This window comes from Camelus ferus, chromosome 15 (assembly GCF_009834535.1).
Source record: "Camelus ferus isolate YT-003-E chromosome 15, BCGSAC_Cfer_1.0, whole genome shotgun sequence".
Taxonomy (NCBI): Eukaryota; Metazoa; Chordata; class Mammalia; order Artiodactyla; family Camelidae; genus Camelus; species Camelus ferus.
Genome location: NC_045710.1, coordinates 26,343,996 through 26,879,803, shown reverse-complemented (window position 1 = coordinate 26,879,803; position 535,808 = coordinate 26,343,996). Strand labels below are relative to the sequence as shown.

Sequence of the window (535,808 nt, the reverse complement as noted above, 5' to 3'; positions counted from 1 at the left end):
GGAGTTACAAAACATTTTTTCCTTGGGCCCCTAATGCTCTTGGTATGATGCCTATGCAGACAGTTTGTAAGCCCACTTCCTTCCCTGGATGTTGACTCACTAGGCACATATTGATTGCCTGCTCTATTCTGACTACGCTTTATGCTGGGGAGACAGTGGTGAACCACAGGCACAGTCTTTGCATAGCTTTTATATTCTAGCGAGAGATGCTGGTGCACGCCAAATTTGGCTTTATCTCCTGCTGCTAACGTAGGATGGCCTGTCATTCGCCTGGAGTACAGCAGAGGGCAGATGAAGTCCATCTTTCAGAATCATTCGTGGCAGCCTAGCATCTTAGCTGGTAGCAGGTTAGAACTGTTACCTCACTTTTTGAAGGAAACTAGCATCTGGTTTTGCATTTTGCTCATTGCTTGTCTGACTTTAGGTACCTCTGGTATCAAATGTGGGAAGAAGCCAAACTGCAGGTACATTTTCTCTTTCAGAGTAAATATTTTTGGGGAATCATTGTGAGGGGAGCTTGCTAAATAAAGGAGTTCTACTCTGAATGCTTTCAAAAGTAAGGACTATTCAATGGATTTGATATTAGTTTAATTGAATATTTTCTATAAATCAGAATTTTCATGTAGGGGTTTGCTTAAATTGAACTGTAGCTGCGTTTTGGTTGTTGCTGAGAGGATGGGTAAAGAGACCATCATTCTCATTAGCTAATCTTATTCCTGTTTCAGAAGTAGTAGCCTCTCCTACTCCCTCAGCCTTTTGGAGTGAATAAGAGAGCATTTTAGAAATGAAGAGAAAATTTTAGAATGCATGCATGTGTCTGTGTTTGACATACTGTTACGGTCACAAGAATGGCATCAGGGGAGCAGAAGAGAGCAAAGGACCATTTGGGCAAAGAACCTCAAGAGAATATTCTAATTTTGAATATTTAATGCTCTGTTAGATTTTCTGGGTGCTTTAAAGCAATCAGTATTTGTTTGATGTATGAAGCAAGACGTTGGGATTTCCTATGAAAAGGAAAATCTGAACAAGAGGAAAGGTACCTGAGTGACACCTTTTGTCAACCAGCACCTTACTGGATCTTTTATTCATCTATGGGTTCCCTGGCCCTTCTGTTCTATTACTTTCTATGGGACAAACACAGGAAAGCTGCACTAATTTTGCACTGTCTACAGCCCCCTAGAGAGCGAGTGGGTGAGCAGCTATGGAAGGGGAGGGAGCTAAATCAATTTCTAGTGAATCTGAGAGCCAATCACATCTTATTATTCTGTTGAATTATTTATCTTCTCCACTAGATAGTAAGTTCTGTGGGATGGGGCCATGTTTATCTTGTTCACCACTGACTTTCCTGGGCCCAGGACGTTTTTCATACACCAATACTTTAGGAGCATAAATGACAGCCCTCCCACTGAGCTCATTAAGGAAAGACTAAAGAGATTTAAGAAACGTGGATAATCCCATCCATGAGTTGTTTGGAAATTGTGTGTGTGTGTGTGTGTTTGTGTGTGTGTGTGTTTGATTTCCAATCATCTATGCCTGCATCACCTATGAATATAATGAAATGCCTAGGTAACAAGTAGGAATAGCTAAGGAACTCTGAAGTCCATCCAGAGCTGACCATTCAATTTTGTAGATTCTTTTAATTAGAAGGGCCTTACCCTGCCCCACCCATCCAATTCAGGAATGCACAGTGTCCCCAAAGGGAAGTCACCATATTCCGCTGGAAATCTCATCAAATCCTGAGATAGCTATTCCATTCCTTGTTCTTCCTTTTTTTTTTTTTTCTGTAAAGTTTAAACTTTATAGAAAAAGACAGGAAATAATGTAACGACATTCATATGCCACTGCTAAGAGTGAACGAGTACTAATATTTCATCACTTTGGCCTCAGCTATCCATTGTAGGAAGTCGTTCCCCATGGGTCTCTCACCTTTGTGTACACCCTCTGTGAGTGAACTACTGACGGCTCCTTGTTCCGGGCCATCTTCTCAAGGATGTCTGGATGGTAAATGACTATGGAAGGTGGAGATAGTGGTTCCCTACAGAATAAGGGGCAGATTTCTTACAACCTTGGAAGACAGAGTATGTCTCGCACTGCAGCAAACAGCAGGTATGTTTAGTGCCCATTATTAAATCATCAGGTTCCCTAAACCCAGGGCTCTCTCCTGTAATCCAACCACTGCAGGCGCAGGTGTCACCTGGTCCTCTCAACACGCCCTGAGGAAATCGGCACCAAAATGCTGATCTCTCACTCCTAACTACTGCTGTGAGTAATAAACTATCTTTTGTCCTGGATCCCAGAGTTTTGTACCAGCATCCATGAAACTGGCAGGTTATTATTTAAACTATCTTAAGGCCAGAGAAACAGGAGGAAATAGCTCCCAAGTATTACTGATATTAAAACTTGATAAAAATAGAAAAAGAAGAACAGAAAACAGTTTTACTTGTGAATGTAAAAGCTAAAATGCTAAACAAATATTAGTAAGCACAATCTAGTAGAAAGTTATAAAAAAGAATGAAAGGAAATTAAGTCCAAGTTTATTGCAGGTTTGTAAAGGTAGTTTAAAATTTGGAAATTTATCCAAAAAATTTACTACTAGACTAAAAGAGAAAAAAACTGCATTATTATAATAATTGAAAGTAAAGGCATTTGATAAAACCTAGCAGCAATTACTAATAAACATTCCACGTAAAATAGGGATAGAATAAAGCTTTTTAAACCTGATAATGACTGTAGCAAGCTATGAAACAGTGAAGCCATTTAAAAATCAGGAACAAGTAGCTTTGACCGCTATTACTATTGACCGTTATTTACTATCGTTTTGGAAGTTCCAAATGCTGCAACAGGATCATAGAATATGCAAAACGCTGGAGAAGAACCCATCACAGAGAGGCAGTACGTGCCAAGGAAAGATTAGGAGCTTGAGACAGACAGACGACATGGCTCAGAATCTCAGTTTGGCTCCATTTTTTCTGTGGAACTTTGGGCAAGCTATTTCATTTTTGTTTTGCAATTCCATTTTCTCTTCAGTGAAATAGGTATAATAATTTTTGGAGACCCTGCATGGACTGAATTCCCTTCTGTCTCATCAAAGGGCCCAGCTCAGTGCCTGACACATGTTCATTATTCCATAAACGCTCATTTCTTCCAACACTTGCAACTTCTGAGAACTTGAAAAGGAACATGGTTTTGGGTGTTTGTAAAGCCTGTAGCTATAGCATCCTCTGGGATTAAGAATAAAACCCATGCAGAGATGCCTAGTTCTTTTCAGTCAAGTTTCTTCCAGAAACTTGAGAACTTTCAAAACTGGCAACCCAAATTGATAATTCTGCCTCTTACAGAAGAAAGTCCATAAACATTAGCTCCTCTGAGACAGACAAATCACAGGGACCACAAGTTCCACAGTGTTTCATAGTCTTACGACAAACACCATCTGATGAGTCCCTGGATGAGGAATCTTTTCTTACCAGGATCCCACTGGCCAGGCCCAAAGTCGGCTTTGCCTCCTTCTCTTGGTTTCGGCACTTTGCTCATATGACTTGTTTGCACTTTTGCCTATCGTGAGCTTAGCTATCGCCTGGTATGATAGGTTTCCAGCCCTGCAGAGCCAGTCCACCTCTGCAGAGAGTCCTGGGAAGCCTCCTGGTCCAGCCACTAACAGGTGGCCCTCAGCTCCAGCAATATCGTGCCAGGCTGAAGGGTTATTTCTTAGGAATGTTTTTTAAGCTTATGGCTCAGCCTTCACTGCTCATCTGAAAGAAGTATCTTTGTGTCTCCTTAGGGAGATACCACTCCCGTCATCAACTCTGGGATTCAGGGTCTGTCCTGCGCCACAGGAGAGCCCTCAGACCTACCCCTGCCCCCAGCAAGCCCTCGCGTCCACCTCAGCCCTTCCGGTGTCCCTTTCCTCTCCCCGTAGGTGTGTCTGTACTTGTTAATGAGAGACTGTCTTGCTTGCCTAGGGTCTAAGTGAAAGATTATTTGGGTATAAGGAACAGATATTCTAACCCCCACGCCACCCCCAGCTTAAGCAAAGAGGGGTTTATATTCACTGTCAAGGGAAAATCTCTCAGGCATCCAAGCACAAGACACAAAGTGCAGCCAGACCGGAAATGCAACTGGAATATTGGAACTGAGGTTGCCCTCTCCGATTCTAAGGCTCAGAGGACCTCTCTCATCGCTATTTCTCCATCTCCTCTCTCTCTAGGGGCTTCTTGGGCTATGATGGCTGCCGCAGTCATGGTTCTACATAACATCTCAGTTCAATCACCTACACTTACCTCATGATTTTTCATCTCTGTGACAACTCAAACATTCAAAGAGTCTGACTGGCGGCTTGTCAGCCAATAGATTGACAAATTTAAGTCAGGTGTCAACCTCTGGTCCAATCAGCTGATCAGAAGGCAGGGCAAGGTAAAAAGCACTGGCTGTGTGCCAGAACAGGTTCTCTGAGAGGAGGGTGGTTAGGTCAGGTCAGCTACCCAGGAACTAGTCAGGTACCAACCCTAGCCCCTCCTATTTAGATAAAGCCTGACAAAGAGCTTTTACATATACTGTGTTATTTCCTTGCTTGCTTGATTACTTTGTTCATTCAACAAACAATCTTGACATACCCTGTACTAATCACTGGAATAGATATCAACCAGGCCATATTCCAACATGAGTATGTTGTCCTCAAGGCAGTCCTACTAGGAGTAGGGGTGCAGGGTTAACAAATATGCAGGGACGTGATGCTAGTGCACTGCTGGAGAAAGGCGGGCTGCTCTGGACACACAGTGAAGGATAGAACTCAGGCTTGAGAGTGAAAGGAACAAGTTATGAAGCTGATTCTGTGGTGTGATTTGTCTTCACACGTCATAGAAATCAGGAGGTTGCCAAGACAGGTAAAAATGTCACCCAATTTGATAGCTGAGACAGTTCAGGCTCAGAGAGGTTAGGTGATAGGCCCAACACTGCACAGCACTGGAATCAAGACTGGAGTCCAGATCCACTGACTCCTGGTCCAGTGCTCACTCCTCTCGCCTGAGTTTCCACTCCACGTGGGTTTGCTCTGGTGATGTGTTGGGTAGGACTCATCACATTAGCAGGGTGCTTAGAGACTTGGCTTGGTCACTATCCCAATACCTGGTGTGGTCACATTCTACAGATCCTAAAGCCTTTAAGGCTGGGGTGATGGGTGTGATAGGAGAGGGGCAGAGGAGGAGGGGGAGTTGGGGAACCTATCATCGCTTGGCCTGGGTGGGGGTGGAGCTGGGGCTCAGAATTCTAGCTCATATAACAGAGGATGTCTGACTCAAAGTCAGGGGGCCATGTAGAGGAGAATCAGACAGACCCCCACTGTGCCTCCAACAGGCCTGTATGTCAGGGAGGGTACAAAAGATATAGGAGGTCCTCTGTCTGCTCGCAGGATCTCTTTTGAGGTAGAGTTGGCGGTGCTGGACATTCCTGCCCAGAGGAGGCCCAGCTGCACAGACCCTACTAGGTGGCCATGCCCACTAGGCGACAGGGCCATCCCTGGGTAGTGACATGAATTTGTCCTGGGGAAGGGAACTCAGGACAGGTGGAGGCTACATCCTCCTTTCCCTTCACATGTCTACTTCCCTCTCGGCTTCCCTCCTGACCCACACCCCTCCTTTCTGCTGCCAAAGAATTGGTGAGGCCTGTGTCTGGTGGACAACTGTCACAGAGAATCATGTGCAGTTTTCAGAGTTTGCATTCACCCCCTTTCCTGTTGTTCAGAAACCTGCAGTTTCCTTGAGATGCCGCTCACCACACTTCTTGCTCTTGCATTCTCCCTCTTGAAGCATGGGGCCATCTGGGTTCATTTCTGTTGTGATAGAAACACAGAAGCCACCCCTTTATTATAGGAAAATCAACACCATGGACATGATGATCGATGGCAACTGACGCTGAACCTGAGAGCTGGGGAGGCCACCGGACCGGTGGGGCTGGAAGAGGATGCACTGCGTGCGGTGGGGGCATTGCTTCCCAGTGCCCATCGTGACTGCCAGGGGGGCCTGCAGTTACCGGCCGTTTCTATTTTTTAAAGAAACTGGAAATCTGAATTGAAAAACCAGCACAAAATTGGCACAGACATTTCTTAAAAATTGAGATTAGAATGAACAATATATGATTTGGTTTGAAGGCAGGTCAACTTGTAACGTCTGAGCTACCTGTTCTTTAAAAAGCCCCTCACAGGCCCTTCACCCCTGGGTCTTCTTCTTCAAAACCTGCAACTTTCGTCTATTCTGAGACAACCTCATACATGTCCCTTGAACTAAGGGACATTCTAGGACGTATCTGACCAGTACTTTTCACCGTAATCGAGGTCATGTCCAGGAAGGACAGAAAAACTGTCACAGATTGGAGGAGACAAAGGAGACACAATGACTAAACACGATGTGGGATCCTGAAACGTTAGTGAAGAAATGGGTGAGATACGAATAGTGTGTGGAGTTAGCTGATGGTACGGTACCAATGTGAATTACTTAATTTTGACAACTGCAGCACATGAGATCATGAAAGATGTTAACATTAGTGGACCCGGGGTGAAGGGTATAAGGGAACTTTTTGTATTATGTTTGCAACTTTTCGGTAAAACTAAAATTATTCCCAAATTAAAAGTTTATTAAAAAGAAAAAGTCCCTCCCAAGGCTGAGATAACCTCTGGTTGTTATGGTTCAGAAAAATGAAGCCAGGTTTCCAATGTCAAAACAAATGCAGGCCCACTGGTGTTCCTTCTTCCACCCTGTGAAGTGTGCTTAGCGTGTTGTCAGGTTCTACTGTCATTTTTCTTTTAGGTCAGATGGTACCAAGGTCTCCTAAAATGGGCCCGTGGGGCAGCCCAGAAGCATGCAGGTGGGCAGGCAACTTTACTATACAAGATGGTGTCTCTTTTCCTAGTAGAGAGAGATCTGTTTAATGGCCACACCCACTGCTGCGCTCACTCTAACTGCCCTGTGGTGACGGTGACGGGAGTCAGAGTCTGAAATGCATAGGCAAAGTTTTAGGAGCTTTCCCAGGACTGACATTTACCTACGGATACAGTGGTTAGACCTGCCAGCCAGGCTGTGCGGCTGGATCATTTTCTACATGGCTCCTGGCTTTGTGTAGTAGGATCCAAGCAGAAGGCCCTCCTTTCTAAGAAAACATTCCCAGGGTCGGGAACAATGGAGAGGCAGAGAGGGCTGAAGTGAGCCATCAGAGTGAGGAAGGGGCCAGCATGGGAGTGAGAAACCCAGACAAATATTTTCATCTCTCCGGAGGAGTCGAGTTTCTCCAAATCTGTGGTTCCTCCAACTCCATACAATTGTATCACTTTGCAGTGTTCCCAGGCAATTATTCCTCCTCGCAAGGCTGCACCTCCCCGTTCAGGACCCAATCAAGTGACCACAAATCAACGATAGCCTGGATTCGTTCCACTAATAGCATGGAAAGCCATTAGCTGAAGTTGTTTGAAAAGGGAAGTGGCTCAGATATCTCTGGTCTCACAAGAAAAGCTTCTGTAATGTCAGATTATGGTTACCAAATGGCTTAGGGACTGAGGCATCATGTTTCTCATAATGAGAGGTTATTTATTGCACCACTGAACCAACAACACTCTCCCTTGCTCACTTGCACAAGATAAGATGAAGAGTCCTTTCGAGTTGAATTAGGTTTAAAAGGAAAAGCAACACATATGCTCCCCACTAATGCCTGGGTTTAGCTCTGGGTGTGCAGGGAGGGAGGCAGATGGCTCCCTCTGTGGGTGGCCCTAGGGGCCCTGCAAGGCTCTCCTTGCCCTAGTCCCTAATAGTTGAAGTTGAACTCATGGGAGATTTCTTTCAGTTACAGCACTGCTTCCAAAAGAGTCTTTGTCAAAATGTTAAGAATCTGGGCTGTTGGTCATCATTAACCTAACAGGGCCCCCTCTTTCTCTGGGGGAACTACTTCTCCCAGTGCCCTTTCCTAGTGGTTGGGAGGAGCTGCCAATCCCAGAATCCCATGCTCCTGGCCAGGATTTAAGCAGGCATCCTTCCCTCAGGCCACAGTGACTGCTCCAGGGATGGGCACATGACAGAATCTGGGCCAATCAGATGTCTTTCTAGGACTGTTCAAAGAAGAGCTGGTGGTGAAGCCATCTTAGCTCAGGGCGGTTGGAGAGCTGGATGGGAATCTAGGTTCCAGGGTCTATGTTCTCAGTCACACGGAGAAAACCCACCTGCGCTGGTGAGAATAAAGCCAAGTAGGGGTCAGGAGAGAGGAGAGACAGAGAGAGCGGTCTTCATGACACGGAGGCCCAATTCTAGGCATTAAGAGCCCAAACATGTATTTGGATGTTCCAGTATCTTTCCAGTGAAGCCTCATTGTAATTAAGCTTGTTCGTATTGGGTTCCTACCACTCTCAAGAAGGAATATTCTAACTATTGCTCTGGTCAATGTCCCTGTCTTCTGTGGCTCTCCATGAACACCATCCCCGGACCTGCAAGAGAGGGCTGCCTGCGGCTTGGCTTTGCTGGCCTTGGCGTCCCCGAGGGCACACCGTGGCTGGGCTCCAAGACGTCAGGAAGGAGCGGACGTACGGGAGGTGAGTAAAGTGAAGACACCTTGGCCTGGCAGATGCGAAGGGAGGAGCGGCAGTGCGGACTGCTCCTCGGGGGCTTTATCATTCTGCTCACTGGGTTTTCTGGTCAGGTTCTTTTGAAGAAAGGGCTCTGCAGCAGTTCTATGTCCAGTCGCTTAGATGTGTACCTGCCTCTCCAGGGCTGACGTTCTTTACGATTTCTCTTTCTTAGTCACCTGGCCTGGGCACGGTTTACGTTAGAGGCTGAAGAGCTTTCTGTGTTGACAGGAGGGGTGGGCTCAGGCCAAGCATGCAAGGTTGAGGGGGGGTCACATGGGAGCGCGGAGGCGAGCTCGTCATGTGAGTGGGGACAGGTCTGCGCTCCCACCCAGGTCCTCCCAGTGGCCTCCACCCCTTCCCCGGACTTCAGCAGGCCCCCGCTGAGATAAGCCTGGACTAAGGCAGTCCTGTCGAGTTTCCGCCTCAGCTGGCCATTCTCATCCTTTGATGCTCCATCCCAGTCAGAAGGGCATGTGTGGGCGTGCAGGGTGGTCTGCAGCTCCTGACTCCTGGACTGACCCGGCGGGAAGGCGGCCACTTGCCCAGCCCAGGTGCTCTGAGGCCTGAGCCTGCTGTGAGTGTGGCAGGATGTCAGGCCAGAGCGGGGAGGTGAGAGGACAGAGGGGAAGCACGTGGGGTGGAGAATAATAAACTCCTTCATGGCTCTGAAGGCTCTTGGAGTCTGATTTTCAATTATAAATAATCCCAGGATTTGTTCAAAGCTCAACAACCGCCCCTAGTGCCCTACAGCTGGGCAGAGCAGCCCACGTGACTTTTCAGATCTCACGGGTACAACCTCCTTTATGGCCTTTGCAGTGATGGAGGAGGGGTTTGGAGAACACAGCTGAAAGACATTTATGGACCTGAAATCAAAGTTCCCACCACATATGTTTACTGAGTTTTTGTGCAGGTTATGTTAACAGAGAATGCTGTGCTTGCAATGGGGTGTTTTCTTGTTTCTTTTTTGTTTTTTAATGAAGTATAGTCGATTTACAATGTTGTGTTTGTTTCTGGTGTACAGCATAGTGATTCAGTTACACACATATATATTCCTTTTCATATTCTTTTTCATTATAGGCTATTACAAGGTATTGAATACAGTTCTCTGTGCTATACAGTAAGTTCTTGTTGTTTACCTATTTTATATATAGTAGTTAGTATCTGCAAATCCTGAACTCCCGATTTATCCCTTCCCATCCCCTTTCCCCCCAGTAACCTTAAGTTTGTTTTCTATGTTTGTGAGTCTCTCTCTCTTTTGTAAATAAGTTTACTTGTGTCTCTTTTTTTTTAGATTCCACATATGAGTGATATCATAAGATATTTTTCTTTCTCTTTATGGCTTACTTTAATTGGTATGATGATCTCCAATTCCATCCACGTTGCTGCAATGGCATTATTTTATTCTCTTTTTATGGCTGAATATTATTCCATTGTGTATATATATATATATATATATATATATATATATATATATACACACACACACACACACACACACACACATATACATATATATATACATATATATATATATATATACTGCAACTTTGTTATCCATTCATCTGTTGATGGACAGGTTGCTTCCATGTCTTGGCTATTGTAAATAGTGCTGCCATGAATGTTGGGGTGTGTGTATCTTTTTGAATTAGAGTTTCTTCTGGATATATGCCCAGGAGTGGGATTGCTGGATCATAGAGTAAGTCTATTTTTAGTTTTTTAAGGAACTTTCATACTGTTTTCCATAATGGCTGCACCAATTTACATTCCCACCAGCAGCGTAGGAGGGTCCTTTTTCTCCCCACCCTCTCCAGCATTTATGTTTTATGGACTTTTTAACGACGGCCATTCTGAATGGTGTGAGGTGATACCTCATCATAGTTTTGATTTGCAGTTCTCTGATAATTAGCAGTATTGAGTATTTTCATGTACCTATTGGCTATTTGTGTGTCTTCACTGGAGAAATGTTTGTTGAGGTTGTCTGCCCATTTTTGGATTGGGTTGTTTGTTTTTTTGTTATTGAATTTTATGAGCTGTTTGTATACTCTGGAAATTAAGCCTTTGTCAGTCTCATCGTTTTGCAAATATTTTCACAGTGGAGAGCTTTTAATTTATACAGTTAATCTTTATTGAACACCTATTGTGTGCCTATATACTGTCCTGCGTTAGGCATTGGGATGGAAGGAGAAGCATTGAAAAATAAATCATTATTACTGAGTGGGCAGGCAAACACAAGGGGGAAGAGAATGTGCTAGAATACTGGCCTTGCTCAGATGCTCTAGGACAGGCCTCAGAACGGTGAGGGAGGCCTGGAGGGGAGGTTGCATTTGGACTGGTTCTTGCAAGAGCATGAGGGGAACTGAGCAGGACTGGATTCTGAGTCCTGGCAAGAAAGCTCAGGAAGCAAATGAGAATCCCAAAGCCCAGCACACAGGAGCTGGCAGAAAGAAAGAGCCCGACCAAAGTGAAGGGTCTGGTGGGAGGGCTGGTGGGAGGGGTACGATCCAGGCAGAGGTGGAGCCAGAAGTTGCCCCCACAGCACAGAAGCCAGAGGCTGGGGTTTTTTTTTTTTGTTTTGTTTTGTTTTGTTTTTTTTGGTAAACCCTGTGGCTGGTGGTGTCTGGAAAGGACCTTCTCCAAGAAAGCTTGAGCAGCTGGAAGCTGGGACAGGGTGTGGTGGTCCCCAGGGTACGAGGCCTGTCTTCCTTCTACATAACCACAGTCCCAGTCCGCTCTGCCACTGCACGCTAGCGATGACCTAGCCCCAAACGTTTTGATTCAAAAGAAATAATTTTCAGGCAACACAAAGAAATCCCAGAAGACATATCATTCGAAGGAAATGTCCTTCTAGGGTTTTAATGAAGGTGGAGGGACGGCAGGGTGGAGTTCAAAATCATGTTTCCATCCAAGGGAATGAAATGGTACATGGTGTCCTTTCAAACTTTGCTTTGCTGTGTTTTGGGAATGGCTTGGGCTCTAGGGTTGCATGGGAGGATAAAATTATCTCACTGTAATTTAAGAAAAAGTGTCCCATTTTTTATTCCTTGTAGAAGTAAAAACAATGTGCGTGTGTGTGTGTGTGTGTGTGTGTGTGTGTGTGTGTGTGTTTGGTGCTGGCTGGAATATCAGATGACATGACATCTGATAAGACTCTTGTTATATGTGTTATTCAGTGAGTTGCCTTGGAAAGAGACTGTTAAATCTTTCAAAATCAGCATTTCCAAGCCTCACAGCAAGGATTTTGACAACAGGAAAAGACATCACATCTTTCCCAAGCCAGTCCTCCGAACACTCCCTTCTTTTCCCTATTATTTTTTCTGCATAGAAAAGAAGAAATTTGTCCAAGGGAGGAAGATTCAGGACACTGCATCAGGACTCCTTCTCCTGTAAACCCCACCTCGAACAATTCATTTTCTAAACTTTTAAAGGATTTGTGGACTTATTAGAAGCCAAACATTCCCAAGAATAGAACACTGTTGAAAGTCCCCAGGTGCTCAGGGCTGGCGAGACACAGTTGGTGGTGTACAATCTTGTCTGGCTGTTGCCTGTGTGGGAGTGATGCCTAGCGGGAGAATCCAGGATGGTGGGAATGCAGCCAAAATATGCAGCGGCCGCAAAGAATGCTGGGAGTTTGGCCCCACTGTGCTCGAACCCAGGGGACAAGGCTGGCTCTGGGAACCTGGGATCATCACGGGAGGGGATGGGCGCCAGAGAAACTGGACAGGGACAGATTAGAGGGGTGCAGTTCCCTCTGGATTTAGTATGTTTTGAGCTCACTTCTCGAGGTCTGAAGATGGAGGAAGTTCCTCCCATCCTACCCTTCCCTTTTAATTTCTTAAGAAAGACATTAGTTCACCTCTCTGGGCCTCATCTTCCTTGTCCCATGAAGGGATTGAGCTGCATAACAGGGTCTTCTCAGTGCTAACCTCCTGCGCAGGGCTGGCTACCTAATTTGTTGGGCTCAGTATGAGTGAAAATGAAAGACTCTTCCTCAAAAATCAGGGGAAAAGTGCCAATGAAGGTCCTAATATATGAACCTCTTTCCTTTCTCCCATGTTCTCTCTCTCTTATCATGATCTTTTAATTTACTGTTTAATGTTTTGCTAAGAAAATTTAATATTAGTGTGAATTTTACCATTCATCTTTATATTCCACAATGCCTGTGTTAGACTGTTAACTATAAGAGCATTTAACTTATATGCACAACCACTGAAATCACACAGTTTTTGTTTTGCAGCTTGCGCACGCACATGCATTTTGCCCTTACCAGAACAATAGGAACACTGCCCACAATGAACTCAGTTGTTTTCACTTTGCTTCTTGGCATGTGCACATTCTGCTACACTCTGAACCCTGGGCTTCCTGATGAGTAAGGAAGGATTGAAAGGAAAAGGAACTGTGGGATGTGCCTTATCTCTCCCCTTCCTTCCACACCACCTGATTTCAGCATAAGTGGCGGAATTAATACAGCGAAGTAACGTGAGTAAGAAAGCAAAAAGCTGATACAGGAAAATATCACCTGCTTCTATAAGAAGTAATAAAAAAGGAACCACCATAAGATCTTTTAACATTAAAAGATATTAGATGAAGAAAGAAGGAAAGGAATGGGAAAAACAAATATTAAACGAATTCCAAGCTCCAGAAAAACATTGCAGTCTAGCTGATAAAAATTATGACATTAAAACAACATTTTACACTTAGCAGAATGGCCCAAATTCAAAACACTGACAATACAAAATGCTGAGCAGGATGTCAAGCAACAGAAACTCTCATTCATTGCTGATGGGAATGCAAAATGGGACAGCCACTTTGGGAGACAGTTTGGCAGTTTCATATGATTCAGCAATTGTGCTCCTTGGTATTTGCCCAAACGAGCTGCATATTTTTGTCCTCACAAAAACCTGCACACTGATATTTATAGAAGATTTTTTCATAATTGCCAAAACTTGGAAGCAACCAAGATGTCTTTCGTAGGTGAATGGATAAAGTGTGGCGCTTCCCAACAATGGAATATTATTCAGTGCTAAAAAGAAATGGACTATTAAGCTATGAAAATATTTGGAGGAAACTTAAATGCATATTATTACTAATTGAAAGAAGCCAATCTGAAAAGGCTACATATACTGTGTGATTCCAACTACATGGTATTCTGGAAAAGGCAAAACTATGACCACAGTAAAAAGATCAGTGGTTGCCAGGGGCTAGTGAGGGGGAGGGGTGAATAGGTGGAGCACCAAGGATTTCCAGGTGGTGAAACTATTCTGTTTGATACCGTCATGGTGGATACATGCCATCATTCATTTGTCAAAACCCATAGACTATACAATACCAACAGTGAACCTTGATGTAAACTAGGGACTTTGAGTGATAGTGATGTGTCAGTGTAGGTTCATCAGATGTAATAAATGTGCCGCTCTGGTGGGGGGTGTTGTTAGTGGGGGAGGCTGTGTACGTTGGGGAGGGGGATAGGGGACCTCTGTACTTTCCACTCGATTTGCTATGGATCTAAAATTTCTATAAAGAATAAAGCCTATCTTAAAAAATTATGACAAAACATTTTGGAATTATTTTAGAAAGTAATCAAACCAAGAGCCCAAGGTAGAGATACAAAAAATCTGGGGAGGCATCTTTCAATGACAAAAGCTGCTGAAATGTAAATAGATATAATATAAATTCCCAAATAAGTTTCACAGGAAGACAGAGGCTTTAAGAGCCACAAATGAGGACCCTGGCTCAGTCTCTGGTGATAGAGGAGGTCTGGTAAAACCAGGGCAGGAAGAATAATGATACTTGAATTGGGCTGATTTGCTTTTGGATTCTTGCATCCAGAGTAATAGTAAGGCCAAGTCAGTCTATTGCACGGTGGGAGACCTCACGGGGGAGAGCTGAGGGACTTCAGTCACCAGCCAGTCAGCCACCAGGCTTTTTGCCTAATCAACCCAGAGCTGACCACTAATGTATGACCTCGTTTAGCCAAGACTGGGAAACCATCCTGAATTGCTGAGGCACAGAAATTTAAGCTTAATGTGTTGTTATTACTTTAATAATCTGTATTTCCACAGCAGTAGTAACTGATTCAACTCTGCGACTGTGGACCTCTTATCAAAACTCACATGGCTTCAGTCTTTTCATCTGTAATTTGTAGATAAAATCGACTTTAGGTTGTAATCATATTAGTAAATTAATATTTAAAACGTATAGTACATAGGAGGGTTCCAAAAAATATTTCAAGTGAATGAATAAATGGTTAGTACTCAATAAAACTTTTCCAAAAAATAGTAATAATGATTGATACCTGAGGGGACTTTCATGGCACAGAATTAGGGATGGGGGAAACCCGAGGTTCAGGGAAGCCATCAGTGAAGTAAGATGGAATCCACTTGCCTTGCCAGGAAGTTACTCACACGACATGGGATCAGCCAGGCTGTTATGCAGAGATAATGGAAGAGAAAGTGCTTCCACTGCTCATTCCGCAGCCAAACCACAGATGCTGGCAACTCCTCGCCTGGGAGACAACAAAGACATATTCACAGGGATTGGCTCCTTTCTTCTGAGTTCTACACCTCAAGCTAAAGAAGCCAGTCACGCAAGGCTGGCCTGCTGGGACCAGCTGGGAAACCCATCCGTGGCTACTGCTGAGATCTCTGGCCTCCCTTCCCCCAGATCCTTCCTCCCCTGTGCCCATACATTACGTTCTGGGAATGCCCGGTAATGACATGACTGATAGCTTCTTCTGTTTTGCTTCCAGGAATCTTGTTTTTTTGTTTTTGGGGGGGTGGGGGGTGGTTTGAAGCTCTTAAACTGGAAGAGAGAGTTACCTTTTACCATTCTGGAGACACCTTGTGGACAATCCATTGAGAATTCCATCATATCCAATTAACAGACATTTTGAGAGCCAATAAACAAATGCTCAGGCCTTGTGCCAGGTCTTAGAGAGGCAAAGATAAAGAAGATTAGAATTTTCTTTTCTTTTTATTATCCACCAGACCAAAGGGCACAGCCTGGGGACTTGATGCCAGGCAAGATGTGTCAGAAGATCTGGATTTGGCTCCTGGCTCTGGGTGGCGATCACAGAACTGTCGCCTATGCTTTCGGAGCCTGTTTCCTCCCCTGTAAAATTAGTGATGGGCCTAGATGACCTTGCTGCCCTGTCCACCTCTAACAGCAGATGTCAGCAAGCCTGTGGGTACCAGCAAAATCAGGAGTAACTGGAAGAATCCTGCTTCCGTGTTCTCAGAAAAGCCTTGGCCACCTGATTTTTTCCTTTTATTATTGTTATGTCAGTGTTGATATTTGCAAAAGAAGATGAGTATCACACAGGTGATAATGAAGCAGAATAACATCAGGAACACCTGTGAGCCTTAGAAATCACAGCCAATACCATCGTCCAGCCCATGGGCTCCTTTCCTGTACTGTGCCCTGCAGAGCCCTAGAAGTGACCAGCATTCTGAATTTTATTCCTGTAAACCCCTGGTTTTAAAAAGTAAGTTAGCACCTATGTCTACAACATCAAATAATATATTATTGAATTTTGCTTGCTTTATAAAAATGGTGTTATCCTCTACTATACCCAGTCTTCTTTTTGCTTGCTTTTCTCACTCCATATTGTATTTCTAAGATTGGTCCATGTGGCAGGTAGTTCATTATCTTTGCTATGGTATGTAACATCTTATAGCATGAGTATGAATAAATAATTGTTTATTCATTCTCCAGCTCCCTTGGACAAGGGTTGTCCAGGTTGTTATCACAGTGTTGCTATGATTGGTCCTGTACATAAACCGCTATGCAAGAGCTTCTGTACAGTTATACTTAGAAAGAAGTAGTATCACATGAATCTTAGGCATGTGTGCAAGAGTTTCTCTAGGGTAGAAATACTGGGCTATAACGTACGTGAAACTTCAGCTTATGTTTTCCAAAGGAATTGCACCAATGTAGACTCCTGCCAACAGTGTATTAAAAATTCCAGTTGACTCACACCCTCACTTTGACTGTGTCTGACTTCCTAATTTTTGCCAATCCAGGGGGTGAAAAGCGGTATCTCACTGGTGTCTTAATTAGTCTCTTGGATTACTAATGAGGTTGAGTCTTCTTTGATGTGTTGAGGGACGACTCATGTTTACTATTCTGTGAACTGCCTGTTCCTATCTTTTGTCCATTTTTCTATTGGGCTATTGGCTTTGTATTTATTCATTTATTTTATTGGACTTTGAAGATTTAAAAAGTCCTTTTTATGTATGTGTTATTGGCTATACATACTGCAAGTGTCTTCTCCTGGCTTGTGGCTTTTCTGATCGCTTTCATCACAGGATCTATTGTGAAACAGAAGTTCTTAATTTGAAAGTAGCCAAATTTATTATTTTTTCTTTTGTAGTTTGTACTTTCATGTTTTGTTTAAGAAATCTTTGCCACCCTGAGGTCTTAAAGATATTCTCCTACACTGTCTTAAAAAATTTTTGAGTTTTGCCTTTTACGTCTAAGTCTGAAATCCACTAGGCTTTGATTTTTCTGCATGGTGCGCAGCAGGATCTGATTACAGTTTCTGTTGTTGTTGTTTTCCCATATTGGTAACCAATTGACCCCACACCATTTATTAAAGAATTCATTGTTTCCTTAGTGATGTGCAGTGCCTTCTCCATCATGTCTCAAGGACCCACCCCTCCCCTTTTCTTTCTGTCTGTGTTTCTGGGGACTCTAGTCTGTTCCAACGGGCAAACTGTCTGCATCCGTGCGAGTACAACACTGTCTTCATTACTTCAGCTTTGTAAGAAGTCTTGATATTCCTCTTCAGGAGTGTCTTGTTTATCCTTAGGTCTTTGCTTCTCAATACAAATTTGAGAATTATTAGTCAAGTTCCTCAACAATTCTATTTGACTTTTTATTCGAATTGTATCCAATCTTTAGATCAGTTTGGGGAGAAATGACATGTGTGATGTTTACAAAAGATTATACTGTGGTCCTCTAGTGGGGAAGACAGACACATTGGTATAACAGCATGTGGTAAATATTACATAAACACGAAGCACAGAGGAGGAGTTAGGGGAAGTGCTACAGAGAAGATACCACGTGTGAAGGCTCGCAGTGAACAAAAATGCTGTATTCTGGCTTCAGATGTGAAAAGTATGTCTGTCCCATTTTGTCAGACCTCCCTCAGGAGATAACCACCAAGGTTACCCTCACTGAAACCTTAAAATTGTCATGATGGTTGCACAGCAGGATCAGATTGCCCTGGACCTAAATCCAAACAAGTGTGCCGCATCCACTCTTTTCTCTGTATCCCAAACCTGGACATCAGCACACGGTATCTCTTTCAGTGTTGTGTTCACCCTACACCCTACATGTTCTGGTTCCCTTCACAGATCTGACTTGTTTCCCAGAGAGACCTACTTAGGGTCTCTTCAGTCTTTTTATGAAGCCAATTTGTTTTTACAATTCAGTTTTACAACTTCAACCTTCTATAGCTTTGCCTCCAGGGTTTTATTCAATTCTGGACCAAGTTTCCCTGATCATTTCCCTGGTCATACTTTAACAATCAGTTAGTACAGACCACCGAGTGCCTATTATGGTGCTAGGTATGTTTAGGGGATGCGGAGTCAAGGGTCTGGGAGTCAGGTAGACCTGGGTTTGAGCCTTAGCTCCACCTTATTAGCTGAGTGACACTGGGCCAACCATCTAATTTTTCTCATTATATGATTCTTCATGGATATCACAAAGGATGATAATTCTGGATTCAGATAATATATATAAACGGTCTTGTACATACGGTATTTTAATCAAATGAGGAACAAAAAATGTTAGTTGCAAAAACTAGAACAGAAGACAGTAACTTGCTTCTGAGAGAGTTTTTTCCTCGGAGGAGCATATGAAGCAGTGGGAGGTACAACACTCAGAGAGGACACGTACTAAGGGAAAAGCACATATGAATGAGGTCTGAAAAATTACGTTGACTCTCTGCATTGATCCAGAAGGGATTTAAGATAACATGTAAAAATAGATAAATTAGAGCAAGGTAACAACTTAGATGTGATGGAAAAAAAAGCAAAATCAAAGTTGGGAAGGTACAGAAAGTGGAAAGGAGGAAGTGCAGAAAATGCACACCAAGGAGTCTGTTTCACACACTTGGTTTAAGGGGGACACATATTTGATGCTAAGCTTTCCAGTGGCCCCACCAACAGTCACAGTGACAACTTACAAATAACTACAGAGAACGCCAAATACAGGAGGGTAGTCGGCATGGAGAGAGGCTGGATAGGGAAGGCTCCTTGAAAATAATGAGGTTTGAGTCAGGTTCTGATGGAAGTTGGATTTGGATTCCAAAGGGAGTCACCCAAGCAAAATACATAGGAGGAGAATAAAGAGGTCGTCTTGGGAAGCAGGGATCCTTTTGGCTAGTCTCACAGTAGGGCAGGCAGACGACTGACGTCTTTCGATTTCACACACAAGAGAGCCCTGACTCTCCCTGACGAGAAAATGACCTGATGAGAGTGGTATTTGGAGGAAATTACCCTGGCACCACACAGCTGCAATTTTCCCCTTTGCAAATTATAATTCATCACGGGCATTTTAGGAAAACTCTGTCACGCATGTCTCTCCTGATGTGGTTCACATCTGGCTCTGCCATTGGCAATATAGATTATTTAGAAAATCTGTGCAGCATTAGTGTCTAATAACCTTTGCTTTAAACACGGTGAAGCAAGCCACAAACTTAGAAATGGCACACATCCCTCTGGAGTAATTTAGTCCAGGTTCTCTATGTGACTTAGGAAATCCCTCGCTGTGGCTGCATCTAGTAGTCTGGACAATGGCATGAATGTTGAAAACTAGGGAGATTGAAACTAGTCTTAGAAATAAGAGTAAACGTAGTGACTTTCACTTTCAGTGTGCTTTCCTTGCATGTATAAAGTTTTGAGAGTTTGAAATGGCCCTAGACTGAACAGCATTCTGCATAAAATAGTACAACAATCACCAGGTTTTTTTTTTTTAAGTTGCATTTTTGTAGCATGTGGACATCATGACCACTTCAAGTATTTGGATTTAAAGTTTATGCTTGAATTTTGGCCAAACAAATTTTTCCTTTCTTGTATTTTTGAGGGACTAGTGCTCCAGCCCTTAGAAGAAATGAAGCTAATAGCTCTTTAGTTGTTCAATGACAGAAGCCCATGGAAGGTAGAAACAAGTGTCACAGGGGCTAAGCCTGGAGGCAGGGAGATATTTGAGGGAACATGCACTCTCTCAGCCCAAGAAGTGCTCTTGTATTACAAAACTGTAGGCAGTCTTTTCTTGACTCCAATTAGTTGTAATCCATGTGCAATCTATCCTCTGGGACAGCTGTTATCAGGCTATGTGGGGAAAGCATGTCCTTGCTAAACTTCTGGTGGAGCAGGGGAAAGGGCAAGGCTTTATTGCTTTGACAGTCACGCATTTACTTCACATCATCCAATTGGTTGTTTTCTTTGGAAGCCATTCTCAACTGACTCGTGTGAAGCACGTTGCATTTGGGGGGGGGGGGGAAGGGTAAGATGAACCACAGGCCCATCTTCCTTGATTTGTCCCTAACTCTCAGCTGGGAAGAGAATTTCATTTGCAAGTGGCAGACCCTCTGGGATCAAGAGAGAAAGTCCTGGTGAGAGGATGTATATTTTGCCTTCTTTCACACCTATGTGGATTGTTCAAATTGGAATGTTCCCTGTAGGGAAGTGTAACTAAAATCTAGAAGAGATACAGAAGGTGTAGAGTTTTGTTAAGTCAATTATCTTAATAAAATTTATTTGTTCATTCACTTATTTAACAAATATTTGAGAGCCTTCTGTGTACTCACTGCTGTGCTTGGTTCTGGAGATACTAGGGGACATAGTGACAAACAAGATAAATCATGGCCCATGAATCACTGATGTGACGTATGACAGAGTAATACTTCTCAAAGTGTGTACCAAATGATGACACCAATTCCATAAAATTCTCTTGCCCCCACCAAAACAAACAACTGAAGTAGAGAGGGTGTTTTTTTTTTTTCCTCAAATAAATTTGGTAAGTACTGTATACTCTGTTCTGGAGCCACACATTATATCACAGAATAATAAAGGCTTTGGGATGTTCGCTATCAACCATTGAGCTATTCATTGTTCAGTCTAGCATTTATCAAAAGCATCTAAACATGGAAATCCACCTACTAAATATCTGGGGGACTAGTTTTCTGTGACACACCCTTTGGAACACACTGTGGAGGAAACGCAGAGGAAATTCACAAGTGTTAAAAACTCTCAGGATCACAAAGCCAGCTGTGGTTAGCGGTGGTCAAGGGTTGCTGCCACTGAGTGAAATCCATCATGAGAGCCACTGGGTCTGGCCTCTGGGGCCACCAAAGACACTTCTGCACAGCATGTTATTTATTTTCTTGTTGAAGGCTGGACATGATGTATTAGGTTAAGAAATTGAGGTAATTAGGTTCTTAGCATGAGCTGTGCTATGTTTAATGTCTTCTACAGCTGTAGGTGCCAGAGGCTTCATTTTCCTCTGGTTTCTGTATTTTCCCCCCTCCTCCTGTTGTTTTTGTGTCTCTCCAAACACTTCTTACATAGAATCTGTGTCTCAGAGCTCTCCGTTGTATACCATGGTTAGTGTACTGGAGCCCTGTCGAGGTGGTAGTTGGATATGGGGGGAGGGGAGGTGTTCTATAATATTGTGATTAAATCTCAGCTTTTTAATGGGCCTGAGTTCCTGTGCTGTGACCTTCAGAAACATTCCTTAACCTTTTCTCTCCCCTTATGTGAGACAAGAAGACTAGAGGGGCTTAGAGTTGGCTAATTGTCCTTCTCCTGGGTCAGATAAGGCTCTAGTAAAAATAATTTCCCTTAGAGTACAGGCTTTTCTTATGGAGAGTACTCTGGACATATGTCAAAATCATTACTTTTCCCCTAGTACATTTAAAAAGTGGCTACTTCCCTCCTCCCTCTGCTGGAAACAAGAGGGGATTGTCCTTCAGTCTTTACTGGGAGAACCTGGTAGAGATCCTTGAGGTAAAAACCATGAAAATGTAGCCTACCCTCCTTTTCCCCCAAAATGCCCCTCCCACCACCTCGGCCACTGGGGTTTTTAAATTGCAAGTGGTCCACACTCAGCTTCTATTAATTCTTCAAAATTGCCATTAAAGAGTTCCTGCTACTTACTGGCACTAGTGGCTTCTGCTTCAGGTAAGCTGATCTTAGCTTTGGTTTTCCACATGCACCTGTCTCTCCAGATTTCTAGATGGAGGTTTGCCCTGTGAATTTAATTCTCTAATGTTTCCAAGAAAAGTTTTGATGTTCAATTTGCTTAGCTTTTTTTTTCTTATTGTGAGTACAGGAATGGTAACTTCCAAGCTTCTTCAGTGTCAGAGTTTGAGCCAGAAGTCGTCTATTGATTTTTACTTGATTCATTTAATGGTCATTTATCGAGCACTATCTGATGGTAAGACATTACACTAAATGTAACATGGGATATAGGCACAGCCGACCCAAGCCTCTGTCCTCGGACCATCTGAGGTCAATTTTTATGGTGTATACTTTGCCTTTCAGACTGGGTCAAGGTTCCCATTCTTGATCTGTGTGTTTATACTCTGGCTTCCTGAGGCAACATTTTTTTTTTCCCCTCAGACAAGTCCATAGATCCACATTCTCAAGAGTTCAAGAGTTCTCTAAGAACACTTTAAAAATTTATGTTTGCATTTTAATTATAAAGTAAAATTTAGGATAATTTAAAGATATTCTAGAACAAAGCACGGACTAAGTCCAGCCCACCACCTGTTTATTTGTATAACAGATTTTATTGACACACAGCTGTGCTCACGTGTTTATGTAATGTGTATGGCTGCTTTCACGCTACAGTGGTGCAGTTGAAAATGGTGAAGAAAGTGTATGGCCCATGACACCTAAAATATTTATCATCTGGCACTTCACAGAAAGAGTTCACTACCTTTACTCTAGAAGATCTTCATATGATTCTGTTCAGTGTTGGTGTTTGTGTTTATGACCATGAGGTCAAATGAAGATTTCAAATATAGGTTTCTTGGGAATTTGAAAGGAGAAAAGTAGAGAGTGAACTGAGTAATCATATGAGAAATTTGAGAACAGATCCTGCAACATGCAAAAGAATCTCTCCTGAAGTAGACAGAACCGGATTCATGTTGGGGGTCCACACAGTGTGGATGTCCTGTCTGTGTGCTGACTTGCTACAGCTCAGTAACAACTGTAGTGGCCATGGTAATGACCACATTTGAAAAAAAACCAAACAAACAACTTTTAATTCCATTTCTAATTTCTGTCCCAGAAATAATGAAGTTAGATACCTATTTCATGCTGCTTCCACTAATCTGTCTTTAGCTGAAGATAATCACCTTTACATAATTAGCAAGTAACATCTTATTAAAATTGGCATTGGAGAATTGTCTGCTGGCAGAGTTTTCCCTACAGTATGAGATCTCAGTCTCCTAAACCAGCAAACAGAGCTGTGTCTTAGTCACACCATTCTGCATAGTATACTTATGTGTATTCTGGGCAGGAATCCCAGACTCTCCCTCTCAAGAGTCCCTCTACCTTATAGGCCCACGACCCTGGGTGTTCTTTACCATTCTGCCTGCTCCTGTCTTGGGGCTGCGAGGGACACCTGGATGGATTCACTAGCACCCAGCCCCACCCCAATCAAGAGCTTCCCCTGAGACAGTCTCTGTTCTACATGTTCCTTTCCTCCCTGTTGAGATTCTTTTTGGTGTCCTTTCTTGCCTGAAAACCTCTGTTAAAACTCATTGTATTACACAGACTCTAATAACATTGATCTTTTTGAAGGAGAAGATGTAAGTTTTGGTCAGTTTCCTCCTTGGAAGTATCTTGAGCCCCATTAGCATTTCCCATCTCCTTCCCTCGGAGTTCTGTACCAAGCAGTGGGTGTTGGAAACAGCAGTCTTTGATAAGCCTCAAAAATATCCTATTACATTATTCATCCAGGACAACACACACTCCCAGGAATCCACTGAATATGATGGATAGACCCTGGGTAGGACTCTGGGTATTGAAGTCAGGGACAGTGCAAACACTCTGTTCACCTCTTTTATAGGAACAGAAACCAGGAGAAGTCAGTCATGCACTTCTGTCCTTCTGTGGGATATAAGGGTGCCTAGTGTACAGTTTAGCTGGATGCAGTTTGAAGCCACTTTTAAAAAAAGAGCATTAAGTTCTCTAAAGGAATGTTTATATCTGGGTTTTTCCTTACAGCTTCATTGAGATATAATTCATAGACTCAATAAAGGGTATAATTCAATAGTTTTAGTATATTCACAGAGTTCTGCAACCATTACCATAATCAATTTCAGAACATTTCATCAACTCAAAAAGAAATTCCATACCCACTAGCTATCATCCTCCATCATCCCCATCCCCCTTGGCCCTAAGCTCAGCTACTTCAGTCTCTATATATTTGTTTATTCTGGACAGTTCATATAAGTGGAATCACTTTCGGTGACTGCTCTCTTTCACTTGGCGTATTGTTTTCAAGATTCATCTAGTATGTATTAGTACTTCTTTCTTTTTTATGGTCAAATAAAACTCCTCTGAATGGATGCACATTTTATTTATCCATTCATCAGTTGGTGGGCATTTGGGTTGTTTCCACCTTTTGGATATTGTGAATAATGCCACTGTACGCATTCATGTACCAGTTTTTATGTAGATATATGGGTTTAATTCTGAACTCACAATTCTATTTCATTGACTGATAGATCTGTCCTTTTGCCAGTAACACACTGTATTGATTTTTTTTATTATTACCCTTGATAGTGAATTTTAAAATCAGGATGTGTAAGCCTTCCAAATTTGTCCTTCTCTTTTAAGATTGTTTTGGCTATTCTGGTTTCCTTGAGTTTCCTTACGAATTTTAGTATTCAGCTGGGATTCTGATAGAGATTGCATTGAATGTGTAGATCATATAGGGGAGTACTGCCATCTTAACCATATTAAATCTTCCAGTCCCTAAACACGAATGTTTTCTCATTGATTTAGATCTTATAAATTCTTTCAACAATGTTTTGTAATTTTCAGACTATAAGTTCCCCTGCTGAGTGCTCAACACGCATGAGGCACATCAACGGTATATAGTTCCTCAACCTTGTGGCCTTTCCCTCCACGTTGTCTAGAGAAAACAGACCATAACTTAATTCTAGTTTTCTTTTCTGTTTTACACAGGGGAGGTGCTCAATATGGATTTGCTGAAAAAATAACTAAGGAGCGAATAAATTCCTCACTTTGCTTCCTGTGCCCTCAAATCAAGAGCAGCAGGATCCTTTTCAGTTCATTAACAATCATGTTGCACAAAGCAGATGCTGGCTCATAGCAGATGTGCGGTCAATACATGTGCTGCTTCTGGAGTCCTTCATTTTGAAAAGAGAAATGTGAGTCCTTATTTACATCTAGTCTTTCCCTGAAAGGAGACACCTCTACCAGTCTCCAGATAAGGAGGGAGATTGCCCCTGAACCCCAGGCTCTTACAGTTTCATGCAATTTTGCATGCACAGCCCTGCCTGCTGAGTTGGGCTGGGATGGCACGGAGAAGGTCCCAGGACGCTGTTGCACGCAGACCCACAGACACTCAGTTGTCTCAAACCACGCAGCCTCTCAGGAAATGGGTGTAGGGTTTGCAGGGTCGGCTAATGAGGGTTTCTTTTAGGAGTGATGAAAATGTTTTAATACTGACTGTAGTGATGGTTGTAAAACTTGGAATATACTAAAACCGTGGAGTTGTGTTCTTTCAATGAGTGAATTATATGATATGTGAGTTATATCTCAATAAAGTTATTTTTGAAAACTATTATGGGCAGTGGTGGGGTGCCATGGGCTTATGGGCAGATTTCCCTCTCTATCCTGAATTGATTGCAGCTCCACCGAGCAGGTGGAATAAGGGATTTCATATCTACCAGACGAGAAAGCCAGACAGTGAGACCATGGAGCGTCCCCAGTTTCACACAGCTTTGCAGAAGTTCTCGCCTCCATCGAGGTCTTCTGGCAACCATTCCAGACACACTCGACAGACCTGTGGTTTTCCAGCTATGCTTTGCTGAGCCTCGTCCAGGGACACCGTGGATGGGGACAGTGGGTTGGGTGGGCATGAGAAGGAGAGTTGCTGATCAAGTGAGCTCTAGTTTCCTACTTGGTTTGAATCAGAGCATTTCTGAATTTAAATTAACATACTGGGCTCACACATACGTCTTTTTTGAAAAAAAAAAAAAAAAAAAAAAGTTTCTCTGCCAAAATCCATTGCCCTTAAACCATGGTTCTCAGATTGCAAGGACAGTGAACCGAACACTTCCCTTAAGCTCGGCACCCAAAGTGCTGATGAATCTTTACAAAAATGTCCATAGTTCAAACAAAAGTGATAACCCAGGCTGCCAAGCTCTTGCTGCTTTGGTGTTGATTCTTTGCTGAGGAATGTACCCGCAAGGTATCTGTTTACAACACTAATTGCCAACGAACAAGTGAGAAATATTGCCCTTGGCCAGAATATATTCTGTTGCTAGAAAACAATACAGCTAAACTGTTTATGAAATTACCAGAAAGCACTGTCACTTAATACAAATATTGTACAAGATGTCCTTGTCCCCAGGAACGCTCCTATCCTCCTCCAGGACTATCATTAGAAGCAAAAGTTGTTTCCCATCAAAATCTAGGTTTGTTCTCAATTTGTCTTAACAAGGAATGACATAAGTTTACTGGACAAAGGAGTTCCATTTTTCGTTCCCTGTGTTTAATCTGCACGGACAGAAAGCTGTAAATATCATAAGTGGTTGTTGCTGGCTGGCCTCGGAGGGGCCCCGTTCGTTAAAGACCATGGTTCGCTGGTTTCTTGTGTCTTCCCTGGACTCAGAGGCTGCTTGCTCATCATCACTATGCGGTCTGGCAAACAAAAGCCGGAGGCCCAGGAGCCTGTGTTGAAGGCTGATGTGACCTTTGACCTCCATCAGCAAGGCTCGGAGGGAAAGAGGCAAAGTCAGGCTCCAGTAACGTTTAATGACAGATCTTGTTAAGGTTAAAAAAACAGCTCTGGCATCCAGCTGGGACTTCATCTGGGGAGGTGCTCAGAGGGCCTTCGGCATCAGCCCCGGGGCCCCAAGCACAGCTGCACCAGGTGCCCACTGAGCATTCTTTCTGGGCCTCCTCCTGCCCAGGACCCCCGCCCAAGTGAGTGTGAGTCCATAGGAAGAATCATTCATTTTTTCCCCTATTGCCACCAGCAAGTCTCACCCCTCCGACGCCGTGCTGAGTGTCTGTGAGCAGCAAGGTGCAGATCCTGGTTTTTCTTTTATAAAAATAATCATCAAGAAAGCCACTGAGATGAGTGCCCTTATCAAAGAGATCCCAGAGAGCTCTCTAGCCCCTTCTACCTCCTGGAAGTTACAGTGAGAATACAGCTGTTTATAGCCCAGGAAATGGGCTCTCACCGGAACCAAACCCCTCTGGCACCATAATCTTAGAATTCCAGTCTCTAGAACTGTGAGAAATAAATTCCTTTGGTGAATAAGCACCCAGCCTATGGTATATTTGTTCTAGCAGCCCGGGCTAAGACAACACCTTGGGTAAACGTAAGGAGCTTTCCACTGGGAGCGATTCGTGTTTAACTTACAGGTTGAATGGAGTGCGATGAAGATCTAGACTGTAGCTCTACACTGAAATACTCAAACAGGCCTCTAATCAAGAGAAGCGTGTCGTAAACAGAAGGCCTTCATTATCTTCACTTACGAATAATTCCTACCTGGCATTATATATGTTTTTGGCACATCTGAATAGATATCAATGACTCCTTTTTCTCATAAAAAAAAAAAGAGAGAGAGAACAAAGAAAGTGACTGGCATGCCCTGCCCAGCCCAGATTTGAGCAGCCCAGGACCTGGCATCTGCTGCCCCTTGAAGCAGCACCATGGCTCTTCATTTGGCCCTGGGTGCAGTGACTCTGGGGAAATAAGGCTGGCTCTGTGGAAGTGAACATAAAGGGAGGGGTAAAACTCTAGCAAAAGTTGAAAATGTGGTGAGGTGAACTGAGGACGTTCCAGGAGACCTGTGATTCTAGAGGAAGTGTGATGGGGGAGAAGGCCTGTAGGAGCACATCCATTTTCTATATTTGGGGATTCCTGAAGATTTGGACATATTGTTCTCAGTATCGAGGGTTTGTTACAAAAAAGAGTGTGACATAAAAAATGGGTTTTATTTTGAGACAATTACTGATTCACATGCACTTGTAAGAAATAATACTGAGAGATCTCATGTGCCCCTTACTCAATTTCTCCCAAAGGTAACATCTTGAAAACTATAATGTAATCCTATTACCAGGAAATTGACATTGATACCGTCAAGAGCATCTCCATCATCACAAGGATCCCTTGTGTTGTCCCTTTTTATAAGCCACACACACTTCCCTCTCACCCTCACCCCCTCCTTAACCCTAGGCAACCACTAATTTGTTCACCATTTCTGTAATTTTGTCATTTTGGAATGGTATATAAATGAAATCACATGGTATGTAACTTTTTATAATTCTCTGGAGCTCATCCAGGTTGTTGTGCGTATCAATAGTTTATTCTTTTTTATGGCTGAGTAGTATTCCATCATATGACTATACTACAGGTTTTTTTTTTTTTAATTTTTTTAAGCAGTCATCTATTGAAGGACATCTGAGTTATTTCCAGTTTGGGGCTATTGTGAATAAAGCTACTATAAACATTTGTATACAGGCCTTTGTATGAACATAAGTCTTCATTGCTTTGGGATAAATGCCCAAGAGTGCAATTGCTGAATTTTATGATAGATCAGTTTTATAGGAAAACTAAGTGTTTAGTTTCTTAAAAACTGTTGAATTATTTTCCAGAGAGGCTGTACCATTTTATGTTCCCACCGCAAGAGTCTGACTGATATAGTTTCTCCACAGGCTTGCCAGCCATTGGCATCATCATTATTTTTTATTTTAGCCATTCTGATAGTTGTGTAGTGACATCTCAAGTGTGGTTTACTTTCAGCCTGCTGATGTGATATCTGAAATGAGTTTCTTGTAGAGAGAGTATAGTTGCGTCATGTTTTTTTAATGTACTCCACCAATCTCTTTTAATTGGTGTATTTAAACCATTTATATTTCATGTAATTAATGATGTATAAAGGCTTAAATGTGCCTTTTTTTGTTTTCTGTTTTTCATTTTCCTGCATTATTATTAGTTACCTGAGTGTTTTAAAGAATTCCGTACTGATTCATCTATAGTGTTTTTAAGTATATCTCTTTGTAGGACTTTTTAAGTAGCCTGTTCTAGGCATTACATTATATATACACATAGCTCATCACAGGCCACTGGTGTCATCCTACCAGTTTGAGTGAAATATTGAAACTTTACTTCCATTTATGCCCCTTTACCTGCTTCTAATATAATTGTCCTAAATATCTTTTGCATGCACATTTAGAATCTCATCGGTGTCATAATTTTTCTTCAAATATCGAACAATTTAGAAAACTCAAAAGAAGGAAAACCTATTATAGTTACCTACACTTCTGCTTACAGAGTTCTGTCTGCCTTCCTAATGTTCCAAGTTTCCTTTTTTCTATTCCCCTTCTGTTTAGAAAACTTCCTTTATCCATCCATTAAGATAGATATTTCAGCAGTAAATTCTGTTTTCCTTCATCTGAGAATGTCTGTCTTTTCCCTTCATTCCTGAAAGACATTTTCACTGGGTCTAGAATTCTGAGCTGACAGTTCTGTTTGTTCTGCACCTGAGCAATATTGTAACGCTGTCTTCTGGCCCCCATGGTTTCTGAAGAGAGAAATGTGCTATCCTTCTAATGATTTTCTCCCCACAGATTCTTCTGTGTCGCTTATGTGCATGCATCTCTTGATCCTTTTCTCTCTCTTTGTTTTCTTCTCTATTTTTCTCCTTCTAACACCGATGGGTAAACATTGCATAAGATTCTTTCTTTAGTCTTCTCCCTCATTTCTCTTTATCATTATCTAGGACTATGGAAATGAATGACACAAATATAATTATCTCCAGTAACATCCTGTCAACTACTAACATAGATATTTCCTGCTTATTTTACGTCTGCATTTCCACCAAAACCATCATTTCTAGTTCTGACTGCATCATCTAACCTGTAAACTTGCTTTTTTTAGGAATGTATTTTTTATTAATGTACAGAGAAATCTGTTCAAGTTCAAGGAATTTTCACAACAGGAACACACCCTTGTAACCAGCACCAAGATCAAGAAACAGAATATTATCAGCACCCCGGATACACCCCTCCTCCCTTCTTCTAGTCATTACCACAAATAGCCATCCCAAAATAACCACTATGCTGATTTTTAATACAATAGATTAGTTTTTTCTGTTTTTGAACTTAAACGGAATTATATTTATGTGTTCTGTGACTGTCCTTTTTCACTCAACCTCATGTTTATAGTATCATTCCAAGTTGTTCCATGTAGAGATAGTTTATCCATTCTCATTAATAAATCATATTCCACTATGCAAATATACTGTAATTCTTAAAATCCATTCTGTTGTTAATAGACGTTTGGGTAGTTTCCAGTTTCAAGCTGTTATGAATAATGTTGCTCTGAACATTCTTGTAAGTTTTTGGTGGACATATGCTTTTCGCTTGTGTTCATGCTTGGGAATGGAATTGCTAGGTCACGGATACGTGTTCATTTTTAGTAGATATTGCTGAACAGTTTTCTAAAGTGGCTAGACCAATTAACCTTTCTACCAGCAACGCATGAAAAACCAATTGGTCCACATTTTTGCCACTATTTGGTATTGCTTCTTTTTTGTTTTTTTCATTTTAGTAATTTCTGGTGTTCAATGTTATCTCATTATTGTTTTAATTTACATTTCCCTAGTGACTAATGAAGTGAAGCAACTTTTCATGTTTATTGCCCATTTGCAAATCATCCTATGAAGTACCTGTTCATGTCTTTCTGTCCATTTTTCCATTGGTTTGTTTTTTTCATATTGATTTATTCTAGTCCCTTATATATACTGGAGATGATTCCTTTTTTAGATATTTTCAACTATTCTGTGGTTTGCTTTCCATTCTCTTAATGGTGTTTTTTGGATGAACAGAACTATGAATTTTAATGTAATCCAAATATTCATTTTTTTTCCTCTTTATTATTAGCACTCCTTTTATCCTGCTCAAATATCCTTTTATTTTTGACTTCTGTACTTCTAATAATGGTCTTCTCATCTTTCCAGTCAAGCAAGTTTGCCACTTTGATTTGTTTTTCTCCTCTGGTCCAATTTAATTAGTCACTATATCAATTTGCTGCTACGTTAGAATCAATTCTTACATACCTCTCATCCTTTCAGCCACCATCCCTGTTTAGGCTCCATTTAGCTCATCACAAAAGCTTCTGAGTCGCTCTTTCCACCTTTCATATCTCCTTTGGCCATATCCCTGCCATAGTGATTCTGCTAAAATACAACACAGTATTATTCCTTGGCTCAAAACATCCAAAAGTACCCCAGCATATTCAGAATGAAGCACAAACTCCTTGTCTACTATCCAAGACCTTCTAGAATCTGCCCTCATGGCTCACACGTGCTTTCACACAACCTTGCCCCTCTGGTGCTGCTCTGTTGTCTGGTGTTCCCAGTGTGCCTGCTTTCTTTCTCCGTGCTGTTATGTCTAGAGTTTCTGTATCCTCAGCAGCATTTCCTGGTGAGATGCTGCCATCCTTCCAGGCTCAGCTTAAGCACTGTTTTCTCTGTGAGGTCTTCCCATTACCTTCTCTCATATCATATTTGCTTCTTTTTAATACTATCTTGGACTACAGCTTTCTGTGTACATGTTTTGCTTTGGCAGTGTTTACATCATTTTATATTCCGAGTTTGAATTCTTCTGCATTTTCACAAGCACTTGGTATGTTCAGTCTTTTTAATCTTAGCCAAACTAATGTGTGTGTAGTGGTATCTCATTGTGGTTCTAATTTGCATCGTTATACATATGTCACAACTGATGACTAATGATGTTAAATATCTTTTCATGTATTGATGACTTATATCTATTCTTTGGTGAGAAGTCTCTGTTCATATCATTTTGAGTATCTAAGAGTTCTCTATATTTTGGATGCAAATCTTTTATCAGATAAATGTGTTGTGACTATTTTGTACCAGTATTTTATTTGCCTTTTTGTTTTCTTGCTGGTACCTTTCAAAGAGCAGAAGTGTTAAATTTTGATAAAGTTAAATCATTTATATCTTTTCTTTTATGGATAGTGCTTTTGGTGTCATATCTAAGAAATCTTTGCATGCCGTAAGTTCTCAAACATTTTTCCTTTTTTTCTAGAAGTTTCATAGTTTCAGGTTTCACATTAAGCTATGTGATACATTTTGAGTTAATTTTTGTAGATGATAGGCAGTAAGGATGATGATTATTTTTTAATATCGATAATTAGTGGATTGAACAACGTTTATTAACAAGACTTTCCTCTCCCCATTGAATTGCTTTGGTGTTTTTATCAAAAATCAATTGGCCTGTTTCTTGACTCTGTTCTGTTCCATTGACCTATATGCCTATCCCTAAGCAATACCAAACAGTCTGAATTATTGTAACTTTGTAGTAAATATTGAGATCGAGTAGAGTAAGTCCTTTATGTTCCTTGTTGGAAGTGCTTTGGCTATTTTAGGTTATTCGAATTTCCCTATAAATCTTAGAATCAGCTTGTCAATTTCTGCAAAATTTCTGTAGGAATTTTGAGCGGGATCATGTTGAATCTTGGGGAGAATTTGGGCAGCATTGCTATTTTAACACTTTAGCATTTTCTAATCTATGAACATGCTATATGTCTCCATTTATTTAAGTCAAGAGAAATTAGAGTAGGAGACAAAATATTTTGTCATCAACATTAAACCGTCATGAGTCTCACAATTATTATTTAACTGTTGGTGTCAAAAGTTGGAAGAAAGTCTCCTCTTCTTTCTCTTTCTCCTCCTTCTCCTTTTTCCTTTTCTTCTTCTACATCTTTTTGCTTTTTTGAAAGCAAATTTATCACATGCTCAGGTTTTAAATCATATCCTACCTTTGTCCTCTTCCATTGTTCAGATTTTTACACTGTTTTGGTTTCTAAATATCTATTATATTTAGAAATGTGTAGACAAATGCAGCATGATAACACATTGTCCAGTATAGGAACATAAAACTGTAACTAGCATAGTGGACAATAGCCATTTGGACTGCCTTTTCCATTGGACTGCCATGAGAACCAAATGAGCTAAGCATGTGAGAAGCCATTCTAAAACTGCAAAGCGCTGTTATTCATGTTTTTATTTAAAAGAGGTGCCCAAATAACCCTTTTGTTTTATTTAATTGATGCAAATCATTCTTTCAGGTCAAACGCAAATGAAAAATCAAACTGTGGCGGAGACAGCTAGCTGACAATCCATGCTTCCTTTTTGCAGGGCAGCATACTGTTGGGAAGTGGCTGCCCAGCCAGAAATGACATTTCCCAGTCCCCATGCGTACAGGTGGGGCTGTGTGGCCAGTTCTGGTCTGTAGAATGTGAGCTGGAATGACAGGCACTTCCAGGTCGAGGTGGTTGAGTTTCCCATGTGCTTATTACCCTTCATGGTGACCTTAAGAGTCTCCTGCTAAAGAGGTGACAACCCAAGAAGGGAAGGAGCCTGGATCTCCAAGTCACCACTCGGAGAAGAGGAGCGCTACTCCACCAGGGGCATCTATATTGAACTTTGTATGAGACAGAATTAAATTTTAATATGTTAAACCACTGAGATTTTGGAGCTGTTTGTTGTAGCACATAGTCTAGTCTCATAAGTAACCGGTTTTGTTTTTTATGATAGGGACTTAGAGCCAAAGAAGCAGTAATAGCTTGAGTTTGTTTACTTCATAATCAGAGAAATAGACTAAAGTTAAACACTTACCTATAACCTTGGAAGCGGCCTCATCCAGTGAGCCATACAAACTTTCCTGGATTTTGTTCCAAAGAGTGAAAAGATATATGCTTTGGTATTTAATAGATCTGGCTTGGATTCTGGCTCTTCAGATCCTTGCCTGGTCCTATTCTCTTTGTGCATTTACCAGAGATTTTTATCTTAGTCCTTCTACTATCCCCCCTCCAAGCATATGATTATTTCCATTCTCAGCCCCTCACCTGAGCTAGTGCTGGATCCACGCTGATACCTTCTTATTGAACTTCTCTACCTTTTCATATATAAGTAGCTCAGATCTAGATGATCAACACTAAACTTATCACCTTACCCAAATGTGCCTTTTTCTTGACTTCCCTATTTCTATTAATTGTGCTGAGAACATTCTATTACATCTACATTACTAATAAAAGATAATAATGACTTCAAATATTTCAGTGAAAGGAGAGACTAATATATATTGATGGTCATTTGGACCTAGGTTTTAGCCCTGTGTAATATATATGGATCTATTAAATGAACAATTTTAATAGTGGTTAAGTTGTTACTTGTAAGTAAGTAACTCTTACTTTTATTACTTGTGTTTGGAAGATATACAATAGACAGTAGACCCTTGGCATGTGTGGATTTCACATTTGTGGCTTGATTCTGCGTGTGTGATCTTGAAGACACACAACATAGAGTCATTTCCCAGGAATTTGAGTCTTGAGTCCTACGAAGTGGGTGAGCCCTGCTGACTACCTAGAATTCACCTCTGAAATCTGATTAGAGCTCTCTACTCATTAGGGTGCATTTAATAACTCTTATGAGGTAATGAAAATTCTATTTTTTGATGAAAAATAGCCTAGAAAAGAAAACCAACTTCTAGTGTTGATGGTGGAAGTGAAATGAAACAAAAGCAGTCTAAGAAAATTTTGGTTCTTATTCAGAATATAAGAATTCAATATAAATGAAAAAAATAGAACATCTAATTTTGTGAAAATATCAAACTCAGTAAACAAGTCTACCACATAATTTATAGAGAGATAGGAAAAATTGATTCATTAAACTGGTTCATCAAGTGTTTAAATAGGAATTTCTTTTATGAAATAAGATATTGATAAAATTTATAAATCAGTTTAGTTCTAATATATAGAGAACATATATAAACCTTGGCCACATTCATACTCACAGGGACTCACTTTTCCTAAATAGGTTTATCAAGTTCATTTCCCTAAAGAGGTGGATGTCTCCCAAACATGGATTCTAGAATCAGCCAATTTAGATTTTCTCCACCTTGTTACTCTTGAATTCTCTGTACCTGGCACATTGGTGAATGATTGAAGATTACTCCATAGATATGTACTGAAAAAGGGCAACTCTGAACTTTTTAAGTTGCTTTAGGTCAAAAATCCAAAAATCCTGCTCTTGAGGTAAAAAAAAAAAAAGTAAATTGTTTTACAAAAAAACCTTGCTTTTTTTTTTTTTTTATATCTACCAACACCAACTTTTCTTGAATAACATATTAATTCACCTCTTCACTTTGGCCTTACAGGCATAACATATAAGTGTATATTAGTTAGTATCATAAACAAGTTTTTAGTCAAATGAAGTATATTTTCTTCAGAAATTTTACTGCAGAGTTCTTTTTTTTTGTCTTCTTTGTAGAATTCTGGTTGACTAGAGCAACAACTATATTCTTCATATTTTTTAATCAGGCTGGTATTCTTTTAATATTTTAAAAATTGAGGCGGGATGGCACCCAAAGAGTCTTGCCTCCTGATATTCACTCTCCTCCCACGTGGACTGACCTGGGTAACCACTAGGATCCTGTGGGTATGATGGTGCGTGACCTCTGAGGCTGAGTTATAAAAGAAGTCGTGGCTTCCGTCTCTCCCTTGGATTGTTGCTCTGGGGGAAGCTGGCTGCCATGTGCTAAGGACACTCAATCAGCTCTTTGGAGAGGCTGAGTGGCAAGGAACTGAGGCCTCTGGAATACAGTAAGCCAGTGCGGAGGTGAATCCTCCAGTCCCAGACAAGCCTTCACATGATATCACAGCTCTGGTCATCATCCTGACTGCAACCTAATGAGGCTGGCCACAGAAACTATGTGAAATAATAAAAGTTAATTGTTGTTTAAGCCACTATGATGATTTGCTATGAAGCAGTTGATAACTAGTACAACTAGTTAGGAAATCTTGAAGAAGTTTTTTCAAAATCTTACTATAAAAACCTTTGTATAACCTTATTTAATATAGTGATAGGCTCTTTTTATGAGGTGATCTGACGATTGCTGTAAGACATGAGTGAGTGGCGTAATTTTAAATGAGGTGGCAAATGGGCAAGTGTTGACTTCTGGTTCTGCTGGAGAAGGAGTTGAGATGAACAATGAGATGCATTCTCATCCTCATCTCTAGTGTGAGATGCAGGCAAGGTATCCATAAAGGTGATCTTTTTTCAAAGTCCCAGGCATTAAATGAAGAACCAGAGAACTCCAGGGTTTCTTTGGTGGAATGTCTCTGTCTCAGAAAATGTTGGACAAAGCAAACAAAAATCTGGTTTCATTTCTCCATTGTTTCATGGATGCAATTTGATATGGCAAAAAGCCTTCTTTTGTGCCACAGATCAGCATTGAGAATGATTAAGGTGTAGACTCTTGTGAGATTTTCATTTAATTACACATGAAGCTCCATAGCGTTTCACCCACAGAACAGTGGGATTGTTTTGTCGAGTGTTCAAGACCTAAATTTGCCGTTGGCTCACCCCCAGCGCAGTCATGCGATTAGTCACGCAAGTAGTCACAAACCCCCTTTGCCATAAAGAAATCATAGCTGACGGCCCCACCAGTGCTCTTTTCCCAAAACAGGTCTCTGGAAACTAAACTCAAACATGTGTATCAGTTTGGACTTATTTTTCGTGTTTGTTTTGCCCAAAGCATGGACCATGTCAGAGAAGATGGAGACACCTTCACGGCCTGTTAGTCACATCTCACCAAAGCTTCTCAATGGGCTGTCAGACAAGAAAGGAGCCTCATGTAGCCACCTTAATCAGCATCCCCCATCTGTGAGGTCATTGGGATGTTTCAAACAATTTTCAGCTCTCATTAGTTGAGCGCGTTCCACAGGCAAGTCCTTATCTTTTGTAACTTTTGCTGCCACATCCTGAGAAAGCCCCTCTGCTGAATGACACTTTCCCCATGGGTCAACCCCCAGTAATGAGTCACCAATTGATGTGCCCTTTGCACTCACTAGCAGTATATGTTGATATTAACCTTTCGTGTTGTGAGATGTCGCTTTTACCCTTGGCTTCTGCCATGTAAGTCTCATTATTTCTAATAGGCTGTGGCAATTAGGGTCTTGGGGCTGTTGATCACAGCCATTCGGAGCGGGAAAGGGGCGCTCGGGGAGAACAGTTGCTTTTTCTTCACATGAACAATGTGATGCATAGCTCAGCCCAAATCTGCAAACAGCGAGGCAGTGGTGGACCTCCGGCCATGGATGGGAAAGTCCTCATCGAGTCTTTTCACATGTTCTTTCCTCGCACTAGCTCCTGGCTATTTTCAAACCCCTTTTGTGTGGACTGACATGCTTGGCAGATATTACAGAGCACTGAATATGGCCTAATAAGGAATTCATTAAACAGAATTATTTGGGAAAGAAATGGGTGCAAAGTGGTCTTTTTTTTTTTTCCTTTCAAAGATTGTTGGCTAGAAAAGGAAAAGGGTGACGCTGACAATCAACCATCTTGGGTGGCTTATGGGACCTTGGAGGAGGCAGCGTTGAGCCCAGTGGACCCAGGAAGACCTCTCAGACTTGTGACTGGCAAATCTGGACTCCCAGTGTAACTCTACGATTGTTAGAACGTGGTGGGCCTCTCGTGGCTGTAGGTAAGTTAGGAAGCCACTCCTTCAAGGTTAGAACGATACCTGGGGTAGGGGAAAGGGGATGAATGGGAGTACATAGTGCTAACGCAGTAGAGTAAGACCAGAAGGAAACCACAGATAACTAAAAGCGTAACATAGAGTCAGCATTCACATTCTCTCCAGTTCTTTGACCTGAAGTGGTTTCTGTATTTTAAGGAAAACAAAACAAAATTAAGCCTGTTTTTTGTGCTTCAGACAAGATGAGATTGAAGTCTCAGGGACAACAGCTCAGAAGAAAGATTTATCTTATTTGTAGGGAGCAGCTTGAATGTTCTACATCAGGACAAGATTTTTCCAAACAAATGCAAGAAAAAGCCCCTATATTAATCTGACTGTTTATGAAAATAACACTTGGGAAAGCCCCTCCGATAAATCAAGGATACGCAGTGTCAGAGACCCCAGTGTCTGCTGCTGGGGCAACCACTCTCGGTGGTGGAGCAGTATGACCTGTTTCTGAGAGCCCCTTGGTGATTTATTCTTTGCTTTATAAAATGACACATCTAAAATGGAAGTTGGTTTCAGTTGGATAGGTCCACATATGGCAGTTGTGAGGTGGAGAGTTCAAAATATATGATATATGACTATTAATTTAATTCTTCCTTGAATAAGTAAGAAGTCTCCCAAAGAAAGCCATAAGAAACTCTCTTCCTTTCTTATATTTCCTTCCACTAACGTTTAACCTCATAACGTTCTATGAGGAGGTGTTGGGCTGGGAGCCGTTGACAGCGCACTGGAGACTGAAGCGTAGTCTTATTCCTGGAGGGCTTCACATGGGCAAGGTGTTCAGAGAGCGCCACCCGAAGGCAACACAAAAAGAATGATACAAAGAATGGACCATAAGAGTCTAGAAGAGAGGTAAGAGAATGAATTATTGCCAGGCTGTGAGGTCCTACACTTCATTATCACGCTTCTCACCAGGGCTGGAATGTAAGGTCCAACAGAAGGAGTACCTACAACAGTGCCTGGCATGGAGAGGCACCACCCCAAATTTGTTCACGACAAAACATGGACATCTTGGTACTGAAGCCTATGACTTCTTATTTGTACTCCTAAGGTGCTTTTTCCAGCCTATTTTCTTGGTTCCCCATCCCCCGACCCCAACTTCATTGGGAAAATGGGGTGTGACCCACAACCAGGGAGAGGAGACTACTGGGGAGACGTTAGGGGAGTTTAAAGGTGCTCATATATTTACGGCATTGACCCTTTGGTTTTTCTGCTGGATCTGCCCATTTGGAATCCTACTCCCCAGGCCTCTGGAGCAGTACAAAGGGCACTGGGCTGCCTCACATGTGGGAGCGTCTGGTTCTGGGAAGGCCAAGCAAGAACAGGATGAGGCACAGGGAATGATGACTCAGAGCAGCTGCTCTCAGCCCCAGGAGAAGAGCTCGCGTTCCTCTCATTTCTTGGGTTCATCCTTCCTTCCTTTTTCAAGTTGCAAAGACCTTAGCTCCCCCAGATGAGAGTGTGGGCCACAGGGACGAGGCCAACTTGGCGACTCTGCTGCTTTTGGTCTGTGCTGGTCTGGCCTTCTGGGCAAGAGAAGTCCTCCCTGTTCACATGTCCAGCCCAGATCAGCAGGGCTAGGGCTCAGGCCTAAGGCCCCGCTGGTAATAAGGAATTTACATCATTTTGGGCCCTCCTGTTTTCATAATTCCCTCAGGAGCCTTTGGAAACAGCTGAAAAGTGGGGATTTGGAGTTCTCCGCTGACCCTCTAGCTCTTTACATTTAAAAAATGCAACCCATATCTTGGTAATATTTGTATCTCTGTAATAGCACATCCACACAGGAACTATTGACTCTGCCAGGACAGCATTACAAAAAAAGATGCTTCTTACTTGGGTTTGCTCACTTTGAACACCTGAATCTTAGTTACAATAGATCTCTCTGGCCCATATTGCCTATCTATCCACCTATCATCAGTCATTATTATTATTATTATTATTATTATTATTATTATTATTATTATTATTATTATTATTACTTATCTATCATCATCATCTATCAGCTATCCTAGTTTGCTAGGGCTGCCATAGTAATCACCATAGACTGAGTGGCTTAAACAACAGAAATTTATTTTCTCACAGTTCTGGCAGCCAGAAGTCTGAGATCAAGGTTGATTTCTTCTGAGGACCCTCTCTTTGGCTTGTAAATGGCTGTCTTCTCTCTCTGTGTTTCTGGGTCCCAACCTCCTAGTCTTACAAGGATACTAGTTAGATTAGATTAGGAAGCACCCAAATGATCCCACTGTAGCCGGAATATCTTTTTAAAGACCCTATCTCCAAATGAAGTCACTTTCTGAGGTACTGGGGGTTAAGGCTCCAACATATGAATTTGGGAGGGGACAACACAATTCAGCTCATAACAGTTTCTATCCCTCCATCTACCTACCCATCTCTTCTATCCATCATCTGTCTGTCTGTCTGTCTGTCTATCTAGCCAGCCAGCCAGCCATCTCTCTATCACAATACCTAAAGGGGATTTTAGAAGATAATAAAAACAATGGTGAATGACTGAACCCACTGAATAATTAATAGGTGAGAAAACTGAAGAGAACTTGTCAAAGAAGGCAGGTGACTTTCTCAGGGAAAAACACATCTTGTATCTGGTAGACGCTGCACTCAATCCTAAATTTTTAGTCTTTAAATCCAGCGTTTGTTCCCTACAATGTTGTAAGTCCTGGAAGAGCTGTTAAGCCTTTTCCCTCTTACATCTGCAATTAGGATCCCATAAGTGACACTTATTAAGAAGCATTTTCTAAGTTCAAGAAAAGAGGACACTTGGGAGAGGGTGAATTATGGAGCTGGAGCTGGAAAGAATTCAGTGGCGTGACTGCGCCGCTCATACTGTTGTCAGCTATAATTCAACAAGAGCTCTCTCAAAGAAATTTCTTAATTTATGAGATAGAGAGTTTAAAGTTTTCCCCCGGGTGCTGTGTCCATAAATGGCCAGATTAAATGGGAACTTTCTCTTTAGTATGTTCATAGTTAGCTGGTGTCAATATACAAAGTTGAAGTACTTTTTTCAGAAAGTAAGATTAAGTATGTTATGGTAAATTACTGTTTGGAAGTAAACTCCATGGTGAACGAGCACTTCTCAGCCATGAGGGGGCCATGGAAGGCAGCAGGGAGGTGACTGGCCCTCTGACCTCGGGAGAGCTCTAAGGAAGAACGCTGGCATCTTACTGGAGCGTGTCATTTTCTTCGTAGCTCTTCCCACAATTAATACCTGTTCCTTAGAGACCCTAAGACATTTTTCAGTTTAATTTCAAACTAGTTCTGGCAACCGAGATAATTTCACAGTTTTATAACCTGATCAGTGGTTTGGGCTTTCAATTATTTGATGAATGGAATATTTCATGAGGAAGTATTTCAAATACAGTGTTCGCATTCACTTGTATTTCAACTGGATTGTTGCACTGAGAAATTCAGTGGTGCGGCATCTCACAATGAACAGATTCAATTTGATGGTGGGTAAAAATTTGTTTCCTGGGTATCAAGCCTTAAAGTTTCAAAGTGAAAAATAAGCCTTGTATTGAAACGACTGATTGTGGAATCTAAAGGACCTGTGAGCATGCAAAGGTGAGAGAAAGGAGCGTGTTTGGGGCAAGAAGGGAGGGTATTTGGGGGTAAAGAAGATAACGCCTAAGGAATGGCTAGAGGAATGCAGCACACCAAGGGGTCTGGGCCAGATTTCGTCTGGAGTCAGCACTCACTGGCTTTGTTTGAGTCCTAGGGACAGAGGCTTGGCTCACAGAACTGAAACTGTGGTTCTGCAAAGTCTCTGAGACTTTGGGAGGACAGCACAGCCCTGCCTGGGACTACTGGTCCAGTGAATGACCTAGGTGTTTGTGTGTGTGTAGAAGGTGTGTGCTCTCTGTCTGCAGAGACATTTCAGTGACATGTGGTTTGGGCTCCCTGTGACTCCAGGCAGCCAACAGTAGGGAGCAACCACTGCGGTGAAGGCGGCAGTAATGGTGACCCCAAAGTAGGCAGCATATGCTTCCGACTCTCGTCACTTGATCGTATGGGACCTCTAAATGTTTCCCTGATTATTTCTGGGAATCCCAAAGAGGTGCTTCCTGAGTCCTCTCAAATTATCTCAGCAGCCATCTGGACTGGCCACTTTCCCTCTTCTCTGCCTCTGGATCCATCTGATAATGTTGACCAAGAAACCACGTGAAGACTGTGTTCCAGCAGGTTGTGGCTGAGAGACTTGTTTAAGAACACACAGAGCACACCTAAGGGCCCCTGGAGACTCCTGGGGGCATTTGGGGAGGCTTTAAAGGTCAGAGCTGGCAGAGGAATACACTGTATATCTGTCTACATAACGCAGGCAATCTGTCACTCATTCCACATATTGTCCCTCATTCTATATATCGTTCAAGGCTCTGGAAGGATAAATCAGAAAATGATACTAAAAACAAAACTAAAACAAACAGACAGACAAATGACAGCTTTGAAAATGGCTCCTGTTCTCCAGGAGCACATAAGACCCACTGGAGGGAGACACCCACCCACCCACCCACACACACACACACACACAGACACACACACACACACAGAGGCAACATAATGGTGTGTGTGAATAATGGTGTTAGAGTCTTTCAGACATTATGTCCTGTGGGGCCACATCAGGATGGACTCCATGGAAGAGGTGAGATTTCTGTGATTTGAATCATACTTTGAAGGATGAGTAACATTTGGACAAATTCAAGTGTGAAGAGGGAGAAGCTCCCCAGTAGAAAAATGGACTGACAGAGAGATGCATGAAGAAAAGTGAAGGCCAAGTTTGGGGACAGAAGAAAAATCAGTTTTCCAGGAGTGGATGGTCAGTGTAGCAACCCACAATGCTAAGGCTGGCAAAGTAGATGACAGTCGTGCTACGGAGGGTTTTAAGGAAGAGGGAAGGATTTGGGAGTTTGTTCTGTAGACACTGGGGAGCCACCAAATGTTTTTGAAAAGGCAAGAGATCTATCCATGGGAGGCTTTAATAAGGTTAATCTAAGAGAGGAGCATAACATGCACTTATGTGGGAAGAAACTGGGAGGGCGATGAGTGAGAAGCCCTTAGCAAGAGCCCAGGTGTGGGCTGATAAAGATGAACCAAGGTGACGGTGGTGGGAATGTAAGGGGACGTAGGAAGAATCATCAAAGTCAGATCACTTAGCAAATGTTTGTTGAACACTCACAATCTGCTAAGCATAGACCTAAAAACTTGAGAGTCCTAGGAACAAGGCAGATGAGCCTTGCTGTTGAGGAGGCTACCCCCCAGTGGGCGGAATATGATTGCACACAAAGATATGAAATAGATAATACATGATAATTATAGATATCAAGGAATCACTTAGGATGCTTTTGGGTACAAGCAACAAAATATCCAACTACAGATGGCCTAGAGGATAACCACACACACACGCACATACACACACACATCCCCAGGTAAGAAACAGCCCAGACTGGGCCACTCCAGAGGTCATCAATCCATAGACCCAACAGTGTAACTGAAGACCTAGCTCTTCCATCCACTGCACAGCCACCCTCAGGATGTTGGCCTTGCTCCCGGGGCCTGTCCCTCACGAACCAGCCTGTCTCCTGCAGCTCCAGGCACCATCTCCTCACACAGTCATATCCTAAAGCAGGAATGGTTGCTTCTTTTCCTTGCATCTCTTATGACTATTGCTATGGATTGCATTCTGTCCTCACCAAATTCATATCTTGAAGCCCTTAAACTTATTGTGGTGGGATTGGGAGATGGGATCTTTGGGAGATAATTAGGGTTAGCTGATGTCCTGAGGGTGGGGCCCTCCTGATGGGATGAGTGCCCTTGTAAGAAGGGATACTGTCTCCGTGTGCATGTGCACAGAGAGGAGGGCATGTGAGCACACAGTCAGATGGTGGCTGTCTACAAGTGAGAAAGAGAACCCTTGCTGGGGACCAAACCAGCCAGCACCTTGACCTTGGGCTTCTCAGCCTCAAGAATTTTGAGAAAATAAATTTCTGTTGTGTAAGCCACCCAGTCCATGGTATTTTGTTGTGGCAGCCCCAGCAGACTAAGACAATCAGAGGCCCTTCCTCTCACTGCTCATTGTCCAGCAGTTTATTTTGTGCCCGTGCTGAAGTCAGTCATGGGTCAGAGGAGTGGGATGACTATATGGGTCATCTGCCCCCAGGTTGGTGGGGGCTCACTTTCTCTAAACACACGGATGGGTAAACACCCCAAACCAACTGGAGGCTCGATGAACAAGGAAGAGATGGAAGGCAGGATGGCTGTGGGGAAGCCACAAGAGGCTAGGTGCTGTGTGGAGTATAATGCGGGGCGGTGGCGTGATGGTGTGTTAGCTTCCTATGGCTGCCCTCACAGATTATAACAAACTTGGTGGCTTACAACAATAGGAATTTATTCTCTCGCAGTTCAGGAGACCAGAAGTCTGAAATCAAGGTGTCAGTAGGGCCATGCTGCAGCGAAAGGCTCTAGGAGAGAATCTTTCCTTGCCTCTTCTAGCCTCTGTGGCTCCTTGCATTCCTTGGCCTGTGGCAGCATCACTCCAATCTCTGCCTCTGTCTCTCCACGGCCTTCTCTCTGTGTCTCTGTGTGTACTTTTCTGTCTTTTCAAGGATACGCTCACTGGATTTAGGTCCCATCCTAAGCAGTATGATCTGATCGCAACAGTTACCTTAATTACATCTGTTTCCAAACAAGGTCACATGCTGAGGTTCAGATTAGATGTGAATTTGGGGGGAGACAATTTTCAAGCTACTACAAATGATTAGTGACTGCGGCTGAGCATGGAGCTGCTTTAATTGAGGCAACAAGAGAAGGCTTATTGGAGAAATAGTGTTTGAGTTGAGACCTGCAGACGAGGGGGAAGCTGTCTGAAGCTCTAGGGTAAACAAATAAAAGGGACAGCAAGAGCGAAGACCCTAAGGTGAGAATCCGTTCAGTGTTCAGAAGCATTAGCAGCTTTTGTTTCTCTGTGATATGAATTTCCACTCTAGGAATGGTAGGAAAGCAAGTCCCTTCCATTTAAGCCCAAAGAGGCAAGAGAGGAGACAGTCTTGTGACTGAATCCACTCAATCTGCCGGATGTTTTTGCTAAGGTCAAGGCTGTGCTGTTGATTAACAAGAATTTGGTGGAAACTATTTGAATATTACTGGAGCCTCAGGAAATAGACCAAACGATTCACAAGTCTCTCCCTTTAGTAAAATGTGTCCGTCAGAGATTAAACATCCAGGAGGTGAGACTGCAAAAGGCTATGAGGTCATAATAATTCTCTAAAGCAATAAATGTATAAAAATATAGTTATGATACAAGAGAAAGGTGACTATAATAGAAGATTATATTAGAATATGTAGGTATTATTTTTAAAATATTAAAAATATGTCTGCTTTAAAGCATTGACTTGTATTCGTTCCTCTCTGCCAAAGCAGGAGATAATAAACACAGGAACCCGGGAGTTAGCAAGGTGTCTCTGAAAAAGTAGAACCTTTTCTGAGAACAGAAAGGACTCATCGGCTCTGTGGTCACGTTCAACGACAAGATAGGAAGGGGGTTAGTGAACAGAAGGAGGGCGCCAGGACGCGCTGTGCACTGATGAATTATCCAGTATTGTGGGGAGTGGAGGTAATCTTTCATCTTCTCAGAGATGGAATCTCAAGGGGGCCCCACTAATGAGAATAAATGCCTAATAAGACATTTATTTTTTAATAAAGCTAAGAGACCAGGCCGATATAGCAAAATCACCTGGTCATGCAAATTTAATGACCACCTTACTCCTGGGAAACAAGTCACACAAAAATAAAAATCTGTCTGAAAGTCTGGGACATAACAGCACCAGGTTGCGATAAGAGGAATATATTAGCCATCAACAGATGGCCAACCAAGCAGTAGGTAGAATGAACCATGGGAAACAACCATTTTGTAGGCAAAAACTTATCAAAAGCCATTGAAAACTGCTGCTCTTTTGACATTTGGGGACCTGTAAAATGGCCCTTCCATGTGGTTCTGATATTTTCTAGTATTGTGTTCTGAGGTCTGTGCTGGGCACTCTAAGGGCACCAGAAATATCAGAGACACCCTCATCTGCAGGGGGTTTCCATTACGCCAGGGGTCAGCATGCTGTGACCCAGGGACCAAACCCCGCCCACCACTTGCTTTTGTAAAGATCTCTTGGAATATAGCCGTGTCCATTTGTTTGCTTATTGTCTAGGAATGCTTTCATGCTACCAGAGTTGAGTAGTTGAGCAAAGACTGTACCATCCACAAAGCTTACATATTTACTCTCTGGCCTTTTACAGAACAGTTTGCTGACCCCTGCATCACACGGTGGAGAGAGACAAGGATCACTCATTAACACGGTCATTTTTCTTATTGCTGTTTAACACCTCTCCTTGTTCTGCCTTATTTTTCCTCACTATTCTTTTTCCTCCTCTACTTGTCTGAATTTCCAAGGTCTCTCCTTTCTTCAGTCTCCTTCACTATCCCCGCTTGCTCCTGGTCTGTTATTCCATGTCCTCTCTCCTTTCTATTCTCCTCTGTTTGTTTTTCTTTCTGCTCTGCTGGCCTTGTCCATCAGCCTCCCACTTCTCACTTGTTCTTCCTCTTCTTTCCTTTCTTCTTTCCATCTGTGCCTCCTCCTTGGGACTGGTTGTCCCCTTTGACTTAGGATGGGTGGGCTGACTCCCCTTCTCACCATTCAAAGCAGCCTTTCTCTTGCTCCAACGAGTCTTGTGTTAATTTCCCTTTTTAGACCTCAGTTCACATGGCAGGGCTGACATTTCACTGGTAAGGAAAGGCAGCATAAGAATCAGTGTGTACTTTGGTTGGTTAGCCATTTGCCCTGGTTGGTCAGTGTCAACAATTTTGTAAATCATTCCTGCCATGAGATAATCTTCCTCATCAGCCAGACAGCTCAAAATTTAGAAATGCTGTCCAGATAGCTTTCTCTGAGGAACTCCATTAGTCCCTGCTTGTGAGCTCAGCCTCTGGAGTTTTCACTGAGGCTCTTACTATTTTTAATAGCATTGTGAGGCAGCGTCTAGAACTCAGAAATTAAGTCCATTCAAAATTAGGATGGGTGTGTGTGTTGGGTGGTGTCTTTCTTCCCACAAAGAAATGTGTTTTGAATCTAAGACACTTGTGGTCAAATGTTTCTCAGAAGCATAGACCAGTGGTTGCTAAAGACTTCCTTAGGCAATGGTGTAGGGAAAAAAACAAAAACAAAAAAAACCCAACAACAGGGTAGTTTAGAGTCATTTTAAAGTAGTTATCAAAGATACACCAAACCTTGTCACACCACTCATCATTGATGCCAGAGTGACAACAGCCTTCATATTGTAGGGGTCACCAATCACCACGCCAGCCCACTGAAGCGAGGAGAAAAGGCCCCAGCACACAGCAGCCTCAGATTTTACTTGGCTTTAGAGAATGCTGCCTGAAATATATTTCAAGGGCAAAGCCTCAGTTGCATTTGCTTAGAATTTGAACCTACTTACTCTAATTACTTTTCTTTCCCTCTGAAACATTTTTGTTAAACTCCTGTTCCCCTTTCTCCATACTATGGTGAGTATGAAAATTCTGATTTCTGTCTAATGTATTTTTGAAACTTTTGGGCAAACCACTTAATCATTGTATCTAACATAGAAACTATATACTTGATATGGAAAAAAAGAGAAAGGAATTTGGCCAAACAATGTGTAATAGACATTTTTGGTTGATCCTGCAGCTTCTATTGTATTCTTCCTAATAGCCACCCTCATTTCAGTTTAGGGTACCATTTGGCTCTATGACATCTGATTCCAGGGGTGAAGCCTGTGACTCAGGTCAGCACATTTGATGCCTTGGTCATTGTGCTTGGTTCTGGGTGGACATGTGACTAAGCAGATCCAATTGGAGTAAATCTCAAGACTTCTGCTTGCAATTCCAGAACAGATACCTTCTCTCCTTCCAGCTGGATATGAATGAGCAAGCACACAGCCCAGAGACCTGTTCATACCCATCTCGGAACCACCAAGGATGTTGGGCAGAGGCTAGACAAAAAGAAACGGGTACTCAGTGACATGTTGGACTAACCCTGGGTTGGATTTTCTATCACTTGCAACCAAAAATTTCTGGCTTTTGGGCAGGACAATTGAACAATGATCACAGGACAGAAAGAACCAAGAGACCAAAGTTTGGGTGCTAGTGTGTGCTTCATGCCACCTAGCTGTGAGACCGTCAACGAGCCTGGATGCTCTCCTCTCTGGGCCTCAGTTTGGACTCTGAAATACATCGTGGAAGTAGAAAGTTGGGGTTGGTGTCTTCTTTAAGATTTGTTGTAGCTTTAAGATTTTTTGAGTTCAACCCTCTTCCTGATTCAGTACAAACTGGTTTCTATTCCTGTTTTGCTCTTCCTGTCAGTGACCCCATCACACTCCCAGCTCTCTGGAGAAACCTTGATGTCATCCCTGCATCCCACCCACCTCTCTTCTTTATCCCCTGTATCTGCTCAGCTACCGGAGCTTGTCGGTTCTTCTTTCTAAGCATCCCATCTTCTCTTCCCTCCCTTCCTATTCTTACCAACAGTACTCACATCCAGGCCCTACATCTCCCTAGAACACCTACTCCCTTGAATCCATCTTCCTACTCCTGCTGGATTAATATCCTCCAATGGAATTTTCAAACCTTACCGGATGCCCCATTAATGGAAAGATAAAGTCTGCATTGCTCAGCGTGGCATTCTGTGTGGTCCATTCATTGCAGCCATTTAACTTGGATTACTTACAGGTTCAACTGAAACACAGGAATTGAATGTCTTTCTGAGGGTAAAAACTTTATGCATGACTTGTGTCGATAGTCTTTTCCAAGGAATTTTTCAAGATGCATTGAAATCTGAGAGTAAATCTGTGGCTGGACCCAAGTTGTAGAGTATATATGCTGGTGAATAACAGACCTATCAGCCTTCCAGCTAACAACCGAGGGCCTTTATAAACTCCCTTAGAACAGTGTGTCCTAGGAAAATGTCAATCCCTTTCAGATGTTAAATATATTTATTAAAGCAATACGTATCTTGCATGTGGTCAAATCTGAGATAGTGGCCGTTTTAAACATTTGTGACTTTAACAAAACTCAAACAGATATTGGTTAATGTCTAACTGCTCTACCCTGTAAAACACATATTAATATACTACGTATATACTTTATTGGGACACTCTGTAGTAGGAAGCATGGAAAAAATGACTGTTGACTTATTGTAACCTTGGAATTCATGCCAGTTTGAGAGGAGAGAGTCTCTACTTGCCTTTTTAAATAACAGAAACCCTGGCCCGCGAAGGCCTGTGTGCTCCCAGGGAACGAGCTGCACCAGCCCTGTTTTCCGTGACAGGGCACTCCTCCCAACCAGTCCTTGCCAAGCCCTCATGCGTGTTGAGTCAAAACATTTTGAATAAGAGCTCATCACATGTGAAAAGGGTTTAAACAACAGCTCAATGTGTAAGTGCACTGTGGGCTTTCTCAGTCCATGTTTCAGTTCAAATTTCCCGAAGCTTAGAAAACTGCATGCAGTTTGCGCAATATCTCAGCGTTCGCCCTCTGGACTGAAGTGAGGCAGTTGGCTTTCTGCTTTAGACTAAACAACTGAATAAGGGTTCATTTGAAGGAGCCAAGAAGATAGCATATCTATAGCTCTAGGCATTGTCTATTTAACCGACTGCCTTGTGGGTGGACTGCTAGACACAAGGGCCCGTCCTGCTGATCTGGTGCTCAAAAGAAGAATTAACCTTCATGTTGAAGTCACCTCCTCTGGCCAATTTTAATCTCGGCTAGAAATCAAGTCAATATGAGCATCTGAAAGGGAAACTAGATATAGTTATTGTCTTCATTTTCACGGAGGAAGGGGGATCTAGAAGGGAATGAGGCTTCTTTCAGGACTTAGGGTCTGGGAAAACCAGATGAGAACGTATTCAGGAGACAAGAACGGCTTGGGAAGAGAGAGTGGGAAGATGAATCGTGAGGGGCTGAAAATTTAACTTCTTCTTAACTGCTTTGTCAACGACATAGACCAGCTATCTCCACCTACTGGGCATTCTCTTCTTGTTCCCTCCGAGGGGTGGTGAGCCCAGAACCTAATAACCAATCCCGTCAGAAGGTCATTTTATAGTCATATACTTGGTACTCGAACAACTGAATTTGATTTTTTTTTTGAATTGCCCTAACCACAATCCCTGAGATATCGATGTTGAGATTGTGGAGAAGGGTCCCTGGAGGTGACCCAGTTTCCAAAAGCAGTGAAAAGGAAAGGAGGAAGATGGTGAAAGATCAGAGCAGGTGATTCAATGACCACATTTTATTCAATTTATAAATCATACTAATTTTTTTCAACTAAATTCAACTTAATTTGGTGACTACTTATTCAACATATCTTCCTTGATAAAGTGTGTAAATCACTTAGCACATTTACTGGCATGTAGTACATATGCAGGAAATATCTGTTATCATTAGCTTCCTAGCACAGAAAATTAAAAGAGAGAAAGGAATGAGAGATAAGGAGGAGAGAGATAAATTTAGCGAGAGAGGGGAAGGAATTTTCAGGCCTTAGAAAAACTTAAATGCTGGGGGAAGCGGGGAGGGTATTGCTCAAATGGTAGAGCACATGCTTAGCGTGCATGAGGTCCTGGGTTCAATCCCCAGTGCCTCCCTTAAAACAAAACAAAACAAAAAACTGATATTAAAAAATACTGGGGGAAAAAGACAGCCATATATAATGAGACAAAGCTTGCTATGTGACCTAGTATTAAAGGGGGCATTGTACTAATTAGTGATAACTAAGAAAGAGAAAAAGGGGAGAGACTTGTGGGCAAGGTTTGTGGGAAGGATTCATGAAGAAATTGAATTTGTAGTGGGCCTTAAATGAGAACAAAGTGGAAATTCCAGGCAAAGAAATCCACATGAGCAAAGGCACAGGGATAGGAGTGAGCTTAAGATAAAATGGTAGGTTCCCTCTTCTATTCCCCCTACTCCCCAGGAGCCAAGGTCAGTCTGACACACTCAAGGCAGCCTAGGAAATGTTTCATTAAACCACTTTAATTTTAATAGTAGATGATACACAGAGGAAAATATCCTCCTCTGAACCATGCATGTCTCACTTTTATGTAGATATTGATCGCCTTTGCCATATCTAATATTTTATACTTTTATAGGGCTTTTCTTAAAAATATCTCTTGGTCAAAGTTGAACAAGTTGCTGAGTTAGATTTGGCCAACTATTTTTTTTAATCTTTTTTGCTGGGGAGGTAATTAGGTTATTCTTTTTTTTAAAATGGAGTTACTGGGGATTGAACCCAGGACCTCAGGCATGCTAGGCATGCACCCTACCCCTGACCTATACCCTCACCGCCACGAGATGGATTTGGGATAGAGTGATAAGCATTTCAGAAGGCCTCAGTGGAAGGTAGATTCACAGATGGAGAGATTCACAGATGAGAGACTCCTGGAACACGCTATATGTCTTTCTATCTTTATCTTCTCTTTCAGCTGTCCAGTTTTCAAAGGGAAAAGAAAAGTGTTATCTTCTTTTGATGACTCTGAAGTAACGCTTACCAGCAAGGGTTAGAGGCACGGGGTCTATTTCTCCAGATACCTTGGGATTCTCTCCCAAAACTCCCAAAGTGTAGGGCTCTTTGGAAGCCTGATATGGCTGGCACCTTTCCCAATGCATGCTGCTGGACTGAGTTTCCCCCAGGTCATGGGGAATGCTTGGCCTGGAAGGGATTTTAAATTCCTTGATGATTATGCTCAGCTTGGTGGGATAGAATTGGAATCCATGTTCTGACAGATGACACTTTCTACACTGAGCTGGGCTTTCTAACTTCTTGGATCTCTTTTCTTTTTCCAAATCACATTTGTAATCCTTACTGACCTCAGAGACACTTGTCTTTTTATCCAGCCCTAAGTCATCTTGCCGGACAGAATTTTGCCTCCCCACCACCCTTCCTTTCTAGATTAAACAAGGAGAAAAAAACAGCCAATATTAGATGAACATACTTCTTCCTGCCATGTTATATACTTCTGTAAATCATACTAAAACCTCACTTATTCAGACTTAAAATGATTAAAGCACAGGCCAGGTTAGTGAATGACCTGAAATACTGAAAATTGTGAAAAGGCTGCATCACTGTAATTAATACATATACATAATGACATGACTCAGTGGCTCAGAAAGTGTCTCTGAGTTTAAGGTCTTTGCCGATTTGCTTGAATGCCCTGAGAAATGCCACTTACATCTAGCATGTTTCTTGTTGGTATCAAATGTTTACGGCTAAACTATCTGAAAACAGGCTTATCCTCCTGAATCCTTTAGAATTCCTCTTATTTACGTTATTGCTGACACTAGAGAATATGTTATAAAATCTTTTGCTGGTATCAACTTTAGACCACTTTGTATCCAACTAATAGCACATTATTGAGGACTGGAGTAATCAGACTTTAGCATGGGTTTTGTATTGGGAAGTTGCTAAGACTCTCCTGAGGAGTATTTAAGGGCAGGAGCAAAGCAGAGTCAAGGCATTCAACAAATGTCTGTTGAGTCCTTTTTCCTGCCCAAACAGGACTTGATGTGGTAAACTGGGGTAATGTGAGTACAGTAGCTAAAAACAAAAATAAACAACACCCACATGGTCTATAAACCACAATTTAGCCACAAGTACCGCTTCACCCCTCATATCTCTCAGCCAAAAGGCTACCAAAGGCTACCACACAGTGATTTGAATTTCACTTCCTCTCCTTATTCAGCCCAAACTCTGGGGATCAAGAAAACACAGTAGGAGGTAGTAAGAAGAGAAACAAAATCTGAATAACCACAGAGACAAATGGCTTTGGGGAGAATTCTAAAGCAGACCACAGGAAAAGGAAATCATTAAAATAATTTGTTTTATCTCTGTGTGTGTGTGTATGTGTGTGTGTTAACCTTTATTTGAGTCCCATTTCTGTTCCTAATACCATGGAGTCTCTTTTTGCAGGCATTTCTCTGCTCATTATTCCTCCACATCTTGAATGGGCCCCAATGTTCATCTCTGAATATCACTTTCATTTGAAGTTCAGTGCTTTTTCCTTAAGTTAGCTAAAGTAACAACCACTTATGAATTTCTTTACATTCTCTACTCCAGCTTCAAATGTTTTGCCAGCTTTTGAGAAGTCAGTCCTAATAAAAATTCTGAACTCCAGTTTCCCCTACCACCCCAATTTCTCTTTCCTATAGTTCAAATTTTGGTCTACTGCTCTGATCCATTCTCCCTCTGTGTGCTCACAGAGGCTTTATTTTTTATTATTAAGTCCTCTCTCTAACAAGTCCTCTGACCCAAAGGCTATACTACACTTATCTAGAACCAATGAAGAGAGAGGGCAGAGGGCAAAGCATCATTCAACATGGTGACGTTTTGGGTGAGGACAAGAGATCCTGACTCATCCGCATAACATCAGCATTATACCTGTGGACGAAAAGTTGTTGCTCGCCACCTGCCTCTGCCAGGTTGAAGTCACTAGTTACTGTAGTATCTGCCCTTCAACACACCCTGAGAGGAGTTCAGGGTGGAGATCAGGAACGAGGCGCTCTGTGCTCTACGAAAAACTGTCAGGATGGGCCTCCTAATAGTTAGATACCCTCAGAAGATTTGTGAGCCCAATTTCTTGCACCTTCTCATATCTGGAAAAGCACTAAAATCATTAACGGAGACATCTGCTGCTCGTGACCAGCAGCAACCTTCTGCCCAAATGGGCTTGATTGTATGGATCCCCTTTCACCAAATCACATATATACTGACCTCCCCCCACCACCTCTTTGGAGCAGTTTCTCAGAGCTATCTGAGGGCCCATCTCCCGGGCTATACTCTTCATTTTACCCTAAATAAAACTGAACTCACAGGTCTCAAATTGTGTACTTTTTTCAGTCGACATACCAAACCCATATTCAGAGAATCCAGCTGGCACAAGCAAGCTTTCAGCATAAAGGACTTGTGGATAGGGAAAGTCAGGGAGCAAAGGTCTTCCCATGGTGTCTCCTTAGACATCCTGGTTGCTCCCCTCCCCCTCCTTTCAGGGTCTCTGAGGATTCTGAGGGGCACAACTGTCATTTCTGTTGTTGAGAATACAACACAAGCAGCATATTCCCTTGTTAACTTTAGTATCAGGATCAAAAATATTGCCTCAATGGGTTCCTGCTTTCCTAGGAACTGCCTCTCTGAAGCTGAGACGCTGTGGTGTGGCACCAATGGATGACTTGGTGGGGTGAGTGCTGGGGCTCCAATCTTTAACAGCTTTTTAAAAACCACTCACAAGCATGTAGCAAAGCATGTGGTCAAAACTGTCATATGAACAAATACATAAAATAATTGGCAAAGCATGTGACTAAAATGCATCCCACCATAGTTTGTAGAAGGAAGACACTAGGAAAATGCTGTACTCTGCTGCTGGAAAATGGATTGTTTAACAGGCTGAACTATCCTAGATTTTGATTCTATCAAGTTCATTTAAGAAACCTTCTAGGTGGACTTGTAGCTGGTGGTGTTGGCTGGCTAGTGGGTCAGCTAGTGACCTCATCTACCAGGTAAGCTTAGCTTGACCTTGATTCTCCTAGTAGTTGGCTACCTCCTGCACTCCAGTCTCATTGCCTTCCTAAGTGTCAACCAAAAAAACAATGCAGGAGGCTGCAAGTAAGAAAATAATTTATTGGGTCTTAAGAACTGCTATTTGGGAGACACAGCTTTGGGTAACCCTGAAAGGGAGTTCCAGGGAAAAGAAAGAGTCAGGGGCTTATAAAGACAAGAAGGCACAAGATTTTTAAAAGTTGACTGGTAAGAACTGTGACCGTCTCTGACACAAGTCAGAAAATATTTGTCCTTAAGGAATCACAAGTTTTTTTAGGGTAAGGGTCCGATAAGGAGATAGGCTGTCATGAGTTAATTTAGGGTAAGGGTCTGATGAGTAGATAGGCTGTTACGAGTTCCTGGCAGATGTTCTGGGTGACTTCATCAGGTCCAAAGGTCAGATTCCTTCCAGGCTGAGATGTGCATAACTCACATTTCCTTTATGGCCTCCTGGCTCCATTTTAGAGTGCTCTCTTAGCACTACTGACTCCATGTGCCTTTCCTTTCACACAGATTCCTCTTATTCAACAATTCTAGAGCTTCGATTGGCTGCAGGAGGAGCACAGGTGTGTGGACCAGGACTGTGGGACACTTGGGGCAGAGAAGGACTCTGGTGGGTGGAGTCTGAGAACCTGGGAGTCAGCTTTCATTCCTACCCTTGCTGCTGCTACTGACTGACATTTATTTGATATTTCCTATGTGTCAGGAACTTCAGATACTTCATCTATAGTCCCTCCAACAACCTTGCAAAACGGAGAGATTTTTTTCCCTCTCCATTTTCTTGAGCTAAATTAATGGGACAGACAATTTAAAACACATTTAAGGTTGCACAGCTAGTAAGAGGCAAAGATCCCATGAGGATGTCTGACTGCAAAATCTGACCCCTTTACCAACTGTCTCATGTCTCTCCAAGGATCATGGACTGACCTGCAATTTATAGAAACCCTTGCAGTTGTGAGATGGCTTATGACAAATTTTAGCCTGATTTTATATATAATTCCATCTGATTTTTCAGAGATAAACTCTCATTTCCCTTTGCAGGCTCAAAAGGCCGTCTGTGCAGCCCAAAACAACATTGTAAGCTCCTATCCAATTTCCTGTGCATATATATTTTAGAGTAATTGTGGCTCATTTCTCTAGGTTTTTCACTGATATCTATGTTTTGTTGATTTTTCTCCAGATGCACTGGGGGCACATGTCCAAATTAAATATCATTTATTTCCTGCCTCTTATTTTAAAATTCCCTTTATCCGTTACTCTCTGTGGGTTTAATGCTATATTCCAATTAGTGTCTTACAAATCTGGGCTGCAGGCTATTAACTACACATCCATGTCACTGGACAAAAAGCTGAAAGCATTCAGTTCTACCTGTTATTTAATCTTGGACTTCCAGAGATTAGACCCTGACCATAGGTGATGCTTGGAATCAGCTATCAAAGGCCACATCTCACCTTTAGCTTACACATCCAATTTATGCCTCTCATCCTCACCAGCCCCCAGGCCACTAGGCAGGGCAGAACTGTCTATAACTCATAAATAAAAGGCAAAGCCAGCAATATTGGAAGGCTTGCCCAGGCTCATGCAATGATATAACCATGAGCAGGACTAAAAGCTTTTGTGTCATGACTATAAAAGATCAAAACCATTCATGCTTCACATGCATTTTATATAAAAATGATTGACAATTATTTATTAAATTGCACTTTGTTGGCATAAAAAGCCACTTACAGGTTTTTATTTTAAGTGAGTTATGCTCACCTCGGAGTGACTCTAGGTGAAGTTCTGACATCAGCGAGGCATGATTTCAACCTCTGTGACTTCCACGTGTAGTTCCTTATCTCATGTTTGGTTCCCACCGCCTCACTCCTCTGGTGGGTTTATCCTCCCACTGCACCTTCTAGGTCCCAACTTTGAAGCTCTGGCCTCTTGAAGCTTCTCAAATCACAGCTTGATTATGAGAGTCTTTGGCCAGCTTTTGGTGGATTCTCAGTCTGGGACATCTAAGCTCTAAGTTCCTTTAACAGAGAACAAAGCTTTTCATTCCTAAATCCTAGCTAACACTCAAGCCTCTGCTTAGAGCAGTGATGCTTTGATTTAGAGCCACATGAAGAGGTGAGTGACTGATGTCGTATCTGCTTCTAGGCCGGTTTTAATGGGCCTGGGGAAGGGAAGGCCAGGGCATGAGTATCTGAGGGGCCTGGTGCAAAGGGATGCCCCTGAGAGAACGGATGAAGGGCTTGAGGGGGATGGGGGAGCTTGGGAATGCTCATTTTAGAATAAGTGGCAATGAGTGGATTTTTAAATGTTGCTAACTTCACCACAGCACTGATTTGGACCCCACTGTGGGCGACCACTCCTCACACTGAACACTCTTCTCAAGAATTCTTGGTGTGACAAAAAAAAGAGAAAAAATCCAGATAACTATTCATCACTGGAGAAGGTGTGGCAAAATAGACAGTAGAAATTAGTGTATCCCTTTTTAAAAAATGCACTTTTGGCCAAGAGTCATGAAAAATGTTCGTGCCCTTTAATCAGTAATTCCCTTTCTGGGAATATGGTCTAAGGAAGAGATCCCATGTTAACTGCAAGTCCGCTCCACAGTGTGGGGTACAACTCCACTCTTCCTAGTTGTTGCTTGAGCTTCTGATGCTTTATTAGCAGGAAGTCAAGTGCTGACTTTTTTTTAAATTTTTCTTTTGGGGTAGAGGTAATTAGGTTTATTTATTTAATTATTGTTGTTTTTTTAACGGAAGTACTGGAGATTGAACTCAGGACCTCGTGCATGCTAAGCATGAGCTCTACCATTGGAGCTACACCTGTCCCCAAGTGTTGACTTTTTGAGGCTCCTCCTACCCCCTCAACCTTTATTGATCAAGAATACTGAAAGCTTATTTGGTCCCAAGAGGGACAGAGAAGAAGAAAATTGGACTAGTCCACAGCAGATCGTCCAGTGCCAGTTACTGTTGCTTCCGTCACTACCATCTGCCTCGCTACTGGAAACAGACAAGGACATCTATGTCCAGTGTTGCACTGGAGTCCCTGTAGGCACAGCCCACAGAGGTTCTTTGAAGCATGACAATCCCATGACTCAGGGCTGAGCTTATTAACAGTCTCCATGGTTTGGCTCTCAAGGTTCCAGCTCGGAGGCCCCCATTGCCACATTCAGTAATCCTTCCCAGAACACGGCACTGTGCCAGGGTGGCTGGGTCTGGAGGAGCTTCTAGCCTCAGCTGCACGCTGAGTCCAAGCAGCACCATGTTCCATCTGAATTGCTAGCCAGATTCTGTCTTTCCTCACAGCCTGTTTGCCTCTGGGGTCTCATTACCTTTCTTGGCCATAGGACCTTGGGGGCTTACACCAGTTTGCCCCTCTAAGCTTCTCTAATTTGGATTGTGGGGAGTAGGTTTTAGATATTCGTTTCTTCCCTTGTTACAGGCCCTTGCTCTTCAGACAAATTAACTGCCCCCTCTTCAATGATCAGCTTTGTGCTACGATAGCTCTCAGAGAGTAACAGTTTTTAAACGAGTTCTGTGATACCTGGACACCAGAATAATGGGTACCTATTTCGCCATGATTGCACAACTAAGGCAAGCACTCAGGGATCTTTTATTGAACAAGAAATGTCAGCTTCTCTATTTTAAAAATAAAAACAGAACACATATGTGCGTGCGGATATTCATTGCATAATTGTTTATAGTAGTCAAATATGAGAAGAATCTGAAGATGCAACGTGAGGCAGTGTGTAAAGTAAATGAGGATGTGTCTACTCAGTAAGACAAGGTGCAGCTATGAAAACAGCAATTACGAAGATTATGAGACAATACGAGTGGTTTCACTCCTATTTTCCAAACTTTCTTTTAATTTGTCAAGTTAGAAGGAATGACAGACCCTTCTAATTAACTGTTGACACATAGTTGTTGCCAGCAGGATTTGCCAATGATTCATTTGGGAAAGTTAGGGACACAGGACATAAAGATGACTTCTAAATGTTTGCTTTCAACAACAGGGTGAATATGGGTGCTGTTTATTGAGATGGCGGAGTTGGAGATTGGGAAACCAAGAGCTTTGTTTGTTGATACTAAATTTGAGATGGTTCTTAGACGTCCCTGTGGTGATACAGAGCAGGCCGTGGCTTATAAGGACTTGAGCTCAGGGGAGAGGTCAGCAATATCAAGACTAGAAATTTTAAATTCGAGAGTCATCAGTAGGTAGGTGGTAATTAAAAACAAGAGATTAGGGATAGGGGATAGATAGATGATAGTGTAAGAATATCTAAGACAGACCCTCCAGTCATTGCAACATTTAGAGGCCAGGCAGAGAAGGGAAAACCAGCACAAAAGCCCTGAAGCAGTGCAACCAGTTAGGCAGGAAGAGAAGGAAGTGGCATCTTGGAGACCAGGGGAGAAGAGGATTTGAAGAAGGAGGGGGTCCACTAGTGTCAAAAGTTATTGGGAAGTTGAGTAAGATGAAGATGCAGAATACTCCTGGAATGGCAAAGGAGGTCGTTCGTGACCTGGAAATGAGCAGATTCAATGGCATGGAGAGGAAGAAGGCCTGACTGGAGTTGGTTGAGCTAAGCCTGGGAGAGGAGGAAGTGGAGAAGTGACAATAGACAATTTTTCAGGAAGTTGTGCATTTAAAAGAACCAAGAAGTGGATTGTGCCTGGAGGGCGATATGAGATCAAGGGATTTCTTTTTTTTTTTTTTAAGGAAACACTAGAACATGTCTGACTGTCCATGGAAATGATCCAGGAGGGAGGGAGAAATTGGTCATGGAGGGGAGGGAGAGGTTAACTGCAGGAGGGAAGTCCTAGGGAAGGATGAGAGGATGATATCCAGAGCAGAAGTATAGAGACTGGCCCTTAATGAAGTGGGCGTGCACACAGAGTCCTTGGCCTAGTACCTGGCACACATAGCAGGGGCTCAGTAGGTACTTGGCCCTTATTACAAGTGTCTGTCTCCTCAAATAACCAAGAGGAACAACAGTTGGCTGGTCCAACTCGTTACTCAAAAGTGAGGGTGCAAATAATTACATCATAAGTCGATACAGCCTGGCCAAAGAGGAAAAGGATGAAAAGACAGAGTGGTCCATTCTTCTCTTCTACAGCCTTGCTCAGACAGGCGGGCTCCCACGGGAGGACTGTTAATGTATGCTTGCAAAATGGAAAGATCCTAGTAACTGAAGTAACTGATGAATAACTGATATGACTGTCTTTTAATTGAGTCTATCTTTTTCTTTTTTACTGGATGGTGTTTGCCTAAGTAATAACGCTCTTCAGAGTTCCTGGGGGTGGCAGCCAGAGCAACAGGGAATGTGGAGAAGACCACAGTTTCAAAAACCTCTGCTCTTGTGCAATCGAGACATAAACCACCCTAACTGCTGAGACACATGCCCGGGAGCAGCCATTTTACTGGCTCCTGCAGAGAAAACCTCCTAGCCAACTTGTGTAGCTACTCCAAGGGACCCCAAGTTATAGCTGTTGTTCCAGAAAGTACCGTATTTAAGCCAGGAATTCAGAGCTTTATCTACACAGAATGTTGTTTTTAATCATTTGGCCTCACTATTGAAACAGAGTGAGTTGATATTTCTTACCAACTAGCTGGTGGAAAAACGGTCCATGTCCTCCAAAGCACTGTTAAAAAGGGAAGACTTTCTACAAAAGAGCAGAGCTCTCTGGTCACTTTCCCACTCAAGAAAAATTTAAAGCAAAAGGGTATTAGGCCGGATTCATTAGAAACTAGCTCCAACAGATTTAAGCAATAATTTAAGAAAAATAATTTATTAAAAGAATAGTGGAAATTACCCTGGTGTCCATTTAAATAGAATAGATAGATGAATTGTGATATAGTCGTACAATGAAATGTACAATGAAAAAAGAACAGATTATCAGAACATGCAACAGTATGACTGTATCTCACAGACACAGCATTGAGTAAAACAAGGCAGCCATTAGGTACTGAGTATATACTGTATATTTCATTTATATAAAGTCCATAAACAGGCAAAATAAATCTATGGTGTTAGTGTCACGGTAGAGATTAATTCTTGGTGGTAATATAACCAAACAGGACCCTGTGAGGCCTTCCTGCGACAGACACCCACCCCAACCTCCCAGTGTCCTCTGCCTGCCTCTTGTTTGTAGAAAAACTTCAGCCTCCTAGGCCTTCCCTGATTCCTAAGAGCAAATTTAATCAGAGAAATGAGAAAATGCAGAAACAAAGGAAAACAAACAGGACAAAATAACAATAGTTTAGGCATTAAACAAAGTCAGGGACCTTTAGTTCCTCCTCAAGAGCTATAGGTAATATTCTGAGCCATATCCTTGAGCTGTTTTGTTGATACTGAAGCCCCCACCAGGTGGGAGAAGTTAACTGAATGCTGACCACCAGCTCATATACCCAAAACCAGCTGGAACCAGAAGGTTGGGTGATGTTGACTCCGGCTCACCTCACCACAACCAACCAGAAGAATATCCATGAACTCATCATGCTCACCACAACCCTCTCCCTCACCCTGTCTTTAAAAACCTTTCTCTGAAAGCCATCAGGAAGTTTGGGTCTTTTGAGCATTAGCCACCTGGTCTCCTTGCTTGGTGCCCTGCAGTTAACGCTGCACTTTTCTTCACCACAACCCAATGTCTTAGGTTTTTTTTTTTTTTTTTTTTTCCTCTAACTGGGAAAATAACTATTTTGTTTGGGGCAGTGGGCAGGGGTCCAGTCTCAAAACTTCTGCAATTGCTTCTTGGTCCTGGCAGCCTTGGTGACCTTGAATATGTTGATGCACACAGTCTTGCTCAGGGGCTGGCACTCACCCACTGGAACAATCTGGACATCCCTGAAGCAGGGGGAAGAGGTACAGACAGGTTCGTTTGGTGCTTTTCGAAGCAATTGTACTTTCAGATGTAGTGAAGTTAGTCTCCATGGATGACAACTGTCCTCTGCATCTTTATCTTGGTCTGACCTCGGATGGAGATGTTACCAGTAAAAGGGCATTACTTGTCAATGTAGTAATGGCCTCGTTGGGTGTCTTGAAGCCCAGATCGATGTTCCTGCAGTATTGTGGGAAGTTCTCTTTGCTGGTTTCTCCAAGCAGGATCTGTTTCTTATTTTGAAAGATGGTCAGCCACTTTTGGTAGGCATGCTCAGTCTGAATGTCTGCCATCTTCCCGGGTGCCTGAGAAAAGGAAAGTCACGGTGGCATCCAAGTTTGCTTCTTCTAGATTGGCTTTACTGTGTGGGCAAGTGGACCCTAGTTTGGTTTGGTAACAGTAGAGGGGCTGAACAGGGACATGAGGAGGGATTCAGAGTGCTGGTTACACAGATGTGCTCAGTTTGAAAAATTCATCGAGCTGTACACTCTTGATATGTACTCTTTTATCTCTGTCTTCATGAAAGTCACACAAGAAGAAATCAAAAGAAGGGGTATAAGCAGGTTAAAATATCACTAGTAAATGCTGGAGATGCAGGTCTGGGTCTGTAGGTCCAAACATACTTCCTAAAGGCATGGAACTTAAAGGAATACATCTCTGCTGCTGCAACTGAACACTAGATGCTTTGCTTGCTCTGAGGACCCTGTCTGAGGGACACGCACTATCACTGCCTGACATTTGGTTACATACGCAGTTGTCTATTTTCTGTCTCCCCAACTAGAATGTGACTCACTGCTGGCACATAGTAGGTACTCAGCAAATATTCATTGAATGCAGTTGTCTTGTTGATAACTGAGCAGAACTCCCCTTCTCATGGATGCCTTTTTTCTTTAGATACGTTAATCTCATCAATCACGGTCCAGTCAAATCTTGCTGTCCCAGGGACACATTTGCTCTTTAAAGTGGTTTCTCATATTTCTTCTCTGATTCATCAGCATTGAGTTGGAAGCTTTAGTCTCATCAGGCAATCTTATTTCTCGTCATTCCAAGTTCATAGGAGGGAAGTCATCCCACCGTGACCCCTGCATGCTCCTAGCAGAAACATGCAATATCCTTCTGAACATGCAATTTCACCCCAAAATTGCTGAGGCAAGTTGTGTGGAGGATGGAGGAGAAGCTTACCATCAACAGGAGAGTGATGAGGCAGATTCCTTGGCCAACATGGGATTGCACAAACTCCTTCTGTGTTTATTGCTTCACTTTTACCCCACTGACACAAGGTCATTCATTTGTCAGGTCTGCTGGGGAATTCACCAGTGGAATCTTGCCCTTCCACTGCACTTCCTGTTGTTTAGGATGTTTTAGGGAAGAACTGACTCCTTAGATGAAGAATCTCGGGATACAGTGCATATCCTACCAGCTCTAAGCCTGTCTTGCCCTCCAAAACAAGGCATAAGTGCTCCCTGACCTGTGTTAACCCCTCCAAGCCTGCCCTGCACAGCAATGCACGCTGGCTCCCTGGAACACTGACCAGGACTTTAGGTCTGAAGACAGACGCCCTTGTCTTACCCTGATGGAAGGCAGAGAGTGGACTGCCCCTTACAATTTTACTAAGAATCCTCATACTTCTACTAAAGCTGCCTCCGTTCTTCCCAACAATAGAAGGCTGGAGAATTATTCTACATGACCATTTTGTCAAATTTTGTCCTACACTTCTCTATTTCATTCCTGAATGGGGGCAGATAGTTTGGGACGGGATGCCTGACAAAACTCAGAAGGCATCTCTGTTCTCAGTTGAGATAGCAGAGAAACGAAAAGCAAAACAAAACGCTGGGATGATTTCCTTCCCCATCCTCCTTTACCTGTTTACCTTGCCACTGCTTGCTCATGGTGTCTCAATTTCTTCCTAACTCCATCTCCCTTTAGCAACCAAACCATGTTTCTAAGTGCCCAATAAGCATTTTCAGTGGAATTTACTAATGGCATTCCAAACTCAACATGGCTAAAAGCAAATTAATAATCTTTTATCCCATAGCAGGTTCTTCTTCTGGTTTCTTTACTTAGGTTAGTGACAGTATCACCTTCCCATTTACCCAGGCTGCCAGTCAAGGACTTCCATGGGCAGTTGTTTACTAAGTCTTGCCAATCCTGCTTCTCAAGAGTTTGAGCCCTTTTTTCGGTTACTATCACCATCTTCTTCATTCGGATCCTCATCACCTCCTACCCGTTCCAGCCTCCTTAAAAAACAGTCACACAGAGCGATTAAAAGTAGGTAAGAATACTGCCTCTACTCCTTATTAACTGCATGGCTCAGGCAAGTTGCTTAGACACTCTAAGCCTCATTTTCTGCATCTACAAAGTGGGATAATAATACCTCTTGCTATGAGTACTCAATCAGAGTATACGTATATTAAGTGGCACCAGCAAAGTACTCAGTAACAGTAGTAATTATTACCATCTGTCCTCTCATTACTCCAATTCATTTTACTCACCACTGCTAGATTTACCCTCAACAAAGCAGCTCCAATCATATTTTAAAAACTCTCAATGGCCACTCTCAGTATCTACCTAACACCTAACATTCCCATCCTGGCATTCCAGATTTTCCATAAAGTACTTGTCCCATTATAACAGAGAAGAGCAAACCGGATTCCACATTGAATCTATTCCTTTAGCTCTCACCTTTGTGCACTGTTGCCTGTGCTGAGTCATGCTGGCGCTGCACCTTTTGTGAAAGAATGTTGCCTACAGCCTGAAATATACAGGATGGCCCATTCTCAAGGCTCTGACCTTTAAAGGTATAACGCATTTCCATTCATACAGAGATAGAAAGTTGCAGAACAGAAAATAACAATTGTCTTGTTGGAGGTTTATAGGAACATTGGGACCAGACCTATGTGGACAGCTGTAAGTACAAAGAAGTTTGTTCCTGAAAGAAGAAGTTTGAAACAGCCAGCCACACCCCTTCCCCTGAATTCTAACTCAGGTAAGATGGACCTTAGGGACACTAGCCCACCATCTTCTCAGTCGACTGGTTTTCTTAATAAAGTCACTGTTCCTTGCCCCAACAACTCATCTTTTGATTTATTGGCCTGTTGTACAGTGAGCAGTATGAGCTTGGACTTGGCAACACCATCTTCTGACCTCTACTCCCTTCTATTTGCCTTGTGTTCCAGTCAATGAACCTCCTCCCCCATCCTGCACCACCTCTATATTATAGCCTGTGTGCATTTGCTTGTGCTGAATCTGCTGTTTGATTCTTTCCCTATCCTTTAAGGTCTAACCCCAAATAGCTTCTTTCTTATGTTTCAGTGTCTTTTTCTCTCCTTTTAAAGTCTCGGCATATAATCACACCTTTCTACAGGATGGCCCACTTTCTTCCTGGTCCTGTAGTTGTCTGTGTGTTCATCTTAACCTCTCCAGCTGCAGGAACCTCCATTTCCCCATCCTCAAATCTCTATAGGTCAGGGTGAAAACTGGAACGTTCAAGCATTCGTTTTCCCCTTCTGCCAACAAGATGCAAAAGAACCAGTTTGAACAAATTCTCCACTACATCAGTTGGCTAGATCAATGTTTGATGGATAAAGTCTTGCTCAAATAAGAGTCAAAGCTGGAAAAATAATTGTGATTATGAGAAAGGGAAAACGTCTGATTGTTCTAGCTTATGCGATGTTCTGCTCACCCCCATCCCTTTCCCTGTTATTCCCTTGCTTTTCAGCTCTCTGCTTTAGTGATTAGGAATGCAAGATTCCATGCAGGATGGGGTAAGTCAATTCCAATTTCTTGAATGTTTTTCAAATGAAATTTGTGCTTTTAGCAACAACTGGCTGTAAATGTCAGTTTTCTTTAAACTCTATTAGAACTCTCAGAAAGTTTTTTGTTTTTCCCATGGCTGCTGCTTTTAGAATCCATATTAGTTTCTTAAAATCCCTTAAATTTAAAATAAAATCCTTAAAATTATAAGTAGCAATATTTTCTTCCAGACACTGGCCACAGACCGGAGGGTGTGGGAGGAAAACTATGAATCCTGCCAGAAAGCAATGCTTTAAAAACATGAGGTTAAATTCCATTTTGAAAAGCTTTAACACGACTTCTCTTCCCCCAGAGTCATACCTCACTTCATATTACTTTTTACTTCAGTGTTTTTTTTTTAAAAAAAATCTATTTGTTTAAAAAAATTTAAATAAAGATATCAAGAGGATATTGGTCAGTTTTAAGAGAGATATAAATTTAGGAAATATCTTATGAAAGAGGCTAGGCCATTCAGGCTTAAAAGAATTATAAAAGCTTAAAATGTTTGTGTGTACAATCCTGCTTTTGTAATTTTAATATTTTGTATTGAAATACACCACACACTTCACTGTTTGACCCATGATTCCATGAACGGCACTCAAATATGTCAAGCTTGCTTGAGGGACTTACCTGTCTATAAAATACTTCTTTTATTATTGTTTTTAAAAATACATTTCTCTGATTTGTTTTTGCCTTTGCTTATGATGTTCTCAGTATATTTGGACTTGCTTTCCTCTTTCTCTTTTCTAAAAATTTTTTCTTAGGAAAAATGTCAAGCACACATAAAAGTAGCAATAATGGAATAACAAACTTCAAATATCAATCACTCAAATTCTAGAATTATTAGTATTTTCCCACTTTTGCTTCATCCATATTTTTTATTTTCTTCTCTTTCTTTTGGCTGAAGTATGTTAAAGCAAATCCCAAGATCATGTCATCTTACCCTTATGTATTTAAGTGTACATTGCTAAAATATGGGTGTTTTTCTTATATAACCACCATACCATGATTACATTTATCAAAACCAATAATACTTTATTGGTAATGTCTCATACGCAGTCCAGAATAAAATTTCCCTTATTGTTTTAGAAGTGTTGCATTATAGCTGGTTTACTCAAACCAGGATCTAAGCAAAATTCATGTGTTTTATTGAGCTGTTCGGGGCTGGAGAAGAGTTTTAGGGTTTGGTATAGGAGAGCATCTGAAGCAGATGAAGGGCGGGAAAGAACTGTGAGCTGGAGGAAAGGCTTTTGAATAATGATATTAAAGAGGCACAAGAAAAGACTGAAACTGCTTAGCTGCTAGATAGAACTTCTTTAAATGTAACTCCCTGTGTGAACTAAAATTTGAGGGAATCCAGGATTCGTTCTGTTCTTGGACATGAGTTCCAGAAGAAATATTCTAACTCTTTCATCCCTTCTTACTTCAGTAAATATCATAGAATACCCTTCCTAGACGGGAAAAGAAAATTAAGAGACTTCCAGAGTAGGCATTGCTATCGCTTTTGCTGGAGTCCATTACAAAATTTGCTGTTCCTATTTTCAGAGATGTATTATATGTAACCTCAATCTCTTTATGTACAACTTCAATCTCAGTAAAATAGATACTGTATTTTATGGTTCTGAACTTGTTCTGTGCTAATGTGAATGGCTCCTGAATCTGCTAATCATATCAGGAGATATATAAGCACCTCTAGTGTTAATAATTTAGCCTATAAAAATCAATTCTAATGCAACCTGGAAGTATCGTGCAACATACCCGTTCATTAACATTTCACCATCTGTGGAAAAATGGGTCTAATTCAAAGGGTTCACTTCAAATATATTTTCTTTGGCTCTGGAGACAAAAGTAATTGGCAATAAACAGTGGTAGGGGCAACTTCTGTCAATGCACAGTGGAGCCAGGGAAGAACTCTCAACTCCCTCCTACAGCTCTTCCCAGCAGACTTCAAACACATTTTTTTTTTCATTCAGTAGGGAGCCCTCCAGGCTTCTAATCACCAACCCAGCAGGATCCCAAGTTGCTGGGAATTTCATAAAGCAAAAATTCCCCAGGGAGTTTCAACAGAGGTGCTCAGGAAGCCAAAACCCCATTAGCTCTTTGGCCCAACTCAAAAGCCCAGCTGCAGGATAGTCTCCCACACTCCAGGCTCCCAGTCACTCTAGTTCAGCAGCCGTATTGTTCCCCTCAGTGTCAACTGCTGTCCATTGCAGGGTGAGTCTTGAAAGTGAGAGTGGTCTAGATGGGGGCAGGGTTGGGGAGAAAAGCCCATCACACCCATTGTCATCATGCCATGCATGTCTATAGTACTCTATGGTTGCAGATTATGTTCATGAACATGGTACTCTTGATCCTCATAGTGACCCTGTAAGGTAGAGAATGTAAGAATCTTTAACTTGGTTTTATACATAACGAGACAGAGCTCACTGAGGTTAAGGGCCTTGTCCAATAGCCTACACTTGGCAGAGCTGGAACAAAAGTGTTGGTCTGTGGCCTCCACTGCAGTGCCTTGTCCTCCTTCCCATGAGGCCTCTGTATAGGCTTGGCCCAGTCTTTGACTGAGCTTCCTAACTGGTGGACCTAGCTTACTTGGGTGAAAGGGAGGTCTTCCTCAGTCTTTGGGAACGAGGTGGATCTGGGGTGACACAGGTCAGCAACCTCTGCCTCAGATGACCTAGTCCTTTTACCTTCATGCCATACAATTGTGGTCATTTCCTCTGTGTGCAATGACATGAAAAACGCTGGGAACTATTATCTTAAAGGAAAATTTAAATGTTCCTTCTTTCTGCTAAACTTAATATCTGAAAGCCAATTTGTCTCCCTGGCCTTGAAGAGTCGAGTCCATCAATTATAAGTAGAAAATAAAATTTAATGTATTATTTATCAGTGAGTTTTTAAAATCTACAATATTTTCCCCAGTGAGCCTCTTGGAACATGCATTGTGGGTTGAAGTGCTATTTGAATGCTTCTTTTTAAAAACTTTATGGTCAGTTGTCATGGAACAACTTCTTGTTCCTTTTCTCTCTCTCCTTCAATGGGATAATTAGTCTCCAGCTCCCTTACCCTTTGGTACGTTTAGGCCAGGTTCCCTGACCTACCCTTTACTTCATGGTATTTAGTTCTGAAACAAAACAAGTCAGTCCCATTGCATGGAGTAATTTCTTTGTTTATACTTCAAATTGGATTAGCTCATGTCATTACTTTCACTTGGGCTATTACGAAAACTTTTCTTTTCTCTGTGTGTTTTGTTTTTATTAGGTTTTTCAATTCTGCTAACTCTTGATTTGGGTCCAAAAGCCAATTAACGGAAACATGGCCTCAGGCAAAATTAAGATGTTTATTTTTGATACCTATCAATTCCTCCTAACTTCTCCTATTCCAGTCTCTTCCCTTAATCATTCTAGCGTATCTCAGGAGCCTCTGCCCAAAGCCTTATACATTCTCTATCTTCTTACAGTTAACTCTCATATTGAGAAGGTCAGTTCACACTGAGATATAAGAATATTACCTCATAACAGTGCTCAGTTTACTATTTACAAAGCCATTTCTCACAGGATTCTGGGTGTATGGGTGATTACTAGTGGAGAAGTATTTTTATGTTGATCTGTCCCAGAACAGCATCTGGGCTCTCCTTTTTCATGAGGAACCATCGAATGATCCACAGGAAGAATGTTGTATTGGTTGTGAACCCATTCATTCAAGTGATAAAAATTCAACTCAAACCAGGAACCCGTAAGAGATCTGGAAGCACAAAGACACCACATTTGAAACCTAGTAAAAGAACCATGAGATTGGTTGGCAAAGACCTCTCCCACCTCAGAGAGAACTGGACCAAGGCTATCAAAAGGGATAAGGTCAACAAATGTGACGAGGGAAAGTGTGATGAAAGCACAGAAAAATGGCAAGACCATGCTCCCGTGCCACAGCAAGGCCAGCCAGTGGAGCAACAGCAGCAGCCAATGCACGAGGCACAGCAGTTAACGGGAAGTAGTTCTGGATCCAGACACACCTTGCCTCATATCTTCACACTTCCTGACTGTGTACACGTGGGCACATTTTCTCCTCTGTTAAGTGGAGGTCATGATATTATGCTTCCCTCTTTGGATTGTCGAAGACTGATATCTCAGAGGTAAAGGATTTAGCACAATTCTCAATGAATAGTAGCTGGTGGGAACTAAATGTTAATATTTTTGAAGTCACCATTTTAAGTTCTAAGATGTCATTTCAGGTGAATAATGTTTGGAATTCTGGGAAGGATTACTGGAGTGGTCCCTTTGGGGTTTGCAGTTTTAAGGCAAGTATCTACCTCCTTTTGCTTTGGGTTTAGATGCTATTGTTATATGCCAGCAGGCTGTACTGTTTCCTCTCTGTCCCCATATCTATTTGCTGACATAAATTAAAGAAGGAGAAGAGACCCTTTGGAGGAAGAAAGACTTGCAGTTCAGATTTATTAAACTATCTGAAGATCAGAACTGGACTTCAGTGAGGCTACATGGCAGGGAAGGACTGGTGATCAAGAGAGAAGGAGGGTGTGGACTAACGACTCCTAATGAACACCAGGGTCCACCAGCCCAGTGCAAATGATGTGTTTTAGAGAAAATGTGTGAGTGTGTGTGAGTGTATTTGAGTGTGTGTGTGTACTGAAAGAACCTAACACTAAGAGCTACAGCACTCCTGTCTTCCAGTCTGACTCTGAGCACCTGGGACTTAGGCTGGCACAGGAAGAACAACCTTCCCTTCCATCTCATGGAAGCAGTAATAAGATCAGGCTGAAGCTGCTGGGAATGGGGACAGACAGCCTCTGCTTCGACATGACTGTAAAACCTGTCAGAGATGAAGCAGCTCTGACTGGAATTTCATCTTGTTCTTCTGCTATTAGCAGCTGAGGCCAGATTGAACATTTCCTTTAAAAGAGGGGGCAAATTTGGCCTTCTAACCCACCCAAAGGCAAATTTGGGAGTCATTACCCAGTGACATTGAATAGATATAGGACAGAAGTCTTTTATGAGTCTCTAACTGCAGTGCTGACATATGAACAATCCTTATCAGTTATGAAACAGGCTTGAGGACCAATGACAGTAATTAACATTCCTGGTGCTGTAATGGCACCATTACTGTAAGAAATTTCAAGCACTGATACGTCTTCTAATTAGAAGAGAATGGCTTCCAGCTTTCCATTGCTTCTCTAATCCCACATGCCACATAAATGAGATACTGGAAAAGAATAAAAGTTGAAATCCCTATCCTGGAATAATATTTAGAAACCTCAGGGAAGATCAAGATAAAAAAAAAATAAGGTTGATACTGGTCCAAGAATCTTCCTCTTGGAAATATATAACAATAGGTCTGGAGGTTTCTCCATTGCCCTTTAACTACTCCCAGAGCGCCAGATAAGCAATGGCCAGGAATTAAGTGGCAAAGAGAACCAGGTTGGATCTTGCCCGTTAGTTCTTATCCAGTCTCACCCTAACCCTCAACCTCACAAGCTCTTTTGAACTAGGAGGTTGAAGGAGAAATAAAGAAGTTGTGGTATATTTATATAATGAAATACTACTCAGCCATAGAAAATAATAAAATAATGCCATTTGCAGCAATATGGATAGACTTGGAGATCGTCATTCTAAGTGAAGTAAGCCAGAAAGAGTAAGAAAAATGCCATATAATACCACTCATATGTGGAATCTTAAAAAAGAAAAAAGAAGACACTAATGAACTCATCTACAAAACAGAAACAGACTTAAAGACATAGTAAACAATCTTATGGTTACTGGGGCAAATGGGGCAGGAAGGGATAAATTTGGGAGTTTGAGATTCACAATTAACTACTATATATAAAAATAGATTAAAAACAAATTTCTTCTGTATAACACAGGGAATTACATTCAATATCATAATAACCTTTAATGAAAAAGAATATGAAAACAAATATATGTATATGAATACAAATATATGTATATGAAAACAAATATATATGTGTGTGTGTGTGTGTGTGTGTGTGTGTGTATATGACTGGGACATTATGCTGTACACCAGAAATTGACACATAACTGAGCATACTTCAATTAAAAAGAGAAATAAATTATGGGAGAAGGCAGGTAAATATTCTGAATCACTAGTTCTTTTTTTTTTTTTTTTTTTTTTTTTACTTTTTTTGTGGGGGGCAGGTAATTAGAGTTTATTTTTTGAGGAGGTACTGGGGATTGAACCCAGGACCTCATGCATGTTAAACATGCACTCTACCACTTGAGCTATATCCTCCCCACTGAATGACTGGTTCTTTTTTTTTTTTTAATTTTTTATTGATTTATAATCATTTTACAATGTTGTGTCAAATTCCAGTGTAGAGCACAATTTTTCAGTTATACATGAACATATATATATTCATTGTCACATTTTTTTTCTCTGTCAGCTACCATAAGATCTTGTGTATATTTCCCTGTGCTATACAGTATAGTCTTGTTTACCTATTCTACAATTTTGAAATCCCATCTATCCCTTCCCACTCTCCACCCCCTTGGCAACCACAAGTTTGTATTCTTTGTCTATGAGTTTATTTCTGCTTTGTATTTATGCTTTGTTTCTGTTGTTTTTGTTTTTTGTTTTTAGATTCCACATATGAGCAATCTCATATGGTACTTTTCTTTCTCTTTCTGGCTTACTTCACTTAGAATGACATTCTCCAGATGCATCCATGTTGCTGCAAATGGTGTTATGTTGTCAGTTTTTATGGCTGAGTAGTATTCCATTGTATAAATATACCATATCTTCTTTATCCAGTCATCTGTTGATGGACATTTAGGCTGGTTCCATGTCTTGGCTATTGTAAATAGTGCTGCTATGAAAATTGGGGTTCAGGTGTCATCCTGAAGTAGGGTTCCTTCTGGATATATGCCCAGGAGCGGGATTCCTGGGTCATACGGTAAGTCAATTCCTAGTCTTTTGAGGAATCTCCATACTGTTTTCCACAGTGGCTGCACAAAACTGCATTCCAACCAGCAGTGTAGGAGGGTTCCCCTTTCTCCATAGCCTCTCCAGCATTTGTCATGTGTGGATTTTTGAATTATGGCCCTGAATGACTGGTTCTTAAAATCGGTTGCACATTGGAGACATCTGGAGAGCCTTAAAAATAGTGATGCCTGAGTCCTATCCCCAGATTCTGATTCCAGTGGTAGAAGTATGGCCTGGGCATCAGGACTTTATAAAGCTCCCTTGGGAGAATACAGCCAAGGTTGAAAGCCACTATCTTTAAATAACTCAGAAAAGAGAAAGGGGAAATTAATCTGTGGTCATCTTTCACCCAGCAAGACTCCTTAATGGTAGTGTTTCTAAACCTGGGCTGAAAATCAGAATCATTTAGGCAGCTTTTAAAACATCCAGTGCCAGAACTGCACTGCAATCCAAGTAACCCAGGGTCTCTGAGAGTGGGATGTGAGCAGTGGCATTTTAAAATATTGATCCTCCTCTGAGCCAGGATCAAGAGCTACTACTAAGGCATGGATCCCAAACTTTTAGCGTACTTGGGGAATCACCTGGTAAGACTATTAAAAATATATATTCTTCGGGCACAAGGTGTTTAACCTATTTTTGTAACTACTCCAGTAACCAGCCAAGCTTTTGACTAGTTTTTAACATGTCAGGAAGGACAAGCCTTCCTTTGTTTACAGCTCTATAGCCAGTGGGTGGTGTTTTGCTGACAGTCAACTGTTCTCTGTAAGAGAGCATGCCTTTACATTTCCACGTTCTCTTCTGCAGACCCAAACTTGGGTGGGCCACCCTGGTGAAAATCTGGAATCAGGAGGGTTTCAACCATGACCAGCAGCTAATGCTGCTGTGTAATTTCAGCCAAACAGATGTTGAGAGCTAGGTGAAGTTTGAAGGGGATCACAGGGAGACAGCCAGGGGCACAGGCCGGGATGACGGGCAGTGTGGCACACAGGTGTGAGTGCTAGCTAGGAAGCAGTGCGTTGTCCCAGAGCCCCTGAATTCAACTGTCCCAGGACGAGCCCCCAGAAGCCGTTTTGGCTATCTCATCAAATGTGTCTTCTGGTAGTTTGTTCTGGCACAAGCGGTCTACTTTAAGAATCCTGAGCCTTGATTTAAAACAACAGGGGAAATAGTCAATGAATGTTTCACACCCACTTTGTGTCCACAAGAAAGTACTTTGGGCTTAAAACCACAGACCAACAGGGGATCCAATTTACCTTACACCTCATCCCCAAAGCCAACTCAGCTTAGAGGTAACAGCCTATTCCAGGTCAGGTATAGGGAGTGGGGACATTCTGCCTGGAGATTATCCCCCCAGAAAGCAGTATATTGAATTCCATATTTCTCCTCTGGTTTGTGTCATTTCCTGCCTCACTCTGAATGCTGAGGACTCGGCCCCGTCAGCCCCTCATGAGTTGTGAGACCACCTGCCTTGGCTAAAGTCACAGCTAGAGTTTCTTTTTTTTACAGTGCTCTTCAGAGACAGACCACTTAGCAAAACACAGGATGTTTTTTCAACTCCTAAGAAAGGGCCAGTGTTTGACTTGTTTCACTGCCAATAAAATGGAGTTGGAGCAGTCTTTGGCAGCTGCTTCTTGGTCCTATTAGCTTATTTTAAGATATGGCCTTCTTCATTTTCAGCCTTACTGAACCTTCATTTGTTTGACTTCCCCTCCAGAATGATTTTTCTAGCCATCCTCTGAGTAGCGTGACCAAAAGCAAAGTTGGAGTGACCCCCTCTTACCTCCCACCGCCCTGCTTCAACCTCAATTCCTGTTCTCAGTCTCTGCTCCACACACTAGATCCCTCCAGGGCTTAGTCTGCCCTTCAAATAATGAACCTCCGATATCGTGATGGGCATGTTTGTGTTGGGCCTTCCAACCCCTCGCTGGAGTTAATACAATATAAAGCATCTCTGGATTTATAGCTTGCATTTGGCTTGGTCAGTGCAATCATTCTCTGCCAAGGGCAATATCAGCAGGGGGTAGAGACCAGTAAAAGAACCAAACAAGTAGAAGCTTACTCCTTACTAAACCAGAAAGCAAACCTGCCATCTGTGTCCATGTACCCTTTTCCAGGAGGCTTGGAAGCAAATTTTCCTGACTCTAAGTTGGCAATTTCATCGGCTTGGCAGAGATTCCTGGAGCTTCCTTTGAGTAAGTAGCTCTCTGAAACCCGGCAGAAGTAGCAGTTACCCTCTGAGTTATGCATTCTCTCCGACTCTCAGTGTTTTAGGAGGAATTCGTTGTAATTAATTCCCCACCCCCTCTTCCTGCAAAACTTCACTGTGTGGCTGGCTCAGCTCCACTCACTAACACCTTCTTCATCTCAAGCTCTTTTGCCCGAAGTTCCCTTTTATCAGGAGCTGGTTCCTGGGCCAGCTGTGGTCGCTGAAGCTTTTATGGTAACTTTTCTCCCGCTCCTGAACTTTGCTTCATTTGGCCTCATTTTCTTACTACATTTTTGTCTGAGATGGAATAAGAGGACAGGGAAGGGAAAAACTATTCTTCTGAAATTGTGCCCATTCCTGAAAAATTGACCAATTAGCTGAGTTCCTTAGGCCTAAAAGCAGCTTTTATACCCAAATCATGAAAAACTTGGCAAAATGTATGACTCCAAGGGGCCTGTCTCCATTTGCCTTTTTCCTCTCGCCTGTAATAACAAAGAAAGATTCCTCCAATGGATTCTCCATCTGAACTCTTTTACATACAGCTTTTGTTCAGAGTGTGAGCGGAGGCCAAGGGGAGGTCAGAGTCACCCCCACAGTGAAACCCAAGGGGCTTCATGAAGACACTGTGTGCTTTTCTTCCTGATCAGGATCCTAGAACATCTTGCCACATAAACCAAAAGGTTCCACCGATCCTCTGTCCATCAAGCTTCTGCCATTTATCTGAGGGATAGAGACTTCCTCCTCCCAGGAAACGGCAGAAGCTTATGCAGGTGAGTTCTGGACTGTGTAAAGGTGACAAATACCTGACCTATGTTTGGATCTCTGAGCCACCAGATTCCAGTGAATCTTCTTTAGTCAGTTATTAGTGTCCGTGGCTTCCTTCTGGTAGAACTTCATGTAGGTCTCATTGTTAAAAACTACTGCAGTCTTGGGAGCATCACCACTCAGAAGTTGAGAAATATGGTCTCATTTCCCTCCCCTCTACTGTCACTCACAGCAACATGTACTCCCTTCCCCACCAGGCGTCGGCCTTCTTCCCTGATGGACAGATGGATCCACTTATCCTTGTAGCTCTGGTACCCACTGCATAGGGAGCACTGCCTTTAGCAGGTCCTCAGTAAGTGGCTCTGAATGGAATTCAGCGAGGGGCCACTTTGGTCTCTGAGCAGCCAACACGAAAAGAAATAGACATAGCATGATTTATTCTCATTCCTCATCAACTCCATTTTAGTCTTCTCAATCCCTTGCTAAACATTCTCAAGGGTCCAGGATTCCCAGATAATTTCCTTTTGGGTCTTGCTTAGGCTCAAGAATTTTCTCTCCTTCCTCACTCCACAATTCATCACCAGAAAGGTGCTTCCCACAGAGCTGATGTGTTGATGATGGTTTAATTCCATTAAAGTGGTTGCATTTTATCTGATGCCTGCACATAAAGGCAGAACTAATGGGGAGTTTAGGCACAACCAGGAGCCACTGAGGACGTTACTTTTGACCAATAGTAGTCATCACCAAATATATCAGTGTTACTTCTTGCAAGCTTATCCTCAGCTTGTGTACAACTGAGTGACTTTGAGGACAAATATTCCTGGAGCTCTGTCTACATGGATCAAACTTGCCCACGAAGTTGCTCCCATCAACAAAACCAGTCAAATCAGTAAGTGGAGGAAACAGACCTGCTGTTAGGAGTTCTGAGGGAAACTGCACAGTGGATGATGAGCCGCTCAGGATCCAGCCAGGACCCAGGAGTCTAGGTCTTGTTACAGGCAGCAGAGAGGGGATCACACCCTCCTCCTGGGATTGCCATCTTCACTCCACTTCAGGGACCACACATCTCAATTTTCTTTTTCTCTCCTTCTTCCCTGATGTTTCTGTGAAAAATGCTCTCATCTGGACAGTCTATGTTAGTTTCCTAGGGTCACCATAATAAATTACCACAACCCAGTGGCTTAAATCAACTAAATTTTATTTTCTCCCAGTTCTGGAAGCCAGAAGTTCTAAATCCAGGTGTTAGCAGGGTTGGTTCCTTTTGGAGGCTCTGAGGAAGAATCTATTTCACACCTGCTAGCTTTTGGAGGCTGTTGGCAACCTTTTGTGCTCCTCAGGTTAGCTGGGCATTAACTCCAGTATGCACTTTTTATAGATATAGGGGCTGTGCCTTGCACCTGTTCATTCTTGATGCACTCTCTTTAAAGGTTGTCATGAGTCTGGGCTGCAGAGACCAAGACACCCTCCTCTGGCCCCAGGTGCCTTTAGCAAGGTGGTTGGGCTGACCCCAGTAAATGAATGTTGGTTAAGATAAATGTCAGTTGACTCTGTCTAGGTGATGTCAATTTAGTCATGTCAGGTTTACACTTGACCTGGCATTTTCCTTTTAGAAGCCAAAGCCTTTTGAGGTAATGGTTAGCAATCCCATTCAGGGATGTGCTGGGGCCAGTTTGTGTTGCCTCTTGAGAGCCAACTGTATATGTCTCTTCTAAACTCTGCATTCAGTGACATCACATTGAAAGCTTGAAATCAGCCATGTCAGAAGTATTTTCAACATGGAAATTGATAAACTCAACAAATCAGACCCTCCCCCCAACACCATCCTCACCCCCAGAGAGCCAGCTGTTAAACATTTACCAGCACACCACTGTTATGTTGCTAAATTCAACAGTCAATTCTCAGTCCTTATCCCACCTGACATCTGGACTTGATGACACAGTGATCACTCTCTCTTTTTGGGAGCACCATCTTCACTCAGCTTCCGGGAGACCATACTTCTCAATCTGCCTTGTTCATTCCTTCTCTTTTCCCTGATCTCTTAACATTGAGTGAACCTGGGATTTCAGTTTTGGACCTCTTCTCTTCCCTTCCCTACCTACACTCATTCTTTGGTGCTTTCACTCAGGTTTATAGCTCTAAATTCCACCTGTGTGCTGAGGACTTCAAATGTGTGTTATGTTACTAGTTTGGACTTCTCTGAACTACAGTCCTGTATACCAAGTGGCCAACTCTATAGCTCTCCTTGGATATCTGATAGACATCTCATTTTGAAATGGGTAGAATAGAAACCCTGAGATTCTGTCCAAAACCTGCTTCCTCGATAGTTTTTTTTTTGTTTTTTGTTTTTTCCCATCTCAGTTTAAAGCAGCTTCATCCTTGAAGCTGCTCAGGCCCCAAACCTTGAAGTCATGTTTGACCTCACTATGTATTTCACAGCCTCACATCTAATCCACCAGTAACCTCGCTGGCTCTGCTTTCAGAATACGTATGTCTGAAATCTGACCACTTTTCATAACTGACCATAAACACCCTCTAAGTCTAGATTTTTGCAGCATTCTTCTATTTGCTGTCCTGTTTCCACCTAGTCTGCTTCCAGTCTCTCAGGCAGAGTGACAGCTCCAGTCATTACGACGGGCTGCCTTACTGACTTTTCCAACCTCTCTGACCCCATCTCCTACTGACTCTGCCACAAGCACACGAGCGCCCTCCTGTTTCCACAATGTCAGGGATGCTTCCACCGGAGGCCTGTGCATGGCTGTTCCTTCCGCTCTCCCCCCGAAGTTGCTTAGCTTGCTCCCTCATCTCTTTCATGAATTCTCAAATGTCATCTGATTCGTAGTTATGTCTACACTGATTATTCTATTTTGGAAAAAAAATCCCAGAAAAACAACAGTAACAAGAACAAAAAGCAAATCTAGCCTCATACTCTCCATCCCACCCCCTGCTCCACTTTTTCCATTGTGCCCGTCATCTAACATTCTTTATCACTGACTGACTTATGTCTTCTTCTCATTTCTAGAGTGTAAATTCTATGAGGGCAGGAATTTTTGTCCATTTTGTTTTACTGTTGCCTCTCCAGGGCCTCCAACAGTCCTGGTACATCGTACAATTGATTCTCATCATTTGTGATAGTTATGTTCTATAAAGTTGCCACAAACATTGAATTAGTAAATCCTAAATGATTGCTTCTAAAAGAAATACAGGGTATCACCTTGCACCAATCAGAGTGGCCATCACCAAAAAGTCTAAAGATAATAAATGCTGGAGAGGGTGTGGAGAAAAGGGAACCCTCCTACACTGTTGGTGGAAATGTAAACTGGTGCAGCCACTATGGAGGACATAATGGAGGTTCCTTAAAAAAACTAAAAAGAGAGTTACCATATGATCCAGCAATCCCACTCCTGGGCAATATATCTGGAAAAGATGAAAACTCTAACTTGAAAAGATTCATGAACCCCAATGTTCACAGCAGCCTTATTTACAATAGCCAAGACATGGAAACAACCTAAATTAACAGATGAATGAATAAAGAATATGTGATTATATATATATACACACGCACACAATGGGACACTATTCAGCCATAAAAAGAATGAAATAATGACATTTGCAGCAACATGAATGGACCAAGAGATTGTTATACTAAGTGAGATAAGTTAGAGAGAGAAAAGCAAATATCATATGCTATCTCTTACATGTGGAATCTAAAAAGATGATGCAAATGAACTTATTTACAAAACAGAAATAGACTCACAGACATGGAAAACAAACTTAAGGTTACCAAAGGGGAAAGGGAGCAGAAGGGAGGGATAAATTAGGAGTTTGGGATTAACAGATACTAACTGCTATATATAAAATAAATAAACAACAAGGACCTACTGTATAGCACAGGGAACCATATTCAATATCTTGTAATAACCTATAATGGAAAAGAATCTGGTACAGCAAAGTGATTCATATATATATATATATGTATATATGCGTGTATATATATGTGTGTGTATGTGTGTGTGTGTATATATGTATATGTATATGTATATATATATATATATATATATATATATATATATATATATATATAACTTCGCTGTTCCCCTGAAACTAACACAATATTGTAAATCAACTATACTTCAGTTGAAAAAAAGAGAAAAACAGCATTAGGTTCCTGTGAGCCTCCGGTCACAACATTTTTGCCAACCAGTCAATATATAACCTTGTTTTGTGCGTATGTCTACTGAAAGACACTTTACTTAATGCATACGGTTGAATCTTTAGCATTGCACTCACAGCCAACAGCACTGTAACGCGTGCCTGTACAAGGCTTATCTAAGACACGTATTTTCTCTGTAGGGCACATCACAGCCTCATTGCGCTGAGGAACACTAGACAGCACTACACTACACTACACTTGGGGGCCATTTTAAAGAGTGAAGTCATCGACAAAAAGTACAAAAATGTGAAAAACATGACACTAAATGGCCCAGGGAAGGACACTTGTTTACGGGATGAGGGAATGCAAAAGAGAAGGAAGGCAAAGCATCGCCTTGTTCGACTTGAGCTGTTTATGTGCACATCAGATGACTCAAATTTTTTGCTGCTCTGTTCATGGCTATAGATGACTGTGAAAGCAACGTGAATGTTGATTTGGGGATTACAAATACATTTTAGTGAGTAGGCAAATTTGCAAATATTCATGAATTCACGAATAACGAAGTTCAGCTGCATCTGCTCAACATGCATTTTTCAAGTATAAACTTGACCTTCTGACACCATCAGACATGTGGCCTCTAGAAATTTTGGGGTCAAATATCTATAGAGCCTCTACCTGGTATACTCTGGGTGGTTCCTTAGAGCTGCATGTCCTAAAGTTTCCCCCCCTATTTTCATTGAAAAGCCCATCAGAGGATTCACTCCCTTGGGATTCAAAACATCCATGTTATATTGAACATGTGCAATAAATGATTAGGACTAGGGACACAGGAAGGCAGGGTGCACTGAGGAGGGGAGAGGAGCAAATACCATGTCCTTGTCTGCGCATTAGCATGTGATAGGTGGCAGATTTATTTCCCAAAGATGGCCAATGTCTCTCCTTCCACATACTCTTCCCCAATGTGACCTTGCCCCTCTTTCATCAAGAGAGTCCATTTTCCTTCCCTTGAATCTGAGCAAGCTTATGATTATTTAAACAGTACAGTAGGCAAAAAATGATGCTGTTTGACTGCTGAGGCTGATTCATAAAAAGTGATGCACATTCCACTTTGTTTGTTAGAATATTAGCTCTGGAGCCCTGAGTCTGACTACTCTGAGGCCACCATACTGTAAGCAAGCCACCCCATGTGGAAAGGCCATGGGAAAGTCCTAGTCTTTGAGTCATATTTGCTTAGGAACCAGACATGTGAGGGAGGGAGCCAACAGACGATTTTAACTCTGAGCCATTGAGTAACCCTCAGCCTTTGAAGCTTTCCAGCTGAAGTTCAAGACTCTGTGGAGCAGAGACAAGTCAATGCTACTGTGTCCTGGTTGAACTTACCCAACCCACAGGACCTCTGAGCATGAGGAATTGATTTTTTTAAGCCGCCATACATTTAGGGTGTAGTTTGTTTCACAATAATGACCAGAACAGATGGTTATTAAATTCACTGATACTGCTAAGCCAGATCTTGAGAGAAGGGAACACAGGACATATTTTGATTCAGGGCATAGTCTAGTATACTACAGTCAACTACTAAAAGCATTCAAGTAGCTGTAAGATTGTTGCTTCTCCCTAGCTTGCAGCACTCATCAGTATTTGTTCGACAAAATTTTATTGAGCACATACTGCAGGGCAATTTTAAGAACAAGATTTACAGTAACAAACAAGAAAGTGTAATGGGGAAGAAAGATGATAAATGAGATAAAAAACAAACAAAACTTTTCGTGTTTAAGGTCATAGAATCTGTCAGAAGGGAATGTGGGCGATTGACAAGGTTGAAAAGATGAGCAGAAATAAGATTATGAAGGGTCTCTAGGTCATGGGAAGAAGACTGGATTCTCCTGAATCCAGTGGGAATTCATTGAAAGGCTGACATGATCATCTGCCTTTTGAGAGAGTAACTCTGGATGAACTGGACGGAGCAAGAGTGGATATAAGGAGACTCATCCAGGCAAAAGATGATGGTGACTTGTAATAGAAAAGTGCCAGAGGGCACAGAAAGAAATCACCAATTCTGAGACCTACTTTGGAAGTAGAATTGACCAAACTTGGGTTGAATGTCTGAGTTGAGAAATGCGTGAGCGGACACTGCCATTTATTAAGGTGGGGAAGATAGGGAAGGGACAAAGACATTTTAGAAGGAAGCAGGAGAAAGATTTGTGCATTTCATGTTTGCAATGCCCATAAGATGTTCAAGAGGAGATGGACAGTGGTCATAGGGACAAGTGGTTCTGGAGTTCAGACCTGAAGCCTGAGATTTGAGATGCTATTAAAACCAGAGGAATGATCTAAGAGGAAAGACAGAAAGAGAGGAGAAAGAAGAGAAGCCAAACCCAAGAACTCCAGCATTTAGGAGGAGGAATCTGCCAAGAGCACTATAAATGACAGCTCTGTCAAGACTTGTCCACCCAGCAGAGTGTATGGGGAAGGGTAGAGGGAACCAGCCGCCATCCTTGGAGCAGGCTTTGCTGTACCACTAGTTCAGACCTGCCGATCTGTGCAAGGATGCCATTCATGCTTCTGGTCTGACAGCCACTGCCCACCTGTTCTTTCCTGGTTTATCTGGTTCTTCTGACATCAACCCTGGTCCGTTTGCTTAGAATTTCCTGATGGTCTGTTACCTCCAGTTTTGTCTGATTCTCTGGTACCCAACTATTAAGAAGACATCCTTCTTGCTAGGCCATACATTTGTACCCAGAGTAGTAGTTGATTGTAGCCCCATCCTTTTGTCTGTACCATCCCTTGTGAACTGCTGAACCTCCTGACCAGTTCAGCTCCTGGGCCTCTGCTAGGTGGGCTATAGAAAAGGAGCAAGAGAAATTGAGGAAACCGTTTGCTTACCTTAGGCCTTTCTTGGAAGTGGGACAAGTTATCTAATCTATAGCAAAGTAGACAATGTTCTAGCATATTTAATAATAACCCAGGAAACTACTACAATATGGCCACCCTTACTCAGTCTGCTTATCCAGCTTTTAATGGTTCAGGTAATTTGTTTCCACTTGATTTGCATACTGAAAGTTAGAAAAGCCCAGATCAGAAGCAAGAAAGGGGAGATGAGACTGAAATTCACTCAACAACTGTTTATTTCTCAGTTTGTCTACTTTGCACCTTAAAAGTCAATTTTTGTTGTTGCTGTTGTTCTTGAATAAGAAGACCTAATTCAGGGACTTTTGGATGGCTGGACCTTTCATTCGTGAATTCCATTGCTAACAAGGATGACAAACTGCAGTTTACCATTGTCTTTTCTGAATTTCAGTCTGCATGATTATAGGACTGTGTGATTAGCCATCAAAAAAAAAACAAAAAACAAAAAACAAAAAAACAGACTGGCTGCAGCTTGTGACATCACCCCTTCATCGATCAACTTTTTTTCACAAACAATCTCACTGGGCTGGGGGAGGGCTATGGAAGGACAAAGAGTTTCTCAGGCAAAGACTTTCTGGGAAATTCCCAGCGCAGTCAGTCTAGCTGAGAAAAACTCCAGGCCAAAGCCACCTGGCGCTGGTTCTAGGTCCATGTTGGGAGTCTGTCTGGGACAGGGGCCTGCATAGACCAGGGAGGCCTTGCTGCCATTCAGGGCCTCTCAGAGGCTGAAGCAGGCCAGGGCTTACCCAGAGGTATGAGCCCAGGGGAGCTCAGGTCCTCACTTGGCATCTCAGAGGGAGCCACCTCTTGTTGGTTCAGCTTAGACCTACATGTGAGCCACTGGGTCAGCTCTGAATCTGACAGGCTTAGCAGTGGGGTGTCTTTGGGGGCAGGAAGTGATCAGGAATCTGGCCAGGCCCATATCTGTGCAGGTGAGTCCACTTTAGGGAGGTAAGTGGAAAAAATTTACTTGTTTGGTCATTTCCTTACGTGACACATAATTAAGCCGAAGTCCTTCTGAAGTATATATGGGCATTTTAAAGTTTTTTTTTTTTTAATTCTGTTTTCTATAACTTTAAATCATGACTTGGGTGCAAGGCAAGATGGTCCACTCTGCGGTAGCAAAGGTGGGCAAGAGAAGACATTGGAGTCCAGCATGAGACTGAAAGTCACTGTGGTGACTGATTCCAGGTGGGCAGCTGGGGTTGGCTCTGAAGGGAAAGGCCATTCTGTCTGTGCAGCAGACAGGAGGCCATGAGGTTCAGCTGACATGGGAAGGGGTTTTGGAGGCAGTGTGGCCTTCTGCTGGGCTGAGACAGTGGACAAGGAAGGAGGACAGACCGCTGAAAGGCAGGGCAGAGAGGTCTCTAGACATCAGATTGAGGATTAGGGCAGGGCCACCATCCTCACCATCCTGAAGGGGTGGGGAGCAGGTAGGGTCAATGGGCCAGAACGAAAGAACAGGCATAAAGGCAGAGGCTTACACGGCTCCACAGGGAATGGGAGAGAATAAGGTCACCAATAGTTCATTTAACATGGACTTCACACAAAATCAAGATATTTCTTTACCATCCAGAGTAGATTATCCCAGGCACAGGGGAAAGAGGAAGGAGGAATGTTTCTTTCTGTGCCTCCCATGTCCACTTTCATAGACTACATTTTGCTCACCATCCACCCCTTACCTCATCCCCTCTTCCTTCTCCCTCTCTCCCAGCCACCTTCCTCTTTCTTCCTTCCTCCCTCCCTCCATTCCTTCCTTCCTTCCTCCCTCCCTCCCTCCCTTCCTTCCTTCCTTCCTTCCTTCCTTCCTTCCTTCCTCCCTTCCTCAGATGTCTATTGAACACTAACTATATGCTGAAGGTACAGCAGAAAGATCTCTCATGGAGCTTTCATTCTAGTCAGACAAGCCATACTACAAACAAATATAGAACCACTGAACATATCAAGCAGTAAAAAAAAGTGCTACGAAGAAAAATAAAAGTAGAATAAGGTTATGATTAGGGTGGCCAGGAAAGATCTGTCTGCGAAGATGATATTTGAGCAGAGCCCCAGATGAAGTAAGAGAGCCAGCCATACAGATGTGTGGGGCCAGACCTGGATGGGTAAAGCCACGGGGTAGGACCACGTCTGGCTGTTTGAGGATCAGTAAGGAGGCCTGTGTGGCTGCAGCCATGTCAGGCAGAGAGGGGAGTGGTAAGAGGTGAAGACAGAGGTAACTTGAAGCCCGTTCCTGTGGTAGTAGCTAGTTGTCTGCATCCAGCTTCAGGAATTTGTCCTTCCAGGGTATAGTCCCTTAGTGGCTTTTGAAATATCGAAGAAATGTCAAAACGAAAATGAATGAATCTAAAGTGTCTTTTCGAAGTCTGGGGGAAAGTGCTTCAAACCCCAGCACGGGTATCTGCCTTTCACAGCCTCGCTCCCCTTCTCTCTAAGAGTTGTTTCCAGCCTGCGGATGTGGGGGTGGCAGGAGAACGGGGACTTCCTGCAGCAGGAACAGAAAACATCAGACTGTGTTCTCTGGTTGTGGGCCTCCTCCCACCCGGCGGATGTCTCCTGGGAGGGCCGCAAGGCAGGCGGGGGCGGGGGCTGCCAAACGCGGCTTGGGCCCAGCTGCCCTTGCCCTCTTCATGGTGGGCCTCGCCTTCTAGGGGCTCAAAGCCTCTCAGGTGTCAACCGGTTATTTTTCCTAATACAAGGTTAAGTCTTGGGATTCTGAGAGCTTTGAAGAAAGTCACAGGCTTTTGGTAAACTCATGGCTCCCACTCACTCTCTGGAACTCCTTCACCTTTCATTTGTGGGGTTGAATTACCAAGAGCTTTTCAGCTAAATGTGAATGTTGAAATGAATTACTGACCATTTTGTTTTTCTAGTGAGAACAGGGGAACCAAGGAGCCAAATGGCATTTTGAAAGTATGCATTTAACATGTGGAAGGAGGGAAAGTATCTAGTTCCAAACAGAGAAGTCTGTTGGCAGTATTCAGTCAAAAAAGGGATAGAGTTCATGCTTTCTTTTCTGCTTTTTTAAAAGGACCAAATACTTGACTGAAAGTTCTATTTTAGTGAGGAATGAAGGTCTTTGTGAAAGGAAAGATCAGTTTCTTCCAGTTCTCCGCTTCTTTACTAATAAGCTATCCAAGAACTTACTTCTCTCTGTCTTTCTACTTGTATGTGTCTAAGATGACAAAAATCACGTAAGAATCAGGGAAAGAACATCATATGAGGAGCAAGCATAGACTAAAATGCCTCAAATCTATCTAGTTTAATTGTCAACAAAACCAGCTTACCAACATTTTGTGATCTAAACTAGCACATTTTGGTCTTCATTTGCCTGAGGAGACATACCAAAAAAAAAAAAAAAAAAAAAAAAATTTTGCTGGGACTGATGTCAAAGAACACATTGCCTATATTTTCTTCTAGAAGCTTTTTTTTTTAAATCCATTTTGAGTTTATTTTTGTATATGGTGTGAGAAAATAGTCCCGTTTGATTCTTTTCCATGCAGCTGTCCAGTTTTTGCAATACTGTTTATTGAAGAGGTATATTCTTGCCTCCTTTTTATAGATTAATTGATCATATAAATGTGGGTTCATTTCTTGGCTCTATTCTGTTCCATTGACCTATGTGTCTGTTTTTGTGCCAATACCATACAGTTTTAATTACTATTTTTGTAGTATAACTTGAAATCCAGAAGTGTGATACATCCAGCTTTGTTCTTTCTCAAGATTGTTTAGGCTATTAAGGTCTTTTGTAGTTCTATACAAATTTTAGAATTATTTGTTCTAGTTATATGAAAAATGCCATTGGTATTTTGATAGGGATTACATTTTATCTGTAGATTGCCTTGGGTAATATGGTCATTTTAACAATATTAATTCTTCCGTCCATGAACATGGTATATCTCTCCATTTGTTTGTCATCTTCACTTCCTTTCATCAGTGTCATAGTTTTCTGAGTACAGGTCTTTTACTTTCTTAGTTAAATTTATTCCTAGGTATTTTACTCTTTTTAATGTGATTATAAATAGGATTGTTTCCTTAACTTCTCTTTCTGATAATTTGTTGCTAGTATAAAAATGCAAAATTTCTGTATATTAATTTTGTATCCTGCAACTTTACTGAATTCATTGGTGAGTTCTAGTAGTTTTTTTTTTTTTTTTTGTGGCATCTTTAGGCTTTTCCATTTATAGTATCATGTCATTGCAAACAGTAACAGTTTTACTTCTTCCTTTCCAATTTGAATTCCTTTTATTTCTTTTTCTTGTCCAATTGCTGTGGCTAAGACTGTCAATACTATGTTGAATAAAAGTGACAAGAGTGGGTATCCTTGCCTTAATCAAGTATCTACAATGACCAGCATACAATAAGAAATTACTAGGTATGTGGAGCAGTAGGAAAATGTGATCTACACCCAGGAAAAAAAAAAATAACAGGAAATAGGAACAGACTCAAAGATGATGGGACTAATAGACAAAGACTTTAAACAGCCACTATGAATATGTTTACAAGTTTAAAGAAAAAGATAGGTATAATGAGTATACTAATGGGTACTCTTGATGGAGAAATGAAAATGATATAAAAAAAAAGAAATGGAAATTCTAGAACTAAAAATAAAATATCTGAAATTAAAAGTTTCACTAAATGGGCTTAATACCAGAGTGAATCCCATAAAAGAAAAGATCAGTCGACTTAAAGACAGCAATAGAAAGCATCCAAATGGAAGCTCAGAGAGAAGAAGATCAAAAAAAAAAAAAAAAAAAAAAGAAAGAAAAGAAAAAAGAACAGAGCCTCTGTTATCTGTGAAAGACCATTACGTGTCCAACCACAAATGTGATTGGAGCCCCAGAAAAAGAGGAGAGAGAGAGTGAGATTAAAAAACTTTTAGAAATAATGGTCAGATATTTTTCCCCCAAATCTAACGAGAACTATCAACACTGAGGATTCAAGAAATTCAATGAACACCAAGTAGGAAAAAACCAAACAGACAAACAAACAAAAACAAAGAAAACCACATCTAGGAACATCATAATCAAATTATTGAAAATTAAAGACAAAAAGAAAATCTTAAAACTAACCAGAGAGTAGAATACACATTAAATACAGGGAAACAAAGATAAGAATAATTCTAGACTTCTCAAGAGACAGTGCAAGTTGAAGACTGGTATAACATCTTTAAAATGCTAACAGAAAACTCTCAACTCAGAATTCTATATCCACAAAAAACATCTTTCAGAAATGAAGGCAAAATAATAAGTTTTTCAGACAAACCAAAACTAAGAGACTCTGTTGCTCATAGGTTTACACTAAAAGAAATGTTCAAACAAAAAGTTCTTAAAGCTGAAGAAATGATGCCAAATGGAAACTTATATTTACATAAAGGAATATAGAGCACTTGAGATGAAAATATGTGTATAATTATAAAAGGCATTCATTTCTTGTTTCTTTACTTATAATTTGCTGACTTCCAGATACGGAAAACAATGGCTGCTGCTTAGCTTTGAGTCTCCTCAGACAACTTAAAAAACAAAACAAAACCCAAACCCAAACCCCAAACCTGTACAATAAATAGGGAGAGAAAATGGAAAATAATACCATGCTTTCAGCATTACTAAGAATCAGAGAATATTACCAGCCTCAATTATCAGAAAGTAGAAAAATGAACCAAATTCCAACAGAGTTCCCTTTTGCACACTGCTTCAAGCCTGTAAGTGTGTAAAGTGGGAGAGGGGGGGTTAAGGGGCTGTATGAAAAAAGCAGAGGGGCAACAGGACTTACATGAAGCATAGACGATTCAACCCCAGGAAGAGAAAACCCAACTAAGTTTAAAAATACTGAACATGATTTGGAACTTGGTAGTGCACAACACTAGCAACGCGGAAGGGAAATGGAAATGGGTGAGACCAGAAGTGGCGGCCAGGGAGCAGCACTGCTTCTTGCAGAGACTAAAACAGAGACATGTGGTATCCTTTGGAGACATGGCCGTGAAAGGAAAGAAGGAAATGAGGATAAAATGAATGATCCTGAAAAAAAAAAAGACACACTAAACCCTTTCTTTCTTTACACTCTCACCATCAACAGCTTCCATAAAAGGATCTGCACAGAAAAGGGTAGAAGTAATAGAAAATGCTGCCCTCACACTTGAAACCTGCTCCACAGAATGAATAGACATAGGAAAAAAGAGACCACATCCAAACAAAACTGTTGTTTAAAAAATGTGAATAAAAGTAATTCAGCTGAAGAAAAAACCTTCCCCAACAACAACAAAAACCAAGAAACCGAGGAAAACTGTAGCAAACTATTCAAATAAAAATTAATTATGTTTAAATAAGAATTTGCAGATATATTTCTTAAAACAACTTTGAATCAGAAATAATAAAACCTCACAATACAAATGAATCAAAAAAGTGAAAAGAGAAAATCATAGGTGTTGAACTTAAGAAAGATGTAAAAGAAAATGACAAAATCATACCAGAAGTGAAAACTAAATTACAAAGCCCAGGGAAGAATAAATTTAAATAGAAATTTAATAAAACAGGTTGAAGGGGGGTAGGTATAGCTCAGTGGTAGGGTGCATGCTTAGCATGCACAAGGTCTTGGGCTCAGTCCCCGGTACTCCCTTTAAAAAAAAAGACATTGAAGAAAAGCAGGAAAACAACCAAGAGAGTAAAAATGAAATGAAGAAAGAAATAAAAAGGCTCAGAGAAAATAACTGAAATGGAAGCTAGGCAAATCAAACTGGAGTTACTGAACAAGGATATCAAAACAATGGAACAGAACTAATACTTAAAATTATAATCCAAGAACATCTTCCAGAAATAAATCATGAACTCAATCTACACAGTAAAAGAGTCCACTTGGTAAAACTGACCTGGAATGATCACCTCAGAAATACATCCTGGTAAAACTGCTTGCTTTAAAGGGAAAGGAAAAAAATTCCATAGGGCCCCCTGATGAAAACATGAGCCTGAAAGGAGGAGAGGATTAGGCTGGCATTGGGTTGCTCTAAAACAACACAGAGAGTAAGACGAGAATGGAGCAGCGTTTTCAAAAGAAACTTAAGAAAATACAAACCAAGAACCTTATATGTAGCCAAGCTGTTCTTCAAGTATCAAGAATATAGAAAAACTGTTGAATAGTGCAAGAACTCCGGGAATACCATGCCCATGTGCCCGTCCTGAGGGAGCCAAGAGAATGCGCTTCATTCAACCAAGAGATAACGGGACACTTAGCTGAAGAACTGAGGGTGAGCATTTCATATGTTTAATTGTACAGCTAGGACTTGCACAGGGTTGGAGACATGGGTATAAGAATGGTATGTAAACACTGTATATTCTGATAGTGAAAAAATGCAGTTTGTTTTTTTTAATGGGAGAAGAGGGTCAGAAAGAGAAAGTAGAATAAGATCACTGACTTTACACCTATAAGTAATAGGAAGAGGTCAAAAGGTATCATTTAAAATTGACAGAGTAAAAATTAAATTATTTTAAAACAGAAAAAGAAAAACAATTAGGAGCACTACAAAAGTAACCATTAGAAAAAACAATCTAAAAATTTCCTAAATACCAAAAGAGTTTCTCCAAAAACTAACTCAGATATACCCAATGAAAAAATGAACTCAGGAAATACGACATAATGCACTCAGCAATGTCATAAGATAATATGACAAAATTGGGTCCAAAAATATCAGTTACATCAATATATATGAAAAAGTTTAATTCCCCTATTAAATGGAAGGAAGGCAGGCAGGCAGAAAAAAGAAAGAAAGAAAGAAAGAAAGAAAGAAAGAAAGAAAGAAAGAAAGAAAGAAAGAAAGAAAGAAAGAAAGAAAGAAAGAAAGAAAGAAAGAAAGAAAGAAAGAAAGAAAGAAAGGAGGAAAGAAGGAAGGAAGGAAGAAGGAAGGAAAGAAGGAAGGAAGGAAGGAAGGAAGGAAAGAAAAGAAAGAAAGGGAGAAAGGGAGAAAGGAAGGAAGGAAGGAAGGAAGGAAGAAGAAGAAGAAGGAAGAAGAAAGAAAGAAAGAAAGAAAGAAAGAAAGAAAGAAAGAAAGAAAGAAGAAAGAAAGAAAGAAAGAAAGAAAGGGAGAAAGGTGAGAAAGAAAGGGAGAAAGGGAGAAAGAAAGAAAGATTTCACTTCCAATCATGATACAGTAAGAGGGACTGGGTTAACTCTTCTGCTTTTAGTTATTAGAATATTGGATGAAATATATAAAACAAAGGTTTTCAAACATTGGTGAGCAGGCACAATTTGCACAACAGCATCCCTGGAGTGCATTGATTAAGAGGAGGAAAACAAATGAAGTAAACCCTGCCTGACTCTGCTTGTGCCTGGAGGCAGTTTGCAGTTTGCAGCAGAGGGAGGGAGGGAGGGAGAGCCCAAACAACTCTGCTATCTTCCTGAGATGAGCAGACAGAGATTGAAGTTTGGTGAAGTCAAGCATTATTATCAGATATTTTTTAAAGGATATTTTATAATGATAAAACAGTCAATTAATCAAGAAGATACAACAACTCTAAAGTTGCATGCTCCTAATAAGAGAGCTTTGAAACACAGGAAGCAAATCTGACAGAACTTAAAGGAGAAACAGACACCAGGTCAGATGCCAGGGCCAGGACCCAGCAGCCTGGAAGAAGGGAGATCTGAGAGAATCGTGGGTGTGCAGGCACCAGGGAACAGGCCACAATCTGCCTTGTGGTGGCAGGGGTTCCAGCCCTTCATCTCTGATGGCCCTCCCAGATGTGTAGATGGTGAGTGTGGCCATTATCTAAACAAGTGACAATAAATGTGGTGACCTTAAAATGAGTATCATCACTATAATAGTGAACAGAGGGAGTCTAAAGGAATATCACCCAGAAAAGCATGCCCTGTGACATAGGGATCCTTACACCCAAGGACTCTTTGATGAAGACATCACTGATAGGACTTGTGGAGAAGGACCACACTTTCCCCAAAACTTCAAAACCCCACATAGGAGGAGAGGGATTAAAGATGGCAACTACAGACAACAGGAATGGTATAGACGGAAATGTTTGTATTCTCCTAAAATTTGTACGTTGAACTCTGCCCCCACCCATGTGATACATTAGGAAGTGAAGCCTTTGGAAGGTTAGGATAGATGAGGTTATGAGGGTGGAGCCCTCATGAACGGGATCCATACCCTTATGAGTCACGCAAGAGCTTGCTTCTTCTCTCTGCCCTCTGCCACGTGAGGACACAAGGAGAAGACGGCTGTCTGCAACCCGGAGAGGGCTCTCTCTACAAGCCGCCTGTGCTGGGACCCTGATTCCTGATCTTGGACTTCCAGCCTCCAGGCTGTGAGAAGTAATTTTTCTGTTTTTTTAATAAGCCACCCACTTCATGGTATTTGGTTACAGGAGCCCAAGTTGACTGAGACCAGGAGTTGTGCTGTAAAGAGTGGGAGAGATATGGGGCAAAGCCTGAACACGATCTCTCGAAACATGTGCTCACTGTGCGGGAGAAGGGCCAATGAGCTGACATCTGTGGTCATAGAATTGTTAAAAAAAAAAAAAAAAAAGAAGAAGAAGAAAAGAAGAAAAAAATCTAGATGAATAATTCAGGATGCTCTCTGAATCACAAAAGCTGAAGCAAAGAAAAAAGCTAGTGGGCCACTGACACGCTGGGGGCCATCCCCAGGGCCCCACTCTGGGACAAACCGATTTTCACTGTGCCCTTCCTGTCCCCTCCTTCCCACTCCAAACCCTCATTTCTGAAAAAATAACTTATATGCCCCAAATTTCCAATGTGATTGGCCTCCAACCGAAATGGTTGTGTTTTTTGTTTTTTTTTTTTGAAAACAAAGAAAACATATTTGGCCATTTCCCTGTTACAAAGAGCATTTTAAAAACGATTTGGAAAACAAAAAGAAAGATGAAATTCATCACAAACAAAAGAGCTGAATGTTCAGTTAGTTTTATACAAAACAAGAAACGTAAACACAAGTGGTAGGTTTCCACACACCAAGTGTTTAACTTAGAAAATTAAAATACTGCTGGGAAATAACTTAGCTTTTGCTCATAGAACAGCTGAATAGACCCAATAGCCCATCAGTTCTAGATGATGGTTTAAACTGGATTGAAAACTAAGAAAACTGATAGCAGCTACTTTGCACCAATTACCTACACCAGTCACCTACGGTCCTGCTGCGGGCTGGCTACTTTAGAGTAAGACTTCACGGCAGCTCAGAAGCTGGCACTGTTTTTATAGATGAGCAACTTGAGACTCAGTAAAGCTAACAATTAGTGCTAGGTCACCTCAACATCAGTGGTGGAACCAACTTTTAAGTATAAGTGCGTTTGACCCCAACGCAGCGTATCTTTGCTACTCTGTGCTGGTCCTCTGTTTTCCTTCACCATCTCTTTTCCTTCATCAGCCTAGGGCCCAGAATCATGGCCATTTTTGAGATACTCAACCCCATAGGTTTTTGCAGCATGGAGTGAGATTGTGAATTTGCCTGTAGCTAACTTCCTAGAAGAGTTTAGTCAATCAGCACTGGGGAAATCAAGATTCTCAGGAGAGATAAAGCTCTCTTGGCTCCCACTTCCTCAGATACCCATCCAATAAGAGACCTCCCAGGAGAATTAGGAAGGCCAGAGGTAGAGTCCCTCTGAAATCCCCATCAGTAACTCCAGGCCTCAATGAGAGACAGCAAGGACTATCCTAGCCTCCGACTGCCCCACTGCTGCATCGTCTGCCTGTGGTTAATCAGATCCAGTTACTCTAGGATGGGGGCAGTTTGGAAGGGGCTCTTCCACAAGTGGGGAAGTAGATGGGGAAGACTACTGCACTTCTCATAAGAAGACCACACAGCCTGAGTCACGGAATCCAGCTCCATTGCCTTCCAACGGTTTCCGGGGTGTCAGAGATATGGTAGCATTAAGGGCATATTCTGAAACCACTTCCCTTCCCAGTAATCTCTGATTTCTTCTAGCTTCTTGTTTTTATCATACTAAGAGGATATGAGCATCCCCTTTTAGCACCTGCTGTACTTCTGAAAAAGTTTACCCGTTTTCCCTTGAAAACCAAGAGAAGGGAATGGGAGAAGGCATTAAAAGGCAGGTCTTCAAAAGATGATTGATAATTGCACCATTTAAATGGGCCCAGGGAGGTCTCACGCCATATGGGTCCTGGAGCAACCTGAATTCATGCTCTGCCTGAAATCTTGAGATCCTCAGCCTAGGAAAACCTGTTGAATTCTGCAGGCAGAAGGGCATTCCTGGCCCCTCTCTGCTGACATCACCTCACATCTTTGGGGACTCAGGCCCTCAGCTGCAGAGGACACAGCACAGACGCCCACTGCTCTGCACGAAATGCTTTGCAGACCCAACTCGAGGCCCCTGTGGAGATTTGTCTTGTTCCCCCCAACCCCAGGCCACTGCGTCCTGCCTTGGCCTCCACCCAGTCCTGATGGAGGTCTCAACGCGTGTTGTCACAAACCAGACAGGCCCCAGGGTTTGCAGAGCGTCCCACACATGCTAACTTCTGCGTCAGTGGCACTCGCCCCCACACCCCCCACACCCAGCATCTGTCTCTGAGCTTACTAATGAACTAATGTGTCTTACATATTCATGATACTGGCGAATTCAGGGTCTCAAGGAAGCTGATTTTTTGTATTTTCCAATTCGTGCGTCTACCAGGCGGTTTACCAGTACCCTGGGCGTTTACATTTACCGTCATCAGAAGGGCAGCGGGCCAGAGGAAGGATGGGTCAGTACGTTCCTGTCCTTGGGTTCTGCACAAACAGTACTTTAAAAGTAAATAATGAACTTTAAAAAAATGAACTTCGAGGGTAATTTCCACCCTTTCTCATCTCAGCTCTGATACTACAGAGTTTCACTGCTTTTTTTGCATCTCTGAGTATCGTTCCTGTACTACTTGCCTGGACTCTGTTTCTTCAACCTGTTTGGAAAAGGAAACACATTGAAGGAGGCCTCTGTCTGTTTGAGTTCCTTTGTAACGCCAGCCTTAGTTTCAGGGCTTCCCCTGTAGCAACAGTTGAAAACAATGCGGTGAAAATTTGTTGAAGATGTTTTGAAACATGGATGCTTCAAGGACATTCTTTAAAAAGATATATGGCAAGCTGGCCAACATTACTGGCTTTGGTTGCTTTGCTGAACTGAGTGGGAATGTGAGCCTCTTGAAACGAGATCCCAAAGAGGGGGTGCACCCCCAGCCCACGTCAGAGGGAGGGAGGCAGCCTGGGTGCAGGTCCTCGGTGGAGCCAAGTGGACAGGTCATAGGTCTTTTGGAGATAAGTGGTCAGGAGAGCACAGGTCATGGCCAGAGTCGGGAAGGTTGAAGGATATCAAAAAAGGACAGCTGCTAGTACGCCACAGCACTAAGACTACACTTCTGGAAGCTTGGGTCTTCCTGTGTCAGGAAGAGGCTCATACTGCTTCTCTTTAAGAGAGGACAACGATACACATCTGATGACACAATTAAGAGACCCGATACTTGACAGTTGCTGACTGAGTACCACCTAGCACTCCTTCCCCTGTACGAGACCCAGGTTAGCATCCACAGTGCACACCCACCACTCACTGCTACTGCAGCCCCACGCCAGAGCCAGGGGCCCTAGCCCAGCAGGGTATCTGTGGCTCCCACTGAGGAGACTACGATCTGTTGTGCCAGGCTGGAGGGGGAGGGCCCTGGACAACTAGGCACCCGTCCTCTAGCTGTTACTCCAATACCCCTTTTATTCTTGGGCCAACAGGTAGCTGGTGTCCAAGACCTTCCTGGGGACCAACAAAAATGATACAAGTCATTTAGGAGGCTGTGTGGGCTTGCCTTCTCTTACTTCCTGGACCAGTTTTCAAGCATAGAACACTCCAGTTCACAAAGGGCTTGATTCTTTCAGGGGCCAGCAAACCACAGCCTGGGGGTTGCAGGCCAAATCCAACCATGCCCATTCATATAAATGTATTGTCTAATGACTGTTTGCCAATGGCACAGCCGGGTAACAAAGGCTGAAAAGCCCACAAAGGCAAAAACATGTAGTATCTGGCCCTTTCTGGAAACAGTTTGCTGGCTCCTGAGTCAGAGTAAGACCACCTTTTCTGGAGGCAAGGGGTTATCCTTGCTCTTGCTCAAAGTCCCTAGTACGGGGTGGGGGACGCAGTCCATTTTCTCCAGTTGATTCTGATGAGAAAACCAGGGTGGTCCAACGGGGAGGCTGTAAGCCCTTAATGTTTACGGCAAGAGTTTCCATCTTATACACCTAGTCGTTCCATGGAGCTGGAATGATGGTGCTCACAGTAGAGAATCTTAACTATTTGGGCATCACACTAAACCAAAAATAAAAAGAACGAGGGATTCACATTTGTGTCTCACGTAAAACAAATCTAGTTACCAATACTGCTAAGCTGATTACCAGTTGCTTTGAGGTGGATACAGCTGTGATCACATTTGGGCAAATGTGATTTAGATCTTGTCATGAAACAGGCCCGTGCCTTCACTCAGAGGTGGCCCAGACGACAGAACTGCAAACCCTTTCCATCTACAGCGGCCCAGGGGATAGCAAATCACCTTAAACCGCGTTTACCCTCCTAATATTTACCACGCCTGAACTCTGAGGCAAAAATCTAAACCCAAACCATTGCAGGGAATTGCCATTGTTGTGTCATATTTTTTTGTTTTCCAAGAGAATCATGTGTTAGAAGAGGATGACTGATTGCTCAAAAGTCCTCAGCCCTGATTCCCGTGTTAGCACCAGGAGTCTGGGTCAATGTTCAAAACTGGCAGGGGAAAGTGTTCTCAAACCCAGCTCCGCGCCTTTGCGGGGTGTTATAACAGCCTCCACGTGGAGAGTCACTACAAATGTCCACAGTCCTCTCATGCCAGGGTGGCGTTTCATACTCTGGGGACTATTCTGGAGGAGGGTGGTTTGGTTAAAGACAGGCAAAGGGGAGAAGAGAGGCATTTTAACAAAATTCTTGTATTTGTTTAGTTTCATCATGTGGCCTTCATTTTCGTTTTCACACAGAGCATTTTAGCAATGAATTTTGTGTGTGTGTGCTAAAAAAGTGGTGTGCTGATTACTTTATTTGTAAGTCATAAATCACACTAATATCACAACATTATTTTGGAGTTTAGTGGGATCGTATAAGGTTCTCCATCACCGGGCAGACAGTTCCCTCGTTTACAGATAAAGAAACAGAGCCTCACAGAGGCTGCTGTAACTAATCCAGGCCCCTCCATTGCTCCTTCTATAGACCACCAAGTCCTTAGTTTGGTTGCAGAAAATGGAAGAGGTTTCTCTTCTCAGGAGTCAGCCTCCCGCTGAAGACCAGACACTCCCTCCAGGCTGCTAGAGGGGTCCGGCCCTGGCTTCGTGGCTGCCACGACTACCAAGAGTGTCGCAACCGTTGGCAGAAAGACCGTGACCTCTCACTGTCCCAAAATGAGGAAACGAAAGGGAAAAAAGAGGAAATGGGCTGAAATGAAAAATGAGTGCCAACAACAGAGAGGGAGCAAGAAACATTGAGGAAGATACAAGAAATGAGCTGTTCATCTCTCCTCTGCTTCTGGGCCCTCTCCTCCGTGATACCCCAGTGATGCACGCGCTCACGGCGTGGGTGCTAACTCAGTCACGGGTGTGCTGGAGGAAGGGAGTTGTGGGAACCGACAAGAGCCGTGTGGTCACAGTGGTGGCTTAGGAACTCAACCCACTCCATCTGACCCCCAGTTGGTTAAATTAAATCCACAGATTATCCAAAAGACTTTCGAACAGAATTCTTAGGTTGAACATTTCCTCCCTGTTCTTATCATTTCCTCTTCCCCTAAACTAAATTCCCTTTATTATTACCACCCACCAGAAGGGAGAATTGAAATTAGGTTCTTTTACTTAATAGCTTGCCAAACTATAAACAACTCTCTCAAACTAAGCCACATCTCATCTAAGGAGAGGGCAATAAAAATAATGATCTATGTGGTCAAGAGTCCAGTGAGACATTTTTATAGCATCACAGATGGTTTTCCAAATTGCAGAGTGGCTTTGTTTCTTTCTGTGTATCTCAAATTCTCAGTCCATAAATTGGAAATCACAATAGCTGTCCACTGCCTACTTTTCGGGTGAATTGGTTAGATCGCGAAGTTCTCTATATAAAAGCACTTTCAATCTTACAGAGTAGGTGGGAAAAAACCATACGAGAACCTCACATGATGAGAAGGCTGCCTCATTGCAATGTTTGGGGGGAAAACAATTTGGCCCAGAGAACACCTGGCTCCATGCTGTATCCAGCTGCTTAAGAGGACCCAAGTCTAAGCAGCACCCCAGTCATTCCAGATCCGTCTTTCCGAGCTCCAAAGCTATCGAAGCTACCAAAAGTGCCTGTGGGGTGGGATGGTGACGGAAATGAGATTTGCATTTATCCCCTACTGCGCCTATCAATTTTAAAAACAAAACTGCTTAATTTCAGTTTTTGTCATGGTTCCGTTACCCCTGGCTCTGCACTCAGTCTCTGTTCCAACGTCAGCCCTAGGTGTGCATTAGACTTCTTCTCAGCACACCACCTTTCCCTTCTACCCAAACCAGGGGCTCTGGGTCCCTGAAATTTGACAACCCAGACCAGAGGCAGCACTGCAGGGATGAGAACACGGGCACTGGAGCAAGGCTGATTGGGTATGAATCCCATCGCCCCTCTCTGACATGGTCCATCTCCTCACCTGTAAAATCGGCACAACACTAATACACCAACTCATAGGGCTGAGATAATTAAATGAGACCGGGCTGGAAAAGCACTTAGCACTTTGCGTGGTATGCTAATTGGCAATTTTACTTTTTATGTGCATATTGTGAAAAAAATGGTGGGGATGGGCAGGATAACAATTGGATCTGCCACTTTAGAAAACAGCATAGTGTCAAAAAGTTAGAAATAGAATTGTAAAATGATCTAGCAACTCCCCTTCTGTGTACATATTCAAAAGAACTGAAAGCAGGATCTTGAATAGGTATTTGTATATCCACATCCATGGTAGCAGGATTCACGATCGTTTAGAAGCAACCAAGGCCCATTGATGGATGAATGAATAAGCAAAATGTGGTATATAAATGGGATATTATTCAGCCTTGAAAAGGAAGGAAATTCTGACACCTGCTGTAACATGGATGAACCTGGAGGACATTATGTTAAGTGAAATAAGCCAATCACAAAACCACAAATACTGTTTCATTCCACTTTTATGAGGTACTTAGAGTAGTCAAAATCATGGAGACAGAAAGCAGAATGGTGGTTCTCTGGGACACAGAGGGGAGAGGAAATAGGGAGTTATTGTGTAATGGGTACAGAACTTCAGTTCTGTGAGATGAAAAGGGTTCTGGAGTTGGATGGTGGTGATGGTTGTGCAACAATATAAATGCATTTAATACCACTGAACTGTACCCACAAAAAATGGTTAAGATGGTAAATTTTAGGTTATGTGTGTATTTTACCACAGTAAGAACATTTTGAAAAAGTCTCAAATTAGTGCTTCTTCCACAGATGGCAGTCAATGTTTTCCTTTGCTTTTATTTATCTTTTCTTGCAGGAAATTTGTTGTTTTAAATTAAGGCCAAGCAGAATTGTTATTTGTTTTTACAATTTGCATGGCTAAATGAAAATAATTTGATGTTTCTATCATGCTTCTTTTTAAAATTTTTCTAAATCTCTTTTTAAATTAAGTACCTTTTATCAGTCTCAATCTCACTTTAACTTTTTAATTTTTTTTGGTGGGGGTGAGGTAATTAGGTTTATTTATTTATTTATTTGCTTGTTTTTAATGGACATACTGGAGATTGAACCCATGACCTGGTACATGCTAGGCGTGCGCTCTTCTACTGAGCCTATACCCTCACCCCCATCATGTTTCTGTTTGTTACAAAATTTATTTTCTTATAGGGGAGGGTATAGCTCAGTGGTAGAATAAGTGTTCAGCATGCATGAGGTGCTGAGTTCAATCTCCAGGGCCTCCATAAAAAAAAATTAAAAATAAAAATTATTTTGTCTTCTGGGATTCATGGTGTTACACTGGAAAATAAGTATTAAATTGATATGGGATAGGGGCCATGGCCTGTATCCTCTAAAACCATCTCCTCCACATTCTTAAATGATATTTACATTAACTCACATCCTTGAACTTGGAACCAATTATAAGAGCCTACATCCCATGGTCCCCAGAGAAAGAACATATGCATTAAATATATATTTATCATTGCCTGCAGGTGTATATTGGGCTGAGTGCTTGCCATATACTATCTCATTCAATTCGCGACCCTCAGAAGCAAGTACAATCATTCCCCATTTTAGAGATGTAGAAACGGAGCCTCTGAGAAGGAAATAATTATCACAGGTCACACATCTAGGAAATGATGAGGTCAAAAGCTGAACCAAGGGCACCTGGATGCAGAGCTCAGGGTTTAGCAACTTACTACGGCTTTAACGCATCAGAATGTGGCAGCCACAGGCCTGCACAGACGAGCATTGGACTCTGAGTTGCTCTGCCATCCACAGTGGTAAAAGGTTCATGTGAGGCCACCGGCAGTTGGTGCCAAGGTACCAGGTGCAGTATGTGCTCTGAGCCTGAAGCTGGTGAGAAAATCAATGACATATGGAAGAGATGAAGAAAGACGGTATCAGACGGAATGTGTGTGTCCAAATACACCTATTATTTAAAAACACCCGAATGCCTAATTTTTAAACATACTCTACATGCAGAAAAACACACATGCATTTCTCTAAGTGGAAATGTAAGTTAGCTGATACACTCCTTCTTCTTGATACAATGGCCCAAATTTGCTAAGAAATGCCTTTTATCATCAATTAGAAATTATCAGCATTAATCTTCTCATTCACTACCTACTGTTTCTTCTCTTGTTCCTTCAATTCTGCCCCACCCCCTCTCTTTGTTTGCCTTCTCTTTTATTCTACTCCTTCATATGAGAATTTAAGCAACTCATTTAAATGTTGAGTCAGGTGTTCTTCCTCTTGGGTGGAGACCATTTCATCCTTTCCATGACTGGCTGGGCCTGTTACCTTTGGGAAACAGTTTTGTCAGAGGTGTTGGAGAAGAGAGGGATGGACAGACAGCATTTCCTCTTAGAAATCTAGCCCATGTGATATTTACCATTTCGTGATGGTCTTCTAGGGCCATGCTGTCCCTCCGGAATAGAAACTGACACAGCTAACGTGTATTAAGCACTCACTGGTCACCAGGGGTGGTGAATGTCCTTGCCCAGAGTCACTATTATGTGGCAGATTCAGGATTCCACCCAGGTCTGTCAGACGCCAGAGCCTATGCTCTTAGCCACTGCACTACACTGCCAAGGTCAGGCGTAATGTGTTCCCCCAAGGTAACTTTCCCTAGCAGTGCAGACAGTCATGGTAGAGCCACTCGGTGTCATCTGCTGTAGCTAGCTCTTGGAGGTGACACCAGACTGTGGGCTCTGGGCTGGGCTTCCCATTCTGGGGCAAAGAGGAATGAGGGTGACCTGGAAGGTTCCATTTGTACAGGCTGAAGGAGACAGAAATACCCTAGATTTCGGGTGAGTCTGGTGAAGTATATGACATCTGATCACAGTACTTTAGAGCTGAGCTAGGCTTTAAAGACCACCTCCTCTAACTCCCTCCTTGTAGTGAGGAAGTTGAAGATCTGAGAGGTTAACTGAATTGTCTAAGGACACACAGCTGTTGGTTAGATGCAGTGCAAAGACCTAATTTTTTTTGATTCAGAAGGGACTGCTTTTTCCACTCCACCTTCACCCTGCTCGGGGTCTACTTGTTACTAAGAAGTCTCAAAGATCAGAAAATTAAGTTGTTTTCAGCAATATAATTTCATGTTATACTTTCTGCTGAATGTAGTTACAACAATAACACAAGCAGACTTCCCAGATCCAGGGGTTTCGAGATGTTTCTTCTTTTTGCTAAGCTAATATATAGAATTTCAAGGCCATATTTACACCACATGAAATTGCCAAAGAACTGGGCAATCTCCTGTAAAAACTCAGTTGTGTACTGATGGCCAAGTTGTAAAACTCGGGTTTCCTGGCAACTTCTCACTTTCCTTGTGCTCTAGGGAATGTATGCTCCTCAGCAAACAACCTCTCCTGAATTGCCTCCTCCACCGTGGCCGTGACCCAGATCCGACCCACTCGTCCTTTCTGATGTTCCTGCCTCCAGTGCTTACCTTTCGCAACAACATACAATCTTGCCTCGAAACCTCCTCAGCTGAATAAACTTAGGTGGTGAATTCCTGGCACAGAGGGTCCACATTTCTCTCACATTAAAACACTGGACTAGAACTCAGGAGAACTGACTTCTGGTCCTCGTTCAAACACTATGAAGTCCTTTAAATTCCCTGGTCCTTAATTTCTTCGTGGGTAAAACATGGACATTAATCCCTCCCTACTGTTTTTTGTAAGGGTTGTTCGGAAGATTTTGAAAGTTAGATATCATGGAGACAAACTGGGCCTACTGAGTCCAGCCCCTCGTGTTAGAGTTGAGAAAACAGAGACCCAGAGGTTCTGTGACCTGCCCCCCATCTTGACCTTAAGGTCACTGGAAGTTTGGTTAATGGCAAAATCCAGGACCAAGTCTCAGGTCTTCCCCAGATGCTCCAGCCCTACTCAGTGCCACCTGTGATGATAAATATGAAAGTATGCTTAAAATGATAAATCATGAAACTGGCAGCATGTATATTATTTAGGTATTAATTAATAGACTGGGTATGGAATCAGCACTAATCACATTTTTTCATGCCTTAATGGGGCTGTAGAGTGTTAGGAATTTCTAAAGATGGCAAAGATATTCTGTCTATAGACAAATCCTTCTCCTTCCAGTAAATACAAGGAAAGCAGGAAGTTTAACCAGAGAATTTTCAGCTCAGCCTCCCCAAGCAGACTTCTCTTGTTGCTTTAAAAAAATTATGGGAGATACAAGTCAGTTACCATAAAATTTACCATTTGAAGGTGTACGCATCACTGGTTTAGCATGCTCACAGGCTGTGTAACCATCACCACTATCTAATTCCAGGACATTTTCATCATCCTGCTGCTTTGCGTGTGTCCTTCTGGTCAGGTTGAGTGTAGCTCCACCGAGGCTTGGTGTTGATTCAGGGATACTGCGTCTGGCCCTCATGTGGTGTTCCCTGTGGCTGAGATGACCAGGTGTCCTAAGTTCACCCTCTATTTGAGGAGCTTGGTGTCTCCAAAAGGCACATCTCCCTCAAGGATGGGCCAGGAGAGGAGGAATGAGATAGACACCCAGCCTCAAAATAAGCCCTGGCAATGAAAATCAGAAACTGGAAAGCAAAACTCAGCCACCAAGACCAAAATAGGAGGAAATGTCCCAGGCCAGGAGTGAGTGGAACTGCTAGTGGGAAGTGTGGCTGATTTAAAGATGCTCAGGTGATGGGGGACTCTCCACAGTGTCCATCTCCCATGCCTTGGACCTTCCTGTGTGCTGAATCACACCCCATCCCCTCACTTGATCTAAGCCTCCTGGGGTCCCTGGGCACCCACTGCTGTCGATGCCTGAACTTCTGCTGTGAGAACCCTTCTCACCCTGTGGGTCCTGTAATTACCTGCTTACTGGTATGCATTCCTGAATCGACTACATGCTTCAAAAGGGAAGAAGTCCTGCGTTTTTAACCTGCCCACCCTGCCCTCAGCATCGTCTGGTACCGTGCACCATTAAGATTTCATGATCAAACTTTTAAGTTGGCACAAGCCCAAATTTCTCTTTCTATACCCTTACAATACTCAAATGAAAATCAAGTCCCGGGAATGTACCCAAGCATCCCATAGTTCCTAAGGTTGACACACAGATCAGTCATGACGGTGGGTCAAAGCCACCTTCCTGCAGTTTTCACTAATTAGCCCTAGTTCTGGTCCAAAGAATAAAAGAGAATAAACCTCTGCCTTCTTCTCTATGATAACCCTTCAAGTGCTTGAAACAAACTGTCATATCGTCTAGATCTTTTATTTTCCAGGTTAAACAGATGTCCTTCCTTCAATAATTATACATAAAATATGGATTCATTTACTCATTCATTTGTCCAACAAATATTTTTGAGTATGTTCTGTGTGTAAGACACTGTGCTGAGGACAGTGGGTACAAGAGAGGCCCTGACACAGACTCTGCCTTAAAGAAGTCTACATTCTGTGCTGGTTGTGCTGCTCCCACTCTCTGGAGGCTCTCTGATTGATCAATATCCCTTTCCAAATGTGGAACACTACATTCCCAAGAGGTCTGACCAGTGCAGAGTTCAGAGGCACTATTACTTCATGATATGGACCCTGTGCTTCCAAGAACTTTTGATGACTCATATTCTTCTTAGGAAGCGCTCAGGGTATGATATTATATGTTGCGTGTGTGTGTGTGTGTGTGTGTGTGTCCACAGGTGTGCTTGTGTATGCAAAATAATTTGGTTAAAATTTTTGTAACACTGTCTGCTCTTTGTGATGAAACCAAGTATGTGGTAGTATTTTTGGCGATAAAAGTTCAAATCAAAAACATAGCTATCTTGCCAAAAAAAAAAAAACAAAAAAAACCCCAAAAACCCAGCCCTTAGGAATAAACAGATTGCAATCTTCATATCAGACTGAACTCTTAAGGTTGGACAGATTCTTTTTTAAAAAGAGCATTATACACTGTCACTAATGGAAGCATGGACATCTGGCAGGTGAGTAAAGCTGTTTCTAATTATAGGGGGCAGTTTGTCTTCAAAGGAGGGTGAACGCTGGGGCACCCTTGGACGTGCCCTTCCATAACATTACTTGCTCAGGACCTGGCAGCCTCCAACCTTCACCTATTTGAAAAATGCGGTGTGGACCACCTCATTTTAGCTTCTGACCCGAATAACTCTGGTCCTTAAACTCCATCAGGCTTTGGGCATTTTTTTCTTTGGGGTTTTGCTTTGAGACTGAAAATGTGAATTTTTTGGTCATGTTGTTTCCTGGGTACTTTCCATACATGCGGGAGGGAGACAGACTCACCAGAGGCTGGAAGGTCAACAGAAGAGAAAGCACTTCTCCTTGGTGACAACGGGGATAAATGTGGGAGAATTCCACAAGACTTGGGTGGTCAGGAGACCCAGGAATGCTTCCAGAAAAAGCAGAGTGTATGAGAGTCATTCTGTCCTCTACCATAAAATAATCTGTCGACGGCACTGTGCTGAGTATTCATTAATTGGTAATTTCACTGTTTAATATTTTCCAATAATTTTTCTTGGCCTAATGTCTCTTCCCTTACCCAATATTTATGAGGCTCTGAATATGTGTGAGGAACTTTAAACTTCAGAAATAACTATTATCATCAGTGTTGTCTTAAGAAGAATCTGTAGTTTTGTTCACCCCCACGATTCCCACAGCACACATCGTGCTTTGCTCATTGGCCGTGGATACAGTGACCACTCTTTGAAGGCAGCTGAGGGTAGAAGCTTTAGAATCCTTCCCGGCGATGCTTCTTATCCTGACATTTCACCCATCAGCATAGAGGACAGGTCCGTGAAGGCTCTCCTCCCTCCCTCTCCTTCCCTCTGGAACCCTCTGATACTGGCATCTGTGTCTGAAATCAGTGTTCTGGTGAGAAGAAAATTGATTAAATAAAAACATCTTTAAAAAGAACAGACATTTTTTCTCTGATTATAATGTTCTCACCAAAGAAATCCTTTGTTATATATTCTCACCAAAGAAATTTGGCAAATACAGATGAGCACAAAGTAGGAAAGGAAAATCGTCATCCTTTCTCCACAATGCAAAGATAAGCACTGATAAGGTGTTGGTGGATACATCGCTTCATTTATCTAGATCTGCTTTATTCTGAAAACAGTTTTAGAGCCTGCTTTTTTTTTTTATTGAAGTTTGTCTATATCAGTTTACAATGTTGTGTCAATTTCTGGTGTACAGCATAAGAGTTCAGTCACACATATAAATACATATATTCGCTTTCATATTCTTTTTTATTATAGGTTACTACAAGATATTAAATACAGTTTCCTGTGCTACACAGGACAAACTTGCCATTTATCTATTTTACGTATAGTAGTTAGTATCCGCAAACCTCAAACTCCCAATTTACCACTTCCCACCTCTTCTCCTTCCCGGTAACCATAAATTTGTTTTCTATGTCTGTGAGTCTGTTTCTGTTTTGTAAATAAGTTCATTTGTCATTTTTAAGATTCCACATATAAGTGCTATCATATGGTATTTTTCTTTCTTTTTCTGGCTTACTTCACTTATAATGACGATCTCCAGGTCCATCCATGTTATTGTAAATGGCAATATTTTATTCTTTTTTTATGGCTGAGTAGTATTCCATTGTATAAGTATATCACAACTTCTTTATCCAGTCCTCTGTTGATGGGCATTTAGGTTGTTTCCACGTCCAGGCTATTGTAAGTAGTGCTGCTGTGAATACTGGAGCTTGCTTTTTGATGTAACATCATATTGTGAACATTTTTGCAGGCCACTGCTTTTTCTCCTACAATGTAATGGTAATAGCTGCATGGTATTCCACTGTATCTATGCACCAAAATCGATCTAACTAATCACACGTTATTGGGCTGTCTGATCATTCCCACTTTTTCACATACACACACACACACACCCCCCTATGATAAACATTCCTGTCTCTCACTCTTTATTCCTATTTTTTCATTCATTATTGTCTGATAATAATCCCTAGGAAAAGACTATCTGGGTACAAGGATAAGCCAGGAATTGAAACCTTTTGGAGCGGACATAGAGAAGCCTTGGTTCCTGGTGAACAGTGTCTTTGTTTCCAGCGATAACCCAACTGTGTGGCCTTGAGCTCATCACTTCACCTATAAAATAGGGAACATGGTCACGCCCATCCCATTGTATTTCAAAAGATGATTCTGGAAAGTATGTGAAAAGACTTTTGAAATACAGCGCGTGGGAGACACTGAGAGTTGTCTCCTTAGCAGCCACTCTTCCTCATCCCCACAGACCTTGGTTTGTATCAGGTAGTTGCCCCTTCCCCACGGCAGGCCTTGTACCTTTCGGGGAAACCAACATTGTCTGGGCATAATCTCATCACCCGTGCTAGTGACAGGTTCAGGAACAGGCATGTGAACCAATTCAGTTTCGTGACATTCAAGGGGAAGTATGCTGGGGCTTCTGGAAAATTCCCTATCCTTAGGAGAGCCATAGGAAGGGAGAGTCTCTCTCCCTGAACATTGTCATGTGCAGGCGTCAGGCTTGGCCATATTGCTGCAGGAGCCTCATTACCGCCAGCCTGAGAAGTAAACACAGACGAAGCAAAGCTGTGTGTCCCAGGGAAGGGGGCCTGGAGTCCCTGCATTAGCCGACCTTGAAGGCTGCCCTGCTCTCCTCCCGTGAGATCCAGTTCCAGTGGTGTGAACTCTTGGAATCAGTCAACCCAAATCACAACCCCAATTCTGACTGTCATCTTGTTCATTCTCTTTCTTAATGATAGGACATGTTTTTTAGTCTCTTACAAGTTTCCTTCCAGCTTCTTGGATCCTCCCTTTCCCAATTTTCCAAAAAATTACGTCTCAAGGGAATATTTGACTGAAGAGGATAGTGCTTAGGCCAGCAACTCAGAAATGACTCACTTCAATCTGCTGAGCTGAGAGGGCCCAACCCTGGCCTTCCAATCTGGTCATAGAATCAGGAGATTTTTTTTCACGTTGGAAGGAAACTTAGTGCTCAGTGATTCCCAATCTCATTTTATAGACAAGGAAGCTGAGGTTCAGAAAGATTTATGGTGATTTGCCTCAAAGTCCATGGCAGATAGGTGCTCCCCAGGTGGCAGTTGCAACACACTTACCTGGAGTGTCAGTTTGGCTCCTGCCACATTTCAGTGGGGAATGCGAGCAAAAACGTACCATAACTGGTTCTTCACACCCTTTGTTTCCTGGCAAATCAAACCGTCCCATGTGTAGTACGAACCCAAACAGCAGTGCTCCTGTCCACATCGGAAGTCCAGCCTTCTGGTCCTCCCTAGTGACGTCTTCTACGAGTCCCTGGGGAGGGATCTCACAAAGAGTCCAGACTTCTTCCTGCAGCTCCGCGGTGCCTCTTCTCTTGGTCTATACCTCTTCTGCTCCTTTGACTATTACTTCTCTGTGCTCCTGAGTCACAGCCCATGCTGTTGCCAAACTCCTCACCACAGCGTCTCTACTGGGCCCCTGGGTCATGTCCACGCTCTTCTGACTGTCCCTGGATTGCCAGCTAATGGTGTTCTTCCTCTCCAGCCACTAAGACAACTCTTGTTTTTCATGGCTGCTGATTCCGACGAGGTTCCCCCACCAGAGCTGGAGCCTCTGCCAGGTGGTTCTCTGCCCTCTTACTCAGACTGACTGTCCATAGAGAATACGTGCACTCCGGGAACGGGTTTTACCAGGGCTGGTTCTGGCGCAGCATCATGCTGCGTGTGGGACCACATTTCCCACTGCTTCTTCACATGTGGTATTTCTCAGAAGCCTCATTTCCAAATTATAGGGTGGGACTAAAGCAGGAGTTCTCAATGTATTTCAAACTTTGGTGGGGAAAGGTTGAACGTCCATGAACCCTTTAAAATGGTAATCAAGGTTTGTATAAAATAACATTTTATGGGATTAAATTCTTCTAATTTTTAATCAGAGTACCAAGGAGGTCTGGGGCCCTATAATGGTTGAGAACCACTGGTCTCTAGATGGTCTCCAAACCAGCTGGTCTCCAAAGCTGTTTAAGTTTTAGTGTTCTCTGATCCTGTGATTCACCAAAAGCAAAATCATTCAATGACTCTCAAAAACTGCTCTATTACATTCCTAAGTGGGTACATGAGTCTATGCAAGAATATTTTAGCCTTAATTGCACTGGAGATGTTATATCGTTTTAAGAGAATAACAAAGGATTAGGAGTTGAAGCTTTTATTAGCAAGACATTAGTGCTCTATCCCATAAAAAGATTATTTATTCTAACCTCAAGTACTATAAATACTGGGAGAGCTTTCTTTTCATAGCTACAAGGTCTTGGAAACTAGACTGACAGGAAGAATAGTTTCCACCTAGGAAAAGGGTGACGCTTTGAACTGCCTCCCTTTCCAGATGGGCTTTCAGGAAGTGAAAGGCCTGGGGGAGATGTCCCCCTGCTTCCTTGGGTGTAGCCTGTAGTCCACAATTGACCCCTAGATGGTGTTCTCAGGTTAGTAAAGGGCGTGGTCACCACTAACACGGAAACCTGCGGTAGCTGGTGGCTGAAATTGTCAACTGGTTAAACAATAAGAAATTAAGTATAGATGATTTTTAAGCAGAACTGGAAGACAGAATTGGAAACGTGACACAAAAATCTACCTATACTACTTATGATAAAAGTTGGAAACATTTAGCATTAGCCCAGCCACTGAAAACATGATTTAAGTGTGGCATTTAGAAGAACCCGTCCATTTTTTTTCAATTGTGGTAGAAGACACATAACATAAAATTTACCGTCTTAACCATTTTCAAATGTACAGTTCAGGAGTTTTAAATACATTCACATTGTTGTGCAACCAACCTCCAGGATTCTTTTCATCTTGCAAAACCGAAACTGTACATTACATCCCTGTGACTTACTTATTTTACAACGGAAGTTTGTACCTTTTGATCCCCCTCACCCATATGACTGGGCTGTTGCCTCAGGCAGACAGCATCGCAGGCAAGAGCGCTTGTTCAAACCACTAAAAGTCGAAAACCTCACCTGCAATGCCCACCAGGAGGTCTTATTCTAAGGCTCTGCTAAGCACACGGATTCACAAGACTGCCGAGCCACAAGGGCACCATTTGATTCAGAGGGAAGCACGGGTCAGGATGCAGAGGGTGCTAGTAGGACACAGCTGGTGTCCCTCTTCTGCAGGACCTTGCAGGGGACCACCAAACCATCCACACCGAGGCCAGAAGCTATCCTCCTTGGCCCCAGGGGATGACTCAGGTGTGAGGAGGTGAGAGTCACATCAGGAGGGTACGGATGCCACCCCGGATTGGAAGCCCCACACTCCACAGCAGCTGATATCTTTTGGAGGAACTCCATGGGCATAGATAGCTTCTGTGGTCCCCACACAGTCATGCCAGTTGTAAGAGTCACCGCACTTAGGGAAACCCAAAGATATAGCTTTCAGCCTGGTGTTTATAGTTGTCCCAGTCCGGACAGAGCTTACCCAGTCAGGGCCATTGTTACTTGCTTTTATCAGGTCTCCAGGGAAACAGAGCTAAGGAGTTTCCCAAAAGCCAAATGCTCAGGCCAAAGGGGAAGGGGTTTTGTTATTCCTTTATTCACAGTCCTTCAAATGATTAAACTATAATTTCTTGCAAAACATCTGGTTAAATAGAAAGGAATCAGAATGACACACTGATATGAAGAAATGAATCACACAATGAAAGCTGTCGTCTCTTATTGGTTACAGTCCTGCTCCCCAGCTCACACAGACGGATAGTGATGGAGCTATAATTGGAACCTTAGATGCCTGACAACATGCCCATCAAGTGTCACATTCTCTCCTAAGAGAAGGAAGAGGAAGCATGTGGGAAGGGAACAAAAGGGGTGCTGATCCTGAAGAAGGCAACAGAGAAAGGGGAAGGCACGAAGGCATTTCTTCCAGCTTCCCTGCGGCAGAGCAGCCGCTCTTTGAGATGTGGGATGGGACTCCACAGGGGTGGGAAAGGGAAGGAGGGCAGAAATTTGTGAATGCTCTGATCTTGCTAAAGAAGAGTCTCTTTTTGTCTTCAAAGCAGGAATGTAATTTATTACCTCAGTCATTCTGCAGGGGCTTTGAATTGCAAGTAGAAAAAGTAAACCTAAGAGGTAGCGACTCCGGGCTAGGACCTGCCCCCACCTGTCACTATACCCCAGTCTTTTGTAAGGTCGACAGCTGTGGACAAAGTGGACTAGATACATGGTCCCTATACCTCTTTCTCTCCCTACATTGTGTATTTAATATACACAAAGACACTTCTAGATCTTTAGTTACGATAACAAGTTCATGACAAGGAGAAACTTCAAAGACGGTTGCAAAGCCACTGTCGCACTGCAAACAGTTAGAAGAAGAGGTTCTTAAGAAGTAGCCAGTCCATGAGTGAGGACAGAGCCAGTATGAGAAATGGAAAAAGGAGGTTTGGCCTGACTTGAGGAAGGTCCTGTGTGAATAGCGAAGCCAAGAGAGGTTTCCCATTGGACCAATCTTAAGAGTAGGGTCCGGAGAAAGCAAGCTAAAGGACCTTCTTTTCTGGCGGAAAGAATGCAGAGCAAGAACTCCAATCCCTATGGAGATAAGAGCTGGGAAAAAGAAATAAGAAGAGGTGTCTGTGCTGGGAAGGGCTTGAGGCGGGGGTGGGGGGCAGCGGGAAGCATCGGCTGTGACAACAGGTAAGTGAGGTCAAACGTCTACTTGGCACCCTCACAGACAAGCAAAGCTCCACGAGGGCAGAGAGTTGTCGTCTTTGTGACTCCAGTCTCTGGAAGTACTCAGCACTGAGTAAGTTATTCAATACAGCTGAACAAACACGGCCAGTAGAGACTGCTGCTTGTGCCTCACTACTGGGAAACCCACTCCCCCCAACTTTTCCAAAGCATCCTTAATTCCTGACTCATGGCCAACCAATGAACACTGGTTTTTAGTTCAGAAAATATGCTTGCTTTAGGCATGTGAAGAGTGATAATCCATGAGATGGACCCACAGGATCTCGGGAGGTAACAGTAGACGCGGCATTGAAAAGAGCAGGAATCTCTGGTCGTGTGTGTGTGTGTGTGTGTGTGTGTGTGTGTGTGTGTGTGTGTGTGTGTGTTTGTGTGCGCATCCTCCAAGTTCTCTTAGGACCCAGATACGTTTGGGTTTTTTAGCATGGTGACATCTGGCAGTATTCAGTCTATCCTCCAAGCTCAAAAAAAAAAAAAAAAAAAAAAACTAAGGTGACTCTGTGTCACTAAATCGTCACCAGCTGTGTCCTGCTTGAAAAAAACCTGTTATTAATATCAGAGCTGAATGTTATTTATTAACCACACACTGCTTATTAATCATTTACAGGTATGTGGTGATGCTCAGCATTAAGCTCCCAAAGACAACGCCCTGGCAGCTCAGAATTTATGGGCTTTTACAAAGACAGTAACAATAGACTGGGAAGAGTGCCACCAGGACACACAGGAAAAGGGCACAGGAGAACAAACATACATACAAGCCTTGGCCAAGTACACGGTTCTGTTTAAACAGCGTTTTAAAGCGCTTTGAGAAAAGGGATGGCACTAACCTTTGAGGAAAGGAAGCAGTGTCAGAATCCAGACCTCTGAAAGTGAGGATGAAACCTGAATCTGCAGGATCAAGCAGTCAGTCCCTGTTTCCGCCCTCAGCTGCATGCCAGCAGCCCTAGGGCGATCGGCTGGCGGAGTCTGTCCTCTCTCAGATTCCTGGAGCTCATCCATTTTAGGGTCAGGATCTCTGGAGGTGTCCTCTCTGAATGTTACAGAACGTGACACCACCTGTGAATCCTGCCAAAGGGCATTTGAGCAGAGCCACGGGTCAGCAAGTCATCATGCTCTCCCACCGTCTCTTCCTGTCCCCAGAGAGTGACAGTGGAGACCAAAGGCAGAGTCCCCAGTGGCCTTATTCGAGGGAGTGGAACCGGGCGTGGCCACCTGCCGGAAACCTTGGTGGAAGGTACTAAGGTGCCTTGGTAGCAGACGTAGGAGATTGTTTCTCCAGAATTGTGGGTCTGAGGTTACACAGGACTCGAGAACTCACCAGAGACAAAAAGGATCCTAGTTGAGTTGGAAGGAGCAGCCCAGAGCTTTGGAACACACGTGCACACACACGTATTCATTCCATGTATGCGTGTGAATGGCCGCATGAGAAGCGCTCACAATCACGGAACCAGCTCATCTCACCAAACTCTCCTTGGGTTTTATTTCTCAGATTACAGGAGAAACATATGATCATTGTAGGAGGGAAAAAAAAATCAGAAAACACAGAAAAGTGTAAAGAAGAGAACAATCCCATCACTGAGAGAAACAGTTAACATTTTGTCTCTGGGACTCCGGTCTTTTCGCCTGGCAGACTGAGAGCTCTTTATGCTGCTTTTCCAAATTGGGATCCTACTCAACGTAATGATGGACCGGTAACCTATTTCAGGTTAAGGATGTACAATGAACAGTGTTCAGTACTGGTCTCGTGTTCCAGGTCTGCAGGTACCCAGCCAGATCCTGCAGCCACAATCCGGATAAACACATTGGATCATAGCCTTGGCGCAAGTAAGCCTGGTTAGATTTCTCCGTGGGCCTGTAGCCCTCTAAGTTTCATGACGCCACTACTTCACTGAGCAAGGAGGGGCCCAGAGCAGGTCTGCTTCTGTTCTGTCTTTCTGCTGAGTGTTTCTGGGAGGAGACACCATTTTCTTCTCTCCTGCGACTGCCTTTGCTTTCTCTCTCTCTCTCTCTGCTCACTTGGCAGTCCCCGGGGCTGTGAAGCCGCCCTCACTCTTCCAGAACCAGCGCCAGAGGAGGCGCAGCGTGGCCGGGGACGCTTAGCGTGCTCTGCCTCCTGTCTGCTACCATTTAAAACCATCTGGGGGCAGGGAGGCAATTTGCTCAGCCCCTCCACTCAGTGACCACACACGTTCTCTAAGGAGAGGTTCACTAGCTTCGTGGCGGGAGGGTGGGTGGTGGAAATCTCCTTAGGAAAGGTAAAAAGATATTCTATTTTCTCTGCTTTCCCTTGTCTGACTCTCCATGAGAAGGTATTTGTGGCCTCTGTAAACCAGGCCTCAGATTCTCGCCTGGGCTTCAACTCCCTCCTCAAACCTCCTCTTGCTGCTGTGAAATACTGTTGCCTGAGGTGGCTTTCCTTTCCTTCCCTGCTCTAAGTCCCCAAGGATTCCGTGGGCCCATGTCTCAGTGGGGGAGGAAGGAAGGAAGGCTCAAGGCCTCTCTGGGGTCATTCTTCTGACCCAGACCCAGACCACGCAGCCTATCCGACAGGGAGGGGTCCACCTCTGGGTGGGGGAGGCCCAAACTCCTGACAGGACCCGCAGAGGCCTGTACATACACTGGGCAGAAAAACACGGGACTTTTCAGGATTTTAACCCATTTCTTTCCTTCTTATTTTTTTCTCTGTATCAGTAAACCTAAGGAGAAAGAGACAATGTGATGGTCTAAGCCCAGGGAAGGTGAGGAAAGCAGGATGGGAACAAATAACAGATAATAACAAGTAACCACACCTTACCGCTGAGAGTCCCTTACGGTTTACAGAGGGATGTCATTCCTTTCATCCCAGCTCCTCACAGCAGCCGGAGGAGGATATCCTGTTCTCTCTGTAGCTGCAGCCGAGGAACTGCAGGCCTGTAAGGATGCTGTGGCTGGCCACGCACACGCACCTTCAGGAGAGAGGAGCTCGGTCCCCCAGCTGTGGGGAGTGTTGGCTGCTGAGGGCCACAACGGAGTTCCTCACTGCAAATTGTCCTTTATGGAAGGGGTCTGCCCATCCAAGGTTTCATTCCCTTCCTGGGCCTTTGTTTTGATTCTGGACAACTTTAAAGGGCCATCCCAGCTCCAGAATACCCTGTAAGATCACCTGCTTCAGCGAACAGGGTTTTACTCTTTGCACTGCTTTGAAAACCATTTCTCTTCACTCAGTAACTTATCACAGTTATCTATCTACGAATCTATCAAAGACTACAGAATTACCATCTTTAACAGCTACAAAATATTCCACTGTATGGACACCTCATTATTTATCCAAACTCCTATTGTGGAAGAGTTAGATATTTTCCAATTATTTGCTAACAATTATAAATACTCTGTTGGACATCTTTGTGCATACATCTTCTCAAACATGTCCAACACTCCTTAGCGTGCATTCCTAGAATGGCTGGGTCAAAGGACACTGCCCTCCAGAAAAGTGGTAACAATTTACATTCCCACTGCAAGTGTTGGGAAAATCCCCAGATCCAGCTGGCTCAGCTCAAATTCACGATGATAAAACTCAAATGGACACTCAGCACTGCAATCTTACTATTCCTCCCCACGGTTTGCTTTCCTACTTTTTAAGATAATTCTTTCAAATATTTTCATTTCTCAGTAACCCTTCCACATCCCTTTCTTCTCTCACATGCCCAGCTGATGTTCTGGTTTTATAACTAAAACAATAGAAGCCATCGAGGGCAGCACTCTTATCGGTCCACCCCAAATCAATATACACACACACACACACACACACACAATGTGCTGGCATCTGTTTTCTCTGTTTTCCTCCTTCACCGTAGCAAAGCGTCCACATGGCCTGCAATGATCAACAACTTACTTGAACCACATTGGCCCAGCTACTCAAGGACTTCTCTCCTACAATATCCTTTCTCTCCTACCTCATCATCATCATCTGTTTCTTCCTCTCTCCTGGCTCATTCTCAAGAGCATTAAAAAAAAATCTGTCACCTCCCATCTTAAAAATACAAACAAATAAAAGATAACAAAATCAAACGAAAACCCTCTCTTAAGCCCATGTTTCCTCTAGCCTTCACTCTATTCTCTCTGGTTCCTTTCCGGCAAAACTTCTTGAACGTACTCTCTGCTTCCAATTCCTCACGGCCCACCCGTTTTCCACCCACCTGCAGTGAGTCCCCACCACTCACTCCCACTGTTCTTGTCTAGATCCCTGATTCCTTTCAAGGTCTAATGGACACATCCTGGTCCGCATCTTCATTGATTCTCAGTGGCAGCAGCATTGTCTACAGTCGGTCACTCTTTCCTGAAACACTTCCCCCTCTTTCCCTTCCAACTCACAGGCTTCTCCTGCTCAGACTTGTTTGCCAGCTCACCCACTCCATGGGAACTCTGAATACTGGAGTGCCCCAGGGCTCAGTCCTTGGCCCTCAAAGCCCATCCCCTCTTCTCCTGCTCAGTAACTGGCACATAAAATCAATACCAAAACTTGAAAAAGACAACCCCGGAAGAAAAACAGATACAGATCAAGGTTGTATCATTCATCTACTCGGTCAATACATATTTATTGAACACCTACTATGTGCCAAGCACTGAGAAAAGACAAGGTCTCTATTCTTGAGAGGCATAAAATCTAGTGGCAAAAACAGATATAACCAAGAAACAAGATAAGCAGATTGTGAAGGATGCCAGCTGGAGCAGAGAGAGAGTGATAGGACTGAGAGCAGTGGGGTGGGGATGGGGCACGGCCCTACAGAGGAGGGTCAATGAATGATGCTCTGAGAGGCATATCTGATGAAGTCAGCCAGGCAACAGACCAGGGAAGAACTTCCCAGGCAGAAAAAACAAAAACAACCCCCCCCCCAAAAAAACAGCAAGCCTAGAAACTCTGAGGCAAGAAAGAACTCTGACATTTGAGGCACTGAAAGGGGCGACAAGTCATGCCTGAAGAGAGGGAGTAAGGGTCCAGACGAGGTGGGCCACACTAAAGGGGTGGGCATGCATTGTAAATTCATTGGGAACACATTAAAGAGTTTCAAGCAATATGCTTAAAATTTAATTTTTAAAAATTCTCTTGAGTCAACCTGAGGAAATTGTGTGTCATGGGAATTCAAGCAACTAGTTGGAAAATGATTTTTTTTTTCTATTGAGTCATATGAAACTCCAATAATACAACGATGTGTTCATTAAAAAAAATCCATCTCAAAAGTACACCCTATAACGTACAAAAATCACGGGTTTCAAACTCAAAGCAGAGATGAGTTAATTGTCAAGATTGTTTAGTGGGTCACTGCATGCGAAGGCCTCTTTTTTTTTTTTTCTTAAACATTTAGCTTTATCAGAGTTTTTTTTAAGGAAAAAGGAAAACCAGGTCTGTGCCTCTGAAAAAAAATTGGCATAGATTCTAAACAAACACACGAAAGATTTTTTAATCTTCTTAGATTCATAAATGAGCAATTTCCTTAGGTACAATTAGGAATGGCTTATTTTCTCAATTTTAAGTGAGTTTCTGAAATACATCACGTGACACAGAGGATAAGAGGAAATTAGAAGCTATTGCTGCTCTTTCTAGGTCATGAATCACACCATCTTGCTTTTCCTCTGCAATTTGCTGTGACTAATGTCTGAAATCTAAGACCCCCTGCCAGGAATTAACTCATAATTCCAAGTGAAAAGGACGTCACTCAGCTCAGCCCTGTAGGTGACTGTTTACATCATGTGTGTGGTGATAAGCTGGGAAATCCTTGGTGTATGTCAGGCCCTCCTCTCAGAACTACTGGATCTCCATGTAACACTGCCTTCAGGATAAGAACAAGATGGCGGGAGTTGGTCAAAGAGTTGTTTTCAGATCTCTTAACACATATTTGGACCAAATGTTGAAACATGTTCTACGTAGACATATAAATTACTGCTTCCCCAAACAACCACAGGTGAGGAATGTTTTTGCATGTACTTATTTGCATGTACACACTTATTCTACTGGCTTTCTGGTTTCATCTTTCCCTCCCCTTCCGACCTTGCGGGGCCTGCTGTGGGGCCATTTTGACTCATCAATTTTCTAGGCTAATTATTCCAGGGGATTTAAGCTCATTGGGCATTGAGGCTGTGGTTGGTGCATGATAGTAATAATATATTCTACAAACGTTCTCTCCCGTTTCAGGATCCTCAGGGTCTCCAAGCAAAGGTTCTAAGAAGTGTCTCCAGGGCCCTGGGGACTCAGGGAAGGCCCTGCTTCTCCCTATGTCCCAGACACCCTTGAAGCCTCCTGATACTGCAAGTTGTGTGGAATTCTGCAACCAAAGCCAGTTTTGCCTAGTATTGATAAACGGACACTTACCTAATGGCCTTTTTAGAGCAGAGGTGAAGCGACACCTGTGCACTCAATGTCACAATTATCGCAGAGATCACTGGCGGAGGTCACAAGATCAGACATCGCAGAGCTTCCCGGCATTCCTGGCCCTTCTCCCCTCCTCCCCCATGCCCTCCTGGGCTCCAAATTTCCCTTCTCAGATTCAGAAAGGAAAACGACTCTTCCCCAAAGCTGTTCTTGTTGCACTTTCACTTTTCTGCTCTGATCTATTGACCTAAACCCTGGAGACACTGTCTTCCCCCACCTACCAGCTGCCACCCACCACCACCTTCCTCAGTCCCCGGCTTATCTTGGAAAGTCGGCTTTGTCATGTTCACGATCATTTCTGAGACGTCTAAACTAAAACTAAAAATCCCCCAACCCTTCCTCTTTCTCTAAGCCGGCATTCCAGCCAGGCTGGGAGGGGAAAGGTCGGCGTTTAGCTGCCTCTCCCCTCTGGGACCTGAGATTTCATTCCTTTCCCCTCCTTTGCAGGAATGCTGCTCCCCCATGGCACTTGTGGCAGCAAACAGGTTTTATCTGCTCGGTTCTCAAGTGTTTATTTAACTTGTCTCAGCCTTCTCTCTCTACTCACTCTCTGAGACTGTTTGCAAAGTTGCGTTTGCCATGCTTATTCCAATTGTTAAAGAAAAAGACACTAACTACTCTCCATTGACTTTCCAACCCAGTGCCCTCCTGGTCACCATGAATGACCTCTCCTCCTCCTCTGGCTCTTAGTGACCGGGGACTGGTGACTACATGCAACAACCACAAAAATTCTTCTTCAAATATCTTAGGTGAGAAAATTCTCATACTTCAAGGAAAACAGGCACCTTCAAGGACACAGTTATATTAGCTCTTGATTCTTTCAACAGTTAGAATATTTTACCAAGATGATCAGCTTTTCAATAAACTTAATACTTGCAGCTTTCATGACGCCATCATCCCCGGGAGGGCAATGATTAAAGGTAGATTTTACTGCTTGGTTTTTAGTGGTTTTTGGCTGCTCTTCATGACAAAGTTTTTCTGTTTGTTCATTTTTATCATAGAAGCTTTGCTGAATCTTTCCAATAACATAGCTCTCTGTATCTCTCCACCACTGTGTTTAAAAGCGTTGCACCCAAACTTCTTAATTAGGCTAACTTGTCGAACTCTCATTTATTTTAAAATAAGAATCAGGTTTTCTGCAAAATCTCTACCTAATAAAAACCAAGGAATTTACTTTAAATTAGAACTCACATTCAGGAAGAAAAGACAAACCCACGCAGAACTTGATGCCGCCAAACAGGACTTTTACACTAAAGGCAACAAAGGCATAGATGCATTCAAGGATTCACCTTGGAGAAAGAGGAGGGCAAAAGGAGATGTTCATAACGTAGTTACCATATGCAGGAAGAATGGGCAAATATAACTGAATAGCAATTTTTTTTTAAGGTTTCAGAAAAACTGCCAAGTAATCTGAGTTGGGTGCCATTTACAAAACATGCTGACAGGAGGGTCACCCAGCTGGCTCTCAGCCTGGCTAAGGAGAGGGAAGTATGTGGCACCTCTTACCAAGTGAGGCTCGACCAACTTTGCCTACCACCAAAAAGCCAGCATTCTCCTGGGACCCCCGAGCATCACCCCAAACCCTTAGCCTCTCTCTGATTCCCAGCCTAACTGGGCTTCCTTGGGGGATGGGGATCTGTGCTGCTCAGCCCTGGCTGTGAACTTCTAACCCAAGGAGCATTCTTATCCCATTATGATGAAATCCACAGGGTTCAACAATTTAATTCCTCTATGAACACTGAATGTATACCAGGTGCTGGGCGGGGGGAGGGAAGAAGCAGAGCGGGGAGACTGGGCTGTGCACGTGACCAAGTCCCTGCTTTCCAGGTCCTGAGGATCTAGCTGAGCAGAGATGTATTGGATATGAGACCAAACATAACACTGGAGAGAATAAAGTCAATGGAATAATAAACTGCTCAAGGGATCCAGAGGGGAAAACAATCCATTCCATAATTGGGAGGGGAGGGAAAGGGAACGAGAATTTTCACAGCAGAGAGAGGGAGGGGGCATTGTTGGCTGAGGGAACAGCCTTGAAATGGCGTCTGTATTTAAAGATCACTTTTAATAGTCTGGTGTTGCTCTGGGGGAAATTTGATAATCTGATGGGGAATGAGACTGACATAGACCCTCCACATCAAATCTTACAGGGTTGGGGGTAGGGGTGAGGGAAGGCAGTGAGAATCCTCCTTATTTCATGTGAGTTAGGCAAATCAAAGTATTTTTTAAAAAGAATTTTTAAATAAGATTTGCTTGGCTAGCAAAACCTTTGGAATTATAGAAGGGACTCACAGATGATAATAATAATAATAAATGATAGTGATATTTGGAATAATAATGACTATGATTACATCAAACTGGAAGTGATTTAGGACATTCATAGTCTTTTAGAGCTGAAGGAACTTTAAAGACCATCTTATCCAACTGCCTTATTTTAAAAACAGATGAGGAATCTGATGCCCAGAGAAAAGTCCCTTGTCTCAAATCCACAGCTAGTTAGGGGCAAAGCACAGATCTCTTTCTTCCTAAACCAGATCACTTTCCACTAACATATGCTGGTCTGCACCCACCCAGCTATTTTTCAGAGAAGGAAAAAAGACAGTGAAACAGTGATTGGTGTTTAAGGGGTTTGCCTGAAGTCCCACTGCTACCAGTGGCTCAGATGGAACCCAAACCGAGGACATTAGGGACATCAAGCCAACACTCTCCTGTAAACATTCTTACTGAAATTAAACCCATTCACGAGGGATGAAGCACGAGACAGAAGAGTGAGTGTGGTAATTAAAGCCCAGGCATGCACGTTTCTCCAATCATGACCTGGGCAAGAAAGACGGGGGCGGCGGAGTCTGCTTTGCCTCAGCTGCCATCCCGCCCCACCACACACAAGCCAAGCTGCAGGGAGCTCTCTTTCTCCACCAAAGGCTTAGCTGCAATATGGTTTAAATTAGACATTTCTTGCCTGAGTAGAACAAATCACTTAGGTTATATGCTGACAAAAAAGGAACAGTCTGAATGCTTGGAAAGCTTAGGGGGAATTAAATTATGTGCTGTCACTTCAGAGTTGTTGCTCTGTCCTCTCCACCACCACCTCTCAATTGCCTGCAGGAATCCCGGAGGAGGCTTGCGTGCAAACCGAGCCCTAACCCAGGGCTTAACATAAACTTCGGGCTCTCAGGTCATTGGGCAATAACAGGTATATCCGGTTGGGTCTTTTGTGCTTGTCTGCACGCAAATTAAAAGCTCGTGCAAAGCTCAACTCCTCGGAGCCTCTGGTTAGGGAGAAGGTATGATGCCTTGGAAGAGAATTCTCACACCATCGCCTGTTTACTTTTTCAGGGAATGGGGGTGGAGGGCTGAGCTTGCTTATGGGAAGTTTGCACCTCTGGGAAGCTGAGCTCAGAAGGGGCGGGATGTGGAGGTGGACTTGGGCCAGATTGTCTGCTGGGAGCAGGGCTCTGAAGGACTCCAAGTTGGAGCTTTGAAGGGGTGTAGTTCTTGAGGGCTGTGGGTAGAGGTGGGAGTGCCAATGCCTGCACTTCCTGGCGGGTGGCAACAATGGCCCATGGCTGGCAGGGGCGGAGCTGGGTGGGGAGGGTCACCAGAGGGAGCCGGAAACCAAGGGAAGGGGACATGTACCAAGAGCTGTCACCTCTGGGGGCTTCCCACCTCCCCACCTCTTTTAAAGACCTCACTACAATTCAGCCCTGAAGCCTCCAGAAGGCTGGTTGGAGTAGGAAAGTGTCTTCTCTTCTGTCCTCATGCTTCGTCCCATGGGAAGCGGTAGTGTTCATAACTCTTGCCCTCAAACTTGGAGATTTTCTCCGTCAGGAGTTTGCTTACCTGGTGTGGCTGGAAGGCAGCAGGGCGTCTGTGGTGTCTGGCAGACCTGAATTCAGACTGTGGCTCACCTACCGCAGGAACTCTGTAACCCTGGTTGATAACTCCAACTCCTCCCGTCTCGCTTTATTTGTCTGTAGAAAAGGGATTATGGTAATAGTTACCTTAAAGGGTTGGTTGTGAAGGATTAATGAAATGATTCCTGTCGAGTGCTTGGCACACTGCCTGGCTCAAAGTGCTCAATAAATGGTCGTTCTTCCATTGTTAGTAGTATATGTTACTGTTACCATTGTTATTATTGGCAGAGTTGCTAATGAATGAGCCGCTGCAATTTCAGAATGTGGCTGAGGTTCCCCCGAGCTGGATTTCCCCCTCCTCCTCTGAGCCGCTCTCCCAGCCACTGACTCCGGCATCACCTGGGCTTTGGGCAGCAGAGATTTGGGTACCACTCTGTTAGTCTCTTCTTCCTGGCCCTGCTTGGGGGCTACGGTGCACCATCCCAGCCAGATACGTGGGGTGGTACCTCTGTGACAGCCCAGCAGGGTTGCAGCGCTGTTTGAATGTGCCCACATGTCTCTCATGGGCTTTCTTCCTAAAATCAGTCGCTGGGGCATCACTCCCTTTGAAATCTACCCTCACTCTCACCAACTTCCTACATCAAGAACAGAAATCCTTAGATATTTCTTGGATGAACTTTTCTCACAAGAAAAAAAAAAAATCACATGTTTAAGCTGAGACAGTGATTCTTAAAGTGTGGTCCAGGGACTCCTCAGGAGGGTGGGTGGTCCTGGAGACCCTTTCAGGAAACCCACGAGGTTAAAACTATGGTCATAAGATCTTCTTTGCCTTTCTCCCTGTCCTCTCACAAGTTTACCAGGGGTCTTTCAGGGGCGACATGATGTTGAATATCACCGCAGATTGGAGGCAGCATCAGATGTGAGTTTTCATCTGTCTTCTGTTAAATCATAAATTCAAGAGATTTTTAAAAATGTAAAACAATGCCATTCCTACTAAATACCTTTTGTTTTGGAAAATATATTATTTTCCAGTATGCTATTTCTGTTAACGTGTGCTAGGTTTATAATTTTTATTGAATAAACATTCAAAACTTTGTTCCCTTTTCACTTCTAAAATTGTAAATATTGATAGATTTAACTTTAGATTAAACAATAGCTCTTTGGGTTCTGCAATAATTTTTAAGAGTATGAAGAGGTCCTGAACACAAAACATCTGAGAAGTACTGAGCTAAGATTTTGGCACTGGGGCCTATGAAGTCATCACTTTGCTCACTTACTTCTAAATAAAACTATCATTTCTGGAAGTTTGGAATAGTGCGAATTTTATAGTAAGTTCAATATCATGCATTTGAATGTAACAGATCTAGTTCTGAAGCCCAGGTGGAGGCTTCATTCCAGTTCTCTGCATGTTCCAGCCACTGTTTTAAAGGAAAATTTTCTAAACCCTCCCAAGGCTGGACTGTAAGTTACAGAGATCACACTTTGCAGGGCAGATACCAGGGTTGCTCTCCCCTGGGAGGGGAGAAGGCGGGTTTGAATTGAATCCTGCGCTGGAACCAAGATGGCTTTGCCTGTTAGGGTCCTGGGCCCTGGAGAACATCAGCTGTCCTGGGAGAGGGGGAGGAGGAGTGTGGTCCTTAACAGGCACAACAGTGCCAGAGAAGTCTATGCTCATGCAGAGTTAGACAGGAGGGGCTTGTGTACAATTCACGATGATGGGCAGTAAGTTTACGAGTGCTTACTGCTATGGTCTGGATGGGCTCACAGAACTGAGTTCAAACCTTGACTCCTTCACTTGCAGCCTATAAGACTTTTGGCAAATAGTTCATTGTCTCTGAATTTCAATCCCCTTACATGAAAGGTAAGCTAAAGACAGCAATACTTTCAGGATGACCGACAGAAGTAAATGAAAGAGTAGATGTGAAGCACAGAACTCCTCTCCTTTCTCCGTCGCATCGCCCTGTGCTGTCAGGCATTCTAAGAGGGCAGAGGAGCAGAAGCCGCGGGCCCCGGGATGACTGTAACATCAGAGAGGAGGCTCGTCCTCCGGTTTGGCCGTGCACAGTGATCTGCAGGTGGCACTCAGAACTGATGCTGTGTTTATCCCTTGTTATGTGAAATGATACCTGTAACTTGATTTTCACCTCTCTGATCTGCCTCAGGGAGCCTCAAGTACTCTGAGCCCCGCAGTAGAAGAATGCAGAAACGAGGACTCCTGCGAGTCTAGAGTCCCTCGTGTGCTCTTCTTGCTGGGGATAAAGATTTCCATTCTACTCCAGAGCCCCAGGTATTCCACTGGCAACCTGGCAACATGGGAGCTCAGGTGACTGCATCAGAAGGTCCCTGACACTATGAACATAGAGCAAGGGGCCCCAGGACACATCCGGTGGGAGGAGGCCCAACCACCCCTGCACAGGGCACAGCGGGCGCTTCCAAACCCAGAAACTGAGAAGCCCCTCCTTCCTTCTGTAATCAAACCCTTAAAATGAATAAGCCACCAGGGACTGACTCAGTCCAGTGGAAAAGGAAATAGGCAGGTTAGTCACCACCACAGTACAGACGACTGAATTTGACTTTCCACTGTGGACAGAGGAGCGTTCTGGACCATTTCCTCCCTGACAGTTGAGAAGGGAGAGCTGAGACCCTCCTAGCCAAGCCTTCTGGTTCAGGCTCCCGAGATGGCCTCAGCTTCTTCAGCGAAGCTGTTAGATGCTCCGGATGCCCCAGGTCTGAGTCCCAGTCCTGTGTTTCACCCAGGCCTGTCATGGGAAGAAAGAAGGTGGTATCTTCTGGGAAGCTGGGGAGTGTTGCTTCGTTTGCCCAAATCCCTGGGAGGTCCCACGATAGTGCTCCCTGGAGTCCTCTCCTGTTTGCACTGCATTGAGGGGTGTTTTCTCAACTGTCCGTGGCACGGAGTTGCATTACTGTGGTCCCAGAGCCTCATTACCGCAGGAGGGACTGGCCCAGGGCCTAGCTTGGAGGAGGGAACCCAGCAGAGCCTCGCCCAGCATCTTTCAGGAACCCAGCATCCTCCAGCCCGAGGGATGGCCTCTGTACTGAGGGCCCTGATGTGGAGCACAGCTGTCTGGGTGAGGTGAAATGAGGTGAAGAAGAGGTATGGCGGGGCTGCCATCTGGGAGCTGGAGGAAAATCCACACTGGCTATTGGTCCCGAGCTCTTCTGCCAAGAGCAGAGCCACTTAAAGGCAGCAGCAAATGACCTCCCCAGACTAATGAGAATAGCTGATGCTGTGCGAGCCCCTGCCAGTGTCAGGCACTGCATTAGCTCCTTCAGGCCTCACCACCACTCTGGGAAATCGGCACTGGTATGGTCCCCATTGTACCTCAGTGGAAACTGGACCCCGAGAAGTGATGTACAGCAGCTGAAGTGACCCAGTCGTCAGTGGCAGAGGTGGATTCAGACCCTGGCTGGCTCTGGAGTGGTGCTATTAACCCCGCAAACCGCTGCCTCAGAAAGACAAGGTGGACTTGACTGGTGCCACCTTAAGCTTCCAGGAGCCTGCAGGTGGGTAAGGGCGTGTTGCCCTGGGAGCCAGCACACTGACCCAAGCAGACCACATCTGTGAGGTCCAAGTTCCTGCATGACTCTGATTTTACGGGACAGGAATAAGGGCTTAGTTGTAGTTGCAACAATAATAATCATGGCTAACTTTCAAACGTTTACTGAGAGCTCACTCTTTGCCATCAGCGATGGTAACTGGTGTCCTCACGATGTCTCACTTACTCTGAGGCTGTGATATTATTATCCTTCTTGTATGAATGAGGAACCCTGGGCTCAGAAGAGTTAACTAACATGGCCAAGGTTGCTGCTTGTAAGTAGGAGAGCTGGGTCTCACAGCTCCAGAAGCCAAACTCCTAATGATGTGTTATGCTGGCTTTACTGCTTTTAATCCCCTCTGGAGGATTAGACAAGCCCAGAAGGCATTTGGGCCTGTGCCCAAGGGCCTGTAAAGAACTGTCATCATCTCCGAGGGGATACTGAGGCTTGCTGAGGTCACTCTCCCACTGGCCTCTGTGATGTCTTCCACAAGGATGTGGAAATCGGGAATGTTCCCCCGAAAGTCTTACTGGCTTTACCCTGGGGATTTCCTTCATCTGTCAAGAAGGGGAGACGGTCTGAACACAAGCATACACGATCTTTACAGTAAAGAACAGGTCTGAAAGACAACTCATATTTTTCGCGTTTTCGCTCCACATTTGCAAAGCTAAATTAAAGCAGCAGTTTTTTATAGAGGGAAAAGTATTTTGGCACATGCAGCTTGGTGCAGAATCCCTGGTTCATGAAGATGCAAACTGGCATCTTTCTGGAAGACAATGCAGGTGGTGTTAAGACCCTTAAAATACATATCCCCCTGGTTCAAGCATTTCCACTAGAGAAACACTTATAAATGTATATAGAATTGCACAGAAAAGTGAAGTCATTGCAGTGGAGTTTATAACAAGGTGAAAACAACACAAATGACCATCTAAGAGAAATGGTTAAATAAATTATGTTACAGCCATACTAAACAGTAGTTTAAAAGCATACAGAAGATCTATACCTTCTGTTGAGGTCACCAAGACATTTGTTAAGTTGAAAAAAAAAATCACTGAACAGTAATTTTAGTATGATCTCATTTGTATTAAAATATATACATATGTACAAACATATGCACATACATAAACAGAAGGCACATGGTTCCCACTGTTACATCTGAGAAGGGTTGGGAGTATGGGCTTTCCCATTTTTCTGCATTTTTTTTATATATATTGGTTGAATCTAATCTTTTGCAACAAGAGCCTGTTTATATACTCGTGTGTTTGTGTTTTAAGAATTTATATCTGGCCAAAACAGAAAAGTAGTATATACATTTTGTATAATTATATAACATTATATAACAAATATTTTAAATACACATACAAACACACACACACATATATAATATTGGGGATGTATAATAATGTGGATATATAATACAAACCGCAGTCCCAAGATTTTTTGGCCTAGAAGTAGTCTAGATTAGGTTAGTGGTCCCCTGGCCACCAGACATGCTTTCCCCACATTGTTTTGCTGCTCCTGCTCTGATCTGTGGCCCTCAAGGCCAACAGGAGTATTAACATGCCCTCCATGGGCTGGAACACTGTCCTGGAGCTCCAAGATGTATTTAATAGGAATTAAAGTAAAATCTCATATTTAGATTTTTTTTTGAACAGTTGCACAAGTGCAACTAAAGACTCAGAATGGTGTCAAGTCTTAAAATAAAAGATGAAGACTTTAGCTCATCACAAGCTTAGTATGGGTACAAAAATGGATGCAGTTACTTTAAAATGGTCCCCAAACTTTGTTTGCATTAAAAGAAACACTGTGTGGCTGATCGGAAGTAACTGCATCTCTCTGGGCTGGACAGGATGCTGCCTTTGCGATATTGTGTTCAGTTTTAGGTACACACTTAGGCCTATGGGAAAACTGCGTTGTCTAGAAGACACAGAAAGCTGGATAGAGTACTGGAAAACAAGTCATTCGAGGAACGAGTGAAGGCACATATCAGGTGGATAAAGTTTTAGAAACCAAGTTATTCAAAGTGATTGAGGAGCTGGGGCATTTGTTAGTTGATGGGACGATGGCTCAGTGGCAGCACAGTTCCCATCTTCAACCATGTGAAGGGCTGTTGTGTGAAAGCAAAATCAGTCTTGGTTTCTGTTGCTCAAAACGGAAGCTCTGAATTCAGCAGAAGACAAGAACATTCACTCCAGAGTCTTTCTTAGTGTTAGAAAGAACCTCTTAACATTCAAAGCTCTCTAACCAGAGCAGTCCAACAACAGGACAGGACAGTGTTGAGAAATCAACACTTCGAGCATAGGACGAAAAAATCCTGTTGGAGGTTGATGGTCAAAAAGCCAATGTATAATTATCCAACCGTCGTGTTCTCTTTTGGGAATGTGTAGGGGAGAAATAACTACTTTAGTTATTTAACTATCAATTATTTTCTCAAGCCCTGGATGTGACTATAGTTTCTGAATGGAATTTTTGTCCATTTGTGAAAAGAGAAGAAAACCTTGTAAGGGAACACAGACCTAACCTTAAAAACTAAGAGTTAATGGAGTAAAAGAAGACAGGAATATGGATTCTCAATCAAGAATTCATCCCAAATCTGGAAGCTCTACCCATCAACAGGCCCTGACTAGATACTGTGACATAGCTGAACCCAAATTGTACATTCCACCTTTTTTTCCCTGGTACTTATTGTCGCTTTATGCATTCTCTTGATAATCCACTAAATATTTATTTAGGAAATAAAAATGAAAAATAATATCCTTCACCTGAGCGAAGATTTCTGTGCTTGATCAAAGAATTAGGAAAGCAAAGGTTTCCTCTGCTAACCAAAGTAGTGGACAGCAGCCTCCGAGTTGCACTGTTAGAACAGTGAATTTCAGGAAATGGACTGAGTGGTAGTCAAAGCCCATGGAACATCTATAGTTGGTGCCCCTCCCTTCCTGTGGAATCATTGCTGTCCTGGGTTAGTGAAAGCTTCATCCACAAATACTGTACAGGAGGGACTCGCATTCTGGCTGAGAGACTAGACAAATGATCACTGAGGTTATCTTTTAGCCTCAGTGTTTCATAGTTTGCTCCTTTTTCTTTCCTTAGTTGTTCTATCTCCCTGGCACCTTTTCTCCCTTTCTTCACTCCTGCTTCTCTTTTCTCCTCTACCTCTACCCTTACTCTTCTGTGAGAGACAAAAGGTAGGCATGAGGATGGAGCGAGAAAGGGAGACAATGGAGAACAGAGAAAAACGTGGAGGTCTTCCAGGGCATGCTGGTGAGGATGATGTTAAAAAAAAAAAAAGACTCAGAGAAAGGGAGAACAGGAGAGAATGTAAGACAAGGAAGAAGGAAGGGTCAGGGGAAGACAGAAGGCACAGAAGGAAGGAAACTAAAGGAAGCAGGGAGAAGCCATTAGAGAACTGGACCATTTGCTACATTTACGAAGCACCTGAAACTTGAAGTGGATGAGTTCCTTAAGACAAGGACTCAATGAAGCTAAAGGGTGGTTGCATCTTATATTCCTTCTATTTTCAAAAGGAATTGAAGAAGGCTTACAATGAAAGACAGATACACTCAAACCATTCAAAGAGCAAGGGCAATGAAGGAGGTAAGGGTCCTATGAGGTAGCACTGAGGAAAACTACTGTTAACTGAGCACAAACTTTTTCTTAGCCCTGAACTCCAAAAAGCAGTGTATCGTGGGGGACAATGAACATGTCATTCCCAGGTTCTTTTCACGGTCCTTTCTTCTAAGAGACTCTCCATAAAGCTAAGAGGACAATGCAAAATCATCATGTTATGAAGCTATTTCTTTCTTATGCTCTTATTTTTTGTTTTTAGTAACTTTTAACTTTGATATAGTTTCAAACTTATAGACAAGTTGCAAGAACATCACAAAGAACTTTCATTTACCCAAGTTCTCCAATTATGAAGATTTTACCACATTCACTTTACCATTTTCTTCTCTCTTCCTCTCCATCCCCTCTCTGTCTTTTTTCCTTGAAGCATTGGAAAATAAGATGCAGACATTGATGCCCCTTTACTTCTAATAAATACACAGGAAACTATTCTGGTGGGAAACTAGAACAGGACAGTGTACCTTTGTGGTTTTCACTAATACCAGACTATACGGAAAGAGTTTCGTGGGGCAATCAGGTTGGAAGGGGAAGAGGGCTAAGAAACTTGTCTTAATCCACACTCATTTAGCAAGTGACTATCTCTTTCTTAGATTTATTTAGGTGGATAAAATTAGCCAAATCTTCCAAAGCTACTTCTACTCACACTTCACGTAGGATTGAGAAAACATCAATTGTTCACATCAACTAATATAAATGGCAGGGGAGATGGCTTTGGTAGGGAGCCCAAATGCCCCATCCAAGAAACCTCAGGACCACAAATGCTTAAGACAAAGGTAAAGAACCCAGAGGATCACTGCTCACATGTATAGGGCTTTGTTGACTTTAAAAACACTTAAAAATTTTTAAAAATGTCTGAAATTAGAATATGTCTTACAATCACTGACATAATTACAATTCGCAGCCCCCTAGCCTTTATATTAGTACGTAAAATACTGGTGTATCCTATAAATGACAGCTTCTTAGCTTAAATGAACTAAGATATGTTGTTTAGCTCTATGGGTCTCAGTCTGTGTATTACCAGGAAGAAGGAAGCAGAAGCAAGTCAGGGGGAGCATGCGGTTTGGGTATTAACTCCTCTGTCATCGCCATCCTCTCCATTTCCAGCACATGCCTGCAGGATCCTACAGCTCCTCCCGCTGCCAGACCCTCAGTCACCTTAGACACTTGGTGTATCTCCTTATTTCTGTTTCTCTGCCTACTAGCACGTTAACATGTGTCTCATTACTGATTCCTGCCCATCCCACATGTCAAAGACTTGCCAGAGATTGCTGCTTCTACTCCACTGTGTGCTTGTGTGTATGTGGTTGGAGGGGTTTGGAAGAGCATAGGGCTCAGCCATAAAGCCAACACAGGGATTATGCTAGAGAGAAATCCCATGACGAAAACCAGCTTCTACACTGATGACATTAGGGCTTAGCTTTCTTGGCTACTGGCTCCAGGCACAATGCATCTATTTCATTTGCTATTTTATTACTATTACTATTACTATTATTATTATTTTGGGTTATTCTTCAACCCAAAATGGAAGGATGGACAGAAGCGGGGTACATGAAAACTGACAGGGCTCTTATCTTTGGTTTCCTAGCATGTTCCCCCCACCCCCATCCCTCTTTTTCTGAAAATAGACCTAGCCCTTTGGCCACAAGGGTGGCCTGATGCCAGTCTGGCACAAATACAGTCCTTCCAGGGGCCTGGATAATGACCTTGGAAGAGAGATGGTCTTTTTCTTGGGGTGGTTAATTGGAAGCTGCCTATGGCCAGCTTTCCCACCACTTAAAGAGAGTATTCAGAACAAAGCCCAGGCAGAGACTAGCATACTAGACATGGAGGAGAGCAGCCCCACATCCATCCACTCTGTGTGGTACCACCATTATCCTTTCCTGCACGGGAGCCAGTGCATTCCTGTCCTGCTTAAACAAGCTTAAGCTGGATTTCTGTTCTATGGAATCAATACAATACAAGGCATTTTAAACCTCTGCTTTGAACTCTCTCTCTAGCTTAGCTGTTCTTTTGAAAGTTATTTGTACCAAACAATTCAAGTTTGAGATTTGGGAGGGCAAAATCCCCATATTCTGTGCTGTTGACTGAGAGAGGATCCCTGGGCCTTAGACACTGGCTTTGGTTGAAAAGTTGTGATAATTAAAGAGCCTGGTGTGGATTTTCACTTGGAGGGAGGGCTCTACCATGAGCTGGCTCAGGGGACCCCACAGGCCTCTTTGGATTCACTTGTGTCTTCACCAGGTATCAAATGGGCCCTCCAACAGAGGTCTACACCACAGATCCTGGGAGAATCCCAGGCATGCAGATTTTAAAGGTGTTACCATAGCCAATCATTTTGGTTTGTCATAAGAGATAAGGGTCTATCTTTCAGACATCATCTGCCCAACTGGTTACTCTGCTTTTTAGAGACATGTCCTACAAGAGCTGAGCCCAAGGCATCATAGCTTGGAGGGGATGACTGAACTAAAGTAAAGTATGCATCTAATTTATCTAAAAACTATATGACATTATTCAGGGATTAAACAGTAGGTCTTAGGAACAGTCTTGTTTTGTATTTTTAAGATAGGAATTTACTTGGTTCAAAGGCACCTCCATCCATCTGATTCTGATAGAGACATTGTGATGAAAGCTTTCAGGAACATTGATAGCTCAGAATTGGCACTAGCCCACAGATAATTCTTGTTTACTAAATTAAAGTCTATTGAGAGATTGATACACGTGGCAGTCTTGAATTATTAGGCAAAGGTCTTGCTAAAGCTGGACACTGTAAGGTTGTTATAAAATAAATTTCAAAGGATATGTACGCTAACACAGCCCAGGGAATCCAATGCTTATTTACTCAATTGCTCAAAAACTAACTTCATTAGGGATCTGAGAACCCCATCATGAAGTGTGAAATCATTTTCAGAGAACCTCCCAAAAGCTCCTGAACAGGGAATTTACCAAAGGGCATTTTCTTATCAGATTAGATATTTTATTGTTGGTTTCACTCTCTCAAAAAGTCACACTCTTTTCAGATGCCCCTTTATTTTTCTTTAAAATGTAGCTAGTTATTCCAAAGTCAGCTATGAGGCACAGTCCATAGGCTCCCTCATTCAAAACCAATTTATTTGCAAAAGGTGAGCAGACCATTTCTTCTGGGTCCTCAGAATCCTCAATTCTGTAAACAAAAACAACTATTCCAAAAAATCCTTCTAGCTTTTTTTTTTTTTAAGGCAAGCAGGAAAGAAGGCACTTGTGCCTTTCACCTGAAGATTTCCTTCTGCATAAACTTGTATGATGGGGTCTTCGTGGGTTCAAATCTTGGTTCCACCTCTCTTACTTGCTAGTAAGAGGGAAGGTGGGAGGGTAGAAAACCACCCCACTTTGACCATGCAAGCATTTAGATAATTTCCTTAGAAAGGAATAATTTAAGACTATATCCTATGATTGTAATTGTATTATAGTGCTTGTTATCTTGGGTAAATCACATAACCTCTCTGAACCCGTTTCCTCCTCTGCAAACTGGGAAACAATAGAGATTCCCAGCGCGTGTTATGCTCAAGGCACAGGTCTGTCACGTGGTAAACGCCCAACTTCTTTACTTAAACTTAATGACCCCGGAGGCTCTGAAGTACACTTCTACCTATGTAACTACCATACGTCCCACCCTCCCCCCGGGCTTGTTCTTTCCTCAGCCTAGCGGAAAAGACCCTTTCTCTCCAGGGTCTTTAAAATACTTTGTACTAGCCAGCAGGAAAGGGCGTAGTGGCCGGCCAGGGAGGCTACAGCGGCCCAAGTACCTCCTGCTACCTTTTTGAAAGAGTACTCATTCGGAGAGCACGCGCGCCCAGACCCGGCCTCTGGGTGGCAGCCCTGGCGGGCGCGGCTGTGCGTGCGCCGCGGAGGGTGGTGGTGGCCTGCACCCCGCCCTCGGCCGCCGCCCCCGCCGCCGCCTCGGCGTGTCAGGTGCCGTGAGAAGCGCCGAGGGATATGACTGGAGCCGACTTTCCAGAAGCGGCGCACGCAAGGCACAGCTCCGCACGCAAGGGGGAGGTGACAGCAGAAGAAACTTTTCAACCCGATAAAGTTCGCAGGCGCGCTTAGATTGGCCTCCTCCTCCTTTCTTCCCGCCTCCTCCCTCCAGGAATCTCCAGAGCACCCTCCCTCCTCTCCTCTCCCTAGTGTTCGTCCCGGCTTGGTTCCGGGCTGGGAGCCAAGGGCCTCGGACGCGGCCAGCGCGGCCCCGCGATCTCCAGTGGGCGGCGCCACCTGGAGGAGCTTCTACGCGGGAAACCTCGGGGCCAGCTGCGGCGCGCCAGTGCTGGCCTTTGTGTGCCAGGGACGGTCGGGGCCCCGGGGCGGGGGAGCAGCGTCTTTCAGGGATTCTTGATCTCGCCGCGCAAGGTGGAGGGAGAACTTTGTGCGGCAAAGGGCCTGATCTGACGGGCCGATTTATGTGCAAGAATGTCAAGATAAAATAAAAATACAACAACGTGGGATGCTGTAAGGCAAACCGCTACCACAAGCGAGCTTTCCTCGTTTCCAAACTGACGGGTTTCCTTTTCAGGTTCGGGCGCCCAGGGATCCCGAGCGGTTTTCTCTTGGGGAAGGAAGCTGAAGTCACCGAGAGGGAAGGGAGGTCGGGCTCTCGGGACGTGGAGCGCGTTCTCACCCAGAGCGCAGAGGGCTGCTCAGGTTCTGTCCCGAGCTCGCGTCCTGGGAAACCGTGCGGCCTCGATCGGGGCTAATTGTGAAGAGTGGGTTTCAGGGAAACGAAAATTTCATTCCACGGCTTCCAGGAAAGCTGCCAGCTACTGCGCCAAGGCCGTCGGGGCGAGCCGGGGGCGCCTCGCGTGACAGCCCGCGCGAGGCGACCCCAATTGGAGTCCTAGAGACTTGGACCTTCCCGACGCGCCCCGCCCCCCGCAAGCCCCGCCCCTGCCAGGTCCGACTACCTCCTCCCCCAACGCAGACCTTAAAAAAGAAGCGGGATGGCGCGTTTTGACTCTCCCGAGTGACGGTGTACAAACCCGCCACGCTTCTGCGACGCCAGCTGTCAGAGCCGTGCGGGAGGCGTGAGGGCTGGGAATAGACTCCATTCATCGACCCCCAGTCGCAATTCCCACGCAGTAAGAAAACCCTGATTTTGCCGAGGCCCCAGGTGCAGCTGGGCTCGGCAAAGGAGATATCTTTCTCCATTCCCATTCCAATCCAAGCGTCCCTAGCTCTGACGACGCCTAGAGACTGCAGAGTGGGCGCTAAAGCTCCCAGAGCTGGCAACAGGTGTCCAGCGCGGGCCCCCGACTTCCTGGAGACACTCGGGTTACCGTCTTGAACCCCACAAAGATCTCAGACGGTTCTCGGAGCCGGCGGTCTGGCGCTGCTGGAAACCGCGCCTCTTCGCAGGTCAGTCTATTGGTGGAGCTACATTCCCGCGGCCTCTTGCGATGGGTTCTCGCAATAAGGGGTGGCGGGGGGATGCGCAGGGGCCAGGATGGTAAGCATTTTGAAGGGACTGAGCGCCACCGCCTTGATGTCCGCCGTGTTGTCCCCAAATTGCAGGAACCGTTAGGCAGCTGGTGCAGTGTGGGGGGTCTGGGTCAGATAGAGGTGGAAACGGAACCCTTTACTTCGCCTTTGGGGATGGGTTTGGGGTGGCAAGAGGCATTTTCAGCTGCTTCTCCAGTGAGCCAACCCTGACCTAACCTACGCACGACCTTCTCCTTACCCAGCAGCGCATTGTAGCCCTAGGCTGGGGGTAGGGGCGTGGGTCGTCCGCCCCGTTCTCTGCCTACCTGAGTGTCACGCGTTCGCTCTTATCTCTGCAGCATGGCCACCAGCCTCAGCCCGGAGGATCATCTGCCGCCGATCCCTCTGTCTGCCCATCAGACCACGCTCCTGCTGCTCCTCTCGGTGCTAGCCGCGGTGCACATGGCCCAGAGGCTGTTGAGGCAGCGGCGGCGGCAGCTGGGGTCCGCGCCCCCGGGTCCTTTCGCATGGCCTCTGATCGGAAACGCGGCGTCGATGGGCCCGGCGCCGCACCTCTCATTCGCGCGCCTGGCGCGGCGCTACGGCGACATCTTCCAGATCCGCCTGGGCAACTGCCCGGTGGTGGTGCTGAACGGTGAGCGCGCCATCCGCCAGGCCCTGCTGCAGCAGGGCGCCGCCTTTGCCGACCGGCCGCCCTTCGCCTCTTTCCGCGTGGTGTCGGGCGGTCGCAGCCTGGCTTTTGGCCAGTACTCGGAGAGCTGGAAGGCGCAGCGGCGCGCGGCGCACAGCACGATACGAGCCTTCTCCACGCGCCAGCCGCGCGGCCGCCGGGTCCTCGAGGGCCACGTGCTAGCTGAGGCGCGGGAATTGGTGGCGCTGCTGGTGCGCGGCAGCTCGGGAGGGGCCTTCCTGGACCCGCGGCAGATGACCATAGTGGCCGTGGCCAACGTCATGAGCGCCGTGTGCTTCGGCTGCCGCTACAGTCACGACGACGCCGAGTTCCGCGAGCTAATCAGCCACAACGAGGAGTTCGGGCGCACAGTGGGAGCGGGCAGCCTGGTGGACGTACTGCCCTGGCTGCAGCGCTTTCCCAACCCTGTGCGCACCGCCTTCCGCGAATTCGAAAAGCTCAATCGCAACTTCAGCAATTTTGTCCTCGACAAGTTCCTGAGGCACCGCGAAAGCCTTCGGTCCGGGGCCGCTCCCCGCGACATGATGGATGCCTTCATCCTCTCGGCGGGAAAGGAGGCGGGCTCGGGCACGGACGTGGAGTACGTGCTGGCCAGCATCACTGACATCTTCGGCGCCAGCCAGGACACACTCTCCACCGCGCTGCAGTGGCTGCTTGTCCTCTTCATCAGGTAAAGCCTCCAGGAGGCTTGGGCTGGCCTTCCTCCCTTCCTCTGTAAAAGGTGGGGTGAAACTAGAATGTGCCGAGGTCGCCGAGGTCGCGACTAGGTCGCGAGATTTCGCTCGAGGTCTCTGTCAGAAAGTGCGGCTCAGGAAGGCTCAGTGCGGGCGGAGACCTGAGCGCACGCAGACCCAACCCAGCGGCGCCCTCTCGGCTCCGCATCTCTGAGTGGGTACAAATTTGTGTGAAACCTCCTGGAAAAACAAGATCTTTTTAATGCCCGCAGACCAGCCCTGATCTCCCACCCTGGCACAGGAGAAGTCAAATTGGAACGGTTCTGAAGGAAAGGGCCACGCAGTAAATATGTTAAATAAACAGCAGCCTAGACTGGTCTTAAGCGCGGATCCGAGGCTGCTCGGCCCTGAAGCTAAAAGCAAGCCGCTTGTCAGGTCTTTGTTCCCCGGTAAAGGCAGCTCTCGGAGGCAGGCCCGGACGCCGGCAGGCCTGGCCCCACGGACGGCTAATCTCAGGCGTTAAGAAAGCGGCCAGAAACCGGCAGACTGTGCTAGGTTTATAAAACCGCCGTGCTAGAAGTGTCGGTGTAAAGAATGGGAGACGCAGTAACTTTACCGAACGCAGAACAGCTTTTAAAACGGCAAATGGGGTACCCAGGAGGCACTTGCGGACCTCTCGGGCCTTGCGCTCGGCTCGGGTAGCTCACCGAATCTAAGAGTTCTGCTAAATTTGTACACGCACGAATTAAACAGATTCCCGGTAGCCTCAGACTGAGCAAATAAAACATAAATTTTACACAGGACATAGATTAGCCATTGTTTATCTGAAATTCACGTTTCACTGGGCAGCCTGTGGTGTTTTGTCCGGCAACCTTACCCCGGGGTTATAACATTCAAGGCAAATCGTGATAGCCTCTGAGCGACCAGAAATCCTGGTTGTGCACTTCCTTGGCGCACGGGTAGGCGGTAGGGGAAGCTGAATTTGTGGCGCCTTTAGAAACTGGAAAGTAAAGACAGCTTCTTTTGATGTTAGATCCCACTAAATTAGACTATTACATTTCCTTAGATACTGTACAGCTGCTTTCACAATTTTTTGGTATATTTAAAATCACTTCAGTATTAATACCATAGAAACACATATGGAGGAGCGGCAGAAATCGAATAAAGACAAGTCAGGAGTGATACATCAGGAAGACAATGATTCTAAAATGAATTCAACAGGTCTTTTACATCCCCTGATTTGCACGTTATTTTTTGAAACGTCTTTTCCACTTGAAACCAAATTGAAATCTTTCTGCGTGTACTCCAATTGGGCAGCAAAAGGAAATAAAACAATCTTGGGGTCGCTTTCAATTCAGTAAAGCTGATGAGTCCCTTTTTTTTTTCTTTTTAGTGAAAAGACAGTATGACAGAGGATGGCAAATTACACTCCCTATTTAAGTTTTATGAGAATATAGCTATGCCCATTCATTTATGCACTGTCTATGGGTACTTTCACATTACAGCACAAGGCAGAGTTGAATAGTTGTGAGGCAGAGAGTTTGATCTACAAAGCCTAAAATATTTACTATCTGGCCCTTAAGAAAAAGTTTGCAGACTCCTGAAGTATGATGCTAAAGAAGTAATTTTTAAAATCACCCATACTTTCATCAAATACATGCTTACATTTTTTTCAGAGTTGCAATAATTATTTACAAATGTTTTGGCGTCTGACATTTCCATTTACTGCAGTGGACGCTTCATCATCTCTTAAACTTTATTTTAGTAACTTTTGATGGCTATGTAATATTTTGCCATAGTAACATATCGTTGGCATCTCTTGTACTTTAACGTTCTAGATTGCATTTTTAAAATATCAGCTATTGTGGCTATATATTTTGGACCTGCTAAGTTGTTTCTTGAAAATACATTTCTAGGCATGGATTCCTGGGTTTAAAAATGTTGGGGAGGAGTTACCCTTATCTATCTTCCTTTGTAATAAGATTTTGTTTTCCAAAAAGATTGTTCTGGTTTTATCAGCAACAGTGAATAAGCATTCCAGTTTGTACCATAATTTCATGAACATTGGGGACTTGCTTTTAAATTTAGAAGTTATGTAGCTTTATCTATCAGGGTATCAATTACCTTTGTATAAAATGAGAACAGTGTGTCTGCTGGAATTGTCTAGGGAGATGAGGAAAAAAAGGAACCGCTTTCAGGGCAACACTTTAATTTTTGTGAGCCCAGCGTGCTTTTGCCTTTGCAGACTCCTTAGTCCATAAACAAATTTTTAAATAAATATTATGACTACATTGGTATAAAGAAAGATATATTAGAATTATGTATTAAAACATTTTCTTTGACTTAAAAGTTCATTTTCTTCTGATTTTAAGAGAAATGAAAACATTTTCGTGGGTCCTTAGGCACAGCCCCAGCCGTGACTAATGGAAAAGTCGGCCTCCATTGCTGCACATTTTTCAGACTGAGAAAACTTAAAGTCTTTTTTTTTTTTTCCTGACTTATGATAGGAAAGAGAGTTTGAGCCACTGGAGGCTTATTACAAGAAATACAACTTGCATTCTATCTTATAATTCAGTGGTAAATTAAGAAACTGTTTTAGGTTGTTTTGTTGTTGTTGGAAATGTTCATTCACTTACTGATTCAGATAGCCAGTTTAAAGAGAAGTGATATTAAAATAAATTGTAATGTGTTTTCTAGATAAAAGAAGAATTCGTTTTCCTCACTCCTTTCCTCTCTCTGCATTAAAAATCAAATAGGTATCCGGAAGTGCAGATGCGGGTACAGGCGGAGCTGGACCAAGTGGTGGGTCGGGACCGCCTGCCCTGCCTGGACGACCAGCCCCACCTGCCCTACGTCATGGCCTTTCTTTATGAAGCCATGCGCTTCTCCAGCTTTGTGCCAGTCACCATCCCTCACGCCACCAAGGCCAGCGCGTCTGTCTTGGGCTACCACATCCCCAAGGACACAGTGGTTTTTGTTAACCAGTGGTCCGTGAATCATGACCCGGTGAAGTGGTCTAACCCAGAAGACTTTGATCCAGTCCGATTCTTGGACAAGGATGGCTGCATCAACAAAGACCTGGCCAGCAGCGTGATGATTTTTTCAGTGGGCAAACGGCGGTGCATCGGGGAAGAGCTTTCCAAGATGCAGCTGTTTCTCTTCATCTCCATCCTGGCTCATCAGTGCAATTTCAGGGCCAATCCAGACGAGCCCCCAAAAATGGATTTTATTTACGGCCTGACCATTAAACCCAAGTCATTCAAAATCAATGTCACCCTCAGAGAGTCCATGGAGCTCCTTGATCGCACTGTGCAAAAGTTACAAGCCGAGGAAGACGGCCACTAAGAAGCCAGAGGCAAGCAGAAATGTGATAAGTACTTGGGGGATGGGGAGTAAAATTAGCATGTTTGTTTGTTTTTTTTTTCCTGGCTCCTCAGTTAGCCTCTAAAGTGAGCATATACCAACTGACCCGCAGATAATGTGCTTCACGCACGTGTCCTCAGAATGGCACCTCATGAGTGCTGGGCTGTGCAGAGGCTCTGGGAGAGTTTTGGAGTCAAAGAGTGAAAGGGCCCAAAGAATTTTTATACATATCTAATGCTGGTAATAATAATTTCTTGAGGGAGCATTCTTTGGAGTTAAAAAAAACATGCGCACACATACAGAACTACCTGGTTTCAGTAGCCACACTGTGCAGGGTGGGATCCAAATTTGATGTTCTGTGTGCACAAGTCAGCTCCAAGGAAATTTGTATTAAGCAGAGTTTCAGAAAATGTTGTTAAATGCGCAAAGGCAAATAATTTCAGTGTAAGATATGTGATTTGGGGTGATAAGGGAAAAGGTGAAGACCAGAAATTCCCTTCTCACCTTTCAAAGAAACAGCTTAGTTAGACGCTAATATCTATGGGTGGATTTCTCTTTTTGCCCACTGATATTCTTTCTCTTACTTTTTGGGTCATCATAGAGTTATTTGCTTGAGAAGAAATTAATAGTAATTGATTTAGTGGGTTTCAGTGATTTATTATGAATTTTTAAGTGTAAATTGTTTAATTGTAAACAATTCCAAGCTGAAGCCATACCTCTCTTGGGTGCCAGAGTACAGGATTTCAATTATGAGCAAAAACAAAAACAAAAACAAAAAATTTCTTACCAGCTCAACTAAGCTTTAAATTATATGATTGTAATGTACTGATTTCAGTAACTCTCATAGGTTAAAAAAAGTCACCAAATAGTATTCAAAGTATATACATATATTACATAATTATCCATAAGCAATTATATATTAGATATTTTAGTATTAAGTAGTATTAGTTATTTTGGTCAAGAAAAAGTTGAACAATGTCTTTTATAATGTCATAGCAAATAAAAAGTACAACCAATTTAGCCAGTTTTGGTTCAAATACATGATAGGAGATTGATTAAATCAGCCACTTATTTTTTTGACATCATGGAAACCGAGTTGAAGCAAAGTCTCTTCTCTCATTCAAAACTTGGATGAGAATTGAAAAAAATCTCAAAATTGGATCTGTAAAATGTGTTCCTTATCACTTGACAACATATATATTAAAATTATATTCACAATACAGAATCTCTTTCAAATTGATCTAGTTAATATGTTATCATTCCAAACTCTTGGCATGCTTAAAATTTAATTTAATTTTAAAGCTATTCTGATTATTGCATTCCAGTTTAAGTTACTGGAAATCTGACCATTAGCCTGTGGAAGGCAGAGATTTAACCTATGTCTGCCAGATGAATAGTGAAAAATGCAATGAATTATCTGGATGTTCTCTATTAAATAAACTAGGGGGGGAAATTCCCATTATAATGGACTTAGTTTCTCTTTTAAATGAGTTTTTAAAAGGTAGCATTGGTGTTTGTGTTTTGGGAAGTCAGAATCTGTCTTGGGAGGTTGTGTTGAGGATTGCATTGTGTTTCAGTGGAGCCAGTCAGATCAGATGTACTACTTGAGATGGCCAACGCAGTGAGCAGTCACTTTGGTAAGTGTGAAAACATAAAGCTTGAACAAAATGTTGATGTTCGGTTTATGTAAATAACCTGAAAACCTTTTTAAAAAAAAGTGACGGAAGATTGCAAAAGTACAAAGTGAAGTTTGAAGTTGGAACTTTTGGTGCTTGTAAACATCCAAAGGAAGTTGTGGAGTTGTGATGGGTCCTAAAAGCTTACTGCTTGTTACATTTTATTAAGCTTTTTGGAATCTTTTTATCAAAATGATAAAGGAAGAAGTATATGATGGTTCTGTGTGGGAGTGTTAAGAGAAAAGAATGGAAAAGAAAAATGATTAAACATTTCTCCACTCATTTAAAATTAATTTGAAGTATGACTACGAAAAAGATGTTTTGCATGCAGTGTTAAATCCCAAGTAGATGAAAAAGAAGTCTACAACACAGCAGCTCAATTTTATAAATTGAAATTTTTATTAATACAAATTTGATGTAATTTTAATTTATAAAATCTTACAGCCTTATCTCTTGAATATGAAAAACCTGTGCCAGTATTTTTAAAGGCACCAAAGTCATCTATTGAAATCAGGCTTACCCAATGCATTTCAATTTTTTGGACACTGACTATTCTAAAACATTGTTATCCACCCTTCCCTGCCCCTGGAGCAGGGTGAGATGGTAATTTGGGGCTGCCCTAGCCTACTTGCTCTGAGAGATGTGTGGCCGCAAAAGTAACATGTACCAATCTGAATGCCTCATTAAGTCAACCAGGTCCAGATGTGCTGTAATCTGTTTTTATGTGTGTAGGTTCAGTTCATCTGCTTGTGGACATAGAAGAAAGTAAGGTGGGCGCGGGGAGGTTTCCTGGTTTATTTAATATGTTTGTAAACCAGTTGAAGGAAGGAAAGCAAAACCAAAACAAACAAATAAAAAGAACCACATTTAGGGGCTACCGTAATCAGGTTACTGGCTTAATCAGAAAACCTCATTTAGTTTCTGCTAGAGAAAGTGTATTTGCCTGTCACCGCTTTAGACAGAACATCTACTCAAGGTTATTGCAATAGTTAAAGTATATCGTTCATTAAATGCTTCATTTACATATCAAAGTTTTGATTTTGTAAGAAAATTGCTTTTTTCCCAAAACAAGAGGAAGATGTCTCAGGTTTGTTTTGTGGTTTATCTAAAAGCTTTCATGTCTCAGAACTTAGCCTTTACCTGTGAAATGCTATTACAGCCTTAATATTTTCATATTAGGTCTATATTAGATCAGATAGTTGCACTGCATCATATATTAATTAGTATGTTTTTTAGCTATGACACAACAGTGTAATGCAAAGGTATGCTTTAGTACATGTATATCCAAGGATAAGTTCATACTTAACCTTTTCTTATTTTTGTATTTTATCATGTATGCTTTTCATATGTACACAGCAGCTATAATACATTGTTGTAACTGAAATGGATTTTGCGGACACAGCATTAATATGTGGCTTTTACTGCTTGATACACCAGATTAAAAAAAAAATTCTGTATCTGTAATTACCTATGATAGGACACCATTTCCAAAATAATAAAAATCACTTTCATAATCTTGTTAGGAAGTTTTTCTTTATGTTGTAGCAAATATAGTCTAAGGTATCCATTCATTTCAACTACTTTTTATAAGTGCTTGACTTAAAATGTTGCCTTGTAAATATTTCCTTTGGCCATTCTACATCTTAGGCTGCTTGCCTTTTTCTTTTTAATAAGGTTTCCACATCCAGTTTGCTACCAAATTCTTGATCTCTCTTTTTTTAATTGAAATACAGTTGATGCACAATATTATATTAGTTTCAGGTGTACAGCATAGTACATAGATTCAATATTTTCATAGATTATGCTCCATTTAAAGTTATTACAAAATAATGGCTATATTCCCTGTGTTGTACAATATAACCTTGTAGCTTATTTATTTTATACATAGTAGTTGTACCTCTTAATCCCAAAGTCCTAACCTGCCCATCGCCCCTTCTCTCTCCCCACTGGTACCCATTAGTTTGTTCTCTATATCTGTGAGTCTGTTTCTGTTTTGTTATATACATTCATTTGTTTTATTTTTTAGACTCCGCATATGTGGTAAGTTTTAAATTTATAAGAATCAACATGGAAGTTAAATTTCAATGGCAAATGCCTAGTAAAATAGGAATGAATTTTTAATTTTGAGAGATAGTATAGATTGGAACTTTAAGATTCTGACCTTGTATTTCTGCTTCATCTAAAAAATGCAGGACACGTTTCCCCCGCCTCAGCAGCACACCAGTCCTTTTCCTTGAGTATTCCATTCATTCATTTTTTTTGACATGAAAGCTTTTGTTTTTAATTTGGTTGATAAACATTCATTCATTCATTCATTCATTCAGTTTTTTTCACCAGACATGTGCCTTAATTAATAAGCACAATTAATGTCCAGTAAAATAGAATGGATGGTAGTACTCTGTAATATACTATGTGGAAATATTTTTCTGCTGATCTTTTTTACCTGGTAAAAGACTTGACTTCCCAGGGCCCTGCTGGGACTCTCTGGGCTTTCCCGCTCCCACCTCCCCTCAGATGGCAGGGCCACATTGTGCCAAGGACCTCATTTCTTCCAGACTTTCGCTCCCATTATTGTGAAATCAGGAAGAGTAATTGTGAAGTACAGTTGCACAGTGTCGTTGATACTTTGGCTTGAGAACATCACTTTAGCAGCCAGAAGGTATGGCTATGCATTGGTGTAAGAGAATACTCATTTGTTTTCCAGCTGTACTGACCTGGGATCTTGGAAATGGTCAGAAAGGGTTCAGGACAAATGAAATAAATATTTTCATAGGAAAAAGTGTCTTTAAAAAATGGTACTTGGGGTCAGGTGTTTGCAAGAATGTCAAGCAGAACTGGATTCTACCCGATCAATCTGGTAGAATATAAGGCTAGAACACAGGGTGGGAAACGCATGCAGCCTTGGACATAAAACAGGCGTGGTTGCTGCAAACTCGCAGATTGTTTCTATAACCTCAAAGCCAGTCAGTTTCTCTGCATCAGTGCTACAGACCTTTTGGCTGTTAATTCTCCCTTATTTTGATGCACATACTCTCTAATCTCAAGTTTTGATGTATTAGTTATAATTCTCAAAGGAAGAGAAAAAATTTAATATATTCAAATACATTTGGAAGCAATTATTTTTAATGGGAAAGACTGGAGGAGAATAAGCTAGTTTAAGTAGGTCTGGGGAAGCTAGGTAATCAGCGCCTTTACTCACTCACACACAGGCTGTGCGGTCGTCACTAACACTTTTCAGCATGAGTCAAGCATGAGGGAAAGAAATGAAACGAAAATTGGTTGAGCATTTATGGTCCATCACCGTGCTAAGCGTGTGAAGGCACCATCACACAGCAGTCCTGTGAAGGAGACGGTAGTGTCGTGCCAAAATTATACTTGGAAAAGTGGCAGTGTCTGGATGTTCCCTAGAGATGAACAGAGTCCACAGCTTGCTGTCTTTGGACTAGAGAACTGGTCACTTCCCAACCTGCCTGAATTTAGGTATAAAGCCTAGTCCATCGATTTTTCAGTCCCTGGAGTTTCACAAGCAATGCTTCTCCTTTGTCTAAGGGCACATTTCACACTGATGTGAAGTCCTAGGAAGACTCACAAGACTCCTCGCTTCTGAGAGAAGCATCCTCAAGCAAAAAAATTAAAAAAGAAGTGGTGAGGCAGGGTGAGGTGGGGCAACATGCTTTGGTTTATAATCCGAAAACCTCTCTCCCATAATCTGTGGGCCAGGGGCTTTTTGCCTGAGCCAAAGGCCATCCACAGGTTGGACCAGTTGCCCGTGAAGTGGCTTGACTCAAGAACTCTCTCTGATAGGAGGGGAGGAGTGCACCACACTGGATACTGGCTCAGGTGATCAATCAGAACCTTTCTTGCTCTCAGAGACCCTGACTGAATAGGATTAAATAGGATAGCTCGGCTCTTTGGCCAGGGAGACAGTGCCTACAAAGGCATGAATGAGAGGAGATCTGACGGGAAGCCTGCCTTAGCAAACGGCGTGACTGGAGCTACTGGAGCTGGTTTTGGACCACTTGCGATCCCTTCAGGTGACGGAAAGGCTAAATAAACCAACAAATGAAATATTGGATGCTACATAAACAACACAATATTACACAAATTACACAATATTCCAGCACAATCCCAACAGCCCCTGAGGGCCAGGGCTCAGAGTCAACCTACCAAACTGAAAAACCTTCCAGCCTCTTTTTAAAATTTTAAATTCTGCTTTTATTCCTCTTTGCCTACTTTGGTTTCTTTCCTGCTCCCTCTCAATAGTTCCTAATGTGTACTTTTTGCTTGTATGTGTTCTACCAAAATGTGCATTTTTTGTGTTTTGTATACATGTGTTTTTAATTTGTGTAAATGCTGTTCGTATCGCATCTCACTGCTTAATCTTCTCTTAGCACATTATATTAAAGTCCCTTTCCTGTCTACTCCCATGGTTTCTAACTGCTGCCTAGGATTCCATGCTGTTCATCCACCACTTTTTCTCTACTCACTCTCTTGGGAACGAGCCCCCAGATGGCCTCCAGCTTCGTGCACCCCCAGCCAGTGCTGCAAGGAACATCCTTGTGCGTGTTCCCTTGCCGACCTAGAAAAAATTTGTAATACACACCATACCCATGATTAGAACTGCTAGGTAAGCAAATCTATGTCTACATAATGTAAGTGCTGTCAGAACATTCTGCAGAATGCCAAACCAGCCCACACACCCATCAGCTGCGCATGAGGTTCCTTTATACCTGCTTCCCCGCAGACATGTAGCATGACCTCATTTAAAAATAAAATGAAATATACCCTTGAGGAAGGGGTAATGTATTAAATAGACTTTTTTTAAACCAGAAAGAAAGAGTAACATCCACTCATGTTTCAATACTCCCTGTAGCTCTATTTGTATTTCTATCACATCGCCTCTCTTAGATGGTACATTCATTGAAAGCAGGGTCTGGGTCCCCAAACTCTGTTACTGAAAGGTATCTTGTTGTGTGGAAGTACAAGTGAACAGAGGTGTGAGTTCTGTTAAACCTGCTTCTCTGCACTGATGAGATCTTCACCTCTCCCTGTTTTCAGTTGGTACCAGTGAAGTCCATCTCAGTTTCTTCTCCCAGCTGTCGTGTTGAGATAATTTAAGGTTTCTAGGTTTCCTCTAAGTCTCTCTGAAATGAGCAGATATGGGGTCTCCATCCTTTAGGGTGAACAGTAGTTTTTAAACATCTTTTTTTTTTTTACCATAACCCACAGTATGAAATATATTTTGCATTATAACTTAGTACATACCTAGTGTGTATGTACTAAGATTGTGTATGTTCTAAGAGATTGTGTGTACTTACATACATATATACTTACATAAAAACAGTACTTACCACTGCTTTCTGTGATGCAGTCTATTTTCAAATATATTTATTATTTTTCATGAAAAAAATGCACCATGGTGAGATACCACTACAAACCTATGAGAGTGACTAAATCAAAAACAAACCCAAAACCAAAACTGATAATAAATGCTGGAGAGAATGTGAAGCTACTGGAACTGTCAAACATTGCTGGGGTGGTGGGGGTGAGGAGGGCAAAATGGTACAGAAGGACTCAGCGATCTCACTCCCAGATATTTATCCCAGAGAAATGAAAACTCATTCACATAAAAGCTTTACATGATTATTTAAAAAGCTCTGATCATAATCACTGAAAACTGGAAATGACCCAAATGTCCTTCAGCAAGTGATTGGCTAAACAAGTCACGTTACATCCGTGCAGTGGAATGACACTCAGCAATAAAAAGAATGAACTGTTGGTCCGTGCAACAACTTACATGAACCTCAAGAGAATATTCTTGAGTAAAAGAAGTCAGCCTCAAACAGTTACATGCTATATGAATCCAGTTATACGACAGTGTCAAAAAGTCAAGATTAAAGGGATGGAGAACACATCACAGTTTGCCAAGGGTTTGGGGTGGAGGAAAGTATGATGGTATTTTGGGGGGGTTTTCTGATTGTGGTGGTGGTTATAGGGATTATACTGTGTTAAATTTCATAAAACTGTACAGTAAAATAGATTGAAAAATATTTTTAAGGGAGGATTGGTGCAAGTTAAGCTTAAATGAAGCTGAATTAAGGTTGACAGATAGAATTACAGCTGCTGGCAGACATAGAAGTATTGAACCAATGAAGTCCGGCCCAGATGTGTGAACCAGGGTGACAGCCAATATTGATTGAGTTCTTACAGGCTGGGGGAAAAGGGTGGTACCAGGTTCTCAGGGCAGAACAGGAAAATAGACCACCAGCCGGTGGGATGAACAATAGCAGCTAAAGCTGTGGGCTGAAATTGCCACTCAGGGCAATTTTAATTCAATACCATAAGTGTTAATTGAGCACCAACTAGGTGGCAGTTTCCGTTATGAGCTTTGGGGATATTACAGTGAGCAAGACACCCAGGTCCTGAGTTCTTAGAGCTGATATTTTAGTGGGGTGGGTGGGTGGGTGCAGAGAACATAAATAGGATTGGGTTAATTGTAAGTGCTGTGAAGACAGTAAAAGGGTGAGGTGTGCATGTGTCTGTGTCTGTGTGTTGCGGGTACTCTTCAGAATGAGTAGTCAAGGAAGTCTTTCTGAAGGAGGCAACATGATGGGCCATTTCCTCTCTCCTAATGTGAAGGAAATACCAGCACTGAGTCATTGACAATAAATTCATCGCCTAAAAAAAAAAAAAAAAAAAACAACACCCAAGCTGGCTGCAACTTATTAAATTGATTTTATGGTCACTAATGGATCACAACCCATAGTCTGAAATAAAATAATCTCAGCACACTCAGTGGCGGATGTTGTAGGCAGGCTCTTAATCAGTCTCGGCTTCTGGTTTTGTCAGAAGACATCCATATGGTCCAGACCTTTTCCTGCCTTCGACTCTCAAGCTCATTCTCGATCTTGTTCCCCTGGGAGCACTAAAACAATCTCTGAAGAATACCAGAGAGCAGGCTGTCTACGGATGTAAGTATGTTGGCACTAACAGACTTGACAATGATGCTTTGAAATACCCACATTAAAATGGCCTGCTGACTCTGACTTTTGGCGCACCGAAGGACTCCCGTTGATTCTTTGAAGCACTTAACGGATCTTCTTTGGAGCTATTCCATAGACTCGACCTCTGGCTCTTGAATGAAATTTTCATTATAGCTGATTGAAAAGGATTTCCACACTCATGTCAGTGGGCTTGCTGAGAAGAGCGGGCAGCCTCAGGGTCCCGTCTCCAGGATCTCACACCCCTGCCCCTGGGGTTGTACTGCATGTTCAGCAATGCTTCCCTTGCTGGGCCTTGCTTTACTGTCCACCCCACAGCTTTGGGTCTTGTCTTGGGCTGGGGACCCCAGGGCCCAGGTCACGTCCAACTTTGGGAGCTCCATACAGTTCCCTCCGGGCACCTGGAGAAAGCTGCCAGGATTCCCTTGGCTCTGGCGGGCTCCACACCGCCCTGTCCAACGCCTCCTCTGCTTCACTCCCCCGTGCACACTTCACTGCCGCTCCCTTCAGTTGTCACCTCAGTCTCCTGCTGCCCTTCCCAGCCATCACCATTTTAATGGAAGCCTTCGCCTCCGTTGTTCCTGCAGCCCCCAAGCAGATGCAGTTGGCATTCTGCTTGCCTTGTGCTTGGCATTGACAGTGAGGGAGAAACACAGGCTGGACAAAAAGGTGGGAGAACGAGGCTGAATGTTCACTGTTGTGCTTTCCAACATGGCTTCCAGAAACGGACTGCACTAAAAAGCAGTGAGCCTGCCTGCCTGCCACTTAGGTTTAATTTCTAACTTCAAGAGATGGTTCTGGAAACATCTGTGGAGGTTTGGTTAATGAAAACAACAACAACCCAAAACTTCTCCTTCCTCCTGGCCCCACCAGCCCCATTTTCTTTGTGACAACAAAGGAGTGTCAGGGAGTTCAGCTCATAGTATAGACCTGCCATTTGTTTGGCTCTGCAGAATTTAGTAACTTTTTCTGCCCAAACTCTCCTCACCATCCTGTAGTTTGAACTCAGGTTTCATCTTCTTAATGAAGCCTGTCTTGGCCTCTCTGTTTAATACTCAGCCTGCCCCCTTCCCCTGACACTCTCGACTCCCTTACCATGCTCTACTTTCTCTGTTTTCCTTTTCCATGGTTTATTGTCTCTCTTCACCAGACCCCATTCCCAGAGTGTAAATGCCGCAAAACTGGGCATCTTTATGTTGCTTAAAAAGTAGGCTATCCAAGCATCCTGCTGCATTTTGTACACAATATCCAACAACTGGTTTGCATTATATTTTTAAATTCAGATGGTCTGATAACTGCCCAAATAAACAATCCACTCACAAAAAGAGATTAGCAACTTATTGTCCTCTAGACCTGGGTTGTCCAATTAGGTAGCCAATAGTCACGTGTGGCAATTTAAATTTAAATTAATTAAGATTCAGTAAAATGAAAAGTTCAGTTTCTCACTTGCATCAGCCATATTTCTGGAGCTTGGTAGCCCCATGTGGCCAGCGGTACTTCTGTGGACAGCACAGATGAAAACCATTCCCATCATAGCAGGAAGTTCTATGGGACAGCACGGCTATAGATGAATCAAGTAGTCAACTTACTGGCTTTGTACTTTTACTCAATTCGTAACTATATATTTAGTATCTACATTGGGTAAGAAATGATAAGAAATATGAACTGTGCAGGGAAGATTCAGACACCTTGCTTCCTTCAGCAAGTGGGCCTGAAGATAAATATAATATAAAAATTCATATCAAGAGCCTTGAGGCAGACAGATAAGTGCTGCAGAAATTCAAAGGAAGGAGAGATTGGCATTTTCCAGTTCAGGATAGATAATCAAGGAAAATTTCATGGAAGAGGTAGGTCAGAAGCAGAAAAGTGCGTGTTCCCTCAGGTCTGAAGCACAGTACTGCTCCACAATGCAAGCTAACTAAAGGAGAGATGCTCTACCAAGTCATATTCTGGTGGCGAAGTTATCTCTGAACAAGATTCATGACTATGGTACCGTGACTTTGGAGCTCTGCTTTTACTTCCTCCTCACCCCTACCTTGGGACAAGTAGTCCCACACCTGCAGAAACTAAGACTTTTGGTCCTGATGCCCACTGCTTGCACACAGTAGAGAAAAGCCGGTGGGGACTAACAAAACTTGGATGTTGCTTCTCTAATCCTTCCCTTCTGTCTGGGGATTGCAGTCCCAGGAGGACCTTCTAATGCTGCTTCTCCTTGCAGGACAAAAGTTGATGTCATCATCCCAAGAGCTATATTCAGGGATGATGAATGATTGAATGGGATTCTTCAGATACCTAAGAGTCTCCACTTGGGCTCACTTATCTCTTCCTCTGAGCCCAATGGGGCTGACTCACATTAACCTGACCTTCACCCAGAGCTGGAGAACCCAAGAATCCCAGTGGAAATAGACTCAGGTTGAAGGAACAAGGCATATGAGGGGCACAATTATTTCCATAGGAAGACATTAAATTTTGAAGAGCTAGTGTGGTTCTCTAATGCCACTAATATGAGATAAATATCTCCTGAGTGTTTACTGTTCAAATATGTTTGGTGGGCTCCACTGGCCACTGGCCACCTTGGTAGATAAGTCTTCCAGGGTTTATACCAGAGGTCAGCAAACTATAGCCCCTGGGCCACATCCAGCCCACTGCCTGGTTTTGTGCAGCTACGTGAGCTATGAATGGTTTCTGTTTTTAAATGGTTGGCAAAATCAAAAGAAGAGGGATATTTTGTGACACATGAACATTTTACGAAAATATTCAGACATAACGTATGCCGAGCACAACATCTGTGGATTTGGCAATCATGGAGTTAGCGACGGAGGGTCCGTTCCACACAGTGGTTTTACGGAGACACAAATTTGAATCCCATGGACAACAAAGCCGGAGTATGGGAGTGAATCCAAAGTAATGTTAACATTTTCTACTTGACTTCAGAGACCTTGTAATTCTTGAAGACTTATTTAAAAAAAAAAAAAATCTGTAGAAAACAGCTCCAGAAAAAACAGCAACTGGGGGCTACAGCAGTAAAAAGAAAGAGAAGTAGTTTGATGAAGAAGGATCCTTAGGCAGGTTAGTAAATGCCTGTGGGGAATCATTAAGACTGTGGGGGGTGGAGCCAAGATGGCGGAGGAGAGAGACTCACAGCTCGCCCTCTCCCACAAGTACACCAAGAATTACATCTACAAACCCCCTGAATCGCACAGAACACCTACTGAACTCTGGCAGGGTGGCTCTCATTTCGAAATATAGGAGGATTCTCACAAAATCTGATAAACAGCAAGTTTATACTGTATAGCACAGGGAACTATATTCAATATTTTGTAGTAACCTACAGTGAAGAAGAATATGAGGAGGAATGTATATATGTTCCTGTATGACTGAAGTATTGTGCTGTACACCAGGAATTGACACAGCATTGTAAACTGACTGTACTTCAGTAAAAAATATATTTAAAACAAAGAATATGAAGGTTACTTAAAATTTCCAGTTCCACTTGACTGCATTTTAAAGAGGGAACTCAAAGTTCCGACACTGACGCCTCCAGACATAGCCCTGCTGTACATGAAGGGTCGGCTATGTCGTCAGCACACCCCTTGCAGTTTGGATTTCAGCTATGAATTTGCAGTGCCCTGAAGAAAGGATTGGCAAATGAAAGATAAGCATCAAACCAGACTCAGTCTAATTGCATAAATCCCGGGTTAATGAAGCCTGAGCTGATGAGGTTTCATGCCCTCCAGGAAGTCTTAATCCTCGTCACTGGTGTTGGTGATGTCTTTCCTGAAGAGGCTCGTTCCCCGGGCAGAGACAGCCTCTCGAGGCCACGTTACAACGTGTTCTCTCCTCTCCCCATCTCTGATTCTGGCACTTAGAAATGATGTGCCCCTTGTGATACTTTCCAGGTAATTTTTCCAGGTGGCAGGTTCACTAAAGCAAAGGATTAGCCGTGAGCCTTCTTTGTATGAAGACTCCGCTCTCTCGTTTCCTCCTGATTCTTAGGCATCGACCACTGGGGGTGGCCCAACTTGAGTTCCAAAGTTCAGTGACTCTCCCTCATGGCCGGGAAGTGAGACAGATTAAAAATTACTATTCAATTTTGAATTATAATGCTTCTGTTAGAGTGTTATCAGGAGGATACCCTAAGTAAAAGTCATTGGAATAATCACCCCAAATTAAATAAGAACTCATTTCAATTTCTTAACCTTATGTCTTTACGTAGTATCTTGCCTTCACAGAGTGCTCCCAACTTTTCAAGTTCTTTTTATATTTATTGCCTGATTTTCTAGTTATATAGATCCTACAGATAATGTAAGTCATCATAATCCAATAGAATAACACATGTTATTATACCGATTCAATAGATGAAGAGGTTAAAGGAATCACTCAGAGTCACATAGTGAAATGGTTCTTTCTTTCGACATTAAGAAATATACGTGGTGTTCATGCAGAGTCATGTTTTCTCTCAATTCCAAGGTTCTTAATGAGGTGACCAGAAGCTCTTTTACTAACTGAACCCTGGTGGGATAACCCAGGCCAACTTTTCTGCCCAACTGAAAACCAGATGGCGTCCCAGGCAGGTGGGGCACAGGTACTGTGGACTTTTTAAGGCTCCACAAAAACATCTGCAATCTGAAAACTGTAAAGGGCTGGTAACATGAGAGGAGAGTCAGAGAAATTGGGGCTACTTGTGGGGATACATGGTAAGAGGTATACGGAAAAGGGAGGGATTTTTTTCAAAGCAGGAAATCCTTAAGCCTGTGTGAGTGCTGGACACAGTGGTCCAGCCAGGAGAGAGGAAAAGATGAGGCAGGACAGAAAGGAGCTGGTTGGATGATGCTCTCCTGAGAAGGCACCAGGGGTGGGATGCAGGGCACATGAGGACACTGCACGGAGAACACAGAGATCATGTCACGTGAGTTTAAGAGATTTCTTCACATCTTGGCTTCATATCTTGTTTCTGCCAGTGTGTAGAGATGTGTGGAATTTATGCAAATTACCCTCTTTGGGTAGCCATTCCTCATGTGTAAGATGGCGGGACTAAGCTCTCAAATTCAATGACTGTTGTGAATGTTCAAGTAAAGAATGCACGCTATGAGCTTAGCATGAGTAAAGTAAGCATGCTGCCAACGTAAGCTACAATCAGAATAATAGTTATTATTACCGCTAGTATTAGGCACAGAGGCTGAGGTCGCAAAATGACAAAATGTATCAATCAGGGTGTCTGCCCTAGTAATACAAAGCAGAATCAAATCATTGTTTCTACAGCCTTCACATTTCACTCTCAGCAGGGGTGCAGAGGCCAGGGAGAACCTTGAGGGGTCATTCCCGAGGATGCGGGACGGAGTCCCTCCGTGCCTATTTGTTATTCTTCTTTCCCGCTTCCCAGCAGCACAGCCGGTCCACCATCAGGGCTGTGTGGCTCTTGCCAGGCCTCTGGCCTATGGCCCTAACTTTCAAGTTACTCACGATCATCAGCTGGATTTTGTTTACTTTATACCCCTATCACCTCACACCATGCCTGAGAGTAAGCAAGTACTCACTACCTGGTTGTTGAATAATCGGAGCGAGTTAATTAATCTATGAAGGCCGTATATTAAATTCTGTTGTTGAGCTGCAAATTGATCTCAGGTCTGCCAACTCAGCTTTGTACTTCTCCCTGAATCTCAAGTTGCAATGGGTTTGGTGCTAATAAAGCCCCCTTCCCCCACCGCCTATGTGGGTTGGCCCAGGTGTAATCTGGATGTTTCTATTGCTGCTTTTGTAGCAGCTTCTACTTAAAAGGATTTCTAGCTCCCCAGGGGTTTTTCATGTGTTAGAGCTGCTTTTCCATATGTGTTCACTCCAAGTTTGAGTCATCAGCTTTCTTTTTGGAGCTCCATTCTGGGCTTTTACAAATTAAAAGGGACTTCTCAGTCATTCATTCCTTTTTAGTGCTGAATAGTGTCCCACCGTATGGGTAGAACACATTTTGTTTCTTCATTTATCAGTTAAGGGACACCTGGATTGTTTCCACTGATTGCCTATTATAGATATTGCTGTAGTAAACATTCACATAGAAGTCTTCGTGGGACATAGATCTATACACCTGTTTTTACCTAGGTATTTATAGGTATTTGTCTTTTCCAGAGCATGTTGTTTTTTCTTGTTGATTTAAGTTACCATCTGCTGTCGTATCGTTTTAGTCTGAAGGACTTCTTTTAAGATTTCTTGCAAGAAAGCTCAGCTAGCCATGAATTCTCTTTGTTTACCTGAGAGTGTATTTCACCTTCATTTTTGAAGGATAGTTTTGTTGAATATAGAATTCTTGGTTGACAGTTTTTCCATCTAGGACTTTGGCTATGACATCCCACTTCCTTCTGGTCTACATTTTTGCCTATGAGGAGCCTGCTATTCATCGTGGTTTCTTGTTATGTAGTGAGTCTTTTTTGTCTTGCTGCTTTCAAGATTTTTCTCTTCATTTTTGGTTTTTAGCAGTTTGACTATCATGTGCTTAAGAGTAGATTTCTTTGCTTTTTTACCTTGAGTTTCTTAGATGTATGAATTAATGTTTTTCAACAAATTGCAGATCTTTCTCACCATTATCTCTTTAAATACTTTTTCTGCCCCTTTCTCTGTTGCTGATATTTCTGCTTAATTAAAAAAGATTATTCTTATTCTTATTTTTATTCTTAAGCTTGGTTTCCTTGGGGTTTTCCCTGTGACAGCATGGTGGTCCAGTAACTGTAGGTTAGATGCTGTGGTCAAATACTTTGAGTCAGAGAATCAAACCAATCAAATCAATCCTTTGTCAATGAATCTTTGTATGGGTTGGAAAATGCATTCAAAGTTTCTACAGTTTACAAGTCTATTCCAGATTTTTGCCTTCTTTCAAATTCTTTTGTGACTTGCATGTGCAAGGACTCATGTTCAGCCAGGGGTGTGTGACTAGCCGGAGGGGGGCCTTCTCTGGTCATTCCTGAGTGAGTATGTAGTCACGGCCAGGTGTCCAGCCTTTCAGACTCCCAGGGATATGTGGGAACTCACTGCATCTACCTCATTCCCTGGATTATCCTGTTAAATTTCTGGCTAGTCTTTCTCTCTGTTGCTTGCTTCAACCACGGTCACAACTTAAGGTGAGCTGTTATGTTGGCCTTCCCTGTTAATTTCTCAAATGACTACTGTTTATGGTCACATCCCTTGGCTTGAGTTCTTCCATGCATTGTTCCAAATCAAGTCAGCAGCCCTGGCGGAGAAGCTACAAGATTTCATTGTTTGCCCACCCTGGTAGAACTACCACACACATTGAGTTAGAGTGGGATGGGCAGGAATGAGGGCAACTCCAGGAAAAATGTTACAGATTCCCATTGCTCTTAGCTACATTTCAGTCATTTTTCTTCATTTCATGCTTCTTTAATTTGTTACATGCCTTCGATCAATTTCCAGAGTCCTGAAATAGTCATTTTTGCAATATTGTCTAGTTTTATCATAATTTTGGAGGGAGATAGTTTTCAAGCTCCTCACTCTACCATTACGGAAATCCTGCCTCTGAGGAATCTGCTGCTCTCTGCTTTTTAAAGATCAGGCTAGGTGAGGAGCAGACCATCAAGCTCAAGCATACATGCATGGACTTCGTGAGTCTAGTAAACCTGGAATGTGAAATGCATAACATCAGCTAACATTTATGCAGTGCTTCCTACTTGTCAGCCCCGTGCTAAGTGTTTCACAGGCATCATCTCCTCAAATTCTCATCAACGTGCAGAACCTGGTTCAATTCTTGGAGATCCCTTACTAATTTTCTTCCCAAGAGATACAACTAAAAAGAAAAGTGTCCACACATCAGATAACTTAGATGAAATGGACTAATTCCTTAAAAGTGAAAACTACCAAAACTCACACAAGGAGAAATAGAAAATCTAAATAAGCCTAAATCTGCAAAAGAAATGGAATAATTTGTTAATGAGCTTCCCCCAAAAGAAGGCTCAGAGGGTTTCTCTGGTGAATCCTACAAAACATTTAAGGAGGAAATTATACTAATAATCTATAATCTCTTTTAGAATATAGAAGGAACACTCCTTATGTCATTCTATAAGGCCAGCATTAATGACCCTAATATCAAAATCAGGTAAAAGAGAACAAGAAAGGAAGACTACAGACCAAGATGACTCATGAATACATGTGCAAAAGCCCTTAAAATATTAACAAATCAAATCTAACAACATATAGAAAGAATTACATACCACTACCCAGTGGGATTTATTCCAGTTATGCAAGGCTGGTCTCACATCTAAAAGGCAATGAATATAATCCACCACAAACAGGCTAAAGAAGAAAAATCATACAATCATATCAAATGATGCAGAAAAGACATTTGGCAAAATCCCAAACACATTCATGATGTAAAAAACACTCAGAAAAGTAGACACGTAGGGGAATTTTCTCAACATGTTAAAGATCTACATTTAACATCACAGATAATGGTAAGAAACTGGACACTTTCTTCCAAAAATCAGGAACAAGACATGAGGGTTTCTTTTCACTACTATTCAACATTGTACTGGAAGTCCTCTCAGTACAATAAGATTTTTATAAGGGGAAATGAAAAGTATATAGATTATGAAGAAAGAAAGAAAATTGCCTTTGTTTGCAGATGACATGATAGTCTATGTAGTAAAGCACAAAGTATTGCCTAGTAAACAGTTATAGCGTTTGCAGGACAAAAGGCTAATATACAAAAGTCAGTTGCTTCCCTATATATCTGCTATGAACAACTGTAATTTGAAATTAAAAACAGTGCTATTTATAACAGTACACAAAGCAAGTCAAAAGCCAACAAAGTATGTACAAAATTTCTATGTGGAAAACTACAAAACCCTAACAAAAGAAATCAAAGATTTAAATAAATAATGAAATACCCACGTTCATGGGTTGAAAGTCTCAGTAGATTAAAAAAGTCAATTCTTCCCAACTTAATTTATAGATTTAGTGTAGTTCCAATCAAAATCAAGCTATTTTTATACATCGACAAACTGATTCTAAAGTTTATAGGAAAAGGCAAAAGACCCAGAATGGCGAATACAATACTATGAAAAAAATGGAGGACTAACACTACTCGACTTCAGGACTAACTATAAAATCATTAAGCCAGCATGGCATTGACACAAGGATAGATGTATGGATGAATGGAACAGAAGAGAGCTCCCAGAAACAGAGCCACACAAAATGCAGTCAATTAATATTTGACAATAGAGCAAAGGCAATTCAATGGAGAAAGAATAGTCTTTTCAATAAATAATGCTGAAACAATTGGACATCCACATGCCCAAAAGAAGGGAGGAATCTAGACGTGGGTTTTATGCCTCTCATGAAAATTAACTCAACATGCATCATTAAACATTACATGCGAAACTATAAAACTCCTAGAAGAAAACAGGAGAAAACCAAGATGACTTTGGGTTTGTGATAAGTTTTTAGATACGACAACAAAAGCACAATCCATGAAAAAAAAAATGTGTAAGTTGGACTTCACTAAAATTAAAAGGCTCTGTTCTGCAAAAGCCCATGTAAGGAAACTGAAGAAATAAGCCACAGACTGAGAGGAAATATTTGCAAAATACACTTCTAATAAAGGACTTGTATCCAAATTACACAAAGCACTTTTAAAGGTCAGCAATAAGAAGACAGACAACCCAATTTTAAAAATGGGCAAAAGATGGGAACAGACACTTCACCAGAGGATATCTACAGACTTCAGCTGGTTTGTTCATAAGCAAATTGAGAATAATTATACCTCCCGCACAACAGTGAAGCATAAGCTCACACAGGCCTAGTGAGTTCAAATGACCGGTTCAAGGTCACATGGATGGTTATTAATGAATGGGCCAGGACTCAAGCCCAGGCCTAGATTATAGGTGTTCAAAAATGGTGACTATTAATTATAGCTGTGATTCTCTCTCTCCTTCCCGCCCACCCACCTGAATCACACACTCACACACATATGCAGAGTCATTCGTAGGTGGTGAAGAAACTGGATCCTCAGTCTCTCCACCAGCTTCTCATCTCATCCCTGGGCTTTCAGGACGGCCTGCTCTGTCTTCCCACCCCACACCGCCCTTCCCCCAACTTGAAACCGCTCCTTGCTCCTAGTCCACCGGGTGCAGGAGGGCAAGGGTCTTTCTCCCACCCGGAACATAATTCTGTAGTGAAGAGAGGGGAGCCGGGGCCTGCTGGGGAGGATGGCAGGACGGTCCAGCAGAGAGAGATGGCGGTGCTAAGAGACGGGAGGAGGGCAGCTAAGGATTGCAGTGTGTCTGGTCAGATGCCGTGCTGGGCACCTTCATGTCCCTTGTCTTATTTAACCCTCACAGTAAGACTTGATCTTTGGTGTCCTGGGGCAGGTGGTGACACTGGAGATGTTAGGGCCGTAGGAGAACAGGACCAGCCCAGAATCCTTTCTTGCTGTCCTTCCAGATCCCTCAGGGACCCACAGTTCAGCCTCAGAGACTGGGTGGTTTTCTGGCAAAGGAGGAAAAGGGGCCTTCTCTTATCTGTCCTCAAACCTGATTCCTCTCTGAGTGGACCCAGGGCCTTCTAGTTAATCGGAGTGAATGGGAGGGTGACTGTTTCCATCAAAACAGAAACGGTATATCAGAGGAGCAGGGCATGTAGATAGGAGAGACTGTACCTCTTAGTAAAGGAATCAGGGCTTCCAGTGAAGAAGTGAGAAAATACAGGGCCTGGAGTGCTCAAGAAAAACTTGGAAGACTACGTGTCAGCCTCCATCCATGGCCAGTCTATGGACTGTGGAACCAGAGAGGTCTGAGTTAGAATCACATTTCTGTGATTCTCTAGCTGTGTGACCTTAGGCCAGTCAATTAGCCTCTCTGGGCAATAGTTTTCTCATTTGTAAAATGAGGACAATCCTGAATGACTAAAATCCTAAAAGGCAACTCTAAAGTGAAGATTGTCCTTTGCAGGGTTAAAATTATATGTATGAAGTATTGAATGTTATCTGGTTTTTAACCCTTGTAACCATTGAGGCAGAACCTCACAGGGCAGGGCTGCTGTGGGAGATGCCAAGAAATGTCCTCAGAATCAGACTCCAGAATCAGATCAGCTGAGATCAAGGTGTCTCTGCCCCTACCTGTCCATGGTATAGCTGCTGGTCCCAACCCTGTGAGCTTATGAGAAGCACCCAGTGTGATCAACCCACCTTCCATTCTGACTCCAGAAGACTTTTGCTGGACACTGGCTGTTTGGCAGGTTTTCTAGATGCTGTGGATTCAAAGATGTGTGGCTTCTATTTGGCTGTACCACAGCTCAGGAAGATGAAAGGAGGACACAGACCCCACCCCCAGATGCTGAGGCTCTTACACTAAAGGAGCAGATGGCCCTGCGGGGCGGGGGGCTGCCGGCTCTAACCAGCCCTGAACCAGGCAGGAGACAGAATTTCCCAGAAGACAGTGTACACAACATGGGTATCAGTTTTCTCCTTGGCTTTTTCTGCCACGTACCGAGACGACTGAGCTGGTAACACAGAACTCAGCTTGATTATTGGGAGACACTGAAAACACCCCAAGGGAAGGAAGGGCAAAGAGCCTTACGCAAAAAAAGACTGAATTAGCGGCCGAAGATGCTCCTTGTGCTGCCGGAGGGTGCTGAGGCTCAGGCGAGGTCCTCCCCTGGCTCGTCCCCAAAATCCTGCCCTGGGTTTGGGAGGTCCCTGCTAGAACGGAGCCAGTATGTGCCTTTTTAGGTTCAACTTGGGGAAGACAGGGAAGAAAGGATGAGAGAGAGCAGAGATGGGAAGAGGGAAGGAGGGCAGGGAGAGTCCTAGACCATCAGGCTTGCAAGTAAAGTCAATAACTACCAAGTTTCAGAGGCTTCTGCAGGCTTAAAAACACCAGAAAATATTGCATTTTTACCTTTTCTTAAGACTCTCATTCTCTCATCATCTCCTCCTGAAAGCGCTGGATATGACTCAGCTCAGGTGGTCAGTGGCCCTGTCCCCCTGTGTGAGTCATTTAACCTCAGGGAATCTGTGTCTCATCACCTGTAATATGGGTGTGTTGACCTTATGGGAGGATTAAAAGAGCCAAGGTGTGTAAAGCATTTCACACACTATCTTCTAAGAGCAGTTTAATAAAAATCCCACTAGATAAAATAAGAAATAAAAATAAAACAATAAATAAAAAAAAAATTAAAAATCCCACGAGAGTAGGATTTCTTCCTTGAGCTTCTGCCAGCCTCCCCAGACCCAATGGGAAACCGAAAACACCATCAGATAAAACAAGTGAATTCAGGAAAGTCTCACCAGGGTTCGAAGCTATGCTTTGAGACCCAGTTAAGTGCAGAAAGCCGGCCCGGGCTCACCACCCAGTGTGTGTGCAGCACAGCGTTGGGGCAACACAACGTGGGAGGGAATGAAAGAAGCTCCTCTCCCAGGACTTGTGAGAAGTTCCTTGGATGTCGCCACGCACTTCTGGGATTCTGGGCAGTGAGCTCGTGGCTGGGTCTGTTTCTGCAGATAGTCATTAAACAGCCAGAATCTAGGGGCATCGTCGGCCAGTTCTCTTACCAAGTTCCTCTGTGAGCGTGGTATCTGTGGCACTGCAGGGATGTGGAGATAAAAAGCAATGCGGACACGTCTCCAGAAAATATAAAGAGCCAGGAGTGAAGCTAAGAAATAATCTCCATTTCTACGTGCTTGTTATTTTATGCACATTAATTTAAACTTCCTAACAAATCCTGCTTAGTAGGAATGTTTGCCACCATTTTACAGATGAGGAAACTGAGGCTCAGAGAGCTTAAGTCACCTGCTGAAGTTCAAAGAACCAGGTCTGGATTTGAATCCAAATCAGAATGCGGGACTGTCTCCTCTCTCATGACACCTTTCCCTAGAAGCCTAAATTTCTGGGAACTAAGTGAACTCCAGTGACAAAGCAGCACCTTTTCCGTGTTCTGTGTGCTGGATCCCTTCCTCCTCTTTCTCTGGGAATAGACAACAAAGCCACCAGGAGCCCCGAGGCAGCCCTGGTCGTCCTTGCGCTGTGGTCAGATTTCTGGCCTCGCTGCTTTCCCATCAGACTTGTGCAGAAAGAACACTGTATCCGCCAGCTCAGTATAGCACATCTCTGGCTCTGTTTCCTCCCCACGGGAACCCAAAAGTCTGTCTGTGTGTGTTATCAGACTAGCTAAAGACTTACAGATGTCAGCACAGAAGACGAGAGCTTTGATGTGAGCTCCGCATCCAGGAAAGCCCTCGCTGCTGCCCTGTTCTGGCTTGAGCTTCGCGTCTTTCATCAAGTTCCACAAGACGCCTTGCTGCCTGCCAAGATCAAAGCAAACGAAGCAGGAGGCTCACAGGGTAAGTGCTCCTTCCCAGGACCTGCACTTGGACAGCAGCAAGAAGATGCTGATTATTCTACGGCTCTTAACCTTAACTTACTTTGGGGGAGGGTGCCGGGATTCTTGCTGGGTCTACACAGTCCATGGCTCCTCTGGAAGTAAAAGGGGCCAATGGTGAGGTGAGTGCAGGTTACACATAAGGCTCACCTCAAAGTGAACAATTACCTTTGATCAAGTTTGAAAGTGTGCTCACATTTGTCATTTTACATCCTTCTGATGTGACCCTTATGAGTTGGCACAACAGGAGAAGTGTCCCCAACAACGGGTACTTGGTTTGCTCCAGATCACACTGGAGCCACCCTGGGCTCCTGGTGTGGACAGACCGCAGGTGATGGATGTTCCAGGTGACACATCAGGTCTCCCTGTGATGAGCTCTCTGGGGGTCTCTACACAGGCACCTCTTTCTTTATCCTCAGGGTGGGTCCATCAAGCAAGGGATCCCCTGGGTGGGTGCCCAGCTAGGCTATTCCCTCCCTGCCTCTTCCTCTCTTTTTCTGCTTGTCCTCTGTAATCCTCAGCCTGGGATTCCCTTCTGGTGGGCAAACCTCTCCCTGCTGTGGTTTTCAGAGCTAAAGAGCATACGGACGTTTCATGAGCAGTTACTGTGTGCGGCTCCAGACACAGCCATGCACACTTGGACTGTGACCCTCCTGTAACACGGTTGGTGCCCTGAGGTGTATCTGAACATCATGGTGCTGTGGGTGGACAGATCTCGAGATGCTGCTGCCTCCTGCTGGTTAAACTAAATCTAAACCAGTTGCTTAATTTTACAGTCTATCTTTCCACCCTCCTTTCTCTTCCAGGAGCTCATTTTTTAAATTGAGGTAACATTGATTTTTAACATTAGCTAGGTTTCATGTATATATGACATTTCTACTTCTGTATACCCTACCACGTGCTCATCACCAAAAATTTATTTCCCATCCATCAACATACAATGGATCCTTTCTACCCATTTCACCCTCCTTTCCCCCTGTCCCTTCTCCTCCGGTAACCACTACTCTGTTCTCTATCTTTGTGTTTGCTTCAGTTTGGTTTGTTCATTTATTTTGTTTTTGGTTGCCTGTTTGTTAGTTTTTTTTAATATTCCACATGAGTGAAATCTCATGGTATTTGTCTTTCTCTGTCTTTTTTTCACTTTACGTAATACCCTCAAGGTCCATCCATGTTGTTGTAAATAGCAAGATTTCATCTTTTTTATGGCTGCATAGTATTCCATTGTATGTATATTTTACATCTTCTTAAATAAATGGATATAAATGGATATTTATCTGTGGATGGTCAGAGGTTCATTTTTGAATGATCCATTTTTACACACCACTTTTATTGTATATTAAGTTTTCATGTGTATTTGGATGAATTTATAACCTTTCTATTCTGTTTTACTGATCTGTTCATCTATTCATTCACAATGCTGCTTTAATTATTATAGATTTATAGTACATTTTTTCATATCTAGGAGGTATGTTTCCTTCTCCTTACTCAACTCTCTCAGAATTTCCACAAGGATGCTTGCTGTTTGTTTTTCCATTTGAATCTTAGAATGCAAAAAAAATCTTACTGGTATTTTAATTGGAATGACACTACATTTGTAGATCAACTAGAAGTCTTTGCTAACTTACGATGCTGTCTTCTTAGTCAAAATACACTGTCTATTTGTTCAAATCCTTGGAATTCTTAGATTTCTGCTAACCTATCAGGCATGATTCTTAGGTTTATTCCTAGATATTTGGTTTTGTTTTGTGATGATGGTAAAGGAGGTTTTACATTCTATTACATCTTCTAAGTAGCTGTTAGTTGGTATTTGTGGTGACTATTGATTTCTACACATTAATCTTTAACTGTGCTACCTCCGTAAATTCTCTTATTGTTGAAAATAGTTTTGAAGTTAATTCTCTCAGGTTTTTCATGCATATAAGTTTACCTACACAAATAATAATATTTATTATACCCTGTGAATACATTAATTTCAAGTGTTATATTATAATTGACATGCCTTTTCTAATTAGAGCTAGTACTTCCAGACCAATATTAAATCATGACAGTGATAATGTCATCCTTATCCTGTCCCTGACTTCAGTACAAATGCTTCTAAATTCTGTGTTGATGAGCATAATGTGCTCCTAAGTATCTTTTATCATGGTAAGAAAGTACCCCTTTATTTATGCTTTGCTAAGAATTTCTTTTTTAATCAAGAAGGGAGGTAATCTTACCCTTTAAAATGTTTTATATATGTTACATGCTTTATCATGAACATTTTAGTAGAATAGATATACATATACACACACATACACATAATTTTTAAATAAATAATTGTAAATATATTGGGAGACTGCCAGTTTTTAAAAACTGATTCAAGCATGCAATCAAAAAAGTTTGGAGGCCAGCGGGTTGAGATTATACTAAAATCACTTATATTAAGATACTAACATTTACCAGATGATTTAATCTTTCATTTTTAATGCAGGAGGCACGTCCAGATCTTGAATGTTTTAAGGATCATCATTATGAATATTGGTAACCTTACTGGTTGATGAAAGACTGGTTAACTGAGGATCAATCATTGGAAGACTTTAGCTCTCCTCTTAAAAAGTCTGATTTTTGTGGCCCTCTGAATGTCCACCTCTATGTCAGACAGTGAAGTGAAGCAGCAACACGCTGGGCTCCCCCGGGTCCCCCCGGGACTCCCAACTCCCCATCATGTAGACATCACAGTATGACAGAGGCAGAGATAGAGGCTGAGCCAGTGCGACCTGGCCCAGCCTCTCTGGATCATACCTTGCACAAGTAAAGTGTCCCGGCTGAGAGATGCTTTTTCTGGCAGACGCAGGGTGGGGACTACACACCTGTGGACAGACCAGTCAAAAGCAGGGAAGGAACCAGGCCTCATAGAGACCTGTTGCTTCAGCCCAGTGGGACTTCCCATTAGGGCCCTGGCCAGAAAGAAGCCTTCCAGAGTAGATGTTTCTGAAAAGTAAAGAAACACCAGTATTCTTTGTAGTCATAAAAAGGGAAAAGAGAGCTGGAGGGATAAACATCTCAACCAACAAATTCTTTTTATGGGCTGTCTGGCTCTCTGCAAATTTTTACTGAACCAAGACATGTGTTCTTTTAAAATTAATACATGCAGGGCAAAAACTCAAAACAATATGCTGATTTATTCCATAAAGATACTTCCCAGGCCAACTGTGGTTTGTTTTACATTGTCAACAAGAGTAGGGGGTGGATGGGGAGGAATCTCATAAAGTCTTAAGAGATGAAAAGTTTGGGTTCACACTGAAATAACTGCTCTGAAACCTAGAGTAAGTTCAGTCTCTGTCTCTCCCTCTCTCTCTCTTCCTCTCCTGCAAATTTAATTGACCTTTAAAAGCATTTATTGAGCACTGTGAGAACACAGAAGCAAGATAAGATGAGGTGTATTTTAATTTATTTAGGGAATGAACACATGCACATATGGAGTAGTTAACAATTCAAAGAAATATAGATAGAATTGAGGAACAATATAATTACCATGGACTGTTGGGAGAGGTCAGAGAACTCAGAACTAGTTGTTGGGGCTGTATCAACAGGGGTTCCTATAAGCATAGACGAGCAAGGGAGGAAGAGAGACGGACACGTGACGTATCTCCCTTTCCCCAGCAATGTTCCAATGCCATAGGCTCAATCTACCTGCTCAGCTTCCGATGCAGGGATTCCTGAGGGTCTGTTTTGATGCTCTCACCCTGGGACAGGAGGGAAATCAGAGCTCCTGTCAGATTTTTTATGTACTGCCGGCATTACAGCAAGAAAGAAAAAGTAACAACCTTCCAGCAACTGAGAAGGATGCTTTTGGCAGTGGGATTATTGAATTTAGTGTCCCTGGGTGAGTCAGGACGACTGAATTAAGGAAGAAGACACCCAATGAGCACGTGAAATGACGTTCAAATCGTTAGTCAAGGAAGTGCAAATTAAAACCACAATGAGATGCCACCACACATCCTTCAGAATGTCTACAATTAAAGACTGAGACTGACCGTGCCAAGTGTTGGTTGAGGATGTGGAAGAACTGGAACTCAGACATTTCTGCTGGGAATGCAAAATGGTGCCACTGTCTGAGAAACGGCACAGCAGTTTCCTGTAAAGCTAACCTGTGCTACCAAGTGATGCAACAATCCCTCTTCCAGGTGAAATGAAAACAAAGGAAAAGGAAACAAAGGGTTGATTCCTGAAGGACATTAAATTCTAAACGGTTTAAGACTATACAGCTCCGAATATGACTTCTTTCCTTATTGCTCAGGCACTGGGGCTGGGCGTCAGGACACCTGGGTCTGGTCCTCACTCTCTCATTAACTAGGTGTGTGACCTCCAGCAAATCTCACCTTTGTTCCTTTCCTCAATGGTCAAAATGGCATCACTTTCTGAACCCATCTCAGCAAGTAAAAAGCTTTCATTAAAATACTAGGCATGATAACACTCAGAAAAATTAAAAGTTTAATATGAATATAAAGTAGGGGGTATTTTGCATTTAACAGAAAACTTTTAAAATGCTATATGTGGTATCACTATATGTATATGTTGTAGGACCAGATCTCTAAAGCAATAAAAATCATCAGTCTTTTTACTTCCCAATCTGTTAGCAAAGATCACAGGGGCTGAGTCTCCCCCAGGGGGACAGTCACCTCTACCGGGTTGTCAGGGATGGGCCTCTGTGACTCCTTTAAATCATTCTAAGCGTCACACTGGGCTCCTGCAGGAGTTACTTTATTGCTAAAACAATACACTGAAAACTGAAGCCTAGAAATGGAATAAAATTAAAATTTCAAAAAGAAAAAAAAAAAAAAAAGAAAGCAGTTGGGTGACAGAAATGCCACAATGACGAAACAAACCTAGTATGTGGTTTGTATTCCATTGAATGAAGGCAGTCGCAACAAAAAAAATTACATAGAACGTACGCAGGTCTGTGTTGTTTTTAGGGGAGTCAGAAAGCACCTTGAGTTTGTGCTCCAAGGGCCGGTCGTGGCATTACCTCAGGCTGCCTGTCTCCTGTCTGGGCTTCTCCATCTTCTGCCCTGCCTCCCTGGCCCTCTGCTCTCTCCTCCCCCCGCCCCTTTCTCTGCTCTCTCCCTGTCTCATCATATCTGAGGGTAGAAATGACTCTGTTTTCTCTTTTGGGAACTGTAGGAACATGAGAAGTGTTTTTCTCTTTCCTGAGGTGTTTGACTTAGCTTAACGCACGTTACTTGAGTACCTAGAGCTAGACAGGTCACACAAAGGTAAATGAACGGTGGCTGGTCCTTGCCTGGCCTTGCTGAAGATCTTACGGGTGGTTGGGCTAAAGGACCACAAGGTGCCCTGCTATTCTGAGGAGGGAGCGAGCACATCAAGTCATGCACATCAGGAAGGTTTCGTGGGAGAACTTCCCTCACTGGAGCCAGGCCTGGAGTGGGGAGGGAGATTTCCACAAGTGGACGTGGGGGAGGGAAGGTGGCCCTAGAAGACGAAAAAAACCCCAAGCCAGATGGCAGAAGCATCTGAGGCAGGTTTGGAACACAGACCGTGCATGGGGGACGTGGGGGCGGCGGGAGGCCCGCTGGAAGACAGACCGGGTGGGAGCACGGGTATCCTGAAAGCCTCGCTGAGGACTTCGGCTTTTACGCTGTCAGCAGTTGGAAGAAGACTGGCGAGATATTGGTATTAGTCTGCTCTTTTTTTAAAAAAAAATATTTCATATTGTCTGTTTTGAGGGGAGGTAATTAGGTTTATCTATTTTAATGGAGATACTGGGGATTGAACCCAGGACCTCATGTGTGCTAAGCACGAGCTCTACCACTGAGCTATACCCTCCTGCCAGAGTTAGCCTGCTCTTACTCAGGGGACCTCACCTGTATGGATTCGCTGCCCACCTCCTCCTGCTCCTGTCCCTGCCTATCCTCCTAAGAGAAGCCCCAGCCCCCAACTAGGAAGGCTTGAGGAGCTGTGCAGGCTGAGGTCCCCTACACACCCTGGTGGATAGCTCACTTCTGAGGCCTACACTCTAGACCCTGAATTGCACTCCAGGGAAGATATGAATAAGGTGCTGCTTGGTCCCCTGCTCAGGAGCCACCACAGTCCAGGCTTCAAGGCTTCCGGGGACCTACTCGCAGCTGGGGTGCAACGGGGCTGGGAACCACAGGTGCTAAGGCTGGGCAGAGCTGGACTAGCTGCTGCAGGAGTGGCCGTCCTCTGTTCTCTCTATAGACAATGATGTTAAAAAAAAATTAATGTCTTTTGACAAAGTGAACAAAGAGTATGTGGCAAAATATAGGAAAAAAGTACCCTGGAGGTATGCCTCAGAGTTAATGAAAATAATGATTTTTTAAAAAAATTTTGTAATATTTGTGACATTTGTCAGCTTTTAAAATTTTATAATTGGTTGTGATATCTCTTTCATTCTAAGGAAAGTTAATTTCATACCTAATTTTGTATTTTTGTGTTCTTTTTCTCAATGATTCTCCAAACTGTATAAGCTTGAGGCTCACAAACATGGATCAGACCTTGGATGATCCCATATTAGCTCAATATATATGTGATTAATTACCATTGCTAAGTACCCCGACCTCCTAGGACTGAAGAACACTAAGGAAATAAAATGCATTTCAAACAAAGAGACAAAATAAATAAATAACCGAATCAGTAGCTTGGCTGGAAAACTGCTATCTTCATGACTGGGACCTTTAAAAAATAGGACAGTCTTAGGCTCCTGACGAATTCCACAGTCCACCGCAGCCGCCTGACTGGAGGGGGCTGTCCAAATAGGTCTTTGCTAGAGGCACAGTTACTGCAGCATTAAAAATTTCCAATGCTATTTCTACCTGTAATTCTCAGCAGACTATTCCCCAATCAGGTTTCCCAATTTTAAATCAGTTGGGATACATAAATATCAAGTATTTAAGAAGGAGGAAAGAAATAATTTAATTCTTCATATGCAAACTTTATTGGCCAAAATTTAAGAATGTTCTATAAAACCGAACAAAAATTTACCTCAGAGTTCTAACCAGAGTCCAATTAAGTAACTAACTTCATAGTGCAATTGTTCGACTTGCTTTATCTTATAGATGAATATTATAGAAATGTTTAAAAAAGAAGTTCAATATGTTAGGGTTTGCTATGTACAAAATAACGGTTTATAGGGCTGGAAAGTGCTGCAGTTACAACTCCCCAAATCACGATTTCTGTCTTTCAGAATCCCAAACGTGGACAAGGTATATGAATCAATTGCTTTCAAGATATTGGTCAGCAGGAAAGAAAGGACACTGATCCCTGAGAGATGAGTAACAGACAAAGCCAAGCCCTACAACTGCCCAGATCACTGCCTGCAGAGTTTCCAGTCAGCGGTGCACAGCAGGGAAACCCTAAAGGAGTCCCACATCTCCTTTAGTTGAGGAGACAAATTGATCAACATAATGCCAATCAAAATTCCAGCTAGATCTTTTTTTTTTAGAAGTTGAAAAACTGGCTCTAAAATTCACATGGAAATGCGAAGAACTTAGAATAGCCAAAACAAGTTACAAACGAGGACCAAACTTGGAAGAATAACACTATCTGATTTTAGACAATATAAAACCACAGTAACCAATAGAGTGTGGTATTGGCGTTATTACTGTTAATAGATCAATGGAACAAAATAGAAAGTAGATAAATAGACCCATGCATAAATGGAAAACTGATTTTCGATAAAGGTGCAAAGGAAATTCAGTGGAGAAACAATCGTTTTTTCAGTAGATGGTGCTTGGAACAAGTGTATTTCCATACACAATAAATGAACTTCAATCCACAACTCACATCATATGCAAATATTAACCTAGAATGGGTCACAGATTTAAGCGTAAAACGAAAAATCATAAAACTTTTAGGAGAAAATCTTTATGACCTTGGGTTAGGCAAAATATTTAGATACAGCCCCAAAAACAAGATACATGAAAGATGCTGTGAGGATTAAATGAGCTAATACAGGCAAAGCACTTAGAACGGGTAGAAACATGCATGTTACCATTCTCAGACCTCCTTCCCTCCCTCCTACACCCGCTGTCTATGCCAAACACATTGGACTCTACTTAGTTAAATGGAAGAGGCTCTGGACTCAAGAAGAGTGCAAAAGCCTTAAGAGTCCCAGACCTGGGACCTGGTCCTGGCTCAGCCACTCACCAGGTTTCTGAGCCCATTTGTGTTACTTATGCAGCAGAGCTTGAACTGTTTATCGGTAAAAAAAAAAAAACGAGAAGGCTGGTCTAGCAGATTATCTCTATGATCCCATTCACCTGTTAACACTGCTTTTTGTAATTCAAAAGTATGCGAAAATGACCAAATGAGAAGCTTTTTGGCAGCTTTTAGGCACAACAGAGATTTTCATGTTACGATGAAGGTTATTCAGTATCTAGTAAGAAAGAAAACAGTCGCAAATTATAAGGACATGACAACTCTTAAAATTTTAGTGGAACATTAAGTTGCTTCTTTAATGTTTTATGAGAAATTTTAACATGCACCTTATTATCTTCTGAAATCGAACATATTCAAAAGTTCTGGATCGGAACTCCGCCTTTCCAAAGCTGTGCACCAAGTCTCTTGAAAGTTTAGTAGGAGTTTGTGTACTTTGTGGAGGGTATGCCATTAGCTTGGCCTCAGTGACCCACCAGGAGAAATCGTTTCAGAAACACTCTGCAGCTATTCTGTCTTCTCGCAGGTCAGCAGGATGAGTGGTGAGTGAAGCAACTATCGAGAGGAAAGAGTTCACATGGTTCACTTTGTGTGAAATTCATTGGAGTAAGTGTAATAATCTACACATAATGCTGCCATCCAAAAAAACCACTCAGCTTTTTAAAAGGGTTGAGGGGAGATTTAATGTGGAAACTGTCTTTAGTTGGCTTCATCACACATAGATCCTTTGATTATATAACTTGATGAAGACTAGCTATGACTAGGCGTGACCCTGGAACAGAGCACACAGCAGGGCTTCGATGTTAATTTGAAGTGGATATGGCATTACCATGATGAGGAGGGAAATTTCCCCCATTAACATCCTACTGAAAAATTTGTCAGATGTGTCAGAAATTCCCAGTATTCTAAAGATTCAAGTAACTTTTAGAAATGTTGCACTCCTACTGGGTCAAGTCCTCATCCAGAAGCTGATCACTCAAGCAAGACACCAACTTGCCCATTAAAGACATTTTGACTATAGGAGCCAAATAGGAATTTTGTCCAAACAGGTAAGATTGATTAGATGCTATGTTTCAATTACAATCCCAAGTCACGAAGAGCGTTCCTGACGTTTCTCATAATTCTTAGCAGAAGTCTTTGTAGTGCTCTCTGCTGGAATGAGCTGCTCCTACAAAGCCTACAATGTGGTTGATTCTACTCGTTTGCTGTTGCCAGAATCACCGGTCCCAACTTGCACATTTGCTAGCTGTCTAGAGACAGGCTGTTAGAGGTAACAGCCTGGTGGACACCGTGTATCCATGAGGGTACCTGCAAAACTCGCGTCCTTTCCACTGGTAGTTTCAGTGTTAGATCAGCTGTCAGACTCTGGGCAAGAGTCAGTTGGATTGATTTAGGTATCCTGATGGGCCGTTATAAAAGACGAGAGAGAAATTAGCTCAGTTTGCTTAACTGGTCAGGGCTTGAAATTTTGAGAGTATAAGTCTGTGTCCATGTTTTGGGGATAGCAAACAGGAAATTTAAGTTTTGACCTGATTTCCAGGATAAGGTTGGTTAGAGAGTAGCAGGGAATCTATAAATCACTGCTAGGTAAGTTCAATTAAAAAAAAATCCTTTTATTTTAATTACTAAAAATTGGGAAATACAATAAATCAAACACAACTCTACTGGAAATACGAACTACTACCAGTTTAGTGTATTTCCAATAGCTGCTTTTCTATGCACATTTTCATATAGTTGAGATCATGTGCCTATACTGTTATGTCTTGCACTTGAACTTAAGATGCTCTGTGCATCTCCCTATGTCATTCTTGTAATTATTTTTAATGTCAAAATAATATACTATTGCAGTTATAGTCTAATATGGTTAACTGCTTTCTTATTGTTGGACATAGTGTTTTGCTGTCAAAAAAATAATGCTGTTATGAACATTTATGCATAAATAATTATATACTTTTTCTCTTTAGGGTTATTTCTGTGAAATTAAATTACAAGATTAAAGACTTAATACATTTTAAAGACTAGATATTCCAAATGTTTGTGTCAAAACGCCTCCCAGCAGCAGCATATGGGAATGTTCTACCTCGTGGCATTATTGCCAACATTGAATGTTTCTTGAAAGAAAAAAAAAATCTTTGCTAATCGGATGGTAAAACAGAATCTTACTGTAATTTTATTCATATTTCTCTGATTACTAGTTACAATATATTTCCTCTTTTATTTTTCCTCTTCTACCAACAACTTGTTTATGTCCTTTGCCCAGTTTTTCCATTTTTCATCCATATCAAATTATTTTGTTTTGTGAAATCTCCATTGAAGCAATAAAGCATTCACTAGGGTTCATCTTATTGGACTGATTTAAATATTTTATTTAAAGAAATATTCTGAAGACTGTAGTTTATTGATAGGAAAAATGTAAAGCATACATGTTTAAAGATCATTTTGTAATGACATTACCAGAAATAAATTTCTCCAAATAACATGATTAGTTTTGTAGTGCTACTAATGTAATGCAGTCTGCAGAAATGTGGTTTTACCTTCAAATCTGAGCACATTGCCCTTACATCACACACACACAAAAAAAAGGCTAATTAAAAAACCCCACAACTTTGACTAGTTTACATTTTAGTAGGCCACATCTGATTTGTTGAAGAGCAAGTTCTTTTATTTACCTCTTCAAGGAAATGCTTATTTTGTTCACCTCTTTCTGTGCATCTTTATCCTATAAAGAAAATACAAATATACAATAAAATTTCACACATTCATCCTGATACTCCAGGTACTTTGAAACAGACTTATGCTGAATGAGGGGATACTTTCTGAAAGAATATTACAAGGAAACTATTCATTTCTTCAGGCCAGGCATGATTCAGACCTCTGAGCACGTAAACGACGTCGAGCGCAATTTGCAGGCTTTCCCTCCAGCTGGTCTGGAGGGGCGGACCCAGGAAGGAGAGCATCTTCCACGTGCCCACACGGGACTTACTGGTGTGCTAATGGTAACACTGTTTTCTGCTGCATCTGTAACATGTGGAAGTCCTAGTCCTAGTAGCAGGATTTGAAGAAATCTGAGATTCTGCTGAAAGATCCAAACTACCTACTTTATCAGGTCATTTATATTTAAGATTTAAAAATCATCTAATATGTTTTATAGGACTCCACACACATTGTTATTTCCTTGAAACTAGTGTGGAAGTTAGGAAGAGTGGAAATAAATTCAGATGGAGGGTTACTCCTATGCATTTTTGTGTTTAACAAATGTTTACTAAGCACCTATCCAAAAGGACTGAAGGAACTTCAACACATTTAAAATAAACAGATGAGGAAAACTGGACAAAGTAGTTGTTAGCTAGATTTTTTAAAAACTGGAAGCTCTTCAATAGTTTTAATCATAAACATTAATACACTGATTCTATTGCAGCGTTTGATCAAGTAGGGGTCTACCTTCTATCAAATCAATATTTTTGAAGGCTGTGAGAAAATATGGTTAATGAATCTAGGACAATAGTAATGCTTTATTTAAAAGAACATATAAAAAGCCGTAATTCATGTTTATCTTTGTAACTCTGGGGATAGCTCAGTCCCTGGTACCTAGAAGACCCTAAATAAATGCCTGTTAAATAAGTGGTTAGAAACTGGAGCTCAGTGAAAATGTCCCATATCTAGGAATCAATTTCTTACAGATGAATGATATAGATGAGAGAATTATTTCAACTAGATGTCTAAAGAAATGAATATGCTCAAACTACAATAAAAGATTTAAAATTGAGATCAGGGCTTAGCACTATTCGCACTCAGGCACCACAAAGAATTCCTCCAATCACCCCCCAATCCAACTGCCAACACACATGCCACCCCTCCCACTTTACCTCCTCCCCAGGATTTCCACCCAAGTCTTTAATTGTTTGTTTGTTTTTTTTATGAATAGAGGTCACTGGCAGGGCTTTTTAGTTAAAAAAATCCCAACTAAAACCACCACCTCCAATCATGCTTTCCTTTGGCACACTGTCCAAGACGTACGCCCCTCAGACCGTTAATCCTCTTTGGTGCTCACCCTAATTCCGCCCTTCTATGCTTTCTCTTCCTTGACTTAATCTCCCCCCTCCCCTTTTTCTCAGGCAGAGCTCAACTACTGTCAGGAGACTTTTAAATTATCTCCTCTCTCTAGTCTTGCTTGAATCCTTCCTTCTTTGCTGGCTCTTCCTCATTATTATTTAAATATGCTCCTGTATTTTTCATCTAAAATAAAACTGTTTCTTAACTCAAGCACTGCTTTAACTTCTACCTTACATCTCTCCTCTCTTCCCCATCAAATTACTGGAGGGGTGTCTGCAGGTACGGACTGCATTTTCTCACCTCTGGTGCTCTGCTCTCTGTCTCCACCTCTACTGTTCCACTGAAATAGCCCGGGTGGAGAGCACCAATGACATGGGCATCCTTAACTTCACGTGCTCATTCCAGCCCGGACTTCCCTAGAGTGTCTGACAGAGTTTGACCACTTCCACCATCCCCTGGATTCTGAGGCCCTGTCATCTCTGGCCACTTCTTTCAATCTCATTTTTTAGGTTCCTCTTCCTCCCAGTACATCTGACTGAACAAAGTCTTTGTAAATATATTTAGAGCTGTGTATCTCAGGGGTGATCCTTCACACCCTGCTTTTCAGGTACTACATCACATTTCTGGGTGATCTCTGCCATACTCATGGCTTCAAATATCATTTATATGCCAAATACTCAATCACTTAATGGATCTGAAAATCTCACACACACAAACTCAAAATGTCCAAAACTGAACTTGCCTTCTCTACCAAACCCGGTTCACCAATCCTCCCTGTGTCCATCAAGGGTAACTCCATCTACCCTGGTCAGTTTCCCAAGCCAGAAACCAAGATGTCATTGTTGAGCCCTCCATCTCCTGGATGTTCAATCTCCAACTTCTGTAGAGAACAATACCCACAAATCTGTTGAATCTGTCCTGTCCTCTGCATTCCTTACTGCTGTCACCTTAGTCCAGGTCCTCATCTCATATCTGTATCACTGCAGTAGTTACCTAAATGGTATTCTAACTTCCAGTTTTGTTCCCCTCCAGTCCAAGTCAGGCTCCACATGGTTGCTATTGTGTCCTTCTAAAACAATCTCTGTGTTACCTGTTGCTTAAGACACTCAAAAATGGTTTTCTCTTGCCTGTAAGGAAAGGGTATATAAGGCTCTCATCTCTCTCTCCTCAAGTACTCAGCATTTCAGCCATATTGTAAACTTGATTCAGTGCTTTTATATATCATATTTCTCAACTCCAAGCCTCTGTTTGTTTTCTAGTATTTCATAAATATGGCGTGTATGCCACCTGCATCAGTATCATCTGGGATATTTGAATCACTTAGAAGTGTGTGTTTATGTGTCCGTGTTTCCCTTCACCCTTGCCATGTGGGTACATATTTTGATACTAATAGAATAATTAGGACACATTATTTTGTATTCTACATTTTTTTCAGTTATATTAAAAATTGTTTTCTGACTGAACAAAGTCTTTTTAAAGCTGCGTAAAAAATGGAAACTGATCAACTAGTCAACGTGATATATAGTAAAGGAAAAATGCCCCAATTACTCAGCATAATGTTTCACAACTTTTTAAAGACAAATACCCATGTATTAGATTTTTCATCAACAACTTTTATTAATCTACTGAAGAGGTGGGTATCTCATTGTTTATTACATCTTATCAAATTCTGCATTCAATGTTTCCAAGAACACATCACAGTTCTACATCTTCACATATTATTTTCAGTAATATGTCATTTGCAAAAGTCTAATTATATGTTGAATTGTGTATTAAAGGGTATTTATTTTTAATAAGTTTTTTCCCCAGTGCAAGTTTTTTTTAATATAAATTCCAGATGAAGGAATTTCTACATTGACTTGAGGCCTGAGGAATTCCCAAGTGTGAGGACTTTAAGGCTGACCAGGACATGTGTGATCACTTCATTCAGACACTGAGACTGTCTGATACAGTGAAAATCCTCACGTGTCCGGGAATGTTGCTGTATGAGTAATGGGTTTCCCATGTTTACTTCATCAAATTGCTTCTCTGACATGAATTATCTGGTATTTCCCATATGGCTTCCTCCTCCTGGTAGACATCTGCTGCTTCCCTTCCTGCTTGACTCTGAGATTCCTGTGTAGACTAAGGCTTGAGTTTTGGCTGAAGGCTGCAGCATTTCTCCCCTGTGTAGACTGGTGTCTGGTGTCTATAAAGGTTACAGCTGAGGCTGAAGGTTCTTCCACATTCATTACATCCCTAGGGTTCCTTTCCAGTGTACACTGCATCATGATGGCTAAGGTTAGAGCATCAACTAAAGGCTTCACCACGTAGATGATGCTCATGTAGTTTCTCTGCAGTAGGAATTCACTCATGTCATTTGAAAGATGAATTATTACTGGAGGCATTTCCATAATGATCACAAAGGGTTTCTCTTGGGTGTGAGTTCTCTGGTACGAACAAAAGGTAACTCTGGTGAAAATGTTTCCCACATTTATTACATTTATAGGGGTTCTCTCCAGTGTGAGTTAACACATGTGTCAGTGTTGAGCTATGAGTGAACATTATAGTCAAAGAACTTCTCTCTGGTGTGAAACTTCTGCTACTGAGGAGACGAGAGGCTGATAAAGGTTTGTCTACATCCACCCATCTATTCATTCTTCTACACATGAATTCTGTGCTGATCCTTCAGTGTAATCTCCAGTTAAAGTCTTTGTTACATTGGTTGCAATTCCAAGCACTCAGCCACCAGCTGCCTTCCTCTGTTTTCCCACCAGGGCACAGTCTGAGCGCTAAGCCCGCAGAGCAGAACCGAATGGACGGAAACTTGAGTGAGATCACACTGATAGTGAGGTGCTGTCACCACACTCTGCAGCTCACAGCTTCTTTGTCTCTCCAGAAAAAGGCCAGGAATCCGTATTTTTAACAAGCCTCCCACCCCCAAGAAAATCTTAAAGATTTAAAGCATTGGGTTTAAATTCTAATTTCCTTAGAATCTCAGGTTACCTATAAAAACCTCAGGGAGGTCTGAGACCCTAGTTCAGGTTGCAGTATCAGTTTTATTTTCTCATAAATCTCTGTGCTTTCCTTTCCATAACACTCACCACACTTTAGGGCTATTATGTGTTCAGTGTGTGCCTTTCCCACTAGACTACACAATTCATGGTGGCAAAGACAGGATTTTTTTCTCATTGTATCCCAAGCCTCCGGAAAAGCATGCCCAGATTCGTAATACAAATGAATAAAGGTAATCTTTTTCACTCACTCAAGGACACACATTCAAAAATAGAGAATAATTTGATCTGAAAGTGTCAGAAAATATTACGTTTTGAGAAAATAAATCAATGTTGTTTGATAAATAAGAGAGAGGTTTATTGATATTAAATCATTATACTCCTGGCATTTGGGTAATGATTATCAAGTATCAACTTTACTAGATTGGGTACTGGTTAAAAATGACTGATCTCAAACTGATGCTATAGCATCAGTTATTTTAAGAAAATTAATCACAAGAAAGTCTAAGAAACTTCTTTAAGGTGTTTTTAAGATCAACTTAAAAACACAGCTAAGGCCATTATATATTGAGAAAGCTTAAGAAATAATATATTTTGGATGCAGATGAATAGAAGGTAAGAGACAAAAGAGCAGAAACAGGAGGGTGTAAACAGAGTAACACTTTCTGCCTATAATTCATGAAATGTCTGTTCAGACAGCAGTAAAGTCTGTCCACTCTGAAGTGGCCTTAATTAATTTTTTTTTATGTACAAGGAATTAATTTTTTTTTATGTACAAGGAATTAATTTTTTTTTTATGTACAAGGAAGAATAAATTCTCCAGGCATGGATAACACAGATGAACTAATCTACAAGAAATAAGTTTAAACCAGAAAGAAATAGGCAAATAAGAATTTCTAGCAAATGAGATCCTGGCTGGATTTCATAAGTGACCCACTCACCCCTCTGAGCTGTAGCATTTCTACAACAGGAAGTCAGGGTGAACGTTTGTGGACTAATTATATTTTCTGAACTTATATGAAAAATCGATGTCTTAATTAAGATAATCAAATATGAAGTTGTAATTAAGACAGAACATTTAAAGTAGGATGAGGATTTTATTACTATGAGTGGTTACTAAGGAGAGTAATAATTCTCAACATAGAACAGTTCGGAAATATAGCCCAGGACTTGAAACTACAGGCAACCTCCAAGACAATCATAAGCACCTGGTAAATATGAAGGGGTTCTTTACTTTCTGCACTCCCAGAGTCCTCTCCCTCCTGTGTTGTTTCTGGGATACTGTATTTATTATCCTATAGGAGTCTGTCTTAGAAGAGCAATTGATGTCACTTCAAAATATTACAACAATTTTAAAATAGTTTTTTCTCTACCAGATTAGCACATCCCTCATTGTAACACAAAGTATTACACAGTGTTATTTATGTTTGAGCTTTCTCAGTGTGCTCCAAGTCAGTCACTTGGATACCTCCTCCAGGCAAATAACTTCCAGGCTGCCGGGGTCATCGGTATTTCACTCAGTGATCGTTCTCACACTGCCTCAGACACAGGACTCTCTCTTCTTCTTCTTCTTCTTTTTTTTTTTTTTTTTTCTGAAGGAATGATATTCCTTTTTAAAAGGACCTGATATTACCTTTTTCAGGGTCAAGAAAAGTCCACATGAATAATAAAATACTGTAATTTCAGACTCTGGAATTGAAAAGCTGCTTACATGCACGAATCTGGGCTCTAGAGGCCCCAGGGCTGACATTCCCAATATTCAGTGCAGTGTGATGAGCTCCACGCTCCCTGATAGGGACAGAGTTGTGTTCACAAATGACTGTGATGCCAGGAATGGGGTGCAAGTGCCCCGGGAAGAAGCACGTATGTTATGCGAGTTCATAGGAAGGAGAGAACCAATGGCTGGGTCGCCTTCGTTGCAATGAGTGCCGATGCTAGACATTTTGGAAATGAACAAATGGGTCAGCAAATCACTGCTGGGGTACACTGCAATCTGGAAAGACTGATAACTCGCCTCATCCTATTGTCTAATTGGAAAAGAAACTGAGGTATTCTTAACAGTATTAGAACCACTTTAAAAAAAAAAACTGCTAGGAATACAAATAGAAACATCACTGGGAAAAAATAAGAAACACAGGAATACCTGCTAATGCCATTTTGCTTATTACATTCATATTTCCACACTGTCCAGCTTTCTTAGTTACACTTATTATCAGTCCTATTTATTATTCCTAGTAGCAGTATTATTTTTATTTGTATAGTTATCAGTCTTTTCAGTCTTCCTACCAATACTTACTGAGTCATTGCTATATGCCAGGCACTACGTTTAGCAGTAGGAGAGCGTAATGAAAAACACACCCAGTTGCTACTTTCATGGAACAATCACACAAATTAACTATGTAATCACAACTGTGCTAAATGACATGAAGGAAAAGTATGAGGCACTTTCTTGCCTGGGGGTGTCAAGGAAGTCTTTCCTGAACAAATGACATTTATGGTGAGGCTTGAAGGATGAATAGGAATAAAGCTGGTGAAGGGAGGGGCGAGGTTGTTCGGGAATGTTTAAGAGAGAGGGAACAATATGACCCGAGGGTACAAGGCAAGAAAAACACAGTGCAGAGGAGGGGCGAGAGGGGGAACATAACGGAGCTTGAGAGATTGGTAGGAGCTAGATCAGAGCCCTGAGGGGCATGTTAACATTTTGAACTTCATCCTAAAAGCAATGGGTTTTAAGGCAGGGAAATGACATATGAGGTTTATGTTTAATCCGTGGTTTTGGCTGATATCGAGAGCCAAGAATGACAGGGCAGGGGGCAAGAAGCTGTGAGGAGACCAGTTGGGATGCTCACAAGATTGTGGCTCAGGTGAAAGGGGGTGGAGCCCTGCGTGGAGTGGTGGCTGGGGAGAGAGAGACAGAGACAGAGAGAGAGACAGAGAGAGAGAGAGACAGGGCACGAGCAGTTGGATAGCTCAGGGCATGTTTTAGAAGAGGAACACTGAGAACTTGGTGGCTGGGTGAATGACTGGGAGAAGAGGGTGTCAAGGATAATTCCCAGCTTTCCTAATTGGGTGGATGGAGGTGCCATTTTACTAATAGGGAAGATGGAGGAAGAGCAGATGCAAAGTTGACGAGCTGAGTCTGAGACGTCTATGAGTCATCCAAGCAGAGGTGTCAAGCAGGACGGTGGATAATCAGGTCTAGAGCTCAGAGGAGAGCTCAAATATGAGGACCTCTGGCAGGCACATAGCATCTGAAGCCTGGAGGATAGGAGTAGGAGGCAGGGAGGAGGAAAGGAGAGAGGAGGCCTAGGGACAAGGATCAAACCCTGAAGCTTGTCAATATCAGCCCTCCTGTGAGAGAGCTAAATAGTATGCCTAAACATCTGCAAGTCAAACCTCATTATCATATTGTATTTGAATCTCATATTCTAATAAGAATGCACACTCAGTGTAAAATGACTGCATGTAACCCAAACTGACATCATTCAGGAGAGATGTAAGACAGAACTGTCCCAACCACCAACATGGAGCAAGCAACCAAAGGGACAAACTCTGTTCTCTGCTGAACAAGTCACACCAACTGTGTTCTGGAGAACAAGTGCTGTTTTGTACCCCTATTAACCAAGGGAGGGATGAGTCAGAAGGACAGTGAACCTCGTGGAAATCCCGAACAGGTAAGCAGCCCGAGCCCCTGTGCAGGTGTAAGAGGCCCAGGGGGGCCTGATTAGCCCTGTTTGGAGACAAGGGCATCCCCGAACCTGGGAGTTTCTGGCCAGGTCTTGTTTCACTTCCTGTTACTGCCCTGAACACTCTGGGTACTCCGGGGAAACCAGCCTTTGCTTTTCCACCTCTGTGCCTTTGTTCATGACCTGCGACATGCCTCGCCCACACCTCCACATTCTGTACATCTTTCAAAGTCCACCTCTGATGCTACCTTAATCTCTTCTAGGTGAAAATAATTTCTCCCTTTTCAATATTTTCAGGATCAATTATTAGCACCTCCTTTAGCACTTCGAGCTTTCTACCCTGAGCTCCAGCTACTTGGAACATAACTACCTATGTTCTCTTCAAGGCTGTAAGCTCCTAGAGGGCGGTGGGCATGTCACAGGTTTATGTTTCTGCTCACAAAAAACGCTGGAGCCTGTTCTCCCCAACAGAGTGATTCCCAGGATGATAATGTTGATGTGGCATGAGGAGGGAGCAAGAAAACATCTGTTCCCTTTTGTTCCCACAATAACAGCATATACGAACACAGACTGAGCGGTTAGTGCTGTGAAATTCCTGAAACTTGACGCACATCCAGAATCCCGAATTACTGAATAAAAAGGCGAGAAGCAATGCAATAGTTTCTTTTTCACAAATGTTGTTCAAAGACCAAGAAACTGCTAATACATATTTTTAATCTTCACGACCTTGGACAGCCACACCCTGCTGTGTGCTGGGGACCGACGACACGGAAACCACATGGACGCTCCTGCTCTTGGGTGGACAGCCTGTCTAGCTTGTCTGCCGCCTATCCCAGTTTGATCACCAGCTCCCCAGAATTACACTGTCCTCCATCCTTCCTCGTGGGGCTTCTCCCATTTCCTGCTGTCTGACAAGCATCAGCATGTTTTTAACTGCTAGCCCATGATTTGCATGTCCCTTAAAGATACAAGCAGTCTCCTGGTGAAGGATTATCTATAGCAATTTAAAAAACTTCACAGTACATGTTAAATCCAAGTCAAAATGAAAGCTCCAGATGTACCTAAGCCAGTTCATATTTGAGGCTGGGCTAGTACTGATACAATAACAGCACTCCTCATCACTGTGTGGACTTACCTCTTTGGTAACACAAGGAAGCAACACCGCCAGATTAAGGAACTTCACAGCATCATCTGTTTGTTCAAGATCGATATAACACTAGAAGTGAAGAATAATCGATATGAAGGGTAGTCACATTTTTATGTAATGGATTTGAAGTGCTCTTAAAACAGTGGTCTTCATTACCTTGGCCAAGTACATGTAATTGGACTTAGAAAAACCAGGGTGTAGTTCTTCAACCTGATTCAAGAGAAGACAGAAAAGAGAATGACAGAGAAATATTAAAACAACAACAAGTAAAGGGGATATATTTCAATAGATCAAATATTAACCAAATTTCCCTAAGAATTTACACTGGTGGTGTCACATCCGAATCATTTTATCAGCTCAAGTATCCTTTGGGTGGAAATACAGCTTTTGAGCTTATCCATTAAAATAGAATTTTTATGGTCATAAAGCTTATAAAGTACTGAGATACTTTAGGATTGGGGATTCCTTTGTATAACCATCTTTCTCACTTCCCCTTCCCCATCCTTTCTCCTTTTTCGTTTGAGGGACAAAACAACTGCTAATACACTCTCCCCAGGACAAGTCCCTACATTTCACAATCTCTTTAGGAAATGAGAGTAAAGCGTGACTGGTATCCCATGGCAAGCATCTTCCACTATATTAATATTTGATTTCTTGTGATTTCAGCACGTTCCATGTGCACTGAATAATATCTGCAGTCCCTCACATCAAGTACTTCTAAAGAAAAGACAGATGCTTAAAATAACTAGTCCAAGTAGCAGACCTCCTTGCAGATTTTAATATGTGTGTATCACAAAGGTACTTTACTCCTCATCATACATACCAGTTCCTTTTCTTTATCTCTGTAAATAAAAAGTCTATCAGGTATATGGTGTTGCTACTAGGGAGTTCTTCTTAGAATCTAAGTAAATCTTTTCATTAAAGCCTGATTTTGCTGTTGTAAAGGCCTATGCAAGGAAGCTCCCAACCTGACCCCGGCCCCAGATGCAGAACCCAAGAGAAGAAGGATACTTAAAAAATTTTACAAAAATTGCTTGTTTCACAACATACAAACAAACCAGACATTTCCAAAATTAAAAAGTGAAAGTTTCTCTGTTCTAATTTTATTCTCATTTATAATCTCATTCCCCAGAGGTAACCACTATCAACAGTTTTGACAAATGCATCCTACAGACCTTTTACCAAGCAGAGGCAAACCAGAAAAAAAAAAAAGAAAAGAAAAGAAAAGAAAAGAAAAAGATAATTAATTTTTTTAAGAAAATGTTTTAAATGGGACCATTTCTTATGTATTGGTCCAAAACTTTTTTCCCCCTACAACATACCACAGATACATTTTTGCGTTAGTACAAACAGATCTACCTCACTGTTCCTAAGAGCTGTATTTCATACCACACATATACCATAATTAAATTAAGCACTCCCCATTAGACATTTAGACTTATTTTTCACTATTACTAATAATGGTCAATGAGCACACTTGCTCCTATATACTTGTGTGTATGTGATTATGTGTGTAGGAGAGACTCCCAGGAGTTGAACTGCTGAGTTAAAGGATACACACACATTTTAAGGATGGATACTAATGGAGGGGAAAGCAAGACCCAGGGTGCTGAGGAGTGCTCCACCACCTCACGAGAGCAAATCCCTTGTAAAGGCCACTTACTCTCTGCAGAATCCACAACAGAAGGGTCCTGGGAGGAGGAGGAAGACAAAATTTCTTGGGCTGGGACGAAGCCAGACTGGGTATAACTCTTTAAGGCCAAGTGGATGAACAGTGTGTGGATCTGGCCCAGAACCTTCTGGCAAAAACAGCAAGACCTCTGACAGATGGAAGGAAGTTGTCAAGTTCAGTCCTGGCCAGAGCCCTGAAAGTCCTGTAGAGCCATCTGTGGTGCTGATAGGTTCTGGTCCTCCTGCTCCCTCTCTCTTGTTCAGTTATTTGCACTTTAACTCTTTGACTTTACTAAGTGCATTTCTTGAGCCATGCTAATAAAAATTGTGTATACTTACAAAACCAATGAGTTACAGGTATTAAATGCACAGTGTAGGGAATATAGTTAATAATTTTATGTAACATCTTTGTGTGGTGACAGATGGTAACTAGACTTATCGTGATGATCATTCTGAAATGTACAGAAATATCGAGTCATGTTGTGTACTAGGAGCTAACATAGTGTAGTAGGTCAATAATACTTCAAAAACAAACAAACTCACAGGAAAAAGAGATCAGATTTGTGGTTACCAGAGGCAGGAGGTGAGGGTGGGAAGAGGGGGAATTGGATGAAAGCAGTCAAAAGTTATACACTTTGAGTTATAAGATAAATAAGAACTAGGGATGTAATGTACAACATGATAATATAATTAACACTGCTTATGTTATGAAAGTTAAGAGAGTAAATCTTAAGAGTTCTCATCACAAGGAAAAATTTTTTTCTATTTCTTTAATTTTGTATCTATATTAGATGATGGATATTACCTAAACTTATTGTGATAATCATTTCACGATGTATGTAAAGTCAAATCATTACACTGTACATTTTAAACTTAAACAGTGCTGTATGTCAATTATATCTCAATAAAACTGGAAGAAAAAAAAGGGAGGACCTAGATTAAATTTTATTTGACTGCACCCTCTATGGCCAGTAGTTGCCCCAGTTCTGTTCTGTCAAAATCCCCTCTGGATAACTTGCCCCAGCTATTCACATAAGCAGTTTATTTCTTTAAGGTTGGCATTTTATTCTACATATACACTTTAACACTTACATCTAATTAACCAGAATGATCATAAATGAGAACATCTCTTTTTGTGCTCATGGTTTAAAAAAAAAAAAAAAAGGACACAGGCAGGCAATTAACCCCACCTAAATCCTAAAATGGAGTAGATTCTGACCTTTGCCAAAGGCTCTGGCTGAATAACAGGGGAGGTAGTGTTACCCAATAGAATCTTCTCATGAAGGGGCAGTTCCTACCCAGGCTCGAAGAACACTGTCACAACACCTGGCAGGAAATACTGTACTTGTTTACTTGGTCTCGGCTGTCCAAGTTCCCTGGAGGCAGCTGCTGTGTTGGTCATTTCTGTGTTCCCTACATTTGACACTGTTTGGCACTAGGTATGTACTTAATAAATGCTGTTGAATAAATTAGCTTTGTTTTAAAACATCTCATAACCATATGCAGCAGCCCTCTGTCACATCAAGACACAGAAGAAAGTTGTGCAGCCTGTGAAACCTCCAAGGAAGATTCAGGGATCATATGACTGCAAACAGGGAGTGACATTGGGTGGCCGACAATGCCACACCTGTCATCTACTACATCCATCCATCCAGTGGTTCTCAACCATGCTATGGGCTGCACATGGAGCCCCGAGAACTTTAAAAACACTGATCAAGCTTTAAGACACTTAACATATGACCTCATAATTCCACTCCTAGGTACTTACTCAAGAAAATTTAAAACATGCTTACACAAAAGCCTACATATGAATGTCCAAAGAAGCTTTAACCATAACAGTCCCAAACTAGGAACGACTCAAATGTCCACCAGAACCTAAGTGCATAAGCAAACTGTAGTATATCCATACACTGGAATATTACTAGGCCATCAAAAGGAACGACTGATACACTCAATAAAATGAATGCATCTCAAAACATCATGCTGAGCAAAGGAAGTCAGATATACAAAGTACAAACTCAATGATTCCATTTATATAAACTTTTTAAATAGGCAAAGGTAATCTATAGTGACAGAAAGCAGATCAGCCATTGCCTAGGGCGGGGGTAGGGTAAACTGACAGCAAAGGGACAAAGATAGTTCTCAAGGGTGATGGCAGTGTCCTTGAAATGGTGGTGGTTACATGAGTATATAAATTTGTCAAATTTCACTGAACAGCACACACAAAGTGGGTACACCATATTGTAATATAAACTATACTTAAATATATTCAGAGTTTCTGAAATAACTAGTCTGGGTTGTGGCCTGGATTAGCATTTTTTAAAGCTTTCTTGATGACTCTAATTTACAGACAAGGTTAAGAACCACTGCCCAAGGGAATCAGGCTAGAATTTTGGATGAGATGGGAAGCATGCTATAGTTTGAAAGAATTCCAACAGGGGATTCACAGACGACTCCTGGTCTAAAACCACCTCCCTAGATGTTTTGAGGCTGTGGAGAACCAGATCTCACCTGTTATACGAGCAAAATAATAGCAGTATTTATTTTCCGTTAGAGCACTTAATGTGCTAGACCTGGGTCAGGAAAATTACATGTACTATTTTATGCAATTTTCACCAAAGCCATATAAAGTAGGTATTGTTAGGCCCCCTTTCCAGACGAAGCACTTAAGATTGGGAGAAATAAACAATATTAAGGTTCCTCAGTACCCTCAGCTGCTGCAGGAAACACAGGGAGAAGCATTCCGATGCCCTCCCACCCTCTTGACAAATATCACGGAATTTATTTCACATAGATTCTAAGTCGTGGCTGAATGGCGAGGTCCCCAAGATGGCTTGCCAAGGTGTTTACATTTTAATGAAGTTAAAATTCTGTGAGCTTCTATTGAGAAGTTACTAGGTGCTGGACACTCTCTAAGCAATTTAATTGCATTAACTTATGTAATCTTCACAACAACACTATGAATCAGGTTCTATTATCTCTGTGTTATTGATTAAATTGGGAGACAGATCAAGTACCTCGCTCAGTGCTAATCAGCCAGTAAGAGGCAGAACTGGGATTTAATCAGGCGCTCTGGTTCCAGAGTTTGCAATCCTTATCTCTGTATTACTGTGCTTCTCACCACTTTTGATTTTATCTGTGTACTACTTGAGGTGCATTAGCACCTTAAGGACTTTCGTGCAGTGTCCTGAAAACCTGATCCCACAATAATAACTTTGATACTGCGAATAAATGAGTTTCAAGTTTCTGTTAATTAACACCTTTTATAAATTATTTACCTTAAATACACTATGATCTATATTCTTATAAAATTTAATCTGGAGGAATAATTCTCAGTGGTAGAAAAAAGGTGAAGTGATAATGCAGTCTTAGACTTTATTCATGTCTTTGATCTGTCATTATGTGACACCGGAAAAAATTAAGTTCCTGAGGTCCTGACTCCCTTTTTATAAAACAAAAAAGATCATATTAAATAAAAAAATAAGAAACACATGGCCCTTGTACTTGACACTGAAATAATGGACAGACAAAATATAATATACCTTAAGGAAATTCTGCAAAGCTTCATGTACAGTTGAGGATGGTATTTTTCCAAACAGAGTAGCAGCCATTTTTCTCTCAATCCAGCTCAGTTTCGAGACCTGCAAATATAGAGCAACCTCACTCTTAGAAACTTGTTCACCTTTTGAACAAGTAATCTCTCCCCAGTTAGATGTGTGTGTACATATATATATATGCATGTGTATGCATGTAAAGTAATATAATAAATAAAAATATAAATACATATGCATAAATTATATATGAGAGATACCATTTATGGTATGAATATTTTGCCATTCTTTTTCATAATTCCAACAAACTATGAGCTCTAAAAGCACTGGTTAACACACCAATTTGAAATACTCATACGAAGGTTTGTGCCCAGTGAGAGAAAGAGGGGTGGGGTGCGGAATAATGCTGATCCTGTTTGTTCACATTATTCATGATTCTGAGCTGACACACGATATTTCCCTGCACAGAGTGCAGTTAGTGAGAAGACCCTGCCTCTGCTCTCTTCCTGTCTCTCCATGCTGCCAACCTGACCCAGAAAGTAGCAGCTCAGAAGTGTGAATAGAATGAGGATCCTCAACCTAGGAGTAGTGCACGGTGAGGGCCCAGTATAAATATCTACAATTCTGGAGAAAGTTTTTAAATCAATGACCATCAAAATTAAATCTCATATTACCATTTATTTGTTGCTTTCTTTTAAAATTTTTTCATCTTTCCCAGTATATGTAATAAAAGATTAAAAGTATTCAGAAGTGAATACTTAAAAGGGCACTATGCTCTCCCCAATCCCATCAAGTGCCTTCCTCCCCAATCCCATCTTCTAGGGGTCTGGGTAGCCTTTAACCGCTATTTAAAAAGATATATTCTGTCAATATTATGTAATAACTATAAGTGGGGTATAACTTTTAAAAACTGTGAATTACTAAGTTGTATATCTGAAACTTACATAATATTGCACATCAACTATAGCTCAATAAAAAAAGGCACAAACTATTATGTATAACATAAATAAGTTACAAGGATACATTGTACAGCACAGGGAATATAGCCAATGTTTTATAATAACTTCAAATGGAGTATAAGCTATAAAAATACTGAATTACTATGTTGTACACCTGAAACTAATATAATACTGTAAGTCAACTATACTTCAAAAAAACAGAGCCCCCCAAATTATTCCCTTGCTTTTCTACATAATGTTACTTTATTGCTATGTTTATTTTTGCTTTTTTCGAACTATTTTTTTCCACAATGGACATCTGGGTCTTTTCCATTTTTTTGCTCTTAGGAACAAGGTTGCTATAGGCATTCTTGTACACGCTGTCAAAGCACGCTTGCCAGAGTTTCCCTATGGTAGGCACCAGTGTCATACAGCAGGCAAATAATCAAATTGAAGAGATAATACCTAACTGTTTCCAAGATGATTGTGCCAATTTGTGCTCCCATAACAATGTAAGAATTCCTGTTGCTACGTATTCTTGCAACAACTTATATTGCTATTTTAAAATTTTATCAAACAAGTAGGAATAAAGTAGCATCTCCTTGTTTAATTATCACTTTCTATTATTTCTAATTCAAGATTTGTGGTTTTTAAACTGTTTTTTATCCCTAATATAATTTTATTATGATCAGAAAACCTGTATGCTACCAATTCTTTGAAATGATTAAGACTTGCTTCATGACTGTATATATGGTCATTTTGCAGACATTCTACATATGCTTCAGAAACATGTATCCTCTGATGGTTAGATATATATTTTCATATATGTTTATTAGATCGAGGTTATTAAATGTGAGGCTCCAACAGATGTTTTACATACTTACTAATACTTTTTTTTGTCTTCTCTTCTATTAATTACCAAAAGGGGGTGTGTGTGTGAAAATTTCTTACTTCCTTACTTCCTTTCCATGTCTTTTTGTTTCTCCTTCATATTTTCTATATCTTTGTTCCTGCTTCCAGCAATGTTTTCAGATTTATCGTAAAGTTTGTTAATTCCGTTTCTAGTGGTGCCCATCCACTGCTAAATCTTTCCAGTGAGTTTTCTTTTAAAGTCAAATAATTCACTTTTATATCAAAAATTGTTCCATCTTTTTCAAATCTACCTGTTCATTTCTGTAGTCTCATACTCTTCATTCATTTCCCCCCCCAATTCCTCTTACTTTAAAAACACATTATATAGGTACCTGTTTAATATTCTGTATTCCATGTTTCCAAAATCTGAAGTCCTTTTAGATCTATTTCTACTCTTTTTTTGTTTTTGTTGACTGTCATTTCTAGTGGTTTGTTTCTTTGTATATTCTATTATTTTTGACTGTGAGCTCAATTCTGTAAGAATGTTCTAAGGCCTGTGTGAAGGTACGTACAACCCTCCAGGGAGGATAAATATCAGCTTCTGCCATTTGTTTGTGGCAAGAAGATCAGGCTCCAACTGGAATTAAAATTTTCTGCTTGGGTTTTTTAAAGCCTAACCAAATAGTGTACATTCAAGCCCCAGACTCAAGTGAGGTTGGGCCAATGGTTTTTAAATCTTAGGGGAGTTCCCAATCTTCATGAAGGCTCAGATTCTTAATATTTACAACTGACATAATAAAAACTGCTTCCAGGGCTGTTAAAAAGATGAAATGAGCTAAGAAAAATAAACTATAAAATGGATGTATAGCAGGTGCTCAACAAAAGTAATCTTCCTTCTTCATCCCTAATCCTCTACGAGCCTCAATTAAAAAGCTTCCTCTTTTGCCTACCCTAATTTTCTCATTCAGAAATAGCATTTCTATTTGGGGTAATTTTTTCATGCATCTGTTTAAATATTCCTTCACATTCTGTTAGTTTTCCATAAACAAATGTAATTTAATAACACATTGGGTCTTAGATTTACCAGACACTTTTATTTCTATATGTTTCACGTCCTCTTCTAATTAAGTTCTTTGATGACAAGGACAGTGTTTTATTTATCTTCTGGCCAGTGAGCACATAATTTATGCTCAATAAACTCTGATAAATGAAAAAACGTCCTCCCACAAAACAGAGAGCAGTGCACCAATACAGGATGCATGTGTGTAGGTAGCTGATCACCTGAGAAAGCACATTTGAAGAGAGGCAGTGTGACTGCTGCAGGGGAAATGGAAGGTAGTAAAGAAAGAAAATACATGCTTTATAAAGTGGTATATTGTATGTAATGCAACATATAATTATAAAATATACAAGTTTATAAACTCATAAAATATGTACTGATTTGATCATTTTCCTTACAGCAGGCTCTAGGTAAAATAATATAAGAGCTATCTTGATAGTGGTGGTGGTTTCACTGGTGTATGCATCTGTCAAAATTCATCAAATTGTACATTTGAAATATGTGTAGCTTACTGTACAGGAATCATACCACAATAATGTGTTAAAAAAAAAAAGACTAAGTCACAGAAAATACATCATATAACCATAGTATACTCAAGTAAGATTGACAGACAAAAGCATTCAACTTACAGTATAACAGTATCTTCCCTTGAGGTAATATAAAAATGGTTCTTCAGGTAAAAATTCAATTGCTTTATCTAGATGTTCCTGAAAGAAAATCCAAAAGAAACATCATCTCCCAAGTTTCAGGCAGTGCTGAATGGAACTCTGCCTGGTATATTCAAAGGGGCTCTACCACGTTTTTTTTGCCCCCCTCCTCAATCTTTATCATTAATGCAATTAAGCTTATCAATAATTCAGTCATCAAATGCTCACAACTAGAACCAGAACTGTGACTATAATTTAATAAAGCTACAGAAAATGTCACTATAAAAATAGAAAACATCCAAGTCACATTTTTGTCTGCCCATGACTTCCCCAGCTAATACTTACTGACTGAGAAGCAAACTTACAAATATCAAATGATATAGATCTAATGGAGTAAAAAATAGCAGAACTAGGTGACAGAGGAATCTACTCCCTTGATATTGTCAAAATGGTTATAGGGAGCAAGAAAACAAAGAATTCATTGCCCATCCCTGTAATTACTGACCTTGAGGGGTTATGTACTGAGCTATTATAGGCACATTATAAATAATGAATATGTGCATTACTTATTTTATTCATCTATCATGGCAAATTTAAGCCTTAGATTGAATTCTACTCCTCCCACCAAATCAATACATAGAAAATGTTATCTAGTCCCAGTCATGTTTATGATGTTGGTAAGCTCATGACCAAAAGGCTAAGTGTTTATCTTTGAAAAAAATAATACTCATCTACTATGTGATTTCTTTCAGGATCAAGAAAAATAATAATCTTTAATTACCCAAAGAGTTTGATTCTTTTTGGCACAGTACTATTTAAAAATTGTCATTTCATTTAAGTAAAAAAGGATAAATTCCTAGAGATTAATTTGTTGAATAATTTGATTTATACCATTAATGAAACATACAGCTACATTAAAACATTCTTGATACCTATGACTCAAGGTATCAAGAAATACCTTGAAGCGATATCCATAGTTGATTTTGTTCTGTAAGCCCTCAAACTCAGATACATAGCCACACAAAACCGCATACCTGAAAAGAAAAAAAAAAACAGTGGACATTGTGTAAACTTTTAATCAACTACCACCAAATATATAACATTTAAAAAAGATCTCTAAATTGTTCATTTAACGAGAGTATTCATATGGATGCAAGGGCCCTAAAAATAATAAATGCTTGACATTAATATGAGACCAGTTTCCTCATCTACAACTGGGATGAGGTGTGCTGTGAGGGTAAAATATCTAAAACGGAACTGCTTAGAATAGCGCCTAGCACGAGGTGAATTCCAAGAAAGATTAGCTGCTGCAGTCGCCATCATCAACGTCAAAGTCACAGAGACTCTCAGAAAAGGCTCATCATGTATTACATTGAAAAATATATTGTCAATAGATCCCTGTTTCTCTTTAATAAAAATAAAAATTTCATGGCCCCTTTTAATGTCATTAGAAAGTTAAAATAAATATGACTAAAAACAAATAAAATCAAAAGTAATTTTAGAATACGTTTTTTCAAAAATTCCTCATGTCCTTCAATTCTTCCTTGGAAACACTGCATTTATCACAAGAATAGTGCACCTCATGGATTCTTTACTTTTTTTTTTTCCATTGGGAATAAAAAATTTACATAAATAATTATTTGACTATAGATTGGATACAATATTTGTTCAGCATTTTGCTTCCTCTAAAAATTGAGCATATATAACTTCATTACATTCAGACTGTTTCTGCCTGTGCAAAAGCCTTCAGAGTATTTCAGAGCACTTTTGTCAGAGACAAAATATTCATTTGCCTAAATATTTCAAGAGTAGGTCTTAATTTTCACTTGCATTGTCATAACTGAAATGAAAAATGTAATTTTAGGTGTTATTTATCTTGATTGTTTCTCTGGATACACATAAATTTCAAATATAAACTTGAAGTGAACAATTTTCTTAATTTGGAACAGTCAGACCATTTCGGGACACAAAAGATCTCATAATTCACAGAACTCATGCACAATCAATAAAATGGCCACTTTTCAGTTATGACTTTTTTGACCTCTTAGTTTTCATCTTCTTTATAACGAACAGAAGAATCTCCTACAGTAGAAGCAAGAGTAATGACAAAAGCAACCTATTAAAAGTGATCTGAGATTAGGAGATACTTCCAGTCACAAAATCCAAAATCAGACTGCATTTCACATGCATCTCTGCACCACCAGAGATTGGGCATTTAAGGAAAAAGATTCTTGAACTCTCTTGTGAAAATTGCTATTGTTGTCTCCGGCCTCATCATGTTCTTTTGAAATGCTCTCTGTCATTCCGGTTTATCATTCCTCTCAAAGAGTTCCAGATTGTGGAGAAAAACTCCACACAACTACATCCCCAGACTCCCCATTTTTGTTATGGGCATCATCATTTTCCAACTTATTTGGATTTAAAACCTTAGGCCACTTAAAAAAACTTTTATTTTAAAATAGCTTACTAATGCACAACATGATGACCATAATTAACTCTGTTGTATAATATACAGGAAATTTAAGAAAGTAATCCTAACAGTTCTCATCACAAGGAGAAATTCTTTTCTTTTCTTCTTTCTTTTCTTTATATTGTATCTATATGAGATGATGGATACCAGCTGAACCTACTGTGATAATCATTTCACAATATACATAAATCAAACCATCTTGCTCTATGCCTTCAACTTATGCAGGGATGTATGTCAATTATTTCTCAATAAAAGTGAAAAAAAATTTAAATACAAATAAAAATAGCTTGATATTTACAGGAAAGTTGCAAAGATAGTACAGAGAATTCCTGTATACCCATATACAGTTTTCTCTATTCTTTACATCTTATATTACTAAAATACATTTATCACAACTATACCAATATTGATATACAATATCAATTATTTTCATGATGAACCAATATTAGTACATTGTTATTAACTAAACCCTATGCTTCATTCTAATTTCCATCTGTTTTTCCCTGATACCCTTAAGTTTTGACACTTTTCTCTCCATCTTTCCTTCCATATTTATTCCTATTAATTCACACCTTGTTTGGTATCTCTTTCAATATGTGAAAATCTTTTAATTACTACTATCAACCATTGTAATCAATTACAACAACAACCATGCACCATGTTCCTCCTAATTTTGTGTCATTTGCAACTTTTATAAGCACACCTTCCATATCTTTACCCACTGACTAAATTACTGAACACACTAGTGTCTAAAATATAGACCTGGAATCATGATATTGTCAACAGTTATTCTGCTGAATAGCCAGGGCTCAAACCCTTCTGCCAACACAGGTAACCCTGATCCTTGCCCATATCAACATCTTGTCCCCATGAATATCATAAGTGAACTTGTCTTAATTCATTGCTTAAATCCAGATACATTAGCTCAATTTCTCTACTCTACCTACTAGCAAATTAAAAATAGGTCATGTCACATTTTTAGAAAAATCTATGTTGGGTCTACTTGAACTTCCCCATTCACAGAAAACCCAACTAATTATTTGTGCTGCAATCAAAGGAAAAGGGTCTATCTCTCTGATCTATAGCAGTGGAATCAATCTTCTATTTTCTGAAAATCAGAACAACTGATGCACATCTCTAGCTTTTACAGAGCTCTGCTCAGCACGTTCTCTCCAAGTTCTCTGACTGAACAAAAAAACATGACTTTTGAAAACCATTGTATGAAACATGAACATTTTCCCTTACAGATAGTCTGTCACCAGAGTCTTATGTCTTTCATAATCTTTTTTGAAGTCTGCTTCTTTAAAATCTAAAGTATTTATCTTCCAATGTGCCATGAATTCAAAGTTCATCTGACCACATTTTCCCAAAGGATCATCACTTCTTTTCTGGCAATCAATCCCACCTATGTCTCTGGATGTTGTTTTTTATATTGTTTATCTTTAAAAATGTAATTTAAAATTTTACTTTGTAAACTCTCACATTGATGGGAGCTATGAAGAAAGCTAATGCACAACATGGTCCATTACTTCCATCTAGAGGTTGTTCTAACTATACACGCTTTGACAAAAATTCTGCATTTTTCTTAGCACTGATATTGAATATTTTAATAACTGACAAACATTCCTGTTTCAATAACTAGTAAACAACTACTAAAACAACTCCATTAGTTTTTCCAGTAGCATTTTCGATTTAGCACCAATGCTATTTATACTGTGACAGAGGGCAGAGGATGTCATGAAATAATGAGTATATACAAATATAAGACTTGTTTTTTTCCCCACTTATCATGTGACTCTAGGTTACTAATCACCACACCACACACACACACACACACACACACACACACACACACACAGCCTTGCTTACACTATGTATAAAATGGAAACAGGTTGTTCTATGAATCACATGCTAGAAGGCATGTGGATATAATTTGTGAACAGTAGAGCACAACAAATACGTAAGACGTTGTTTATAATTAAGGTCAGGACTATTTAGCTAACAAACTGCAAATCCATTGGTGATTTTGCTCTCTTGATTCTAGAAGTATTTTAGGCTGGTACAACAAAGACAACAGAATTTTATAGACAGCTTATGTAGCCTTAAACTTACAAAGTAATTTCATTTTGGAAAGGATGAAAAACAAGTCTTTAAAATAATGTTTGTTTTTCAATTATTCCCTTGATAGTAATCCCTTATGATAACCTATTTCTAATGATTGCATATTTTATTTCAAACTGAAGGCTTATAAAACATCACAGAACCCTGTAAACCATAGGTCAGCAAAGTTGCTGTGGGACCAGGTAGCAAACATTTTAGGCTGTGGGATCAGAAAGTCTGTTACAGCTACTTGTCTTCATCACTATGTACAAAAGCAGAGGCACGGCTGTGCTCCAATAAAACTTTATTTATAAAAGCAGGCTGTTGTATTTGGTCTGTAGGCCACAGTTTGTCACTGAAGCTGAACAAATGAGATAAACCCTTAACATAGTCAAAAAAATTCCAGCAGAGTAAGAGCTTTTCACAGTATTTTATTACAATTAATTATGGAATCCATTAACCTAAATTACACCCATTGCTTCTCAAGTCAAAGTTTTAATTTCTCTTTTTCATCACCCTAAACCTCTACTACTGTATTTAATGGAATGAGAATTCTTATATTCAGTAGACACATTATAATATATTCTAAGAATTAAGATAAAATTAACATTTGAATTTATTAAATTTTATCAATGGATCATATTTTGTTTTTTAATTAAAAACTGATACTGAATAAAAAATCATATGAAACAAACAGAATTGGATCCGTACTCTGCATGTATCTGGGTGTGTGTCGATAAGATTTACCCTTGGGGTTAAATCCCATGGTTATAAACAAGACAATTAGTTCACAAGAAAAAGGGAAAAAGATGAACAAAGGAGAAGTAGCCAGATCAGCAGAAGACAGGCTGAGAAACCCACAAAGGAAGATAAGCATAATCTATCCTTACAAGATGTTTATGAAGCCCTCAGAGAAGATTCAACATTGTTCCTCCATGAAAACTTGGAAGTTCACATTGATAAGTGTCCTCAAATTAAGGATTAACATCAAATGCATATTTTAAATGTGATTCTTCATGGATGCAGGTGCATGTATGGGAGAAGGAAGAGGACAACAGAGGAAGAGCAACCCAGAAGGAGGAAGAGGAGGAGGGGGAGGGAGCAGAGAGGAGGGAGAGGAAGAGGAGGAAAGGGAGGTGAAGGAAGGAGGGAGAGGCTCAGAGTTAAGATTAGGGCCTGGGTGTTCCTTCTGCATCCACATCTGGCTAACCAGCTCCCAAACACCTCCAAAATCCAAGGAGATGAGGGGAGTGTATAGCTCGATCAGTGTAAATTCATCACAGCTATACCAGAAATGGAAGAACAGAAGTACCTTAACACATACCTGTATTAATTTATTAGTATTATGCAAATTAGATGAGGAAGGTGAAGTTGGCTATAGAAATAATACCCAAGACCCTTATATACTGGAGAAATGATTTTAAAGATATGTACCAGGATGTTGTTAACTGCAAAATTACTTTTCTCCTAGAGTTTTGGCAGAGGCACCAAGGGCACAGAACAATACTTTATCTATAAGGTACTCCAGGTCCTAAAGCAGGACTCTACTGCCCATGCATGACACATTAGTGAAATTATTCGCAGGTTCTGCCAGGCTCAGCCCTTCACCCACCTCCAGGCTGCATAAGAGAAGGCAAAGAATTCACTGTGGCAGAGAGCAACCTGGAGGGAGGATTTCTGTGGATAGAACTGTTAGAGTTCCGCCTCTCATCTTTTCATGGGAGAGGGAAGGGGGTAAGCTTGCATCTCATTTTAAGCCAAGAGATGGCAGTTTCAAAATATCTATTCTTATTTTGGTGTGTGTCCCTTAGAGTTTGGGGGACATAAAAAATGTTATCTGACTCCTGCCCAGGGAAGTTTTGAGAGGAGAGTTTGTGAGTGGAGCTCCCCCTGCTGATGGCAGAGTAAAGAAACAGGTCTGTTTTGGGAAAATGGTTTTGCACTTCTGAACTGGTAAGGCAAAAATGAATTTCCTGGGGGATAAGTGTGGATCTGCAGCAAAGAAGCCATTTTGAGAGAGATTTTGCCTAAGAGTTCCCCAAAAGGATAAAATAATCCATAAGAGAGGTGGATTTCTGAAAACCTAGGTCTGACAGAAGGGTCATAAATAAATTTATTACTGTATCTTCCTAGCACCTAAAGAACCTGTATTGCTGAGGAGAAAAAATAACCAAGGAACTAAGAAATGTTATAAAAATGCAACTGTGAGTAAGAGGAAGTGTTAATTTAAAAAATATATTTCTGCTTATTTGTGTTTTATAATTCTAAATATATACCAAGGATCCAAAACAAAACATACTCAAGAATAAATTTTTTTTTTGCCCCAAGGATATTCACCTACCACCATCCAACTAATTAAATTTCCTTTGTTTGAGCTTTCTTATATTATAAATGGCTTTTCTCTGACCTGTGAATTTGTATACCTTCACTCATCAAGGTATAAGAAGTGGCCGATGTGCTTTTATTCTTTGAAGCATTCTTTCTACATTTCTTTTAGAAACATGGCATCATGCTAGTGTTTGCTTTCAAACAAACTGTTACATTCAATGAGATTTTATAGAATTATCAGGCTCAAAGCTATTGGACTTGGTAGATTCCCTTATGAAATCTTCAGTGAAAGTTACACATACTTTTAATACATGAGACTAAAAAGAAAAGAACAGTTACTGTGCTATAGACTAAATATACTTTTGGGTGAATGTGACAGACAGGTTAGGTGGGTCAGTAATATTTTAAAAATCCACTGCAATTTATAAAGGGATATATTAGAATTTCACAAGGCTGCATCAGTTCTATGTACTTACCAGAGATGACAATGTCCATTCATGGGTGCTCTAGTAATAGCTTTTTCACCTAAAGTCTTTCCTGAAACATAAATGGACTTACATTTAGTACCTTCACGTGAGTTGGTGAATTAAGCCAGTACTTCCAAAGTATGGTCCCAAGACCAGATCCCCTTGAATCTTATCAGTAAAGCAAATTTTGGGCCACACTGGAGACTCGTTCGATCAGAAACTCTGAGACTCAGCAATTTACTTTAAGGAGCATCTAGTGATTTTGAGGTATACTCAAGTTTGAGACTCACTAAGTGATTTAACCAAGTGCAAGAAAAGTCATTCAATCATTATTTAGAAGCGTTAATAGAAATCGTTTTATAATTAACTCAACCAGCATTTACTGAGTGCCTTCGAAGTATAATATTATGTGAGCCTCTGGGAATAAAACAGTCAAATAAGACACATTTCTTGACTTCCAAGGGTTCACAGTTCAGGAGGCAGCAGGTATATAAACAAATGATGTGCAAAAAATAAATACAAGGTAAAAAAAAGAGAGTACAGCAGAGAGCAGAGAGAGCAAGTCTATCCAAAGGGGTAAGTGAAGGCGTCCCAGAGAAGCTCTCGCCTAATCTTTCACAATAATGAACAGGCGCAGTACATGAATAGTTCTCCTAAATAATTTTATTTAGTTTTAGAATAACTTTTAATAATGTATTAAATACATTGCATAGAGGTCTGTCTAAATCATATTCTGAAACTCTTTCTCTAAAAGCAGCTTTTTTTTTTTTTTAAATACCATCTACTTTTCCCTGCTCCTTTTTTTTTTTTTTTTTTTTGACTTGGAAAGTTTTGAAAAGAGAAGACTTTGGAGTAAAAGAAAAATTAAAGACATTCTGATGTCAAATTACTATCCTGAAGCTCAGCAAGATGGCATTTAAGGGGCTTTTTGAAAGAAAGAGTCTGATATTCAGTGAGAGTCATGGTGATAAATATATAAATGATTTGACATTCTGGCTGTTTTTCTTTTACTGTTGTTATTTTGGAAAATTTCAAAACTATGCAAAAAAGTGTCAAGGACAGTATAATGAACAACCATGGACTCATCACTCAGCTTAAATAATTATCAGCTCAAGGCTAATCTTGTTTTACTAAGATAAGTTTTGAAAAAAGTATTAAAGTTTGAGTGGTTATTTCTTTGTGGTATCTGGAGTTCTACATTACAAGAAGTAAGGAGAGTTATTTTAATTGAGGTGAAAGACTTTGCTATGATTTCTTCTCAAATTATTACCACTTAATGTTTCATCTTCCTGTGATTTCATCAACTTTAAAACCTGAAATCTGAGTTTTTCAGTGGCCTATTCTAATATGCTCAAATATTTTTAAAGAACATTTACTTTCATCCTAAAAAATCTTTCTGTCCTTAGACTATGTATTTTTTAGTACCAGGATATAGTGAAATAGATTAACATACCGGTTTTAGCTAAGATAATTTAGCTTTAATTAAAATTCATTAGTGGTTTATTACAGATAATGATTACCACTTGAGGATAATCAATATTTACAAACTGCTTACCAATATTAGCATAATGTTTCTTTTCTTGTGCATTTGTAGATAGCTCAAACATGTCTCCATACGCACGAGCAAACCGCCAAATAAACTCTATTTCATCTCTAAACTGAAAGGACAGAACTGCACATTAGATTAACTCAGTAACTTGACTTTATATCAGATGGTAAATGTTTTCCACTGCAACTTATAAAAACTTAGGCAGGTAAATTGGTACCTAGAGATGACTGTGTCTACTCATGTGCATGTCAGACTTTAAATTCAAATATTCATGGCTATAAATGTGATTTGATACAGTGTTACATTTGGATCATAACACCAATGAATATTATCCAGACACTAGCCCCTCACCTACAAAGAAGAGAGAACTGATAGGTGTCAGAATCTATAAATTCTGCCCAAGTTGTAGCACCTTCTTATTCTCCTTTCTGAGTTATCTACTGTCAATGTGATGCCTCAATGGGCATTTCAGATAATATTTGTAAGTTATTACATACACTCAAAAGAGCAGTCACTTTTTTTTTTAACCTAAATTACCTAAAAACATAATCCTGGAGATTTAAAACCTTTTAGATAATGTGTTTAGAGTTGCTAAATCTTCAAACGGTTATATTGCAAACCCCACCCTTTTTTTGGTGGTGGTGGTGGTAAGGATGGGCTTTCCAAATTCAGCCCAATATTAAGCATTGAAAAAGGATTACTGGTAGAAATATATTTAAATATCAATTGCTGTTATATTAATGACTATAAGATAGAAATCTTAAAATGTAGCATTTCCTCCCCCCAGAGAGGCAGTATGTCTTGTTCTTTATCTCTTATAAAATATTAAATATATCAAATTGATAAAAATCAAACTCAATCTGTATAATTATATCTCTGCTTCTTGTTTTTATCATCTTAGAGCCTAGTAAACTCTTATATTTACTTTATAAATTTTAGTAATATTATTTTAAACACTTACATCAATCATGTAGTTTGTGCAAACTGTGACAGGATTGTTATGGTCATAACACAAATGGGACAGTAGATTAAATCAAGAATTTAAAACTATACAAACATGTTATTATCACATATCTCTTACCTTTTCTTTGTGGTCACAAAGTAGTTCAAAACTCTCCATTTTGCTAGACTCATTCATACGTAAATTATCGGCCGTCTGAATAAGAGCATCTAGATTTAATTCTTCTATGTGAGTATTAAATGCCTTAGGGACTGGAAAACTCTGTTCTTCAGTGTCAGTATTAGCTGTAACATACCTAAAATAGCAGAAATAATCATCAACTCTCGTGAAAATTGCACTACCATGGCCAGAATAATCCTTTTAAGGTGCAAGTCAAATCATTCCACTCTCAGGCTTGAAGCCCAGCAACGGTGCCCTCCTCCATTCTGAAAACGCTCAAGTCCTAGTAACAGTCTATGAGGCTCGATGAGATTTGTCTCCCAATTCAATCCACCTCTCTGACCTTGTTTCCTACCGCGTTTCTCATTCAACTGCATACTGGCTGCCTAGCTGTTCCTTAAGTATGCCAGGGACACTCCTACCTCAGGACCTTTGCTTGCTGTTCTGGCTGATGGAACGGCTCTTCCTTCAGAAGAGGATATAACTCACACCCTCACCTCCTTCAAGCCTCTGCTCAATGTCATCATCTCAGCGCAGTTCAACCAGACCACTCCATTTAACGCTGCATCCCCCACACTCCAACTCCCTCTTCCTTCACCTCCAATCTCCCTTATCACACTTGACTTTCTTTTTCTAATATACTGTATAATTTACTAACCTATCACATATGCTATTTTTTGTCAGTATCTCCCCCACTGGAATACATGCTCCCTAATAATAGGATTCTTTGTTTTATTAATTGACTTAGCAAGTGCCTGGAACAGCACCTGACACTGTGGATACTCACTAAATATTGCTGAATGAATGATACAGAGTTGGAGGAACTCAAATGTGTGTTATATTATATGATATCTATATAATCTATGTTCTATACACACATGCACATGTATTTATATATACACATATGCATGCAGATACATACATATGCACACATATGTGCATTAATCTGTAGCTCAAGATGATGTTCTAATTCTTTGCTTAGTTTCTAAAAATTCATGCTTCCTCCCATATTTCCTTTTTGGTAGCATACAATTAAATCCACTATCAGAATAGGAGATTTTTAATATAACATTCTAAGTAATTGATAGATAAAGCATATGAAAAGTAGTAAGGATACAATTTAAACACCAAAATTAACAAGCTCAAATCCAACCAACATACTATATAGAACTAGACAAAGAACATCTGGAGAACACTTTCTTTTCCGGCACATATGGAATATTTATGAAAACTGTCATGTACACAAGGCCATGATGCAAGTCACAAAGGATAACAATTACTCTATTATGTAGACCATATTCTCTGTTCACAAAGCAACTAAATTAGAAATCACCACTGAAAAGTAGAAGAGAAAAATCCAATATTTAAGAATAATTTAAAAATACACTTCTAATTATATGCTTGACCAGAATGACTAAAATGAAAAAAAAAAAAAAAAAAAAAGGTTGGTGAGAGAGTGGAGAAAATGGAGCTCTCATACATGGATGATGCAAGTGTAAACTGGTACAACCACTTCGAAAACTATGTTTGGCAATGTATCTTAAAGCTGGCATATGCATCCTCTACAGATTCATCAATTTGACCCCTAGGCATATATCCAAAATAAACGTGTACCTATGTTTATTCAATCATGACAGGCCATAACTGAAAACTACCAAATGCCTATAAGGAATAGAAAGCTCAAATAGTGTGGCATATTTATACAGTGAAAGAAAATTAGTAATGAAAATGAATGCTCTACAACTACACACAACAAAATGGGTGGATGTCACAAGATAATGTCTATGAGAGAAGCTAGACACAAAAGAGTACATAGTGTATTATTTCATTGATATAAAGTAAAAAGATAAGTTTAACAAATTCATGCATTTAGAAATCAAGATGGGTTATCTTATTGGGCCCAAGAGGCAGGGAGTGACTGGAGGAGGGCATGGCAGGAATAGCTGAGGTGCTAATAATATTCTGTCTGCAAATCTAGGTGCTGCCTTCAGAAGTGTATTCAGTTTGTGAAAATTCGTTTATCTATATACTTGGTATTTGTTATTTTTCTACATCATTTCAAAAAGTTTAAAAAGAAATTTAAAATACAAATCTCATGTATAAGAGAATGTAGGAAAGAAAGCAGAAGTCATTATGAAAAGCATTAGGAATGAAACGAATGAACCATTATTGCTGCAGATACAGTACAGGTTTTAAATAACACACTACTATAAACAATTTTATGATAATAAATTTAAAATTTGAAATGAACCAGATAACCATCTACAAAAATATAATTGGCCAAAACTGCTCAAGAAGAAATCAGTCATGAAAATGACATAAAAGGTGACTACAATGGAAATAAAGAAGTAAAGTTATCTGTATTCATTGATGACATCATTTTGCTTATAGAAAATCCCGAGGAATCCACAAAAAAGCTATTAGAACTAATAAACAAGGTCAACAAGGTTGCAAGATCCAAGATCAACATATAAAAATCAATATATTTCTACACACTAGCAATAAACAACCCAAAAATGAAACAAAAAATTTCACTTACTATATTATAAAGAATAAAATTCTTCAGAAAACATTTAATAAAAGGTGTGCAAAACTTGTACAGTGAATACTATAAAACATAGTTGACATTAAAGATCTAAACACATGAAATCCCATGCTCACAGATTAGAAGATTTAATATAGTTAACATAGCAATATTCCCCAAATTTATCTAAGATTCAAAGTAATTCCTATTAATATCTCAGCTGCCAATTTTTTTTTCAGTAATTTGACAAAGTGGTGTTAAATTTCATATGGAAACACAAGGGACACAGTATAGTCAAAATAATCTTGTAGAAAAACAATAAAGAGGATTCGTACCTCCAGATTTCAAAATTTACTATAAAGCTGCAGTAATCAATACAGTGTGGTACTGTCAATAAGGATGCAGATACGGGAAAAGATTAGGGTTTATTAAGAATTAAGGGTACGTACAAAAATCCTTACATTTATGGTCAATTTATTTTGACAGGAATACCAAGACAATTCAGTGGAGGAAACAATATTATTTTCAATAAATGGGACTGAGACAAATGGATATCCACAAGCAAAAGAATGAAGTTGAAATCTTACACTATATATAAACCACAACATATATAAACATTAACTCAAAATGGCTTAAAAATCTAAATGTAAGAGATAAAACTATAAAACTCTCATAAGAAAACACAGCAGTAAATTTTGTGACTGTGGATTAGGCAATGATTTCATAGATATAACATCACAAGTACAAGAGACAAAAGGAAAAAATAGATACAATAGATTTTATCAAAATTTAAAACTTTTGTGCTTCAAAGGCCATCATGAAGAAAATGAAAAGGTAGTTCACAAAATGGAAGACTTACAAATCATATATCTGAATATATATACTAAATATGCATATACTGAATATATGTGTTCTTATGTCTATAGAACAAGTTAGAAAATGTAGTTTTATAAAACATATCATTTATATACTATAGGAGTATATTCAGGAAAAATACAAAGCGCCTAAGAAAAAATTCCACTAAAATTTTTAAGACTTTTCTACAGAATATTACAAAATACCATCTGAGAACACTGAGTGCCTAAATAAATGGAAACAGATACCATATCCATGGACAGGAACAATTAACATTAAAACAATTTCACATGGTACCAAATTTTTAATCTACAGTTTTAATGCAATTCCAATCAAAATCACAATTGAGGTTTCCAATGGAACTTACCTGACTCTAAAATTAACACGGAAGGACAAATGTAAGAAAAGCAAAGACAATTTTACAGACAACAGGACTACAGTCTAAAGGATAAAGTAAAGTGGTTAAAGTACTCCAATGTGGTATTGGCGGAACAGTAGACAAAGTGGCCAAAAACCAAAAGAGAACAACTAGGCCTAGTATCTTCTCCACATTAAAAAAGCACCCAAGCGTGGGAAACTGTTCTCCTACTTTGGACAGGATACTTCTACCTATAACTGGGCATTTATCAAAAATTATGAGAAAGTTTCAAGAAAAAATTTAAAAGTAAGGCGTATCTAAATACACCTGGGAAAATTCACAATGTGTGTATTAACTTTGGGTTAAAGTTTAGATTTGCACTGGGGCCAAGAAAAAAAAAAACAGATATTTCACAGATTATCTGATGGCAAACAATCTTCCAACACTCTTTTAGCAGGCCTGGAAAAGTTTGCCCTCAAATATCAAATTTACTTACAAACATTCACCTCCTAATATACTTTTTCAGCTTATTTTCTGCTCCAAATCTGACTAAGAACTGTGCCATTTTCCATACTCATTCATTGCTGCACAATCAATTACTTGCTTTAATAGCAACAACAGCATATCTGCAGGCATAGTTGCATTATTTAAAGAGAAAATGACATTATTTACTGTGAAAATAAAGAAGTGCGTTTACACAAGTATAACAGTAGTGAGTTGCATCAGAACAGGGAAAAACATGCCTGACTACAGTACTGTGGCCTCTCTCCATATCAGGCATCCTGATTCAGTTCCCTTTGCCTACCCTTACCTAACACTTCACTTGCCCCACTTTTTTTTTCAAAAGATACATCCTAAGAGACTGATGTCAGCAAGATAATGAAGTAGGTAACTCTAGGCCTTCATTCCTCCATGGAAACACTAAACAAATAACAACAGATAGATTGAAACAGCTTTGTGGAAGAACTAAAAAGTAGTCAAGGATTTGCAGCAACAAAATAAATGCCCAGTCAAGAGAAATCCATACTCGGAATGGTAGAAAACGTCATGGTGATTTTGGTCACCCTGTCTCACCCTTCCCTGGCATGGCACAGCATGGCTGGGAAGAAGTCATCCAATTCTTGGCTCCTCCCTTGGGACAGAGGAAAAGAGTGGATCCTGTTTGCAGTGCTCTGGCACACTGAGAGGCTTCCTAGGACTAGCTTTCTGTTTAGCTTGCCTTAAGAGCTCAGACAGAAATGAAGGCATAGTGCAGATACCAGATATCACTCTGGCAGTCACTATGGTATGTGAGAACTACAGGAGGACTGTAGACTCATAGGTGCCTGGGTGCAAGAGATTATGGGGAGAGGAACACAATAGGACATCTAAGGCACCAAGAAGAACAGGAGTGAGACTCTTACTGAAATTAAGATATTTAAAAACAGTTGTGTATAGGGGGGAACTGGAAAAGAAGCACATGCACAGGCCCAGGGGAAACTAATGCCTAGAAAAGACTTAAGACGACCTTAAGCCTTCACACTAGTTAGTGGAGGCCTGTCTTCCCTGCATGGAGCCGATCTACAAAGGCTAGGACAGATGGCTCTTTTTTCAAATGTGTAATTTTTAATAAAAGGTCACAAAGCATAAAAAGAAACAGGGAAGATGACCCATTCAAATGAACAAAATAAATTTCCAGAACCTACCTCTAAAGAAATTGAGGCTTTGGACTTACAAGACAACAATTTTAAAACAACAGTCTTAAATATGCTCAAAGAGCCACGGGGTGAAATGGAGAGAGAACAAAAGGTAATCAGTAAAATAATATATGAACAAAATGAGAATATCAACAAAGAGCTAGAAATAATTTTTTTTAAAAAGGAACCAACAGATATTCTGGAGCTTAGAAAGCAAAAACTAACTTAAGAAATTCACTGTATAGGATCAACAATATACTCGAACAAGCAGAAAAAAGAATCAGCAAACTTGAAGACAGAGCACTTAAAATTGTTGAGTGTGAAGAGTCAAAAGACAAAGGAATAAAGGAAAGTGAATAGAGCGTAAGAGATTTTATGGAACATCATAAATCAGGCCAATATACATATAATGAGAGTCCCAGAAGGCAAAGAAAGGGGCAGAAACCTCATTTTGAAGAATAATGGCCAAAACCCCCCAAGTTTGAGGAAATACATAGATACACAAATACAAGAAGCTCAATTAATTCCAAATAGGATAAACACAAAGAGATTCACACCAAAACACATACTCAAAATGTAGAAAGTTAAAGACAAATCTTAAAAATCTTGAAAGCAGCAAGAGAAAAGCAACTCATTACAAAAAAAAGATCCTCAATAAAATTACCACTGGATTTCTCAGCAGAAACCTTGGAGGCCTAAAGGCAGTGGGATGCTATTATTTAAAACGTTGAAAGAAAAAACTGTCAACCAAGAATTCTATATCCAGGAAAACTGTCCTTGAAAAAAATGACAGAAATTAAGACAATCCCAAATAAACAAAACAAAACAAAAAAGAGGGTGTTCATTACCTCCAGATCTGCCTTATAAGAAATGGAGTCCTTCAAGTTGAAATGAAAGGACATTAGACAGTAGTAACTTGAAGCCATATAAAAATATAGCTTTCTGGTAAAGGTAAATACGTGAGTAAATATAAAAATCAATATTATTGTAATTTTGATTCATAATTCCATTTCTGATTCTTTTACAGTATTTAAAAGAGAAAAGCATAAAAATAATGATAAATCTCACAATGACGTTGCACCCCTAGAATCTTTTACTATATACAAAAGTTAACTAAAAATGGATCAAAGGCCTAAATGTAAAATCTAAAACTATCAAACTCTTAGAAGAAAACATAGGGGAAAAGCTTCATGACATTGTATTTGGCAATGATTTCCAAAAGCACAGGTGACAAACTAAAAAAACAGATAAACTGGAAATCAAAATTAAAAGCTCTGGGCATCAAAGGACACAATCAACAGTGAAAGGCAATCCCCACAATGAGAGAAAATGCAAACCAAAGCCACAATGAGATACCACCTCACACACACTCATTAGAATGGTTATTACCAAATATATATATATATATAATATATATATATATACACACATACATATATATATATATATATATATATACACACACATACATATATATATATATATATATATATATATATAAAATATAAAAAACAAGTTGACAAGGATGTGAAGAAAATGGAATATTGTGTATCTTGGAGGAACATAAAATGGTCCAGCTACTTATGGAAAAAATTATGGCAATTCCTCAAAAAATTAAAAATAATATTACCATATCATCTAGTAATTCCATTTCTGGGTATATTATCAAAAGAATTGAAAGCAGGGTCTTGAAGAGATTTGTACACCCACATTCATAGCAGCATTATTCACAACAGCCAAAAAGTAGAAGCAACCAAAGCATCCATCAACAGATGAATGAATACATAAGATGTGATACATGCATACAGTGGAATACTACTCAGCTTTAAAAAAGAGGGAAATTCTGACACATGCTACAGTATGGATGAACCGTGAGCACATTATGCTAAATAAAATAAGCCAGTCACAAAAGGACAAATACTATATAATTCCACTTATATAAGGTACTAGAGGAATCAAATTTACAGAGATAGGAAGTAGAATAGTGGTTGCCAGAGGCTGGGGGAAAGCGGATCAGGGAGTTATTGCTTAATAGGTATAGAAGTTCACTTTTGCAAGATGAAAAGAGTTTTGAAGACAGGTGATGATGATGGCTGCACAACAATATGAATTTACTTAATGCCACTGAATTTAGAAATGGTTAAGATGACAAATCTTATGTTATGTGCATTTCACCACAACTAAAAAGTTAAAATTGAAAAAAATTTTATGATACATGCTAAAAGGAGGAGAAAAAAAAACAAAAGTAAAAATATCTCAGTCAATGATATAAATTTAGGGGGCATTTTATTATGACAAATAATTGAATACAAATTTCTTTCCTCCAAGAAAAACAATTATATTCTAAGTATTTTAATTGTTTAATGCATTTTCCATTTGTTATTCTGATAAATACATTTATAAACTTTAACATAATGGAAAAAAATTTTTAAATATTCACTTCAAAAGTAAAATTTTTAGAGACATTTTTAAAAATAAAAATTTCATTTAAAATTAAAAAAATAAAAATTTGGGGGAAAAATCTTAGTTTTTTTACTTTTAAAAATAAAGATATATATATATATATGTTTTATCTCTGATTTCAGAGTTTTCTGAATTCCCAGACATGCATAAACAAATATGCATTAAAATTATTTAATTAAAATATTTGGTTTCAATATACTCTACATATTTCCACTACAATATTTTCTACTTATGACTTGATTTTTGTATTAGTAAAAACATTGTCTATCAGCAGGTGTTTGGCATGAATAATAAAGCTAGCAAGGCTGATATAAATGGGGGTTCGTAAACTGATGAATATAGCTCTATAGATTACACAGGAATACTATCTGGATAATTGGAGTAGAATTAAAAAAAAGTGTTAAACTCTCAAAGAATACATTTAGAAGACCTATATATCAAAGTTTGATGATGTTTTCAGATAACAGAAGTATTATAGTAGTCACTTAAAAATTTGGGACTAGTCAATCCATAAGCAGTAAATCTGTCAAAAGCCTGAAACAGATGAATAATCTTTGACTTCCATATTCCAATGTTAATAAGCTATCTTTCAAAAAATACAGAAATTAAAGTTAAATTTAGACTGCAATGTGGAGATCTTTTTCACAATATGCAGTGAAGCTTAGGAAGGGAGGAGACTTCTAGGAAAACTGAGCAGTGATTTCTACAGACTAAAGAGTGTGCCTGGTGGGAAAGCTTCTGATCTGAGCTGCCCTTCTAAGAGAGGGTAAAGTCTGAGGTGATCTTATTTTAGGAATTTCATTAGGTGCAGATTTGTCTTCATCTTTAGATAGTACTGTTTTCATCTTCAAAGGGATCTGAGGTGATTTCATTTTGAGATGGGGTAAAGCTACTAGCATTTTTACAAAATCCAACTTTATGGAAAACAGGGGAAGTTACACTCTGAGAGGGGTGCTGTTGAATCGAAGCTGGAGAGTTATTTCTACTGTGACTTTGAGAACCAGGATGAAGGGAACTGTTCCTTAACTGGTCTCCTCCTTGAGTATCGCTGGCAATTCCATGTTGTTGAGAGGAACAGGACGTGAGAGTTGGAAGAGAAAGGATGGTCACCATGTTGTGATAGATGCTGTCAACAGTGTCCCGACGGGCTGAGGAATTAGCTTTTGTTTCAGAATTCATAAAATGTTTAGTGTTATAGTCAGGAGAACAAGAGTTTATATATTTTTCAGCATTAGTAATACTTGAGTTTTTAGAAATGATTTCAACTTCATTTGGATTAAACATGCACTGACTACTTGACTGAGTATCAAAAAAAGTACTAGCACTCTCATAACAGGAAATTATATTCAGTTTTGGGGCAGAGAAAAAACTTTCAGATCTAAAGCGAAAATGGTCTGAAGGAGATTTTGAATCACTGAAGCTTCTTTTTTCTTGAGAATCAAAGTTAGCTCTACTTTGTCCACTTTTCTGAAATTTAACAAATAAAGAATGTCTTCTTCCAAAGAAAGATGAGTAAGAAGATGTATTTGATGGAGAAGAAAAAATTTTACTTCCTCTAGGTGAACTGCCTCTATGTATCGAAGGACGAATTGTTCTAAGATTAAGAAATGCTGTTGGTTGAGTAACAGAAGAGGCTCCATGGTGCAGGGGGTCTGAAGTAACTGGATCTGCAGGACATTTTGGCTGGAAGCTCTGGTCCTCTTTGTGGCAGCTAGAGTGAGAAAAGTGTCAAAGTGAGGAAAAAAATAGGGAGCACAAGTGGAAACCTGCCAAGCCCCCTGAAGAATAATGGCCACCTTATCCATACGGAAACAACAGGGAGTAAGAAATTATGGCAGCTGAAGTTGACAGCCACATAGACATACCCAAAAGAATGCCTAAGTCTAAAAGATTACTTCTAAATACCTACACAGTACTTGCCCCGTCTACTAAACCCTGGGAAGGTAAGTTGAAACACTCAGGGAAGCAGGCAGGAAGAAAGGGGGAAAACATATGAGAGGGCATCAAAAAAAAAAAAAAAAAAAAAAGGATTCCCTAACAGAAAATGCAGAACTTCCTGTTTTAAAAATAGTAAGTCATAATATTTGCTTGAGACTATTAAACTACTATAATTAAAGGAGTTACTAAGTAGAATAAATGTATACCCTATTAACTAATGCATTTTAAAATATTAACCATGGATGAAACAGAACCCCTCTAGAGAGAGTATTTCTGATAAATATCCAGCTATTCCAGCTATTTGATTATTGTGAGAAAGTAAAGAAAGCATTAAAGCTTGGTTTGTGAGTATTTCAACGTTCTTTAGCACATGAAACACATGGAGAAGTGTTTTTTCTTTTTAAAGGCTTACCTTAAGCATTTTCCCATATTGAATTTAACCCAAAGTATATCTCTCCCTTCCTTTCTAAGCCATCATCCCTAAGCCATAAAATGCTCTGTGTAGGTGGAACAGGTTAGAAGCTGAATGCTTAAGCTGTGTGTAGAATTAACATGACAATAACACAGAATATGATGATAGCAGATTCTAGAATCTAGTGACAACAATTTAGAATAAAATTGTTCTGTGGCTCATCTTTCTGAAAAAAACTGCAATTCATATGACTGTGGAATGTGTACTCTAACTTCATCATGTTTAAGGAGTCAGCCAACAAATCAAGGGATGAGAAAACAACAAGATGAAGGCAATAACATATATGTCATCTGTACAATCCTTAACTTGGGACTGTCTCTCTAACTAGCTGCCCTCCACACCCCTAGCCTACTAACTCATCCTTCCTTCACTTGACCGCTTTGTATGCCAGGTTTTTACACCCTCCAGTGATATGGAAAAGTTACTCTGACAGATTTTGGTCTGGAGGTATGTATTTTTTAAAAGCCTAAACAGAAAATGTCATTGCCCCCAAAATGAAACAGGCGTCATCTACCTTGGCAGTGAAGCATGCCACGTGATTGCATGGGCCACGTGCACAGATTATGGAGCTCTGCTGTGCCACTGTCTATAACACCTGAGACAACTTAAGCCCACTTAAAGGCAAGATTACCAGATCTATTAGAAAAGAAATACTGCCCTCTCCTTTTCCAAAACAAGTTGGAGCACTGTCCATATAATAGGTGTATGTGTGTGTGCAGCCACTCATGACATAAACACTCCCTCAAATATATATATTTTAACTTCTCAATATCCTGAATACCCTACTACCACCACCTATTTTTGTTCCCTTTCTAACAAACTTTTTCGGGAAACCCTTGAACAAATCCCTTTTCAGAGGCCTAAAACTCTATAATTCTTATCACATTGTCAGTTTGTAATTTGATTTTACACAACATACAAGCTAATGAATTAATCTGTTACTGTTTCATGGTTGCTGGCAGAAGACACACGACTCTTGGGTCAGAGACAGAAGACTTTATTACTCACAGCAAATCAAGAAATGTGATCACCAGCTTATTTATATTGGTTCTCCTCGACCCAGGACACACAAGAGCAATGCAGAGGACCCAGAGACTCTTGCATCCACAGTGAGTTATGTTATAAAGAAAGCAGCACTGAGCACAGGGCATCCTCCACTGTCATAGCAAGCAGTAACCAAATCTGCTAGATCTGCTGTTGGTCCTAAAGGGACCGTTCCTCAAAGTTTCTCACCACAAGCCAGAGAAACGGCCTGGATAAAGAGTGGCCATGCAGACCTCCATAAAAATTAACTCCAAATGGATCGCAGACCTAAATATAAAATGCAAAACTATAAAGCTCCTAGAAGATAACATCGGAGAAAACCTAAATACATTTGGGTGTCGGTGATTTTTTTAGATACAACACCAAAGGCACAACCCAAGAAAGAAATAACTGATAAGCTTCTGCTCGGCAAGTGATGTCAAGAGAATGAGAAGCTAGAGGCTGAGGAAAAATATTTGCAAAATACACATCTGAAAAACGATTGTTACCCAAAATATACATAAACTCTTAAAACTCAACAATAAGAAAATGAATGATCTCATTTAAAAATGGGCCAAAGACCTTAACGGACGCCTCACCAAAGAAGATATACAGATGGCAAATAAGCATATTAAAAGATCCTCACACCATATATCACTAGAGAAATGTAAATTAAAACAAGAATAAGATACCACCACACACTTATCAGAAGGGTCAAAATCCGGAATGCTGATGAACCCAAAGTCTGGTGAGGATGTGGAGCAATGGGAACTCATTCACTGCTTGTGGGAATGCAAAATGGTACAGCCACTTTGGAAGACCATTTGGAGGTTTTTTTACATAACTAAACATACTCTTACCATACAACCCAGCAATCATGCTCCTTGATGTTTACCCAAATGAGATGAAAACTTATGTTCACTAAAAATACAGTTCTGTAGTTTTAATTAGGGGCAATTATAGTTATGCCTCATGGACATCTTTATCCATAACCATAACTGCACCTAATTAAAACTACAATTTTGTCATAATATCTCAGCTGATGGTTAGAATATCTTCCAGAACAAAGCTTCTCAAACTTTAGGGTACATCAGAGTCACCAGAAGAGCATTTAAAATACAGATTCCTGGGCACAATGCAGAATCCCAGAGATTCTGATTTGCTGGGTCTGGGGCTGGTCTTGAGACACAGCACCTACACTCTATCTAGTCTGGGAGCTTGATGTACATATACAGTTAAAGACTGAGTAACACAAAAAAAACCTAGCTCTAAACTAGAACTGACCGAGTTACCTGGAATTGGCACATTCAAGTTTCCCTCATTAGCCAAAACAGCAACAGTGAGCTACTCTGAATTCAGTTATAAAGTCACATACAGTTATATGTTTAGTTGATCTGAGTGTGTAGTGAATGTAAACTATTCAATCTATTACATTAATGATAGTTATTTATACAAATGGCTTACCAAATATACCTAATTACACAAAATAACAATAATGTTCATCACTAAATTAGCACCAGGTTAACTTATATTTTCTTTCATTACAATATTAAACTCTACCTACATAGGTCCACTGTTTGTAGTTTGTTACTCAGATAGCATGGTTATCTGTATGTGATTTGAAAGGAAGAAAAAATATTGCTTGGGGATCATCAAATAATTTCATGGGTTATTTCTGGAGTTTCCTTATCTGCTATTTGTTTCTTTTGAAAGAAATGCTAATAAAATTGATTCACTAGGTAGTAGTTACTGAATGCAGTCTAGTAAAAATAAGGAAATAGTACACAGTCAAGAGTTTGAACTGGCCTGACAACAAACTGGAAGTAGTTTTTAAAACAACAGAAACAAAAAAGTATACACTTTAGGTCAACAAGTAAATATAGATGTGTTCCAGCAACAGTGGTGGACTGACTTCCTTACCTGTACTCTCGACATCTCAGCCTCTAGCCTCTCTATCAAACTTACCCTGCAGATCTCCTAAATTGGATCAATTTGGCCCTCTGACTTCTACATATGAAATGCCAACAACTAGGGGAAAAAATCATGCTACTGTGCAAACTGGTACAATCTTGAACCTTAAGCGGAGCAGCAGTCTGCAAAGTGATCTTCACTCATGTTCCTAATGTTCTCTTCCACTCCCCACAACGTCTCTTCCAAACTTTCTTGGTTCATATGTTCATTCATTTATTAATCTAAATATTTAACGATCATCTATAATGTGCCGGGCACTGTGCTAAGCACCGGGCACACCACAGTAAACACAATCAGTGCAGGCTCTTAAGGAGGCTGAAGCCCTACGTCTTGGAAACTGACAGAGAATGGGAGACGAAGGAGGTCTGGGGAAGACAGGAGTCAAGAATCGCACTCTCCTTCCTCAAAGGCCTCAGCGTTCATTTGCCTCCACTCTAAAAGATGACCTACGGTCCTCCTTCCTTAGAAAACTAGAGTGGCAAGGCAAGAACGCCTTTAACTTCTGGCCCTTACACCCACAAAGGCACTTCATAGACTCAAAACCACCACCAATTGCAAGAAAGGAGAAAATGTTGACAAACTCTGACACAGCAATATGATGCTACTTAACTGGTGGTAAGACACATCTTGATTTAGGAGATGTTAAAATGTGAAAAAAAAAAAAAGGTTCATCTTATAATCAGTGACATATGGTATGTCTGACCCCATGCGCTCCTCCTGAGTTAGGTCAGGCTTAAAGAGCACTCAACTGGAACTGAGGCGAGTGTTGTAGTACTTCAGTAGCCAGGCGCCCTGGGAGGCAAAGTCTGAATTCAGCAGGCATTTCACACGCACATTGGCCTTATTCCTCCTCCCTTTACGTCCTGTGATAGTGCTTTAGAGCACTCTGACACCTCGTACTTTCTTAACTGGGGACGAGGAAGGAAAGAGGCGGTGTAGAACAGTGTATAGACTCTGCCCTTGACTAAGGAATTACCTAACCTTTCCCAGACTCCATTTCCTTATCTCTAGACTGAGCATAATAGCATCATCTACCTCAGAGTTACTGTATGTTAAATAAGATAATGAATATGAAACACTTAGGGCAGGATCTGGAACAAATTCTTGATGGAGCCGACTTCCATTTTCTTCTGTGATATTTGCAGTCACAGAACAGGGATCTTCTCCTTTCCCTTATATGACACATAGAATTACTGCAATACTTAAATGCAGTGTATTTCTTGGTCCTGGGCACTGAAGAGGGCATGTAGGAATCGAAGTTTTATTGTTGGTGCCAAGATGTAAGGGGCACCCAGATTTACTCGTGGATTCACTAGCAGAATGAATGAATATAGTGCACTTCTAGCTGTGAACAAAGCACCAGAAGCAAGATCACTCGATGAGGCTCGATGGGTGTAGGGACTTGTTTGTTGCCACCGACAAGAGCGCAGCTCACAGTCAGTCAATAAACATCTATTTTAGAAATGAATGAATCTGCAAGCTTGTTCTGTCTTTCTTAACCCACTGCCTATTATATTTATAAATGTCACAGCAATGAAGGCCCTGACCAGGAAGATAACGCAATGTAGGATATGGCTTAACCTATGTAACCTTTTTTTCCCCCTATTTGGAGTGGGGGTTTTAGAGACTTTATATTGCCAGTTGCCATGTTATTACCCAGTATTGTCTTGCAGTTAATAAAATTTCCCTAGATTCTGCAGGTGATACTGTTCTCTTTTCTTCTGCATGTTAGCTCAATGCCTAAGGTGTACTGCTGCTAAAAGGGCCAGGCCACACCATGTTTCATAGCTTATTTCCTGTATTTCCCCTTTGTTTTATTTCTGACTTGAAAAAAAAAAAGTCTTCTCCTGTATTTTTACTTACTCTCTATGTTGGCTTCCTCTCTGCAGCTTAAAAATACGCTCATGTGCCCCCCAGCTTGAAATAAAGTCCAAATCCAAAACAAAACAAAAAATAAATTCTCTCTGAACTCGATATCCTCTTTGTGCATTATGTACTCGCCTTGCATTGGAAATTAAGCTCCTTGAAATAAGGGTCTCCCATTCTGGTGTCCACATCTTCACCTCTCCGTGCATTTGTCCAGGCCTAGTTCACATTTCTGTGCTCACCACCCCCCAGGAGCTGTTCCTGCAAAACTCATCAACAAATGACTTCCTAAGATCCAAAGCCAGGAAACACAGTTCAGTCCTCATTTCACTTAATCTAAAATATAACAACTGAAAGGTTACTTTTAAACGTACTTTTTCTAGCTCATGTGTGTGCAATCTATACTCTGGGGGGCTAATCTGCCTACTCCCTGCTTCTGTAAATAAAGTTTTTTTGGAAGACAGCCATACCCACATTGTCTATGGCTGCTTTCAAGCTACAAGACAGAGCTGAATAGTTGAGGCAGAATTCATATGGTCCTCAGAGCCTAAAATTCTTATAGAAAAAGTTTGCCAACCCCTCTTCTACTGCACTGAATACATTTGATCATTTCCATATTATTGACAAAATAACTTTTTTTTTTTTTTAGAATTTAGACAGTGCAAAGTGTCTTCCTATAGCATCTCATTTTAGACTTAAGTCAACATGAGACATGTATTATTGACCACATTTTAAGATGAATAAATTCAGGTTTGGAGAATTGAAATTACACAGCAAGTAAAAAGCTGAACCAGAACTCATACTTGGGTTAGAATGACTCTAAAACCTGTGGCCTTCACCACAGATCTAGAAACCTTGTCCTCTCTTGGTTTCTTTGACATCTTTCTCCTCTGGTTCCTTTCCCACCTCTCTGCTCAGCCTTCAGTCCATCTTTGGAGGCTCATCCCCTGCCATCCACTCCCACAATACTGGTTCCACCCTCTGCTTTCTTCCTACGTTCCACGTTCTGCCTGAGCACCGTCACCCATTCCTACAGCATTCAGCTTCACACACACACACACACTGATGGACGCCCAGCACAGGAACACCTTTCCCCAAAGAAATGCTGCTCCTGGCCTTCAGTACTTCCTTTCATAGGGCAACTGCTCCTGCTGGCAGTGGTCTCCACCTCTTAGCAAGTTCTTCCCTGGAGGGGTCAGCGTCTGGCTCTAGGATGCAGGGGTACTTGGCACTTACTGTTTGTTCTTGGCCTTTGGAGCTCTGGTTAAAACAGACTGAGAGCATTGCTCTTTAACATTCTATTACTTTTTTTTTTTTTAAATATATTTCACTTGTGAGACTTTGTTTTATGCCCTGCTGTATCTTGAGAAACTATAGAGTGCCTACCACAGAGAAGGCACTCTCATCGAATGAATAAAGGGGACTTCAACTGTTAGTGTTACTCTTCATTTATTTATTTTTTGTTCTTTAAAGAAACTCATAGAAGAGAAGAACTAAATGGCAAATAAACTATGAAAAGATGCCCAGTCTTATTAGTGCTCAGGAAAACACAAACTGAAACAGTGACTACTTACCATGTCATCTCCATCAGATTGGCTAAAATTAAAAAATCTAACAATAGAAGAATTTGTATGGAAAAATAAGAATTCTCATTCACTGCTTATAGGATTGTAAGTTGGTTCACTCTGAGGAATAATTTAGTAATAGATAATAACAACATATTTAGTCTACAGCTCAGCAATTCCACTTCTAAGCATATACTTTCAAATTATTCCACATGTGCCTAAGGAATTGTGAAGAAAAATGTTCAATAAAGCATTGTTTATAAGAGCAAAACAAAATGGTGATCTAAATATATATCAATAGGGAAATAAATTAAGGTGTATTCATACAATGGGATGCAACATAGCAAGTGAAAATAATGAAATAAGTTTACCTATATCAGTATGGAAAAATCTCCCAACAATTTGATGCAAAAGCAAGTTACAAAATGTTATGTACCATACAATGCCATTTATGTAAATTTTGAGAACCAAAGACCATTTATTCACTGCTTATATAAACAAAGCACATGAGGAGAAGCATTAAAACTTTCAAAGGAAGAATGCACACCAACTTCAAGATAATGGCTACCTCTGAGAGAAGGAGTACAAAGACAATTTCAATTATACGTGTAATGTTACTAAAAAAAAATGATCTGAAACAAAAATAAATTTTTTTTGCAAATTTTTACTTTTACAACATGAAAGAACATAGAATCATCACATAATGAGTATCTGAATTTGTCTTTCTCTCATGGCCTTGAAAAATTGAAGTTCAACACTGAAACTGACTTGGCAGCAGTAAATAGTGATAAAAACAAAAATGTAAATGAACAAAAAGCAAAGTCTACCTTTTGGCTCATGATAATGAAAGTTTAAGAAGTTTTAAATAAAACCTCAAAAACCTGTATCTGTCTGTGGTCTCACTTTCACGAGCATCTTCTATTATTTATAAATATCATCTAAGGTACTAGATATGATGGCATGGGTTATGCTGGTGCTCTTTGGGAGTAGATTTCTGGGGTTTATTTTTCTTTTCAAATAATCAGTACTGTGTCTGTTGCTGCTATCTGAAGGCATCATGTGAATTTAACACTAAAATGAAAATGCCTATGTCAAGAAAAAAAAGCAAGAAAGCCCATAAGGTCACTATGCAACCCTGATTCACCTAACAGAACTGTCATATATTCTTATTAAAGCCCACATAAAATGGAGAACAATGAATTTTATTATGGGGTATTACTTTAACCTAAACTAAAATAAGATTTAACTTTTGAAAGAGAGGTTTCTAAAGCTTTACATAACATTGTGATTTAAATAACACTTTTTAAACTCATAGTTTGATAGAGCAATACAGGTAAAAGGTTGACAGAGGGAAGAAAAGTGGGCAGCTTAATTAAAAAAGAAAATGAACTAAAAAGTTTTCAGAAATTAAGGAAAGACTTAAACATAAACTGAAAACATCAGTGTGAACTAGTGATTTTAAAAATATTTTAAACTATTTTTCTTTAGCCTGTCCCTAAAAGGGCCAAAACAGCCTCTGGTATCATCCTGAAACTATTTCTCACTGAAAGGAACCAATGCTGCCAAGACAGCAGCTGATTCCAAGCATTGGAACAGCAGTAAAAACAAAATCAGTCAAAACATACTACTAAGAAGCAAAGATGCTTTGCAAGATGTTCATGCTAGTGCTAAGAAGGGAAAGGAAGAAACTTGGTAGACCCTCTGATGGCCATGTCAGTGAGATTTTGAGCCTTAGTCATCATCACCTCCACAACAAATTAGATGAAATTAGCTGAGTCCAAAAAAGGCTTAAATCCATAAGTCTATGATGATACTGAGAGAGGCACACAGAAGATTCTAATAGTGTTCACAGAAAAAGCATTCTACTGATCTACTCACTCAAGTTTTTGTCAATAGCTAAGGATACAATTAGATTTTTTCCTTTTCTTGTGTAAAACTAATAGTTATCAGCAAATTGTGACTGACGTCTATTTTACTAAAAGAAACCAAAATCTCTAGGTGGCTCTTGCAAAGGATACATTTCATGGAACATGTAATTAATTGTCATTTGCTGTTTTAATTTTGCTATCAAGGACATCATTTGTCAAGGATGCAATCCGTCTTAAATGTGGTAATAAGATTATGGCTGTACCTCACCATGACCAGTTATTTCTGTCCCATGGGAGGTTATAAAAGAACAAGCAATCTAAAATTTGTACAAATATACTTTACAAAACCCTGTTTTCAAAAAAACATTTTACTTATTTAAAAAGTTTGTTTCTAGGTATTTATCTAGGAAGATGTGTTAGCTCTTTCTGTATCTTATTCTTTTCAAAAAAAATTCTTTGCTCGTTTTGTTTATTTTTCTAAAGTAGAGCTAAGTAGGAAGCAGTTTCCCTCCCTCTAGTTAAGTGCCATTCACTGTAATCTGGTCTGTCTTTAGGGCTCTATTACATTTACTGTAGTACTCTTGCTAACAAAGGCACTCAGAATCAAGCAAGAGGAGGGGATGTCTCACTTGACATCAATCTTAATTAACGTTTTGATATGTCTAGTTTTTCTTCTTAGAGGTATGTGACTATTATTTATAAATTTCACAAATCCTTCTTGAACCCACATAAACAACGTACACCTAAACCATTACTTGAAGTTAATTAAGTCCCACAATTATCTTCTTTTTATTTGCCCTAAACTTATCAAAGGTTGCCTGTCTTTCTAGAATATTAGAATTTCTTGAGCACGCCTATGCTCAGCTTAACCAGGGTCTTTTTAGATTAAGGGCCATTGATGCTTTTGGCCTAAACTCCTTTACCAGGGCTGCCATCTCTCCTCTCACTCTAGTGGATCTTCTCCGGCTAGTCTTTTCTTAAAAATTAAAAAAATTTTAAATTTATTTCCATTATGTGCTTTCTAAGATGTGGCTGCCACAAATGCCCACAGAACTACTGATAAGGAAACACCACAGATTCAGGTACCATAAATTAGGTAAGATAACCATTGGTTTGTCTTCAGTAACTCTCACTGACGCTCAATGTTATACTCAGATTTTTATCTTTATTAGAGTACTAAGCTGCTGTTCTCTACACCTGTAATAGAATAGAGAAGAACAAATCTGACTCCATATTAGATCTATTCCTTTAGGTCTAACCCTGTGCTCTGTTTTCTGTGCTTAGCCATGCTGCTTCTGTACCTTTCGTAAAAGAATGTTGCTTAGAGCCTGAAATATACTGGATAGCCCATTCTCAAGGCGCCAACCTTTATGAGTATAACATTTTTCCACTCCTATAGAGATAAAAATTTGCAGGACAGAGAATACCATTCGTCTTGTTGGAAGTTTACAGTAACATCATGACCTGACCTACGTGGACAGCTGCAAGAACAAAGGATTCCAAGCATTCCGACACCATGAGATTTGCAACAATCAACCACCCGCTCTCCTTTTTAGTATAAAAGGACCCTGAATTCTGACTCGGGAAGATGGTTCTCTAGGACATTAGTCTCCCATCTCCACAGTCTGCTGGTTTTCCTAATAAAGTTGTTATTCTTTGCCCCAACACCTCATCTCCTGATTTACTGGCCTGTTGTGCAGTGAGGAGAATGAGTTTCGACTCAGTAACAATAATAATTAACACACCCCTTTTCTGAGTTATGGTTCTGAATTATTTAGAACTATTTTAGGTTCCTTTTAAACATTTCACTGACTATTTTAAAACTAGTCCAAAACTTTTTTTGTTGTTCAGGAACACCAAAGTTTTAAGAGCTTCTTATCATCTAGATCCGGCATCTGTGACTCTTCTCTCTCTGAAAAGATCTTTCACATAGCATCTTTATATGACTAACTAATTCCAGTTCTAGCATTGATCTCAGAGACCTGATCAACCTATGGAATCACCCTTTAGTCTCTGCCCTTTGTTTCCTTTCTCCAGATCCCTTCTCCCAATTCTTTAGTTACTTAGCAGATCACTCGTTAATTCAAGAAATAGTTACTGGCATCTACTCTGTGGTAGACACAAGAATAGGTGTTAGGACCACAATGAAGAAAACATAGGGTCCCTGCCCTAAAGAATTTCACGTTACATTATATTCACTAATGCATCTTTATTTACTTGCCTATTTTACTCCTTAAAAACACTAGTCAGGCACAATTCATTTTTTTTTATAAATCATTTGTTTTTCCCTAAAAGAATATTATTTTTGTTCTTGATTTTAAAATTCAATGAATTACTCCATGCAAGGATGAAACAAAATCACTTGTACATCCTCAAAGCTTTTTAGGTCTTCACTGCCTAAGGCAGCAGCCACTAGTCCCATATGGCTACTTAATTTTAAATTAATTACAATGAAATGAAATTAAAAATTCAGTTCCTCAATTGCACAAGCTACATTTCAAGTGCTTAAGAGTCACATGTGGCTAGTGGCTACCATATTGGGCAGCACCAATTAGACCATTTTCATCATCACAGAAAGTTTTATTAGCACTTACTGGACAGTTATATACGGAGTCACAGAGTGGCCACATGTAAGTTACACATTTTGGCAAACAAATCACTGTCTTCTTCAATATTCACATGCTGCCACCTAGCACTGGTAAGTTACTAATAACTCTTTTTGCTATTGAGGTCTAAACTATCTTAAAAGCCGACCTCTATTAAATATGGTTTTAATTGTAACATAAGCCAAAATAATGACTCCTTCTTAGTAGTAGAATATGACTGGGAATGTATAATGAAAGTGCCTTAGTAACAGCACTAACGCAAGCAATAATCCATTCCACATGGTAAACATATTAAAGAAACTTACCCTCCTTCACTTTCCGCTTCCTCTGAACTATTACTTGTTGCTGAACTTTGAACTGTGGCAAGCCTTCTTTTTCTAGCTCTGTGCTGAGGACTTATCTTATGAACAGTTATCTTCCCTCCAAGTTCACCTTGTATATATTCCTCCAGCTTTGGAATGGCTTCTTTAAGAACCCTGATTTCCTCTTTGAGTTCTTCCATATTTGTCAGTAATTCATTTAACTTCTCCAATATCTGAAGCTGCCTTCCTTGAAAGGCTGCTGCTGTTCCTTGACCAATATGGATTTCATCTTGTGAAGTCATCGAATCAAATGGATTACTCAGAGAAAGGAATTTAGGTAAATCCATTGCTGTTCTCGGTTTGCGAACCTTGTGGAACCACAAGAGAAGCAAGCTGATTCCAGTAGTTCCCACCATGATGCCAAGTATCATTTCTTTGTTTTTGGAAAGAGGCATTTCTTGGTTTCTGTTTCTAAAATTAAAAGTATAAATGTAAATGAACATTGTTTCTGTCTTTGCCCAAGACAAAAATATTAGAGCTTTTTCAATCAAGAAAAACCAAGTCTATATCACCACACAAAAAAATTTAAAAACACTCAATAAATCACAAACTAAAATAAATTACAAGTAATTGCCTCTATAATGTATGTGGCCAAATAGAAATATTATCTTTAAGGATGTGACTGACAACCTTAAATTAAAGTATCAACTTTAATCAGAATTTGTATTCTACATTACTGATCTGAAATTTACTCTTTGCTACATATCTTTAAAGAGTATGATAGAGGTAAAAGCATCATTATAAATTTCTACAAAAAAAAAACTATTTAAGAATTCTAATTATGCTTAATTGTGTTTGAATCTTTTATTTGTATAAAATTAACTCGTGTGTTGATGTCTGGTTTTATCTAATCTTTAAGGAAACCCCCCAATAAAAGCTCTTCCTTAGCATCTAGTTCAAATTTTGTACTTCAATTTAGAGTGATAAATAACATTCTAAAACAGGCTCTGAGATATAAAATATACAGAGAGTTTTGGCAAGTTTGTAACCCACCCCATTTGTTTTATTCAACATGGAAGGCAGAAATGTTAATATGCTACTTTCTTTTTCAGACCCAGAATTCTTCTGCTCCTTACATTTCTACTTCTGTCTGAGGGCTTAAGGGTTTTATTTTCTTTCAAATTTTCACTTATTTTTAAAGTAACAAAAAGTCATTTCTTTGACCCTTTTCTCCTGAACTTTCACCTTTTTTGCATTCAAGACTAAGCTTTGGCCCACCTAATTCCATATGAACTCAGCTACTTTGACTAAACGCACCATAATCTTTCTTTAGTATGTTCTCTCTTCACTTGTTCTATTGCTTATCTCTGTTTCTAAAGTCAGAATACCACAAAACGAAAACAATAATATAAATCCCCCTTTCCTTCTGAGACTTTAAAATGGGAATAATCATACTTGTACAATGATAAACTTTAGTAATTAGAGTAAAATACAGTAAGGCTTTTATATAGACTTTGAAGTTTCCAAAATTGTTTTCCCATCAATTTCCCCTATTTTATAAATAGGTAAACATCTGTATTAAATTTTGTTTGCAACTTGAGAGAAAGTTACAAACAATATAAACTGTCCTTATAGAAAATTAAATTTGCAATTTTTTGTTTGTTTTTCCTCAGTTTCTCAAGGAGCAGATTACTAGAGCACTTGATATCTTTGATAGTGATTATCTAATCTTTCTTTTACAAACAAATAGAGTGTTTTGATCTCCCCACGTTTCCAATTGGAGGCAATTTCTGGACTATAGCACAGGGAAGGGAAGACCAAACAGAGCCTCGTAGTCTCACTGAGTTGAACAGAGATCAGAGTTCAGAGAAACTGAAGCATCTAGAATTTGTGCAGCTTAATACTGAAAATGAGAAGGTATGCAGACAAAGAGCTCCAGAAATAGGGGTCTTCTTGAATCTTTAAATTGAATACCAGTCTGCACATGCATAGAGTGGAACTCCATTAAGCCAGGCAAAAAACAAATGCTGAAAGAAAATGTCAATTTGCATTTCTATACAAAGTAAAATAATGTTCAAAAATGAAGATAAAGGCTTTTTTAAACAAAGAGAAGTTGAGAGACTCCATTATCAGTAGCCATTCACTACAAGAAATGCTAACAGAGGTTCTTCAGGCAGAAGGAAAATTTTAACAGAAACTTGGATCTATAGAAGGATGAAAAGCACCAGTAGTGGCAAATATGTGGCTAAATATAAGATTCATTTTTCTCATTTTAAGATTTATTCATAAAATATTTGCACATTACAACAAAAATTATAATAACATATCATGGGGTTTATATCATATGTAGAAGTAAAAAAGTAGGACAACAATAGCCCACAGGGTGGGAAGGGAAAAACAGAACATACTGTTGTGAGGGTCTCAGGTTATAAAGCAGTGTTACAATAAGTTAAAGATCCACAGTTGTAAACCCAAGGGCAACTGCTCAAAAAAAACAAAAACAGTAATTTAAAAAATATTCCACAAAAGTATGAAAGAGCCAATAGTGGAAATAAAAATGGAATACTGAAGATTTTCAATTAGTCCAAAAGAAGTCAGGAAAGGGGAAAAAGAACAAATAGGCAAACAGAAAACAAGGAGAAAAGAAATTGCCACGACTATATAGGAAAACATTGGTAAAAGATGGAGAAATCACATTATTTCTGTTTGCCCATGGCAAAGATTCAATTTTTTAAGGAAGATTAAATTAATGAAAGTAAAAGAAAGATTAGAGAATCACTGTAATAAACATGAGAAGGCAAAGAGGATGGATAATCTCCAGTGCACCAGTACAGAGGCTGACCTTTGATGGAAACAAACCATTCATTCATAGGCATGAAAGAAAAGGCAGATTATGTGAGCAGATTCAGGAAGGTGGGACGTGATGGTGGGAGTTTATGAAAGTTCTCTTTGATTGCTTCATTATTCTAAGTGAAATGGGAAACAAAATAAACAGCTGAGAGTGAGAATGGGGGATAGAGTATTGTGAAGATGCAAATTCTGAATTCAGTTGTGTATGTGAAATTAGCCTTCCTTTGGTTTATATTCTATGATCCCATAAACTCAAGCAAAGCATTTTTCTTATCCTCTAAATGGCCAAATAAACGTGATGTTTCAAATGAAGTCCTAAGAGAAAGAATAAGCAAGCATCTACTTCTAAGAAATCTGTCTAAAAGAATGTCTCTATTTAGATTCCTCAGGAATACACTAGACTATATGCATTGAACACAGGGAGTATCCTATTTGGATGTCCTATTTCATTACTGGTCTAAGTAAAAAAAGAAGAACTAATGGTTTTAAAAGAATCTTCCAGAAACTACCTCAGGTGTTGGTGAATATTAGATACAAGAGACTTAGGAATCCCTATTCCTAAAGCCAAGAGTTTCAGTAGAAAACCTGTGTGCTTAATCTGGCCTACCTGACATCAGGATAGTTTACCTGAAACTATTTTTTTAAGTAAAAAGTATTTTTACCTAATTGGTATGTGTTTGAACTCTTAAATGTAACCATCTGTCCACTCCCATCCCACCCAGAAGACCTGCCAGGAGGAGATTCAGATCAATTTGTAACTTCAGCTAAAGTTGGAGGTAATTATTATTAGCTGTTAAATTTTATTTCCACAAAAAATTATATCACAAAACTAAATTATTTTGAAAAATCATTACAAAAAGGCAACAGATATAAGAAAACATTTGTATCACATCTAATAATCATGCATCAAGCTTGATCATCTTGGCTCTTCTTTGTCAATACAAAATTAATACAAGAGAGAACTATATTCAGTACCTTGTAATAGCCTATAATGAAAAAGGGAATATACATATATATATGTACAACTGAATCACCATGCTGCACACGAGAAATTAACACACTGTAAATCAACTATACTTCAATTAAAAAAAATTAATGCAGGATGTTCACATGCTGATCTTGAGGTCTATTAAAATCTTATTCTGATTGCTTTCTTGGCTCATTCCTGCTGGGCCTGCTTGGAACTTTGCATTAAAAAACATGGCCTAGTTTGAAACTTTTTTCATTTAATAAATAAATAAATGGAAGTCAAAATTTACCTAGGGAGATCTTACCCCTGGGATGGTACCAGGTTTAAACAGGTGAGAAAGACAAGAGTATTAATTTTGTTTGACCCTGTCTTTAGGAATTATACCAATCCCAAATTATCTCTTTCAGGCAGGTCCTTTTATTATCTCTATTTGAGACACGTAGCTGTCAAGTCATTTACCCAGGAGTTACCCAACTAGGAATAAGAACTGTTACCCTTGACAAGTCCTGGATGCACTGCAGTATGATGAAGATTCAGAAAGCAGCAACAAAGACATGAAAGAGAATGCTGACTGGGCAAAGATGTTCAGAGCTGAAATATGACTTCAGAACTATGGAAATCAACTTGGAAAAAAACTAGAATCAATGGAGTAGGCACTGGTTTTCAATAACCACAATTAGAGAATAATAGCTCAAGCTGTTTGAGTTTTATATCAGTATAAAATGAATGTGCTCCTAAGCCAATAATTCGAAAAATGCTACTCATTAAAAAATAGTAATATAGAAAGGTAATGTCAGAACACTTGCTTGCCTACAGTATAATTTCAAAAGTTATACTGCATCATTTATATAACTTAATACGTTTAATTATCACATTAGTAGTATACACTTACACTTTGGTGTAAAAATACAGCAATTAAAAATATATTGACTAGATAATCAGATGCTAAGTATTATTCCTGTTACAAGTTTCAATTTGTAAGGTGCTAATCATACCAATGTAAAATAATAGATATTATTTTATTATATATTATTAGCATCTAAAACTAATATGTAATACAAATTAAAGGTTATTTGCAGAGATGAGAATCAAGAATTCTTCTGAAATGATAAATCACCAAAATGTTGCCTCTACAGAAATTCCTACGTTAAAATTCCGTTGTAGGAACTGTCATAAAAAATTAACTTCAGAAAACAATTAATTTTCATGTCCAAGTTTTAATTAAAATTTATCTTTAGACATGGAAATTATGCTTTACCAAGTTACAAAGCTTTCAGCAACATCTAGCATATATATTCACTTACTTAGCAGATTCGTAGGGGGAAATACATATACAACTCTGATAAACTCGGGAGACGGATGAAAGTTTTTGCGAGAACGGCACACAGTATGGGTTACGAAAAAGCCTGAGTTTTAAGTTTCCCAAGGGACTGCTCTGAAACCTTGAATTAGCGATTAGATTCCCCACGGCGACCTGGATAATTTGATACTTTCTAAGTGAATTCTAACACTCTTATTTCATTTGATTTCCATTATTTTTCTTATTTTGTAGTTTCTTTTCACTTAGGACTCCCTGATGTTTGGCTTATTTGCAAATGTTTGTCGCACTGAAAATCTGGCCTTCACTTTGTGTAAAATAGGTAGAGAATCTGAGTGTGAGCAAAACAAAGCAAAACAAAACGTTTGCTGGAGGATGAACGCTGAGAAAGACCCAGGGAGCAGCGGTGAGAGGCGAGCAAAAGTCTCCGGCAGAAAACTCATCTGGGGTTTGCAAGGACCTTCTGGGGCCGAGGCATCAAGCTGCCCGCTCCCCAAGCACCCACGCCGGGCGCCCGCGTGGAAACACTGACGACCTCCGGGGTTGAAGCTTCCGAGGCGCCGGCTCCGTGAGGCTTGCACGGGGGAAGCCGCTGCAAACACGCTCGGCTGCGGGAGAACAGCAGGGCTGGCCTACAGGAGGATGCCCCGCCAGGACGACACCCGCACGACCCGGAAGTGCGGTGGCCGTCGCCGGAAGTGCCGCCTCAGCATTCAGCCCTCGGCCCCCAGGTCGTGTACTACCCTGGCCCGCCGAGCCGCCCACTGCCCGCCTGCGCACGCACCTGTGCTCGCCGCGCCGGCCTCTCTGCCTTCGGAGACCCGGGACCCGCGGGCTAGGCGTTCGGGAGCGAAGCGGCGGACGGACAGTAGCCCTCAGCCCGCGGGTCCCGAGATCCCTCGCCGCGGCCGCCGCGGCCCAACCCAAACAGCAGAGACGCGGGGGGAGGAGCCCTCACCGCTCGCCCCGCGGCTCCCGCCTCTTCCCGTGGGGCGATCTGCTCACCCGGGGGCTCCCTGCGCACCTCTGACACACAGGGACAAGTGCGCTCCACCCCACGCCTCGGCCCGCGCCAGGCCTTTACTGCCCGGGTGCCGCCTCCCTCAAAGCTCGGCTCCCCGCCCCGACCACCGCGCCCTGGCTCAGGGCCACCGCGCCGGCCCGGCCGGAGACTCGGCGCGCGCTTCCTACCTCCTGCGCGCTTTCTCCCATCACTGGCGCTCCCCAAACCCACCTTCTCCCCTAGTATCACCCTTCTTCTGTGCCCTTTCTAGGCACAACCTTGAACCCTACGCAGAGTCAAACGCAGACGTCTTGCACGAATTACTAATCAAGTTTTCCTAGCTTCACTTGAACTCACTTTCTCTTTTAATGAGCTAAATCCCCAACCTTTTCGTCCCGTCAACCCGCACCACCATTCTGAGTTGCCTTTAGGCGGAAACCACTATCTTCTCAGATGCCTAGCGGTCGCAATTTTACCCAGCTTCACTTTCTGTGGTTTGTATAAGGAAAATAAAATTCTGCCAAATAAACTTAACAAAACTGCATATTCACTCCCTTCTGTGTTGTCCTCACTCTGAGCTTTAGATTTAGGCTTGCAGAAAACTTAAGTCTTGAGCACTAAATTCCCCACCAGTGTACTGAATGGATTAAAAACGGGTGCACTCCTATTTATCAAAAAACAAAACCAAAAAACTCCTTTATAGAGAATCAGAAGGCTAATTTAACAATCTGTACAAAACTATTTACTAATCAAGATTCTATAGGATCTTTAAGACTATAAAATGTTCTTAGAGCTTTAAGCAAGCTGCATACAAGAATAAGTAAGCCTAGCCAGGTCATTTAGTAAAATTAAGTTATATTTTGGAAGACAGCAGAGTAATACTTAGTCTCTAAGATTTGAAACTATAAAGCACTCCCTTCTAAGAACCACTTTTATTCACATTTTGTTGTGGTCTGCAAAGATAATACAATATCATGCTAATATTTGATTTATTTACCAGAATATAATATAATGTAAACCTGTCTAGCAGGGTGATAATAGGTTTCTTTTTTTATACTGTCTCCAATAACACTTAAAGGAAATTTGAAGCAGCCTTGAGGTTTAAGCTTTTCCAGAAGGAGTCCATTGAGGTGTTCACTGCTGCACCAACACACAGCACAGAAGAGATCTGCAATAAAAATGTGCTGTGTGGGCTGAGGACAGGGCCTTACCCACCCTCTGCTCCAAAGTGAAGATGTCAGCTGGTACTGACTTGCTCTTCAAGTTCAGGAAGTGGGATAAAATGGCTGGATTCTTTCTGCATGTAACTAACACCACTTCTCTTTGATTCTGTTTCTTGACCAGTAAAAACTATCTGAGAGGGTAGAAACTCACAGCCGTTTATCTTTGGTAGAGTTAAAACTAACAAGCAAAGAGAGGAGCTGTATTTGCCAGGCAATGTAGTCAGAATGACTCGAAAAAGAAAAAACTGACTCCCCACTACCTCTACTAGGAATATAGTCCAAAAGGAATGTCTGAAGGAAAAAAAAAAAAAAAAAGAAAAACCAAAAACAGATAAACCAAGAAACCACTAGGAATCTCAAAGTTGCTGTTCGTCATGGACTGAATGTTTCTGTTCCTCCAAAATTCCTATGTTGAATCCCTAATCCCCAATGTGATGGTATTTGGAGGTGGGGCCTTTGGGAAGTAATTAGGTGAGGAGGCTGGAGCCCTCCAGAATGGGATGAACACCATTATAAGAAAAGTAAGAGACCAGAGCTCTTTTTCTACCAGCTGACTGCAACCTGGAAAAGGACTCTTATCAGGACCCAGCCATACTGGCACTATGATCTTTGATTTCCCATCTCTAGAACCATGAGAAATAAATGTTTGCTATTTAAGCCATTCAGTCTATGATAATTTGTGGTAGCCGCCCAAACTAAGACATTTTCATTCCTCACAACTCCTACTTCAGTTACATGGGGTTCAGCCTTCTCTGCTCCCTCTGTAGAGCCTGAATCTCCATATCAGAGCACTTACCCTGCGGAGGGCTTCCCCGTAGGAGTTTGCCATTATCTCTTCAGCCACAGGGTATAAAATTATGGTGGGTCTATTGTGTTCAGGGTAGGCTAGGAATAGAGTTTAGGGAAAAGAGGAAAAATAATCCTGTGCTTAATATAAACAGGGTTTTTGTTTGTTTTATGTTTAAACTTTACAGGATCCTAGAGCACAAGAAAATTACCCTCAAAATTTCTGAAAAGATAACTATAAATAAATTGGACCTTCTAAGGGAAAAATGCTTTTTTGAAAAAGGCATGAGGATAAGTTTATCAGCTATTTCCACAAGACTAAGCAATTAGTGCAATAAATTATTGATCACATAAATACAATAAAATAGTTGAACCAATATTCCTGTACTGAACAAATCTTAAGCTATGTATAAAAGAAAAGTTAGCAACAGTATTTATGTAATATGATTTAGCAATTCAGTATTGAATCAATTTTCTAAAAATTGTCAGAAAAATTAAGTTTTTGTTCAGTGTCATTTTCAGAGAGACATATACTTTGCTTGATGAATACTAACCTTGGTCAATGATTATCAGCAGTTTTTCCGTAATGCTTCAAGATAGGAATGAAGATTCTTCAGAAATTGCAGGAGATTTTGTAAGTCACATTCTTAGGCTGAGTTTCTGTAGTCAGCCTGTTTAAGGAACAGCTTTGGATACACTCTAAAATGGAACTCAACAAATTCAGAGCAAAAAGTCAGTTTGCCCCACCCTTCAGCATTCTTCCTTCACTTGAGAGAAAATGTTCAGGGGCACCCTTGACAGTATATATCTCAACTTCACAAGCCAAGGTTATTTTCATTGTTTGTGGCAGATTGAAAAAAAAAAGTTCCTCAGTTAGAAAAAATGCTGTCACACTATATGTATGTACAAATTAGCTAAAGGAATTAATAGTTTTAATTATATATAAAAGTTAGAACGAAAGATTTCATTTAGGACTTGGTTGGTAAATCAACTTTGTCCAAGGTTCTGCTGGGAAAAATTGGGGTTGGCAGCTTGCCAGACCCACTGTCCTCAGACTAGCCAAAGAAAAATCATTTTCCCTTTAGGAGCAATATCTCTTTCAAGAAATTGTTCAGTAGATGGAGGCAGCCTCTTGGTTAGCAAATCAATCCACAGAGAATGACTTTTCTGATGCAACAGAGACACATTAATTAATCAACCATTGTTAAAACTTCTTCCATTTCGTAGAAGTTGTATTCCCATCTTTGTAATCAAGCCATGTGTTTGGACTCTCATTCACAGAAGTGAATCTAGAAAAAGATGAAATTGAAATTCACCACTGTAATAATTTTAGAAGAAAGCTTGTTTCATAAAGCAAGTGACTAAGCCATTTGTATTGTAATAAAAAAACAATTATAATTTGACTCTTGAGAACTGGGAACATACCTTACCATGAAAGTCATCCTATGTAAATTGTGGTTTGTTTCCTAAGCACCCCCCCAAAATCCTTGGTAATGCATATGGTAATACACTCTATGGTTTTCAGCTGAATTCTAACTCAGAACTGCTGATGTCAGGAAATCATCTATTTGTTGCTATGGCCTTAGCTGCTTCCACTTAGAGAAAAAAAAAAAAAAAAGTGGCTTTGACCTTGTCAGTTGCAGCAGCTAAAAACTGTCCAATGAGAAGAGATACCCACTCTCCAGCTATGACGTCTGCTTACCAGCTAATGCAAAAAACTCCTACCACCAGCCTCAAGCCTCTGCCAGGTTTCCAGCATGAAAAGAATTACCCACTCAGCCATGGGGCTTCTATGACTTTCTCACATGAAGCAAAACAACTCTTCCAATACTCCTTGAAAAAAAAAAAAAAAGAGAGAGAGAGACAATTCTGACAGTAATGACATTTACTCTCTTAGTAGAAAACTCCCATTTCTCAAACAAAAAGGGGATGAGAGGAACTTAACTTTCTGGGCATAATGACTGGCTAGTCACTCAGTACAGAAAACACAACTCAGGACCTGTCTGTATTTTGTAAATGAAAGATTGTTAACAAACTAGTTTGAATAATTTAGTCATTTACATACAGAAATTTTACACAGTGAGAATAGCTTCAAATTTTTTTCATAAAGCATTTAACTGTGAGAATCCAACTTTAGACATAAAGGCACTTCCATTATTTTCTGCTGCTAAAAGTTTGTGATTATGCAGACATGACCATAATTAGGTATTACTATTTTCTCCTCTTCTTAATAAGGAGAATCTGTAAAGATCTTTCATCAAAATAATTTATTGCTACTGTGTCTTAGGTTTTGGCTTCAAAGGCATCAACCATCAAATAAAAAATGAAAATTTCAGTTGATCTAAATACTTCAAAATATTTTGGTACTGCCCATCATCTTGTCTAAAACCCTGCCTCCCTTCTCATGTCTCACACCCTATCTCACACCCATCACTATCAAAAATTTCCTGACTTTCCTCCCACATATCAGCTTGTGAAGGAAAAGCCGGGGTGGTCTAACAAGATAACTCACAAGTCTAGGAATGTGAAGGAGAGGCTGGGCTGGTCTAACAAGATAACTCACATATCTAAGTATCGGAATACCGATCTGAGTTCTGCTGGACTAACTTGTAAATCTAAGTTAATTAGTGTTGGTTTGCTGTTCATGTTTTTTGCTAGCCAGCTGGGTTTTCAAAGATACATATCTGGCTTTGGAATGTTGGTTTGCTGCCTCCCTGCCTCCACTTTTGTGATGATAATGCTGCTAAAGCTGTTCCATGCCTATTGGCCGAATACTCCAAGCTTGTACTTTACCCTATAAAACCTCATGTGCACGTCTTGGAGGTGCTCAGAGCTTCGGAGCAGAAGCCCCTCTGAGCCCGCCGGCGTAATACATCTGAGTACTCCAACCCTCCGAGTGGTGCTTGTTTCTTGACTGGCTTGTCGTTTCCGTAACAAGCTCACTGCAGAAACCACTAAAACTGCACTGAAACTGCTCTCACCAAGGAGCACAGGGTCTCCTGATTTCCCAAATAGTGGCTTTTCATCTTTAGAAGAGTCTCTCCATTTCAGTACTGTTGCTATGTTGGACCAGACAATTAATTGTTGTAGGGAGAACTCTCTGTTGTAGGATGTTTAGCAGCATCTCTTGTCTCGACCCACAAGTAAGTCGATATGTAAGTACATTTTCCTAGAGAATTAAACAATACTTGGGTAGGCTTGCTAAGCAATGCCCGAACATTGAAAGAAAATGCTATAAATTCTTAATTTCTATGTTTTGGATAACTTTTCTTCAAAGCATGAGCCATGTCTTAATTCATTTTTCTACTCTTGGTACTTGATGTTCAGTAACACAGATCTTGAATGAATAAGTAGATTGATGGATAAATGAAAATATTGAGGTATCTGAATTTTTCAACCACGTTTGGCAAGTTTGCACATATGTAACCAGCCTATGGGATTGCTTTAAAAAAATTGTTTTAATTGGCTAATTCCAAGTAAGGTAGCTTAAAGGGGAGAAAGTCCCTTTGGTCATGGGACACAGAACTGTAGGGAAGCTGAGAGAGGAGAAATGAAGTTTCCAAAATTTAATAGAAGCTTATGACTTCACCTCAGATGAAGTCTCATTTTGCCTCTAGTCAGCTCTGTTTATCAAGCTACTTTTCTCATCAGAATCATACTATCTAGGGATTTGGAATTTTTTCAAAATGTATTCATACTTTAAAGTGTTTTAGCGTCACTGGTTTTTGCTTTGCAAGGTCCAAAGCATCTTTTGGGTAGCATTTGTAATTAAGAAGACAAACTGAAAGACTGGGATGTTTATGTGCATGTAAATCAACTGGGTTGCTCCCTGATCATGTAGATTCTCCAACCACCAAACCTTCAGATTCTTAGTTCTGAGATGGGGGTTCAGGAATTTGCATTTCAAAATACAATCCTGAGTTGATGTTGCATGGACCACCCTTTGAGAAATATCGCATGTGGCCAAATTTCTAAAGGAAAAATGAGATCAGGCAGCTTATTCTAGAGGAACAACTGTTGAATCTGTTTTTCGTTCACTTTTGGTCTGTGCAAAAAGGGATTCAAAGACCATGAAAGGGACCAAATGAAATTCTGGTTTTGGAAACTAAGCACTTCATTAGGGGCAATAAATTCTCCTGGTAATTTCTCCTGCAAGAGAGAGAGATTGAAAGAGAGAGAGAGAGAGAGAGAGAGAGAGAGAGAGAGCGAGCGCGAGAGAGAGAGAGAGAGAGAGAGAGAGAGAGAGAGAGAGAGAGAGAGCGCGCGCCCGCACAGTGAGAAAACAGTTCCCTCTCTTTCAGCAGGAGAGGAAAACATCCTTGTTTCTTCCAACTCTTCTGACAGGTGCATTCCCAGCCCAGGGCCTGACTGGCAGCTCTTGAGCCATGTGTTCTCGCAAACCTTCATTTCACAATGTGAGATGAGGCAACGATCATATGAGCAGCTCCTGCTCTTTCGTTCTTTGCCAACAGGTTCAGTGCTGTCATCCAGATTAATCATTTATGTCACAATCGTTCTCTGCTTGCCAAATTCCTTTGCTCCCACCAGTTAATCCTCAGCACGTGTATAACCAGGGAACACACTCAAAGATTTCATGCGAGAGGTATGAGAATGTTTTCTGCCCCTTCATCAGACACATAGCAGTGCATTGGCAGGGAATATGGGCTCCTTCAATGTGATTTCATGTGTTTGTGTGTGGTTGTCACCCCAGCCTCTGAGATGGGCAGAGCACGGATTTTCATTTTCACTTTGCAGATGAGGAAACAGCCTGTCAGAGATGAAGTGTGACTTGTCCAGGTCACACAGTGACCAGGAGCTCAGCGCTCCTCACTCACAACGGAAGGCTCTTTCTTGCCTCTCTGCAGAAACCTAGTTGCTGGTTGCATTTCTACTGCGTGTTGGCTGAGCTGTGAGAGCGAGCTTAGGCTCGAGCAACAAATGTGCAGAAAGGTAAGGCAGTGCTAGTTAATTTTTAGTGCACAAAACAAGAAGTTCATTGAGGTTTTCCTCTTGTGCATTCTTTTACTTAGTAGGGAAAGAAAATTTAAAAATATTAAAGAATAAAAGTGCTACCCTTTATTACTAAGTGACTAGCAAAATACTAATTCAAACTTATGCTCAGAGGAGACTCAGAATATTATCTAAAAGCAGAACTGATATGTTTGTGAGAACACATCAGACACCCCCTGGGGATTTCCAGAAATGCATGGGGCACCCTAATTTTTGAGAATCAAGATGCTGTATCAGCAACTGGGGACAGAGAATCATCAAATGAATGCTAATATTAATGTGATGTTACTTATACTCACCATCTGGGGCATCTTGGTGAAACCTGGGTTATATTTAGGCTATTATGTTGAGTCAGCAGATCTACTTCATTGTCCATATGGACTTACCAGGTCTGCCAGTGTCTTAAAATTCAGATAATGATGTGTTTTTCCCAGCCTGTGGGACTTACTGCTTCTAAGTTCAGTGGTTAGAGTGCTTTTTCTTCCATTTTTGAATTCTGGATATGCAAGAAATTTCACTGGTGAAAGTCACATGCTCATTATTAGCAGTTGTAAATCTCTAGATAAAGGATGTTGATATGAGAAGGAAGGGGGTGCATAGGAGGAATTAGACGTCTGAGACTATAGTTAATAGTTTTGTGGGTTTGTTTAGCCACATGCATTAAGTGGAATGAGCTCTGAGAATTTTTGCCTGAAGGAGAAAATGGAAAATACGTATCACTCAGGAATGCTTCCAACTACAGGTAACAACAACAAAATAATCCAACTAACTGTAGCTTTAAAAAAAAGAAAAAGCCCAGTGGTTACTGGCATTGATTCATCAGTCGATGATGCCATCAAAGGCCAAGCTCCATCTTTCTGCTTTATCATCCACAGCACTGGCTCTCGGTCCTAATGCTTGTCTTGCTCAAGGTGGGAAGAAGGGAGAGAGAGACATGGTGCCAGTTACCAGGAAAGAAAAGCTGCTCAGAAATGCTCGTGAAACTTAGTGGCCAAACATGGAACACATAGCCATTTCTAGCTGCAGGAGAAGCTGGGAAAGGGGGTATCCGGATTTCTGACCTCCAGGCTAGAAGAATGAAAGAGTGAAGGAGATTGGGAATGGTTTGGGGTTAATCAGCCAACAAGGTCTGCCACTCTGACCAAGTGGAAGGTGGAATGAGTAACCAAGATCTAGATGCGGAACTCTGCAACACGCAGCAGTGGATTTTACTTTCCTCCTGTGTATACCAGATGTCTTCTCAGTCTCTCTCTTGTCTTGGTTCAATACTGTCTCAAGGTTTCACATCCTATAATAACATGTTAATGCAATTATTGTGAGATCTCTTGCACGGAAGAGTTTTAAAGCAATATCATTGTCTCTTCAATCACAGTACCCTAATTTTTAGGTGCAATTTAATGCTTGATTTTCATACACTATGGATTCTAAGAATATCTTCACAGGAACTGCCAATTGCTGGCAGACTCAGGCAAGATTTCCTTCTGAAAAGAGGATTCTTATGTATTCTGTGACATATGTAAAAGCCTATGGTTTGATATGCCTTCAGCAGGATGGACGAGATGGACTAGAAGAAAAAAGAACAGGAGAAGATAGTAACTAGGTGGTGAGCACTTTGAAAGAAGAGAGCTCTCAGGAACATTGCCTTGAGGGTTATAGAAGGTAGATGCAATAAAGCTATAAGGAAAAAAATTGGGCCTGGAGAGTATGATTTTTTTTTAGAGGGGGGAAATATAATTTTTAAAACTAGAGTCAAAGCATTAAGAATTATTAAAGGTAAGCTAGCATTTATTTTTTATTTTTAAATATTTAAAATAATTGTAATGAGTGTCCAATCATAGTATCTGGATTCTAATATGCCTGATTTTCCCTATCCAATTTTTCTAGATTCTAGAAAGAATCATGGCAAGAAAATTGGAATACAAACTAAAACATTTTTATTCCATTTTCACAGCTTACAGGAATTAGTTCTGCCTTCTGTGACTTAATTTATTGCTTGGATGTCTCTGACTACAAGTAACAAAAAAACCTATGTGAAGTGTCTTAAACACTCAAAATTCTTATTATCTCACATCTTAAAAAGTCTGAACATCAGATCAATCCAGCTTCCCCTCAGTATCATTAGGAGCCCAGACACTTTCCATATTTCCATCCTGCTACCCATAGCATATTGACTTTCATCCTAGGTTTGTATCCTCATGGTTGCAAGATGGCTGCCACACCTCTAGGAATCATGCCCTCTCACAACTGCTTTCAAAGGCAGGAAAGAAGAAAGAGGCTCTCCTCATGCATCTCTTTCTTTTTATGAGTGAGAAAGATTTCCCCAAATGTTCCTTATGTCTCAATAGCTGTAACTGATTATCCTCATGCCTTAGCTAAAAGGGAGCTATTTTAGGGAAAAAAACAAGTAACTGCCATTTGCAGCTTTGTTGTGAGAGGCAGCCTCTGTCAAACAGCAAAAACAGGGAGGGGAATGGCCATTGTGCAGGGAACCTTGTGAGCAAGAAAACAAAATTACTTCATGAACAGAGTTGGTATCTTCCTCTAGATGTTTCAACAAAAGTGAGTCAGATTTCTAAACCTGACTTCATATCAGAATAGTTCAGGTCCAGATATTTCCTGTCTTCCGAGAGTAATTCTAGCTAATTAACCGACTTCAGGAAATAGGATGCTGGTCATGAGCCTGAGCTAGTTCTCCTGCTAATATGCTTTTGCACTTTAAGAAGTAATGACTGCGTTAAAAAGGAGAATGTGTTCCAGCAACATATTATGTTGCCAGAAATATCATTAACAAGGGCCTAAATATTACAGGCAGTCAAGTATTCTTAATCCCTTAATTCTGGCTAGCAACGTGAGGGCAGAAATCAAAACTGTCTACCCAGGGTAATTCAGTTACTTCTAGATGTTAAGTCTGAGTCTTCCTCTCCCTGTTTGCTTTCTGTCTCTTTCGGATCTTGCTCTGTCTTCAGCTGCTGCCACCTTTGGTCATTTCCATGACATTTAGTTTTAAGGCCTAGCACTATGTTTCTTTTGCGGCCCAACCATAAGCTTTTTCTGGCCTCTGGCCCTCTCAGCACTCGGCCTTCCCCCACCCACTCCATCCCTGGGGATTTTAGAAACACTTGCCGGCTTTCCTACCTGGGCAGGGGGAGCAGAACTTTCTGAGAAAAACTGGCTATTCATAAAAATAACAGTGGCACAATTAAGCATAAATATCCAAAAAATGACAGTCCTGACCACGAGATTCTACAAAATCTCTAATTTCCTTAACAAACTTGCATGAAAGTCGCAATTATGATAGAGGAAAATAAGAAATCAGCATTTCTCCATGCATACAAGTACTGCTCTGGGACCGCAGAAAGAATTCGATCCTCTCTTCTTAGATAAGAGAACAGAGTCAGAGATAAGATAATGTTGCCTTGGGGGAAAATGTTTGCTTTAAGTGGTTTTCCTCCTGGGAGCCTGACTGTTCTTTGGGGATTCAGCACTCAGGGCTGAACCAGTGTGGGTTTCTGTGTCAGTCAGCTCTACTTACAAAGCACTCACTTCTGAAATGAAGACCTATGAAATACTAAGTAACCCCACACGAATTAGTGCTGCGGGCCCTGAGTGGCCTAGGGGCTGTGTAATGAAACTGGCATTTCTTGGGTTTTTTTTTTGTTTTTTTTAAACATGGAAAGAAAAAGATGACTGATAAAGATTCACCACAATATTTAAATGTTTCATGCAGTTTAAAGGAAGAGTTTTGAATGATGACAATCTACGTATTTCAATATACTGTTTTGAAAGTTAAAATTTAAGTTAAAAAGTTTCATATGGATATCAATTTATCAAGAATTTTCCTGTGGGTGGTGGCAGTGGGGATGGTTTTAGCCTGGGGCTATCTTGATAGAGTAACTCTGGGAGGGACCCCTGGGCTGCTGTTTTGGCCTCTGAAATGGACCTACTTTGTGACCTCAAGCAAATCACCTTAAAGGATCTTTGTCATGGATGAGTCAAGGACCTAACCTTGCTGGAGGAATAACTCTCCCAGACTTCAGACAATACTATAGAGCTACAGTCATCAAAACAGGTACCAAAGCATGGTATTGGTACAAAAACAGACATATAGACCAATGGAACAGAATAGAGAGCCCAGAAATGAACCTACAAACTTTTGGTCAACTAATCTTTGACAAAGGAGGCAAGAATATACAATGGAATAAAGACAGTCTCTTCGGCAAATGGTGTTGGGAAAACTGGACAGCAACATGTAAAACAATGAAGCTAGAACACTCCCTTACACCATACACAAAAATAAACTCAAAATGGATCAAAGACTTAAACACAAGACAAGATACAATAAACCTCCTACAGGAAAATATAGGCAAAACATTATCTGACATACATCTCAAAAATTTTCTCCTAGAAGAAATAAAAGCAAGAATAAACAAATGGGACCTAATTAAACTTACAAGCTTCTGCACAGCAAAGGAAACCGTAAGTAAAACAAGACGACAACCTACGGAATGGGAGAAAATCTTTTCAAATGAAACCGACAAAGGCTTGATGTCCAGAATATATAAGCAGCTCATATGACTTAATAAGAAACAACCAAACAACCCAATCCAAAAATGGGCAAAAGACCTAAACAAGCAATTCTCCAAGGAAGACATACAAATGATCAATAAGCACATGAAAAAATGCTCAATATCACTAATTATCAGAGAAATGCAAATCAAAACTACAATGAGGTATCACCTCACACCAGTCAGAATGGCCGTCATTCAAAAATCCACAAATGACAAATGCTGGAGAGGCTGTGGAGAAAGGGGAACCCTCCTACACTGCTGGTGGGAATGCAGTTTGGTGCAGCCACTGTGGAAAACAGTATGGAGATTCCTCAAAAGACTAGGAATAGACTCACCGCATGACCCAGGAATCCCGCTCCTGGGCTTGTATCCAGAAGGAACCCTACTTCAGGATGACACCTGCACCCCAATGTTTATAGCAGCACTATTTACAATAGCCAAGACATGGAACCAGCCTAAATGTCCATCAACAGATGACTGGTTAAAGAAGATGTGGTATATTTATACAATGGAATACTACTCAGCCATAAAAACCGACAACATAACGCCATTTGCGGCAACATGGATGCTCCTGGAGAATGTCATTCTAAGTGGAGTAAGCCAGAAAGAGAAAGAAAAATACCATATGAGATCGCTCATATGTGGAATCTAAAAAACAAAAACAAAAAGACAAAGCATAAATACAAAACAGAAATGGACTCATAGACATAGAATACAAACTTGTGGTTGCCAAGGGGGTGGAGGGTGGGAAGGGATAGACGGGATTTCAAAATTGTAGAATAGATAAACAAGATTACACTGTATAGCACAGGGAAATATACACAAGATCTTATGGTAGCTCACAGAGAAAAAAATGTGACAATGAATATATATATGTTCATGTGTAATTGAAAAATTGTGCTCTACACTGGAATTTGACACAACATTGTAAAATGATTATAAACCAATAAAAAAAATGTTTAAAAAAAAAAAAAGGACCTAGCCTTGAAGTTCACTGAGCAATAAAGCAGACAGACATATTGGTCGCACAACTGCAGCATCTCAGAAGGGCGCTGCCGCAGAAACGACTCATATAACTGTCTTATGCACTGGTGAGCCTGGTGCTGACCCATCAGAACTGGGAGAGGCCTCTTGAACCGTGCAGCCCAGCTCTCCCACCTGGCAGATGAGGAGCCCAGAGAGAGGAAAATCACTCTTATTAGCAAGATCATATAGTCAATGAATGCAGGTTAGGCTCATACCTCAGCTCTTATGGTTACTGTGAGGTTTTAATTTTCCCCAATGTTTAATTATGAATAAAGAGTTTATTTTATGATTAAATGCCAAGCGAGCATGCACACAGCACTCTGAGTAATACTCCAGGCTCTGTGTCCTAGAGAACAGAGGGGTGACTTGAGGAAATGTCCCCAGTGAAGCAGGCAAAGGTTGCTTTGGGTATGAATTCTGGAGAGACTAAGCAGGGCTTTTGGCTGACTTGACTGACAAGTGTGACCCCTGCTTGAAGATTCCAGCTGCTGGGCCAGAGTCATGATGGTGTTCGGAGGGGTCGGAATGGAGTCAGGCTGGAGCGTGCTCTAGAGAGTTCCCAGGGAGGTGGCTGTTTAGAAAGGAGCCTTTGGGCAACATATGCTGCCCAGGGTCCCAAATGCCTCCACCCCAAAGATACAGCCCTTTGAGCCCTAAAAGGTCTAGACCTCAAAATAAATAATAAGAAATAATATTTATTTAGTAATTCTGTATGAAATGTGATAAGTATTTTTTTTTTCATGTTCTCATTTCATAATCATGGCAAACCTTGAGTTAAGTATCGTTAACTGCCATCTTACAGATGAGGAAATTGAGGTTTAGAGACACTAAAATAATGTCCCAAGACCACCCAGCATATAAGCAAGCAGAGATTCCAAATCCAATTCTTATTCTGAATTCACATTTTCAATCGTCATACTTCACTGTCTTCATACTTCACCGGTGGGTTATGTCCTCCCAGGGAGGGAGCAGGGATTTATTCCTCTAGAGAAGTCAGTGACCACGTACAATAACAGGGTCTAAATTCAGGATTCTTACAGGGACTGAGCTGTGGACAGACATGGGGCAAAGTGAGTGGGAACTCTATACAGTTAAAATCTGCCACTGGGGTCTGGTCCAGGATCCTTCTTTGAGTTACAGAAATTCCATGATTTTTCTTAGCAAATCTGCCCATTCCACGCTCAATGTCAGGAATCAGAAACTAATCATTTGAGGAGGGAAAAGAGACAAAGGAGGAGGAAGCAAGTTGGAGATGGGGGAGCAGCAGGCACTGGACACGTTCAATGCAACCTCAGAACATTCATCTGCCTCAGGGCTGCAGTTCTCTGTGGCTTTGGGTCTTACCTTGTCTTCAGCCCTGGTCTTGTGGAAGTCACAGGGCAGGACAGGATCATGCAGGAGAGCCCAGGACCAAGGGACTATGGATGTCCATTCAGGCAGAAATGGAGACCAGCTAACGCAGGGCAGGTGTGTGTGTGGATGGTGGGTCCAGGTGGGGAGGCAGGATCCAGAGTCAGAGCATCTCTGTGGGCAAGGAGGTCCAAGCGGCACGAGTGTCTGGAGCAGGTAGGAGGGGTCTGTGGGTCCCTGAGATCATCTCTATCAGGAGAAGCACATGTAAGTTTAAGAAAGTAAGCCAGGCAAGAGCACTTAGGACTTCAACAGAAATACTAGACAAGCTAGTGGGTTCTAGGTGCCATGTTTTGGCATCTAGCCCAACTGTGAAGTTCTCAGAGCTACCACCAACCCCGGACAGACCACTGATAGAATCTGTTCTCTTGCTCACCTTGGCTGGCTTACTCTGCTCAGGGTGGGAGGAAAAACTGGCCACGAGAGGGCAGCAGGGAGCCACAGACGCCCTTAGATTCTTACAAAGGACTAAGTGCTCTGGGGTAGCCCAACTTAACTAGGTAGCAAATTACCCAGGCAAAATGGCACGGATTCCTCAGCCCCACCCTGGACATTCTGATTCTGTAGCCTAGGTCGGGGCTGACAGTCTGTAGTTCTAATACACGGCCCACATGATTCTAATATAGCAGCTCCACAGCCGGATTTTGGGAATTGCTCCCCTAAAATATTCTGTATCTTCTATTGGGCTCCCTTAAACCAAGATGACAAATACTGTTGTTAGGAGAATAATATCTGTTAAAATATTTTATTGGAAAAATAGATCATGTAACAGTGAGTATGTAAAGCATATGCTCATTTCAAAGATGATAATAAAGCAAATAACTATGCAAACACCTTTTAGGATAAAAAGAACTTTAGAACCCCCAGCAGTTTAGAAGCCCCTTGTGTGCCCCTCTCATCTCACATTCCCTCCTCCCCAGGGGCAACTTTAATCTTCAGGTTTGTGAGAATGGCCCCCTTCCTTTTCTTTAAAGCTTAGAACTTCTGATTTTACCCCCAAATAGCATATTTTTAAACTAGGGCTGATTTTGAATTTTAGTAATTTTTTTTTCAACTAACAGTATGTTTGTGAAATAAATCCATGTGAATGCATGTGTTTATAGTTCATTGCCTTGCATGGATATGCCTACATGGATTTATCACCTTTCTTGACGGACATTTAGGGAGCATCTAGATTTGTTTGTTTGTTTGTCCCCCCCCCCCCCTTAGCTATTAGGAACAATGCTGCTATGAAAACTTCTACATCTGGAGAATTTTGCATGAGTTTTTCTAGGGCATATATCTAGGAGTAGAATTGCTGGGTTTTAGTGTATGCATAATAAGCACTTACCATTTAAAAAAAAAAAAGACTGATAAGTTTGATCACATTAAAGTTAGGAACTTTTTAAAGACAGTGAAGAGACAAGCCACCCACTGGGATAATATTTTTGCAATACGTATAATTGATAAATGATGAATATCCAGAGAATATAAAGAACCATGAATAAATAAGAAAAAGGCAGACAACCTAGTATAAAAATGGGCAAAAGTCACACGCACTTTACAAACCAGCAAATCCAGAAGGCCATTACAAGTGTCCCAAGATGTTCGACCTCATTAGTTATCAGGGAAATGCAAATTAAAGCCACCAGGTTATATCAGCACATAGCTTACAAATTGGTCAAAATTTAAGAACCTGTCAATAACAAGTGTTGTTGAGGTTATGGGACAATAGAAACTTCCATGCGTTGCAAAGTAAATGGTATCATCACTTTGACACACTCCAACATTATCTAACTAATCCTCTCGAGGCTCTGGTATTAGAGGACAGGTTGAAGAATGCAGTGGAATCTGAGAAGCCAAGTGTCCAGCGCTAAGCTGGGGCTATGGAAGGAACTCGGGAACGGGGTCTACAGGAAGCTCTCGCCGTGGTGTAGCTGTGGCCTCTGTGGGCTCACAGCCAAACATCTGATGGGAGGCCTAGGGCTGCAGTGGGGCCTGCAGTCTGACAGAGGAGCCAGTCAGGGAGCGGAGGAGAGCAAGGACCCTATAGGGCACCTTATCTCATCACAAAGACCCTCTGGGAGGAATGGCTCCTGCTTCACTCACTCCTGCATCCCAAATCTTGTCTGAGTTCATCTTTTGGCCAGCTCTAACCAGGACATATAGTAAAGGGGATTGTGGGAAATGTAGTTTCCATCTGTATTAGTTTCCTATTATTAACGTAACAAACCATAATACACTCAGTGGCTTAAAACAATGCAAATTTATTAGCTTGCCATTATGGAGTTCAGAAGTCCAAAACGGGTTTCACTTGGCTAAAATCAAGGTGTTGGCAGGACCTGACTCCCTCTGGACACTCTCAGGGAGAATCCATTTCCTGGCCTTTTCCAGCTGCTAGGAGCTGCCTGGTGCTTGGCTTGGAGCCCCTTCCTCCATCTTCAAAGCACACTACTCCAACTTCTGCTTCTGTTGGCACATCTCTTCTCTGACTCTGATCCTCCTGCCTCCCTCCTATAAGAAGGATGATTATATTAGGCCCACCTGGATAGTCCATGGTCATCTCCCCATCCATCCTTAGTTGCATCTGCCATGACTCCTGCCAAGTAAGGAAACATATTCACAGGTTCCAGGGATTAGGACCCGGACATGTTTCGGGGGTCGTGACTCAGTCTACCACAACAACACAGTCCAGCCGCCTTCTCCCATCAAACTGGAGCCTTTCTCACCGGAGGTTTTTCAATTTGCTCACCTAGGTTCTCACAGTGTTTGATCCTCCCCTTTCAGGGGTGAGTTTTGCTGGTAATTTATGGAATCTCTACTTGTAAGATCTTTCTGGCCTTTCCTTTCTCTCTCAGGCTCTGCTGCTGTCCCATATTTTGGCACACCCATCCATATTCTATTCTGGGGCTGTGGGAATTCCTTTTTACCTAGTTTTGTTAAAGATTCCTCAATATTTTTTATCATCTTAGTAGCTATGCTTTTATGATGTGGGGAGATTAAAGAAAACTATACTGCCACCAAATTCTTGCTGTCTGAATGATCTGCACTCTTGCCATGGCTTCAATGGATAGAAGTGCATTTTTTTAATATTGAAGTTAAAAAATCAGTACAATGATAAAAATTAATGAAGGTTTTCAAAAGACCCTTTCTAAGAATGGATTTCCTAATTGTTTCTCTTCCCAAAGCATCCCCTAAAAAATGACTCAGCACTAAACTTCAAAGCTGAGAAGTTATTTATACTACTAGAAATAAAACTGGGTATGAGGGTGATGTGGCCAAGATATCCTTCCATTATGGTCAGAAATGAAATTGCAAAGGTTTAGGGTCAGGATCATTTCTCAGTTGAAATATCAGTTTCAAATACCTATTTTAAAGATTCTCAAACAAAGTGGTTTGATTTCTTAGCATCTTGAAAGTGTTTGGCTTAACTTCACCCCAAATGAGATTTCTAGACTGTAAACCACACAAAGGAATCCCTTGGACCACCTATCTCAAAGCTTCTGCTCGCAACCACAGAACACACGTGCACGCACGCGCACACACACACACATACCCCATACCATTTGAAGTGTTTGCCTAGCATATGACCATCTTTGTGGTTATAATTTTCAAATATCTATTTCTGTACCCTTTTATGGGGAATTCAAATCTCTAGCAGAAAATACTCTTCAAACAAAACATACTCATTGCATTTGGGCAACCACAGACCACCTGGAGGGCTTTCAAAGACCAGATTTTCAGAAACTATAATTTAGAGCACAGAAAGAATCGTGGTGCTTTGAGTTGAGGAGGACCAATAAGATACCTGGTACAACCTCCCCCTGCCGCCCCAGATTTAAAAACTAGTAAAGCAAGCAATTTGTATTGGTTCAGATATAAAAAAATGTCTTAAAGGGGATAACTATGGAACCCAGATGTTGGCTGAGACTTCCTTGCCCTCTGGGGACTGAGGAAACTTTCTAATGAAACTTGGTTAAGCTCCTGAATTCACAAATGTATCTCTGTTTTGCCTTCCCTCAACCTGGACGCTCAGGTCCTTGGAGGGTTCTGTAACTGGTCATTCTCCTCAATCATCTCTTAAAGCTAATGACATCAGAGAGGAGTCACAGGGGGTCATGTGACAACACTCCATAGCCTGCCATCTTCTACATCTTCACTTCTCTCCTCCTCCCTCTTCTCCTTCTGAACTCCACCTCCATCCTTCCACAGGGAGCAGACAGCCTCATCTTGCACTGTATGCCCTGCCCGCATGACCTTGGCACCAGCCCTCCCAAACATCTCCCTGTCCCCAAGACTAATCTGCTCTGAATGGCCCTATCGAGTATTTTCCCAACAAAGATGGGACTCTGTTGAAGAGGAATTCACCTACCAGCTGCTGAAAGAATAAAAATGTCTTCATCTCCTTATAAATATGGCAGGTAAAATGATCATTAAATCACAAAACTATGTGAAAAGTTATTTAGTCCCATCTTCTACAGAGAAAAATCCACATAGAGAAACCCAGACAGACAAGTGAGGACAAATGTGAAAATGTCTAAAGGCTTCTCATCACAAACCCCATCCCTTAGTGGATCCTGTAAACACATATTACCTGAAATGTGTGCCTCTCCCAGTTCTACTATCAGAGTAGGTTGCTTTTCTTTCTTCTTCATTCTCCTCCAATCCTGGGAAGTCCTTCTTCTCCATTAAATAAATCTGTCATTCTGTTCTTTGCTTATAGGTACACATCCAAAAAGTAAACTTTATCTTGCTAGGTTTTGTGTTTATTTCACTCACTGTTGAAAAGGCAGTGTTGCAATGAACTGTATTCATCTGATATTCCCTTGTAGAGAAATCAGTTAGTTCTTATGACAAAAATAAGATGGATTCTTATATTTTTCTTTAAGCATTTCATGTGTATGTGTGCTGTTTTACTGACAAGGCAGCAACTCCCGGGACCCTGTCTTATATTTCCTTTCAACCTTCACCTAATCTAGCATGCTGCCACCTACTTGCTTTAGAAATGAATATAAATCACTAAGATTCACTGGGCTGCTTCCTAAATCAAACAAAAGAGGGCACTGTCTTTACTCAAAGGACTTTACAAAGCAACATGATGTAATAGGAAACATTGGGATTAAAGTCTGAGGGCCTGACTTCAAAAGGGATGTGGGCAGATTATTGAACCTCTCTGAGTTTGGTTTCCTTGTTTGTAAAAGGAGTAATAATAACTATTGCCAGGCATAAGATTGTCATGAGAATCAGATAAGATTGTGCATGTTAAAGTTCTGTGTAGACTGCAGAACATTTTACAATATTGAAGTTTTAGCCATCAACATACCACATAGGATGTGGAAGGAAGAAAACATGGGTCCAGTCAATTCTCTGAATCTTCTGTGGACTTGACCCTCAAATCCCTTCCTCCAGTTCAATTTTTCATACAAATCTTTCCTTTATCTTCAACAGCAGCCTTGGGTGTGTGCTGCACTGGCTGTGGCCTGGGTCAACAGGATAAATCTGAGCAAGCAGCTTAAACTCAGCCCTTATGAAGGGAGGTCCCACTGAGCCACCAATTGTCCAAGAGGATTGGTTTGCCTTTCCAGAGCTGCAGGCTTCAAGCCCACCCCTGTGGTTGTGACTTTTCCTTCCAGGCCTTGCCTGGGTAGAGCCCCTGTGCATAAAACGAGACACAATCTGGACAGCCAGACTGGGTCATTCAGACCTAAGCAAATCTTCATCTCTCTGATCCAACCAAACCCTCCAAGGAGGGTCTAATCCATGTTTCTTTTGTGGACTGCAGGGGCCTGACCAGGGTGGGAACAGCAGTATTTTCCCAAGGCTGCAGGGTTGGGTCTGGAAATCCCCTGCTGGGTCAGGCATTAGCCCTTTAGTTGCTAGATCTAGGGGGACTGGAGAGGGACAGAAAGTCAGGACAGTGAAAGGGAGAGGAGGAGGTTGGAGGGAAGCCCTTAGGGGAGCTGGGCCAACAGCTATTTACAAACCTGTAGGAAAGTATTTAAACCTATTAATACTTGGAATGCACTTACGGGGGAATATGGGCTAAATACCAGCACAGGGATTGAGACATCATCTGTCCCCCTGGCTTCATAGATAAGGACATTGAGTAATCGAGCCAAGGTCATTCTTTACCAGGAATGGCCTCTTTGCTGCTGATTGTCCTCAATCATCTGGGCCTCAAAGCATGAGGCCTGAAGAGCAGCCTGGTTTCTATGGCAACCATAAAACAGATGTTATGCTGGGACAACCCTTTATTTCATCAAAGTCTTTTCACTGGCACCTTGAATTTGATTTCCTAACACTTTCTCCTGTTCCTTCATCAGTAACTCACATCAACAAAAGTTTGTTAAGCAGCTACTGTGTAGATGGGGCTGGATTCTACAGGAGCGATGGAGGGCCAGAGAGAGCTTTGGGTTTTAAGGAGGCCACAGGCACAAGTGGACACAGGTGTCACCTGAGGGGGTCCAGTAATTCCTGAATTGCTGAGCGGAGGGAGGGGAGGAGCCCGCACAGCCAGAAGCACCCAGACGGATGTGGAGACCAACAGATGGAGCCTGGGGAAGAAGTGCTCATCCCAAAAGATGTGCCTGTGGGTTTACAGGTTAAATTAGATGAAACCAGAGAACTCAGCATTGAGAGCTGATACTAATAGTGACAGTCGAGTAAGGCAGTGGTTTTCCAACTTCTCTTAGAAACAAGTCTTATGAGAAGCTGAAAATAAAAAATGGATTAAAGCAGAGCTGTGAAGTGGGGGTGGGGTAGGATGGAGAACACTGTGGAAGGGCTGGAAAACTGCTGGAAAAAAAGAAGGCTCTCAAAGACTAAAGAATCTTGCCAAATAGCTCCTGCACCTCATTCCAGGATCCTGACGAGGAAGGCCTCAGGCTCCTCAGATCCTGGGAGATTAACTCAGGTGAGAGACCTCAGGAGACTGAAGGAAACACCGAATGTCAACTACTCGGTTCTCCATGAGAAAAATGGTCTGGGCTACTTATGTATTTTCCCTGTAGTTAAGCTACACGACAAACTCAATCATAATCAGAAACCACTTTATGACTTTAGCAAAAGAAATCATGGCCACAGGTCTGGAAACATTCAAAGCCTGTGTCACCAACATTCTCTTTCCACACAGACATGCATATATGGCAGGACATAATCAGAGGGAATCTGTACATGGGAGGATAAAGAAGTCAAATATTTAATTCCATCAAGCTAAAATATCCTGATATTTCTATCTTCTAATCCAGTGGACTCCAAACTTTATTGATTATGGAACCCAATGAGCAAAAACTGTTGAAGCCTACATCCCTAGTATATTTATGAATTATAAAACCTTCTTCTGCTAAATGATGGTTTAATGAAAAAAAAATGGCTTCCATATCCATGGATTTCCCACGTGTGAATCTTCTTTCGATGGAAACATTCAAAACATTCTAACAAATGCATACGGCATTTGGTGATAACTTTTCTCCAGTTTGCTATATCTGTAGTTAACTGTGAATCACAGTGTGTAGAAACTGTGCTTCCAAGCTCCTAAGTTTTGTGTTTGCCCTCTGATCTTATCTACCACTGAAGAACATGCCGCCTCCCTTTCTTGTGTGGAAGTATTATGATCATTAAAAATATCGAGGACATCAAACCAATAAGCAAGTCTGACTGTCCGATTTATACCTACAAAAGCTGGGACTAAACTGGTTTCTTAGCTTGTAGAAACACGAGTTCACATCATAGTTCAAACATTCTTGACTTGATAGAACTTTTCCCCTCAATAACCATCATGCCTCATCGAGAAACAACTGTTCTCGTCACGGATCAGCATCCATATTAGCACATAATAATAAAGAGAATGATTTGAATTGAACACATTGACCTTGATGTCATTCCATCTTTACAGTGTCATTAAGCACACTGTGTAGTTCAGCCCACTTTGAAAAGATTTTTAATGAATTTTTCTTGATGAATAAAGCAGTGAGTTGATTCACAATCACTGGTGCAAACTTCTTGGTGCTTCCTTGCCACAAAGGAGTATGAAGAAGAGTCTGTCTAACCTACTCATTCAGCTCTTCTTCTGCTCTCTTTCCTACTCTGGGTCTAAAGAGAAAAACTTTCCTCTCCTCTTTTTTGAATTTTCGATATGGACTTCAACGGTCTTGTATGGACTTTCACATATGAAAGAAGGAAATCGAAGAATTTGGAACAACTTTCTTTTGCTATGAATTAGGCCTAGTTGTCAAGCTGAGTGTTTTGCTGCAAAATCCTACTTTGAATAACTAAAGCTGTTATTCAAACTAAAGCTGTTATTCAAAATATCCATTTTTTGCCCCCACTTTGCATTCCTGCTGGAACAATTTTAATCTTAGACGATGTGTCAGGCTGCCTAGGGAGAAGGGCATGGACCCCCTAAAATGTAAAAAGAAAACACACTGATATCTTTCGGTCTCTTTCTTTACAGAGCTCCATCAGCGTCTGCAGGAGGCTTTGCCGTCACTCTGCAGACCGTGCTTGCCGGCCTGAGTTTCAGCAGCACCAGCCGTGCCGCACTGCAGCCCATGGCCCTCTGGGGACTCCGCGTCTGGGCTCTCTGTCATGATTAGTGTTTCCCCAACCATGTTTCCATCCCCAGCAGTTCTGGGCTTTGCTCTTTAATCTCTTCCTGTCCACTGCCACCAGGGATGCTCTCACCCACCACAGGAAGTCTCCAATTCATGAATGGTCTGTGTATGGAACGTCTGTAAGAGTAGCACTTGAAACCCAGAACTCATTTTTCTGTAGAGAGAATGTTGTAAGTGTTTGTTGGGTCTCCAGGTCAAGCCACAAAGGCCCATTCAGCCCCAGCACAGGTAATGAATTTTCCCTTTGCTTCTTGTATGCGTTGTAGACTCACAGAATGTCAGAGCTCAAATGGAATTTAGAACGTTGTGCCATACACTGGTAACAGTTGTTTCCCACTGTATTCTGTTACGAATTCCCCACATTCCATCTACATTTAGACATTAAGTAGGGTCCTGTGGTCTAGCCTGGAAACCCAGTCACCCTTTATAACATGGTAAATCAAATACTTATAAAGTGGGAATGGTCTTGCCACAGAGAACTTCACCCTGGCTATTTTTCTTTATATCCTTTGAGGCATGCTGCAGGACTAGGTCTTTGTCAATGATGTTGTTACATCTGCGTACACAGATCTGGCCAATACTTATGCACCTTTAATCAGTACGATCATGGGAGCCATCACTGGGAAAACCAAAGGGCTGAGGTGTAGGAGCAGAGGTAGGAAGGAAACCTCGTGGTATCTATTGAGCCAAGGGTACTTCTGTCTTGGGGGGGGAGGAGCTTATCTTTCCTGTCCTCTTGTCTGAAATGCTTTCCCCTAGGTATCTTTAGAAGACTCCATCAGCTCTTTGCTGAAGTATCACTTCTCAGCGAGGCCCTCAGTGACTGTTCTCTCCAGACCAGCACTTCCTGGTGCTCTGGTCTCCTGCCCCTGCTTTGCTTTCTTCATAGCACTTCATTTGATGATTTGTCAGCTTCCTTCCCTGCCACTCCTCCCTCGACTCCCAGATAAGCTTCATGAGGGTCGGATTTTGTCTTTTCGGTTTACTCTTGTACCGTCAGTGCCTGGAACACTGTCTATTCAACACATCGTAGGAGCTCAGGAGATGTATTTTTAAATGAAAGAATGAAATGAGTAGTAGGTAAGTGCTAGATACTTAATATACCTGTTATTTCACTTAAAACACTGCTGTGCAGTAAGCGGCGGCTTCTTCTTCCTCCTCCTCTTCTTCACAGAAGAGTGGCAAAACATCCTTAGTTCTAAAAGTGACTTTAGCAATATAATTTCGTGACTTATACACGCATTTTATCAGTTTCCAATTGTTGACATTTTTGAATCTTAGTAAAATCCTCTCACAATCCCTACAGAAGAAATTTGAATTAAAAGAAATTCTCTTTGGATTTAGTTGTTAGAAGCAGCGGTGGGGGGTGGGGGTGGGCGGGGGAAGGACAGCAACTCTAAAGTGGTTTGTCTGGAAGGAACTACCATGAGGATAATTTTTAGCCCACCTGACTCAATTCAAGTCAATAAATCTCAAATGAGTAATTACTACGTGCTGGAGTGGGGAGAATTTAAGGACCCCGTCCATCTCCTCATCCTGGGAGAAATAATACACAATCATCTTTTATTCATCCACTCATTCATTTAACAAGCACGAATTCTGCCTTTGAGGAGTTCTATTCCACAGAGAAAGACAGCTTTGTAAAAATCCATTGATAACCCAGTGAGATAACAGTAACAGAGATGTCTGTGCAACATGCTATGAGGACACGTGGAAATGTAGATTTATCATCCTTTTCATCCTTGGCTATGATCAAGGTTGCATACCAAACCCTCGAAGAGTCTTCCTGAAATTACTTTCTTGAATATATATAGAGCATGGTTAGGCAGACTTGGCACATTCATACAATGCATCAGACCTCAGGCACCTACACATGCGTCAGACACCAGGACGGGGCCCATCTCAATACACGAGAAGCAGATTCTCACCCAGTGCCCCAAAACAAACATCCACAGAAGTATATCAGAAGGGGATTCAGAGCCACGTTTTGTGAGTTAATAGGAATGAGAACAACTTTGGAACCAGATGCAAAATTGGACTTACACTTGGCTCTCACTTAGCTGGGCATGGTACCTACTATCTCAGAATCTCTCCATCTCACAGGATTGCTGTGAAGAAAGCTCCTAGCACAGTCTGATACTAAGCATGTGCTCAATAAACGTCATATAACAATAGCTACCTTGTTCTGCTAGCTTCGGGGTAAATGTTACATATATCATTTAATCAACAAAATAATCTTATAATTATTATATTTTACAGATGAAAGGACTGAGGGTAAGAAGTCATGTATCTGCTAAGTGGTTTAGCTAAGACTCATCACATTTTTATTCTCTTCCAAAGTTAGTCCTCTTAAGCATTACGTAAATAATTATAATTCCCTCTGTTTTTTGTAAGTTCTTTCTGTAAGTTGCTTAAGGATGTCATAATCTAAAATAAAGATGTGTATATACAAATCTTTATCGGTTAAGTCCCGGCGTTATAAAATTGTCTTTCCCTCATTAAGCCTTAATTTTCATCGACAAGTTGTAATCTTCATGATTTTATTTATTGACAGTAGATGGCGCTGTTGATTGTCCAAAAAGAGAAAAATGTGGCCTTAACATCCCACCCCCACTCCTTTTGTTAGCCCTAGAAACAAAAACAAAACAAAAAAATCCAAAAACCTGGAAAAAAGAAAGTAAATTTCTCATTCCAATGAAAGGTTGAAATTAATAGTTTGAACGGCCATGTCATTGAGCTGGATGTGTTTTATTTGAGACTCTAGGGAAAATTTCCTGGGCTATTTGCAAAATTTCATTAACAGGATTAAAACAAAATATAGTAAAATTTAATTAGACAGACAATAAATTTAGAGTTCTTTGTTAGATAATTTTAGGAAGAGATGAGTATTAAGACAACTATGAATTTATATTAAAATATACATAACTTCCATTCCAGAGTCCTAAAACGAGTACAGAGGAATATGATGGTCAAGATGAAAACACAAACAACTTAATTATCTGACCTTTGAGTAAGTTCCTTAACATCTCAGGTCATAAATTTCCACATCTGTAAAAGTGAACTCTTTTTCGCCTAATTCACAGGACAGTTACATAGAACAAATGTAGTAAAGTAGTGTAAACACCTTGGGAATGCAATGTCTTACATCCAAATAAGTCTTTATTTATCTTTTCCATACATTCACTCCTATAGGTACAATCATAACAGTGAAAACTGAAATTTAGAAGACTTGACGGTTCAATTTCCTCACTTGTCCACAAACAATATAATAACCTTCAGTGTTTAGATTCATGTAAGAAAAGAGACTAAGGTATTTTCAACCATAAAAAGAAAGTTTAGTTTAATATTCAGTGATGAGAAAATTAAATAAAAGAATGCTCGACTCCAAAGCATATAAACGAATTGAGGCAGCCTGTTTCCACTGTGCTCCCAGTAGGAGCGTGTGTTCCCGTGTATGGAAGTGGCGGGGGTGTGGGTATGTGGGATACGTGTTTGTAGGGTACAGACCAAGCAGACTTGCTGAGTAAACTTAAGCTGCAAGATGGTCATAACCCTAAAGAAGACTATGTGGAATGTTCCCCTTGACTTTCACAAGAGGCAAAGACATTCCCTCTGCTCCCCCACCTTTCATTAGACAGCTTATTGCAATATCTTTTATATACATATATATAGACACTTCTCAAAAGAAGAAATTCAAATAGCTAACAGGTGCTCAGCATCTCTTATCATCAAGGAAATGCAAATGAAAACCACAAGGAGACATTACCCCACACCTGTCAAGGAGGCTATTATCAAAAAGACAAAAGATAACAAGTGTTGGCTAGATTGTGGAGAAAAGAGAATTTTCTGTGATGCTGGTGGTGGGAATATAAATGGGTGCAGCCACTATGGAAAACAGTATGGAGTTTCCTTAAAAACTTAAAAATGGCACTACCATATGATCCTCTGCTCTTCTTTTAACGAAAGATTCACAAATGTTTGCTGTTGATGGTAAGTACTGCCATTTTTGCCTCAAGAACCCTGGGTATCTCATGGCAGAGCTGCTGGGCCCCAAGTTGCTGCCCCAGGGAGTGAACACCCTCCATGCCAGCAGCTCTAGGAGGCCAGATGCAGCTTCTCCATTCCTGGCAGGAGTCAATGTCCCGTTCCCATACTCCACTACTGGATCTGGGCTTTGGGAACCTAAAGCATCATCGTCCTGGCATAACGGTGACTGGCCAGCTTGTAAAAGCACAGGGGGCAGGTTCCAGTCCCCTGCCCCCTCCCCTCTGCTTTTACAGATTCTATCATATCCTAAGGCAGGAATCCCTGCCTGGCCTCCATCAGGGCTGCGTCCCATGCCCCGGGGGGCAATACCTTATAACCTATTGCATTTATGATTATAGAGGTGTTTGTGTGGTTTGTTTAATTTCTCCCACCAACTCTCAGTTCAGGGTGTATGTGAAACATGTCTGTCTTTTTGACCCCTCTATCCCTATGCCCTACACAGGGCCTAGCACAAAGTAGGTGCTCAGCAAAGAGTTGCTGAATGACTGAAAGAATGGTTGATTGGCTTTAACCTTCCCTGGAAAGGGCTGGCAGGCATCTAGGGGTTAAACTAAGCCACCCACAAAGCGCCCAGACTGGCAGACTTGATGCCACTTCTCAGGCCCCTCAGGAGGACAGACCTACGGAGGGGAGAGGTGAGTTTCTAGTTGAGACAGGCTGGGTTTGTGGCCTGCAGCCCCCATGTGCTAAGCTCTCCCCAGCCTTTCCTGCGAACCCAGTCCCACCAGCGTGTGTCTGCCTGCCCCTCTGCTTCTTCCCTTCACTGCTCCCTGTGGGCGTGGGGCTGGCACCGAGCTTGATCCTAAGTCAGTCTGTTCTAACAGGAAGCGAATAGCGTTCCTCCCCTGATGGAGGTGTTTCCTTCTTCAAGAAGTTACAAAGGGCTCCTTTCAGAGAGCAGGGGGCAGGCCTGTGTGTGGCCACATGGCTGTCTGCCCTGTGTGGAGCGAAGCACGTTCTGGACTCAGGCCTCTTCTCCTGCAAGAGGCAAGAGGTGGCTGGTCTCCCTGAGCTTCAGTCCCTTCGCCTGCTGGATATAAGCATCTTCGGGAAGCCCCCAGGGTCACTGTGAATCTTTCTTGGCTTCCAGGTAGGGAGGGATGCTTAACGTACTCTAATGATAGATTCTAGAGAACTTCTAAGAAGAGATGCCAAGAGTTGGTTTGGCTGCGTTAAAAAGATTACTAATTACAGTCATTTATGGGACTTGCTGCTTAGCATTCTAGCTAATCACTGAGCAGGCTGTAAGCATTATCAGTCTGGTGAATATCTGTCAGACTATCTTTTGTTGTAATTTTATTCTCTGGCGACACCTGCTCATGAAGATTCCCTCTGTTCTCATGCAGCAGAGCTGCCTGCTCGGGACTGAAACAAAACAACCCAGAAGGCATGCTTTCTAAGCACAAAGGATAAAAGGCCTATAAACATATCACATTATTGCTTTTTGTTACTTGGGGAAAGGTTGGTTGGTAGAAGAAGGTCGACAAAGCACTAAGTTTTTTTTAGCCGTTTCCTATACTCTATCCACACACACAACACACACACACACACACACACACACACACACACACACACCCCACCAGCACTCTGAACGTGGGATCTGTCAGTTTCAGAAACACTGTCCATTATGGTGCTTTGCAGAGAACAGAAGTTGTTTTTCCCATTTTACAAGAAAGAATACAAAACCCTAAGTGCCTGTTACTCATGGTGCCCAGGTCACTCAGGAAATCTGTGTCATATCAAGCAATATGGAGCTTGGATCAGAACAAAAGAAGGTTAGGTTAAATCCAAGCAGAAACGTCTTGACATTTAGCTTAGAAAGGCATGTAGTTCCCTGCATTAGGTTCAGTTTTGCAAAATAACCTCCAAAATGCATTGTGTGTGTGTGTGTAAACGTGTAACCCTTGGAGCAGCTTGGAAAGAAGCAGGTCAGCGTGGCCCCCACCCACTGTCAGCCTCCACCACCTCTGCACGGAGACGATAAACTGGGGCCACTGACCAGGGCCTCTAGACCAAGGCTGGAATGCAGACGGGGAATTGCACACATAGAAAAAGGAAAACAGATCAAAATCACTTAGTTCCTATATAAATTCATCAACTTCTATCCAGTCAGTGTTTGGCATCGGCACCAGGGGATCAACCTTTCCAGGCCTGTTGTTCAGATGAAGACATTACCAAACACAAAAGGCACGTCAAGTCCTCCAGCACGGCAGCAGGCCCGAGATAAAAACCAGACTTTGGAGTCAGAGTAGGAACAAGTTACACTGTTTTAAAATATTACTTACTGTTAAAAAAAAATAAGGAATCAAGAATCAGAAAATTAAATGTAAGCACAAGATTAAAAAAAAAAGCATTTTCAAGCATTTTTCTCCTTAAAAATACTACTTCCATGTAAAAGTGTGATTTGGTCCTTAGCACACCCCAATGACTGGGTTATTGGGTAAGAACAAAATGATGAAAACTTAGAAACCATCTAGTACAATTCTCATCTGCTATATTTGAATCCTCTCTTTGTGCCCCAACATCTTTTCCCCCTGCTCCTGCAATTCAGGCACTTCTCTTAGCTACAACACTTGCAAATCTGATTCTCTGGTCCTCCCAAAGACTCTGTAAGCTCTCTTGCATCATTTAGCAAATTCACTTTCTTCTCAAACCAGATGGAACACATAGGTTCCACGGCTTTCAACAAAGAACCTGGTAACCCCGGTCACCCTTCACTCTATGTGTATCCTTCCTATTTATTTCTGAATTACCTTCAACTCCTTCTTTGCTGCTCTATCACTCCTGCCCTAGCTCAGGTCCTCACTATTCCTTACCTAGAATATTTTCATGCCCTCCTAATTGGTTTCCCTGTCTCTGGTCTCTTCCCACTTCAACCCTCCCTCCACATTCCTGCTGTGTTTTTATCCTTTTGAAACTTAATTATTCAATTAAGTACCATTCGGTACTTCGTTGCTTTATGAAATACACTGATGGTGTCCCATTGCCAACAGAATATACCCTAAAGTCTTTCATAGCATGGAAGGACCCCCGTCACCTTGCCTGAACCTGCTCACACAGTCACTAAAAGCAAAAGCGTTAGTATCAGTGACATCGGATGAGCTATAGGACCTCGAGTAAGCCCCTTCACGACGTAGAGCGTCGTCTGTAAAGTAGCAACAATAGCACCTTCCTCATTTGTAAAATGGTGATTTGAAAATTCCAAACTCATAGCATTGTTATGAAAACTAAATGAGATAATGAATAAACATGCACCTGGCCCTGTGCTTGGCATATAGTAGGCATTTGATAATGCGTGTGTGCATGTGTGTTTCATGAATTGCCACTCTCCACCTTGTACAACCAGGCAATCTTAAAATCATCCTTACATTTTCATGCTGATATACTTTTTTTTTTTTAAACCTCAAAGTCCTTCCTGCTTTCTCTTTTGCCTGATAAGCTATTGCAAGATCAAGCTCAAATGTTACCTCCTTGTGGAACTTTCTCTGACTCCAAGCAAGATTGTAAGTCCCTCCTCCTAGTACCTCTCTGGTGGCAATTATCTGACCCCATTGCAATGATTTGCTTACAAAGTCACCTCTTCCACTGACAGTCTTTTTCATTTTGAGATCAACCAAGTCCAAAGTGATGCCCAGCCTACAGGAACACCTCAATAAATGTGAGATGAATGGATAAATGAAATAATGGTGAAAAGGAGAAGGATGGACTAGCCACCTTCTTTTTCTGGGAAATTAAGTTTGGCTGAAAGCATGAAAAGTCCAAACCTGAAACTTTACATGATTACCTAGCAAACCTACCTAGGTATCCTTTAAGGAAACAAAGAAAGTTGAAGATTACATAGTGAGTGAGTAAGAGTAATTATTTTACAAGTGATTTTTAGGCACACAAAAGAGTTGTGTTATCAAATAAAGTTTTATTTAAATAGGAAGTTGTCCAGTTGCTATAAGCAATTATTTACTTAATTTTCATTTCAACAGGGAAATATATACAAGATCTTGTGGTAGCTCACAGTGAAAAAATGTGACAATGAATATATGTATGTTCACGTGTAACAGAAAAATTGTGCTCTACACTGGAATTTGACACAACATTGTAAAATGACTATAACTCAATAAAAAGAAGTTAAAAATGAAACACACTCACACACACAAATTTCAAACGTGGGCAGGGCAAAGCCTCAGTAATAGTGTTTGCTACCAAATGGAGTTCTATCTAGTCTCCATTAAGACAAAGCCCCTCAGAGCTGGGAGAAACAACAGTGGGAAAGAGAACACTGGCTCTGCATGCAGCTAGTGACACTGTTGTGTGGGGTAAAGCACATCTGAATGATGTTTGTTTTTTTCACAAGAGTCAGCAAGAAGTTTCAAACTATCTAATGTGTCCATAGTTTCATTGTCAAATCATAAATTGTAACTAAGGTCTTTGAGAAGAGGGTTATTTTGTGAGTAACCTGGACTTTCAAACAAAATATACAGAAACAAGGATAACCTGACTATTACTACTTCAGGACCCTATGAATTGGCTATGCAAACATAGTTTGCAGCTCGGTGGGCCTGGAAGCCATGAGAGGCTCTGTCTACTTCCACAGACACTTTTCCATAGGTGGAAATTGCGATTAGAACTCTTGGTCAGCTCTCATCCTCGCCCTACTGACATTAGCAGGAGAGCCGCACTCAGAAGTTCAGAGACAACGTGAAACTTGGTTGGGGTCACTCAGGCCAGGGAACCTTTTTAAGAACAAAAAGCCCAAGAGGTTATGACCTTGGTTGCATCTAAAGTAAAGACTTTGCTGTTTTAGATTATAAACTGGTTTGGGTGAAAACCAGTTGATGTGTGGACAATCTGACGGGTTCAGTAGGCTTTTTAACCTTGTAATTATCTCTTCACTAAAGTAAATGTTAACCTAACCATTGACATTTGATAAGTCACTCTGTGCTACCCAAGATAGAAGATAAATTTTTATCATTTTTTGAGACGTTAATATGCATTTCTCATCATATAACACTATTCTATTTTGTTGAAAGGATGTATAGAAGTATATTCATATACATGTGCAGTTAAGCACAAATAATTGCACATGTATACAGGTTTTTCTGGTTTTCAGAATATACATAGTTTTTAAAACATGGCACTCTTTGGAGAACAAATGGTGATTTCACTTAACAAGTCTGAAGGTCAGGCTGTGGTGACAGAGAGGCCCGGATGAAAATCCACTGGGGAAACCAACCAAATTAAAGATGAAGTGGCTCTGTAGGGACCACAGGCCTCTTGGGGCCTATTTTTGCTAAAATCAATTTCATGTTGTCCTACTCCAGCATCACGGATAGTACCACTTCTCAGATTAATGAGAACAATTGTTCTCAAAAGATAAGAAACATGCCATTACTCAACAAGCACAAGCAGACAACCTGTTGAAATTATGCATAAATAAAACCATAACTAGAGGATCTCAATCATTTTCAGCCATTAATGTCTTCTGCCATCTTTGAAAAAGCCCAGAGGAAGAGGCAAGTGACAAGTAGTTCACACACAAAGACATGGGCGTACCAGGGACTCCTGCCAACTCTACAGGATCTAAAATAGTCCTTTGACAACTCAGCAAGGAATGGGTTTCAGGCCCTGAGGCAACTGTGCACATCAGAGGAATGGGCTCCCTCCCTCCAGCTGGGGCCCCAGCTAATCTTGCGGTCTTCACAGGCAGGCAGCTCTGCTCTAAGGGCAGCCAAGTCATGCTTAACAAAAGCCAGCTGGAGAAGCAGCCCAGCCCAAGCCTGTGCCCACACAATGCTACTGAAAGTGTCTTCAAGATTTTATAACATCTTATTTACTCTCCTTAGCAAGAGAAGCTGGCAGCGCCCTCCTCCCTCCTTTCAGAATAGGCAATACTGACCTCTCTCTGGGGGTTCTTCAAAGATCAACGAATAGAAATCCCCACTCTGGGCATTATCAGCTTGTGTGTGAGTCGGCCCCTGAGACTGGTTTATTTCACACTCAACAAACATGAGCACTCACTATGTGCAGGGCTGGGGGGCGTGGAATTCATAGAGGAGTAATGACTGTCATTTATAAAAGAACAACTCAGGGAGGAGTAGTAAAAGTAAGATCAACTCCAATGCATTGCACTCCTACTGTGTGTCAGGCCCCATGGGATGCCTTTTACCTAATTGTCTCATTTGATCCTCAAAACACTCCTGCAAGGTATTTTCATTCCTACTTCACAGACTAAGAAACTGAGGCTCAGAGAAATGAAAAGACTTGGTGAAGCTCAGAATATTCAGGTTGTGAAGGGATTAATTACGTGGTGAATGGGGAGTCCCCGAAGGTTGTTGAGCAGTGAGGTGACCTGACCAGAGACTAAAGAAGTAAATGGAATGGCGGGAGGATGAATCAAGATGCAGGAAAAGCAGCCAACAGACCGTTAGCATTTGGTGGAAAATGTGATGAAGGTTGACATGCAAATCTAAACAATATGCATATATGGTTTTTTTTTTAAATCATCTGCAATAAAAACTATAGAGTAAAGCCAAAGAACTGCAAAAATTCAGGCCAATAGTTACTTCTGGGAAGGATGGACAGAAAGAGAGGAGGATGTAATTAGGGTTGAAGTCTCTGGGGCCTTAAACAGTACTTATTTTTATTTTATTTATTTTATTTTTCAACTTTATTGAAAAGTTTATTTTCAATTTTATTTATGATTAACAAATCAAGTGGTAATCTATTTAAAACACACAATCTGATGATCTGATATACGTACACATGGTGAAAAGGATTCTCACCATTAAGTTAATTAAGTTAATTAACACATCCATCATCACCTGATATATATATATATATATATATTTTAGTGAAAATTCTTGAGTTCTACTCAGCAAATTTCAATTGTACAATACAGTATCCCTTGAACGCAGCCACAAAGCGGGGGCACCACGCATGTGTACAAGCTCCTTCCAGAGAGATGTTGGCATGAGCTGGAGGGAGAAAGTTTGCATTTGAAGAGGCAGAGTGAGGAAGGGAAAAGGCCTCCTAAGGATGAGCCAGGTGGAGGTGTCCATGGGGACCAATGAACAGAGAGACACAGGTTTGCTGCGGAGAGACAGTGACTACCTCCCCCTGGCTGATGCTTTGAGCAATGGCAGGAGAGAAGTTTGGTCGGGGCTGGAGTCTAAAGGAACTTGACTTCCATACTGTGGATCTAGACTTCACCCAGAAGGCAATGGGAAGCAGTAAGAGATTAATGAGCAGAACTAGTGCATGTCAAAAGCGGTATGTTATTTTAAAAACCAGCCCTGAGCCCAGTGGCAGTGTGGGGGATGAATCAGAGGCAGGGAGAAATCAGAGACAGGAAGACCAATGAGGAGGCTGCTGCAATAGCCCAGGCATGACGTGGAAAGGACCTAAACTGGAAGTGTCAGGGGCCCAAGGAAACAAAGGATGTGGGAGACATTAGGAAGGGCTATTCCATGGGATGAGCCTTAAATAGGATGGGAATCCATTGGATAGGATGGTTCTAGGAGTTGGATGAGACTCAAAACAAGGTTGATTTGTTGGAAGCACTTCCAAAATGTCACTTTGTTACTTATTCACAGATATTAATGACTTCTCCGGTGTCATTACCTAACTCACTTACAATCTGGGAACTCACATCCACTCTATCCATCATGCAGGATTTACTCCTACTCTATGAGTCTTCACAGATAGATTAGTCTGACCCCTTAAGAAAGTCTTTATGTCACAATAACATGTAATTAATCTTTTAAAATCAAGACTTACAGTATCCCCAAACTCCCAAAGACATGCTTGGTCAAGAAGTACTAGAGAAGCTCAGAACTAGGAACTAAGTATTAGATTAGTTTGCTCGACCGGAGGACAGACTACACGGCTCTGTAGGCCAGTTTAGGCCACATGACAGCTCCAAGCCCAGGTGCTTTAAAACAGGAATCACTTCAGGGCAATCCAGGTTGTCCTTGCCTTACAGAGGAGGGTCGTATCTGCCAGGGAAGAAGGCTGTCCTGTCACTAAAGAAATGGTTACTCTGTACATAATTTGGTGGTAAACAGAGCCCTTCCTAGAATTTTCCTTTGGGGTTCAATCAGGCATTTAGATTTCAAGTGTGACTTAAATAGATCATATTGTGTGTATAAATATAAAGGTGTATTGGGAAATAGACAATATAAGTAATAATGAAAGAGAACCATAGTCTGATCCAATCTGTGCATAGGAACAGAAATTTCATTGCCTTTGATGAAAGATTTTCTTTTGTGCTACGTGTAAGTAATAAAAGCATGATCACACGGTCACTGCTCTTTTCCCCCAGAGAACGATTCCCACACTAGGAATTATGACTATACCCTCAAAAGCAGAATTTCTACTTTAAGAATATAAAGCAGCTGACAATCTATGAGCAGCAGTAACTACTCAGATTGGGAGTTTCCTACAAGCCTCCATTCTTATCCCCCATGACACCGTGAAACCCCCTCGTAGACCCTGTCAATTCACGGACCTAGTTCTCAATCACCTGCCTCAACCCACTACTTTCCCCCTCCCCATCCTGCTTTTGTGTGTTCAGGTCATCAGTTTCATCCTCCCATTTCTGTTCTTCCTCTCACAGGACTCAGTGCACAATGTTCCCTTCCAAATTTGACGTGGGTGCCACGGGTTGACATCCATGCCCCACTCTGGCCATGCTTTCTATTTATATAAGAATTTTTAATTTATTCAAGATTAAAATAATATGTTGCCCTCCTCTTGATTAACATGTACACTTTTGATGAGGTCCTGGTACTGGGGCAATCTGTTCACTCATTCAACAAATGTGTAGTGAGCAACTGCTAAGTATCAGGCACTGGGCTAAACACTGAGATACCAAAGTGAAAGTAAATGTCTCCATCCTCAAGGAGCTTTCAGGCTGGAAGAGACAGAAAATTATAACACACAGGTACACACCAGCAACAAGAATCCCTATTGATTTGGCTATAAATCTGCTGTCCTCAGTCCAATATCAAAATAAAGCCAATCATATGTGTATAACTGAATTGCTCTGCTGTACACCTGAAACTAACATTGTAAATCAACTACATTTCAATAAAAAAAAAAAAATAAAATAAATCCAGTCAGCAAGATTTGGCCAGAGTAAAATAAATACTTGTGTTTTGGGGATCAGTGATGGTTTATGTTTTTATTTAAAACTTCTTTTAATGATAAAACAATATTTATAAATCAATAGAAAAATAAATTTTGGATAATGCCCACTATTGACCAGCAACCTCACTATTATCCACATGCCAAGTCTGGAGGCGATGTCTGACTGATAAGGTCAGACCCCATGCAGGAGCTGGGGACATCGTCGGTCACCCCTCTGTGGACACTCACCTGCTGGGACCCAGAAGGGGCTCAAAACTGGTGAGCTACAGACTTTCCTTCTTCCACTCTCCTCCACCTCCCTCTGTCTGTCTTTTGCTCACTCTCTGTCTTTGCACAATCACTGCTCGTCTGCCCTTGATAAACCCAGCTGTGTGCTGAGTGTCAGGGCATATGAAAAGGAAATGAAGTCCCTGCCTTCCAGGGTTGCCCCAAAGTGAGATTCCAGCCACAGCCACCTCTGTGAGAGGGTGGGAGAGGTGGAAAGAGTGGGCAGAAGGCAGGACTAGCTGGGAATGTCTCTGGCTGTAATGCCTGGGCTTGGATGCCACCACTTCAGTGAGTGGGGCAGCCTGGGCCCAGAACCTCATCTCCCACTCAGCTTAGGAGCCTCAGAGGCCTTTGGAGAGGTTAACCGAGGTGCCTGTTATGTAACCAGGACCACTGCCTCTCAGGGAGTTCACAGCAGGACACCCACATACTGTCAGGGTTTGCTCTGTGGCGACTTCCAAATTAGGAAGCTCAACTAGCCTGGAAACCCAGGAATGCAGGAGGAGAAAAAGGCACGTTCCAAAGAGGGGGCTGAGCTAATGTTGCCCTGCAGCCTGGAAAGGAAGAGATGCAGTTTCTCTCTCTGCCCAGCATTCTGATCACCTCCTCCTTTGGGGTAGAAGGGAGTTTTATTCCTTAAAACTCATTTGGTTTTATTTCTGACAATAAGTGCATTTATCTCTATGAAAGCATCAGAGCTTCATGAATTCTAACTCCGTTCATAGTCTATGACAGAGGATGATTCACTTTTAGGTCATCAATGCCAATAAGCAAATAGTAATGGGTTTGATTTTCATTTGGTGTCAGGGACCCAGGCTCAGGCAATCCTGGTCAATGATTATCACTTATGGTAGAATTTCGATGGAAAATTGTGATTCATGAACCCATTTTTGGCTTTTGGGTCTCAAAATGTGCACGAGCATATTTTTACATGAAGGCTCAAAGACAAACAGGCTCTGGTTTCTTGGTTTAAGTTTTACGGTGACTAGTAGGTTAGAGGGGTGAGGAGCAGGAAGGCAGGGCAAGGCGCTATCTGTCCTGAAGCCAGATGGGAAGAGGTGCAATTTGTTGGATCACAGGCCCCCAGGCAAGTTGTCTCATCTCTCCTGCCATCTTCCTGTCTTGCTTGGTGTCCTGGCTACGCCCCCTGCCTTGGCCCCCAGGCTCTGTAAGGGTGTTTGTGTGGGCACAGTGTCTGTTCTCTGTATCCTTGGGTCCCCTGAGAAACGATTAATTGCTCACCAGAGGTAAGAAGTACAATATCTCTGAAGAATCTGGGGGAAATTCCCTGACACCTGTCGCCACCCCACCAGGCTGTTTTCCAGCCCATACTTTCTCCCTTGATTGAACTGCTACAGACCCAGCCTCCAGACCCCTGCCTTATGTAATGCAGCTGCTCAGACTGGGACACAGGAAACAGGCAGAAGGTGGGGGCAGTCAGCAGCCCAGCTCTCCCAGCCCACGCCAAAAGGGAGTCAACCATGCAATATTGTACTGAGTAACAATACTGTATTGTATGTCTAAACCCTTGTTAAGAGGGTAGATCTCATGTCGTGTTCTTATCACAATGAAATAAACATTTTAAAAGGGAGTCAGTCAATCAAGCTGCCTTTGGCTGCTTTAGTTACAGGAAGAAAAGAAGAGATAGAGAAACTGAGGGCCAGAGGGGCAGCGACCTGCCTGAAGCAGGTGGTGGCAGGACTAGAGCATCACCCCTGCTCCCACTAATGGCTGCAGGGAGCCTTGAAGGGAGGAAAAACCTGGCGGGGCTGATGTGGGGTGTTTGTCCAAATTGCTTCCTGGGCCTTTTGTTAATTTACTGATTCACAGTGTCTTTCATCTATTGGTCATTTATTGGTCATTTAAGCGCCAGACCCAATGGTGAAAAAACCCGGCAGAGTGCCTCGTGGGGCTTACTGTCTAGCTGGAAACAGAGACAAGCATCAGGCGATGGGGTTGCATTTCGGTGAGGTCTCCCGCTAGGGGTGCTCAGGGTGCTGTCGAAGGAGCATCCAGCCTCACTCGGCCTGGGGGCGGGATGGGGGAGTACAGACGTGGAATGGGTGTCAGTCGGGCAAACTGCAGGTTTAGGGAGAGAAGAATTTGGTGAGGGTGCTCTGAGCTGAGGGGACAGCAAGCTCACAGCAACCCCCTGCAGGTAGGAGAAAGTAGGATGGATTCCCAGAGCTGGGTAAGCCTTGGGCCTGAGGCACAAGGTGTAGGGAGAGACTGAGAGCTAGCAGACTGATCATGAGGACTTCAAAGTCAGGCTGTTCCCAGGGCCTTGGCGAACCATCACAGGTTTCAAACGAGTTGCAATGTGATTAGATTTGTGGCTGGAAATGCTCCTTCTGGCTGCAGAATGCAGACTGGGTTGGGGGACGGTGGGAGTGGAGGCCAGCAGACTGGATAGGAGGGCGGGCGGCTCTGGAGGAGAGCATGAGTGGGAGAAACTGGGCTCCAGGCAGCTGCTCACGGCACCCACCTTGACTCCCTTCTGCTTGCGTCCAGCTGGCCTCCCAGGTGCTCCACAGCCAGGCCATCACTTGCACTGCTGGGAGTGCTCAAATCCTGGTGAAATGTTCTGTGACCTCCTCTGGGCCTGGATGGGGCTCGGGGCTTGGAGCAGAGGAGGGGAAGCGAGAGAACAGGGCTGAGTGGACAGAGGAGCAGAGCAATTTCCGGAAGGGCCGTGCTCACCAGGCCCTAGCAGACGGCCCTGTGGGCCTGTGGGTGGCGAGGCTCTTGCCACTTGTTTTCCATTTCCAGATAGCCTTTCTCAATATCATTCTTATCTCAGGAAATGAGTTTGAAGTTTCACAGACACTCGGAGCCCAGGATGGCAGAATAGCCTTTGCTGTGTCTGAAAGGGCCGCTTGCTGGTGCTAATGGTCCAAGTGGCTGTCAGGCCCTCCTGGTAGATTCAGGCACTCAGTGGCCATGGCACCTGGACCAAGTCACTGAACTTGCCTGGACCCCTTCCTCTTCCAGAGATAGTAGAGACTTATCTATAAATTGTTCCCAGAGCTTCCATACAGAGAGGTGCTCCAAGTGCTTAGGGACATTAAAGCTGCCTGATGGGAAGGGAGGAACGAGAAGAAGGTGGTAAGTGAGGCTTTGCTGACCATCCTGACTGTCTTCCAGCTGCAGCACCTGACCCACCTTCCACATGACTTTGTTGGCTTAAGACATCTGTAGACAGAGTAAATAAAACAGGAGGGTTATTGTCCAACAGATTTGTTTTCCTGTTGCAGACTCTGAAGGAGGAAACACTTTTGCTCCCTGGCTGTGCCATCCATCCTCACTGGGCCCAAGATGACTGTTTTCCCTTCGGTGGCTCTTGCCCTCAGAGAGGCTGCCTGCCATCCCAACCTGACATGTGCCCTGATGGTGTCACAGGAGCTGCCCATGCTGGACCCCGCAAACCAGAGCTGCAACTCCTTTCTTGGACCTCGACGCCACTGCCTGGCTGTGAGCCAACATTTCCTTGTATAAATAGTCTATCTACCAGCAAGATTTGACCAGAAGATGCCTCATATGCATAATGCAGGTTCTGGTGCAAATGACGGAAGTAGGAAAGCAGCCTTGGGGGTCCCAGGGACGGGCTGCCACCAGGAGCCCCTGCTACCTTGTGTGTGGCATCTAACTCAGCCTTGGAAGCCCTGTTACCAGCTCCTGCCCCTGAACAGCCCAGCAGCTCCAACAATAGGCATCACTCCTGCCAAGGAAAGCTGGCCCAGATCCTGGAGGGCAACACCCGTGGCTCTGTAACACACAGCACACCCACTGCACTCCTGGAGGCTTGCCCTGCCCTGGGCACAAGACTTGTATGCAGACTCAAGTGGGACAAAACTCTGTAATCCAGTCCTGAACTGCGTGGTAGGGGCTGTAATGGTCCAGAGAGCACCAAGAAGGGGAGGGTGACATACGCAGGAATGCTGTGGGCCTTGTGGGGTCCGGAGGGCTCAGCCTCTCGGTCGCCTGTGCAGGAAGAGTTTTGAGTCTGTCCTCAAATGCGGTTCTTTTGTCTCTTTTGAATCACCATTTCATAGGCTCTAAGGCAGGTGGTACTCACTGCCGAGCCATTGCCTCTCAACTTGGTCACTGAGCCGACATTCATTGGTCACTAACTCCGTGCTCAGCCCTGGCCGGGTGATGGGGAAATACAAGGACAAAGGGCGTGGTGCCTTCCTTCAAGGAGTTCACCTTGAGGCTTGAGGCTTTGAGGCTCAGGGTCAGTGATGCTTGCTAAACTTTGCTCCCAGTGCACTGCCCCCAGCCAGCCAATCTCATGACCAAAGTTAACCCCACCAAATTGTTCCAATGACCCTTTGTACAGAGAACAGGAGCTCTGGATAGAATTGAATGACACAACGTGAATCTTTTTATAATCTGTTGACAGTAAGCTTCTTTGGACATCTTTCCCACGTGGAAGGATAAAGAAGCCACTTTGATCCCTCCCACCACCTCCTACCTACTACTATGCCACCCACCACAGGAGGCTTGTGCTTGAATTCTGGCTCTGCCTCTTCCAGTCTTGGGCAGGTCAGTCCTGTTCTGTGCCTCAGTTCCACCAATCAGAGATAAAACATAACAACAAAAAACCCTAAACAGCAAAAATAAAAAATACATACTGCAACAGCAAGGTATTAAGTACGAATAGCATCATGATATGGGAGAACCTGTGTAAACTTACCACAGTGCGACAGGGTAACCAAGTTGTATGGTAGAGATCCCAGCCATATCATAAATGCCTGAGAATGTTCATTTCTGATGTTCCCCAACCCAGCAGCTGCTCAATAAATTCAGTTTTGATGCTTAGTGGTGAGTGCCGTGGCTTGGTCCCTGTGAAGCAGATTCTGATTTTAGCATGTCCAATGTTTATTTGGGCGTTTGTTTTTGGAACAAACCCCTGCTGCAGGGAGGGAAAGGAGGCAGAAGTGGCCAGAGGGGTACGTCGTGCTGCAGGGCAGGCCCAGGACAGCCTCAGCAGAGCCCACAGGCTCTGCAGTGAGAAGCCTCTTCAGCTCATCCCGCGGTGTGCCGACACGGCCAGGTCTTCATAGACCTGCTCAGGTCTATTGTTTTATTCTCTTTTTGTTATATTTTACTTCCAATTGGAGAAACTGAAGTATAGAGCAGAGGTAATATGCCCAGTACTAGAAGAGGTAGGACCAGGCCTCAAACCTAGACCCAGTATTCTGTGTCATGTGACGTGGTGAGTAGGAAGTTGGGGGAAATGAATGAAAGGCCATCTGTGTGGCCCGGGATGGGGTCTACCACAAACTGCCTTAATCTTTTCTTTATCCAGTCATTTATTCAATAAATATGTCATATGCTTACTTTTCTACAGGCACTGGTTACAAAATGGATAAGTCACCATCCCTGTCCTTCATGAGTTCATATTTCCCCCCTCTGTTACAGTTATAGCCTTATTTTCCCACGAAGTTTATTTAGAGGATCTGCAAAGTCAACAAACGCTTCTTATCCTTTAATGTGCTTGAGACTCTTCCAGGATCTTGTTAACATGCAGCCTCTGTGTCAGTAGTTTCTGGGTGGGCCTGAGGCTCTGCATCAGGAATGTGATGCTGTTGGTCCTGGACCACTTTGGGAAACTACAGTCTGCTTTTCAGAAGCACTTTCTGCCTTGGTCTCCTTAAGTCAATCCCACCACAAACTCTCCTCCTGGCTGAAATTTTAGTCCAGCTGCAGAGTATCAGAGGGATTTTGTCCACTGGTAGTGTAGCATCGTGGCTAAGAGTATTTGTTGGGATATCAAGCCAAGCCAGCCTTGAGTCCTGGTTTTGCTTCACACATGGAATTTGGGGAACTGACTTAAGCTTGCTAAGCTTCAGGTTTTTCATTGGTGATGGAAATGATAATATTAGTATTTACCTTACGGATTGTTGTGGAAATCAAATGTGCAAATGCATGTGTAGTGTTGAGCATAATTCCTCATACACAGTAAGAACCCTGTAAATTTTTAAAAATGATAAAATGCCAGTCTTTTTTTGGCTGCCTATAAGATGTGGATCCTAAGTCGATCGGTCTATCCATAGCTCAAGAATGATTTGGATTCCTTGGAGGAGCTATAACATCATTTCCAAGGCCATAGGGTATTGTAAGAGAGAAAGGGTCCTTGATAATCTTGGTCCTGGCTGCTGCAGAGGGCCAGGACAGCAGCCTGCTACCCAGGGTGTGTCTTGTGGATGCCTCTGAAGGGACCTATGCCAAGAGAAATGGCATCGTTTAACGAATGACCTCCTGCTGTTGGTTATTCTGAGGAGATGTCGGTACCAGATGGGCCTCTTGGGAGCCCAACCATGAGTGAGTCGGGGGCTTCCCGAGCCCTTTCTATAGTTTCTACGAGGGTGCTAGATGTTACTGCCGCTACTCTGACTGTCAGGGGGAGGTGCCTAGGCTTCCTATCTGTGAAAAATATTTAATTCTGGATCCTGACTAATGACAGAAACTGGACCTGGCCACTGAATTTGCCCCAGGATGGCAAGATTGGGACCAGAGAGGGTCCCAATGGAATCCATTCATTGTGCTGGGCCAGGATCAGTAGGAAAAAGAGGAAGTTATCCCAAATTAGTGTACAGCTCCTTCCCTTGCTGTTGAAATGCTGCCTTCCACTATGTTTAAATGAAATTTCTTTGTTTTTTTTTCAGTACAGGGGCTGTTGCTGATGCTGCTAAATTACAGTTCGTGTATGTGCATGCTTTTTCCCACATGTGTAGGTGACAAACATGACACTAATTTAACATCTGGTGTATCTCCAAGCATATTGAGGCTAATCTCAGGGAGGATCCATGATGCAGGGGAGTGGCTGATGCTAATTCATAGGTTTTGTATGCATTTGTCTCAGTAAGGAAGTAGGCTGCCATAGTAACACATTTGGGGGGGTTATTTCACAGAGAAAGTAGAAAATTCCCTTGTGAAGATAGTTTTACCCAGTAATTATGCACAGAGTTTCAGGTGCTCAAACTCACTGTTTCTGGGCTTTACATTAATGGCTTTGAAAAGTTAAAAAAAAATAAGTATTTCACTCTCCCTCTACCAAAGTAAGCAAATAGCAGCAGGAAAGGACCAAACTAAGAAGACAAATCATTTCAAAATCTTTAAATAGGGAAAAAGAACTTTTAAACTCATGGCCCAGAACCTCAAGAAACAAGATTTAACAAATTTAAGGAGCACAAATTTAAGGACACTGGACACACAAGAGAGGAAAAGCAAAGAAAGGCTCTGACCTCAGGGAGTGTCTTGGGGGTTAGGGCATAGATGAGGAACAATTCGGCAAATATGTTAATTAAATAATATCACATCCTGATTAGGACTGTAAAGGCAATAACAGGAAACATGCTGAAGGATGACCCCGGGCTCCACCTACTTTGGCTAAAGTGACTAAGACAGACCTTCCTGAAAAAGTGACATTTAAGCTAGACTGTAGGATGAGAAGGAACAAGGGCATGGTCTCTTTCTCTAACAATCAGTTAAAGTTAATGAGAGTGCGGAATAGATAACTTACCCTTCCTTGGCCAGGCCAATTTTCCATCTACTCCTCAGTGCCAGGGAGCTGACATTTAAAGGATTTGTACAGGAGCTTTCTTAACCCCAAGTCCTGTGTGATGGGGTGACCCCTTCTCAGCAGAGGAAAGCAGTTCTGGAGGTTAAGAAACTTTGCCAGAGTTGTACAAGGAGTATAACTGCCTTGGTTGAAGAGCACTGCATCAGGAAAATAAAAGCATTGACTGCTTTTATTTTTCCAAGTAACTGATAAAAACTTTTTTTTTTTTTTGACCAGGGCCCACCTTGCACACACCAGCTGTAGGTGGGGATGGGAAGATGTAAGATAGAATTTTAAAGGTATCCGAAAGCATCTAAATACATCTAGCTTGACTCAGCAATTAGTAGTCTGATCTGGTATTAAATTTTTGGTCTCATCTTTCTGCATCCCTCCCTATTCCTAGCTCTTGCTGAGGATAGAGCAAAGTTGGTAGGAAAGATCAAGAGGTCAGTTTTGGACAAGATATGTTTGACATGTCTATTGGACAACCTATTGGAGATGCTGAGTTGGCAGTTTGACATATGAATTTGGAATTTAGAAAAAAGATACAAGCTAGAAATATACACCTGGAAGTTGTCAGCCTATAAATGGCATTTAAAGTCTTGAGACTGGAATGAGCTCATCCATGGACTGAGTGTGGCTAGAAAAGAGACATCCAAATACTGAACTATGGGGTACTCCAGAGTTTGGGGAGAAAATGAAGAATCAGCAAAGGAGCCTGAAAAAAATGCTGATGAGAAAGAAGGAAAACAAAGAAAATGTGGAGTCCTGAACACCAACAGATGTAAGGATTTCCAGGAGAAGGGAATGGTCTACAACATCAAATTCTGCTACTAGATCAAGTAAGATGCTGACTGAGAATTGAATCAGCAATGTGGATGTCATTGGTGACCTTGAAAAGAGTGCTTTTGGTGAAACAGTGAGGACAAAGGCTGACTGACATGGGCATAAGAAAGAAATGGAAAGAGGAATTGGAGGCAGAAACTTTGAGAAGTTTTCTGTAAAGAGAGCAGAAAAGTTGGGCAGTAGTTGAATGGGAAGAGGAATCAAGTTTTTTTTTTTTTTTTTTTTTTTTTAAGATAGGAGAAATAACAGTATATGTATTCTGATAGGAGTAGTCCAGGAAAAAGAGAAAATTTGGTCAAGATAGAGAGAGGAGAATTACTGGAGTGATGTTCTTGAATTGGTGATAGGGAATAGGAGCTAGTGCGCAAATGGAGGAATTGGTCTTTTGACACAAATGGTTCATCCACAGAAATAGGAGGGAGGGTAGCGGGTAGTTGCTAGTAGGTGAGTACGTGTAGAATGGAAGTTTTTGAAATTTCTCTTATGTCTGCTTCAATTTTCAACATAGAATGAGAGCTACTTAGGTGCCAGAATAAAGAGAAAATTAAAACCTGGGAGAGCAGGCTTGTATGTTAGTGCTGTAGCCACCATGAGGAGGGCACGGTAGTTGGTCAGGCACAGCCTTAGGTTGGACTTTAATAGCTGTGAAGGGACAGAGACAAGATTATGGGCTGACATAAGGAGCTGAGATGTCTGCATAAAGCTCAGACTCTTAAAGGGTATCAGAGTTTGGACTAAAAAGCATTCTGCCCAAGGAGACCATAGGTATTCTATGCTTAGGCTCTTGGTGAATAAAAGCACTTACAGAAACTGGCCTGAGCTCCTGGCAAATTAATGGTTCAAATATATGCAACCCTCATGGGCCAGAAATGGTAAAGCCAGAGCCAGTGATGCCTATGGGACACCTGTAGAAGCAAATGAAATGCAAATTATCCCCTACTCCCCATCACATCCCCCTGTAGGGCTGCTCCCACAATCAAGATGGCAAATAATTCTTACAGAAAAACAATTTCTACTAAGAATAAACTCACTGTAAGTTATAAAATACATGGGATAAAAAAATCCAGCATGAATGAGAATAAGAAGATCTAGTTAATAAAATACTTCAGATAATAGAATAACTGCCTAGAGACTTTAAAACACATGAATTTAAATGATTAAGAGCATAAAAGAAGAAATCAGAGGCATAATAAAAGAACAACAAAATAAAAATAGAATTTCCAGAAGTAAAAATATCATTACTATCAAAATCTCAAAAAGAAATAAAACAACAGATTAGATACAGGTGAAGAGGGAATCAGAAAATTAGAAGATCTCTCTGAGGAGAATTGATACAGAGACATAAAGAAACTGAAACTATGAAATAGATGTGAAAAGTGTGAAGGAAAAAAAGAAAATCCAACCTATGCCTAAAAGGAGTTTAAGAAGAAGAAAAGGAAAAGGAATGAAGGGAAAGTAAATATTAAAGAAAAATCAATGACTGGGAATTTCCATAATTGATGACATGAGTCTTCAGAGATAAGAAGTCAAATTCACATGTAGAGGCATCAGGGTGGAAATGCAGAACATTAATAAGGAAGAGAAGATCCTAAAAGAAACCCAAGATGAGAGACCATTTATCTAAAAAGAAATTTATTTAGACTTAGACTTCTCAACAGCTACAATGGAGACAGAAGACAGTGGAGTAATACATCAATGTGCTGAGCAAAAATTAAAATCATATTAGAATTCTACAGCTAGCCAAATTATCACTCAAGAGTGAGAGTATGGACATGGGCATTTCCAGATAAAAACAGAAAGAGTTTACTGTTTATAGGGTATTGCTAAAAGAACTACTAAAGATATGCTCCAGAAAGAAGGTGCGGGGTCTGTTTTATTATTTTTTTGGTATATTTCTGGCTTTCTGATATGTTCCAAAAGTAAAATGAAAATTCCTTACCTATTTATGTATCTAAATCTATCTAAAGTAATATAGCTTCTAGCTGCTGCCTTCATTGATCTCCAAAACATGAAGTCTTGGACTTGAGTTGATTCTAAAGATGTTTTCCTTATTTACAGAAGGATTGGTTTTAATCAAAATGGCCTGAGATTTAAAGAAAAGAAAAGAAAAGAAAAAGGAAGAGGAAAAAAAGAACCTGGGAATATATCTGTAGAGAATTACTCTGGTCAAAGTTTGTGAGTCTTAAAACTTTAGAAAGATATACTATCAGAGGCAACCTCTGGCTGAAAACCAAAGACCATTATCAAAAAATTATTGAAATTCTCTGCAAGCAGGTGAATCATCCATTAAGAAGGCAGCCAAAGACTCAGGAGACCTTGTCAATGTAGATGAATTAGCTGCAAAGAATGCTAAGCCTTTGGTTCACATATTTTATTTCTCTGACTAGATACTTCTCTGGGGGTAGAGGGAAGTACCTTTACGGGATAGTAAAAGTTTGTAAACATACAAAATTAATGAGACATTCCTAAGGAAAATGTAAGAGAAAAATTTTTGTGAGGAAAATAGGAAGAGAGGCTATAAAAATGATGGATGCTGGGAAACTGATGTTTAAAAAAAAAACCTGTAAGCGATGTAAAGGTACCAATAAAGAGAACAGTACCATACTGGGAGATGAAATGTGGCAATAAAAATCTCTATTTGGGAAAGGAGATTTCCACAGAGAATCTGTAATTCTATCATTTGGCATAGGTTGGAGCCCTCTTTTTGGTTGCCAGGAAAGATGCTTAAATCACAATTTTTATAGTTTCCTTCAATGGAACTTCAGGAAAACAGCCAAATATGCATTATTGAGTATGGACCCAAATCTGATAGGCTGAGTCATGCACTATATTGGGACTCAAATTCTCAATTTGGCTCCTTCTTTAGGTTCTTGGGTCCATCTTTCATTCAGGGAAGATTTATTGAGCCTGACTCTGTGCCAAGCAGTGCACAAGGTGTCCAGCAGTCCTATTTCAGTTCTCTAGCAATTATTTCCCAACTATTCTCTCTCCCAAGCTTCCAATTCTTTATCTATCCTCCTCTCTCTTAGCCAACGATCTTTCTCATCTCATTGAGAAAACAAGAGTTAGCAGAAGAGAACTTTGACAGTTTCTGCTGCCTGTATCTGTATAACAATACTCAGCCTGCCCTCTAGTTACAATGAATTAACTGCCTGGGCTCCTACCTGGGGCTAAACCCTCTGCAGGGTCCCTGGATGCCTTCTCCTCCCATCAACTTCATCCAGAACTCTCTGTACTGGGATCATTTCCAGCTACTGGAATGCCCCAGTACTCAGTCCTGGGAACTCTTCACAAAGCATGTGCCTTCCCTAGGTTATCTTATATAGTCCCATGACTTTAGATACCATCTCTCCATCAATAATTTCCAAATTCAGCATGTATATCCAGCATGACCTCTCTCTTGAGCCACAGACTTTATTCACTTTCCCACTTGACATATCCACTTGAATATCCAATATGAAGGTCAAACTTTACATTTCCAAATACCAACACTTTATTTCCACTCTCACCCCCAATCTACTTCTCCTTCTGTCTTCTCCACCTCATTTAATGGTGGCTGCTTCCTATTAGTTGTTTAGGTCAAAAATCTTGTACTACTATGCAGTGTAAAAGAAAGTGGCCTGAGATTTAGGTGAGCTGGTTTCTAGTCTGAGGTCCACCATGAAAGACAGTGTGTTGTCTATTGGCTGTTGTCTGACCTCTCTGGGGAGAGCTCCTCTCCCCTCCCAGTTCCTTCCTCTGTAAAATGAGGAGGCTCAGTAGTGCTGCCACTGAGAAATCAATCAGATGTTCTGAGTTAGGACCACTTACAATAAATATATGTCAAACATCTACCACATCCAAGTCACTATGTTAATGACAATGAGAAACAATAGGCACTCTTTACTCTCATTTCATACCTCATAAGGAACAGAAGATCTTGCATATTAGAATTTAAATCAATATATATTTTTTAACGATGTAGTATAGTTTTGTACCATACCCTCATCTTCAGATGAGGAAACTGAGCTAATGTTCAGAGAAGTGAAGTGACTTAACTTATGAGTACACAGTTATTAGGTAGTGGATTTGGGACTTTCTCAAAAGGCTAAGTTTGATTACTCCAAAGATAGAATTCAGCTCATTTCCCCAACATTAACTACTTAAAAATAAGAGTATAAATTCCAAAGCTGAATGCTTCTTTTCTATTTTGATAACCTTTTAGAAGCAGTGTAAGAGGTCTCATTGGAGATAATCCTTATATTTTTGCAGCTTGATAATCTATATATACCAATATGCAAGAGTAGGCAGGATTTAAACGCTTAAAGATGAATTGCCTGTCCACCTGTGTACACAGTCCAGTGTTTGGACAGGATGAGCTATGATTAATTTAAATCAATAACTGAAAAACACAGCCCACCACCACTCCACCCATTCTGTAAGAAAGGATCATGAGATTCGCAAAGGGCACCTGAAACAGCCCATAAAAAAGTCATGGTTAATGCCTGGGTCAACACGATCCACCTTTAGTTTAATTTACAAAAACTACAAGAGAGAAAGCCACAGGGGTCTGGACACACCCATTCTAAGTATGAACTAATTTCTCCCAGACTATGAGGGAATCTTTTTCTAAGGAATTCAGTTCCTTGAACTTGACCTTGCTTAGTGTCTTTAGAGTGAAGAAGAAAACGACTGCCAGACTGAGACAGAAATCTTTTATTCTTTGGCCAGACTCTGATCAGCAGAGAAATAAGATAATGATGCCTGGTGAGTGTGTACCCAGAGGAGCCTTCTCTCATCTACAGCTGCTGGAAACAAGGAGTAGCCATGTGGAGAGGCAGGGCTTTGCAAAGCTTTGCAAGGCTGTTCTCCGTGAATAAAGTCACTGCTCATAAAATCCGAATTTGTCTGAGCTAAAAGGGACCTGTCTCATCGCCTTCCGATACTTTTGCTTCATCAATATGTCCTCAAGCTGAAAAAGCACTGGCCCCACATTATCACATTGATCTGTAGGGTAGGGTAGTCATCTATTTCCATTTTAGATGAAAATATGACCTCAGAAGATGTTCAATGACTCACTCAAGGTCACACACAGCTAGTCTGTCATGGAGAAAGAGCCTGAACCATGGTTTTATCCTCTGAGTTTGGTCACTGGCCATTGCTAATCTTTAAAAGCAGGACCTGAAGCTCATCAAGGTAAAGTAATGTCCCACGGTTACCTAGGGACCGTGTACAAGAGCAGAGACTCGAGCGCAGGCCTCTGATTATTTAGCAGAGCCAAGGGGACCAGTCACTGCTCAATGCATAGGTACATGTCTCACAGGGAAGCATCCTACTTCCTTCCTCTCTGTCCCCTAAGTATCCCAGGGATTTGCCCATCTGCCCTTTCCCCACTGCCTACCCTCTGTTCTCCCACTTGGATTCCACTGAAGGAATTGCCAGAAGATCCTGACATGCACACAATCCCTTCTTCCCCCTGACCCTGAGAACCAGGAAGCCCTTTCAGTTATGGGGAGTTTTGTTTTATTTTCAAATTTAATGACCACGGGGAAAAAGAAGGCAAGTTAATAAGGTACCAAAACTTCCAGTTACTAAAAAACTTAAAAATAATGGTGCTCACTTTCCTAAATTAATAACTCTAAGTACTTAGAATGGGACCTGACCTACTAGATGCTCAATCAATGATAGATATCTACCCTTTATTATAACATTTACTCTCAGCCATTCAGCTAATTAAAAGCAGAACCTGTCTTTAGTCTCTTTGCGTAGTGCTCTGTCACAGTTGGCCCACTGGGTTGTGATGCTTGAATTAAATAGCACAGGTAAGACAGGGGTGGTGAACTTGGAGGAGAGGAGTATGGGGCTAACAAAGATGGGGCAAATTAAAGTTTATCAGTTACAAAGGGTGGGTCATCTAGAGAGGGTTCCTGCATGGGTGTGGGGAACACAGGGCTCAGACAGAATGTGTATATTGCTTGACTCCTTGACAGGAATTAAAAAGCGAAAAGATGTATTTGGCTGGAGAGGAAGGATTAATGAGAGAGGGGGGCAGAAACTATCCCCTGTGCTGTCTGCTCTGCCAGTAGGGTACAAACCTTTTTCCTTTCGGTCCAGAGTGAAAGGAGATGATGAGAGAGGAAGATTTTGGGAATCTAGAAGGTTTTGGGGTCCTGGGGAGAGGGAAAAGTGCCTTCCTTAGCTTTGGACCCCTTCTGGACTATATCCAATCACACACTAGCCAAGAAATCTCCGGACTCCCCTTCCAGCATCTCCTCCCTGCTCCACTGAGCACTGCCCCTACATCCAGGCATGTATTCCCATCTCTGTCCCAGATGGCTGCAAAGCCCAGTGATTCCATGTTCCCCTCAGCGCCTCCCCAGCAAGCTTTTTCCAAGACTCTCCTCCCCAGAGGGTTGTCCCGCCCTCCCCTAGGCTGGCCATGTGGAGTCTGTCTTTTTCCCCCATCTCTTTACACTTGTGTATTTGGTCTTTGACGCAGGGGCTGACCCCACATGTTATATCACTGTGTGCAGAGCACATTCTGCAGGCGAATGACTTACAGCACATGCTTCGTCTTCTGTTCTTTCTATTAGGGGCGTGATTTAAAAGATGAATGTTTATAACATGACCCAAGGAATTTCATCCTCCTCTGGAAAACTGTGTAGGAGAGAATCCTAATGGACAAAGAGTAATGTTTTCTGGGCTCCAGCCAAATGTTTGGTCTTGTTTTAAAAAGCCTCTGCACTCACCTTTTATTGTTTATGGTAAACTCTCTACTTCACCATGTCGCTAGCTCTTTCCAAAGGGAGTGGTGATAAATAAGTGAGCATTTCATTTGTTTTCCCAAAGAAACAAATTGCAATTGCAGTGATGATGTGTTAATTCTGTATTACGTGACTTCTTGACCAAGCGCCTTAAAAGGCTACGCAGCTTTGCTCTCCTGCATTGCACTGGGGATGAGGGTGGGGGAGTGAATCTGAACAAATCAGATTGAAGTGCTGGGGACATCCAGCAGAAGAGTAACTCCTTGTTAATAAAGCAACTCAGCAGTGTCTGCCTCCTATAGTTCCTTGGGTGGCAGGTTGGCATGATGGAATGGCACAGGATTTGCAGTCAATTCTGGTTCAGTCACTTGGGTAAGTGATGTAACCACTCTGAACTTCTGTTTCCTCATCTGCAAATGGGGATAATAATAAGTACCCCTGGGGGCTATTGCAAGGATTAAACAAAATAAAGTATGTGTGAAGAGGATAATAACAGTAATAAATACTTCCTGCTGTGTTTTCCTTTGACAGATTTCTTGCACCTTTATGACCCTGAGGAAGGAAGAGGGTGGACACTGACTCAGGAAAGGGGAGGGTATAATGTAGGAGAATCCTTATCAGATAGGAAAGGAATCAAAACTCTAAAAAGGTTCTAAGAAGTAAAATAACTTTAAAGGGATCCCAGAGAAGACAGGGTTCCCTGAGAAGACTGAGAAAATGTTAAGTCCCTTTAAAGAATTCCTGTATTAAATATTACATCTCTTAAGTATTGGAAAATGCAAAGTGTTAGCATAATGATCGGGGATATGGTGTAGATTTTCTCCAAAAATGAGGTTAACGTGTGAATACCGAGGTTTATTGGGGCCCAGAGAAGATTGTACTAGCCTTAAGTGAAGCTGTCCCATGGGGAAAAAGAACCTGACACAATGACTATGGGGTAGACTCTATCTAGCTGTGAGGGAGACAGAAAGTCATGCCTCTGGAGTGCCAGGAAGCTACGTAGTGGACATCTAGTTAGTTGTTCAAAGACCAGCAAACATGCTGCATGATAGAGCCAGCAATTAAGATGCCAACACCCCAGACCAGACCATTTGAGGGGACCAGAGCTGGAGCCAACAGCGAACAGACCATGAGTTTCATCAGCCATGGACTTGAGCCACGGATATCAGATAAGTGCCCAGGGTACAGACCTAGCCAACCACATTTGGTCAGAGACCCAGCTGGTGGACCCTTTTCCCCATCACCACGAGAATGCGCTTCCCTCTTCAGCCAGATGCCATCTTAGTTGAGGGAGGTGGGAAACCTAAGTGATATAACGTTTTCCCAAAGATACATAGGTTACCCTGGAGCATCTGTCTGAACTTTAGGTAAGAGACTGTTTCAAATCCAAGGACTCCTGTAAATAGAAAAGTTTCTGTCTCCTGTCTGCCTTTGCCCTACCCTCTGGCTCAGTAGGATGGGGACTTATGAGGATTAGTTGCAGAGAAATAAAAAAGTCTAACTGACTTGTACACTCTTATATTCTAACCCTTCTCGGAATTTAATAGCACCACAGATAGGAGACAGTGCATGTGAGTTCCCTTAAATGTAACTGAAAATATCAAATCGGGTGGAATCCCTCAAAATGAAAAGATACATTTCTCAACTAAAGTTATTTTCAAAGAAGCTCCTCATTCCTGGTATATTAAGTGCAGCTAACACAGATTAGGAAGAAAGCTTATATGTTTTTATTGGTCGCGGGCTGGTTTTGTTTATTATAACACTGAAAGAAAGAAAAATGGAAATATTTCCTTATGTTTCAGCTAGTGTATGTTTTATACTCAACATAGTTCAGATTTTTTCCTGCTACTCCACAAGTGTGGCGGGGCGGGGGTGGGGGGTAGTGAAGACATCATAGCAAAATCCCCTTTTCTAGTGTGATGGCATTTGCCCCACGTGGTGCTCCTCATCCCCTGCTTCCTAGTGCTTTGGAGTTGGGGTTGCCCATCTCAGCCAGTAAATTTTTGCTACTGACCCTTTCCAACTTTATTCCAGATCTCTCCTAGTTATTTTGTCATCCATCTTCATTTAATCAGGCCAAATGCCCTCTGAGAAAGTTATTATTGCCTCCATCTTGCAGATAAAGAAACAATGGGCCAGCAGAGTTAAGATATTTCTAAATATTTATAGCACATAAAATGATGAGAGTTTGGTATGAGCCCCGAATCCTTATTAAAATATGATTCTTGGAGGAGGCTTGACAGTCAGAAAATATAATCTGGGAGACCAAGGTAGCTATCAGAGCTCCCCCCTCCTCTCCCGGCCTCGCCCGTCACGGACCCCTAGGAAGCTGGCTGAGAAGTGGAGAAAGGAAATATGTTTGCCCACCCTGCCCCTTTCTCTCCAGAGAAGATCACCAACCGGGGCCAGTAAATGACCCATTTTTAGATATTTGACCGTCATCTCTGAGTAAGAAAAACACACAAGAATTTCTTTCCAGAAGGAAGAATAGGTACTTTTTTTTCTGTCATCAAAACAGTAGTTGAGGATTGGTTCTCAAGGAACTGCCCCCAAATCTGAAGCAAATCACAAACAGGCAACACCATTTATTCGGTGTCTGTCAAGTCCCCAGGGTTCCTTCAGGTCTAATTCCCTCACCAGCTAGGTCTGCAGAGGGAGGGGGAAGGCTTGACAAAGAGTGATGGGGATGGTGTGGTTCCTTTCCCTTTAGACCAGGACTGTTAAGAGTTTTAAACATATTAGGACCAAATTTAGCAATTAAAAACTTAATTTCGACTCTTTTTCAAATCCACTTCACCTAGAAATGCATTATGTAAGTGGAAACATGGAACTGGTCATATTCCCTACCACTCTGAAGTGACCAGGGATGGGCTAAACTGATGGCTTTTCAACATTTTTCCCCCCTAAGGAAATACTACAGGGAAGTCCAATACATACAACAGCCAAAGGCCAACAGCTCTGGGTGAAATAAAGGGCTGACAGAGCCCCACCCTCTGTTCTCCCCTTTTCTGCCCCTCCCACGCATCCCTGGGACATCCCATTGGAACCTCACAGGCTCCACAGAGTGCAGTTTCAAAATCACCGAATACGTTAAAAATGTGAGCGGGAAAACCACACGTGAAGAATTATTACTAAGGGCTCCCCTAAGCGTCATGCTTGTACTTTGGGAAATTGTGATTCATTAACCAAATCAGAATTTGCCACCATTTCTTCAAGGGTACTTTATCCCAGGGATGCTGGGATGCACACAGAATAGATTCATTCCATTGCCACAATGGCCATTTTAAATTTTAGCAAATACTGTCCCTTTGCTTTAATTCTACTTAAATATTCAAATTAGGCATATTTTTTTTATTATTGACTCACACACTGTGCTAGACTCAACAACAGTCATTAAACTGTTCAAAACACAGTTGTTTCTCAAAGAACTCCCAATATAGACAGTATGAAAAGACACAAATAAACATAAAGTGAAACAAAAGGCAAGTAACAATTTAAGTGAAGAGATTTTGCAGGATAACATGTGATTAAAGCCAGAGTTATTGTTCAGAAAAGAATTGTTATAAGGACTCCAGTACTAAGATAGCTTTCAATCTCAGTGGCATCCTAGTTAGAGTATCCAGCAAAACAAAGAAGGTCAAGCTCCACTCCCTTTAGCCTGGTCATGTCTCACCTGGAATGTGGACTTGGTTTGGTGTCCCACTTTCAGAAGAGCATGATCCTGGGGTAATGGGCCTTGATGTGAAATCATGTTCTATGCAGAAGTGTTGATAGCGTTGTAGCCACTTTGCTGGGAAAAGGTGGAATGTTCGTGTGGTCCTCACTTCACCAGGGATTTTCATTGAAAAGGATATGGCCAGTCTCTCAACACTCCTTTCCCGTGCCATCCCTCCTATTCTCCTCTCCAATGGGGCTGGCACGAGGGGGTGCCCTTCACACAGATTGCAACGCAAAGGGTGTCCCTGTGCAAGGCAGTAGCCCCGTCACTGCCATTATAAAAAGGGATTCGGTTTTTAACATGTGGCTCCAAAAGGTAAACAAAAATGCAAAGATCAGAAGACAAGGTTAGTGAAATTTGGGTTTAGGATAAGGACATTCTAACAGTGGGAGAAGACAAAAGCTCTAGATAGAAGTATTTAGAAAGGGGTCAGGTAGAGGGGAGTCTGTGCTTCTAAGATTAATTGTGCTTTTATGATGTGACTGGTTTTGGGGCATTTAATTTTTTTCACAAATGTTCTCCTTCTTAATCATCACTACCATACTCCCAGGCAGGAACTATAATTATCTTTATTTTGTAGATGAAGAAACTGCAGCCTTACTTTTTGCTTTACTTTCCTAAGGTCACAAGAGAACAAATCAACGCTGGCACTTAAGCTCTGATCTCTCTGATTCCAGAATGCAAACTCTTAACCACTATTCCACACTGACTGTTAACAAGGAGTTACAAAATCCCATTGTTCTTAGTGTGTTCATCTGTTCCATTGCAGCTAACCTTGGTCTACAAATAAAATTAGATCTTGACCTTGTACCTCAAAGGGTAAAATCATTTCTCTGAAACAAAGATAGGTGAGCTGGATGTGTCCTGCTCTCACTACTCACTGATATCTCTATCTGGGACTCAGGGGTGAAGCCACACACCTGGGCTCCAGATGCGGAAAGCTGTCTTACACAAGCATATGCCACCAGATCCAATTCCATCACTCAGGCACCCAATGCACAAAAGATGTACAAAAGCTCAAGCTGGATATTTTGATTTTGTCACTTCCCAAATGCCATCTCCAAAAATAACACCTTAGGGAGGGAAGATGTGGCTTGATGGGATACTGAGAGCCGCTGGTGGGTAGCTGGTGGGAGCTGGTGGGAGCGGAGCCCATCAGAGCACACTCAGTGCCCACTGTCACTGTGGAAACACTGAGATGAAAGGGGGAGACAAAACTCTTCACTACGTGTGCATCTGACAGCTGCAGCTCTCCCATTGCCAGTGCTGTGTCTGCTATGAAGACCATGGGGAGGCCCTCACGGAGGCTCTGTTAGTGCTAAAACAGATGTTCCTCCAGCAGGCACGTCTTAGGTGGCCACTTTCACGGGGTGGAAAAGGATAATCTACACCTTCCTGTTCTTGCCAAAATAACCATGTGTAGGCCTTTGTTCTGCAAGCCTCTGGAACACACAGATAGCTTTCCAAGCAGTGGGAACCTCCTGTCTTGTTCGGTCTTTGGAGAAACTCTTGTTCTGTCCATTTCACCCCAGTTTCCTGAAACCCTGGCCATAGCACTCCCGTGGCTGGAGCCTGTGAGAGCCTCCTTTGTAAGGAGACTTTTCACAGCCAAAGCCATCACGGCCGGCAGTGAGGGACACTAGGCCTCAAGCCAATGACAGCAGTGACAGGTATTGCCTTGGCTTCCCAGCTGAGAGGTTCCCCGCCTGCAGTTCTCTGCCTCATTTAGCTCCTTTCCAGGGAGGGTGGCAGCAGAATCACTGCCCGTGGGCTACAGTTGGCGCCACCTGGCAGGCGGAGAGGATGGCAGAGGACCAACCTGCTGCTCAATCAAATGCCTGGGGAAACTTCTGCACCCTGGGTTGACCGAGAAACAAGCTACAAAGCAAAACAAAGACTTCTCCAAAGCAATCCAAACATGGAAGCCCAAAATGTATATTCAAACCTTTCCTCCATTTTCCTTCCCTGTGAATTTGGAGCATTTGCAGCAAAGAGAGAAAATGGGATGAGATGGATTTAGAAAAGAGTAGTAGGTTAGTGAGTCATGCAGAGAGGCAGAGTGATAAAGTGAAAAGAGAAATGGACTTGGAGTAAGACTGCAGATTTGTCCCTTGTCCCTATGCCTGTGTGGCCCAAGGGAGGTCACCTCTCAGCTCTAAGACCTGGGTCTTTAAGGTCCCTTTCAGATATAAAATTAAGACCTATGAGTTCTTGGTTGTATAGACAGAATTCTTCCAAGACCATAATTACTCTCATAATCCAGAACTATTTATTAAATAATGAGTGTGTGATTTTCTGAAGATAGGAGCAAGAAGATATGGTCCTTACAGGCTGGAGAGCCATGACACGGACCAATAGTTATGCATGTGAGTGTCCGAAAATTCAACTAATAGGAATTAATAATGTAAATATTCAGAATTTAATACGCCAAAGAGAAGTTTATACCACGGGACAGTGAGTGAAAGGGGAATTTTTTTGACAAGGGAAGCCCAGCACCTTCTATTTCAATTGCACCTTCTATTTCAATTGCTCCAGAAACTAAGACATAGGGACTCCATGGCATGGAGAGCACATCCTAAGCATCGCATGGCAGAGCTGTGCTCTGTTGCCATTTGCAACAAACACGAAGGGGTGATGGATCAAACAGAAGGAGCCCTCTGGGGTTCACTACCATAAATGCAGAAGACCAAGGCTGCACAGCTATACTCACTGGAGCAAGATTCTTTTTATGGATGTCCTTGGTCACCTTGAAGAGTCTATGAATGTTTGAAGACCCTCACCAGTTCTCAGTAAGGAGGGGAATCAGGATTCAAACCCAGACTGCCTGGCACCAGAGCAAAAACACTTTTAACCATAAGCCTACAGTGCCTGCTTCAGAATTCTGCCAACCTGAGCAGCAGTGATTCCCAATCCTGACGAAGGGAAATCATCAACATTAGTGGTTCTCTAGCCAAACTGCATATTAGAATCACCTGGAGAGCTTTGTCACTACCCATGCCAGGCTCGCCCCCAGAGTTTCCAGTGCTCTTGGTTTGAGGAAAGGCCAGGTCATCAGTCATTTTTAAAAGCTCTCCCCAGGTGACACTAAGAGCAGTTGGGGTGTGAATCACTGATGTTCATAATGAAAAATGTCAGACTCCAAATAAATCAAACTCAGGTTTAGGGCTGCCTCCATGGGATGTATCCATGGCAGATTGGAGTTCACTGTTTGAATGGCTTGTGGAAGCAAATACAAATCTTAGAATCCTTTAGGGGTAGATGAATTTCTGGACCCATAAGGACTCTGGTCTTGGTGAAAATTCCCCACATGTTACAGGCCTCCATTGGAGAAATCATCCAAAGAACACAACTAGAAATTCATTCCGGCTGCAAATATTTACATGGATGTTTGTTTCAAGAAGATAAATTTTACCACTTAAGTTCCTGTTCATGGGTGAACACTTTCTCCCTCCTCTCTGGTTTCCAGGAATAGAGATTTTCCCTAAACCTGCCTTACTTCTTGCCTTACCACTAATGCCCCAGAGGTGGCATTCCGGTGGTGACTAAGGGAAGGGAATTCACATGTGTGGTCCAGGTCCTCCCTCCCTCCCTTCCCATTAGAAGCCAGCTTCCCCTGGAAAGCTCACAGTCTGTTCTGCTATGTCTTGTTCTACAGGGTCTCTCAGGGGGAGACCTAAGTCTTCAAAGACTGTCCATGGCGTGAGGCAATGCTTCCCAATTCAGGGCACAGAGCTAGCCACACCGCACATCTTAGCTGTTCTCATTAACCAAGGTGATATTTTAACCACCCTCTGCATTATTCCTTGTCCATCTCTTAGTTCAGAATTTGGATGGAGGAAAGAGAGATGCTATGTACTGACTTCTTAAATAAATCTCATCAGTTCCCTTTAAAATGTCATTTTCCCCTAGCTGGTTCTGCACAGAATGAAAGAAACAAGAAATACTACAAATTCTTACCCCACCTATATTATCTCACTATTGTACTCTAATCCTCATTATAAAGCATTAGCTTTTTCTTAAAATAATAATAAACCATTTGTAATTCACAACTGGCAACCAGAGCTTCAGTATTAATCACAAGAGCTATAAGGAGATTGTTAAATATTTTCCCCAAGAGCATCCATGAACAGCACCAAGATAAGTGGTAAGTCCAGGCTTCAGATGCCTCCTTTACTAACTAGAGGCCAAAAGAAAAGGCTTTCCAGATCTTCCGGAGTATGTACGACATGAGTAGCTCCTACTAGAAAAGGGAACCAGACTCCCGTCATCTGACACTAATGAGGTGCCCTTCCCTTGACTTAAAGAGATCTGGAGGAGGACGAGCAGATAACCTTCAGCCTAAATAACTAATATCATCACTGCTCTGGAATCTCTCTGAAGCATGCCCGGTTACAATGTGAAATTCCACAGGGCACGTGGCCCTCTGGACGCCATCCAAAGGAGAAGTTATCAGAAGGACCTCATCCTAACATGTGCCCCTGGGACAGTGTTCATGGGCAAGCTTCGGGGCAGCTGGTAAAATTCTGGTGCTAGTCAGTGAATCACTGCATGCTTGTTAATACAGTCAAGCCTCAGTTAAGAAGCAACAACTCAGTCTGTTACTCGCCCATTCTTCATCCCCTCATTGCCCAGTTAGCTTCTAGCTTGTTCATAATGCAGCTCTGGGTGTCTGACAAAATGAGCTTCTTGTTAGCGATGCCTAATCCAGAGGATTTTCTTGTGATCTGTTGTTTTCTATTACCCGCACCTCTGCTTCACGGCATGCTCTCAGCTAACTGATGTGGCTGAAGGCATGAGGATTCCGCTCATGGACTCTGCTCTCCCATAGGGGTCAGATGCCAAGACAATGTCACAACAGTGAAGGGAAGAGCCCAGATGGCCAGGCTCAGGTGGTAAAGGCCCTCAGAATCTGCCTGGAGGCTCTCACTGGCTTTAGATTGAAAACCATCTTGGCCCCATCCAGCAGCGAAAGCCATTTAATGACATTCTGAAAGCACGGAGCTTAAACAGAATGATGCGCGTGGGGCAGGAATTTGGACCCCAGAAGAACTGCTTAAGCACAGATTTTTTTTTCTACGGTATTTGACTCGAACAAACGCAGTAAGAATTTTCCTTTTGTTCGTCTGGCCTTTGGCATTGTTTACTTTCTTTTTATTATTCTCAAAGACACTTAGAGCTCTGGCAGTGTTTCTGTCCTAAAATCTTATGGTCAGACGTTTATGTTTCAGCTGTTTCAAATCATGTCTGGTAGAGGGAGTGCTCTGCCTAGGCTCATTGCTTTACCTCAGAAGAAATAAAGCTCACCCTTTAAATGACAATATTGATTATTTACAGCTTTAAGTTTTCTACACTTAAGCTGCGGGCTTCATTTAAAAATCTGTTTTCCCTCATCACAAAGGAACGATGGTAGAACTCCCCACTCTTCAGGCGTCTGGGTAACGACCTAACGCCGTATTTTGGACTATCCCTGTGTCTTGTCAGATTTTCACTGCGTGTGGAGTAATTCTTTGTCAATGGTGGTTTTGTCAACTGCAGTTTTTGAGGCAAGGAAATTTTATACTTGTGCTTGAAATTTTTTAAATATATAAGCTTTTGACATTTGCAAAGTTTAATTCAGTCCTCTTTAAAAAGGAACCCCATACGCTGTATTTCCTCCCTTCTCTATCAGGGTGTGCGTGGGACAGTGTCGACTTTATGTGCTTGCTGCCTTTCGGGAACAGGGACAGAATATCAATGAAGAAAGATGAGCCCTTCAGCCTCGTGATGATCTGTGAAAAGCTCGGATTAATTTAGCAGGCATTTTCTTGACACCTGTGAAAAGTCAGCGTGTGAGAGAGGGTAGCATAATGGCTACGAGGCCGTGCTCTGGAGCTGGACTGCCTGACTGGATCCCAGCAGCTCAGCCACAGTGGGTTAAATGGTGCCCCCTCCCCACAAAAGATATGAGTGCCCCCTAACCCCAAGAACCTATGAATGTGGCCTTACTTGGAGAAAGGGTCTTTGCAGATGTAAATGACAGAGAATGCATGCAAACAGGTCCCATTACCTCTATGATCTTTTCCAAACTGGAGATTCTGTAATGTGATCCTAGGTTATTTGTATAGGGAGATTCCAAAGGGGCTCAGTGGATGGTTCCAGAACTCTAAAAGTTGATAGTCTCAGTTTTATATTATTTAAATTTTACTTCCATAGCTACATTGTTCCTTGACACAGGTGTGTGTCTAGCACCACTTATGATTTGGAGTCATGAATTATGAGCGTCACTCTTAGGTTCAAAAATGGAGTAAGAAGGGATGAGGAAGGGAGACTGACTTTGCAAATGAGAGATGATGAGCTAAGAGGAAACTCATGGTACATGTGAATGAGAGAGAAATCTCCAGGAGGAGAAGTGAACTGAATCATAGTGTGAAAGTCAGAGAGAGGAGCTGATGCCTGCAGGGACCTCGTCTGATCTGTCATCACAGTGAAACAACTAAATTGCTGGAAGCTATAAGATTTTAGATTTCTCTGTTCCTGGCCACCTGAAAAATTACTTTCATTTCCCAAAATGTTTCCCAGGGAACAGTCCACTGCAGAGAGAACCTAGCTGCAAAGGGGCATGGAAGACTAAGTTTACTTCCGTAAAGGAAAGAGAGACATGGGGCTTTGGGCAAATTCTTTGAAGTCCCTCTAGAGGATTCTGGTCTTTAATCCTAGACATGAAATTTGTTGATTTTTGCCCTGGATGATCTGTTTCTCAACTTTTCACAGAATCTTCCATTTGTGACAAGTAAGGAAAGAAATACTGCACTTGTATTTCTTTCTGTTTTGCCTTCCCATCCCAGTCACAGCATTAGAAAGAGGGAATTTACGTGACTGACGATGCGCTGAAAGACTCGACACAAAGTCCTGCTGACCTGGTACCTGCAGCTCATCTCATCCCCTACAGGTTGGATGCCTTTTGCCTTCACTCTCCGATAGGAAGTGAGGGACACTGAGACTTGTCTTGAGACCGTTGACTGTCTAAGGCCAGCACACTGTTTGTCCTACTTGCAGTCATCATGATCATGAAGAAGGTGGACTCTGGGATCTGACTGTCTGTTTGAATTCTGGCTGACCTCGTTCCTAGGCAAATACCTGGACATGTTATCTAACCTCTCAGACCCAGTCTCCAAGCCTCTAAGGCATGCTAATTAATGACAGCTACCTTGCTGAGGCATTGTGAAGATTAAATGAGACAATACGGGTAAAGCACTTCTCCCAATGTCTGGCATTTAGTAAACTCCCATGAACACTGGTTATTATTACTGTATCTTTCATAGAGTAATAGTATTTCTAATAATAAAGTGGGAGAAAGCTCTGCACTGGCCAGAGAACTTGCAGCAAGGAGGATGGTAGGTAGTCATACAGACCTTTCCTTGAGTTCATCCCACTCCAAAGCATTTGGTGTTGCCATACACAGGACCTGAAGTTCAGAAATGGCTGTTTCCAAACTGGTGAGTTCCTTGAGGACTTCTTCTCCATTGTGGTTCATCTGGTTGTGCCCTCTCTTCTCAATAGTAATGCCTGTTCCAAGGCGGCCATGAGCTGGAAGAACACTGCTCCGTGGTAAGCCCAGTGCCACTCCGATTCAATCTGCTTCAGTTCTACAAACCCCAGGTGGTATGTGGGACAACTGATGCAAGCGTCCTTGGCAAACGCCTGCTGGGCATCGTAGAGACCCTGACTTCAAGGGGACTGCAGATTCTGGTCATCAGGATGACAGCTGTGATAACTGAGCTACCCTTCTGGACAAAATGACAGCTCTCTCATTGAAAAAGTTTAGGAGATTAATTTTTTCTTTCCTTTGCAACCACTATTTATTTCAGTAGATGATGAGAAAGAACAAGTTTATAGAGATACCATGAGGTTGTATAAATAAAATGAGTTGGGTCTGGGAAATAAACACCAAAGAGAACTGAATCCCAAATATCTAACTTTGTAGTCCGTACTCTGCCAAAAGTCCCATTGAATTAAAGCAGAGACTGTGTAACTATGTACACAAAATGCCTTTAAAGTTCTTCCATAAATTTAGAGAAAAAGGGATAGTCTATTTAGGGCTACTAAGGCAAAATTCCTTACTGTGGATTTACAGGCACTTGTACAAGTGGTCCCCAAACACCCTTTTTAATTTTTTTAATTATAAATAAGAAAGAACAGATTCTACCCTCATGACTTCCACTTAGGAACTTGTAGTCACCAGGCACAAAGGACAGAGTTCTGGGAAAAAAGGCAAGGCTGAATTCCAGGCCTCTGAAGGCGAAGTTATAGTCTGACTGAGTGTTGATTATATTTTAAATCAACCATATTTCTACTTTGAAACCCACATATTCTCCGCATATTATTTAACATGTTAGTTGCTTTATGTTGAATTTGTTGAAAAAAAATCTCGCAATATTTTCAGGCCTCTATCATAATGGTTTTTCTTTCTTTCTTCCTTTTTTTTTTTTTTTTTTTTAATGGTACTGGGGATTGAATCTAGGACCTCATGCATATTAAGCATGTGCTCTACCACTGAGTTGAACCCCCCCCCCCCTTGGTTTTATTTCTTAATCTTCTTTTTCAAATAAGTGAGAGAATCAAACTAAATAAGCAATAATACATACATTATCCACTTAATACAGAAATTCTACAAACTGTGGTTTTCTTTTGGTGCTCATCATCATTATGTGTATTGAAATCAAGCAGTTTGTACATCTAGGCAGACCAGTTCTCAGGGCATGTCGAAAGGGGCAGAGTCTTGGTCCTTACTGTAGGAGAGCCTACAGCTGCTGTGACCGACATTTAAGCAGTGACTCAGGGACGTGGCCAGTGGAGGAAGAGGAAGTGGCCATGGAGAGCTGCTGTTAACAAACATTCAACCAACCAAATCACTCCTCCCCCACCCCCTCCCATTACCAAGAGTGAGCGTATGGAGACAGCCGTGCAGGGGGGCATGGGTCTGTTTGCTGTATATGAGGACTCCTTTATTACAGCTCTTAATGCGACTGAACTCTGAAATGCATGGGGCTTACCCTTGATCCCACAGCCTTATGACAGATTGATCTGTCTACATATAAAATAGCTCTCAACTACATTGAGACCATAGGATTTATTTAAATATACTGTATCACTACATTTATAAAAAGTATTCACAATCACCACTTTATAAATTTCCCCAATAACCCTACGATATGGGTAAGGAATATCACTCTCATTTTACCAAAGAAGTATTAAGTGTAGGAAAAGAGCTTGATCTTACTAGCAATATAAGAAGTACACCCAAAAACAAGAAAGCGTATTTTGACTATCCAACCAACAAAGACCTGTAAATCATCAAATTAGCAATATTTTAAAATAATGTTTATGTTGGCAAAGTTGTGTTGAGATGGAAATTCTCTTTCTACTGGTGGAAGTACACATTGCTCCTTTCTGAAGAGCAGTTTGCAGCATGTATCAGAACCTTTACACATACTCAAACCTTTGGATGCAGTAGTTTCATTTCTGAGAGTTCTTTCTAAGGAAGTAAAAGGAAATGTGGACAAATATTGTATACTAGGATGCTTCTCATATTATTCTTTACAAAGGTAAAAACTTACAAATAATTGAAATGTTTAACTACAGAATCATACACCTACACAAGGGGGTGCTATAGGGCCCCTGGGAGTGAGATCTTTGAAGAACTTGTAATGATGTGAGAAACCATTCAGAATACAATGTTAAGTGAAAAAGCAGGGTGAAAGTCTTACTTATAGCATGATCATAGTTCTATAAAAACTATATGTATGTAAATCCATTTACACTAGATTGGAGGAAGCAGAACTGTAGTAATCAGAGGTTTCTGGGTTGTGTATAATTTTGGATTTTAAAAATACTTTTCTGTATGTTCTGTATTTTTAGAAGGAGGCTATATTACTTTTGTAGCCAGAAAAAAAAAAAAAAAAACCACCACAACAAGTTTCTTAAAAATAAATTAAAGTGTAAAGGAAGTGTGCTCAGAGAGATGAGTTAACTTGCCCACGGTCACACAGCTGCTAAGCAGAGGAGCCAGCACTTAACCCCAGTTCTGGCTCCAATCCCAATGTCTTCTTCCCCACACTACAGTGTCTCTGAACGCAGATAAGTTGAGCAACACATCATTGATGTTTGAGTTGCTAGAGAACAAACTGTTTGTGGAATTACGCTAGAATCTCCATTACTACTTAGATTAGACTAGGTATGTAAGTAAGCTTTGTGATACTCCTCAACTTTCTGAGTCCTACAGGCTGCTGACACCACATTTAGAACATTCAGGTCTGCTAAGCTCACCTGCTAGGTATCACTTGCACTAGATGTGAAACTCCCTTAACACAGAGAATCATGGCGATCCAATAATAGAACACAGCCTGGAGAGGTTGTTTATTCCAGGGATTTCCAAAATGACCTAAACAGCAGAATTACCAGAATGATTTTCCAAAAATACAGATCCAGGTCCCACCCTAGAGATCCTATTTTAGTAAGTCTGTGGTGGAGCCCTTGCCTCTAGATCAGGACTGTTTTTAAACCATTCTAACCAGTGGTAGAAATGTGTCTGGTGAGTCCCCTGTATGCGTGGTGAGTCACAGGTGGTGATTCCACTATCCAACGTTAGAAAAAGTCCCCCTCAAAATCAGTATTCATTTAGATCTTTACTGGTCACTGAGTCCTGTGATGACTTGGCCCATCCACACGGTGGTTAATGAGGGAATCACCTTGTCTCCCATTGCTGCCTGTATTGGTGTTCTATTTTTGCTTAACAAATGACCATCCCACCCCACCCCAACTTAGTGTCTTCAAACAACAAACATTTATAAGAGTTTCTGTTGATCTGGAATCTGGGCACAGATTCACTGCGTGCCTCTCGGTCAGGGTCTCTCTGAGGTTGCAGGCGAGCTGTTGGCCAGGGCTGTGGTTTCATCTGAATGCCAGAGAGGGGACAAAACGGGGAGGGAGTCTTCTTCCATGCTCACTTATATAGGTATTGGCAGGTCTCCGTCCTTTTTCCTCCAACCTTGCTCACTATGTGGCTCCCCAGAAAGAGTGATCAGAGAGAGAGGGAGAGGGAGAATGAGAGTGAGAGAGTTTGCACTCAAGCTGGAAGCCACAATCTTTTTATGATCTAATCTCAGAATTGACATCCCATCACTTTTCTGTATTTGCTAGACATGAGTTAATAACCAAGGGGATGAAATTATACATGAGTGTGAACACCAGGATTCAGGGTCACTGGCAGCCATCTGGGAGGATACTTGCCACACTGCCCCCGGCAAACAGCAGAGTTAAAGTTCTACACCAAACCATCTTCCTCTCCACCCTTTAATTTCTACTTGGTAAGTAGGTAGAGGTGGGGCTGGAGTGAACCCTGTCCATTGCTGGTAATTAAATCATAGGCCCAAAGTAGAAGAAAAACAAACCTTCAGGTTTAATGTTGGTCAGTGCCTCGATTTTCACACATAGATGTTACCCTAGGTATCAATAGAGAGACTCAATTACTCAACAGGGTCACTCACTCTGTTTTTGTCATTAATGGAGTATACATTTCAAATAGCCTTGGGAGCTATTATTTTCAACTCTGGCCCTAACTTGTGAAACAGTGATCAATTCTCCTAGAAAACAGACTTGCACTTCATGTCCTGATCTCAAATGCAACTTGCTTGGGGGCTAATATAATTGTATTTTCTATCCTCTTTAGATAGACAACAAATACTGAGTAAAAATAAATTTCTTTATTTATATTTTGTGCATATGTGTATATATACACACATATATATATATGTATTTTTAATATATGTGTATACACACACATACACATCCCACACACACTTCATTGGGACCACCTAGTGAGCCTCAGTTTACCCCACTATCTCCAGCTCAGCCTTGGTAGTGGAGCCTTCTTCTAGTAATGTGGACAAAGCTAGGCATTCAGACGCAGCCAGTTTATCCCCTAGACCTGCCGTGTGAAGTTAATTTCAACTTGTCATCTGGTTGCCAGCTGACCCCTGCTACAAGCATTTTCCAGCATCTCAACTTGCTAGTGTCACAGCCACAGATTAAAGCAGCAAATACAGCTGCACCATGGCTGCTCTTAGGATGGGGTGTTTTCCGACTCACTCTGTAAAATCACTGGTGAGGAGGGAGTCCCCATTGTCATTTCAGCTGCCAAGACATTTCATGCTAACGAACTGTGAAAGAGAAGTTGCTAATGACATGAAATCCCTTTTTATGGCCAGGGCTGGGCCAAGGCCACCAGAAGGGCCATGTTTTTCCCATGCTGCTGGACCACTAGGAGAAGTTCTTAACCACCAAGGCTGATCCCTGGTCATGGCGGGTGGGAGAAGGACAGGCCAATCCATAAGCAATGCCCACGGACTCTGGGAACACTGGCATGATTCCACTGGCCACTATGCTCTCCCTTTTCAACACCTCAAAATTTTAGAAGGGAGCTTAAGCTAGCTAGGTTCAGAGCAAAATAGAAGAGGTAATACTTTTGGCAGACCACCTAGGAAAACTAAAAGTAATTCCCAAGGTACCTGTTTGAGTTATGGAAAGTCCCATAAATATTGCTGTCCCATTGGAGCCCGTCCCCACCCCAACTCAAGCCAGCTGATGGCCCAAAGATGTGCACATAGGAATTGCCAAGGGAAGCACTTGGGGTACAATGGAAAGACCCCTGCTTTGGAGTCAGAGAACCTGCTTCCATGTTTCACTTTTGTTATTTCCTAGCTGTGTGATCTTGTGTAAAACAATGGAATTTTCTGAATTTCATATCCTTATCTATACATTATTAACCACTTCATATGATTGTTGTGAAATTGACTATTAAAATAATGTCACTAGACATAGAAGGGAATATTAAAATAATGTCACTATTAAAGATATCTTCTTTACCATTCTGTCCCTGTGACAGAAATTCTGCCATCAAAAGTATGATTCTTTGGGATAAGGCTCTCTTCTCCGGTGGCCCCTTGTAAAAGCAAACACCTTTGGGAAAAGGTTAACACAGAATCCATGAGTGATCAGTCAATAGATCTAATTTCCCCAGCAAGTGGGCATTTTAAAGTACTGAAGGGATGAAGGTGCAAGTGAAAAGGGATTTGGGGCAGCGTGGATGCTGTCTACAAAGAATGGAAATGCAGTTGGGTATCTGGTCTTCATGTGAAACCAGAGGCTGGGTGGTGCAGGGACATTTCTGGGAAGGAGAAGGGGGTCCTGGATGTGTGTGGGGTCACTTGACGAGAGCCTGATACTTGAGTTCATTAAGTCTCCATTTTCCCAATGAACTTTAAATTCCTGTTTCCTGTTCACCAATGCTTCCCCATGGCTTAACATAGTGCTTGGTGTGTGATAGTTGCTAAATGAGTGCTTGTAGACTAAAAGCCATCTTTTGCAGACTTCACCCTTTCCCCAGGGTCAGTTATCAATCAGCTGACTAACCTGGGCTTTGGGGCACCTCTCCTGGACACACTTTCCTCCCTGACCTCTGGTCTTTTTCTCTGACATTTCTGAGGGGGTGCAAATCTCCACCTCTCTGAGGCATTCCAACCCTGCCAATGGCTTCCTAAGTGCACTAGAAGCCCTGGATGGACAGAGGTCTGCATGGTGGGCAATTCCTCATCACTTTAGACTCAGAATCTGTGGGAACTAATACCAGGTGTAGGTGACATCCCTAAGGCAGGGGCACCTGGCCCAGGGGCTGGCCTGACCTGAGAAGTCCTTGCTCAGGCCTCCTGGTACCTTTGGATTCCTGTCTTTATCATGAACCCTCTCTGATCAGTTTTATGATTCTTCTGTATGAAATGAAATCGACATTGCAGTTCCTGGGTGATTAAAGGACAGATATAGATTCAGGGGGGAAAATGTGTTTCCCCAGTAACCAGAAGACTGAATTTAGGAGGCAAGAAAATCAGAAAGTTTCAAATAGTGAAGCATCAAATTGGCTTTCACCTGATTAAAACAGCAGCTCAAAATTCCCTTTTTATCCAGGCATTCACAATAGATTTTTTTTTAACTGTTCGATGCCTGATCCTCAGAGGAGGTTGAAACCCCCGCCCTGTGTTTTGCTGACACAAATGCAAAGGCTCCTGATGCCTCCTCTGTGGCTTTAGCTCCTGTAATTATGGAAATTGGTGCAAGTGAAGCCCAGCGTGAAAATGATCAAAATAGCCCCTATTTACTGAGCGCAGAACATATGCCACGCACAGTGCTAAGTGCTATCTATATATATCTTTTTCATTTTTAAACAGTTTTATTGACAGTATTAATGTATAATAGACTACACATATTCAACATGTACAGTCTGATAAACTCTGACATATGTTTTCAGCCATAAGATTATCACCACAATCAATAATGAACACAGCCATCAACCCAAAAGTTTCCTGATGGCCCCTTGTTGTCCCTTCCTCCTGCCCCTCTCTGGCTCACAGCCCCACACTCAGATAACCAGCCAGTCATCTGCTTTCCGTCACTCTAGATTACTTTGCATTTTCTAGAATTTTATATGATTGGAACTATCATACAATATGGCCTCTTTTTTGTCTGACTTCTTTACTCTTCAGAACTATTCTGAGATTGATTCATGCTATTACAGGTAATAATGGAGTTCATTCCTTTTTATTGCTGAGTAGTGTTCCATTTGCATGGAGTCACCACAACTTGTTTTTCATTTGCTGACAAATACCTGGATCATTTCTAGTTTTAGTTTGTGAGTCAGAGTCTACAACTGAGGTAAGGATTGTTTCCATCAGTCCCTAAAGTGGAGAGTCAGAAAACTGACTTTCTGGAAGTCCAGTCGAACCCTCTGAAAGAGACGACTGCTTTGCATTCATAGTCCAGGGCTCCCAAAGCCTGTTAAGTGTCCCGTGAAGACCTGTCTCAGAGCACTTATCATGAGGGAGAGACTGGAAATTTTCTTTATGAAAGTATGCACACTGTACCCAGAATAAGGTCTTTCTTTGCCCACGTGAAAAGAGATTATTAACATTGAAAGTGAGAAAAGGTACATCGTACATATGAGTCAAGATTTTTTTGTACTTGCTTCTGAGAGTGAACTATTCCTCAACTGCAGCCATATCCCTAGGATAGTTATGTTAAACAGCCACATATGCTGCCCCCCGTGTACACACCACCAAAACTTACAATACAACATTTGAGATACTCTCCCGAGAAAGGACCCAGACCTGAGAGTTTAGGACAGGAATGCTCCCTTTACCTATTACAGGTTTAATTGTTAATGCTCTCTCCTTATTCTCTCCCCAAAGTTCTATAAGATAGACTTAACGTCTATATTTTTTAACGACTTATCAAATCACTCAAATCTCAGTCAGGGATGGGAAATGCTACACTTGATAATAACCACAGATCTCATTCACATTCATTTTGTTGGTCTTTCTTCACCATCCTTTCTTTTAGGGGGAGGAGAGTGGTCATTTTTATCACGTTCATCACAGCTGATCACTTTCTGTGCTCTGTGCCGACTTCGTTTACAGTCAGTTTCCTCTGGCAGCCCATGTGGAAGTGAATTCAAACGCCTGTGTTTGGGTGAGTGTGTGTCCACGTACTCTACTTCCTTTTATTAACTTAGGGACAATTTCTCACCTTGTTCTCTAGCTTTGCAGCCAAAATGAGTACAGGGCTTCTATTGATTTTTGTGGCCTGGAGTTGGGTTGCTCTCAATGAAAATGAAACATACTCAGATCTGTCCCATGGAGAATGGAGCAAGCAGAGAAATAGGCCATAAATTCAGGTGTACTCAAGCACAGGCTGTAGTTGAATTTCATTCTTTCTTTGAGCACAGGCCAAATGCTGCAGTTGGGCTTAAACTGGCTGTACAGGGAAGAATTTGGGAGTTTTTACTATGAAGGATAAGTTCCATTATTCATCCTACGCACATGAGTTCTACGAGCAAAAGGAACTAGCACTATAGATTGTACACAACTCAGCTTCCCTAGGGAACTAGCTCCCTGAGGCCAGGTAGCTTTGAGGTGGGATAAAGCATGAAAAGGAAGCCATGTTCTATCCTACGTCTGTGTGTTTACCATTGCCGGGCAGGTATGTGTTAGCAAAAAAATAATGCTCTTACACTTGATTCATCTCTGCAAATGGTGCTATCATGTAGCCTGATATGGTTTTATGTTTTAAAGTCAATGGAAATCAACAACTTAGGTGAGGAATTTGAACTGTATTTCTACTGTTTCTGCTGGGCAAACACAACTGAGTGACTTCTTAACTCCCTTGTTGGAGTATTGGACTTGATACCCTTATTAAAGCCCACCAAATTGAATCATTATGTTTCAGGGGTGGGGTTTCACCTAATGACATAGCCACATTTACGCAGAGTGAGTGTATTTCTTACCTAGAAGGAGAGACCCAGCCTTACCAACAGCTGAGGCTGCGAGCATTTGGACCTTCCTAATTTCCTAAGAGATTAAATTCCACAAAACTTTTAAAATTCAGAATTTCATAGGTTGAAAAGAGCAGAACCTGCAGAGGTTGCTAATTTTAAATATTTTTCTTTTAATTATTTTTTTCAATGATATAAAAAGACTCCTGGCTGATTGTTTGTTGTTTTTTAATGAAACTTTTGTGAGGAGAGTTAAGGTAGAATTTCCTCCCTGTATTTTGTTTGCTTCCTTTCTTCCCACTTCTCTTTGCTCATCTTGCCAAAACTAACGTTTCTCCATGGCTTTGGTATGCTTTTTCCTCCAGCAGAACTTTTGATCTTTACAGATTTAGAGTTTGGAATAAGTATTGGTGGCCTCGAGTTTGCAAAAAAACCTTAATTTTCTTAACGTATTACTTTTGTGAACTTGCCATCACTCAGTAATGTCACTTCCCTTATGTAAAATCCAATTAATTAAACAGCGTTGGGCAATTATCCAGTGAATTCGGGAAAGTACAGCTAGGCTGACATAAGCTGTTGGGAAGTCATTAATTCACCATATATGACTCTCAAAACTCTGCTTAGCATGATTCACATAGAATTAGCCTAGGAATTTAGCTGGGGACTCAAAGCAGGGAAAAGCTCTCATCCTTAGTCCTAGCTGGTATTGGTCTAGCAACTTCGTAAGGAACCACTGTAAACTTTCCATTTTCCCAATCCATTGTTCATTCTCCTTCAGAGAAAAAGAAGGTCTCATTGCTGATTATTGTGCAGCATCTTCAAGCACAAAACCAGTAAGACCAGTAACTCTTTATAGTTAAAGAGTTTTATTAAATACAGTAAGAGAGCTAATATAATTAAGTTAAGCAGTCATTAGGCCATAAGTTCCTTAAATGATAATGAGAGACTTAACCCTTCTGTGAAGCCAAAGGCCCCACCACCACCAGGAGTTAGTCTCAAGTGATGCCTTCCATGCCCAGTGGGCCCCAGACTCTCATCTGACGTCCATTGTAGCTAAGGCGTTGGTGTCCTGCACCCACAGCTAGCCTGGGACAGTGTGCTCCCTTAATCGTTATAATTGCTATCAAAAGGTTGCCAAACATCATTCCTTTTTGGTTCATATTGAAGTCAACCTCTTTTGGCTTCTTTTGATTCATATTGAAGTCAGCTAAATTACTCTAGAAAATAGAGTCCAAGAACTCTTTTGTGGAGCAATGAAATGGAATTGGCCCATATGAGCATTCACAATGAGAATTCAGATAAGCTGAAAATTGATGCAGAAAGGTAGAGAAGGAAACAGAAGGGCAGCATGATACTCAGTGATTGTGTGAAAGGGAAGGGAAAGCCACCTTCCATAACCCCAAGCATAAGTCACAGATGGCCCTGCCAGAACATGGCTTCAGAGAAAACAAATACACCAGTAGAGATAAACCAGAAGTAGCTGCAAATGCTTCTTGAAAAAGTTTTGAATGATACTCTCCCAAATCTAGTGAATCCACTCTTTTCTCTGTCTGGATTCAGAGCCAGAGATCTTAGAGCTGGAGGTTCCAATTGTGACAGGTCATCCATGCCTCCATCCTCGCATCCAACCATCCATCTAGGCTTTAAATCTCTATGTACTAGGTAAGATAGTCCCTGCTTCTGACTTTTGGTTGGGAACACATGCACACACAACACACGCATGCACACACACACACACACACGCTTTTATTTTGAAATGAATAAATGAATGCCTAATAAAGAATATCAAACTTCTCCAGAAGTAAGGGCCAAGAGAGTATTTTCATACCAGGAAAATATTTAATGACAAGGCCAACATCACCACCTCCACTAAGCATCCTTCTTATAAACACCCTTGCTTCTTAATTAACCTCCCCATTCTCCAGTAAACAAAGCCTCCCTTCCTAATAGAACCACCCGTATCAGTCTTTTTGGTGTCTGGAATAATTTTTAATAACTACCTAGTTACTCTATTCAAAATCACCTCCCTAAATCCAAGGGATAAATGCCATACAGTTTTCCTCTGATACATCTCAGCTCCAACTCAAATCATGGTCAGGAACCCCTCACCTTGCTTTCTGTTTGCTGAGGAAACATCACCTTGAGCCTCTGCTCATCCCAAGCCATCATCCCTGAGAAAAGCGATCTTACTCCCAATTATGACTCCTAGCACATATCATTGTACACCCTTGTCTGGAGGAAGTGGGGTACTGAGGCCATTTCCAAATCCTTTTTTGGGAAATGGGCAAGCTTGATGCCCTTCAACCAAGACGGGATGGGGAGCAGGGCAGCAGCACCCTGAGTGACACATCTGACAGGCTCTTCACATTCATATCTTTCCTGCAGTCCTGAGATGGTAGACACATTGAGAGAATGGGGAAAGGGAAAATTACATAATAAAGAAAACTTTGCTGAGAGCTTACTACATGCTTGACTTTCTCTACCATGGTCCAGTTGTCCCTAGTGTGGATGCCCACAGCCCCCTGTGTTTACACCAATCACAGTACTTGCTCCATGTGGTCTGCTGACTAATAGACCCCAAGATACCCAAGTCCTAATCCCCAGAACATGTGAATGGTACCTTATACGGCAAAGGGGACTTTGTAGATGGGATCAAGTTGAGGATCTTGAAACAGGGAGATTATTCAGGTGGGCCTAATGTTACCACAGTGATCCTTATAAGAGGAATACAGGAGAAGACAGAAGTCAGACAGAAATAGATAAAATGATGGAAACAAGAGGTTGGAGTCATGAGCCAAGGAAAGCAGGCAGCCCCCAGAAGCTAGAAAAGGCAAGGAAATGGATTCTCCCCGCAGCTTCCAGATGGGCCTCCAGCCCTGTTGACACCTTGACTTTAGCCTAGTGAAACTGATTTGAGACTTCTGGCTTCCAGAACTGTAACAGAATAAATCTGTGTTAGTTTAAGTTACCAAGTTTGTGGTAATTTGTGGTGGCAGCAACTAAAACTCCACTTACTGACATTACTGTCTATAAGTCCATCTCCTCAACTAGAGACCACAAGTTTTTCTTTATTTGCCCAGCTCTACACACACAGTCAATGAGGTTCTTTCAGGACACAAGATACAGAGATACAGTCCAACAAACTCTAATAAAGGGTATTCATCATAACCACACTTAAGAAAGAACAACATTGGCAAAACAGCTGTCCCAGAGGCTGCCCTGAGCCTTGGAGCCACTGAACATCCTCTTATAAACAGTGCTGGTTTTGGTCATCAGGCAGCAAGGTCAGTAACTCAGTACCAACATTCGTAGTCATCCTTTCAGAAATGTGAGTCTATTTTAGGGACTTACCTTCTCTTTCCCCCGCTGCCACCAATCACCCACCTTATAATGGTAGATAAGGTCTCTAGGTTCTCATGGAAAAGAATCACATTATGTTACTAGAAAGACTAAAAATGGAGCCCAGTTGAGAGACTCTGCAAAGAAATGAATCCCCACAGTGAGGTGTGTTGAACTTTGGAGAAACTTTGGAGGAGAAATCTCAGTACAGCGTGCAAGTGCCCTCACTTTTTCCCTATAGAGGAGATCAGAACCACTCTCCTCCCTCCCTTCCCAAGAGCCTGCAGTCACTGGGGAGGGAAGTCGAGGCAATCCAAGAACACCTGACACAGCCCAGGCCAGAGGAATCTTAGGCCTGGGAGCCAAATTATTCCTGGAGGGAGGAAAGGACTCTGGAGAAAATGAGGAAAGTAGAGGCATGAAGAGGGCAAAGAGGTAAAGAGCTGAGGCCTGAAGGAGGGGAAGAGAAGGAAGGGAGGGTTAGGATGAGAGGACATGTCTCCTAAGAAGCCTTCCGGTGTGGAGTCTCACCTTCTGTGCAGTGTGAGTGAAAGAGGGAGCTGGACCAGGACCACAACACCCGATTTCCTCTCCTAGGCTGAGCACAGCTTTGAGAATAAGGCAGAAACCCTTCAGTGAAAATAGATTTAACTCTTCCTCCAGATTCAGGATACTCTTAGGCTGGGGAAGCAGAGAAAAGAAGGCTGGCATGGATCAGTTTCTTCAAGGATGCTGAGATGTTGTAAGATAGGCTAAGGGAGCAGGACTGGAAGGAAGAATCTGGGAAGCCATAGTCAATAGCTCAAAGTCACCAAATCAAAAATGCATTAACACACTACTATATACAAAATAGATAAACAACAAGGACCTACAGTATAGCACAGGGAACTGTATTAAATATCTTGTAATAACCTATAATGGAAAAGAACCTGAAAAAGAATACACACACACACATACATATCTGAATCACTTTGCTGTACACCTGAAGCTAACACAACATTGTGAATCAATTATCCTTCAATTTAAAAATGCATTAAACACTTGGGTGGAGAAACAGGCCTAGATCAGAAAGCCTCATGCTATCAGCATTAGCTGTTACAAAGAAAACTGAATGCAGAAGCATCATTTGGACTCTGCAGAGTCAAAGTGTCCCAGAAAAGTGAGCAAGAGATAATAAGTGGAAGTTAATTCTCACTAATGTGATACACATAAAATATGACTATAATTTCTTTGTTTAATGTTCTGCCTTTACTGACATATTTTAATATTTGTAATCTCATTTTTCCCTAATCCCATTTTTCTCATAAGGTCACATGTTCCTCAAGTGGAAATTTTCCCACCACAAAGGTTTTCACAAACCTAATCTCTGCAGTTGGTCATGAACTAAATATAATGTGGTCAAATTGTACAGCACTGCCATTAGTTGACAATGAGTTTGAGATGTGGCAGATATTACAGGAGGATAATAATAATGCCCATTATTTAGTGATCAGTTACTACTTACTAGGCACCCTGCTCTACATTTCATCTCATTTAATCCTTCTAACAACACAGTGAGGGGGTGTTATCCTGCTTTACAGGTATGGAATCTGAGGCAAAGAAAGTGTGAGGGAATTGCTCTAAGTTCCACAACTAAAAAGAGAGGGAGATTCAAACCCAGAAATAGCTGAATCCAAAACTCACACGCGCTGCCTGCCTATGGGAAAGCAGCACGGTAGAGGGCTTGTGACGGCCTTTGAAGGATGAATGAAAATTGGTTGTAGAAGGGAGAAAAGGAGAAATTCAAATTGAGGTTGGGGCAGAGGAGTAAGGACACAGATGGAGAGTAGGGAAGACCTCTCTACTTGGGACTCAGTTTCATATTGGGACCCAGCGAGAGCTGAAGATGGAAAGCCTGATGGGGTCAAATGGGGAAGCCCTTGAAATGCATGAGGACTGTCCACGTGATTCATCATGGGAGACAGAGTTCTTGGGTCACCTCTCAGTCTTAGTTTGAGTGGTGCAACCATTCATCTCATTTAATAATTCTCTAGGCCATTTTTAAAGTGATTATTTTTGTCAACAATGATGTTGGCAGGAAATAAGGATGTATGGGTGTGGAAGAAGAGTGGATAGGGAAGAGGTAGTCCAGAGGGTGTGGTGGCTTGGAGGAATATTTGCCAGGCTAAAGGAAAATATTTTGATAAACTTATTCACTCATGTAAACTGGTTCGTCTAATTTGATTCTTCTGGGACAATGTCAGGGCCTCTAAACCCAGGAAAAGGAGAAAGGGAAAGGCAAATGGATTCTTTAACTCCTGCAGAAAACCGTAGCTCGGGTTCTACTTGAGGATAGATGGCAGCGGATACCGCAGTCAATCTGGATACTGCAGTCAAGCTGAGTAGGTTTGCATCCTAAGCTTGGACCTTCTTAGTTGGTCACTGCAGGTGACTTCTGTTGACAAGTCAGCTATCTCACCTTTGGGGACGTGAGTGGGCCTGCTAATTGTGAGTCCTGTTTCAGACGAGCATTTAGCCAGGGGAGTGGGGAATCATGGATTTTATTAAGGGCCTCTATGCCAGACAGCTTTATATATGTTTTGCCATTTGGTTCCCCCTCCCTGCCCCCAAACCCTGTGAAGTGATTATTCCTCAATTCCAGCTGTGGAAACAGGCTGAGCTATGGCACTGAAGGTCACGCAGCTTGAAAGCAGAGAAGGAGGGATTTGAGCCTGGTTCTTTCTAACTCCGAGCCAAGTGCTCTGTCTCCACCATTACTGTGGACTATAGGTTAAAAACAAAGAAATTAAGCAGAGGAGCTAGGGAGGAGGAAGAGCAGGAAATACAACAAGGAAGTAAAAGAAAAAAAATCCAAGAGGTTTATCTTGTTGTTTGGATGCAAACGGAGGTCAGGACCCACAATTTAGGATACCAGCTGAGTAGTCAACATGGAGCTAAGGGCTGCTGAAAGCACTGTTGTCCTCCAGCATTTGAGTTTTCTAGAAAGAATCTCTCTTAGTCTGTCTGCCAGAAAGTGAACCTGAAGGAGTACGCATGACGAGGGTGAGATGAGCATGCTGGATTGCTGTAAGGGTCTTAATCCTGGAGATTTATGTCTGGGGCGTCACTGTGAAAACAAAACTATTTTCCTTGACCTGTCATGGGGCAACAATCAGAAGAAGAATGTGAGGTTTACTCTTGAGGAAGCACGTGGTTCTTAACAGAGCCTCTCTTACCAATGGGGTGATTTGTAGGTAAAATATAAAGGACTAGGAAGAAAAAGAATAAAGAAAACATGACAGAATTCCAGTTATCCTGCTTCAGGACAAGGAAACAAAGAATAAGCTTTGGGAATAAAATATGATACATTTTTGTATATTTTTTCAGCATTAAGATGCAAGTCATTCTGCACTTGGAAGTTGGTTTTGTATCAGTTCACATAGGGTTGATCTATTTTTCCCTGTTGTTAAAAAAACATCTCAAGACATGCATGACAGGTCTTCAGAAAATGCCATGATTCCTGAGCCACTGTGGATAATTACACATTAATATGGATTGACAAAGACTAGTTGTGATCCCAGTCGATGCTTGTCAGGATAACGGGGGGTCCAGCCCATATGTCAGGTGGGTGCAATGGCTTCAGGCCGTGGTAAGATCCTACAGTGTGAAACCAATGCAATAACAGCAGTAGCAAAGCTGTAGACTGAACTGTTAGGCAGGCTGGAGGTGGCAGTGCCCAGGGTAGCAGCCAAGGTGCAGGCGAAGAAGCAGACACAGCCAGTCTGAGGTCATGGGATCTGAGCTATCAGAGTTGCCCAGAGACAGTCCTAGGACAAAAAAGAGCTCCATGGGAACTAGTGGGTTTTTCAAGACCTGATACTATCTGCCCCTTAAGAGCAGAGCCATGTTTTATAAACCATTCCATAACCCCCAAACCTACCTCAGATCCTTACCCTAGAACAATACACATCAACGTGTGGTTGAACATGTGAACTCTTTGGCCACCAGTTACACCCCCAGGCATCAGGTCTATGTGGCCAAAAGGAAAAGAAATCTCAGTGAGAAAAAGGGGTCCCCTAACCTATTTGGGTGGCAAAAATTGTCCCTGAGCCCATGAACTTTCTACTTCCATGAATGAAAAATGCATGGCTTTCTCCACCTGGAGTTGAGGTCCAGTTTGATTGGGATAGAGCAGATACTCTCCATTTTCTAAAAATGGACTGCTTTGGATCCCGTTGTTGTCTAAATTTGGTAACTGAGACCTTGCCCTCTTTTTCAACAGAGAACTTTCTTCTCTAGAGATGGTTACCAATAATTCCTCATCTAACCTATTCCAACTCATTTTGGAGGCATACCTGAACAACATACATGCTCAAGTTAGTGTGGTATGAAATAGATTCCCAGGACCAAGGGTATCCAAGAGTAAAACAAATGCCTAAATCATTGCATATTTTGCCCTTCTTTCCCTGAGTTTCTGCAATAATTCACATGTATTTCCATGAGTCTTTATCATGCATTGTTTTCATTATTTGATTCTATCACCGTGAACTCTACATGGATAGAGGTCAAGCACAGTGCCTTATAGTAGAACATCAATAAAAAGTTGCTGATGGTGAATTAAAAATAATGAATTAATGTGTTCATAATATGGAACTGGAGAGAAAGCTAAAGCATTCGAATTTCAAGCAGCTCAGTATATTCTCTTCTAGATAGACAATGTTTTGCCATACTCTTTCCACATCCAATCTTAATGCATGAATTCAGACTGCCTTGGCATTTTATTATTTTATGGTCATCCCTACTGTGACAGGCATGCCGCTAACAACTTTCTTCAAGAAAGATACTGACATTCAGCTGCGCTAAGTGCAGCCAGCCATCTGCTATGCCTTGAGATTCTACCCACAGCACCGGAGCTGATTTCTTACTCTGCTCCATCCCCTGGGCAATGACTGAGCCTTTGGGAGGAGGAGCACCAGGGCATAGACATTTCTGTACAGTGTGGGACCCCTCTAATGGGCAGTCTTTGTCCTGGAGTTTCCATTGTCCCCCACTTGGTCTGAGCCTTTTCTTGCCCAATTTTGCTCCTCTTCCCCATTTCAGGTATCAGATCCGTATCACCATCTAAAGACGTTCCCTGCCCAATACTGCCTTCTCCCTCTTTATCTTTCACAGACTTTACCTCCCAATTAATCTCTTACACTCCCATCTCCCATCCCAGAGTCTGCTTCCCAGAGGATCTAAGTTGACACATCTACACAATACCTCATCAGATTTATCTTCTTCCTTAAAACATGGTGGAGAGATTTTATTAACTTGAATGTATAGTGTTTCCCCATCACAGCTATAGCCTTGTTGAAGTGCCCCTCCCCACCCCAAAGAAAATCATTTATTGTGACCATGAAGCCTATGCCAGATTGTATTTTGGATCCTCATGTTGTTTATGCAAAAATGCCATCTCCTGGGGGTGGCTAAGCTTGAGAATGGGGCTGTCTAAGACGTCACCCCACACATGAGCTCTTTGGTGAGATTTTTCAAGCTTGGATCACAGCCTGAAAGAAACCTGAGTGCCACCCAGGGGTTTGAAGGGGCCCTGAACATGTTGGGAGGTGATAATGAGAGCAATCATGTTTGAATCGGTTTGTGAGGGCTCTCGGATGGGGCCCGTGAGAAGTCTAGTGCTTTTCTTCCACTTGGTATTTTGCATTTTTGGCAGAGGATACGTTAAATCTTGGAATGAGGTTATCACAAGCTATTTAATTTGCCAAAGAATCAACTATTGCTTCAAGTCTTATGTTCTCTCATCTCTTGTTTAATTCTGCCTTGCCAGGGAGACTGCTCTCATGTGGCTCCTGGTAGCCCCACTGGGAGCTGATAGTGGGCTGGTGGAAGTGGGGTAAAAGATGCAGCCAAGAAAATCAAACCTGAGTCCTATTATTTATCCACTTGCTGCTTGCAATCTGGCATTCCTGCAGACACTACTGGAACCCCTCTCCTCATTATGAGGCATATCAGCTACACAGCAGACACATACTTCTACTACATAATGCCCTAACACTGGGCATTGAAAATATCGATTCCATCAGCTGTGACTTTGTGTGCTCAACTACATGAAAAAAAGGAAAACATTAAAAAGCATCAATGCAGGCATGCTTTGATGCAGCAATAACATGGCTGGTGCATTGTTTAAAGGAGCAGAATGTAAAATGTCAACACAGTTGACTGCCTCCTCCAAGGAGCCTTCCCTGACCTCTTCTTGGCTCCAGCCACTTCAATCATTCATCAGCCGCATAGGCCCTTGGGTATGTGCCTGTGTAACTCTAGTTGGTTTGTATATTTTTATGCTCTGTCTGGGAGTTGGAAGGAATTGGAGAAGACATATAGAACAACCTCTAACTGAAACCAGGAAGCCCCTCTCATAAAAAGTAGCCATGTCTTAAGCAGGCATTAGGTTCCAAAGTCAGCATGTAGGGTGAAGTCAAGTATTGTTAGCATCACCTTTGAAAAATCCCAAAATAAGAGGCACATGGTAACTGAGGCAATGTGGGATGGAGGGAGGCAGACCCATGTCTTTAGTCTCACTCTTACCCCAGGGCAGAAACAACCTTATAAGTGGGATGGCATGGAGAATTCGCTACACTATTTAATCATTTTTCATTTGTATTTTTATCAAAGTTATAAATGCCTTATTTTATGGAATCAAACTATTCTACCAGATTTGTGGCAGAAATGATCAGTTCCCCCATCTTCTCTTTCCTTTCCCCACAGGCAATGATTTTCAACTCAAATGACTGTGTCACCACATTTAACTCTAAATAACACACTTGTGTTGCTACTTCTTGGTCTTTCATTTTTAGGCATTATCTGTTGACTTCCTACTGTGGAAGACAGAGAATTTAGTTCTTTTTCATTTTCCTTCACCATCACATGCCCATACAGTTTCCTCATCCTCCCATTACAACTATACTTTTGCTTAGATCAATATTCGGTGTTTACATTTTCATGTCTATGTAAATGGTACTCACAGCTGAACCATGTAGGAAACTTACTCGTTTCCTTTTTTGAACAACCTTTTATTTTCCCTGAAGCTAATAATTATGCTTTGTTTTGTCTTTTCATTTGCTCGATTTTTTATGCACTTAAACTAATGCAACCTCAAACCCTCCACCAGTTTTCCAAATCTCCTGCCACTATGTTCAAATGCCTCACAGGGTCAATTAATTTTATCTTGGAGAAATTTTCTGGAGCCTTCTGACCCATTCTTACATGGCCTGGTTACCCTTCCTAGCTGGATCACAGCTGTCGTCCTGGGTCATGATTCCATCTTATCCCGGAAATATCACTGGACTTTCTCCCGTGTTAGAGCTCCTCTTTCCTATATCCCATGGCTTCCTCCTCTTCTGCTCAGCCCTTCATTAGAGTAGAACGTATCTTACTAGAACTTCCTGAGAAAGGGTGAAGAGGAAGTACCTTTAAAAAATGTAGAATGTCAAAAATAGTCCTTATTCTATCTCAGACTTTACTTATGGTTTGAGTGTATAATTTTAGGTGGCCAATTACTTTCTTTCAGAATTATGAAGGCATGAAACTCCTCTGTTCTAACTTCTCACATTGCAACTGAAAAGAATGATACCATTCTGATTTGTTTCTTTGTAAATGTGCTTTCTCTGTGAAAGCCTGTAGGATCTTATCTTTGTCATGAGCATTCTGAAATTTCACAATAATTTGCATTGATATGGGTCTGTTTTTATTCACTGGGCTGGGCACTTTGTGGGTCCTTTCAATATGGAAATTCATATCTTACTGGAAATTTTTCTCAGATTATTTATTTATTGATTTTCTTCCTTCATTTTACCTCTTCTCTTTTTCTGGGACTCCTATTGTTTGCATCTTGGACTCCTTAGGATAGTTTTTCTTAACTTTTTAAAACTTTTCTATTGTCTATATCTGTCTTTTTGCTCTACTTGCTGGAAATTTTCAACTTTATCTTTCAGCTCCCCTATTTTTTCATTTTTGCTATCGTATTTTTAATTTTTAAGAGCTTTTTTTTTCCCCATGAATGTTTCTTTTTAATAAAGCATCCTTATCTTGCTTCATGGTTGCAACATCTTATCTCCTTAAAGCTATTGACATAGGGTTAGGATACATAAACACACACACTCTTCCCTCTTACAAAGTCTCCGCTTCCTCTAAATTCCTTTATTTTTCTACAATTTGTTTCACTTTCAGTCTTTCATATGAGGCTTCCCTCATATGTCTGATGATCCTTGGTTGTCTTTACTATTTAAGGCACTAAAAAGCTGACTGGAAGCTTCAAATCATGAGTGGCTCTTACTAAATATTAGCTTCCTTATAGGGTGATCTGGCTGGAAACCCCAGTGTCAATATCTTGAGGTGCTGCTTCCTCTTGATTTGGTCAGGTTTCCCAGAGAAGACATATTCAGTCTTCTGCCTGGAGGGTGAAGGCCCATCCATCGGTGTTCTGATAGCTGACTGGTTCAGAATTTTGTAGGGTAAATCGAGTTCCCTTTTCACTTTTCCACAGTTGCCTGAGGAGTCAGCTTTCTCGGGTTTGCTGTCACGCCTCCAACATGTTGCTGTCATTATCTCTTCTCTCATTCTTCCCACCCTTGTTGGTTTATGCCTTTAAAAAAAATTCCAGGATTTGGGGATGAAGTGAAAATAGATGTATGTATTTAATCCATCATCTTAACCAGAATCCATTATTTAATTGTCTTCTTTCTTCCTTTTGGCTTCATAGACAAAAACTTGGATTTGTATGAGTTATATGCTCAGGCTTTGTCTTCCCAAGGATTATAGTGATATTTGATGAGATCTTACAGTTTACAGTTATTTTCTCACTCTTGACCTCATTTGGTTTTTACTATGACCTAGTGAGGTAGAAACTCTGAAAAATATTATTCTTTTGTTTTAAGTATGAAAAAACTAAGATTTAGAGGAGTTGAGTCCGATTCAAGTTCCATGAGTCGGTAAGGAGCTCAGACAAGACTCAAAGCCAGATTTTCTGACTCCAGGCTTTTTTGGTGAACACATTCTGTAATGAATCTGCAAAGAAGCCTATCTCACTAGCTGATGACTCTACTGGGAGACTCCTGATTAATAGCTGAAACCTGCCTCCTTTAAATCTTCCCACAGGTTCTGGTTCTGCCATCTTCAGCTACATGGCATAGATTTAATTTTACTTCCCCCTATGAGGCCTTTGACACTTTGTATTCAGCTGTCATTGGGGTATAGATGAAATGCAGTGGGTTGTAAAAGTTCAGGAACTCTGAGTCTAGGATGTTAATGAGTGTCATAGTTGTCTTTGGTGATGGCAGGTAGGATGTGGCTGAGATGCCAGAATTCTCAAAGCATGATGGTAGTAAGTGATGGGAGGTTAGCAGATGACAGCAACAAGGCAGAGCAGGGAGAACATGGTGCATCTGAAGAGCATGAAGCTCAAAGGAGGAAGAGATTTTGCCTATGGGTGGACGGTGGGTGTGTAATGAGAAGATCAGGGAAGGCTGCCCTTGCCTCCTGGCCACAGAATTAGGTTGGAAACAATCCAGGTAAGACAAGGAGGTGGAGGAAACAATGGCATGGAGATTGAAGAGGTGAAGTATTCATTATAAGGGAATGGAGTTTAAATAAGGTGAAGTGGAAAGAAGTGGAATGAGCGTTAGTAAAAAGGAGAGTTGGGAGAAAGTAATCTCAGGGCAAGTTCAAGGATATGTATGTGGTCATGAGTCAATTAAAAGCATACAATTCCTCTACCCTTGATGTGCTGCTGAGGCAATGCAAGGCAGTATTAAGGCAGCTGGAGTTTTGCTTAGGTCTCTCCCTTCTTTCAATGGAAACATGCCTGTAGGGAAAGTCTGTGTCCTCACCTGTAGCATGCCCTGGCTTGCCACCTGGCCCACAGGGTTCTTTCTTGTCCATCACCACCAAAGGCACTTGGTGAAGGATTTGGTCTGAAGCCAAAGCAAATAGCAGCTGAGAGACACACAACAGTTGGCGTCTGGCTCAGATGGCTCTGGCGCCTTCTTATACAACCTCCTCCCCCAAAAAAGTCTGCCTGGCTTGATGAAAACTACATCTAACATTTGTGCAGTGCTTTGGGGTTTAACAGGCACTTCCACATATAGTATCTCACTCCATCCTCCCAACTATACTTGTGGTAAACTTCATGATTCCCATTTTATAGATGAGGAAACTTCCAGCTCCATCCCTTATAACTGAGTGACACTGAATAAATCATTAACTCTCTCTGAATATCAGCTTTCTTAGCAATAAAATAGGAAGAAGACTTAGGACAAAGTTGTTTTGAGAATTATATAGGGTTATGTGTACACAGTATTTGCACACAGTTATCATTCCATAAATCTTCGTTCTATATTTCGACTTAAATGATTGACCACAGTTTACTCAGCCCGAGAAAGGCAGATTTAGAGTTCCCGTCTGTATTTGCCACTGAGGAGCAAGTCATTCATGAGAGAAGGGAGGAATAGTTTATAAGCAGGCAGCTTCAGTGATCGTGATAGAGTATAAGGCTGGCCCTAGCAATAGCTTCCATCCCTGGGTGCATGCTTCTTTGTGATGTGAAATTATCATCCTTTCAATTAAAGACGGAGTCTATTTTCCCTCCCTCTTGAATCTGGGCTGGTCCTATGACTTGCTTTGATCCACAGAATGTGGCAGGTGTGACACTGGACCTTGAGTGTCCATTCTAACCTTCTTGATGCTCTGTGACTCCCACGTTAGGGAGCCCAGGCTGGTCTCCTTGAGGATGAGGGACAACATGGAGAAAGAGTCCCAGTCACCCTAGGAATTCCAGCCATCACCACTGAGGCCCCAGATATGACTGAGGCCAGCTGGACTAGTCAGCCTCCTAGTCAGCATTCCCCAGTACCTACCCCCTCACCTGCCAAGTGACTGCAGCATACACAAGCCCAGGTGAGACCAGCAGAGGAACTGCCCAGGTTCCTGGCCCAAATTACAGGATCATGAATAAATACATAATCTTTGTTTTAGCCCACTAAATTTTGGGTGGATTGTTGAGCAGAAATAGAAAACTGATACATGACTAAGATCAGATGCTAGGACAGTGTCTGTAAGTTTGCCTAGATACTGAAATCAGGTACAAAAGGACCCCATGGTATCACCTTTCTCCTTTAAATTATGGTTGACTCAACACCATCTGGTCATCCTTTTGACTAAAGATAGAACTATGAACAAATGAATTTGTGAGGACTTATGGCTCTAATACATGTAATTGTTTAGATTACTAGATATGGTAGGATCTTACATCCAGGGGGCTCAAGCTCAGAGTCATTGATTCCCACCTCATCTTTATGACCAATAAAGGACCAGACCATTTATTTCTGATAGAAAGTTTTGGGAATATTCCCAACATCATGCTAGGAGTCCACAGTCAAGCTTGGGACCAAATCTCTCAGTCCTTGACCCTCATCAGTCCCTTTGACCATGTGGAGAGAGCATGGTCACTTCACCATCATCTAATCAGACTTTCAGAGACCTCTAAATTGTTCTGGAGCAAATAATGCTTTGAAAGGGGATACAGAAGCAGGAAGGATGGAAACAAGATATTTCAGGGTAGGCTGAACTGATTACTCCAGACCTGACGCTGTCTGGGTCGACATAAACATTTCAGAGGAACTGTGGTCTGAAGGGACTGAAACAGTCCCTGAAGAACTTCACAACTGGAATGAAATGTCCAAAGTAACCTGTTCTTCCCTGAGCAGGGAAAACCCAGGGGTACTTCTCAGGTAGTTCCAACCCTAGACCTGATCATGGGCGAGGGAGAAGACTGAAGTGACTTCATGCAGTGGAGATCACACCACATTCTCCCTGCAGGCCAAAAAGACTGGCTTTGGAGAAATTAATCCATGGGCCACTGGGAAAACACTAGTAAAATATTCACGTGTGCATCCGCTTCCCCTTAAGTAAAGTGAGATTAATAACATAGGTCACAAGTCACTTGTGAAGTATAGAGGCACAGTTTGCTGCGTAGATTCTAAGGTTCCTCCCAGTGGCTAAGATCCGTTTTTATTAGGTCTCTCTCACCCTCCCCTCTTGGTCTCTCGGCCAACGGTAGAGATAAGGCAAAAGAGTCGGGACAGCAGAAATGGCTGTTTGGTTTCTGAGCTCTGCTTTCTCTGCACAATTCCACTGCCCATGAGGACAGGCAGGACAAAGAGGGGTGGCCCAAGCTGGGGACCCCCAGTGCTCAGTGCTGGGCGCTCAGAGCTGTGGTGTGCAGCCCACCTATCCAGCCCACAGGCAGTCAGCAGCATTCATGGGGGCGGTGAGGGGGCTCCAGGGGAAAGCACAGCCTGCTGGAAAGGACACCAGGAATCAGGAAATCTGGCTCCAGCACTGATAGGCTGCATGAATTTAGGCAGATTAATAAATTAACATTTTTGTCTCAATTTACAATCTGCTTTCAAAAGTAGTTTTGAATTAATCCTCCCAATTAATCAAGCCCACTGTGACATGCATGATGTATCGTGTTGTTATTCCTACCTAAGATGAAGAAGTTGAGGTTCAGAGAGGCAAAGCAACCTGCCCAAAGGCACATGGCAAACAGAACCAGAATCTGCTGCCTCCAACTCTTTTGCTTTTCCTACCATCCCTTATACATTAATTTCTCTAAGTCGGAGTTCAATCATCATTGAAATAATGACAACTTTACTGGACACTGTCTCTGTGTGAGGTAAGCGCGCTAGCTGTGTTATCTCATTTAATCCTTAAAATAACCTGTGGGCAGGAGCTATTTTCATCTGTGTTTACAGATGAGAGAACTGAGGCTTAGAGAGATCAGAGAAACCCAACCAGCCAAAACTCACGTTCTGAGCCATCTTGTTGAAAAAATTCCCATTGGTAATTGGAATGATTTTCCCCACCCGCTGACCTCATCAAGTCATACTGAAGGCAAAATCAGATGATAGATGTGAAAACGCTTTTGAAAGTTAAACGTGTGAGGCATAATAAGGAAAAATTAAAATCTCAACTCCTGCAGATCTTATAACAAAGCCCAAACTAACTTCCAAGAAACTGACATGATCCACAAGTCCTCACTGAAGTGGCAGAGCTACACAAAAAGGTCAAAAAGGGAAGTTGCAGGAGCCCGGAAGCACCAGTCCTGGAGGACTTCATGGAAGAGGTGACTTAAGTTTGCTTAAGTTCTCAGCAATATGGCAGGTACAGAATATAAGAGAGGAGAGGTATTCCAAGCAGAAACACTGACCAGCAGGGCCAGGCTGCCCTGTTCCCGGGAAGGTAGGCAGGAGTCCAGATGGAGATGGAGATTCTGATGAGAATCAGTGGAAAGAGAATCAGTGGAAGGAGGAGATGCTGTTAAGGTCATAACAATGAGGGTGTGTGTGCCTGTGTGTGTGAGCGTGTGTGTATATGTGAGCGTTCATGTGTATGTGTGAGCATGTATGTGTGACAGGCAGGGCCCCTCACCCCACCTCTGCAATGTCATGCACAACAGCTTCCACATTATCTTAAACACAGACCCAGCCTCTTCTTCCACTGAGCAATTCTTGCTGCCACAATCCTCGATCACCCTCAGAATCAAAATACACTCTGATCTTGGCTCAGACTCTTGCTCTCATTTGTGGGCCTTTTCCATGGACTTTTATGTCTCTGTTTACTTTGTGTGTTTCGTGAGTGGCTCATGCCTTTAAAGGAAATACACCAACCTCAGCCTGTCATTACAGCCCTTTGCCGGCCACCGGCTGTGCTCACCCCGCTCCCGGGATGGATGAGCCTGGGCTTTTAATTTGCTGTGAGAGGAGATAATTTTTGCTTGAATTTCTACCTCTGAAAATAAACCAGGGTGGTGCTTCCCAGCTAGGAATCCACAGAGGCAAGCTCACCCCTAAGGCCAGTGCCAGGGGAGGCTTAGCCAGGGCTGGAATGGCTGGTCTCAGTGTCCCTCACCCCCTTTCCTTTTCTGGATTTCGAAACATACAATTAGTGTTTTCTTTAAAAGCTCAAGATGGCAAAGTTAAGAAAGTTCAGGGAGGCTTTCTGATAATGTACCCTACACAAGAATTCCAGAGGTGGGATTCTGTGAAATCTCACACTCTTAGGGATACTAACCCCTCTACTCAGTCCTCATCCCATTACAGCTGCGTTCAAGTTCAAGCACATCATAGCCATCCCACCAGGGCTACACTCCATGCCTTCTCCTTCTTTTTAAAAACACATCATGCATAGAAATATCTAGGCAAAGTCCCACAAATCAAAGCACTCTGAATTGCAAGTCAGGTCATTGGTTTTTGGTTAATGGGCAAGATCCTTCTCACCTATAAAATAAGGTAGCTGGAGAGGACATTCTAAGGTTCCTTCCAGCACAGAGGTCCATGTATCTTGGACTCCATTCCCTGGCTTGTTTCACCACAACTGACCTGTGTAAAGTATTGTGAAACCTGAGTGGGTCATACAAGTTCAGATGGTATGACGATGTCTGGGAATTGTACATTTCAGCTGTGGCTTAGGACTAAGATAATACAGAAGGAGAACCAAAGGCAGGGAAGCTCAGAGTGGTAGAGAAGAATGAATCCATAAGGACCGTGCCCCATGTGATCAGGGGCCTTATAGAAGGTCCCTCCTGTGCCCTAGGTCCCTTTTCAAATCTTGTCCCTCTACTCATCAGCTGTGCGACCTTGGGAAAGTTACTTAACCTCTCTTAGTGTCCCCATCTATAACATGGGAAAGATAACAGACCCACCTCACTGAGCTGTCCTGAGGTTTAAGACAGATCTTATAAGTGTGGTGGTCATTTGTGCAGCTCACTAACAGTGCTTACCTTCCTCCTTCTGGCTTACCTTACCTTCCTCTCCTCATGGGAGACTGTATTTTCCTAGTCCTTGAAGTTGGACTTATCCGTGGGACTTGCTTTGGCCAATGAAATGAGAGCAGAAGTGTTCTGTGTTGCTCTACACAGAAGCATTTAGTAGCCAGTGTAAGACACAGTTGTGCTCCCTTCTTGCCATGGCAACCAGTAATGCCATAGATGGAACACATGGAAACTCTTTTATTCCAGGTCAAAATATAAAGAAATACGGAGCAGAGTCCCCTAGCCAACCCATACGGGACTTTTAATGAGATCGCGAAGTAAACTTATCATTTGCTACTGAGATTTGGTTTGTTACCACAGCATAGACTAGCCTACCTCGACAATGACAACACATTCTGAAGTACCTAGCATAGCCCTTAGAAGGAGTGACCTCATCACAAATGACAGTTGCTATATTGTTTTTTACAACAAAGGCCAGGATGACTATCTTTTGACACAACCACACAGAATCTAACACAGTTCTGAGCAAATACTTGCACATGCTTTCATAGTGACAGGATGAATTCAAAATCATTAGAGTCTATGAGAACCCAGGGAAACACTGTGCCCAAGAAAAGGGAAACTCTTCCCAACGACCAGAGAGGGAGGACCCATATTTACCACAGGTACAGAACCAAGTCGTTGTGTACTTTGGTTTTCACTAACTGGAAGACAGGTAATAGAAAAACTGGTTTCTTTCTCACTTTAATGACATAAGCCTAACTCATTCTCTGCTCAGAGTAACAGGTAATGCATGCTGGAGACTTGATTCCAATATTTGGTATAGATTCCTTAGTGCAAACACCAAAATCTTTGTACACATCAGCATATGTTATAGGAATACTTTTCCTTTTAAACTCAGTAAGTTATAAAACCATAGGAATCTCATTTACATTAGAGAAAAGGGAACCACAGGTAAAGAACCTAGCCATTCCTTCCCAGGGCGTCACTGGTGACAAAGATACAGAAGAGGCAGTGCAGGCACAAGCTAAGAACATGATCTTGGGTGGCCAAGAGACATAAGTTTGCATCCCAACTCCTTCACTTAACTGTAAGATGGTATGTGTTCAGGAACTTAGAACTGTTCCTAATACATAGACAACAGTCAGTAAATAAAAGTTTCATCATATACAACAGGTTGGTTGATAGTTTTTCACATTTTCTATTATTGTCTTAGTCATTTATTTGCTCAAAAAATATTTGCTTCAAATTTTCTCTGTGCCACTATTTCATTTAATCTTCCCAGCAACTCTATGTGATTGATAATATTGTTCTCATTCATAAGGGACTAAATTGAGGCACAGAGGCAATAAGAATCTCAAGATGATGTAGTTAAATGAAAGAGCAGGGCTTTAAACTTAGATCTTAAATAGAGAAGTCTCACAAAGTCATAGTCTGTAGACAAGTGGATCTTGTGAGTAAATTCAAAAATCTACACAGCTCCTAGAAAAGGAGAAGAGGTTCTTTCAATACCGCCCAACCCACTCTGAAACTCAGTGAGTTTGAACGTGACAGGGATGTTTAATATAGAAAGGTATGCTGACAAGGAGTGAGTCATTTCCTGAGCATAAATACCATCTGCGCAGGGAATGTGTGGCTAAATAGGGAAAGTGACTCCCCTGACGGCCATGCAGACCCAACATGGCAGTTGAGGACCAGCATCCCTTGTTCTGTGGCCCAAGAGGTCTCCAGAAGGAGGATGGTGACCTGGGTCTCTAAAGCAATCCTTGAACACAAGTTTAAAGCTTATCCAGTAAGTTAAACACAATCTCAGGGATCTTACCTTCTCATGAAGGTGCCCTGGTGACTACTGGGAGTCCCGACTGTGCTCAGGGACAAGTGTGCACATCCACCAGCCACACCCTGGGAGGAAGGGAGCTGGAGCTGTAGGACAGAGCCTACTTTCCAGCCACTCAGCTGCTGCACCTCCCGAGTCTCTGTCAGATGCTGCCTCTGTGTTCACCAGAAAAATGTGAAGACTGCCCTTCTCCCCCATATCTCACAAGATCTCTCATCAGTGGAGCCCGATAAGCCTCTGACTTAGTCTGTGATTCCCACAGAGAGTGAAGAGCCAAGACTGGACCCCTTTCCTCAGCCCAACTTACCTAAGCACATCCTCGTCCTTCATCCAAACAAAAGGGCCTGTGCACGTCAATTCCTTCAAATAACGCCTAGGATTGGGGAAGTGGTCTCCTCCAGGGTGGCTCCATCATGCATCATCCAAACTGGAAACACTGGAGAGTGCAAATGCAGATGTGGTGGGACTCTAGAATAACAGGCATAAAGCGGGATTGTCCCAGGAAGACTGGGGCCTGTGTGCACACTTACTCCCCATCAAACCTGTCTCTGCTGGCCCTGCTGCAAATTCTGTGGACTCAACCCTTGACTGGTGCTGCGTTTACGTTTACTGGCCAAAAGGTGCAAAATAGAACCATGGGGGCGATTGCTGCCTGCCTAGAAATATAAGACAAGTAACTGGAGATTTAAACAAAGAAATGGGTTTAGGGGCTTGAATTTCTACCAAATCGACCCAACCACCATGGAAGCCAGAGGCCCCAGTTTAGGAGATGGCTGTCTATAGCCTGGTTGGTGGCATTTTGGGGGCAGAAGGAGGAAATCCTCTCAGTCAAGGACGCTTGTCCTCACTGGTGCTGATTTGCTGCTGCCCATTAAAGGGATCTTATTTAAGATGAGAGGCGTTTGTTTCCTCTTGATGCCTCGAACAAGACTGCTCCCTGGACTGGAGAGTAAGCACAGTATGTGAGAACAGTTGTCTTCAGGCTGGCACAGCAACCCTCCCCCTGTGCAGTTCTCTGAAGAGACAGCGGTTTAAAGCCCAGCCCGACACTTACTGACTTTATTGTGCTGCATCCATGGGGAAATCACCATCACCGGTTTGAATGGGCTAATCAAGACCTATGAAATGCTGTCTGCACGAATTGCCACTTTCCTAGAGATCAAAGCCATGTGGCTGAGGAGACTGACTTTCGGCTGCTTTTCTTGCATCCTTTTCTGATCAAAGTGATTTATTACTTGAATGTCATAATCAGCTCAAGGTCTTTTTACTTCAGTTTTTGGTACCAGACTGTTGAGTATTGGATGATTTAGTGGTTTCAGTCTATGAAACCTTTATAAGGCTTAATCTGCCTTATAAACAGACCTGTGATTAAAAAAAAAAATCCTCCTCTATGAGCATCTATGAAACCGGAGGAGGTAAGACTTTAAAAATCTAAAAAGCCTCATTTAGTCTCATCTTCCGGTAACCTGGGGATAGACAACACATGGTGATGTGGAAAGTGCTGGGCCTGGACCTGCATGGAACGGAGCCGAGTAAGAAGCAGTTTCACACCATGTGCAGTGAGGAGCCACTGGGATGCTTTGGCATAATTTCTCAGTGGAGGGGGCTCTGGGGCACTGGCTCCTGTCCCTGGACTCCCCCTCCTAGCTACAGGGAGGAGGTCCATGGGACTCCCACAGACAGAGAAACTTCTAGGGCCAGGCCCAGATGTCAGGGCTCCTGCAATCTCCCTGCTAACCTCAAGAGAAATGAATCACAAGGGTCTAAGCATTTGGATCTCATTCTATGCTGCCCCTGTCAAGAGAAGTGTCTGTTCTGAGTTTGTACTCACTCCTCAAGCCCAGGCAAGCTGGGCACTGTGTAGGGTAGAGCATGTGGGCAGCAGCTCAGTGGAGGAGGGGCTACAGACCACTTTCCTGGTTTCTATGACGAAGGACCCCTGGGAGCTCTGTGGTGTTAACTTCCCCCCACACTCCATAGCCCTGCAGCTTTCTTGGATACCACTTGAACACTTACACTGAGGATGCCCCCCTGCACTTTGCCCTGCCACCTGACGTCCCAGGGTCTGACCCGGCCTGCCCGGCTTCATCTTGATAGGGCCTTCCCCATAGTGTGCACTGAGCACCTGGGCCAGCAGGCTACCAGGTGGGTTCCAAAGAAACTGCCTGGCACCTAGTAGCAGCTCGCTAAATATTTGGTAGACGAATGAATGAAGGAACAAATGATGAAATTCTAGCTCTGCTTCCCTTTGGGAGGAGAATACACTTCCTCTTGACTCAGACTGGGAGGGTGATGGGAGTGGTTTGAGCCACCCACCACCCACTCCAGTCTGAAGACTCTAGGAGGAGAGACCAGAATCAAGGGAGCAAGAGGAAGCACCTTGCTCAGGCTGTTTTCTCCAGGAACTGCTGCCAGAGGGCCAGAGCGAGGCTCTCCTGTGAGGATGAGGGGGAAAGAAGCATTTCCCCCGAATGCTTAGAAGGCACAAAGATCACTTAAGAAATTTGATGGAAATCCAGATTCCTGGGCCCCACTCAGGACACTTCCTGGGATGAGATGGAAAGAGGGGAACAGCAACCTGAATTCAGACGCATCCCCAGGCCCTTCTAAGACACCACTAGGACTGGGAATCACTAAAAATTAGAGCATTAAAACTTCAAAAGTGCGTTAAAACATCCCTTTCTTTGTTAAAACCTGTGGAGAAGTAAATTTGACCCCTAATGACCATTTTCCTTCCTGACAGCTTTAGAAGCAGCAGTTCCCTCCTTTCCTAAAACAAGCTACTCTCTGGGTTCTTTACGTCCTAGACCAGCAAGAATCTTCCAGTGACTCCAGTGCAGTGTGGGCTGCAAACTGCCTTCCAAGCATTCCAGACTCCCACGGATGCAGCTCCCAGTAAGTTCCCAAACTGCTGGAAATGAGACTGTGAGCGTTCCTTCAGGGCTCACCAGATCCCAATAGCTTCTAGAAGGGGTTCTCCCTGGCTGTTGAGCACTGACAGCTCAGGAAGAGGTAAAACTTGATGAATATTGCAGAATGAACCCCCTGGAAAGAGCTAAATTCCCATATTGTGTGAAGGGCAGAAATGTGCCTTTAAAAAAAAAATGAGTGAAGCCAGAAGGCGCGTTGCTAACAACATTCTGAATTAAGTAACAAGAACAACTGTACTTGTTGCCGGTGCCAAGGCAGGAAATAACTCCTTTTCCTTTAATTTCTTTGTTTACATTATTTCCTTTGCTCCATAGGACATGCTCAGAGAAGGCCTGTTTTTTTCTTTTGTTTTGGTTTTGAGTGTTTGGTCAGGGGGATTTGGTCCCGTTGAGCCTCAGACCAGGGAGCTGGTGGTGCAGCATCGCCTTCCCAGCGGCCCAGAGCCCCACTGCAGAGGCCACTGTTGTGAGGCACAGCAGACTCACTGAGGAATGAAGAATGCAGACGGCAAACACCAGGACACATCTGCTCCCCAGCTGGGATAGCACCTGCCCTGTCCAGCAGCACAGTCCCTGCCCGTGGCCGGATGAGCCGGGCAGGGCTGACCTGCATGTTGCTGGGCAGAGGGGGAGCCTTGTTGCCTTTCTCACATCCATAGGTCTGCTTCTTGGCACAGTCCTTCATGAATGTCAAATACAAGAATGAGAGGATAAGGAAACAACAGACGATCTCCAAAGTGGGCCCAGTAAATTTCTCTATCTCAGCCTTTTCACACACTTACTTACAGATGCATTCAAGTTGTGGGGAAGGAGGGTAGGAGGAGAGTGAAAAAAGAGGAGGAGCGGGGGTGGGGGGGTGGGGAAAGGAGGGAGAGTAGAGGGAGGGAGAGAGGATGACACATCACAAGGTTCTCCATGGGTTGAAATCATGGATGGCTGCTTAGGAGGTGGAGGGAGGTCCCATCCCGCATCACCATGGCTCAGGGAAGTCAGGTGCATCACCTGCCCACTTCATCCATTCTTTACAGTGTCAAGAGGTAAGAGTGGGCCATGGTGAATGGTTCTAGACCATTCTAGGGCAGTGTGTACCCTCACTGTTCCTCACCCGTGGTCTCCTGCCCCAGAGTGATCCTGAGAAAGTGTGTGAAGTCTTGCTCTTTTCAAGGCTGGTTCTTGGTCTCAAACTCCAAGAACCCACTGGTTTGATCTTTGGTTTGTCCACATCATGACATTGGGGGCATGAAGGGGCTCCACCTCTACTCTGCATTGCCAGTCCAGGGCAGGGAGAGAAGGCCCAGGAGCCAATGTCCACGGGGGATTTGGGGGAAGGGAGGGAGCCCAACACATTTAACCCCTTCCTTTCCACTCTGCTCTCAAAGGCATGTCATTGACAATATCCAAGCTTGGTGGGTCTGAACGTTCATGGCTCTCTGGCACAGCAGATGACCTCAATGAGGAAAACGACCCACCGGGTGTGCAATGGAGAGATCCTACTTCACATACATTTTTCTGCCTTCCAATAACAGGAGAAAATCACTGTTCTTTTGGTTCAAGCAAAAAATAAGACTGTTTTTGGAAAGCCCTATTTAAAGGGTTCATTATCTCACAGGCTGCTAACTACATACTCTGCTCCACACTCAATAAAAGCTTCATATAACTGTCTTTGAAATTAACAGCCACGTCTTGTGCTTCTCAAGTTATTAAAGATGTTGGCATGGCCGAGAGACTGTAAACTTTCTATACTGGTGATTAGTCAGCGGGACTACATCCCACCAAATCCCCCAGAGCGTTCCTAACAAAAAGTTCCTTGTGACCCAAGCACCAATTTTTCTTTCTTGTCTGTTCATTCTAATTCCACTCAATTACTCCTGAGCAAGCTGTTTTATTCCTGTCAACTCATGTTATTTACTGGAGCCTGTCAGGAGGACCGAAGTGGAGGCTGATATTATGTAGGATGTTTTGAGACTCATTAAAACACTTTAAAACAATCACCTATTGTGATATTCACAGCCCTGTATGGGGTGGCCGTGCCTGGGCCATTTGGAGCCTGGATCACTTTATTTATTTGCTATTAAAAGTTTCAGGTTAGAAAGGCCTTTCTTGCTGCAGAAATTTTGCTGCAGGACCTGGTCTGGGCTCCTGGAGACATCTGGGCAGGGATCTGAAAGTAAATGGATTAAGTGTGTGTGTGTTGGGGGGAGGGGTTGTATCCAGGAATAGCTCTGCCTCTGACTGATGGGCTGAGGAGGAATGGGGGTCAGCAGGCAGCACCAAGTAGCCAGAGAGGTTTGCCCCCTAGAAGAGAGAGAGATTTCCCTAGGAGAGTTTACGAGCAGATTTCCTATGAAGATGGAGCAGTCCCTGCCGTGTCACTTTTAGTCCATCATCATTCATACAATTCCTGAACAACTTGTATGAACAAGGCATCAGTCTAGATTTCCTGAGGTGGTAAAGCAGATAACTCCGTAGCTCTTGCATCACTAGATGAAAGGCCCATTTTATTGATGGCACGTGGAATGTCAGGTGCAGCCAGAGCCCTGGGCCAGAGAGGGACCATAACAACCTCATTCTGTCTGCTCACGCTCCCAGTTTCCTTTTGCTTCTCACTCTGATCTTCCAGCTGCCCATGTTCCTCTCTGCTACAAACATATACTCCTGATTGGCATTTGGCAGGAGCTCAGCCTAGACAGACCCTCAGTTTGGAGGCTGATGGCTATGCTCTAGGCCCTGAGAATCCAACAAGAAAGCTGTGCTCAATCTGGAGTAGAAATAGAGGATTCTTGGTTTCCAACTCCCAAGATCTGGAACTCCTTCCAGGTGGAAAAAAGTTCCCCTTTCTTCAATGATTCTAAGATGCTCTATGGTTTCAATGGTTGCGATGGTCTCAAGGCAATGCTCAGAAAACAGCCAAGTCACCCCAGCTCGCTGCATGCATCACCTCACACACTTCTAGGACATGGTGTTCCCACAAGCATCACATCTCTTCGCACATGCCATCCTCACCCCAAGCTGGAGACAGTAGGGCAGAGCAGCCTAGGCAGGGGTAGGGGTGGTGAGGATGGAGTTTCTGAGCCATGCGCCATCAGATAGGTTACTTCTCCTTCCTTTAAAGACATAATGAGGAGTCTTTCCCTTTCCTGCTGTGTTCTTCAGGCAGTGAGGTGCTAATCTATGCTCCAAGTGAAGACAGTTTCCAGTCACGTACTTGGAGAAATGCTACCCACTATATCCCCAGCTCCTAGGCCAGCTTCTTGTTATCATGAGTTTGGAAAGTGTTGTACTAGCTGATTTCCAAGATCCCTTCCAACTCTTGAAATTCTAGGATGCAATGGACAGGGAATGTAAATGCAAAAAGCTGTAAGGCATTTGCCCGAGGCAGGGGTTTTCCATCCTGGCTGTGTATAAATGATCACTTGGGGCAGATTTTTAGAAAACAAAACCCACAAGCCTATCTCTCAGCCCCAGGGTTATAATTCACCAAGTCTGGGGTGAGCCCCAGCATCTGCATTTCTAACAACTCACTGGTCAGTGTTGATGTGCAGCAGACATCCGAGCTGATAAGACGGTGTCAAGTTGAGAACCAGACACTTTCACGAGGCTATGAAATGAGGGAAGAGCTAGTTGCTTACTTAGTTGCTTACTTCTGTTCACAAGATTGGGCCCATGAGTGACAGTGCCTCGTACGTTTTCAGAAGATACTTCACCAGAAGTCAACAACTTAAGATGCAGTGAGGCAAAATTTGTTTTGTTTTGCTTTAAACCTCAGACTGACCCTCAAGCCACATTTCAAGGGCAAACATCTTACAGCTTAATTGATAGGTAGACGTTGCCTGGAACCAGAGGGAAAGGGATGCTGGCTGCCCACCCTAGGAGTGCAGGGGCCCTGAGAGGAGGAGGTCCCTGTGAAGGGTGGTCTCTTTAGTGTCCACTGGCTGCAAAAAGAGCTGATCCAGCCTTCTGTCTAGGGGATCAGAGCTTCAGGACAGAGAAGACAGGAGGTCAGGAAGAAGTCCAGGCCAGCTTCCTAGGCCAGTGAGGCTCTCATGAACCAGGCGAGTTTCCAAGTGAGGAAACCACCCTGGCCCCCTGCATCACTGGCCCACATGTGCACCCACAAAGAAGAGCACCCAGGCTGCTGGCCAGTGCTGCCTGCTGACTGGGGGAGTCTGGTCCTGCTTGGGAGGACAAGCCAAAAGTGATGAACTGCACATTGACTGAAGTTCAAGGTGAAGTGCAAGCCCAGAAAATAAGTCTTACTCCTGCTACTCCCTCTCACATATTCAGACAAGCTGGATGACTCACTGCTATTTACACAGATCCTGTTCTTCTCCTTCACTTCTGTTTTACTCTCCCCAGCCCCATCTGTCGGACTCCTACACATACTTCAAGGCCTATGTCAGATGTCTCCTCCACTGATTTCCCCAGTAGATGCAATGATATCACTCCCCTCTGGAATTGCCAGAGTATATTGTTTGACTCTTATCATCTGGCGTTTTCTTACTGAGTGGTTTTTCTTATCTCCTTCCTCTGTAAGCCCCTGGAGAATGGAGACTGGGTCTTATGTCTCCCTCTAGTCTCAGCAGGTTTCAACATTGTGCTTTGTATGTAACAGATATCCAGGGAACATTTAAGGAACGGAAGATGTTCACTGTAAACAGGAATTGTAAAGCATCATAGTCCTCACTACCTGTTAGTGGGCAACCGTTGGTACTCCCTCCATCTCCACAGGATAGTGCCACCTGACATCAAGCATGTAGCACGACATTGACTGAAAGCTGGGCCTCCTGAGCAGAGACAGGGTCTTGACTGGAGGGTCTTGATTCCTTTGAGTTTCAGTTCCCATGTGGTGTTGAAAGACACTCCAGGCTGCATTGCTTTGGGGATCCTCCTCAAGAGATAATTTTAAAAAAAGGAAATTTATTCCACTGGGAATAAAACTCAGAGGAATACATGGATCATATTTTGCAGCAGATGGGTAAATTATCTGATTCATAGGACTGATCATTTGTCATAATGTAACACATTATTTCCCATCTTTATTATTTAGAGTTTCCATGCATATAATTCTTACCTCCTTAAGAATGATTGAGCTTCCTGAGAACAGAATCAGCCATTGACACAATGATAGAAGAGCCATGGGTGTTGGAGTCAGACAGATCTGGATTTGAAGCTTGGTTTCATCACGTCATAGCCAGGTACCTTGGGCAGGTCACTAAACTTCTTTGAGCTACTTTTCTAATTTAGCTACTTGGAGCAATAATGCCTACAACTGTTACACTAACTGTGCAAACTCCTGGCTTGTTACCTATCACCAAGTAGGTGTTCCATGTTTGCTCTCCCTCGTCTCCTACTTCTTTGCTCTTCCTATGAAATACACAGAGGCACCCGGATGTCTCCAACCACGTTTTCTGAATCAAAAATTGAGGGAACCTGGCTCAGGTGTACTTATAAGGATGATCAAACAAAATTAGGAATTAGGGCTGTCTCAGGAAATGCATGCGGCCACTCTGTTAAGATTATTTGTTCATTTGAATGAAACAAAAACAATTCCAAAGCAACTTTTGCCGCGTATCAAACTCAACACAATTACCAAATCACTGCTTCACTCTGGGTGGTGGAGACAGAGAATGGGTGAGGGGACAGGAAAGCCAGCTTGTTGCTCTGGGAGGTACCTTCTCAGATTTACTGCCTAAGATGTGCTTATCTGAAGGACTCAGAGGAGTAGGCTTACATGCTGTCCATCTACCTGCTGACCCTCAGGTCATGGTGTCCCATTTTCCATGTGTACATCCATGCAACTCTTGACCTGTGACGTTTGCCTCAGAAGCACTTGAGAAAATTAGACATCGAGCAACAAGTAAGCTCTGCTGTTTGTTCTCTAGCCGGAGACTTGAATTAAGGGGGGAAAAAAAGGAGCTTACATGGACCTTGGGTATTTCCAGTAGCTGGAATTTCCCACTGCTGGAAACCTAATGAAATAGCCTCAATACTGCATTTTATAGATCCTGTTTTGGGGGTTGAATTACCCAGCAAAGACCAGAGAGGCAGGCAGAAAGAAAGCCTCTTGATGACCAAGTCTTTTTGAAACTGAATGGCTGTTTTTGTCTTGGTGTATGTGCAGTTATTTTGTTATTGATGCTAAGGTGTTTTTGATTTTGTTTTTTTCCCCCTAGAGTTTCAGAGAAAGAGAGGCATATCTTCAGCTCACTATCCAGGGAACAGTAAGCATGGCTCCTCTTCCAAAATCCCAATCCAATAAGTGGACAGCAGGTCTCTGAAACAGCCCGCCTGTGGGCACACAGGAAGAAAAGGACTTTGTTTTGACTGGGGTCCATGGAGGCAAACTTCTGGTGCTCCATCCCTTAAACACATGGTGTTCTGAATACAGCTTTGACAGTTGTTAGCCAAAGTGGATTTAACACACAGCCTGGAAACCAGCAGCTGTCTTTGCCACAGACGTTGACCCCATCCTGCGTATAGACAGGCCTCGTGTCTAATTACCCTGAGCATTCACCACAGCGTGGAGTAAACACGGGGGCTTCCCACTGGGGACGTTTCTGTGACACTGTGAACTGGATTCAGCCCGAAAAAGAATAGTTGTGGTGTACACTCAGCCCAACTGCCCATTCCCTCTCCTTGACCTACCCTTTGTGGGAAGCCAAGAATGCCAACTATTTCTTGTCTTTAGGCCCAGGCCTTTATTTACAATCCCCGCCCCTCCCCCCGCACGCCCCCTCCCCCCCACCTCCCACCGCCCCCACACCCCAGCCCCAGCCCCAGCCCCAGCCCTGTCTCGTTTCCTGTGACAGCTCGGGCATTCCTTCTCTCTCTCCTTGAACAGCTGCATTTTTGTTTGAAATGGTAAATCTCAGGTATTTCAAATGAAGAAACACAAAAGCATAAAACAACGTCCACTGGACAGGAAACTGTCCTCTGTCAGGGTAAATGCACCATTCCTACCCAAGGGGCTTCCTTGATGTTGACACACTGTATCAGGGTTTCTAGGCTGTAGATAAAAATAGCTTCCCCCCCCCCCCCCAAAAATGAAGATAGAGTCAGGCAAAGGCAGACCAAAGGAACTTGAGGTGGAAGATTGATGGGGAACATCTTTAAAGAGCCACTGGCCACTCTGTGTGTTTTGTTTCCTGAAGGGCAAAATTAAGCCCTTAGATCAGGTCTTTCATTTTTGGGTTTCTTTTCTAATTCTAGAATCTCCTCTAACCACACTGGGATGGCAAAGTGGGAATATAATTCCTTCTGTAGTTGTTGCTACACACTTAATGAGGACATTGTCTTCAACAAATCTGTTTTGCCCCAAAATACATTCTCAAAATCATTTCCAGGCAGTATAACCCTGGAGGTGGAGCTTCAGGGAAGCTATAAATGTTTTCATTGCAAACCTTACTAAAGAGAAAATGCAGGCATCCTGAATAGGCCTCCTCTGGGTAGCACAGCCTTGTGTCCCAGTTTGCCTGGGGCAGGCTCCATTCATATCTGGTGACCTGGTGTGATGATTAATAGTGCCCTCTTTCAAAAGTGTCTAGTTTGGTTGATAAATTACATGGGCATCCTGCCTGTCACCATTTCTGATATCCATTTCAAACACTGTATACAAATAACGGTCCCACAGCCGGTCCAGCAGTTGGTCTGGCTCTCCGGAAGGGAGGGATGACATCTGAACACACGGGTGGCACCGTGGTCTCAGAGGCCACAGTGCTGCTCATCCCTCAGGGTGGGTCCTGAGCCTTGCACCCAGCGGCTGGTTGCATGCTGCAAATGAGAATGTTTTCTTTTTCCTTTTTTTTGCAAATAAGTTTTTTTCTTTTCTTTTTTTTTTTTAAACTTGTGCTTGAAAATAAGACACTTGGTTTCCGAACAGAAGACAAATCAGACCTCTGGGTCTCTTCTGCCCTGTCTCAAGTCCTCATTCTCGTCAAGACTCCTCTGCCCCACCAGCATCTGCAGAATAGACAGTGACCTTCCTGGCTAAGGGTCCCCTCAGCCCACTTTTTCTTCCCTGCCAGGATGGGTGGAAAACCCCTAGGTAGAAAGAAAAATAACACTCGCATGTCTTTATCAGCAAATGTCAAAAATACAACAGGAGTTTGACCTGTGCCTTACTGCTTGCCCAACTGAGCTGCTGAAGTCATTTGGAATTCTATATGAGTATTTAGGTGGTTAGAGACATTTTTTAGATTGGGGGAGAAGGGCAGAGAGAGAACTGATTCATGGTTGTATCCTAGACTCTGGGTCCAAGGAGAGAACATTTGCCCAATGAATATGTGAATAATTGCACTGATGGGGGGAGATTTTTACTACTCTTAAGTATTTTTAATACATTAGAGAATTTGTTTATCTTTAACAAAAATTCACAGTAACATGGGTAGTCATTTTTGGACATTTTTCCTAAAGATATAGCATGCTAGTATGGTTTATTTTGCTCCTTAGGCAAAGCTGATTTAAAATTCTGACAGTGTGCATATGAAATTAATATGCAAAAAAAACCCTGTTCAATTCGTGCTATTTTGTGTTTTAATTGGGGTTAATTTTAAATGGATTGCACCTGTGATGCTGCAAAATGCCTTGTTAACTCCCAAGCTAGCTGTGACACTGATGGACACGAGACAGATGCAGGGTCTGTTACCAAGGCTTGCCTGCCAGGTCTCACTCTGCTGATTAAGGGGGACATTACACAGAAGAAATGGTTTTGGTTAAACTCTAGGGCTAAAAGAAATTTTTTAAAAAATTGTCAAACCACATCCATTTGCATGTACCATGATATGATATCTAACTAGAATAAGATATAGGAGCACTGAGAAAATAAAGCATGTTGGCTTTAATGTGGCAATATCTTTTTTCCTCGTTTTATGTCTGAGCAAATGGCTGATGGTTAAACAGTAGAATATTTAGAACTGGAAAATTATCATTGGACTTTAAAAATATCTCTAAATTCTGTAATCTACTTTGGAGAGACCTTCCAACAGAAGGCCTAAACTCATCCCAGTAAGGAATAACACAATGAGAAGAGCTGAAATAAGACTCAAATAGTAAATATCCACACACTGATAAGCTAAACAAACTGACACCCAGTTTTTGTCAATTTACAATAAAAGTGTATTTGTTTGATAAACAGTTTTTGAATAGCAACTTTTCATATTTTCTTTGCTAGATGCTTTATCATTTATTATCTTCTGTGTTCAATGAACAGCTCCGCGTAGTTGCTATGGAATTCAAACCACACAGCTCTGTTTACAGAGTGAGCTGGTGCTGACGGATGGCCTGGAGTCAACTCCTCCCCTTCCTTTTACTAATTAACATTCCTGACATTTGACTCGACAGTAGTATTTTAGAGATCTAACACACAACTTTTGTAAACAAATACAATATTCTTAGTGTGAGTTAGTGCTCTTTATAAGAAAAGAGTCAGTACTGTTTCCAAACTGAAAAAAAATTAAAAAAAAAAACAATTTATTTTGTCAGTTACAAGTTTCTAAGGTTTTTGTTGTTTTCTTTCTATTTGCCTCAGAATCTACCAGAGAATTCCTCTATAATGAATTTGGTATGGAATTATTCTGCTCTTTTTAAAAATAGCTGCTTTTAGAAACAATTGGAATGTATTGGAGTTGTTTATTTACACATTTAAAGTGTCTTGGCATGTGGTATGTGGAATGGATACTGTTTAGTCACAGCATCAAAATGTATGCAAAGAAGAGTATAACTGATTATAAAATAATAGAGTGCTCCTCTTCTAAGGAAACTGCTGTTTCAGTCTGGACCAAATGATTTTTCCCTTCATGCATCACAAATCACAGACATATCTTTTTTCAGTACACATATTTTGTATTTGTCATGTTTTGCTATCTTGGAGATGTAACCTAGTGTTTTAATTTCTTAATTATTTATTTGATTAAGTAAATGCAATTTAAAAAACTAGGCTGGAAATAGATTAATAATTACTTTAAAAGTATAATAAATATATAAACTATAACTCAATAACAGAAAAAAACCTCGAATTAAAAATTGGGCAAAGGACCTGAAGAATCATTTCTCCAAAGATGATATATGAAAGGCCAACATGAAAAGATGTTCAACATCACTAGTCACTGGGGAAATGCAAATTAAAATCACAATGAGATATCACCTCATGCCGGTTAAGAATGGCCATCATCAAAAAGATAAGATAACAATGTTGGTGTGGATGTAGAGAAAAGGAAAATACCCTTGTGCACTTTAGTGAGAATGTAAACTGGTGCCGCCACTGTGGAAAACAGCATGGAGGATCCTCAAAAAATTAAAAATAGAACTTCCATATAATCCTGCAAATCCATTTCTAGGAATATATCCAAAGGAAACAAAAATACTAACTTGAAAAGGTATCTGTAACCCCATATTCATAGAAGCATTATGTACAATAGCCAAGACAGGGAAACAACCTAAGTGTCCATAGACAGATGAGTGGATACACACACACACACACACACACACACACACACAAAAACACATATACATGTAGACAGACAACGGAACGTTATTCAATCATGAAAAATGAGGAAATCCTGCTATACGCAACAACACATGGATGGATCTTGAAGGCATTATGCTAAATGAAATGTTAGACAGAGAAAGACGAAAGTATGATCTTCCTTATATGTGGAATCGAAAAGCAAACAAACTCATAGAAAAAGAGATCAGATTTATGGTTACCAGAGGTGGAGGGCAGGGGGAGGGGGAAATGAAAGAAGGTAGTCAAAACGTACAGACTTCCAGTTACAAGATAAACAAGCATTAGAGATGTTATGTACAGCATGGTGACTACAGCTAACACTATTCTTTGATACGTAGGAGAGTTGTTAAGAGAGTGAATTCTAAGAGTTCTCATCACAAAAAGAAAATGTTTTTCCTGTTTTTCTTTTGCTTTCTTTTCTTTTTATTGTACGTATATGAGAAAAGGAACATTAGCTGTACATATTGTGGTAATTATTTCTCAATATATGTAAATCAAACCATCATGCTGTATGCCTTAAACAGTGATGTATGTCAATTGTTTCTTAATAAAACTGGGGAAAAAAGAGGGGTCTGGGATTGATATGTAGATTATAGTGAGGACACTGAAGCAAATAAAATCACCTGTTTTCCCATCAGTGTACATAAACTTCTGCTTGTACAGAATGTAGAATTGATTTTGTCCTTGGCAGTCCAAATATTATCAATATATTAATAACAACAGTGATAATATGTTGTAGACATTAAATACTTTCATCAACAAATTTCTTTCCCAGAAAATCCTGGAACTCTAAAACTATGAATTACAATCAGCACATACCTAATAGCAATTTTCATTTACTATATGCATTTGTTAATTGGCCATTTTTAAGGTGTTCCTCCATTTATTTCACAAATTCTACATTTCAAAAGTAGTTCAAAATCCAACTTTTTAGTTACGTGATTTAATACCATGTCATGCTCTTTTCTAACTTTATTTTGAAATAATTTTAGACTTAACAATAGTACAAAAACAGTATACAAACTTCCCTTTATCTTCTGCTCAACTTCCCCTATTGTAGCAAAGCCATCATACAATGATCAAAACAGTGTATTAATGGTGATACAACACTAATAACCAATCTGTAGACCTGATTCAAATTTCAGCAGCTTTCCTACTAATGTCCATTTTCTGGTCCAGGAATCAATCCAGGATCCCATATTGCACCTTTATCCTTCAACATGGCCCTGTCCTTTTTTAAGCACTTCGTTACTATGCTCTTTTTAAAACAATGATTCAACTGGTTTTTATAAAGTTATCCATTACAGTAAATTCAGGTAATACCCAAAATTGCAGAACACAGTGTAAAAATTATACAAAATTTTACCATGAAAGAGCATGGCATGAAAGAACAACTATTGACATTTGACACACATTATTCCTGATGTCTCTTTATGCTTATCTACAGTTAAAGAGGATAGCTGGATGAATTTTGATGGAATGAAATTATTTTTAATAGAAGTATTATAAAAATATTAAAGCCATTTTTAATAAAAAGCAGTAAATGTAATTCCACTTGAATTTAACAACAACAACAAAAAAAGAAACTAAAATATAATTAGATATGCTGAGTTTCAGGTAACTATTTCCTTATAAAAGACATGTCCTAAATTCTCTCTCTAAAGGCAAGAAAAGGAGTATGGAAGACATTTAGATATTGATCAGTTAGTGCTGTGCCTAATGAACCATTTCGAAGCTTTGTGGCTGAAAACAAACACTATTTATTATAGCTCACAGGTTTACAGGTCTGTGAGGGTGGTTCTGCTGATTTGGCTTGACTGATCTTGGGTGAATCCCCTAAGTGTCTGTGGTCAAGGCATGGGGCAACTGGAGCATTGCTGACCTACGATCATCTCATTCACAGGTGTGGAAGCTGGTTATCTCTTGGCAGGAACAATGGGGGAGACTTTGTTGTGTGATCTCTCATCTTCCAGCAGGCTAGCTCATGCTTGTTCACATACCAGTAGCAGAGTTGCAAGAAGGAGACTGGAACTGTGTAAGAGCTCTGAGGTTTAGGCTCTGAGCTGTCACAGGATACTATTGGCCAAAGTAAGTCATAAGACCAGCCCAGATTCTGGCCTAGTTATCCATATTATTCTTATGCACTGATCTTGATTGTTCAAATACCAAGTTTTCATTATAGCGTTATTCACTCAATTTGCAAATTTAAGCATTTATCTTGGGATTGTTTTTCCTACTTTTTCCCCCCATATTTTCTATTTTATTTGTTCATTTTCTTTTTCAAATACCAATTATGTGTTTGCTGGATGTACTTTAACTGTCACTCATGGCTATCTTCCTTATAATCTTCTTTTTACTATTATTATGTCTGCCTAGACTGTCTTCCCAGATACTTGCAAGACTGAATCAGTCATGTTATCCAGGTTTCAGATAAAATGTCACACGGTCAGAGACCTTTCCTGGTCACCCAATCTAAAAAAAAGGCCCTACCTATTCATTCTCTATTACATAGTCCTATTTTATATTTTTATAGGACTACATAGGTTTAGTCTATATATTTTATTTTCTCTACCTCCATCCCAGATTGTAAGCTCCACGAGGGTAAAGATGCTGCCAACCTCAAACCTTCCTGGAACCCAGCATCTGGCAACACTCTTGGCACGTATCAGGTATTCAGTAATTATATGTTGAATGAATGAGTGAAAGTCCTATTTTAAGCTAGGTTTATTCTAATTTTTGTTGCATATTGTATAGCTTTCTTCTCTGTAATATTTTTCATTCATATTTATCTCCTACAATTTCTTTGCAAGTACAGAGAACTCTTTGTCTGAACTCTTCCTCCATTTATCTGGAACTTTTCTCTAGTCATTTATCTTTCCTTGTCTTACCTTTTCTTCTTCTTTACTTCCTCTTTCGTTTCAAAGCAGATCTGTGGGGGATGATGCTTTCTTTCTTTCTTTTTCTTTCTAATCATTACTTATCTCATACACTGTCTGAAAGACAGTCTGTAGAGGAAGAGAGGTAGTGGAAGACATTAGTAAGTTCAAACAGAGTATACTGCCTCCTAGAGCCTCTCACCAAATCTATTATTTTTCTTAACCTGTGACTATGTATCACCTCTCAGTCTTTGGCATTCAAGAGATTGGTAATTTGGAAGATGTGGTTTCCTCCACTGTCTTCGTCTTAGCTCACCTTTGGTCATCTCCACAGCTAGGAAAATAGAGAGTAGACAAAAACTGTGTGTCGGCCTGGTTTCCCCTTGATTTCATTTTGTGGTGTCAAATGGGGTCCCTCTGGGGACAGTTCTCTTCTGCTGTAGCTCTCTGTGCCCTTTAATTTTATATGACTTAAGGAATCCATGGATGGGCGTTGCAGGGTAGCCTCACTTGCTCGTGGGGAAATGTCCATCTTGCCCAAGGTCTGAGGATATGTTGTTCATTCTCAGTGTTCTTCCGCATTTTGGTCCATATTTCGTAGCATTTACCAGGTTTGCTACATAGTTTGTGGTTTAAGATTGTAGTCATATTCTTATTTTATTGGCAACTAAAGTACTGTCTCCATTTTTCAATCTTTTTGAAATTTTCAAGGATCTTTAACTGAAACTCATTTTGAGCTTTTTCAGATGCATTCGGCAAATTCGTGTTACAGAGTACAGGAGAGGCCATAAGAGTTTGAGACTTCGCTCTGAAGTCTCATAAAGTGTATTTTTTATTTCATCCATCACCTTCTTCATTCCCTTTGCTCTGCTTTTCTCTGCTTTTCTCTACCTCCAAATCTATATAGGCTCTTTTGATTTTGCTTTTTTGCCTCCTAGTGCAAACTCACTATTCTCTTTTCTTCCTTTGACAGTGACTTTCTTTGTCATCTTTGTGGCAAAGCTTTCCTAGCCTTTCATTCCCTCAGCTTCTCTAAGTTAAGCCCCAAAGTCACCTGGCCTCAAACAAGTAGTGAGTTAACAACCACCACCACCTCCACCACAATTATCACACTCTGTTGTTGCTGCCTCTGCTTATCAAATATTTATTTAGCCAGTAATGTTGCTAAAGCTTGCGCACATATTATCCCAGGTAATTCTTCCAATAGCCCAACAAAGTTAATACAATTACCTGTAACTTAAGTGTAGGGATGTGAACAATAACTTTTTTCTAAAACTGGCTCCAGAATTATGCTCAAAGAGGCCACTTGTGTTTGTTCAAGAAAATACTTTGAAATATGTTCTTGGGGTGGTTGAGCTCTTATAGTATCAGAAAAGGGGGTGGGGGCAGAGGTTTGAAAGGTAAAATTGTTGCTTTGCTACTGGAAAGAAAGGGGAAAAGAAATAAAAGGAGAGGAGAAGGGGCCGGGAAGTTAGACTGGCCCTGAGAAAGAGCTGAGAAACTCCTGGGACTCTTCCTTTTGAGGTGTAGGCCCTGCCACTCCTGTCCAGCCAACTTGGCTGTGCTCCTCTGGGTCTCTCTTCATCCTCAAATCTTTCATTCATCTCTGGGCACACAGTTCCTAGAACAGGGCGGGTTTCCTGCGTTTCTTATGGAAGGTCCTGGGTTTCCCATCTGGGTCAACATCTCAAGAGTCAAAACTGCACATATGGAATCAGGGGCTTGGGATGCAGAAGGGGCATGAGGACAGAGCCCCTCAGGAGCTGGAACATCTTTGAGCAGGAGGGTTTAGACATTTACTGGCCACAGGATTGCGACAGTGGTGGTAGAGGGAGGAGGGTATATTAAGCCAGGTTTTGAGAGAGAGGCCATAGGTTTTAACATCAGCTAAGTTTAATGTAGGTAAGGAAAATAAGGTTCAGAGAAAGTAAGCAACTTGCTTAAGGACACAAACAATGGAAGGCCTTCTTGCTGTCTAACAAACATGCCCGGTTCCTTTCTGCTCAGGATATTTCTGGGGGAATGTTTTCCCCCAGATCTTTGCATTGCTAGCTTCTTCTTATTCTTCAGAATTTTACTCAAATCATCTCCTCAGAGATGCTTTCCTCCATGTCCTAACAGAAACTGTCATCACAATACCCCCATCACACTCAATCTCTATCTCCTTATTATGCTTATTTTTCTGAACAATAGCAGGCAATACTACCAGATATAATACTACATGTTTAATTTGTAGTCTGGCTCCTCTAATAGGATATAAGCTTCAGGAGGACAGAGATTTTGTATCTTGTTCACCATTGTATCCATGGTGCCTGGTATAGAGTTTAGCATTTAGATAGTATTCAATAAAGATTTGATAAGTACACTCAGTAAGCATTCACTGGGAGCCTTCTGTATGTAGGGATGATCTCTTGTCTTTATAATTTCCAACTGATCAAATGCAGCCCAGGCCACCAATTTCCAAGCTAGCCATGCAGACTACCTATTTTCTTTAGAACTGAACCAAATTATGCCCTCTACTAGTTCTCAGTTATTCTGCAGCTACTACTGACTTACTTTGAAAAGAACTTCAAGGAGCTCTTGAAGAGCCACCACTACTTCAGTCAGATACTGGTTGTCTCAGAAACGCCCTTTCCTCTGCATGATTGTTCAGAGCCAGTGACCTGTCGTAGAATGGTTCACATGTTGGGGGTAAGGAGGCAGCAACTCTTGAGCGGTTAAGAATAGGGTCTCTAAAATCAGATTAGATCAAATCTCAGCTCTGTGCACGAGGCAATAAGAGCGCCTTCCGCACAGGGCAGTTGTAAGGAAAAGTTTGTCAAGAGCAGTATGACAAGGGCAGAAGGTCTGTGTAGAACACTTGGTGAATGGACCAGCTAAATTTAAATCAGTGAAAACTTCCCTGGATGAGGGGACTCTTGGCCAGAGTTTTAAAGAAAAATGAAAGCATGACTTGAAGGAGCAGATGGCAGTCTTGATTGCCAAGGAAAGGAGTTCAGGTTAGGAACTGGAAACCATGGTGGACTTCAGAAAGAAGATGTTCCTCAGGTGGAGTGACATGGGCAAAAGATGAGGGGCTGAGCCAGAAGTCCTGGGTTCCTGTCCACACTCACCAGCTGGGTAAACCCAGGTCAGTTTCATTCTACCTGAATCCACTTTCTCTGTTCATTGTAATGCCGGTAATCCAAACCTACAGACTTGTGTGAAGTCTAAGTGATTACAAGTAATATTCACAAAAATGTATATAAACTGTAAAGAACTTGCTTCATGCATATGCTGGTCTGGACCAGTAACACGGTAGTACAATAAAGAAAAGAGCTCCAGAGTTGGGTTAGAAAGACCTGGGTTTAAATTCTTGCCCTGTCACCTATTAACTTTATGCCCTTGAGTTGAATCCTTATTCTCTTTGAGCCTCACTCTCTCATCTGTCAAAGGAGGGTTGTTGTCAGGGTTAGACTATATCCGAAGAGCCTGGTAAAGCACCTAGCATGTCATCCCCATCATTACCACTGTGGCCAACATTAGTCTAAGCACTTACCATCTCCCAGGCATTGTTCTAAGAGACATGCATTAAGGTAGGTATTGTTAGCCTGAAACCTAGAGAGGTTAAGTAATTTGCCCGAACTCACAGAGGTAGGAGCAGTGGATCTAGGATTAGAATTCATGAAGTGGAACTCAGCACACTAATTATTGACAATACATAGTGTAAACCTACAACTAAAATAGGCCAATTTTTGGAGAGTTCCTTTGTGAAAAAACAGGCTTTCAGAAGAACTCATGTTTTCCAAGGAATTTGATAATGGACAAGAGATATCCCTCAGGAAGATCTTAGATTCTTCTTATCAGCTCTTCTTTTAAAACCAGAGTTATGCTAGAGAATAAATAACTGACACTACTTCCAGGAAAAAAAAGGAAGTTGAATTAGCAATGAAAACAAAAGCACCTGCTTTGACATCTGACCTGTCCTTTCTTATTTCTAAAACTCCTGAAGACAATCTCGATCAGCTTTGGGATTGTTTTGATCAGTAAGGGATGTCTCTAAACTCACAGAAAACTAGGTGATGGGCTGGAATGAAAACCTTGCTATGAAAGGCAGTAACCTGATTTGCATCCGTTGATAGGGTGAGAAATTGCAGGCAAGCAGAGGGGGCTCTTTCACCCCAAGGAGATCTGCTGTGCTTTCCCTCATCCACGTGTGAGGCCATAAATCCACAGGGCGGGAGAAACTCTAGCCCCATGGCTTAAACTTTATTCAGCTTCCTCTGGAGGAATCATACGCCTATTTCTAAATTCTTCATGTCTGCCCTCTGGGCCACAGGTCAGACACCAGTGCAGAAGGTACCAGACCATCCTTAGGAAAGACTTTTCTATCATTTGTCCAGGGTAGAAAGACGTCTAAAGGGTGCCAACTAAAGATGGTTGATTGTCACAAGGATTGAGTCAATATCTACTGCAGCCATTGACCTTTAACACACCTTGAAAGGAGTTCAGGGCAGACATCAGGAATGAGACACTCTGGGCTCTAAGAAAGCTGGAAGAGCAAGCCTTAATATAATTAGATATCTTCAGGAGAAATTTTTTATGAACCTGGGTTCCTGCATCGTCCTGTACTTGAAAAAGCCTTTAAACCGTTAACCAAGATATCTGTTCCTCATGACTGGCAGCAACCTTCTATCAAGATGTGTGCTTGATTGCACGTACCCTCTTCACCAAAATCACAGATATACTGACCTCTTAGGAACAGTTTCTCAGAGCTATCTGAGAGGCTGTCTCCCAGGTTATAGTCCTCAGAAAGACTGAATAAACTCTACTCACAGCTTTTATGTTGTGTGGTTTTTGTTAAGTCAAGTCGACAAGGGAAAGAGAGGCTTCATTTTATTCCATGTTTTCCCTCTTAGATGTTTCTTACTTGTGTAAAATATCAGCAGTGATGCCAGATACCCAAAGTGGCCTGCACACCCTTTGTCCACAAGCTCCACCCACACCATCTCTGAGGAGCTGCCGAAACAACACCTGAGTCTTTGCTAACTTTGAGACCATGCAGCACTCTTTAAACTTGCATTCATTATCTTTTTTGAGATCACCTATCTGTCCGTGAGACGGGTCATTAAATTAGTAAAATTTTGGAATGCCACGTGCCCAGAAAATTCCTAGGAAGAATGTGGTCATAAAAATAAAATCACACTATTGGAAAAAAAAAAAAAAAACTAAGCAACAACAACAAGACAAAAACATAAATTAAAGCAGTAAAACACAACTATTGGGAATGACTGGGGCAAGGCAGAGAGCTCTTTCTACATGCCAAACTGAAATGTTCTATTAAGTTTTAAGAAATCATGTTTACAGCAGATATAAATTAAATTAACTGTGAGACCATAAAACAGAACAGCTGTTCTCCATCTCCTCTGATGATAGAACAAGAGGAAAAGTCTGGTCAGAGGTAAGGAAGACTTTTCTTCTTAGCGGTGAGAACTATAATAACATCAAGGGACTAATGAGGAGAGTAGGGAGGGCTATGAAGCCATCTCCTCTGATACACATTTAAAGGGCACAGATTACAGAAATTTTACATGCACGCTGAAGTCCTTTGCCCTTGACCAAGGTTTCATAACAGCCCTCCATTCCTCTGTACATTTAGCTATTCCACTCTAAATAAATGGAACTCCTTACAAAATACTACAAGAATACAAATACACATCTAAGACAACTGTAGAAACTGATCAGCAACAGTTAATCCCAAGTGAAAATGATCATCCAGCCCTGTGCTGCAGTAGCTTGGCTTAAGGCTGAGGAACCAAATGATTTAAGGGATCTCTGACCCCTTCGGCAGCCACTGCATGATTAGCAGCTGAGTTAACCAGACACACGTAATGCCTGGGTCATTCCTGTCTCTACTTGCCTGTCTGGCTTTCCCTAAAATGCTGCATTTGTGAGAGTACTCCAGCATGTCTGCCTTGCCCACCAACCCTGCACCATCACCTACTGCCTCTACTCTCCAGGGCTCTGGAGGCAGCAAACAGAAGGACAGATAACAAGCACGAAAGGATGTGACATTTGAGAAATGTGACAGGAATCTGGAGACAGCCTATGAACCACATTGAGTTCTGCCTAACGAGGTCTGATTCATATGAATGAACTAAACACTTTTGGGTTTTGGTCAAATCCAGTGTACTGTTTTGGACAACATTCTAAAGATAGTAATTTCTTAAAGTTACAAAAAGCACCTTCAACTTACAAAATTGTCTGGAGGAATTTTATTTTTGTTTTCTATTTAGTTTAGTTGGTTGCTTTACTTGTTTTATTTTGTTTTATTGCTGAATGCTTTAAATACACTGTGTTTTAGATTAAGTTTGTGTCTGTGTCTAGAGCAATATATTTAAAAAAGATTATACACCATGACCAAGTGGGATTTATCCCAGAAATGCAAGGGTGATTCAACATACAAAAATCAATCTACGTTATATGCTTTATCAATAAAATGAGGACAAAAACCACAGGATTATCTCAATAAATGCAGAAAAATCACTTGACAAAATCCAGCACCCTTTCATGATAGAAATACTTAACACATTAGAAATAGGATGGAAATTATTCATCCTGCTAGAGGGAATCACCAAAAAAACCCTGCAGATAACATCATAGTAACAGTGGAAGACAAGGTTTTTTCCATGAGATAAGGAACAAGACAAGGATATCTACTCTTGCCACTTCTATTCAACCTTGCACCAGAAGTTCTAGACAGGGCAATTAGGCAAGAAAAAGAAATAAAAGCCATCCAAATCAGAAAGGAAGAAAGTAAAACTACCTCTATTCACAGATGACATGATCTTGTATACGGACAATCCTAAAGAATCCACACATACACACACACACACACAACTATTACAAGTAATAAATGAGTTCAGCAAAGTTTCAGGATACAAAATCAATATAAAAAAATCAGTTGTATTTCTCTACACTAGCAACGAACAATCCATAAATGAAATTAAGAAAATAATGTCATTTAAAATAGCATAAAAATAAAATATTTAGGAATATATTTAATAAAAGGGATGTGAAACTTGTACTGAAAACTACAAAATGTTGTTGAAAGAAATTAAAGAATACCTAAATAAATGGAAACACATTCCATGGTCATAAACTGGAAGATTCAACATTGTTAAGATGGCAGTAAATCCCAAATTGGTCTACAGATTCAATCCCTATCAAAATCTCAGCTGCCTTTTTTTCAGAAATTGATAAACTGACCCTGAAACACATTTGGAAATGCAGAGGACCCAGAATAAACAAAACAATTTTGAAGAAAAAGGAATAAAGTTGGTGGAATCACACTTCCTGATTTCAAATTTTACTATGTAGATATAGTAACCAATGCTGGCATAAGGGTAGGTCTATAGATCAATAGAATAGAATTGACAGTCCAGAAATAAACCTTTACACTTATGGTCAGTTGGATTTTGACAGTGTATCAATCAGGTTACCTCAGAAAAACAGAATCAATAGGCTATATGTATATGTAAGTTAGGAGATTTATTTTAAGGAATTGTCTCATGCAGTGTGGGAGATGGCAAGCTTGAAATCTGTAGGGAAGGCCAGCAGGCTGAAAACACAAGCAAGATTTCTGTGTTATACAACCACACAAAGTCTATGGGATGCAGCAAAAGCACTCCTAAGAGGGAAGTTCATAGCGATACAGGCCTTCCTCAAAAAAGAAGAACAATCTCAAATAAACAACCTAAACTATCACCTAAAAGAATTAGAAAAAGAAGAACAAACAAAACCCCAAGTCAGCAGAAGGAAAGAAATAATAAAGATTAGGGAGAAAATAAATAATATAGAGATTAAAAAAAACAATAGAAAAAAATCAATCAAACCAAGAGCTAGTTTTTTTGAAAGAGTAAACAAAATCGACAAATCGCTGGCCAGGCTCACCTAGAAGAAAAGAGAGAGAACACAAATAAAATGAAAACTAAAAATGGAGAGATTACAACCAACACCACAGAAATACAAAAAATCATAAGAGAATACTATGCACAACTATATAGCAATAAATTGGACAACTTAGAAGAAACAGATAAGTTTCTAGAAACATACAGCCCACCAAAACTGAATCAAGAAGAAATAGAACACTTGAACAGACCAATCACTAGAAGTGAAATAGAATCAGCAATAAAAAACCTCCGTGCAAACAAAAGTCCAGGACCAGATGGCTTCACTGGGGAATTCTATCAAACATACGAAGAAGAGCTCATACCAATCCTTCTCAAACTCTTCCAAAAGATTGGAGAGGAGAGAATATTCCCAAGCTTATTCATGAAGCCACCATCACCCTGATACTAAAGCCAGATAAAGACACTACCAAAAAAGGCCAATATCATTGATGAACATAGATGCAAAAATCCTCAACAAAATAATAGCAAACAGAATCCAACAACACATAAAAAAGATCATACACCATAATCAAGTTGGATTCATCCCAGGGACACAAGGATGGTTCAATATACACAAATCGATCAACATGATACACCACATCAACAAGAGAAAGGACAGAAATCACATGATCATCTCAAAAGATTTCTGTGTTATAGTCTTGAGGCAGAATTCCTTCTTTTCCAGGAAACCTCCATTTTTGGTCCTTCGGCTGATTGGATGAGGCCCACCCACATTATCAAAAGTATTATTCTATCAACTTAAAGTCAACTGACTGCATATGTTAATCACATCATAAAATACCTTTACAGAAATGACCAACACCATAGCTCAGCCAAGCTGACACACATAAAATTTAACTATCACAAGAAAGGTGTGGAGATAATTCAATAGGGGATCCATTCACAATTTCCAAAACTTCTTTATCTCTAAAGGTCAGGAGGAGCAAGGTGAGGGTTCTATGTTGGTCTGTTGAGTTAATCACTCACTTAGCCATTTTTTTGAATTACTCATCCATTTTCTTAACAAATACTTCTTAAATACCTACTGTGTGCCAGTCATTCTACTGCATCTGAAGGTCCTCAGAGCATCTGTGTGCATAATTTAAAAGTACAGGTAGGGAAGACTAAGCACAGTCTCCACCGTCAAAGAATTCACGGAGTTGCATAGTAGACAAACAAGCACTGCCAGGAGATGTGGTAAATTTGCCACCTCCTGAGAACAATCCCCATAGCTGTGTTCTGACCCTGCTGGCTTTTCTGATCTCTGTGATCTGTAGCATTTCTTATGGTCATTTCCTTGAGCTAGCTGCTATATCTTTTTGTTCCTTTTCCTTCCCTAAACTAGATTCATCCTGGGCTCTGGATTCTTAACTGGGTTGCAGATAGCTGTATATATGTCACTGATTTCATTTCAGAGGCACTTATATTACTTTATGCCATTTCTGGTCATTTTGTTTTTATCACAAATGAAATAATTCCACCTGCTTCTTTCATAAGAGGGGTGTGGAGGCACTGAAAGGATCCCACTGGTACTGCACAGAAATTATTCATTGCTGACCATGAGTCTGCAACTCTTTTTACAAGGCCAGCCCAGAGTCCTAAAGACATTCAGATGACATTGTAGTTCACTTAAAGTGCATCTTCTGTTGACAGAGAACAAATGAACTGGATATTGCTGGATGACTGTGTTACTGAATATTTTTAGACTTTGAGTCATTTTAAATCAATTAAATATCAACTTAGGTCCTGGAACTGATCTCCTGTTTGTTAATTTGTTTATCTGTGCTTCCTTTCATTCTTTCAGTAAACGCTGAAGCAAATCCACTCTGTACCATACTCTGTGTTGGCATGGGAGAAGTAAATATATAAACAAACACAGAATAAAACACAGTCTCTGTCTCATTGGAGGAAGGAAAAAAATAGGAAGCGGAGAAGACGATGTTCTATGGACTTTGTATGAATTAACTCAATCTTCATAGCAACCCTATGAGGTAGGTAAATTTTTCATCCCCATTGTACAAAGAGAATAGCCAAGAATAAATTACCTGCCCATGGTCATGTTATTGGTAAGTACTTCACAGCTCTAGAGTCCATAAACTATGTCGCTATGCTGTTTCTCCAATTAAAATACAGTTTTCTGTATTACAAGCTCTAAAAAGCATATAAAATGAACTTATGGGAACCAGTGGGAGACACAGACAGAGAAAGGGTAAGAAGTGCTTCCTAGAGGAGAAGGTATTTGAACATATTCTTAACTAGTTCCCAAGTCCCATTCTCCCTTTCTCCCCAAAGACTCACATGGCAGACCTCTGCTTCATCAATGCACAGGAGGGTACAAAAATGACTCTTAGTACAAAATGCTGGAAATCCATCTAGGTAAGAACAACCCTGAAAACTTGTGTCCAATCTGTGTCCTATCCATTGGGTACACTGTGCATGGCAGCTCCTAAGACTGCCAGGAATAAATGCACAGTTTTTGTCTCCACTTGTGTCTCCATCATTGCTACAAAGATGTTTCTAGAACCAATCAGTGGATTGGTTTTCTGGAAACAGAGATTTCAATTTAATAAATTATTCAGTTCAGTGCCTGCTGGACTCCAGGCTGAATTTGGAGAAGGAGGGGAGTACAGAGGAGCAGTGCATGACCCATTTCTGTGGAGCTCACCATGGAGCCACTACCCTCCCCAGCAATATCCTCACATGGACAGGAAATTTTCAAGCTAGTCTTATATTCAACATTCCTTAAATAAAGGTGACTATTTTATTTGCCTAGTTCAACTCAATATGTTTGTTGTGCCAGCATAACCATCCATATCTCTGTTTTCACTTCATTCTCTAAGTGTCCTAGTTTAAATGATAAATTGTTCAGTTACATGACTTACAGGTGTGGGGGATTATGGTGTCCTAGAATGCCTGAGTTACTGCCTTACCTCTGCTACTCATTAGCTCTACAAATAAGTTAAGTTACCTAAATTCTCCCTTCCTTGGATTCCTTACTTGTAAAATGGGATGCTAATAACAATACCTACTTCACAGGATTGTTGTGAAGATTAAATGAACCACCACATATAAAATTCTTAGTATGGTTGCTAGAAAAGCAAGGACCATGTAAGTGTTTTCTATCACTATTGGTCTGTATTGGTTGTTGTATTGATTTGTTGGTTGATTATAGTTCTTATGTGCTTCACTATACTCCTTGATCCTCGTAAGAGTTCTGTGAAGGAGAAGAGAAATATATATTGTTATCCCCATGTTACATCTGAGGAAATTGAGATTCTGAAAGGGTAAATGATGTGCTTACCATTAAACAGCTAATAAATGGCAGGATAGGATTCAAGACCAGGAATTCCAGTATACACAGTCCTTGCTCAAGTTTCAAGTATGTGTTGCAAAGAGTTCTCCTGCTGCTAGGAGAAGTTTTAGTCTAGATTAGCATTTCTCAGTGGATGGATAGTGAAAACTCAGATTGGTGTTGGTTTCTGGATGTCTACATCGCTAACGACAGATCTGGATCCATTTCCATTTCTATTTTTTAAAAATCAATGAGATGACTTTTAAAATACTTTACCTTTTATTGAAATGGGTCAGAGTGTCCACATAGATGTTGACAGGGCCTAGTGGGTGGCTGGTGGGCATCAAGGAAAGGTGTTTATGACTTAACTTTCATTCAGTGCCCAGCTCAGCACACTATCTACTTCCAGGGTAGGTTTGACCATCATACACAGTTTACAGTTGTATTTACTCTTAGTCTCACATTATGTAAGTATACGTAATAGATTGTTGGCTACAGATAGGAAGCATAAGGAAGTCTTATGTTAAAAATAAGTTAGTGAAGAACATAAACGTAACTACTCATTCTGCAAATTTGTCTCATGATGCTATTTACTGGGTTTGTTCATTGTATTCATCTCTGCAAAACTCTCATTAAAAACCAATGTGGAAAAAAGAAACTATAGACACCATATCTGATTTGGCTTATTTGGAGGAATAATATTAATATTGGTATGGGCTGAAATGTGTCCCCACCCCCCAAGTACTTATGTTGAAGTTTTACCCCCAGATATCTTAGAATATGACTAAATTTGGAGAGAGGGTCTTTAAAGAGGTAATTAAAGTAAAGTGAAGTGATTAGAGTAGGCCCTAATCCGATATGACTACTGATGTCCTTAGAAGAAGAGCAAAGTTAAACACAGATGGATACAGAGGGAAAACCGTACGAAGAACCAGGTAGATGACCATTTTAAGCCAAGGAGAGAAGCTTCAGAAGAAACCAACTCGTGCCCACTCCACGATCTTGTACTGCTAGTCTCAAGATTTGAGAAAATAAATTTCTATTGTTTAAGCCACTCGGTCTGTGGTACTTTGACATGACAGCCCTAGTAAACTGATACAAGTAGATAAAATAAGCAATGTTTACACTTCTGGGCACTTTGACGATGTTTACAACACATCTTCTCATTGAAACCTCACAGCAAACTCTCTGAGGGATGTTACTATCTCCTGATTGTACAACTGAGAAAACTAAGCACACGATGGCACACAATTTGCTCAACACACAGCTAGTAAACGACAGCTGGATTTGAGCCCAGGTTGTGTAATTTCACAGACCAAGCTCGTAACCAGGAGTAAGTCTATTCTCAACAACCACATGTCATTTGCAAAGGATTTACAAATTCCAGCCTCAAAATGTCTGTCTGGTCTTTCCATTTGAAAATGAAATGCAAAGTTATTAAGAGAAACTAGTTTTTATAAGAATAATATGAAAAAAAATTCTAAACACGTCATGAAAGTTTTCTGATGACATAAAGTTAAATTTCAATTTATTTTAATATGCTTTTATGGCTAAAATCACGTTCTCTTTTATAATCAAGCTTCAATTGAAAAATGAGAAAGTAAAAATAAATGAGTTAAACAAAGTTTATATATATATAATTGTTAAATAGTGGCTTGAAATAACATCGTCATAGAAGTTTTCATATTATATTTCTGCCAAATAAAAAATTATATGCGCCGCATCTCTATCATACCAGATTAAATTCATTCAGTCATTCATTCATTTATTCCACAAATACTTACTGAGCTTTAACTGCATTCTAGGCAATAGACTAGACAATGGGGATAAAAGATGACTAGAAAGACATGATCCTGTCCTTGTGGAGCTTAATGTCTCAAAACAAATAAATACAGGTAAGAAAACCAATTCAATCATAAATTGTGGAAGGTCTAAACCAGGCTAGAGATCACAGCTGGGGAATTCCTTGTAGATGAGGTAGCAGGAAAATCCTTCTGACATTTAAGCTAAGACCTGAAGGAAGAGATGGAACTGAACTGAAGGCAAGAACATTCTGGGTGGGGAATGGATGGTTTTAAGCAACTGAAGGAAGAGAGGTGAACAGTGAGAGATGAGGTTGGAGAGGTGGCAGTGTCCAGGCCACGTGAGCCTCAGGGGCTATTGTAAGTTGTTCTGACTTTGTGCTCAGTTTAGTGGAAAGCCGTGAAGGGTTTTGAGTAGGGGTATAAGGAGTGGTGTAATCTGATGCTGGGTTTTAAGGAAGCACTTCTGCTGCTGCATGGAGATAGTCAATGATGGAATATTGTGGAGAGATCCAGTAAGATACTCTTGTAATATTCTACGGGATAATGAGTCCACTACAGAGGTGGCAGCTTAGATGAAAAGCAGATTAATTTGAGATACATTGTGCTAGTAGACTTGACTGACTTGATAATAGATTAAATATGGAAGAGTGGGAGGGGCGGCAAGGGAAAGGGAAGAGTCAAAGATGACTCCCAAAGCTTTTGGGAGTGTGGTGGTTCCATTTCCTGAGATGGCAAGTGTGTGTGTGTGTGTGTGTGCGCGCGCGCGCGCATGTTGTGGGGGTGGGGGTTTATAGAAGGATGCAGTCCAGGTCTGGTGCTACAGATCCATGATGTCATCAAGTCTCAGGCACCTTCCATTTCCCTGCTTTGCCATCTTAGTATGTGACTTTCATTCTCATGGTCCCAAGACTAACGCAATACTTCCAGCCCCATATCCATGTTTAAAACGGGAAGATGAAAAAGGAAGCAACGTCAAAGAAATAAATAGTGACCCTTATCCAAAAACGGAAAACTTTCCCTGAAATTCCTAGAGATTTCTGCTTATACCTCCCTGGCCAAAATTCTATCCCAAGTCTAGCCCTTGTTGCAAGGGATGCTGGGAAATGTAGCTTTACAATGGTGTTGATGAAGCCCCTAACAAAATCAGGGTTCTCTGGTTAGGTAGACAACCTATTGGGTAGACAATCAGCAATGTCTGATAGACCATCCACTGCTTGAATTAGCCTGTGAATCTGAGTAGGCTGTAGGACACTATATTTTTTAATTTAGTTAGATCTCAATTCTTTATGAATGAGCAAAATGCCTAAGTGCTGGCAAGTCTGGGCCTGTCCCATTCCTGATTATAAAGAATCTTTCATTTGTGAAAGGGAAAAACCAATCTTCCGTCACTGACTGCCAAGCCATCTCCCAATTGCATCCCTCGGTGCCAGAACTTTTCTATTTTCCTAGTGATTGTGTCACATGGAAGCACTACCATCAGGCTTGGTGTTCTGCCACCAGGATACTCACACCAAATGTCCTGAGAGGATGGCTTAGCCAAATTGAAATGTTTTTATCTTATATACTGCTTTATCGTTCTTGGAAGGTATTACCAGATTTAGCCACAGGACAGTCTCCTCATTATAGTCCCCAGGGCAGTCTAGATGACCCAGGTATATCAGCCAGCCCCCCCAGCATGTGTCTCTGGGATGCTGAAGCCCTTGTCCTCTGTGTGTTATAGGGCCTCTTGTACCCGAACCGAGACAAGAAATCCCTGGCAGAAGGCAAAGGCCTGTCTAGAAGCTGTAGCCCATTACCCCTGCACAAAGATAGACTGTACTCTGCTGGAATCTAATCTGGAAACGTTTAATACATTTGCAGCACAAGTGCCAGCTACTTTACTCAAGAGGAGGCATGGTTGGTTTTTTCCCTCTTAAAGAGAAACTTCAGACTGAATAGAAATCAACCTCCTCAATATGCCCATCATACCTGATAATTAAAACATTCTTCAGCGAGAGGAAGAACTCTGGCCAATAATGAAGAGAAAGAGAAAGAAAAGACCAAAAATAAATAAATAAATAAGGAAGAATCAGAAACTACTTCCTCTGGAAGAAATTCAGCAAATGAGTATCTTGTAAAGTTATTCTAATGAAAACAGGGACAATTAAGACAACACAAACCATCCCCAAATGCTTGAGTTTGGGATTTTCTGCACATCTAAAGCTATTTTCCAAATGTTTGGGGCTTGGCACAGAGCAGGCTCATGGTTGGGAACTTTCCTGAAGGTCTGTCTAAATGCTCCTATTTTTATTCCATTTCCTTGCAGTTAATATCCGGCTAATTCATTTGTTCCAAATCCTGTATCTGATACATGTTAGATATCGTCAGACTCTGCATGTGCCCATTCTCCTTCATGTGGTCAACAGAACTTTCAGAGTATTGCCTTCATGCTTGGTTTTCAGACAGGTATCCATTGCTTTCTCTGTGTCCACCATTTTTGGGCATTGGGAGCCCGTTTCAAGGATGGGGAGGGGAACATGTCGTGCGTGGTGCTACACAGGGAATTGGGAATGTTGGCTTTGAGAAGCATTTCTCAAAGCTTCAGGGAGCTATGATAGCTGACCTCACAGCTTTGAAAGGACAGCATATGGAGAGGGATTAAACCTAATCTCTCTGGCCCCAGAGGGGTGGAGCTAGGACAAGAGACACATGTAGGCTTAATACAAGAAAGGCTTTCTCATTTTAGAGCAGCCAGGAAGAAAAAGAGCTGCCTTGCCTTCACAAGAAGAGATGAGTTTTGATAAGAGGTTTGTAATGGTTCTCCATTAATTTTTGGAGTCTGAAAATGGACTAACGAAGCCAATCAAATATAGACTGAAGAGTTGGAAGACCTCACTAGTGCTTTTAAGTATTGGGTACTATACATGCAATACTTAGCACAGTGCCTAGTGCATAAAAGGTGCTCAATAATTATCTGTTGAATGAAATCAGCAGGTAACTGAATAAAAACTGACACAGCTTTGATAGTATCAAGCATGGTGACAACCCTGAAACACTGGGATAGGTAGTAAGGAAGCTCTGGATATATTGAATGTGATTATCCTTGCTCTGAGCAGGGCCATTTTTTCTGGCTGAGAGGCAAAGCCTAAAGTTTAAAGAAGACAACCATCCTGACTCGACTTTCTCCATTAGCATTTCTGCAAACCTCAGCTGAAACCGTTCTTGTGCTGCCATATTAAGGTGGCATCTGAACCTTCAGCTGAGAATGTATGAGACATGGCAACCTCTAAGCCTGATTAGGCTTAAATGACACTTGTGCCCTAGTGTGATTAACTGGGTAATTAAGTAAAACCAGACTGTGTTACAGAGCCTTCTCAATAGGGTCCTGGGACATAAATTAACACTTGGCCAACACTGTTTATTTATTCAATAACCATTTTTGAAGGCCTGCTTATCACCAGCTCTGCACACCATGGGGAAGGGAGGAGATGGCATTAGGCATGAGTGGGCATTTCTGGTGAGGTAGCCTATCAGGAGAAGGAAAGGTTGCTTGTCCCCTCAGGTCAGGTAGCCAAAACAGAACAGGTCTCAACATTGCGGGAGGTAACAACTACATCTTCAGCTTTTACAACTCAAGTGATTCTGGTTTTATTATGGAATCTGAGGAAAAGAGAAATTCCAGCCCCAGATCTACGATGTTCAGGAAGGGGAATTTGCATTGATAAACCATCCATTTTTAATCAGTATAACTGAGCATGAAAAGCTCATTTAGTAATCACAGAAATTCAACCAAGTAGGAATTTATATACCCATTTTACAGGTGAGGAAACTGAGGATTTGTAAAACAAAATGAGTTGTCCAAGATCACACTGCAAATACTAGTAGAACCAGGATGCAAGCTAATTCCGTCAGACCCCAGGGTCTGTGTCATCATTGCCTGGAGAGCTCAGCAGACATTTAGTTTTCTAGGTTATTCATCATTATTGTTTGCCTGGCAAACAGCCTAACCCAGCCTTTGATCTGAAGCATCTTCTCCTCCCTAAGATTGTCATACAGATAAGAAAAGTTAAGGAGTAAGGCTGAGTTAGCCATTTCCCAATACATCCCAATAGAAGATGAGAGGAAACATTTTCACAGTAGGAAACATGGTGGATCTGAGTTTGTGAACAGTTACTTATTTTTGGAGGTCCAAGCCCATTTTCACCCACTTCAGATGATGGGTTCCCAATGCTTTGCTCCAATTTCTGAGACTTGACTTTGTGTTTCTCAGATATCACCTTTTACTTCAAGACCCCAAAGCATTTTTGACCATTTTTGTTTTCATATTTATTTATTAATATAGTGACATACTTGAGGATTATTTAAGGTTGCTCTTGGGAAACCCTTATGATGCTCATCACTTCTAACATAATGAAATATTGTTGGCTGAATGAATAGCCATATTCATGAACCCATCATGAATATCTTTTCTGTCCACTGGGCTGTGACATAATGGGGACCGAGAGAGGGGCTCTGATTTGGGGGGTCCACTTCCTGCTACTGAGACCTGACAGCAAAAAAGATTTTTAGAGGTGCTGGTAAATGTGAGAAGAGGAAGCAGAAAGAACCGAGATCAACGTGCAGAAATCTCATCGTTGCCTCCTACCAAGAGTCTATACAGAGATGGATAATAAGTTCAGCAACTTCACAGCCCTCTGGAGAAGCAGCCAAGGCCAGGCCCTCAGAGCCTGGGCTGCCAGCCCACCCTACATGGGCAGCCATTGCAGGAGTGCTTTGTTTCTAGAAGTTTAGAGAGAAGTTCTTTAGCTGCTCACCTTTTGATCTGAAGACCTTCCTCTCTGGTGCCCTAGCCCGACAGTCCTTTCACTTACTGCCCCTCTGGAGCTCCCCAGCCTGATGCCCCTCTTCGAACTCCCCCTGTCTCTTGCCTTGAGTCTGAGAATCCGACACAAAGAACCACAGAGAACCACACCCACCTGGGCTCCTGGTAACTCATGACCAAAACCACAGAAAACGGTGAGGGTCAGGAAAAGCTGATCGGTTCAACAACAGCTTCTTCTGAGTCCCTTACTGGGTTCTATCTGACGTGGCCACATTTGGGATGGAGGGGAGTGTCCACTTCACAGTGTTCATTATCCATAATGTTGACAAGGAGCACAAATTGGGACCCCTTCTGGATTTTACCTCCTGCAGAGGACCCAAATGCCAACCATCATCACCACCACTGAGTACTTATTACAGGCTGTGCAATATTTTAAGCACTTGTACATTTAAATCTTCATTACAAGACTATGTGAGAGATACTGTCATCCCTGTTATACAGATGATGCGAGGGACACACTGAGCTCAGGTCATTAGCTTAGTAAGTAGTAGAGCCAGGACCCCAAATCCAAAACCCCAAATAGTCTGACCCCAGAGCTCACAGGTTCTGCTGCTACATTAAATTGCCTCTCAGAACACAAATTGATTTTGAATATCTTATTCTATCTTTGCATTTAAAAAAAAAAACTTTTCCTTGTATAATGTAATATCCAGTAGAGCTGACACCTCATTTATTACTATTATTCTTATTACTATTAGTTATTATTGTCATTACTTTAGGAATTTTAGATATGATGTCAATCTGCTTTTGGAGCAGACTTTCTATATTTGGAGGGAAAAGATCAGAAAGGACTCTTTGGCTGCATAAATAAAAAACACGTGCTTTTATTTTTCTTGGAAAAAAAGTGAAGTTATCATAAACCCGGATATAGATGCTGCAGCCCATCCTGTTAAGTTCTGTTTTGTAATAGAAATGGAATGTATTTTTAGGATGACTGTATCCTTACAGAATTAGAGAAAATTTTTGGTCCCTTAATATGGACAGGAATTGTGTGGTTGAAATAGCTCATGCATTGTTGTAAAGATTGAAAAATCTAGAATTTGGAGGGTAGGTATCACTCTCTGGGTGGTGGTGGGAAGAAAATGGAGGTTTCCACTGTCATTTAGGCTGCAAAGGGAGCAGGAGACCAGGGGAGAGGCCTGGAGGTGGGGGTGGGAGGTGGTGCTCTGAGCTTCTGGGGACAAGGCAGGGAGCTGGGGGTTGGAGAATGAGAGTTCAGAGGTTAGGGACTGGCCTGGGAGCCCCAAGAGCAACCCCTTGTGGTTTTAACTATACTATCCTCTGTTATTCTTGGATTATCCCTGGGCTTTCAGTTAATCTCCAGAGACTGGTTTTAACTATGCTTTGGGCATTTGGAAAAATGGCCAGTGATCACAACAGGAGCCAGAGTTGGCGGCTAGTGTTCTGGAAACACATGTGGCTGTGCAGAGAGGGCTGCGGGCAATGCTGGGCCATGTCAGCATGCCTCCTGGGGCCCAGAACCTACAAGAGGAAAGGTACCCAGTGAGGGAAAGGATAACCCATCTGAGAGAGAAAGAGGCTTGGACTTTGGGAGTTTGGATATTAAAGGACATTTAGCCACAGTTTTAGGAGGTCTGGAAATAAATCTAAGTTATGTTGAAATAATTTCCACTCTGAACAATAGCAGAAAAACCAGCTGGATACATAGTAGAAGACGTTCATTTTACTAATCAAGTGTTTCTCAAACTAAAGGAACAGACCTTTATAAAGAAAGAATTCTTATAGATTCTCAGTATTATTATTATTATTGTTGTTGTTGTTGTTGTTATTATTATATAAAACCAGTTACCTTTTTGCAAAGTCCTGATCTTTATAGTTTTTAGCCATAAAACCAAAACAAATTTCAAGGTTAATCTAAACAAAATTACTAAAGTACACTTTTATTAACAATAGCAATTTAATGTAACTGATGATGGTGTTTGGGGAAACTAAATGGCCAAAATGGTTTAAGAGCAGAAAATAACAGGTTTAGTTCCAGTTCTACATTTTGACCTTGGCAGGTTTTTGTAGAGAGTACTTATTAGGATAAGTATACTCAAAAAATTTTGCAAAATTCCAAAGCTTTGTTTTCTCGTTCAGGATAAGCAGACCTCAAATTTAATAATAGTAATTTTTAAAAAAATTCTGCCAATGAGCAATCCTCAAATGCCAATTTTGATGATCTGCTACTTGATAACCATACAAAGCTGCCTTATATGCTGCTGAAAGTTGAGGCTCTATTTGTGGCATCTTTGAAACTTGCATTTCATGGGAATCTAATACAACTACGGTGCGAATCAGAAACAGAACATTTTCCATTGTGCATTTTGTTCTCACTGACTGCAGGCTGGTGTGAACAAAGAGGCTGTCTGGGTAATATATCTGCTCACTACCTACGTGAAAACAATACTCTGCACAGAGCTGCTTCAGCAAGCCTGTATCACCACGGGCATGTGCTAGCTCAATTCCCCCACACCACCCCTTTTTCTTTCTATTACAAAATTTTCCTTTAAACAGTGTGCTGTGTCATTGTCTTCTGTGTGATGCAAATATAAGCAGAAAACAAAACTGCAAACAGCACTGAATGTAGCAATAACAGCATTTCATTATTATGTGGTTATTATGGACTAAATGTTGGTGTTCTCCACAAAATTCATAGTTAAACTCTAACCCCTAATCCAATGGTGTTTGGTTGGAACTGGTGCCTTTGAGAGGATGAGGGTAGAGCCTTCATGATGGAATCAGTGTCCTTATAAGAAGAGAAGGAAAGACCAGAGCCTGCTCTCTCTCTACCAAGTGAGGACACAGAGAAGGGGCTACCTGTAGGCCTGCAGAAGAGTTCCCACCAGGAAATGAATTGACCAGCACCTTGACCTTGAACTTCCCAGCCTCCAGATGTGTGAGAAATAAACTTTTGTTGTTTAAGACACTCAGTCTATGGTAGTTTGTTATGGCAGCCTGAGCAAAGACAGTGGTCATCCAGATGATTAAGTAGAGATTTGATTTTTTTTAAGATTATCATCAAAATGATAACCCCTTCAAATAAATTCCTGGGCAGAATATAAAAATCCTCAGGAATATGTCTTACACTTCCCAGGCTGCTCCAGCTTGGATGTAAGAACAGGGCAATGATATAGCCATGGAACAGGGCTGCCCTGGCCCTGCCCCAACCTGCTCTGGGAGAATTCTGGCCTGCCCTCCTCAAATTCCTTGAAAATAATTCTGGGTGTCCCTGGATATCTCTCCTGAACTCTGAAAACTGGTTCTTACAGCCACCATGTTGTCGGCCATGCTCCCCTCTTAGCTGTGGCAGCGACTCTGATCATTGCTGAGGAAGAAAAACATCAGTTCTGTCCCCTGATGTTTGTTAAGGCCACTACCTCAGCTGCTCCTGCTTAGCAAGGATCCCACTGCTCTTGTCCCATCGTTGGCAGCATCAGTGCCAAAGCCAGAGCTTGAGTGTAGGTGGCTGAGCCAAGGGCACCGAGGTGACAGGACACCAAGAAGTGTCTGTAGTTGATGCTTTCACCTCTCCGTATCCCATGGGGGTTCACAAGAAACAGCTTTCCTGGTCACTCCAGGGCTCTCCAGCACTCAGCCCTATGAACTTAAGTCTCCCTAGACTCTCAACTCTGTCTCCTCCACTCAGGGAGTCCACTGGGCTCCTCCTGGGTTCCCCTTCCCTGTGCTGTGGCCTGGAAACTCTTTCGGGGCAATTGATGGGACCACTGTAAGGCTCACTAGGTTTGTTTCCCATTTCTTAGGGGTCACTGTCCATTGTCTGATATTGAGTGTTTTGAAAAACATTATTTCATCTAACTTAGGTTTTCTTTCTCTCTCTCTCTCTCTTTTCTTTTTCCTTCAGGCAGGCAGGTAATTTCAGCCCTTATTGCTCCATCTTAGTCAGAAGTCAAAAGCAGAAATTCCCAAACTGTTTTGGAAAGTAGTAGCAATCTACACTTTTAACCACATGGTACAGATGTTGCTGTTGCTCTCCATCCTCATGAACTCTTGGTATTTTCACACTTTCTAATTGTCTTAAGGATTAAATTAGTTCACTTAAGGGATTTAATATGATTCTCCTCAGAGAATCTCCTCAGAAAGCAATCTAAAAGTTAAAGGAGCGAGGATAATGTTTAATCTAAAGGAATGAATCTCTAATCATAAAATTTTAGGCAGTAGGGTAATAGGTAGGGGGGATGTATCAGCACCAGTGGAATTTAGTTCAATACTCTTCATCATTATAGTATTTCTATTTATTTAAGGAAAGCAAAATTGTTAACTCATTAAAATGAATAGTTCTGTGAAACTGGTGGTAACATTTAATGCCTACTATAAATCATAGACTCTTACAAGCATTTAATTCCATTAACGGAGAGAACCCTAGAGATTCCTGACCAAAATTTCCTACTTAAAGTCCAGAGGAAGACACAAAGATAAAGTGTACATATACACACAGGGTATGCGGGGTCGGAGGAGCAGCATCAGATGGCCACTTTAGTCACTTTATGAAGCCCCTCCCTCTCCAGGGACTGTGTTGCCACTGTTAAAAGCACTTATAGTTGTTTCTTTGAAAATGACCATATTCTCCAGAGAAATTCTCCAGGAAGGAATCTAATTTTCTTGTAATTATTGAATTCTCTAGGTAACAGAGTCTTTATTTCATTTTAAGAAAGGTTGTTTGGTATTACTCATATAATGGACTGTTCTGTCCTCCCCTCTCCCACCAGGGTTTGGAGACAGCAGCAGTGGAATTCTTCAATTCCTGCACTGCACCTGGCCCTCATCAAACTTTGCAAACACCCAACGCTGTGTAGAAACATTCAGTTTAAAAAAAAAAAAAAGGCAAAACTTTGGTAGTAAGCATACTCATTAAACTATAAAAATGACTCTATGATCTTCATTTTATTTAGTTTTTAGTATTTCTACATCCATAGTCTTCATTTCGAAATAACATTTGTTTTGTGGTTGCTGACGGATGTGATGAAACAGTCCAAAATCTGCATTCCACAGTTCTTTACAACAGACCAAAATAGCGTTCTTGTTCACGCTAGGATACCCCAGTGTTGGCGTGCATTCTGGCCAACTAGCAGAGGGCAAACAGAAAGTACTTAATTCTTTGGTGCTAGAATATGCTCTTTATGATTATAGAATTGCTTCCTCCAAAGAAGAAACAAAGCTGCTTTATGCTACTTTTCTCCTTGGTCTAACTCAGAAGGTGCAAGAAGTGGGAGACAAGGGTAGTTTTAGCATTCATTTCCGGAAATAAGACATTCTTCCTTCCTGGTGAATGTGAGTTCCAGGAGTTTACAGATGAAAATTAAGAAAATGTTTTCCATCAAAATACTTTATCTTGGAGGCTGTAAAACTCAAACTGCCAACAAGCCCTCCACATAATAAGCCTGATTTTGAAATTTCTCAGATTTTTTTTTTAAGAACAATAATCTACGTCTTTTATGTATTCCTCAAAAAACATCTGCAGCAGAAAGAGGTAGCTCAGATTTGGTTGACAGTACTAGAGTGGTGTCTCCCACTTACTACCGATTAGACAGGAGGAACAAAAGAGAGGGCCCAGGGGGATCGTTTAAACAACTGTTCATTCCTGTTCTGCATCTACCCAAATCCAAAAACAGGCAAGATCTTAAAAGCGAATCCTCTATTCATGGCATTTCCTTTCTTCATGAGACTCCAGCACATTCCAAACTTGACTGCAGAGTCCTTTATTAGAATAAAACCACTCATTCTAAAATCTAGAAGAAATATTCTTGTCAAATGGATCTGGGAGCTCAAATATTATTGCTCGTCTCACCGCTGCTGGAAGGAAACTTCAGGATCACCCTCAATGTACCCTTCCCTTCCTCCCACATTCAACGACCAACAATCCTACCTTAGAACTGTCTCCAGCTCATTCCCACTCTGACCTTCTTTCTTTGGGCCCTGTCATCACGTGTGTGAATATAGGTCCCGGATGGGTTTCCCTGCTTCCTGTCTCTCTTAATTCCCCACTGTGTTGCCAGATGGACCTTTAAGATATGTGAACAGCACTGGATCACATCTGTGCATAGGTGTCTATCCTTTGTCTTGCAGCTTGGCTTTTTGATGGCCGTTTGTAGGGAGCCCTAAGGGCTGAGCAGACTAAGCCCCAAAACTCCCTCCCTCCATATCATAGGAGCTGCTCCTCATCTATCTCTTTTGTCCTTTGGAGCTTGAATGAAAGATTCTATTGAAAAGGAAGCCTGTTCCTTAAGCAAACAAACAAAACAAAAAACCCTACTGACCGCAAGATCAAACCCTAATTCCTTTTCATGGCATGGAAGTCACCCCAGATGGACAGCCCCATCCTTTCCAGAGCCTCCTCTCCTACCATTTCTCCCAATAACCTCAGCTCCAAGCCCTTACCAAGGACGTAACTTCTCATATATCAGGGTTCCCACGCCCCTTGTTGGAACTACCTTTCCCAGCTTATCTCCCCTACAAAGGTCTTTTACACAATCTTGAAGACACGGCTCATTTGTTACTTCCTCACTGAACTTTCCTCAACTTCCCCAGATAATCATTCCCATCTTTGTGCTCCCACGGTATTATGATCTTTCATCGTCGCCATCTCCTACCCTGCATTGTCATTTCATTTGTCTATTTTCCTAGCACCTTGTCTCATTGACCTCAGCACTGAGCACAGATTTCTTGACACATAATGGGCATTCTCCAGTTAATTAATGCTCTCATGTTGAGTAAAATCAAAGCTTTTCCCCATTGATTTTAGTAAGGCCTGTGTATGAGACCTGCTAAAATCAACATTTAAAAGCAAATAATCAAATAAACAAAAAAATCCACTTACAATATACTAGAAAAAGAAAAGAACCTTTGAAGAGGGGAAAGAATATGGGAGTGATTTTGAACAAAACTAAGACTTACAGTTGATTAACTGAGTTCTGCAAAGATCTGCATATTTGGAAACTCCTAGGAATTTGTAGGACCAGAGTAAGTTGGTTTCTGAGGATGAGACTAACATTTTCCCCTTCATTTTATGTACAGTTGAGCCTCACTAATTCAGACTGAAGGGTGAGACAACTGTTTGAATTAATGAAATTCTGTATCATAGGATGTTTTCAGTGTAATTGCTTCTTTAACACTTTAGACTTAGTTTAATAAAAGCACAGGATCATTTTGAATGTACACCTTTATCATATGCAAATTAAAAAGAACAGTTTAGTTTAGCATTTGTGTCATCAGTTCCATTACAAACATTATTTTTTAAAGATAGGTCAAAGGGAAACTTTGGCACTTGGTCAGATGACCACAACTCTGAGCTAGGTTCATATGAATAGCATTTCAACATCATGTTAGTTTTCAGCAAATATGCATTAATGCATAGTATTCCCAAGGCTGGAATGAAAAACTGGGCTAGGAAGAGACTGTTCTGTACTCCCTTCATGTTTCCAAATTATTTTCATGGTGAATTTAGCCAGTTTTCCATGGCTCACAAAACTCCAGGCTGGCTTGAGTTTCCTGCTTCCTTCTTTGGCAGTCCTGCACCAAACCTTTTCAAGAGATATGTTCTTACTTAGAGGAAAGGAAATATCAGATCCAAGCCGTTTTACATGTACCGGATGCCAAGCACCAAACAAAGCAGCTCAACTTTTCAAAGACTTGATATCATAACTGTAGCCACTTGAGTAAAGGCTTAGTCCTGGAATGGCCAAGTTAAATAAGTTAGAATCAGGGCTAAATTGATCTCCACATCTAGTCTTCATAAATCTACATGAAGAAGTTCTGAATCAAAGAAAAATAAATTAAAAATGTGTAATACTGGTTCATGTCTGGCTGGTCTGTTTTGGTGTTGCTGTGAGGACTGTCTCTTCTCAGTGCATATTGAGTTTGTAGAGGTGGAACCAAGAAAATGCAGGATTCTAGAAGATAGCACCTCAGAAGATCACCCACTTGGAATTCTTGCCTCTAAGTGAGGAGGAGGGAACAGGTCATAGACGTCTTGAGAGCCATTGTGACATCAGGGTGGCTTTTCAGATCCCTGCCCCATCTGTCCCCGGAGGCTCATCTCAGGCACAAGGATACAGAATGGTAAAGTATCTGACATGTGTCATAGGTCCAACTGATTGGTGGGATTTCTAGCTTCAAGTAGAGGAAAGTTACTAAGATCTAGAAAGTGGGAGGGAGTTGTTTTGGGGATTTTTTAGCATCTGCAGTTAACTGGGTCTCTATAGTAAAAGCCTTTTGACTACAGCTGAGGACCTCTCATTGCACAACTAACTCCATGGGGCATCACACACACAACACAATGTAAAAAGTGCCCCCCTAGAGTTGTGCAATGCAGAATTCCTGCTCCACAGCCCCATCTGTAACATATGACCTGCCCCCTTGGCTGCAGTTGACTAGACCAGGGATGAATGAATGTTGGCCATGTTGAGCTATATCAGAGCAATCAGATTCGTTTAGGAATTTGGAATTTGAATAGAGACACTTCCAACAAATCTAAGCTGTTTCCTTATAAGAAGACAAAGTAGAATTTAGCTTTCTGGAACAGGGTGTGTATATGTTTTGGGTGGTAGTTGGGAAGTGGGGAACTTTCTATGTGAGGATGCATATTCTGCAGAGAGCAAAGAATGAAGGCAATAATTAGAGAGAAGTAGTAGCAAGAGATAGAGTAGGGGATCTACCAAGGCTCCTGACAAGTTCTCTGCTCCTGGCTACTGACCTCTCCTGGGATTCACCTGCATTTCTGTTCTTGGGTTCTATGAGATATCTATATCCTCAAAACAAAAAGTGATACCAAAACTCACTTAAATTCATGGTGGTTACTATAACTGAAGAGTCCCAACAAAGATACTAAATAAAACAATCACTTATGATAGAATCAGGCCTTGTTTCTAGAAGAATCTGCACTCCTCTGTAACTGATGCTAGGCTCAGGAAGAACTATATGTAAACCAAGTCAGGCTTCATATTATCGAGCCCTCCTTAAGGATCCTAAGAGCAGCCAGATTCACTGTATAATCCTGCTGTGTAGTTAATATTTCTTTCTGTGGTTAAGTTCTTTAAATTCAACCTGCATGCCACTTGCTGCAATTTCAGCTTCCTTACTCGTTCTCAACTAAGAGGATTTGGAGAGTAAATGACAACTAACCATTCTTGGAATAATAATTTTAAGAGTTAGACATAGAAATAGGCAGAAATTTCAAGCTGACTTGATTCAGCCCTCTAATTTGACAAATGAGGAGTCTGAGACCACAGAGGCTTATATGATTTGCCCAAGGTCACGTGTGGAATGTGGCAGAGCAGGGACTAGAACCCAGATCACAAGCTGCTCCAGAGCCAAATTTTATCAGAGAGAAATGCTAAAGGCAAAGGCAGTTGTTCTTCTCGTCGTTAATTTTAACTTCTTGGTTATATGATCTGGATAGTTTCTAACTCTGGGACACTTTCAAGAGGTAAAATTCCTTGGCAAATAACTGAATGGTTTCTCCATTTAATTATTGACTTCAAGAGTACATAGCGAAGTCATAGAGCTTTTAAGATCATCTTGACAATTGTGTACTTGTTAGAGAAAAGGAAATCTTCTGAATTTTGAGTTTCAATATCATGAAAGGAGTATGTAGTCAAGATATCAGTCAAGTTTCAGAAAAGTGTGTGCCACTTGAAGTTAAAATTGTTCTAAACCAGAAGAAGAAGAAGGAGAAGAAGAAGGAGAATAAGAAGGAGAAGAGAAGAGAGAAAAGAAGAGACAGAAGAAGAAGGATGAGTGAGGGGAAAGGGACGGAGGAAGGAGTGTATGAGGGAGAGGTATGTGGACAAGAGGGAACCTCTGCTTCCCACGTCGCCTTTGATTCCTCGTCCCCTGTCGTTTGTAGGGGGTCCTTTCCCTTCTTTTTCCTCTTCTTCCTCGTTTTCCCATCCACCGAATAAGTCACAAGCCAAGAAGACAGACAAGGAGAAGAAGAAAGAAGGAAAAAGCATACATACTTAACTACTTAACTGTGTGTTAATGCTGTGCTTGTGAGTCATGATGAAGTCAATTTTCAGTATGAGTTATGGGCGGAAATGGCTCTTATTATTACCATTTAATATGATGTAGGTTTCAGTAGAGTAATGAAACACAAATATGAGGTCATCTAATCCTGCTAAGTCTATAATGCTATTCTAACATTGCATTATTCAAAGAAAATGCCAAATCCTGGGTAGTCAAATATATTATTATTCTTTTAAAGAAATGTATTGAGTATTTGGAACTTTTGAATAATTAAAAATCCCCTTCCTTTCGAATCAACAAGGGTTATTATATTGAAGACTTTTTAAAAATTAATAATTAATTTTTAATTTTTATTTTTTGATTCATAATGTTGTATTAGTTTCTGGTGTACAGCATAGTGATTCTGTTTTTTATATATATGTATATACTTTTTTATTACAGGGTGCTACAAGCCATTTATGAAGCCCTTTTAATCAAAGGAAAAGAACAAAAAATATTTAACAATATTTAGAATACTACGTTCAGTGTAAAATAGAGAAGAGACAGAATTGCTCAGAATTGCTGCTGTGGCGGGTGTGTGTGTGTGTGTGTGTGTTAAGCTGGGCCCTCCATGCATGGTGCTTTCTCATAAGAGGCAGGTGCTCGGGATAGCTGATCGTGGCTCTGATCCAATAGTGAAAAGTAGAGTTTCTAACATGAATAGAAACAAACAAACAAACAAAAATACTCCAGATAAGACCTAGCATGGTCGAAAAGAAAGAAAGAAAGAGGAAAAGGAAAGAAGGAATGAAGGAAAGAAGAAAGGTAGGTAGGTAAGGGAGCGTGAGCAATAGACTGAAGTAAAAAACCTTGCCTGTTACAGCACTGCCAAGAATTTACTGTGTGATCTCTAGATATCCACTTTCCCTCTCTGGTGCCCTCCAGGAAAGTTATGTAAGAAAACCTAAAGTCTCTACTAATTCTACAATTCTATGATTCTGGAATATATGTCCTGAAAACAAAAATGATCAGTCTTTAAGAAAAGCTATTTGGTAAACAGAAGGTGTTTCCCCCAGAAACAGCTGGAATATTGTACGTGACATAGTGTACCATCTACTAGAATTGTATTACTCTCACTAGAATTTAGTCTTTAACCAGACTTCTGGTCCATTTGACCTTTACTTTCAAAATGGGTAATAGGAAATGAATACGGGTCAAAATAACATGAAGCTTTCCCTTGAGTCTCTTTTCTCTATGAGAAACTCCTGGCAAAGAAATCCTAAGTGATGTACAGCAGTCAGTGTCCAGTGGGAGGCCCTCAAGCAGATGGCAGATGCGAGCCTCCCCTTTCTTCAGGATGGTGGCCCTGTGCAAGGCCATTGGTGCTTCCACCCAATTCAGCCAAGACACACTACTTGTAGCTCGGAGAACAAGCTTCACTTTCTGAGACCTCCATCCCTTCCATCTGCCCTTCCTTCCACCTCCTACCAACCGCCACCCCAGCCCTTTCCCTTCCCCTTCCCAGTCACACCACCACTAATCCTCCAGGTCTCAGCTTAGTCATCCTCATCTATTGGGAGCCTCCTCAGGCCCTTCAAGCCCAGATTTGGAGCCCCTCATAGATTTGCCTGCACTAGACCTGGTATATCGTCAGCTTTCACTGCACACAAACACAGTCACAGAATCTCAGTGGAATACAGCAAAAAAGCACTTATTTGTCACTCATTTTTCTGCAGGTTGGCTGGGACAGCCCTTGCTCCATGTCTCATTCTGAGGGGCAGCGGTTCACCAGGGCCTAATTTTCTCATGGTCATGCATAAACTCAAAAACTCAAGCCCAATCAAGCAAGCCCACTTCAAGCCTCTGTGTCCTATTGGCCAAAGCAAGGCACATGGCCAAAGTCCAGAATCAAGGGCCAGGGAAGTATACTCCACTTATGAGGCCACAGAAAGGGTGGATATATAATCCTAATTCTACAGGGAAGTGAGGAATTGGAACCAACAATTCAACCTGCCCCGCCTATATTAATAGCACCTATTACAGTGTATTACCATTATCTGTGTGAAGTTCCCATCTAGACTGTTACCTTCTTAAAAGCAGGGACTATTTTTTTTTATCTTTGTATTTATAATATGGTATATAATAGGCACTTGAAAACATCTGAGTGAATGAATGAATGGAGATAGGCAATACTACACCAGGCTCTTTCTCTAGTCCTTCATAATGCCCCTCCCGTGTGCCTACTGAATGTTCTTACTACGGTCACTAAAAGATCAAAATCAATATGGATGAGATCTGGCTCCTGCTGGGGTGGAGAGTGTGGGAAAAAGGACTCCCATCTCAAGTCACTTGACCTATTTTAGCCCATGTCTTTGATCGCCACTGGCAGACTCCCTAAAAAGAGTTCTCATTATGTCTACTTCAGTGGGGTCCCAAGGTCCCACAGAACTGTAGGCTGAAGTGGTGGGGGTCGAGAACATGTTTTTAAAAGTATTTCAGAATCCGATCTGCTGCTTGGCAATTTGATTTAGAGCAAACAGAGGAAATGGAACACATTTCTAAGCAAATACTTCCCAGATTACTTACACATGCAAATTCATGGACTAAGTTTAGATGTGCAATTAAGCATCTAGTTATTTTTGATTCTACACTTATAGGCCAAATCAGATGCCCAAAGGAGGCACATGGTTGGTTTATTTCTGTGCATTTGCTTGCGTCCTAAATTCTGAGCTCACAGGTCTCAGTGACCCAGTTGTGGGCTTAAAAGAACAAGGTGGTTGAAGGGCAGGCCAAGTTTTGTGATTTTTAAAGAATACAGCTGCTCAGAGTGTTGCTTCTCTGGGCAGAGTAATGAATGGTGCAGATCCCCGTTTACAAAATAGGAAGTAAGGGCAGAGTAGGCACCATCCTCAGTACAGCTGTCACTCTGGTAAAGAACAATCAATGCTCAGCTAGCCAAAGCCATTATTGGTTTCCCATGTGGCCATCAGTTTTTTACATACTTTCATGATCCGTATGAAAATGTTAATGCCGTACATATCTGTGCCAAATGACGTGCTCAGATGCCAGTGTGAACACATGCAAAACAGATGAGCAGTTTGGGAAGTCTGTATTCATTGTTACTTTGCAAGCAAATGGCATCAGCCCCTCACCTCCTAGTCACAGTGACCAGTGGTTCAACTTTCTTTTTGCCTCTTCTATAAAATCATCATTTGCTTAAGAGTTTCTTCACAGAGCATCCACTTAATGCCACTTTCATTACAAGCAGGAATTTATGACTAGGGGCAAGGCTGGGGTCCAGCATGGGTCCCTCTGCAGGCACTGATTGGCCTACTTTGCCCTGATTTCCTGCAGCAACATTATGGAGAAAGATTTCCTTCAACAGACACTCAGAGAATGCCCTATGCTGTCTGCTCTGTTTCTACTCTCTCCCCACCCTCTCCCATTTGTCTCCCTACTGTAAGCCTCCCATGGAGAATGGGTCTATTGCCTGTCCTCCGCTAACTAGAAAGAGAGTCTTCTGTTTTTAAGAGAGTGTGGAGCCCTTGATATATGTATGGGTAATTTTTAAAATATCATTCAGTGAGAATGAACCACATATCAGATACCGTGCTTACAAACATTAATATATTTGCTCCTCAGGAACAACTCTAATGACTCTACAAGATAGATATTATTATGTCTGTTTCACAGATGAGGTGAAAAAACTTTTCCAGGTACCAATTAAACAGAGGAGCTGGGATTCAAACTCAAGCCTATCTGAATGCAAATTCCAGGCTGTTAACCAATTATTACGGGCTTCCTCTACTATCCCATGGACACCTAGAGAAGCCCTGCAAGACCCCAGTCCAATTCTGAATCAAAATAAAACTCTTGTTAATAATGCCTTCCTTGCATGACATTTGATTTCTCCATTGTGAAATATCACTGCATCTGAAAAAGCAATGTACTTAGTGTGGCCAGGATATTTTTCTGAGTGTACATTTTTCACTGAATATCCAAAACTAAGATTGCAGAACCCTGTTTACTTCCACTTTCCCCCAAGGTAAAAACAGTATGAAAGCATTGAAATCTTATGTTCTCTTGTCTACTGCATTTTAAAGAGGCAAAAGCAAATAGTGTGGGAGTCTCAGATTGTTACCTTCACATGGTACCGTGTGTGCAGCTCAAAAACACCAACTGGTGTCTTAAAAAAGCCTTTAGATAGTTATTCCTAGTGAGTTGAGAATGATATCACAAGCAGAAGAATAAATAATTTATAACTTTTCAAAACATGTCTTCGTTCAAACAAGAAGGTTCTATGCTCAGTTTGCAACTGTTATCTCTCTGGGTCCCTCACGGCCTCATTATCTAACATAAGGATTCCTTGGGGTTCCCAAGGTGGTGGAACAGTGGGTAGGAGGGGCTGGCTGTATCCCATGGGTGCCCAAGGAGGATTTGCCAAGAAAGGGATGATGGAGGCTGCTCTTCCTAAAGCCTCCAGAGTTGCTGAGAGCCTGTATCCTATGCCTGCCAGGTAAAGAATACACAATGTAACTCCATCACAACTGGAAAAGGGAGCTGAGAGGTGAAGAGTTGGGGGCTAATGTCTAATGGAAATGGAAAAGAAGTGTTTGTGGCTAAAAGACGCTTTCAGACAACTTGGCAAGGATCACATTTCTCCCTTTTGTCAGAGTTCTGCTTTCTTTTTGTCTCCTAAATTCAGGAGTTTGGAACAGACCTGGGTGTTACTGTTCTCGGAACTCCCAGGAAAGGCTCTAACTCCAAAGACCTTTCACATTTCTCACATCCACAACTCTTCTTGTTGAAGAGAAGCGGCTGAAACACTTCTTGGGTGAGTAGCTATACAGCCTGGGGCTACTTGCTGCCTCCAATAAATGGGAAGGCTGTACCCTCCCACATAAAGATACGAGCAGCATGAGTATGGTACACAGAGCTCTACTACTGAAAACAATGTAAAAAGTTAAATTAATTTCTGGAATGGACTGTAGTCCAAGTTGGCCATTACACTGCTTCTGGGGTTTAAAAAATTTTTTTCCTTTATCCTTGTTACTTTAAGCTTATCTTTTAAGCACAAATGTTCTGTGCTTCTAAATTTTATGTGTCCAAGAGTTGGTGACTACAATGTAAATGAGATTAGCTTGAGACCCTCTGGGACAGTGAAATCGGGGATGCACCTATTGCCACTGCACAACACCAAGGCTTCTTGGTCTCTTGGTTCCCTCACTTCATGCTTTCAGAAAAATTGTTTGCTCTGAGACACTGTCTGCTTCTCATCAACAACATTTTCATCATGGGCATTACAAGCTGATAAAAGGAAGTGCTCAGGCTTGCCTCTTCCCCTGGCACTCACTGGAATTTCTATTCGCACCAAGGTGCTGGTGAAAAGCATCTCCGGAGAGTCCAAAGGGAGGATCGGCATTACCATCATCACGCTTATTTCTTCATCATATTCCTCCCTCATTAATTTCTAGCTTTTTCAGGAATATGCGTGAGAAGAAGTACACTGGGAAGAAAAAGACTTCTGTGGAATATTATTTCTCACTTATTTTCATTCTGAAAAATAAAATCCTGAACACTTTCCAGGCCTCGTCTCAAATTCTACCTGCATCATGAAGTCCTCACTAATATTTAAGTCAGAATTTATCTCTTTCTTCCCAGGGCTTCCCCAGCCTTTTGAGGGTACCTCACTCACAGCATTCATCACATTGGGTCTGATCTTTTAGTTTTTGAATTACAAATCTGCTTCTCTCAGACTGTAAACTCCTGGTTGGCAATAGATCCTGTTTGACTCTATGTATTGTGCATCTAGCGTGATACCTTACCTGTAATAGGCTTTCAAGATGTTTGCTGAAGTATCATATCCCAGAGATGCTCAAGTGCACTATTTCAGTGCTTCTGAAACTTTATCATGCATCAGAATCACTTTGGACGGCTTGTTAAACCCGTCTTGTATGGGTCCCACCCCCAGAGGTCTGTGGTGAAGCTGGGAAACTTGCAGTCTCAACAAGTTCCCAGGTGATGCTAGTGATTTGGGTCCAGAGACCACTCTTTGGAGAGTGCTGAACTACTTTTTCCACATTTCAGTATCTCTGATTTCAGCCTATGCCTTAAATCTGTTGACGTGTCAGTTTAATTGACAAATTTTTTTATCTCATAGCAGTTATAAAATAATGGTTTTACAATCGACAGTATCTTACATTAAATGAAATCTAAGTAAGTTTCCTATTTACAGATTTGAATCCGCATTATAAAGCATAGCAATGAAATGTTTTCAAAACGTAACTCTACTAGTTCTAGAGAATACATACGTAAGATTGCGGTGCTTAATCTTTATAATGGCAACAGAGTAAGTCATTTCTAGGGCCTCATATGAGATTCATAGAATAACAAATTAGCTCAATCTGGCCAGGGATATCAAGAAATGAAAAGCAGGCATTTCCACATTCATTTTTGGTGCCTGCTAAATCTCCTTCTCTAGGGTAAAACTTCCATGAGGTCAGAGTTTATATCTGGTTTTGCTCATCATTGTAGTCCTAGCTCTAGAAAACTTCCTGACACAGTGCTCAATAAATACTTTTATTTTAAAAAAGCCAGAGTTTCTTACTTGCTGTAAATAAGATGAATTGCGAGACATATCATGATTTACTGGTAGAATACTCACCAACAAATGCCAGTGCTTCTGACCAATTCTCTTCTGTGCAACCAAACAACAACAAAATAAATTATGAGCATTAACAACCAAGAAACCCATTAGATTGAAAATCTTCCAGGTAAGCAAGTATCCCAGGGTCACAGACCCAGACACATTGTCCCAGCTGCCCTTCTTGCAGGAGTGGACCAGGTTTGCCATCTTTAGGAAATGCTGTTTGCCGGGAAGTGGTGGGAGCAGAGGGGGCAGAATGCCTTCTTTTATCAAAAAGAAGGCTCAAGCCTAGTCTGATCACTATTCCCATAATCTTACTGGATTTAGGCCTAAAGGAACTTTGGTATTTAAGGTATGAGTCAACAAGTATCACCATTTTATCCCTTTCCTAAGTTCAGAACCAGCTGAGAAATAGATATAAGAGTCAAATAGGAAATACCAAAACAGCAGCATCCCCAGTGATAATGCTGTCTGGAAGATGCATTTTAGGCACAAAACATGAGCTTGGTAAATGAGCCACTTCCTTGAGTTAAGCAGGCTTACCCACTGCCAACAGCTACTGGGTCACAGGCAGCCCTGTACAACTGCCATCTCCACACACGGGCTACAGCCTGCCCTACCCTGCTTACTCTGTGGCCCAAAAAGCAAACAGCAGACTTTTTGCAGGAAGGCAGCTCTGAAACAAAAGAACACAGAAGCTGCAGTTTCATATGTGTCTCAACTCTTCTGTGCTCCAAATTGTAGGAGAGGAAAGGTTGTTTCTCTACCAGAGACTCTCCAACATGGAAACACAAGGTGTAGGCAAGAAGTATTCTCTCCTAATGGAAACTATCTCTTCATACAGGTGCCTTAGAACTATACAACTGGCTGGTAGTGCCCAAATAATATTACCTTATTTCTGCAAAGCATTGTAAAAGCTGTTCAATTTTTAAATTATTCCAATGAATATTTCTTGAGTGTCTACTGCTATAAGGCACGGTAGTCTTTCTTAGCATAGCCTGTGAGGTTACCCCAAAAGATGAGCCTATAGTCAAATCTTGAAAACCATCATCCAGCATCACGACAAGTTCTCCATTAACATTCACAGGGGGTGCTGTGATGGTGGACTGCATGCTGGGGGGGGGGACTTCAGGGGCTGCTGACACTGTCAGATCTGACGTAAGGGTGGGACAGCATAAAAGAATAAGAGAAAGTAGAAAGAATGAAACTTGTTCCTACACTTTGTTCTCTGTCCAAACTAATCATGGTCCATTGAACAAAGAAAGCAGGAAAAAAAAAAAAAAAAAGGAGAAGGAGAAGGAAAGGAAGAGGAAGAGGAAGAAGGGGGAGGGGGAGGAGAAGAAGAAAAGCTAATGAGAAAAAGAGGAAATCAAACAGACCAGGAAAGAAAACATCAGTAATTCCTGGCAGAACCTCAGCTCTCTTTGTGACTTGCAGTCTGTGACTCGCAGCCTGTGACGCTGAGATCAGCCTTTATTCAGGCTACTGCCATTTGCCCTACAATTACCTTGTTATAAGGGATCGCCAGTCCAGAGGAGCATTGGCTTTCCTGGTTTTGTTATTTGTCACTGAGGGAAGACTTTGGTTGTTTGGTTTGAAAGGCGCAATCAAAGGCAAGATATGCGGCCCCCTCTCCCCGGCTCCCTTGCCACTGCTTTGCCACCCCTGCAGCTTGGTGTCTGTTTGTAGTCTGCAGGCTCCTCTTGCTCAGCAGTGGGCTTTTCAAGCTTTGCCCGCAGCTTCAAGATTACACACACCTCTGCAGTGGACCCTGTGGTGACTGTGGTTCTGGAGTGAGTTGTAATCTTCTCTGTAGGAGGCAGCTCTATTATTAAAGTATCTACCACAGGGGAAGTTGCACTGCTTTGTAACAGGAAATGGGGGAACGTTTGGGGAGAGGAGGTATAAAAGTCTAATAAGCACCACACCCTGACAGAGAAAAGCCTTGTTAAAGGAGCTTTTTGTAAGGGCTTTACTGTTCATGTGGTTTTCCATCTCTGGGCAAGACACTGCTGCCGACAAGGTTTGTGCCAGGGCATCCTAAACCCAAACACCTGTGTACATCATGACATGGAAGGACCTTGAAGTTGGGAATTTATGACAGTAATAGAAGGGGATAGTAGAAAATGCGTCAGCTTACACTGTGGAATGAGAACTATATATTAAGTAGTTAAAGCCAGGCATGACTTTTTAGAGCAAACTGTAAGTCATCAGTGGGTTCCTGGTATGTACCTCCAATTTCCTATCACTAAGATTGGTGATTTACAAAGGATTGTCTCCATGTTGGCCTCTTCTTGGGATATCTAAGTCCCACTCTCCCTCTTCTGAATCTCCCACAAATTTCTTTTCTCACATCAGTCTGATAACCTTTGCACCAGGGCCTTCATTACTATCTATAAAAAATTCTAATCTCAGCTTTTGGGCTGAGAATTGAGCTTTAGTCAAAGTTCAGGGTATTGTTCAATCACATTGATGAGGAATTTTTATGCCTTCTCATATGCCCTGATAAACGCTTCTCTGATTTAGGGGGTGCAAAGGGCCGGCTTCCCATTTAGTGTATGTAGTCTGTCCTACAGCTTTCTCTCTTTGTCTGACTGAGTACTCCCCATTCCAGTCTGCTGCTTCTGGGCTCTGCTCTGATTTGATGAGAAGGATATCTTCCAGATGATGTCAAGACTGAGAAAATTTCCTCCATAGTGTAGGAACAAGAACAGCAGTACACTGCCTGGCACATGAGTAGATATCCTTCCTGGCCATAGGTATAAACAGCAGGGCACTGGTAATTATTTTCTGTCCTCTGATCTGTGGACTATATGAACTTAAGACAAAATATGAAAGAAACAACTAAAGTATTTGGGTTGATTATTTGAAACTGTTAATAGAAATTATTAGAAATTACAGCTGACTGCAGGGACTGAGCATGGGAGTGGAGCTTTAGAGAAAGTTCAGAGAAGCAGCCAAGGACAACTTCAGCTCATAAAAAGTATAAGCCTGTCACTCCAGGTGGCTGGGATGTACTCCCAGTGTCCTATTTTAGAGGTGGGTTAGGCTTTGGGATGGAAAGATGCTGAAGGAGAACATTGCAAGTAAAGTAGATGGGAGGAAGGAAAGTATCCAACTTTGAGGGCAGATGTGTGTTACAAAATGTTGTAATTATTGCTGGAGTGTGGAAAACAGTGTAATATCTCTGAAAATGTCAACTCGCAAATCCAAAAGTTCTGTGAACTCCAAGTAGGATAAATGCAGTGATAACCAAACCTTGGCATAACATAGTCCCATTGCTGAAAACCAAAGAGAAAGAGCAAATATTAAAAGTAGCCAGAGTAAAAGGACATGTTACATTTATACTGTACAAAATGATACAAATGAAGGATGACTTCTCTGAGAAACAATGGTGGCTAGAGGAATATAGAACTGCAATTTTAAAATGTTGAAAGGACAAAACTAGAATTCTATTAAAATATCCTTCAGAATTAAGGTAAAGTAAAAGACATTTTCAGAAAGACAAAAACTGAGAGGATTCATCTCTAGCAAATCTACATTACAAAAAATAATTTTAAAGAATAAAAAAGAACACAGAACAACAGACAGGATAAATACCTGGGTAAATACAAAAGAATCTTTCCTTTTTTAATAGACAGATAGATGTAGATAGAGATAGATAGACAGACAGACAGACAATAGATATGTAGATACAGATGTATATAGTCATGCATATAGATACATATACATAACACTTTACAAGATTATTAATTGAAGCAAAACAACAATGTACGTGGAGTTTATAGCATATGTAGAAGTAAAATATAAGAAAACAACATTACAAAGGGTGAGAGTCATGTCTCACCAAAGGACATACTGTGTGTGATTCCATTTATATAAAATATCCAGAACAGTCAAATCGACAGAGACTACTAGAGAGTATATTAGTGGTTGCCAAGGACTGGGGAGGGAAAGGGGGTAACTGCTAATGGGGACAGGGCTTCTTTTTGGGATGGGAAATGTTCTGAAATTATATAGAGATGATAGTGGCACGATTAAACAATTTAGATGAAATAGAAAAGTAATTTGAAAAACACAACTTACCAAAATAGATACCAGAATATATAACTAACTATTCCTATATCAATCAAAATAACTGAATCATTTTCAAAAAAATTTATACAAAGAAAACTTGAGACCCAGATGATTTTACTGATTAAATCTATCATGATTTAAGGAAGAAATAATACCAATTCAATACAAGCTCTTTTAAAAACAGAGAAAGAGGGAATAATTCCCAACTCATTTTACAAAGCAAGCATAATCTCAGCACCAAATACTGACAAAGACATAGTAAAAGAAAACTACAACAATATTCCTCCTGAGATAGATTAAAAATTCTTAGCAAAATATTAGAAAAATTATCCAGTTATACATTTCAAAGTAAAATACATCATGACTAAATGAGGTTTTCAAGATTGCTTTAACATTAGAAAATTATTCGATGAAATTAAAGAATAAAGGGAGAAAAGTATGTGATCATCTCAGTATATACATAAAAGTTTTTGACAAAAGTCAACACCCATTCATGATAAAAACTGTGAGAAAATTAGGAATAGAAGGAATTTTCTTAAACTGCTAACAGGAATCTCTAAAAATCTATACCCAATATAATACTTGCTATTTCCTCCTAAGATCAGAAACAAGTCAAAAATGTCCACTCTCACCATTTTACTAGAGGTTCTAGCCAATGTAATAAGGCAACAAAAGAAATTAAAAGTATACAGGTAAAAGGCATAAAGGAAGAAGTAAAACTGTCATTCTTTGCAGATGACATGATTATGTAGAAAATGTTATGGGATACAGGAACAACTAATGAGTGACTTTAGCAGGATAAATATACAAAAATCAATTCTATTTCTATATACTAGCAATAAACAATTAGAAAACAAAAATTTTTAAATGCCAGTTTACAAAAGTATGAAAAATATCAATACTTAGAAAAAATCTAATAAAAGATATACAAATCCTATACAACAAAAACTATAAAACATCATTACGATAAATTCAAGAAGACCAACCAAAATAGAGAGACATAGTATGTTATGAATTGGAAGACTCAATGTTTTTAAGACATCCATTCTCCCCAGATATATTTATGGATTTAATATGATCCTCATCAAAATTCCAGCGGGCTTTTTTAGAGAAATTGACAAGATGAGTCTAAAGCTTATGTGGGAATGCCAAAATAATTTTTAAAAAGAGTAAAGTTGGAAGACTTATAATACCTGGTTCCAAAACTGAAAATAATGCTACATGAATAAAGACACTGTGGTGTTAAGATGCAGATAGGCAAATATCAAATAGAACAGAATCCAGAAATAGATCCACACACATAGGGTCAACTGATTTTTGACTAAAGTGACAACTTAATAAATAAAGGAAGATGTTAAAAAATGGTGCTGGAACAACTGGATAACCATGTGAAAAACAAAAATAAATTTGACTTCTATCTCACTCCATACAATAAGATCAGTCTGAGATGGATCATAGAGCAAAATATAACCTAAAACAACAACGCTTCTAATAGAAAACATGAAATAATATCTTTGCAGTTTTGGAGTAGGCAAAAAATACTTGCACACAAAAAGCATTAACTATTAAAAATGATAATTGGCTTTCACCAAAATAAAAAATTTTGTGTATCAAAACACACAATTAAGAAAATAAATAGGAAAGCCAGTACATATATTTTACAAAGGCTTTTATCCTGTATATATAAAGAACTCCTCCAAATCAATAACAAGACAAACTAATTTTTTAAGATGGGCAAAAGATTGGAGCATCCATTTTGCAAAAAAAAAGATATAAGTATGACCAACAAGCACATGAAATGTTTTTAACGGCACTAATCATCATGATATATGCAAAATTCAACCACAATGAGGTATCATTTTACACTCATTAAAAGGTCTAAAATTTAAAGTATGACAATACCAAAAGTTGATGGGGATGTGGAAAAACTGGAACTCTCAAACACTGCTAGTAGGAATGGAAAACGGTACAATCACTTAGGAGAATCGTTTGTCAGTTTCTTTTTAAAAAATTAACTTTTGCATCTGTCTTAATTCCATATGCAATATTTCTCAAAAGAAATGAAAACATATTCACAAAGAGATTTGTACAAGAATATTCAGAGGAGCCTGATTTATAATAGCCCCAAAATAGAAATAGACCAAATGTTCATCAACAGGAAAATAAATAAACACAGTGATATATTCATAAATTAGAATAATAATCAGAAATAAAAGGAAAAAAGTACTTATGATGGAAAAACATGGATGAATCTTAAGACTTCCAGTTATGCTAAGGGAAAAAAGCTAACCAAAAAGGTATATGCTATATGATTCTATTTGTATGAAGTCTAAAATTGGCAAAATTCATCTATGGTGAAAAAATACATGAATAGCAGTTGTATCTTGTTTGGTGCATTCAATCATCATCATGTATTCAATTTTCAAAATCACTGAACAAAATATTTAACGCTTTTTGATGGATTATATGTAAATTATACCTCAATTTAAAAAAAAAACAACTACATCTGGTAGGTATCAACTACATAAATAGCTACATAGGGTAAAGTTCATTCATCGAACAAACATTATCAGTGCTAACCTCTGGGAATATCAGGCTTTATTAGACACCATTCCAGCACTGAAGAATGCATAGATTTGGGAGAGGGGAATATAGCCACTGACTGTATATGGAAGCACAGAGGAGTGAGCAAGATATTACAGAATAGGATAATGGCCTCTTGTCTGACCATGGTGACTGAATCACTGCTTGAGAGGGTGAGATGTTGCTTTTTATTTTTAGCCTTTAGGACTTGGGGTGATATTTTAGCAAGTGTAAGGATTTCAAATAACAGTTCCCTAAAACTTAGGAACAAACTCCTTTTCGTAGTGGGAGAATAGAGAGACTTTTCCATCTCGAGGATAAACAGAAAAGGGCTCTATACTTCCTGAGCAGTAGGTTTAGAGGGAAGCAGGTCTCTCGAGCCAGGGTCCCTATGCCACGCTGCAGAGCAGCCCACAAAACACCCTAGAGGATGTGGCTTGCTGGCCACACCCCTTGGGTCATGACAGCCCTGCCAAAGAATGTAGAGCCCCAACAAAGAATGTTCTGAAAGCCATTTAAGAGCCTTCCAGGAAAACCACAGCCAGCAATCCACCACTTGCAATGTGTGTGGGTGGGCCCCAGCCTCTCCCTCTCTTCCTTGGCATCCCTGAGCCCCCACCAAATCCCGTGTCTGCTCAAAAGGAGGTGCAGGGCCAGGTACAGTTTGTTTGCTGGTGATGTAGGCAAGGCACCTGCCTGAAAGGCTCTAAGGACAGCACTGGGGAGCCTGCCTCTGAGTGCCTTCAGGTCATCCTTCAAAGCTCCAGCTCCTGAAGCACTGGGGTTGTGACTCTCCACAGACAGACCAGCTGGAGAAGTGGCTGTGGGGGAAGTTACAACATGTCCCTTCCAACCACAGCTGTATTAGTTTCCTATTGCTGCTATAACAAATTACCTCAAACTTAGAGGCTTAAAACAACACCAATTTATTATATTACTTTTCTGGAGGTCACAAATCTAAAGTGGATCCATGGGACTGAATTCCCCTTGGAGGCTCCAGGGGAAACCCCGTTTCCTTGCCCTTTCAGCTTTCAAAGGCAGCCAACATTTTTTGGTGTGTGGTCCCCTACCTCTGTCTTCAAAGCTAGCATCTTCAAATTTCTTTTTCTCTGTCCCTCTACTTCTGTCATCACATCATCTTCTCTCTGATTCTGACTCCTTCTGCATGCCTTTTATAAAGACCCATTTATTTGCATCAAGCCCCTTGGTAATTCAGAATAATCTCTCCACCTCAAAATTCTTAATTTGATCACAAATGCAGAACTTCTCTTGCCATATAAGGTAACATTCACAGATTCCAAGGATTAGGATATGGACATCTTTAGAGGATCATCAGACTACCCTGACAACTCTAAGCCAATCTGACAGTGACAACAAAAGCATCAGCCATTGAGTGTTTACCATGTGATTTTAATACAGATATGGAGACAGGGATAGAGGTAATTTTATAGAGATATATGTGTATGTACTTCAACTGATAGATGCTGTATTTGTATATGTATGAAATTATCTATCAATCTAAATCTCCAAAGCCAATGCTCCTTACCCACTGTCTCCCATTCTGTTCCAAGTATCAACAAGAAACTCAGACTATGAATTCTTGTGTGTAATAGCTTCAACCTAATTTTTTTTCTCTAGCTAGAACTAACCACATTTGTGGTTAGAAAGACAAGGAATGGGTTAATTCCCAGTTGGCTGCATCTACAGAAAGCTCATAAAATTGTCCATTTCTCCCCATAAATGAAACTGTTGCTTATTCACAGTGTCTTGTTTCTTTTCTTGCTTTACCTTTTTCAGTGTTTTAACTCTTCCTTATTGTTCTCAACCTCAACAGAGGTTGTATTTCCAAGCAGAACCATTCACCAACCTAAAAATCTTTCCTTTGTTTTAGAAATCTGCTTCACCAAATAACCCATCACCAATTATTCAAGCACCGTGAAAAATGAAGTCCAGAAATACCACAGCAAAGGAAACAAAAGTGGGAGCTGAAGAGTATAAATCCATCAAACCGTGGTTTAAAAATAAAATAAAATAGAAATGAGTAGCCCATGAAACAAAAGTGAATGAAGATTTATTTTAACAATGTCACCTGGACAGCACCCATTCTCAGTATTCTTCAGTGGGGTTTTTTTTTACTATTTTAATGTGTGTCTTAAATCAGAATCATTAAATTTTTAGAAGACAGAATCCTTTTCTCAGAGAGACAATCCTTAAATAGCAATAGGTGATCTGTTTGTGAGTCTGTCTCCATGATAGTTAATATTGCTCTGCCGAGCTTTTTGTTGAGGACAAGAATGAAATATGCTCCTGATTTTTACATGCCTCTGATGTTGCCAAATCATGTGCTTTGGGGATTCTGGCTTATACTATATAGATTTTTTTTTTATTACTGCCTTCTCAACGAATGGTTCCTGAGTATTTATTGATAAGTATGACCATATTAAAATCTGGATCATGAATAAATGATTTCAGATGAATTTGGGAATAACTACAGCAAGAGAGGCAGGAAAGTAATGAATCGAGTGGTGTGACTTAAAGCCTGGACCAGGTAAGGACACTAACGTAAGCCCCACTGAGTACCTCCTGCTGGTCTGACGAGACCTCCTGTCCCCGCAAGGCTGGGCCCCAAGCCTTGCCTCACTTGGACCTTCCTTCACTCCACCTTCCACAGAAAGGGCTGTAGCAGGACCACCATAGGGTTATGCCCAAAATAGTAGAAACATCTGGCTGTACTATGAATCATCATAATTGAGAAATAGGTTCTTCGGATTTTGATCTTAAATAATACTTGAATGCTTGAAATAGATTTAATCATCAGAGGATTAGGTAATAAATGAACATTTTTTAAGATTTTTAAAAGGAATGTCTGTGTCATTTCAAGATTATCAGGGGCTGTTCACTGTCATGAAATACTATCTATTCTTATTTGAATCTTTTGAAACTGGTCTCCCTGTAACATGTTCTATTCTGAAGCCAGAATTACTGTTTCAAAAATGCAAATCTGATTAGATCTTCCCTTATACCTCATCTCTCTCACACACACACACACACACACACACACAAACGCTGTTCACCTAGTTAACTCCCTCTCCTTCTCCTCCTCATCTCCCAGACCTCAGTTCAGATCAATAATTCCTCCAAGAAGCCTTCCATGATCCCCCAAATGGCCCACATGGCTAGGTGGTCCATGGTGTCTGGCACAGAGTAGGCACGCGAGAAATATTTTAGCCCAAGTACGTTGGCAAACAAACTTTTCCACTGATGCAGATTTATCACTAGCAAGTGAAACACAGGGTCATGGTTTTTAGTCCTGTGAGGGAATTGGGGAGTGAAGATTCTCCTGAGGTAACTATGAAAGAATGTTAGAGGAATTCAAAGGTAGATTTGGTTTGTGTATGAAAAACAGGTTATTTGAGGTAAAAGTCACTCCCTGAACTTGGAATGACCCAGGAAAATATTGAAGGAAGCGGGAGGGGGAAGTCACCAGCTGCTATCAGCTTGAGAGTTTGTTTAGAAAAAGCAAAGCAATCAAGGGAAGGGAAGGGGAAGCAGAAGCAACTGATATTTATTTTTTATGTATTTCAAATCTTGCTCCCAAAGGTTTTAAGGAACTCTTACAAAGATGCACAAAATAAAATACACTCAAATAAATAATATAAATTAGGTAAAGAATTTATATGTATGAAATTTGCAGAAAGTCTTTGCAGTGAAGTTATAAAGCCTTTCGTCATTGCTTTAATTTGGAAATATGGAAGACATTTCACTGACTTATGAAGAAGCTGTCTATAAATTATGACAGTCCATATTAAAAAATACCATATATGCCTGAACTTTTTACAATTAGCTTACATTTATGTATGATGTTTGTAATTTAAAATAATAGTAATGATATAATAATAATAATAGTAAAGCCTCTATAAAGAAATCAGTAATGTTTAATGCTAGATATTGACAGATACTCTATTATATATGTACCTGGCCATTCACTGAGGTCAGTGATCGTAAAGGAACAGCAACATTCAGAGCACTTTGCAGTGTTCAGAATGTTTACATCTGTTACTGTTTAGCAGCCTCCAAATAGCCCTCTGAAGCAGGCAGGGCCAGGCAAGGCAAACCTCACTTTATTATCCCCACTTGAAAAATGAAGAAGCAGAGGCAGGCAGCGGAGCTGGGTGGCCAGTCCTGCCCATGAGACAGAGAGCAGCAGAGCTGCAGAGGAACCCAGGTCTCAAGGTCTTTCCTGGTGTGCTCCTTTCCTTTCAGCCGTTGGTTCACAGTATGACTGGAAGTCTTAGCATTTTAAAGCTGAAATAAGAAAAAAATCATTTAACTGCTGCATTTGATCACTCATAAAAATGTTTCCTTGTAAACTGTCCAATAACTTCTCAATTATGCTACATAAATGGTTTGAGCCTTTCTCATCATTGCAGAAGAAGAAAAGTTACTGCTTTCATTTAAAGCCCAAGCACTCTCTAAAGAAAAGCTGCAGTAGCTGAATACCTTTATTACACTCTTGCCCTCAGAGCTAAAGTCTTACCAAAAACCCTACTGAGTATAGATAACAATGTTTAGAGGAAGGTATTTTTTGATTCAGAGACTTAAAGTGACAAAGCATATAGCAGCCATACCGATAACCTTAGTAAATCATATTTCAGCTTATTTGCCCCCTTAGTAATCTCAAACAGCTACATTGATCTTCAAGATAGACACTTGGTTAGCTATCTGCATTGCCTGTACCTACTGGAGACCCTGGAGGGTGACAGGCCATCTTACACGGAGCTCTCACTGAGTGTAGCCTTGTCAATGACCCCAGGTGGTGTCCACTCTCTGTTCCTCACTGTGGCCTACCAGGCCTTTGTAATCCAGTCCCCATACTCCAGTTTTCAACAGCTATCTTGTTTCTCTTCACTTTGGAGATTGACCTGGATACCTTTGTTTACTCTCTGCTTTTTCCTAGACTTTTACTCTTGCACAGGTCTTAATGTCAGTATCCCAGCAGCTTTGAGTGAGACAGTTTCTCTGTTACACTCAGATCCCCCAGGGCCCATGATGTTTCACAGGAGAGAATGATTTAGATATACAACTTGTGTGAAAGTAGAATAATCCAGGTCAGGAGAGGCCAATGGATATCATTGGTCTTGCTTTTTTATTTTTAAAAAGAGGTTGTGGGTTTGTTACTCTATGCTCAGAAACATGGGAGAGGAGGTTGAAAATGGGTCTGAAGTGGACAAGCCAGTACTTAAAGACAAGTATATGCTGGTGATTAAGAATCACTGTTTTGAAGTCTAAGTTGGAAGGCAAATATTCAAGCAAAGGTAGAACTGGTCATTAGTAGAGGTTGATCAGGCAGCTGGGGGTAAAGAAATCTGGCACCCAGTATTAGGGAGCCTGGGGTTTAGGGACAGGAAATTCTGGCACTAAAGGAAGAGGATAAAGCAAAAACATAGCCATAAAGGAACTACCTTTTAAATACATATAGCTTTTGCATCTTTCAAATCACTTTCACATGTACGATGTCCTTTGTCTTGACCAAAAACCTATGGGATAAACAGAGCAGTGGTTACTTTTCCCATTTGACAGATGAGGTGGAAGCCAGATTATTGAAGGCTCTGAAAGACAGGAAGAAATGCTGAGACTTTGACATAGGGGTGACAGGTCATCGTGAGAGGTAAGCCTGGGAGAAAACTATGATGACTGTGTAAGAAGATCCACCCTTTAAATGCCTGGTGCCTGGGGTATTCCTAACACATTACTCCTGTGCTAAGATGGCTTCCTACTTTCTAGTATTTATCTGTTGTTGAACTTTTTAATTAGTCAAATGCCTAGCTGTAATATCTGTATCAAGAAGCACTCTGGCAAAAATCAGAAGGTTTGAGAGGTCATTAGAAGTTGAAGTGTTTGAGGAAAAAGCATCTCTCCTAGAAATTCATTGTACTCCTGCAAATGACTTCAAAAATCATTTCTGGGTAACAAAGTGGAAGCCAAGTTAGTTTAACTTATATGGTTGTCAGCCATTTGTTTGTTTTCTTAGTTTCTCTATCTTCTCCCACGTTCTTTCCATTACCAATGTAGAAGAAAATTAGAAATATTCTGACTAATTAAATGTGTATCTCCTGGCTGACTTCCTGGTTGATGTACAATTTTAGATGAAATTATATACACAGATATCTCAGAGCCATTTGCTTTTTTTGCCAATCTAGCTTCCTCTCACCACAGGGCTCATAAAGTTCATGGGGCTGTTGTCTAGAGGCCACTATCACAGACTCCATTGACAATGTTGTTATGTGAAGACAGAATCACCACTAATATTAACCATCCCTCACCTGAGCTGCCCAAGCCCAAACCCAAATCCTGCCCTGCCTTCAATCCTAAATTCCATGGGGGATTCTCAAAGCCAGCTAGCCATATCAAGTCTGAAATCTGTATCATCCCTGGTCACCAAACAAAATGCCATCCATGCTCCCTGACTCTCCCACACACTCATCTCATAGGATTCTAAGCCTCCCGTCTCTGATCAGCCACTCCTCTCTGTCTCCCACCCCACAGCTATCAACTGTGCCCTCTGAGACTCTATTTCATGATAATCCAACCACCCTATGTCTTCAACCTCTTCACTAGATGCTCCCTCCATTTCTTGACAACTGAAATTGGGCTCTCCCTTAAGGACATGACTCTCCCAAGTAGACTTCTCCAATGGAAGGAGTTCCTATATCTACCTGAATATCTCAATGGGTACCTCAAACTCAAAAGGATGAAACCGAACCTAATTGAACCTGTCATCTTCCCCACACCATCCATTCTCTTTCCCCTGCCTTCACAACACAGTGACACAGAAGTTACCCAGTCACTCAAGCCAGGAATCTGACAGCCCAGCTAGACTCATCTTTCTCTTTCACCTTCCACATTCTGTCACTCACCAAGCCCTGATCATTTGTCCTGCTAAATAGTTCTCTAACCCATTCCTCCTTTGTGTTTCTATTATTAAAGTCTAGTTCAAGGCCTCAGTCATCTGCAGAGATGGTCATACTCCTTTAATTTACGCAGGACCATCCTCCACCTGGCTGCCAGAGGAATCTCTCTGAGTTGACCATGTCATTCCTCTGCCTGTACTGGTCCATGGACTCTCCCAAACCTGACCGAGCTCCCTCTGAGGGAAAACAGACCCTCCTTGATCTGTCCTTACCTACCTCTCCATTCTTATCTCCCCCAAATTGCTGCCTCCCATTGTATGCTTTAAACAACTCGTCCTTCACTGCACTCATCATGCTAAAATAATCCTGTGCTTTTTCTGAATGCCGTTCCCCTTGCCTGAAATGCCTTTTCTCACTCTACCTCAATCAAAACTAAGTTTTGATTGGTGTCATTTTACTCAGGAACAATTTCTCATGTAATTATGACAAGCTCAGTAACCATCCCCGTGCTCTCCCTGCATCCTCTGCTTCATTTGTATTAACCATATGAGTATGTATGCATCTTTCTTCTGTATCTATTTTCCTAGAGGTCAGAGACTGAATTTTTAACTTTTTTTTTTTTTACATTTCCATCTGTGGGTCTAGCAAAATGACAGGAACATATTAGGTGCTTAATAAAATTTGATGCCCCAAAATAATTTCCACTGAAAATGGATTAGCCAAGTCCCAGTGGCCTTCATGCATGAAGGCATTCATTTACTCATTTAACAATAGAACACCTGCTAAATATTTATATCCTATTTATCCAGCATTCTTGACCTATCTGCTATTTCGAAATGAAGTAACTTCTTGAAATGCCTCAAACTCAGTTTCACTCAGAAGCAGTTTTTCATACCAACCACAGTGTCTGGTTTGTGCAAAATAACTGGTAGAGGTGATCTGGGAGGAGGCAAAACTAGGATAGCCCAGGTCCCCGTGAATTTACAATCTGATCTGACTATACACATCTGCAATATTTGGCAATACATAATTTTTAAAAAGCCTTTCAGCAAATGTAAATTAATAAAACACAAACTGAATACCTAAATGTCTAGAGAAGTGGAGAGGGAAAAAAAAAGATCAGAACTGGGTGAATTTAATGAGAACCAGCTGCAGAAGGGAAGGTTTTTCTTTAAAGACTCAGTGAACATGAATGGCTTAAAAAAAAGAAAGAAAAAATATTTCAGGTTAAAGAAATGAACTGAGCAAAAACAAGAAGATAAAAGCTCTATTGAGAAAACAGCAACTCCACTTCCTTGACAGAACTACAGAACTACTTGTATCTGAATTAAGATATGAGAATAGGTGTTCAGCGTGCAAGAAGTACACAAAATAAATCTGTGAAGCTGGAATTAGTCTTTAGGACCAACTGTGGTAGAGAATCTCCAAATCAATTTCTTCCTCCCTTCTTTTCTTGGGGTGGGGGTTGGGTACTGCTGCCCTCCTATTACGAAGTAAGTTTATTTACCAATCCCTTGAAATCCAGGGTAGCCTTGTCACTTGTTTTGCCCAAAGAATCTGGCAGAAGTGACACTGACCTACTTCCAGCAGAGGCCTGGAAGCTTCTGCTTTTTTCCTTGGAAGCCAATAACCATGCCATAAAGAAACATAGGCTTCATCATTGAAGGCCATATGGAGAGAGACCTGGAAGACAAAACACAATCTTGGAAGGATGGGCCATCCTCCAGATGAATAAAGTTGCTAGGTGACCTCAGCTGTACCAGGTCGATCAGAAGAACCACCAACAAGCCTAGGCCACCAACAGAGTCATGAGAAATAACACATCACTGTTTTGTCAGACAACTAAGTTTTGGTGTACTTGTTGTTACGCAGCAATAAATAACTGAAACATCAGCCTATTCCTTTCATCTCCTGGTATCCACCCAACTTTCAAACATCCTATGCCCTCCTGCTATCTAATAATAATAATAATAAATTTCTCTAACCTTCACAACTTACTATTATGTCAGATATCAGACTAAGTGTTCTGCAGGAATGCTGTTATCTGCAGAATAATCCTAAGGGATGGTGTAGTGGGTTGAATGGTGCACCCTCTACCCTTACCCTGCCAAAAAAGGTGTCCCTAAAAACTGGGACTGTAGCCTTCTTTGGAAAAAGTGTCTTTACAGACATAATTAAATGAAGGATCTCAAGATGAGATTATCCTGGATTATATAGGTGGTCCCAAAATCCAATGAGAAGTGTCCTACAACAGACTGAAAAGAAGACACAGGCAGAGAGAAAGCCATGTGAAGACCAAGGCAGAGGCTGCAGTAAACAGTCACAAGTCAAAGAATGCTGCTGGCCACCAGGAGCTGGCAGAGAAAAAAGGTGGAATCTCTTTTTGCGCCCCTGGAGGAAGGACAGCCTGGCTGACACCTTGATTTCAGACCTCTGGTCTACAGAATTGTGAGAGAATACATTTCTGTAGTTTTAAGCCAAGTTTGTTTTAATTTGTTACAGCAGTCCTAGAAAACTAAAACAGATGGGTTCTATTTTTATCCCCATTATACGGATGAGGAGACCAAGTCACTTAATGAGAAGATTAAATAACTTGCCCAAAGTTACATAGTAATAAGCAGAGGGTCGGGCTTGAATGTAGGCAATATGTAAGTCTCCATCATACCAGTTTCTGTGGATCATTCCCACTTCTGTATCTATCTTTCCAGCATCCCTCCCATAAAAAATATCCTGCCTGCAGCAAAGTGTCAGGAAAGGGTCTAATAATACATTAACACTACCTTATTAATTCTCAATAGCAGTTTAGTGTTTGAACCCTCCTGGGACATGGTGATAATGATATTTTATTGGAAGAAAGAACAGAATCCACTGAAATGCAATACAAATAGTAAAGCTTTAAGTTTTAACTAAGGCAGATGGTAGAGATATTTACCAATCAAAAATTTGCCTTTGTGTCTCTTAATTTACCATGTAATATTGAGTTAGATATGGCAGAAGTTTAGAGTCCTCTAAACTATAAGTTTTTAAAAGGCAGCATTCAGGTTTAATATACAGGCATTCTGTTATAATGCAATATATACATATTTAAAAAACTAAGGTCGGCCCAAATTATGCACAAAAATATAACAGGGATTATGGGACCAGCTAGAAAATGTGGGACCCAAGGAATGACACAGAGGTGAGTTCCCTGGGTTTTCTTTTTACTTCATATACCTCAGGCTTGGAGCTGAAGAAGCCAGCAGTCCCAGATATGCCAATGGGTGCAGAAAAAAAAAAAAAGAAAAGAGCCTCAAACAAAAGGCTGCTCTTTTTACCCAAAGTACTAGTAGAGGAAAAGCCTCAGAAATTAAAAGTACAATGCCATTTGCAATTGTCCAAAAAAGTGAAACACTTTGGTGTAAATATAGCAAAATATGTATAGCGCTCATAGGTTGAAAACTACAAAATAAAAGGAATCAAATAAGTTCTAAATAAATGGAAAGACATACTATGTTCACGGATCGGAAGTCTTAATGTAGTACACATGTCAATTCTTCACAGGTTGATACATAGGTTTAACACAATTTCTATCAAAATCCCAGCAATTTTTTGTAGATATTCATAAGATTTATTCTAAAATTTATATGGAATGGTAAAGCAACTAGAATAGCTAAAACAGTCTTGAAAAAGAATAAAATGGGAGGAATCAGTCTACCTGATTTCAAGCTATGCAATCAGAGCTACAGTAGTCAAGACTGTGTGGTATTGACAAAGGGACAGACACATAGATCAATGGAACATGGTAGAGAACCCAGACACAGACTCACAGAAATATGCCCAACTGATTTTTGATGAAACTGTAAAAATAATTCAATAGAGGAAAGATAGCCTTTTCAACAAATGGTCCTGGGACCTTTGGTCCCCTATTGGCAAAAAAAAAAAAAGAGAAACTTAACATAAACCTAACACCTTATACAAAAATTAACTCAAAATGGATAGCAGACTTAAATGTCAAATTTCAAGCTATAAAACTTCTGTTTTTAAAAATATAGAAAAATCTTTGGGATCTAGGGCTAAGAAAGGAGTTCTCAGACATGACTGCAAAACACAATCCAGAAAAGAAAAAAGTTATTAATTGAACTTCATCAAAATTTAAAATGTTCTCTGTACAAAAGACTCTGTTGAGAGGATGAAAAAGACTACAAACTACAGAGCAGGAGGGAAAAAATTCAATTGGAAAATGGGCAAAAGACATGAAGAGCATTTTCGGTGAAGACATACAGATGGCAAATAAGAACATGAAAAGATGTTCAGTATCATTAGATATTAGGGAAATTAAAATTAAAACTATAATGAGATACCAATAGACACTTATCAGAAAGACTGAAATAAAAAATAGTGACAACACCAAATGTCAGCAAGGATACAGGAAAACAGGATTGCTGATGGGAATGTGAACTGGTTCAGCTACTCTGGAAAATAAATTGGCAGTTTTAAAAAAAAAAAAAAGCAACCAAACATGCCACTCATACACGCCAGCAACTGCAGTCCTGGACATTTATCCCAGAGAAATGAAGTCTTATGTTCACTCAAAAGCCTATACACAAATGTTTATAGCAGCTTCATTCATAATGGACAAAAACTGGAAACAACCCAGATGTCCTTCCACAAGTGACTGAATAAACAAACTGTGGTATATCCATACCATGGAATACTACTCAGCAACTAAAAGGAGTGAACTAGTGTTATACACAATGGGATGAATATCCAGAAAATTATGCTGCATGAAAAAAGCCAATCCCAAAAGGTTGTGTACTGTATGTGTCCATTTACATAATAGTCTTATAATGACAAAATTATAGAATACAGAACAGATTAGTGTTTACAGGGTTCAAGAGGGAGAGTAGGGAGGGGAGTGGGTGTGGATATAAAAGGGTAACATGAGGGATTCTTGCGGTGATGGAAATGTTCTGTGTCTTCACTCTGTCAACATCAATACCTCAGCTGTGATATTGTATTATAGCTTTTATAAGATATTACCACTGGAGGAAACTAGGTAAATGGCAGAAGGAGTCATTCAGAATTATTTCTACAACTGCATTTTTTTTTAAAAAGCAAATACACAAAGATCAAGAACCCTTTCAATATTAAACGCTTCCAAGATAAACTCTTCCAAGCTAGAGCATGTAACCAAATATGGGAAGAGCAAACACGCAGTGACTGGGCACTGTGCACCCTACTGGCCTGTCACATTCAGTTGTGATGGTGTCCTTTGTGTTCCAAGTGTTCGATACTATGATTTAGTGGCACAAAATGTTAATATATGGGAAATACATAAACCAACATAACTTCTGCATTATTCTGATATCTTTCTTCTGCTTACCATTCATGTATCAGCTAACTTGCATTATAGAAATGTGTCATTAAAAGGGATTGTATTTCTTAATTTTCAAGTAACTATGCTGGCATAAAATAGGTAAACCATATTGACAGTGGAGAATCTGAATGAATGAATGAATGAACTGAAGCCAGAGGTATGTGGATGAAATTGGAAAATCATGTTTGAAGAAGATTCAGCTACTGGCTGACTATAAGATGTATACATAAAACTGAGACAGAAAACATAAGAATGATCTAGGATTTCGTTGAAGTTTAATTAGGGGTAATGAAGAACTGAATGGGATAAATGTGTAGGACTTTATGTAAAAAGGAATTAGCAAAATTAATAAGGGATAGGATGTCAAAAAGGCTCTAAATTTTTACTTAGGGAACTAGGAAAAACCAAATGGTTCTTTTGACAGTAATGAAAAAAAATCTATGAAAGGTGACTATTAAAAGAGAACTGAGTTTATTTAATAACACAACGTGTAAAGACATTCAAATAATATCATCCTGCTGACAAACAGAGATGCAGGATTAGAGAGGGGGCATGAGCTAAACGCTAGTTAAACAGTGGTATGAGTGGGTGCTAGAGGTGAGGAAAAGCTCCCAAAGCAATGAATCATCATCCAGGATGGGGTCTGTGGGACTAGATTAGGGTTCAGCCCCTCTATCCAACAAGAAGAGAGGATTTTGATGGAGCTGAACTTACATGTTAAGATACATTGCTTCATTTTCAAAGGCTGAAGGAATAGATGCAGCAAAATCCAACAGAAATGTAAATCAACATTTCAAATGCAATACAATTGAGACCAAAATCCCCATCTTTCTCTTCACCAAGTCTCCTGCCTAATTATATAATATGGTTAAGAAGCATTGCCAGAACTTTGTTCTAATTTTGCAGGGACATTATCTCAGGCTCTGCTTCTTCTCCACACACCTCAAACTGTTAACTCTTACTTCTTCAGCTAATCCCATCTCAAAAATAAATCCTTTTGAGACCTCCACAGCTCCTGAAAATTTCCTCATCTAAGTGTAGCACCTCCCACAGCAAACTCTTCCACACGTTGTCTAGATAACTAGTTTCATAGAATTCTGCTTGTGCTAGAATATTCTGCCAATAGCCCCAACTTGCCTACTAACAAAATAAAGAACAAGTGTTTCTCTTGCCAACACTCTCACTACAATTATTTAATTTAATACAATTTAATTATTAGAAAGCAAAACACAATAAATAGTATCCATAAATGGCAAACGGAAATGGCAATTCTCAATCCTGCCAAAATCTTACATCTTAAGAGATGCATTTTTTCCCCACCTCCCCATAGTGACTGATGAGGTGGAAAGATTTCCTGACTTGGCTTCCCCATTGGCTTCTGTTAGGATTCCTCTGAGGGATCACTCCTGGATCCTACCTTCTCCTTTCATCTTCACCCCTCCTAGAATATAGGTAGAGCATTGCTGAGAAAGCCCCAGTTGCATATGAACTCAGCTACCCAGGATCCTGAGAAATCTGCTCTTCCAACATCTGAATGGAAGGGCAGATGGAAAGATTCCATCCTTTGATTTATGTAATCCCAGTGGACGCTGCCCCTGTTAAAAGTTGCTTTAGTTCTTATCTGCTCTTGAAGTGGTCCAGCACCATGGCTTGCCTCTCCCAGATCTGCCTTGAGCCGCTCGCTACTCACTGCTAGCTTGCCACTTAGATCTCCAGGGGCACTGTCCCCTCCCTAGGGAGGATGCTGTCACACCGACCTCAACAGAAGATTAGATTTTCCTTTAACATCACATTCCAAGGCTGCTGAACTTGAATGAGGGTTGGGAGATAGAGATAATGACAATTTATAATATTAAAAATGACCCTAAACATCACCATTCCCAGATTTTTTAATTAAAAAAAAAATTAATGTGCCAGTTAAATTTTTCACATAGATCTTCTCATTGGGTCACCTGATTCCTAGCCTTGTGCCCCTGTCCCTCCTCTGAAATAAAGAAAGAACATTCTTAAATCTATCATGTTGCAAATCTCCACCTTCCTCTAGGAAACGTTATCCCTCTACTTAAGAAGGTTGATCTTACCCTAAAATATGACCTTCCACTTCTAATTACGGCAACCATGAGACATAGTAGCTCAAAGTAAGCTCTCCCTCTAAAGACTGAGTTGTTCAATCTCGAACAACACTTTGGACTTCCAGCCAAACGACACACACACTTATCCCTTCCAGAGCAAGTACAGTCAAAATCCATTTTAAAGAAAAGAAACATTTCCCTAAAGGCAACAAGATCTGCAGAGCTCGCCACAGGAGAAGGAGATAGCATTTTTATTACTGATAAAGAGACAGCAATCCTTCTTTTCTGTTCTTCTGTTTCCAGATTTGTCCAGGCTTTTTTCCCTTTGTAAACCAACCAACCAACCAAGGAGCCCATTACAGCACCTTTGAGAAGAGTGTCATCAATTTAATTGCTATTCTGTAGCTTTCTTTACCTTGTACTAAATCCTACTCTAGTCAAGATTTCCTCCCATTCCGGTATAGTCCTTCCTTAGTATTCTCCTGGGACTGGTTCCAGGACTCCCCTGCAGAGACCAAAATCCACAGATGTTCAAGTTCCTTATATAAAATAGTGCAGTATTTGTATATAAGCTACACATACCCTCCCCTATACTTTAAATCATCTCTAGATGACCTGTAATATGTAATACAATGTAAATGTTATGTAAATAGTTGCCAGGGCATCAAGTTCAAGTCTTGCTTTTTGGAACTTTATGAAATTTTTTTTTCTAATATTTTGACTCGTGGTTGGTTGAATCTCCACAGATATGGAGGGCCAGCTGGACTAAAATAGGGCAAAGACTGACATAGAGATGCATATTCCACCAAAGCCATCTACTTTTTTCTCTGCAGGATTGCCTTTTTCTTATTTTACTCTAATGGAGTAACATATAGCTTCCCTACAAGACTCTTTCCCATTAGTCCTCAGACCTCATGTCCTTCCTGGGTCGTACCCTGTCCCTCATCAGTGAGAATCTGTAGCTAATCTGTCAGCCCACTGGTTACACCTAGTTAGAGTTAAGTTACATAAGCTTTAGTAATATAGTTTTTTCTTTAATACCCTTCTCTAAAATTGAGCTTGTTCTATCCAAAGCCATTCAAAATCATCTTCTGCCAAAATCATCTTCTGTCTGTCACATTATGAATCCCTAACCTTCTAAATCTACATTCTCTAAATCCTTTTATTAGTTCCCATTTCCTTGTCAGATTTTACCTCTCATCCTCAGATAATTCTGACTTCTGCCAACCCCTCTGCTCCCATCATTTTTTTGTTCCTGGAATTTCTCTTCCCTGCTCTTTTTCTACTCCACATTTGCACTTTTTTTTTCAAGCCACTTGACCTCTCTCGAGAATACCTTCTCACTCCTCGACTGATAAACCAGCTCTCTCAGCTATTAAAATACAGGAAATTTCCCAACCACCCCTACATTCTTTACAGTCAATAGTGACAGACTTATTACTGCTGTCAGGAGACAGTTCTACAGGGCTCAAAATAAACATTACTTAATTGATCAGGGCCTTGATGAAATGGCATAATATATGCATTACTTCAGCCACCTTATGAACTAGAAATGTACTCCAGCAACATTATTAATTAAATAGGTTTTGTGGGATAACCCAAGAATTTAACCACCATTTGTAACATTATTTGTTTGGGAAAATGAGGCCTCCATTTTCAATAACCACAAACAAACTTTTGAAACATGACTGGTTCACACCTAGCATCTGTAGACATTTTTGTAATTTCACATCCATGTGCAAGCTTCATCGGATGCAGGATGCAGCAGCTTTTTTCATTTCAAAGACTTGGAGAGAATCAGAAGAATGCATTGCTGCAACCCAGAGGAAGCCCACTTGCTGACAACAATAATAATAAAACACTTACTTCTGTATATTTTTTACCTTTTATCATATCTAATTTTCAAAACCATCCTTAAGATTTTTAGAGCGAAAAATGCAGATTTGGGCAAAGAGCAAACTATTAAGAGACAAAAGACCTAGTTTTTAAAGGCCGGGCTGAACCGTATACTACACATCTACTTGGCCACGTCACTTAATCCTTCTGAACCACAGTTTCCTTAACAGTAAAGCAACAGTAGTAACAATAAGAATATTCTCCCTAACACGTATTATGGTTCTTCAGTAAGGCACAGCATCAGGATAAATTGTGAGCAGGGGTGGAGCCGCTGAGACAGGTGGAGGCTAGGGTGACCACAGAAATTCAAACAAGCAGGTAGGGCATGGCAACCAAGGGAAAGAAGCAACACCCGGACATAACGTAGGTAAACACCAGGTTAGAGGGCAGAAGTGGCAGGATGTCCTCACTTGTGGTCAAAACCTGGTGAACAAAACTGAGTAGGTGGTGAATACACCATCCCAGTATTTCATGGAGATCTTTACCAGAGCAAGGTTCCATCCCTTGGGAAGAGAACCTAGCATTTAAAATTAGAGATAGACTAAATTCCCAAAATGTGAATCCAAGGGAAGCCCAGTTCTATGAAATGAGGGGGACAGAGGACACTTGGAAACAGGTGGCAAACTATCATGACACTGTAGAGTGGCTTAACCAGGATTCAAGGCAAATAAAGGATTCTAATGATCATCCCTGAGACACCACGGCCAGCAGCAAAAGAACCTTGGAACATGACACTGAAGCTCACACATTATCAGGGCAAAGTAGAGAGGTTATAGGAATCCACACTGAATGGGCAGGCGGTGGTTTGACAAAAAACATTTTCCAGTAGAATTAAGGTTGACCTATCCATTAGCTCTGTGGGTTGGGGCTCTGTGTGCTTGGCGGGGCATTCAGTCTCAGAGCAGGTAGGTCCCTATAGCTGCCTTGTGGCTGCAGGCCTCTTTGTTCCTGACAATTACTCTGTAAATGCTGGGTGCCAGGACGCTGTGGGGGTGAGGTGGATCGGCACCACAGCTGATGCTCGCCAAGTATCAGAAAGGTGAAATGGCAGAGGACTGAATAATGAATGCAACAAGTTAAAGTCTGCAAACAGGAAAGGAGGACTCAGACACAGGAGCTTTTTGTATAAAGAAGAGTCTGTACTTTTTCTCTCGAGAAGGAACTTTAAGGAAGGTGTCTCATCCCTACAGACTTAGTCCTCTGCTTTCTGCACTTTGGAAGATAGAATACAGCCCTCTGAGTGCGTTTTAAGAGCTGTGTAGGAAAAGACAAACAAGCTCAGAAGAATTCAATAAAAGATGAGAAGCCAACTGTCAACAAATTCAGGATTACTATCTGAAGCCAGTCAAAAGTAGTAAACAAAAAATGTGTTAGGCAGAGTTAATCACTTAGTTAATATTTTAACATCCATTTGAAAGTGACTGATGTATCAGTTGTGATCTATCTCCTTTGCAACGCATTTAAGGAGAGTAACATAGGGTGGAATCCAAGGTGTTACGATCTGGCTTACGGGTGATTACGTGAGGAATGCAGACTAGACAGGTGAGGTCTGCCCTTGAGCCCTGCAAACCTGTGTGTGAGCCTCATAGTCCCCATCATAGGGAGAGGCATGTGGACATGTCTTTCCCAGGCACTTATCCCCAGCAAAGGGACCTTCACATTTCCTAATTAGGTTATATTCAATGTTCATAGGCTGATGATGGATGAGATGTAGTGTAATCACAACCAGTATTATTCATGTTCCAGGAATGTGCAGCCAAGGCCACTTTCCTCACTCCAGCAGGAAACAATGGTAAAATTGACAGGTAGGCTTTTTACATTTCAGATTCTGGTCTGGGTTTATTCCTTCTGTTTGGTCATGATTGCAGAACAGGTATCCAGAGAGGAGAAATAAATGTGCTGTATGTTCCATTTCCTTATTGCTTGAACTCACTGAGTCATATAAAGACTGGCATAGCCTGTCCAGAAATGGGACCAACTAGGGCAGCCTCTGCATCTGCCTTGAGATGTTTGGTTGCCTAGAGGCCCAAGTAACCACAGAAAGGGCAATTACCTTAATCAACAGGTACCATGCCAGGCATTGTGTTAAATAAAAGGTGAAGATAAGCTGCCTATTCTGAAATGGCTAGCAATCAGGTGAAAAAGCCAGACCAAACATGCCAGCAACTAAAGCAAGTCAGACGTAACTCAGGACTGCGATAAAGGGAAAAAATCTTAATGACTCACCGGAGCAGAGGAAGATTAACTCTGACTAATGGGGGGAGGGCTACCAAAGGGGAGTCTCGAAGGATGAGTGAGAGTACATGAAGGAGGCATGCGGTACATTCCAGGAGATAAGAAATGAAACAGAGTCATGGGCAAGGAGCTATAATAACACAGAGGAGGGACAGTGGCCCAGCCGTCAGGACCCCAGAGCACTTGACAGAGGCAGTGGGCCCTGAAGGACAGGGAGGTGGTAGTCAGATGGAGGGCAGGGGGAGGGGCATTCTAGAAAGAAGAGGCATGGCAGTTTTGAATACTACAAGGAACTCTGTATGTTTGGAACCTGAGGAGAGTTTACAAGATGAGGTTAGAGAAATAGGCAAGGGCCTGGGCAAGAAAGAAGTTTTTTTTAGCCAACTATGTACTTTGTATTTTACTCTGATGGCTATGAGAAGCCACATGAGATGGTCTGATCTACCTGACATGACAAACTGGATATGGGGAGTGAGTAGAGGTGGTGCCAGGGTCAGTATTTACATCGAAAGTCCTTTAAGCACTTGCTGTGCAGAGGCACTTTCTCTGTCTTGCTCTTTCTCAGCACAGCTGTTGCCTCCAGAGGCCTTCAGAGAGGGCTTCCGAGCTGCCTGTCTTCCTAGAAACGTGCGCACTAGGGCCTATACGACTTATAGGAGACCCCACAGACTACCAGACACACACCTGCGAGTGCCGTGAACAGGAGTTCCTTGTCAAAATTTCAAAATATCCACTCACCTGTTTATTGATACTTAGGAGTTCACCAAGATTTCTCTCAAGTCATCCATTTCCAAACCATGTCCAAAGACACTGTATAGCAATATAAACTATAAATTTAAAACTTAACTTTTGTCATGGAATTTTCATAGTGTCATTTCAGTAATGCAAATCAATAGTGCAATCAACCCGTATAATCAGTATGGAAAAAAACACAGAATCCTATACTTTTGTACACACAGAAACCTCTTTTCTTGCTAGTCTAACAGTTTACTTCCAATTTTCTGAGAGAAAGATTTTCAGCTCTTTATGATTAAACTTTATTCATTTTATTATTCAAAAAGTTTAATTTCCAAGCTCCAAATTAGAGAATGAGTTAAAGACAGAAGCCAGCTGTGAATGAAATAATTAAGCCCAGATCCTCTTTCCAGCATTTTTTTAAAAATAAACCTTTTTATTTCAAACTAGATCTAGACTTAATGGAAAAATTGCGAAGATAGTATAGGGTGTTCCCATATACTGTTTCCCTGCTATGAACATCTTACTTTAATACCATATATGGATGACAATTAATGAACAAATATTGATACATTATTTTTAACTAAAGTCTGAATAAAATATTCAGATTTCTTTACTTTTCACCTAATGTTCTTTTCCTGTTCCAGGATCCCATCCAGCATAGTACGTTAAAGGTAGTTGTTACATCTCCTTAGGTTCTATGTTGCTGTGTTTCTAAGACTTTCCTTGTTTTTGATGACTTTGACAGTTTTGAGGAGTAGTGGTCAAGTATTTTGTAGAATGTCCCTCAGAAATTGTCGGATGTTTTTCTCCTGATTAGACTGTAGCTGTGAGTCTTTTGAGAAAAAGACCACAGAGGTAAAGTCCATTCTCATCAAACAATGTCAAGGTTACATACTATCAACTTGATCTATGACTGCTGATGCTGATCGTGATCACCTGGCTGAGGTAGTGTTTGTCAGGCCTCTCCACCGTGAAAGTACCTTCCCCTACCATTTCATATTGTATTTTCTGAAAGGAAGTGACAACATGCAGGCCACAATTAAGGAGTGGGAAGTTAAATTCTACCTCTTTCACAGAGAAATATTTACGTGAATTATTTGGAATTCGTCTGTAGGAGAGATTTGTCTGTTGTCCTCTATTTACTTATTTATTTAATCATTTAGTTATTATCAGTATGGACTCACGGATATATATTTTATGCTTTGGGTTAAAACCCAACACTGTTTTGTTGCTTAAATGGTTCCAGCTTCAGCCATTGAGAGCTCTTTCGGTTGGGTCCCGTGTCCCTTCAAATACTCCAGTCACTGTGGGCTTCTCTTGAGCCCTTCCTTACTTTCTGAACTATAAGATGCTCCAAGCTCATCTTCTATGTTTCCTGCCTTGGTCCTAGAATAAGGGATTTCTCCCAGAAGCCCTGGTTCTTTTATGGAAGACTGGTTTTAGAGACCACATCTGGGTGTGTTGGGAGCTACTGGGGTGTTGTCACTTCTAGGTCCTCTCAGCCAACAGAGAAAGAATATATGTGTATGTACAGTAACACATGAATATACATATATATCTATAAATATTTTTATATCTAACCATCTGTATCTACATTAAGCTAAATATGGGTTCATATTGATGCCTCCAACTCTAACCCAGTACCACGTGGATGATCCTAGCCTTCTCCCTTTGCTTTCTAGATCCTCTCACCTACAGCAAGAAACCTGGCTCTCACGCTCAGCCATCCATTACTTTACAGCTCAATTCCAGTGCACTGTAGAGCACTCACATAATTGTTAACCCATAACCTTGTAGAAAATGACTTGACAAACTAGAGTGCTTATGTACAATTCCTTTTGCCTTTAACTTTATTACAGATTCCACTTATTTCAAAATGTACTTAGGTCAGCACTTTTCCCCCACTCCCTTCAGTGAGATTGTTCAGGCATTTATAATACAGTTAGATTCTTTTGTCATATTTTGCATTCCATCCCAGGATCCTACAACCTCCTAAATGATTTTTAAAATTTGCATGATTAAGGTTCATCTTTTGTGCTGTAAAATCTATGGATTTTGACAAGTGCAGAGTTTCATGCATCTACCATTTTTACAGCATCATAAAAATAGTTTCACCACCCTGAAACATCCCCAGTGCTTTACCTGTTCAACTCTCCTCTCACTACGAGTCCCTGGGAACCAATAATCTATCCACCATCTCTGTAAGAGTTTTGCGTTTTCCAAGATGTCATGAGTGGAATTATACAGTATGTAGCCTTTTAAGACTAGCCTCTTTCACTTAGCAACATACATTTAAGATTCATCTGTCTTTGTATGGTTTGATCGCTTTTTCTGTTGCATGACTATATCACTGTTTCTCCATTCACCTATTGAAGATTGCTTCTACTTTTTCACATTTATGAATAAAACTGCCATAAACAATTCACATGCTGGTTTTTGTATGGACATAAGTTTTTCAACTCAGTTGGGTAAATATGTAGGAGTGTGATTGCTAGATCCTATGGTAAAACTATGTTTAACTATGTGAGAAACTGCCAAACCATTTTCCAAAGTGGCTGTTACCATATTGAAGTCACACCAGCAATGAATGAGAGATCCTGTTGCTCCATATCCTTGCCAGCAAATGGTATTGTCAATTTTTTTGCTTTTAGCCATTCTAATAGATGAATCATAGTATCTCATTGTTGTTTGGTTACCTTTTAAAATAATAAAAGCTTGTCAGGTGGGGAATAAAAGTTAAAAACTAAAGAAGAAATCTGAGTCACTGGCATTCAGAACTGTTTTGAAATAGCTCAGGCTACAGGCACCTTTTTTGGAGGTCATGCTTGAAATGGGGTGTAGAAACCATCAACTTGTTTCCCACATTCGGCTCTAGCTTCTATGTTCTCCATCCTCAAATAAGAGAGTAAAAAAGATGTGTGGGCTAATGCTTTATATAAAATAAATGATATAATATTAGCAAATAGAATCCAACAACACATAAAAAAGATTATAAATCATGACCAAGTGGGGTTCATCCCAGGGACACAAGGGTGGTTCAACATATGCAAATCAATCAATGTAATACATCACATCAACAAGAGAAAGGACAAAGACCACATGATCATCTCAATAGATACAGAAAAAGCATTTGATAAAATTCAACACCCATTTATGATAAAAACTCACCAAATTGGATATAGAGGGAACATATCTCAACATAATAAAAGCTATCTATGACAAACCTACAGCCAGCATAGTACTCAACGGTGAAAAACTCAAAAGCTTCCCACTAAAATCTGGGACAAGACAAGGCTGCCCACTATCACCACTCCTATCCAACATAGTCTTGGAAGTCCTAGCCACAGCAATCAGGCAAGAGAGAGAAATAAAAGGGATCCAAATTGGAAAAGAAGAGGTAAAAGTGTCACTATATGCCAATGACATGTTTCTATATATAGAAGACCCTAAAAGGTCCACACAAAAACTACTAGAGCTGATCGAAGAATTCAGCAAGGTAGCAATGACAAATGCTGGAGAGGTTGTGGAGAAAGGGGAACCCTCCTACACAGCTGGTGGGAATGCAGTTTGGTGCAGCCACTGTGGAAAACAGTATGGAGATTCCTCAAAAGACTAGGAACAGACTTACCGTATGACTCAGGAATCCCACTCCTGGGCATATATCCAGAAGGAACCCTACTTCAGGATGACACCTGCACCCTAATGTTCATAGCAGCACTATTTACAATAGCCAAGACATGGAGACAGCCTAAATGTCCATCAACAGATGACTGGATAAAGAAGATGTGGTATATACATACAATGCAATACTACTCAGCCATAAAACCCGACAACATAACGCCATTTGCAGCAACATGGATGCTCCTGGAGAATGTCATTCTAAGTGAAGTAAGCCAGAAAGAGAAAGAAAAATACTATATGAGATTGCTCATATGTGGAATCGGAAAAAAACCCAAAAAAACAAAAACAAACAAAGCATAAATACAAAACAGAAACAGACTCATAGACATAGAGTACAAACTTATGGTTGCCAAGGGGGAGGAGGATGGGAAGGGATAGATGGGATTTCAAAATTGTAGAATAGATAAACAAGATTATACTGTATTTATGCAATGGAATACTACTCAGCCATAAAAACCGACAACATAATGCCATTTGCAGCAACATGGATGCTCCTGGAGATTGTCATTCTAAGTGAAGTAAGCCAGAAAGAGAAAGAAAAATATCATATGAGATCGCTCATATGTGGAATCTAAAAAAACAAACAAAAAAAGCATAAATACAAAACAGAAATAGACTCACAGACATAGAATATAAACTTGTGGTTGCCAAGGGGGCGGGGGGTGGGAAGAGATAGACTGGGATTTCAAAATTGTAGAATAGATAAACAAGATTATACTGTATAGCACAGGGAAATATATACAAGATCTTATGGTAGCTCACAGAGAAAAAAATGTGACAATGAATATATATATGTTCATGTGTAATTGAAAAATTGTGCTCTACACTGGAATTTGACACAACATTGTAAAATGATTATAAATCAATAAAAAATGTTAAAAAAATAAAATAAAATAAATGAGAGAGACAGAAACAGAGATAGAGGGAGGGAAATGCAGGAAGCAACTTCTCAGAACACAGGAGAATATCAATTCCAAACCAAAATGAAAAACATGCTCAATAAAGGAAGAGGGGATTGTCATCAGGGTAGAGGGCACAATCCTAGAAACCCTGATGGCTCCTTTTTGTAAGGGTACCTGGGATTTGTTTTAATCCAGTGTGGTAAGACACACAGACATGGAAGAGACTGTCATGAAGGTTTTTATACTCACAGATCCCTAGAAACAGGACCCACAGCACACCATCCAGGACCACATGGGGAAGCACCAGGGCCCAACAAAAGGAAGAAGGAACAAGAGGAAAACATGACTGAGAGACTGTATCGTGGTTTCCATGGGAAAGGCAAGGCAAGGCAGGGTAAGCAGGTTAAGGGTCAGCTAGTTTGAGTAATTTTCCATGAGCTCTGGGGTGGGGTGGAGGGTCTCTTGTCTGGTATCTAGTTTTCAGCTGATTAGGGCAGGAGGAATGGTGGGTTCCCACTGAGAGCCCTTTGTGAGCCTGATCTAAAGGAGGTGGGTGGGGTATAGCCTTTGGATTGGTTGATCTGTATATAAAAGACATGCTCTCAAGCAAGTTGTTTGCTGTCTCTGGGAATTAGTTAACCCTGGGAGGGGCAGTCCCTTCCAGTATCAGCAAAGCATCAGAATAAAAAGACATGCTTAATACACTCCACCTTGTGGACTCTCTATTGTTGGGTCTATTTTTGCTGGTGCCAACTGAGACTGTCCTCAGTCCCTTCCCCCTTGACCTCCGTGCTTCCTGAGGTCTAAGCAGTGTAAGCCTTTCCTGATGCTTTGGGCAACCTCCCCTTTGAATCCTAGTAAGACGAGGCTGCTTCTGGTATTGATGGCTCCTGCACATCAGTTTTGTACTTCATGCTTTGCAAGGCGTGTCAAGTGCACCTGTTGTGTGGTCCTCATGTGACCCCTTGGAGGCAGTGGATTCTTCTTTTCCTTTTATTCTCATTTAACATTTTTCAAATCTTCTCACTTTCCTCAGACTCTATAGATTTACAGCTCTCCCTTATCCATTTATTATCGTCTGTTTTCCTTTTTCTCTTCTCAGCCTTATGTGCTATTGTTTCTCCTAGGCCATTTCTGATGCTTCATTCATTCAATACACATTTACAGCATGTAGGCTCTGTGACAGGGATTGTGCCCGGTTCCAGGAACACAGAGACAAATAAGACTATCCTTGTGGGGTAGAAAAACACTTTGAGGTTTTTTTCTTTTGCGATTTTATTTGTTTTTTGAGGTTTGATAATGTGCCAGTCAAATGCATAAGAACTGTTTCACTTAATCTTGATACACACACTCAAGATGAGTTCTATGACAACCTCCCCTGATCACTGCCATTCTTATAGACACAGCACTAAAGCTTAGAGAGCTTAAGCAGTACCCTAGGGTCACATGGCTGGCCAATGGAGAGCTGTTGGGGTCTGAACACAGGTGTCTGACTCCACAGCACACACTGTTCACCTTGAAGCCATGGTCCCCGCAGAGACATAATTCAGAGCACTCTCCCATCTTCATCCTTGCAGGGATGAATCTCTTTTTCCAAACCGAATCAAAATTATTTAGCAAAAAGTAATAATAATGATAATAAAAACAGCAACTTTGTAGACTTAGAAGCCACTTACTAACTGGATAATCTTGAGAAAATCATTAACTTTTTCTAGGCTTCTGATTTCTCTATTGTAAAATGGGAGGGCAAGACTACTGATGTTTAAGGTCCCACTAAGCTGATTTTTTTTTCTCATGATTCTGTTTTGTTTGTTTGTTTGTTTTTATATATTTTTATTGAAGTATAGTCAGTTTATAATGTGTCAATTTCTGGTGTACAGTACACTTCAGTCATATAGGAACAAACATATATTCATTTTCATATTCTTTTTCACCATAAGTTACTACAAGATACTGAATATAGTTCCCTGCCCTATACAGTATAAACTTGTTGTTTATCTATTTTATGTACATTAGTTAGCATCAGCTCTGATGTTCTTTTAATCAATCAGACATATCTGTGGAGAACTATCTGCTTTGAAGTTGAGAAGGAAAGCCAGGAAAGACCAGGTGCTCACTTGGTGACGAGAAACGCCTCAGAATCTTCTTAGCTAGTGTTTTTCTGTCAATATATGTTTTTCAGTGTTGCAAGCTCAGCTTATTAAAATCATTGTGTGCTGGCACCAATGGTAAAACAGAAGCAGGCCAATGCATTTTTGAGATACTTGTGGAATACAAAAACCTACTAAGACCAAGGCACCAGCGCCACGCTGGCTGAACTCACAAGGGAAATCCCAAGGGTCCATCCCATCTTGGCACCGTCATGGAGTCCCCTCTGCTGGGTACTCCAAGGCCAACCACAGCCTGGTGAAATGGCCCCCAACAACCGGCCAACCCAGGCTCCATCTTGTTCTTGAACTCAGCTGTGCTTCCCAGCCTCTGCACATTCCCATGCTGTTCTCACTGCCGAATTACCCTCCTTCCCATCTTCAACTTTGTATTAGTCTGCTAGGGCTGCTATAAGAAAATACCACAGACTAGGTGGCTTAAACAACAGAAATTTATTTTCTCACATTTTAGAGGCTAGAAGTCCAAGGTCAAGGTACAGGTGGGGCTGCTTTCTCCTAAGGTCGCTCTCCTTGTTTTGCAGATGACTGCTTTCCTTCTGTATCATCAAAGGGCCTTTTCTCTGTGCATGATTCCTGATGTCTTTTCTCTTCTCATAAGGACACCAATCATATTGGATTAGGGGTCACCCATATGACCTCATTTAACTTTGATTACCTCCTTAAAGGCCCTGTCTCCAAATACCATCACATTCTGAGGTACTGGAGGGTTTAGATTTCAACATATGAATTTTGAGGGGACACAATTCAGTCCATAATAATATTGGAATCCCACGCATCCTTTTAATCCCTCCTCATGTGTTTACTCTTCAAGAAGCCTGAAACTTAACCAGTTGGAATTTTCTCCTTCCTTCTAACGAGTTTGCTTCAGTCCACCACTTAAGAAAAGGCCCTAATGGAGTGTAATCTCCTTGAACAACAGAACAACATCTTGTTTTATAAACTATGTCTTATGTTATTATATCTCCTACTTGCATATAGTTTAATACTTTATTCAGAGTAAAAACAAATACTCAGTAGGAGGATGGATAAATAAACTACGGTACATCCAGACAATGGAATATTACTTATAAAGTGCTAAACGGAAAGGGGCTATCAAGCCATGGAAGACATGGAGGAAACTTAAATGTATATTATAAGTGAAAAGCCATTTTGAAAAGGCTTCTTACCATACAATTCCAACTATATGACATTTTGGAAAAGGCAAAACTATGGGGACAGTAAAAAGATCAGTGATGCCAGGAATAAGGGAGAAGGGAGGGAAGAACAGGTAGAGCACCGATCATTCTTAGGGCAGTGAAACTATTCTGCATGATACTATAGTGGTGGATTCAGGTCATTACATATTTGTCCACACCCACAGAATGCACACCACCAAGAGTGAATGCTAACACAAACTATGGACTTTGGCTGATAATGATGTGTCAATGTATGTTTATCGATTGTAACAAATGTACTGCTCTGCTGCAGGATGTTGATAGTGGGGGAGGCTGTATCTCCGTGAGGGTGGAGAATATATGAGAACTCTCTGTACTTTCTGCTCAATTTTGCTGTGAACCTGACTGCTTTAAAAAATAAAGAAAAAAAAAAACCCTCAGCAACTATATATTTTTTAATCGAATTAAATTTTCTGCACAACCTCACACATTTGTAAGTCTGGGTATGACTTCCATCTTTCGGTTTTCCATAAACCCTGCTTCTTTTATAGTGAACTAGGTCATTAGCCTGACAAAGGATAATAAAACAATTAAGGAAAAGAATGGTCTCTGAGACTTGGTCATTCTTCCATCTAAATCCTAATACTTCAGTATTTCAAGACAGCATGAACCTCAGAGTAGGCAGCCCACTTCCCAAACAATGTTAACTGTACTCCAAGGTGCTATAAAATTTTGATTAGCCAGAATTAGCTATGCTAAAGAACCAGGGCTCTAGTTCACTGGTTCTATGGCTGAGTGGATCCCCCCTCCCAAGTCTGCCCTCCTTGGAAGAAAACACAATATTCCCTGAGGATGACTGTGTTCACCCATTATTGCCATGACCTGGGTATGTGCTTCTGGGATCCAATGCTAAAGAAATAAATGTTAGAATCTATTGAAATGTTGTTGCTGGCAAAGGACAAATATCCAGAGAAGATGGGGATCTGAGCTGACAAAGGAACAATAAGAAGTGCCTTACAGTGGGATAGAAAGTAAGTGGGACCTGAGACCTGGAACCCTTTGCTGCAGCACTTGCACCTGGACAAATGTCTCCTCCTTTGAGTAACAAAATACAAAGAAACTAAAAGGGACTAAAAATAACTGCCTGTATGGGCAGTTGGGGCAAACTGTGAATAACACGATACAAAAAGATCAAAAACCCAACTGACACTTCTGGGGTGTCGGGAGCAAAAGCAGGGTCCTAGGCATGATCCCTGCACACAGCACCACCAAGGAACTGGGCAGACCACCTAAGCCACCTCTCTGGCCTAACCCCTGCACCTGTCTCTACCCTCACCCTGTTTAAGAAACCAGCTTGTGCCTCCTCAGGGAGCGAGCAAAGAAACCTATTACTTGTTTTCATTCCCTTGCGCTTGCAGCATGAGTCCCAATAAAGCCTTGCCTGAAATTTTTGTCTGGCCTCTTATCAATTTCTATTGATTAGGGAGTCCAAGAACCCTGGTCAGTAACAACAGGAGGAGGATGAGGAGCAAGGAAGAGGTCAGAGGAGGCCAGAGATGAACCGCAGATCCTTCACCACCATGAAACTCATGAATCAGGTGCCGGGTCTTCACTGACACCCTCTATTGAGGCCATTTACCAGGTTGTGAAGATCTGTGCCTAGTGTAGGTGTACTCAGACCACATGCTCCAGCCCTATACAATGGGAAGTCCAATAATCACTTTATACTAAGGTCAATTTCAAATGCCACTTCCTCCATTAGGCCTTCCTGATCACTCCAATCAAAAGCAATCTCTCCACTTACTCATCATCTCACCATAGTTTCAACTGTGTTTCCTAGAGCCCATGAGAGTCAGACATGAGTTTAAAGAAATTCCTTAGTGAAAGAGTGAAGGGCTAAAAGGGGAAGGGCTCCCCACTACAGCTCAATCAGAACAGCTACACTTTCGCCTGTAACATACCATATATCAAGGTCCTTCTTATAGTTCCATTTAAAAAGGAAAAAAATTTCAAAACCACTAATGTATAGTGAAATATCAGTGTTACTGGACCATCTATCCCAGATCATCCAAATGGTCTCAATTTAGATACATGTTGTCTCATTGTCAGATAACATACCAGAATATGTGTCCCTATTTGTCATTTGGAAAATATCATGGAGTTAATAACATCTATCATATATTGTCTTATCTTATAGTTACTTGTGTGCTTGCTTTATCACCTCTATAAATTTTAAACTGCCTAAGAATAGGGAGCATATTCTCTGCATCCTTTAGTGTACCTGTCACAGTGCCTTACACTCTGGTGTTCAACAAGTATAAGTTGAATAACAATGTTAGGTCACATTCACTAATAAGCAGGTTTATGCAGCAGGCCCTAAGAGTTACAACATAATGGAATGAATGTGCACAATTCTTACCTTTGCTTTCTAGACATATCCATAATTAGAGACAATTTAAAGATAGTACTTTACAAACCAAAAAAGGAAGTCTTAGACCTCTCTAGGAACAGAGATTTTAACATAGGGCTACAAAGGAGACAGCTACCTTTGAAGGAGCTCAGCATTCAGTGTTCATTTGTGTTAAATTTCACAGCATTTCTGAGCTCAGGTCCAAGACATAGGATTACCATGTGTTGACTCTTGTGTGGGTGCCTAATTTGTATAATATGTCCTTCTGCTCACACAAGTGACTGGACCACAGTCAGGGGCACCTAGATGTCCCAGGAAGGTTAAGATAAAGGCCTTTGGAACACAGTTTCAACATTCAGTCAAGCAGGTTTGGAAAGATGAAAGAAGAATGGGTCAGCCTAAGAGCAGTGCCAACATTATTGGCCCACTTCCTTGGCACAGGGTGGGCCCCCAATAATTATGTGTTGAATGTGTGAAATGGCTCCTCCCCCCTCCTGTTCCAGTTCAGTCAGTAGTTAGGCAGCTCAAAGCACTCTCAAGGCCACACCTACCTATTATCCTTCTTGAGGAAAATACCACTACCGTTGTTTCTAGAGAATTGATGACAAAGGCCAACAAGAGGGCCTCAGAGCATCCACTGTGCCAGGTGGGAGAGGCGTGCTTACAAGTCCAATCCATCAGCAGGGTGAGCAGCTGCAAAGGATCCTGAGCCCAAGCGTAAGTGACCTCGGGACCCTAAGAGTAGGAAAGTATTGTAGGATGTGGTTTTCAAACGTCCCTACAGAATGTTCTCTGTGAAATAAATATAAGGACAGTCCTGGGTGTCCCCCACTGCCCAATTCCTGGTTTTCTTTGTGGGAGTCCAAGTTTAGTGACCTGCAATAAACTCCCCATAAAATGGTCTGTCCTTTATGCACAGGGAATCCTGACCCTGGGTGACATAAGAAAGGAAACACAAGAAAGGCAGAGACAGTGAAGATATGTATCTGTAGGGTAGGAATATGTTTGGTGCATGTGTTGAGGGGAGGTACACGGGTACCTGTTCTTCCACATAAGTGTATGAATGCATGGAGAGGAACAGGAGAAATGGGGAATCATTGCAGACCTCTCTCTTCCCCTCTCTTTTTTCATCTTGTTTCTCATTAACCCAGAGCATTAATGGATATAATTTTCCTCCCTGTTTATCTTATAATCACTTTCATAGCTATATAATGTTACATTTTGACAGGCACTAAATTGAATAAACAAAGTTTCACAACACAGCAGTCCAGATTTGCTACCAGGCATACAAATGAAGAAGCAACAGAGAAAGGATTGGTAGGGATTGAAATATATACAAACCAAGTTATCAGTATCTCCATGACCTTGAATGAATCACACACCTTTCTCTAGTTCATTCATTAAAGCATCATTTTACTCAGCAAGTATCTATCATATGCCAGGTATCTGTACTAAGCACTGAGAATTTGTTTATTCACTCATTCAACAAATGTTCATTAAGTCCCTACTATGTGCCAAGCACTGATCAAGTTGTTGGCATGCAGCAGTGAATAAAATAAAAGTTTCTGCCTTCATGGGGCTTAACATGCTACTGGTGTGGGCTAGGGCTAGGAGAGATAATGAACAAATAAATATACAATATGTTGGGTGGTAAGTGTTATGAAGACTAAAGGGGATAAGGAGATTAAAAGGGCCATGGGTAATATTTTATTCAATCATCCCTAGGTATCTGAGGGAGATTGGTTCCAGGACTCCGCACAGATATCAAAATTCAAGGATGCTCAAGTTCTTTATATAAAATGGCATAGTATTGCAAATAATCCACACACATCCTCCCGTATACTTAAATCATCTCTGGATTACTTATAATACCTATTTCAAATTTGACACAACATTGTAAAATAACTATAACTCAATAAAAAAAGTTAAAAAATAATAATAATACCTAATTCAATGTAAATGCTATGTAAAAAGTTGTCAGTGTGTAGCAAATTCAAATTTTGCTCTTTGGAAACTTCTGGAATTTTCTTCCCAATATTTTCAGTCCATAGTTGGTTGAATCTGTAGATGCATGTGGGATATGGAAGGCCGATGTACAGGAAGTGTCAGAGGGCCTTGAGGGAGCTGAACTTTAAGCAAAGGCTTGAAAGAAGCGAAGGAGGGAGACATACAGATGTTTGGGAGAGAGCGCATCACAAAGAATATAATAGGAATGACTCCTCATTATACACAAAAGCCTTTTAAGTTGCCTCAAATTCCTTTTGGAAAGAGACAATGTGTAAATCAACCCTAAGGGCCTCACCTACCCAACATGGACAACCGAAGATGAGGAAGAAATAAGATTAATTTCAAAGGAAATTTTTTTTAAGCCTAGAAGGCTATTTAAATATTAGGTGATGCTATTTATTAGTCACTGGTTTCCAGTCAACAATCAGGACAGACTATGTATATCTATCTGTCATTGAAGGACTTAACCATAAATAAAATTGGTGCTGCCTGAGTTCAAAAGCCAATTCACATGCCAGGAGTCCTAGGATTTGGTGGTTTACAGTCTAACCTGACCAGAATTACATACTAGGCCTGCAGTCTGCATGCTCACAACATCTCATATATACTATTTCCTGTTGCATTTGATTAGGTGAAACTGAAATCTCCTAACCAAGAAGTGACCTGACGTTCTTTATTTACAAGGAAATCACTGGTTAGAAAATTCCTTAGCTTCTGGCAACGGTTCAGCCAAATTCATTAGCACAAGTTAACTTTATTTCCAGTACTGGTGCAATTCTAATTGGATAGCAAGAAAGGGAATCCTCTAGCTGTAATGATACTCCTGTTCAAAATGTTCTAACCTTCCAGTTTCTCTTAAATTTTTCCCTAAATGTAACTTTGAGGGATAATCGAGAACATACACACACGAATTCAGTCTGAATGTGGCATTTTGGAAGAAAACCCCAGCTGAGTACACACCAGTGTGTTTCAGCTTTGCTACAAGAGAAATAGTTATGCATTATACATGGACTATAAAGACATTTTTTGTAAGCCTTCCTTTAAAACATTTGAATTTTAGGACTTAAAATGTTCCATGTGTTTAGTATTTCTTGTTCAGCTAGACTAAAGAAAAGTGGTTGCAAATTCAGTCTCAGCATATGTGTGGTATGTTTCAGGAATGTTTAATATATTATTATTTCTGGAGCTATGGAGTTTGTGAACACAACTTTTACATTCATCACTGGTTGTAGTCAAGGGGTCACTCATTCAATATATATTTATTGAGTACCTACTACATGCCAGGCCCCTTTTTAGGTATGGAAGATACAACGGCAAACAAAGTCCACACGTCAGAGGAAATAGACCATAAATGGATCCATAAGTAAATATAACAATGTCAGGTAATGAAGAAATTCTTCCTGCTTTAAGCAAAGAAAGGGAATATGGGTGAGACTGCTATTCTAAAGGAATAGCCATTCCACTTAAGTCTTATTTGAGTAAAGACCTTAAAGGATCCTTTTGCTTATCTGGGGAAGATGGAGTGCCCCCAGGCACTGCTGGAATTCCTGGAAAAGCCTAAAGGCCAAGTGGGCAGGACTGAGCGAGTGAGAGGGTGAGCTAGTAATTGGAAATGAGGTCTTACCTAGAACCATATGTCACCATATGTTCCTGGTGTCCCCAAAGTGGAAGAACCACTGAGCCCACAGTCCAGTTTCATTTGGGGGGGGGGGGTTCAGTGATAATGAATTGTAAGGAGACCCTGCTATAAAACTACAGTCTCCTCATTTTCACTTTACTCCTTATAAAAATGGGTATGTGTTGCTTTATCTCCTGGATTCATGTACCCATGCATTTCACCTGCCTGAAATGCCCTTCTTGACTCCTCTCCCTGTTCAATGTCTCCCATATTTCAAAGCTTAACTTAAGCTCTACCTCCTATAAGAATCCTCCCTTAACTCCCCTGACCGATGACACTCAGTGGCCCTTCTGGAGCCGTGACTGGAGTTTAGGATTTCCTCGCCATCAATCAATTGGTGTTCAGGGCAACCCTCAAATTGAACAGGAAAGAGTTTATGTGTAATTCTGTGTGTGTTTTCCTGAAAAGAGTGTTCATAAGCCCCATGAGATTTTAAAATGAGTCTGTGATTTTAAGATTGAGAACCACTCCTCTTGACTAGTGCTTCTCACACACCATATGTGCACATGAACCATCTAATTTCATTAAAATGAAGATTCCAATTCAGTAGCTCTGGAGTAAGGTTTGATGCTGCTGGTCCCAGGACCATACCTGGTGACAAGAGGCTATTGTATTTCTAATCAACACTTGTTTGCATACACTGGCTTGTTGCTCTCTGCCCCTTAAGTAGATTGCAGGCTTCTGCTGACCCTTCTTGGCTCTTCTCCCACGGCTGGGGCTAACAGAAAAATAGCCCACAGTTGGGCCTGACAGATGCTTGCTCTACAGATATGAGTGCACTAACTGAACCTGATTAAAATATCTTCTCTATGTCTACCTTCCTAGTCTCACTTAGGCTTCTAAGGTTACCACCAATTTTCAAGACTAAACTTTTCTGTAACCCAGAGTAGAATCTCAGAACCCTTAAAATATTCCTAAAGCAAAGCTATTCTCTCTCTTCCATATTGAAATCAAAATCCGTCAAACCTAAAAGCCATCATACTACAGGAAATGCCCTCACTTGGAATGATACTCCACCATATAAGGGCATTCTCCCTCACTGGAGATGTGCAACACCAAGATGTTCAGAAAAAGTAAATAACGTGGAACATCAAAGAAGCCAGAATAAATCAAATCAGCACCACCAGGCCCTTGAAGGGGTAGCTTCTGGATAAACTGCTTAGAGCCCAAAAGTTAGGTCTCATAAAGAAAGGGCTGAAAAGGAATGTCTCTAGAAGTTGAGGAAAGGTGTAGAAAAGTGAAAATGGGGTTTGGGAATAAAATTACTACCTTAAACAACCTGCCACTCTATATTTGCAGAAGCTGTAAAAAGAAGTTACTTAGTCATGTGGAAATAAAGTGTTTTTAACAGCAGCTAACAGCAGAGCAAATGAAAAAAGTTTTACACACAAGACACATGTGTAAAGAATGTCTGTGTGCAAAAGGAATTTTTCATGTATTTAATAAATATATAAACATACTATATGTACTTATAAAAATACCATGTGCAATGAAAGCTATGCATAAATATTTATAAAATACCTTTATCTAAGTAGGTCAGTAACATTTAATATTTTTCAATAAATTCATACATAAAATATATACATTAGTGCCAAAGGGAACATATATTTTGAAATATGAATCCCTGGTAAAACTCTCAGGAATCTAGAGTAAAATCCAGGTATCTGCCAAAGGAAACTTCAGAGTAGTTGTCATTTCAAGAAAGGAAATAATGCTAGGTCTCTTATCTTCATGGACTGTTTTGCTTGTCAAATTTCTAACATCACTTCAGCTGAGTTTTGTCTTTGACTTCCAACTTCATGGCCATTTGACCTGCCAACTATTATTTTCTTTGAGGCTTTTAACACTCCACCCAAGTATTTTGCTTTCCACAACAGTTGTGTCCGTTTCCTTTTCATTTCACCTTAACGTCAGCCGAGGTTTACAACGTAGGTTTCAAGTGCATCCTCTAAGGTTTCAGACAGACCCAGGAGCGTTGCGGTGATGACCTGAAGCTGTAAAGTCAAGGTCACCTGGGGGCTCTCTCTTTGTGCCAGGATTTGCAGCCAGCCTGAGTCGCAGGGCTGAGGCCAGGCCCAGAGCACCCGATTCTCCTGGGTTCCAGCCCTCTCCCCAGGCTTACCGTAGAGACTGGAACCTTACAGCAGGAAAACGACGCCCTTTCCTGTCGCCTACTCATTCCGCAGGCGGACTACTTAAGAAGGAAGAGACGAGATGGATTAAGAAGATTAATTTACCGGGAGGAAGGGCGGGGCGCGCAGCGGCGGTGGCCGCAATGACCGGCGGGCGCAGGTGCGGCCCAAGGCTGAATTTTACGCTCCAGAGCTGGCCGCTGCGCCATTTGCCGTCTGGGGCGGCCTCCACTCGCCTGCCCCAGCTTTAGGCAAGGGACACTGCGGGAGAGGAAACACCTCCCCCGGGACTGGAAAAACCTGCAACGTCGACTGTTCGCGTGCCCACTTGCCCTACCGGCAGCCCCCAAGCGTCTCCAGTGCGCCAGATCCACTCTCCAGGTTTTGGCGACAGCTCCGAGCGGAATCGAGCTGGAAACTGACAGAACGCGCGACCCTCCCCGCAAGCCTGGGCTTCGAGTGGCCCGGGGACCCGTGGCTCGGCTGAGGCGGCGCGATCAGGTGGCTTCTGCTTCCCGAGAGTCCCCAGCACCCCGCGCGCAGGCTTGTCGGGCTAGATCGGCTCGTTTGGACAAGGAGAGGTGGGCGCACGAGGTTTAATACATGTGTCTGGGTTGCGGGCGGAGTCCCTTTGTCCTCTGACACCGGGCACTAGTACCTCGGGTCCCTTTTTGAACTGAGCGTCCCGAGCGTCTTTGTGCCGAGGGAGCCGAGCACAGCTTCTCCGAGGGAAGCCGCATCCGTGAGGGTAACACTGGGGCGATAACAATGAGCGCGCATTGTCCTTCGGGGTCCCGCTGGCCAGGCGGCTCGTGACCCCGGTCCGCGCGCCCTGTACTGGGGCGCAGGTACCCCGGCGGGTCTGGTCAACTCGCGGCCCTCGGCCTCCGCCCCGCCCCGGCCCGCCCTCCGCGCCGCCGGCCCCGCCCCGCGCCGCCCCGCCCTTCGCAGGTTCAGTCCCGGCGTTCCGCCGCTGAGAGCTCAGTCTAGCTCGCACCTTCCCAGCCGCAGGCCGCCGCTCAAGAGGGTGGAGAGCGCAGCGGCTGGGCCCGAGTTAGGGGAGAGCCGGGAGACCCCCGCCTCGGGCGCCTTCACTGTCTTGGAACGGATAATGCTGTGAGTAGGCGCCGTGCCAGCTGACCCGGCTGGATCTGCGCGTGGCAAGCAGGGACTGCGTGCGCCCTCGGGAGGTATCGGTGACGGGCGACCGGCCCTGGGGGCAGCGGCTGGGATCCTTGGCGCTACTGGTGAGTTGCTGCATGCCCACGGCTCCTTCTCTGCGTGTCTGTGAGTCTGTCCAACCCCCGGCCGTGGCTCCTTCCGGCGTGCGTGGGGTGCCAGGCTTGGAAACGCACAGGAAGCGGGGATACCGAGGGCATCACCTTCCAGCTGGTTTACAAAGGAGCAAACGGGACATAAAGCAAACTGGGGGGGGGGGGGGGGGGTTGCGGGTGGCACGACCAGGACGCAGAGCTCCACCATTTGTGCCCACTTTTCAGGGTGGGGCTGCACGGCTACACTGCACCCTCCGAGCTATTGACAGCCATTCTGGGTGCGTATTGCATTTTTCCATCTGAGAACAAGCCGCACATGGCTACCGCTCCCTTCCCATCGTGGACTGGCACTAGAGCCGCACAAGAGTGCACCGTGCAGATCTGCGGTGGCAGTAACCGCCGGGTGCCGTCTCCTCCCTTGACTTGGGTGCATTGTGGCTGTTGGCTCCAACCTGCAGATCAGGCAGGGTTTTGTTTGTTTGTTTTTGTTTTTGTTTTGATGGTGGTTTCTGAACAGCTGAAGCGTTTTCGAGATTTTCTTTTTCCTTTCTCCTTGAAACAAAGTGTTCTGACATAGACAAGTATCAGACATGTGAGGACGAATGGATCTGGCCATTTTTTCGTTATGAATTATTATACTCCATCCCCCTCTCGACTTCAGGAGGCATGTGTTTCATCTTATAAATAGAAAGTAGCATATTTTTTGGCAGGACCTCCTTTATACTGTACAGTCTAGGAGAGGTCAGTTTAAAAATAAATATGCACTTGAATGTTACATTATGGAGAGCCAGGCTGTGGCTGGGACAAGCTGCGTGGACAGCAGCATCAAAGCCGGGAGCGCAGCTGTGTTGAAAGGAGTAAAAGCCCCAGAGTGCAGCCCAGGCTGACAGTCAAGTAATTACATTTGGTTTTTTTTTAAAAAAAGGAAAAGAGTGAGTGAATTAAAATGAGGGCGGGAATAGGAATGTCAGGAGGGTATTGCAACATGAATCTTTTCAGCCCTGGTGTAGTTGGGGGAGTCACTGTTGCTGTGTGCTGAGGGTGGAGGGGGAGGTGCTAGGTAGAGGGAGGGAACTGATAAATGTGTTAGGGAGACAAAGATTTCTCCCCACCCCCCAGCTTTTTGGCTTCACCGCATCATAGAGTTTCTTGGGGGTGCTGACTTTAAAAAAGAGCAAAGATCAGGAGAGCAGCAGATGTCTACATCTGAATAGCAAAGCATTTCTTGGGGACTTCCCTTAACATCACTGGGAGACAAAAGGCTCTCCCAGAAGCTCTGGCGATGACTCGGGATATTCCTAAGGCAATTTAGAAGACTCCTATAATGTTCTAACTTTGAAAAGATCTTTCATCTAACCACCAGGAAATGGCAGCTTCTTTTCTGGACCGTTTCAGAGGTCTTCTTTTTGATACCAGCTGAAATTTGTATGAGCTCTTGTTGGCAGTTAAGAATGAGCGACACAGGTATGTTTTCAGATTAGATTTAAACACTTAGAGATTAAGTTTAGGCAGTTGTGAAATGCTTAGCATTGTCATATGTGAAATAAATGATAAAGCCTAATAGTCAAGGAACCAGGGAAGGGTTGAAAGTTCTTCATTAAGTCTCCCAAAGAATGCAGATTTCCCAGAAGGCCTCACTCATTGAATACAAGACTCAGTTCTAGCCTCTGGGCTCAGAGATAAGAACTTTAGAGGAGAAATTTGGAAGCGTTTCTGGATCCATGGCAGTTTCTGTTTTCTAGTGGCTATCATCTGCAAGAGATTTACATTATGAATTCCTTGATTGGAACATGGTGCTGTGGCAGCAGTTACAGACATGAAATAAGATGAGCTCCCCCTTCCCCCAAAATCTGAGAGTGAAATTCTGTTCTATCTCAATAGAACATGTAAAGACAGCTAGAGTAATGAGTGTTGCACATTTTTTTTCTTTTTATTGTAAATTTAAACGTGGTGCAAAGATGAATAAACACAAAGTAATAAAAATCACTGCAAAAGTGCTCACATGAACTGGTTTGCCCTATCTGCACTCCAGCTTTTCCTTTAATGTGGTGTTTTATGTCCAACATGTTCACAAAAGCTGCCCTTTTTCACTACTAAAATTCATGGGATTCAACAGCATCAGGGATAGAGCTGTTTTAACCTACATGACCCAAAGATTTTTACCAGGCCATAAATTTTTCAAAAGCTTTTTACCCAGTAGCCATAGCATTTATTCCAAAGGGTGGACTTCAATTCATAACCTGAAAAACCTCTGAGAAGACTGCTCTGATTTTTTAATATTAAAATTCTTGCTTTCATCCTGAGTTTATTTAGCCCTGGCATAATTTCTTTCTAACCAGAATCCAGCAGACCTGTTTATTCATTGATGGAAAAGGAACTTAAATTTATTTTTTAAATTCAGTATGTTTGATAGCAAGAACAGTATAATCATTTGAAACTACTCTATTGAGCAACAAAATCTTTATCAAGCGTTGAAGCCCAAGAATTCTCTTAATATATCACACTGTTCCATGACTTTGGATGTTAAGGGTACTTCCTACATGGAGCCTGTCCTAAGTGCCAAGCCCTCTTCTCAGCCTTTTACCTTGATTAACTCATTTATTTCTAATAATTACTCAATGAAGAAGGCACCATTAGTATCCCCATTTCACAGGTATGGAAACTGAGAACAAGTTATATATAACTTGCCCAAAATTAAACAGTAAGGAACATACCTAAGCACGCATATGCAATTTAACAACCCAATATGTGCATGTATGAATGGCTAATCCTCTCAGGTTAAAGGCCTCTGAGTCAGGGGCTGTCTGGGTTCATATCCTCGCCGTGGTGCTTAATACTTGTGGGTCTTGGAACAAATTACTTAGTTTATCAATTACAAAAATGCAGATGATGTTACTCTGAGGATTAAATAAGTTTAAAAATAATGCCTTTAGAACAGTGCCAGGTCTAGAGGACACCCGATAAAAAGTTGATGCTTTACGATTATTTTTGTTGTTCCCCTAGGTGCTTAATACTGGTTGTCTCATTTAATATTCACAACTGCTCTCTGAGGCAGATAGTATTGTTCTTATTTTCCAGTTGAGAAATTGGGCCCAGAAAGGTTTAGTAACTTGGCCAAAGTCACACAGCAAAGTAAGTAGAATCAGGTTTGAACTCAGGTCTGTTTGACCTTGCGCTAAAGGAAGGAGGGCCAGGGAAGCTATTACATCTGACTCTTCCAAGGGTTTTTCGCCTCTGGCACAACTTATTATGTCGTACACCATATCTCACACTACCGCCATACAGAAGATGACAGTAGTTGCCAGCCTTAGGGAGTACCATGTAAATTATTTTATTTACTGAAGATAGTTCAGTCTCACAGGTATGGCAGCAGTCTTCTGCAGTGCATCCTGCATCAAACTGCTAGCAGTAACCACAAAGAGATTTACCAGGAATTTAAGGTGCCAAAGATGAAGTGGAGTTTAGTGTGTGGAACACAATCCTTGCTTTGATGTTCTAGAGGGTCAGGGGTTACAGGGTCCAGTAACTGATCTGGACAGTCACACCCTTGAGACCAGTGACCACATCCATGGAGCCTGGCCCTTCAGTCCTTGGCACTCACTGGACATTTAATACATGTTTCATAATGTTGTTGCTCCAAGAGAAGCTGAAGCAAGAGGCAGGAACCAGGAGTAAACCAGGCAGGAAGGCTCTGGCCTTGGCATAAGTCGGGCCTCATTACAATTCTAAGTTCTGCACTTGCCCGGACCCTGCCAGATAAGCTTCTGGTGTGAAAGATAGAGTAAGGAGGCCTTTGAAACCTAGAGGGGTGCCCTGGATAACCCATGGGGCCTGCCTGGCCTCCTCTGCCTTTGATACTGTGGGTTTGTGATTAGCTGTGGGAGGTTACTCAGACCGAAGTAGGGATTCTGGAAAGGATGGCTTGGCTTAAAATAACCCAGGTTGCCTCAAAATCAAGGGGAGTAGCCTTAGGACTGCCTACCTCCATTTGGAATCTTCCTTTTTCCTGCCCCTACCCTCTAAAGGTTACAAATCAACATGGCATCCCACAAACCAGAATAAATAATATAAATAGCTAAATAGTTCCACAGCAATAGTCAGGTATATTCTTTCCTTTAAAAAAAAAAAAAAAAAAGCCTTCCTTGGCCTTGATGTACTTCTTCAATGCCAGATTTCACCAGTCTCATGATGATGGACTGAGTTCGACAGTACCTCTGGTGGAAGAGCAGTTTTTGAAATTAAACCATACAGTTTTATAATACAAATCACACTGATTTTTAAAAGTTTACTATTTCTGAATAGCCAAGAAGACTGATGAGTTTGAGGGCTGATGAGTTCAAATTAGTATTTGCTTCATCAAGTCATGAATTAATAGTAGACTTTGTATCTCAAATTTAAAATGTTTAAAAACCTGGATTTTCAGTGATTTGGGTTTTATTTGCATAATTGAGAAAGTCATCATTAGCCTTCTAGCCTTTGGTTCTTTGTTAAACTGCGTCACAGAGATCACACCATCTAATGTGAACTCTACATGAATAGCATCAGAAAAACGTTCTTTGGGAAACCAGTCTGATGGAGGTCCCTTTCTGCAGGACTTTTCAGAGCATTTAACATGTCACTGTGTACAGTGAACCTCCATGAGGAGATAGTGTCTCTCAAGTCATTTTGCCCACAGAGCAGCTGGCAAAGCTAGTCTGGCAGAAAACACTCTAGGAACTGTCAAGCCACACGCCACAGAGCTGAAGGAACTCAAGGACATTTTAGAGAACATAGGGTATACAGGAACAGAGCCACAAGAACATGCTGGAAGATACCAGCAAACACCACCTCGTTTTATCTGATATTTGCTAAAACTTATGCAGAACTAAGAGGAGAGAATCACAGAGGGACTAGTGATCAGAAAACAGATTCTGGTGACCCAAGCTATGGAACTATGTCCACTCAGGGTCTTATTCTCATCTCTAAAATGAGACATTTGGTGCCAAATGATTTCAGATAATCTCTAGCTCTAGAATCCAGTGACCCAAGATCAGTGACACCTATTAGCATAGCAATCTTACTACTAATAATGTAAAACCCTGTGTTGAAAAGCAGACTGGTACAGATCTGGGCAGAGCAGCCAAAGCCAGCGTGGAAGGCAGAGAACTTCAAAGTCAGGCCTCTATTTAGACAGCTTACACATTGGGAATCCGTCATGTTCTGGTGACAACTTGAAGGTCATATTTGTAGACACATCATGCCAATGATAGATGACTGAGTTTAGTTGAAAAAGACCTGTCTGTTCAAATCCATTATAATCATTTAGGCTACACACACTTTTTAAAGAAGCAAAGGCATTATTGGTGAAATGTGGCTTTGCCCTTTCAGAATATATGTGATTTCTTTCTCTTTTTACCTATTTTTTAAACTTTTTTTTTTGTTTTGCCAAGGATCAGTTCAGACATATAACATTGATTTTAACACAGCAGGAGATGAGGCTCTAAGCCCTTGACTGGCCAGTTATGTCACAAGGTGAATCCTTGCCCTTCTCTGGGCATGCTCTGTCTATGAAGATGTGGAAGGGGAGGAGTAGGGCTACAAAGGAAGCCATTCAAAAGTTCTCCAAGCTCTCTCTTGGCTCTAAACTGCTGTGATTCCATTATTATTTCTTCTCTTGCATCTGAGGCATTGTCATAGTGTTTTGTACCTTCTATTGTAATACTTAACTGCGTTTAAATTATCATTTATTGACCCTTGTGGCTGTGTAGACTACCGACTTCTGAGAGTAGGGACTGAACCTAGTTTAGCTTGGCATTCATCTTTCTTACAATAGGACTTCATGAAAAAGCAGACAGTCTAGTCCTACCCATATTATCTGATTTTACCTAGAGCATCATCTCTTGCCAAGCTAGAAATCGTTTTCAGTTATCCAGCTTATGTCCAGCCATAGTAAAATTATTCCTTCCCAGGCTACCAAAACATTCAAATTCAAAAGGAGGCACCTCCAACCCTTTGGTTCTGGTAGTAATGATCACCCAAGGTCCTCTGAAAATCAAGCCACCACCAGCACTTCCTCAGTGTCTTCTCAGCCGGGCAGTTTCAACATCCACTGAAGCTTTCTCCTGTCCAGGTGTGCTTGTGGTGTCTCAGTACCATGTGTCCACTGAGAGCACAGACCAGGCAGCCCAGGTGCTGGAAGAATGACGGTCCTAGTGTTGTTCTCCTGGTGCTCATCTAGACCTCTCCAGCCATGCCTGCGTGAACCATTCATTTTCGGCATACTTACCGATCACTTGTCTCCATGCGGGGATGTAGGCTCAGTGACCACATCATTGTTGTGGCCTCGGTTCCTAGAATAGTGCCCAGCACTCAGTAGGTCCTCAGTAGATGTTTGTTGTTGAATGAACGTTGTGGGAGGTGAGTGACTAGCCAGGGCCTGGGTGAAGGCATGCGGAAGGCTCTCTCCAGAGCCTGCTGCTTACTGAGTGAATCAGCTCAAACCACCTGTCCCACTGTGTGCACAGCATAGCACCAAACTGGAAACTGTTTTCCTGCTCCCAGATGATTTCAGAGTGAAAAGTCTTCCCAAATAACCTAGACTTTTGGTGCTCTCTAAGTTGCATACAAGTTTACACTCAAGAGTGGACTCTGCTCTGCATTCCTCTCATGGAAGCCCTTCTGTGGTGGGCTCCCCTGAGGGGCAAGTGTGCTTCACTCGCCTGCCTGCCGGCTGAGTGCCCCTGCCCACATAGCTCAGGGGCGGTGTGGGGAGTAAAACAGTGATTTCTTCCCAATTCCAGCTTTTTCTCAGAATGAGGAATTGGACAGTTGGCTCTCCATATCCATGGATTCTCCATCTGCAGACTCAACCAACAGCAGATCAAGAGCATTCGGAGGCAGGGAGTTCCAAAAGCAAATCTTGAATTTGTCATACACTAGCAACTGTTTATATAGCATTTACATTGCATTAGGTATCATAGGTAATCTAGAGATGATTTAAAGTTATATGCAAATACTACACCACTTTATATAAAAGACTTGAGCATCTGTGGATTTTGGTATCCGTGGGACATCCTGAAACCAACCCCTCACCTCCCCCAACTCCCACCCCTGTAGATACTGAGGGATGACTATACTTGAAACCAGACCATTTTGGGGGGGGGGTTCACATTATTTATAACAGTTTAAGTGGCCAAATCCCAAGGTCTAAAAGAAATAAGTTTGGGAAAAAATCCCGATGGTAAATTTCCAGCCTTTGTTCCTTATGCAGCTCTAGTTTTTTTGGAATCATTAATAATAATAACTGCCCCTCCCATTGATTGTAAATTCATCGCCTAACAGGACTTTGTCAAACACTTTGTGTGTTGTCTTCTCCTAAGAAGATATCATTACTGTCTCCACTCTACAGATGAGCAAGCTGAGGCTCCCAGAGAAAGTCACTGGCATTGATTTGTACCCTTAATTTAACACCAGGAAGGATGAGAAAAGATAATGAAAATTTTATAAGCTAGTTAAAAAAGTACTTTGATTCTAAGAATAGTCTTAACTTCATTAGAAAGTATTATTTTTTTTTCCTAAAATTCCCTGGAAGCTAGAGGTTTCTGTAAATGTCTAGAATCACAGAACCCTAACATTTGTTTTCTTGGCCCCTCTCCTTCTAACAGGATAAAACTAAGTCCCTAAGAATTTGAGTGACAGAGAGCTTGAATCCCTCTTCTTGACTCAGTTCTCTTTCCAACATTTCTTCCTTCCTTCCTTCCTTCCTTTCTTTCTTTCTTTCTCTTTCTTCTTCCTTCCTTCCTCCCTTCCTCCCTTTCTTTCATTCTTTTTTTGCCAAGGCAAAGAAAGAAAATCTTAACAGAAGCCCAGTATATTAACAGAAAATAACAGAATTTCTTTGGTTAAAGAGGAGGAGGGAGGGATGGTTAGGGAGACTGGTTGGCCCTACAGTTCTCAGTCTCCCTTCCCTTCACCAGTGTCCCAGAGGTGCTTTCCTAGAGCCCCAAGGGTTTCAGGGAACATGGTGTGAGGAACCCATTGTCCTAAAATACTTAGTCTGTAATATTAAGTATAAATACATCTCAAACACAAATCTATGATTCTGTCACCTGTCTGTGTGTACCTGTAGCTTGTGTGTACCTGTAGCTTACGTGCACATACCAGGGGCTACTACTCTAAAGAAGGAACATGAACTAGGGGGTCTCTCCCCAGACTCCAGTCCTGGCGCAGGAATCCCTACCACAATCTCAGGCTTAGCTGAAAAAACTTCCTGTGACAGGCCTCTCCTATTCTTCGAGCTGATTAACTCAAGTTGGTTAGACTTATTCCTCATATCCAGCCCCACCAGCCTCTCCTTGAACCTTAATCACACACCTGATTCTTTTCTTGGGACTGTACTGATACCCTCTCACCTGATAGCTCACCACATATTTAAAGAAAATAACTATATGCACTTCCATTTTTCTTTACCTGACTGATAATGGTTGGTTGTAATGTTCCCAACTCAAAGGAGTCCCATTCGTTCTCAAGGCTGGAAGAATTATACTTGAAGACAAAGGATGCATGTACATGTATAGGAACAGAAGGAGTTATCCTCTAATAAGCTAGAGGTAAGAATCCCTTCCAGTGGTGACGATTGTTCACAGGGTGGACACAAAGCATTTTAGCCCCATCTGCAATTATACTGGTGACTGCTGCAGACATTTAAGGAGAAACCGATGTGGTTATTTTGGCAATTAGAATGGTTCTCTTCTTTCACACTGTGTTTCTATAGATCTTCTGGTTTTTCATTTGGGATAAAGATGCTTTGTGTTTGCGTCACATCCTATGAAGATTTTCACTTTTGAAGATTTTCACACTCAGCTGTTAAAGTCACCTGAGAGACAGGCATGTTCGGGGTGATTGTCTCCACTCACACAGGAGGAAGCTGGCACCTGTATGTGTCTGGAATTGTAGAAGAATCCTACAGGGCTGGTTCAAAGTTTCACCCAGTTCTTTCCTCCCCTAAGGCCTAAAACAGCAGTGAGAGCTGTATCTACTGTTTTGCTTGCCCATGTGTTCATTCATTTAATAGGTGTTTTGTTTAAATATCTGATCTGTGCTAATCACATATTGATATTCGAAACAATTCTTTTCTGTAGAATATCCATTTTAGTTTCTTGCAGGTTCCCCTGTACATCTTGGACTAAATAACCCAAGTTCTCTTTTAATCCATTTCCTTTTGAAAGGAAAGATCAGGTGAGCAAGCTCATTGTTTCTCCTGGGCTTCATTCTTTAAGACTGGCTTAAAAATAACTAGTAAGTCTGCATTCCGGGAAATGTATTGTCAATTTTTTTTAGTCTTGCCTGTCTAAGACTATTTGCACATGGCAGTCATGGATAGAAGTCACTTCCCTTTGAAATAGCCTGTCAACAAATACTCTTTGCCTTAATCCCAAAGATCTGTATGAGCCTGTAGAATTACTGTGGCTTGCATTGATAGGCTGTTAAGTTCTTACCCTGCATGGATAGAGAAAGGTTAAAATATCTCATAGATGGGAAAATGAAAGAAGGCCTTTTCCACCAGGAAATAGGTTACAACTCCTTGCTAAATGAATCTATTTATTTGTTTATTTTCCTACAGGAGTCACAGAAAGACATGGCTTGTGTTTTCAGCAGGGCAGGCAGGGTTGAATAGGAAGGAGTTTTTTGAGGCAATCTCTTTCAAACTTTCTCATTTGCTCATTCAACAATTATTTGTTCAGTGCCAACCATGAATTAAATATAGTTCTCTCCCCAGGAGAAGGCAGCCTAGTGGAGGAGACAGTAGTATTGCAGTATAAAGAGAGATTTGGTAGGTCTGAGGTATAAACAAGGTAGCACAGCCTTGGGGAACTGGCTGGGGCTAGAGCCGCAGGGGTGGACGAGACCCTGATTGCTATAGTGGGCCTCAAGTCTATCTTATCTCCAGGATGTAATGGTGGGCCAGCCATTGTAGGTTAAGGGAGCATTCTAGATGGCTCCTTCTGATAGAGATTGAAGATTAAGTGGGAGGAGATGAGGTTGAAGGCAAGGAGACAGGTGGGGAGGCAAAAGCCCTGTGTAGAAGAGAGATCTTGAGGGCTAGAAGTGAGGCCAAGGCAATGGGATGGGTAAGAGAAGACATGATAGGAGGGATGGTATAGCTCAAGTGGTACAGGGAATGCTCTCTAAAAATAAAGACATAAACCTGATTACCTCCCCCTCCACCCCCCAAAAAAGAGGAGACATGATAGGACCTAATGTGGAGAGTGAGCAGAGGAAGGAGTTGGGGTGACAACTGAGTTTTGAATTGCAGTGACTTCCTGCCATTTACCAAGAGGGAAAAGTACAGGAGGCCTATTCCAAGGGCCAGCAAGAGGAAGAAAGATGGCAAATCCTATCTGGGACAAGTTAAATAGGAAGTACCTGAGGGAAGAAAAGTGGCAAAGTTTAAAAGACTAGGAGAGAAAAGTCCAGTGAGTCTTTATGCGAAGGACAAGTGTTTTTTAGTGTTTTGTTTTTGTTTCAATTTCCAATCCACTATGTACTGCTCCTACTGGACACACAGAGCAGCTTCTTGGACCACACCCAGTTTCCATGCACACCTGACAGTACACAGCTCCCGAACTTGAACTTGCCAAGAGCCTAACTAACAAGAAAAATCCACAGATCCATATGCTTGATTATGTCAAAAAGTTTCTAGAAGCTTTAAGTTTCTTTCCTTATCTCCTCATGGGCTGGCCCTAGTCCACAGACCCACTTTGAGTAGCACCGATCTAGACTGAGATACACGTGGGCTGAAGACACCAGTGTGGAAGTTAGCGTTAGAGGTGGTAGTTGAAGCCATGGACAGGGGTGTGATTGCAGGGGGATTGTTGAGGGTTGGGGGATGGACAGCCACCATCAACCCTATGAAAATGCCAACATCCAAGGCAGAGGTTCAGACTTTTCTCATAAAGGGGTAGTATAGTGTTTTAGGTTTTTATGACCACATGCAATCTATCACAAGTACTCAACTTTGACCTTACAGTATGAAAGCAGCTCCACCAGTGTTTCCCAAACCTCAGCACTGCAGGGAATTGGGGCCAGATAATTTTTTGCTGTGGAGGCTGTCCTGTGCATTGCAGCATGTTTAGCAGCATCCCTGACTCTACCTACTAAATGCCAGTAGTGCTACCACCCACGGTCATGAGAATCAAAAATACGTCCAGACATTACCAAATGTCACCTGGCGGGGTGAGGCACAAAATCACCCTCAGTTGAGAACTAATGAACTGAATACATAAAAGAATGAGCACAGGTGTGTTCCTATAAAACTTTATTTACAAACACAGGCATGGGGCCCAATTTGGCCCACCTATGGTAATTTGCAGACCCTTGATCTAAGAGATGGGCATAGGGAAAACTAAAAGGGCTTATTCAATAAAATTTGAACACAAGGGCCTCTTGTGTTCACAGCCCAAGAGGAGGCTCTACAAGTGAGCCAGCATAAAGAGAAGGAGCTCTTTTTATAGCACCTTTGCCTACCTTATTCTTGTTGAGCACCTGGAGATATCAGACATAAAATCACAAAATCACAGAACAGGAAAAAAATATAAAGTCTACAGGAGACCCAAGAAAACCTCCAAGCAAGGCAGTACTGAGCCTGGATTGCGTGAGGTAAGTCCGTGAATTCCTCCAGGAAGGAAGTGACTGAAGCAGGTCTTAGAGGATGTTATGAATAGTGGTTGATGGTAAGGAGGTGGGGGGGACAAGTCATGTATGGAACACAGGGTTCTTAGTTTCAGAAAGTTAGGAGGGAAGTGAGGTGTCAATAGCAAGGGAAGGGAGCTATTGTCCAGTGGAAGCCCTGTGGGTGTACAGGGCACCCCCATACACTGCCACGATGCATGTGCTTCCTCTGGGAAAATAATTAATGGCACTTAACGCTTTTTTCTAAGAACAGGAAGTTTGTTTTTCTCCTTGAGGCTAAGGGGGCTTTTATTACCTCAAATTTTTTATCTTTGGCTTTTCTTTTACCTAAAGTCAAATCCCTTTTGAGATTCTTTTTGACAAGGGCAAAAATATTGAGAATTCCTGGTGAGTTAGAGTTGGAGGGGTTGGTTGGTGTCTGAGACCATTTTACTCATTCTTAGTTCATGTCAAGGTCAAGTTATCTCTGCCTCACACTGATGTTGAGATCATAGTGTATCATTTCCTCTTGGTGCTGTCAGACTTCAGGACAGGTAGTCTGGGTAGCCATTTTATTCTCAACCCACTTCCATGGCAGTCTTCACATTAGTTATCAATTCAGCAGTGGTTAAAAGCAGAGACTCGAGTCCTGCCGTGGCTGAAATCCTGGCTTCTCCACGTTTTGGTTGATGGACCCAAGACACGGGCTTAATCTAAGACTGGTTCCTAAGAGGTGTCTTGCCTGGCTCACAGCAAGCACCCCAGCCATTGCTATTCACATGTGTAAATTCTTTAGCAAACCAGGCATTTCAAATCTGCCACTTTCTGGAGGCTCCCATGTAGACTTGGACTGGAGGATGGTTCCTGGGGGCAAAGCAACTTACCTCTCATGATGGAAGGTCTAGCAGGGGTTATGGATGATTTAAATAACACTTCTTAGCTTGAAGTGCATTGTGTGCCATGTGTTGTGGGAGACAAAAAAGCAAATGAAGTAAGACCCAGCTGATGCTCACTGAAGAGTTCTCAGCCTAGTCAGAAAGGATATTTATTCAACAAATATTTGTGTACAGATATTAATGTACAAATAACAGGGGAGCCTTCCATGAAAGTGGGCAGAGAATGCTCTGGCCATTGTGAGGTTCCAGATATACTCAGTGTTGGTGTGATATGGAAAAGCCAAGTTTCAGGCCATCCAGTGAGCACGGATGATTGTCAAGGGCCCTAGCAGGATGGAAGAACAGCACAGAAATCTGTATCTGTCCCTTCACCCCATTAGGGAAATGGAGTAGTCACAGAGCCCAAATTTGAGGATGTGTTATAAAAACAAAGGACGAGGAACACCATACCATATGGTACTATGGGTCAAGTGACCACAGCCTGAATTTCTGGACACCTGTCAAACCTGTTTGGATCATTTGATAAGACTATTGCTAGAGCTGGAATTTTCAGAGAATAATTACTGACTTAAATATTAGTAGTTTTTTGTTTGCTTGTTTGTCTGTTTTTGATGAGCAACTAAGTAACTTCACAGGTTACTTGATTTGAGCAGAGTTTACAAATTTGAGCCAATTCCTGGCTGAATAGTGCTGACAACTTCAGTCAGGTTCTCATCCTGTATTGATAGATATTGTCCTTGCAGCTTTGCAAACCAAGTCAGATCCATTAGTTCTAGAAGCATGCAGCAGTTCATGGGAATGGTCTTACTTGATTCATATCCACCAGCTAGAGCGTCTGCTTTGGTCCTTGTAACCAGCCCTGAGGCCGAGTCCCTTGTAAAACTAGTCATGATAAATGAGCCAGGCCCTTCTCCTGACTTGTTATAACTGCCAGGGACCCACATCCATCTTGAGTCCTCCCCAATAACTCAATTTAATGGGGAGAAAGGGTGTAATGGCCTCTTTTCAAAAGTGCAGGGTCGGTACTTTGAGGTGGATGTTCTGTCTTCCAATTTTGCTTCTAAAAATCCTTTCTAATAGTACAATTAGATCCTATAAATGTGAGGAGTGTACCCACACAAGCAGTGAGTCTCCCATATGGTATTTGTGGGTCTCTATATAATTAGGGTTGTAAAAGAAAAATAAATACAAGCTGTAGTTTAATCATAAAAGAGAAGTCCATTTATAAATAATTGAGGGTTGAGATGGAGCATAGACTTTCTGAGTGGGTCTATAAAATATAGTCTGCTCAGTCTGGCTAATAAGTTCATTTGCATGACAGCCAGGCAGCTGGGAACTGAGCTGATGGCATTTTACAGCTTTGCAGCATATAGCTGTGTCCTCAGTTCAGAGAATATGGGGAGAGGATAAGAATCTAAAAATAGAAAAGGCATCTTCTTATCTTCTCACTAGTGGAGTAAAACAGACTAAAAATATGAAAAGCATCCCTTCAGGATGCCATTTACTAGGGTATTCTCTGGTTACATTTATTTCTGTCTTAGACTTCCATGTTAAATTCAGTGTTGGATCTCTAATAATACAATTTTTTTCCCCTTGCATTTTAAAATTCTTTGATCCAAAGAAGCGCTCCTACAGAGGTTTGCAAAGGATTGGCATGAGTGCCCTCCATGTAGTAATATTTTAATGTTATTGATACAGAAGGTTGTCTGGTCATCCCTTGTGTTAGTAAAAACTGCCATCTTCAAATGGTAAGTCTTCTTGGGAAAGTCTGTGCGTGTTCTTTATAGGTGAGTGTGACGTGCGGCCACGAGGAAATGAGCAGTGATAGTTCTCCCACATAGCAGACTGAGAATGAACAGGGACGAAACCCCACCCGCTATACACATCGTGGAGGCCACTGCCCATGAGAGCCTCATTGTGTGCCCGGTACACTGCCCCTCTTTCCACGGCAACCCATTCCATCTTTCCAGAACCCTGGGCTTTCCCTTGGAGGATCCAAAATCTCTTTCTCCCTAGCTTCCGCTTTTGTAGCCCTAGGGCATTGAGTAACAAGTTAATCCTGTTTCCATTACAATTAAATGAATCCAGAAAGATTTGTTTTCCCTCAGTTTTCTTTTAGCTGCTCCACTCCTTCACTCTGTCACGAGTCCCTTTGTCTCCTGGTTAGACTCCTGGGAACATGTAAGAACATGTTCCTGGTCACATTTACCCCTTTTAAGTGTAGAGCCCAGGGTGAAATATATTTTTCCAGGGCTTATCACAGTGGAATTGTCTCCTCCACGTTGTCAGCAGAGAGAAATACCCCAAAGATGATTGTGGGTAGGGAAGGGGTGGCAGATTCTTGGCCAGGTCGCCATTCTTCCCTGGGACTGTTGGTTCAGGCACAAAGGAGGCATAATTGAGTATTTCTGCTTGGGGCCCAGATGGTGTTGCGTCCGGGTGCTAGGAAGATGAGCATGTTGATTCAATGCTGAGACAAAACGAAAGGTGAGCAGAAGCTGGCAGGTACTTAAAGGATGTGACAACTAAGCAAGAAAAGGGGAAGTCCAGGGCAGACTCACTTCCCGCCAAGTTGGAGAAAGGAAAAAGCCCACAGGTCCCTCAGGACAGTCCCCCGCCCTGTTTTTATGCACGTGTGTTTTAAATTAAAATTGTAACCTACTGTGCAGGACACAAGACATTTTTTACCCTCTTTCTCCCCTAAGAATTAATCTTAAAACAATTAGTAGATAAACCAAACATTCCTTTCTTAAAATAAATGGAATTTTGAAAAATCTCAACCTCTGTTCTTTTTAGAGCCCTATGAGTTGCCAGTACAGTCAACTCTGCTCATCTAGGAACTGACTTTTCAGTGTGTGACTTTTTCATAACCCCTTGCTTTTTCCCTTACCTCCTGGCCTCTGCTCTGCTTTGGTCTTTTTGGCATCATTCTCATCCAAGAGGATGATAAGGGAATGAAGCCATGGGTGGTCGCTTCACTTTTTTCTTCACTGAATCATTATTTTTGTGTTGATTTGTCTTATTAATACTGTCACTTGTGCTTAAATCAGTCACATGTAAGAAACTGGAATTGTCTAGCCTGGTGCAGCAATGACCACCTGACACTCTGCCTTTCTTATCAAAACCGTGCCTTTAACTTCCTGTTGAGTCCTTTTGTGTCCTGGGCTCCTTAGGGCTTCTCACAAATTCCTGAGTGAGGGCCTGGGCCTTTGTTGTCGGACTCCATGCCCACACATCTGCCCCCGGACATCCTCTCTAACCTTGATAGAGGGTGGCAGGCAACTGACTGGGGAGTTGGGCCTTTTTGTTGGCAAATCTGTCCTCTCCAGTGCACAACAACTGGAACCTTTGTTTTCAGAGGAATCTTATTTCCCAGATGAGTGTCACCTAAGGGAGGGGAAGAGGAGCAAACTGTGATCCAAGAACTACAGAAAAAAGGATTAGCAGCCTTGGGAGTTCATAGTCAAGGGCAGGATTTTGAGAAAAGGCTACACATGGGACAATTTCTCTCTCTTTTTTCTTTCCTTCCATTCTCCTTCCCTCCCTTCTTTTTTCAGAGATGGTGGGAGGGGAGGAATGATAGCAATGCAAGATAGCTGGAGAGCAGGAGAGGCCCGAGTGCGCCATTGGTTCAGAGTTACTGATGGTGGTAGAGGCCTGACTGATAACAGAGGCTGGAAATGCTCTTTGTTTGGCTCCTAGAACACCCAGGAGGGCTCGCTCTTCTCCCGCTTCCTCCTCTGGGGTGTCCCCTGACTCAGGCTCTCCCTCTGATTCATCCCTCACTCTGTCTGCTGCCACGTGGGTCAGCTGCCAGCAGCGTCGGGAGCCCAAGTCTCCTTTTCAGAACATGGTGAGGAAGGACAGGATTTTGTGTTGTGGCCTTTAGGATCATTCCACCATAAAATGCTGCCCATCTGTGCCCCCACCATCTCTCAAACAAGGCGCTGTACCCCTAAGCCCCAGCGCTTCCACCTGCCTGTGCTTCCCTCCCTGTGGGTGCCCCAGCAGCCTGGGTCTCTTGCCTCTTCTCATTTCCTGCTGACGAAAAACTCTTCTCTTCTGAGACCTTTTCCACTTTGCAAATGCAGACTGGTGGAGCCTCTTCAGTGAAGGCCTGGTCACTGCAGGAAGGAGTGACCTGTCCCTTCGACAGGCTCAGGGGAGGTGAGGCTCAGCCCTCTCGTAGGGTCTTTGTATCCACATGCCGTCCCATAATGATGTTTGCATCATGATCAGTAGTTCATAGGTTCAGTAGGCTTTTCAGGATCTATGTATGTATAAAACCGTCTCTGCAGGAAAGTCCAATCTGAGCCCCAAACCACCCATGAATTTACTTCTAAAAATAGCTAATTATTCACATGGTTCAAAAATCCAGAATCATAAAAGGATATACAGTGAGAAACTTCTCTTCTACCCTCATCCCCTTCCATCTACTTACTCTCCCTGTGGGCACTCCCCGTGCCCTCCTGTGTGTGCTTCCAGAGGTAGTTTATAGACATACAAGCCAGCACAGATATTATCTACTCACTTTGGCACCTATCTTTTTTTTCCTATACATCTTTGAAGCTCTTTCTATATTAGCATATAAAGAGCTGCTTCATCCATTTGTAGACCTGTGTAATATTCATTTGTATGCATACACCTTAATTTATATAACCAGTCCTCTAAAGGTGAAAAGTTAGGTTGGTTCCAACCCTTGGCTGTTACAAACTATGCTGGATTGACAACCTTGTATATATATCATTTCCTTATTCCCATATACGTAAATTGGATAAATCTCTGTAAGTGAAATTCTGGGGCCAAAGGTATGTGGTCTGTAGTTCTGATAGATACCACTTTCCACTGAGGTTGGACCTGTGCGGGCTCCCCGACCCTTGCCAGCCCTGCGTGTTATCACACATTTGCATCTTAAAACAGACTTTATAAGGCACTCCCTTCACATTTGGGAGCTGAGTTCCCAGGGAGTGTGCTCCTTAAATGTTAAGACCTCAATGTCTGGAGCCTGAGCCTGGCCACCTGGCGCAGTGCCTGGTACTGTGCAGCCTTGGCAAAGCTGGTGCCTCACTGGTAAAATGGGGATGTTAACATGGGTTCTTGTCAGTGAGCTAGTACACATCAAAGGCTGGAACAGTGCCCGGCACATAGAGACGCTCTCAGTAAACACTTCCTATCATATGAAGCGTTGGTGGCTCCTGGGAGACATATACATACCCTCTGCAGGACCAGCCATTTTGTTCTCAGTGATGCAACTGCCCTGTAGGTTCCTGCATTAGCTACAGAGAAGATGTTGAGAGCATTCAGTCTGGGCATGGCTGTCCATTGGCTTATAAGCCTAGGAGCCCAGAATATTCAGAAAGATGGGGAGGAAGTGGTCAGGGTCAAGTTATCAGTATTGGATTGTGTCTCCTAGGATAAAGCATGTTGCCCCTGAGTTGGAGGCAGAAAGATGACAGATAAGACAGACGACAGGTCAGAGCTCTCAGATATTTCCCCAGCCTCATACCACAAACACCAACTCGTCTAAAGTTATAAAACCGACATTTTTGCACCAAATTCCTCCCCTCCTCTACACTTCCAGTGTATTGGGGAGCTCTTAGCTCTGGCACATGGTAGAAATTCGATACAAATTATTGTTTCCAAAGTCCTAGAAGCCTCCATCCCTGTCTGGTAGTAAATACTATGTAAATATTTGTAGAAAGATAAGAAAAATGCCTTTTAAGGTATCTCCTTTCTTTTCCCACTCTGGAGAATCTCAGTGCCTGCAACTTATCTAGCCTTTACCCAGCAACCCTTTTCTTATTTTTCTCCGGTTTTTTGTTGCTTCTCTCCCACGTTTGTATCCACTCTCCTGACATAAAACCCAACTTCTACCAGGCTGAGCGAGCCTCTGGCAAGGGGCCTGCAGTGCCTGTGGCCGTGGCCCAGCAGGGACTGAGGACTGGGCGTTCCTCCCCTGGATTTTCCAAGTGTAGCAAGCCTATCCTCTACCTTTTCTCCTCGCTTTTGCTCCCCATATTCCCAGTCACTGTAGGCATAAAGGGTGAATGTGAGTGATCCAGTCAGAGGGGCAGAGAAGCACTCTCTGGTTGCATCTTCATGGTATTTTTAATTTTCCAAAGCATCTCAAATGAATGCCTTGCCTTGGTTCTGGCCTTGCATAACCCTGGCTCCACCAGCTGACCACACACAGCCCTCGCAGGCCCTGGCACTGTGGTGGACACACTGTGTCTTTCCATGGCAGCTGCCCTCCTGGCCATGTGTGCCGACAACACGGCTCTAGTGGGCAGCTGTTCCCCGGAGCTACTACCCTCCACCTTCTGTGGGCCTAGTGCCCCAGCTGCTCCTGCAGGCAGTCATCATGCTTGTACCCACAGGGACAGGACAGTGATGCCAGCCACCCTGGGCTTTTGTGCACTTAGAGGGGAAAGATGTTCTGATGTTCTTGCAGGAAGACCCAGGGCTTCCACTTTTGTTACTATTATAAGACCCATATACAAGTGAAAACCATGAGAATGACGGACCCACAAGCATGTTTTCTGTTCTAGGGTTTCCCATCTACTTGCTCAGTATCAGGCATCTCCTTTAACAGTATCTCTGTGCCTTCCTCATCTGAAGGAAGGCAGTCTCGCTGGGTTCCTCCTTGGAGTGTGTAGTCTATCTGGCAGCTTCCAGAGTAGCCTACTCTGGGTGCAAACCCTCATGCCACCTTGGCCTCCTACCCACTCCCAAAGTCACGGTAGGGCAGTCTCACCAGCTTATACTTCTCTGCCTTTACAGGCCTGGGTCCCTGCCACTTCCCAAACAGAGCCAGTTGTTACCTTGCCAGTGGGTGCTGAAGCACAGTTCTTGCCACCTGCTACGGGCAAATGAATTTAAAACTCTTGCTGAAAGGAAAGAAATCTGGGGCACAGGGCAGATGCAGACGGCCTCCAGCTGCTACAAAGCAAATGTGGCTCTCCTCAAGCCACCATCTAACCCAGCCCTCAGAGTATTTACTTATATATTTGCTCTGTGGCCAGGGGGAGGAGAGCCCAGTGGGAGAGGTCACAGCCGAGTCATGTCAGGAATTCCCACGGTGGGGAAGGTTTTAGCTTCTCCACATCAGCTGATGTAACTAAAGAGTTGAAGGATTGTTTTCAAGAGATGAAGAGTTTCTCATCTGTAAGATGAGAGCCCCCAAACTTTATAGCTCATCACTTCTAATCGTGTCGCACAGCATGTGCAGGGAGGCTGTGTTAGTCTTCTTCTCAGGTAACAAATTACAAACTAGTGGCTCACAGCCCCACCCATGTATTGTCTCATAGTGTCTGCGGGCCAGGAGTTCCGCCAGGGCTTAGCTCCATGGTCTCATCAGGCTGTAAACCAGGGATTGGAGCTCTGGTCTCACCAGAGGCTCAACTAGGGAAAGATGCACTTCTAGGTTCCCTCCGGTTATTGGCAGAATTCACCTGTCACCATAGTGGTTTACTTTTCAAAACCAGTAAAGGAAGTCTCCTTCCAGTCTGCTAAGGTGGAATCTTTTATAATGTAAACTAGTCAGGGTTGTGACATCTCATCACCTTGGTCAGAAGCAAGTCACAGTTTCACCCACAAAGGCATTAATTACACTAGGAGGCCACTCCCTGGGGTCACCTTGGAATCCTGCCCAGCACAGGGAGAGGGTACAAGCTTATCAGCAGATGTTTCCAAAGGATTCCTGGGTGAAGACCCAACTTATTTGAAAAAGAAGTGGTTTTGTTCTTTTCCTTCCATTTCAGAATGCCTCCAAATCCCGAAATTTTTGACATCCCAGTTCTCTCTGCCCCAGCTTGATTCCAGATTCCAGTTCCTACTGGCTGTATGTTATTGAGAGGGAGTGGGTTTTCTTGGGTTTTTTTGACTCCTTGACTCCTGAATCTCAGTTTTCTCATCTGTAAGAATGCATTTCACTGAGATTTTGTTGGACACTAGTATGTTGGTCACTGTCATTTAGTAAATGAAATTTCCAGCTCCTTTACTTACACGACTACTCATCAGATTGCATTAATTTTATTTATATAAAGAAACTCAACAATAAAATAGTCCTAGTCTTCTGGTGTGAAGGCCAAAGCAAAAGAGAAAATATATCTTAAAACATATCCAGTTGTATCTAAGGAGCTGAAATCACTCTGGTTATGTGCTGACAGCAGTTGTCCTAACAGAGGAAAAGGACTAAAATCTTAGACATGTCCAGAAAACTGTCCATGGCCATGTTTTAAAAGTGCTGATGTCATAAGCTTGTGGTTTTTTAATCTCTCTCTCTTTTTTTTCTTTTACCTCCTGAAGCAAGTCTAAGATTAGTGGACCCTTGTTAAGATTAAACTTTTTAATCCTACTTAATAGAGGGAAACAACAAAATAAAACTTGGCTTCAGATGGGAACTGGCTCTGCCATTATTTACAGGTGCTTGTGAAAAAGTCGGACCCAAGTGATCCCTGAAGGGCCAGCTAATTATAACCTGCTTCGGTTTCTCTTCCAGGTTTCTCCATGCTGTGGAAGGGATTGGATGATGTAAACCGCTCTCCAGAAAGCCCTGCTTGGCTGTAAGTCCAGGAAGGCCTCTTAGACCTCTGTCTCTTTTCAGAGCCACATCTGAAGCTACTTGAGAAAATGATGTGACAGTTCCTATCAAAAAGGATATTGGGAAACATATAACATCCGCGAAGAAAGTGGCCCTTTTTCCCTTTTGTAGAATCGACATTCTCAAATTCCAAAATGCCAGCCAAGACCCCAATTTACCTGAAAGCTGCCAATAACAAGAAAGGAAAGAAATTTAAACTGAGGGACATCTTGTCTCCTGATATGATCAGTCCTCCCCTTGGAGACTTCCGCCACACCATTCACATCGGCAAGGAGGGCCAGCATGACGTCTTTGGAGACATTTCCTTTCTTCAAGGGAACTATGAGCTTCTACCTGGAAACCAGGAGAAAGCACGCATGGGCCAGTTCCCTGGGCATAATGAGTTCTTCCGGGCTAACAGCACCTCCGATTCCATGTTCACAGAAACGCCCTCCCCGGTGCTCAAAAACGCCATCTCCCTCCCGACCATTGGAGGGTCCCAAGCACTCATGTTACCATTATTGTCACCGGTGACATTCAATTCCAAACAGGAGTCCTTTGGGCCGGGAAAGCTGCCCCGGCTTAGCTGTGAGCCAGTCATGGAGGAGAAGGCCCCAGAGAAAAGCAGCCTGTTGGAGAATGGGACAGTCCACCAGGGGGATGTCTCGTGGGGCTCCAGTGGGTCCGCATCCCAGTCCAGCCAGGGCAGGGACAGCCACTCTTCCAGCCTCTCTGAACAGTACCCCGACTGGGCGGCAGAGGACATGTTTGACCATCCCGCCCCATGTGAGCTCGTCAAGGAAAAGAGTAAATCAGAGGAGTCCCTCTCTGATCTCACAGGTTCCCTCCTCTCCCTGCAGCTCGATCTTGGGCCCTCATTTCTCGATGAGGTGCTGAATGTCATGGATAAAAATAAGTAACCAGGACACCGCCGGCTCTTTTCCTTTGGGGTAAAAGGTATCCAAACAAAACAAAACTAACCACAGTCAAAGAGAAGAGTTTCCCTGGCTCTGTTTGCCATCGTGTGATGGGTTTTCTAAAATAACTTTCCTACAAAATATTTTTTTACCTATTATGCCCTGTTTTGCAAAAACAGTTAAAAAGAAAAAGAAAGAAACCTGTCCTGGCAAAGAGAGGAAGTGAGTCAGACCAATTTTCGGCGGCATTGCTGGTGTACAGCTCACATTTTTTGTTTCCAGACCATAAGAAATCTGGCTTGGCCAAGATTGGCAGTGCTTAGCTGCGAAGGGCTGTGCCAGTCACATTAAGGACCTTTACAGTACTCTGGCATTTCAGCATATTCTGAGCAAGAGGAAGTCAAAATTTATTTAACACCTAAGCCTTTTTTCTAGACTCTTTTCTATATTATGTTGTTTGGGCTCACCATGGCAAATCTTCAGTGTTAAAAACTTCTCTGTTTTCACATTTGAACAACTTTATGGGTTTTGGGGATTTTCTTGTAGCTCTTATATATCCCTATATATTATATCTATATTGCGAATTTTTGACTGTCAGCTACATGTTGGTAAGACACAAGCAAAGTATTACTGTAACTAAGTTATTTTTAAAGTTAAAATATATTTTTATGTGCCTTTGGCTTTTTATTGCAGAGTCTACATTTTATAGATACTACATCAAATGTGGTCATTTGACTTTTTCCATTGGGGTTCCACTGTAAGCTGTGTATGCTTAGAAAAGTGTATTCATACTTAGCTTTTTTTTTTTTTTCCTTCATCTGTTACCATACTTTTCACAGCAGCCAACAACGGATTGTAAAGTGTAAAGGCACAGGTTACTCACAATGCTTCTGCAGAGACTGTGGGCTACACCACATAATGTTACTTGGAAATATGGGTATTTTAGTACAGTGCATACTTGCATTACATAGGTACTTCATACAACACAATAAAGAGTAAATGTTAAAATCAATTTTCTTGGTTATAATAATAAACAGAAACATAAGATAATAGTTATATTTTCTTTTAAGTCCAGGGCTAGAAAAACTGCTTCTCTAAAGTGTACCTGAGCCTTTAAAATAAGGTAAGAGATGATCTCCACTCACTCAATAATTTTGATTATTTCCCAAAGGTTTGAGATTCCGGAAACAAGGCCCCTTAATTTTAGGGAAAAATGAACATGTGAGAGAATTTTTTTTTTAAGTCAGCACTGATGCGAGCCTCTCAAAAACTCACTTCTGTGACTCTCGTCCTTTACTTTAACATTGCAAACTTACGCAACCTCAATCCCATCCCTATAGGACAGATGTTTCCATGCTGCAGGTGCCACATAGACAAGGTTAAGGAGGCCAAAAAGAGGGCAGCAGAGACCACTCCCCCCACAAGGAGCCAGAGATGTCCTGACGATGTCGGTAAAGGAAACAGGGAAAGGAAGTGTACACACTGATTTCTGTCCCGTTGTCAACCAGCCCTCTCCCCTCAAAGACAAACACTTGCACACAATAACTCATTTCTCCTTGAAATGTATCCCTGAAATGACCTCCTCTTCCAGACACTTCAGTGATTCTCTCACCGCGTCGAGAATTGTTGCAATTCCATCATCTTAGTCATCTGAAATACCTTTGAACTGCAGGTGAAACACAGAATGACTAACCAAGTAGAAGAGGCAGCAGGCTCCCTTAGAGCACTAAGTTCCTGCCCTAATTTCCCAGCTGTATTTCTATGCCACGATTTTCCAGTGTTCTTTTCCTGTTCTACCACACTCCACTCACAGTTCATAGTTCCAAGCAGACTTCCCAGCCTCTTCTAAACCTGGTGAATGAGGAAGAGTCATTCCTGTATCTCATTTTTAACAAGACTCTTTTAACCTGTTATCTTAACTTTTATTGATCATATTCTCTCATTTTACTCTTCACCTGCAGCATGACCTCAAGGAAAAGATTAAACTGTTAGGTGAAATGATGTGGAATGTCTACACATTTCGTCTGCTCCCTCTGTGACGAGTACAGAGAACAGCTCTGCCAGTATTGGGTTTATTTGATAGAATTTAAGCAATAATGCGTCCTTGTAGGTATTTACCCCTTAGACTTTCTGAGCCCTCTCACATACAGACACCCCATTAGGTTAGGTTTCACTGAAATGGCAACAAACATGCCCGTTAGAAAGGAAACAAAGCCACATCCGGCTTGTGAATGACATTGTTGAGTCATTTCTCCTGTGGCGGCCCTTCTGATACTCAGTTCCTTCCCCAGGGAGCAGGTGCAGAGCTGATGGGGGCTTTCTCCTGCAAAAAGACTTCCGACTTCAACTGACGTTCTCAGCCTGTGACCATTCTACTTTTAACCTCATTTGTCAAGACATACATTGCAAATTCAGAATGGCAAGCCACTGCTGACCCAACAACCAGAAAAGATCATTCAATTTGTATATAAGTAGAGATACTTCTTGTTGTAGTAGGCAAGGTTCCAGTGGGTGATCTTTTCCCTTAACTCTTCACAAATGTAAAACCATTAATTATCACATTTTAGTGAGTCCAAGCCACAAACAAAAGACTGAACTGGTTGAACATAAAGAGAACCTAGGTTTCCAGAGTCAGTCTATTTTTTATGTTACTGAAAGTGACCATTTTTTCTCAAGTCTCCCTGCAAAAGCACTTGAAGTCATGGTATGGAAGAAGTCCATGAGTCCATGAATTAACTAGATAAATATTTTTAAACAGTGAAGAAAATTATATATTAGGACATGGTTCTGAGCCTTCTAATATGGAACCTGGTGGGACTCAATTTTACTGTGAAATACATCAACACAATAGAACAAGTTAGCATGATGATTTCTCTCCAATAAGGGTTTCTTTGGAAATTATGTTCCCAACCTTGTCCCAAATTTAGCAGGCCTAATAAAGAAAATTCTTTAATGTTAGAATGAGTCCACCCAACTAATATGAAATGATTGAACTTTTTTTTTTCTTAGTTAAGTCATTAAGTCATAAATAAGGTTGTTAAGTGCTGCCCTGTGTCTCCACCCATACTTTTGGGCCAGATCCAGCAAAATAAAAGAAGTTTCCAGATGCCAAGTGATAAGCCACTACTAACAAGATGGGTAGCCCTCTGGTTGGTTTGGCTGTTTGGGACTCAAGAACTTCACTATACTCAAAACTATTCACACACATGAAACATATTGGTTCTGGCTAAGTAATACATTTATTTTCTGAAGAAGAAGATAGTCTCCTTGGTAAATTTTTAAGGCTCGTTTGTTTCATCTCATGATACCTGGAAGGTTGTGTGCTTTATTCTGATGGCACATCATTTCATCCAGCCAGCCGTCCATCTGAGAATGTTTGATTTTCACCTTATTCTTAGGGCAAGTGCTTATTAAAAAGTAAACCTAAATATTTCTTGCTTAAGTTGTCAGGGAGTCAGTATTCTGTGTCAAAATGCTGCAGAGAAAGTCATGTGGAAGAATGGGAAGAATTTTATGAAGTGGTGTATAACACCATGAGATCCATTTTATAACGACTGTGCTGCATTTAATTATCTTCCATTTTTACTTTAAAAATTCGATGGTGAATTCACTTCCACTGGCTTCTAGAGAGGGTCAGTAATCTTCATCCTCTGAAGGTCAACCAAATTTCCTTCACGGGAAGCAGACTGATATGGGTGATAGATTTTAAAAATCTGTTCAAATCAAAGCTACTGTGCAGAATAGAGTTAATATTTCAGAGACTCATCGTGCAGACAGAAATGTCTGCCATATATCAAAACTAGTGAGGCTGAAGTGAAGTGGGCATCATGATCACCATAAATTGATTACTGGAGTAAGTCATAAGGCGTGTGGGTGATTCATTGCCAAAAGATCACTGGGAAAATAGCTTTGAGTTCTGGGGAGGGAAAGACCAAGGATGGCTCCATGGAAGAGCAGGACCTAAATAGGGCCTCAAGGGACTGGTAAGATTTTTTAGGGAGAAGGGGTATACTCAGGAGGAAGAAGATTTTGAACAAACAAAAGGATATACTACATCCTAGCAGAGTTTCTACTCAAAATGGTCCAGAAACAGGGATTGAAGTAGAAAACGGTCAGTTCTAGGCCAGAAATGATTGAGCCCATGCCTGAGAGGACTCTCCCCATGGACTAAGAAAAGACTGGAATCTGAGACTGCTGAACAGGTGGTTCCCAGGGTTAGAAATTTGTATACTATAAGCCACCATCCTGTGAAAGCTCCTGCCAGCCAGTGCCTACACTGTAACCTGAAGGCAGACAGTGAGGCTGTCAGTTGTTAGGGAAAGTCATTTATGATGATGAAAAAAATGAAAGGGGCTATGTTTCTCCTGAAACAGCACCAGGTGAAGTGAGTTCATAGTCCCATCCCTGGACTGAACACACTTGGGCAGCTATCCCACCAGCAGTACCTCCGGGGAGTTTCCTCACACCCCCTTTCAACCCATCATTTCCCAGGCTGGGTTGTAATTTCTGATTGAGCAGCCCCAGGATTAAGGAAGAAAGTGCCTCGGTAAACAGCGAACTCCCAATGTCACTGAACAGTCTGAGCTAAGTAGGAAAACCAATTAAATGGAGCAGACATAAACAGCCCCTGGAATGCTCTCAAACTCCCTGAAGTCCAAACTCACAAAACTGAGGCCCAGAGACGGAAATCCAGACTCCCAGAGTCTGGTTTCCTGTCTAAGGACCTGCATGCTCCCAGTGGTGACTTCTGGGCTGCCCACCCCTCAGAGAAGACCAAGTTCTATCCTAAAATGAGCCCTTATCCTATAAGGTACATCAGGAAAATGGTCATTTCAGCACAGTGCCAAGTCACCAACATTTACACTGCAAATACCCACAGTGAGAAGTGGAAAGATCCTTCCATTACGTTTGGGTCTGGAACAAAGAGACCCTTGAGGTACTGCTTCCATGGAAAATTCCATCTTTAATAGGAGTCGCAAGAAATGTGTATAAAATCCCCAAAGGATGTCCCCATACCCATGACCAGCCTTGTTTATAAGTGAAATAGACAGAACATGAGTGATCCTAGAAAGATAAAATTGCTCAAAATGATTTCTCCTCTATGTAGCTGCCCCAGGGTTGGAACATCTACCAATGGATATGGGTTCCTTTGGATAAGGCATTATACTAGGCATGGAGTCCCCTTAAAATACCCCCAGGAATATCAGCATCTTAGAGCCATCAACAACAGGATGTGAACTCACTGAACAGATGTCTATCCTAGGAGCACACGTCTCTAGCAACTGGACTAGGGCAAGGGAGACACAGAGAGTAAGCGAGACCCCAAAAAACATGAAGAGTGAGTTCATGGAATGCATTATTTTGCCTGGGATCCCAAAAAAGAGGGAGGTAGGGAGACAGGCTTTTCCAAAAGATTTACCTGTTACCAAATGTGGCCTTCACCAGAGGAGATTATAAAGGTTATTATTGGTTAGTGTTTCTGGTCCTGGAGGAGTAAATGTGAACATTGCAATTAAATCTAATTTTGAATCAACATAAATTAGATAGTGCAGGAGAAGATTAATATAAAGCTCTCAGTGACTGACATGGTTCCATTCACCCTACAGGCCACCAGGTATAAAGGCATTAATGCCTTGATGCCAAATGTTGATATTTCTAAATCACTGTCTAACCTTCCCTCTGCCTCCCCCTACCCCAGCCTTTAATAATGGCATTTGAGTGATGTGGTTTCCTAGAGAAGATTATGCTTTAATACTGAAGTATCCTTTACAGTAGTTTTTCTGCATTCTAAGGTAAACTATTAGCAATGCCCCAGAAACACATGAAACTTTGAAAAGCCTGAAACAGCACTAAAATTACATATTGAATTTTTCAGAGTAAGCAGTAACATTCAGAAATATCTCTATAAAGTAAGCAGAGACGTTGTTAAAAGTGGGGGAAGAACATTGCTAATTATCTTATAACCCCTCCTCTCATTGCAAGAAAATGAACTGGGATGTGATCTGAAAAAAGAAGCAAAACATTTGCATGCTCTAGCCTCATATTTTTCACCATAAATGGCAAGAAGGAAGAGCAGATGAACACAATCTTAGATATTAGATTAGTATCCACTAAAGTTCCATCCTCAAAGTGGACCATGGTTCCTGTGACCAAATAAAGCACTGTTTGTGAAGATTCACTCTGCAGTAACTCCCTTCTTTAAAAAAAAAGAAGTGATGCCTTCACCGGTGATTAAAATTGCTAATTTTCAACATAGTTGGCTCTCTGGACTTCATAAGCACATTGAAAATTGATCAGGTGCTTTAGGCAATCCAGAGAAAAAAACTGTATCATGACAGAACACAGAAGAGGGACAGACCCTGTTGTGTAAGAGAGGGGAAACTGAGTCTTACTACCCAAGACCCCAACCTGAAGATTGCTCTAACCAGAAGGAAACAAAATATTGCCAAGTGAAACGGCTTCCAGGAGTGAGATGCTACTCCTCTAACCAGCCATGAAATAGGAATGCATAGAAGATACATTCCTTTTTTCCCACCCCGATCATCCAAGCATTCCCCCCCCAGGGAGACACCTCAGCTTCCCAGCCTAAAGCACCCTCTTCGGGTCCTAGGAGAAGGCCATGGCAGAGGACAAAGCCAGATGGCTGGAGGATGGTTTGAGGGTGTGTGATCCTGCCTGGACATGCCTGAGAAAGGAATCATTGGGACTCTTGCCCTTTTAGCAAGGCCTCCCCTCACAGGCTGACTCCACTTATTAAAACACTGAATGACAGTTTATGAACAATATACCTGTGGTAGGCGGAATAATGACCCACAAAGATACCAGGTCCTAGTCCTGGTATCTGAAAATGTTACCTTATTTGGAAAAAGAATCTTTACAGATTGATTAAGTTAAGAATCTTGAAATGGGCAATTATCCTGGATTATCCAGATGGTTCCTAAATGCAATCTCAATTGTCCTTATGAGAGAGAGGTCAAGGAAAATTTGATACACAGAAGACGCAGAAACAAAGTGACCACAGGGGCAGAGATGTGGCCACAAGTTAGGGAATGCTATGAGGCACCAAAAGCTGGAAGAGGGAAGGAACAGGTTCTGCCTTAGAGCTCAGAGCTTCTGGAGGGAGTGCAGTCCTGCTGACAGCTTGATTTCAGCCCAGTGATGCTGATTTTGGATTTCTGTTCTGTAGATCTGTGAGAGAATAAATTACTGTTGTTTTAAGCCACCAAGTTTTCAGTAGTTTGTTAAAGCAGTCATAGGAAACTAATGTAATACCCAAGCACTGGAGAGAATGAAGACAAATGGAGTATGTTAAAAGCAGAGAATATTATGGGCTGAATTGTGATGCCCTAAAATGCATATGTTGAAGCCCTAACACCCTCCTCCACCATGTGACTGTATTTGGAGATGGCACCTTTAAAGAGGTAATTAAGGTTAAATGAGGTCACAAAGTGGACCCTAATCCAATAGGATTTGTGGACTTAGAAGAGGATGAGAGAAAACTCTCTCCCTCTCTCCTTCCCTCCCCTCCCCTCACCTCCTTTCTCTCCCTCCCTCTCTCTCTCCCCTACCCCAACCTCTCTCTCCATACACATACACAGAAAAAAGGCCATGTGAGGACACAGCAAGAGGGTGCCATCTGCAAGCCAAGGAGAGAAACCTCAGGAGAAACCAGCTTCACTGGCACCCTCAGAACTGAGAAAATAAATTTCTGTGGTTTAAACCATACATTATGTGGTATTTTGTTATGGCAGCCCAAGCTGTTAACAAAGAAGACCCCCTTTAAGAGTGAGGTTCTTCAAGGAGATAAAGTCAGGATGACCCCCACCTCCCTGGACATCAGTCTCCCTACTAAGATGAAGAATTTACACTGATTCAGTGGTGCTCTAGCTGGTGGCGAAGAAGGGGAAAACATTCTAGGCAGGAGATTAGCAGGAGCAAACTCCAGTCCTGCATTAACAGTTCCAGAAAGCACACCCTACAAGTGCACAAGAGAAGCTGCTTTCATGGGCCACATGTTCAAATGGGGTAACGCAGTGTCTAATCAGACACAGGTGTGATGTCTTGGCCCATGGGGGCCAAGTCAGCTACCTTCAGGAGGGTCACTGTCACTCACAATTGAATGCTGCTGGTGTAACACAAGTTAAGTGTGTGCATGGTGGGCAGACCTGGGAGAGATGGAGGGAAAGAAAGGATTTCAAACACGTTGTGAGGCTTATTTCCAGCCCCAGATAGCATTTGATGTGGGCAGGGGCCAGATTATCCCTGTCATTCAGATAACAACAAAAGGGAAGTGGAGAAGACAGCAGAGGGGCTTTGAGTGATTGCTAGGAAGATAATTCCTCAGTAGCTCTTTGCCTCAGAAGGGTTCCTTTCCACACAAATGCCCAGCAAAGTTAAAAAGGTCTTCCCATGGGACCTAATCGAACTTGTAAGCTTTTGCATAGCAAAAGAAACTATAAACAAAACAAAAAGACAACCTATGGACTGAGAGAAAATATTTGCAAATGATGCAACTGACTAGGGCTTAACTTCCAGAATGTACAAACAGCTCATACAACTTAATAATGAAAAAAACAAACAACCCAATCAAAAAATGGGCAGAAGACCTAAACAGACATTTCTCCAAAGAAGACATATAGACTGGCCAATAGGCAATGAAAAGATGTTCAACATCACTAAATATCAGAGAAATACAAATCAAAACTACAGTGAGGTATTACCAGGTGGAATGGCCATCATTAAAAAGTCCACAAACAATAAATGCTAGAGAAGCTGTGGAGAAAAGGGAACCCTCCTACACTGTTGGTAGAAATGTAATTTGATGCAGCCACTATGAAAAACAGTATAGAGATTCCTCAAAAAACTAAAAATAGTTACCAGATGATCCAGCAATCCCACTCCTAGAGAAAACTCTAATTCAAAAAGATACATGTACCCCAGTGTTCACAGCAGCACTATTTATAATAGCCAAGACATGGAAGCAACCTAAATGTCCATTGACAGATAGCTGGATAAAGAAGATGTGAGATATATATATATATAATGGAATACTACTCAGCCATAAAAATGAATGAAATAATGCCATTTGCAGCAACATGGATGAACCTAGACATTATCATACTAAGTGAAGTCAGACACAGAAAGATAAATACAGTATCACTAAAAAACTGATACAAATGAACTTATTTACAAAACAGAAGCAGACTCACAAACATAGAAAACAAACTTATGGTTACCAAAGGGAAAGGTGGGGGGGGAGTGATAAATTAGAAGTTTGAGAACAGCAGATACAAACTACTATATATAAAATAAACAAGATCCTACTGGATAGCACAGGGAGCTATAGTCAATATTTTGTAATAATCTATAATGAAAAAGAATATATATATGTATAACTTCCTCACTAAGCTATACACCAGAAATTAATACAACATTGTAAACCAGCTACACTTCAATTAAAAAAAATAGGCCTTCCCAGTATGCAAGGGCAAATCAAAGAAGAAGCAAGAGGGTTCACTGAGACCCAGGAGTGATGCGAGGGGCACAGTAAATACCCTTCAGGAAGCTGACTGGCAAGGACAGGAGATGGCCAGTGTGCCAGAGGTGGAGCCCTGCAGGGTGGTCCTTCCCACCTCATGGCTCACAAAGGAAATGGAGACATCTGAAGACACTCTCGGGTACGAGAGGGTTGCTTCAGCTCATGCAGACCCCACCTCCACCTGCCCCAGCTGCACCCTTATAAAGCATCTGACACCCAAGAGTTGGGTTGTGGGAACTCCCACTCCAGAGTACCAGTTGTCATACTGGCCCCCTGGCTACCTATGGGACCACACTGGGCTCTTCACAGGACTTAGAGTCTTGAGACTCACATGTGGTGAAGAGAAAATGTGATTCTAGAGGGGATACCAAACATGGCACAGGTGAGGCCTGACTGCCAGATGTCAGGGGCAGGCAGCATGGGCACAGTGAGGCCCTCACCAGTGACAGTGGATAGATAGCACCCAGGACAAGGAGCCTGGGAGGCCCAGGAGACATCTGGTTAGTTGGGAAAGAGATCTAAACAACAAATATCTTCCGTCCAACAGGAGGAGCAGAACTGAGACTGACTCTGACCATCCATGCCCAAAACTGTCTGCAGTGCTGTGGACTCCTGGAGAACTTGGACACAGACTGTACTCAAGTCTCTTCCCTGGGAAGCCAAACAGCTCTCCTTGAACCCTTGACTCATCTCATGACCTTGAGAGAGTAGATGACAAGCATGTCCCCGGTCCCTCAACTCGTGGTCCCTGAGCCACGGTCCTCTGGCTTCCAACACCACTCACTCCACTGAAGCTATACTCAACAGAGTCCAAATGAACTCTCCGTTCCTAAAGTCGCAGGTGTCTCCTGTCCCATCCCGCTTCCTTCTCTGTAGCATTTGACTCCCCTGGGCACTGCTTGTTCTCTCACACCCTCCTTCCTCCCTGACTACCCCACCCGGGTCCCTCCTGGTTCCTCTTCCCCTACGTGCCCTGTCGCTATTGTGTACCCAGGGGTCATCCTTGTCCTCCTCTTGGCCCCTCAGTTTGGTTGCATAGCTTCAACTACCAGAGATGTACTGAGGATTCCCAGATCTATGTTTCCTGCCCAAATTCTAACTCCTGGGCTTCATACCTGAATATGCAACCAAGGACTGCACACTTCTACTTGTTCGTCCTGCGGGAACCCCCAATTCACCATATTCCAAACAGAGCTCACCATCACCAGTAATATGCTTCCACTCTCCTCCTCCTCTCCTAGTGAGACACCACCATCCAGCCAGCCAGCTCTCCAAGACAAAACCTAGGAATTGACTCCCCACCACAACCTCTCCTTCCACCCTCTTAAAGTCCTCATATCCAGCCTCTTTTTTTCCCACTGCCACTGACTTTCAGATCCTCGTCATTCCTTGCTTCTATTACAGCAACAAATTCCTAACGATTTCCCTGTCTTCAGTGTGACCCCTGCCAATGTCTTCTGTTTCATTTTGTTGGTGGTGGATTTTTTAAAAGGTTTCAATCCTATTAAATGAAAGAATGAATAAGTGGATAAAAAGTAGACCCTACAATTTATGTTTATCAGAAGAATTTTTTTTCATTAGTCCACAGCTATAAAGTCACAAGAATCTATAAAGTCACAAGAAGTTAAGATTTCTCAGGAGCCTTAACTGGATGAGAAAAATGCCGTAAATTCTGAAAAGCAATTTTGAGGAAAAGAAAACAAGGTAGAATGCATTTTCCCAACATATTCAAAGGATATAGAGACTAATAGGATTGAAACCTTTTTTAAAATATATACTTGCAAATGTTTCCATGGATCTGGATTGTTTTATATATTTATACATTTTCATTATTTACCTCATAGAAGAACATAGCCTTATAGAAATTTATTGTTTGCTACAATAAGACAGAGCCATTACAGCAAGCTTTTAAATGCTGTTGGTTTAAAGAAGGACAAGAATGTGATTTGGAGCCTATAAGCACTCAGAGTCCTGAACAAGCCTAAACAAACATTTTTAATCAACGTTAGTGCTTTATGAAGTTTTTAAGCTGCCACTTAAGAGATGCTAATGTACAAGATGGCAAAAAAGAAAAAAGCCTGTCACCTTTACCATACATTATCTAAATGTGCTCAAGCAAATGCATTTCAAATGCCCTACCCTGCTGCTGCATAAACACATAATAGAACAGGAAGTCAGCAGTAACTGATTTTATGTCCTAATTGGTGGCATTGGCTATTTCTAGAACAGCCAAATCGTGTCAGGAATAAAGACATAAATTGTAATAACGAAGAGAAACAACATGTGAAAATTGACTATATTGTCTCCTAGTAGAAAGCAAAAACAGATCTTGGCGATGCAGACATTTCTAAATGATATAAAATGTGATTTTAGTTTAGTAGCTTTCTATAGTGAAAATGTACCCATAGTCTTTGAATGACACATAACACTCCATTATCTCATCCAACACTGCAGCTGTCACAAGTTAGAGGACATTTGATCCACAGGCAAGTTAAGATTGAAAGAGCTAAGCTCTAATCACAGACAGGAGCACACAGCAGGGCATCTAAAAGAATCCCCACTTGTGCCATTCTGGGCATCTTGGCATTCTCAGCATACGATGACCTAACTGTCCAGATGCCAGATACGAGAATGAGGGTAAGTAATCCTGGACTCTCCTTCCTGCATCAAATATGAGGCTCTTTGTTTCGTGAGTTTCATAGTTTCTAAAGCAAAGGACAAATTCTATGTAAACATAATGCCTATACATTAAAACAATACATTCAGTCAGTTGTGTGTGCATATTCATGGTGTGTTGTGTATGCAGAGAGAGACAGAGAGTGTGTGTGTGTGTGTGTGTGTGTGTGTGTGTGCACGCGGGCGTGACACAGAAAGGCAATGACTGACAGACTGAGTAAGACAGGCCATGATCAAAGAGACAAAGATAAAGGGTGGCAGTATTATGTACTTGAAGAGAAGTTGAGGGGTGTACAATGTTACAAAGCATAAGCTGATTTTTGAAAAGGAGACAACAAAGAAAGATCAACCTAAATAGAAATCACATAGGAAAAGCCTGAAAAGAGATAGGAGAAACTACAAACAAAAGCAAGAGTGCCTTAATAGCAAAGAAAATAAGATGACCCCAAGGAGGACTGTCCTTAGGGCGTGTATCCCTAGGCAAAGACTTTTTGCAGGGTCCCTGCAATTTGACTTTTTAAATGTTTTACAAAATTCATGACCCTGCGTGAGGTATAATGATTTATTGGTGGAAATGTAGAACAATAAGTAGAAAAGAGGCATTTTCTCATCTGTTTATTGTCCAATGGGTGTGAGTGAAGATTATTTACAGTGCCTAGGCACCATCACTTCCGGCGCAAGTGCCAGAACAATCTGTGTTCTTTTTTTTTTTTTTTTAACATTTTTTATTGACTTATAATCTTTTTACAACTCTCTGTGTTCTTTATTGTTAGATATGTTAATTTCACCATTCCCCCTGGGAAAAGAGGCTAATAGTGCCGTTATTACTCACAACATCATGGCTCTTCAGAACATGTTTGTACTGAAACAACATAGATCTGCTTGCCTCTACATTTCCCTAATATTATTTAGGTATTTAATGCTGGTTACGTCACCCATCCTGCCACCTGTGAATCCTAGCTTCCAGTGACTCTCTCAAAGGTTGTTCCTGGCTTTGTGGATGGTGACCACAAAGGCAAGCTTTACCCAGAGTATAGAGGAAACTATGAATGTTAATTTACTTTCTGATCATGTTAAATTCACTGTTTGAAATTTTCTAGAATAAACCTAGGCCAGCACATTTTCTGACCATATCTTCTCTTGAACTCCTTTGGGGAATCGCTGATTCCTAGAATGTGATTTCTTCCAACATTGGCAGCACCTCTGCCTTCCACAGACCACCACCAGGGGGAGGGGAGGGAAAAGGCTGGGAGGAGACAAAGATAAGTGCTCCTATTTGTCCGAGGAATGTTCATCTCTCACTAATGAGGCTTAAAAATGAAGTTCAATGTCAACACATATTTGGAGCCTAGAGAGGGTGTCAATTAGAAGGGTCTACAGGTATGGCAGAGCAACAGCTCGAAAGCTGCCTGAGGAGAATGTCACAGATCTCTGGAGGGGGATTTGACCAACCTGGTGCCAGGGATGGGAGGTACACAAAGGAAAGGATGTATGATGCCACTACTGCTTCCCTAGGGGGCCACAGACCAGAGGCTACCATATATTGGAACATGGAGGGTTAAGAGCTGACAAATGTGGTAGCCCAAGGGTGGGCAGTGAGCAATGGGTACCCCATAGCCATGAACTTATGTCTCCTCTGTGGGAGTCATCAAAATCAGTGTATCTGCACTTGTATGGTAGCTCAATCTCACAAAATCTCACTAGTGAAGACAGGGCTATCCTGGGGAGCAACTGCTTTCCAGGTCACCCTTCTAAAATCAGGGCCAGGCCAGGGGCCCCAGAATGATCCCAAAGAAATGAAGCCTGGAGTCCCTTGGGGCATATGGTCTGGCCATCGTGGTAGATGGGGAGTAGAGACCAAAAAACACCCCAAAGGGGAGAAATGAGGACCAGGGTCCACAAGGATACTGGTCCCAGGTCCCTGCCCAGATAACACTGATACCCTGGGTAGTTGTTCCCGGGTATCTGAGGGGAACTTTGGAAAATGGAGGAAGTCATTCCAAAGAGTGTGAAGCCCTGCAATGCAGGGCTGGGACAGATACACGGGGTCCAGGGGCTGTGCTGATGCCCAGGATGACTAGCAGCGTCTGCCACCAGCTGGAAATCTGTGGAGAAATCTGAGACATAGGGCAGCGAAGCAAGATGTCCAACACGCAGCTACTAGGTGGTAGAGGCTGACTTGAACCCAAATATTCTGGCCCCAGGAACTGTGCTATCTGCTGTGCAAAATACATAAAAAGATTACAGACTTTATATTCAGACAACCCAGCTTTGAATCACCACCTTGATAATACCAAGTACTGTGACCTGGGCATCAAGTGGGGATAATGGTAATTACTTCAGAGGACTGTTTTACAAGGATCAGCTAACAGATTCTTTAGGCAGTCCTTATAGTCTTTGTTATAACTACTCGATTCTACATTAGCATGAAAGGAGCCATAGACAATGCATAAATGACTGGGCGCTGCTGTTGTTCCAGGAAAACTCTAGACCAAAACAGGCAGTGGGCTGGATTTGGCCCATTAGTGTTACTTTGACAACTACTTGTTTTGAGTATTAATTCAGATAATGCCAATAAAAGTTTTATAACAGTAACCCACACTTAATAAACATTCAATAAATATTAGCTGTCATACCAACAAAATGACTATATTTTAAACTTGTTGGCTTAGGGTTCTTGTGTGCCTGCCACTTTTTTTGTCCCATTATTTTACAGTTACATTGCACATACTTAAGAAAAAATGATAGGTGAAAACATATTTCATTACTTCAGTTCTTCCGCATTATCATTATTTTTCAAAAGTTCTTTTTAGAGTCATTTTCCATCTGAAAACTATCACTGTCTTTAAAATGTGTGAGTCAAATAAATAAATAAAGTGTGGGTTTATTATGTATTTAAAAATTTTCTGTTCATTCATATTTCTACTTCAATAATATAAAATAATGGGAATTTTAGATGCTACAAATCAAATTTTTCTCTGAAAATTATATTTCAAGAATACATGTAATGCATTAAAAATCAGCTTTACTATCATTTATTTGTGACTCCCATTACCATTTTATAGTATCATTTATTTGGAATTTACCTAGCTCCTTTCTGCACTTCTTTTATGAATAGCATTTCTTATCTTTGGGAGATAATCTCTTCCTCCATTCCATTTATGTGGTTTAAAATAGCTATCATCAATGTCAGCTGGTTTTGGGAGTGAGTACTGGACCCAGGCTATGAGCTGCGTGGGTTTGTTGCTCCTGCTGGTCTTATTTCCAGCTGTCAGGAGGACATTTCTCAGACAGAATGGAAGCAATAAGTAGAGAATAGAAGAGTCCAGGGATGGAAGGATGGAGGCTTATTATGGTTGAGTCCTCAATCCCTTTACCCCTAAAGCCAGCTGCACCCCTATCCTCTTGTGGTTTGGTTGTGAGAGACAGCAAATTCCTCTGCCTAAGCAAGTTTCAGTTGATCTTCGACTATGACATCACCCTTGGGTGATGTGAATCATCCCCACTGGGCTTATCCCAGGGGGAAACTTTCCCATCTGCCACTCACCAGATGTGTGGCTTTGGCATCATAAAAAGTAACTTGCAGAGAATAAAGCTCATTCAAGGGCATTTCTTTCATTTGGAAGACCAGATGGAACCAACCAAGTCAAGAAGAGAATTATTTTAAATGACTGTGCATGGCTTTTGTATTTTTTTTTTATAACTAATACAATTGGGAACATTTTGTCCAATTAGGAAAGGCGGGGGAGGGGAAAACTCCAAGCTGATATCACTAGGCTAAGAGAAATTACGGATTATCTTGTAGCAAGTGGCTTATACTCAGGGTTTCATAACAAAACATACTTTTAAGAAAACTTAATTAAAATGCAGCAGCAGAATTTCCTGGGGTTTTTTCCTTCAGTTTTTTGTTTTTGTTTTTTTCCTAGTTCTTTCCTGGTTTCTTGGGATTCATCACGTGGGCATTTGATAAGGAAACAGAGATGGCTACACACTGGCACAACGGTCCTAGTTCTCTCTGCATTCTCCTGTATTAGTCAACTTGGGCTGCCATAACAAAATACCACAGACTGGGTGATTTAAACAACAGAAATTTATTTTTTCATAGTTCTGGAGGCTGGAAGCCTGAGATCAGGGTGCCAGTACAGTCGAGTTCTGATGAGAATACTTCCTGGCTTGCCTCCTTGCTATGTCCTTACATGGCCAAGAGAAAAAGAAAGCAAGCTGTCTGGTGTCTCTTCCTATAACAGCACTAATTCCACCATGAGAACCCCACCCTCATACCTCATTTACATGCAATTATCTCCCCAAAAGGCCCTGTCTCCAAATGTCTTCCTTTTGGGTGCTAGGGCTTCAACATACGAATTTATTTGGTGGAGACACAACTCAGTTCACTGTACCCCCTTAGCAAATTGCTAACTCTTAGGAGATTAACCTATTCGTTGTCCTAAAAGTTGAGAAGAATCAACTGTCTAAAAACATTTTCACCAGCTATTTAGGCAGCAGAGTGTAAGGGAATGAGTAAGTCCTCTTGGAATGAGAATTCTGGGTTCAAGCCCTGCCTTGATTATTTATATAAGTAGGTTGCTTATGTTTATTGAGCCCCAATCTGTTAAATTGAGATCGTATGAGTATCTGCTTTACAGGGATGAGCAGAATATAAAATATTCTTAACCACTTGGCTTTAAAAGGTTTTCTCTAATGAATAACCATCTGAATTTTATAACCCTCCAAGCACTCATATATTCGTATGAATTAATCAATCAGTTTATTCTTCTGAGGTTAGCCCTGAGGGAATGGACATTATGAAAAGGTGGGGAAAGGGATCATTTTGGAAGGTGGGTATACAGTAAAAGGAAAGAAGACTTTGGTGGTGTTCCAAAGGAAGATCAGACTGAACATTGAGAGAGTAGGAAAAAGGGATCTGTCAGCAAGTGAGGATAAGAGTGGTATGGAGGAAAGGGTCCCAAAAGAATATAGAAGAAGGTGGAGGTCATCAAAGGTCAGCCTCATGGGAACTGGGCTCCTAGCTGTCCAAAAAGCCCATTATGCTCCTTTCTTTTCCCCTGTGACCCAAAGGAAGGCAGGAATAATCCCTGTCACACCTTCTAGTAATCAATGCATCTGGGGCAGGAGAAGGGAGCAGCGATTAGAGGGTCCTATTTGGCTGAGACCCATCACCACCACAGACACACCTGACACAGAAAATTAGCAAGCCATGCTTGGGACCAACTGTAGCCTGCCAAGCTACAGAGCAGATGTTGCCTGGGGTTTTCTGTTAAGCACTGTTTGTAACTTTCTGCCAGGAAGTGTCTTTGGAAGGCAAAGAAACAGAGACCAGACACCTAACTTCATAAAAACTAACAAGAGTCTGATCCTCCCAGCGGCTTGCTTGTACAGCTGTAGCAGCTGCTTGTGACATCTCTTTTACCCACATGCTTGCCAACCGTAATACACAAGAAGAACGCTCTTTCATAAAGGGACAGAGGGAAACAAACACCACCAGGGATTTTTTTTCCAAAAATGATTTGAGAATGCCCTTCCTCTCAAGATTACTTGATCCAACTACATTCATCTTACTAATATTCCTCTGTCAGAGACTCTGAATTTCAGACGACAAAACTCTATTTTCCGGAATCCTCCATGTTGTAACTGCCTATTAATTACCTTCACTTGTCAGCTGGCCCCCCACACACAGGGCTTAAATGTTTAGTCTGCAGTTTGTATAATCATTCTCCTGCTTCATAATTACTCTCCAGAATTACTTAGCTCTAAAGGCATCACCACAAAGTCTGTGCTTTTCATGTTCTTACAATAATGCATTATCAGGTCTGTATTCATAAAGCCTTGCTCAGGGATTGAAATGAATCTTTATGCAATACTTGTCCTTTGAACAAATTCTCAGTTTTGTACCTATTTCTCAGGCTTTAGGGTTGGGGACCGAGTGGGTTCTGGGAGTAGTAGATATGAGAAGCCCTCTGTTTCCACTGTGCACACAGGAGTTTCCACACATCTAAAGGCTAGAAGACTTCACCACTCCATTTTCAAAACCAGCCCTGCTTAAGTTGAAATAGTAATGAAATTTAAGGAGTTTCCACAAGGCCTGGACACTCACCTGCCATCCTAAACTTATGTCAGACTTGGACCACTGGAGCAAGGAAGGGCAGGCCTAGCCAATAAGAATGGACTCTTGGCTTCAACATAAAAGAAGAAAGGGATAGAAGGCTAAGATGGTTTGGAGGGGAAGGTAGTTTCAGAGAAGATTACCATGTCAGAGCAAGGCTTTCATGGTGCATAGTGACTCTCCTAAAGCCGAAGGTCAAGGCCCTCGGTAATCCAACACACTGGCTATCTCCAATTATTCAACATCCCAAAACTTCTTTTGGCCAGACTCATTTCACTCTTGTGCACACAAATCTCTCACCACCACTGTGATTCTGCTCATGGCTTCTGCTGCCTGCAATGCCCTTTTCCAATACTCAAATTCTACCTCCTCCAGAGAGATTTTCCTTTCCTGCTAGCCCCCAATAATCTCTTACCTCTCTGAGACAACTCCATACATTTCACTTATAAATTCATCATCCCTATCTCTCTTCTGTTGCTATCTTCAAGTGTCATTGACATCGTTTATGGTCACTTAAATTTGCATTGTGGATGTATCTTCTTTACAAATGTTAAGTTCCTTGAAGGCAAGGATCTTATCATATTATTCTCACATCTCTCACAGCATCAACAATACTCAATAAATGTCTTTATTAGCTTCAGTTCATTTGCATCACACTCAGACTTTACCGATTATTTGCCTTCCTGGGGAAAGCCAGAGTAACAATCAGTGGACTTGTGACTGAGCCTCTTTAACAACAGTGCTTAGTTTATCTATTAATTGGTGCTATGATTTTAGGAGTTGCATTTGTTTTCTTACTCCTACATTCTAACTATGCCTGCTGCCAGAATGTGCATAGTAAATTGGTGTGTGTGTGTGTGCGTGTGTGTGTGTGTGTGTGCGCGTGTGTTTAAACTGAGAGCTGACTTGCTCTCTACTCTCTGTGAAAAGGGGAATTAGTCATGGTTACTGAAAAGAGGGGAACATATTCAAAATAAATATCAGTGCATGAGATTGCTTTTCACTCAAAATCTGAACACCCACATGAGATTGAATTTGTAAATATTTACTGTAACTTATGGCAAAAAATATTGGCTTCCTAAGCTATATTGCTGCCAAAATATTTCTTTCCCACATGCCTGCCCAATGTTCTGGCCTGTGGCTCCAGGCAACATACCCTCTGTCTTAACTTAACATCCTAGCATTGGTAAAGCTTTAAGTGGACTTACGAAGAATGTGGAAGAATAAAAAGAAAAGAGGGAAAAAGGGAGAAAGAGAGAAAGAGAGAAAAAGAAAAAATAAGAAACTTAAAGAATTTACAAAGCAACATAACTAACAATAAAAGTACTATTTTTCATGATGTCTGAAGTCTACTATATGAGTTAAGCAAACCATCACCCTAACAAGCGCAAAAATTTTAGAAAGAGCCTGAGCAAGGTTGACAAATCCCAAAGCTGACAAGTTCACAGTTCACATAGGCTTCATCTGCTCATAAAGGCACCCATTATCCCCACTACACTCTAGGCCACAGACTTATTCTCAAGATCTCATCAGGACCATCATGGTAGAACTCAGATTATCACTGAGGCCACCCAACTCAGAGGCCAGTTGCCTATGGTTCACCTGTCTTCTTGTTCCTGACTCATGTGAACAATCTTTATTTTCATGTTGAATCAACTCGGATTCAGTACTTCGTATTTTTTTGAGTTCCCAAAGAAATTCACTAACAGAACCATACGGGAGCAGTATCGTCTTCACCAAAGATGTTATAGAAGAGTGAGGGAGAGCTAGGTAGGTTGCATTCCATATTCACAATTAACAATTTATCCCATTAAGTATTTCTGTTTTACTGAAGGCCTTTGCTTGGCCACTTGACCACTGTGAATTATTCTCTCTACTCCTCCCCCAGTAAAGCCCATCTCATGCTGCAGGCACCACCAGCACAAGGGTTATACCAGAGAAGGGACTGGAGAGGAACCCCCACACCACCTTTTAGTCCCTCCAGGGTGACTGGTCTGCATTAACCTAAGTGATCTCTGTTGGATGGGATTTTAGGCCATGGGGAGATATCTGGGGACTTATTCTTTCTGCAAAAAAAATCAAACAGCCCAGAATCTTCTGCCCATCCTTCTACCGTAGCCTCAATAAGACTTAAAGCCAGGTAAGCCTTGCCTCCAGATTATGGCAGAGGCCATACCAGAGGGAGTAAATGTTGAGTAAGATTTCCTTTGGAGTACTGCCTTCTCCAGACCCCCTTGTATCCTGTGTCCAAGGGCTCAGGGGCTGCAACTGAATTCTGACATCACCTCATGTTTCCAAATCTCCAAAGGCATTTTTTCTATTTCTCCCCACTCTTCATCAGCAGTCCCTCCTTTTCACACACATCCCCAGCCCTCTCCCTTTACAACAGGTTAAGCTCCTTATTTTCTGAAAAGTTAACTCTTCCTTCTTCCCCTAGGGGAAGAAAAGGGCCAGGATCTTATGAATAACAGGACAAGCCCTCCCAGCTGGACTGGAGGCAAGGACTCCTGAGCTGGCTAAAGAGATTCAGAGTGTGGAGAACAGACTCTCTCCTTCCTCTCTGCACAGTCCTTCTATATCTACCTCCCAGCCTGCCCTGACTCCTTACAAGAGTGGACGGTATGAAAAAGGATCCACTATATAATTTGCAGGCTGAGTGTAAAGGGAAAACGTGGGGTCCCTTGTTCAGAAGTTATTAACAATTTCAAGACAGTGACATCAGAGCATTAAACCAAACACAGGCTCTCTGGAGCAGGGGACCTATGGGCCTAAACAGCTTGCACACTCAAGAAGTTGGTCCTTGATATGAAAAGTTACAGGAATTGTAGCCATTTACATGAAATGTGTGCCATTTGTGGTCAATTACTGTGCAGTGTAATAATAATTATGCATTTCATAATTATGTAAGTTAAAATATGTAATAATTACATAAACACTGCTTTGTAATCATACAATGCAAGGCATTGTTTTTACTAGGCACCAGATTTACTTTGTTAAATGGCATATTGATTACAGAACCAAACCCTGTTCATATGCAGACAGTTTTGGGGTGGGGGTGAGGGGCTGTGGCAGTTCCTCCACTTACAAATTTTAATTTGAAGAGGCTGTGAATGATGTGACCCAAAAGGCATTGCCGTAAACAACACCAACCAAGACCAGCAATAGTGGATTTCAGAGCTGAAAATAAGTCTCCTTCCTTCCATTTCATTTAGGATAAACGAGCTAATTGAAATTATACTTAATTATACATTAAGAAAGGTGGTTCCTAGAATTTGGGGTTTTATAAATGAATGAAATTTCCAAGAAATTTAGGAGATGGACAATTTAATTCTGCCACGTAAGGACATCAAAAAGAAAGCATCATTTCAAAAAGAAAGGACATTTTAAACAAAAAGATTCACAAGAATATGATTTTAAAATAAACGCAATCCTTTAAGGTAAATGAATTTAGTGTTATAAACAACTTACATCATTGATGTTCTTCCTCACTTAGCCACAAGCAGGTGCAGACTTTTCCTCTATCCTCAGCATGATCCACAGATGGACATTTATGGATCGTGGGTCAAAAGGTCCGCGGCTACAGGAATGCCTATAAGGAGAATTGAAGTATCACTTTGCTTTAACGTGAATGATTCCTGAAGAATCACAGCCAGTAGTTTGCTTTGGGAGAACAATCCATTTTGATTTTGTCATCCGGACGTCAATGTCTCATCCCTCAGCCCCCAGCTCCATTTCTTAGAGATTTGGTTAAACCTAGCCCAAACCCCAAATCAATGTCTTTGGACCCTCAGAGCACCTGTGCCTTGCTTTTCTTTGCCTCTCTGCCCCAGGATTCATGTGGAATCACTCTGGTTCAAGTCCATCCATTGGTTCCATTTTAAAAAATCTATTCAGTACAAGCTCTTCAGGATTTGGACAACTTTCACAGAGAGCTTTTGGGCTTGTGGTCTTCAGCCATCTTCCTCAGCCCACCTCCATTCTCCCCTTCCCTTACTGCTCTGGGACTTCAGATAGATCTCCTTCCTCCTGGAGAACACTTCTGCCCTGAAGCAAATCCCTTGAGTACTTAGTAGTACTTTGTGTCTAACACAATGGGGTTTCCAAACCAATGGGACTTCCTCCTTAAAGAAATTCTGGTGGATTTAATGTGTGTCCCCCCAACTGCCACCTTCACTCATTTCCTATCATTAACTAATACCACAGAACTTACTGATCTGCCCTGGTTATTTAGCAGTGCATGAATTCATCCGAGGGCCTGTACATACCATATAATATAATCTATTACCCTGTGTACTTTGCTAGCATTCCACGTCTATCTGTCTTGCCCCTCTATTGGGTTGTAATGTTTCTGTGAGTCAGGGTAGTAATTCTTACACCTCTAATCGTTCACTCAGCAAGCAAGCCTTTGGGTGTCTTCATGTGCCAGGTACACTAAATACAATGGCAACACTTGCCCTTGAGAAGTTCATGGCTTAGGAAGGGGCAAAAGCAGATATATACACACAGATGAATTACAATATGCTGTGGGAAGTGCTATAATAGAGATGTGAACACACTGTATAGGAGCCCAGAAGAGGAAAATTTAACTCTACCCAGGAGAGTTGGAATAGGCCTCTGCAGGATGCATCAGAGTTCCTAGAGGAAGGGCATTCCAGACAGAAGACCAGAATATGTAAAGGCACAGAGATAGGAAAAGGCAAGTTATGTATTGAAAATCTAAAAAGTTCAATGTGATGAGGGCATGAAGCTCCCAGAATGGATGTGAAAGAAGTAAGGAGAGGTTGTCAGGACAGACTACAAAAAAAGCCTTCTAAATTCCTCATAGCTCCTAGCCTACTGCTGGATACAGTCTGTGCTTAAAAAATAATAATAGTGTACTTCTGTAGAACACTTGACCATCTTCAAAGAATTTTTACATTCATGATCTTTGTTCTCACAACACTGTAGATAAGCACCTCCCCTCAGCTTACAGATGATAAAATTGAGCCGTGGAGTGTTTTAGTGATGTGCTTCAAGTACTCAGCTAAGTAATATCAGGTGAGACTCTAATCTACTTAGCTCTCCTAATTCTAAATCCAAAACTCTTTCCACCACCCAGATCAGAAGTGAGCGGGCCCATGGCTACCACTGTCACAAAGCCTTGTAGAGGGATATGTAGTACAATCTAATGGAAAGAGAATGAACTTTAGAGCCGTAACATCCAAGTTCAAGTCCTGGTTCTATCATGTATGACCCATGTGACCTTTGGAAAGGGAAAAAAATCTCTCAGCCTCTGCTTTGTCATCTGTCAATATTACATGAGAAGCCTTCTTCACAGAATTGTTGATGGGATCAAAGTATACAATCCCTCCATTAATTGGAAGTCACTTTACGAATGTTACAAAACTATTTTTAAGTGACCATTCCAAAGACAGAGGGAACTTTAATTGCACATTACCTTTCAAAAAATAAATATAGACTTATTTTAAGTTATACCAAATATTTTTATTTTGGCCCAAGCAGTCTGATGTGCCCTTAAAGCTATTCATTCTTCCTTATTTTTCCTGGACTGTACTTTACAGGCTCAGCTTTATTTCTAAAATGAATTATAAACTCACTTACCTATGAATCATCTGCTGTCCTCATTTCACACCACAAGGTCTATTTTTGCGGGGGGTGAGAGGGAGAGTTGACAGCGATTACAAGCTTCTGTAAGAATTTGTTATTTGCTCAGATAAAATGACTCCTTTCTCTTTGGACTTCACTTTGAAAGAAATCGGTTAAGAAATGCTATTTTTATTTTCCAGGATCTTCGTAGCATTAAACTACTGCCACTAGAGTGCAGGATGTGGGAAAAGGACACTGGGAAATGCCATGCAAGTGTCAGTCAGATCTGTCAACATCCACCCCAATGATTCTGTAGACCTGTTACTCAGCTTTTCCTTCAAGTGTCTACATTCAGAAAAGCCAAGCAATCTACTAAAAATTAAAATTACCTCTGAGACCCAAATAAAAGTGAAGTAATGAGACAGACGCAGGGGTGAAAATAAAGTAAGGATCCCCCCATGATATATCAAAAATCATATGGTCTGATTTTATCCCTTCCTCTCTGGGCTCCCCTCTCCTCAAACAACCAAGCAAGCCCTTCCATCAATTAGTGCCATCTAGCATGGAAAAGGGCAAAAAAAAAAAAAAAAAAAAAATCACAGTCGATATTTTCCACTGAGCTAGCCACTTTTTTTTCTTCCCTGAGGTTAATAGTGAAAGCTCTGTTTGTTTCACAATGCTTTAATTCTTACTGCTTGCAAGGAATTATTTTTGGAGGTATCATATTTTAATATAAGTTTCCATTAATCTTTCCACATGATTCCCTTGCTTTTAAGAACTGCCTTCCCAACCAGGCTCACCCAACAATGCCCATGCTTCATACACTCAGCCCTGAGACAGGCCAAACACTGTGTTCATCGCCTGGAACACGGCCCTGGAGGCTGGTCGGGAAGGAGGGAACATTTGCAAACCACGCTCAAGTGTCATGGTGGTTTTCAGCTGGCAAAAGCATCTGAACATAAGTTGCACTTTTCATGCTCATGAAGGGATTTTCCAAAAATCTAAGCTATGTTTTGAAATCTGCATTATTATAGGGTCTAGCTTTCTCCACTCCTCTTCTTTCTCCAGCTCTCTGCTTCCCAAATGGTTCAGAGGAGAACTTCTGAAAACACAGCCAGGGTAAAGACTGGCTCTTTTTGCTAAGGATTAAAACAAGAGGCTGATTAAAAGAAAAGTTGCATTATATTCTTTTTGCATTTTGATTAGCCTAATTACGCTCAATCTTGTTTACTATGTTCTCCATTCAAAATGCCAGAATTACAAAGAATGATTGCAAATGTAAGAAAGTCAGTCTTGGGACAGGAAGGCCCCAAACACACTATAACACACAGCATGGAAGGCCGCTGACTAGTACCTTTCTTTTCCCCTTCCAAATTCCAAGATCCATTGTTACATTAAAAATACATTCTTTTCCTTTTTTTTAAAAAAAATTATGTTTATGCATACTACACTTCTATCTATTACACTAGGACTTTGGAAATAGAATGACCAGTGTTTGAATTCACTCTTGTCATCTTATCAGGTTACCTAGAGCCTCTGAGCCTCCGTTTCCTCTCCTGTAAAATGATAAAGATACCAAGCTCACAGATAATATTACCATGATGATAAAAGAGAAATCATATTGACACAGTAAGTGCTCAATAAGTGAGAGCTATCATTACTATTACTATTATTACTGGTGTGGTAGGCTGTTCCATTGTGGTCTCTTCATTGAAGGACACCTCCTGGTATTCACCCCCTTGAAAAACCCCTCCCCCATTGAAGCTGCTTTTGATCAAGTGACTTGACTTGGCCAACGAAGCTTTAGCAAGTGAGACACAAGCAGAGGCTTCATAGGCACTTACACAATAAGGTTTGTTTTTGTCCAAACACTCCCTCTTGGATCCCAGCTGCCATGCTGTGAGGAAGTCTATACTCTCCTGCTGGAAAGAGGCTACCTGGAGAGGCCCTGGAGGATGAGACACCACATGCAAAGAAAAGTTATGTGGACGATAACTGAGCCGCCCCAGCTGAATTCCCACTGAATGGGACCAACACCACTGAGAGCAGAAGTGCCCATAGCTGTGTGAGAAATAATAAATCATTGTTGATAAATAACTGAAACACCTGAGAAGGAAAAAGAAAACAGATTTAGATGTTCCACTCAACTGATGAAGACTGCAGGTCAGAAAACCCATACGTTGAGTCAATTACTAATCATATGACTGTGGGCAAATGAATTGTCCTCTCTAAGCCTCAGTCTGATCATCTAGGCATGAATGTAATAGTAGTTACCTCATAGGATTATTGTGTGGATTAAAAAGATGATCCATATAAAACATTTAGTTCAGTGCCAGGCTCACAGCTAGACTTTAAAAAGTAAAAACGATATCATTATTTTCCTTGAAGTAGAAACAGAAACAGCGCAATTTTGTTGGAAGTACTGGGATATCTTGTTAATAATGAGTTGGCAGAGAGCACTGCCCAACTTTGTGACCCACTCTGAGCCGCTAGAGGAGCCAGCTGTCGATGATGTCAAGGTCATCGCCGCGAAGGCAGCTGAGTCAAACGACCTACAACTGGGTACCCTCTCTTTTCCTTTACTTTAAATATTGACTTTGAGTTTTCACAGGTGCTTTAAATTTACTCACTGGGCCCTTTTATGCAACCACCTGTCCTCACTTTTCTTTTACACGGGGAAGAAGAGGCGATGCTAACCTCAGCAAACCTGATTTAGCTCCAGAAATCCAACCCAGGAGAGAAAGAACGTGCACCACTCTTTTAACCAGAAATGAGAAGAGTTCATCAAGGCAAACACACCAAGACCAGGTTCAGGAAGACTTAGCTCGCCAGGCACCATTAGAGCAGTCAGCCCAGTTTCAGTTTTCACCAAAGGCCAGGATTTTACAAAAATCCAAGCATTCCTGGAACCACCTAGCCAACAGGAAGGGGAGTTGAGTGTCTGTGTTAAAGCAGAGAGGTTATTAGCAAATGCAGTCAGTGAATGTTAGAAGGCACCTAAAAGATGTTATTTTAAAAGAAACCAGGCTTGAGTAGGGGTAGTCATAAACCTCAAACATCTGTTCCAAGGCCCATAACCCCACACATCTTTAGAGGAAGACATAGTATCACCTTTGCTGGCAGGACAACTTTGCTGATAAGGAAAGATTGAATGTTTTTTAGGCAAAAAACACACTATCTTCCAAGTGATTTGGAAGCTTTTCAGAGGGGATTGGTGAAATGGGTTCTCTCAGAATCCTAGGACTGGAAGGGATTATTGAGTTGATATCCACTGCACTTATCTTGTTTGGAATCCTTTAAATGCTTCAGAATTTAATGATGGCCAACTCCTCCCTCTGTGTAATTTCTTCTGATCCTATGACAGTTGGGCAGGCTGCTGGACCCTGAGGACTCTTGGCCTACACTGTTTCTCTGGGGCAGCTCCTCTCTTCTTCTATCTGCCTGGTGGTGTCTGTGCTCCTGCCCTTGTTCATTTGGCCCAGAAGATCCCTTCTTATGTCTGCAGATAAGCTCGGATACACTTCCTGACATCCCAATCAACTTCCTCGAGTGCAGAGATTGCCCAGGGAACTTTTGCTTAATTCATTTCCCAAAGTTGTCCAAAACACTCTCAATATAGCAAGTGAAACGGGGAGATGTAACAGGGCCAGAAAAAAAAATTACAGAAAGGCTGGTGCCACGAAGAAGCCAAGACTCTATGAAAAGGGCCAGATGATGTGGCCATGCAAAGGACAGGGCAAAAGCCTAAGAGAAGCAAAGGAAAAGACTGGCAACCAATGGCAAGGCAACAGAAGCAGGAAATAGACATCACTGAAGGCTGAAAGAGAGCAAGGCCACCCCTTTTTCTGCCCACCTCCTTGTCCAAGCCCCTGGCAACAACTCCCTGGACCAAGTTCCTGCCAGCTATACTACCAGCATTCACACACTAGCCACCAATCCTCTGCTTCCAGTTGTAAGAGAATGTTAGCTGAAGCCTCCTTAGATTAAAAGCCAGGCTGCAGGTATATGACTCCCAGATGTGGAACTTATGGTAGAACTGTCGACTTGGATCATTTTAAAAATGATCTCCCCAGGAGTGCTTTCTGGAAGGGGCATGGTGACCGCAGCTGGAAAGGCTACTAGAAACTACAGTTAGTGGGATGCCGCAGGAGAATCTCTCAAGAAGCCAGTGCTAGAGGAGACAACACCAGATCACATAAGGGCCACCACGCAAGAACTTTTCCAATCCATCCTCTTCACTTCTGCTTCCTCTGCCTCAGCTGAGGCCATCAAAGAAAGCCCAGTAAACACAGAAGAAGGCAGGGACTCTCCCCTCCCCACTTCATACATGTATCCACACTGTCAGCCAAGGGAAGCTGATGTGGGGTTCTAGGAGGTGAGCGGCCCAAACGAAAAAATGCACGAGGAGTTGCCATACCGCCGGACAGACTTCAGCCAGAGACACCATGGGGTTAACAACACTTCATTGCCACAGGGAGGTGCGCGCCTATGATGCATATGTCCCGCTTTTATCTGTTTTTCTGCCAGCACATGCACAGTCTGAGTTTCTTTGTTCGTTAGGCTTACGGAATATCTCTAGCACATGCGTACTTCTATATTCTTGTTCTAAATCTTGTATAATTGACACATGCGTGAAGCAATTAATTACTGCATACTACAAACACGCTCTGATCGTGGCCTTGGGTCCTATGGCCTTAACTCATCTCAATGCTCTGATCGTGGCCTTGGGTCCCATGGCCTTAACTCATCTCAAGACCAGTTCACACACACTAAAGCCAACCTGTGCAGAGGATGGCAGAGCTCCCATTCTAGTTGTGGCGATTATACAGTCTGGATATTTTAATTACAAATAAGATGTATTTTTGTGGCTAGGTGTAGTTGGAGGGCTTTCCAATTACTATCTAAGAATACCCCCCAAATAATGACTTTTACATGAGATTTCATCCAAAGGTGGGATGAAAAGTCAGGAGGAAGGAACCGAGACAGGGTTTGCTGAAGCAGTCATGAAAAAAATATTCATAATCACACGAGATCAAATGCCACTTAACTGGATACACTAGTTAGATGTTCATTGGTATAGGCAATTTGGGGTTAGCATCTCTCAGAATCAGTCTGGCTGGGGAGAGAGGAATGGAAAGACTTTGCTGAGATGGTGTGACGAGTTCTTTGCCTGCTTCACCTCTACTCCCTTATTTCCCCAAGAACTCCTGCTTACTGACCATCTGCCAGCATAACTGATATCCTGCTTTGCTAACCACCTTTAGAAATCAGAAGGTGTCAAGTTTTTTTTAAAGCTTTCCCTCAAAAGTAATTATTGGAATTTTAGAGAATTAATACAAAGATCCCTTTCTTACCTGCTCATATTCAGAACCAATAGAAAGAGATAAACTCAGGAATCAGGCAGATGGAGACCTCACTTTCATTACTGATAACGCTGTTGGAGATGGTAGCTTAGATGTAAGGACCAAATGAACATGCCAGCACTGTACCCCTAAATTAAGCTGATCCACAGCAGCACTGAACAGCCCCCAAGTGTCCCACAAGGGAATCTGCCCTGGTAAACCTCAGCACAGAGGAGCCGAGGAGACAGGGAAGCATGGTGTCTGAGGCAGTCTGGTCCAAAATCTAAAGGAGATTGGAGAGCGCTGAGCCCCTCATTCTCAGGGGTTGCTCCCAAGTTCTCCAATCAGATAAGTCACCCCTCCTCCTATGGGGAGGAGAGTGAGGGGGCAGAGGTGGTAGAAGAGCCAGGTTTCTCCCAAAGGAAACAAGGAGCAGCAAGTCAGTGTGTACCTGCTGCCCTACGGAAGTCTTACCCTTAGACCAGAGCTGGGCCTCTCTGCTGCAAGATGCAGAGGAAGTGATGGTGCAGCCTAAGCCAGCAGAGGAGAGTCCACTGAGCATCCTTGCAAAACACCACCTGGCCTCTAGGTAACAGCTTTCTTACACAGAACAGGCTGCTGCTGCGCCTTCTTGGAAGATTTGATTTCTGTGGCTCGACACCCAGCTCCTTGAGGTCTGTGGTGCCCTCTGCCACCTCTGGCCCTACATTCCTGCTGCCCACCGACTTCTACACACAGCCTGGCACAGTCAGCAGGCATCTCTGTGCCTGGGGAAACCAGGAAGGGAAGGGGTGAGGTAGCCCCTTCCCTCTGCTTCAGCCTCATTCAGAGCAGGGTTTGCCTGCTGGCCCTTCCCCTCTTGGGCCTCCTTCAGTATTTAAAACCAGCCACGTATGCCTTTCTTTGAACTGGATCCACAATAACCGTTCATCTACTTACTTGGTCAGAAGAATAATTCCTGAGAGAGGCCGGGAGGAATGATAATGTTTACTAACTAGGGAAGAAGAATTGCGAGCAGAGCTGTGTGGATTCATATTATTGGATATTTATTTCTAGGTGCCTCTAAAATCAGTAATTTTTAACTTTGGGGAAGGAGAGTGGGCAAGAGAGGAGTCGTAAGTCCTTTGGATAATGAAAGAGAGAGGCATTTTCCCTCCAAAAATGCACACACACAAAATATATGTATATAAATACATTATAAAGTATATATATATACACATATAGTATTTTATATATAACTTTATAAAGGTATTATATATTTATTATGTTTTATATATATAAAGTATTATATATGTGTGTATGAAGTTCAGACTCCTTCAAGTCTATATATGTATTCCAGAATAAGAACCTCTGCCTTAAATTATACAGAGTTTAGAAATAAATAGGACATTAAACATAGTTTGATACAAAAGAGGGGTTTCAACTGAACTGAAAAAAATTTTTGCTTTTAATAAATTGATATGCTATGATCTTTTAAAAGTTGAAATACAGATAATAAACAAAGAAAACTGAAACCATTAAAAGATAATCAAAATTTAAACTGTATCAGAAAAAGATCATTAGCTGTATTAAACTCATAGAATTTAAGCATCCTGGCAGCCAATATAAACTGAGAAACATCAAGAAAAGCAACGAATTATTGAGAACTATGTGTTGTTTTCTAAAACCCATGAAGGATACAGAAGATATATAAAACATGGTCTTTTCCCTTAAGGCGAAAAGAGTATTTTTCATCAAAAAAATTCAGAGGCTGAAGGCAAGGGCAGGAATATGTGAGGGGTCCCACATTCCTGCTATAAATGGAGGTTAGGTTCTCTAAGAGACAGTACTGTGTGATAGAGGAAAGACAGCATTACTTACAGGGAAATGCATCTAAAATACATAACAAATTTTATAAATAGGCTTTGGGGAAAATCCAGTTTGCAAAAGGGAGGGGTGTCATAATGAGTTCTTCTTTTAACAGATTAATGGAGTGCCTCCAGGGAGAGTCTCCATTCTCAGAAGCCCTCTGGAAGACAGTTGAATACTCACAGTCAATTTCTGTCTTCTTAAGTACTTCTTAAGAGTACAAAGATAGCATCATAGCCAAATTCAATCTTTCCTCAGAAGCATCAATTTCAGAATAGCTGCTGGATTTTACATTTCCCTCAGGACCCTAAAAAATCCAGTTTCAGTCCAGCTGGTCTCTTACATTCTTCAAGGGAATCCTTGGGAATACACTTTCATGATAAGCGGCTCCATCTACTCATTCCATGAGATTCGACTGCTGCTGAAAAGAGCAGTTCCCTACACATTCTCTGAAAGCCAGGGAAAGCTGACCTGCTTCTCCCTGTGACCTGAATTAGCACCTCCCCATCTCCACCCTGATTTCTCATTAAAAAAATCACTTACAAATAGGAAACAAGCCCTACTGAATGTGAAATTACCCATTAATATTTAATACTTTTTCCCATGAAAGAGCATTCTCCCAGAAATGCCTGCAGGGATACTGGTCTTTCTGGTAGAATCTGCTGCCTGTGAGCTGATGATCCAATAGCTTAAGGGGATTTCAAGGTACCAGCAAGGAAATCACAGGAAAGAGCAGGGATTCAGCTCTGCTTGAAACCACTGGTTCTCAAGGTTGGCTGCACATTAGAACCATCTGGGGAATAGTTAAAACTACTGATACTTAAGGGCCAGTCTCCAAAGTTTCAATTTAATTGGTATAACTTTTAAAAGTCCCTCAGCATTGGGTTTTTAAAAATTCTACAAATGATTCCAATGTGCAATAACATTTTGAAAATCACGACTCTAAATTCTTTTCACTTACAGAAGCCATTAATTTGCTAATTATTAATTGCCTGAGTCCTCACTCAAACATAATGATAAAGTTAGCCCAGGCCAGACATTAGCTGCTGATAGTAGAAGCTGCCTTCTAGTAAATGTTTCTACTTATGACACTGATTTTTTTTTTTTTTAATAAGTCAGTCCCTTCACTAAAGGGCCAACTACACAATTCCTGATTCAGATTCTAACTTGATTTTGGCAGACCATTGAAATTCTCTCTCATTGCATTCTTCAAATTTGGAATGGTTTGCATTACAAAAAGATTCTCTATTTCGCAAAGGAATTCCTGCAAGTTTTCCTGAAAGTACACTTAAAAATAAAATCTGATTTGCATTAACTCGTAAATTAAGCTCTGGCCCTTTGTGATGGTGATAGTTTATACAGTCCCTGACATTGGCAGAAGTGGCTTTCAAGACATTAGTTTGTTCTCACTCTAAGGTCTGATCAACACTTCCTTTGTTAATTCTGCTGCCCAGAAAGCTGTGGTGAGTGATAAGACCTTCGGAAATCACTGAATAGTTTGCCCAGCCCTCTATTTCCTAAACATACATGGATATAATTAAAAAGCAACTCAGCTGATAGTTTATTTTGCTAGGGAAGAATCTAGCCCAAGTTATTCATTCATTAGTCTTCATGAAAGGTTCTTGAGCCATTTAAATGAATTCTGCTCATCAGATTATGATAGCAGAGATCAATCCACTTGCATGCTTTTTGAACTTACACTGATGTTCTTGCCCAGCATAAATCTGAAAAAGATTACTTGGGGGAAAACTTATTAGATGACAGAATTACCTCATAAAGAAGGGATAGCAAGATGCCCACATAAATTCAAAATTACAATATAGCAACTGAGGACCCAGTTTGGGTCATATCTATACACCAAACTGGTCTATAAATGCAGCCCCTAAATAACAAATTTTTCTCTTACCAGCTATCTCTATCTCTATGTCTATCTACAGAGATACTCTCCACATATCCCCATACTCTGGTATCTTAACCCTTTTGATCTAGTATTGGGTTGACAGATTTAGCAAATAAAATACAGGATACCCAATTATATTTGAATTTCAGATAAGCAATGAAAAAAATTTTAGCATCAATATATCCCAAATATTGCATATATTTTACCTCAAGACCCTAGCCCAGCATCCTCTCTGAAGAACTAAGTCCGGAGTACTTATCCTTTTTCTGCCTTCCCTCAGCCAGCTTCCCCACCACCACCCCTCTATTGCTGGGGCCTACATTTAGCTCCTATCCCTCTCTTTCTCCTTCTCCATCTGCCCAACTGGGCTTATGTGTTCAGGTTTGGGCTGGAGCACAGGTTTCTACACTTAGAGTGAACACTGAACTCAGGGATCAAGGGCCCCATAACCTGGAATGGGGGCGCATATCTTAGGCCTTGATGGCATTTTGAACAGAATATGACTCTCATGGGCTTGCCTGAGAATTTACCCATTGTTTAGGACATTGTTTCTCAAAGAAAGTAATTCTGAGCTCTAAATTGAAATAATAACCTAGTAGCAGAGCTAGAAGGGAGTGCAGAGATTAGAGAAATATTTAGAAGGTAAAATAGAATTTAGTGGCTATGGTATGCAGACAATGCTGGAGAAACTGAAGATGACACCCAGTTTGGACATCTTAGTTTAGATAACTGGGTTGATAATAAGATAATGAAGCAAGCTAAAAGAATTCAAGAAAGCAACAGTTCAAAAAAGATCAGAGAGCTACTCCCAAAGCAGGAAGGACTTGAAAAGCCAAGATTCTAGAGAGAAGAGAGGGACACTGAGGTGAGCCAGACAATCAGTGATTCTTTTCCCAAGACATTTGTTAATTTATAGGCATCCATAGGGAAGCTGAGAAGTTAAGCAGAACGTTCAGTATTTCAAGGGAAGAGGAGGCAAAAATGAATCTCAGAGCTCACCAAGAGAGAGGATTCCAGATAAACCGATAAACCAATAAACCTAGGCTTTTAGATAAGATCTCTGAAAGGTTGTACCACAGGAGTGAAGGTGTACTGGAAATAGACTTGCCCTTACTAAGACAAAAACTTCCAAATCATAACAGTCCTAGGCTAGATTAAGGTGATACGCCTCTATTCTAAATCTTCTCTAATGGAAGAAAACATTATCTAAAGCTTCAAATTGTCATTCCAATTTTTTCATATATAACATCTAGCATTCAATCAAAACTTAGAAGATAAACCATACGATCAGACTAAATGACTGAAAAAACAGAGGAAAAAACACAATAGAAATGATCTATAAGTATTCTGGATATTAGAGTTATTACACTTTAAAATAACTGTGATTAATACGTATAAACTATCAAACATTTTTTTCCACTTAAAAAAATTCCATGCCGTATCTTATCACCACAAGAATAGAAGTAGTTCAAAAAATTAACTGAGACTCTGGACCAAAATCGCAACATAGGAGGCTCCAGAATTTCCTTCCTCTTACAAATGCACTGAATATACAGCTACACACAGAGCAAGTCCCTCTGAGAAAAACCCAGAAACTGAGTGACTCTTACACATTAGGAACTGAGAAAATGCCCACATCGAAATGGGTAGGAAATGCTGAGACACACTCTTTGCCATAAAACTTTGTATGAAAAAGCACCATACAACTAGGAAGGAACTTGCAACTCCTGGCTTCTCCCTGAAGAAGGAAGGGTTTCAACCACACAGCTAGCCCCTCAGCTTTTAAGGGTGCCACCTGAGGAGTGGGCCTCCAAATCACCTATGTCTGAAAGTCAGTGAGGTTTGTGTTCATGAGACCCACAGGAATATAGCAAACACAGAAGCAGTTCTTAACTGGCATTGGAGTATTTGCCATGGTTATCCCCCCAGGGCTCAGTGCAGAGGGAGCAAGCAGAAACACCCATCTCTCAGTCTTCCCCAGAAGGGGTTTGACTGCACATTGGACATTTCCCCCATATTCTGCCCCCCCCCCCCAGCTTACTTTAACAGTTAAACCAAGTCACCAATATCTTCCTGGAAGGAGCTTGTCTAAGCCTAGTATCCCATCTGTCACTACTTGAATGAAGACCTGAAATCCTAAAATTCTCAGGGGGTAGAAAACATAGAGGGTAAGCTCCTTGACATTGGATTTGAAACCAAAAGCAAAGGAAACAAAAGCAAAAATAAAAAATTGAGACCACATCAAACTAAAAAGCTTCTGCACAGCAAAGGAAACCATCAACAAAATGAAAAGCAACCTATGAAATAAGAGAAAATATTTGCAAACCATATATCCAATATATGGTAGGGGCTAATACCCAAAATATAGAAGGAACTCATACAACTCAATAGCAATAAATAACCTGAATTTTTAAATGAACAAAGGATCTAAATGGACATTCTTCCAAAGAAGACATATAAATGGCCAACAAGTACATGAAAAGGTGCTCAACATCACTCATCAACAGGGAAATGCAAATCAAAACCACAAGGAAATATCACCTCACACCTGTTAGGATGGCTATTACTAAAAAGACAAGAGATAACAAATGCTGGCCAGAAAGTGGCAAAAAGGGAACCCTTGTACCCTGCTGGTGGGAATGTAAACTTAAACAGCTACTACGGAAAACAGTATGGAATTTCCTCAAGAAACTTAAACTACAACTATACATTATCCACATTATCCAGCAATTCCATTTCTGGATATTTATATCCCAAGGGAAAAAAATCAGTACTTCAAAGAGGTATCTGTATTCTCATGTTCTCTGCAGCATTATTCACAATAGCTAAGGTATGGAAACAAAGTGTCTGTTAACAGAAAAACAGACGAAGAAATATGAGATACACACACACACACACACACACACACATCTAAATACACAATGGAATATTATTCAGCCTTAAATGAGAAGGAAATCCTGCCATTTGTGACAGCATGGATGAACCTAGAGGGCATTATGGTAAGTGAAATAAGCTAGACAGAGAAAGACAAATACTGAGTGGTGTGACTTACATGTGGAATCTAAAATAAAAGTTGAACCTACAAAAACAGAGAGCAGTGGTTGGTTGCCAGGGGCCCTGGGAGGAAACAGAGAGGTTGGTAAGGTACACAAACTTTCAGCGATATGATGAGGTCTGAGGATCTAATGTATAATAACATGGTGACTATAGTTGTAATACCATATTGTATACTTGAAACTTGCTAAGATAAAATATGAGGTGATGGATGTGTTAACTCATTGGTGGGAATCCTTTCACAAGGTATATGTATGTCAAATCACTGCATTATACACTTTAAATATTTAAAAAGTTTATCTGTTGATTACACTTCAGTAAAGCTGAATAAAATGAAATCAAGAAGGATGTGGAGGGAGGGAGGGAGGGATTGCAAAGGGAGTGGAATGTTGTATATTTTGATGGCAACGTACGGTATCTTGTTTGTGTTGGTGGTTTCACAAGTATATACATCTGTTAAGACTCATCAAATTGCATATTTTAAATAAAAACAGTTTACTGTATGCAAGTTTTAGCCCAATCAAGTTTTTAATTCAATTTCAAAAATTGAATCTGAAAAAGAAAAATTAAAAAATCAGAGTCACAAATGCTGATTCAAATGCAATCTTGAGGCAGACCTACAGTATCAGAGAAAAGAAATATGTCAACTAGACAGTTTGGTGCTGTCAAAGGGATAAGATGTGCACCTCTCTCTCTCCCTCCCTCCCTCCCTCTTTCCTCTCAACCAGAATTATCATTTCTCATCATTTCAGTTTCTCTTCTCACAACTGCCTCTTCATACAGTCAAGATAGGATAAAGGAGCCAGAAAACTGCCTACCTCAGCTTCCTCTCCTTGTCAGTAGGCACTGATTTTCCATCCATTTGCTCTCTGTTCCCTATGGCTCTCCTGGTTGCTGAATTTTACTTGGGACACTTGACTTCCTCCTTTATACAGTTTCAGCAATATCCCTTAATAGATGTTTACAAGGACTTTGCATCCCTGCCCTGGTACCTGCCCTGATCCCTTGCCTGCACCCAGTGTCTGGGCCCACTTCTCTTCTCCCTGATTCTACTATTACCCTAACCATTTTCTCCATCCCAATGTTCACATGTTCTCTGCTCTCTTAGTGCCCTCCAATGCTGTAGTCTATGATGCAGGATGACAGGAACTTTCAGGATAATTAGCACGTGGATCAACAATTCTCAGATAACAAAAAAATTTTAAAACCCGAGTCACTGCTTCAAGATTCTGTTAAGATTTCAAGGTTACATAGGAAAATAAAACTTTATTTCAAATGTAAACTTTGCAGTCTGAGAATAAAAACAGCTAAGTTATTTCCCAGAACAGAATGGACTGTTTTTCAAAAGTTGAAAAGCCTACCAAAATTTCAAAGGACAGTGATTATACATTTCCAGCACCAATGCCCTCAGTCCAAAGAGACAAGATTGCCCAACAAAGCAGTTTATCACCACTTTGCAGTTATCACAATCAACTAAATTTCTCTCTTCTTTTATTTCCTCTGTTCTTTTCTAATGTTCTTTCATTCTCATGGGTTTTCTCTGCTATAGTTTCAAATTCTCATCATGTCTTTTCCCAACTTCCTCCATTTTAACTGCTTATGATATGAACTTATATCTAAATCATCTGTTGTATCTTGAATATAATTTTTTAAATCCTACCTTAGCTTTAAGATTATAGAATGCAATTGAGTTACAATACTTCCCTTCTGAGTATCTAACAAAATGAGAAAAGAAAAAAGAAAAATTAAAAGCTAGAGGGAAAATTATTTAATAGCCACAAAGTAAAGAAAAAGGGTTAGGTTAATGTTATAAACTTCAAAAACTGGCAAAAAAGGAAAGCTACAGTTGACTGTGAAATCAAATGAGAAGTAATACAGCTTTGTTTCACCCCTGCCCAGACTCCCAGAAGTTGTACTGCTGATTTGATTAAATCAAAGCTGGAAAGACACTAACCCAGTCATTATCTTTTCGCTTTTCCAACTGAGTAATGGGGGAGCATGGGAGGCTGTTGGGGGGAAAGGGAGTAACACAGGGACTGTGTGTACCAAAAAGAAAATCTCCATAGCTACACAGCCCAGGGGCTAAGGATATTATTCCCATGGGAAAGAAGCATGTCCATCAAGCAGACACTGACTCAGAACCATTAACAAAATCTCCAAATAATAAGCAAGGCCTAGATTACCTAACAAAGGCTGAAAATATCCCAGCTGGACTTTCTCTTTCAGTTGTCATTCCCTCGGATTAGAGAAAAGACTGTAGAACACAGGATATTCAGGGAAGACCAAATTGATTTTAAATAATGTGAAAAAAAGTCAAGAAGTAAACCTCAGTGCATTAGAGCAAATAATGTCTGGATGAAACCACCCAAACATAAACAAGATAAAAAGAAATGGCATGGAAATTAAATATTATATGGTAAGGAAAGAAGAAAGCAAAAGAAAGACAAAGAACTAAATAATAAGAAAACATCAAGAATCAGAAGAAAAACTGCTTCTCACAATGGAATAGCTTAGGTACATGGTCTCAATAAAACAAAGATTCAAAGGCCTGATAATAATGTACCAAGATGGAAAAAGAGATTGCAGATTTGAGGAAACAAATAGAGGCCCCAACAATAGCATTAAGGAATTAATAAATGACATAGAAAAAATATGAAATATAGTAGTTATTGCTATATATCAAATTACTGGCATAGAAGAAAGATGAGCTACTCCTGCTGAATAAAATTAAAGAAGAGAGATCAGAACATATTAGAGGTGAACTTAAAAGATATGGAAGATACATAAATATGATCCAACTTGGGGATAATTGGTGTCCTTAAAGTAGCAAACCAACAAATAAACAGAAAATGAGGCTAAATGGAAGAGAATTTTCCTGAAACTAAAGGGAGAAAAAACTTGAATCTGTAGCTTGACTGGGTCCTCTATTTTCCAGAAAAGTTTGATACAGAATACTCTATACTAAGCATAGCCCAGTTATATCACTGAAAGTAAAGCATAAAGAAATAATCCTTTAAGTGACCAGTCAGAAAAGTAAATCACATACATTGGGGGAAGAAAATAGACTTCTTCATAACACCAGTGAATGGCAGACAATGGAGTAATATTCACAATGTGAAAAAGGTGTGATCCAAGAATATGGTACCCAGCCAAGATGCTACAAGGGTGGTGGGTACCTCAAACATGACAGAATTCAGGAAATACTACACTCATAGACACTTCTCAGGGGGCAAATATTAAAATATGAATCAAAATAAAGAGCACAGAAATAAAAATGCCCTGATTTTAGGGAATCTGACAAGCATTAAATCTGTTTAAATACTGAGATAAATAATGAACTATTTGAACTAAGAGAATTATGGTTACAGAAAAAATGTAAATGTTTTATTTCTAGACAATGTAAAAATACTAACAAAATTTGGGAAGCAATGGGAGAAAGTTCGGGAACACTGTCAAAGATGTGTGGCTTAAAAACTGTTCTAATTTTTTTTTAATTTCCTTTTTTAATCTGAGAGGAAACTTTTAAGAAATAATATATCTTGTTTAAAAAGACATTTCTTTGAAATTCAACAACTCCTTTAGTTTTTCTCCTATTAAATTCAAGTAAAATTATACTTTTTTCATTAGTCTTCCATAAGATTTCACCTTAATAAAAATTTCTAGTTGCTCTGTCTATATATATAAATAAAAAGATAGACTCTAAAATGATATTTAGTGTTAATAATGATTTTGGGGGCGTGGTAGGATTTGAGGTGAATTATTTCATCTCCATTTTTAAACTTTTCTCTATTTTTAAATTCTTTATGATGATCCTCCCTTTTTAAAAACAACAGTATTTTTTCAAAAGCATAAAAATATACAAAAATGATAAATATTTAACACTGGGAAGTGCAAATATTAATGACTGTTACTTTTGTACATTTTAATATTTCAAATTTAAAAATACATTGATAAACTACCTTCTAGTTTTCTTTTTTATTATTTTTTTTTTTATTTTGAGGTCTTACTTGCAATTTCCCCTACAGTTTTGTGGTTCTTGATAGGAAGATTATTGCCTATCCCTAGCTTAGGAGGAAAAAGAAGTAACATCTACAAATTGTTGATTAATAATCAGTCAAGTACATACTGCTTTGCTTATGTTAACAGGAAGGGAAAAAAATGGGCCCTGGAAAGCTGATGTCTGGAAGAAGAGCATTTTATTATAAACTAAAATGTAATTGGACACATAAACAGAAAGAAATTCTCCCAGTGAACAGGTACACTATATAATAAGCATCTCCCAGATACTTTGACCCAATATAGGTTAATGGAATTCTGGACCATAAATCCAGTCCCTTCCCCTAAAAGGAAAATGTTTATAGGCACCAGAAATTTGCCATATCTGTGTAAAGAGAACTACCAATCACAGATGAAGTTGAAGCACATGTTTCTAGTTGATATAACTTAAACTGCTCTTTAAAAGCATTGCAAAAAAGGGGAGGGAGGAGAGGGGATAAAAGAATTATCCAACGCGGGTGAAGCTAATCCTCAAAATCTAGTAAAAACTCTCAATTTAAAGAGTCAAAACAAAACAAAAAAATACTTGGTAGCAGCAATTGGCTCCGTAAGTCTATGCAATTTCCAAAACTGACTCAGAGTGTTGTCTCTCCAGTTTATAGGTTCAAATTGTGAATTCACACACACAGCATGTGTTATGAACTTGGTCAAACTTAAAGCACACATATATACTTTATATTATCGCCTGTAAACCTCAGTGTTTGCTTTTCCATCATCCTGGAATATTGTGTTCACTGAGTTTTATTTTGTTGGAGCAATTTTAGAAGGCAGAGAGAGGAGGAGTTGGTGGATTTAGTGGTTAGACCAGTCTACAACATTGTCAAAAATTTTGTTTTTTCACAAAGCATGATATGGTGCCAAATGGAGCAACCAAGATGTCAAAACTATTTCACAATGTCAAAGCTTCTCCTCATGAATCTCTGGATCCTCACAACTTGTTTACTATATCCTCAGAGGAGCTCAGGAATGCAGCTCAGAGTCCAGGCAGTCCCTAGATTCTTTTCTGGAAGGTGGAACACCACGTTCCTCTGTGTAACACAGTGTTTTAAGTTTTCTCGTTCACGTACAGCCACAGCTATACCACACAGATAGGGGAAACAGAACAGGAGAGACTCAGATGCCAAACAGCTACAGAGATTCTGCAGGAAGCAATTTAACTACCACAAAAATGTCCTCACAGAGCCAGGCTGACTCCGGAGTATTCTTCTGTCATCCCCCTGGGCTCCCAGCTTCCTAAAATGGATTCTGTCTCGCTTGTCTTTTCATCAGATGACCATTATACTTCTTAGTTGTTTCTCCATCTCTCCTCTTTCTCTCCCCAGTCCCCCTCCATTTCTCTCTCCCTCCCTCTCTCCTTTCTCTCTCCCTTCACTTCCAACCATGTAACTGAATCTAATTTTAATGCCCCGAAGCCCCTCATTTTTAAAGTGGGAACTGCTTTGGCTTTTAGTTCCTTTCCATTAATTTCTCTTTAAAAATGAAATAAAAAGGAAGCCCCACACATAGGAAAAAAATTCATACACATCTGAACAAATTTCAAACTCAGATATTAGTCTGAGAAAACCAGAAGAGCCCTTCCTTTAACAAGTAACCTGAGTAATGAGATAGTTTATAGGAGAACCCAGTAATTTTATTCCTAAGTCTCCCACGTTATATACGCTCAAATATGAAATATCTTTCGGAAAATGCCCTGCTGTGTTCTGCATAGATACTCATATAGTTGTTTGGGTATAAATAAGAAAAAAACTCTCTAGATCCATGAGGAAATATCAAATGTCTCTAAGGCTAAGACATCAAAGCAGAACCCGAGCCCAAAGCAGGGATTGGTCAGTGAGGACAGAACAAGCTTTGGGTTTAGAGGTCGGCAAACTTTTTCTATCAAAGGCTGGAGAGTAAATATTTTAGGCTTTGTGGGCCAGGAGGTATCTGTCATAGCTACTCTACTCTGACATTGCAGCACAAACACAGCCATAGTACATAGCAAATGAGCATGGCTGAGTCTCAATAAAACTAGAAATGGACTCTGAAATTCTCATTTCATGCAATTTCTGCATGTTATGACATATTCTTCTTCATTTGGTTTCATCTAACCACTTAACAATTTAAAAACCATTCTTAACTTGGAGACAATACAAAAACAGGAGGTGATCTGGACTTGGCCTGTGAATCAGTTTGCTAATCCTGATTTAGAGGAAACTGTACCAGAAAGAAAGCAAGTCTTCCCTCCTATTTTACACAGGGATAGCAATTCTCATTAGCAAAGCACTTTCTCATACCCTGTCTCTGACAATCCTCATTGCAATCCAGGAGATACATATTATTATTTTCACATAATGGCTGAGTAAGCTGAAGGTTAGAGAAGGTGAAAAGAATTACCAATGCATTTAACAGATATCTGAGTCCATAACCAGGTGCTGGGCTTGTGCTACGCCCAAGGGATGACTAAGGCAGTTTCTAATTGCTTAGAGGCTACTAGGACAAACCAGTACAGTACAGGTAATTACAACACAGTGTATAGGCTAAAACGACACATATGGGAAGCATTTAATTCAGTTTGGGGTCCCAGGAAAGCATTCTGGAGGAAATAACATCCACCTCAGGTGAGAAAGAAAAAGATAGGTGAAAAGAAGAGGAAGAGTGAAAACTGTATAGGTTCTAAGGAGAAGCATGAGCAAAGATGTGCAGGTTAGAGAGCACAGCACATAAAGGACTTCAAGTTACTAAGTTTGCATCACAGAGCATATAGAGAGTATACGCTGGGGTGGGACAAGAGCAGAATAAACGCTCCTCAGAACAGGTGAGCAGGGACCATTCTGTACCATGTCACAGAGGCAGGCTTTATCTTGGGAGCAATGTGGAGCCAATGAACAGGTGGGAGCAAAGAAGTGACATGGATCAAATTCACTTTTCAGAAAGAACATCTGGCTACACCATGCAGAATGGATTGTAAGAAGCAATCAGAACCCTCTTACTTCACAATATAAAGTACTGACCCCCCCCCCCCCATAAATAATCTGACTTGCTCAGGTTCACTGAGCTAGTGAGTCACGAAACCAGTCTGCGAATCCCATGCCCAATGCCCTCTGCCCACTCGGTCACAGTGATTTTCCCACACACTCAGGGGCAGGCAGCACATATCAAAGTCACACATAGCCACATGATCATTTTGGTGGTGAATGGTATTTAGAAACCAAGATCTAGCCATGGGTTCTATTCACTGCTACAGGGATGTCATTGCTTCTAATGAATTTCAGCTGACAAAACTAGAAAAATAACCATATACCACCCTTTGCATCAAGCTAGTATTACATGAATAATGATCTATTGATTTTTGGTTAACTCGTGAAAATGCCAAATTCTCTGCCAAAGGAGATAAAGGAAAAAAGGAGGTGTGTCGAAGAGAGAGAGTAAAGTTACTGGTGATGCCAGTCAAAATTTGTAAACTGAGTAGAACTGTAATGGGTTTAATGATTTATATCAGAGGGCTTTAGAACAGAGGTTAAATAAAGCATGTTGTTTCCTGCGGCGGGATGAGAAATAGGGTGGAGTTCTAAGCAGATGATCACAATAATAGGTAGAAGCTGCAATTCTGTTCTTTTTAGAGCTCAGCACACAACTCTCATGGAAATAAGTTTTTTGGGAAACACTTAGTGATCACTTAATCCAATCTCTGTATTTTATAGATTAGGACCCTGAGGCTGTAAAGCTGCACATACATGGGGCTTGGAGCCCTGGCTCTGGAGGCAGATATTCCTGCATTTGTGTCCCCTCTCTGCTCATCACTTGCTCTATAGGTTTTGGGCAAATGACTTAACTTCTCTATCCTAGTTACCTCACCTAAATCTCTTAGGTTTGTTGTATTTAAAGGAAATAATGCATGTTAAGTAATTTAGCTCAGTGGTTGGCACATGGAGCATGCCATACAAATGATCTTTCTAATTATTAATACCTGTTATAATAACAAACATTTATACAGCACTCATTAATGCTATTATTGTTATTTGGTCAAGTTTACAAAAACGAAATAGTAACTGGAGTCGAACCAGACCTAAACTCCTCTCCCACTTTACAGTGACTTTCAAGCTATGTCCCATAGAGTCTTGGGATTGGAGGAAGTGCTTTAAAGGAGAAGCTGGACAGAGTTCTGGATCTCCTATTCTCACATCATTTGATATTTCTTTTAAAGCAAGAGCTCCACTCTAAAAATGATTTTGAAAACCACTGCAGAATATTGATTTCCACCACGGTGTCATTAAAAATGAAATCAGTAGCAAGCAAAGGATAGGACTACATACCTTGATCTTAAAGAAATGAAAACAGCTTATGAGAAGTCAAGTAGTGGGTTTGAAATAAATTAGGCAAACCCTGTCTCTCCTTTCTTTTCTATTGATATGATTTTCCCAGGAAGCTCAGTTTAGAGGGGCAGCATGATAGAATAGATTCACTACAAAGGTTTCCAATCTTCACCAACACCCACTTCCACCATCCCTTCTCAACTTAAGCTTGGCCATCTTTCTTGCATTAAGTGCATCACATCCACTCCTTGGATGCCCACACGTGCTACAGTCAAAAAGGTCGACTGTGGAAAATCTCTGGAATTTGATCTGGAAAAGTTGAAACTCTGGGAGAGGACAACTGTTAATCTGAAGGTATAATTTCATGTCCCTTTGAGCCTGTGACTTGTCAGCCTCCAATTTCTCTCTCACATGAAGATAATCTAGACCCAGAGACACAGAATATGAGAAGGAACTGTGAACATGTTGGTAAAAATAAGAGAGCAGATGATTTGTGTGATAGCCCAACTGAACTTTAGTGGCCTAATGATTTTCAAAAGCTCCTTGCAAAGCTGCAATTACCTAGACTGGTGCTCAGAAACTACCTTTCAGCTTAAAGTTCACTTATGCTCTTGTCCTCCCCCATTGTAATATTTTGGATCAACTGCTTCTTTGTAATCAATTCTCACACCTAAAGTGTAAAACAAGAAAGGACTAACTTTCTTCCATCCTGAAAATTAATCCTTCACCTTAGAAGAAGATCTATGCTTCTGAGTCATAAAAAAAGCCAACATTTTCCAGAACTTAGAAGGAGAATGACAAAAAGAAAAAAGAATGAAAACATCAGTGAATCAATGTCCCTTTCCGTACAGATTTGAGAGGTGAGATAATTCTCATTTCTGCCAAGAGGCTTCCGTCTCTGACAGTTGACTCAGTATGCGGCAGATTGTGAGAGATGGGTTTTGGACCACAAATGGTAGCTAGGAGAAACTGAACTGGGTCAAGCTAACTTTTGCAAGGTGTCTTAGGATTTTAGGAAATAAAGGAAAACTCTTAGCTCTGTAACTCAATTTTGTGTTTGGGAGGGTCGGGGTGGGATGATAGCAGAATGATCAGACAGCCAAGATGGGATTCACCTGTCCTGACCTTTTTTGAGCTCTGATACTAATGTGATTCACGGGTGTGGCAGCCATGGAGAGGTGACGCTCAGCTCTTCCGTTAATAGAGAATCTCTAGTGAGAAGTATACTTATCTGTCAGTTTGCAGCTTCCAAAGCTTTGGGATCCATTTTAGCATTCACACCAAGGCTGTGGTTTTCCAGAGCAGCTCCTAGCCAATGATTAGGGAACATGGGATGGGGGCAGGGTGGGGAGCAGACTAAAGCAAGGCATTCCTGCCCAATGGAGGAATTTCTCTAGTGAGAACTGTTGCTTTAGGGCTCCTCATCAACCTAGCTAAGACTTTCTCAGAGCTGTCCTGTGGTCTGAAGCTCTTCCTACCCAATTCTTCTTCCTTCCTACTCTCCCTTCAAGAACATCAGGCTTGCATCATGATCTGAGGCCCTGCCCACTGCCTCCTGCTCCCTCTCCCTTTCTCTTTCATTAAGTATTATCCCCACCAAACGTCTTGCATTTCTATTTCCATCCTGGTATCTGCTTCCTGGAGGACCTAAACATAGGCAACAGGGAAGGAGCAGAACTTTTTTCTTCTTACTCCATGCTCCTTCACACAATGCCTTGTCTTTCTAACCAGCCTGCACTTTCCCCTTTAAGCAGCAGCTGTGGCCTTCAGCAGTGTTTGCCCTCGACAGTCATGTGGTCTTTTGCCATTTACTTTCCCAAAGGAAACACCAAGCCTTAGCAGACTAGAAACAGCAAAGTATCTTTAATGAATCAAAAGTAAATATGAAAAGCCAAGAAGGTGCCGAGATGTTAGGGCAAAGTCTGCCCCAACTGGAGACTTAAGGGTGAGTGTGTGTGTATGTGTGTGTGTTCATTCCCTCTTGGAGGAGACAGAGGTGGTAAATATTTAAAACTTAGAAAGAACTTTCTTCTCATGGTTTTAAAGAGAGAGAACAAATTAATATAGATGCATTATTTCACCTTTTCAACTCCCTTGCTTACCCTCAAAACTACTGGATCATTTGGTAATGTAGAATGCATTCACTTCTATTTTTTGTCTGTTTTCCTCTTTATTTTCATAACTCAGTGAAACAGTCCAAAATAGGCGGGAAAAGCCAGGGGGGAAAAATATGACTGAGGTGAATACACTATAAACTCTTTAATCAGTGTTTAATCAAGAAATTGCTACAATTTAGAATGTCATTATCCTATTTTAACTTTTCCAAGTAATCTATTCAACATCACTTTAATTACTAAAATGAAAAAGACCTAGGAAATCAAAGTAAAAATCACTTTTTATTTAATAAAAAAGTAAACAGCTGGTTGTGACTGAGCTACCTAGCGCTGGAGGTAAGTAGAAAGATTAAAAGTCTCTGAAATTCCTTCCAACAATGGAGTCTAAGTTCAGGAAATTAATTTTTAAAAATTGAAACACATACAAATCCTATTTAGTTACAACCACTAAGTGTATGAATTCTGTTCGCTCTGGCTTGGAACATAAAAGATGAGTTACCCCAGTCAGATCCTATTTGTCTACCCCATAGAGATTTTATTCTCAGGTAGCCAGAAATACTGAATCCACTTCTTTCTCTGTCTCTCTTTCTTCCTGTCCTCTCTTCTGCCACCTCCCCAAAGCCTATAGGACACTCTTAAGTGCAGTATGTGTTGGGTTAAAGGTTACACTATCAGCATTAACAAATACTTTAGGATTTCTCATCACCTTAGACCTTACCACTTCCTACTCTCCACCAACAAGGCAAGAAATCACTGTTAAATTATCTGGACTCAGTATTATGACAAATGCACACACTCTGTCTTGTCTGCTTCATTCCATCTGTGTATGGCCTAAAATAGCTGACCAGGACAGTCTTTCATCTTTGATCTCATCAACGGACTTTCCCATGAGAAGCAGCTAGTGAAGCCCAAGCCTATGTACCAGACTCTTTCTAGACCCAGGCAACTCACCACATCCGACACTTCAAACAAAATCAGTAGAAGTGGCAGCTATGAGTCACTAAGGACAAACAGCATTCCTGAAAGAAATGAACATCACTAGTGGAAACACATTGGTGCTTACTTTGAAAACTCTATGGGTCCCTATAGACCTGCATAGTATTAGGCCTAAATTCTCTCCAACTCTAGGATGCTGACTGTTGGCTGTTAAAGTTTCTATAAATTTAACTATCTCCTCTCTTTTTTTTTTTTTTTTGGACTGGAACAAACTAGCATCAGAAATACTTCTGACAGTTGATGTGTTCCGTAACACTGTCCTTCCAATTATTGTTAGGCACTTAAAGGGGCAACTAACTATAATTTGCTCTATACCAGGGGCTTTCAATTTGGGGGACCTACATATTATATCACAACCTGGTACACACACACACACACACACACACACACACAAGATGACAGTGGAAGAGCAACCTAAAGAGACAAGACAATCAAATGTCATGTGGGATCCATCATGATATATCCTGAAACAGAACAAGGACATTAGGTTCCAACTAAGGAAATTTACATTAATATGAAATTCAGCTAACAGTAATAGAGTATCACTATTGATTCATCAAAGTGAAAAATGTACCACAGTAATCTAAGATGCCACAATAGGGGGAAATGGGTGTAGGGTATACAGGCACTTTCTGCACTACCTTTGTCACTACTCTAAAATAAAAGGCTCATTAAGAAAACATCAACAACAGAAAAGGCAGTGGCTGACATGTAGTGTGGGAGGAAATGCTGTGACATCAGGCTTTTTCTTCCTAAGCCCTACCCTTGACACACCCCGCACTGTAAAATGCTGCTGCTGATTCAGAGTCCCTTCCAATCATGCAGATGGAGTAAAAAGCCATAAGATGATGAAGATAAAGCACCTGCGATGTACACTGGAAGAGCAGCTGACTAATGGCAAGTGTAATTATTAAGCTAAGCCTAGCATCTTATTGTTCTCTAACAGGGGCCCAGAGGGAAGCAATAAAAGCTCTGTGAAATTTACTCTGAAATTTGAAATGTGTCCAAATCACCAGTTGCCAACTAACCTGCCCAAAAATCTGACAGGGAATTCAAACCAGAATGTTTTCCTGTGTAAGAGAGGTGCCATTTTTGCTTCTTCTTTTTCTCCCCTTCTTGTTAAGAACTGTGGGTTGGTAAGGAAACATCTGAATCAGATGGAAGAAATAAAAGTCAGGAAAAAATGGCACAAAACCAAACATATCTCTGGAGCTGAAGAAAATCCTGGCTGTGATAGGAATTCAAGCCTTTCCAATATAGGTCTGAAAGAAGCAAACCTCAAAGCCAACACATGAGTGTGAAACTTCATAAAATGCAAGTGTTCACGAATGGAAGCTGATTAACTTTCCAAAACACCGTCATGCCCAGTATTTCAGATCAGCTGAAGCTCAAACTGGTGCTGACGCAGGGCTCAAAGCAAGAATAATATGGATATTATGAAAACTCTCACTTTTATCTAATAGGTCAACCCTTCTTTTCATTTGTGACATGATCCTTTCTGGCTCCTGTATCACAAGGAAGAAGGTTCTGATTCTTACTTAAGTAGCCTGAGCCAAGGGAGCAGCCTGTCCAAACTCAGCACTTCTCAAATCCTTTTTTTTTTTAAAGGTAAATTCTTATATGAAAGAATCTTATTTGAAACCCTAATATATAATCAACTAAAATCAGAGCTGTTCTGAATGAGGACACAGAGCTACCTCTTTTAGTGACTGTATTACTTGATATATTTATTTTGAGTGTATAAAAATTTCATCATTTACCGGAATATGTTAAAAAATTGTCCCAACATTTTGTATTGTCAACTTCAAAAATATAATAGCCATTTATTTCACCAGCAAAAACCAGTTTATTCAGGAACAGCCAGAGTAATTGCAGCTCGGGATATTCAAACTAGGGCAGACCATAGACAAATCTGGAGAACAAGAAAGGAGAATTTGCTTTTACAGAGCAAAGGTGGTAGTTAGAAGTAGCTGCGATAAAACCAAAGTGCCCACTGGAAGAAGCCATGAATCCAAAAACTGGAGGCTTCTCATTGGTTGGGCTGCTACAATCTCTGACTAACTGGACTGTTGGTGGAGAGAAGTTTTCTTCTTCCTGCTGGAGAATAAAGTAGGCAACATCTTTCTATAGGAGATGCAGGTGTTATGTCTCTTTCTGTTTGAAGTAACTGCGGTGGGGAGCGAGAGCTCCTCCTATAGGTCTGTCCCAACTCCAATTTTAGTTGAGGTTTCTTTAGTTAATTCCACAATATTTAGTTGACTGATACAGAAAACTGTATTTTTCCATTATAAATTATATTAATATAGTAATTTTACTCTAAATTTGTATAACTAGTGGACTTCCTTGTCCCTGGGAACCTCAGAGACTAAAATGTTTCAAAACAGATTTAGAGATGAGAGGAAGCAAAGCCCTAAGATGAATACCAGATTTGGCAGAAATTGGCCAGATGGTCACCCGTCCCATTTTTTCCTCCAGGGAACAGAGGAATACCACATATTCCAGCTGCCCTTGCAAATAAATTCTGAGAATGTGATTGAGTATATTTTGGCCAATGGAATATGAATGAAAATATGTGTCTCTCTCAGGCCTTGTCTCTAAAATTTCTCCTGCACTCTTTCTCTCTATATAGATATAGATATAAATATAGATATTGATAAAGATATAGATACAGATATGTATCTCTTATCTATATACTGGAAAATAAGCACTGCTAGTTGGTAGAGTTACAAGACAGAAGGAAACCAGATCCCTGAGTTTCTGTTTAAATGATAATGACCTAGGAAAGCTACACTGGCAGCATCACACTGTGATGTGAACAAGAAATAAAATTTTGTTAAGCCACTGGGATTTGAAGGCTTGTTACCACAGTGAGATACAAAAGACATGAACTAAAATTTAATTTCATTTTTTAAAAATTTAAAAATTTTGTTTAGAGTGCTAATTTCAGCCTGAGTCTTCTCAATACCACAGATTCCTTTTTAAACTTATTACTAGAAAAGTGGTGTTTCATGAAGAATTGGCATGCATTATCCAAGCAGATAAGAATTGTTATTCATCAAAAGAAGTAAGCTTATACAATGGAGAAAAGACAGTCTCTTCAATAAGTGATGCTGGGGAAACTGGAAAGTTACATGTAGAAGAATGAAATTATGACATTTTCTCAAACCATATACAAAAATAAGCTCAAAATGGATTAAAGACCCAAATGTAAGGCCAGAAACATAAAACTCCTACAAGAAAACATAGGCAGAACACTTTTTAACATAAACTGCAGTGATTTTTTTTTTGATCTGGCTCCTAAGGCAAAGGAAACATAAGCAAAAATAAACAAAGGTTATCTAATTAAACTTTAAAGCTTTTGCATAGCAAAGGAAACCATGGACAAAATGAAAAGACAACCTACTGAATGGGAGAAAATATTTGCAAATGACACAACTGATAAGGAGTAAATATCCAAATTATATAAACAGCTCATGCAAATCAATATAAAAAGACCAATTTGATTTATATATATACATAGTGGAATACTACTCAACCATAAAAAAGAATAAAAATTTGCCCTTTACAACAACATGGATAGCCTGGAGGGTATTATGCTTAGTGAAATACATCAGACAGAGAGAGACAAATATTTTATTTTATCACTTATGTGTAGAATTTAAAAAATAAAACAAACTAATAAATATAACAATAAAGAAACTTACAGGTATAGAGGACAAACTAGTGGTTACCAGTGGGGAAAGGGAAGAGGGGAGGACACGATAGGGGTAAGGGATTAAGAGGGCCAAACTATCATGTATAAGATAAATAAGCTACTATATTGTATAGTACAGGAAATATAGGCAATATTTTATAATAATTATAGAGTATAATCCATAAAAATTTTGAATCACTGTGCTGTACATCTGAAACTAACATAATATTGTAAATTGACTATACCTCAACTTAAAAAAAAAAGAATTATGTTACTCATCCTTTTGCCCTGGTACCAGAAACCTTGGATCAGAATCAATGTTTAATCACAGTGATTGGTTTAGCCCTCTTGTTTAATGTATTTGTTGCTGATTCCCCTATAGGGGCTTGATTTCCAATGTTTTTCGTAACAGTTTGATGTTTTTTAATATTTAAACCACTGGATAAATTTTGGAAAGATTTGGTATAAATGAGTAAATCTTTCAAGAGAAATGACACTACCAAACAAAACAAATGTCAGGAATTTTTTTAAAAGTAATATTTTACTTACGTGATGTTAAAAATTTCCCATCACTGTGTCTGTTCAAGTAGGTGTCACATCACAATTAAATGGAGATTTATACAACATGGTGGTTTACAGAGTGCCTACTCTGTAGTGGAGGAACTCAGGCAAGATCTTCCTGGTCCAGTCAATGGAAGACCACTTGACCATATTGTAACCACTTCCTTATTGGTCCAGATGCATGAAGAGCATGAGTTGCAAATAAATTTCTATTTTATAAAAATGAGAATTAGATTTAAAAAACAGACTTTAGTTCAAATAACTTTTTTTCTATCAAAGCCTAAAGAATCTCCCATAATTGTTCACTTGATGCCAAGACCAACAAGACATCTCTTTGCAGCAATAACTGCTATCGTTTTCTATTTTGTAGGCTTTCTACTGGAATGTTAGTATATGCCTCTTCTCTGGTGATCAAATGAATAATAGGTGTTTGGTAGCAGGTTCTGCTTCCACTTGTGGAGGAGTGGCTTCCAATAAAACCTTAGCCTCACAAACATAACAAGGGCAACAGAGAACATGTACAAGCATGGTTCATCTACCTGGTAAGGACTATTTCACATTATGAAAAGAGTCATAAATAGATACTCCCAAATAGACCTACATGTTCCTTCCTCCTCCCTCTAATGCCAAGGCAGAAATTTATTTTTAAATGTCAAGCAGTAGTTATGATGTCCTCCTCCCCAAGGGAGTGCATCTGAGTTCTTATCCTGGGAAGGAGTCAAGAACAGTCAGAGTAACCCACTGGACCTAAGGGATGGGAGCCCTGTGCTGCTACAGCATGGGATCAGAGGCATCCCTTCACACTGCCCATTTCAGCAGCAATAATGGGCCTTGTACTCTGGTAGCAGCAACAACCACACAATGACTTTTTCTGGAGTATCTGGTTCTCCAAACTGAGTCCTCTAGCTTCATTTCTGGCCAATAGCAGAACAAGGTGGGAGCAGCTGCCTTGTGATTGGGTTAAGTTCTTTGAGTTCTTATACAGGAGGAGGGACTATAGTACTGAAAGACATTTGTGCAAAATGAGATAGGGAGGAGATGTGACTTCCTGTATTTCCCTCAAGATGGTGAAGTTCACATCAAGTGCAAATGTGAAAATATACCCAAAGGGGGATATTTACAAAGTTTTTCAGTACAATTCTTCATGCTAACAAACTAGCAGAGTTTACATAAGATGAATCAGAACAACTTAACATTTATTTATTAGTAATGTAAGTGCCAGGTACTATGTGATTTGCTAGGTATATAAAGATAAATAACATATGGCCCCTATCCATGAAAAGCTGATGATCTCTGAACCACTATCTGACCACTGGGAAGGTTTACCATTAGCATCACCTGGCAAAAATATTCTGCCCAAGGCCTGGTATCATCTTATGAGCCAAAATTCTGAATGCCATTGGATTTGATAGATTCAATACGTATTGTCATAACAGCAATGATGTCAACAATGGTAAGGAAAAATGACACCAACATCATATTCTTTGCACTCAGCCCAGGGATTAGGGAGAGCATTGTCTCTCAGACCTCTCCAACCCAGTATCTACACCCTGATTTCAAAGTCCTTATGCTTGCTTATTAACTTGGGTATGCTGGGGAATCAAAGTTTCTACTTACTGGTATTCTTGCCTCACTTTAATCTCTCGACTAAAGAAGCTTTGGTATTTGATGAGCAAGAAGCCACAGGGATAAGATATAGATTCTAGATCATGGCTGTGATCTAGGGTAGGGAACTATGAACTTCCTAAAGTTGTATACAATATTGTGAGCAGGGATATTTTGTTGAGTAATTAATGTCTGCCTTAATCAGTTTCTGTCTGTAGAGAATGAGTATAAGGGTAATTTCTCCCTCCTCTCTCCCAGAGAGATAAACAAGCTTCCTTTTTCAAATTTCTAGGACCTAGTTCTGCCCTGAAGATCATCTCCATCCACTACTTTGCTGAAGGTAGAGGACAGAGATGGGAATTGCCCTAGAAAAGGGAAGACAAGGGGAATATGGCTGATAGGTGGGGATGGGATGGGTTGGTGATGGTTCCTTAGAACCAGGGGTAAGGAGTGAGGGGAGAGGTGTTGTCCATACAAATTCTTCTGGTAACAGGACTCAAAAAGAATAGCCCAGAGGTATTAAGGACAGGCATGAGAATAGCTAGCTGTATATTTCCTTGGAGAGACACCTAAAGAGTCTGAATGATAGTGCTGCAGTCTGGGAACTCAGCATAGATCCCTGAGCAGAAGCACACGTTATCAGGTGTACTTCTGAGTAGAGAGAACTGAAGTAAAATCCTGAGTCTCTCCCCAATATTTCCAGGCCAGGTTTCCCGTACAATCTCATGTGAATAGCTAGAAAGAACGAGAAAGGCCCTCCCACAAGTAATTGAACTTGTATTTCTCAACTACCTGGTGGGCGGAAGGCTGAGTCAGATAGGATTTGGGAAAATTAAGGATGAGACATCTCTTACACTTCCAAGACCATGGAGCAAAGGCAAGTCAATTACATGCATATGTACATTTTCTTTTAGGAAAAGTGCCCAGAACTTTCATCAGATTCTTAAAAGGATCTAAGCATTAGGAGATAGGGGGTGTTTTTAGGTTGGGCTTCTCGAGATGAGGATTTGAGATTTGTGAGCAAGTGATTTATTAAGAAAGTGCTTTTTGAGGAGACTAGCCAGAGAGTGGAGGAGGCAGAGAGGGGAGGGGAGGAAGTGAAGCAAGGCTGCAGTCTTTAGGCAAAGCCCTCACAGAGGATGACTTCAGCCAGATCAACCTCAGATGTGTAAGTTACACTTCCCAGTGGCACCAACTGAGACAATAGTGTTGGGCTTCCATAGCCCCTTACTTGTAGGCCATTAATCAAGGGCCACGGGCAGGACTGTGCAGATAAATTTCCAGGCACTTTAGGCTGATGGCTCTCTGTATAGGCTCTGGTAGAACTAAAAGCAGATTTGCAAAGAACTTCAAATACTGTCGATTAGAAGCAATGCACAAGAAAGGAGTCAGGGAGTGTGCATAAAAATGGTCAAGAAAAAAAGAGAGATCTTATGAGATCTGGGTAGAAGCACCAATATTGTTCACTGTTCCCCTTGAAAGGAGGTATTCTTAAAAAGGCAACTGTAACTGGAGTGCCAGGGACTTGGTGGTCCAAACAAAGCCATGGGAACTCTAAGGAAAGAAGAGCTAGATCAAAGAGCTGGGGCTGAGAAAAGGGAGACTGTATATGTGTTAAGAGGAAAGCTTCCAGAACAAATGTGTCTGTAAGTTTGGTAGATCTGCTCCTCAGACCTTCCAGAAAATGTTTCTTCACTGGACATTAGCTGTCTCTGTTCTAAGAGTTGATAGGCCTTTCCCTTCACTCACAGTTTTTTAGCCATTTCTCCATCTGAGTCCCAGTCTCTGGCCATTCTGCTGGGCCTTCTTTCCCCCACCTTCTTCCTCCTGCTCACAGCCCCTCTTCCAGGATCTCTCTCTCCCTGGGTCACCTAACTAATATCGTTCTCTTTTATTATGCAGAGAAACATAATTCTTTTTGTTTCACTCCTAGACCAGTGAAGCTGTGCCCAGTGGGTCTCATTTTCATAAGCAAACATACCCATATAAGGTGCGTTCTTAAGCAGAGGCAGCTCTTCCCCCAGAGAGTCTGCAGTCAGCACTTGATGTGATTTTCCCTCCCTATTACACACAGACACACACACACACACACAGAAACTGAGGCCCCGAGAGATGACAACTTGCCCAAGGCCATTTAACTAGTCAGTGACAGAACCAGGACAAGAACTCAGTCTTAACTCTCTCTTCAGTGTTTAGTACCTCCAAACACACTGGCTCCTAAGTGTTCAAGACTTTTGTATCAATGGTAATGAAAATTAAATAGTTTCTTGAAAGTGGCAATTCAAGTTAAATGTCAAGTGCATTCCGATACATGGATTTGTTTTTCTGAATCTATGGGGCTGAGGCACGTGGTATAAATGTGGGGGAAAAGAAATTAGCATATATCCCAAAATAAAGGTGTTTTTCCAAATGGTATACGATTGAAAGGGACTGTTTAGAGAGATGATTAATTTGAAAACCTTGTAGTGTCAATAAAAATTCTTTACTGAATATTTTATTAATTTCATCAAAATCATAAAATGGATGATAAAGTTGAAAGATGTTTCAATTAAGTAATCTGATTCACTTTCTTGCCTTCAAACAGAAATTTCCAGAGAAATTAGATAAGCACCAGAAGTCACAGATTTAGTATTGACTCAAAGGTAACTTAGAGTCCAGGTCTTCTATTGCCTCGTTCTCCAGAAGTCACATCTAACACTGTCCTTTACAGATAAACAATGCACTTTTCACACACCACACTTGATATTGCTGTGTTCTTTACCAGCCTGTCCAATTACTCTTAGTAATGAGAGGACGTGAGATTGTTGGGTCACTGGTTTGGATGTTAGAAACAAAAAGAAAACCTGACTAAACTGTAAGTCACTGCAAGTAGGTTCTTACCTTTTTATAACAGGAGGTCTTGGCTGGACAGGAGCTGAATCATAACTACCTCCAAGGAGTGGATAATTATTTTATGCCAGACTCTATTTCAGAGAGCAGTGACCAGAATGGAGAAAGTCCTGCCCCCTAAAATTTGCATTCTAGTGGGATGGTACAGAATTGAAATAAATAATGAAATATAAAATAGGCACATGATGGTAAGTGTTATGAAGAAAAATAAAACAGAAGGCAGGGCCTTTGGAGTGTGTGTGTGTGTTGGGGTAAGGTGGTTCTGTTTTATATATCAAGTGCTCAGGAAAGCCTATCAGATAAGGTCACATTTTAGCAGGGAACTAAAGGCAGTGAAGGAGCAAGTTTTATGGCGATCTGGGAAAAACAATTCTAGGTAGAGGAAACTGCAAGTACAAAGGCCCTACAGTATGAGCTTGGTGAACGTGAGGAAAGAAATGAGGCCAGTACAACTACAGAACGTTTAACAGTCGTGAACTTGCCTTTATGGAGCAAAAAAAAAATCCGTAAGTGAAAAAGAAGTTCACATCTTTGAGACATAAGATAGAAGGTAAAATTGGATAAATGTTATATAGAGGCATAAATCAAGTATTATGAGATTGCAGAGGAAGTAAGGGAGGCTTAGAATCATAGAGTCAGAATGCGATTCTCTAGTCCAAGATACTGAATTTTTTTTGAACAATAAAATATATTCTTTTCAAATTGTATCTCATGTGGATTGCCAATACGAAAACAAATGGAATCAAAACTCTCTGGTTGAAGTGAGGTTTAGCCTTTCCAACTTGGCCTTACTCTTTCTCATCTCCAGCCACAGAGGCACCTTTATCGAGCCCTAGGGCTCTAAGTAACAAAGTTTGCCAATGACTGACTTAGTCAAACTAGTTCATTTTACAAAAAAGAGATCTGAGGCCCACCAAGGGACTCTTCTTCTGGTACAAACTGGAATGAAGTCCCCAGACCCCCGCAGCCCTGGTTTTCTGTGCTGGCCCCTGCCCAGCAGCTGATGACCACGGATCCTGCTTCAGCCTCCAGCCTGCAAGTCCCCACCTCCTTGTGTTGACCCCACGCTGACCTAGAACTCCACTGCTCTCCGTCTTTCCCTGTAGGTGATGCCACACCAGAGCAGCTGCTTCTCCCTGCTCCTATTCAAGGCTGATGCAGTGCTCTGGGGAGCTTCCCTGTGAGGCTGGCCATCTCCCCGGCAATAATTCCTCCTATAGGACCAGTGCATTCACTAAGACAATCAGAACAAAAAGGTCATTGTTCAGATTTGCATTTCAAATTAGATTTTCAAGTCAAAGTGAGACAATAGTCTTGGAAATTGGACTTATTGAGGGAATATACCTCTTGACACACAGAGATAATGACAATGAAATTGCCCTACACTTATACACTGAAAATGCCAAGCACGTAATGCCTTCACATTTGATGTACTTCTTCACTAAGAATTTTTTTAAGTAAATTCTATTACTCCTTCCAAGAAGCTAAAATCTTTCCCACTCTGATCCTTTCTCAGCCTTCCCCAAGCAGAATCAATTGACCCTTTATCTGTGTTCCTGTAGCATCTACTTCATATATTATTGTAGCACTAATTTTATAGCACTGGAAAAACATTTTTACCTTTCTTTCTCTCCCACTGACTCTGAGCTTCTCTTATGAATAAGAAATATGTCTTATTTGTATTTGACGCCTCAACTTCCACTAACATGTTGCTCTTGGTGCCCAGTACATTTGTTGATTGATACTGTAATTCAGTAATGACTGCAGTTATGAGAAATGAGGGTTCTTCTCCACCACGGATTTTTGGGGAAGTTGCCAACCTATTATCTTCTTGGCCAGTTTGACAATTAATTGAAAAGTAAAATGACTAATGTGAATATTCTGTTATTAGTCACTGGAAGTTCCTGATGGACGGCCCCAGCACTCTTGGTCTTTTTCTGTTACAAGCCTTCTGACACATTTTTCTGTTTGTTCATCCATGCTGGATCTGTTCTGAGGCAGACATGTTGCTATGGCCAACACAGCCAGCAATGACACATTCTCCCTCATGCCTAGCCACATCCCCTGGTAACTGTCAGCCTTTCAGATATGACTGACAAAAAGCAAAATCTGTGGGAAAAAATATGAAATCAGGTCCCAGCTCTCTGTCTCTCACTAAGTAAAGATGATCTCATGTTTTCTAAGCATTGTGTGGTGAGTCTCACATGATCCAGAGACAGAGGAGGCTTTACCAGGAGAGAAGTGATTTTTCTGACAGACATATAGGCCTGACTAATGGTGCCTCTAGCTGGTCAGCACTGAAAGACAAACTTAAGTTCCATTTCCTGAATTCACACTGCACATCAAGGTCACAGAGAAGGGTTATTCCCTTTCAACAAAGGCAACATAACCAAAGCCACTTCATTTGTAGGAGCTCATAAAAACTAGATTATCCCAGATCTATTTTAAGCCAAGAACAAAACAATCTCAGTTACAAAAAAAGTCAGCTCTCACAAATCTCTTGAACACTGCTTTGTCATCCAAGATTTTTTGGATTTTGGATTGAAATACAACTCCCCCCACCAACAACAGGTCACCTGCTCAAACATTTCCAGTCCTAACTTTACCATTAATAATTCAAAGTACAATAGTCTTGCTTTCACTTATAAGCATTTATTTAATCACATAGGATTTGCCATGTTTACTGTCAAACAATTGATCTTTTCTTCCCAAATCCCTCCAGGATCTCCATCTAGCTGATGTGGCTTTCATGTTTCTAACAGCAACATAAACAAGAATAGAAGTGAGAAATACTTGTATCTTGCCGAAATGTGGAGTATCCAGGGTTATCACTAAAAGGCACTTGAGACATGACCATGGAGAAGAGAGAATCTGAGAAGATAAGTCACATGAAGGGTGTTTATTTGGATTTCTAAAATTTCCCTTTCCCTTGCTTTATTTATATTTCATTAATATGAAGTTATCCAACAACCTGAGTAACATTTTGTCCTGCATTGTTTACAGACTTGACTTTTGCAAGCAGCCAGACAGCATGAATGATCCTAAACAAGCTCTTGGTTGATGTGAAATTCCTTGTTTATCGAATTAGAGAACTGTAAATAAAAATTTCCCTTTAAATGTAATATTTCAAAAACACCAGACTCCATTTCCCCTAGGGAAGCAGGTAACTTAGGAAGCAGATCAGGTTTGTTACCTATAAACTAAGACAGTGGAAGACTAAGACAGTTCGAGGGCAGGAGTTGAACTATCGGGTTATAATTCCTGACCTGGACCGAGTTCAATGGGCATTTGCCTTTCTTTTTTCCAATTTGTGTTAACTGATTTCTAATTAAGCAGGGTTCATTTTAATGAAGTCAGGAACCAGGTCTGGCTTCCTCTACCTAGACTTTCAATATTGCAGACTTCTTTCTTAATTAAGGTGGAGAATTCCCTTTGGTTTCCATAGCCAAAATTTTCCATTTGTTCCACTTAAGATGCCAGTTGGCTTCCACTCACTGCAACCATGTGCCTCTGGCATGGCTGGATAATATATTAACTTCTTTGGGATTAAAAAGGTGCTATATCCTTGGGAAATATTCCTAATAACCTAGATTCATATGTATTCTCACCAGCAATCAATCTTGTCTAAGTAGTAACAAGCCAATCAGCAGTGGAGTCAGGGAACAATCAGATTGCAGCAGCAGTGGTTCCAGAGGAGTCTTCCCTTCCCCTCAGCCCAAAACCTGAATTCTACAAAGACTGATATGAGTAGTCTTTAGCTGAATTCTGGTTCTTATTCTGCTGTCCAGGGACAACTTGAAAACAGAGGAGAGAGGGGTCCTGGGCTGTCCTTATGGCTGCCTAGATTGTGTGAAGGCACAAAGGGAACAGCATCCCTTGGAGATATGCAAGGCACCAGGGCTAAAATCAGAAGACTCAGTCCCAGTTCCTGTACTCCCACTGACTACTTATGAGACTTTAAAAGCTCTGAGCCTTAGTTTTCTCATCTGTCAAGATAGAGAGCACGGCTAGACCAGTGCTTTACAAACTATCTACGACGAAGGAGCAAGATTTTTCCTTCCTTTACCCTGTCCTGTAATCTGTTGGGGACTGATCCTTTGCAAAACACAGCAAAAATGAATACTGAGTAATAATACTGTATTGTACGTTTGGAAGTTCCTAAGAGAAAAGATCTTAAAAGTTTTCATCACACACACAAAAAAATTGTGAGAACAAACTAAAGGTTACCAGAAGGAAGAGGGAAGGGGGAAGAGCAAAATAAGAGACATGGGATTAAGAGATATAAACTACTATGTATAAAATAAATTAGCAAAAATGTATATTGTACAGCACAGGGAACTATAGTCACTGTTTTTAATCATTTTAAATGGAGTTATTGATTTTACAATCAACAAAAATACTGAATCACTATGTTGTAAACCTGAAACTAATATAATATTGTAAATCAACTATACTTCAATTAAAACTTTTTTTGAACTGTAACTATGTGTGGTAATGGATGTTAACTAGACTTATTGTAGTGATCATTTCACAATATATACATATATTGAATCTTATGTTGTATACGTGAAACTAACATGTTACATATCAATTATATCTCAATTTTAAAAATACACATTAGAAAAATTTTTAAAGAAAAACCTTGATATGATTTATTTGAAGTTGCTATCATATTTGAGATGGGACATTATGTAATTACTGCTCTCACTTTGCCTTTAACAAACTTAGGTCACAGCAATGTCAAATTGCTATAAGAGTTTCTAAATGCTTATGCTCACTTGCTATATTTATCTCCCTGTCAGTGGGTAACAGTGTATGGACCAGCAGCAGTACACCAACCTCACTCAGCAATATCTTTGGTCCCTCCCAGCTCCTGCCCTGCACCACCACTCAAGTTGCCCAAGTACCCAAAAGCTGAGCTTGTTGACAAGATCAAAATTGTGCTTCTGAAGCAACAAAGACCAAAAGAGCCAATTGAACAACTAATAGTAGTTCTATCTTTAAATCTCCCTCACCTTAGCAATCTTTCTGAATAACAATCTGGAATCCTGGCTCCACCACTTAGTATCAAGTGACCCAAAGCAAGCTACTTAATCTCACTGCACCTCACTTTTCTCATCTCTAAAATGAGAAGACTAATACAGTCTTCTTCTTAAGGATGTTTTTAGTAAATGTTTACTTTGATATAATTTCAAACCTACAGAAAAGTTGCTAGAATAGTACATAGAAATCCTACCACTCTTTATTCAGATTACTACCCCTTTGTAGTATTTTCCTCATTTGCTTTGTCATTCTTTTTTTCTTTCCCTATTATTTCCTTTCTAAAGTACTTGAAAATAACTTGCAGCCATCATTTCCATTGGATTATTCTGAGAATTAAAGGAATTAATACATGTGAAATACTCAAAATAATGCCTGGTATGCATAGTAAGAGTTCATAAAATACTAGCTGTTATGCTTGGTTTCCAAAGACCTTTCCAGATGTTCAATGGGGATTTCATATTCTAGTGATTTGGTGGCTACCCTGTATGGAATCTTCAACATGCTTGGGGGTCTATCCCTTTGACTCTGCCCTTCTCAAAGGCTTATGCCAAATTCACTTATTTTCAAATGTGTTGGATTTGACAGACTTAAAAAAAATATTTTCTATGCCATATGTATCCGACCTTGACACTGGTATTGAGTGTATCTGCTCTAGATTACCATGTGTTATTAAATCCAAAGAACTCATATTTTTTTTTCCTTTTTTACCAAATGGCTGTACCACTCTTAACAGAATATTAAATTGATCAGTGGTGACTAGAAGACCAAACCCTCACTCCTCATGTTCTTTAGGGAAATGATAGGAACAGTGATTTCTAGGAAATTCAAACACGACCCTTAGGGAAAAAAAAAAAACCCTACGCAGTTCAGATGCCTCTTATTTCTGTTACCCCAAATGTCTATGCTTCTGATTCAGAAACAAAAATTTGATTAACATAATACCTTGTCTATCCTTGGCGTTAGTTTAACTTTAAGCTGAACCAGAACTTTCCTTTCTCACATGCACGCTGCACCCTGGTTCCTTTGCTTTCTGATTTCTTGTTTCATCTAGATCCTGCTGTGCTAAATTGAATTAAGTATGGAAAGCACACTGATTCAGCTTCATCTCCACATACCCAGATTCAGCTGCAGAAAAAGCTGTTCAGTTCACAGCAATTTTTAAAATCATTCCATGTGAGTCATACACCAGAAAGAAATCAAATTGCAGAGTCATCTGGTGTCCAGAAAGACCCACTGTTTTCCTATGGCCAGAATCTAGAAGGCTGGATGACTTGTCCAGGTGATTCACTGCTCTTCACAGAATATTGGAACAAGGTCCATATGTCTTCCTGGACCTTTTGTTCAGGATTTCCACATAACCAAAACAAATCCTATCACTGCCCCAGAAGGGATCATGACTCTTTGACTTTTGTGCCATACAATGCTTGGAGGAGGAAAGAGAGGCAAAGTGGATGCACCTTCCATCCCAAATAATTATGCTTGTACAACTAGAGCCAACTTAGCTTCACATCACTCTCCCTGGGGATCCTGTGAATGCAAGGCCCCCATATATATTCACAGCCAGCACTGAATGCTCTGTTTCCTGGAAAGCCTGTCATGTATACCACAAAATTTAATATCTGGTCAAAAATTTTTGCTTGATGTGTTTGCCTTGTTCGTTGGGTTAACCTATGGAGAGCCAAGGCCATGTGTGCCCTTCAGAGCCACCTCACAGTGGGCTGGGTACACAGTGGATAAGAATGTATTTCTTTGGATGACCTGATGTGATACAAAATAAGGAAATCAGTCACTCCACCTGTCAAATCATTAGCTCCCTCCCTACTGGCAGTCCTGGCTAACAGCAGTGCCTGTCCTCAGCCACAGCATTCTGTTTCCCTCCTAAAGAAAAACGTCTGCTGCTGTCAGAGACTTGGACATCTGAAGGGGCAGCTCCCACTCATATCATTCCTCCAAACACCTGGCCCACACATTTCTCTACTAGCACTGCCCTCTTCCCAAAGAAATCAGGGAGTTTTACAAAGATGAGGAGATGCACTGATGCTCACCTTGTTCTTTTAGAAGACTAAGATATGGTTTCTCCAAAAGTTACACTTAAGAGTTACCATACACACAGCACCTTCTCTCCTAGGTATATACCCAAGAGAGTTGAAAACATACGTCCACACAAAAACTTGTACATGGATAGCCATAAGAGGATTATCCATTAAGAGCCAAAAAGGAGAAATGACCCAAATTTCCATCAACTGATGAATGAGTGGTATATTCATTTAGAATATTATTTGACTGTAAAAAGAATGAAGTACTGATAAATGGTACAACATGGATGAACCTTAAAAATATTATACTAAGTGAAATTTGGACACAAAAGACCACATATATGATATGATTCCATTTATATGAAATGTCTAGAATAGGCAAAGCCATAGAATCAAAGAGTAGATTAGTGGATGCCAGAAGCTGGGCTAGAGAAGGGAATAGGCAGTGATTGTTATCTTCAGTTGTGAAAATATTCTGGAACTAGATAGTAGTGATAGTTGCAGATATTGGTGAATATACTAAAAAATTACTGAATTGTACATTTTTAAAGGGTGAGGTTTATGATATGTGAATTACATATCAATTTAAAAATTAAAAAATAAAAATTATAATGATACAAATGAACTAATTATTATTTTGATTTCTTGAATATGTGTAAGCACATTTGATTGTCCTTTATGACTGGATTACCACATTCTGTTGATTCTTATTTTGTAGTTGGCTTTATTCCTTTGGTAACTATGTAAGTTTAAAAAGCTAAAGATCCAATCTGTTCTTAGAAACAATAATTAGTACACATATGTAAACTAAAAAAAATGTGCAGTATACTGTATATATGTATTTACATGCAATATAATGTGTATGTAGAGTCAAACTGTAATAATTCTACCTAATAAAACTGAAAAAGGATAAAAAACTGATTAAGAAACAAAACAGGACATAAAAATTAAAAAAGAAAAAGTGCAAGTCAAAGTGAATTCCAGGTCCCAGAATGGCCTGCTGATTTTACAGTCACCACAACCAAACTTGCCTTCTTTTCTTTCTCTTTTGCTGAGATTTGTCACTGCCAACATAGGCACTTCTGAAACATACTGTGTGCCCTGAAGCTCCATCCAATGTCTAGCCCAGATCAGGACCGTCACTCAAGTTTTGGACCTCATATCTAATGAGTTTTGATCTGACCCCACACCTTAAGATAGTATGAGGCTCGGGGCCCTGGCTTCTCTGTTTCCTCATTGCCAATGATTGTGTCTGTCAAAAATCATCATCTGTCTTTCATTGTAATACAGATGATACCCAAATGTTACACTCGTCCATCAAACTGTCAAGCTAATTGTTTATAAAACATCCAGAACTGGTTGTCACAGAATATCAGCAAATTCAGTCCAAATAAACAGACGCAAGGTTGGATACAGTGCTAAGTGAAGGGAGAGTCCAGCCGATACTTCCTTCATGAACACCTTTCTTAATCCAACAATCATCAGGCTTCTTGGGGTGCTGGTGCCGTCCTGGGACCCTGAAATTGTTCTCAAGGAACGTCGTTTTCCTGTTACTAGAATGTTTTTTGATCCTTTGAAAACTGCTTCCAGTCCTCAGACACTCCAGGACTTGGGCTTTAAATTTCTGTCATGGTCCAGTAATAAGACAGGGGACGCAGGGATTCCCTGCCTCTGCTGCACCACCAGATCAGATAATTGCTCATATGTGAGTGGTGCGTGAAACCTGCTGAGCCCTTTCACACAGATTTCCTTTTAGCCTCACCTTCCCTGTGATGCAGGCAGTGCATAGAGTTATTTCTAGTTTTCAGCTGGGGAGAAGTGCAGAGACTTACTCAGCTCAACTGGGGCTGTCAGTGGCAAGCACAGACCTCTGCATTCTCAGCTCAGTCCCGTGTCCAGAGCACAGTGAGACACAGGGTTCACCCTGGGCCAGGAGACAAGTCTTCCCAAGCAGCCTTCCCTTCCAGCACTTCTCTGTTCCTCTGCTCAGCCTCCAGAAGCCTGCCTCAGCCAGTTTTTCTACCATTTTCCCATCTAAAATTTGTTATTTTTCATTTCAAGCTTTCTCTTTCACATAGTCCTCTGGTCCATCATTCATTTAAACAAGATTTGTTAAGCTTCTATGAAGCACCAAAAGCTGTGCTAGGCAGATACATAAAAATATTTATTTATGTCTCCCACACTTAAAGAGGCTCAGAGCCTCATGGTTTCCAGCCTCTACTGACTTCTGACTCCAGACTGCAGGTCATTAGCAGCCCCAGGTTTTGTAGAACTTTTAGTTCTACCTTTACTATTTATATGATACTCCCACTGTCTGTCTACTCCACAAATTGATTTCCCTTTGACTTATCTTCTCAGGGCAATAAAGTCATTCATCTTACTGAGCAGACCAAGGAAATCTGATCTAGTGGTGATACAGCAGACATAAATATACAGAACATATACAGCATATATAACAAGCATATGTGTCCCTGGGCTCAGTCACTCACAGAGTTACTATTACCTAATATGACCACAGGAGCTGAGGCTGAGCAGGATGCTGACAATAACTGCTGTTGTGATTATAAAATCAGTACCTATTTGTTGGTGTCTTTCCAAAGCCATTATTTTTTTGATTAAAGTTTCCAGCTTTAAAGAGAGATGTCTGTTTTCATAACCCAACAATCCAAGGTCGTGTCATGAGAATAAGATACAAGAGCTGAGTGTGCTCATGCTACCTTTCCGTTCACAGAGCACCATCAATGCTTTGCTTCCTGACATTTGTAACAGAAATAGGACTTGTTATAATATAATTTTCAAAAAGGTAGAATCAAGACTCTCAGGAAAAGGGAAAAACAACACTTACCAAATATTTTGTTTAACTCTTCAATTCATAAGGTAAAGAGTAAGACATTAGAACTGACCCAAGAAACATTTGAGAAGCTTGGTACATGTATAAAAAACTGGCTGATGTCTTAACGGATGATAAAACTTTGGGGCTATCTCTTCCATTAGATAGGAATTGTTTTTGGATCTCCTTTGGAAAAGATCCACCAGTTAACTTTTAACCTCACAGAGATTTTTAAATAGGCAACCAGCTGAAAGTTAAATCCAGCTAAAAAACATTCAGGATTCTCTTTGGGCTACTCTGAGGTTACTAGTCACTTTCTGATAGGTCACTGATGCTGGAACTAGGGACTGACTCAGGGAGGTTATGAGAGCGAAGTCTTTATTATCTAGTGTTTAAAAAAATAACCAGGAAAAGACAAAACTACAGAGACAGTACAAAGATCAGTGGTTGCCAGGGGGTAAGGGCAGGGGAATGAATAGGCAGAGCACAGAGGATATTTAGGGCAGTTAAACTATCTATATGATATTGTAACGATGGACACATGTCATTATACATTTGTCCAAACCCAAAGAATGTACAACATGAAGAGTGAAATCTAATGTAAACTATGGACTTTTGGTGATAATGATGTGTCAATGTAGGTTCATCAATTGTAACAATCTATACCACTCTGGTGGTGGGTGTTGATACTGGAGGAGGCTGTGCATGTGGGGAAACAGTGGGTATGTGGGAAATCTGTCTCTTCCTCTCAATTTTGCTGTGAACCTAAAACTGCTCTAAAAAAATTGTCTTAAAAAATAACCAGAAATGTTTATCAATAAAAAAGCACACATAACCATCCTAAAAGCTAAGAGGGACGACAGCCAGTCTCCCTGCTTCCACATAGCCTCCAGACATTCTTAGTTCACCTTTCTTCACCTTAAATATAACCCAGTGTTTTTTCACTGGAGGAAGAAAGAGAAAAGGAAACCCGGTAAGCAAGTGGGCCAGACAAATTCAAGTCAAGAATCTCTGCCCTAGAGCCCAAAGAAACAAAGAGCTTAGAAAGGTCTTCAACTATTTGGATGCTGTGACTTTTTTTTAATAAACAAGTGTAATTTTGAGTGTAGCTCTGAGGTTGAATGACTTTAGAATCCCACAGGAATATTTATGATTAAATAAAGAGGGTATCGACTTTTTAAAGAGATGTGGAGCATCCAAATCATTTCCATTTCCCCCTACCTCCGTCCTCTATCTCCACCAGAGCGATTCAAAGCTTAAGAAAGCAAGCAAAACAACAACAAAATCAAGCTTGACATTAAATCATTTCTGATAGGTAAAATTAATGACAGAAATGTTGAAGTTGCTTACAGAATCAGTGCACACTGCATAAGACTTGGCTGTTTTAAGTTATAATGAAATTTTATTAGGTATTTATTTGCTGCTTAGTCCCTGATTAGAAATACAGCCCCAATTATAATGCTGCATGATTGCCTTGGGTTGGTGGGGGCTCTGCTGGCTCTGGCCCTCACTTAGGTGATAGAGTAGACACTGTGAGGGACCTTGCTAGATGCCATAGCAGAAGAAAAGAAAATGTGGCACGTATACATAAAGCTTCTACCCAGGAGTGACACATGCCACTTTCCTTCACATTTCACTTAATGAAGTGGCCTTGTGGCCAGGCCTAATCTCAAGGAGGCAGGAAGCACAATACTGAAGAAGAGGGAATGCTGATAACTAAGCCTAGTGACTACCAAAGCTTGTTTTGGAAAGTAAGGTCTCCTGTTTTCAAACATGTTTTACTATTTTAGCTATGCTGATTTTGCTATTAACCAGTGACATCATTACAAAGTTAGAGTAAGTATACATTTTGATCCATCGGTATAAACCTTAGTTCATCTGACACTTTAACCAAATGCAGATTTTTCTGTATGCCCCTCATGTTAAGCAAAATTCCATAGAAATGAATAAGACAAAATCCTGCTCACAAAACCCAGGTTGGGTAATTTGGTCTTGTGCCAGAAGACACAGCTTTCATTTTGGAAAGTTCCCAGGTTTTGGGATTGGCTATAATTCTTTTTTCCATAAGGTCTGAACCTGTCAACCTCCACAACACAGAGGATTCATTTCTCACCCCACCATTCATGTGAGGACTGAATTAACACCAGTGTTTTGAGGAAATTTCATTTTAGCAAATTTGAGTTAACAGGTGATTTTGTGGTTTTAACTTTATTTCCTTATTATTAATTTTCTGTATCCAGTTTAGAGTTGCTGAATCCAGACTTCAAAGCATAAAATTCCCCTGACATGACAGGGTTCAGTATATGTGGAACAAAGGGAGCCACTGCCAAAGATTCTAGGGAGGTCAGAGGCCAGATTCAAGGCCTTGGTATAATGTGTGTAGCAAAGTGTCAGCTCAGCGGGAGGCCAGCAAGAAGAGGAGGGCTCAGAGTCCACTCTAGTGACCAAACTGGCAAACAAGCTCCTCTAATTACAATGTGCTGAAAGAAGGTCACAACAGGCACTTGTTGCTAAATGATACAAAAAGCGAAATTAAGCTCCCCCAAAAGCAAATTTAATTAAAATTAAATTAGAATTAATTAAGCAGAACTAGTCATATAATTCTACGATGTGGACAGATGCAAAAAGCAAAAAATCTACCTATGAACCAGATGAAGTTTAGACAATTTTATTGGCGTTTCTGTGTCTTTCAGGCATGTAATTGGTTTCTACCTGTGTCAGTCAGGATCCTGGCAGGAAACAAACAGCACATTCTACTGGGAATCTGAAAGAGATTTTTAGTGGTGGGATTCTTCACAGTGGTGTAGGCAGGATTAAGGAATCCACCATGCATGTTGGGGAATCCAATGATGACAGCAGCAGGAAGAGGCAGGGGGAGGAACTAACGTTACCAGAGCTTGTTGAGAGCTGCAGCCACAGGAGGAAGAAGCCCAATGGGAGCTGTGAACATGGAAGAACATGGCCGCTGTCAGAATCGTGCCAAGCAAAGTGGGGGGTGGCAAGAAGAAATATCCGGACTGGTCTCTTCCTCCAATCTCCGATCTCCTGACACTTCCCCACACTGGACAAACCCAACTGCAAACCAGAGGGCAAGAGATCCTGGGTGATAGAGTCCATCGAGAATAGAGCAGAGACAGGGAGAAAATGGATTTGGCTGGCTTACCACCTTAACAAATTAAAAGATGCTGTCTGTAACTGTGTACAAATGTTTTCTTTTTTTTCTCTTTTTGGCCAGACTAGTTATGTTCTGTTTACCTTCTCCTGAGCACACACTCACTCTCTCTCTCAAGAGACTTCAATTTTTACTTTCATTGTTGAATCCAAAGAGCTCAATAATAAAAGGCAATTTACAAATTAAAATATACATAAGAAAGTACTTCTCTCTGTTATCTGGGGATATTACAAGTTTATGACATGTTTAGTAACTCATCACATATTTAGCCAGGGAGAGATTTTAATTTACTTTTTTAAAATAGGCTTTACTTTGTAGAGTAGTTTTATACTCACAACAAAACTTAGAGGAAGGTTCAAAGATTTCCCGTATACCCTCTGTTTTGCCCTCAGCCAAAGCCACAGCCACAGCCTCCCCAACCATCAAATCCTTGTACCCAAATGGTATACTTGCTATAATTGATGGACCTACACTGACATATCATTAGCACCTAAAGTCCATAGTTTAGGGTTCACTCTTGGTGTGGAATATTCTGTGGGTTTCAGCAAATGTATAATGACTTGTATCTATCGTTACTACAACATACTGAGTACTTTCACTGCCTTAAAAATCCTCTGTGCTCTGTCTATTCGTTCATATTTTAATTTTTAAACATTATGATCAAAAGTATCAAGAGATTATATCCTGAACTTCAAGAAATCTCATATGTTCCCGGTTCATAAACAAACAATAATAATACAGTAAATTATTACCTAAAATTATTGGGAAATGAAATAACATAGGAGTATTGCTGTAGACATTATAACTAATCTATCAATTTTCAAAGACTTAAAACATATTTGTAACCAGCCTGTCAAACAAACACAGTGATGTATCAAAACACAGCTTTATGTTTAAAATGTACTAGGTGTGGGTTACCTTCCCTGGTCCCTGACTTTTTTGGCCACATTAAGTCACAAAACACGAGCTCAATTCACAAACTGAAACTGTCCAGCTCAAAATATTAATCAATGTCTGAACTCAAGTTAGAGCAAAATCTTCCCTTGCCCATCTGGAACCTGTTTTAAGCAGACCACTTGCAGAGGCCTGAGGGTGTGGTTGCCGCTCCCTCACTTCCTGTGTTTCTTCTCCTTGCTTGGTAACTGGGTCTCAGACTTCTGGGGCCGGTATGAGGGATGGAGGAAGGAAAAGAGGTCCAAAGAACGTGCCTTCCTTGCTGATGGCTTTGCTCTCTCTGGGCCCAGAATGTGTCACAATCCATCATTTCTCTCACGGATGTTTTTAAGGGCTCATTAGAGGCTCCCCTGCTGGGTTTTCTTGACAAGAGTGATGCTTCTGTCCCTCTGGCCGCTGCTCTCCATTCCATTTCTACTTGTCTCTACACAGATGCTGGCTGTTGGAGCCTCCTCCTATCTTTTTGGGCAGGAATTTGTATTCGTTATCTCTTGCTGTGTAACCAATGACCCTAAAACTAAATGGCTTAAAACAACACACATTTATTATCTCACTGTGTCTGTAGGTCAGGAATCCAGACCTGGCCTAGCCGAGTCCTCTGCCCCAGGGGCCCTCACAAGGCTCGAGCTTCAGTCATCTCAAGGCTCTGCTGGGAAGGAGCTGCTTCCTCACTCACTTCCCATAATTGTTACTGAGACTCAGTTCTTCATGAGGTATTGGATGGACAAGGGCCTTGGCTCCCCATTGGTTTTGATTGGAGGTTGCCCTCAGTTCTTTGCCACATGGGCTTCTCCAACATGGCAGTTTGCTTCATCAAAGCCTGAAGCCTGAGAAGCCAATAGAGAGTCCCACAAAACAGAAGTCACAGTCTTCTGCAACCCAATCATGGAAGAGACATCCCATCACTTCTGTCATGACCTATTTATTAGAAAGAAGTCACCAAGTCCAGCCTACATTTAGAGGGAGGCGATTACAGGAAAGCATTGATACCAGAAGGCAGGGATCACCAGGAGCTGTTTTTTAAAAGCTATCGCAGACCTAAGACAGTTTCAGTTCCTCTCTCTCTGCCTGACCCACTTATGGAAACACTCATGCATCCCTCACCCTGACAAATGCTGGCATGGAGTGACCACCTCTATCCAGCTTCCACTGGTCTCCTTAGCTTTCCTAGGTCTGAGCCAGGGATTAGTCCATGACCCCTTCAACTGCAGTTCCCTTCAAGGAACATCCAGCAACCTTTCTAAGTGATCCTTTGAAACTCCCCTCTCCTGAGACCTGGGATTAGAAGATAGCCCCTCCATCCTCCCCTTTTCCTGTGAAGAAGACAGGTGGGAACTCTCAAAAAGCAACAACTCTTTCCCAGGAAAATCTTCTGATAAAAACTTCCCTACCCTATCTCCTCTCTTTCTACCCTTTCAGTATTCTCAAGGTGAATTAGGGTGCTCAAGAGTTTTAGGAATTGGGGAACTGCTTCTTGGGCATTGCTTTTGTAAAGAGATTGCATATGACAATCTCTTTCATAGTCTTTTTGGTGTCTAATGTCTATCATATTATTGCCTCAGTTGAAATTGAGGAAGGAAGACACCCACTGTAACATCCTCTACATATTTATAGTCTCTCTTTGATGATCCAAAAAGCTCACAGTAATTTTATAGTACTTACTATTACAATCATTCGTTTTTACTATTGTGGGGGAAAAAAGCATAGGCACCCTCTTTATTAATACCATGAATCAGTTTTCACAATATAATCAAAGCTGTAAACTGACTGCAAATAATCCATTAAAAATGCACTAATATATCCTTTATGTTTAGTGCATTTATATAATTCTTAATTTATTCTGAGGTGAGTACTTAATTTTTTTTTCTGATTTCCTCATTAGACAGAATTTATAACAAAATATCCTTATGGAAAAACAAAAGGATAGCTTGGAGTGGCATATACTCCCCATACAGTGGGGTTTCATCTGAGCTCATCTACAATAATGCCCGTAGTTCACCCCTCAAAAACACCAGTTGGCTTTATAACTGCCCTTGTTTGTTTCCCTGAATATTATTTCCACTAATTTAAATTCTCTATTATTAGCAGACTTGGATGTTTACTTTTAGAGTTTTAAGAGCCAGATTCTCATTTTCTGTAACTGCAGGAAGACATTCCTAGTGGGATGTTACTCTGGTTCATAAAGTGACAATCTATTTTATTATTCCCAAGTGCTTTATCATCAATGTCATGAGGTTTGGCCAGGGTCAAATAGATTAGGATTCTCTTTTTTGCTATAAATAAGAGATTAAAAGGGATGAAATGTTCACTCTATGACTGTAACTTGATGAGTTCATGGGATGAAATAGTCTAAGAAGCAGGTAGAGAGAGGAGAGTGTCTAGTTCAGAACTTAACCTGCTAATGGAGACCTGGAACAAAATATCAAACTGAGAGGTTCTGAATGAGAGGTCAGAAAACTAACATGAAAATTCCAAGAGAGATTATCCTTGAAGGTACATTGAAATGAAGGACATTTATCTCTTAAGAGTAAGAGTGCAGCAGTGAGGAAAGATTATTCCTCTGGGTAAGTACACTTCAGAGGCTACTCAAAATAAGAGGTACTTAATCTCTTCTTCTCTTCTGTGAAAGATTCACAGAACTTTGTTCCTCTCTGAAGTCGTCCCTAGTGACTTAGGTGTTCTCTCCTTCAGGACCTCAGCAGAACTATACCTAACAACCCTACAACACTCATTACAATGAGTGGAAAGGCCTCTCTATGAATCTTTCAATCTCTACTTTAAATAGCTTGAGGTCAGGGACATCATCTTTCCATATACATAACTACTACTTAATGCATAATAAATGTTCAACAAATTTTTGTTGAATAAATGAGTGAATAAATAAATAGAAAATGAGGTAGAGCATAGTCCAAATAGGAAAGATCAATGAGAAAATAGGTGAGAGAAGAGGGAAGCTTTAGGGAAGAGACTTCAGAGATGGAAAATTCATAGGTCCTTGATATCTACCCAACAATGACTGCCAGTCTACTTTAGCAATGTTAAAAATTAACTTCATCCCTGGCTCTCAAAATCTAGACTTCTTAAACAGTTATCTTCCTTTTGCATATATTCAGTTGCCTGGCTCTTAATCTGCACTGTTTCCCCTCTCGTTCTGATCAACACTCAAATATTTTTTTCTCCCTAAAAAGCTGATGTTTGAATCTCTCTCACCACCAGCACCCTTGATGTTTAGAACTTTGCAACCGACTTCTCTACGAATTCTTCTGTGATTCAAGAGCTCCCTCTGCCCCTTCAAGGCCTATTCTAAGACAACAGTCACCTAAAGAAGGTAGGGACAGTTCATCTTGGATGGGAAAGTCTGTCCTGGATACATTACAGCAAATACTTTCACACACACACACACACACACACACACACACACACACACACACAAAGAACCATATGTTGTGAAGAACATAGCTGACTTTTTTAACATCCCAATTGTCACAGAGTATGAGAGGTCTGTGAAGAATGAGGAGAGGAAGGGTGGGAAGAGGAGAGAAACAGAAGAAGAAAAGAAGATGGAGGATTTCTGAAAGACAAGGTGGGAGAGAAGGAAGGAAAGGCAAAGGGGCAGAAGAATTGCCTTGTCATGAGAAATAACATGACCCTCTTCTCGAGCAACAGCTCACAGAAAAGAGCCTGATTACTCAATTCATTGGCTATTTCTTTGTCAACAGCCTACCTGATTCCCTGCTTCCTGAATCTCTCTTTCCTCTGCTTCTATGACATCTCTAGTCCCAACTTGTCTCCTGATTATCAGTCTTCTTTGTGGAGTCCACAGCCTTAAGCTTGTTCCTCAAAGTTCTCTCCTACATTAACTCTTGGCTTCAGCCTCACTGTGGGGTCAGGTTGATGATTTCAAAAACCGTATCTTCAGCCTGCATCTCTGCTCTGTGATTCATGTATCCATCAGCCTTTTGGAGATCTCACCTCGAATGTCTCTCAGGCACTTGGAACTCATCACTGAGACCTAGCACTGACCTCATCATTTACACCATCCCCAATCTTGTTTTTCTTGTGTAATTTATAATGGGGACTGGTATTACCAGCCACCTTGGATCAAATTAGAATCTGGGCTCCTCTCTTCTTCTCCTACACACATTTGCCTAATCAGCTCCTGATAATTTCACTGCCTAAATTTCTCTTGAATCCTTCCAACTATTGCCTCCATTCCCTCCCATGAGCTCCTGCACCATATCCTTCTTGATATTGACACACCAGGTCTGGGCCCCTCCAATCCATTTCCACAAGGCAGCTGTGTTCTTTCTAAAATGCAAATCTGAGTGTGTTCATGTCTCATTCAAAGCATGTCAATATCTCCTCAGGGTGCATTGTATAATGTCTGATTTCTCTAATGCAATCTAAAAGGACAATATCATCTGGTTCTTGCTTATCTGCAGCCCTTTATGCTTTTTGTGACCCAAAAACTCCTTTCCATTGCCCATATATACCATGTTTTTTTCATGTTCCAGTCCTTGCCATCCTTTGCTAGCACCTGGAAAAGAGAGGTTCTGAGAAAATTGCATTGAATAAAAAACGCTTGAATATAAAAATCACCTATAGCTGTTGGTGACTGTGATTTTAAAAAAAAACTGTCAGGTTTTTGTTTTGTTTTTTTTTTTTTGCTTTTGTCCAGGAATACATAAATTAATATTATACAAAGATAAACAGTGTCTTCATAAGTATGGCTTCTATCATTGCAGCAGCAAAAGACTATCTTAATTCTTTTAGCATAATTTAATTTTGCCTTTTTTAAAAACTGCACTTATTATACAGAGGGTTTTATGGTCCCTCAAATGTATGCTTGTTGTTCTGTCTGCAAATTGTATTTTCTAAATGCTTATTCTTCCTGGAACTATTTTCCTATTAGACGCCACTTATTATTTTTCCAGGAATGGCAGCAGGAAGCTTGATTATTTGTTTATAGTAGAGTGATCCTGGAGACTCTGAATTTATTTATGTTTCTCCAGATCTCTGTTCCATAATAATGCAGCGTTCTGATTTTGACCTAACCTCAGGACTTTTGCCTGTGGTCCAATAAATGGGTGTGCACACATTGTTTAAATCAGTAAAACATGCTAGTAGTGTCTAACCCTGGCCTCCCGACTAGCTGGTAAATAGCAAAATGCCTGCAGAAGCTTAGGGCTATCTTATCATAGGAGCTACTTTTCTCTGCTCAAAATGCAATTACTTACTTTGATACATATACCAACTGCCAAGACTGTAGCTTATTTTTTCTTATTTTAGGTTTAATTATATAATTTATTGGAGGAGATAATCATCATGGTTATATCAGAGCACTTCAAATGGAACTCACTCCGGCTGATTTAAGCAGAAAAATTTTTTTAAGGATAGTGAGCAGCTTAAGAATTGGCAGGAAGGCTGAAAAACCAAGTAAACTTATAGAATTTCCCCACAGGTGCATTAACCCTCTTTTTTGATTTACAATTTTTGCACAGAGGAGTTCTAGGTTTTTCACTGGCCCTTCCTACCATAGCTGCTCTTACCATAGGTCAGGGAGCTGATGGGGGAATTCTGCTAGATGCTAACTACATCTGTTCCAATTATGCCCTAAAGAACTGGATCCTGCCCTGCCCTCCTCTCTGGCCTACTAGGGGGTGGGCCTGACTAAAAGTTCTGTTTATTACATGACCAAATAAACCTCTACCCCTTAACCAGGAGGCTACAATGGCATTCTAGGTCCCCAGGATCCATCAGTTGGCTCAGGACCAGAATCTTGGGGAACCTGACATCCCCACTGAAACCAAGGAGTCATTTCAAATGCAGAGTCCTTCATCTGCATCACCAGCCTCCAGAGAGCAATCATCAAGAGGACTAAGAAGGAATAGTCAGAAAATCAAGAGAAAATTCTAGGACATTAGTGTCTTTTCACTGCCTTTAGGCCCAGCCAGGCCACAACAGCTATCTTTGATTTACAATTTTTGAACAGAGGAGTTCTAGAGGTTTTTCATTGGCCCTTCTTTTTAGAGGTGCTGGGACTGCCCTCAGCATTTTGGTAAAGGGGATGTCTTGCAGGCTTCCTCAGGGGCCACAGCTGGCAAGGGGTGGCAGCACAGGTTTCCATAATAAATCCTCTGCAACATTTTAATCTCCTTAGTCTTTGGGTTCTTTTCATTTACATTAAGTAATACATTTTCTGTCATCTCAAATACAATTAGTTTGGGTCATCCAACACACATGGGCAGGTAGAAAACCAAATTTATTCTCAGAAGCACTGCTGCCTACAGACAGTTCTTATACCAATGTCTGTTCCACTCAGTGTTCACTGTTTCCAAGCAACAGAAACTGACTCTCACTGACTAAAGAAGATTGAGACGTTGTTAAAGGGGTATTAAATGGGCCACAGAATTTCCAAGATAGCTAGAGAGGATGACTCAGGGGCAACAAAACCTCAGAGGACCCAGGCCATCAAATCAGGCCACAAAACTGATGCTGCCACCACTGTCCGACCTTAGGTGCTTGCCCCAGGGACCCCCATCAGTGCTCCTGCCTTAGCCACGGCCACTATGAGGACTTCACCATACAACAGCCAGGGCCACCACCAGAAAGGATTCAGGCAGATCCTTCCTTGAGGCACCAGTTTCCATTTTAAAGTATAGAGCAGTATGTCACACATCTGAGTCCCAGCTTCAAAGGAGACAAGGGAATAAGTAAGTGCCATATTTAGCTGCTATAATAGGAAAGCAGTTCAATGTTCCATAAGATATCAGAGATAGGATATTCCCCAAACGTAGGACTCAGGTTTCAGATGCTGGGCAGGCAAAATAAGGACAAATGCCCACTGCAAAGTGTGTCCAGGTTAAAATTTCATCAAAATATTTTGAGATGGGCACTCCCACAACACTTGTGATTTTGTCTCGCTAATTTCTTTTAACTGGCTCACTGATGAGACACAAGTTGATGCTGTAGCAATTCCATAATTCATCAGATCAAACATGCCATCAGTCATGAGTCATCAATCATGAATGCCATTATTTTACATACCACTAAAGAAATTCTGCCAAGTAACCTATGACTTGGTAAAGAATAGTTTTCAAAAGTTTAAAGAACTATACTCTCATGCAAATTTTTTTAAAAAGCATGTCAAAATTTTTAGTTAACTCATTAATCATTGAGAAAACCAGTAAGATGTTAAAACCACTCCAAAGAGAATTTGAGAAGCTAGATATACAGAGGTGATTTAATAGGTTGCTGGGTTAGATTTTAAAAAAACAACAACTACTAGTTAATGTTAGACAAGATTATATCCATAATCATTAGGCTTATCTGTTCTGCTGGACAAAAGTTATTTGCATTTCTACTGGACACAAATCTACAAACTAACCTCTGCCCCTACATAGTTGTAAAATAGCCAAGTAAATAGAAAATCAAACCCAGCACTGTACTGAAAGAACATCTAGTCATCTCTTTTGTCTATTTCCAAGTTCTGGATAATATTTTTGACAGTATCAACACTTTCATATCAAAGCTCCTCTTGACTTACTTAGAGTTTTATCATATGTCAGTTTTATACATACATAAAAAGGAATATGATACTTAAATAGAGAACCCTATGCATTCACATTCAAAGTCAAACTCTTATAATTCATTTTTCAAATGCAAGTCATCAAAGTTTGTATTTTCCACCCATTTTTGTTCCTCATGCCTTCAAGAGCATTGGCAGTGCAGCATTTCTTTTGAGTATTCCACTCCTTTTCCTGAAATTTTCCTCCAAGAAGTGACACCCATTCTGCAATTTTGATATTTTCCTTTTTTTTTTTTTTTTTTTTTTGCTATTATGGTAAGAACACTTAGCATGAGACCTACCTTCTTACAAGATTTTTAAGCATACAATATAGTATTGCTATCTATATCATTCTGCAATCTTTGATGCTGAAGCATTCTTGACTTTTCCAGGTGTCAGGAGAAGATTATAAAGCAAAACCAATACTCATATTCCTTCCTCAAACTGTCTAAGTCAACTAAATCATAACCTAAATACTCCTTGGGCCCCTAGCTGCTGGTGTTGGGAAAGAATTCTTTTTTTTTTTTTTTAACATTTTGTCCCCAGTTCCACCGTATCAGTGGGCACATGTTCCAGGACAAGAACCCCAGGAAGAGCTTACACATCCTGGCCCTTGATTGTTAGTTCTCATTCCAGATTGTAGTGCTCTAGTGTCTTCACCAATCACATTCTCAGTTTTGTCACACTGCGCCAAACCTCTTGTGTCCATTTCATCCCAACAAGTGGACAAGTGCCCCACCTTTATTTCCTGCAGCTAAGCTTGACCATAATGTTAAAGAGAAACTATAGTATGATTTTAAGGGAAGAAAAACAAGCCTTAGTGTCCACAAAACGTCAAAATATATTATAAAACTAGTGGCTTGTTAAGGGAATAGGTGGTGGGTTGTGGAAGAGAATAGGGAGTCCAAAACAAATGTTTATATTATGAGGAGTTAGAATAATAAAGGTATAGTTCAAATCAGAAGATAATGACCTTGGGATGGCCATTTCAAAAGAAGTTAACTTAGATTTCTCTGTCAAATTGGACCCAAAAATAAATTTCATATGGAGCTCTAATACTATTACAGTATTAATAGAATGATAATTATTTTAAGTGATTTCCTGATAAAAGAAAATTATCTAAATCCCCAAACAAAACCAAAAGACAAAAGATTGAAATATTTGGTGATTCAAAAATTCAAAATTTCTTTATGGCAAAATATACCATGTGCAAGTTAAAAAAGAGGCGTCAGCCTATCTACCTGTATCTATATCTTAGATAAAAAAAATTATATACATAATATGAAAAAGAGTTCTAACAAATCAGTAAGTAAGAAGAAGAAATAGACAAATAGGTATTCATGAAGGGAGAAATACAAATGGCCAGAAAAGACATGAAAAGAATTTCAATCTCACCAGTAATGAAGGGGAATGTAAATTAAAATAATAATGATACATTTTTACTCATCAAGTGGACAAAAGTTGAAGGGTTGATATCATGATGTAGTCTAGGCCAGAGCTTCTCACCCACAGTTGGGCTAGAATGTGTTGAAGGTGCTAATACAGTTCTCTCTTCGCTCTTAGGGTGACAAGGAGTTGCCTGAGACCCACAGAGCCTCCCCGCCAGTTGCATCTCAATGCAGGTGCATCTTCTCTTTACACCAGGGCGTGGTACAAATATCACATCATATGAACGTTTCCTTGTGATAAAATCCAGATCGGACTGGTCTAGGGTTTGGGGAAACAAGACCTGCTTGGTGTAAGCCCTCCTGAAGGACAATTTAGTAGAGTCTGGCCTTTGTATCAGAACTTTCACTTTGGAAAATCTACACTGCAAAAATATTTACACATGTTCAGAGAAAAAAATTTATAAAAATGTATGCTCATTATAGCATAGTTATTAATTGTGAAATATTAGAAACAGCCTAAATGTCAACTGATAGAGCAATGACTAAATAAATTACATTACACGAATATCAAGGAATACTATGTAAGAAATGAAAGAAAGAAGGAAAAAAGGAAGATGTGTCAAATGAATGTATTTTTATGATATATTATTACAATAAATTGTATAACAATATGTATAACATGATTCCATTTATCTTAAGACAGATATGTACATGGATACATATATATATGCACACACTCACGTGTCTGTGTGGTATGTGCATGTGTGTGCATAAATGTATGGATAAAAGTCTAGAAAGACAGACTCCAAAATCTTAAAAATGTTTATGTTAAACTTCTGGCCAAAATAACTCTGTAAGCTACCAAATCTCTCCCCAACAAAAAAAAACTCATATAGTATTAATAAATATTTTTAATGCACTAAAAAGACATAGCTGTGCTCAAAAACAGGATAAACATTCCTGTGGTCCAGAAAAGGAACAGAGGTACACAGAGGTGAAAAGACTCAGACTTACTGGGCTTCCCAACAGGATATTGGAGAGGCTGCCAGGAATTCAAGTCAGGCAGGGTAACGGGACTGTGGAAAGGGAAAGGAGCCAGGGTCACCGTGTGAAATGGGAGGTGAGAAAGACTTCCTGGTGGTGAAAAGAGAGCAAAATAGAGCTGCAACTCTTGCTCTGAACTCCCCCAGCTGATGTCTGGGTGGCAGGAGGAAGCATGGACAGTCAGACCACAGTGCACTGATCTAGGATGCCCACTGGCTCATAATTAGAAGCTGCAGGAGAATCACAAATCACTAATGGGAGACCTGATTTACAACAGCGGACCCGGGTGGGTCACATGGAGGCTATCACATCACCCAACAGGGAAAGGTGAGATGTGGGAAACAGGAAATACACACACACACACACACACACACACACACACACACACAACTCCTATTCAAGATGAACTTGCACACTCAAATTTAGAAAGCAATGTGGCCAGAGATAGTAACTTTGAAAACGTGATCCAAAAGTTTCACTTCAAGCTATTACACCCCAGAGAAAATTTTGCACATGTTCACAAGGAGATGGAGATAACTATGCTCGCTGTACATTTGCTTATGAAAATAACAATTGCAAATAACCTAAATTTCCATCAATAGGGAATGGTGGATGGACTGGGAGAATATACTTGCAAATGATGTGACTGACAAGTGCCTAACTTTCAGAAGACACAAACAGCTCATATAACTCAATAACAAAAAACAAACAACCCAATCAAAAAAAAAGGCAGAAAATCTAACCAAGCATTTCTCCAATGAAGATGTACAAATGGCCAATAGGCACATGAAAAACTGTTCAATATCACTAATTATCAGAGAAATGCAAATCAAAATTACAACGAGGTATCATCTCACACCAGTCAGAATGACCATCATTAAAAAGTCCACAAATGATAAATGCTGGAAAGGGTGTGGAGAAAAGGGAACCCTCCTACATTGTTACTCTGTAACTCAGGGAAGTCACAGCATCCTTTAGGTTCCCATCTCCGTGTGACACATTCTCTCAGGCATGGCACATACCTTAGGCAGGGGTCTATTTCTTCTAATCAGAATGATGCAGCACAGTTCATCAATAATCACAGCAATGATATGGTAATAATCCTGTACAGTGTGTATTCTATAAAAATATCAAATTACTATGTTGTACACCTGAAACTAATGAAATATTGTAAGTCAACTATCCTTAAATTTAAAAAAAAAAAAAAAGAATCATACCATCAGATCAGAAATCTACCTAACCAAGTGGTTTTCAACTGGGGTGATTTTGCCCCCTAGGGGACATTAATTTTCCCTGTCACAAGGAGGGGAGTGCACTACTGATATCTAGTATGCAAAGGCCAGGGATGTTGTTAAATATCCAACAATGGACACGACAGCCCATGAAATAAGGAATTATCCAGCCCAAAATGTCAGTAGTGCTGAGGCTGAGAAACCCTGTTCTAAGCTGGACACAGAAGCAATTAGGGACGAAGCCTCTGGCACCATCTCTAAGGGGACAGGGCACAAACTGTTCCAGATTCTGAAACTCTATTCATGTAAGGGTGGTCTTTATTTAGCAAACCTACATATATTGAATACTTTTAATTTCACAAACGAGCTCCCTCTTCCAGCATTTATCGTGCTAATTAACAAGTAACTAGCTTCACCAATTAACAAAACAAAATTTTTTGACATCCAGTGTGCTAATTAGCTATGATTAAGCTATAGATAGCGGAAGGCATGAGAGAGACTTAGGAAGTAGCAAATATTTCAATTTAGGCAAGATGTCAGGCCCTTATAGGGAAGTCTCAGTATGTAAGGCCAGCAAACCAGGTTAGAGCAAGAAAAGAGACCTTTAAATGTCCTCTGGGTCACTTTTATACAAATTCTCCACAGACGTAATAAGCACGCAGTAAGCATTAAGCATGAAGGGCTGCTAACTCTCCCTTTGCTGCTCATTTGGGTGGATTAGAAATACCAGCAAAGAATAGGCACACTTTGCCCCACGTTGTCATCCTGACTGGGAGCTGGAAATACCTACTTTCACAGAGCTGAGTGATTCATTTCCTAAGTATGTAAGAGGTAGTCTGCTCTTCACTTAGACAAATCCTGCCCAAAAGATTTCAGGGAACTGTACATTTTCTAAATCACTAAAAATTCTGTACATTCTCTTATTTCTGAAGAGCTTCTCTACTACTGCTCAAAAGTGGAGGGTAAAAAACCTTAGAAACTTCAACAAACTTTGAGTTTTACATATCCTCCAAAGGAAAAAGAGTCAAGATATATATTTATTCATTTAGACATGTGTTGGTTGCATCATAGATATATGTGTTAAAAATAATACATTTTAGCTTCTTTTCCTAATCTGATAAAAAAGGGACCAAAATTGATTATTAAATAAGTTATTTAATCAGAGTGGGAAAATCAAGATAGAAGCCATGGATGTTTGGGATGGAGAAATTTACCCAAATATAAAGGTTGTCAAAGTTGAAAAAGAAATATGCTCCACATAAAAGTTGAAGTAATTGATTTATGTTAAATAATCATAAAAATTATCAGAACTTTCTAGCACATAAATCTGCTAATCACTTTGTAGATAAGGGTTATAAATCATATACAATAACTTGGTATGTGAGATTTAAATCATTTTGTCATCATGCAAACATAAATCAGTGGGGGAAAAAAAAGCCTTGTACTAAATTAATACTATTCTCTGTAAGAATGAGAGATGGTATCAGTTCTTTGTTTAAAAAAAAGAAAAAGAAAATGTGTCAAAACCCAGAACACAGAGGTCATAAAAGCATTTTCAAAAGTTATTATTCATAAATACTATGAAAAGATTAATAAGTTACAATCAAATTGATTAGGCAACTCAAGGAGCTTACTAATGAATAATACACCAAATAATCAAGTACATTTTGTGTGCTTTATAAACAGATGAGGCTACTCTATGGCATTCATTGGTGAAGAAATAAATTCTGATCATTCAACTACAATAATCCCAATGATGGAACAAAATGGATGGCATACAAAAAATAGAGGGAGAGGTTCTCCAGAGAGCATGGATTTTTTTTTCTAAGAAAATTTATTTAATATGTAGGTAGTGCTAACTCTTTAGGGCCTTCACAAATACTCGTTCAATCGTCATAATAACTCAATGATATAAATCATATTATGATTCCCTTTTTACAAAGGAAGAAACCAAGGTTAAATAATTTGCCTAACGTCACAGTAAAAGGCCGCCACAAATCCCCAAGAAGCACTAAGTAGCTGAGATTTATAAAAAAAAAGTTTAAGTCAACTAAATATGTTTGGAGTAAGAACACAATAGGTCTTGAATCTGCTGGAGAAAATGGTTTACAGATTACACAAAAAGATAATTATTTCATTCCAGTGTGGCTTTATCTTTTCTATCTGAAAAGGACAGAACTAACATCTATCATCAGTAGGGAATCAAAGACATACAAGTAAGTAAGTTTTAAAGAAAGCACCTAATGCTAAATGAGTTTAGGTCTCTAACCCAAATTAACTATATTTCAGCAGATTAAAATAGCATGCATGTATGACTGTGGTAAACTTTGAGAAATCATGAAAAGCAAGGCAGGAAGAATGAAACTGGACAGAAGCAGATTTCCTAATTTTCAAAAATGAGGAAGAAGTTCTGCATGTATCCCTGGCAAAATGTTAGGAGTGATTAGTAAACAGAAGTTTATAAGCACTTGGAAAGGACACAGTGATTGCCAGAAGTCAGCATGAGTTTACTGAGGAAAGACATGGCAAACTAACCTCGTTCCTGTTAGGATCAGGAAAAAGGGGCAGCAAATCTTGTGCATCGATGATTGCTGTCTATGTCTCTGACAAACAGGACTGGCTCAACAAAGAAAAGTGATGAGTTCAGCAGTATGCCTTACTGAACAGCAAGATTTATCCACCTGCATTCCTGATTAAAAGACCAAGATTTCTAAATTGGGTCAGACTGCTTGAAAATTTCCTCCCAAACATGCAGGCCTTCAAGTAGCCCAACGTGACATTGTAGCCAACAAAAGAAAAAAAAAAATCGAGATTATGTGGGTGAGTAGGGGGACAAAAGATAGTAGATGGTGTGGTCAGCACAAGTAACTGGCTATAGGCTCCAAACAAATACAGCCCCAGAATTTGTGGATAGGGTAATAGTCTCTAAAACAAAAGCTAGTAGAATCAACTTAAAAATAAGTGATGGCAATCATCTACAGAAGAGCTTCATCTGAATCTGTTTGCCATTGAGTTTCTCAAAAATCTAAAAAGATTCCCAAACCTGATTAAGAGGCCAAAATGTCTTAAGCATAATCAAGATTACCTGCTGATATCACTAATGGAAAGAAAGCTGTAATCAAATTAAATTTATTAACATCTGACTGAGGAAATTATGAGTTAATAGAAGGGTGGTAAGCCACCTGGCATCAAGAGAAAACAGAGCCAAAGAACAAGAATTTGGCTGGGTTTATCCGACATCATCCAAAATATAGCAATATTACAGTTGGCATCAATGGCATTTTTTGTTAATATTTTGGTGACCCTCCCCCTAGTCTTTTTTGTAAAGCATATTTGTAAGGAATCACATACTTTTATCTTTTTCCCTAGCATTATAATATAAGCATTTCCCCATATTATTAAGCACTGCTCATAAATACAATCTTAATGGCATCAAAGTATTTCTTAATATGGAGATGCCATAATTTAATTAACTATTGCCTTATTTCTTGTTCTTAAAAAATCTTTCATGATTTTCAATATTCTGCAAAAATGAAAAATTTTTGTTCTGCGTTGTATTCTTTTCTCAAGATAGATTCTGGAAATAGAACGAAAGGGCCAAAGAATATTAACATTTTAAAGCTCTTGACACATATTCCTAAATTGCTTTCCTCTGCTCTCTCATCAATATGATTAGTCTGCAAAACAATTAAATCTTTGGTAATTTAGAAGGTGAAATTACACCTCATTTTAATTCACATTCCTTAATAAAGCTGAAAATTTTTTCATATGTTTGCCACTTAATTTTTCTCTTTCGTGAATAGTGTTCATGCCTTCTGTCCCATTAGTTTTGTAATTTTTCTTATGAATTTGAACAAGATCTGTTTAAGAAATTAAGCATTTCTTTGTCATACATATTGCCAATTATTTTTTACCAGTTTCCTTTCAATTGTACATTATTTCTCAATGTTTTACATGTTTACATAATCAAAATTTTTCTTTCCCTGTTATTTCTTCTATCGTTTTTAACTTAAATACCTTCCTCATACTTAGATTTTAAATATTCTTCTATTTGAATCCAGGTTTCATTATGGTTTTATTAATAACACTTAACTAATTAACATAGGATATAATTTGAAATATGATATGAAATGTGGATCGATCATTGAGGGAGGAACTGTAAACCTGGAGTTTCTTGCTGAAGACTGAAGGGTTCACACCCAATACCGGGCACCCCAACTCTGAAGACCTGAAACTCAGCGACTGGCCCCCAAAGCGCCTGGCTTTGAAGACTAGCGGGGCTCACACCCCCCAGACCCAGGAGGCTGAGAGGAACTGAGAAAGGGCTCTGAACAGGGCTAGCCTGCAGACTCACCCGCTCCATGGCCACAGGCGCAGACCTTTGAAAAGTGCCGGACTTTCTGTGAAAGAAACTCACTTGCTAATTTGAAAGCGATGGTGCGAAGGGCCTCAGTGGCAGGCACACTCTCTGGGGGCGAAGCTGGTGGGCGCCATCTTCCTGCTCTCCTGCTGGGGTGCTCAAGCCTGCAGGCGCCGTTTTTGTTTTCTTTTTTTCTTTCTTTTACTTTTCTGTTTTCTTTTCTTTCTCACAGGGTGCGCTTTTCTCCCCTCTACCGCACACAATGTGCTGGTATCTCCCAGAACGCAGCCCTTACACGAGTCTGCTGGCCGGGTTTTTACACCTCCTGACGCCGTGTTCGCGGCTGCCGCCCAGGAGGCGCCCCTTGAACTCCGCTTCCCGTGGCCGGAAGGCGTGGAGTCCTCGCTCCCACGGGACTGGAACCACCCGAGAGACAGTTCTCCGCAGCGCCGCTCCCAACGCACCTCCTCTAGGGCTCAGCACGAACAGCAATGGAAACACATCTCCATCTCTCTGAGAAAGAGGCCCATTTGCTTGTCCTGGAGCTTCACTGAGGGGCAGGCTCAGGGCTGGCGCCACAACAGAGGCTGTAGACGGTCCTGCCCTTGGGGAACTAGGTCGCCGCCATCTTTGCTCCCCCTCCGCCTCCTCACAGCGCGCTGCTGTCTCCCACACTCGAGCGTCTGAGCCGGGAGTTTTAGCCTGCCACACAGGGGACACCTCCACATGGCCAGGTTCTGGTGGCTTTTGCGTGTTGTTGACTGAAAAAAATGCACAACGGAAAGTTGAGAATTAACGTTTTATTCTGTGGACTTGCTGAGGACTGAAGCCCGGGAGGCAGAAGAGGTAAGAGGGGAGCCAGGATATATAGGAGCTTTTGCAACAACAACAAAAAAGTAGTCGTAACATAAAAAGATTATACTCTTAATTAAAAAAAAAAAAAAAAGACATCTCAAGTTAATGATTTTAGTGCTTTTCTCTGTATGGGAAGATGCAGGAGTTTGGGCTCGTTGAAATCATTCCTTTGATGTGCATCTTAACTATCTAGGGCCAGGATCCTGTTCTTCCCCATCCTGAGTCCCCTCAGGACTCACCAAGGGGGCGACTGCAGTGGCTGCTGGCTTGGTGGCCACAGCATCCGTTGTTTGCTGACGTGGCAGGCGGCATTCTTTGTCCACAACGGGTCCCACAGCCCTGTGTATATGTGTGTGCTTTAAAAGCTGTTGCCCGAATCTGGGTGCGGACTCAGATCCTCCCTTTGGGGACACTGACAGGTCTGGCCACAGCCTTCCAGGCCTCAGAGCCATTAAAAGGAGGTAGGCTGCTGGACAGTCACAGAGGCTTGAGAGACCACCAAGAGCTAGGGCAGGGTTGAATAAGGTTCATCCACACGAGCTTTTCCTTTAAGACTGGAAGTGGCTGTTTCACCTAATGCATAGAAACCAACACAGAGAGTCAAGCAAAATGAAGAAACAGAGGAGTATGCTCCAAATGAAAGAACAAAATAAAACCTCGGGGTGAGGGTGGGGGAACATTAATGAAACGAACATAGCAATTTAATTTACCTGATAAAAAGTTCAAAACTTACCTGTATTCGCGGATGAGAAGACTGAGGCTGAGTCAAATTAAAATGGAGATTCACTCTCTTCTGTAGCATTGACAGTTTTATTCTAAAGAGTGAAGGTATGTTTTCAAGACTTTTTAAAAAAGAGAGAAGTAGGGATCTAAATCTTGCTCCACTTTCTTATATTGCTAATTAGGTGTGTGCAACTAAAATGTACTGAATAAATCTTCCTTACTGTTACCAAATTAAGTCGCATGTACCCTGCTCAGGCCCTTGCTAGGCAGAGGCTCTTTCTGCCTTGGCCAAGGAGGGTACTTTTTCCATTTGGGTTTAAGCAAGCAAATAACGAAACCGAAGCTGAGATGGATACGGTACAAGCTTTATTCAGTGACCAAAGAATGGAGAAGCAGGAATTTGTTCATAGATCAACGTCTCATCTATATGGCAATAGGGATTTAATTTTTAAAAGTACAAACAAAGGGAGGAGGAGTGAGGCTAATGATGGGGAGGCTTATGCCTTAGTCTACTGTGGAGGAGGCAGTGCTTTTTCAAGAGATTGGGGTACCACCATCTTTTTATTCCTTTTTGGTCCTTGGTGTCTGGTGGCGGCTGTCAGTAGATGTCATTTAATATGCTGTAGTAAAATCAATGTATAATGAGACTCAGGATCTGTTGGAGGTCAGATTTGTTGGCATCTTAGCCCCAGCTGGTTCCATCTGGTTTTTGTTTGTTTGTTTGTAGCTTCCTTTCTTGTCTCTGGACCCTTAAACTTAAAGATTTACGTTAACTCCTGCTAAAGGTGCGGGTTGGCAGGTTTTGGGCAAGGACACTTTTGCTAAAGGTGGAGGTTGGAGGTTTTTGAACAAAGACTTGGAGCAACTCTGGCAATACTACCTTTCTTATTTATGGTGCTTCCTTTAAAATATATTAACTTATTTTATACAACAATGTCTATTTAGGGGCTAGGACTCTTTTTGATCAATCTATCTATTTAATATCAGTATTATAGTGTTAATTATTATAGCATTTTAATAAAATGTAAGTACAGCTATAAACTCTCCACTTACAAAAATTTTGTCTGTCCTCCAATTTGTTCTTTTAGTTATCCTTGAAATAACTTCTTCAGATTCAAAAAAATACCCATGAAATTTTACTTGTAATCCGTTTCATTAGAGTCATCATTGAAACACCAATATTCCAGGACTAATATTCAGAAGAAGAGCAATAATACTCAATGCTCTTCCTGAAACCATCAAATAACCATGGTTTTGAGTCTTTGTTGGTTTAAAACTTTTGACACATTAGTATTGTAAATGCCTTGATATTGGTTAAATGGTGCCCTAAAAAACAGACTTAAGTGTTCCGTCTAAAAACATACGTTGCCTATTAAAATAAATATTCTAGCATCAAAATATTGTCTTTTTAAAAGATAACAAAGGAGAATTGCAAATATTGTGTTTTTAACTGAGAAGGTGAGAATCAGAACCTAGATCAGTGTTGATCCCACCAATATTCTGAGTCCTCGTAAGTGCTGACTAAAGTAGTTACCTATACGGCATCAATCTCTTGAGTAAAAGAACCAAAAGTTTGAAGAGGAATATTAAAAGTCAACTCATGATTTACAACTGTTGTTGAAGCCCACTGACAACATCCCTGCCAAGTAGTATTCAAATTATGCTTAAGTATTTTCAATAATAGGGAACTCACTACCTCCTGGGACAGTCAGTTTCAACTTTAGAAATCTCTGATTTTCAGAAGTTCTTACAAAGAATGACATTAATCTCCCTGTAACTTCCCAGGTGCAGAAGGCCTAATCTCTGTGCTACCTCAAAATCCATCATATATTTAAAGATAGTTTTCATACAATCCTTGAATCTTTTCTTCTCCAGGCTAAGCATATTCAGTACTCTCATGAATGTCTCATCAATAAAGATGCCTCTAATCTCCTTATCATCAGTTTATCTGGCAATCCCAAATTGTTTTTCTAATATGAAGGGAATAGGGAGTGGGGAGGGGTCTTAACTTTCAATATCTGTCCTTAAAATGCAGAACCAGGACTGACCACAAGAACCCAATTGAAATTACCTAATACATAGAAACAAACACAGAGAATTAAGCAAAATCAGGTGATAGAGGAATATGTTACAATTGAAAGAACAAGACAAAACCTCTGAAAAAGAACTAAATGAAATGGTGGTAAGCAATCTACCAGGTAGAGTTCAAAGTAATTGTCACTGAAATGCTCATTTAACTCGGGAGGAAAGTGGACAAACATAGTGAGAACTTCAATAAAGAGAAAATATATGAAAATTCCAAACAGAACTTATAAATGAACTGAAAAATACAGAGGGGTTCAAAAGCAGGTTGGATGACGTAGAAGAGTGAATCAATGAGCTGGAAGAGAAAGCAATGGAACTCACCCAGACAGAGCAGCAAAATGAAAAAAAGAATTTTAAAAAGTGAAGATAATTTAAAGGGCATTTGGGACAACATGAAGCAGAATAACATTCACATTATAAGTGTTCCAGAAGAAGAAAGGGAGAAAGGGCCAGCAAAATTACTTGAAAAGTAGTGGCTGAAAACTTCCCTAATCTGGGGAAGGAAATAGGCATTCAGTTCCAGGAAGCCTAGGGAGTTCGGAATAAGATAAAACCAGAGAGACACACACCAAAACACAGTATAATAAAAATGGTTGTGCTGTGCACCGGAGAACAACACATTGTAATTGACTGCACTTCAATTTTTTAAAAAATGGCAAAAAAGTTAAGGAAGCAACCGGCTAAGCAGATCCTGATTTCCTGAACTACAGCAACTGTGTAAAATGATACATATTTATTGCTTTTTAAGCCACTATGTTTGGAGATGATTTGTTTTGCATTAATAAATTATTACTACAACGGCTAGTCATGTAGTTGGGTGTTCTGGCAATGTTTAATCCCTATGAAAATTTTTACCTCCTCTCAGTGTCAGTACTTGTCTCTTCATATACCTGTAACAGTTCATGGACAGACACAGAATCATGGATCATCCTTTAAGTGGCAGTGCCTTTGACATCTTATCACCGCCTCAAACACAGATGTCCATTGCTTCCTAGGCACATCTTCCACTCATACTCTCCAAACAAATGGATTATTTGTCACCTTCTTCTAAACAACTGCCTTTGCATTGTCCACCAGAATCTGATCTAGGCAGTTGTGACAAGAGTTAAGGAATCATGTGACATAAAGGGTGACAAAACTACATGGGAAGAGCTTCCTCAAAGGAGGATAGAGCCCATGGCACACACTTAAATTGTCCTGGACTCTATGGCATTTTCTTCAAATACCACTTAGGCTTTATTTCTTCCATGAAATCTCCCAAATAGGTCTAACCTAAATCCATAAACATGCCTACAGATACATTCAGCAGTTCCGCCAAGTGAGGCAAAGACAAGGAGTGAGCCCCAAGAGAATTTCAAATCAGCCACAGTCATTCTCAGCAAATTTCTCCTCTGGCATGTTTCACTAAATAAACAGCTGAGGTACTTCATCTTTGGTCATGTTGCATGTTTACATGGCCATAACTTTAAGAAATAATAATGGTCACATGTGTTCCAGTGCAGGTTGTCCTTGTCAAATTCTCATCAGTCACCACTCTGGCATTACGGGTTTTAGAATGTGCTATCATGTTGCGGTGCCACATCTGTAAGAAATTGAATGCAAATTACAGCTGAATTTATACTTCAAGGTAGCAGTTTCCAGCTGCACATCATTTGTTTTGTCTTGTTTGAAATAGCTCTAAATCACATGCCAGCTACTGTAGGCTCCAGAGTCTATTAATTAGGGATGGAAAACTAAAGCAGCAGCTTGCCCTGTGGAAGCCTGTGCCAGGTTGCTTCCCAAAACCTGCCTCAGGTCTCTGCAATCCCGTCAGAAGCTTCCAGGTAATTGGGTGTTTTTCTAGAACAGTGGTTCTCAGTGTGGTCCAAGTACACCTTGCTCAAAAATCACCTGGGGAGCTTATAGAAAATGCAGTTTTCTCTACCTAATCTCACCCTGGACTCACTGAATCCAAATCTCTGGGAATGGGTCCAGAAATCTGCATTTTTAAGTATATTCTTATGTGTGGTTAAGTTTGAGAACTACTGTATTCTGGATCCTACTCTAGAAATCAATCATTTTCCCTGAAACCAAGCAGGATTTTACTCAACCAGAAACCTCAATCTGCCTTTCCTAGTTTTCTCCCAACGATACTTCTTTATTCATAGTAGAGTCTACTCTCACCTGCTTTATTGTTCTCCCTACCAATTATAGTAAAATGCAAAAGAAAGGATTTTACTTTCACTAGTCAAAGTCAGTAAAATCTAGATATAAAATATCTCACCACTTTATGAATATGGTTCTGTGGGAGTCAGACTTCATCCTGCTTCATTGTGAGAGAGAATGCACCTCTTCTTGTAAGATAAAAAGCTCCCAGAACAGGTATGATGGGCAAATAAGTGTTACCATGGCACTGTGCGCCTCTGTGGCTTCCCCTCATTACAGATTTGGTTGTAAACATCATTCTTGGCTAAGTTCCCCATTTGTAGGACTCTTTGTAATATACCAAGTATGAATCTATGTCACCACCACCACCCTTTTTAAATTGAAGTATAGTTCAATGTTGTGTTAGTTTCAGGTGTACAGCAAAGTGATTCAGTCATATATATATATAATATATATATATAAAATATATATATACACACACACATATACTTTTCCAGATTCTTTTCTATTAAAGGTTATTGTAAGATTTTGACTATAGTTCCCTGTGCTATACAGTAGGTCCTTGCTGTTTATTTTATATATAGTAGTATCTCTCTGTTAATCCCAAACTCCTAATTTATCCTTCTATGCTATGAACATTGGGGTGCATGTATCTTTTTGAATTAGAGTTTTTGTCTTTTCCAAATATATGCCCATGGGTGGGATTGCTGGGTATCATAGGGTAACTCTATTTTTACTTTTTAAGCAATCTCCGTACTGTTCTCCATAGTGGCTGCACCAATTTATATTCCCACCAACAATGTAGGAGGGTTCCCTTTTCTTCACACCCTCTCCAGCATTTGTTATTTGTAGGCTTTTTGATGCTGGCCATTCTGAACAGTGGGAGGTGATACCTCATTGTAATTTTGATTTGCATTTCTCTAATTATTAGTGATGTTAGGCATCTTTTCATGGGCCTGTTGGCCATCTGTATGTTTTCTTTGGGGGAATTATGTGACCACTCTTTGAGTAAATTTAATGTATTGATGTCTATCCTGACACTAGGATAAAGGAATAACCCCTTCACACCACCAATTCATCACTTTGGCTGGTAGGCCCTCAATAAATACATGTGGAATGAATGACCAAATGAATCCTGCTACTCTGTTATCTCACCACATATATCATAAGCCTGTTGAGAATCCACTCAAAAAACCCCACAGCTCTATTGTAACCCATAACAGATCCCTATGATTTTGATGCCTTAATAAATGTCTCATAGATATGTATCTTTCCTTTTGCAATGTATTTCCTTATCTTCCTCTCTATTCATCTCTTTCTTGTGTGTTCACATTTTGCTCATTTCCAGAACCCTCCATTCAGAATGTTTCTATCTCACAAGAACTGGCAGCTGCTCTTCTCAGTTTATAGATGCTCAAATATGTGTTCTTTTTGCCTCTAGATTATGGCTGAAAGTAAATCTTTTTCAACAGTTCTGCTGCACTAAAGCCCTTCCTCATCTTGAAACTTTAATCAATAATTGCTTTTTTTGTATTGTGGCCTACTGCTCAACTTTTACTTGATATTCTTTTTATTTTATTTTATTTTATTGAGTTATAGTCAGTTTACAATGTTGTATCAATTTCCAGTGTAGAGCACAATTTTTCAGTTATACATGAACATATATATATTCATTCCTGCATACTTTTTCACCATGAGCTACCACAAGATCTTGTATATATTTCCCTGTGCTATACAGTATAATCTTGTTTATCTATTCTATATATATTCTTAAATGGCTCCAAGTGGAATGAGTCATTGACCCAAACTTGTCACATGGCCACAGCTAATTACAAGGACAACTGGGAAATGCAGTGTCTTTTGGGACAGTCAGGTGCCCATCTAAAACTGGCAGAGTTCTCTTATTTTAATAATAAAGGAATAAAAGGTGTAAGTTGTGGTCTCTGCCATAATTGTCCTTTTGTACTATGGACTAGACAAGACAAGTGGGGGCTTTTTCAGATGGGAATGTCTGAGATAAAGTAGTAGATGAAGTAGTCAGGGAAGACACAAGCCCTAACAACAACAAGGAGGCAGCCCCATAATAAATAGGGAATTAAAAACCAGCAACCATGATGGACCTAAGCGTGTTTCAAACTAAAGTTTTAATTCATGTTTAGTTTTTTAAATTGTTATAATATGTGATAATTTAAGATAGGTCACTAATAAAGCACATTTCTCCCTCCCCTTTGAGAGTCTCAATCCTGTTTACATTCCGTACCTGGTTGCTTTTAATACATCTGACACATAGTCACAGGGAAGAATTTATATAAGAATATATAAGAATTTGATTGCCTGGTAGAAACCAAATTCTGAAAGTCTGATGTTTCCATCTGTTTATCCAATCACCTCCACTTTCCAAACAGCAGTTACTATCTTCTTCACACTTTTTACCACCCCTTCCATAACCTAAGCTACTGGGCAGCTCCTTGGAGAGGCTAAGAGATTATGGAATGGAGAAATCTTGTTCTAAAGTAAATTAAGATGAACTTCTAAGTTTTAGACTCACTAGTCAGATGGATTGAATACAAAGCAAGATGTGTTTTGACATTGATTAAGAGGGAGGTAAATGCTTTCTGGAAAGGCATCTTGTCCTTGCCTGATTCTGGACCGTTGCCATGCATTTGATAAATTCAGGTCTAATTAAAACTGTAAGAAACACTACCTGAGGCAGACCTATAATCCATCTGGCCAATTGTTCAGGCTCAGACAGAAGCAGCCAAAGATTCTGGGTGAGCGGTTCCAGTGCCCAACCTGATTCAGCCACAACTAGGTAGGAACATTGCCCTAACAGCCCTGAATTTCCTCCACTGAAATGTGAGGCTGTATGTCAGATTGTGCTGTCATCTCCCCACTCTTGCTCTCTCCCAGGAGGCTGTCAACTGCCTCCAAGTCTGTTAGCATCCATTCATTAAAAAACAGACCTAATTCCTGACAATGATTGCAGGAATGTGTACTTCAGGGTAATGAGTGTAGATATTGGGGATAATTATGACTATAAACACCTTTTTCCTGGGTGACTTACGTCCTTGGAAAACACTGGGCTTATGAAGACATGACCTTCCTTTTCCTTTAGTGAAATTACATCTATTATTGTTTCTGAATATTTAATGATTATTTCTGAAGAGTAAAGTTTTCTATTGTCTTGCACCTGGATCATATCCTCTTCCTTCTAGAAGTTCCCCAGATAATTCATTTCATTAAATATTCTTTTCTTCCAAGTTCCCCTCACAACAGCTCCCATCCCAAAAATCTTTTAGCCTATAACCTGACCACAACTTTTTCAAAGAAAATTTTTATGTAAATATATTATAAACATAGCATGAGTAGATGGCATATGAAAGCTGAAAAATCCCTAGTGCTACCCAGATCTTCATTCTCCATTTGTCCTTCACCTCACCCACATGGGCTGGAGGAGTGGGGAATGTTCTGCTGCCTTAATGGACTTTCTTACAAACCTCAGAGCTGCTTAACTTTCCCTGACATATTCTTAGGTATGAGCTCAGCGCTTAGATTTTTCTGAAGTCTGTAGCTTACACATCCCTAGACTTTCAAATCCTTGAATACAAAGTGCATGAAAGAGAAGGGTGTTCACGCTTAGAAGCTTCAAGTAGCACTTTGCTCTCACTAACAAGAAGATAGAAAAGTATCCACAGTACACTAGGTGAGGCACAAAGGCATGGGAGTGTCCTTTGATCTAATAAGACCTTCCAGCTGGATGATGCTTTTGGAAAATAACTGAATTTCATTTTAATTCCAACCCTTCTCCATTTGAAAAAAAAGGTTGGGGGGACTCTGGGGTCCAGGAAGATTCAGGACTTGCCCCAAGTCACAAAGTCAGCAAAAGGCAAAGTAGTAATAAGACCAAGTATCCAGTGCCTTTTCTCTCCGCCACAGAGTTGTTTGTTGGAAATAGTATATTTCTGTTTTGGCATTCTTGAGTCTACAGATCCCCAGTGTAAGGTTTTGGCATAATATAGTACGGTGTTGTAATCTTCCTCCCAACCATAACATTTCTCCAGTCCTAAAAACCATGTAAGGAATTTGAATCTCTATCAAAGTTCCCAATTAGCTTTGACAAACTTGATGTTTTGCCAACCAATATACTACACACCCACTGACTCCAAAAGGCAAATGATTCTCTTAAATATCAAGACTTAATTTCTCAGTTAAAAATCACCATCTGTTCATACTTAATTACCATCTTTCCAAAACATATTTATTTGATAATCTTAAAGAAAAACTCCATTGTAGAGAGGACTAAGGATTTGAATTTTCAGGCTTTCTGCCGAAGAGCTGTCAATTAAGCTTAATATTATCTCAAACCTGGCTCAAGTCCTATTGGAAATAGAAGCACACATTTTTTTCAGATGGTTCCAAAAACCACATTCTTGCACTTATTTCTGAAAGAAAAATTTAAGAACAAATGTTTAAAAATAAATAAATAAATAAAGCAGGCTGCCTTTCTTGTTCCTTTTGGGGGGGGGCATTTTTCTTTCTTTCTTAAATATACCTTTCTTGAAAAAAAAGATGGGGATGGAAAAAATTCAGCTGCCAGGTATACCTTGTCATTAATTGGCTTAACCTGCCAGCCAAGAAGCCAGCTAGCTACATGCACCTCCCATCATCATGCCTGTATGTCTCTCAGAAGGACTCTTCTGGGTTCAATCACTGTATGTAAGCAGTCCTTTATTTTGTGTCACTCCTGTAGAGATCTGATTTATGGTCATTCAAAGCCTCTTTTGAATGTTTTAAATAGCCAGAATCTCAGTAGCTCTCAACTTTGCAGGTGGGGCTCTAGCTTTCATTATATTACACACCAGGAACTTTTACAAAGTTAAACAGACACTAAACTTGAAGAAATTTACAGCAGAAAGAGGAATGCCCTTCCCATTCAGAATAAACTTGTAAAAACTTAAAGTCACAACATTCACAACCAAGACTTTTTTGGATTAACTGTTAGTCAACCCACAAGACAAAATATCTCTATCCAAAAAAGTATTCTATTTTGGGAGTTATTTTCTGGCATGAAGAAGAATGTGTTGAGCCACTTCTGGCCATCTGTATATGTTTTCTCACTTTCATAGCCTTTGCTGTTTGGAATGCATTGTGGTATCTTGGCTTCTCTTGGGGAAAAAAAAACAATTAAGCTTTCCAGAGACCCACAGTTGCATAGGAATAACTTGCAAGCAGTATTTATTCACTTGTTTAAGAAATAAATATTATTGCTTACTATGTACCAATTTCTATGCTAATATCTGGCAATGCAACCATGGGCCAGGTAGACAAGTTTGCTATCTTCCTGGAGCTTACAGGCAAGAGAAAGAAAGAGAGAGAGACCAAAAACAGTTTAACTGATTACACAAATAGAATAAAAACTGCCTGTCTAAGAAGTCTGGACGTTTTTTAAATAGTTCTCAAAAAAGTGGTGAATATATTGTTTCAATGTTCAAATACTGACTTACAAAAATAAAGGAATTAATGTTTATTTAATTGCTGCTCTAAGTCAAAGACTTTACATATATTGTCCATTTAATTTTGACAAAGATCTTTGTGAGTAGATACAGAGGAAACTCAGGCTTAAAAAATGAAAGCGTCCAGAACAAAAGATGGCCTATACGCTATACAGTCAATAATCAGACCCACATTCATCTGATTCAAAATCTGTGCATTTATTCCCACACCTTCTGGCTTCCTCAGCCAAGTCTTTGGCATCTTAGTGGAAAAGCTCACATTGCTTCAGATCCTCTTCCATCAGTTAGAAGTAGGCATACACGTTTCTCTAGCTGTCTTTATCTCTGATAAGTATAATTGTGTAAGAATCAAAAAAAAAAAAAAGTCTCAACCTTATGTAAAATCTCCAAGGAAGACAACCTCTCCCACCTCCAGTGAGAGCATAATCTGGTGTTTCATAATTCCACCAGCATAATAATACTCAATAAGCTTCTACTTGCTTAGCATGTTCTCATTGCCAGATCAAGTTCCTGTGGTAATCTGGGATGGAGATCTTATAAGAATAAAGCCCGGAGTTAGTTGAGAAGTTGAATAGTTTATGTTTCTCAACATTCATTATTCATAAACAATGAACTAACAAAAAAAATCTAGCTTCCTAAGCATATTACAGTCTGATTGCATAAGGATGGTCCTGCTTGCATCTTGCTAGATAAATACAGCAAAAGAGGAGGGTTTACTCCTTACCAGTATTTGAGATTATCTGGAAATTTTGGCATCCCATATTCACCTACAGAGTCATTTGAATTTGATTTGTTTCCACATGTTCTATATAGCATCCATCATAAGCCAACTTGAGAGCATCCCCACCCTTGCCCTGAGTAAACTAAAAACTCTTGAAAAAATTTTAAATAACTACCAGAAGATTCTGAAAATATAGAATATAGATTTTAAAATTCTTAACAAAATATTGGCACATTAAGTCCAGAAATACATAAACAAATGTCAAAATACATCATGACCATGTATGGTCTATATCCCAGGAAAGTGATGTTGGTTTAACATTTGAAAACCAATCAAACAACTTCATCATTTTAATAGAATAAAGGAGAAAATCTATATGATCTATATGGAGAAAAGGCATTTGACAAAATTCAACACTCATTCATGATTTAAAAAAAAAAAAACCTCCCAGCAAACTAGGAATAACAGAGAACTTTCTCAAACTGATAATGGGCATCTATACAAAATCTACAGCTAACATCACACTTAATGGGGAAAGCCTGAATTATCATCTGAGATTGGAAACAAAGCAAGAGTGCCCACTTTCACTGCTTCTATTCAAGATTATACTGGAGATTTAAGCCACTGCAGTAATTTTTAAAAAGAAAGGGTGGAGAAAGTAAAAGAAAAAAGAAAGAAAAGGAATAAAGTAAGGAAGAAGTAAAACTATATTGCAGCTGAAAGAATTGTTTATGTAAAAAAATCTCAGAGAATCTACACAATAAGTATTAGAACTAATGAATAAATTTAGCAAGAAAACATGACTAATTTTTAAAACCATTATATTCTCATATGTGAGCAGCAAATAATTCAGAAGTGAAATTTTTAAAAATTCCATTTACAGTAGTACCAAAAAGAAAAAGATAGTCAAAATGTCTAAACTGAACAGTATAACACATTGCTGAGAGAAAGTAAAGAAAAGCTAAATAAATGGGAAGACATATCATATTCATAGATTGAAAGACTCTGTATCATTTGATTTTCCCCAATTGATCTATAGTAGTTTCAGTTCAGTACCAACCAAAATTCCAGCAGACTGTTGTAGAAATTGACAAACTGATTTTAAAATGTGTATGGAAATATCAAAGGATCTAGACTAACCAAAGCCAAAGAACTTTTTAAAAAGAAAAACAAGGTTGGAAGACTTTCCCTACCTGATTTCAAAAATCTCTATAAAGCTATAGTAATCAAAGTAATGTACTGGTGAAAAGATAGACACACTCATCTAGGAAAGAGAATAGAGAATCCAAAAATAAACCCATACACATATGGTCAACTGATTTTTTTTTTACAGAAATATCAAGGCAATTCTTTGGAGATAGAAAAATCTTTTTAACAAATGATGCGTATACACTATACAGAAAAAGAAAAAAATTAACATTGACTCATTCCTCACACCATACATAAAAATTAAAATGGATCACAGACCTAAATTTGTTACATAAAACTCTAAAATTTTCTGCAAGAAACTTAGGAGAATTATGATCTTGGAGTAGGCAAACATTTCTCAGCTAGCACACAAAAAGCCTGAGCCACAAGAGGAAAAAAATGATTCATTAATCTTTGACAACACTAAAATGTTTAAGATTCACAGACATAGAAGATTAACTTATGATTACCAAAGGGAGAAGGCGGGGGGTGGTATAAACGGATAATTAGGAGTTTGGGATTCACAAGTACAAACTACTACATATAAAATAGATAAACAACACGGATTTAATGTATAGTACAGGGAACTATATTCAGTATCTTGTAATAAGCTATAATGGAAAAGAATACAAAAAAGAATGTATATATATAAAAAACTGAATCACTTTGCTGTGCACCAGAAACTAACACACATTGCAAATCAACTGTACTTCAATAAAATAAATAAATACATACATATGTACATAATACATACACAAACTAAAGTGTTTATTTGAAAGGCACCACTAAGAAAACAAAACAGCAAGTGACAGAACCTGGAGAAAATATTTGAAAACAAATATATATCAGACAAGTACTTGTATCCAGAACATATAAGGAGTTCTTATCTCTCAATAGCAGGAAGATAATTGAATTTATAAAATAAGCAAAAAATTTAAATAGACACTTTACCTAAGAACACCTATATTTGGTCATAAACATATGAAAAGATCCCCAAATTATTAGTCACCAGGGAAGTGCAAATTACAATAATGATGAGATACCTCTATACAACCAATAGAATCTATATTTTTAGGCCAACAATACCAAGTGATGAGGATGTGGACAACTGCTGTTGAGAATGTGAAGTACTACAACCATTCTAGAAAACAGTTTGGCAGTTTCTCAATAAGTTCAATATACACCTACCGTATCACCTAGCTAGTTCCCACCTAAGTTTTTACCCAAAAGAAAGGAAAACATATCCACACTAAGACTTGTACACAAATGTTCATAGCAACCTTATTTGTAATAGCCAAAAACTGGGAACAGCTCAAATGTACATCAACAGGTAACAAGGTGTGATATGTCCATATAATGCAAAACTACTCACCAATTTAATAAAAGATGGGTATGCACAACAAATTTAAATTTCAGATGAATCTCAAAATCATTATGCTGAGTGAAGGAAGCATGGCAAAAAGAAGTATATACTGAATGATTCTAATTATATGAAATTCTTAAAAATTTAAACTAATCTGTAGTGACAGAAAGCAGATCAGTGGTTGCCTGTGGATCTTGGCAGAGGGAAGGATGCATTACAAAGGAGCTATAGGAAAATTTAAGGGGGGAGAAGTAATTGTTAACTTGATTATGGTGATGGTTTCATGGTTGTATTACATTTGTCAAAACAGATAAAACTGTACACTCTAAATATGTGCAGTTTATTGTACTTCAGTTTTACCTCAATAAAGTTGTAAAATAAATTAATACCCTTTGTCTAATTGACCTGACTTCAAGTGAATGCAGTGGACTGCTGCCTTTGCTCCATATTTATATGTACTCACATAACCCCTGCTCCTGAGCCCAGTTCCCAAGTTTGATCACATTAGATTGTAGAGTATTCCACATTAGATTGTGGAAGCATGAATTAACACAGAGAAACCATACACAGTGGTGAAGAAGAGGGGCCTCAAAGTTAGACCTAGCCAAGCTTGAATCTCAGTTGTCTCTCATTTGCAATGTGACTTTGCATAAAACTGAATTTCCTGTATCTCGGTTTCCTCACCTGTAAAATGGAGGCAGATACTATTCAGCCAATGAAATTATTTTGGATATTCAATAGGAGAGTGTGAGTGCAGCACATGCCTAGCTCACAAAGCTTTCTCATAATTGAAAACCCTGCCACAACACTCAAATGGTATTCCGAGTTTTCTGATTCTTTAAAATACTCCGTCATGTTACTGCAAGGTAATGAAACTGCCTGTGTGAACCTGCCTAGCGAGTTGATGGGAGTCCTAGGAGCCAATCACTGATCATATCTTGTTCAAATTTCCTTCACTGCTGAGTGTGTTTTCATGGGGATTTTACTGCAGTAACAGTATAATCAAGGCTCTGAGTTTTCTCTGTTTCTGCCCACCTCTTCTTGTTTTTGTAGTTACATCAAAGTCCTTTTACGAAGTTTCTGGTCTAACATACTGTATGTAGAAGTTTGCCTAGGAAATCTGTTAACTGTTTCTGTTTATAGATGTTCTATAGCAATGTTAGTGATCTGTTCCAATTTGGAAGTCCCTCCATCTGGTACATAGTTGAAACTCTGTAAATGTTAGTACTTTCATTTTTCTAGTTCAGGATTTAGTCTATCAACATAACTAAAGTACACACATCACAGAAGTCACATGGGACTCCCGGGTTCAGAGATAGATTCTATTGGAGGCTCATCAGGCTTGCACAGAAATACAAGTGTAGCAGATGCATCATTTTCATAATATAGCTGCTTCTGATCCTAACTTAATAGTAGCATTCTATTTTTATCATTCCGAGGTAGAATAGATGTTCACTTCATTGACCATAAAGAGACAGAAGCCTAAATTAAAAAGTGCCTACTTTTATATGCCAGCCACTGTGCTAAAAGTGCTATATCATTTTCATAAATCCTCATAATAAACTACTTCTGTTTTACACATGAGATAACTGAGGCTTAACTTGTTTAAGGTCATAGATATAGTGTGGAATAATGAAGCCAGGATTCCAATCCATAGAAGATTTTGGTCATGCAATCTATGTTCAGTACATTATTACCATAT

General features: G+C 41.1%; 3 protein-coding genes, 3 long non-coding RNA genes and 1 pseudogene across 9 annotated transcripts; 3 read left to right on the top strand and 4 right to left on the bottom strand.

Moving 5' to 3' along the window:
- Nucleotides 1–14,255: 14,255 nt before the first annotated feature.
- Nucleotides 14,256–116,866, bottom strand: LOC116668942. Its single transcript, XR_004326240.1, has 3 exons — nucleotides 116,424–116,866; nucleotides 30,939–31,058; nucleotides 14,256–15,101 (listed from the first exon to the last, which is right to left on the bottom strand). It is a non-coding gene; the product is annotated as an uncharacterized LOC116668942 (long non-coding RNA).
- LOC102510442 lies at nucleotides 60,661–61,247 on the bottom strand (annotated as a pseudogene).
- LOC116668941 lies at nucleotides 103,039–117,418 on the top strand. The gene is made up of 3 exons (XR_004326239.1): nucleotides 103,039–103,341; nucleotides 110,685–111,901; nucleotides 116,247–117,418. It is a non-coding gene; the product is annotated as an uncharacterized LOC116668941 (long non-coding RNA).
- A 13,960-nt stretch (nucleotides 117,419–131,378) lies between these two features.
- LOC102510682 (cytochrome P450 1B1) lies at nucleotides 131,379–140,910 on the top strand. The gene is made up of 3 exons (XM_006181062.3): nucleotides 131,379–132,904; nucleotides 133,327–134,349; nucleotides 137,110–140,910. The coding sequence occupies exons 2-3, from the start codon at nucleotides 133,328–133,330 to the stop codon at nucleotides 137,696–137,698; spliced, it is 1,611 nt and encodes a 536-aa protein (XP_006181124.1). The 5' UTR covers nucleotides 131,379–132,904; nucleotide 133,327; the 3' UTR covers nucleotides 137,699–140,910.
- Nucleotides 140,911–168,211: 27,301 nt separating this feature from the next.
- RMDN2 (regulator of microtubule dynamics 2) lies at nucleotides 168,212–226,396 on the bottom strand. Of its 3 annotated transcripts, none has more exons than XM_032497363.1 (12): nucleotides 225,987–226,365; nucleotides 220,068–220,535; nucleotides 198,539–198,713; nucleotides 197,464–197,566; nucleotides 195,918–195,978; nucleotides 189,502–189,577; nucleotides 188,526–188,603; nucleotides 185,038–185,136; nucleotides 179,981–180,034; nucleotides 179,813–179,893; nucleotides 170,615–170,664; nucleotides 168,212–168,500 (listed from the first exon to the last, which is right to left on the bottom strand). In XM_032497363.1, the coding sequence occupies exons 2-12, from the start codon at nucleotides 220,517–220,519 to the stop codon at nucleotides 168,473–168,475; spliced, it is 1,257 nt and encodes a 418-aa protein (XP_032353254.1). In that variant the 5' UTR covers nucleotides 220,520–220,535; nucleotides 225,987–226,365; the 3' UTR covers nucleotides 168,212–168,472. The 3 variants fall into 3 exon arrangements, with proteins under 3 accessions (XP_032353254.1, XP_032353253.1, XP_032353255.1); XM_032497362.1 differs by lacking the exon at nucleotides 168,212–168,500 and adding an exon at nucleotides 168,550–169,344 and having other exon boundaries at nucleotides 225,987–226,396; XM_032497364.1 differs by lacking the exons at nucleotides 168,212–168,500; nucleotides 170,615–170,664 and adding an exon at nucleotides 170,668–176,925 and having other exon boundaries at nucleotides 225,987–226,375.
- A 2,382-nt stretch (nucleotides 226,397–228,778) lies between these two features.
- On the bottom strand, nucleotides 228,779–520,397 carry LOC116668936. Its single transcript, XR_004326233.1, has 4 exons — nucleotides 519,508–520,397; nucleotides 455,416–455,536; nucleotides 240,163–240,417; nucleotides 228,779–229,503 (listed from the first exon to the last, which is right to left on the bottom strand). It is a non-coding gene; the product is annotated as an uncharacterized LOC116668936 (long non-coding RNA).
- Nucleotides 410,140–434,662, top strand: CDC42EP3 (CDC42 effector protein 3). 2 transcript variants are annotated; one of them, XM_014556163.2, is made up of 2 exons: nucleotides 410,140–410,876; nucleotides 432,615–434,662. In XM_014556163.2, the coding sequence occupies exon 2, from the start codon at nucleotides 432,851–432,853 to the stop codon at nucleotides 433,613–433,615; it is 765 nt and encodes a 254-aa protein (XP_014411649.1). In that variant the 5' UTR covers nucleotides 410,140–410,876; nucleotides 432,615–432,850; the 3' UTR covers nucleotides 433,616–434,662. The 2 variants fall into 2 exon arrangements, with proteins under 2 accessions (XP_014411649.1, XP_006181128.1); XM_006181066.2 differs by having other exon boundaries at nucleotides 410,140–411,542.
- Nucleotides 520,398–535,808: the final 15,411 nt, after the last annotated feature.

Bases quoted from the DNA above. Each gene is read 5' to 3' on its own strand.
- RMDN2 (XM_032497362.1), bottom strand. From the start codon at position 220,519: ATGCCTCTTTCCAAAAACAAAGAAATGATACTTGGCATCATGGTGGGA. The intron at 189,578-195,917 runs GTAAGTACATAG...TTTTCTTTTCAG, and splicing joins AATGGACATTGTCATCTCTG to GTATGCGGTTTTGTGTGGCT. The intron at 180,035-185,037 runs GTATATTATATT...CTCTTGAATCAG, and splicing joins CTTTGCAGAATTTCCTTAAG to GTTGAAGAACTACACCCTGG.
- CDC42EP3 (XM_014556163.2), top strand. From the start codon at position 432,851: ATGCCAGCCAAGACCCCAATTTACCTGAAAGCTGCCAATAACAAGAAA.
- LOC102510682 (XM_006181062.3), top strand. From the start codon at position 133,328: ATGGCCACCAGCCTCAGCCCGGAGGATCATCTGCCGCCGATCCCTCTG. The intron at 134,350-137,109 runs GTAAAGCCTCCA...AAAATCAAATAG, and splicing joins CTGCTTGTCCTCTTCATCAG to GTATCCGGAAGTGCAGATGC.